At 48.2% G+C, this 567,539-nt stretch overlaps 17 protein-coding genes, 4 long non-coding RNA genes and 3 pseudogenes across 32 annotated transcripts in view; 9 read left to right on the top strand and 15 right to left on the bottom strand.

The window, feature by feature from the left end:
• Positions 1-80,185: 80,185 nt before the first annotated feature.
• On the bottom strand, positions 80,186-363,170 carry LOC141576446 (uncharacterized). Of its 2 annotated transcripts, none has more exons than XR_012504856.1 (3): positions 362,221-363,170; positions 351,298-351,450; positions 80,186-82,497 (listed from the first exon to the last, which is right to left on the bottom strand). It is a non-coding gene; the product is annotated as an uncharacterized LOC141576446 (long non-coding RNA). The 2 variants fall into 2 exon arrangements; XR_012504855.1 differs by lacking the exon at positions 80,186-82,497 and adding an exon at positions 347,970-349,343.
• A 193-nt stretch (positions 363,171-363,363) lies between these two features.
• On the top strand, positions 363,364-375,859 carry EOLA2 (endothelium and lymphocyte associated ASCH domain 2). 5 transcript variants are annotated; one of them, XM_074359896.1, is made up of 6 exons: positions 363,364-363,633; positions 364,085-364,137; positions 365,235-365,350; positions 365,650-365,761; positions 365,876-366,156; positions 366,956-368,475. In XM_074359896.1, the coding sequence occupies exons 5-6, from the start codon at positions 365,904-365,906 to the stop codon at positions 367,177-367,179; spliced, it is 477 nt and encodes a 158-aa protein (XP_074215997.1). In that variant the 5' UTR covers positions 363,364-363,633; positions 364,085-364,137; positions 365,235-365,350; positions 365,650-365,761; positions 365,876-365,903; the 3' UTR covers positions 367,180-368,475. The 5 variants fall into 5 exon arrangements, with proteins under 5 accessions (XP_074215997.1, XP_074215995.1, XP_074215996.1 ...); XM_074359894.1 differs by lacking the exon at positions 365,235-365,350; XM_074359895.1 differs by lacking the exon at positions 365,235-365,350 and having other exon boundaries at positions 365,641-365,761.
• On the bottom strand, positions 368,516-370,225 carry LOC105064969 (heat shock transcription factor, X-linked member 3). The gene is given in 3 exon segments (XM_010950004.3): positions 368,516-368,602; positions 368,604-369,110; positions 369,527-370,225. Coding segments are annotated over 3 exon segments (1,089 nt in total). The 5' UTR covers positions 370,022-370,225.
• On the bottom strand, positions 375,239-376,384 carry LOC141576254 (melanoma-associated antigen 8-like). Its single transcript, XM_074359003.1, has 2 exons — positions 376,252-376,384; positions 375,239-376,054 (listed from the first exon to the last, which is right to left on the bottom strand). Exon 2 carries the CDS (start codon positions 376,052-376,054, stop codon positions 375,239-375,241), a length of 816 nt encoding a protein of 271 aa, XP_074215104.1. The 5' UTR covers positions 376,252-376,384.
• A 10,012-nt stretch (positions 376,385-386,396) lies between these two features.
• Positions 386,397-389,231, top strand: LOC141573287 (melanoma-associated antigen 10-like). Of its 2 annotated transcripts, XM_074359267.1 has the most exons (4): positions 386,397-386,816; positions 387,482-387,564; positions 387,717-387,785; positions 387,860-389,231. In XM_074359267.1, exon 4 carries the CDS (start codon positions 387,938-387,940, stop codon positions 388,736-388,738), a length of 801 nt encoding a protein of 266 aa, XP_074215368.1. In that variant the 5' UTR covers positions 386,397-386,816; positions 387,482-387,564; positions 387,717-387,785; positions 387,860-387,937; the 3' UTR covers positions 388,739-389,231. The 2 variants fall into 2 exon arrangements, with proteins under 2 accessions (XP_074215368.1, XP_074215367.1); XM_074359266.1 differs by having other exon boundaries at positions 387,482-387,785.
• Positions 389,232-405,508: 16,277 nt separating this feature from the next.
• LOC141576366 (melanoma-associated antigen 8-like) lies at positions 405,509-407,256 on the bottom strand. The gene has a single exon (XM_074359346.1). The coding sequence runs from the start codon at positions 406,942-406,944 to the stop codon at positions 405,937-405,939; it is 1,008 nt and encodes a 335-aa protein (XP_074215447.1). The 5' UTR covers positions 406,945-407,256; the 3' UTR covers positions 405,509-405,936.
• A 9,934-nt stretch (positions 407,257-417,190) lies between these two features.
• LOC141576354 (melanoma-associated antigen 10-like) lies at positions 417,191-418,963 on the bottom strand. Its single transcript, XM_074359300.1, has 2 exons — positions 418,707-418,963; positions 417,191-418,632 (listed from the first exon to the last, which is right to left on the bottom strand). The coding sequence occupies exon 2, from the start codon at positions 418,552-418,554 to the stop codon at positions 417,754-417,756; it is 801 nt and encodes a 266-aa protein (XP_074215401.1). The 5' UTR covers positions 418,555-418,632; positions 418,707-418,963; the 3' UTR covers positions 417,191-417,753.
• Positions 418,964-429,426: 10,463 nt separating this feature from the next.
• Positions 429,427-440,319, bottom strand: LOC141576282 (melanoma-associated antigen 8-like). 2 transcript variants are annotated; one of them, XM_074359072.1, is made up of 4 exons: positions 438,947-440,319; positions 430,657-431,076; positions 430,446-430,521; positions 429,427-430,203 (listed from the first exon to the last, which is right to left on the bottom strand). In XM_074359072.1, the coding sequence occupies exon 1, from the start codon at positions 440,312-440,314 to the stop codon at positions 439,766-439,768; it is 549 nt and encodes a 182-aa protein (XP_074215173.1). In that variant the 5' UTR covers positions 440,315-440,319; the 3' UTR covers positions 429,427-430,203; positions 430,446-430,521; positions 430,657-431,076; positions 438,947-439,765. The 2 variants fall into 2 exon arrangements, with proteins under 2 accessions (XP_074215173.1, XP_074215172.1); XM_074359071.1 differs by having other exon boundaries at positions 430,446-431,076.
• On the top strand, positions 429,697-430,842 carry LOC141576253 (melanoma-associated antigen 8-like). The gene is made up of 2 exons (XM_074359002.1): positions 429,697-429,829; positions 430,027-430,842. The coding sequence occupies exon 2, from the start codon at positions 430,027-430,029 to the stop codon at positions 430,840-430,842; it is 816 nt and encodes a 271-aa protein (XP_074215103.1). The 5' UTR covers positions 429,697-429,829.
• On the top strand, positions 435,855-437,564 carry LOC141576283 (heat shock transcription factor, X-linked member 3-like; annotated as a pseudogene).
• On the bottom strand, positions 437,605-441,001 carry LOC141576284 (uncharacterized). The gene is made up of 3 exons (XR_012504596.1): positions 440,926-441,001; positions 440,369-440,851; positions 437,605-439,125 (listed from the first exon to the last, which is right to left on the bottom strand). It is a non-coding gene; the product is annotated as an uncharacterized LOC141576284 (long non-coding RNA).
• Positions 441,002-451,234: 10,233 nt separating this feature from the next.
• On the bottom strand, positions 451,235-453,005 carry LOC141576345 (melanoma-associated antigen 10-like). Its single transcript, XM_074359276.1, has 2 exons — positions 452,749-453,005; positions 451,235-452,674 (listed from the first exon to the last, which is right to left on the bottom strand). Exon 2 carries the CDS (start codon positions 452,594-452,596, stop codon positions 451,796-451,798), a length of 801 nt encoding a protein of 266 aa, XP_074215377.1. The 5' UTR covers positions 452,597-452,674; positions 452,749-453,005; the 3' UTR covers positions 451,235-451,795.
• A 10,876-nt stretch (positions 453,006-463,881) lies between these two features.
• On the bottom strand, positions 463,882-474,800 carry LOC141576442 (melanoma-associated antigen 10-like). 2 transcript variants are annotated; one of them, XM_074359892.1, is made up of 4 exons: positions 473,402-474,800; positions 465,112-465,531; positions 464,901-464,976; positions 463,882-464,658 (listed from the first exon to the last, which is right to left on the bottom strand). In XM_074359892.1, the coding sequence occupies exon 1, from the start codon at positions 474,767-474,769 to the stop codon at positions 474,221-474,223; it is 549 nt and encodes a 182-aa protein (XP_074215993.1). In that variant the 5' UTR covers positions 474,770-474,800; the 3' UTR covers positions 463,882-464,658; positions 464,901-464,976; positions 465,112-465,531; positions 473,402-474,220. The 2 variants fall into 2 exon arrangements, with proteins under 2 accessions (XP_074215993.1, XP_074215992.1); XM_074359891.1 differs by having other exon boundaries at positions 464,901-465,531.
• Positions 464,152-465,297, top strand: LOC141576252 (melanoma-associated antigen 8-like). The gene is made up of 2 exons (XM_074359001.1): positions 464,152-464,284; positions 464,482-465,297. The coding sequence occupies exon 2, from the start codon at positions 464,482-464,484 to the stop codon at positions 465,295-465,297; it is 816 nt and encodes a 271-aa protein (XP_074215102.1). The 5' UTR covers positions 464,152-464,284.
• LOC141576443 (heat shock transcription factor, X-linked member 3-like) lies at positions 470,310-472,019 on the top strand (annotated as a pseudogene).
• On the bottom strand, positions 472,060-475,232 carry LOC141576444 (uncharacterized). Its single transcript, XR_012504854.1, has 2 exons — positions 474,824-475,232; positions 472,060-473,580 (listed from the first exon to the last, which is right to left on the bottom strand). It is a non-coding gene; the product is annotated as an uncharacterized LOC141576444 (long non-coding RNA).
• A 5,928-nt stretch (positions 475,233-481,160) lies between these two features.
• LOC105067091 (heat shock transcription factor, X-linked-like) lies at positions 481,161-486,841 on the bottom strand. 3 transcript variants are annotated; one of them, XM_074359889.1, is made up of 3 exons: positions 484,606-486,841; positions 483,359-483,649; positions 481,161-482,511 (listed from the first exon to the last, which is right to left on the bottom strand). In XM_074359889.1, the coding sequence occupies exons 1-3, from the start codon at positions 484,726-484,728 to the stop codon at positions 482,197-482,199; spliced, it is 729 nt and encodes a 242-aa protein (XP_074215990.1). In that variant the 5' UTR covers positions 484,729-486,841; the 3' UTR covers positions 481,161-482,196. The 3 variants fall into 3 exon arrangements, with proteins under 3 accessions (XP_074215990.1, XP_074215991.1, XP_045370877.2); XM_074359890.1 differs by lacking the exon at positions 481,161-482,511 and adding an exon at positions 482,524-482,791; XM_045514921.2 differs by lacking the exon at positions 481,161-482,511 and having other exon boundaries at positions 482,524-483,649.
• A 137-nt stretch (positions 486,842-486,978) lies between these two features.
• On the bottom strand, positions 486,979-519,616 carry TMEM185A (transmembrane protein 185A). The gene is made up of 7 exons (XM_074359887.1): positions 519,437-519,616; positions 500,105-500,281; positions 497,750-497,957; positions 493,192-493,275; positions 490,427-490,603; positions 489,758-489,881; positions 486,979-488,613 (listed from the first exon to the last, which is right to left on the bottom strand). The coding sequence occupies exons 1-7, from the start codon at positions 519,472-519,474 to the stop codon at positions 488,369-488,371; spliced, it is 1,053 nt and encodes a 350-aa protein (XP_074215988.1). The 5' UTR covers positions 519,475-519,616; the 3' UTR covers positions 486,979-488,368.
• Positions 519,617-531,269: 11,653 nt separating this feature from the next.
• On the bottom strand, positions 531,270-532,630 carry LOC141576441 (melanoma-associated antigen 10-like). The gene has a single exon (XM_074359888.1). It carries the CDS (start codon positions 532,571-532,573, stop codon positions 531,746-531,748), a length of 828 nt encoding a protein of 275 aa, XP_074215989.1. The 5' UTR covers positions 532,574-532,630; the 3' UTR covers positions 531,270-531,745.
• A 7,928-nt stretch (positions 532,631-540,558) lies between these two features.
• On the top strand, positions 540,559-544,891 carry LOC141576251 (melanoma-associated antigen 8-like). Its single transcript, XM_074359000.1, has 3 exons — positions 540,559-540,608; positions 543,780-543,878; positions 544,076-544,891. Exon 3 carries the CDS (start codon positions 544,076-544,078, stop codon positions 544,889-544,891), a length of 816 nt encoding a protein of 271 aa, XP_074215101.1. The 5' UTR covers positions 540,559-540,608; positions 543,780-543,878.
• A 10,824-nt stretch (positions 544,892-555,715) lies between these two features.
• On the top strand, positions 555,716-559,112 carry LOC105064976 (uncharacterized). The gene is made up of 3 exons (XR_012504593.1): positions 555,716-555,791; positions 555,866-556,348; positions 557,592-559,112. It is a non-coding gene; the product is annotated as an uncharacterized LOC105064976 (long non-coding RNA).
• On the top strand, positions 556,396-567,290 carry LOC141576279 (melanoma-associated antigen 8-like). 2 transcript variants are annotated; one of them, XM_074359069.1, is made up of 4 exons: positions 556,396-557,770; positions 565,641-566,060; positions 566,196-566,271; positions 566,514-567,290. In XM_074359069.1, exon 1 carries the CDS (start codon positions 556,403-556,405, stop codon positions 556,949-556,951), a length of 549 nt encoding a protein of 182 aa, XP_074215170.1. In that variant the 5' UTR covers positions 556,396-556,402; the 3' UTR covers positions 556,952-557,770; positions 565,641-566,060; positions 566,196-566,271; positions 566,514-567,290. The 2 variants fall into 2 exon arrangements, with proteins under 2 accessions (XP_074215170.1, XP_074215169.1); XM_074359068.1 differs by having other exon boundaries at positions 565,641-566,271.
• On the bottom strand, positions 559,153-560,862 carry LOC141576280 (heat shock transcription factor, X-linked member 3-like; annotated as a pseudogene).
• LOC141576250 (melanoma-associated antigen 8-like) overlaps positions 565,875-567,539 on the bottom strand; it is a 4,333-nt gene continuing 2,668 nt past the window's right edge. The window contains exons 2-3 of the mRNA XM_074358999.1: positions 566,888-566,986; positions 565,875-566,690 (exon numbers count right to left, since the gene is read on the bottom strand). Of these exons, the coding sequence (XP_074215100.1) occupies positions 565,875-566,690 (816 nt within the window). The 5' untranslated portion in view covers positions 566,888-566,986. The remainder of the gene's footprint in view (positions 566,691-566,887; positions 566,987-567,539) is intronic.

Genomic DNA, 567,539 nt, shown 5'->3' with positions numbered 1-567,539 from the left:
CCTCATTAGCAAGCGAGCAGTTAATTAACAGGCTGCAGAGCGGCTTGCATCGATTTCACCAGGAAACCACAAAGCTGTGGCTACAAGTCAATTTTCCCCCTGCAACTCCTTGCTTACCACAAATGCCACTTCCAGAATGCCATAGGTCGTACCGTGAAAGCATAGATAAAGATGGGAAAGAGTGATTGACACAGAGATGGATAAATAATTTAGGGAATTAATGTAAATCCAGATGGTTGCCCGGTTTCCTCTTGCACCATACATGCAACTGAAAGACATTGTCAAAGCTTTTCTATAGAAAAAAGTATGCAGATGGCTTGCTAATTATTACTCTTTATGCAATGACATTTTTTTTTCCAACAGCACAGGCACGACTCAGGCCCCACGTGGGAAGAGGCTCCATCTACTATTCTAGGACCCTTCTGACCATTTGCAATTTTGTGATTAAAACACACACACGCGCACGCACACACTCACGCAACAAAATCCTGGCCTGTGGCTGTCCTAGCAACCAGCTAAGCTGCTGCTGCACCATCACTACAACTGTTCGGAAGGTTAATACGACCTAACACCAGGGAACCAGCCCAGAGCCCAGCATCTAGCAGGCACACTGTCCAGGTAGACGTTGGGAGCAAAACCGGACAACGTGCCCCGCCGTTCTGGGTTTGGAAAACACAATCATATTAACAATAAAAGCAGATAAGACTCTGGACACACCTACTCTGCTCCAGGCACTAGGCTTCACATTGTGAGCTCAATGAAGTCTCATCAAAACTAATTTCCGAGCTGAGCAAACTGAGGCTCAGAGAGGTTCGGCAATTTGCCTGACATCACACAGTTTCTCACTGATGAAACCAAGATTTGAATCTCCTAGGCAGTCAGGGACCTGGCAACCTCCACAAAATCCCATTACGACAAAGTTCAGCAGGGAGATGGGAAGTAACGCACACTAACACGCACTCTGCCCTGAGCTTTGCCACTTGGCTGGCTGGCACCAACTCATAAGAAAGAACTGGGACACATTCAGAAATTTTGTGAACCTGTTGATGGCTCTTTGGTGGCTTGGAACTGGCCATGGCAGGAGTAGCTACACCACAGAAATGGGCAAATGCTGCAAAGCAGGGTTTGCTGTTAAACATTTACCAACGTACCACGGCACGCCGGTGTTAGAGCCAGACAGGCTGGTTCCCGTCCTGGGCCCACCTCTTACCGTGTGGCCTGGGCCAAGTTTCCTAGTCTGCAAAATGGACATAATAGTGCCTGCCTGCCTCCTCAACTTCTTGCAAGCATTAAATATAATAATCTATGTAAAGCTCCTAGCATGGTAGACGTCATGGGGCTAGTGTTGGTAGCAGAAATAAGTATACTGCGACCCCCACTAATTACCGTTGCTACGGCTACGGCTATTACCACCATTGTTGCGATGTTAGGCACTCACCGCCTTCATCTAGAGTACAGCAACATGTCCTAAGTTAGCCTCCCCACCTCCGGTCTTGTCCCCTCTGATGGATCCCCCTCACAGATGCTAGGGTAAATTTCTAGAATCCAGATCTCACCTCATTCCTCCCTTGCTCAAAATGTTTCTCTGGCTCCCTATTACCCTCAGGGAAAAGTTGCTGCTCCAAAATACCAAAATCTCTTCATCTGCTTGAGCTGTCATAACAAAGCACCACAGACTGGGGGCTTCAGCACCAGAACTGCGCTGTCCCGGGGCTGGGGGCTGGAGGTCTGAACTCAACGTGCTGGCGCCATCTGAGGGCTGTGAGGGAAGGAGGGGTTCCAGGCTTCTCTCCTTGGCTTGCAGATGGCCATCACCCCCTGTGTCTCATCACATTGCCTTCCTTCAGTGCACACCCTGAGTCCAAATTTCCTCCTTTTTATGAGGACACCAGTGGTATTGGATTAGGGTCCCACCCTACACCAGTATCACCTCACCTTAACTTTAATTAATGATCTCTGCAGTGATCCAGTTTCAGATAAGGTCACATTCTGAAGGACTGGCAGTTAGAACTTCAACATATGAATTTTCACGGGACATAATTCAACACATCACAGTCCACCCTCTGGCCCCTCAAAGTTCACATGTCCTTCTTGCATGAAAAATACATTCAACATCCTATCCCAACATCCCCAAAAGTCTTAACCCAATTCAGCATCAACTTGCAGTCCAAAATCTCACCCAGATGTCATCTGAATCAGGTATGGGTGACACTCGGAGTATCACTTATCCTGGGCCAAAATTCCTCTCCATTTGGAACTTGTGAAACCAAGCAACAAGTTATCTGCTTCCGAGAGGGGTGCAATGGTTATGTTTATGTGTTAACTTGACTGGGCTATGGGAGGTGCAGAGAGCTGATAAAGCCTTATTTCTGGTTGTGTCTGTGAGGCTGTTTGTGGGAGATATTTGCATTTGGATCAGTAGACTGAGTAAAGAGCTGCACCCGCGCCCATGAGGGTGGGCGCCATGCACTCCCTTGAGGGCCCAAATGGAACAGGTGAAGGAAGGGCAAATTCCCTCTCTCATCTTGGGCTGGGATGACCAACTCTTCCTGCCCTAGAACTTCAGAGCTCCTGGTTCTCCTACCTCCAGACTCTGGGACTTACCCCAGTGGCTCCCTGGTTCTCAGGCCTCTGAACTTGGACTGAATTCTACCACCGGCTGTCTTGGGTCTCCAACTTGCGGATGGCAGATGGTGGGACTTCTTGGCCTTCAAACCATGGGAGCCAATTTCTATCATGAATCTCCTCTTCTCTCTCTTTCTCTCTCTTGCCTCCTGTTGGTTCTGTTTCTCTGGAGAACCCTGCCTAATACAGTGGGACAGGCAGATAGCCGTTCCCTTTGCAAAAGGGAGAGATCGGAAGGAAAATTGGAATCACGGGTCCCAGGAAAGTCTGAAACCCAGCAGGGCAAATTTCATTTGATTTTAAGGCTTGAGAATCATCCTATGGCTCAATGGTCTGCCCTCTGGATTTGTCCCTCAGCCCCCAACAAAGACACCTCATGCGGTGGACACAGCAGACAACTGGTTGTTCCAAAACACATTGTTCTTTCCCACGTCCATGCTGGGCGTTCCGTATTGCCTCTGGGCTGCAGAGGGCCCTTCTTTTCCTGCTCCCTTGGGGCCCTCCTCTCTGCCATCAGGCCTCAGCTGAAGCCTCAGTTCTTGCCAGTGTGGCCTTCATTGATCGCCCCCCACCCCAGCCCTTGAGGCCAGGAGAAGGAGCTGCCTCTTTATGGAAAGCACCGGCGTGCGAGCTGACGCTGTGAGGTCTTCACCACCCGGGCCTGTAACTGCGGGTCCACCTGCCTCCCTGCTAGCCTGGGTGCAGCCCGATCTCAGGCACCAGCTCTTGTGTCTCCTGTCTTTTCAGCTTGGGGCTGGGTGCAGGGCTGCTGTGCGATGGAGGAATGCCTGTGTGTCTGAGAGATGAGCTGCACAGAGGAGGCCTTTTCTGAACACAGACCCCTGGACTTGGACTGGACACTCTTAGGAGGGCCAGGGCGAACCGACTCCCATTCATCATTAGGGACGACAGATGTACGGCACATCAGGGCTGGAGGGGCCCTTGACAGCAGGGCTGACACCTGACACACATTAACTCATCAGATCCTCACACCGACCCTGCGACAGATCACACAGCACAGTGGAAAAGCAGGCAACCGGGATCCAGCCTGCTTGCCCTCCAGGCTTTGCCACTTACCCGCTGTGTGACTTCAGGCAGCTTGCTCCCCCTCTCTGTCCCTCTGTTTCCTCCTCTCTAAAATGGGGCTCTTTGGGGTACCTACCTTGCAGCGTTGGAGTGAAGATTCAGTGAGTTCCTATCTGCCAGGTGTCAGCAGTCATTCAGCTTCAGCTGGTTTCTCACTGCTGCTGCCGCCGATGCTTGCTGAGGACAAAGTGTGCTCATCCACCTGGTGACAGGGCTGGGTAATGCGGTCCCCAGGGCCCCTCCAGCTCCCAAGCACAGTACATCTGTCCTGTACATGAAATGACGTTAGTGCACCAACAGTCAATGTGGACAAAGAGATGGGGGGACAGTGACACCGGATGTTGGTGATGGCAGCTCCATCAACTGATAAGAGGTCTGACCTGGGAGGCAAGACTCTGGCTTCTCTGCTCAATCCTGGGACTGCCCCAGCATGGGACCTGGGGCAAGCGCCCTTCCCTCTCTGGGCTTTACTTCTGGCTCTCCGCAGGCTTGGACCTCCCATGGGCAGCCTTTTCCAGAAAGGCCTGCCACCTGCCCTGGTGATCAAGAGACCAGTCCTGGGCTGCACGCAGCCACCAATTGTGTTGGAGCTGGACCTATGCCTCCACTATCCTGCCTCCCGGGCCCACACCGAGTCAGCCAACAGGGAAGTGCTGCTGCCTTGAGGAATGGGTGCAAATCCACCTTTTGCAATTTGAGTAATGAAACCAAAGGGCAAGGCAGCGGCTTGTCACTCTTTCCTGCGACCTGGGACATTTGTCTCCTCAGCCCTTTCTCTTGAGCACACAGCCAAGAAGATGTTTCGCTACCCAAGTGCATTCTCTCTGGGCACCTCTTCACTGCCCCAGTGCCTTTGGACCTATGACGTGGAGCAGTCTTTTTTTTTTTTTTTTTTTTGCCCCAGAGATGCTGCTGGAGGCTCTTCAGAGGTGGCACTATATGGGGAATTACGGTACTGGGCATTTGCCAGGAGGAAGAGAGTGTGTGCTTTAACATGGGACTGAAATGTCCCTGCTGTTCAGAGAAAGGAGATTCAGAGAAGAAGACAAACTCGGTGCCTTTTGCAGCAGCCAAATTTCCATCTCATTGCTGTGTGCTGGCAACGTGATGCCCAGAGTCAGATCACGCAGGCTGGTGTCACGTTGCATCTGCGGTAAAATAAACAGCTTTAGGAATCAAGCCCCCTGAATGGGGTGGCAGACGCCTGGCTGACTAGAAGGATGGTGGTGATCACTTTAGAGCTGTGGACTTCTAAGCAAGCTAGATATGGGTCACACTGAGCCTGGAGCAGGGCTCAACCTCTTCCCCGCCCTGCCCCTGTCCCTAGCTCTGTCCCACAGAAGCCCTCCTTCCCAGGACGCATCATTGTCCATTCCAGAGTCCTGGCCCTGTCTGTGAAGCCACAGACACACATTGGCTCTTCAATCCTGAAGAGCAGACATGGCAGCGTGCCACTTCATGGGCACCACCCCACCATGCCACTCCGTGGGCTCAGTGAGGCTGCGCGAATCAGGGCTGAAGACTCAAGAAAGTTCTTTCATGAGGGATTGCACTTCCCTCTAGTAAGCTGACTGGCAAGCGAATGTTTCCTACCCCTGATGGAGGCAAGAACCAGCTGTCCCCTGCCCGATTCCATGCCAAGTCCTGCTCTCTGCTCGGGTCTTGTTCTTGCTAATGAAATGGCCGTTTTGCCTGGGGTCACATTACTTAGTGATGGATTTGTGATTGTTGATTTTCAGTTGTGGTTTCCTGGGACTGTGGGATGAAGCAAATCGAAGGCGTCCTGCCTGTTGATCTCCATCCATTTGCTTGAGGCCACGAGCTCGGATATAGCAGCTCCTCCACTGCCGAAAGTCCTGCTTCCAGCCACTCAGTACCCTTCCACTCACTGTCTCCTGAAGAACCTCCGTTCCACTTCCTCCGAAGCCTCAGCTATAGGCGGGAGTGGACAGGACTTTAAGTGGCTGCCCTGGTGATTTTCTTTTTTTATGGCTCTGCTTGGATCCTGTTCACACCTCTCAGGACGCACTCTGCCCCCTTTTCCCCCAGAGGCTTCCCTCTTTCTTCATTTAAAAATAATTTTTTGGGTGGGAGGTAATTATGTTTATTTATTTACATAATTTTTAATGGAGGTACTAGAGTTTGAACCCAGAACCTTGTGTACGCTAAACACACGCTCTACCACTGAGCTATACACTCCCTTCTCCTTTATTCCCTCTTAAAGGGTCCTACTTTGTTTGAATGGTCCATTGTCCCTCAGCTTGGAAAGTGGTGGCCTCCGTCCCCTGGCAAGAAGGAAGCAGAAGCCTCTGGGCCAGTAGTCCGTATTTCCTGTGGTCTTGGTCCTTCCTATCACCAGGCTCCTGGGCCTGGAAAGAATCCTAAGTCAGAGGGTTTGACTCCTTTCCCAACCCTGTCCTGCAACATGACTCCTAGCTCCAGCATCCAGCCCGAAAAGGAGCAGGCATCATACACTAGCTCCTGAGTGTCTCCTAAGCACCTTGCTCTATTTATTTATTTATTTGATTGACATATAGTCAGTTTACAATGTTGTGTTAATTTCTGGTGTACAGCAGAGTGATTCAGTTATACATATATGTCTGTCTCTATATATATTCATTTTCATATGCTTTTTTGTTATAGCTATTACAAGGTATTGCATATAGTTCCCTGTGCTATGCAGTAGGTCCTTGCTGTTTATCTATTTTATATATAGTAGTGTGTATCTGCTAATCCTGAACTCCCAAGTCATCTCTCCCCCACTTCCCCTCTGGTAACCATGTTTGTTTTCTATGTCTGCTGAGCACCTTGCTCTAGCACCACCACACCAGTCATGAAAGAAAGATCTGTTAAAAAAAAAAAAAAAAGGAGGGCTGCTGACACCTCTTATACTCCATATCAAGTCTGCTTAGCCTCACATGTCTCTTACTCCAGCCACCTCTGAAGAAACCGGTTCTTTCTGGGTGGGGTCCAACCAACTTTATGCAGGTACAGCTTGCTAGCATCACCACTCGCTTACACCACAGGCCTCTATTCTGGGCTTTTCCCTTGATGCTGTGGTGTGGAGTACCAGGAGAGCTTGCTTGGTATGAGCACATGCCACATGCAGGGGAGTCAGTTTCCCATTGAGGTAGACTGGCCAATGGGGAAGGGAGATGGGAGATAACTGCTCTTCCTTCCGCCCCCTAGTTTTGAGACATATTTCATTTGGCTTCTCAGAGGGTTATGAGGCATCATCAGACAAGTAGTCACACACCACAGTGCATAATTAGACATCACATCTTTGTCTTGGTTCTTCCTCCTTCCCTGTTTTGTCCCCCAGTCCAACCCCATCCCCCACCCCTGCATCTCTCACTCTTGCTCACTGGGATTCCATTTCCCAATAAGATACTTGCATATAACCCTTTGTCTTCTGCCCTGCTTTTCTGGGAAGCCAGATAGTTGGTACTATGAAGGGCCGGGGAAATCTTGAGAATGGGATTGTGGAGTGGGGTCTCTAACCAGTCAGATGGTAATAAGGACCCTCCTTTCTGGTGGGAAAAGGGGTGGTGATAATCTCTGACACGCAGTGGCATCACAGACATTCAGATTCTCCCCTGTGAAGTGCGCAGATCGTAAGGATTTAGGGGCTGTTTGGCTTTGGTTACTTTGAGAAACTTGCAGTAAAGAAAACGACAGGCTGGAATTAGCCCACCATCAGTTCAAAACACCCTGTGGAAACTGGACAGAAGCATTTGAAGGGCTCCTCATCTCCTCCAGCAGTAGGGCAGACCGTGATGAAAATCAGACCGAACGTCAGATTTTAAGAGTAGAATGTTGCAAAGAAGATTAAATACAGCCTCAGTGGCTTTCTATATCAAGGTTTTGATGGGAAACCAGTGGGACCTGAGACCTGGAACATGGACATTTGAGTGGATAAGCCTGAGAATCTTGAACCCCCATATTCTCCAGAACTCTCCCTGCTGGCAGCCTCTTTTCTTTTGTCCAATGAGAGCAGCCTGCCCCTGCATGGAGACCCTGCAATGACCTCACCTGACATCAGTGCCTTGCAGGCTGGTCTTCTACCTCCACTACCTCCCATTGCCTTCAAGGCGCTAACCAGTGTCAGATCTCAGGATAGCCCAAGCTTTGAAGTACAATTCTTGTTCTGAAAGAAAAGAGACTGGTTAAAATATGATAGCAAGATTTGGAACAATGCTTATGGGAGTTGGCTATTGAAGGTGTTGGACCCAGGAAATAGATAGGGGAGGATTTATTGACATAGTGACACTGGTTTGTACCCAGGGTTTCAGTGTTCAAACAAAGACATTAGGAGAGGGTCCTAATACTCTTCTGGGTTGCTCTTTGAAACTTGGACATGACAATAGCCTATAATGAGTGAGATGGAGTTGCCGTGGCTTTCTTGGTACGGTAGCATAATGTTCAGAGAAGCATTAGAATGGATATATTATGTGATATCAGAAAACCTACCATTTGACTGTGTTCCTCTGGGTGAGGAGAAGAACACTTCTATTAGCAAGGCAATATATGAGAGCGGCACTAGTATATTTGAGAATCTTGGTAGGTAACTGTCCTCTCCAGGTTGAGTATTACTGTAGGAGTTACCACCATGGAACTGGGTTCCCTGGTAACTGTGGAGATGAGGTTGACTGTAGAATGGCAGAGGCCGGGTGGCAACACTTAGCCTTTACTATAATGGGAAGCAAGGTCAGAGTAGCACCTGGGGTGCCGTACATGCAAGGATCTGTCCAACGACCAACAGGCATTGTGTGCCTAGGACAGATCAGTGAAGAGATAACTAGAGTGTCATTTGGTTAATACAAGTTTGAAAAAAAATCTAAAGTTTATGAGCAGAAGATGGATGTCAGAGACAACAATGGAAAACTCAGTTTCTTTCTTTTAAATTTTTTTAAAACATTTTTATTGATTTATAATCATTTTACAATGTTGTATCAAATTCCAGTGTAGAGCACAGTTTTTCAGTTATACATGAACATATATATATATATATATATATATATATATATATTCATTGTCACATAATTGAAGTATAGTCGATTTACAATGTTGTGTTAGTTTCTGGTGTACAACATGGTAGCACAGGGAACTATATTCAGCTTCTTTTTTGTAAATTGAAGTATATTGCTGTACAATATTATATAAGTTACATCTATACAATATGATGATTCACAATTTTTAAAGATTATATTCCATTTATAGTTATTATAAAATATCAGCTATGTTTCCTGTGTTGTACAATGTATCCCGTGGCTTACTTTAAATTTTTATTATTTTTTTGAGGGGAGAAAGTAATTAGGTTTATTTATTTATTCTTGGGGGAGGTACTGGGCATTGAACCCAGAATCTCATGCATGCTAAGCATGCTCTCTACTACTTGACCTATACCCGCCCCATCTTGTAGCTTATTTCATACCTAATAGTTTATGCCTTTTAATCCCCTACTCTACCTTGCCCCTCCCCCTTCTGTTTCTCCACTGGTAACTACTAGTTTGTTCTCTATATCTGTGTGTCTGCTTCTTTTTTGTTACATTCACTAGTTTGTTGTATTTTGTAGATTCCACATATAAGTGATGTCATACAATATTTGTCTTTCTCTGCCTGGTCTATTTGACTTAGCATAATGCCCTCCAAGTCCATCCATGTTGTTACAAATAGCAGAATTCCATTCTTTTTTATGGTTGAGTAGTATCCCATTGTGTGGAGCTATAGCCACACAAAGAGGTATACATATATTTCACTTTGTCTTTATCCTTTCTTCTGTTGATGGACACTTAGGTTGCATCCATACCTTGGCAATTGTGAATAGTGCTGCTATGAACATTGGGGTGTATATATCTTTTTGAATTAGAGTTTTTGTTTCTTTTGGCCATGTACTCAGAAGTGGAACTGTTGAATCATACGGTAGTTCTATTTTTAGTTTTTTGAGAAACCTCCATACTGTTTTCCACAGTGGCTGCACCAATTTGCATTCCCACCAACAGTGTACGAGGGTTCCCCTTTCTCCACATACTTGTCAGCATTTGTTATTTGTGGTCTTTTTGATGATGGCCATTCTGACAGGTGTGAGGTGATAGCTCATTGTGGTTTTGATTTGCATTTCCCTGATGATTAGCGATGTTGAACATCTTTTCAAGTGCCTGTTGGTCATCTGTATGTCTTCTTTGGAAAAATGTTTAATCAGTTCTTCGTCCATTTTTCAATTGGGTTGTTTGGGTTTTTTTAAAATAATATTGAGTTGTATAAGTTTTTATATATTTTGGATATTAACCCCTTATCTAACATATTATTCACAAATATTTTCTCCCATTCAGTAGATTGTCTTTTCGTTTTGTCAGTGCTGTGCAAAAGCTTTTAAGTTTAATTAGGTCCCATTTGTTTATTTTTGCTTTTATTTCCTTTACTTTAGGTGATGGATTCCCCCTCGCCCCCCCAAAAAAATTACTGTGATTTATGTCAAAGAGTGTTCTGCCTATGTTTTCCTTTAGGACTGAAAAACTAAGTTTCTTATTCAGCTTCCAGATCTACATCACTTCCCAAACCGAGAGCCCAGACTGAAGGAGAGACTGGTCTCCTTGTGGAAGAACCCTACAGTGGCACAATAGCTACATGTGACAAATATGCTCCCAGTCCTTCCCCAAAGGGCCCTGAGGACACTTGTGAAGGTAATTGTGCTAGGGAAAGGGAAGTACTTACACTTTTTGAGAACTATTGGATACAGGGTATGAACTTACACTAGCATCAGGAAACCTAAAATGCTATCATGGTTTTCTTGTTAGAGTGGGGACTTACTGAAGTCAGATAACAAATGGAATTCTGGCCCAGTGGTCTAATGAGTCTGTGGACCCATCCTGTAGTCATTTACCCTGCTCCCAAGTATATAATTGGCATGGACACTTTTAGCAGCTATAAGAACCCTGACGTTTGTACCCTGACTAGGATTTGCTGGGATTACTGTGTATCCAGTCCCTTGTAGCAGCAGGTGTAGTAGAACAGCCTGTTAAAAGCTTATCCAAGATGCCAGCTCGAGCACAGCATGCTGTTGCGGTGCTGTCCTGCAAGATACAGTAAGTACACGGATCCGGTGGCTGCTGTATGGTCCGCAGTAGCTAGAACGCACAGATCTGGAAACCAAAGCCTGGATGTAGGAGCGGACTTTTTCACCATCACTCCCAGTGACCCATGTGCTGAATTTCTGCTTCCTGTCCCTCATGCCTTAGTCTCCAGCACATTAGAGGTTCTGGTTTGATGGGACGGAATGTTTCCACCAGGGGTCATAGTAAGGATTCCATGGAACTTGAAGCTGCAATGATCATCTGGTCAGTTTGGGTTTCTCATGCCAGCAAAGAAGCAGGAAAAAAAGGAGGGGTTAAAGCTGCTGTCATACAATGGTGGCAGGGAGGAATGTGTCTAAGGCCCAGGGAATTCAGTGGGGATGTGCTCTTGGCGCTTCTGTGTCTAGTAGTAAAGGTGAACGGGCAATTGCAGGAGCCATGGCTCACTAAGGGCAAGGCAGCTAAGGGCTTAGGGTCCTTGGGGATACGTGCCTGAGTCGCCTCTCCAGGCAAGCAACAGAGAGCAGCCAAAGTAATGGAGTGAGGAGGAGAATGATGGTGACTAGCGATTATGGCCCAGGCCCACCAACTCTCTTGCGCTAAGTCTTTGCAGAGATTGCAGCCGGTCACCACCCTGAAGGGGCCTCTGGGTAGAGTGGTCTTGGACTTTGAACGTCTTTAGGAACAAGTGAGAGCATTTTATTTTCTCAAAAATGGAGGCCTCTTATGGTAATGTGAAAACTGGGTACAGTGGAGGATACCAGGCAATCTGAGGGGTCCAAGGAGTAGGCTGTATTAGACAGCTTTTGCGCCCCACTTCAGATTCTCTTGGCCATGCCCATCTCTTATTCCAGCCACTGCTGTGGAGACCAGCTCCGGGAAACTCTGAGCACCTTCATGCTGGTGCAACCTGCCTTGTGGCGCCTGTGATGCCTGCCTCTCCCCTCCCTCCTTGGGCTTCTCTAATGCTGGAGGATGGGTCATCGTGGGAACCCAGCACCCACGCATGGGCACCCTGGTGTGTGGGGAGTTAACACCCCGTGAAATAACTGCTTCCCTTTTTATTCTGATGTAGATGATCTCGAGATGCATTTGATACGATTCTTAGACGACTCTGTAAGTTCGAGAAGCTAGTTGCCTTTCATGGCGGCCAACTTCATCAACACACTCTTGTATCGACTCTCCTTCCTTCCCTGTGTTGCTCCCCTGCCTTTCACTTCTGTTCCCTGAGGGTCATTCTCCCCTCAACAATACTCACACGTAAGCCTTTGTCTCAGTGTCGACTTTCTTGGGAGGGCAGGCTGAGAGTATGCAAGTGCCTGCCCTCACTGTGTTTCCAGACTGGTCGGGGCAGCAAACACAGGGCATTTGTATACCTGGGGTCACGTGTCCCATGCAGGGGCACTGCCCAGTACAGCAGGAGTGTGGGTGTTCACAGGAAACTTCAGCAATCTGAGGGGAGGCTTAGCAGGATATCCCTAAATTGTGATACGTGGAGCACGAGTAGAAGGTTTGCCAGAAGAAAGGGATGTGGGCTGGTGCTTTTGTGGGGAAAGTGTTTTTCAGGGGTCAGAGGAGTTGGGACTGCATCAGAGGTTGCTGGATGTTTCAGCCTTAGAAGCTGGGGGCAGGGGTTTGTGGGGATGTTGGGGGAGTGAGGGCAGCTGGAACAGAGCACTCTTTCTGGAAAAAGTGAAGCCCCGGAGGAGATGTGACAGGCAGGGGAATGGGTCACCATCCACAGCGGAAAGAGCAGCCCTTTTCCCTCCGAGGTTGAACAGAAAGAAGGAAGGGGCGGGGGGAGGGTGCGGTTATTTTGAAGAGGATCGGAAGATGGCAGCCTCAAGTTGGCTGACTTGGGTCTTCTCTGCAAAGCCCTAGCCGAGCCTCCCGAAAGCAGAGTCAGGGTGGGGCCAGGCCTGGAGGACGCTGGAGGCGAAGGCTCAGGACAGCTGCTGTGGGGAATTCCAGAGGGACTGCGTGGACAGAGGGAGAGCCCGGCCCTACCTGCCCACCAGGCGGAACAGGGCTTGGCACAGAGGGAGGCCGTGGGATGTTTGCTGCCTGTCACGGGGGTCGCCGTTTGCGGCCCGAGTTGCTCTGAGTTCACGCTGACCCTCGTCCACTTGAGCCATGTGTTGTTTTCCTTCTTACTGCTGCTCCCACTCTCAAATCCTCCCTCCTTTCCCCTCACCACACCCCCCACCGAGCCTTTCCCTGAGTTGTTCCTTGTGCAAGCAACAACTGGTCTCCGATCCCCCCCAAGCCACAACCCACATTCTTCAAATCGCAGCTGAAAGCCCCACCTCTAAGAAGCTATCTTTGTGATTAATGCCGACCATTCTCGATCCCCTCAGCAGGAGCCCTGGACCGGCCCTCTTGTCCAACGCACTCCTCTAATTCCTGGTGCTTTCCAGATTTAGCCAGGGCCCGGACACCATGAGTGCCTATCTCTGGGCCCATGTTAGAATGTCAGCTCTGAAGGGCAGGGGCTTCTCCAGTCTTCCTTGGGGCAAAAGAGGTCAAAGTTTTTTTGCAATTGAGCCCCATCCAGGAGGCCAAGATTATTCCAGGGGTTCTTAAGCCAACTCCAGACACCCCTAGGAAGTCCAAGGAGGGCTTTGGGCCATTCATGAGATCCTCGGATTTGGATGCAGACTATTTTGTGTGTATGTGTGTGTGCTCCCATGTGCTTTTCTGGGGAGATGTTTCCTAACTTTTTTTCAGCTCTTCAAAAAGATCTACAACTCCTGAACAGCCCAAGATCATTGCTGCAAACCTTTCTTGGAGGATGTAACCTGCAGTGGGCCTACACCTCACCGCACAACTCATCTGCTGTCAGAAGGTCGAGTCCAGACAGTCAAATATTTGCTGCTCCCAAGTCCCCAGGCCACTGCCAAGGCTGTTGTAGCCACAGTGATTTGTACTCAGCCAGGAGCCAATCTGTGACTCATAATATCCCCCAGTATCCCAATGAATGGATGACAACTGATAGCGACCCAAGCAGGTTTACGAATCTTATAGAAATTTAAAGAATATTAACTTGATGGAGATGGAAGGCCATTTAAAGGCCACCACATTCAATATTTTTAGAAATGTGCTCTATGGAACACATGTTTTACCAGATGTGACTAGAAGAGCTGTTCTAAGAGAAAAGGATTCTGGGATGAAAAAAGTTTAGGAGATCCTGGCTTAAACAATGTTAAATGGCTCTCTTTCCAGTACGACTTCTCAGAGTCTCCATTAGGTAGCGGAGGCTGTGAATTGCAGGTGGGAGGATGAGTGTTTCCCATCTACACAGTGCTCTGAAATCCCTTTGCAGAATATCTGTAACAGTCTTCTGTCGACCAGGTTCGTGTCGGAAACCATTCCCCGAGATTCGGGAAGTTCGTTCAGGCCCTCCTTAATTGGAGAACTCTGCTGGGCACACGAGCTTCCTTGGAGATGAGTCGGGGGGTTGGGGCAGATGCGGGCCTTCGGGCACCGTGCTCTGTCACTCTTCACCCCCTGCCCCTGGCCCAAGCTGCCAGTATTTATTTAACCATCCCTTGTGTAGGGCTTACTTCTTTCCCGATGCCGTTCTAAGCGTTTTACAATTACTCACTGTGTTCGGCAAGGTTCTCTGGAGAAACTGAGCCAGTAGGCTCTAAATATATAAGGACTATATTAAGGAATTGGCTCATGCAATTCTGGGGGCTGGCAAGCCCAAAATTTGCAGGACAGGCCAGCAGGCTTGAAATGCAGGCGAGGTTGATGCTGCAGGCTTGAAATGCAGGCGAGGTTGATGCTGCAGTCTTGAGGCAGAATTTCAACTGATTTGGGCCGGCGGCTAGCCAGTGACAAAGGCAGGCTAGCCAACTTCATGTGGCACAGTGACCACTCAGAGCAGCCTGTCGACCGACAGTAACAGGTCTCAGGACAGGAGCCCTGTGGCTCTCAGCGCAGGCTTTGGGAGCAAGGCTCAAGACCAGCCACAGCCTCAGGCTGAGGGGGCTGTTATGCACCCCCTCCCCAAGATTTTTCCACTGACAGAAGATGCTCCTATAAAGGCAGCAGAAACTTGGCACCTGTCTGAGCCTGTCCTACAGGGCTTTATTTGCCTGTGTGTTTGTTTGGATGTGTCTCTGGGTTGTGTTTCCCGGGCATGTGTACTCAGGCCTGTGGAGTGGGGACCCCAGACCTGCTGCCTGCTTGGCCTGCAGAGCTTCAATATCCCCCTGCTTCCAGCACTGCTCGGGAACCATCCCCAAGTCCTTGAGCTTGAACCTCAAGCCAAGACTATAGGCTACAAATAGCCCAAATGGGCACACTTCAGGGAAATGCCCCGAGGTGCCTCCCGTGCTGGCCCTTGGGCTATACTGCAGACCCTGTGCTCTGCTGAGGATCTGAGCTCAGCTAAGGCTGGGGCTGAGGGCTGATGAAGGACTGTACCTTGGGCTGGGCCTGTCATGGCAACCTCAGAAGACGCCTACCCCGCCCCCTCCTGCCTCCGTGATCACATGTCCGTGATCCCCAGTATGAGAGGGAGGGAAGACGAGAATGATCCTCACGGCGCTCTCCATTTTAAAACTGGTCTTCAATGGCAGATTTTGAAGCCTTCCTTGCTGGGTATAGATGGAGGCTTTCCAGAGGGCTCTATTGAGGATTCTTTTTCTGGAGTTGGGTCTCAGGAGCTGGCTATAGATGGCTAATGGCTAGGCGTGGCTTGTTTGCACACTTGCAGAAAACAAACAAACCCCCAAAGTAGGGCCCCCCATTCTAGGGGCAAGGGGTGGCAGCGTGAAGACACATCAGACTGGGGAGGATGAAGAACTCTGGGAGATGCCACCTCTAAGATGCCTCCCTCGCCTCCTCCTCCCTCCCTCCCTCCCTCCTTCTGTCGTCTGACCCCAGGCACAGGTCAACTGGAACAGCTGCACAGGGACAGCAGGCATGTTCCTTGGGATTGTCTGGGGAGGGGGTTGCACAGTAGACTTCTTCTCCGCCTCCTCTTCTCGTTGACTGCACACTCCTCCATTATTTTGGAAGGAAAAAGGGCCAGGATTCCAGGAAGAAGTACAAATGTGTTTTGACCTTGGAGCCCCAGAGCCATGGTCGCAGCCCGTCCTCCAAGCAAACTACAGTGGGGTGTGCTGCAGAGTTCGGCCACTCTTTCCTTCTGGGTCCGGGGGTGGTGGATCCTTGGGCCTCAACTCTGGTCACAGGGAATGCAGGAGACGCCTTGGAAGGCAGCCCTGATCAACACCAAATTTCGAAGGGAGGGCTGGCCCAGCCAAGGCACTCCAGGGAGGCCTCCTCTGCTGGGCTGTCTCAGGAAGAAGCACCTAGAAGCCTGAGTTCTTGTTTCTGCCTTTGGCCCACTGGGCTTCCATAAGTGGACTCCCTCAGGCCTGCACAGTTCTTTACAGATTACCAGACACGTTCTTGTCCATTCCATTCATCCATTCATCTGTGCATTCTTTTTTTCCTGATTGAAAAATAACATTGTTTTGTTGTTCCTTGAAACAGTGTGGAAGTGAGCTGAACTCTAAGCCCGCCAGTACATCTGTTTGTCCTTAACGTCCGCTACATACTTAGCAAGTGCCGGTGGTGCACTGGGCCTCGGAGGTGGAGTGACGATGAGATCCACCTCATCACTGCCCTCCTGATGCTTCCCATCCTGCAGGAACAAGGAATTCTAAGAGGGGTACATGTTTCAGAGGCTATGAAAGGCTACTGTAGCTCTGAAAGGGGGTGGGGACCACCATGCTTAAGACTGTGTGGTTAGAACCAAGCAGGGTGAAGCATTTGACCCCACGTGTCCTACCTCATTCATCCAATGAGCTTAGCCAGTGATGAGGTCCTGCACTGACTTCCTCTTCTCAAATCAGGTGACAAAGCTGAGACCCTTGGCAAGGTAGAGAGAAGGCCAAGGCGTAGGCAACTAAGACCGCTTATCAACCGTCCTTAGCATCTGTCCTCTCTGGCAGGGCCAGGCTCAGCCCTCAGGCTCCTGGCACTTGGAAGTCAGACAGGGTTCGAGGGACCTGAAGGGGCACCTGTTGGGCTGGGGCTGGGGAGAGGCGACCTGCCTTGGTGGTGGGTGCTACGGATGTGGCTGTGTTTAGCATGCAGACAGAACCAACCAACTCTGGGCCCCTCCTGTGTGCAGTAAGTCTGCATTTTATAGATAAGGAAGCTGAGACTTAGAATGGGGAGGGATGTGACCTGCCCAACGTCACTTGGCTCGGAAGTGACCCAGCTGGGAGCAGACCCCACTTAACCGGACCCCACCGTCTATTTTACCTGCAGCAAGCCGCACTGCTTCAGGGGGTTTGAAGGGAAGAGGATGTGCTGTTGCCTGTCCTCAGCAGAAGGGAGTCTGGAGGGCATCAGAGTGCCAGAAAGTAGGGGGACAGCAAAGCTGTTGAGGCGGCAGGGCGGTCTTCCAGCCCTGGCTCAGGCCGCTCTGCCCAGGGCGCTTGCCTGAGGGGCCCTCCAGGGGCGGGCGCCGGCGCTGCTTGTGCCTGTGGGCATCAAGGCCTGCGTCCTCTTCTGCTGCTTCGCATTCGCCAGATTGTCTGAGGTCATCCTGATGACCACCCAGCCCAGTTGGTGGTCCCATCTGGCAGTGGAGACCCAGGTGGCACAGGGTGGAAGTGACATCCTCGAGGCCCCCTGTTGAGGTGTCTGTGCCTGCGCCTTTCTGCAGAGTGGGGGCTTGGCTCACATCAGGTGAGCCACCTTCCCCAGAATTTCACAGAAAAATCTGGAACTCTGTGACAGCCTCCCCGCACCCAACTAAAACAGTGGTTCCCTTTGCTGCCGCACGGGTTCCAGTCTCCCGGCAGCTTGCCCTGCTGTCCACGGACCACCACGGGTGGGAAGCCCAGTCCCCAGCCCTCTGACCAGATCCAACAGCCTTCCTCCCCTCTTAGGTCCCTAGACCCCTGGCACTCAGGCCTACCTTTGCTGTGCTAAACTTGAAGGTTTTGGGCCAGGCAGCCAGCCCCTCCTGGAAGATGACCATTGCCATTACCCAGACAATCTCGGCGGCTCCGTCATGAGGGGTCCAGCCCATTCCAGGGCTAAATTTGGCAGGGGAGGAATCCGAGGAATTCTTTAGGCTCTCAGATTCCACCTTTTTATTTTAGGGCTGAGGAAAGAGGGGGTGGAAACTATGAAATGGTATCCTCAGCCCCAACTTCACGGCCAAAGGGAGAGGGAGGGCTGGTGAGCCTGCATTTGGACCTCCTGAGGGAGTGGCGGCCCCCTCACTCACCCTCACCCCCTCCCTTGTCACCATGGCCACCAGGTCCCCACAGCAGTTTCTGGTTCAATCGATCCCCTCCCCCGGATCCCTAGGGCCCTGTGCTGGCCCTTTGGGTCCCTCCGTTGTCCCGGGCAGGGGCTTCTCTGGGGGCCCCAGCTGCCTGACCCGAGGGACCCAGGCCCCTTGCTGGGCTAACCCCTTTCTGCCCTCGTGCCTTCATCCTCAGGCTCATCCTGTGGGCGTCTCACTCCCCCAAGCCTGTCCTCTGCCCTGTGGCTCCTGCTCCCCGCTGGCCTCCACGGACATCAGGTGACAGCCCCGTGGGAGAGACCGGCACCCACCGCAGGCCGTGTCGGTGCGCTGTGTTCTGCCTGGTGGGGGACAGTGGGGGACAGGAGCCAAGCCTTCTCTGTGCTGTGGGGCAGGGTGCTGCCGCCGGAGCCCTGGCTACATCCAGAGCCTCCCTCGTGGGCACCTCCGCCAGATGGGCCGTCTGCGGGCCGGGCACCGAGATTCCTGCTGTCCTTCGCAGAGACGCCCAGCACCAGGGAGGCTGAGAAAGCCACCAGCCTGCACGTGCCAGTGCCCTCCTGCTGGCCGGGGGCCGCTCTACAAGGACTGCGGGAGACAGACAGACAGACATCCAGGCAGGAAGCAAAGGGGACCCGGAAATGAGGCCCTGCCCCGCATCCCTCTGACAGCCTGGGGAGGAAGGGGACGGAACGGGGCTCCCCTGGCCTCCCTGGGCACCTGTTGGAAAGCCCGTCAGCGGGCACCAGGGTCCACACAGGGCCAGGGCAGCTGCTTCTGAGATGCATCCTGTGCTCTTAGGGACTGTGTGCTCGGTAGATGCCACCTTCAGCAGGTGGCCAGAGTCGCCCAGACCTGGCCAGCAGCTCACCTGGGTCACCACTGCCTGGAATTGGCACTGAGGCCCTGGGAGGCAATTTCTTGCTGTTGCCACTGCACAAATGAGGAAACAGTGACCCAAGGTCACCCAGTGCCCAGCAAGGGTGGCACCAGGAGCCAGTATTCCAATTCAGGCTTGACTGACCCCAGCGCCTTAAACGGCTGCCTCCTGGCTGTGCTCTAAGATCCTTGGGAGCTGAGACCCTGTCTGGATGCCTGCACCACCCCCTCCAACAGTGCCTAGCATGGTACCGAGCGCAAAGCAGACATCCAGCTGGTACTTCTTGATGGATCGTCTCGCCAGAGGAGACACCAGCCAGCGAGATCGGGAGCGTTACTCTGCCCAGGCCTGTCCTGACCCGCGCGGCCTGCGGCAGGGAGGCCTGTTTCTGCAAAGGGACTGTCTCTCGCCATCCCAGGCAGCAGGGGCTGGTCTGCAGAGCACCTGGTACCCTCTGTTGTAGCGGAGTGAGGAAGTTGGCTCTGTGCTGGCCTCTAGCTCCCTGAGTGAAGGGAGAAGACAAAGTGGGGTCCCAGCACCAGTCCAAGCACATGTTAGTTCCCAAGGGCTGCACTCCCTCCCTGAGGAAGCCCAGAACCCACTGAGCCACATCGAAAACCTCAACCTCCACACCCACACTGCTGACTACGTTGTGGCGGGAGGGGCCGGGCGGGGCGGGGAGGGAGGGGTAGAGGTGGCCGTCTTTAGTGTCTCCCAAGGAATTACACTTCTAGAAATAAGCATAAGTAACAATCAATTTCTAGATAATACATGCCTTGAAAGACACATTGGTGGCTTGCCTGTTCATTGTACCCAAACTTTAATTAAACCCTTTAAAACGAAAACCTGCCCGGCATTATTCTGCTAATTGACCCGACCCGGTGAAAGAAGGCCCTGTCTGGGACTGCAGTGATTGTGTGTTAATACAATTTATTTCTGCGGTCTCGCCCAGCTCCCTATTATGTATTCAAGAAATGTGTGGGCTCGGAGCCAGTCATCACAAAGCAAAAAGTAATAAAACCTCCCAAGACTCCTTCCCCCGCCACCTCCGCCTTGCCATTTCTGCTCACCCTCTGTCTTGGTTCCCCAGGCCGAGGGTTCAGGCGGGACCGTTCGGGGTTCTTCCCCTGTCCAGCACTGGGGATTTAGAAGTCCCTGTGTCCACTGGAATGAGCGGTTTAAAGGCTCACCCACTTCCCAGGGAACGTGGCCAGTGATGGAGAGGAAGGCTACTGCCCAGTGTGCACAATATGGAATGTGGCTCATTCTCAATGATTGCATTCAGAGAAACCAGCCCTTGTGGCCAGTCCAGCCCCTTAGCCTCATCTCCTCGTTGGGCTGTGGTGCCCTGAGCTGTGGGACCCTTTCCAGAACCTCAGACCTGGCTGCCCTGTCCGTTGGGTGCCCACGTGTCTGGCAGGAAAGGAAGTGCCTGGAGCCTCGGCTCCCTAGCTGTAGACGGGGCTTGTGGTCCGGCCTTTCTCATGCCACATGGGATGTGGGTTAACCCTGAATCTGAGAGACTCTGGTCAGGTGCCATCCCTCTGGGCCTTGGTGTCCCCATCAGTCCAGGGATGAGCCATGGTCTTCAGCCCTGTGATCACTCCAATGCTTAAGATGTTGCAGGCCTCCTGGCTGGGGTGGGGAGGGGCTCTCTCTGGGAGGACAGGGACAGCACCCACCCTCAGCCTCAGCACAGGCTGCCTCCTGACCCTGTGCTGCCCGTGGGGCAGGCTGGCTTTGATGGAGAGACCACAGCACCACGTGTCCTCATCAGCCCTGCCTCCCATGACTCTGTCTCCTCAGGGGTTTGTAACTGTGTCCCCCGGGGGTATGGCCCTTGGGTCTCCAGGGGACGATAGTAAGCACTCTCTCAGTCAACAAATGCGTGCTGAGCGTGACAAAGCAAATCAGTGCCAGGCCTTGCCTTGGTAGCTGTGGAGACAGAAATATCTAAAGTACCACTTGGCAAGTGCTCTAAGAGTGATGCTTGCAAAGCACTGTGGGGACACAGGCAAGGGAGTGACTAAGCCTTCTGGGTACGAGCTGCCAGACGAGCCAGGCTTCCCAGGAGGGCGCATGGAACTGGGCTTTAAAGGAGAAATAGGGATTTGCCAGGAGGAGAGACAGAGAGGGTGATGAGCGAGGAGACTGAAAGGGCGTGGAAGCCCCCTAGGGGCTCTGGGTGCCTTTGGCCTTGCCTGTATTTCCCATCCCTCCACCCACAAAACAGGGTGACTACAGGGTTGAGATGGAGAAGGCAGGAGGCTATCTCACTCAGGAGGTCTGCAAGGGGGCAGCGGTGACAGCAGCCTGGCGGAGCTGCCAGCTGTCTGGCACACATACACACATGCACACGTGTGCACACACGGAGACACACGTGTACATGAGCATCAGGCTGACATACATGTGCACAGCACACAGGCACTGCTGTGGACTGAATGCATTCCCCAAATTCCTATGTTGAAGCCTTAGACCCCAGTATGATGGCATTAAGCGTGGCTTTTGGGAGGAGAGGAGGTTTAAATGAGGCCATGGTTAGCTTCCCTGATGGGATTAGTGTCTTTACAAGAAAAAGAGAGACCAGCGTACTCTCTCTCCACCACGTGAGGACACAGTGAGAAGGCGTCTATGCATGAGCCACGAAGAGAGATGACGACCAGGAGCCAAAGCTGCCAGCGCCTTGATCTTGGACTTCCAGCCTCTGGAACTGTGAGAAAGAAATGTCTGTTGTTTAAGTCCCCATCTATGGTATTTGTTTGGAGCAGCCCAAGCTGGGTGACACAGGCACACATGCAGACACATACACACAAGAGCACATGCGCACACACACACATACACACACACTGCACACGGCTTACAGATGGGCACGTGCTCGCGTGCATGTGCACACCCAGAAAAGCATTTCCGTGTCCACACACAGACGCACCCGCACCCCGGAGCAGGCTCAAGGCCCGCCCACACACGAGTGCCCACGCGCACAGAGGCAGACACACCGCATGTGCACATCGAGCCCCCTTTCCTCTCGGGTACCCCAGACCTTTCTGCTCTTGGGCATCCAGTCAAAAGGCTCCACTCTGTGAACGGAAGCCAAGTCTGGAACAGACCCTTAGTGTCCCATTCATTAGCTGCGACTCTGAGTGGCCCTTTCAGAGAGGCATGGAAAATCCTGTCCCGGGACTTCGAGATGGGACGGCGTTCCCAACGGGAATGCATCAACATCCATCCTTTCATCGCTGCTTGCTCTTCCCCACCCCCACTGCCACCACCCTGGGGCGCCAGAGAAGGGGCATGGGGTGGGGGCAGAGCAGGCAGCGACTGCAGTTCTGGGGTAAGGGGAGGGCAGGCAGCCCACAGGAGAGGCACGTGGCCTTGTGTGTGCGTGTGTGCATGTGTGTGAGAGGATGTGTACACTACCGTGTGTGTGCATGTGTGTCGTGTGCACATGTGTGAGAGCGTGAACCACAGGCAGCAGCCCTTGCTGAGCCCCCATGGAAATGCTGAGTCACTGAAACCTGCTCCCTGGGCTCAGGCTAACAGGAGCATGATGGGATGGATGTGAGCAGCCCCGGGGGAGTAATGAACGTGTCCTGGGACCTCAGGACCCGTTAGAGGGGCTGGGGGTCAGGGTGGGGGGGCGGGTGTCCCTGCCGCAGGAGGGCAGGTGACTACATGCTCCTCCTTCTCTATTACCCTTTCTTCCAGGAGCTGAGGCTCAGAGTGCTGAGAGGTGGAGGGGGCTCTCTGGCCCTGAGCCCTTTTTCCCAAGGGGCAGGGCCTTCTCAAGGGAAGTTTCCAAGTCCCCTTGGTCAGTTCCCAGACCTGCTCCTCAGAGCCCAGTGGGAGCCACGACTTGACCTGCGATGCCACTTGCCCAGGTTCAACACTAGCTCCATCCCTGTGTGGCTCTGGGCTAGTCCATTCCCTTCTCTGGGCCTGAGTCAACCCGTCTCAGGGACTTACTAAAAAGAAACAAGTAGAACAGCTGCTCCCTTGGTTAAAGGGGGAGAATGGAATTTGGGGACCAGTAGGCATCTCTGTAGTATCTACCAGCTCATCCCACAACGTGCCACCGACACCGATGTACCAAGGGCCAGCTCTGCAGAGGCTCCGTGCCTGGGCAAGGACCGTGTTTGGGGTCATGTTTGGCAATGAACGTGACCAGGGGCTGACGTTCTAGCCAGGGAGCTGGAATAGATACAGCTGGATGCAATGGGTGGTTTCTAAGGGCCCTCCTGGCTCTAAGACCCCTGAATTGGCTCCTCACTGGCCTGGCCAGGAATGGGAGTCCCACTGTAATTCTGAGGGCCCTGGATGGAGGATGAGAAGATGTGATCAGCAGAATAATGGCCCCTCAAAGATGTCAGCACCCTTACTCCCAGAACATGGGAATACGTTACTCTCCACAGCAAAAGGGACCTTGCAGATGGAATTAAATCAAGGATCTTCAGATGAGGAGATTTCCTGGATTATCTGGGTGGACCCTGAATATAATCATAAGGGTCCTATAAGAGGTTCAGAGTAAGCAGTAGGACATGTGACAAGGAAAGCAAGAGGTTGGAGTGACATGAGGAAGAGTCATGAGTCAAGCAATGTGGTGGCGTCTAGAAACCGGAAGAGGCAAGAAACAGACTCTCTCCTAGAGGCTCCAAAAGGAACACAGCCTGCTGATGCCCTGATTTTAGCCCTGTGACACCCATTTCAGACTTCTGGCCTCTGGAACAGTAAGAGCATAAATGTGAACGTGTGTGTGTGTGTTTTACTGAAGTATAACTGATTTACAGGGTTGCGTTAGTTTCTGGTGTACAGCATAACGATTCAGTTATACATATATATTCCTTTTCATAGGCTATTACAAGGTGTTGAATGTAGTTCCCTGTGCTGTACAGTAGGACCTTGTTGTTTATGTATTTTATATATAGTGGTGTGTATCTGCTAATCCTGAACTCCCAATTTAGCCCTTCCCACTCCTTTCCCCCTGGTAACCATGAGTTTGTTTTCTATGTCTGTGAGTCTGTTTCTATTTTGTAAATAAGTTCATTTGTGCCATTTTTTTCAACTTCACATATAAGCAACATCATACGATATTTGTCTTTGTCTGACTTACTTCACTTAATAGGATAATCTCTAGGTCCATCCATGTTGCTGCAAATGGCATTCTTTCATTCTTTTTTATGGCTGAGCAATATTCCATTGTGTGTGTGTGTGTGTGTGTGTGTGTGTGTGTGTATAGATAGATAGATAGATACGTCACAACTTTATCCAGTCATCTGTTGATGGACATTTAGGTTGCCTCCATGTCTTGGCTATTGTAAACAGTGCTGCTACAAACATTGGGGTGTGTGTATCAAATGTGTGTTGTTTTAAGCCACCAAGTTGGTGGTCATTTGTTGCCACAGCCACAGGAAACTCACACAGAAAAGAATTGGCTCTTCAAGCCTTACTACGTGCCAGGCACTGTGCACGGAGATTCCTACCCGTTGTCTCCTTTGACTCGTAGAACAGTCCCTGTTGGGTATAGGGGACACTTACCCTAATACCTATGTGAGGGATGGGGCTCACGGGGGATGACCATGTTCACCCAGCAAAGATAGGGTAGCATGAGGACTGGCCCTGGTTCCACTTGGCTCTGGGCCCTCTGCTCTCTGAGCTGCAGGGGGAGGGGACCATCAGGACTGGAGGGTGGATTCACAGCGGTCATTCCAGCACCGGGTAAGGAAGGCGCTACCCTAGATCTGGCTGGACTTGACTTCCATCACTGACTCCCTCAGAAGCCTGGGGCTGGCCAGGCATCAGGGTCCTCCGGTAGCCCCCTGCCCCCACAGTGGTGCCCTCCCTCACACTCACGTCTGGGCGTTGACCTCAAGCTTCGGCCAGAATGTCGCCAGTGGCAATGGGCTCAGGGAACTGGGAGGCAGCCAGTGCAATGGCTGGGCAGCCTTGTTCTGCCTCGACCAAGGGGGTCTTGAGCACCTGTGCTCTGAGGTCTGACAGACTGAACCACGAGCTTCAGAGAGGGACAGGGCCTTTGCCAAAGTTCACCCGATTGGGTCAATGTCAGATTGCCGCAGAGCCTGAGGCGCCTGGCTGCCAGTAGCTCACTCTGTTGGCTGAGATCGTCGGCCCTGATTTATGGGCGAAAGAGCCCTGATTCAACAGCAGGCGCGAGCAACATCCAACGAGCCCGCTAGCGTAGCAGTCAGAGAGCAAAGTGAATTTCTTCACTGGCCCTTGCAAGACCTGCTTGAATAACACAAGAAGGTATTAGCATCGATCTGGGAGGCCTCACTTCCCAGCTGCTTGGATTAGCCCTGATGATTGTCCAACCTGTGACAAGGGCAGTGGCTGAGAGGCAGTCTGGCTCACTGAGATCCTGACCGTGTCATCTTTACCTTCGTGTGATACCCTTAAGGGGAAAACCGTCAGAGCAGAGGAGGCTGCAGCAGGCTGCCATCTCGCCAGACTCCCAGACTCGAGTCTTGGGGGGAGTAGGGGGAGCAGGCCAGGGAGCGGGGTGGGGGACAGAGACTCCTGTATCTGTGTCCTGCACTTTTCTCTTGCCACCGGGACGCTCCTTTTGGTCAATGCCAGAGATAGACTTGTAGCACCACTTGGGGCAGTAAAACAAGAAGATGGGAGCGGTCCCCCTTTCCAGGCTTTGGGCCCCTAGGGACCCCCGTCTCTGCTGCAGCCTGTAACTGGCTTTGTAAAAAGTGGCTCTGCACCTGGGGGCCCTGCCTCCTTTCCAGGTTCCTAGCTCCATCCTCAGGAGCCCCTGAGCAACTCCAGGTCAGCAGGTAGCCTCCTCCCTCAGCAGTGATGCCCTCTCTAGTGGCCATGTCTGGGAGTTGACCTCAAGCTTCAGCCAGAATGTCTCCTCCAGGGTCAGCGAGTTCAGGGGACTGGGAGAACCCGAAGGTCAGGGTAGAGGTCCTGCTCCCAGGCAGAACTCACAATCCAGTGGTGGAGAAAAAACTGGGCGCTGAGGTCCCTCCAGGGCACGTGTCCCCAAGAATAATCAGTTAGGGTCTCAAGGCCTTCAAGCATCACCCAAAACTCTGTGAGACGGATCTTGTTACCCCATCTCACAAATGATGAAAGTTGGACTGAAACTGGTTAAGCAGCTTACCCACTGGTGTCAGTCGGAAAGAAGCTGACCAGAGATGGGAACCCACAGAGAGCATATCAAGACCGGTGCTGAGCCACGTGCTGGGCTGACCACGAGCCTCCGGGGCGCCCATTGTCCCTGAACCACAGGTTGGGATTTCTCACTGACTTGCATCCTCATTTGGGAACTGCTGTATCTTCATTTCTGATTGATCTTTGATATGTTTTCTCTCTTCCAAAGTGGCTCATGGTCTGCAAACACATACTTAAATGCACCTGGGGCTATTTAGTCAGTGCAATCTTTTTTATTATTCTAGTACGGTAGTTCTCACAGTGTGGCTTTGCAAACCAGTAGTCATAGTATCACCTAGAGTGCCTCAGAAATGCAAATTCTCGGGCCCTGCCCAAGCCCCAAGCCAACTGAAGCAGAGATTCTGGGGTTGGGCCCAGCCAGGGCTGGCTACATGATTGGTGAGGCTCAGTGCGAAATGCAGATGCCAGATCTCTTCTTCAAAGATTTGTAAGAATTTCAGGAAGGCGATAGCAGAGCATTAAACCAATCACAGGTGGCCCGCCCATCAAGCTGCCTTCGGCCCGTTGTGCTTTCCCAGACCCTTCAAGTCTTTCTGGTGCCTGCTCATGAGTGAGGATTGCTGCTGTAAAACTTTTTTTCATTTTGAAAGTAATACCTGTAAGGTAAAGAAAATTGAAGAAATACAGAAAGATGCAAAGAAGAAAATTTAAAAGTAAGAACCAGAAGTGCTCTTATTCCCGAGAGACAATCAACTGTTAACTTTTCATCATATTTCCTTCCTGTCTTTTTCCTAAGCACAGGTTTTGGATTTTTACAGACACCTGTGACCCTGCCGAACATTCAAGGGCATGCCCTTTCCTCTTCATTAGCATGCTCTCGGGAGTGCTTCCCGTGCACTCAGGCCTCTGCGGGAGGTATCATGTATGACGGCCACGTGCCTGTGTCAGCCGTCTTCTATCCTCGAATCCTCCCCTCCCACCTTTTGGCTCTACCGTGGTGGCATGCCTTCCCCTCGGCTGCACGAGACATCCCCTACTGTCTGCCCCCGAGCTATTTTACTATAGCAGTCTGCGTAACCATTCCCAGCATGTGTGCAAACCTGGAAAAGTGAGTCAACACTCATTGGGGCACTCTTTGATGAACAGATAAATATTCTTCTCTTCCATGTCTTGGGCAGACAAGTCGAGACATATTCTCTTGGGTCTTCGGAATGTCCCCAGTTGGTCTGAGCCCCGGCTGTCCACTGCAGTGACCAACTCAATACCATGCCTTGTTCTACTCTGTCTAGTCCCTTCCTCCTCCTCCCTGGGGTCACTTCTCAGAAGAGACCTGTAGCAGACTCTCCTTTTGGGGGGAGTGCAAGCTAAGATAATACTCTTCCAATCAAGTGGCGGGAGCTTAGCTGTCTCACCCCCTTTCATTTGTAGGCGCTCGTTTGCTTCCTGGTTTTTCTCGGATCTCTCTGGGTGTGAAACTTTCCTGTCTTCAAGTGAACTTCCCAGGACAGAACCCAAGGGCCAAAACGTTGAGCATTTTTCAGGCTCTCAATCCTGCACTGTGGAAAGGAGAATAACTCAGCCTTTGGCCGGTCGGGCCAGCTGCACTTAGCCAAACTCTTCTGGCCTGAAGGTGTGGGAAGTATGGCCTGGACGTAGTTCTCACACCATGGCCTGAGCAGAAGTGGCAGGATCAAGTCAGAGGCAGGGGTTGGGAACACAGGTGTGTTAGTTGCCTGTGGCTGCCATAACAAAGTGCCACAGGCTCTGGCATAAACAGCGGAAGTGTATTGCCGTGCACCTCTTGAAGCTGGAAGTCTGAGATCAAGATGTTGGCAGGGTTGATGCCTTCTGCAGGCTGTGAGGGAGCATCTGTTCCTTGCTTTCCTCCTAGCTTCTCATGATTTGCTAGCAATCTTGGGCATTCCTTGGCTTGCAGAAACATCACCCCAATGTCTGCCTTCATGTTCACATGACATTGTTCTGTGTGTGTGTGTGTGTGTGTGTGTGTGGTGTCCCCAAATTTCCCCTTTATGTGAGAATACTATCATATTGTACTATAGTCCTACCCTACTCCAATATGACCTCAACTTAACCAAGTATGTCTGCATGGTTCCTGTCTGGAAGTGGATGTGGAGTGGAGCTCGTCCCAAACCACATACAGTGCCCTGAGCTTAGGTCCCACGGTCACCAGGCCAGCACAGGTCCTCTCTAATACATGACCGCCAGCAAGATCAGAGGGACCACAGATTAGCGCCCGGCCAGCTCATCCCTCATTGTTCAGAGAGGAAGCTGAGGCCCAGGCAGAGAGGACATAGGGCTTGCCCAGGATCACAGAACAAGGAAGTGGCAGTCAGGCCTGGGACCCTGTACTCTGGACTCCCATGCTCACTCCATAGCCGGCTATCTCCTTTTGACTCTAGCTGAGGCTCAGAGCTGTGAGCTCCAGCAGAGGCTGAGACAGGAGAGGGACTGGCTCAAGGCCACCCAGCAAGTGAGCCATGGGGCCAGGACTGGACTCAAGGTCTCTCGACTCCTAGCTCAGTGCTCCTTCTGGTGTCCTCCTGTTTCCCACGTCACACTCAATGAATACCTCGTTAATAGGGGTGTCCCACCCAAATGTTCCAACTCAGATACGTTTGAGATATGCTACCTTCTTCAAAGGTAAACTGCAGCACGTCTCAGGATCTTTCCTGTGCTCTGTGCGTTGAGGTTCTCCAAGACGGGGATATAAGACATGCAGGGTTTTCCAACTGCTGGGACCTCAGAACTCCTTTAACTGTAACTCTTGTTGACTTTTCCCTACACCCGGGGGATGGGTCTCTGAAGGCCATGGGAGCCTTGGGGTCTCTCTGTAAGGCAGCAAACAGAACAGTGTGGGTCTGAAGGGTGCGGCGGTTTTTAGGCCCAGATCTACATTCTGTGGATTCAGGAACTGACACCATCTTTGGCCTCCGTAAGAATTATTCAAACCTCACCTTGACAGCACCCCTTGATGAACCTCTAGTTTCTTCTGTGCTGAGGATTCACAGACATACTGACCCCTCTACAGAAACGTGTCGTCTTCTTGCTGTTCTCATCCACGCCTACCCTAGCACCTAGCAGTCCCCTGCATCCCTTGCCTGAAGCTGAGGGAAGTTCAGCCCCCACCTCACATCAATTCCCATCCTCACGGCGGAGCTCAGTGTTTCCGGAGGGAGCCCGAGACTTTCCAGCAGCAAGGAAGGGGGATCTGGGCTGGAGCTGTGGATGCCCTGTCCCGTGGGGAGGTGGCTGTGGTGGCCTCCGTGTCAGCTCCTCCAGGAAGAGATGCCACACCTACAACCCGCTCCACCCGGCCAGAGTTGGCCTGAGTGCTGGGATGGCCAATCTTTGGTGCTGGATCCTTTGTAAAGAGGGGCTGGTGGTCTGGAAAGGGAAAGGGTCTCTCCAGCACTTCACTGAAAGGGCTCTACTCTGTGATTGAAGTTCAAGGATTTCAGAGTAAATAAAGCAAATGCATGAAGATGAATTGTCCCTTCTGACATAACTTGCTTCCCAAGCTGAGGGAGAATGTTCGGCAAAGGACTTTTGCTGGAGCCCAAACTTGGCAGACCCAGATGGACGTGGGCAATGACCCCCAGCGTCCCAGGGCAGAGACACGCAGCAAGGTAAGAATCCCAGTGAGGGCTGGCCTTAGCACACAAGAGTGCTCACATCCCAGCGCTGGGTTTACAGGAGGTTGAACGAAGCACTATGGTGCATTACATTTTGGAGCCAAAAGATGCGGACTGGGGTCCGTGTGCCCAGGGGATCTCACTGTAATCCCCCAGGAGCCTGCGAGCTCGGTGTTTCCTCCTTTTTACAGACAGCAGACGGGGGTCAAGAGGACTGAAGGCTTTTGTCTCCTGCCACGCCACTGACTCGCGGCAGAGCCTCCCCACGCTTCCAGAGACCTTGCTTGTCAGAGGGCGGCGGAGGCTGTGTTGGGCACCCTGGCTGGCAGCAGAGGCGAGGAGCCCGCCAGGCGCTGCTCGCATCACCGGTCAGCCAAGCTCAGCTCCCTGCTCGGCGCCCTAGGAGAAGGCTGGGAGCCAAGGGGGCGGGAAGGCCCAGTTATCAGCCTTCAGGTTGCCTGTCATCGAAGGAAGTGTGTTCTCTGCCCTCTCTTCAGGGGAATTCAGGACCCGTGAAGCCGGTGGGTTAGTGCAGGGACTTCCTGCTCCCACTGGGTCAGGGCTGGTGGATGACTGATCTCAGGGGGTCGGGGAGAGAATGGAAGGTGTGTTCTGAATTTGGCAGAATATCCTGTTTTATTCATGAAGCACCAACCCAAAATAGAGAGTGAGAGAACGTACATGTGGCAGTCCCGGCCAGTTTGAAAAGTAAGAAACAAAAATACCTCAGCCACAACATTTTCTATCTCCGCATCGGGTGGGAGAGTTATGTAATTGTCACTTAGTCATACTATTCAGTATACAAATTGCCAGGCTGATAACGGGGTGGAGGAGGCTGGGGGAGGATTGGCTGGGGTGAGAGCCCCATCTCCCAGCACCTCAGGATTTGGGTCTCTGGAAGCAGCCATGGCCCCTCTGGGACTGAGGAGCTGGAAGCTGGAAGACAAGAGGAACCAGCGCCCCATATCGTCGTCCAGCCTCGTGCACCTCTGACAATGGCTGGAAACAGGAAGCCCTGCCTAGATCCCCGAGATGACTGCTTTGGCCACAAGGTGGGGAAGATTGATGGTCAGGGAAGCCGGTTTTCCTGAAGCCGATTGGAGGAGCCAGCTCAGGGCTGCCCTGGGAGGGGGCTGGGCTTCAGGCTTGGGAAGCCCCAAGCTCCCAAGGGATCTCTTAGGAGCAAACCCGTGATGGTCAGAGCTGCCCTCTCCGAGGAGCTTCCCCAATGTCACCACCACCAACAGTCTCACCCTGGCTTCTCGGCCAGAATCTTGTTTGTGGTGAAGGATTAGTCAGGGGTGACCACACTTGAAACCTCAGCGCCTCAAGAAAAATGGCATTAATTATGCTGTACCGCCCTGAACCTGATTTAGTTGTTGATCTAAAGAGAGAGACAGCACGAGAAAGAGAGCTCTTCTACTGAGAAAAAATACAAAACTTCGGGGCAGGGGCCAGGATAAAAGCTCCCCAGAGCATTTCTGGCTATTAAGAGAGCAGTGATGAAGCCAGCCCTGAGCACACAGAGGGCAGCCTCGTGCCCAGGGGAGCAGCCTGGATGCCAGTCCCTGTTCTGCCACTTGTTAGCTCTGTGACTTCAGGCTAGTCACTAGCTCTCTCTGAGACTCAGTGGCTTTAATTCTAAAATGGGAACAATAAACATTCTCACCCCATAGTGCCTTTTCAAGGGTCAAATTAGCAGATGGTGGTGGAAATGCTATGAAAAGCATTGTGAGTGGAGAGGGGAGTGTGGCTCAGGGCGATGTGAGAAATGCGGGTTCCGCAGGCACACCCTCCCTGACTGCCGCCCCCTTTTCCTACCCTTCCTCTGCCTAGTGAACTCTGCTGTTTCACATCTTGGGTTCAAAGTTGGGTTCTCAGGGGAGACGTCTCTGACCCCCAGGCTGGGCCGCGCCCGTGTTTGGCATCCCACACTCCTCCTGCAGACCACGTGCCTCGGTTGCGTGAAGATGTTCTGTTCCCCCACCCCCACCCCTAGACGTTAAGCCACATGGCCTGGGCTCTTCCTTTTGTGCTGCTGAGCGCCCTGCATCGAGTCTGGGGTCTGACCAGCATTGGTGCTCAGTGAATGCTGAATAAATGAATTAAAGAATGAAGGAAAGGCTCGGCTCTCCTCAGTGAGTCTCACCTTCCCTGAGTTGTACTTTCTTTGTGAGAATGATGACGGTGCTGTTGATGGTTCTAGTGGTGACGACGGCAGCTCGTTTAGAGCTGTCTGTGTGGATGATCTCAGGGAGCCCTCACAATAATCTTATTATTACCCCCCAATTGACAAATTGGGAAACAGATGCTCAGCGAGTTCAAGTAAATCTGGTCCAGGTCACACAGCCTACAAGGGGTAGCTCTCATAATTGAACCTAGATCAGTCTTACAGTAGAAGTCATGGCCCCACACTACCATCACGTTGCCAGTGGTGGCACAATAATGAGCTCGGAACACTTGCTAGAGTCTTATAGACAGTGGTAGAAGAAATTGGAGGGCAGATCAAAGGTGGTGGTGAGAGAGGCGGTGATGCTGGTGGTAGTGTTGGGGGAGGCAGGGGAGGTAGATGTGATGGTGGAGGTGATAGTGGAGATGGTAGTGGAAGTGGAGGTGGAGGTTGAGGTGGTGGAGGTGACAATGGAGGTGATGGTGGAGGTGATGGAAGAGGAGGTGGTAAAGGAGGCTCCTGCTCAGTCTCTGAGTCATCTTTGTGCCCCAGGTCTCTTGGCGAGGCTGCCGAGGTTACTCAGGGGGAGAGGGCAGGAGGAAGGGGAAGCTTACAGGGAAGAAAGGAGAGTGGGAGAGAGATTGGATTTTGTGACACGCTGTGTAGATTTTGGGTCGGAGGTGGTAGCATTTGGCACTGGTGATCACCCTGGGCTGGAGGGCACGTGCCAGCCTGAGAGTTCAGGCTGACCCATGGTTTTCCTCCAAGCTGTTAATCCTCAAAGTCCTGTTTCTCCTCAAAGTCCACCCTGGACAGACAGACCAAGCCAGGGCAGCGAAGGGCTACAGCCTGGCCCCCGCCGTGAGCCCAGCCGATGGGAGCGTCACCACGGAAATTCCCATGCTGTGTTAGCGGTGATCCTTCAAGAAGCAGAGGCCAAGATGGAATTCGTATGGGAGGAAACGCTGGTGAGAGAGAAAGCGGGGAGGGGGCTGGAGGAGTCTGAAGCGCCGTCAGACCACAGCGCAAGCCTGAGCCCGAGTGGAGGAGACTGGGAAGGAGGGTTGTGTGGAAACGCTGAGGCTGCCGTGCAGTCTGAGGGAGGCTGGGCAGGGCCACCAGGGAGGCCTCAAGCAAAAGTCGCCGCCAGAGGGGCCTGTGTCTCCCAGGAACGAGCCCAACTCAGCACCGCTGCCAGCTCCGTCCTGGGCCGGGAGCAGTGCCATGACAGCACGCGCCCCTGAAAGGGGAAGGGGCGGCTTACTGCTGCCCCTGCGGCCTCCGGGACACGGCGGGTGGAGGTCTCCCTAGTGCTGGGGGTGGGGGCTGAGACCCCAGGCCCTGCCTGGCCGCCTCTCGCGGGGCAGAAGCTCGGGCTTTTGGCTCAGCCCCGGGGGCCGCGGCGGGGTGGGGGCGGATGCTGCTCTGTGCTGTTGGGTTGGAGCAGAGCAGCTATTTACTACAAGCTTTGTGTCTGTTTATGCTTTCCCTTTCCTGCTCCGTGGCCAGAGAGAGCAGGCTTTTGTTGGGGCTTTTTTTTTTTTTTTTTTTTTTTTAATGTGCTCCAGTTGCTGTTTTGGGGTGGCTGGCTTCTTCAGCTCCAACTCTGGGACATATGAGGGGAAAAAACCCCCAACCATCACCACTACCAGCAGCAAGACCCGGGGCACTCCCCGCCGTTTTCTCAGGTCCTCCGGCCCCTAGCTGGTCTACTTCTTCCCTTTACCTCTCAGTGTCTTCTAGGATCTATTTTATATATGACGTCCAGGGGTTGCTGCCGTATTTAGTGAGAGTAAAAGGGAGACATATCCATCTTGTCCCAGCTAGAATTTCTCTCTTTTGACCCTCATAACAATCTTGGAAGGCAGGTATTAATGTTATCTCCATTTTACAGATGAGGTCACTGAGACCCAAGGAGGTCGCCCAAGTACCAAGTGCTGGAGCCAGGTCAGAACGCAGGGCTCCTAACTCCTGGGGCAGGGTGTGTTCTACAACACGAGGCACATCTCCACTTGCTCCGTGTCTTCTTGACACCCAGTAAAACTCCGGCCTCACATAGCAAGAGGGCTTCAGCTTGTCAGCAGGTAACTCGAGGACTTGGTATCAGAGAACGGGCCCAGGGTGGGCAGCAGGTGTAGAGTTTCAAATCAGAAGAGGTTTGTCCCAGACATGGTGGCTTCTGGTGCCAATTTGGAGTCAGCCATGGCCTTGCTTTCCAGCCCCTCTCAGGGTAGGCAGTGGGAACCTGTCCCGTGTCCACCTTCATGGACAGATTTCTTCGTGGACGGATTTCTCAGCACAAGCCAAAGGACTGGGGGCAGGATGGGGGAGGAGGCCATGGAAGCATCAGCTTGGGAACACGTGGGGGTCCTGCAGGTGTTTCTGGGGACCAGGTGTGTGGCAGCTTCCTGGGCCCTTCTCTTGCTCCTCCGACACTGGTGGGCATGGTGGCAAATAGGCAGGGCTCACCCGTAACACTCGCTGCCTCTTTAGGTACTTGGAAGCGCTTGCCTGTGTCTTATCTCATTGGAAACTCAACTTCCGTTACTTTTATTGACCCCAGTTTCCGCGTGAGGACGCTGAGGCCCAGGAGGGTAAAGAGATTTGCTGAAAGTTCTGCAGCTTTTGAAGGCTTGTGCACCTGGCTCCCCTTTGAATAAGAGGACCCTTGGGTGGGGAGGACTCTACCTGCTTCAGGCAGGTCACCAGCATGGAGCCCAGCGCCTGGCCCGGAAGTGAAGGAGGGTTTTCTGTTTCCCTCCTGCTCTGGCTCAGTTGCGGATGGGGCCCAGGTCGGGGCGGGCACCTGCCAGATGATCCCAACTCTCACTCAAGTTCAAAAAGCCAGGCCTGGATGTGGGTAGAGGGCAGAAATGAAGGGTGAAAAAGCCAGGCCATCTGGCCTTGGGGCCTATTGACACATGGCTCCCATCGCAGAGGGACCAGGTGAAGGATGGCCCGAGGCTTGGTATTAGCCAAAAGGGGGCTGGTGGCCTAGCAGTGGGGTCCGTGGGCAATGCAGGGCTCTTTTGCTGCCTTCCCTGCAGTGCTGAGGAGATGTTTCTGTGACGGGGCCATCTGCAGCCCCTCCTTCACGCCCCATCTGGGGTCCTTCAAGTCGGACCAAGCTGGTGACTTCATGCTGATTACCAGGCTTTAGTTACTGGGCCCCAGACAGTGGCTAAGCAGACGTATCTCATGTTACATCTTTTTGGACCAAGCGGAGCTTATCTGTGTGCTGCTGAATAGAAATATCACTGTCGGATAAGACTCATATTAAACTGCTGCTTGATCTGGACGGGGAGTGGCTCAGGAGCCCACAGGAAGGGGATTCATCTGGCTCCTCCACAGTGAGGCGTAGCATCTAATAACTGCAGCAATTTGTTGTGCGTGGACACACACACACACACACACACACACACACACACACACGAAGTGACTGCTGTGGTTTTTCTCCCTGATCAGCACCCACACCAAAGCCCCCCGGAGCCCGTCACCCCGTCACCCTGAGCAGCCACTGAGGCTTATCCTGAGCAGGGCAGGCTCCGGCAGGCTTCCTCCCACCAGTCAAAGCCTGTGGCCCTGGCCTGAAGCCCCAGGGCGGATAAAGCCCTTGTTCTTTCTTTGAGCTCCAGCTACTGGGGCTGGGGCTCTAGAAACAGGGCCCCAGAAGTGCCGGGCGCCGGGGGCTGGCCAGGCTGGCAGGGCAGCACGGGAGATGGAGACAATCCCCAGGTCACCCTGACCTCCGGGCTTGCTACCAGGCAGGTTGGGATAAACCAGCCAGGACTACAGGCTTGTGGGTTCAGGGGGCCCATTGCTCTGGGAGCCCGTGGAGTGGGAAGCCTAGGGGTGGAGGAGCTGGCCCTGTGAGGCCAACAGGGCCCTAGGGACTCAGGTCGGCCTCACCTCCATGTTCACTGTTTCTCTTTCCAATAAAGCCTCACGGTGTCCTGGGAGGGGCCTCCCCAAAGACACTATATGTGAGCCAAATCCAGAACTGTTACCTACGGAACCCTGAGACATTTTTAGGTTTGGTGCCAAAGGTCTGCTTAGAAAGAACGTCTTCTACTTATGAATCAAGTCAACTTCATGTTTGTTAATTCTCCTCAGAGATAATGAATGTGTGTATCTCACCAGGCCTGTAGAGGCTGGAGATTTGCAATTCTTTTTTTTTTTAATTGAAGTATACTTGGTTTACAGTATTGTGTTAATTTCTGGCGTATAGCATACTGATTCAGTTATACATGCATGTAGTTTTTTCATGTTCTTTTTCATTTTAGGCTATTACAAGGTGTTGAATATAGTTACCTGTGCTATATAGTAGAACCTTGTTGTTTATCTTTAAAAATATATATTTACATTTAAAAAATTATTGTTTATCTATTTTTAATGTATTTACTTTTTTGAATTATTGAAGTATAGTCAGTTTACAGTGTGCCAATTTCTGGTGCACAGCATCATGCTTCAATCATACATGTACACACACAGATTCCTTTTCATATTCCTTGTCATTATAGGTTACTACAAGATAGTGAATATAGTTCCCTGTGCTGTACAGTAGGACCTTGCTGTTTGTCTATTTTATATATATATAGTTAATATCTGCAAATCCCAAACTCCCAATTTATCGTTTCCCACCATTCCTCTGGTAATCACAAGTTTGTTTTCTATGTCTGTGAATCTGTTTCTGTTTTATAAATAATTCCATTTCTATCATTCTTTTTAGATTCCACATATAAGTGATATCATATGATAGTTGTTTTTCTCTGTCTGATGCTTTACTTAATATACTAATCTCTAGGTCCATCCATGTTGCTGTAAATGGCATAGTTTTATTTTTTATGGCTGAGTAGTATTCCATTGTATAAATATACCACAACTTCTCTATCCAGTCATCTGTCAATGGACATTTAGGTTGCTTCCATGTCTTGGCTATTGTACATAGTGCTGCTGTGAACATTGGGGTGCATGTGACATTTGTAATTCTTGACTGGACTTTTCATACGCAACCCCCCGGCCTGGCACTTCCTGTTCATGCTCAGCGAAGTCCTCATTCTCTGAGCGCACACCATGTGACAGAGCCTGCATGTCAATATAGGCCCTTCTTGAATCTTGACAACCCACCTACCAGGGTATATTAATTTCCAGTGACAAATTACCACAAACGTGATGACTTAAAACAACAGAAATTTATTTTTTCAGAGTCTGAGTTCGGAAGTCCAAAGTCAGTATCACTGGGGCTAAATCAAGGTGTCAGCAGGGTCACTCTCCCTCTGGAAGCTCTGGGGGAGAAATTCGTTCCTCACCCCTTCCAGCTTCTGGTGGCTCCAGGCGTTTCCTGGCTCACCCCCGCCTCTGCCTCAATGGATGTCTCATCTTATCTTCTGTGTGTGTCAAATTTCCATCTTATAAGGACCCTTGGGGTTACATTTATGGCATGTCTGAATAATCCAGGATCATTTTCCCATCTCAAGATCCTAAAATCAATTGCTTTTTTTTTTTTTTTTTTTTGCCGTACAAAGGAATGTTCACAGATTCTGGGGATTAGAGTCTGATATCTTGATATGTTTCCCCACCTGCCACACAGGGGCTGGTGTCGCCAGTTCTCCAGGGAGATGAGGTGGGGAATGGCCTCCAGGCAGAGGCATGATGGAGCTGTGAGTACTTACAAATTGCTTGAGTGGAGGGGGCCGGTTCAGGACGAAGGTGCAGGAGAGAGGGAGTCCACGACAGATTCCTCCATGCCTTCCACCGAAGAGCCCAGCCCAGGGCCGGCCCCAGAATCAGCGTTCAGACAGGCATGGGGGGAGGCATAGAACAGAGGATGGATGGAAGGTGGGTGGATAGATGGACAAATGAAGGGACAACGGGACCACAACCACGCCTTGAGCCCCTCATCCCGCCTGCATTTCCCCATAATCAGGATTGCTGCATGCCTCCCTGGAGTGGGTTTTCTCCCCTGGTCAAGGTCACTCTTCCCCTCCATCCAATGTTTCTCATTTGCTCTGCTTGTTGATTCTGATTCAAAGCTGAAATGCCTTTGGAAGCATAATCAGCGGTCTCTTTGGTGATGCTCATCAGCCCAGCAAGGATGGAGATTGGATGCCAGCTGTGTGGCCGCCCTCCTCTCTCCATGCAACACCAGGACCTGCTTCACGTGCCCTCCTCTCCCTTCCCCAACAAGGCCACTGAGCTCTTTCCTGCAGGGAAGTCTGGAGTCCCGGCAGGGAGGCCTCTCCGAGTCTCTCTTGAATTTCCCTCTAGCATGGCCGCTCTCCTGGCTGGAGCTGAATTCAGGCTTGTCTTCCCCCAAAGAGTATGTCCCAGGCTCCACAGAGCTCCCCCCACCTCTATTGAAATCCAAGCTCAATGACAACACTGTCATTGGGAGAAAGTCTCTCTCTTTCTCGGATGCTCCATTCTATTTAGACTCCTCCCCAGCTTGGTCAAATGAGCAGTGGTAATTTGTCACTCTTGCTGGCAGAATCCACTCCTGAAGTGATTTCTGTGTTTCAAGAGCCTCAAGCTCCCGACAGCCACGTCCTTCAGCTACATGTAGGTGACCACTGCTGGTCAGTTACACCCCTTGCGTCTGAGCCTGAGCCCTGGGTGACTTTGGAAGGCAGAGCAGGTGTCTGGAGCAGCCCCTCTATGAGTCTGAACCTAATTTTGAAGCTGAATCTACAAAGAAGAGCAATCTTAGGGGGTGGATTTAGTAGAAAGAACATGGGCTCTTGAGTCAGACAGGCGCTCGGCTCTCAGCTGCCTCTGCGCTAGCTGTGTGACTTTAGGCAAGCCGTGTAACCCTTCTGAGCCCCCATATTCCTCACTGGAAAATGGGGGTGCAATGGTCTTTACCTTCGAAGGTTATAGTGAGACTTGAGTGAGTCAATGACCATCAGGGGATGCAGGGCCTTCCTCGGTCCTGCTCTGTGGGAGGTGATGTGGGTGTGGCTAGAACTTGGACTCCAGCTCCTCAGAATGAGCTGGGAGGGTGAGCTCCCCAGGGCTGGGCCCACCAGGGAGAGCTTGAGAGCTGGCTGTGGAGGACATGTGCTAACATGCATGTGAGTATGCTTGCGGAGGGGGGCTTGGAAAGAGGGACATATGTGTTCACGCTGGGTCTGGGAGCAGATGGGCTGCTTGGAGGGCTGAGAGGGAGAAGGGTCCTGAGGACACCTCCCTTCCCTACAGGGTGGGCTGGGGAGGTTGGGTCCAGGGCTCGCTCACTCCCTCCTCAGAACTCAGAAGCCATCTGAGGCCACATAAGCCTTGCATTAGTCAGGATTATCCAAAGGAACAGACCCCAGAAGAGATTATCACAAGTCTGAGTTTGTAGGACAGGCCAACAGGCTGGGCACTCAGGTCAGAGTTGATGTTTCAGTTTTGTGGCTAAAGGCTGGAAACTCAGGCAGGGTTTCTACACTGCATCCTGAAGGCTGAATTCCTTTCTCTTCATGAAACTTCAGTCTTCTGACCATCAACTGATTGGGTGAGGCCCACCCACATTATGGCAGATAATCTGCTCTACTCAAAATCTGTTGATTTAAATGTGAATCAGTCTACAAAATGTCTTCACATCAACATCCGGTTGGGGGTCTGACCAAGTGTTTGGGCACTGTGGCCTAGCCACGTCACCACATATAATGAAACCATCACACACATCCTGACTTTGGCCACTGGACAACTTGTCCCCAGCTGCCCTCAGCCTTGGTCGGGGCCAGCTCGATGATCAGACAAGCCACTTCCCAGAGCCTGGGTGCTGCTTTTCAGAGAGGAGATTGTGACAGCATCTTTGGTGGCCTTCAAGTCACATCATCACAAGGTCAACAGAAGCTGCAGGCTGAATTCCTGTTCACACTTTAAACTTCATCTTCCTGAGCATGTTTCCCCTAAATGATGGGAGACAGGAGATAGGGCACAGGATGAGTGGGCAAGGGAGTTGGGTTCTTGGACCCTCCATATTTCCCCCTCTGGCAAACCCCTCTGTCCTTCAACCTGTAGGCACTTTCCAACATCTCTCAGTTTTCTGCCCTTGGTAATACATGTTGGACTCATCCACTCCCTTCAGTGTAGCTTTTTTAAAAAGCTTTTTTTTTTGTTATTTTATTATTTTTTATGAAGGTACTGAAGATAGAACCCAGGACCTCGCTCACGCTAAGCACACGCTCTACCACTGAGCTGCACCCTCACCACTTTAGCTGTTAGCCTTTCAGCCACATGCAGTGGCCTCGCTCAGCTTCAAAATCCAGACCTCGGATGTGAAGGGCTCCTTGCAGGTCAAGAGGCCCATTGACATCCAGAAAATCAGGGTTTTCAAAACTTTTTCTGCGGGCCACTGTCCCCTATCCAGCCCAGATGCACGAGCGCACACACACACGCACACACACACATACGAAGCCTTGCCAAATGCCATTAAGAATGTTTTGAGGCCTTCAGAGTGTTTGGGCTTAGGTTCCGTGACAGGTGCAGCTGGGTTCCAGCTGAAGGCTCCAGTCCACTGGGTGAGGTCTGAAGTGGTCCCTGGGGGACTTTGGTCTTAATCTACCAGGATGTGGCTATGTTAGATACAAAGAAGGTGCTCTAAGTGTTTTTCCAGTGACTTTTGACAACTGAGAACAAGTGAATCCAGTGAAAAGATCTGAGCCAACACGAGAAGGCTGTAGTAGAAATCACCAAGAAAAGCCCAAATGGTAGCATGGTAGGCTGAAAAATGTCCCCCCGAAGATATCCGAGTTGTAATGCCTTAAAACTGTGAGTGTTACCTTATATGGCAAAAAAAAAAAAAAAAAAGCCTTTGCAGATAAGATTAAGAATCATGAGATGAGAGATTAATCTGAATTATCTGGGTGGGCCCTAAAGGCAGTCACAAATATCCTTAGAAGAGAGAGGCAGAGAGAGATGTGTCACAGACACACAGAGGGGACTGCGGAGTGAAGATGGAGGTAGAGATCGGGGTGATGTGGTCATGATCCAGCAGCCACCAGAGGCTCGAAGAGGCAAGACCCCGAATCTACCCTGGAGCCTCTGGAGGGACTGTGACCTTTCCGATACCTCGATTTCAGCCCAGTGACACTGAGCTTGGACCTTTAGCTTCCAGAACCATACAAGAATAAATTTCTATTGTTTTCAGCTCCCCGGTTGATGGTACTTTGTTATGGCAGCCCTGTGAAACTAACACAGGCGGGCTGCTGCCAGTGCCCTTCTCTGGGAAAATGAGGGAAGATTATGAACTGACCATGCTGGAATGTTCTGGAGCAATCACCTAGATCAGGCTGCTTGATGATGAGGAAACTGAGACCCGGAGAGGGAAAGGGTCTTGGTGAAGGTCCACAGTTAGGTGGAGGCCGGCTGAGACCAACCCCAGTCTCCAGCTTCCCTGGCTGGGGGGGTGTGGCCCGCCCACTTGCTCTTCTCCTGGGAACCTCCCTCTGCCTGTGGCTTCCCCACCATTGGTCTGTTTATAGTTGTGGTCCTCCTGAGTCTCAGGTCCCCAGGCTCTCCTGGCCTCTCGTTTCGGCCTCTAGCTCCCCGTGGGCCGGGCTTGGCCTCGGCTCAGACTCCCGCCCAGCACTCCCCAGCCCCAGACGATGTGTTTTCTAATTGGCTGTTGCTTCCTCACAGGCAATCTCTCAGTTGCCACAAGAACACACAAACAACATCAACAGTCACGAGAAATGTACAAAAGACGGTTCCTGCCCGCACCTTCGAGGTGGGTGTGCTCCTAAGCCGGCCTGTGCTGAGGCCACGCCCCCATTTTGCAGGTTGTCGTCTTTCTAGGACTGCCCAGCCCAAAAGCCGAAAGCCGACTGGCAGGCAGGCTGCCTGACGCTCTCTGTCCCCTCACCACGTGGCAGCCTACCTAGCTCACATGCCATGGGGTGGGCATTCAGCAGACAGTGGCCCCTGGGCATCCCAGGCTGGATCCCGAGAGCCCGCTGCCTCACCTGCACCACCGGGCTCCAGGCCGCCTGGTCCTGAGCAGGGCTCCCATGGCAGCCACTGTGCCAGCACTGTGGCAGCCAGCTTTTCTATAATTATCCCCAAGAAGAGATGGAAAGGGTACTGCTGCTCACTTAAAAATAAATGCCATTTCCTAAGAAAGATCACAACTGTCCTGTTAAGGATGAGCATCCTGTCTCTCTGGATGTTAATGAGTAAATCCCTAGGAAATAAAACCCAGACTCTGAATTGTGAAGGTGACCTTCACCTTGTCCTCATCACCAAACTAACTCTTGCCAACCAAATTTGAAATCTTCAGACGAGGCTCCTAAAGTTTCCAAACACATATTGTTGCCTCACACTCCGTCTCCTTAAGGAGGCCTCTGTTGGGGACAGAGCAGCTGTTGGGAGGGACCCACTCACTGCTCCAGAGAGGTGATGTTGGTCTCCTGAGGTGTTGCTGATTAAACACCATGCTTAACTTGGCCTTGAAAATGACTCACAAGATGGCAGAACCTTTCACCTTTTGGGAGTTCTGCTGCCATCAAGGGCCTCCTTGTGGAGAATGCTGAGCTGCTTCTGGAAGCTTCCACAGCAGTTCTGGTCCCTGAGGTCTCAGGGCTCAGTTCCAGGCCAGCCAATCTGCAGAGCTGAGGACATCACTCACAGCCCCCATGCCTGCCTCGGATGCCGTGGGCCCATGTCCCCTTCCCATCTGGGGCCTGTCCTCCCAGAACACTACTTTTTTGTCACCAGGCCTCTTACAGCCTGGGACCCAGAGTGAGCTGAGCCATCTAGGGACAGACAGAGGGCAGCAGGACATTTGCCTGCAGCTCCTGCAGCAGAGTACCAAACGGAGTGCCTTTGAACAACAGAAATGTATTCTCTCACAGTTCTGGAGGCCAGCCATCTGAAATCAAGGTGACTGCGTTCCTTCCGGAGGCCCTCGGGAGCAAATGCTTCCTGCCTCTTCCAGCTTCCGGTGGCCCCTGCGTTTCTCGGCTTGTGGCCGCAGCACTTCAGTCTGCCTTCGTCGTCACATGGCTGTCTTTCCTCCTGTGTCTACTTTGTAAGGATACAGGTGATTATATTGAGGGCCTGCCCAGATCATCCAGGATAATCTCTTCATCTCAAAATCCTTAACTAAATCACTTCCTCTACATAAGGCAATATTAACAAGTTCTAGTGATTAGTACACGGATATATCTTGGGGGCAACCATTCACACCACTGCGGACATCTAGTGTCCTGCAGTAGCCCCAGATCCTGGCCACCGTGCTGGGAAGGCCCTGATTCCAGTTTCCTTGTTCACAGCTTCTAGAATAGGCCTGCCCACCACCTCCCCATCTGCTTTACAAACTGAGGCTATAGGGTGACATTGCCATAGGCAGGTTGGCATCTCCTGGGCTGCCAGGTGTAAAGAGTAGAGGAGATGTGGGGTAGGTCCCCTGCAGTCCACGGGAAGATGCCTGTCTGAGGAAGGCGTGCATTAGCGACTGTCCATCTTTAAATGACAACCGACCCAGGGCTGGAAAACAACATGGATTTATTAATGGACATGTAAACCCTGAAAGCAAGAGAGAATGTCCCATGAGACTGAAAAGTCATACAGTAGCAGAAAGACAATGCATCCTGCATGCTGCTCCCAAAGCGTCAAACCCCAGAACCGGAGGCCATGATAACAGTCCACACGGCGCATGAAGTTATCCAACTCTTCAGATATAGATGGCACTGAACTTGGCCCACAGTGGGTTGCTTCCTATTGGACTCTCTCAACATGCAGACATGGAAAGAAGACTGTGGTTTTGTCTTTCCCTCTCTTTCCAAGCCAGCTACTTTGAACCTTCACTCAGACTGCTCATCCTGGATCAGTAGAAAACCCTTCTGTCAGGCTTTCTGATCCCTCCCCACTGCCAGCACACTAAGGAAAATGTAGCCTATTTCTTTGCTGTGAAAAGTGGTCCTTCCCATCCTCTTCCACCTTGTGGATCACCTAGAAAGTGATCATAGCTGTCCAGCAGATGAGGCTACTCAAACCCGGAGGAGTGGCCTGACCCATCCATCAAACTGCTGGCAAGGCTGTGCAGGTAGACCAGTTGGCCACCAGCTCTGCCTGCAGCCACTCAGGACACCACTGGCAAGGCACTTAGTGAAGAATGAAGTCCCAAATCCTCACAGGGGACCTGCAAGTCTTGCCTGCCTCAGCTAATCAGATTCATCAACACCCCAGTCTTTCACACTGGCCAGACTGGCAGTTTGAAGTCTTTTCAACAACATGCATGCCCCAGCCCTGCGCCTTGCTGCCTCTTGTCCTCTCACAGGTTGCCTTCTGCTTTGCCAAGTCAAATCTTTGCCCACGTTTTCTGAGAGCTGCCTCGTCCAGGAAGCCTTTCCTGATTGCTTTAGAACCTGTATGAATTCATTTTGCCCCTCCCACGGTTATTTAGTTATTGTGCATGTGTTCCTGTTGATTCTCCAGCAAGCCTGAAGGGCAGATACCACGTCTCCTCGTCCTCACTGCATCCCCCTCGAGCCAGCTTAGGGCCTAGAATGCGGCAGGTATTCAATAAGTGATGGCAAAATGGACTTGACTGAGGGATAGAGTGACCTTTCTCAAATCTAATCATGCCCAAAGTAGACACAGCTGTAGCTCTCTTGGAATGAGAATGAGGCTTGGGGGTCAGGCTCTGCCTGGCTTCCAGCCCCTGCTTCCCTCCTCTCCCCACTTCTGGGGCAGCTTGCCCCCAACCTTCAGGCTCAGCCCTGGAAATCTGAGAGTTCCCATGGGGCCTGGAGCCATCCTTAGAGCTCAACCCAGTTCATTCCATCTCAGCCCAGGCATGGGAGCCCTGCCTGCTGCTGACTGAACTCCACATCCTGGTGTGTGTCCTGCTTATGGAGCTGCTGGTCTCAGTATACCTGCCGGCTGCAATGGGCTCAGCCTTTGCTCCTACCCTGCTGGGCCTCCCTGGGGCTGCTTCTGGCTTGCTTCAGGGCTGTTATGGACTGAATTCTGCCTCATAAAATTCATATGTTGAAGCCCTAACTCTCAATGTGATGGTATTTGAAGATGAGGCCTTTGGGACACCATGCGGTCATGAGGGTGGGGCCCTCATGATAGGATTAGTGTTCTTATAAGAAGACACACCAGGAAGCTTACTCTTGCTCTCTCTCTGCCCTGTGAGGACATGGGGAGAAGTTGGCTGTCTGCACTAGGAGGAGGGCTCTCACCAGAACCCGACTGTGCTTGCACCTTGATCTCAGACTTCCAGCCTCCAGAACTGCGGGAATAAAGTTCTGTTATTTCAACCACCTGGTCTCAGGTGTTTGATCACAGTAGCCCAAGGAGACTACGACCGGACCTTACCCGTTCTACGGCCCCAGCCTCTCCCGGCCTATGGCGGGTTGAAATGTACCTTTCTCCCCAAGAGATGTCCATGTCCTAATCTCTGCAATCTGTGAGTGCTACCTAATATGGCAAAAGGGACTCTGCAGATGTGATTAAGTTAAGGATCCTGACGTGAGAACATTCTCCTAAATTAACTGAGTGGACTCAATAGTCACAAGGGTCCTTATGAATGAAAGAGGGAGGTAGGAAAGGATGGAAGATTTGAAGACACTATGGTGCTGGCTTTGAAGGTGAAGGAAGGGGCCATGAGCCAAGGAATGTGGGAAGCTTCTAGAAGCTGAAAAAGACAAAGAAACAGATTGTCCCTTCAGAGCCTCCAAGAGGACTCAGCCCTGCTGACACCTTGATTTTAGACTTCTGACCTCCAGAGCTGGAAGGGGACAACTTTGCATTATTTTAAGCCACTAAGGTTGGGGTCCTTTATTATACCAGCCACAGGAAACTGATTCGCAGCCCCAGGGCTGTCCTGCCCTCTGGCACTGGCCTGACTTGCCCCTTCCTCCTGAGACTGTCACGACCTGTTGCCCGCCCAGCACCTGCCTCAGCTTTGCCCCCAGCTCTCCACAGCTGGTGTAGGGAAGTCTTCCAGCCCCACCTGCCTCCACCCTGCGACTCTGACCTTCCTCTGCCCCTAAGGCCGGGAGGGGGACTGCAGCCACCAACCCCTACACCCAACTCTGCTGACAAGCCAAGATCCTAGGAGGAGAAAAGCAGCGTCCCAAGGAGGGGCGCAGGGCCTAGGGGAAGAAGAGAGCAGCACATCCGTAGGGGGATCTCTAGAAACTAGATGAGGACTGATGCTGGTCAGTGCCAGTGGTCCCCGAGGGAGGGCGAGCCGAGGTCCCCCAGCTCTCCCCGCCTCAGAGGCTGCGGGGAGCTAGCGCTCAGCCAGCCCGTGGCCATCAGCGCTCACCAAGGGGCTGGAGGCCAGGGTGGCTTGGCTGGCTTCCTGGCCTGGCTGGGGCAACACAGGGTACCGGGGCATTGCCCGTTGAGGACCAGCCAATTGGGGGAGAGGTGCCCAGGGCAGCCTGTCAGTTGGAGTCCTTGGCACAGAGCAGCTCTTGGTCGTGCCTTCCTTATGGGGATGCTCCCCCAGGCCGCCTGGGGCCGGGGCCAGAGAGGAGGGGCTCCGATTCCCTCAGGGGTAGCATTGAGTGAGCTTCTTGGGACCAACCCTCCCATGGAGGACAACGACAGACTCTGGACAAAGCCCAGCCAGAGCCATACAGCTGAGGGCCCTGGAGCGCTCCCCACAGCTGGCAGACTGGGAGGGAGTCCACACTGGGAAGGAAGGAACAGCTCTGGGTGAGTCTCCTGTTCGCATGACTTTCAGACTGGCGCTGCCCCACTCTGCACTTGCCGGGCTGCGTACCTCTGAGGGAAAGCCCACCGCCCTCCTGGTCTGAACAACAGGAGCACCGAAGCCAGGGTTCTCACAGCTGCTGCAGAGTAACGGGGACTCCCACACGGAGAGCAGCGGCCGTGGCGGGGGGGGGGGGGGTCCCAGCCCCTGTGGGTAAACACCACCCAAATCTCTGGCTGAGCCCGGAACCACGTGTGCATGGGGACCTCGGTGTGGGGTATCCAGAAGGTGTTCTTTCCAGGACACCCGAGCTTCTCCTGATGTCCAGTGAGCACCTGCCACATGTCAGGCTGTGTGCTGGGCGCCAGAGCGCCTCATTCTGCACTTCCTGGAAGCAGAGTGATCCCAGCCACGGGGAGGGAAGGAACGGAGGAGGGCCCGCATGAGATGCGGAACTGAGCTAGTGGTTGCTGTTTGTGTCTGACCACTAGAACCTGCATGTCTCGGAGGAGAAAGGGGAAGAATGTATCTTCAGCGCCCCCACCCTGGCATTGGCCAAGGGCTCACCCCACAGAGCCTTTCATCCTCCCTCATTTCTGGGCTGCACATGAGTGGATGCTAAGCAAGGACCCACAGCATCCCAGGCCTCTGGGCCAGCAGGGAACCGTGGGTGGGAGGTGCGAGCCTCAGTGTGGGCTGGAGGTGAGACCTCTTACTTGCTGTGGGACTGTTATGGGCTGAATGTATCACTCCACTCCCTACCCCCAGATTCACATGTTGAATCTTGCCCCTCAGTGGGATGGCATTGGAGATGGGTCCTTTGGGAGGTGATGAGCTCATGAGGGTGGAGCCCCCATGAATGGGATTAGTGCCCCAATAAAAGAGATCTGAGAGCTTGCTCCTGTCTGCTCTCCACCATGCGAGGACACAGCAAGAAGACAGTCGTCTACAAGCCTGGAAGCGGGCTCTCACCAGAACCCAACCCTGCTGGCACCCTGTTCTCAGTCTTCCAGCCTCTCAAACTGTGGGAAATAAAGGTCTGCTGTTTAGGCCACCTGGTCTATGGTATTTTGTGACAGCAGCCCAAGCTGACTGACAGTGACCTTGGACAAGCAACTTCATCTCTTTGGCCTTGTTCTTTCATCTCTGAGAAGCAGGTGAGCAGTGCTTGTCCGGCCTACTTCCTGGGCCTCATGCAGGTTTACAGTGATGGCAGCCAGCACTCATTGAGTGTTTCCTTGGCATCAGGCCCAGGACTAAGCACTAAAGATGGTGCGGTTGGGTTCTCCCAAGGACCTGTAAAGAGGTACTATCGACCTGAGACTCTGGGCCAGCGACATGGCCCAGGCTGGCAGCTCAGAAGAAGCAGACCTTGTCTGCCTGGGGTTGCTCAGAGTCTAGCGGGGAGACAGACCCAGGCCCTGCCACCCACAGCCCATCTGAGTGTGTCTTATGTTAGCCTTGGTTCTGATGTTTTTGGAGCCGGGAGGATGATGCTAATTGACCTGTGGGGGCTTCAAAGGAGGGCCGGGTGGAGTTGGGCCGTGAAGGAAAAACAGCATGTTCAGACACATGTGTCACTGCCAGCAGAGGGATCAGCTTCAGCAAAGGCCCGGAGGCATGTTGGAGCCGAAGTGCTTGCAGAACCTTGGGTGGCTGAGGGCCGCGGCCTGCAGGCTGGGGCTGGGAGCCATGGGAGAGGACACTGGAGAAACAAGTTGAGCTTTGCTGGCTGCTATTCAGAGCTTGACTTGATCTTGAGGGCAGTGGGGGAGCCATGCAAGGGACAGAAGCCGGGGCTGGCCTGGGTCAGATGCAAAGGGTTCAGAGGCCCGCTGCAGCTCTCGGAGGGGGGAGCTCATCGGAAGGAGTAAGCAGGGAACCAGGAAGCGGGCAGGGAGCCATGGCCACCGTCTGGGCAAGCCGTGGTGAAGACTTGGCCAGGAGCCACGACGTGGGGACAGAGCCAAGGGGCCAGTGGAAGGGCTTCAGGTTGGCACATGTGGTTGTGTTCCAAGTCGTGGCTGCCCCAAAGCGCTTGTGTCCCGAGCTCAGGAGCTGGGGAGCTGGAGATTGCTCTCATGAAAGATCCCCCTCAAGAGAGCGTGGGGGCCCAGGGCTCCAATCCCACTTCTCCTGTTAAGCCTGGGTTAGCACTTGACTTAGACGCCTTGCTTCACCGGGATTTCTAGCTTTTCCACGTCACGTGATTCGATGGCGGCCCTACTTACAACACTTTGGTTTGGTGGCAAGCACCTTCTGAAAACAAACTCTAGAAAATTGTGGCTAAATTCCATATGCTCACCTGCATTAAAATCTGCATAAAAGAGGATCTCAACTTTTTTTTTACCTAAGAAATTTTGGATTTTCAAAAGGATAATTGGGCCACGATTCATACCTAAAGTGGCCTGTTTCCTTTGAGAGTTTAAAAAGTCTAGGTCCGAAACTCTGCATCTGCTTTGGACTCAGTTTGGCCCGAACAAAGCAATGAGCCCCGCCTGGACACATGCACTGCATTTTCCCCAGAGACTTGCCGCCAGCAGTCAGAGGCGGTGTCAGGCACACCTCCACTGTCCGTTGGCCAATCTGCACCAGGCCAGGGACTTTTTGCAACCCTCAAGATCATTGTTCTGCAGAATGTGAGCTAGAACTGGCCTCAGAGACGATCTAGGCCAGGTGCCCTAACAGTATGATGGGCACATGGAGGCCCAGAGCGGATACAGACTTGGCCACAGCGCCTGCTCTGCAACCTTGTCGGCCCCTGCCTCATTCCCCAGGGGCCATGTTTGCCTGGTAGGGAGGCACTGATGGATTCCCCCAGAAGACTTTCTAGAATAATCAGGATCCAAGGCACATAGCCCACAGCTGCCTCAGCTCAAGCCCTGCCTGGCTGCAACGGCTGAATGAAAAGGCCCCATGCAAGGCTGGGACCAGGGCGAGGCCAGTGAGGTGGGAAGGGTGCAAAATGTCTTGAGGCACCCACTTTTGAGTGCAACTCTGAAAGGAGGCCTCCTTAGATGTCTCACTGACATCACCCTAGTCCTCATCCCAGACAAATTTCAGTTGCTTCCATATTGCTCCTGAGGGGTCCTCCATCAGACCTGGGGCCTCTGGCTCCCACAGATGCCTCTGGGTGCCTGGGCTGCCCTCTCAAGGGCAGAGCATTGAAAATTGACAAAGCACATCGACATCCATGATGCAGTGGGGTCCTACAGCCTTCCTTTAATGGAGGCAAGACAGGGAATCCTAGCAACTTGTCCTGGATTGCTCAGCTGGGGCTCAGAGAGGGTGAGCAGCTTGTCCAAGGCCACATAGTACAGCCTACAGGTGGCAGAGCTGCAAAGTGAGCCTAGCCCCCCACTCTGTCCTCTGTCCTCCTCTGTCCCTTTCCTCCCTGGATCTGCTGTGTTCCTACATCGCCCACAGCCACCAAGTGAAGCCTCCTGAGCGTGGGCCTTCAGGTAGACTCGGGCCACCGTTCCTCCCGTCCCGTAGGACCCACACCAGTGCCAGATATTTTTAGGCAAACAAAAAAGGTTATCAGACTGAAATAATTGCCCTCATTTTGAATCTCAGAGTCTTTTCAGATAACATAATCTTGTGTGGCCCCAAAGAGGCTCCTGCCTGCTCTGCCGGCTGGGATGGAGCAAGCCCAGGTAATTGCTTCTTCTGTGTAAAGACCAATTTGTCCAGGGAAATGAGCATGGTGGAGGTAATCAATTAAAACGCTGAAAGCAGTGCAGAATATACAGGAAATGGAAAAGAAATTGGAGCCCTCTGCCCCGCCTCACTTTCCCAAAGCCGGAGTCGTGCTGACGAGGTGACGATTTCTTTCCTCTTTGGGTCTGACTCCAATTTATCTTAAAAAGGCTGAACTGACAGGATTCCTGAGGGCACGGAGCCCCGACTCCCCAGCCAGCCTGGGCTCCTTGGCTGGATTTGGCCGAGCCACGGAGGCAAGGGCCACTCTGGACCAGGAGCCTCGAGGAATGTGGGGCTTCTCCCGGGCCCAGCCCTCGGTTCGGGACAGGCTCACCCTGGGGCATAGGCCATGGACCTGCTCGGGGTCTCTTCACAGCTGGGCCCTCCGGTCAGGAGTGGGTGCTTGTGGGGACACAGGGACCAGAACCGACGAGAAGCCACCCCCAACGAAACCTGTGGGGTCTGAGCTAGCTCCCAGGCTCTGTCTAGCCTTTGGACCCCCATATGCCAGCCCTGTGCTCTCTCCAGCTGCATCCCTGGCTCCTGAGGTAGGATGGCAGGGGCCACTTGAGTGGTCCAGCTGACCAGCATGCTTATGCCCCTTGGCGTTGGTTCGACTCACTGGTTTGCAGCTTCCTATTTCTGGCCTGGTGCCTGCAGCTGTGACACAGGCCAGACTGCCTGGTCCCCAGGGTCCCCTCTTGCTGGAGCCCACTGTCTGTGGGGAGGCAGGCATGTTCACGGCCTGGCAGGAAGCAAAGCTGAATAGGCTCAATGCACCTCTGGGTGCCTGTCTTCAGGGCGGTCTGGGGAGTGGAGAGGCTGAGGTGATGGAGAATGTAAGAAGCAGCTACACTCTTTCATTTCTAGCCCCAGTGCCCCAGCTGGGAGCCCTCTTTCATCCTTGTCAAGTAGATCCTTGCACGTCTATCAGAAGAGGACCAGCTAGCACCCGGCCAGGCAGGAATGCAACATGGGGCTTAGGGAGAAGAGTTGTCAAGATTCAAGAAGGTCCTATATTGACATGCAGGCTCTTTCATGTGGTGTGTGCTTAGAGAGTGAGGACTTCACTGAGCATGGACAGGAAGTGCCAGGCCAGGGGGTTACATATGAAAAGTCCAGTCAAGAATTGCAAATGTCACATCCATCCAAATGTTCACAGCAGTACTGTTACAATAGCCAAGACATGGAAACAACCTAAATGTCCATTGACAGATGACTGGATAAAGAAGTTGTGGTACATTTATACAATGGAATACTACTCAGCCATGAAAAATAAAAGTATGCCATTTGCAGCAACATGGTTGGACCTGGAGATTACTATACTAAGTAAAGCATTAGACAGAGAAAAACCACACCAGCCTGGGGGAATTGCTGGTGATCCTCTTGGGGCCAGAAAGTGACATGGAGAAGGCTTGCCCATATTCTTGGCAAGGAATGATATACAGAGATTAACAAGGTTGGCCAGGGGCAGATGGCCCCATGACTCTGTTAGGGGTGATGGGGCCCTTGAAGCCACCTGAGAGTTGGGGCTTTTCATCTGGGAGGCTTACTTCTTAGCTTCTTGAGGGTGTGGGGCTGGTCTGATCCCTAGCTTGGGTCTTGGAGACTGTTCTATCATGCCAGCTCACCCAGATTTGTGGGTTCAGCGCCAATGATGCCCAGGAGACTGAGATGGTAGAGGATTCCATTCTTATTTGACTATGGCCTTGATCTGGCTCTGGTGTGGCTCACCCTTGCAGGGGTGTGAAGCAGGTAAACCATGCGGCAGACACCTACAGCCCCCACATGCTTTGGAGGCACTCTGCCTGCTGACAGGAGTGGGTCTGGAAAAAGGATAGCACACGAGTCTCTCCTTCTGCTCCAACATTCACAGACTGGAAGTGGCCAAGTCCAGGCTCAGTGGGATGAACATCATGATTGAGTGATGATGCCTGCCGGGCCAGCAGGAAGAAGGTGATGGTATGTGTTTAGGGTTCTTGCCATCCTTGGTCAAGCAGGCTCCCAGGGATGTGCAGAGCCTGTCAAGGCTTTCTAAGGCCAAGTCACTTTGGCCCCTGGTGCCACTTCCTAAGTTATATTCATTCTGTGGTGGAGGCAAGGGGGAGACAGGTGTTTACCAGCAATCTTTTTGTTTCCAAAAATGCCAGATGGATCTGTGTTTTCATTGCCATGGTAGCAGTGGCTCTGGGCCCCAAAGGTGCAGTGGCACCAGACAAGAGGGCTGGCATTTTTCTGCAGGGAAGCACACCGAGGTATCACAACATGACGCCCCTCCCGTATGCCCTTGTGGCCTCTGTCTTCTGTAGCAACTGAGGGCAAAGTTATTTCTTAGAACTGAAAGAGAATCAATACCCTTTAAGAGAAATCATTGTTTCTCCTCATCGAAAACCTCTCTGTGGCTGCCACTGCTGGTCCCCAGCCTGGCGATTCTGCTGTGATCGGTCAGCTTTGCGGCCTAGAAGGCCCCGAAGGCCCTGAACGCCTCTCATTCACCAAATTGGCCTGAATGTGCTGCATTCAACCTAGAGGGGATGCTGGCCTGGAAGGCGGTCCCTGTGGGGTCAGGAGCAGTTGTGAGGATCACAGTTCCCCCCTTTCCAGGCACACTCTTGGCCTCAGGCGTCTCTTGAGGATTGTGGGTTAAACACAGTGGATTGAATGCCCAGGTTTATCTCAGCTCCCACCCTAAACCCCACTTGGATGATGATGGTAAAGAAATCAAGAAAAGTCTCTACCTACAAAAAAGGGGGCAAAAAAAGGGGAAAGGTAGCAACTACAAGCAAGAGATGCACCTGGAAAATGAATGGAAGGAGCGAAGCAAACTGGAAGACAGCAACCGGGCAGACACAAGAAGTGGGGGCATCAGGGTCTTAAAAGTGGGGTGGAACAGGGCTGCGGACAAGAGCCCGGGTTCAGAACAAGAGTAGTTAGCCGGTGGCAGGTGGAGCAGGGAGGGTGTGGCTCAGTGGTAGAGCCTGTGCTTAGCATGCATGAGGTCTGGGGTTCAATCCCCAGCACCTCCATTAAAATTTTTTAAATAAATAAATAAACCTAATTACCTCCCCCCTATTAAAAATTTTTAAAAGAGTAATTAGCCCGCTAATCTCCTCCGTGAACCAGGGTACAACCACCTTGATGGAAGACAGGAGGTTGACTTGCTGGAGAAAAGCCAGTTGAGCACAAGGTTGGAATAGCTTACTGAAAACTGAGATGACTTGGAGGCTTCATGACTGATGGTGAGGAGACCCGCAGCCTTCCCCTCTCCTCTGCCTGGACTCCAGAATGCCATCAGCCAGGTTTGTACCCTTCCAGGCAAAAGATGGGCGGACAGCTCTGTAGGAGAACTGGCCAGCCCAATAATGGAAACAGTGAATCCCGATTTCAGTAAAGACAGTGATATGGTTATACTGGGAGTTTGGGGTATGGAAATGGTAGAATATCTAGGGATGATCCGAGAGAGATAAATCCTTATTTTCCATCGTAAGAAGTCAAGAAATTTTCTGAAATGGTAAAATCAGGAAACTGCAGTCTAAACATGCTATATAGAAATACGAAGTACATACTAGGCGCTTAAGAGCTGCAAGAGTTGAAAGGGGCTGCCTTTATGAGCAGGAACTGGGGAGGAAGGGGAGCGGGGAAATGGATGCCACGTTTTATGTGTGTCTTGTGATCTACTGGAATTTTAAAACTATTTACAAGTATTACTTCGATAAAAATAAAAAAATAAGTAATCTTTACAAGAATTCCTGGAGCCAGATGAGCAGCTCCAGCGCACAGACTGAGCTGACACTTCAATGTCTTTTCTTCTGACAAGATGGCAGAGTAACAAAATAAGTCATATGGACGGGTGTCGGCCCTGCACAGAGCAGTTTGTTTTCCATAGTATTGAGTCACCCAGTCCCCTTGTGTTCCTGTTACAGAGAAAGAATCTATGGGCCAGAGAGGAAGGGCCTTGTCTATCCATGGTCCCCTCATGAGTAAGCTGGGCCAGGATGGAATCCGCTCCACTGCCTTTCTCTAGCCTTTGCTCTCAACCCACCCTTTCTGTGACCACAGCCTCATCCCCATCTCTCAGCGCTGATGGAAGAAGCCATATCCTCCATATCCCACAGCAGCTCCATGGCCACTCCTCTGAGGTGGATCCTAGCAATATCCCCATTTTGCAGATATGGCTACTGAGGCATGGGGGGACTACGTAGGGAGTGAAGGTGGGGCAAGCCTTCATGGATAAGACTTGTGAAAGAGACAACACAGGAAATAAGTTTTTTTAATTAAACTTTATTTTGAGATTTATTTTTATTGTGTAGATTCACGTAGAACTGTAAGAGAGCTCCTGTGTACTCTTCACCCAGCTTGCTGTAGTGGTGACATCTTACAAAGCAACAGTGCAGTATCATCACCAGGACATCAGCACTGATACAGGCAAGACCCAGAGCAGTTCCGTCACCACGAGGAGCCTCTTGTCTCCCTTATATAATGACACTTACTCCCCTGTCCCCCTCCTCCTATCCTTAACCCCCCACAACCACTAGTCTGTTCTCCATTTCTATAATTCTATAAGAATATTACATAAATGGAATCATACAGCAGGTAACACTTAAAGATGGTCTGTTTTCACTCAGCATAATTTTCTGGAAATCCATACAAGTCGTGAGTATCAAAAGTTTGTTCCTTTGTATCACTGAGTAGCATTCCATGGGGTGGCTATATCACAATTTATATCCACTCACCACTGACCAGCTGTATGAATGGCTTAGTCCCCCAGTGCTTCTGCCCCCTCCTCTGTATGTCTAGATAATAACCGTGCTTATGTCACAGGATTATTGGGAGGATTCAATGACTTCATAGTTGGAAAGGTCTAGAACAGTACTGGCCACACACCAAATGCTACATAAGTGTTGGTTAATTAAAATATAGCTGCATGGGTTGGAGATTCTACCTTGGATTTGCAGAAGAAGGAGCAAAAATATATGCTTTCCTGATCAGCAGACAGATCACCTGAGTTTGGTCTGAAAATCAGAAAGCTATGTAAACCCTTTCAGAGAGAGTGTGTTGTCTCTTTAGGCAACTGGAAAGACACTTGTAAACTGTCCCTGTTTTTCAGCCTTTCTTTGATTTCGAAGTGGGAATGTTGTTGCCAGCTCTTTTCTTGCCTCCTAAATGGGGTCCCTCTCCATCCTCTTTGGCCCAAAGTGACTCCTAGCAGTGCAGCGCTGGAAGTCCTCTGCTACGCCTCTGACATTTCAGGCCCTAGTCAAAACATCAACCTTGCTCATATCGGGCTTTACCAAATGCCTGAAGCAAATGCTTACCTCAAGGGAAGCTGGTGAACTTCTTGCTGAGCTATGCGGCAGCTCAGACTTTGGGGCCCTAGTCTCTTGGTAAGAACCCCATCTCTTATCAAGATGCTGAAGGTGAAAATCTTGGCTAACTTGACTCCATGGTGTGAGGTGAAATGCAAGACTTGCTCAATGCAACACCTGCAAATTCCAAACCCAACGTGACAATGCGCAAATCCCACGGAAGACCAAGCAGCCCAGGTGGTCTCAGGAGGGCGGCATTTAAACTCACTCTTGCCAAGCAACGACCAAGTAGAGGGGGGCCAGTTCGCGGAGAGCCCCCTTCCCTGCTCTTGCCCCAGCCCTTCCCTCAAACTGGAATTTAAACTGGGAATTGGCAAACCAAGTTGCACGGGAGAAAAACTGGGACCAAATCTGGGCCAAAAGGGTTCGTAGTGCAAATTACATTTCTCTGCTAATTGTAATCTGTTAACTACATCCGAGAAAGAGGTAGGGAGAGGAGAGGCGCCCCACCCCCACAATCTGAAGAAACCCGATGCTCTGTGTGTGCGCTGGCTCAGCCAGGCGTACACAATTTCAAGACGCAAAGGCACACATTGAAACATGTCGCTATATTTAGAGATAATGGAGTTTTTCTTTCTTAAGGCTTGATATAAACTTTGATTACATAGCATTTCTTTAATTTGTTGCTATTCAAGAAAACCCTGGGAACACCATGGCGAGCAATGCCTAGTTTTTTCATTTGCATTTTTCATTTGCATGTTTTAATTTCCCTGACTACAGCTCCACAACTCATGGGCAGTCCCTATGGGAGGAAAAAGAATACTTTTCAGGATAAATAATCCTTTTTGGGGGAGGGATCACAGTTGAATTTACTAAATCAAGGCATTGGAGGTAGCATGTGGATCCTGGAACTTAGGGATGTCTTATCCTCATACCAGGCTTCCTCAGCCATGCCCAGCTAAAGAGACTTGCTGACAGACTCCCAGCCAGCCTTCAACCTCTCCCACTTGTAGTCTTCAATGGCGAGCGGGTCATCACAGAGCCTTTCAGCTGACCAGATCTTGAAGGAAGGGAAGGCCCTGAAACAACCTCATTCTCCTTCTGTGGGGCATAAGTGGGACCACTGAGCCAGGGGCAGGCCCGAACCCCAGGGCTCCTGGCATCTGATCCTTCAGTCTTCCCAAGGGACTGGACCATGCTCCTTCTACCCCTGGAATAGAATCAGAACCTTGGATCCATGCTCCGACTTGGGGAAATCTGTTTATGGCTCCTTCCTTTAGTATGTGAAACAAACAAAATTAATCTAAAATCCATACAACCAGAAAATCAAGACAGTCTTAATTCCATATCCCCATGTAATGCTGTGTATCAATGTGGAAACCATGTGGGGCAAACTTTAGCCATCTCTGGACTATATTCTCTATAGAAACAACCAGAACATTTTTTTTTGAAAGATGATTATGTTTTAGCCATACGGTCACTGTGATAAGCATCATCTGTGGGCCCATGTGGCAAATTCTGGAATGTCAGATTTACCACCTGAAGTCCAGATTTCCTTAGGGACCGCTGGGGGATCTCTTGAGAGAAATGTCAAGAACGACCGTTGGGTTCCTGCTACACTGGCATTTAGAAGCTTCGAGAACCTGGCTGACAGTTGGGAGGATTAAGTAGAGTGGGCTGAAATGCTCCCTCAGCCGTGAGAGGGCTGAGGGCCCTGTGCCTTTTCTTGATGATGGTAAGGAGGCCAAAGGTGGTGTCACTGAGATGATCCCTCCTCCAAACCCTGGGGCGTTCATGCCAACTTTCTTCACTGAGCACTTCCCCATGAGCCAGGCTCTATGCTGACAGCCCGGTAGGAGAGACTGGTGGAGAGTGAGCAAGAAATGATAATAAACCCAAAGAACCAGACTTCAGGACAGGGCCGTGGCTCTTACCACAAAGAAGCCAAACGCCTAAACACTGACTTTGGAGCCAAGTAAATCTTTCATATTCTTATAAAACAACTTTAAATAAATAAAAAGCAGTCCCTGAATGCCAAAAGTAAAATGAAAAACAAAAATCAAAAGTAACAGGAAACTGGGTAGAAGAACTACCCCAAGTGACTTTAAAACATAGTGATTTGAGTGAGCATCCCTAAATGGATTTATCCTAAAGGAAAAAAGAATGGCAAAAAAAAAAAAAACAAAAACAAACAAAAAAAACCCCAAAAAACCTTAAACTGCGTTCTGAAATCCTATTGGTGGTGGCAGTGTTAGTGCTGTTATTCTGAGACTGTCGTTGCGTGTGTTGTGGGATAAATCTACCAAGTGTGCTGGTTTCATTGGATGGACGAAGTTTAATAGAAACCCTATAGTCTTGAACCTGAATTGGAAGTATTCATCTGGATTTATAACTTATTTTATCATATAAATATTTTCTACATGTTTTTGAGACAGCCTAGAAACAAATGGCAAACCTCTGGCAATCTTACCTCGGACGCCCAGATCTTGATTTCCAGATACCACTTGCAACTAAGAGGAGCCAGAACTTCTTGGAGAAATAACTGATTCCAGGTCTGGGGCAGGAAATGTACCAGACCATCTCAGAACATCTTTAGTCCCAGAAAGCAAGGAAGCTGTCAAGGACTACTTAGGGTTATGGCAAAGGGACCCAGGAACCAATCTGTATAAGGTCCCACTGGCCAAAGGTAGGACTATTTGCACATCAACAAGGAACACATCACATTATGTTTAAATCTATGAGATCCTAATGATACCAAAAAGTTTCTTTTTAAAAGACACTGATTTCTTCGGAAGATGCTGGGGTACTTATTTTTTAAACTGGGAAATAATGGGAAAGAATGAAACATTTTTCCTGCTTTTCCCGTAGAAACTGTACTTCAAGATAACCAAGTCATTGGTGAGGGGAAGTTTCTTTTGATGGAAATAGTCCAGCTAATAAATGAAGGAATGGGAGAAGTGGAGTATCACCATTTAGCTACCCCCCAATGAGACGATGAACACCGAGACAAGCCAGAGATCATATTCCTATTTCCTCAGTTTCACGTGTATTCATTTGTGAGTACATATGTGTAATTATTTCTATACAGTTCAAATTTATCACATGTGTAGGTTGATATTTCCACCACCACAGTCAAGATACTGAACAATTCTACCTTCACAAGGATTCCTCATGTAAGTACTCCCACTTCCCCACCCACACCCATCCTTAACCTCTGGCAACCACCAATCTATACTCAATTTCCAAAATTTTGTCTTTTCAAAAATGCTATACAAGTCAATCATACAGTAGGTAACCTTTAGAGATTAACTTTTACACTCAGCATAATTTCCAGAGGTGCATCCAAATGGTTGGAGCAAGTGTTTGTTTCTTATTGCCTAGTCTCTGATGTGGATGGATGTACCACGGCTTGTTTGACCATTCCCATCAAACGATGCTCCGGTTTGGGGCTATTCCAAAGAAAGAGGCTATGAACATTCATGAACATCAGTTTTCATTCCTCTAGGATAAATGCCCCAGCGTGTAATCGTTCCATTGTATGATGCTTGCATACGTAAACTATGCGTGCTTTCTACAACATCTTCATCAGTTAGAGTTGCATACTGAATCTAGATCTGCTGACTCCCCGTCTAGTGCTCTTTCCCCATCTGCTGCCTCTCAGCCCACAGCAGCCCAACAGAACATCTGTGAGTCTGCCTGAAGCTCAAAGGGGTGGGGGTAGGGGTAAGTCTTTAGCCACAACGGCCCACAGGAAACTGCCTGTGCCATCCAGCATATCAACTGGCTTTGCAAGCACCCGGCCCAGATGTGTCAGGCCTATAGACACAGACCCCCTTTATTAGGCTTGCTCAATGGCTGTCTGTGAGCCCAGGGTTGCCCAGCCGCCTCCTGGCCAGGGGCATGCTGGGTAACTGCCAAGCCAATGACAGAGTTCACACTCTCCGGCCTTTGCTCCCCCTTCACGTTGACTGGAAAGTCTCCATCTTCCACAGCGTAAGCAGGGACACTGCAAGCATAGTTGCCCGCTGGCAGGGCTTGGGCCACTCTTTATTGTATGCAAGCCGTGGGCGCTGGCTCCTCATTCTGCAAACATTTACTGAGAAGCCACTAGGTGCCCGGGAGCTCACCAGCTCAGGAGATGGGGCCGAGGGAAGTATGGCTGTGGAGGAAGCTCAGGGGAGGTACAGAGCCCAGCCAGATGTAGGGGGAGGCGAGAAGAGCTGGCGGGGGTGGGCAGGCTAGAGGCAGCAGGGTGCAGGTACACGCAGAGCGTGGCGGGAGTGCGGAAAGCCATTTGGGGCAAGGGGACAGCCAGGCAAAGGCCAGGAGGGCTACGTTGTGAGAGGGAAGTGGTTGCTTTTGTCCAGAGTAGAGTGTAGGCATGTAAGGAGGGGAGTCACGGCAGATGGAGGGAGGGAGGCTGGAGCCTCAGTGGGGAAGACCTGCAAGGCTGGGTGAAGGGCTCTTGAGGGAAAAGTGGCATTTTCGAGCAAAAGTAGGGTGGGGAGAGCCACATCACCAGAGTAATCAAACAGTGGGACTACTTTCTACTGCCGACCATCCTTCATGAAAACACTTCGATAACATCTGTTATCACTGCGTTTCCAGACAAGTAATTTGAAACCCCGCCATGATTAATGGGCCCAACAGAGTCGTGGGGCACAGATTCCAAGGCAGCTTGTGAAAGGAGATCTTTCATCCTAGCTTGTGCCCATATCTCAGAGTATGCTGAGGCTCCCTGCTACACAGCTTCTCATTCATGGACAGGGGGACCAGGCCATAGGAGCAACGTCTACCTGCCAGGAGAGCTGTCTTGGGCAGTGCCTGGCGTCCAGGTGCCTGCTGGATATGCCACAGGGCAGGGCGTGGGCTATGGTGTGGGGGACAGCACGCAACACTAAATGATACACACTCAACACTTAGAGTGTTTTTTGTCTGGTGACAAGAAGTGGTCGAGTCATCCAATCTCTTTCACACCAAGACAAATGAGTGACAAGTCACAATAAGTCAGGCTGTCATCAGGTAGCTCATTTCATTTGAGCATTCATTAGGGCCAGACCCTAAGCCTAGTACTTTCATATCCTTTGGGGTCTCCCCCTAAATCCTGTGGAGTGGGCCCTATTATCAGTCACATTTTACAAAGCAGGAAGTCAAGGCTCTGAGAAATCAGGTAACTTGCTCAGGTTCACACCTGACTAGTTAGAAGTCGAGACAGACTTCAATCTCAGGACTTGCTAACTTCAAAGCCCTTTAGAGTGCCACCTCCCACTGTAGTGCACCTTGGAGCTTACTTTTTTCTTTTTAAGTTGAATTTTGAAATTACTATAGACTTGCAGGAAGTTGCAAAGATACTACAGAGAGATCCTGTGTACCCTTCACCCAGTTTCCCCCAATTGTTACATCTCATGTAACTACAGCACAATAACAAAATCAGGAAACTGACACTGGTACAGCTTGTGTATAGTTCTGTGTCACTTTATCACACGTGTAAACTCCTGTAACAGCCACTACAATTCAGATGCAGAACTGTTTTACCCTACAGAGACCTTCCTTTTGCTACACTTTCTCTCTCTCCCTGCTATTGCCTCTGTCTCTCTCTCTCCCTCCTTCCCTCCCTCCCTCTTTCCCTCCCTCCCACCATCCCTAACCCTTGGCAACAACTAATCTCTTCATCTCCATAATTTTTTTCATTTTGAGAATGCTATGTAAATAGCTTTCTCCACTCAGAATAATGCCCTTGAGGTCCATCCAAGTCATTGCACGTATCATTAGTTCATTTCTGGTTATTGCTGAGCAGTATTCTGTTGTGTGGATGGACCACAGTTTGTTTATCTATTCCACCACCCCCTGAAGAATAGCTGGGTTGTTTCCAGTTTGGGGCTATTACAAATAAGTCTGCTATGAATATTTGCATATAGGGGCTTTTGTGTGTGTGTGAAAATAAGTTTTCATTTTTCTGGGATAAATGCCCCAAAGAGCAATTGCAGGGTTATGTATTAGTTACATGTTTAGTCTTATAAGAAACTGTGACACTGTTTTTCAGAGGGGCGATACCATTTTATATTCTCACCAGTACTGTATGAGTGATCCAGTTTCTCAACATTCTCTCCAGCATTTGGGGTTGTCACTGGGTTTTTTTGTTTGTTTGTTTGTTTTTCGTTTTAGCCATTTTAATAGGTTCGCAATGATATCCTATTTTGGTTTTAATTTGCATTCCCTGCTGGCTAATGATGTTGAGCATCTTTTCATTTATCATCATATCTTTTGACTATTCTAATGAGAGTGTTATGTCCCCACTGTTTGTATTTGAGAGCTCTTTCTATATTCTAGATACATGTCCTTTGTTAGATGTTTGGTTTGTAAATATTTTATCTCCGTCTGTAACTTGTCTTTTCATCCTCTTAACAGGGTCTTTCACAAAGTGTTTAGTTTTGATGCAATTCAATTTATCTGTTTTTTCTTTTATTGACTGTGGTTTCTGTATCAAGACTAAGAATTCTTCACCAAGCTCTAGGTCATGAGGATTTTCGCTCATGTGCTCTTCTGAAAGTTTTTTAGCTGTATGTTTTACATTTAAGTCCAGTTGAGTTCATTTTTGTACAAGGTATGGAGATTGGGGCTAGATTTCTTTTCTTGTTGTTGCCGTCGTTGTTGGTTGCCTGTGGATGTTCCAGCACCATTTTTTGAAAAGACTACCCTTCCCCCATTGAACTGATTTTGCAACTTTGTCAAAAATCTGTTGGGTGTATTTGTGTGGGTCTATTTCTAGGTTCCCTGTTCTTTCCCAGTGATCTATGTGTCTATCCCTTTGCCCAGGCCACACTGTCCAGATTACCGTGGTTACATGATAGGTTTAATATTGAGCAGAGTAATTACTCCTAGTTTATTTTTCTTTTCCAAAATTGTTTTAATTATTCTAGTTCCTTTGTTTTTCCATGTAAATTTAGGGATAATATTGTCTATATTTACAAAAAAATTACTGCCAGGATCTTGATAGAAGTTGCATTTAACCTGTGAATGATTTTGGGAAGAATTGACATCTTTACCATGTAGAGTCTTTCAACCTCTGAACATGGTGTGTCTCTCCATGTATTTAGATCTTCTTTGGTTTCTGTCATCAGCATGATGTAGGTTTCAACATAAAAGCACTGTTTTTGTGTTGTTAGATTTATAGCCAAGTGTTTCTTTTCTTTTTTTGGAGTGATTGTAAAGGTTATTGTGTGTGTGTGTTTAATTATGGTCTCCACATGCTTGTTGTGAGTATATAAAGATAGGATTGATTTTTATGTGTTGGTCTTGTATCCTGCAGCATTGTTTAACTTACTCATTACCCATTTTGTAGATGCCTTCAGATGTTTTTACATGGACAATCATGCTATGTGCAAAGAGGGAGCTTTATTTCTTCCTTTCCAATATGTATTCCTGGTACCTCCTTTTCTCAGCTTATTGAGCCGGCTAGAACTTCAGGGCTATGTTGAATGAGAGTTGATGAGTTCCTTAGAGGTAAAATATTCATCCTTTCACCATTAAGTATAATATTAGCTGTTGGGTTTTCTGTAGATGTTCTTTGTCAGGTTAAGGAAGTTCCCCCTCTGTCTTAATCTGCTTGGACTGCTCGAACAGAATACCACAGACTTGGTGGCTTTAACAACAGAAATTTATTTCTCACAGTCTGGAGGCCGGAAGTCCAAGGCTGAGGTGAGATGCCCCCTTCCTGCTGTGTCCGCATGTAGACTTTCTTCCGGGCAGTGCAGGGGAGACACACACACACATACGAACCTCTGGTGTCTCTCTTTTTTAAGGGCATCAGTTCTGTTGGATTGGGGTCCCACCCTCATGACCTCATTTAACCTTCCTTATCTCCTTAGAGGCTGTATTTCCAAATACAGTCACATTGCGGGTTAGGGCTTCAATATATAAATTTTGGGGAGATTTAATTCAGTCCATAGCACCCTCTATTCCTAAATTACTGAGCTTGTTTAAAAACCAGGAATGGCTGTTGAATTTTGCCACATGCTTTTCTGCATTGATCAATGTGATTTTTCTTGTTTAAACTGTTGATATAATGAATTACATCAATTGCAAATATTGAACCAGCTTCGCAACCTGGAATAAACCCCACTTAGTCATGGTGTATAAGTATGTTCATGTGTTATTGAATTCTATTACTAATATATTTTCAAAGACTGTTTATATCTATATTTACGAGGGGTACTGTTTTCTTTTTTTGTACTATTTTTGTCTAGCTTTAGTATCAGGGTAAGAGTGGCCTCATAAAATGAGTTTAGAGTCTCTTTCCTTTTCTGTTTTCTGGAAGAGACTGCAAAATTGGTGTTAATTCTTCTTTATACCCTTGGTAGAATGTGCCAATTAAACCATCGGGGTCTGGAGAGTTCTTTCTCAGGAGGTTTTTTTTCCTAAACTATGGGTTCAATTTCTTTAATGGTCATTTGGATATTCATATCTTTTTCATATTGGGTAACTTTTGGTAATTTGTACTTTTCAAAGACTTGGTCCTTTATACCTAAGTTGTCAAAGTTATGTGTGTACAGTTGTTCATAGTATTCCCTTGTTATTCTTTTGACAACTATGGGGTCTGTAGCAACATCCCCTGTTTCACTCGTGATATTGGTAATCGTGTCTTCACTTTTTCTTTAGCAATGTTGCTAGACATTTGTTAACCTTAGTAATCTCTTCAGAAAACTAGCTTTTTGTTTCATTGCTTTTTGTCTTGTTTTCTGTTCTCAATTGCACTGATTTCTGTTATTTATTATTTTTCCTTGCTGCTTCTTTAGGTTTATTTTGCTCTTCTTTTTTAGGTTCTTAAAGTAGGAACTCAGACTACTTATTTGAGACACTCCCTTTTCTATGTGCATTTAGTGCCATAAACTTCCTTATGTGCACTGCTTTAGCTGTGTCTCACAAACGTTGGTGTATTGTATTTTGATTTCTACTTTGACGCCACTGTGGTCCCAGGACACATAATGTATATTTTCAATTCTTTTACATTTGTGGGTATTTGTTTTACAGCCCAGAATGTGGTCTCTCTTGGTGAACATTCTGTAAGCACTTGGAAAGAATTCTGCTGTTGTTGGGTAAAGTGTTCTAAAACTGTCAGTTAGATGCTGTTGGATGATGGTGTTGTTGGGTTCTTCTCCACCCTTACTGATTTTCTGTCTAGTTGTTCTATCAACAACTATCCCCAACTATAACTGTGGATGTACCTATTTCTCTTCTCAGTTCTATCCGTTTTGCTTCACATATTTTGCAGTACTATTGTTTGGTGTGTATACATTTAGGATTGCAATGTTTTTTTTGGTGGGTTGACCTTTTTATTATTATATAATCTTCCTCTCTGTCTCTGGTAATTTTCTTTGCTCTGAAGTCTACTTTATCTGATATTAACTCCTGCTTTCCTTTGATAAATGTTTGTATGATACTGTTTTTCCATCCTTTTCTTTTCAACCTGCCTATATTGTTATACTGAAACAAGTTTCTTATAGACACCATATAATTGGGCTATGAGTTTCAATCCTTAATGTCTTTTTGAATTCCATTTCAATTTTTCTATAGTGTTTTTGAGAGTATCTACTTGTATAGTTTTCTTAGTGGCTGTCAACATAGGGTGTCAACAATTTAATAATTTGAGTAAAATGTAGAAACCCTACCTCCATTTATGTCCCTTTGCTTTCCCTCACTTTATGGCATAATTGTGTTAAATGTTTTCCCTATATGTGTTTAGAGTCCCATCAGACAGCGTCATAACTTTTGATTCAATCATCTAACTTGATTTAGAAGACTGAAGAGGAGAATAGATTATTATTATGACCTGTATTGTTATTCTTTCTGATGTTCTGCATTCCTGATGGTCCAGGCTTTCTGATTTTATCATTTACTTCTTGTTTTGAGAGCATCCTTTAGCCATTTGTTTTTTAGGGTGAGTGTGTTGGTTTCCTCTTGTCTGAGGATTTGCTCATCTCGCCTTCATTCCTGAGGGCTGTCTTCTCTGAGTATGGAATTCTAGGTTGATATTTTTTTCCTTTCAGTATTTGACACATGTTATGCCACCCTCTTCTCACCTCTGTGATTTCTGAGAGAAATACATTGTCGTTCAGATCACTGTACCTTGCTATGGACTGAACGTTTGTGTGCTACATCCCCCCAAATTCACATGTTGAAATCCTAGTCCCCAGTGTGATGTTATTTGGAGGTGGGAACTCTGGGAGGTAATTAGGTTATGAATGGGATTAGTGCCCTTGTAGGAAGAGACAAGAGAGAGATCATGTTTCTCTTTGCCATGTGAGGTCGCAGCAAGAAGACAGCCATCTGCAAACCAGGAAGAGGGCTCTTACCAGAACCCAACCACGCTGGCACCCTGATCTCAGACTTCCCAGCCTCCAGAACTGTGGGAAATAAATTTCAGACATTTAAGCCATCCAGTCTATGGTATTCTGTTATTGCAGCCCGAGCAGAGAGAACCTGCGAGGAATGGGACTACTCTATCTTGGCCAGACCTGCAAGTTCCTATATTTTATTCAAGTAATGACAACAGTAGGAACAACAAACCCATATTAGATGCTTACCGTGGACCAGGTACTCTGTTTTCTAAGAGTTTCTTGTACATCATCTCATTCTATCTGTCCCACAATGCCATGAAGGAGGTATTGGCATTCCTATTTGATAGATGAGAAAGCCATGTCTCAGGATTGAAATGACTTGTCTAAAGTCACACCTTAGTAGTTGACTCCGAGCTATCTGACTCTTGAGCCCGGTCATTAACCTCAAGGATGAAAGGATTCTTAGATTTAAGAACAAACAAATTGCAGCAGGAACAGAGAGGAAGGTGAGATGAATAATTCCTCAGGGAAGAGCAGGAGTCAGCAAAGGGAGTGGGCACAAACAGTTCTTGAGCGTCTACTTTCACTCAAGCACCAGATTAATCATACACATGTCATGCCATCAAGGAAGGCTTCCCAGAGGAGTTGGCACTCTATGGGGCCTTAAGAGGTCAGTGGGATTCCCACAGGCAGAAAAAGAAGTGGAAGAAATTATATTAGATGCAACAGCATGAGCCAAGTCAGAGAGGCTGGAAAGCACAGGGAGGACTCAGGGAATAGAGCCCACCTTAGAGCCGCTGAAACATGGAGAGATGGGAGACATGTAGCTAGAGAAGTGGGCAGGGTCAAGCCCCAGAGGGCCTTGAGTGCAAGACGTAGGTGCTTGGTCTGAGTGCACCCGGACAATGGGAAGCAAGGACAGTGTGTCCCAGTCATATACAAGGTCCAGATGGTCCTGTGTGAGGCCGCATGCCTCTCTTCTTGCCTCTGGCTTCTGAGAAGTGCAATTTTGTTGAAGCTGAAGAATTTAGTTCCTGAATGCATAATATTAAAGCTCTGACCAGATCTGATAATTTCAGATTAATGGAAGAGCAGGTTTAAACTTTGGGAAAGGCATAGTTTCCAGGAGGGAGGAGTGGCAAAAGTGACGGCAAAGCCATATGGGGGGCTGGACATCCAGGTTACTCAGCTTGGAGCCCACCCAAGAGAGAGCCTGGCCTCAGCACCACCTCCGCCCCAACCCACCACGTGCTGTCACTCCAGGGTAGAGGGCAAAGGGGCTTGTTTTCAATCCAGAAAGAGTGACAGAGCTGCTCTTACCTCTGCCTAGAATCTCCTACCTCTCTGACCATGGGGCAAATCTTCTCTTGCAGAGAGAATGAAGGTTGGTGAGAGCTAGATGTGTCCAGTCTCCCCGAAGCCCAGCCTAGTGTGTGTAGCAGGGGCTCAAAATAGACCCATTGGGTGACTGACTGGCTAATTGCCCTTCAGATTGGTAGCATGCATTTCCATGGACACCAGACTTCTCCATAATTTGAATCCTCCCCACAGCCTGCCAGGCAGGGTTTCTAGTCCCACTGTACAGGCGTGGAAGCTCAAGTGCTCAGCAGGAAGGAGCTGGACTGGATGCAGCTGAGCGTCTGGCTTTTGGCTTACATGCCTGCCCAGTAGCACCTCCCGTCCATCTCTGACTGGCTCTCCATTGGGCACCACGCCTCACCTGCCCACAAGATCCCAGGCTTTGCTCTTCTCTCCTCCAAACCTTCGTGGAAGAGATAACCAGTTTCCATCAGTGCCTTCCCTGGTGAACTTACAACCTCTGGGCTTCTGCGCACCCAGCATCCCCACTGCCCCTGAGCTGTTGGGTGCCATACTTGCTGGTCTCCTGGGTGATTCCTGTCTTTGGTCCTTGAGGGAAACTCATCTGCAAACATATCCTGGCATGTATGTTGTGTCACAGGGGCTCAGGTGTGGTATGGTGGGACAAGTCCTGGTTTTGGTACCAGACAGATCTGCGTGTGAATCCCAGCTTGGCATCTTACTCGCTCTGGGTCCCTGGTTGGTCACTATACCCTTGTCCCTCTGCATGTGACTCTCAGAGAGGACCACAAACTGCAAGGCATCAACATCCCTCCACTCTGAACTCCATGCCTCGATGGGGCCATTTGATTGAGGGAGTAGATGATGGAACAGGCAGCTGTGGCCAGAGAGGCCTTGTTCCACCTCCATCTCCAAGAATCAGCTGAGAGTTTGGCCAGCGGGACACTCCAATGTGAGGGGCACTAGGAATTGGGTTTGATCAAAGGCTCAGACAGTAGCATTCGTCATGCCCATCCACCTCCCGCTTCAGGCACCATGGATGGTGTGCCCAGCAGGGATCCAAATTGTCTCTCAGATACCCCGGGGCAGAGGCACTAAGACACTATGCCAAGCCAGTGGGGCTTGCTAGGGGCAGGTGGGGCGGGGGGCAAGGCTGCGGCCAGGGACGTCCTGGCTGGGAAGCAGAGCAAACTGGGAAGGAAGGTGGAAGGCAGGAGAGGCTGCAACATCTCAGAGATGAGGCCTGCTGCGGCCCCAGACCTGGAGGGCCAGGTGAGTCCTGCCACAGCCCCTCACCACCCCCCAGCACAGAGCCTCACCGGACTCCTCTGTAAGAAGAACCATCTTCTCCCAGAGTCGAACAGGAAGAAAACCCATCATTCTAAAAAAAAAAAAAAAATCAGAAATTTCCTGAAAGAGCAGAAATGAAGTCTGGAAGGGAAAGAGATTTTTAGCAGATCTGATATGGGCTTTTTAATCTGCTAGCTGATATCTCTAAACTAATTTCTAAACAAAGAGAACAAAGAACCAGCTGGGCCTCCGGGGACATTCATATTTTCTAACTGAAAAGTGCATCAGGTTGGATGAGAGTAAACAGACCCACACCCACAGCATCGCCCTCCATGAGCGAGGCGTGAGAGGGGTGGGCGGGCGGGTGCGGGGAGCAAGGGGGCGGGGGACAAGGAGGGAGGCCATTGTCAGTCATAGGCATGCCTCGCTCCGAGCCTTTAAGAACCGTTTGTTTTCTAAATATCTTCTAAAAAATTCCTTCCCAGCTTTTCTGGGTTCACTTGCACAGGCATGGGCAAGAAGGAAGGGGCAGGGCAAAGTGGCCCAGAGACCCGGCTGGGGTGGCTGAGGACCCGGAAGTGGACCCTGGCCCAGCCATCCCTGTCCCCGGTCCTATCTTGTGACATGGGTCAGGTCCTTGGCTTCTGCTCTGAACTCTGGCCAGCTAAATTCCCAGGGCTTTGATAAGGAGAGGAGGGACACGGGCTGGTGACACATTGGCTGTACCCATGGGATGCAGGAGTCTCATGGCCGTTTCCAGCTGCCCCAGGGCAACAGCCAAGTGCAGCTTAAGTCCACATGAGGAGGTGCCATCCCATCTTCTCCTACCTTTGAAACAACAGGGTGACCACGCCCCCTGCAGCAGCTCATGGTCCACTCCGGCACTTCCTCTTCTTCGGGAAGGCTTGCGCCTGCAGCTTCTCCTGCACACTGCAGCCAAGGCGTGCCCGTGCCCTTCCTGACCGTGGCCCTTCTCTGCTCCGAGCCTTTCCATGGGTTCCCGTGGTCCTCAGGATAAATTCCAAGTCCCCTAGAATGGCCTGCAAGGCCCTGCACGATCTGGCCCTGCAACAACTTGGCCCTCATGGGCCACCAAGCTCCCCTTGTCACCTGTCTCCCCCAGTAGACTGAAGACTGATGGCAGTGACTGGCCTCATTTACGCCCGGACCCCTCTTTGCCTGGCACAGAAATGGAGTAGGCACTCAGAATGGCTCTGCGGAATGGATCTCAGGGACCACGTTTCTGTGTGGACACAGGTTGAGCGACACAGGAAAAGAACCCATTACAAGCCCACGTCACCAAGAACCTGCTGTTCCCTTCACCTCCCGAACCAATGGGCTCGGGACCTCAATGAGACACATGAAATTCAGACCGCTGGAGCCCGGACTTCCGTGAGCGTCTCGTGTAAGAGGCGTTCAGGGTGGAAGCAGCACAAGGGAGGCTGTGTGGACACCCAGTTGCTGTCCACACGGGAGTGGAAGCCTCTGCCGAGTCCTTACTCACCGACAGGCTGGGTGGAGCACTGTGTGCTGTGGGTGCTTCTGCCAGCCTTTGCTTTCCCATTTGACTTTGGTCAGCATTGGGAAGAGAGAAGCAGGACCTTCCCCCAAGAGGGCTAGCACCTCTGGGGCACCATGTGGCAGCTGCCTGGGAGCAGTCTTCTCTTTCTCCTTGAGCACGGCCCCTTGAGTCCTGATCCCACGTCTCCTACCCCTCAGCCCACAGGACCTAGCTGGGCGCTGACCCCTTTAAATGCTTGGTGAAAAACCGGGCTTAGAAGCAAACTTATGAATGTCTTCTGAATTTGTTTCAAACCTCTTGACTAGTGTTCCACTCAGTATCTTAATTCTAAATCCCAGGTGTTGTTTTTTTTTAATGCTTTTCTTTCCGAGTTTGGGGATGTTGGTGAAAAAACATGTCTCTTCGAAGATAAAAATATGTTTTCTTTTTTCCTGCTGATGAAAATTCTGCAATTTTCCATTTTTTTTCTTTCTTTCTTTTAGATTATGGCTGCCAGTAAGGCCCTGGCTAAATTTTACGTTTAGTTCCCAAATTATGTTAATCCTTGGAATTATCAAGTTTCTCTCCCTTTGCCTCTGATTCTTAACTTTTTCTCAGTATACCCATTTTATTAATGCAGGCCGATGCTCACCCTACCGCTAATCCTTTATAGTCAGGGCAGGGATATACTAACAGTACTTTCAGAAAAGTCTTTCTACAACAATAATCATAACTCAACTGTGTATTCAGGGAATGAGCTTCCATGGGCTCCCTTAGAAAAGGTGGCTGACTGACCGAGCCACCATACAAGTCAGAAGCATTGGTCAAGGGACCAAGATTCTCCCTCTTCCTCTCTCCAGCATGGCTGGGAAAACTGAGCCCAAGAGAAGGGAAAAAACTTGCCCAAGGTCATGGCCCAAGGTGGTGTCAGAATTGGAATGAATCTCTCCTGACTCAGTTACTGCTCCATCTCACCGCGGCCCTCCTGCTCTCCAGTTTTACTAATGGGGAAACTGAGGCCCAGAGAAAAACAAGTAGCTGGTAACTCCCCTTGACCATAGGATCCCTGAGACCACAAAAGATGCTCAAGTTCATGATCTAACCCCATTACGGCACCGATGTGTGTCGTGAAGGGGAGGAGAGGATATGTTGTGTTCTCTAGTGAACCCTGCACTGGGCCTCACTGTGTAAGTGGGAACATGGTTGAAGCTACAACATCGCCACATCTGTGGTCTAGCGAAGGGTTTCTAGCAGCCAATACAAGCAGGGGATTGCGGGAAAGCAACAGCGACAGACTGAGGGTCCTCAGTGTCAATCTCTTGGGAGCCGCTGTGTGAGTCAGCCCTTCCAACCACTTCTGAGTCCGCAGCACCCCATGCTTATCTAATCAGCTGTCCATGCACCCCTACCAATGGCACCCTGAGCCGTCAGCCGTGCCAACACCGTCTATCCCAGTGTTGGGCGACCAGCCTCAGCAGCATAGTCTAAACACTTTCCAGGGTTCTAGGCTGGGGCTCTGGCCAGTGGCTCTGATCCCCTCCCCCCATCGTCCTTGTCCTAAGACTCACTGGAGAGTATTTATAGCTCACAGAGGAGCCCGAGCAGAGGGAAAGATACCACCAAAACTGGGAGTGGACTCTGCCATCGGAAAATGGAGACTCTGTAATTTACTCCATTATAATTCAAGAAATAAAATGTATTTCCGGTGATTAACTGGATCTATTTATAGGCTATGAGGCCTGAACTGTGATATTTATAGAATGTCATCACATTTAGCAGTAATAGCACAATTACATGTTTATGAAGTAATGGTTTTGCAATTTTTCCTAGAATTCTCTGACATTTAGATCTGGAAATTTTACATTTTCACAAGCAAGAACAGCAGCTATTTATTTAAGGGTGAACAGCAGAAGCTGTCTTCTCTGTAACTCCTTTCACTCCAACAGCCTGCAAACCTCCCAATTCATTGTGCTTTTACATACGAAATAAGATGATGGCTGGCCAATAATCTACCTATTTTTTGTGGAGCTCTGATTTCTTTCTTAAATGGTGCCGTTCATTGCTGGGAATTCTCACATCCCTGAATCTTCCTCCTTGGGATTGATCACTGAAGTGTTTCTCCTTTTCGGTGATGATCCAAGCCAGGCTAAAAGGCCAAGACAGATGTGTTCGGGATCCAAAATAATACAGTGAAAGTGAAATGAGACCCCATGTCACACAGTCCCCCTTTGCTCTAACTCATAATTTAAGACTTGGTGTGACAAGTGGTGGAAGTGGAAATTCTCTAGGTTATTGATCTCAGCAGTAAATCAGCATAACCAGTTGGGTATCTCTGGGGCAGGTGCCATAAACACTTTTTTTGAAGGCTCAGGACTTAGTGCTGACCCCCAAGTCCCTTTAACATCAAATTCTGAGGTAGACATTCTTTACATGCAGCTATCAAACCATAAATCACAGCCCCCTGGCAACGGGCTTAGCTTTAGGTTCTGGAAGATGAGTCTGCAGTGACCTGGGACCAGTGATTGCTCCTGGCGTTTGTTGATTTCCACTCACATCATGGCTGATTCAACGTGATGATGACTGTCAGCTGGCTCCAGAATTTCTGAAAATTGAATGATCATCTTTGAGAACCAGCACAGACCAGCTCCAGCACACCACTCAACTGTGGCCAAATGATGAAATGGAACCTGCATCAGACTGGGAGGCAGGAGTTCTGGGTCCAGGACTAGTTCTATTGGAACTTGACTCACTCGGTAATCCTTGGGAACTCACAATCCCAACTTTGGGCCTCAATTTACCCAGCTGTCAAATGGTGAGAATAGTTCTTGCTCTGTCTGCCTCAGAGGCATTGGGATGTCAAGAGCCAATGGCCAAGGAAGTGCTTAGAAAGCATGAGGTGCTCTGGACATGGGAGAGCCTTCTTCCCTTCCCCCGCCTCCATGTTGGGGGACACCTCCTTATATCCTTTCTTAAACCTGCCCACTTTTGCAGCTGGCAAACCGTGTCACTTTCTTGCTTGCCAAACTCCTTTGTGGCTTTTGCTGGGTGCCCCAATATTTAAGACGTGGATCTGGGAAGCATCCACAAGCCGCCTGGCCCTGGAGGCCTCAGAACCCACTGGCAGCCCAGAACAGTTAACCCACTGGCAGCCAGGAACAGTTGTGTCTGATCACAGTGGATGCCTCTGGATGGGGCACAGGACTCAGGCATCCGCCTCCTGGTCCTCCTTGCACGTCACCTAAAGTGGAGCACTATGTACCTCACGCCCTCACTTTTGGTAACTGACTCACCAATCACTTGGCCTTTTCCCAGGAACTGATGTGGAAATCTCAGCAAATTGCCACCTCCTCATCAGGAGAACTGGGGTTTCAAGATGGCAAAGCCTTCTGGATCACTGGAGGGGTCCTCTGACCCACGGACTGATGCTGGCAACACCTGCCATGGGCAGGCCTCTCTCCTTATGATAGCTTATTGATTGGTCCCCAGGTGAGGACTGACACTGATATTGTGAGCGGCCCTCTACCTTCCATTTCCCTCCTCTCCTGAGCACTGGTTGTTGACTACCGACATTTGTTCCAGGAGGTCTCAAAGGACCCTCCCACTTAACAATGTCCCCTGAGACCTGCTCTTCCTCCAGTGCTCATGTCTCAGTAAATGGCCCCTCCTCTGCCCTATCATCCAAGGTGGAAACCAGGGGCCACCCTTGCCTTCTCCCTTTCCCTGCCCAGCCACCAAGTCCTGTCCATTCTACTCCTCCAAGTCTGGGAGCTGTCTCTTCCTTCCCAGGCCCACTGCCACCACCACCTCTGGCCCACAAGAGACTCCTGACTTGTCCCCTGCCTCTGGTCTCCCTCCCTCCTATTTACCCTCCTCATTTCCTGACATGACTTTCTAAACTGCACATGTACTCCTGTTCCTCCCTGGCCTGAAACTCTTCTGGGGCTCCCTGTTGCTCTCGTTCTCCCTGAGCAACTTCATCCAGTCCCATGATTTCAATTTACACTTCTCTGCTCACTGATAGCCCCGACATCTTTATCTCCAGCTCTCTGCTTCAGCATCTATAGAACCAATGGTCCCCTAGACATCTTCCTTGCATGTGCTACAGACTCTTCAAACCAACTTGCCCCAAAGGGAACTCGTCTCCTTTCCCCCTCTTCAAACCCGCCTCTTCCCCAGTGCTCCCCATCTCGGCATGTGATGCCATCACACTACGAGCCCTTCAGTGGCCCAAGTCCGAAAGATCAGTTGTTGTTGACGTCTGTCCCTCCTTCATCTGGTCTTTTCCATTCTGTAGCCTAAAATGCGCCAAACGCACCAGTTGTCTCCATCTCCACTACTCCTACCTTGGTCCAAGCCATCACCATTTTTGCCTGGATTATTCCAAATCCCCACTCCAAACCCCGCTCATTGTAACCTCTTTGTAGAAATTCACATGCTCTTAAAAGACAGATCTCACGCTATTTGTGCTTTAAAAAAATGTTCAAGAGTATTCTGTCACCTACAGGATAAAGTAATTTGCATGTATTATCTTCATTCTTTATAACAGCGCATGAAAGTGGCTATCATCCCAGGAAACAGATCCTCGGGGAGGAAGCGTGGCGAAGTCAGGGTCTGCTTGGCTCTAAAGCCCATGCTCTTTCCCTAGACCACATGGATTGGGAGGCAGTGACATGTGAGGTTTGCAAAAGCTCTTTCCTAAATTGCATTCAATCCACCTCATCTCCCAGCAGCCTCGACACGCAGGGAAATGAGGAGGAGAAATGGGCTTAGATGAGGGCTCCAGGGGTGCTCCCAGCCTGGACAGTCACAAACCCCAAGATTTGGGAGGCCATTTGTCTGGTGATTTGTCCTCCTTGAGGCCTGTTTTCAGCTCCCCTAATATGGAGGCATCAATTCATAGTGAAACGTAGGTGCACATACGGAAGGCACAGAGCCTAGGAGGTACCTTCTCTTGCCTTCTGCTTCCTCCTGAATGAAATGAGAAGATGACACCCTGCTCCATCCCCTCCCCCCCGGTTGTTGGCTCAGTGAAGGAAAAAGTGGACATGAACATGTTTTGCAAACCATAAAGTGCGTCATAGATCTGTGGCTTTCTTAGCTTCTTAGGCAGAACCCTCTCACTTTCCTATTAGTGCTGAGTAGACAAAAAGTAGCTCCCTAGAGCCGGAGAGCTGCAGATCCCGGGGCGGTGCAAGGCTCTGGCTGTGTGAGGGTGTCCCCTGTGGTCTGACGTTAGCTTCGATAGGCTATGGGCCTGGTGGGCTAATTCTTGACTTGCTTTCTGCCCTAGGCCTCAGACCCCCAGTGTAGGGAGGTGCCACTTCCAGGGGAGCCCTGCAGCCTGACCGCTCCCAGGCAGACACCCCTCCGGAGCCCAAGATGGGGACCACACTGACTTGAGTTTTCATCCCAGCTCCGTCTCTTACTGGCTGTGCAGCCGGGACTAGTTAGCCACTCAGAGCCTCAGCCTCGTCCATGAAATAGACACTAATTATTTTTGGCCCAGAGTGAATTTTAGCTTCAGATTAAATCACTCAAGTTATTTCAACATATAATGACTAGGAACCCACTCTGCTAGTCACCGAGCTAGGTAATCAGCATCACTGGCATTGGTTGGGTGCCAGGCGCTATGTGTCCTCACCAGTGCTGGGATGGAGGCGCCACTATTGGCCCATGTCATATTTGGAAAAGGATAACAAGGTTCCCAGAGGTGAGGGGACTTGCCCAAAGTCACACCATGAATGGTTGCAGGGCGGGACCAGAACCTCCACATCACAGAATCTCAGTCTCTGCTTCTGTGCAGTTCCATGGGGCTGGCAGAGGTGCCAACTGGCGACGGGTCACAGCCAGCGTGGCTGCCCTGCCAGCTTAGGGCGGAGGCTGGCATGGGTGGCATCTCCATCACAAGCCCATCTGTAGCCCAAAGGACCAAACTGTGTAATCTTTCTCAACCCCCTTGAGGACTGTGGGCAAAGGGAAAGACAGGTCCCAGGATGGTTCCTGGTCACCCTCTTCCCTGTGGCACCATCTTTAGGGTGCCGGGTGGTGACCACCTCATTCATAGCTACCGACTGTCCAGCCCTTCCCCAGCCTTCTCCTGGCCGCTGCCTGGCAGAGCCGATGTCCAACTCAGCGTTAATGATTAACGCGCAGCGGTGGGATCACAGAGTTGCCGAGAGTCCTGTGTCCAAGAATGAACCGCATTGCTAAATCAGCGAAGACAGTTGCCAAGGTAACCCCCATGTAATCTATTTAACTGGCTCCCCAAACACCAATCAAGGTCAGATAACGCACTCGAGCACCATATGAACACACTCAGACGGCATCAAGCTTTGTAGCAAGACAGCGGGAAAGGAAGAAACCTCATTAGGAAGAAAGGGGGGAAAAGCCCCCTAAATTTCATTTTGAAAAGTGTTAATTGGGAATTCAGTAAGCTTGGGCATGGGCTGAGTCCACCACGCGGGGCATGTCCTGGCCCCAGAGGAAGCCGCTGGGGGCCATTTGGTAAGAGCTGCCACCGTCTTCCCACTTCGGATCAAAACAGAAGGCTCGGCTGGACTAAATTATTCATTTCATTGAGTGTTTTATTAATGGAAAAGCTTGTATTTACAGTTTAACCTAACAGGGTGGTTTTTACTCCTTTTAGGGCTTCCCCTATTTGCCTCTGAACCACGAGCCCTCTCCCCAGCTCTTTTCCATAGTTTTTAAAATTTTCTTAAAAGACTCTGAGGGGCCACTGAAATTGCATTTCTTCTTCCTTCGCCCCATCGGCCTCACCGGAGAGTGGCCAGGGGAAAAAAGCCCACTTGGGAGACTTGCTGTCAAAGGCCATCTCCTTTCAAGCTCCTATAGGAAAGGTCCTGGGCGAGAGGTGGGGACAGAAAAGGTGAGGTCATGGTCACACCACCCATCCTCGTCCTGGGCTGGCACTGGGCCAGGAAGAATAAAAGTGGTTGGTGTCAAAGGTCAAGCCTGAATCCAATCTCCAGGGCTCCTGTGCCCTGTCACCTTTGAGCTGACTGGGGCCCTCTCCAGAGTCCCTGGCCTGTTACAGTGCTGCAGTGTCTGCCCCACTCGCTCACCTTCAGTCTATTTCCCCACATACCTTCACCCAAGTCATCATGGCGACCTTGTCTCCCCCGATTCCATCATGGCGCTGGGCCCCCAGGAGGATCTTGGGAAAGGCTACTGAGTTCAGTGGCCCACTCCTTATGGAGCATACTCTGAGACCTGGCTGCCTGCTCTCTGGCCCTTAGTGCATCTCCCCTGCTCGTTCCCCTCTGGAGGCGACCGAGACATCTGACCCACTAGCCATGGAGCCGTTGATGGGCGTGTCCCTCAAACACTTTCTGTGCAGAAGAGAAGCATTTTGCTTTTATGACCCGGAGGCCCAGCTCAGCCTCAATGGGTCGAATTTGTGTCTTGAACCCTCTTTTTCAAGCGTGATTAACTTGAAGAACCCCACGTGGTGGGAGTGGTGTCTGAGAGCTGAGAGAGCTCTCTACACTGCTGGTTTCATCAGAAGATTGGCAGCTTGTGATTTGGGCCCACCGGGCAGCATGCTCATGTCGCTCACAGGCCATGATGGAATGTCTTCTCAGGTGAACTGAAATACCCCAAGGGGAAGAAGTCGTGCTCTGTGAAACATGGGCTGGAGCTCCGACTTGCTGAGCCACCCCTGCTCCATCTGTCTCATGTACGGATAAGGGGGCCATGGAACACAGGACAGACCTACTGAAGACATATTCCTTTAGTTCAGGAATTATCCGAAAATGCTTCAGAAAACCCATCAATTGTGGATGTGGATGTGGGGGTCAGAGTGTTGTGCTGGAGAGGGACAGGGGTACAAGCAGGGAGGGGAGGTTTTGCAACTCCACAAATATGTGGACATTCAAGATCCTGGACATAACTGTCTATTTCAGATTTGGCCAGCGGGCTCCTTTCAGAGTCCATTGCAAATCGTGTTGTGGCTGTGGTGTATTCAACACTCACTAACCTGGGGACCGTGGTTCTCATGTTTTTAGCCTCAGCATCAGTCCGGCAGATGCTAAGCATTAAAGACTTTTGTAGACAGATACAGACAGAAGCCTTCCTGTCCTACAAGTTGGTCTCTGATTGGCAGGCAGGCCACTCTCCTGGAAGCTTCCAGATCAAAGGTTGAAGGGTGGGTGTTGGTGGTATCACTTCTAGCACAGGAACCTTCTTTCATTCAGTAAGGGTCCTCGAGGGAGGCTCACCTCAGTAACTGCTCCCTGGCTGGGGAGAGATGAGAGAGGGCTCCTCGCCTCTGAGCACCGAATGCTTCTCTCCCAAGGGCTCCTTTGCTTTTCTGCCTCCTCAGCTGGAGCCAAGCTTTGCAAGGGGACTAGGAGGCAGGGGAAGAGGGACGAGCCCTGTGGTAGGCTGACACCCTATTTCCTGCCCTTTCCCTTGCTGATGCCTGTCCCTCTCTCCTCCCACCAATGGACTCCTTATATAAAAATGACCTGCTTGAGAAACAGCCCAAATGTCCATTGATGGATGAATGGATAAACAAAGTATGCTCCATTCATACAGTGCAATATTATTCGACCTTAAAAAGGAAGGAAATTCTGACACCTGCCATGACATGGATGGACCTTGAAGACATTAGGTTAAGTGAGTCAGTCGCAAAAAGACAAATGCTGTATCATCTCACTTACAGGAGGTTCCTAGAGTCATGAAATGCATAGAGACAGAAGGCAGAGTGGGCTGGGGGAAGGGAAAGGAGGAGTTAGTGTTGAACGGGGACAGTTTTGTTGTGCAAGATGACAAGAGTTCTGGAAATGGATGTTGGTGATGGAGGACCATGTGAATGTACTTGATGCCACTGAACTGGATGCTTAAAAGTGGTTAAAATGTGAAATTTTATGTTATGTAAGTTTATCACAATGAAAACCTTTAAAGCCAGAGCCCCACTTGGACCTGTTTGTAGGTAAGAAGGAGGGCCTCACAAATGCAACCATATTTAGGTCAACCACCCCCTCCCAGCTCCATCCATGCTCATCTCAGCCAGGGATCACATTTTTCTGAAAGCACTTTGAACAGGGCCAAAAAGCACTCTTTGATGGTGGTGTAGAGGTTTCAGTGCTTCGGGAGTTGGGTGAACTGGTGAGTGCACCTATGAGAGCGGTACAAGTGGGCTCCTCCTCACGGACTGGGATCAAAACAAACAAGCCTGGCCCCCAAGAAGCCAGGGGAGGTGAGGAGGAAGGCATGGGGGCCGTGCCAGAGCGGGGTTACTGAAGTCTGGGCTGGGAGGCCCAAGACACCATCCAACCTAGGCTCCTCTTTGGTCGGATGGGAAAGCTCAGACCACACCCCAAACCACAGGGTCGGTGGCAGTCGGGACTGGTACCCAGGTCTACACCACAGGACGGCAGCCTGGCTTGCGTAGAGTGCCCTTTCTTTGGCATGTGGGCCATGCCACGTTCCACTGGAACAGGAGGTACTAGAACAGAGGGTAGATGCTGGCCCAGGAAGTACCATTTCAAGGCATGTGGAACCAAGTTCTCTGAAACAGAAACCCCCTCACCCCAAACCTGACAGACACTTTTTCCTCATTGAAAAGGCCCCAGAGGCAGACGGATACAGGCAGAGAAACACGATGAGGTTATCTACCTTCACAGGCGATGAAACTGAGGATCAGTGAGGGGAGGTGATTGCCCAAGGTCATAGCTAGTAAGGGACAGAAAGAGGACCAGAACCCCTGAAATCAAGGGCTCTGGTTTCCTGCCCACTGTGGTACCCTCCCCCGAACTCAGTTACCTGAAGGCGACTATTTATTAAGTACCAATCATATATCAGGCACTGTGTGAAGCTTTTTCTATGTATTTAATCCTCACAATACTGGGAAGGTGGGTGCTGGGATTACCCTGATTTTATACAAGAGGAAGTAGTGGATCAGAGAGGTTAAGTGACCTGCCCAAGTCACACAGCCACAATGTGAGATGCTGGAATTCCAGCCACAGACTGTTCAGCTCCAAAACACATATTCTTAACCATGAAGGTAGGCAGCTTTAGAAGCTGGAAAAGAACAGATGCCAAAAGGTACAGATCCCAGATCTCCCCAAAGTTAATACCAAATGTGCATGTCTTTGATAGGCACTGAGGAGCCCTAATTGTGATTTTGTTTACTTTGTTTATTGCATTTAAAAAATTGAGACATAATTCACATACCATAAAATTCACCTTTTGAAACTGTACACTTTTTAGTATACTCTCAAGGTGATGCAATCATCACCACTAATTTCAGAATATATTTGTCACCCTAAAAAGAGACTCTATCCCCATTTGCAGATAGAGTTGGCCCCCACTTGGTTCCGTGGGTTTTCAGTTCTTTTGGGTCTACACCTAGCAGTGGGGTGACTAGCTCACGTGGTAACTCTACGTTTAATTTTTTGAGGAACTGCCAGACTATTTTCCAGTGTGGCTGCCCCATTTTCCATTCCCACTAGCAGTGTACGAAGGATCTATTTCTCCACATCCTCATACTACTTATTTTCCTTTTTAAAAAATTACAGCCTTCCTAGTGGGTGTGAAGTCGTCTCTCATTGTGATTTTGATTTGCATTTGCATTTTCCCAATGGCTAATGATGTGGAACACGTTTTCATGTGCTTGCTGGCCATGTGTATCTCATCTTTAGAGAAATGTCTATTCAGATCTTTTGCCCATTTTTAATTGGGCCATTTGCCCTTTCATTGTTGAGTTCTTTGTATGCTCTATTCTATCAAATATATGATTTGCAAACATTTTTCTCCCACTAACTGATCTGTGGTTCAGACAGTTCAGAAACATCGGGGCTGGGAGGATCCTGTGGGGTCACTTGGTCTTCTTGATCCTGCTGTACCTGAATGTGCCTTCAAGAATCCCAGCTGCTGTTACAGCAACCAGGTGGAAGCAAGGGGATAGACTGATGGCAAAAATAGGTTGTTCTTTAAAAGAAAATTGTAAAATTAAAAAAAAGTAACTTCTTCCCAATCTGCTGAGGAAAATAGATTAAAACAAACCAAAGGAAAAACTAAAAAATTTTAAAAAACCCCAAATGAACCATCCAGAGACAGCCACCTTCAACAAACAAACCACTTACCCAAGTCTGTAACACTCAAAGCAGCAATTCCATTCCTCAAACAGGATAAGAATCACCTCGTTTATCTCCTTACTTTGGAAAGCCTTACCCCTAAGACATTCAAATGAGGTTTAAATTTAAATTAAATCTCATTCAAATCACGGCAAAGCCCCAACAAATTAGCTTAGTCCTTTTAAACAGAGAGTCGGCCCCAGCTGGGTGGGTATCTACTCTTGAGTTCCTTCCAATAGGCCAAGTGTTAGTGAACTGCCTCCTGAGGGTGACTTGGTTGCTTGTTAGAAAAATGGCCAGGCTGTGATGGAGCCTGCTGGAAAATAGAAGCCCCAGCATTGGAAGTGAGTTACCAGACAAGTCCCTGAGTTGAGAGCCCACAGTGGTACGCCAAGGATAACTGCAAGATCCCACTCAGCTGTGCCCAAAGCCCAGACTCTGGTTACTGTCAAGATTGGCTAGCAAACGGTACTAGATATGGGGAGAATGGGCACATGTCTCAGTCTTGTGCTGCAGTCCATAAAGCGCCCGGCGTGCCTGGGAAATCCCCGTCCACCTCGGTCGCTGCTGCTTTTGCCCACACTTGCCTTTAGCCAGATGTCCCTGGCTAATGATAAGGTTTTGAAGCCAGTGATCAGATCAGTCAGGCACTTGGACTCTTTTCCCCCACAGGCCCTGTTGTGGCCTTGGTCAGCCTCTGGAGTGGGCCCACTGTGTGTTTGTGGTCTGAGATGTTGTCGGGCCACCCCATCTCAGCCAGCTGTGAAGGCATGCTAAAGCTGGTGTGGCGCCAAAGATGCCCCGTAGATCTGTCTTCAGGAGCCGTATCCTTGCCACCGAGAGGCTACACTTGCTGGTCTGGTTTTGAGTTGCTATGGAGGAGACTTGTGCATCCTATGCCACACCAAATGGCCAGAAGTGGTCAAGAGTGAAAAGCACAGAGCAAGTTCGGCCCCATTCTCTGCGAGGACGGGGAGAGCTTCCTCATGAGTCTCTCTCCCCGTGGGAAACACAGCAAAAACATGAGAAACGTGACAGTGAGAGCTGAGCTGTTACTGAGGCTGGCTAGCTTCTTTTTATACCTTCGTGACAAATTTTTCTCTTCCCGCGCTTTCACCTTTGATGATTTGCTTAATTTATAGTTTTGATTGTGAATCCTATTATCCTGAATCCTCTTTAGTTATGGCTGTTTAATGAGGTTTTGTCCTTCCTGCCTATGGGACTGTGTATGTAAAGGAGACACGCATAGTGGATGGCTGCCGCTGCAGCTGCACGACGGCTTTACTCCTGCCACGGTTGCTGTTCTTGGTGAAAAACTTGCAGTTCCTGGAAAATCTGTGCGTTCAAAAGTGGGATAGTGTTAAAGGAACTGACCTGGGAAGAGAAAGTAGATCCACCAAGTTAGAGATTTATTTACAGTAGAAACCTATATATATGCTTTTTAAAAATTGAAGTGTGGGCAATTTACAATGTTGTGTCAATTTCTGGTGTACAGTATAATGATTCAGTTATTCATATATATATACATATATTCCTTTTCATAGTCTTTTTAATCGTACGCTATTACAAGGTATACAGTGTAGTTCCCTGTGCTACACAGTAGGACTATGTTGTTTATCTACTTTATATATAGTAGTGTGTATCTGTAAATCCTGAACTCCCAATTTATCCCTCCCCACTCCCCTTTCCCCCCTGGTAACCATAAGTTTGTTTCCTATGTCTGTGAATCTGCCTCTGTTTTATAAATAAGTTCATTTGGGTCTTTTTTTTTTTTTTTAAGATTCCAAGAGGCTGGCTATCTTCTGAACTTAGATCAAATTCTTCCCAACAAAGGGATCTCAGCACTGTTACCAGTTGAGGGAAAAAACAAAGCATCATCATCTCAACCACAATAGAATGATTTGGAAGAATCATTTTCAATTTATTTTCACATTTGTTTACAGTAAACCAAAAGCATATTTCACTGTTGCTACCTCTGTAGTTTGGGTTGTATCATATAGGCATAATGATCTAGCAACACTATAAACTTAACTCCAGAGAGCTCAAGTCCCAAAAAGAAAACCATTTTCTCTAAGGTAGTAGGGCTAATTGTGCCTGGACCTGTTTCAGAGAGCATGTGTTTCCTGGTTTCTCTGATCACTGGGAGGCTATGGACAATGATTTCTCTACTGGGAAAACAGACTAGATATTTAGGGTGCCTAAAAGGGGGAACAGCCTTGCCGTGGGAACCCTCCTCAGCTGTTTCCCAACAGTCAGACACCACACTGAGCAGGTCACTCAGCCCTGCCATTTCTCACTCACGCCAAATCCACCCACCTTGGCCACAGAGCACAGGAAGGTCAACAAGCTGTTCGGAGCTTTCCTTCAAATGTGTGCAAAGCATTTTAATCTGAAAGGGTCACATGTAAACTCTCTTTCTAGTCTCACCTTGGGAAATGTGGTGTGATGGGAAATGTGGTGTGATGAAAAATAGTGGCATATCCAATTTAAATTTTCCGCAATTTCCACGTTTGCACCAATACCCCCATCTTTCTCCTGGTCCCAGTCTCCACAGACTGACTTCCTGCCCTTTGTCCTCATTCAGAGCGATCTTGGGGCTCCAGGAAGACACAGAAGTCCCCACCATCTGAAGCATCAGCCCCTTGTTGAGCTTGTGTACTTTGCTCAGAGCCACCTCCCAAGCCTCCTCTCGGGCCTAGAGGGCAGTAATGTCCTTCCCTTTTCTGGAGTGACCGCTCAGATTGACAGCACAGACACTGAGGGCAGGAAGACTCCATCCAGGCTAAGGATGCCCAGGCTCTGAACCCCACTGTTATGGGCTTAATTGTTCCCTTCCTTTCCCCCAAAATAGATCTGTGGGAGTCCTCAGTACCTCAGAATGTGATCTTACTTAGAGATAGTGTCCTTACAGAGGTAATGAACTTAAAATGAGGTCATTCAGGTGGGCCTAAGCCAATATGATTGGTGTGCTTATGAGACGAGGAGAATAAGACACAGACACACACCGAGGGAAGAGCATGTGAAGGCACGGGGAGAAGACGGCCACCCACACGCCATGGACGGAGACCTGGAATTGACCCTACCCTTTCAGTCCATAGAAGGAACCAACCCTGCTAACACCTTGATTTTGGACTTTTGGCCTCTAGAGCTGTAAGACAATACATTTCAGTTCTTCTAAGCCTCCCAGCCTGTGGGACTTTGCTACGGCAGCCCTGGCAAACCAATACAGCCGCCTTGCTGTAATAGCCAGCTGATGGGTATGAAACAGCCAAAGAATTCTTCTGGAATAAACGTCAAAATGTCTCTCAAATACATAATATAGTACAACCACTTCTCCTCCTATATTCTCTTTCAAAAGACACATGAAAACATTTGTTGCTTTTTTCAAAAAAGAAATAGAGGCATGAGAGCTGTGTACCCCTCAAAGTCCATGGCAAGCCAGGCTGAAGGCCAAGGCAGGCAAGGAATGGAGGGAAGCCCCTCTGTAGGTGCCACGCCTGACGCTAGCCCTCCTGGTGAGGGCCCCGCTGGCTCCGAGGGGATGGGGCTGAGGCTTAGCGGAAACGAGCGCAGGAACCTGAGAACAAAACAAAAACTCAGGATAGAGGCTCAGCCAGTCTGGGCAAAGCCAGTCTTCTCAGGTGGCTGCTGTGGTTGGCCTGGGGCTTTGTGGTCTTGGTGGGCATCCCAGACTCCCCTGAAAGCCCTCTGAGGGCCCTCAGTATGTGGATGGGAGCCAGTTAAGCACCCACTAGAATGGGACTTCGCTTCTCACTGCACCTTGCAAAAATGGTCTCAAGTTTGGGAAGTCAGGAGGTCTATCTGAGCCAAGTCAGGGTGCCAGGCAATCCAGTCAAATCAGCTAATGGCCCAGGACCAGTTACCTCTCCAACCGAAAATGTGCCCTGTCAGTACCAGGACAGCGGGAGGGTTATCCTGATGGATTGCAGCAGGCCAGACCCCAAACACACTGAGCATTATGATGAGCAATTACAACAGCCAAAACCTAGGTGTGATTCACAGTTCACAGCACTCTTGCACCTGGAGTCTGTGGCTCAGCCCTCCAGGAGACTTGAAGGTGGTCACCACCTGTTTATTGGTTTGCCTAAGAGCAAACAATATGCGGCAGAATCAGAACTCAAACAGTCCTCTTCGGGACGCTCAAGCCTCCGGTGGCATTTTCCCCAAAGCTCCAGAAAAGTGGAGGATGTTGCTGTGAGGTTGGGGGGGAATAAAAAAGCTCGAACAAATTAATCAAAACAAAACCAGAAAACCCAAGCCCGTGTAGGTTTCACGAAGATGGCTGTGGGAGAAATGTTTGGCTTGGAAACTGAAATGTTTTTCCAAGCTCCAAAAAGGAAAAGACCAAGAGTCGGGGGTTCAAATGGGCATGTGGACTACGTTTCCAAGAGTGACACAATGGTTCAGGAATGGCTGAATTGTTCCTCTTTTTGGCTTCCCTTGGTAGGCAACAGTGAGCAGGAAGCAGCCACCATTTCCAGCCGTTTGCATGGGCAGAAAGCAACCAGGCTGGGTGTGCAGCCTGAGCCTTCCCTGAAGCAACCCCCAGGGCCCAAGCTCCAAGGTGGCATTAAATGATGAAATGACAGGGCCAAGTGGCCAGCGAGGCTGTGGAATAATATCAGACCAACCAAACAAATATCTGCCCCGAGGAGCCCCACTGGATGGCAGAAGTAGAACGATACAAATGATCAAAGAGAAAGCAGAGCAAATCAACTTCAAGGCCAAGAGGCAAAGGAGGTCATCACATCTGTCTCGCCTGCATATTGGAGGGCTGCAGAGGAGGCTGGTGGGCTGGAGGGAGAGGAGCAGCAGCTGCCAGCCCATGGGGACCAGAGACGCAGAGATGAGGCTGTGTTCATGAGCATGTGTGGGTCCATATGCACGTGTAAACACCTGCCTGCGTGAAAGTGCATGGGTGTGAGAGTGTGCACATGTGAACGTGCGTGTGAGAATGCATGCACGCTGGCATGGATGTGAGCGTGTGTGTGGATCATCATATGTATTCCACCAGTGAAGGCTTCTCTGGGATCCCTGGTTCCCTCTTTCCAATGCTGCACCCTCCCTCCCCCATTAAGCTAGCAGCTTCCACCTGACCTGGCTTGGCACCCCTGGACCACAGGAGGTAATAGAAGGCAGCGGGGTGCTCCTGGGGAGGACAGAGCAAGTGGGCAGCAAGGAGGCAGGATTCAAGACAAGAATGGCAATGGTCCGTAGTCCAGGGTTCCAGCAGCAATTCACCTTGAGCCTGGCTTTGGAAGATTCCACCAAGCAAGCTGGGTCTGTCTCACCAGTTCAGTGTCTTCTAGACAAGTCCCTACCAATGGTGCCAGAGGACCCAGAGAAGGAAGGAAGTGAGCCATATTCACACAGGTGTCTGCATCATCCCAGGAGACCTCACTTTCCTCATGGAGCAGGCCATCAGGTACATCCTGAAGATATGACCTTCCATAGTGGCCCAGAAGTTGCTGGGTCGCGAGAGAGAGCCAGTTCTCCTGCCAAGGGACTGTAGTGAATGCTGAAGGGTCCAGAGCAGAGTGCGCTGAATGAAAAGGATTTGCAATGAAACAAGATCTGACTACATGCACAGGCAGTAGCTGAATTAACAAAGATGTAGTATAAAGTGAATGAAAAAAAATCCCTGCGCCTCAATGCCTATTCACCCCATCGGTCCAGGAAGAGACGGCAAAAGCCCTGCAGGTAAGCAGTGTTACTATATTCCGATTTCACAGCTGAAGAAACAGAAGCACAGAGAAGGGAATTACTTGACCAGTGTTGCTCCCTACTGTGACCCCCTGGAGTTACTTGCAGAATGGGGACTAGAACCCAGGACTTCTGACTTCGACACCACGGTTCTTTTTTCTATACTCACTGCTTCAGGACTGTCACACACTTCTAAACAAAATTGCAATGGCAGGTAGAGGGGATATTCTGCAAGAGCTGAGAACGACCATCCAGCTTTGCTCCTGGACTCAGGTCCCTTCCCTGGAGAGCAGGATGGAGGAATGGTCCCAGTGCCCCTGTGGGATGCACAGTGACAGGTGGTGATCATTCTGCCAGCCCAGGGAGTGGCTGTGGCCAAGGCACCTACAAGACCCACCTCTGCTGCAATTAACACAGGTAAGTAGGGAGGTGTGGCCAGACTGGGTCAGGGAGGACCGTTTTCTGGAGGTTTAGCCTTTATTCCAACACAGTGGGATGCACCAGAAGGGTTCTGGGTGGGGAAATAACACAGGCAGATGTGGGCTCAAGGAGCCTTGCTCTCTGAGTGCCAGTCTGGACCCACAGAGACCAGCGAGGAGGCTGGAACAGTGGAAGAGACAAGAGCTAGTGGGGGGCTGGCCGCAGAAGGTGCAGGGAGAATCTAGCCTCCAACCTCTACGAGAAACCCTGTGCTCACAAAGCCAAATGCCACCTTGAAAACAGCAGTGATTATATTGTTTTATAACTGGCTTTTCCAGCAACTTACATATGACAGTCCCCCCACAGAACAGGTGTCAAAAATACAGCAAACTCTATTGTGCTGAAAAAGTCCCTTTGACAGGTCTAATTCACTGAGATTGAGTCATGTGAAAGCAAAACCAAATCTTTCTTGTCAAAGTTTATATTGAAAGTGGAGAAAATGGATTTTAAAATTAAGCACAGTAATACGGTGAAAGGCATTCTTATTTCCTTTGGAAAAGTCTAGCACCATGCACATATGTGTAGACCCCTCAACGCCCAAACCTGTCTCCTCAACAGAATGCACCATTTGGATGCCAAGATATATGAGTGGTTCCAGAGGGGACGTCACTCTGGTTCCCAGCCACGAGTTTCCCATGCAAATCAGCTCCACGACTTCCACCAACGTAACGTGAGAAATCTTCGGGGGCCTTGGGGACAAGCATTCAAAGGAAAGCATGGATTCTTCAGACAGAATAAAGCACTCTACTTCTTGATTACACTTGCTAGTTTCTCACATGTTTTATAATCCTTTTGGCATTGTAAGATAGAAGGAAAAACCAAAAGGAAATCCCAGAGTCCATGTCTCCTTTGCCACATGGAAGAATAATCAGCTGGGCCACTCTACTTCTTCACCTTAGACTCCTTCTGCAGCAGCCATTTCTCTCCTTCTTCCAATGCTCCCAATGCCCCTGGTACCTAAGGATGGTGGGCTGCTCCTCTTGGCTTTCTCTGTTGTGTTGAAGGCCCATCTTTGGTCCTCCTGGTTGGCTCTGGCATCTGGGCATGTGTAGTGGGCTCTGGCAGTCTGATGCCAGCTCCAATTTGTGTTGGCCCTGATGTCTCTGCCTCCACCTTTCTGGGAATCCCACAGCAAAGAGCACCCCTAAGTCTTCCTACCTTGCCTGGACACTCACGGACACCCCGAGGGAAAGCTTTGTTGAAGTCCAATTTGAGGTTAAAAATCAGGAAGGTCCATGAGCCACCACCCTACTTCATCTCCCCACCTCGCCCGCAATGAGGTGGATGCCCAAGGCACCTGCCGTCACCATTTATCCCAGGGAAATAATGATCATTAATTTGCTACATGAGGCAACTTGAGGACAAGCAAAAGGGGCAACAACTGGGTTTTGTATAAGTGACTTCGCTGACCTTCAGAAAGTGAAAGGTATTTGGCATTGCACCAGTTCATGAGGCTCAGGCCTTCAGCTTCCCGGCTTCTGGCCTGGTCAGCTCCGTGTCCACTGTGGAGACATCAAAGGGGATGTGTGTGAATCAGAGGTGGCTGAAGTACATGGAATTATCACCAGGCACCCCTGAACTGCAGACCAACCCAGCTGGCCTCTAGAATTAACCCCTTATTTGCAGCAACCCAGAAATAAGGAAGCAGGAGATTCCAATCACAGAATCAATACACATCCATAAATTAACCTTCACCACTTTACAATAGTTTCTCCTCTGTTAATTAAAGTCAAGGGCGGCACAAAAGACCCAGAAATGCCAAAGCAATACCGAGGGAAAAGAACAAAGCTGGAGCAATCAGCTTGCCTCCCAGATGTTAGACAGCACTGCAGAGCTACAGTCATTAAAACAGCATAGCGCTGGCACAGAGCTGGCTCTGCGGGGCAGCGGGACAGAACAGAGAGCCCAGAAACAAGCCCACACACCGATGGTCAACTCATCTTCAACAAAGGAGGCAAGAATATAGAATGGAGAAAAGACAGTCTCTTCAGCAAGTGCTGTTGAGAAAACTGGACAGCAGCATATAAATCACTGAAGTTGAAATACTCCCTCACACCATACACAAAAATCAACTCAAAATGGCCTAAAGACTTAAACATAAGACAAGATATCATAAATCTCCTAGAAGAAAACATAGGCAAAACATTCTCTGACATAAATCATAGCAATGTTCTCCTAGGGCAACCTACCCAGGCAATAGAAATAAGAGCAAAAATAAACACACGGGACATAATCAAACTTGTAAGCTTATGCACAGCAAGGGAAACCATAAACAAAATGAAAAGACAACCTACAGAATGGGAGAAAATATTTGCAAATGATGAGACCGACAAGGATTTAATTTCCAGAATATACAAACATCTCATACAACTCAATAACAAAAAACAAACAACCCAATCAAAAACGGGCAGAAGACAGAAATAGACATTTCTCCAAAAAAAAAAAAGAAATACAAATGGCCAACAAGCACATGAAAAGACGCTCAATATCACTAATTACCAGAGAAATACAAATCAAAACTACAATGAGGTATCACCTCACACAGGTCACAATGGCCATCATTCAAAAGTCCATAAATGATAAATGCTGGAGAGGCTGTGGAAGAAAAGGGAACCCTCCTACACTGTTTGGAGGGATATAGTTTGGTGCAGCCATTATGGAAAACAGTATGGAGATTCCTCAGAAAACTTATGATCCAGCAATCTCACTCCTGGGCAAATATCCAGAGGGAACTCTAATTCGAAAAGATACATCCACTCCAATGTTCATAGCAGCACAATTTACAATAGCCAAGACATGGAAATAATCTAAATGTCCATCGACAGAGGACTGGATAAAGAAGATATGGTATACACAAACACACACAGTAGAATACTACTCATTCATAAAAAAGAATGAAGTAATGCCATTTGCAGCAACATGGATGGACCTGGAGATCATCATTCTAAGTGAAGTAAGCCAGAAAGAGAAAGAAAAATATCATATGATATCACTTACTTGTGGAATCTAAAAAAAACACACAAGTGAATTTATTTACAAAACAGAAACAGACTTAGACATAGAAAACAAACTTTTGGTAACCGGGGGAAAGAGGGCGGGAAGGGATAAATTGGAAGTTTGAGATTTGCAGATACTAACTACTATATATATAAAATAGATGAACAACAAGTTTCTACTGAATAGCACAGGAAACTATATTCAATTATCTTGTAACTGATAATGAAAAAGAATATGAAAAAAAGAAAAACGAGTATGAAAAGGAATATATGTATGTATACTGACTATATATGAACATATGTATGTATGTATGACTGAAACATTATGTTGTAAACTAAAAATTGATACAATGTTGTAAACTGACTATATTTCAATACAAAAATAAAATTAAATTGAAAAAGAAAGAAATATTTGCAATACAAATAAAATGAGTGGCTGGAAAGCCAGACTGCCCTAACACCTGACAGGAGATGAGAACTTCATTTTGGTCAAGGTTTTGCACCGAGCACAGAGGAAGAGCCAAGGAAGCGGGGGATGAGAAAGAGGAGACGGGTCCGTGGATGGCCTGGGCTCTCACATCGAAGCTCTCGGTGCTCCTAATTTTCCCTCTACCCTTCTCATTCGTTGGCTGAGGTCACCTGTAACAGAAGTTTAACAACATGTACATTTCCCATATACACGGGAGGGACCCAGGAGAACTGAGTAACTCCCCAAGTGGCCCAGTGGCCACTTTAAATAATCTCTCCAGCTAAAGACAAAAGAAAAGGTGGGGGGGGGGGAAGGGGAGGGAGCCAGTTTAGGGAGGTTATCAGGAAAAGCTCAGTAACCAAGGGTATGGTTGTTATGCAGATTTCGGTCTTGGATTAAATCCATTGCTAAGAGTTTTTAAAGATTTGGTCTTCCTCCCCTTCCCTGCAAGTTGGAGGACACACCCTTACAAATGGAGATTTCTCTTATAAATGTAAATGTCTCTTACAAAAGGATAACCTCCCTTTTATTTTCAGTTTCTCCTAGGTCTGTTTAAGATGATAATCCTTATGCCAAAGGCATATTCTGGGCTGGCAAATTCTGCTGCTCAGTGAATGCGCTGTGCACCCCTAGGCTATAGGGGCTGGGCATCCCTGGGGAGGGGGAAAGGCGCCTCCTGCAGGAAGTGCTGCCGTCCTGGAGCACCCCTGTCTCGGCACGGCGGTCACTGGGGCACTGCTGCTGGACATGCCCCTGCCAGGGGATCGTACCTCAAACACCCGAAACCAGACTGGCCTCCACCACGTATCTGGTGGGTGACAGTGGGTTCGGGAGTGGTGAGTAGGCGCGCTTGTCTCTGTGTAGGGTGTGCTGGCCGGCGGAGGGCACCCAGAATTACTTCGCCCTCTGCGCGGCAGAGTCTGAAGCAGGATCTAGCCTCTATTCTTAAAGAACTCAAGAACTCATCCAAAACGAATTCATCATTCCCAAAGGAGCAGGGTCATGGACAAAGCTAGGACTAGGAATACCTGAAGTTCAGAGCATCTTGCTTAAGGTCACAGCACTAGGAGAAGGAGGAGCCAGACTCACACCCCAGCTTTCTGTCTCTCAAGAATATAGTCTTTCCTCCTCTGCCCAGTATGTGGCCCAGTGATGCTGGGCTCCAAACTGGACCTAGCTCTGGAGTTCCACGAATAAAATGCAGTCCAGGAGGTCACATAACATCATTATTCCCCAGAAGAAGTGAGGAAGCAACTAGAGAGCTAATTCTGATGAGCCCTAGGAAGGAGTGGGGGCTAGATTCCCTCAGAAGTTTCCACCCATCTCACCGCGCCCGCCTCCCTAGGCATTGCCAAGCACGTTGCCTATTTGTCTGGCACTTGCTGGGTCCTTCTAGGGCTCTGGCTGCCCCGGGGAATTGAAAGGAAGTGGCACCTACTTCCATGTAGAGAGGTAAACATACCAGATTCCCCTGCAGGCAGCCACTGAACGCAGTGTCGGGGCTGGCCTCCAGATGCGGGCTCCAGGTGTTTTCCAGAGATGGAAAGCCCAGCCAGCGCGCGTGCCTCGTCCACACCTGGGGCAAGCTAGCAGGGCAGGCGGGGGCAGACAGAAGTAGAGGCACAACAGAGGGCCCGCGGCAGCAAAGCACTGGGGGGAGGGAGGCGGAGGGAGACCCTGGGGGCTGGGGTGGGCGGGGACTCAGGTGTTTCACAGGGAGGAGGGGGACACGGAGGCAGGAGGTCACTGCCATACACACTCACAAAACTCAAGCTCCTCTTCTTGTCCTTCAGACTCATGGATGATGAAGCCAGCTTTCCTATTTGTTTCTGCCACAGTCTGAATTCCCCCCCCTCCCAGCATGCTGTGCAGCCCCCCCACCCCCAGCAGCTTGGGAATGCCTAGCTCACTGCCTTCCCCTGGGCCTGGCCCGTCAAGCCCCCAGTCAGAGGAAGGCCTCAGGGGGAAGAGCAGGGGCAGCCCACACAGCCTGGGGGACAAACCTGGAGCTGCACCCTCAGAACACAGGCCAGTTCCTGGGCCAAAACCTGCACCCACGAGAAAAGTCGAATCTTTTCTTTCCCTAGAAATCCCGCCACTCAGACAGAAGGAGGGGAGTGCCCACGTCCAGGTCAGTCCTGCCGGTGCCCCTTCCACACGGATGATGCCGAGAGGAGCTGGGCTCCTGGCTCACTCTGTGCTCTCCACGCGGCATGAAGAGATCAGGTCAAGGGGCAGGTGCCCGGCGCCTTCGCACACTAGGGCAAGAGTTCAGGCCAGCAAAAAGCCACATTCTTCTCACTGCCATTTGCACTCTGTGTCCCAGTGTGGCCCCAACTCCTCTTTGACTTAACCCTGCATCTTTGAAGCAGCTAATGTGGGTTTCCCTGGGGGTGTTAACGGCCTGCAGGTTTAGGATCCATGAGGGCAGAACAGGGACCACAAGTAACAGAATGGGCTTGGGGGAGGAGAAGGCCAATGGATATTTGAACCACTTTGGAGAGTCCAACCCTCCAGTCAGTTCTCACATCCTCTCTGAGAGGGGGTTATTATTAACCCCTCTTCCCAAATGGGATATCTGAAACTCATGAAGTTCAGCAACTTGCCCATAGTCACAGCGCTGGTAAGTGGCCATTGGCTGGATTCTAATGGAGACCATCTAACTTCAAAGGCTCATAATCTTCCCATTGCTCTGCCCAGTCCCCCTGGGTGGATAATTCAGATCCTCCCCACCAAACTTCCTCTAGGGAACTGCACCCGCTTAACACATTTAATTCAAGCTTCATTTCCTGAGCCGCTGCACCGTACAGCAGGAGTCCAGGGGCGCAACATTAGACGAGGGTTTGCTCATTGTGATCTTCCTCCACCAGAGTATAAGCCCACGGCAGCAGGGATCTTTGCCTGTTTTGTTCATTTTTTACTCTCTAGCATCTAAACTTGTGCTGCCCGATCCAGTCGCTCCTAGTCACATAGCTGTTAGGATCTAAATTCATTGAAATTAAACAAAATTAAGAATTTAGTCCCTCAGTTGTGCCAGCCCATTTCTAATATTGAAGAGCCACATGGTAGCTACTGCCCTGGACAGTGGAGATATAGGACATCTCCGTAATAGCAGAAGGTTCTACTGGCTAGCACAGCTCTAGAACAATGCCTGGTGCATCACAGGCCCTCAGTGGGTCTCTTCTGCATGTGGAATTGAAAGCACTTCTTTTGCCCCTTTCCTGTTTGCCTATTCCTGTAACCCCCAGCCTTAAAAGAACCTAATTATAGGAGTGAGATCACTAAGCAATTGAAACTAACTCCTGACTTATGCTCCCCTGAATGCATACTATGCCTTGTCTAACCTGTTGATTCTTTTCCTAGATAAAAAGTAGTAGGCAGGAAAAATCAGGCAGTTAGAGAATGATTAGCTCTCTAACTCCAACAGTCTTCTTGGCAATCCTGCAGGCAGATCATGCTGACAAGACATCTGAAGAGAGAGTCAGCCATTCTGCAGGCAATGGAGAATGATGCAGAATCTAACTCGCTGCCTGATGATTCACTGAGATTCATCCCCAATTTTTCCCTTTAAAAACTGTCACGGCTGAGCAGAATCTTTGGAGTTGATCTCTGGACATGAGTCTACCTTCTTCCCAGATTGCCTCCTTTTCTGATGAAAGAACTTTCCTTTCTATTGACACTTGCTTCTTGGTTATTGGCTTTTGAATAGCAAGCAGTCAAACCTGAGTTCAATAACAGGATGAATAAAAGGATTTTCAGGCTTATGACTTTGATAAGTAGTAAATGGAGGAAGCATCATTCCAGGTCAAAGGAGCAGCATATCAAAACTTTGTTGGTTTCTATTTCTAATAATGGTGGACTAGGTAATTTGGATCTTTCTTCTCAATGAAAACATCTAGAAAAGTTGGATAAAAGGGTAAATTTATGGGCAAATCCAAATGAACAGAGGCTGTATAGAACAATAAGAATGATATTTTATGGGGGCTTTAGAGGATACACAGAATTAAAATACACTAGTACAATAGCATATGAATTGGAAGAGGAGAAATAGAATTAAAGTATTTTAAGATCCTTGCATTGTCTTGAGAGGAAAGGTACAAATTCACATTAGACTTTGATAAGTCAAGGATGAGTGTCACAATCTCTAGGGCAATGGTTCTCATAATGTAGTCTGTTTTGTAAATAAATTCATTTGTCTCTTTTTTTAGATTCCACATATAAGTGATATCGTGTGATATTTGTCTTTCTCTGTCAGAGTTACTTCACTTAGTAGAATAATATCTAGGTCCAAATTACTATATACAAAATAGATAAACAAGGTCCTACTGTATAGCATAGGGAACTATATTCAATATCTTGTAATAACCTATAATGAAAAAGAATATATATACATATATATGTATGTATAACTGAATCACTGTGCTGTACATCAGAAAGTAACACAACATTGTAAACCAACTATACTTCAATAAAATATTTTTTAATGTAGTCTGGGGACCCCTGGAGTCTGCAAGAATCTTTCAGTGGGTCTGAAAGATTAAAACTATTTTCATAATGATACTAAGATGTTAGTTGCCTTTTCCACAGTCCTCCCTCACATGTAGGCTGCGTGATGTATGATATCACAACAGACTGAATGCGGAAGCAGATATGAGAGTCCAGCTTTCTACTATCAAGCCATTTATTTCATTTTGGGGATGGCAAGTTACGCTCAGATTCACTGTGGGAATTGTAATTTCATAAGCCGACAGCATACAGGATAATGTCTCTTAATAAGCAAAAAATAATAATAACATGCTCTGATCCAATAATAGATCAATTACACCGTTGTTCCAGGCAAGGGGAGGTGAAAGGAATAAAGTCAAAATTTGGTTGAGAGGAGTTTTGGTTTCCTGGGAGAGATGACTTTGCCAGCAGAGAGCTGATATCCAGCTGCCAGAGCAAAAATAAAAGTCCCTCTTTGCTAGAGCACGTTGCTAGGGAACAAGAGTGCGCTGTTGACCAGTGGGCTGATCTCTTTTCAGGGGCGCTGCTTGGTTTGTAATCATTGAGGGTGAAGGAGCCGCCTTTACCAGGGCAGGAGCTAATGCTTCAAGGTCTTTGGAAAGCTAGATTAGCAACGGGTAGCTTTGCCCGTACCGAAGCTCTGGCTTGTCCCCACAAACTCTCCGTATTTATAGTCTAAATGTCCCCTTGCCTAGCTGCCTCTTCATCTGTTCTTACTGCTAAGCCCCCAGCGGGGCCCCTCGGCAGCTGGGCTCCTGAGTGCTTATCAACAGCAACAGACGACGTGATGACATCCTGACACTACTTGCTTCATTCTGATATCAAAACAACTTTACTTCTAAAAACAACTTCTGTTTTTTGGTTTTTGTCATAAACAAGTGAATTAAAACCACTTCGCTTAGGTTGCTTCCATATCTTGGTTATTGCCAAGTACTGCTATGAACACTGGGGTGTGTGTCTTTTTGAATCAGTGTTTTCATTTTTTTCAGATATATGCCCGGGAGTGGGACTGCTGGATCATATAGCAACTCTATTTTTAGTTTTTTAAGGAACCTCCATACTGTTCTCCATAGTGGCTGCACCAATTTACATTCCCACCAGCAGTGTAGGAGGGTTTCCTTTCCTCCACACCCTCTCCAGCATTTGTTATTTGTAGACTTTTTGGTGATAGCCATTCTGACAGGTGTGAGGTGATATCTCACTGTGGTTTTGATTAGCATTTCTATAATAATTAGTGACGTTGAACAGCTTTTCATGTGTCTGTTGCTCATACAACAGCCAAAACTCAGAAGCAACTCAAGTTCCCATCAACAGATGATTGGATCAAGAAGATGGAATATTATTCAACCACAAAAAGAATGAAATATTGTCATTTGCAGCAACATGGATGGACCTAGAGAATAATATGCTTAGTGAAATAAGTCAGACAGAGAAAGACAAATACCATATGATACCATTTATATGAATCTAAAAAATCATACACATGAATGTATATGCAAATAGAAACAGATTCACAGACATAGAAAACAAACTTGTGGTTATCAAAAGGGAGAGGGAAGGGAGGAGGGACAAATTAGGCATAAAACAGGTGTTATTAGAGTTGACATATAGTGGTATATTAGGGTTCACCAGAGAAACAGAACCAGTAGGGTATCTGTACTGTAAGGAATTGGCTCATGTGGTCATACAGTTATGGAGGCTAACAAGTGCCAAGATCCGCAGGGAGCGTTGGCAAAGTGGAGACCCAGGTGTAGATCCAGTCTGAGTCTGAAAGCCCCCAGATAAAGCCCCAGCCCCTTCCCATGGCTAGTGAGGCCTGCCCTGCTGGGGCCCTGCCCACCTCTACAGCCATCACACCTGCCCCAGGAATCCCTCAGTCCTCCCTCCCTCTCCCTCAAGCCCCTATCCAACCCATGACCAAGTCTGGCCAGACTCTCAGGCCGCTCACACATTCCCTACCACCCTGACTCTGGCCTAAGCTCCCTCCATCTCTGCCTGGAGGGCTGTGCCAGCTTCCACGCAGCCTCCCCACGGCCAAGCTGCCTGCCTCTGACCCTTCTCTATGGGGCACCAGAGGGATTCTCCACAAACAAATCCCACCACGTTCCTCACCTGCTGTGAACACATGGGAGGCACCGAGTGCCAAGGCCCGTGCCCTGGGGAGGCCGCAGAGTGTGATCTGACTGCGGCTCTGTCCTCCTCCCCGGCATGGTTTTCTGATCTCCTGCCATGCGCTGCCATTGACCTAGGCGAGCTCCCCGGGCCCCTGCAATGGCTGTGCGGGTTCTTCCAAGAGAGCCGCAGGTGTGCTGGGGTGGCAGGCGGGCTGGGGAGCCAAGGAGCCAATCATCACACTGCTTTCTCAGGAGAGGACTGGGAGGGCCCTAGCCAGCTCGCTGGCCCGGCCAGGCCATGACCAAGGTATCTAGGACTGAGGTGGGCAGGGCGTATGCTAGTTACACCTGGTGTCTCAGGACTGCCCTTCAGCCATGGATTCTAGAAAGTACTCCCTGTGCTGGGCATTAATAGACAGCCTGTGGATCTTATTTTTTGTTTGTTTGTTTTGTTTTTGCAGGGGAAGTGATTAGGTTTTTAATTCATTTTTTAATGGAGGCACTGGGGATCGAACCCAGGACCTCATGCATGCTAAGCAAGCACTCTACCAACTGAGCTGTACCCTCCCCTTACAGACAGCCTGTGGGAGTGAATGGGTCCGAGTGTGTATATACTCATGAGTATGTAGTGTTCATTATCCACGTGTGTCCAGCTGGGTGAGTGTGACTACAGGTGCATAATGTTTGGATATGTACATCCATGTATGTATGTTTGTTGCATGTTCATGTATGTGTATATATGTAGGTGTACAGTGTATGTGTATGTGTATATGTTTATCTTTGAGGGCATTGACACGTATGTGTGTACACACTGTATGTGCATGTATATGTGTCTTTGTTTATGTATGTGTGTGTTGTCACGTCTGGGCACAGATGTATGTGTATATATGGTGTATATCCATGGGTGCGTGTGTGTATATGTGTGTGTGCACATTCATGTGTGTACAGGTGTGTGCATCTGTATGTCTATGGATGCGTGTGGGCTGGTGTGTATATTGTGGCTGTCTATGGGTGTGTGTCTGTGACTGAGTTTATCTGTACAGGTGTGTGTATGTGTGTCTGTGTTTAGGTGTGTGTTTGGGGGTGCAGATGGATATGGTCGAATAGGGATGTGTCCGTATCTGGGTATATCTGTGCAGACGTGAGTGAGTGTGTGTGTGTGTGTGTCTGTATATAAGAGTTGAGGGTGGATGTGCGTGTCTGTGCAGATGTGTGGACCCCTCTCTGGGTGTATCTGCAGGTGTGGATGTGTGGAGTAGATGTGTCCCTGTGTCTGGGTGTGGGTGTGTGACGTGGATGTATACAGGCATATAAATGTGCATCAATACCAGGTGTGTCTTCATGGAGGTGGGGGTGGGGTGCTCATCTTGTGTGCGTCGGATGCAGATATGTACATATCTACGTATCTGCACAGGACTTGATGTTTGTGTACTTATATGTGTGGGGGTTGTGACTGGGGGTGGCTGTGTACGGGTATGTCTGTGACTTGGTGTATCCGCCCAAGTGTGGATTTGGGGAGGACGTGGGGGTGTGTGGGAGAGTGTGAATAGATAGGGGTGTGTGAGTGTGTGCTGGTATCCGGGTCTATATGTACAGGTATCTGTGTGTATCTTTGACTAGGTGGATGTGTTTGTGTTCATGTATGTGTGCATATGTGTTGAGAGTGTAGTTAAATGTATAGATGTCTCCAAATCCAGCTGTATCTGCACATGTATGTTTGTGTGAGTGTGTATGTATCAATATATGTGTGTGCACACATGTGTGTTGGGAGTATAGTTGAGTGTGTAGATGTGTGTCTGTATCTGAGTGTATTTGCACAGGGATGCGTGTGTGTGTGTGTGTGTAGGAGGTGTGTTTGCATCCCACAGCCCTCTGGGCCAGTCATTATCCCCCTCTCTTTTTCTGAAGTTTCCACATGTATAAAATGGGAACAGCAGCAGTTTCCATCTCGCGAGTTGGCTTTGAGCGTTAAATCGTCTTCCCGAACATCAGATCTCTCCTGAGGGACCCAAGGCAGTGGGCTCAAACAGAGTCCTGCCTCCAACTCAGAATCGTGAGGACTCTGACTTCTTATAGGCTGCCTGGAAAATGCTGCAGGCAAAGGCAGTGAGAGGCCGCAGTCCTCGGCCCCCTTTTCTGGGTACCCTGGCCCCATATCCTTTCAGCCTGTCTGCCCAGCACCCCTAAACTGGCTTCATCCCATCAGGACGGTGACAGGTCCTCAGCCACCGACTTCTACACTTCAGCATGTTGGATGAGGCTGAGGAAAGCAACACAAAATTTAATAAAGCCCAGGAACTGGGAGAGCTCTCCAACCCAAATCAATCCTCGATGTGATTTTAATTAAGTTATAGCCCTGGTGATTAAAGAGTGTGAATTTCATTACTGTGACCATTTATCAAAGAGCGTACCTGCTGAACCTTTCCAATGGGCAGGGAAGAGGGCTTTTTATTTTCATCAACACCAAGTGCCCTGCTTGTATCTCGTTTGACTCATCAGGGAGAACTGTCACTCCTCCCAAGCTGGCCACCCACACTATAATGACAAAACCACGCCCACCCCCGCATTGCCCATCAGCAGGCCAACGCAGGTGAGTATGAATCCTCTGATTTGGTTCCAGTGTCCCTCCCAACCCCCAGCCAGCCGGGGGCCCTGCTGCCAGAGCCCAGCCCAGGCCTCAGCAGTCAGGGCACACGGAGCAGGGAGCCTGAGGATTTGTATGTGTTGGGCTGGCCTGCCTTGAACCATGGTCTGCTTCAAACGTGGGTCTGGTCCTGGCTCATGGGGCTGCATGAATGAGTGAGGACCGGAGAGGGGAAGGCAGGAGAGGAGCCCCACATTGGACGTTAGCCGCTGCTACTTTGTGGATGTAGTGTGTGTGTGTACATGTGTCCTTTATGTTTTTGAACATTGTTTTATTGAGTACCACATCCAGAAAAGTGCCCAGATCATGTGTACAACGAGATACACTTCACAATGTGAACGCACTCGTGTAACCAGAACCCAGGTCAAGAAACAGAACATTAGGGCTCCCCCCAGACCAGCCTCCGGCCTCCGATGCTCGCTCATCCCCTGGCTGGCGGTAACCGCTATCCTGAGTTCTCCCGGTTGTTTGCTTACTTATATACTTTGCTTACATGGAATCACACAGAAGTTGTTCTTTTGTGTCTGGTTTCTTTTTTTTTCTTTTACTCCACATTATGTTCGTAAGGTTTGCATGTGAATATGCCATGATTCATTTACCCATTCTACACTCGATGAATATTTGGGTTGTTTCCAGTTTGGACAATATGAACGCTGCTGTGATGACCATTTATGTCCGTGTCTACTGGTGAACACGTACACGTGTTTCTGTTGGTTAGAACATTTAGTAGTGGAATAGCTGGGTTGTGTGCGTTTTTAGCCGGAGTAGATACTGCCGTGCTGCCACGCCATTCTCCAAGGTGCCCTTTACATATGAGCAGTTTGGCCGGTCTCTGTATATGAGAGTTCTGGTTGGTTCACATTCTCATCAACACACAGTATTGCTGTCTTTTTCATTTTAGCCATTCCGGTGGGTGTGCAGTTGTCCCAGGTTGGTTTCCTTGGGAAGCAGACTCTAAGATAAACACTAGTGTACAGGAAGTATTGAGGCTTGCTCTCAGGAGCAGTATCTTCAAGGGAGTGGAGCAAAGAGGATTAGGCAGGAGGAGAGATTGGATTGAGATGCAGTCACACTAAAGACCCCAGTCAATCCCATGGAGAACGCTGGAGCTGGAATGACCCTTCAGAATTGTTCCAAATTAGGGCTGGGGACTGAGTTTTGCACCTCAGATCAATCAGTTATTGAATGCAGGCTTCTCCTGGGGAGAGGAAGTGGCTTTTTTGAGCTCAGGGCCATCACCAGGAAGAGGAACTCAGCTGAGAGCTGTCAGCTGTCAACATTCAGCAGTGGGGGAGATGGATGCTTCAGTCCTGAAGGAGGGATCTGGGAAACACATGACACAGTCTACTACAGTGCTGCTATTGCATGGTAGCTTTAATTTGCATTTTTATGATGACTCCTGAGGTTGGACATCCTTTGGCCATTTGGATAGCCACTTTTGTGAAATGTTTCTTCAGGTCCTTTGCCAAACTTTTTATTGGGATGTCTGTCTTTTTCTTGTTGATTTGTAGGAATTCTCCATATATTCTAGATAGCTCTTTGGGTATATATTCTAGACATACATCTCAAAGAACTATCCAGAATATATAACACATAAAGAATTCCTACAAATCATTATGAAAAAGAAAGACACATCAATAGAAAATGTGGCAAAGGACCTGTATATATGTATCGCAAATATCTTCTCCCTTCTCTGAGGATGGCCTTTTTATTGACTTCCGTTTTTCTGGTAAACAAAAGTTGTTAGTTTTAATGTAGTCTAATTATACTTTTAATATGGTTTGTGCATTGAGTGTCCCATTTAAGCAATCTTTGCCTGCTCTAAAGTCATGAAGATGCTCTCCTATATTCCTCTAAAATACTTATTATTATTATTATTTATCTTTTAAACTTTGCCAAGAATTGGTTTGGGTGTATGACATGACATAGTAGTCACAGTGTATTTTTTTCCATATGATATTCAATTGACCTAAAGTAATTTATTGAAAAGACAATCTTTGTCATAAATCAGTTAATGATATATGTGTGGCTTTTTTTTCTGGAATTTTTATACTGTGCACCAGTATCACATTGTATTATTTATTATAGCATTTTTGATACCCAGCAGTGTAAAAAAAAGTTTCTTAAAGCCTGCTTGGATTTTTATTGGGATTGCAATGAATCTATGGATTAAAGTAAGAAAAATTGATATATTTATGGTATTTAGTCTTTCAATCTATTAACAATGGCATATCCTTCTTTTATTTAGATCTTCTTAATTTCTCTTCAGTGTAGAAGTTTTACACATCTTTCATTTGTTTCTAAGATTTATTTCTAGGTAGTTGATTTTTTCTTGATATTGTAAATGATAAATTCTTCAATTTTATTTTCTATTTGTTGCTGATATATAAAAATGTAACTGATTCTTGTATCCTGCTACTTTATGAATTCTAATAATTTGTAGATTCTATTGGATTTAGCATGTACCCAATCATGTGGTTTGTGAATAATGGATTTATTTATTTTCTATTGAACTAGATTGGACCTCTGGTATAATGTGGAACAGAAGTGGTGATAGTGGGCAACTTTTTCTCATTTCCAATCTCTGGGGAAAGATTCTAATATTTTATTGTTGATTATGATGGTTGTCATAGTTTTTTTTTAATAGCTTTCCTTTATCGAAGTGGAAAGTTACCTTCTATCCCCAGTTTGCTGAGAGATTTTTGTTTATTTGTTTGATCATGGGTGGCTGTTGACTGTTGTCAAATGCTGTTCTGCATCTATTTAAATAATTGTATAATTTTCTCCTTTTTCTCTACTGATATGATTAATCGCATTGATTGATTTTCTAATATTAAACCACCCTTGCACGCCCAGAGTAAACCTCAGTTAGTTGTTGAATTAGATAGTGTTTCCCCAAAAGCAGATCCTGGGTCAAGAATTGGAGTACAAGGAGTTGATTCCTGAAAACACTAAAGGAAATATGAATGTGAAGTGCTCTCTCTTTTTTCTCTCTTTCTAAATGCACACACACACGCACGCACACACATACACATGCATACTCACACACATACACACGTATACTCACACATACACATATACACATACATACACACATATACGCACACACACATATACACAAACACACACATATATAGGCGTGGGCATATGTGTGACTGGGATTTGAGCAGGGACATATCACTACATATTTATATATGATGCCTATATGAATATATATATAAAAAAACATTATATATATGACTTGATTGGCTAATTTTTGTCAAGGATTTGTGAATTTATGATCATGAGAGAAATTGGTTTACAAGGTTCCTTTCTTGTAATAATCTTGTTAGGTTTTGGAACCAAGGTCATGGTGGCCTCCTCAAAAAGAAAGGTGTTCCCACTGTTTCTGCTCTCTGCACGAGCTTACATAAGGTCAATGTTATTTCTTCCTTGAACGTTTCAAAGGATTCACAAATGAATCAATCTGGGTCTTGGGGTTCTTTGTGGGATGGTTTTTAACTAATATTCGATATCTTTGATGGATATTGGACTACTCAAGTTTTCTGTTTCTTCTTCTGTCAGCTCTGGAAGCTGCATCTATTTCAATTTTTAAATATGAGAAAAAGAGACCTCTGAGTGCAGGAGATAAATGACCTGGGAGGCCAGTTTCCCTGCCTGTCCCAGGGGTGCAAAAGGTCAAGTTTATTTGTGATAGGAATGGACTCGTCAAGTCAGAGCCTAAGAAGAACTGGAGATAAATGCTAGTGCATTGACTCTAAGGCATTTCCGTGTTATCAACAGCCCTCTGTGATTATGTAAATTGGAAATAAATGATTGGCATTCACAAATGTGCCTCCGAGCACATATGGATAATTAGCACAACACTGAGCAAGCCAATTGGAGAAGGCAATTGTGACAAATCCACAGAAATAATGATTCTTGATTAATAGTTAATGATACACGTCAGGGGCAGTCGAGATACTGGGTCCCTACTCCTCCAGAGTGTGCTCTCCCTTCTCCCTTCTAAGCAATCCTCCCGGCAATGCTGAGCTCTACCTGACCTACGGCCAAGACTGGAAAGCTGAAAACTCCAGGCCAGGATGCCACAGAAGTCTATCGCAAAGCAAGATTCAACAGCTCCTTTCTCAACCTGCAAATGGGCTGGAAGAGCACCAGCAAGAATGCTCGAATGTCAAGCGTGTTTAAAAGCCACGGTGTTTAATGAGTACGTGGCTGGGGTCTCATCGCTAACATGAACCATCAGTGATATCCAAGTCACAGTCCCTCCTCTCTCATCTTTTGGTAACAATTCACAGAGAAAGTGCATGTCAGTTCTGCAGCTCAGACAGTCTGATGTCTGGAATAACACAAGGACACCAGTGCTATTAAAATCAAATGAGATTTGATTGGAGGACCCACAGAGCAGAGACAGTACTTCTGAACAATCCATGCACATAGGTTACATGGTGGTGGTGTGGAAATTGATGAAAGAACAAAAGTGTTTAAGGGAACTGCCTGGTGTGTACAGATTTCGGACACTCTCAGCACCATGAGATAATCCATGTGGGTGCAGGTCTTTGATAAACTTCCACTCCTAGGATGCAGGAGCACTTCAGAGCAGGGAGGTAGGATGGGACAGAAATGAGGACAGAGTTGGGGGAAAGGGTAGATGTCAGGGCACTCAGCCTTCTCAAGAGTCTGCAGAGTTTAATGACAAGCCTTGGCCAGTTTAATACTTTTTTTGTTGACCCATGGAAGTTCTTTTTCCTGGCCAGAGTCCCCAGTACAACCACTGATGGGGTTTGGAAGCCCAGATCCTGGTTCTTTTTACAAAAATACTCTGGAAATCAAAGCTTGGGCACTCAGAAGACCTGGGTTGAAGCCCTGTTTCTGCCAGTAAATCACTGGGTGACCTTGGGCAATTTCTTGCCCCACATAGTGTCCCCAAACGTCCTCTGGGAGGGTCCCCTGATTCTTGGATAGCAATTTTCAGCCTTTTTAGTCTCCGGGTCCCTTTACACTCTTAATGAATTATCTAGGACCCCAAAGAGCTCTTGGTTACAGAGGTGTCCTCTGTCTATTGCTATTTACAGTTTCAGGAATTTAAACTGAGAAAACTTTAAAACATTTATTTTAATAAATATAAATGAGTAAATAAATAAATAAATAAATACTCATTTTACAATAACAAGAATAAACCCATTGCACGTGAACAGAAAGAAGTATGTTTTCCAAAACAAAAATGATCGGTGAGAAGAGTGACATTGTTTTACATTTCTGCAAATCTCTTGAATGCCAGGCTTAGAAGACAGCTGGAGTCTTCTATCTACTTTGACGCTCAGTCTGTTGCGGTGTCCCATGTCATGTTGTCTCTAGAAACGTCAGTGTGCGGTTGTGAGAGCAGGATAGTAAGACGGCAAACACATCTTGATATTATGGTTGATATTACTGTGAAAAAAGTTTTGATCTTAAGTGATCTTTTTGTTGTTTGTTTGTTTCTGGCCTGTACCTCCAACCTATAAACTCAGGAGATTCAGGCTACTTTTTCTTTTTTTTTTTTTTTTTTTTAGTGTTTTTTATGGGGGGGAGAACAAATGGGTGCTTACAGAGTTTGCTATATTAACCTTCTTATTTACTGTATCTGGTTCTTTTTACTTTTGCTATGGGTTCGAATCACCACCTGATGTCATTTTCTTATTCCAATACGGTTTTGATTCCTCTTAAAAAGGTTTTGATCTTTGGGCCCCAGAAAGGGTCTCAGGGGCCCTCAGGGATCCCTGGACCACACTGTGTGAAGCAGTGCTCTAGAGTAACCAGGATTGTGTGCCCACATTATGTATTACTGAAGACCACACCCCCCCTCACACACATTACAGATCAAGTCCGGGGCCAGATGTCCTGTTGTCCAGAAGGTATCTACACATTGATGCTCGGGCTTTTATCAGAAAGGGGCAACATCCTCATTTTCCCAAATCTTGAGAGAAGTAAGTCCTATTGTTTCCAGAATCCTTACCTGCATTGGGGCCTGGTGACAGAGATGACTGTCCACCTGTTCACTCGAGGGCAGTGACCGGTGCCAAGTTGCCTTACACAGTTCACAACACACACAAACCCCAAACTAACAAGAAACAAGCAAACACGTATGCAGAAGTCTATTCCGTTTCCTGTGAGAGAACCGGCATGACTCATTCACACACCGCGTGGCGCGGGCAGGGATGCTCCTGACCGGTAATGAGCATGGCGGGAACCCGCACTCAAATGCACAAGCAGAACAAGCCGCTACGGTTCAGCCATCGCTGCTGCGCGGCTCCTGTGCTCAGACACCTAGCAGAGGGCTTCACTGGGTGCCCGACTATCACTCCTTAAAGACTTGGCTTTGAGCAGTGGGGAGTCTGCCACCACTTCTACATGTGTGTGATTTGGGTGAGTTAATTCCTCCTGGCTCCTCCCCTCGATCTGTGAAATGGAAAGAGTGTCACTGCCCTGCATCCTTTCGGGGCTAGGGCAGCCCAGCAGGGACATGTCTGCAGAAGGCCCTGGGGACCGGTGGTATATATTTTGTGACCTTAAAGGCCAAAGACAATCCAAAATTCACTATCCTCTTCTGACCCAAACAAAAAATTTCCCACAACTTATGTAAATACAATAAACATTTATTGAAGAAAGTTTCATCCTGGAGTTTTGAAATTTCCTGACAGTGTCAGAGCCCTGGGGAAGAGGCCGCCGGCCAGGATTGGGAAGGGAGGCACCCGGAGTGAAAGCTGCCAGCCTAGCAGTCTTGGGGAATAACAGCCAAGTTCTCCCCATCAATTTTCCTGCCCCTCCCACCACCGGCTCCAGGTGGATCCCGTCTCCACACTGGCACGATGAGGGGTGGGAAGGCCATGTTGAGAGAGGGTCTTTGTGTTTTCAGTTTCTCACCAGCTTAGCTGACACCCCACCCCCAAGGCGGTAGCAGATGTGACTTGCCCGGGCTTAGGGTAGAGAGCCAACTGTCTCCCTTTGAAAGCTTGCTGGTGATCTCTATGTTCTCTGCCAGGCCCGGGAGCCAGCTGTGCCCGTGCACTCAGGAGCACTTGTCCGTCTCTCAGCTTGGGGCTACTGGACAAACTGTCACCTGTCCTCAAGCAGGCTGGCCAGCTGAGGTTGACATTAGGGCCGGATCCCCCAGAGTGACTGTGACCAGCAACTGGCAGAGGGCGAGGATGGTGCCTGTGCCAAGGCGCACACGCTCTTGCTGCTGTGGCTGCCGGCCGTGATCGCAGCTCTCTCGCAGAGGAAGTAAAGGATGGGTCCAGAGGCATCAAAGGGCTGACAAGCTGTATCTGCTTTAACTGCTACTCAGAGAACAATCTCTGTGTGCCATTTTCTCCATGCCAAGTGGTGTGCTGAGGGCTTTATACTTATGATCCCATTTATACACCTGTTGGTCTCTGTGGAAACAGCACAAAGCAGAGTGGGAAGGGAAATTTTGCTCCATTGCAATGATCACTTGCCAGTGTGTGGGATCAAATCCAAAATACCTGCCATCCACCCAAGAACCTTCCACCCTCCACTGTCACTCATTGGGACAGGATGGCAGGAGCCAGTCAACTTAGGGACAAGTTCAGCTTAGAGAGCATTTATCAAGACATTCTGAGAGAAGGCTGTGGATGCAGAGCTCCTGGGCTGTGGGTGACTAAATAGAGGGGACCTCAGCTTCATAGGAAGGGCAAGGAGAAGCAGCCTAAGCACCCACGCCAGTTTTCACTCGACAGTTGACAAAAGGCCATGACATCTACCATCTCCCTGGGATCTCCCATTAGGGCCAAGAGATGAGTAGGGCAGGAGCCTCTTCTCTTTTGTACAAATAAGGAAATTAAGGTTCAGAGAAGTGAGGTGACTTAGTTGCCCACATGATGCAGGAAAAGTGGGGCATGAGAGAATGGCCATGTCCCAGTTGAGTCCCTGGGACACGTCCAACCAAGTGAGGGTCTTTGGCTTCACACAGGAGAGAATTCAAGAGCAAGCCATAGTAGAGTGCAGGTAGACTTATTCCGAGAGCTACGTGCTCCATAGAGCGCAGGCCATCTCAGAAGGCAAGAGAGAGTGACCACGAGGTGTGCAGGTTGTTAGTTTTTATGGACTCAGTAACTTCATATGCTAACGAGTGGGATTCCCAAGAATTGGATCATTACCCACTTTTTGACCTTTTATGGTTAGCCTTAAAACTGTCATGGTGCCTGTGGGAGTGCCATTTACCACGCTAATATATTACAATGAGCGTATAATGAGGCTCAAGGTCTACTGGGAGTTGAATCTTCCACCATCTTGGTGCTAATTGCTGTGTCATTCTTTTAAAGGTTGTGCCTGGCCCTCTTCCCTCCTGTCTCACAGAGACCTATACCTGGTGTGGGAAGCTGAATACTGGCCCTAAAGATATTCACATAGTAGTCCCTGAACCTGTGAAAAGGGACTTTGCAGATGTGATTAAATTAAAGATCTTGAGGAGAGATTATCCTGGATTTTCTGGATGGGCCCTAAATACAATCACAAGTGTCCTTATAAGAGAGAGGCAGAGGGAGCCTTGACACAGACGGAGGAAGAGGAAGCAATGCAATGTCAGAAGCAGAGATTGGAGTGATGTACCTTGAAGATGGAGGAAGGGGTCACAGACCAAGGAAAGCAGGTGACCACGAGAAGCTGGAAATGGCCAGGAAAGAGATTCTCCCCTCAGAGCTTCCAAAAGCAACCAACCCTGCTGACACCTTGACTTTAGCCAGGTGAAGTGACCTTGGGCTTCTGCTCTGCACAACGATAAGAGAATAAATTTACAGACTGAACTCTAAGAGAGTTGTTTTAAGCCATTAAGTTGGCGGTAATTTGTTACAGTACCCACAGAAAACATACAGTTGACTTAGTGGCAAAACTGGGATGGATGCCAGTCCTCTCATCACCCAGACAGAGGCAGAAGTCTTCCTAGGGCCTGTGTGGGTGAGGGGTGGAAGATGGGAGGACTGCAGGAAAAGAAGATGATGATTCAGGAGCAGGAAGCTGCTGGGAGCCACCAGCTCGAAGTCCCTTACTTGAGGCTTGTTGTCATGTGACCTATCCGATGGTTTCAAGGAAGGGTCTAGAAGCATGGAGGCTTCGGCCCACCCTTGGCCTGAGCTGCTGGCACAGTCGGTCCTTTGCTGACTGGTCGAGGATCCTGCTGACTGAGACTGGACCAGTGACTTCCGGATTCTGTCACTGAATCCTAGGTACCCCTGCGAACCCGAGGCAGCCTTGTCTTGCCTCCAGAATCCTGTGGCACTGAGGTGAGTACGATGCAGGAGGGGAGTTTGGGGCAGCACTGACCCTCTGGTGGGGATGAAAATCGGCCATTCCCCTCAGAGGAAGGAGACCCTTGGCAACTTTCAGGGGCTCTTCTGTACTTTGTGTCCAAACAGCAGCCGGCAGATCTGGCTGGGGTGGGAGGGAGTGAGTTCCACAGGCTTCCCTCCTTGAGGTCCCTCCCTGTGGTCACAGTAGGTGGGATAATGGTTGACTGCTGCGTGGTGCTTTGTGATGTGAAAATTAAACTCACCAGGAAATGTTGGCATTCATTCTCTTCTCTCCCCTCCCATCTCTCCCTCTCTCCCTCCCTCTCTCTCTCTTCTTGCTCTTTCCTCTGTTGCCTTTTGTCCTGGCTTATTTTAAGCCCCTCAAACTTCTTAGCTCTGATAACAATTCTCTGGTTGGAGCTTGGATTTCAGAACTTCTAAAAACCACTTTGAATCCTTAATGTGTCTACAAACTGTTTCTCAATTTGAGCAATGGCAGGGGTGGAGATGGGGGCAAAGATTGGGGCTCCCAACTCCCAGCACCCGGAAGTTACAGAGAGACTGCTTGCACCCCGCCTCCCTTCCTTCCACAGACCCTGGGCAAGTTCGAAAAATTAGTTTTAATTTCAAAACGCTACTTCTAATGAGCATTTCCAAATCATGTATATGAGCTCCTACTACATCGCAAACTTCAGTCCAGTTAAGTTCTGTGAAACTCAGACTTTGCATTTTGGGAATCTACTTTTTTCTAAATTTCACAGCGTAGAGGAAACAGTTTACTTGCAATTGAGCATTAATTGGAATGGAGACATCACAGAGTTTGCCCAGCTCATCCCTGGAATAACTCCACAGGAGGCACACATGCTCCCACTGAGCTGGTTTCAGAGCACCTGCGCCCTCAGGTGATGAGGCAGGTGACTTTTAAAACGCTCTTTTTACAGGGACACAGACCACCGCCACTCCCTCTGCATCTCCAGCATCTGTAAATGGCACAATTTCTGAAGTACTCTCATAAACATATTTCATTTTTACCATCGCCATTATTGTGGGCATTATCCAGGACAGTGTCCCTATCCCACTTTCTAGGTCAAGGGCATTGCCAGGGCCCCCAGCCAGCCCAGGGATGGAGCTCCTGGAATGGTGAAGCCAGAAGTGCCTTTGGAGATTACTGTCTCAAGCCTCCCTTGCTCTATACACGTGGACACTAAGGCCCCAAAGAGGAAACAGGCTCTGCAACCTGCTGGCGGCCCAGCAGGACCGGGACTCCGGTCTTGCCCGCCCCACTCCCCCAACATCCCTCCCTTCCTGGGCCTGGGCACTTGGCCGCTGTGTTCACCAACAAAGCCGGGTGCCAGCCTGGAAAGGGGCCAGATCTTCTGTTTTTGAGAAATTGCCAGGACACAGCAAAGTGTGCGCGCGCACGTGTGTGCGCGCGCGCGCTTGTGCGCATGCGCGCGCACGCGCACAAGCTTGTATAAGGATGGCTTATGTCTTCTGGGATACCACGAATCTGTGGGCTGGGAGGCTGGTGCAAAGTTCCGATGCCCTGGTTTTAAGTGACGGAGTGTGCAGCAGAAGAACTGTGGGCGATTCACTGTTTTGTAAATTGAATCCTTAACCCCCCTGGGGCACCGTCTATAGCAGCCCCTGGAGAACTCCTTTTATGAAGCCAAGGGTCTTCTTGTAATGCAAATCATCACCCCCTAATTGGCTGCTTCATAACTTATGTGCCTTTAATTGCTTAAAGGGGCTAAGTCCCTTTGTCACCAATAGTGTGCTTTTATTTTGTTTCGCACAAAGCAGGGAAGGGGCCAAGGTCAACTCCGACCTTGCTGCTGCTGCTGCCTCTGACCCGACCGGAGGAGACCCACCTGGGCCCCGCCGCCTCCCCTCCCCTCTCCTCCCCACCGTGCCTCGCGGAGCTCGGTGCGGAGCAGTTAATCGGAAAGCGGGAGTGCAGGTGGCACCGCGCACCACCTGGAGCCGCCTCCGAGAGAGTGCCTGCATCCGCCGAGGCTGGCAAGGAATACCAATTGCACAGTTACTGGGCCGCTTCAGGAGCCCACAAGAGGAAATTAAAAGGCATACACACGCCTGGAATAAAGGGCTCTCTTCTTGCAGCTAATCACCGAAATTGGTCACTGGGTTGTCCCCTCCCCACTTTGGGGAAAGGCATGGTATTTCTCTTGTTCTGTCCCATCACTGCATTCTTAAAAATGTGCGAGGGGGGCTGAGCTCTGCACAAGCAACCCCCTCCACCTGCCCCCACCCCCCACACCCCGCCCTCGCTTCCTCCCCAGTCCTTGCTTTTCCCAGCGTGGGGGCATCAGTGTGTCCCGTCTACAGCCGGAGACAGACCAGCCTGCCCCCAGGCCACACAGGGGGGAGGGGTGGCCGGCATCTCTGCTGAGGCCTCCTGCGGGCCCTTTGCAGGTTGCAGAACGCTTTTACTCCCTTCGCTGTGTTTGCTTCACAACTTGATCAGGCTCACTGCTGCTCCCATTTCACCTCTTAGAAGTGGTCTGAAGTGACAGACAGGGTCGTTAAGGCCCAAACCCAGGACTTTAGTGGCGGGGCCCACTGCCTCCAGCTGGTAAGCCTCTCTCGTCCTTAGGGTGATGGGATCCCCTCTACCTCCCCCTAGCAAAGTCTGGGCCCCACCTGGAGCTTTACTTAGCACTGTCCCAGCAGCAAGCACTGGCCCAGACACACAGAAGATGCCCTCGCAATGCCTGCTGGAAGTAAGCAGGAGGGGGGCCTCGGGGAAGAGCCTGCTCTGCTCCAGAAAGGCCTCCTCTGGGACATCCCTTTCCCCTGCCAGGCTGGTGACAGATTGGGTCACTTGATCTCCAGGGCCACTTTCCACATGAGTTCTGGAGAGTTGATACAAACTGTGGTCCTTCTGTTGTGGTTCTAGGCAGTTAGCTCTGTGAGTGTCCTCTGGGGGCCCAACCCAGGGAAAATGCAGGTGATGTGGCCTGTGATCTTGGGGTTGATGGGAAATCCTAACATTCAGACTGTAGTGTGTTGAAGGGTGGACCCCCCCAAAAGATACACCCACTCGGAACCTCTGAATGTGGCCTTATTTGAAAAAGGGTCTTTGCAGATATTAATGAAGTTAAGGCTCTCGAGATGAGATGTTCTGGATTATCTGGGTGGGCCCTACATCCAGTAACAGGTGTTCTTAGAAGATAGAGGTAGAAGGAGATTTGAGACACACAGGGAAGCCAAGATGGGAATGATGTGGCCACAGGAACACCTGGGACCAGCGGGAGCCAGGAGAGGCAGCTAACACATTGATTTCAGGCTCTGGCCTGCGGAACTGTGAGAGAAGAAATACATCACATATATACATCAATTGTTTTGTATGGATGAATACGTTTCTGTTGTTTTAAGCCACCAAGCTTGTGGTAATTTGTTACGGCAGCCCCCGGAAGCCAACAGGCACACCATAGTAACAATGCCAGGGAGAGGGAGGAGCAGCGGGGAGGAGGACGGGCACGGAACCCCCGCCAGCAGCAAAGCTAAAACTTGCGGAGCATCTTCCGGGGACCAGGTGGGCATCGGCCCAGATGCTGGCTGGCAGAGCCTGGTCCATTTTATTGCTACCGCAACCTTACAAAGCAGGCACTTCCTTTGGCGCCAGTACACAAGGACCAGAGGAACTGGGATGGGAGCCCCAGCGATGCCCCTGGGTAGACCAGCACAGGTGCGAGGGGTTGGTGGGGCACTTGCAGGGCTGCTGATGGCCCGGTCAGCAGCCTGCATGAACTGCACGCTACGGATCAGATCATGAATGTCGTGATAACAGTTTTAATAGGGCACAAAGAGCACACCATCTCCGAGGCTTCAGGGGCCAGAGGATGCATTTCCGACCTAGGGGAAGTGGCCCGGGAGCTGGCCCTTCAGAGATGGGACATAGCCGGCTTAACTCAGCTTCTCTGAGACGCCACGGTCCCTCCCCAGACACAGCAGAGCTGGCCTAACTGGAAAGCTGCAGGCAGGGGGGACCTTCTGATGGGTCCAGCCCTAGGGTTGCCCTTCCTGACACTGGTTTTTCACTCTTGGGACCCACGTCTCAGTATAATTGCCAGAAATCTGGGCACACCCCATGACTCCCCCGTCTCCTCTTCTCTCCACAGCCTGTCGACCACCAGTCTTGTCTATTTACTTCCTAAATATTTCTCTCTTGCCATGGCTTCCCTGTGCACGTCTGCTACCACTGCGGTCCAAGCCTAGGACTCCGCCTGCTGTGACTCCCGTGGGACAGAAAAGTGGTACTAGAATCTGCAGCTTGCTCTTGTGATGACATGATCAGGACTAGGGCTCTGGGGGTAAGGGGAGGGCGTGCCGCCTGTGGCTGACGGGTGAGGCCGGCTGTGCTGCCAGCCTGGCTGGCTGTGCCGCTGGCCCCGGGCGGCCGGGAGTGGGCCGTGAAGACGGTCTCCTGTTAATGCGGCCACGCTTGTTACTCTCCGCGGGCAGCTCAGTGTGGTTTTGCTGCTTCTTTCTATTTCCTGAAAAACTATTATGAAATTATTTGCATCTTATCAATCACACCATCCTAAAATTGCCCGGTATTTGGGTGTTTGAAAAACTCGACTTTGGCTTTCTGTGCCGTTCAGGTTGGGCTCTGTGGTGTTCACGTCTGTTCTGTCCATTTGGAGCAGCTCATTATCTTAGCTTGTAATAGCCAAATACACCCACAGCAATTTAAAAAACATCTTTCTTATTGACATTCTTGCAAGAAAAAGATTTTTATGGCAAGTCCAGAATTCTCTAGTCCCCAGCCCTTTGCTTTGTTTTTGTAATAGAGAGCAGGGAATTGTTAGGTGCTCTGTAGTCACTTCAGAGCACAGAACGGGACCCCAACGATACAACCTTGGTCTCCTATTACGATTATTTACCTGGTAGTGCCTCATGAAACCAGGATGGAGAGCTCCTTGAGGGCAGGGATTCTGTCTTTTTCACCACTGCACCCCAATGGCTAGCACATAGTAGGCCTGGCACCCAGTAGGTGCTCAATAAAGTTTTTTTTTTTTCTTTTTTTACTGAGTAGGTGAATGAATGAGTTTCTGGGAACTGAGGCCCAGAGCAGGTCACAAACAAGTAAAAGGCTGATCTGGGAAGCAAACCCAGGGCTGACATCAGAGTTCATGCTCTGTCCTCTTCCCACTCTATAGTGATGGCAGAATGGAGTCCTTGAGCTGAAGTTCCCAAGGGAGCAAGTGGGTGTGTAGAGCTGGAGGGTCTGAGAAGAAGCTATAACACTGACGGCAGGTCCCTGAGTGGGCAGGGCACCAGGGAGTGTGACTCAGGAGGGCTTCCCAGGAGCTGTGCATCTTGAGAAGGGGGACGAAGTCAGAGACATTCTGGGCACAGACTCCAGGGGTGCTGTTTAGTTGGGGTTTGAGTACAACATCTAGCTGTGGGCTTGGTGGCCTTTCCCAAAAGCCAGAGATGCTGCAAGGAAGAGGTGTGAATCCCTTCCCTCTCAGCTGGCTTTCTTACATTTTTCCTTCTTGCAATTGGTTAATTTCCTTACCAACTAAAAAGCGGAGGAAGCAGTAAGATGCATACATCACCTTTAATTCCATTCAACAAAAATCCACTGCATAGCTTACCAGCTGCAGGGTATCAGGGACCCAAGGGCAGGTTCAGCTCCATCCCCGAGAGGGAGAGAGAGATGCCTGGTTAGGTGAGTGAGCCACAGGGCCAACCATCAGCTTGATATGAACCCTCGAGAAGGGGCAGGAAGGGCCTAGAGTGGAGGGAGGGAGTCATTTTCAGCTCTGGGAGGATAAGAGCTGACAACTCTGGTGGCTAAGTGGCGGAATATATATATTCCCTTTATGTGGGACATTTTTCTTTTCTTTCTCTCTCTATTTTACTTTTGCCCTCCCCCCTAGGGAAGCTCTGTGCTTGAGAGAGAGAAATAACCAACTCAGAGGAAATGCAGATTCCAGTATCTAACACACTAGGATTCAGGTGACAAAGAGTTGCCAGCTACATACCAGCCCTGCCACAGGAAGGCCTGGTCAAACACTGGGAAGACTTAGCACCGGAAACTGCCTTGAAGGCCATGTGTGCATCCCAATACAACTGAGGTCCATACTATAGGGCATGGAACTGTGTCACCCAAAGACGTGTCCACCTGGAGCCCAAGAACGTGACCTTATTTGGAACCAGGGTCTTGGCTGATGTCATCAAGGATTTCAAGATCAGATCATCCCAATTCATCTGAGTGGGCCTTAAATCCAATGACAAGTGTCTGAAGAAGAGGAGAAATACAGAGAAGACCATGTGAAGATGGACGCAGAGATTGGAGTGATGCAGCCAACAGCCAAGCAACAGCTGGAGCCACTGGAAGCTGGAGGCCAGGGAAGAGCCACCCCTAGAGCCTTCAGAGGATGCACGACCCCGTGTGTGCACCAAGCACCGTCTCTGGATGGATACGCCTTCCTCATTCATAAGACTGCTTGTCCTTTTGTGTTCCTCCATAGATGGATACTGCAAGTATTGCCAGGCTGTCATGTGGACTCTGCCAAAGGTTTTGATGCTGAAGAGGTGAGAATGGTGGATGAGGAACTGAAGCCCAGCACTGTTTCTTCCTTTCCATCAAAGCCTTTTCTAAGCCAAACTGGAAACGTACCAAGACTTCAAGTTCAGCACAGCTTGGAATCAATCTGGACTCTGAATGGCCACTCTTAGCTAAAGGTGGCACACTGGGCCAGCAGTGGTGATGGTGGTGACAAGGAGGGGCCCAGCCAGCCAGGGAGTATCTGGGGAGCCTCCAGTCCCATCCGATCACTTTCTCACCCTCAGTCCCCTGGTGTCAAGGCTGGTTTATAATCTGTCTGCTGGGAAGTGTCTAGTCAAACAAGCCTGTTCCCCAGACCTTTCCCCACAGCCTATCTGGAGGCATCTTTGCGTTCTGCCCATGAGAATAATTTGTAATTTGCATGTCACTTCCTCCTTACAGGTACCCGTTCCAGGAGGGATTCTGAAGACAGGCTTCTGAGCACTAGTGTCCCTGTCCCTTGCAGGGCCCTAGGCCCCTTTGCTGACGGAGGAGAAACAGCTTAGACCAGTGACTCTCCTTTCTTTATTCATTAGGGATATTTGTACCTAAATAACCTCTTTGTTTCTTGGGATTTGGGTCCCTGGCTGAGGCAGGAAGTGGGGACTGACAGAGCTGGGGCTCAGGAGGGAGTGCGGGCGTTTGCCAAACTGAGATGTGCCTGCAAACCCCAGAGATGTGCCTAGACGGGCAACTGGCTGTGCTGGTGCGCGCTGGTATTCCACAGCTTTCCTCTGCCTCAAGCGCCCTCTCAGAGCTGCGTCAAGGATTTTTAAGCCCAAGACTGAGGTTGGAGGGGCTTTTCCTCTGGCCACAGAAGTCAAAAGCTGAGGATCTAGAGTCAGGCACCTCTCAGAATAGCTCCTGGCTTCTTCAGGGGCCAACTGAGGGGCCGCACACAAGCCCTGTTTGACTCAGCAGTCTGTGAAGGCGGGGATGTTAAGGAGAAAGGCAGCCTCACAAGGCAGTCGGCAGGACCCTCCAGCAAGAAGGGAGGCTTGGGGTAGGAGGGTGCTGGTTCTGCAGCACCTGGGACCTGGGACCGGTGCTGCTGGGCCCTCACCCAACTATGCTGGGCTGAAGGGCTCCCCTCAGGCAATCGCTTTCTGAAATTAAGGCTGCAGGAAGAAAGGGGCCCTCCTTGGCACTGTGTTAATTGAACTTCTTTCTTGGCATATGAACATTTTCCTAGGGCAGTAAAGCTCTTTGATAGGAATTTCATTCATTTTCTGGTTTCACATGCTTCCAGTTCTCACCATGTATTTGCTGATGTAACAAGACAAGACAAAAAAAGAAGGAAAGAAAAAAGCTTTTATACGAAGTAGCTACATTTTCATTTAGTTTGTTTTATGAGCAGGAAAGGTTTAAACATAAAGTATCCAGATTACATGGATTAATTAGATGTTTTACGTTTAAGAAAAACGAGAGAAGCTAAGTTGTAGAGTATGGGGCAAAACTGAGCAAGCTTTGATTTTCTGCCATGAAGCTAGTTAAAAAAAAAAAGACGTGAACATTAAACTAAGTCTAAGCATAAATTAGAGCTATCAGAGGCAAATGTTTGCTTTCAGATTATGATGTATGTAGATTTAGCCATAAACTGGGGGCTTGAAATGTTAATTGAGCTAACGTGAGAGCTCAGTGTTTGGGGCCAGGGCAGGATAGGGGCGTGGGCAGCCCAGGGCTGGGGTGGCAGCTGGGGGGGGGGGGGTCCTGTCACCTCTCAGTGCCCTTGTGGAGTAGGTGGAGCGCCTGACGTCATATGCATAGCAAAGGAGACCGTCAGAGTTGTCAGACGCCGCAGACACTGACACTCCCGCCCCTCCACTCTGGCCAGGGATTGAAATTCACTTTGCGGGCTCCCGTTAGTAAGGCAGAGAGACCGCCTGGGCGGAGCGCCAGAGTTACCAGACCTGGGTTACTTTTCTCTGGTTAAGTTCTAAGATGTCTGCAAGCCAGACTTGCTCCGGGAAGAACTCAGTTATGTCTACACAGGTCCGTAAACTGTCTCCTGTGAGTAAGCTGTAGTGAAAACCCACAAACAGCCTTGGCAAATTGTTAAAATGCTTATTGATAAGCGTCTCCAAACATCGCCATTACAGCAGACTAAATACAAGGGCATCTGAGATGCCAACAGCTCGCAGTGGAAATATCTTAATATTCGCAAGTTTCTCAGTTTGCTTCAAAAAGCTAGGTTAAGATGTTTGATGGCAGCCCTGGGCCTGGGTTGGGCTGGAGGCAGCAGTCTGCTATCCCCCTCCCCAACCCTACCATCCGCCCTGAGCCTGAGCCCCTTGGGGCCTCACTCCCACCTCAGCCCCTCTGGCAGGGTAGTGGTAGAATCAGGGTGGATCAGAGCTGGACAGGGCTCCCTCCAAGAGAGGGCCTTGCAACTCCTCTACCCATGCCAACCCCACGGGGGCCTCTGAAGCCCCAAGGCCCAGCCAGCCTTGGCCAGGCAGTGAGGTGTATTGCTGCCTTTGGAGGCTTACAGGGCTGGGGCAAGGGGCGAGGGGCAAGGGGCGAGGGGGCTTGCAAATCCTGGGCATGCCGCCTTCCTGAATAAAGGGAAGGAAGCCTGGGGCCTCTGGCACCTTCCCCAGCTGTCAGGGTGGAGGCAGGAGCAGGGTGGGGGAAGAGTCTCCATTCTCCTAGGTGTGAAACCCTTTTACGACTGCCTGCCACATTTCCCCCAGGCTTTTCCTGTCCTTTGCTTATGTTGATCCTCACCACCGACAGCCCAAATTCAAGTCTGAGAACACAGACCCTGCAAACTGATGGAGGTGGGGGCGGTGGTGCCCGCTGTCCCTGGCAGCTACTTCCAGAGTATCTCTGGGCTGCATCCCCGCAGCCTCCCACCCCTGGCAGTCTTGGTGAGGTGTGTGACTACTGATTATTTCTTACTTCCAAGGCTGGAAATACAGCAACTCTTTTTTAGCCAGAGAACCATGGCTGTCCTCAGAGGGTTAAAATAGAAATAGCAGATTCCAAGCACACTAATAAGTTGACGAAGCTAAGCAAACAATTTCTCAGCTGGCCTCCCAGCCCCTCGGTGGACCAGTCTGGCCGCCCACCTCACTAATGTGCCCAGCACTTTCCCTGGACACGCTCTCCTTCTGGCCAGGAGAGAGGCTGGCAAAGTGGGCTAAAAATAAAATGATAAAGCAAGCGGCCACCACCCAAGCAAAAGACCCTGTCCAGGGACCAACCCTCAGCCCCAGGGGCCCACATGGGGTGGTCTGGGAGGGCCTTGGTCTCCAGGGCTCTCTGAGGTGTGCCCAGACTAGTGCTGCCTAGGGGAGGGGGTGGAGAAGCTGGGGATAGTCCTCTTGATCGCCCCATGGTGGGAGGGAGCACCTTGTCCTTCCACTGTGATGGGATGGGGTAGAGAGGCACAGAGGGGCCCTGGGCTGGTGTGGCCTCCTGTCCTGGGGCAGCTGACAGCCAGAGCTGACCCAGGGTGGCCAAGAGGGCCGGCCCTGGCACACCTGGAGCCCTGAGCCAGTCCATAGGTCCTAGTCCCTTGAGGCCTATGGGAGGGGCAAGCATGGCCCTTCAGGTCAGCCAGCACCCCAACCCCTCACCCAAGCTGCTGATAAGTGGGAAGACAGGGCCCACAGGGACCAGGGCTGTGCCCAAGGTCACATGCAAGTCAGGGTCACCCTGGGGGCCCAGGGCTTTCAGCAGGGACTTCCCAAGTGCCTGTAGACTCTGGAAGATTCAGCAGCCACATCCAAGATCACCAGGGGTAGCTTGTCTAGTTCTGGGGCCTGGTGGGAGATTTTCTCCTTGGAGACTCTGTTGGCCAGGTCTGGGCAACTCTGGCCACCTGCTGAAGGTGGCATCTACCGAGCACACAGTCCCTAAGAGCACAGGATGCATCTCAGAAGCAGCTGCCCTGGCCCTGTGTGGACCCTGGTGCCCGCTGACGGGCTTTCCAACAGGTGCCCAGGGAGGCCAGGGGAGCCCCGTTCCGTCCCCTTCCTCCCCAGGCTGTCAGAGGGATGCGGGGCAGGGCCTCATTTCCGGGTCCCCTTTGCTTCCTGCCTGGATGTCTGTCTGTCTGTCTCCCGCAGTCCTTGTAGAGCGGCCCCCGGCCAGCAGGAGGGCACTGGCACGTGCAGGCTGGTGGCTTTCTCAGCCTCCCTGGTGCTGGGCGTCTCTGCGAAGGACAGCAGGAATCTCGGTGCCCGGCCCGCAGACGGCCCATCTGGCGGAGGTGCCCACGAGGGAGGCTCTGGATGTAGCCAGGGCTCCGGCGGCAGCACCCTGCCCCACAGCACAGAGAAGGCTTGGCTCCTGTCCCCCACTGTCCCCCACCAGGCAGAACACAGCGCACCGACACGGCCTGCGGTGGGTGCCGGTCTCTCCCACGGGGCTGTCACCTGATGTCCGTGGAGGCCAGCGGGGAGCAGGAGCCACAGGGCAGAGGACAGGCTTGGGGGAGTGAGACGCCCACAGGATGAGCCTGAGGATGAAGGCACGAGGGCAGAAAGGGGTTAGCCCAGCAAGGGGCCTGGGTCCCTCGGGTCAGGCAGCTGGGGCCCCCAGAGAAGCCCCTGCCCGGGACAACGGAGGGACCCAAAGGGCCAGCACAGGGCCCTAGGGATCCGGGGGAGGGGATCGATTGAACCAGAAACTGCTGTGGGGACCTGGTGGCCATGGTGACAAGGGAGGGGGTGAGGGTGAGTGAGGGGGCCGCCACTCCCTCAGGAGGTCCAAATGCAGGCTCACCAGCCCTCCCTCTCTGTTCGGCCCTGGAGTTGTATATCCAGATCTTGCTGGACAGGTTCCCCCTAGACATTCCTTAAGCTCCTCCAACTGACTGTGGCCAAACCTGGACTTCAGTGTCCCCATCACCATGCCTCTCCCACCCCACCATGGAGACCACTGAGGAGATGCCTGAAGGGAGTTCTCCAGTCTCCGTCTGGATTCCCCACTCCCTCCCTGCCCCTCCCCCAGGATGACCCGTGGGCTCCTTGATCTTACCTGGCTCCAGCAGGAGCTTTCACCTTCCATCCCGGACCCCACCTCTGCTCCTCATCTAGCAATGATGCCAGCGGCACCTGACGCCAAGGCTGCACCCCTCTTGGGCACTGGCCTCCTCACCCACTCACCCTATCCCTCTGCGCTGATGGGAGGCCTTTGCTTTTCAAACTGGAATACATTGAATGAGTTTGCTGGGCCTCCCTGGGGTTGGGGTCCAGCTCAGACCAGGCTACACTCACACTTTTCAAACAGTGGAATTCAGTCAAACCACAGAAGTAGTCAATTAGAGCTTATTCGGGGTGTGTGTTTCTTCTGTTGTCATGACTGCTTTTGGTGTCTGTGTAGTAACCAGTTGTTTGACCGGTCAGAGTTCTTTTCCCCAAGCTGGTTTCCTCGTGCAGGCATAGTTTCTGTGTCAGGAATGGCGTCAATACTGCTGGCCTCCCATGGGCTCCACTTGCCTAGACCCTAGAAGGGTGGCCCTGCTGAGCCTTTTGGAATGGGGGCTTCCCTCTCAGCTGCTTGTGGGATGGACTTCCATGAAAAATGACACTTGTTTATGGTAAGAGTGGCCCTGTGGTCCATTGGACTCCAGCTCTACCTACCTTAGTTGCTTTTTTGGAAGCAAGGTTTGCAAGGAACTTGGTCTTTGATTTCTTCTTGGCCTAGAGGACCCGTCCTCCTCCCAAAGCAAAAAGGAACGATCAGGAAGCACCCCCCCAGACCCTGGCCTCTGCAGAGGCTGCTGTTCTGCCTAAAAGACCTGCTGGCGTTCTGAAGCAAAAAGGCTGCCGAGAGACCAGGAGGATGATGCAGGCTCTCCAGGTTTCCATCCCATTCCTTTCTAGCCACCTCAGGGCTGGCAGAACTCCCAGCCCCGGGAGGTGAAGTGGAGCCCAAGGACATCCCCAGCCATCTGGGGTGAAGCGTTCACTTCTATAATTAGGGTGTCTGGCTGTCACGGCTTCAGGGGCCCTTGGGATCGGCTGGCCTGTCCCCATCACGGGACTGACAGCCAGGACGGGAGGTCCAGCTTGAGGCATACCCCCTCCCTCCCTTCTGGCCAGAGTCCTTCCTTCTCCACTTTCTGCTGGTAATTCCTTCCACGGTGTCAGTCTTTTTTTTTTTTTTTAATGTATTCTGATTTCTGAATTTTTGTTGTTGTTGTTGGGGGGTAGGTAATTAGATTTATTTGTTTATTTTTAGAGGAGTTACTGGGGATTGAACCCAAGAACTCATGCACGCTAAGCATGTGCTCTACCACTGAGCTATATACCCTTCTCCCACCATAGTGTCAGTCTTTTTTTTTTAATGTATCCTAATTTTTTAATTTTTAATTTTTTTTGTTAGGAGGAGGTAATTAGATTTATTTGTTTGTTTTTAGAGGAGGTACTGAAGCCAGTACCTCATGTGTACTGAGCATGCGCTCTACCACTTGATCTATCCGCCTGCCCCCCACAGTGTTAGTCTTTTCTGACAGACATAGTAGGTGCTTACTAGGTCCTTGGTAAAGGAGATCAGAGCTCTACTGCCATCTCCCAGGATGCAAGCCTCCCATTCCCCAGGCTGTCAGCCTTTTCACTCAATGCATGTCCAGTTTCTTTCTTGAGAGACCCCAACACCTGTAGGAGAAACACGGCACCTCCACCTGGCTTTAACTGCTCTCAGTGATCTGGTCCCACCTTATCTGTCACCATTCTCACCTGGTGTCTTATATTCCTCTCTGCTGGACCACACTGTTCCTTGAACACACCATGCAATTTCCCAGCCCTGGGCCATCACTCCAGTTGTTCCCTCAGACCAAGAGGCTGTTCAATTCTGGCTGTCCTCCAAGACCCTTCTCTTTTGGCAAAGCCCATCTCCAGGATTCTCTCTTCTGTGAAGCCCTTCCAAAGAGAGCCCCATCAACTTTCTCCTTCATTCTCTCAGGATTCATGCATTTATTCCATAGATATTTTAACGGGCACCCACCACGTGCCAGGCACTGTGCCAGGCACAGGGGATACAGCAGTGAATGGCACAGAGAAAACCCTCTGCCCTCATGGAATCGACATTCTACTGGGGAAGAGGCAAAAAAACTAGACAAGGAAATGATGGAGAATTTTAAAGGTAGAACTTTATTGGTACTCCCTGGATCTTCTCTCCTCCCCATTGTTCTTATTTCCCCCTGCCCTGTGGTGTGGTTACTTTGTTGGTACGTCTGTTTCTCATTAGGAGGTGAGCTCCTTGAGAGCTGGGACCAAGGCCTGGCCTGCTCTGCAGCCCCCTCAGCACCAGGCATACAGCAGACACTCAAGAAATACTTGTGAACCAACAGTGAAATATCAGAAAAGGAAAGTAAAGAAACAATCCCTTTTTAAAATTGCATCCGAAAAAATAAAATAGTTAGCAATAAACCTGGCCAAGGAAGCGAAAGACTTATACGTGGAGAACTACAAAACATTGATTAAGGAAATTAAAGATGACTTAAAGAAATGGAAAGATCTCCCAGGGTTTTGGATTGGAAGAATTAATGTTTTTAAAATGGCCATACTACCCAAAGCAATCTACAGATTTAATGTGGACCCTATCAAATGACTCAGGACGTTTTTCACAGAACCAAAACAAATAATCCTAAATTCATATGGAATCACAAAAGACCTAGAATTGCCAAAACAATACTGAAGAAAAAGAAGGAAGCTGGAGAAATAACCCTCTTAGACTTTGTACAATACTACAGAGCTACAGTCATCAAAACGACATGGTATTGGCACAGAAACAGACATATAGATCAATGGAACAGGAGAGCCTAGAAATAAATCCACACATTTATGGTCAATTAATCTTCAACAAAAGAGGCAAGAATATACAGTGGAGAAAAGATGGTCTCTTCAGCAGGTGGTGTTGGGAAAACTGGACAGCTACATGGAGATCAATGAAGCTAGAACACTCCCTCACACCATACACAAAAATAAACTCAAAATGGCTTAAAGACTTAAACACAAGACAAGACACTATTAACCTCCTAGAAGAAAACATAGGCAAAACATTCTCTGACATAAATCTTAGCAATATTCTCCCAGGGCAGTCTACCGAGGTGACAGAAATAAAAGCAAAACGAAACGAATGGGACCTAATTAAACTTATAAGTTTATGCACAGCAAAGGAAACCATAAACAAAACAAGAAGACAACCTACAAAATGGGAGAAAATATTTGCAAATGATTGATTGACAAAGGCTTAATTTCCAGAATATGCAAACAGCTCATACAACTTAATAACAACAACAACAAAAACCAAACAACCCAATCCAAAAATCCAAAAATGGACAGAAGACCTAAACAAGCAATTCTTCAGTGAACACATACAAATGGCCAATAAGCACATGAAAAAATGCTCAGTATCACTAATTATCAGAGAAATGCTAATCAAAACTACAATGAGGTATCATCTCACACCGGTCAGAATGGCCATCATTCAAAAGTCCACAAATGATAAATGCTGGAGGAGGCTGTGGAGAAAAGGGAACCCTTCTACACTGTTCATGGGAATGTAGTTTGGTGCAACCTTCATGGAAAACAGTATGAAGCTTTTATTAAAAACTAAAAATAAACTTACCCTATGATCTAGCAATCCCACTCCTGGGCGTTTATCCAGAGGGAACTCTAATTCGAAAAGATACATTCACCACAATGTTTATAGCAGCACTATTTACGATAGCCAAGACGTGGAAACAACCTAAATGTCCATCGACAGGTGACTGAATAAAGAAGTTGTGGTATATTTATACAATGGAATACTATTCAGTCATGAAAGAGAATAAATAATGCCATTTGCAGCAACATGGATGGACCTGGAGATCATCATTCTAAGTGAAGTAAGCCAGAAAGACAAAGAAAAATACCATATGATATAACTGACACAAATGAACTTATTTACAAAACAGAAACAGACTCACAGAGATAGTAAACAAACTTATGGTTACCAGGGGGAAGAGAGGGTGGGAAGGGATAAATGAGGAGTTCAAGGTTTGCAGATACTAACTACTATACAAAAAATTGGTAAACAACACAAGGTCCTACTGTACAGCACAGGGAACTATATTCAATATCCTGTAGTAACCTATAATGAGAAGGAATATGAAAAGGAGTATGTGTATGTATATGTATGACTGAAACATGCTGTACCCCAGAAATTGATACAACATTGCAAACTGACTAAAAGAAAATGCTTGTGAAGCAAGTGAGAAAATAAATGAGTGAGTGGATGGATGAGTGAATGAATGAATGAATGAGTGACAGGGATGCGTATCCAGGCTGAGAACACTTGTAGGTTTTGGCTTTTCTGAAGCAGGACTTCTACCTTGAAGGCTGAGTGGCCTGAGCATAGGATTCCTGAGACCCAGGAGAAGAGTCAGCACTGGCTCTCATGCTGCAGAACAAACGAGAAATGGCTACAGAGAGTCAGGATACCAAGTTCAGGGCCCGGGGCCACATTTCAGCCTCCTCTGACTGTGGGCTCTGGCTGTCTTTCAGGGGAAGACACCTCCAGGGGTCTAGCCTTCCTGACTGGGTCCCTCTCGCCCAGGGCAGGCACTCACAGCACCTTTGATTCCTTGTGCAAACAACATTAGTAGTACTGCAAATGAGAGGCTTTTGTATTTTCTGATAGCCAAAAAAAAGCAATCACCACCTCCTCCCATAATCCATTCTTTATTTAACATGTGCTGGAATTAGCTGGTTATGATGTTGCCAAATCCCTTTTAATTATTTGCCGAAGATTTTCGTATCATTTCTAACCAAGTGAATCATATCTTAAATCTTAATTTTATTTGATGTTTAAGGGATTAAGGGAATGATTCGAAGCCCTAAAACGTGAATGGCCTCTTTTTAAAATTCCAACTGATGGTGTTATTGAGTTGCGAACACTGTTTCACTCTTTTCACAGCATAATCTGCTCTGGGACTTTATTTTCTCAAGAGATTTGATTTATCTGCTCTTTATACACATTCAGTCTCTGTAAATATGCTTTTGGCTTTTCAGTAATAATATTAGACCTGACTACTTTGGCGCCTATCGGCAGGGGAAGGAGATTGAGAGTCAGGTTGCTCCATGCAGTTAAACGTACTAGGCCAACAGAAAAGAGAACATCGACAAGTATTGACAAGAATTCAACGTGCTTTTTACATATGTTTTATAGTCTTCGATGAACAAGCCTAGAGCTACCTGTTGTTTTTTTTTTTAAGTTAGTTTTCCCTTTAGCTTTGGTCTCTATTTTTGTTGCTGCTGGTGTTTTAGGCTGGGGGACTTTTGCCATTGGAGTTATCAAATTGTGTGCTTTAGGATATCCTTATGATCAAACTGGATTTAGAATGCAAAGCGGATCCAATCAGCAATGCCCAAGGGGTCCTGAATACGACACAGAATCCCACCTCAACTCCCCAAAGTCCAAAGCCATGGGCGACATGTCACTGCTCAACAGACTGGATGAGCGAATCTGTGTACAGTCAAGACTCTTCTGATTGATTGTCTGGAATACGAACTGAACTTTCAGGACCGAGTGGTGGAAAATGCACTCCCCCGACTACTTTAGTGGGTCTCTTTCATCAAACCAGAAGCATCTCTCAGTTTCTGGGCTGGAAAGCTTGGCATCATTTTTCAGTCCCCAACTCCCTCCCTCTTCCACTGACTCATAACAAAGTGGCATCATTTCAAATTTCTCTTCTAAATGTCTCTTGGGCGCATCCCTTCCTTTCTGTTTCCACAGCCACCTCCTTCATCCAGGCCCCTGTGGTCTCAGCCTTGAAAACTCCACTAGCCTCCGCATTGTTTGCTCGGCTTCTTGCTTCCATGCTGAGACTCAACTCCCAGATTTATCTTCCTAAGATGCTTATTCAGAATCTCTCTCTTATGTTCCCTGACATGTTGGGGAGCTCCTTTGCTCCCTGGGTCAAGACCAGGACTGCCCAGTTGATTTTCAAGATCCTTACTAATCCGGCTATACCTAACTTTTAGCTTTCTAATCCTTAATGAGCACAGCCTGGGTCAGTAGCTGTTGGGAGACATCTGCCTGCTGTGGTTTTGGGATAAGGCTGGGCAAATAGACTGACGAAGAGAATGAAAAAGCAAACCACAAACTGGGAAAAGGTATCTGGAACATATCACACTGACACAGGGCTTATAGCCAGTCAGGATATTTTTTTTCACAAGTCTTACAAGTTATTAAGAAATAGACAGATGACCCAATAGAAAAATTGGCAAAAGACTGAACAAGTAATTTACAAACCAGGAAATCCAAATGGCTAATACATGTGTGAAACGGGGCTTGACAGCCTAGTGACAAAGGGAATGCAAATGAAACCCACAATGAGACGCACTGCTTACCCACCAGAATGGCTCAGATTCACCAGTGTTTGTGCTGATGTGGAGCCCCTGGAATGCTCATGCACTTCTGGGGGTGTGTGCAACGGGACAGGCACTTTGAAGAAGTTTGTATTATCTAGTAAAGTTGGACATAGCCATACCTAATGCCCCAGCAATTCCAGTCCTGGTTATTTACACAAGGGAAATGAGTACACATGTGCATCAGGAGACACAGATGACAGTGTTCACAGTATCTAACCCCTGGAACCACCATTGCAGTGGAATGGGTAAGTAGAGGGTGGTCCATTCATATGAAAAGAATACCATGAGAATGAATATTGAGGAATCTCAAAAACATCATGCTAAGCAACAGAGGCCAGATGAAAAAGCATGTGTACAGGTCATAGAAGTATACACACATACACACAAATGAGTGGAGAAATCTGAAAAAGTTCAGCGGGCTGTACCCATGTCAATGTTCTGTGCTGTGCTATGGAGGACGGTACCACCGGAAACAGGTAAAAGGTGCTTAGGCTCTGCCTGTACTATTTTTGCAACCTACTGTGGATTTATAAGTCATTTCAAAATAGAAGTTTTAAAAATATGAATTAAAAATATGTGTGGTATTATTCCATTTCTATACACCTCGAAACAGGCAAAAGTAATTCATGGTGTTCCCCAATGCACCCTTAGGGAGTCAAGTATAAAGCAGAGCAAGGAAAAGATGATCACAGAAGTCAGGGACATGAACGGGGGTTGGGACTGTGACTGGAAGGGCACGTGGGAGGGCTTCTAGGGAGCTGGGACAGTTATATGTTTTGATCTGGGTGATGGTTCCACAAGGGATGACAACAATTTGTTAAGCTGTACATTTATGTGTTAAGCATTTTTCTTTGTGTGCTGTATTACACAATAAAAGGGGTTTAATTAAAGCCGCCTATGTGAAGGCTCCTTGGGGATAGTTTTGAATAGTTAAAAGTTACCCCCATCAAAGGAAAGGATAGTACTTCCAATAAATGGTGTTGGGAACACTGGATATCCACGTGAAAACCCATGAGACTGACCCCTATCTTACATCATACACGAAAATCAACTCAAAATGGATTAAAGACTTCAGTGCAAGACATGTCACCATAACATTCTGAAAGAAAACATAGGGGATGAGCTCCTTGACATCCGCCTGGGCGATGAGCTTTTGGACTTGACACCAAAAGCAAAGGCAACAAAAGCAAAAGTAAAGAAGTGGAATGACGTAAAACTGAAAAGCTTCTGCACAGCTGAGAAAACCATTAACAAAATGAAAAGGCAAGAGGGACATCCTGCCATTTGGGACGATATGGATGAAGCTGGAGGGCATTATGCTAAGTGAAATAAGCCAGACAGAGAAACACAAATACTGCATGATCTCACGTACATGTGGAACCTGAAAAAAAAAAAGTCAAACTCATTGAAACAGAGTAGAATGATGGTTCCACAGGTTCATAGTTGGAGAATTTTGTCTCAGGGTGAATTGTAATTTGAGTCTTCCATATCTGATTTAGATTAAGACGATATTTACCTGAGACTTTGCACTCTTTAGAGTTAATGCTGCAATGAGTTAAGACTTTGTGGGCAATAGGGTGGAATAAATGTATTTTGCATGTGAGAAGGACATGAACTTTCAGGGTCCAGGGACAGAATTCCATAGACTAAATGTTTGTGTTCCACCCCCCACTTCATATGTTGAAATCTGATGCCCAAGGTGATGGTATTAGGAGATGGGGCCTTTGAGAGGTCATAAGGTCATGAGGCTGGAGCTCTCATGAGTAGAAGCAGTGCCCTTATAAAGAGACCCCACAGAGCTCCCTCAGCCTTTACTCTGCATGAGGACACAGCTAGCACATGGCCATCTGGGAACTAGGAGGACATCTGTGGACCTCAGCAGACGCCAGCTCTGGTGGTGCCTTGATCTTGGATTTCCTAGCTTCCAGAACTGTGAGATATTTGTTGTTTAAGCCACCCAGTCTATGGCATTTTTGTTACAATAGTCCAAGAGGACTAAGACAATGCACTTGGATGTTTTGTATTATCTTCTTTTTATTCTTTTCCATGTTTCCAAATATCTGCTGGTTGAGATTTGCTAACTTGATTTTAGGACAACCACTTACGGGTTACAAGTTGCAGTTTGAACAGTTCTACATCCTTTCCGGGCATTTAGCCAGGTCACCACCGGGGTTTTAGGGACTTGTGCTGGTAGCCTGCCTCAAAGTGGTGTCTTGTGAGTGTGGACCCCTGAAGGGGCTGTGTCTTTTCCCTATTTTTCACTCTGACCCAGCTAAAGGGCCAGACACTGAGCTCTGGGGTTCAAGGTGCTTCCTAGCTGAGAACCTGACTTAGACCTTCCTGGTCAGGGAGGCAGGAGGGTAATTATAGAGGATTCAAGTGGCCAAATAAATTAGCAAGGCCTGATCTTGGCCAATGTGGCAGAGGCTCTGGTCCCCAGTAATTCAAACAAACACTAATCTGGACGTTGCTATGAAGGTATTGTGTAGTTGTAGTTAACATCGATCATCAGTTGACTCCAAATAAAGAAGACTATTAACCCTGAATAATGTGAATGAGTTGCATCCAATCAGTTGAGGGCCTTAAGAGCAAAGATTGAGGTTTCCCAAAGAAGAAGAAATTCTATCTCCAGATTACATTATCAACCACTGCGGGAGTTTCTGGCCTGCTGGCCTGCCCTACTGATTTTGGACTTGCCAGGGCCCACAATTGAGTGAGTCAGTTCCTTAAAAATGAACCAATCTATCTATGTATCTACCTATATCTATCCATCCATCATCATCTCTCTCTCTCTATCCATCTATTTATTATCTATCTACCTGTCACTATCTATCATCTATGTATTGATGAGTCTATCCATTTATCTCTCCATCTCATCTCCTATTGGTTCTATACTCTGTGGGCATTCCTAGGGGGCTGATTATTACCCCTTGACCACAGTCTCACAGCTTTATAGAGGTGCTCGCAACCACGGTCCTGACAAGAAATAGTGGTTAACATTTACTTGTGCTGCTCTGACCCTGCAGCTCTCTTCCCAGGGGCCTGGAAGGAGCTGGGGAAGCCGCCAGGTGAGCCTTGGGGGCTGGTGGAGGGGCTTTCCTCTTAGGAGTAAGGGCTCCTCGGCTTGAGGTTTCCCTCGCAGGAAAGGACCCTGAAACGGCAACGAAGGGCAGCAGAAAGTTCAGGACTGGATGACATCAGCCAAGTCACTTCTTATTTCCAAACCTCAGCCTCTTGGTGTGGAAAACGGGGCAAAATGCACCTTCCTGGCTACCTTCTGCACTCGTGGTAGTGATCCGAATCGGACAAGAGATGACAAGTGGGAAAGGGCCTTGGGAAAGGGCAGAACACACAGCCATATGAGGCATCTTCCTGCAGGGGCGCCCAGGGCTGCATTGTGACCTCCTGGACCCTGGGCACATTTGCCTTCATGGGCCCCTCCCTTACTAAAATATAAATAGCAATTATACTTTATCATTATGTTGCTATCAAGATGAATAGACTAATTCATATGAATCTATATTCATTCACATTCATAGTATATATTAAAATATTTTCTTCAATCTAAAAGTTCATTTTTTTCCTTCTGATTTTAAAAGAAATGAAAATATTTTCACGAATTCCTAAAAATGTCACGGCCCTGGTGCCTAGTGCACCCAGTGGGCAAGTTGGCCCTGTGGGGGGGCTAGGGCTTCCTTGCCCACAGCCCTGAGACCCGTGCCAGGCCTAGACATTGTCTGGGTAACAGAGGAGCGACCTTCTCCCCTGCAACAGTTGTCCCTGCAAGGAGTAGGGAGGCCAGGCTGCTTTTTGTCTTTGTTATTCAAAACAAGCATTGAGTGGTGGGGCAAACATGCAGTCTTACACTGTGGATAACCAGTCACGTGGCAGACGACACGTCTGGGAGAAAAATCAGTACTGCTTGTGTGCCATTTAAAAGCATGATAATTGGGGGAGGAGGGTATAGCTCAGCAGTGGAGTGCATGCCTAGCATGCACAAGGCCTCAGGTTCAATCCCCAGTAACTCCAGTAAATAAATAAATAAATAATCCTAATTACTCCCTCCTCAAAATTTTAATCACCAGAGCTAACTTTATTGAGCATTTATCCGAAGCCATACATTGGCTAAACTGCACTCTGTTCATATTCACATGAAGCCCATTTCAGAGACCCAAAGGTTGAGGCTCCAGGCTGTTGGGGGTCAGGGATTAGAGGGAGTGAAGAGCAGAAAGCAGAAAGGGCCAGTGGGGGGAAGGGGTCAAGGAACTCCTTTAGGGGTTCCCTGTGTCCTCATGATTTTCCCTTCCAGACCATCTTTTATGAGAGTCTAATAAGCTTGGGATAAGAGCACAGAACCCAATGCAAGTTAATATCTTCGTGAACAATTTTCAGGAGGAGAGCCTGTACTTGCCTCTGATTTTCCTCTCAGTGACTTCCCAGGTCAACAATAGAAGCCAGCAAATAAGAACATATTTCCATATGGAGATTCCTTAGAAAACTAAAAACAGAGTTATATGATCCAGCAATCCCACTCCTGTGCATATATATATGGAGAAAATTCTAATTTGAAAAGAGACGTGCATTCCAATGTTCATAGCAGCACAGTTTACAATAGCCAAGACATGGAAGCAACATAAATGTCCATCAACAGATGACTAAGTAAAGAAGCTGTGGTATACTTATACAATGGAATACTATTCAGCCATATAAAAGAATAAAATAATGCCATTTACAGCAACATGGATGGACCTAGAGATGATCATACTAAGTGAAGTAAGTCAGACAGAGAAAGACAAATATATGATATTGCTTATTTGTGGACTCTTAAAAAAAATGACACAAATGAACTCATTTATAAAACAGAAACAGACTCACAGACATAGAAAACAAACTTATGGTTACCAAAGGGGAAAGGAGTGGGAGGGATAAATTGGGAGTTTGGGATTAGCAGATACAAACTACTATATACAGAATAGATAAAAAGGTCCTATTGTATAGAATGGGGAACTATATTCAATACCTTGTAATAACCTACAATGAAAAAGAATATATATACATATGTGTATAAATCACTATGCTGTACACCAGAAACTAACACAATATTGTACATCAATTATACTTCAATGAAAAAAAGAACATATTTGCATGTTTCCTGCTGTTGAATTGAAGGATGATGACCCATTTGGGAGTCCCTGGAAGGCCTAGGAATGAGCCCCTCCCACCTTCCCAAATGAGCAAGCTGGAACAGGGCTCAGTGCTCTGAGAGCAAGCCGATTTCTGGCTCCAGGTGGAGAGGCCCCAGGGGCTGGTGGCTCTGTCTGGTGGGCTTGGTGGTGCAGAGGGACCAGAAGGAAGGCCAGACTGCGGCTGTCAAATGCATTTGATGCATAAGGAAATGGCCACGTGGCTAAGTCACCAAGGCTGGCAGTGTGACTCCGGAGAGTCCTGACTTGGTCAGTTCTTGGCAGTGTGGCTGTGAGCAGATCACACCTCACCCCTCAGAGCCGCCACTTCCTTGCATGCTGCCCCTCCTTGGAAGGGAGCTGGCACTGGCTGCACACCTACTATGTGCCGGGGCTCCCCACATACCATCTTCTTGAAGCCCAGTGATGGGACAAAGCCATTCCAGGTCCACAGCACAGAGGAGGCAGCAGGCTCTGGGGGCCCAGAAGGGCCGGGAAGGAGAGAGGTACAGACAGTGTCATCAGTGTGTGTGTATGTGTGTGTGTGTGTGTGTGTGTGTGTGTGATGAAATTTGCCATTTAACACTTACGTGTACAATTCAGTGGCATTAATTATATGAATGAAGTTTTGCAACAATCACCATTGTCTACTTTTAGAATATTTTCATCATTCCCCCAATAAACCCTGTATCATCAACCAGTCCTTCCCCATTTTTCCCTTCCCTCAGCCCCTAGTAACCACTAATCTGCTTTCTGTCTCTGTGGATTTGCCTGTTCTGAACATTTCACATCTATGAGTCATACAGTATGTAGCCTTCTTCCACTTAGCGTGATGTTTTCACAGTTCATCCACATTGTCGTGTGTATCTGTACTTCACTCTTTTTATGGCTGAATAATATTCCTTTATATAGACATTCTGCATTTTATTTATCCATTCATCAGTTGATGGACATTTGGGTTGTTTCCACTTTTTGGCTATTATGAATAAGGCTGCTATGAACTTTCGTTGTCTGAACACCTGTTTTCAGTTTTCCTGCCTATGTACCCAGGAGTGGAATTGCTGGATCATATGGTAATTCTCTGTTTAACTTTTTGAAGAACCACTAAACTGTTTTCCACAGTGGCTGCACCATTTTACATTCCCACCAGCAACGTACAAAGTTTCCAATTTCCCCACTTCCTTGCTAACACTTATTATTTTCTGCATTTTTTTTCAATCTCAATGGGTATGAGGTGGTAACTCATTGCATTTCTCTAATGACTAGTGATGTTGTGCATTTTTGCATGTTTGTCCGTCCTTCCTATTGTTCTTAAAATAAAATAAAACATCCCTACCAGAGTCTCAAAGGCCCTGCCCCTCTCCCGTCTTGTGCCCCTATCCATGCCCCCCTGCACAGCCTTCTGGTCCTCAACTCTGGGTGCCAGCCACGCCCGTCTCCCTCTTCCTCACATGCCTCAGAGCCTGGACATGGACAGCGCCCTCCGCCTGCAATGGCCCTCCTCCCCCTGGCCCCCGCCCCCACAGGTTACCTCCTCATCCTCCTCCATCTGCCTGCCCTGCACAGCAGACCAGGCCCACCCTCATCTGGGTCAGAAGTAGTGGACAGAAGGCTGGACTGGACGACATGCAGGCTTCTTGCCAACAGACAGGCACTCCCGCCCAAGGGCACAGCCGGCTGTTGTCACCCCCAGCACCCAGTATTAGGGCAGCGACATGGGTGAGGGGCCCTGAACATCTCCCGTTGACAACTTTGGAGTTGCCCATCGTCAGCTGCGATCTGTTACTCATGCCCTTGAAGCAGGGTGGCTGTTGTCAGCAAATGACTCACGGATGTAGCTCCTCAGCCTTGGCAGCCGGCTGGGCCTGATGACATGGGGTAGAGAGCCCCACGGTGGGAGGCGAGAGCCAGAGTTCCGGTCTGTGATGACTCGCCACGTGAGCAGGGTCCTGGCCTCCCAAGGCTATAAATACACCATAACCACCTGTAGCGCCCTTTGGAAAATGCAGCTGGCTCTCTCCCTCTGCCCCCAGCCACACAGAGGTTCTGGTTTAGTTGCTTTGGCCCAGGGCCTGGGAAACATGCATTTTCATCAGTAGATTCTGTGCCCACGATGCTCTACCTGGCTTGGAGGCTCCGCAAGAGCTGCTCTGAGGGCCCACTCTCTTGGTTCTAGGACTCTAGAACGTCTTTCCATCACAAGTTCCAAGAAGTTCCTTGAAGGAAGGGCGGGCTTACTTTCTTTTTCTTGAGCATCTCCTCCAGGCCAGGCCCTGGCGGGGGCGGGGGGTACCCAGCCGTGGGGGCATGCCGACCCAGGCCTAGTTGATTGCTCCCCTAGATGCTCCGCCACCTGCAACTGTTCCGCTCTAAGCTACACACACTATGTGACAAGGGCTGGGATAGCGAGGTGCACACCCAGGGGCCTGGGCAGGCAGGGGACATGGCAAAATCCCTCCTGATGGGCACATCAGGGAAGCCGGGGCGGGGGTGCTGCTGGCTTAGAGCGATACACTGGGAAATGTACTGGGGAGAAGGTGGCAGCCTACGGCCCTGCACTGGGGAAGGGTGGGGCGGGAGGAGCAGGTCGGAGTAGTGCTGTGGAGAGCAAAGGAAGATTCGCAAATATGAGGTGGGAAAGGTGGTCATGGCCATATCCTGGTGGACCTTGACTATTGGGGGGGGGTTGTTGTAAGGGTTGGGGTGGGGGATGGATCCTGCCCTAGACCCTGTCATCCCTGGGGAGCCATGACAGGTCCAGGAGCATGGGCTCCCAGGAGCAGAGCTCTGGGGACTTGAGGCTACAGCACTGGGGAGGCTCTGTGGTCCCTCTGAGTACCCCCCCACCCCGAGTCCCTTCTCCTTGGGTTGCCCCCATCCAGCTGTATGTACCCAAAGACATCGCCTCCCCATCTGGGACGGTTTAATGGCTTGAGGCCTGAGCTGGGGCTTCCAGCGAGCCTGCTTCCCCGTCAGCTGGGTTTCTGTTCAGAGCAGGGACGAGCCCCAGCCTTTCTAGGGCTCTGTGCCCAGAGCGGGGTCTGGTGAGCACAACCCTGAGGCAGTCAGTGGCAGCACTCTGGATTCCCAGCCTATCTGCACCCCCTGCACCACCTTGGGCCAGCCACTCACCCTCTCTAAAGCTCAGTCTGCTCCCCTGAGAAATGGGGATATGATGGGTACCTGCCTGAGGAGTTCCATGACCTTAAATGAGGGTTGCACAGAAAGCCTGGGTGCCGGGACCTCTCCTAGGGAAACTCTAGCCCTCCTCTCGTCCTTCACGGTGGAAGAGAGAGCCCCTAGACCTGCTGACCTGCTGCCTAAGCTGAACTGCTGAGCCCCAACCTTCCCCCGGGGGAGAGAACTCAGCCTGGAGAGAACACGCCTTCCCAGGTGCAGGCCCGAGGCCGCCGAGCAGCAGGAGGAAGCAGCAGCTTGCAGAGAACCACCCACAGCTGGTGCCCCGGGGGCACACGGGAGACCGGAGAACACCAAAGAGAGTTCAGCGATTGGGACAGAAGACAGGTGCGCACCCAGGAGGGGATCCCTGGGGGTTGACAGTGGGTGGGGGCTGGGAGGCATTTGATCAAATCTGAATGCCCCCTGCTGAGTAACCTGCAGCTGCCTGGCTCCAGCCTGCTCTCCCCTCTCAGTGCAAGGTTGGGGTGTGAGCTGGAATCCAAGGGTGTGGCCACTCTGGACTGGGCATGGAGATGCCAGGATGGGTATCCCCAGGGAAGAAGGCAGAGTTAGGCCAAGCCCTGAGCCAGGCCCAGGCTCCAACAGAGATTTTGTCTACACCTAGCTCGCCTCCTGGGGGCTGTGCTCTGGGCAGAGGCCAGCACGTTAGGCCCAGGGCAGCCGCAGGAGGTGGGGAGATGGGGAAGCAGCTGCCAGAAAGCCTCAAGCTGCCCAGACCATGGTCAAGGCCATCTCCCTTCCCCTCACCAGCAGGTCACCACCCAGTAGCACATTTGGTTCTTTTCAGTCTCTGATTTACGACCTACACCAAGGGCCTCTGGTGGCTCTAGGCCCTTGTGTGCAGGCCCCCGGACGTCCTCCAGCGACTCCCTCCAAACTAAGTGCGGGCCAAGTCATGTCCTGTCAAGATCGTCCATGGCCTCCTGGCCCCAGAAGGAGTCTTGGTCCCTTGGGCAGCTCTAAAATTCAGGTTTAGAGCCCCTCACCCTGGCACCGTCCTGAGAACCGGCTAGCAGCACTCCCAACAGGCCCTGTCCCCTAAACACGGGGCATTTGCTTCTTCTTCCCCTCAGGGTCCCCAGCCTCTTGCTGAGCCTCACAGTCCCCTGGGCTGCAGCCCCTACCGGCTGACCTTCTGCCCCTCAGCCCTCCCTGCACCGCCACCCTCTCCTCCTATCCTGGCCCTGGCTTACAGTCCACTGGGCCAAAGCTGACTTCGTGCAGAGGGGACTGTGGATGTGGTGATGAATTCTATGTGTCAGCTTGGCTAGGTCATGGCTGCCCAGTTGTTTGGCTGAACACCAGTCTAGATGTTGCTGTGAAAGGATTTCTGAGATATGATTCGCATTTATAATCAGTAGACTTGGAGGAAAGCAGACTATCCTCCATAACCCCAGGTGGGCTTCATCCAATCAGTTGAAGGCTTTAACAGCAAAGAGCAAGGTTCCCCCAAGGAGGAATTCTGCCCCAGACTGCAACGTAGAAACCCTGCTTGACTTTCCAGCCTCCAGGCTCAAGACTGCAACATGAATGCCTGTTGGGGTCTGCAGCCTACTAGCTGCCCTGCGGATCTGGGACTTGCCAGCACCCCATAAGAGCATGAGCCAATTCCTTAAAGGGAATCTCCCTCTGTCCCTCTCTGTCCCCATCTCTGTCTTCCCCTGACTCATACAGGGGACAAGGGAGTGAAGTATGTTGGCCAGACTGGCAGGTGGCAGCCACCACCATGTGTGGGAAATGTGAATACCCCTGGGGAGCCCAGCAGGCACCCAGTCCCTCCTCACTCCGCATGGACTCCAGCCTGTTCCACACACAGCTGGCCCAGGCCACACAGGTACGATCTAGAGAGGCACCTGGCCTCTGGTGCGGAGGGCTGGGTTCCAGCCCAGCTCTACAGCAGCTGTGTGACCTGGGGCAAGGTCCTTTCCCTACCTGGGCCACAGTGTTCCTGTGTCTCAGTGGAGCCAGAGGAGAGTAGCTGCTTGCAAATGTTTTAAGCATCAGATTGCTCTGTGCCAAAGGGAGTCTCATACAGGGTCTCAACCTTTCAAGCCGTCCAAATAGGGATTCCTTGGTTTCTGTGGAGTTGAGGGAGCTGCAGAGAGCTGTCCTGCCCCTGCCCCCCTGACTCCGGCCTTCACCTCGGACCTTGACCCCCACTGTCTTGCCGCCCCGGCCTGCTGGACACCTGCAGACTGTGCTCACCACGCTTTTGGGTGGAACCCACTTTCCCTGGAGCCTTGCCTCAGTTGATGTGCCTCTGGGCTGGTGGAGGGGAACTCATTAAGGCTTGTGACTCATAAAAAGTCTAAAACCAGCAGACAAAAGGGCCTTTCAGAGCTCCCTTTGAACCCCAGGGTCTCGTTACACAACAAAGATATTTACAGGACGGAGACAAGAGCGCTCACATGGAAGGCAGGAAAATGCAGCCTTGTCTTCCAGGGGAAGTGGCGGCCCGGGCCCCTGTCTGAGTCCTCACACTCAGGCCCCGCTCTTTAGTAAGTGGCCTGGGAAGGGTGGCCCTGCTCTAGGGCAGCACGCCACTGCCCCACAGGCCCCATCAAAGGCTGGGAGCCCAGATCCCCAGCCGCTTTAAGATGACTTTCCACCCCTGGGGAGTGATGTGGTTCCGAAGCTCGACACTGTTCAGTCTATAGACAGCTGGTCAGTCCTCCTGGGGACTGGAGCATGTCAGTGCTGAGACCCCCCAGAAGGCCGGAGACAGCTGACCTGAGGCTTCAGAGAGGTGGCTTTGGCCTCCTTTTTCCTCCACCCTCGACTCGATGAAGATACTTCCCAGCATGTGCCTAGACAACACAAAGGAACTGGTAAACCTACTGTAAACATGCTTTTTCCCTGGGCCTCACTGGAGGTGATCCTTTGCTGGTTGTTATTCCTCTAACACAGAGAATAACTTCCCTGCAGGGACCTTTCTGTCACCTCTGCCTCTGGGAGCCTCTGAAGGCTCGGGAATAAAGAGCAAATGAAGAGCTGTCAAGAAAACGATCAGAATTGCAAAAGTATACGGAAGAGCTGTTAAGAGCTCACTCTGAAGGTCAAGAGGAACCCCTGCGGTGTCTCCTTCCCTGACCGCCTGGGTACACCACCAAATGCCAGTGGATTTTGTTGTGGGTGGGCTCTAAAATGGAAGCCCAGGGATCAGAGCTGCCATTTTCAGAGCCCAGCTGGTACGGAGGCATCCCAAGAGCACCTGGCTCTTTGGAACCTCTGGCTTGCCATCCGCTGCCTGTGGTCTGGACCTCCCTGGCTTTCTAACCACCTCCCTGCCCCTGCAGGGGACACTCAGGACATCAGTGGCCCATGGACACCACGGCAATGGGTGTGGCTCTTGCCGCCCCAGCCTGGTTCTTGCTGCTGCACCTTGGCTACCTGGCCTCAGGCGGAGGACACCAGCGGGCCAGGCAAGGATGCCTAGACAGCATCTCTCTGCTAGCACTACACCTTGGGTTAGAACTGGGGCAAAGCCAAGCAGAAGCCAGGAGGTGGAGGTTCAAGGCCCAAGGGATGGGCTGCCACCAGCCATCATCAATGTTGCATCCTGCTGCCTTGCCAAATTCTTCCATCAGCTCTGTAGGTTTTGTGTGGAGCCTGTAGGGCTTTCTACATATAGTATCATGTCATCTGCATATAGTGACAATTTTATCTCTTCTCTTACAATTTGGATTCCTTTTATTTCTTTCTCTTGTCTGATTGCTATAGCTAGGATTTTCAATACTATATTGAATGGAAGTGAGAGTGGACATCCTTGTCTGGTTCCAGATTTTAGCAGGAACAGCCATTGTCAATGAGCTGGTGTGGTACCCGACTAGCTTTTGTCTTTCTGGAAACTGCCACTGCCACCAATGGCTTCCTGGGGAGTGGCCTGTGATCCAGGGATTCTGCACCCAAATCAAAATTCCCTGGATGACTGGAATGTCCTCTCTCAGAGGAGAGTCTCTTTGCTCCTAAAGGCCCAGGAGAGGGGTCATCCTTCTTCTGTCTCTACCTCTTTGACACCCCTCCCTCCAGAGCATTCTGGCTTAGAGAACGCCTACCCAGTGTGTGTGCTAGAACTCCAACTATCCTGGAGAAAGGTTACCATCCCATTTGAAGAGGAGAAAGCTGAGGCCCAGAGAGGAGAAGGGCCACTTGAAGAATCCAAGATCATAGACAACAGCCTTGTGAACCCCAGCCCCACCCCTACCTTACCAGCGCAGGCCTGCAGGACATTCAAGGTTGAGTAGCCCCAAGCAGGGGCTAGTCCCAGGCCAGGTTGCTTTCTGCTCCTGGGGACCCCGAATGGCTACACAGTGATGTCAATGCCTCCTTTTCAGACTTGGCTGGGCCAGTCCCTCAGTCCACTGGGGCTGCCATGCTGGCTTAAACAACAGACACTTATTTCTCACAGTTCTGGAAGCTGGAAGTCCAAGATCAAGGTGCCAGCAGTCCAAGAGCAAGCCTTCCTGGCTTGTAACAGCCACCTTCTGGTGGTGTCCTCGCATGGCCTTTCCTTGGAGAATGTGCCTTGAGAGAGAAGCGACTCTAGTGTCTCTTCTTATAAGGACTATAACCCCATCATGGGGAAGCTGCTGTCATGATCTCATCTAACCCTAATCACCTCCTAAAGGCTCCGCCTCTGACGCCATCCCATTGGGAGGTGAAGGTAGGCTTTAACATGTGAATTTGAGGGGGACACAAACATTCAACCCTCATCAGTCAAGAAGAGTGAAGATGAGGGTAAATTACTAACCCTAACTCTGGTGAATTTCCTCTTCTTGAACACATGTTACCCCAAGGCCCTGGTCCAGCAGCAGGGGAGGCAGCAGCCCAGGAAGAGACACAGAGCTCCACGTCCCATGTGCTTTTCTCTGCGGGCTCTGGTGCCAGGCAGCTTTGTTTTTATTAATCATATTATTGTCTCTTCACAGGTTCATATGCTGACCTCACCTTCCAAAGCAATTAAGTAGGAAGTCAAGAGCTCACAGGCGTCAATTGGGCCTGACAGGGACCAGAGGCAGTCATGCTTCTCAGCCTTGAGGGAAAGGCAAGGAGGCTGCACCCAGCCGGGCACCGGTCAGCCTCTGGGAGCTTCCAGGTGCCACCTGGCACGGCCTCGAACACTCTACAGGCTCAAGGCCTCTTGAGTAGCTTGGCCCCCTAATGAATCTCCTGGGGCTGCTGTTCTAACAAGTTCTCACAAACTGTGTGACTTAGAAGAGCAGAAATTCATTGTCTCCGAGTTCTGCAGGCTGGAAGTCGGAAATATAGGTGTTGGTAGGGTGGGGCTCTCTTTGAAAGTTCTAGAGAATGATTTTTCCTTGCCTCTTCCAGTTTTCAGCAGTTATGGGCATCCTTAGCATCCCTTGGCTTGTGGCTGCATCACTTCAATCTTTTCCTCCTTCTTCACGTGGCCTTCTCTTCTGCTTTCTGCCTTTCTCTTCTGTCTCTTAGAAGGACATTTGTCGCTGGATTTAGGGTCTGCTGGGATAATCCAGGAGCATCTCATCTCAAGACCCTTAGCTTCATTACATCTGAAAAGACCTCTTTCCCAAAGATGGCCACGTTCACAGGATCTAGAGGTTAGAGCTTGGCTATATCTTTTGAGGGGGTCACCATTCACCCCACTACATCCCTCACTGCCAATGGATCACAGGTCCCTGGCTTCATAGAAGTTTGGCTGTCAGGGCAGAGGGGCTACTGACAAGACCAACTGTCACCTTCTCCTTTCAGAACTGAAGTAGCTGAGGCCTCAAGGGAGGCGCCTACCCGGCCTCAAGGTCCCCTGGTAAGTGAGGGACAGGTAGTAAAGGGACTTGCCACCCAGCCCCTAGGCTCCTATTGCCTGGATAAGCCTGCTGCGGTATGGGCCAGGCCCAACTCTGACATGGCAGAGACATTTGCAAGGGGGACAAGCCCGCAAGGTCCCTGTGCACAAGGCAGGCTTTGGAGCTGGTGACCCCAGTCTTACGTCTCTGTGTAGCACTGGGAAGCCAATACTAGTGCGACTGACTTCTTGAGAAGTCTCTCTTCTCTGGAAGCTGCATCTCAGTCACTTCTGCCACCCCTGTCCCAGTCCTCAAGGAGCCTACCGGCCACATCAGGAGATGCCCTGTCTCCCACTGTGCAAATGGCCATTCTCCTTCCCACCCCCAGCCTCCCCTCCTCCAGATACGCTCTAGTTTGTCAGGGTCCTTCTGAGTGTGGGTCCCAGAACTGGCCAGGCTATCTGGTTGGTGTCTGGTCAGAGCAGCGCAGAGCAGAGGCAAGCTGTACACGCCAGACATGGCCAAACATTTGACATCTAGTGTCTCGCTGAACCTTCTTAACAGCACTTTTAAGTAGTTTCTACCCCATGGGAAAGATGAAAAACACCAACTGAATCTCAGAGGGGTTAAGTGATTTGCCCAGAGGCACAGAGACAGTAAGTGGTAGAATCAAAAGTCTAATCAGAGAATCGGGTTCCAGAGCCCATGCCTTACACACTAGACCGCAGAAGGGAGCAGAACACTCACCTCCCTTGCTCTGAATACTTGGCCTCTGTTGATACAGCCCAAGGCCCTGATTGCTTATCTGGCCACACCATTGTGGCACCAACTCATAAGGGCAGTTGAGTATTCTCCTTGCCCATCTCTTGAGAGGGAGAAATCCCCCTGGTCCCAGGCTCTGCTAAAAGTGTTATGTCTCTTCCCCCCATTTTTCAGATGACACAGTCCATGCCCCGGCAGGAAGGGTCTTGCCCTCTGTGTTCTCTGGGTCCTGGTTCAGAGTTCCCGGGTCTCCACTGCCTAGGTCCCCTCTTCCAACTGAGCCATGCTCCAGCCTGTGCAGGTCCCGCCTCTTCCCCGATCCACGCCCCTGCCAGCCAAAGTGATCACTGAGTAAAGTTAGAGCACAGCAGGCGGGAAAGGGTTGGTGCACAGAGCTGTGAGCTGGCAACTGCTAAATTGAGAACAATTCCTGGAAATCAGGAAACAACTATTGAGGCCAAAGGCATCAGAATTAAATCGGCCTTTGAAACAAACAAGTGCATCTCCACAGGCAATCAGCTATGATTCTGCAAGGTTCCAAGATGAGCCCTAAATGAGATGAAGTTTTCCAGCCCAGGTTGGACTGGGTACGTGGGCGCAGAGGGTGGGGTGATCTACGGAAGCCATTAGCATGATCTCGTTTGAATTGCAAGCCATTGAGGGAAACTGGGGGTGGAAGGAGCATCAGGGCCTCAGGAAGGAATCTTCCTTCAGGGGCACAGACTGTGTCATCTGAAAAACGATGGGGGTTGGGGTACAAGAGACAGAGCACTTTTAGCGGAGCCTGGGGCCAGGAGGCTTTCTCCCTCTCAAGAATTCTAGCCCTAGGAGCTGAGATTCCTGGGGTCAGAGTGGTTCAGAAGCGTTACTCCTTTTCCTTATCCCTGAAATAAGATCATTTTTCAAAAGCATGGACAAATAGCAATACCCACAGTGACATTCCTTGGGGACTCGGAAAAAAGTCAGGACAGGCTTCATGGGCTTTAAGCAGGCACAGCTGAAGCCACGTGGTGTTTTCCAGTTTGATACTGTGGACACTGGAGCTGGCCTGGCAATCCAGTGCGAGTCAACCAGCATCCCCCATCGCGGTGATGAACAAGGCTGCACTGTGGGGAACTGGAGAGGGAAGACTCGGTGCCTGCCTTTGGGGAGCTCACAGGCAAGGAAACGCCTCCTTCTAGTATAATATCCAGCCTGCTAAGTGCTTAAGAAGATGTTCTGAGAGCAGGGTTAGGAAACTCAGAGGAAAACATGATGGTTTTCACTTGAAAACCTGGGAAGTCTTCCTGGAAGAGGCAGTAGTTGACCTAGACCTTGGAGAATAAATAGAATTCCAATGGTCTGAGATGGTGATGAGGGAATTCTCGAGGGGAGAGCATGGGCAAAGGCACAGAAGGATGTCCTTGGAAAATGGCAAGTGACTCTTTCCGCTCGAACTCTCTGCCCTGGGCTGCCAGCATGGGCCAAAGTCAGGCCTGATTCTTCAGACAACAGGAAACCATCCAAGGTCCTGATTAAGTGAGGTGGCACGAGCAGACGTGTGCACAGCCTCATGAAGCTGTTCTCAGAGTGAGATCTGTGGAGCCCTGGGGGTCCCTAACATGCTTTTAGGGGATCCATGACGTCAAAACTATTTCCACAGTAACACTAAAATTTCCTTCGACCAAAAAGCCAGCTTCACATAAATGTTGTTAGCCAGGTAGTCATAATTAACTTTCTTAAATATTGACCCTTGAGTACACATATTTTAAAAGTTCTAGGTGACAAAATGGGAAGGATGCTGAAAGTTCTTCTGCTGGAAACCCAAGTGTAATGGTTGAGTCAAGGCAGAGCACTCCTGCGATTGTTGTGAGTTGTGAGCTGAACTGACTGATTTTTCACAGAACATCGTATTTACTTGAAAGAATGACTTATGTTATTCAGATTTGGCTCTCTGGCAGATATTTCCTTGTAAATGAACGAAGGGAGCCCATCACTTCAAGAAAAACAACTGACAGTATTTTTTGTTGTTGCCAATGATAAAATTTAAGATTTCAAGCAACATTAAGAATTTTGAAAAACCACTGCTGTGAACTTGACAGCTTCCCAATTGTCCAAGACTTTTTCCAACGGGACGGGTGGTGATAGTAACAAATGTGATGTTTTTGATGTAGAATGAAATGTATCAGCATGGAAGGGCATATGCGGAAGTCAGGGCAATGACACGTTCCCAGCGACCAGTGCATGATGCCCCCAGGCCATCACTGAGTAAAAGATCCGCTCAAAGGATAAGAGAGTCCCTGGGGGTTCAATGGGGTCGAGGATGGAAAGTTCATTAATACGGTTCCACATTCCACACTGCACTTCACGTGTAAGGAACAACCCCTGGTTGAGGTTTTGGTGTCCTGTCAAAGAAGAATGTCCACAATTACATGCTGTGGAAGTTCCCAAGATACCTTGGTAAGGCCCCAGGGGCTCAAACCTGAGATGTCCTCTGGTTGCTCCCCATGGCCACCTCCACACAACCACTTCTCTAGCAAAGGAAAGAAACATGCTCTTCTGTTGGAGTCCATTTGGATGGTGCAGGGCTCCCTGGGGTAAATCTGTGTCTGCTGCTGTTGCCATGGGCATCCAGGCCTGTCGGACCTGCAGCGGTTGGGTCTGAGCCTCACAGTTATAGGCTGACGCCCATGAAGCTAGAGATGGCCCCAGTCAGCTCCCTTCACAGCCACGTTCACCTCAGTAACTTGGCTGTGAACCCAAGTTCTTGTCAAGGTTATTCGGAGAGTAGTAAGTGGAGGGAGGCTGGCCCTCTCGGCCACATCCCCAAAGGGCAGGTAGGATGGAGGTAGAGAGAAGTCAAGACTGGGAGTCAGGAGACTTGGATTCAACCTTGCTGAGGACTGGAGACATGGCCTCCCTGGGCCTCAGTGTCCCCACTTGAAGAATGAGAAGGTTGGACGAGCTCTTGGTTCTTGGATTTTAGTCAGGGAGCAGTGATCATTGAATATGTACTTTCTTGAGGCCTGGAAGGCATGCTCCCTGATTCACTTTGCCCTAGAGAGGCTTGCTCTGGTCCTGAGGACCTGAACGAAACAGGCAAGGGCCAGTTCTGCACTGGGTGGTAACATCAGTGATCACATATCACAGAGAGAGCTGGCCAGCCCCGAGGTTCACCCAAACGGGGATAGAGTAACTTCCTGCTCTGTGCACAGACAAAGCACCCCTGGGAGCAGTGAGCCAAGGGTAGACTGGTATATCTGTTGAGGGGGGATGGCAGCAGATGAGTGTGGAGTGGACAACTAGGAACTTACTCAGTCAAGATCATGGGCCAGTTTATTGGGTGGGCCTAGGGACCTCTGGAAACTTAGCCTGGGGATAATGCAGACTGAATCCTCAACATACTGAAGGCTCCATGTCCCATGGGCTCTGAATGCCTGTAGGTTTCAGCCCCCTGGCACCCTATCTGATGATCCTCACTGATGTACTTCAATGATGCCGAAGCCGTGTGCTCTCCAGGGTGGTGTCTGAGCAGGGAGTGCAGAGGCCAGCCTGGGAGAGAGGAAAGATGGAGCCAGGAGCCAGGGTAGAGTGAAGAAAGTTAAGGGCACTGGACTTGGGGTGGGAAAGGCAGGTCTTTTATGTCATCATTGGAGCATCAGGGCGATGCTGGAGAAAGATGGGATAGAGGTCCTGGACGACCTACCCAGAGGAGGGAAGGCTTTTAGATCTGCTTTTGATTGGGTGAAGGAAGAAGCCCCAGGGATGCCTCGGAGTAGAGTGCCAACAGACGAGAGGCCTCGGTGCTCAGACTGGCGTGCTCGTCCTTGGGGTGCAAGACAGCGCTGAGTGTGTCATTTCTCTTTCTACTCTCCCCTAGACACCACGTAGACAAAACGTTCGTTCAGGACTCAGATTTATTCCTCCCAAACCAAACTCACTAATCTTCCCAAGGAATTTAGCCTTTTCTTAATTTCTACCTACCATCCTCACCGCACTGGGGAGGTAGAGGTGGGAAAGGATGTAGAAATTGTCTGGGGCCCTAAAGCTGGCTCCAAGGAAACCTTAGGCTACCAAGCAAACATGTGCAAATTCTCTCCTGTAGTTGTCACATCAATATTAAATTATCTACTTTATTCATTTACAAGGCTCAGTCTTGTAAGTGAGCAGCAAGTTCTTTGCCACCAGGCCCCAGGTCTGGGAAGCTGAGAGGCACACACCTCACTGTCGGCCTGTCTTGATGGCTCCCAGGGGCCTGATTCCTCCTATAGGGCCTGCTCAGGCTTCAGGCCAGTGCACCGTTACTGCTCAGGAGTACGTGCCCGGATGGCCATCAGTGTTCACCCCATGTGGGCCACGCTTCTGCAGGTGGAGACAGGCCATGCACACTTGGCCTCTGCCCTGTGAGGTGGGCAGCAAAGATATCAACAGTCCTAGTTCAAAGACAAAGAAACTGAGGCCCAGAGAGGTAAAGTGATGCATCACCCCCAGGTAACAGTGGGTCAAAACTCAGCTTTCCTGACTGTAAGCTCAGCCACCTTGCCATTCTGCCTGCTGCCTCCCAAGCTGGCAATTAACTCTGTTTTAAGAGGTCATCTTAGGACAAGGGCACAAGCTGGGGAATCTGTTTCCACAATTCCCTATTCACTTGGCATATGTGAATATGAGTTTATATTCAGTATATATCAGTTAATACATCACATTCACAGGCAGTTGGGAAACTGACCCTCAGAACTACAGCAGAGAATGAGACTTCGGGATTTACGAATTCAGGAATCAAAAGGTCAGATCTCTACGGCGGGTCTGGACATGGTTTTAGCTTTCCTCTGCTCCACAGTACCTCTCCAGGATGCTTTCCTTTCTCCCATCTGTAGCCCAAGTAGCTTCTCCATACTCTCCTTAATAAAGAGATTGGCGGGTATTTAAAGAAGAGTTATAGTCATGGGAATACACTGCTGTGAGACTTGAGTGGTAACAGAAACTACTGTTGTAGGCTGAACAATGGCTCCCAGTGTGGAACCCGTAAATGTGACCTTATATGGAAAGAGCATCTTTACAGATGTGATTAAGTTAAGGATCTTGAGATGAGAAGCTTATCCTATACTATCTGGATCGACCCTAATGCAATCACACGTATCCTTTTAAGAGGGAGGCAGGATATTTGACAGACACACAGAGAAGGCAGTGTGACCACGGAAGCAGAGACTGATGTGGCCACAAGCCAAGGACTGCTGCAAGCCTTAGAAACTGGGAGAGGCAAAGAGCAGATTCTCCCATGGAGCCCTTGCAGGGAGTGCAGCGTTGATGACACTTTGATTTTGGCCTAGGGACAGGAATTTTGGACTTCTGGCCTCCAGAACTATGATAGAATAAATTTCTGTCATTTTAAGCCATCCAGTTTGTGATCATTTATTACAGCAACCATAGGAAATATGAATCCAAAGCCCTATTAGGGGGCATAAAGAAATACATGGTAAATGGAGGAACATGGCCTTGTTGTTAGATACGAAGATTCAATATTAAAAATACATCAATTGTCAATCAAATCCTAAAAATTCTAAAAGGATTTTTGGAACTGGATAAAACTACTCAAGAGATCATCTAGAATACTGAGCACATGGCAAGAATATTCAGAAAGAAGAGCAGTGAGGACAAACTCTCCCCACTGGCTAGAGAAGCATATTGTACGGTTCTTGCACAGGAAAAAAACCCAACAGGTCAACTAATTCAAGCACAAGGGCCCCAAATATACCCACGTATATGTGCAAATTTAGTATATGATTAAGTTGATGTTTCAAATCAGTGAGGCTGCGGTATTCCATAAATGATGACGGCTATTTCAGACGGTTATTTAGAAAACAATAAAGTCAGACATCCACTCCAGGCCTTACACTAAAATAAAGTCCTTACATGTCAAAGATTTAACTGTTAAATATGAAACCATAAAAGTACAAAAATAAACATATGGTACTCCTCTCATTGTATAAGTTATAATTTTGGATTTAGGAAGGTTTTTTGAAACATGACTTAAAACCTTGAAGTCATACAGAAAAAAGTTATCAATTTGACTGCATATAAATGAAAACTTTTTAGGTGGAAAATGCCATAAACAACATATAATATATTATGCATTATATTTTACAAAATATATATCATGTATTATGTAAAGTAGTTATAATTCAGAATATTTATTATAAATGGTATATATTATATAAAACATAAATATATAATATATATATAATATAGTGCATATTATATTTTAAATATATCTCAGTTCTATATATTATATAGAACATTACATACATTGAATATATATCATATCTCAGTGTGAGAAAAATACTTCTAACCGATATGACACAGGCTTTATAGCCCTCTCTACAAGGAACTCTTACAAATCCATAAGGAAAAGAGCAAACATCCCAATAGAAAAGTAGGCAAAGGCTCTGAGTAGATCATTCTCCAAGAGTAAGTACAGCTGGCCACTAACTATGTGGAGAGATACGATCACCAATAAACAGAGCAATGCCAAGAAAAGATCTTATTTTTCACTGATCAAATTGCCAAAGTTTTAAAAGATTGACTAAACTGGTGAATTTCCTGCACTTTTGGCAGTGTAAATTAATGTATTTTTGAGGGCTGCTTAGCAATGTGTAGCAGCGTGTACAATGTGCACAGCCTTTGATCCAGCAAGCCCATTTTGACGAATCTACAACTATTAACGTCGGAAGATCCTCAACGTAGAGTGGAGATAAAGTGCTTTATAGGACAATACATTTATGATGCATAGACCGCAGTCTGGAGTACGTACACCAAATGTTAACAATAGTTATTCTTGGAAAATGAGATTTGAGTGTGATTTTTATTTCCTTTGTACTTTCAGGATTGTTTGCTGTTTAAAAATGGGTGTGCATCTTTTTTTCTGCAAAAACAATAAAGCTTTCAGAAAAAGAAATATAGAAGATGAAACATTAACATAGAGCTTTGTAACAAAAGCGGTTGGTTGCTTAGGAACAGATATGGAGGGGGAAAGTATAGCCACAAGAATAGGAGCTTCCCCGAGGGCCACCATGTCCTAGTTGGGTTGTTTTGGTAACTGAAAGGATAGGAATGGAAGGTGCCCCCTTAAGAGTCCCTGCAAAAGTTAAGTGTGAAAATATATGGCAGATAGTAAGCACTCAAAAGGAGTTGGCTTAGTGTCTTCATCATTATTTATTCATGAAAACATAAGAATCTTTCTCATATGTGGTTGGTTAAATAATGGCCCCTCAATGATGTCCACGTCCTAATCCTCAGAACCTGTGAATATGTTACGTGGCCTGGCAAAAAGACTTTGCAAATGTGATTGACTTAATGATCTTGAGATGGACAGATCATCCTGGATTGGCTCTAAATCACACTAGGGTCCTTATAAGAGGGATGCAGGAGGGTCAGAGAAAGAGATGTGATGGAAGAAGCAGAGGTTGGAATGATGTGGGGCCATGAGTCAAGAATGTGGGCAGCCTCTAGAAGCTGGAAAAGGCAAATTAACTGGATTCTCCCTTAGAGCCTCCAAAAGGAACACAGGCCTGCCAACCCATTTCAGCCTTTTTCCCTCCAGAAATATAGGATAATAAATTTGTGTTGTTTTAAGCCACTAAGTTTGTGGTAATTTATTACAGCAGCCACAGGAAACGAATACATCATATAAGGAGGAAGAAGTCAATTTCCTTTGCGTTATGTTCTTGTCTTAGCTGTTGAGGGATGCGGCTGTATTTGGTTCATCTTATATATGCCAGAGCCCAGCATGCAACTTGGTCCTGTCAGGAACCCTCTAATCCATTCTCTTCATTCTATGCTGGGGTCAATGACCCTGCTCAGACCCATGTTGGCTTTCTCCAGGACCATTCAATCAGCCTCCTCATGGGCCTCCTGGCCTCACTGCCTCCATTTCAGGGCCATTGTCTACACAGTCCTCAACATGATCTCTCTAACACATCAAGTCTTCCATGTCACCCCTCTGCTCTTTAATATTTAGTGACTCCCCATCACCTCTAAGATGAAACCCAGTGCCACAACCTATTCCGACCCCATCTACCTCTTCTGCCTTTTCTCTTGCTACTCACTGACACCTGCTTTAATACATCAGCCATTCCAAACCTCTTGCTCTTCCCTTTCACCTCTCCATATCATCACATGAGCTGTTCCCTCTGCTTGGCAAACTCTTGCATCCTTTCTGACTGGCCATGCTCAGCCATCCCTCAAACATCATCTTTCATGTAAAAGCCTTCCCCTAGCTCTTCCAGCAGAAACTAGGAGCCCCCACAACTCACTCTTGGAGTGTGTGTCTCGATTGTACCACAGGCCCTGGTTTGGTGTCTGCTCCCATGTAACCATGAGCTATTGGTGGGACGGGACCGTGGATAATTAATTTCTGCATCCTCAGAGCAGGAGCTCAGCAAGTGCTTCTGCATTGGCCAATTGCTGAACTAATGTTTGTCAAGAGGAATTACTTAGCATGGATTGAATCCTGACACAATTCAACTTCACTTGGCGTTAGCAAATATATCACACCCTCTCTGTCTCTTCCATTGCCTCTCCACCACCAGGCTTCAGGGGCTGATGGGTTTGTCTCAGAAGATTCCCAGGCCCTACATAACCCTGTTTATTGATCTCAGTCAGGCTACAATCATTACATCTGTTACCCAGGTCTGGACAAGTGCCATTAACAGTCCTTTTTCTTTGCTCGCATTCTTTGCTTTAGCCCTGTTGGCCACATAAATGTTGCTCTTTTCTTCTCTTTGCTTAGCTCATGCTATACTGATCATTTGTTCACCATTTTGGGAGCCCCTGAATCTCCTACCTGGCCCCATGGAGGCTTTCGGAAAAACTGAAAAGCTATAACACCAAGAGGGAATACGCCCAGCATCTACCACAGTGCCTGGCGCATTGTAAGTAAGCATTTACTACACAAATACCTATGAGGGCAGTTCTCAAATGTGAGCATGTACAATCATCCAAGGGCTTGTTAAAACACAAACTGCTGGGTGCCACCCCCAGAGATTCTGATTCAGTAAGTCTAGGGTGGGGGCTAAGAATTTGCATCTTAAACAAGTTTCTAGGTGATGGTGATGCTGGTGGTCCAGGGACCACATATTGAGAACCACTGGTCTTTGGAAAGAGTGTGAATGAGAATAGAGAAGGGAACTTGGGAAATTAGAGTCACTGTACCATGGGGACTGTAGAACTTTTACTAGTTGGCAAGGAATGCACACGGATGCTGGAAGTGGGAGGTAGCTCACATGGTGGAGAATGGGATTTTCAGGAATGCACACAGGACAGGGAGTTTGAGGGGGGATGCATAGAGAAGGAAGGGTGGGCTAAGGGACAATACACTGGGTGTCCAGTTGTGTGTGAATAAATTGGCATTCTATATCCAATGTATCCATTGATGTATGGCCAAGTCTTATATATTAGCTGCTTGTTTACCTGTTCCTTAATCCAGTTCTAGCCACAAATTAAGGAGTCTGCAGAGCAGAGGTGGGCCTAGGCAAGAAAAAGATAAATGCTAGTAAGAAAAGTGACATAGGGTTGTTGGATTAGGTGGATCTAGCATCCTAGAGATCTGATAATGTTGGGAGGAGCAAATATAAGCAGAAATTTCCATACTATCTAAATGGTTCTTTTTCATGTCTACTTGTTCTTGTTTCATTTATGCCTGGTTTGGTACAGGATTTCTTAGGTTTTTTTTTTCTTTAATAGATGTTATTTCTTCATATCTTTGAGGATAATAAACATTTCCATACTATCTAAATGGTTCTTTTTCATGTCTACTTGTTCTTGTTTCATTTATGCCTGGTTTGGTACAGGATTTCTTAGGTTTTTTTTCTTTAATAGATGTTATTTCTTCATATCTTTGAGGATAATAAACATTTCCATACTATCTAAATGGTTCTTTTTCATGTCTACTTGTTCTTGTTTCATTTATGCCTGGTTTGGTACAGGATTTCTTAGGTTTTTTTTCTTTAATAGATGTTATTTCTTCATATCTTTGAGGATAATAAACATATCTTTTATTAAGTCATCTTCAGATTGCACTATTATTTTCATTTTATCAGGAGTGAATTCACTTCCTTGGTGTCGATTTTTTTAACTGACACTCCTAGTATTAGTTTTCATGATGTTTTGAAATTTTGGCTCATCTCACATAGTAGTGAATATTTTTCTTTTCTCTGCCCATAGCACTTCCTGTTTAGCAGTCTTGCTAATGTCTCCATTTAGCACCCCAGGGCCCCCAATCAAGAATCAGGTCGGAAGTTAGTGGCTCAAGGCCATCATTCTGTGATCTGGGAAATGGCACCAGGTTTACAGGCAGCTTGAGCCAGGTCCTGGCTGCCAGGTTGTATTTGTTTCATCCTACATCATTAGGTTTGCAGCTCGATGTAAACCATAGCCCCAGTCAGGGGGGTGGTTGTAATATTTTTAAACCCTTTCATGAATGGGGAAGCCCCACACTAGGATCTGATTTCAAGCAATAAAATCCAGTCCCATCTCATTACCCTAGAGGAGTAGAACACCTGGCTGTCTCAGTCTGCATCTAGATCCAGACCTCAGTTGGTCTGTGGCTTTATCCTTGCTCAGCAGGTCTGTTTATGTTCCATTTTTGGTCCACTGAGATATTTATTTTATATTTTTAGTGCTGCTATGTCTTTTGAATTGTCTCTATAGTATATACTTGCCAGGTTTTGGTGCGAGTAACTTAAAGTATAAACTTAAAAGCCATATTAACTAGTGGTCCAGATTGGTTAAGCTCTCAGGAGTCCTTTACTAGTGTTGTCTGGACCCTGCACTTTGAAGACTCTAGAGAAGGATCTTTTCTTGCTTCCTCCTTCTTAGATAGATTCCAGTTATTGGAGTAAGGCCCAGCCTAATCCAGTATGATATCATCTTAATTTAAGTAATTATATTTGCAAAGCCCCTATTTCCAAATAAGGCCCCATTCACAGGTTTAGGGCAGGCATGAATTTTGGGGGATGAGCACTTTTCAACTGAGTACACTAAGCTATGGGTCTAGTGGCAAGCCATGTTCCAGATGGAGGCTCACCTCCTGATTCCCAGCTCTGGCTGAGACCATTTGTGCCCCCCCCCCCCCATTAAATGCTGTTTTCAAAAGTAGGACTGGATTAAGGAATGTGAAGCACTCACCCAACCTTGCTTCAGTCAGAACCCCGGAGTTCATTGTCCTTCTAACAGTAGATCAGTATTGTAATCTCTATGTATAAAGGATGGCAAATGATTTCTTCCTCTTGTACCTTAATACTCTTGAGCCTTGAGCAAAGTGCTCAGGCCCAGAAGGAACCTGGGAATTGTTGGTTGGCAAAGGAAATCCAGTAACATCTCATTTATCCAGCATTGCTGGATTCTTTGTTCCTATAATAAATGATCCCAAGTGGCTGAACCTCTTCATTTAAACCTGCTTTGTACAGTATTGCTGCCTCCTGCCCCTCACTGGCGGTGGCCATTTCTGATGTCTGTCAGTCTCATTTCCAGTAGCTGTGGTCTTCTCTTTCTAATTTGCTGCTTCTCTGTGCTACAGGCTGGGAGACTTGGCAGCACAGCTTGTTAGACATGTGGGTTTAAGAGCCACAGACCGTGTGCAAAACCTGCAGAGCTCGCTGGTGAGGGAAGGGCAGGAAACTTGGGGGGGCTTCAGGTCTTCAGAGGCTGTTCTGAGGTTGATGACTTTTTGATTCTGGTAGATCACCAGCTAAGTGATCTTGGAATAACTGAAGCGTCACTGCACTTTGTTGACCCTAATCCTTGAAATCTGCAGGATTTGGACTTCAAGTTTGGACCTGGGCACCCATTTGTGCTACTAGGGGCCTGGAAAGTTAGAGCAGTGAGGTTGAGGCCAGCCTATAGCTTGGGTGTTTCCTGCTGCTCTGCCTTCCTTCTTCCTGTCTCACTCAGTGGTTTCCTCCCAGATGCCTAGAGCAGAGCCAGGGCTCCAGGCACCAGAGCCCAGGCATTAAAGCGAGGAAATTCTGGGGGACACCACACGCAGTATGACACGGTGGAACAAATGACCTGAAGCCAGACACACCTAGGTTCTAATCCTCACTCTGGCCCCTTATGTGCTTTATGATGGGAGAAATTACTTAATCTCTCTGGTCTTGATTTAAATATATGTAACATAATGATGATACTGCCCACCTGGCAGGGCTGCATTGTGGGTATTAATTAAGGCAAAATGGTAAAAGCATTTATCATGCCATAGGCTACTCAATAGTAGCCTAGCATTCGTATTACTGGATATTAGCTCTTTCAACTTTTAAAAAAATTTTTACTTTATTGTGGTAAGAGCACTCATATAATGAGATCTACCCTCTTCACATTTTTTAAAGTGTACATTACTGTTGACTGTAGGTGTATATAGTGTTGGACAGCAGATCTCTAGAGCTTATTCATCTTGCTTAACTGAAACTTTCTGCCCCTTAATTAGTAACTCCTCACTTCCCCCTCCCCCCAGCCTTGGCAATCACCATTCCATTCTTTGATTCTATGAATTTAGCTATTTTAGGTAACTTTGTGAATGTTTAAGTTGTTTCCAACAGTTTGGCTATTGTGAATAGTGCTGTAATGAACATGGGAGTGCTAATATCCCTTCAAGATCTTGACTTCAATTTTTTTGGATAAACATCCAGAAGTGGGGTTGCTGGATCATACGGTAGTTCTGTTTTTAATTTATCGAGAATCCTCCATACTATTTTCCATAGCAGCTGCATCATTTTTCATTCCTACCATAGTGTACAAGGATTCCAATTTCCCCATATCCTTACCAACAATTTTTGCCCTCAGTTTTCTTACTAAAAGCCTTCTTAACAGGTGTGAAGGTATATCTCATTGTGGTTTCAATTTGCATTTTCCTGATGATTAGTCATGTTGAGCATTTTTCATATATTTATCGGCCATTTGTATGTCTTCTTTGGAAAAAGATCTGTTCAAGTCCTTAGCCCATTTTTAAATCAAGTTATTAGGGTCTTTTTTGCTATTGAGTTGTAAGAGTGCCTTATATATTTTGGAGATTAACCCCCTATCAGATATATGGCTTGAAAATAATTTCTCCCATTGCCTAGCTTGTTTTTCATTCTGTTGATTCCTTTGCTGTGCAGAAGTATTTTTGTATGATGTAGTACCATTTGTTTATTTTTGGTTTTGTTGCCTGTGCTTTGGGTATTGGATCCATGAAATCTTTGCCAAGACTACTGAATGTTTTCCCTTATGGTATTTTCTAGAAGTTTTATAGTTTCAGTTTAAGTATTTAATTCACTTTGAGTTGATTTTTGTGTATGGTGTTGAAGACAGTCATCAGTTTCATTCTTTTTTTTATGTGGCTATCCAATTTTCTCAACACAATTTGTTGAAGAGACTATCCTTTCCTCATAGTGTATTCTTGGCACCCTTGTTGAAAATCAGTTGAATGTGCATGTGTGGATTTATTTCTGAGCTCTGTATTCTATTCTATTTGTCTATGTGCCTGTCTTTATAACAGTACTGTACTGTTTTTTTTTTAATTACTTTAGCTTTGTAATACATTTTGAAATCAGAAAGTGTGATACCTCTAGCTTTGTTCTTTCTCAGGATTTATTTGGCTATTTGTGGTCTTTTGTGGCTCCATTTAAACTGTAGAATTGTTTTTCTCCCTGTTTTTATAAAAAAAAAATGCCATCAAGATTTGGTTAGGGATTGCACTGAATGTGTAGATTGTTTTGTGTAGTGTGGCCATGTTAACAATATTAAGTTTTCTGACACATGAACAGGGATGTCTTCCCACTTACTTGTGTCTTTTTAAATTTCTTTCAATGTATTATAGTTTTCAGTATACAAGTCTTTCACTTCTTTAGTTAAGCTTATTCATAAGTATTTTATTCTTTTTGTTGTTATTGTAAATGCGATTGTTTTTCAAATTTTCCTTTTGGATACTTTGTTATTAGTGCATAGAAAATGCAGGGTTTTTTTTCTACAAGAAATGCACTTTTTTCTTTTAAATTGAAGCATAGTCAGTTATATGTTGATTTTCTATCCTGAAACTTTAATGAATTTATTTATTATTTATAACAGTTTTCTATGCAGTCTTCTGGGTTTTCTACATATAAGATCATGTTATCTACAAACAGGAACAATTTTACTTCTTCCTTTCCTGTTTGAAAGCCTTTCATGTTTTTTCTTGTCTAATTATTCTATCTAAGACTTCCAGTGCTGTGTTGAATAGAAGTGACAAGAGTCAGTATCTTTGTCTTATTCCTCATCTTAGAGGAAAAGCTTTCAGTTTTTCATCTTTGAGTATGGTGTTAGCTGTGGGCTTTTCATATATAAACTTTATTACTGTGTTGAGGTAGTTTCCTTCCATTCCTAGTTTGTTGAGAGTTTTTAATCATGAATTTTTTGTTGGATGTTGCCAAATGCATTTCTGCATCTGAGATGATCATGTGATTTTTATCATTTATTCTGTTAATGTGATGTATCATGTTAATTGATTTGCATATGTTGAACCATCCTTGAATTCTAGAGATAAATCCCACTTGGTCACAGTATATCATCCTTTTAATGTGCTGTTGAATTTGATTTGCTAGTATTTTGTTGAGAATTTTTGCATCTCTATTCATCAGACATATTGGCCTGTAGTTTTCCTTTTTTATGATGTCTTTGGCTTTGGATAATGCTGCCCTTATAAAATGAGTTTGGAAATGTTCCTTCCTTTTCAATTTCTTGGAAGAGTTTAAGAAGAATTGGCATTAATTATCTAAGTGTTTGGTAGAATTCACCAGTGAAGCCATCTGGTCCTGGGTTTTTCTTTGTTGAGAGGTTTTTGATTACTGATTCAATCTCCATGCTAGTTATAGGTCTGTTTAGACATTCTGTTTCTTCATGATTTAGTCTTGATAGGTTGCCTGTTTCTAGGAATTTATTCATTTCTTCTAGGTTATACTGTTTGTTAGCATATAAAAGTTCATAGTAGTCTCTTATGACCTTTTCATTTCTGTGACGTCAGTTGTAATGTTTCTTCTTACTTTCTGATTGTATTTATTTGAGTCTTCTTTTTCTCTTATTCTAGCTAAAAGTTTGTCAATTTTGTGTATCTTTTCCCACCCAAAAAAGCTCTTAGTTTTGTTAACTTTTTTTGCATCTATTGATTTGATCATATAATTTTTCTTTGATAGCCTGTTGATATGATGGATTACATTAATTAATTTTCAAAGTGTGAACCAGCATTTCATATGTAGGATAAATCCCACATAATCATGGTGTAGGATTCTTTTGATACATTGGATTTCATAAGCTAATATACTGTTAAGGATTTCTGCATCTATGTTCATGACATAGTGATCTACAGTTTTCTTTTCTTGTAATGTCTTTGGTTTTGATAGTAGGGAATACCTCTTCATGTGATTTTTGTTATCCATATATATTCATTGATTAGGTGTCTGTTCAAATTTTCTGTCAATTTTTATTGGTTTTTAAATAATGGATTGTGAGAATTCTTGATATAAGTTCTTTATTGGATACATGATATGCATATCTTTTTTCCTAGGCTGTGGCTTGGTTTCATTCTCTTAACTATGTCATAAAAGAATAGCAAAAAACTTCTTTATTTTTATGAAGTCCAATTTATCAATTTTTTCTTTTATGCACCATGCTTTTGATGATAAATCTAAGAATTGTGGACAAATCCAAGGCCAAATATTTTTCTCATATTTTCTTCTGGAAAGTTGATAGTTTTAAGAAGATTAATTTTTAAATATTATTTCTCAATTTTCTATTTCATTCATTTCTGCTCTAATTTTCATTATTTCCTTCCTTCTGCTAAGGAATCAGAAGGCTGCTTTTAGCAAGCCTAAACTTTAGACTTAGTTTGTTCTTCTTTTTCTAGCTCCTTGAGGTGAAAAGTTAAGTTGGTTATTTGAGATCTTTCTTCTTTTTTAATGTAGGCATTTATCACTGTGAAATTCTCTCTTAGCACTGATTTTGTTGCATCTCATAAGTTTTGTTTTCATTTGTCTCAAGGCAATTTCTACAATTCCTTTTTAAAAATTTCTTCTTTGACTCAATCTTTGTTCAAGAGTGTAATGTTTAATTTCCAGTTATTTGTAAATATTTCAGTTGTCTTTCTGCTATTGGTTTCTAGTTTCATTCTACTGTGCTCAGAAGAGATATTTGGTATAATTTCAATCTCTTAAATTTGTTAAAACTTGTTTTGTGTCCTAACATGTCCTCCTATCCTGGAGAAAGATCTGTGTGTGCTTGAGAAGAATGTTTATTTTGCTGCTTTGGAGTGAAATGTTCTGTAAATGTCTGTTAGGTTCATTTGGTATGTAGTGTTGCTCAAGTTCTCTGTTTCCTTTCTTACCTTCTGTCTAAATGTTTTATCTATCCTTGAAATTGGGGTACTGAAGTCTCTTACTACTCTTGTAATGCTGTCTATTTTCCTTCAGTTATGCCACTGCTTGCTTTCTATATTTAGGTGTTCTGATGTTGGGTGCATATGTATTTATAATTGTTATATCTTCCTGTCAGATTGACCTTTTTATTATTATATAATGCCTTTCTTTGTCTCTTGTGATGGTTTTTGATTTAAAGTCTATCTTGTCTGATATAGGTATAGACATCCCTGCTCTCTTTTTGTTACTCTTTTCATGGAATATCTTTTCCCATCCCTTCACTTTCAACCTATGTATATATTTAAATCTAAAGTGAATTTCTTGTAGTTCACATATAGTTGGGTCTAATTGTTGTTGTTTAATCCATTTAGCCACTCTCTGTCTTTTCGTTGTGGAGTTTAATCCTTTTACATTTAATGTAATGTAATTATTGACAGAAAAGGATTCACTATTGCCATTGTGTTCATTGTCTTCTATTAGTCTTATAGCCCTTATGTCTGCCTTTTCCTCTCTTGCTGACTTCCTTTTTAGTTTGTTGATTGTTTTGCATTGATATGCTTTGATTCATTTCTTGTTACTTTTGTGTAATTTCTATAGGTATTTTTGTGCATGTGGTTGCCTTCCGACTTACATAAAATATAGTTATAATAGTATATTTTAAACTGATAATTTTAATTGCATACAAAAACACTACATTTCAATTTCTCCCTACCCACACTTTATATTATTGTTATCATAATTTACATCTATTCATATGGTGTATCCTTAAACACATTTTTAGTTATAGTTATATGTAATATTTTTGTCTTTTAACTTTTATACTAGAACTGAAAGTGATTTATCTACCACCATTGCAGTAATACAGTATTCTGTATTTGTCTATATATTCAACTTTACCTACAAGTTTCATATGTTCTTATGCTACTGTGTTGCTGTTTAGTATCCTTCATTTTAACTTGAAGAACTCTAGCATTTCTTGTAAAGGGAGGCCTAGTGGTGATGAACCCTCTCAGCTTTTGTTTGTTTGAGAAAATATTTCTCTATCTATTTTCAAAGGACAGTTTTGCCTGGTATAGTATTCTTGATTGTAAGTTTTTTCTTTCAGCATTTTGAATATATCATCACAACTCCCTTTTAACTTGTAATATTTCTGCTAAAAAAATGTGTTCATAGTCTTATGAGAGTTTCCTTGTATGTGAGAAGTTGCTTTTCTCTTGCTGTTTTCAAAATTTTGTCTTTGACTTTTGACACGTTGATTATAACATGTCTTACTGTGGATTTCTTTGGGCTTATCTTATTTAGATCTTGGATCTGCATGCTCATTTCCTCCCCCAGATTTGGGGTGTTTTCAGCCATTATTTTTGGTATAAGTTTTCTGGTCTTTTCTCTTTTCTCCTTCTTGAGCCCTCATAATATGTATGTTGGTCTGCTTGTTGGTGCCCCGTATGTCCTTCAAATTTTCATCATTGTTTCTCATTCTTTTTTTATTATTTCTCCTCTGACTGAATTATTTTCAATGACTTATGTTTGAGTTTGCTAATTCTTTCTTTTGCTTGATCTAGTCTAATGTTGAACCCCTCTAGTGTATTTCTCAGCTATTGGGTTCTAAAGCTCCACGATTTATGTTTGGTACTTTTTAATATTTTCTATTCCTTTGTTGAAATTCTCACTTTGTTCATGCATTGTTCCTCTTGATATCAGTGCACAACTTTATGATAATTATTTTGAATTCCCTGTCAGATAAATCATGTAACTCCATTTCATTAGGGTCAGTTTCTGGAAATTTATCATGATCCTTTTTTGGAACATCTTTATCTGATTCTTTATTTTCTTTAACTCTCTGTGTTGGTTTCTACATGTTAGACAAAGCAAACGCCTCTATGAGTTTCCACAGACTGGCCTTGTACAGGAGAAGACATCCCTCCCACCACCAATCAGCCCAGGCAGAGATTCTGGGAGCCTCTACCAACTTTTTCCTTCCCAGGGAGAAAAAAGCCACTGTGCTTTTCTTTTTATACTGGCTCTGTGCTGAGCCAGAGGGTTCGGAGCTATGGCATCTAACCAGTCTAAACCAATGTCTCCATTCTCCTCTATGTGGCTAAACTGCACTGGACCCATCAGAAATCCATGACTGGCAAGACAGAAGCAAGTCCTCTGGGAAGTTACTTTAGAAAAGTTGGGGTGCATGAATTAACCCCCCTTTTCCTTTGGGAGAATATGGGAACTAGGGGATCTCTTCCTGATCATATGGCACTGCACTGGGGACAGGGACTCTGGCAAAATGGTATCCCAGATTTCCCTACTGGCCTTGGTGAGTCTTGTATCATGTTCACCTGGAGTGCAGGAGTATTTTAATTGGTTTCTGGATTTCTCACAAAGGAACTTTTTCCATGAATTTTTGCTGAATTGGTGTGTTTGTGAGGGGAAGGAGGGTTCAGGGCTTCCAACTCCATCATCTTACTGATGTTACTCTGGCTATTAGCCTTCTGCTCATCCATTTACTCAGCATCAGAAAATGCTTGCAGTTTCCTGTCTTTACCCCCACTTTTCAGACACAGTAGCATAAGAGACAAACATGTCTTCTGTTCCTGCTGAGCGATTGCTAATAAGCACTAGTTCTTAGCTCCATGGGATGTAGAATGAGTCAGTAATACAGCTGCAGTGCTTATGACAGTAGGCAGATGTGACCAGCCCTTCTTCACCCTGCCTCTGGCCCCCTTTATTCAACTTCTCAGTCTTTCAAGGCTGTTGGCAGCTTGCAAGCCCAAATTGGTGGCTCACTCTTCAGTAGACCCTGGTAGCAAGAAGTCCCCAAGCTTAGCATCTCACAAGTATTGGGAAGAGTTGGGAACAATTCTGTATTCTCTACCCTTTGAAGAGCTCCTTAAAGATCTTCAGAAGAAGAAGGGTGGTCTCATTCCGTTCCCTCCTGCCTTTCCACATCTTCCCCTTGCCCTGCCGCCAACTCAGTCAGGATCTGAGCAAACAGACGGATAAGCAGCTACTGCTACAAGGGCAATCATGAGGGTTCTGATATTGGGACCATGTTGTTGTTTAGAACTTGGCAGACATTTTCACAGCACTTTTGATGTTTTCAAAGTCATTTCCTGACTTTTTAAAAAAGCTGATCCCCTTTTTAAAGATGAAGAAACTAAGGCAGTGACTGAGGCAGAGAAAGAAGAGGGTTCTTGAGTGCGTCAGCAGCTGAAGTGGGGCCAGAGCCCTGGTTTCTTGCTTCTTTGAGTTCTTTCCATACCAGGTGGGCCTCATAAATTGGGAATGAAATATCCAGAAGATGGTAACAAGCATGTCCACTACCCCTTAAGTAGCCAGCCTAAGTGTCCTTGGAGACTCTAGGAACATGGGGCTTCACTCTAAGCAAAGGACTTACCAGGATTCTGGGGGACCAATATTTTCATCATGGTTTTGTCACTCAAACTCTAGACCTTCAGAGAGTGTACTTCCTGGGACCAGTTCATTGGCCATGTGTGGAGAGCAGGCCTGGAGAGGTAGCCAGGGGCAGAAATGGGGTGAGAAGCCAAACTCTCTCTCTCTCTGTGTCACTCAAAGAGCACTTACATATTTTGCCTTGCTATGGTTGCATTTCTGAGCTTCACTTTCCTCATCTGTAAAGTGGACATAACATCCCATCAGCCACACTACAGAGGATGTTAGAAAGCTCAGAGATGATCAGATATAAGTGAGTGATCTGTAATCTATGAGGCAGCATCTGCATCTGACTTCACTACTCAGTCCTATTCATGGAGCTGCTACTGGAAGACAGGTGCCAAGTTAGGCATAGTATGTGAATCATCCCCAACTAGGCTGCAAAGAACAAGAGACTTATCCAATAATACACAGCTGTTCAGTGACAGAAATGAGATGAGAGTCTTTTCTGATCAGTCCCAGAGGCCTGAGTCTGAGTTGGAGATCATATTGCTATGTGCATAAGGTTGATAAGAGTTAACAAAAAACAGACTCTAGTTAAATTTGAATTTTAGATAAATAATGAACAATTTTTAATATAAATATATATACACTGATACACAGTTATACCAAAATATTATTTGTTTTTTATTTAAAATTCAAATCTAACTGGGCATCCTGTATTTTATTTGGGAACCATATGTGTATATAGAGTTGGCATTGCAGGGGCAGCAGGTGGGCAGGCTGTTTGTTTCTATATTCATTTTGAAGTGAAGGAGTCAGCAGGCCATATGCCAGGAGAGAAATAATCTTCCCACTGAAGCAAGTCACCACTGCTGTTCTCAACCTGGGGGCCACCAAGAACATATACAAGCCTGATGCTTTGTCCTGATGATAAACACTCATCTAAAATTAGGGGCCTTTCCTTCCTCTTCGTGGATGTTTCTAAGACCCTATTTTCTCCCATTCATCTGGGCTCCTTTGGAGTATTTAAAAATATTTTATCGAGAATAAAAAGGGTATTTAAAAAATGGATAAAGGTTTAAATTTCAAGTCCATCTAAAGATGAGGCCCAGGATTTTTTTTTAAAGTGTTGTGGTTTTTGGCTTCTGGCCAAAATGGAGTAACAGGGAATGAATTTACCCTCCTTCCTGAAACAATCAACAGACAATATATTCTTTAAAAAAAAACCCAATATTTTGCAAGATGCTGGACAATTGGTAATGAAAGACAGAGATGGGAAACAAATGAGGTGAGTGGTATGGTGCCCCAACTTGTTGCCTAGAGAGAGACTCCAGACTATAGAACAGAGAGGGAAAATCCAGGCAATAGTTCAGGGTTTTCCTTGAATTGAGGAAACAGAGTGGGAAATCCAGGAAGTCCAAGGAAGCTTAATGTCAAAGGACAGAGTATGGGAGATCTTAACAGAGAAAGTACTCCAGAAATCTGCTGTATTGGAAGTATTCAACAGAGTATTGATCAATGCATGCATGTGAGGGAACTACTTGAGGGCTAGAAAAGAAACATCCAAAACAATTAGAAGAAACACTGGGTTCATTTCTGGGCTCTCTATTCTGTTCCATTGGTCTATATGTCTGTTTTTATATCAGTACCATGCTGTCTTGATGACTGTAGCTCTATAGTATTGTCTGAAGTCTGGGAGAGTTATTCCTCCAGCCTCTTTCTTTCTCTTTAGTAATGCTTTGGCAATTCTAGTTCTTTGATGGTTCCATATAAATTTTATCATGCTTTGTTCTAGTTCTGTGAAATATGTCCTGGGTAATTTGATAGGGATTGCATTAAATCTGTAGATTGCCTTGGGCAGTGTGACCATTTTAGCAATATTGATTCTTCCAATCTAAGAGCATGGGATATCTTTCCATTTTTTAAAGTCTTCTTTAATTTCCTTCATCCACGGTTTATAGTTTTCTGTGTATAATTCTTTTACCTCCTTGGTTAGATTTATTCCTAGGTATTTTATTACTTTGGGTGCTATTTTAAAGGGGATTGTTTCTTTACTTTCTTTTTCTGGTCAACTAAACTTTGACAAAGGAGGCAAGAATACACAATGGAATAAAGATAGTCTCTTCAGCAAATGGTGTTGGGAAAACTGGACAGCAGCATGTAAAGCAATGAAGCTAGAACACTCCCTTACACCATACACAAAAATCAACTCAAAATGGATCAAAGACTTAAACATAAGACAAGATACAATAAACCTCCTTGAAGAAAATATAGGCAAAACATTATCTGACATACATCTCAAAAATATTCTCCTAGAACAGTCTACTCAAGCAATAGAAATAAAAGCAAGAATAAACAAATGTGACCTAATGAAACTTACAAGCTTCTGCACAGCAAAGGAAACCATAAGTAAAACAAAAAGACAACCTATGGAATGGGAGAAAATTTTTGCAAATGAAACCGACAAAGGCTTGATCTCCAGAATATATAAGCAGCTCATACAACTTAATAAGAAAGACACAAACAACCCAATCCAAAAATGGGCAAAAGACCTAAACAAGTAATTTTCCAAGGATGACATACAAATGATCAATAGGCACATGAAAAATGCTCAATATCACTAATTATCAGAGAAATGCAAATCAAAACTACGATGAGGTATCACCTCACACCAGTCAGAATGGCCGTCATTCAAAAATCCACAAATGACAAATGCTGGAGAGGCTGTGGAGAAAAGGGAACCCTCCTACTCTGCTGGTGGGAATGCAGTTTGGTATAGCCACTGTGGAAAACAGTATGGAGATTCCTCAAAAGACTAGGAATAAACTTACCATATGACCCAGGAATCCCACTCCTGGGCATATATCAAGAAGGAACTCTACTTCAAAATGACACCTGTACCCCAGTGTTCATAGCAGCACTATTTACAATAGCCAAGACATGGAAACAGCTTAAATGTCCATCAACAGATGACTGGATAAAGAAGAGGTGGTATATTTATACAATGGAATACTACTCAGCCATAAAGACCGACAACATAACGCCATTTGCAGCAACATGGTTGCTCCTGGAGAATGTCATTCTAAGTGAAGTAAGCCAGAAAGAGAAAGACAAATACCATATGAGATCGCTCATATGTGGACTCTAAAAAACAAAAACAAACAAACAAACAAAAACAAAAACAAACAAACAAAGCATAAATACAAAACAGAAACAGACTCATAGACATAGAATACAAACTTGTGGTTGCCAAGGTGGCGGAGGGTGGGAAGGGATAGATGGGATTTCAAAATTGTAGAATAAATAAACAAGATTATACTGTGTGGCGCAGGGAAATATACACAAGATCTTATGGTAGCTCACAGAGAAGGGAATGTGACAATGAATATATATACATTCATGTATAAGTGAAAAATTGTGCTCTACAGTGGAATTTGACACAACAGTGTAAAATGATTATAAATCAATAAAAAATGTTAAAAAAAAAAGAAAAGAAAAGAAACAGTGCCTGGCACTTACACAACTCTGGGGATTATGCCTGTTTCCACCTGCCAGTCTGAAAAATCTCAGATTCATAGGGCATTGGGTAGAACATACAAGTGGTTCTTATCTCAGTATTGGGGGTATAATTAGCCCTAAGGTGATAACTGCTCCAGTCCTCCCTAATAAATCATGAAAGGAAACCTGAAGTGTTCAAACTCTTTTCAAGTAATTTAACTATGTCCCATAAGAAAATTTAAGAATATTTATAAGAATATAAAAATATCTAGCATCTAATAAAGTAAAATTCACAATGTTTGGCATCCAGTAGAAAATTACCAAGCATGCAAAAAAACAGAAAACTATGACCCATAATGAGGACATAAAGAAATCAATTGAAACCAATCCAGAATTGAAACAGGTGTTAGAATTAATACACTAAAATACACTAGAACAGTTGTTATAACTGTAATCCATATGTTTAAAAGTTGAGACATGTGAGACATAAAAAAGACCTAAATTAATTGCTTCTAGTGATGAAAACTATAATATCTGAGATGAAAAATACACTAGATGGGAATAATGGAAGATTAGACATTGTAGCATAAGAGATTAGAGAATTTGAAGACATAGTAATAGAAACCATCCAAATGTAACTCAGAGAGAAAAGAGTATATAAAAAAGAACAAAATATTACTGAACTGTGGGACATCTTCAAACAGTTAATATAAGTGTAATTGGAGTCCCTGAGGAACAGTAAAGGGCAGAAAATACATTTAAAGAAGTAATGGATTAAAAAAAAGAAGTAGTGGATAAAACTTTTCCATATTTGATGAATATTATAAATCCATAGATTCAAGAATTTCAATGAACCCCAAGCACAAGAAACATGAAGGAACTATATACCAAGGTATGTTATAATCAAATTGCTTAAAAGTAGTGGTAATTAGGAAAATCTTTAAGACAACTAGAGGAAAAAGATACGTACTGAGAAACAAAGACAAGGATCCAAGCAGATTGCTTGTCAGAAACAATGCAAATAAGAATATGGTGAATCAACATCTTCAAAGTGCTAGATCAAAAAACAAACAAAACACCTTTTGACCTCATATTCTATACTCAGTGACACTATCTTTCAAAAATGAAGGTGAAATGAATACTTTTTCAGACATATCAAAGCTAAAACAATTCATTAGCAGCAGACTTGCACTACAAGAAATTTTAATGAAAGTCATTTAGACAGAAGAAAATTATATCAGATGGAAATACAGATCTACACAAAAGAAAGGAGACCATTGGAAATGGTAACTACACTGGTAAATATATAAGATTTTCCTCATTATTTAGATTTCTTTAAAAGATAATAGCCAATTTAAACAAAAATAATAACAATTGAGTGTAAGGTTTAGAACATAATTAAATTATGTGATAATAGTACACATGACAGGAGGGGATACATGGAAGTATACTGCAATGATATTCTTAGATTATATATGAAATGATATAATATTACCTAATATTATTAAGTAATAATATTACTTAAAGGAAGGTTTGATAAGTTAATGATGTACACTATAAATCCTAAATCAACCACTAAAATAACAAAACAAGGAGTGATAGCCAAAAAATCAACAAAAGAAATAAAATGGAATCTAGGAAATATTCAATAACCCCAAAGAAGATTAAAGAAAGAGGAAAGGGTACATGCATAATGTATGAGACAAATAAAAGGCAAATAGCAAGTTAATAGACTTAAATCTAATAATATCAATAATCATATTAAATATAAATAGTCTAAACACCACAGCAAAAAGGCAGAGATCATCAGATAGGGTTTAAAAAAAAAACCCCTACTGTTTACTCCCTACAAGAAATGCGGTTCAAATCTAATGGCACAAACAGATTAAAAGTAAAAGGATGAAAAACATGATGCCAACCCTAATCAAAAGAACTCTGGAGTGGCTATTTAATATCAAAGTAGATTTCAGAATAAAGAATGTTACCAGGAATAAAGAAGGCCATTCCATAATGATAAAGGTGTCAATTTGTCAAGAATATATTACTTTATAACCCTAATAAGAGAGCTTCACATTATATGAAGGAAAAACTGGCACAACACAAGGATTAACAGACAAACACATAATTAAAATTGGAGATTTCAATACCCTTCTCTCAATAATAGATAGAACAATTATACAGAAAATCATTAAAGATCTAGAAGATCTGAACAACACTATAAACAAAATTGATCTATTTGACCTTTATAGAATATTCTACTCTATCAGGGCAGGATGCACATTCGTTTTTAAATCTACACAGAACATTTGCCAAGATAAATGGTATTTTGGGCCCTAAAATAAGTTTCAATAGAATTAAAGGGATTCAAATCATACCAGATATGTTCTCTGACAACAATGGAGTTATATTAAAAATCTGTAGTAGAAAGATCTCTGGAAAATTCCCAAGTATTTGGAAACTAAATAACAGAATTCTAAATAATCCACACTTGAAGCAGGAAAAAATGAAATTAGAAAGTATTTTGAATTGAATGGAAATGAAGACACAACATATAAAAATTTGGTGGATGTGCTACTAAAGTAGTACTCAGGGAAATTTTTATAGGACTAAATGCCTATACTAGAAAAGGAGAAACATCTCAAATCAATGACCTCAGCTTCTACCTTAAGTAATGAGAAAAAAAGAAGCAAATTAAACTCAAAGTAAATGGAATAAAGGAAATAATAAAGACAAGAGAAGAAATCAATGGAATAGAAAATAAAGACAATAGAAAAAAGTCATTGCAACCAAAAGATAAATAAGATTGATAAACCTCTAGCCATGCTGATCAGGAAAAAAAGAGATAAGAAACAAGTTACTAATACTGGAAACTGAGAGGTGACATCACTAAAGATTCTATAGGTATTAAAAGGATAAGAATATCATAAACAATTTTATGATGATACATTTGATGACAGATGAAGTGGACTCATTTCTTAAAAGACACAAACCACCAAAGCTAATTCCTGAAGAAATAGATAACCTGAATAGCTCTGTATCTACTAAAGAAACTGATTTTTTAGTTAGAAACTTTCCCATACAGAAAACACCAGGACCAGATGGCTTCACCGGTGAATTCAATCAAACATTTAAGGATTAAATAAAAATAACTCTACAAAAAAAAAAAAAAAAAAAAAAACCCACCAAAACTCTAATGGAAAATGAAAGAGGTGGGGATGCTTTCCAAGTCATTCTATTAAGCCAACATTATCCTGATACCAAAGCCAGAATATAACATCATAAGAAAAGAAAATTACAGACCAATATCCTTCATAAATGTTAATGCAGAAATTCTGAACAAAATTTTACTAAATCAAATCCAACAGTACATAAAATAGATAATACCTCATGACCAAGTAGAATTTATCTCAAGAATTCAAGGTTGGTCTAATGTCTGAAAATCAATCAATTTAATTTACCATATTTAAAAAAGGAAAATCACATTACCATCACAATGGATGTCAAAAAAGTGTTTGACAAAAACTGATATACTAAGTACAATTCTCAGACTTTGATTAGAATGGAACTTTTTCAACCTGATGAAAGTCAGCTACAAAAAGTCTACAGCTAACATAAAATTTAATGGCAAAAAAAAAAAAAAAAAAAGAAACTTCCTCCCTAAAATTGGGCACACTGCAAGGATGTCCACTCTCACCACTTCCACCCAATACTGTACTGGAGGTTCTAGCTAGGGCAATCATAAAAGAAAGGAAGAAAAGAAAGCAAGGAAGGAAAAAGGAGAGGGAGAGAAGGAGAGAAGGAGAGAGAGAAGGTAACAGAGATTGAACAGGAAGAAGTAAAACTGGCTACATTCCCAACCAATATGACTGTCTATTCACAACCAATAAATTGTCTATGTAGAAAATCCGATGGAATCTACAAAAAGCTAATAAAACTGATAAGTGAGTTTAGCAAGGTTACAGGATACAAATGAATATACAAAAGCAGTTTTATTCCTATTTACTACCAATGAACAATTGGAGATTGAAATGAAAAATTACTTTTAAAATGTATAAAAGATATGAAATACTTAGGGATAAACCTATGAAAATATGTGAGAAAACTACGAGTAAAAACCATGAGACACTACTAAGAGAAAATAAAAATACCTAAATAAACAGAGAGGTCTACCATGTTCATGGGGAGCAGAAGATTTCATATTATTAAAATGCCAATTCTCCCCAAGTTAACCTATAGATTCAATTCAATATCAATCAAAATTCCATGAAGTTTTGACATAGAAATTAACAAACTGATTCTAAAATTCATATGGAAAAGCAAAGGACCTAGCATAGCTAAATCAACTTTGAAAAAAGAATAGTGGTGAAAACCTTGCACTACTTGATTATAACACTTATTATAAAGGTATAATAAGAGAGTGGTTTTGGTGCCAAGATAGATAAATAGATCAATGGAATAGAATAGAGCTTAGAAATAGACCCACACATATATGGAAAACTGATTTTTGACAAAGGTGTAAATGCAATTCAGTGGGGAAATGACAGTTTTTTTCAATAAATTATGCTGGAATTATTGGTTATCCATGTGCCAAAAGAAGAATTTTCATCTGTACTGCATGATATATATAAAAATTAACTCAAAACGTATCATAAACCTAAATATAAAACCTAAAACTGTAAAACATTCAGAAGGAAAAATTGGAGTAAACCTTTGCAACCTTGGTTAGGTAAAGATTTCTTAGCCACCAAAAGCATAATCTATAAAGGAAAAAGTTGATAAATGGACTTCATCTAAATTTTTAAATCTCTACTTTTCAGAAGATAGTGTTAAGGGTGAAAAGACCATGAGAAGACATTTGTAAGTCATACACCTGCAAGAGACAAACTAGTGTACATAAAGAACTCATACAACTCACCAATAAAAAGACAAATAACACAATTTTTAAAAGGACAAAAGATTTGAATAATTATTTCTTCAAAGAGGATATACTAATGACCAATAAGCACATGAAAGGCGCTCAGCATCATTAACTACCAGGGAAATGCAAATCAAAACCACACTGAGGTAACAATGGCTCCAATCAAAGTGATGGACAATAACAAGCATTGGCAAGGAGATGGAGAAATCAGAACCCTCATACGTTGCTGGTGGGAATGTGCAATGGTGAAACCCCTTTGGAAACCAGTCTGACAGTTTCTCAAAAGGTTAAATGTTACCAGATGACCTAGCAATTCCACTCCTAGGCATATGCCCAAGAGAAATGAAAACATATGTTCACACAAAAACTTGTATGTGAATATTCATAGCACTATTATTCATCATAAGCAAAAGATGGAAACAACCCAGATATTTATGAACTGATAGATGGATAAATAAAATGTGGTATATCCATACACTGCAATAACATCCAGCCATACAAAGGCATGGAGTACTGGTACATGCTATAAAATATTTTCTAGCCCCTCACCCCTGCCTGTGTTAGGAAAGAATTAAGAAAAGGACCCAGTCTTAGAGTCAGGGCATTTGGGTTCCTGCCTTGGTGCCACCCCCTCACTCCAAACCCCGGGCAAGTCTGGGCCTGCCCCTCCCTGGAGCTCAGCTGCCCATCTGCAGAGCAAGAAGGTGAATCAAAGAGCTTCAGCAATCCTAGAAACTGATGGTCATCATGGAACCTGTGATTGCAGATGAAGAAACAGGCTCAGAGAGGTTGAGGGACCAAGCCAAGATGACTCAGAGTCTGGGTGGTTGAATGGGACCTGGGTTCTGGGCTCTGCCTTGACTGCCATTTTGGCCACGCCAGGCTTCACTTCCTCTAAGGCCCCTTCCAGCTGGAAACCCTGAAGATGCCATTGTGTGGCTACTGCCTGCCCTGCTCTCTGTGGGGTCCTGCCTCCAGCTGACTTGCACAGGGCTGCTTTTTAGACGGGATCTACTCCTCAGGAACAACTGTCCAGGGTTGCCTTAAATCCATTCTGGAAGTAGTTAGGCTGGGACATCCGAGTCATACATGGAACTCTCCAGGCTGCCTTCTGACCAGGGCTGGATCCCATCAGGGAGTCACAGAGGATTTCACACCTCCTTTCTCATTGCAGAATCACACCCTCTTCAGACAAGGCATGATGTACTCTGGCTCCCCTGGCTGGCTGGTGCCAACTAAAAATTGTCACTCGCCACCTGCCTCTACAAGGATGAAGTCATGAGCCACTGCAGTCACTGACCTTCAACACACTCTGAAAGGAGTTCAGAGCTGAGACCAGGAATGAGGCGCTCTGTGCTCTGGGAAAAACTGGCAGAGCAGGCGTTCAGATAGATATTTTTAGGAGAAGATTTTATGAGCCTAAATTCTTGCATCTTCTCATATCTAGAAAAGCACTAAAATCTTTAACAGAGACACCTGCTCCTAGTGACTAGCAGCAGCCTTCACGCGACTGGCAGCAAGCCTCTGACAAAATGTGTGCTTGACTGAACGTACCCCCTTCACTAAAACCATATGTGACACTGACCTTCCCCTCTTCCTCTTTGGAGTTCCTCAGACCTCTCTGAGAGGCTGGCTGCCGGGCTATAGTCCTCATTTTGTCACAAATGAAACTGAACTCACAACTCTCACGTTGTGCGTTTTTCTTCAGGCAACACCGGCCAGCTCCTCCTCTCAGTGGCCTGTTCTGCTCCCAGGGCTCCTAGGGCTCTGTCTCCTCTGTCTCCACCTGGCCTTCCCCCACCCCCTCACCTGCCGCTTCTCTCAGTGCTTCCTGGCCCCGTCAGCTGCCCACTCGGCCCTGGCACACTTGGCAAACCTTTGAGGCTCTGCGGATCCCAGCGTCTCCTGCCTAGTCACACAGAGTGGAGCAGAGGTAGGCAAGCAGGCTGTACTGCCGCCAGCCTGGGCCCCAAGGGGGCAGAGGCCCCAAGCAGGGACGTGGGCTGCCCCAAGCACTGGGCTGAGCCCACAGCTGCCTGAGCAGATGTTGAAGCAAAGAGAGTTGCCTGACGGGGTGGAGCCTGAGCTGTAGGGACCAGGCTGCCTGAGCCACCTGCGGCAGCAGGCAATGCCATCGGCTGGAAGCAGCCTAGATCCGCAGGTAGCCCAGCTCTACAAGGCTGCGTCTACACAGACTGAACCTCCTTGCGGGGATGAGGGCTGGATCTACATGATACAAGGCTCTGCCAGGGGACACAGGCCGCATCTGCGTGGAGCTGGGCCCTCTAAGCGGATGCAGCTGGTATCCATGCAGAAGGAGACTCCCCAAGGAAATGAGGGCTGCATCCCCAAAGGACAAGGCTCTGTAAGAGATGCAAGCTGTGTCTACATGGAACCCAGCTCAGCAGGAAGAGGCAGGCTGTATCTACACTGAGCCCACATTTGCCAGAAGAGACAGATAGAACAAATGGAGATCAGCACTTGCCCCAGAGACACAGGCAGAACCGACACCGGGGATGTGGCTCTCCCAGGCAACGCAGATGGCCACTGCATGGACCACAGCCCTGCAGAGAACTGATGACTGATCCATCTGGGAACGAGGCACGCGTGGAGGTTGTGTTACCTGTGACTGCAGCTCTTCAGGACCCCTCAGGGCTCTCCATAGTGCCCAGCTCTGCATGGTGGCGCTGGCTGAGTTAGCACTCAGCGGAGCCTCAGAAGGAGACATAGGCGTGTGCGTGCAAGGATGCTCAGTGGAGAGATGCAGATGACACACATGCAAGACGATTCAAGGCAGGCTGAGGCAGGTCACAGCCACAAAGGAGGTGGGCTCTATCCTCAGGCATGAACTGTGTCTACAAGGAACTCAAGCTACATCTGTACAGGACAAGACTCCACAAGAAGATGTCGGCTGTGCGGACAGCTACTCTGCAAGTGGACAGAAACTGTGTCTCCCTAAGCCCAAGCTCTGGGTGGAGACACAGGCTGGGTCTGTGCAAAACAGACTACGGCTGCCCGGGACACAGAGGTGCATCCCCAGAGGAGGCTGCATCTACCTGGATGAGACTATCTACCCGGATGAATTTGCATCCATATCCATTCTGCATCAGGGCATGTCTGCAGAGAACGAGGCTATGGCTGTTGAGAATGAGGTGACATCCACAGAGAACCAGGCCGTGTCTATCTACACAGACGTAGACGCAACTTCCACAGAAAACGAGGCCTCTCAAGGAACTGCAGCCTGTACCGCACAGCCAAGCCCTCACCTGCCTAAACGCACCAGGCTCTCCTGTGGAGATGCAGCCTACATCGACAGGGTGCTTGGCCCCACCGGGCACTGCCACTTGGATCTGCACCTAATAACAGCCAGTATGTGGCTGAGCCAGGGCTGCTGGAGGATCTGCAACCTATGCCCAGGCAGCATGTGGCTCCAAGCTGGATCAGCAGGGAGCAAGCCTTTGCAGCTGTCATCAACGAACCCGGGCTCTACCTGCCAGCGTTGCCTGTCTCTACAGCCAGCACTTGGATAAACTCAGAACCATCTACTGCGAGGGAAAGCTAGATGCACTGAACTCAGCTGGGCATCTTTGAGGAGACTCGGCCTGGGTCTATGTCCAGTGCTCCTCGAGGAACTGCAGCTCTAACGAGGGGAGCTGCAAAGGGTGGCTGGCTGCGTCCCCCTGACCCCGGGAGCGCAGCCCTCCAGGAAGGACAGCCTGGGTTGGCGGAGCAGAGCGCGGTGCTGCAAGCGGCCACTGGCTGGTTCCACCTGAACAAGGGCAGCAGCAGGAGGCTGAGCCCAGGTCCACACCCAGCCCGGCTCGGCAAGGAGCTGAATGCGGGCTCACTGAGGCCTCTACTCGGTAGTGCAGGCTGCATCGTGATGGAGCAGAGGGCCATGTGTAGGACCAGCCTGCCTCCATGCCCACCGTGGCGCTGCTGAGAAGCACAACCTGGATCCATGCTGCTGAACAAGCCTCACCAGAGCTGAGCTCCAGGCACCTGTGGGGAATGCACTTACACAGTGCAGCTGGGCCGTCCTCCAGCCCCGGCCCCTCCTACCCACCGCTGGAGGCAGCTGGAAGGGTGATGCCAGTGGGTGCAGCCTTCCCAGGGCTGGATCCAGCCCGCCCAGTCCGCATTTGCTTCCCTACCGCTGCCTGCAGGACTCTCCGCCAGCACCATGTCATCCCCTCCCCTTCTCTGTCTCTCTCTCTCAGCCTCATGCTTGTCCCCAAGGCCACTGGGCATGTCCTCTCTGCTGGGTTCCAGAAGCCTGGTGTCCCGGGATTTGGACAGAGTCCCACACCATAGACCAAGGTCAACTGATTCCCTTGTGCAAATCCTTCTGCAGGTCTTAATATGTAAAAAGGCTTCCTAATAAATCAGAGAACCCACCAGTGCCTGGCTCTGTTTCTCTCTGGTTTGGAGAGTCTGGATTCAGAGCTGCGTGGGGCCACAGACCCTGGGCAGCACTTGGACAGCGGGCAGGGCTGGGTGGCAGTAGGCGTGTTCCCAGCAGAAGGCATTTCATGAAGAAAGGCCTGAGGGTAGGAAAGCATGGACTATTTGAGGAAACAGCAAGCCATGCATATTTCCTGGAATGTGGTTTGTCGCTGTCTCTTGGGCTCCCTGAGCATTTTGTAGAGCTCTCCATCAACACTGGTCCCCCAGGTCCCTGTCGCAGTCCCCTCCTCTGCTGTCCTGCCCTCAAAGGTCAGGCTCCTCACAGGGCTGCCCCACCCTCCTCCCTTTTCCTCTCCTTCCACTCTCCCGGCAATCCCAGCAAACTCCAGGGTTCCGCTTGCTGTCTACAGCGGTGCTGTCCAATCGAACTGAACTTTGTGTGATGGCAGGAGTGATCCCCAGCTGCACTGTCCAACACAGTAGCCGTAAGTCACACGCGCGCTTGAGCTCCTGGGTGTACAGCCCCTGTGAGCGCAGACCTGAATTTTAAATCACAATTAATCTTCTTTCTGTTCTATTTTCAAGTTGTAGTAAAATATTTCCAATCTAAATTTTGCTATTTTACTCATTGTCTGTGTACATTTCAATGCCATTAATTACTTTCACAGTTTTGTGCAACCATCACCACTATCTAGTCCCCAAACTTTTTCTTCATTCCAAATGGAAACTCTATACTCTGTTTTACAATTAAAATGAGTTTACATTTAAATAAATAGTTTAAAAAGTCCTATGTGGCTAGTAGCCATCGTCTCGGACAGCACAAGTCTAGACACCAATGACCTCCAAATCCACATCTCCTGCCTAGCCCCCTCTGCCCAGAGCCCCAGTCCTGGATACCCAGCTGCCCAATGGGCACCTTTTACTGGCACCTTGAACTCTACAAAATTTCCAAAATTGAACTCATCATCTCCATCTTCACCTCTCAGTACTGCTCTTCCCAGGTTCCCTTATAAAATGGTGCCACCAGCCACCCCATGGCCTGAGTCAGAAACCCATGAGTCATCTCAGATATTTCCCATTTACTTTGCTTACACAGCCAATTCTTTCTGAGCACCGTAGATTCTGCTTCCTTAAATTATCTCATCTGAGCCCCATCTTCTCCCTCCCCATTGCCATTCCTAGGGGCTGGCTCCCTCCTCCACCCTGTCCGACCCTGATCTCTCCTGCCTCCTCCCGTCCCTTTGCCACCACACCCCTGGCCCACCCCATTCTCCCAGCTCCTACTGCCAGAGACTAGCCAAGCTCCCAACCCCTGCCCCTCAGCACTGGAGGCTCGGCAGAGCTGCAAACTCTCACTATTCAGATGCTGCCCAGCCCCCACCCCATCCCAAGTGCGGGGAGCCCAAGACCCCAGCAAGTGTGGGAAAATCAGAACAAGGAATAGGAATAGGCTACCCAGGCCTTCGGGACAGCCCCCCAGGCTAGCCAAGAGGTGGTGGGAGCAGACTTCCTATGTGGGAAGCCCCACAGATTGGGGCTTGAACCCTGGCTCTGCCTCTGAACAACTGCCTCAGTTTCTTGCCCGTAGGACGGAGATGATTGTCTTCTGGGAGGATTAACTGAAGCAACGTGGGGGAAGGGGCCTGCCACGTCACATCGTAGGTGACAGACAGAGGTTACCGTCCTGCTCACAGGAGACACAGGCCGATGGGGAGTGCTGTGGCAGCATCTTGGAGATGATTCCAAAAGACTACCCATTTGTCACCTAGAGTTCAGAGAGGGGTCAACGCCCTCCAGGAAGAGTGGCCAACTGAGGTCACATACGACGCCACTTCCAGAAATGCCTCACCAAGCCCTGGGTGCTTCCTGGGGAACTGTCAGCTTGGCTAATGGGCAAGCCCTCCCAGCGGGGAGGTTTCTGTCTCTGGGCCTTTGTCCCTCTTGATCCTGGGAAGCTGAAAGGGAGAATGTGTGCCTGCTGACTGCGTGCTGCCCGCTCGGCCCTGGGTGAGCCCCACACGCTGGGTCCTGAGGGGCTGCTCCCTCCTCCCAGAGCCCGGAGGCCATCAAGGCATTAGAAAGGAGTGACACTTTCACTTGGAAAGGACTAAAGAAACTCTGTGTTTGAGAAAGTGAGTCATCAGCACTAAATGTCTAGCTGAACCTTCTGGTGGAAAAGACAGCTTTTTTTTTCCCCCCTGTAGGTTCATTCTGCAGGCAGGCAGCCCACAGAGCATCGCTTCTGCCTCCTTTAGTGAAAATGCAGGTATTCCCAGGCCCGGCACCTCGGGGGCTCCCCTCTTCCGTGACCTCTGGGCAGGACACACAATAGGCCCCCAGAGGGCGGTACCAGGCCCTCCTTACTGGAGAAGGGGAGGCAGGCCAAGCTACAAGGACCTCTGTTTGGAAGATACCTGCTCTGGGCTAAACTGAGCAGGGGTGGGAAGCCAAGCCTCTGGCCCAGGCTCCCGCTTTGCTTTCAGCTCCCCAGGCCACAGGTTAGGACTCTCCCCCCGAGGAGGCCTGGGGCCTGGCCAGGTATTTCTGGAAACGAGTTGTTTGTGGCCTCATTTGGTCACTTCCCGGGGGCGGGGGCGGGGGGGCGTGCAGCCAGAGGGCAGGGGGCAGATAGCTAAGGAGCAAGCCCTCAGTATGGATTCCCAGATCAGCCTGGCTGTGGGGCCGTAGACATTACTCTGCGTCTTGGATCTTGCAGCTGGGGAAACTGAGGCTTTGAGGACAGAAGCAACTTGCCGAGTGTCTGCACACCAAAGCACCTGCTGCGTTTCCCACCCTGAGCAGGAATCCCTTCCTCCAAGGCTAAAGAGGGCTGTCCTCCAAGCCAGCATCTAATTCCCTCATCCTGAAAATCTCATCTTGACGTCACTCCACACACGCCGCGTGGCCTTACACCTGCGTCCTACAGTTGCGGCGATCCTGCGCCCCGTCTGGCGATGGGGACATGCACACATGCAGACACAAACTTACACACACATACACATGTACACACACATACACACATGTATACACACATGCACACACACACACACACACACACACGTAAGCTGAATGCCTAATCCTGCACAGAACTCTGGATCTTTCCAACCACCCACCCATCCTTCCTTTGGGGGTTATGAGGCCCACAGAGCTCCCCTGTGACTTTCCGCAGAAATCCTCAGACATAAAAATAAACTGCTCAGGCATTTGGATGCAGGGTTCTCACTCTCCTTCTAAATTGAGGAGGTCATTCTCATGTAGTGTGAGCTGCGCGGTGGTGAAAAGAGAACACACGGGAGGAGCGGAGCAGGAGACGGGAAGCCTGGCTCCTCTGTCAGCAGTGACTTCGAGGACTGGGCCCTGGGGCCTTGGGCCCGGCAGCTGGATGGCTACTTACCTGACCCATCAAAAGGCACACCCAGGTAAGGGCAGACCCTTGGAAACATGGCTCTAGTCATGGACCATCAAAGTATTGGAAACCATCACACCCAACCATCCACCCAACCCCTATTTTACAAATGGGCCTACTGAAGCTGGGTTTCCACAGATTTCTGCAAGTCCTCTTGTCCCAGGGCTCCCTGTGGGCGCGGTGGCTGTAGCTGATCCGGTCTAGAGTTGGGGGTGGCAGGCCCCTTCTCAGGCCCCCAGGGAAGGTGGTCTAGGCCTACTTTAGAACATGCAGTTAAGGACCAGAACAGGCTCCGAAGGGCTCCATAAGCCTGGGGCACCCTTGGGGTTCCTAGGCACAGTGGAGGCTTGGGCGCCAGGGCCTTGCAGTTGTCAGATTGGTCTGGAACCCTTGCCCCACTAGGGACGTGCTGATGACAACATGGGAGAGCTGATGGCCTGGTGGATTTGCTTAAACTATAGGAGTGGCCACCCTTGGAGTTCCACTCATCTACATGTACCACCTCTCCAGCTGTGGTTCCCACTGTCCTCCCCACCTGGGGGTACCATCTGCCACAGTGGAGATCCTCTTTCTTGCTGGCTTTCTCACTTCCAGTTAACAACCATATTGTGGCTCCAGTTTCTCTTCACAAAGGACTTATGGCATTAGTAGCCTCGAGGTAAATTTCTTCTCTTACCAGACTGTGCTACCAAGGGTTCCAATGCGCCTCACTGGCCAGCCCGGATTAAGTATGAGAGGCCTTATTCCTCTGACATCCTCCTCCTTGACCTTGAGTTCATGTTTGGCTCAGGTGGGCTGAATAATGACCCTCTCCCCCCAAAGATGTCCCCGTCCTCGTCCCTAGAACCTGTGCCTGGCAAAGGCCGTTTGCGGATGTGAGTAAGTTAAGAATTTTAAAAGATGGAAAGTGATCTTGGATGATCTGGGTGAGCTCAGTGCAATCACAAGGATCCTCAAAAGATGAAAGAGGGAGGCAGAGGTGTTAGAGAAGCAGATGTGGTGGTGGAAGCAGATGTCACAGTGATGCCTTGCTGGCTTGGAAGACGGAGGAAGGGGCACAAGCCAGTGAATGCAGCGGTCTCTGGAAGCTGGGAAAGGGGGAGGGATCGCTGCTCACCTCGGGCCTCGAGCACAAGCAACTCATTTTGGACTTCTGACCTCAGAAACTATAAGATAATAAATGTATGTTATTTTAAAGCACTGACTAAGTGGTAATTTGCTACAGGAGCAAAAGGAAACGATACAGTGGCCAATGGTATTCAAACACCAACCAGACACAAAACCACCAATGGTCACCAATGAAGCAATGTGCTATAGTGGACAGGGTGGGCAGGCAACCCTGAGTTCAAATCCCAACTCCTCCACTTCCTGGGAGTGGGGCCTTGGGTAAAGTCACTTCACTTCTCTGAGTCTCTGTTTCTTCATCTGTAAAATGGCAAGATAAAATCACAATTTTCAGGTATGTAGTTCAGTTAATAATATCGTACCAACCTTTATTATTTGCTTTTGCTAATTGTACCAGGGTTAGCTAAGATGTTAACACTGGGGCAGCTGGGCAAAGGGTATACGTGAACTCTCTGCGTTACTTTTGCAACTTCTCTAAAACTTTGTCCAATTTAAATATGTTTACTTATTTGATCCGGAGAAAACTCCAATTTGAAAAGATACATGTGTCCCAATGTTCACAGAGGCACTACTTACAATAGCCAAGACATGGAAGCAACCTAAATGTCCATCAACGGATGACTGGATATAGAAATTGTGGTATCTACAGACGATGGAATACCACTCAGCCATAAAACAGTGCAATAATACCTGTTGCAGCAACATGGATGGACCTAGAGATGATCATATTAAGTGAAGTAAGTCAGACAGAGAAAAACAGATATCACATAATATCACTTATATATGGAATCTAAAAAAAAAATGAGACAAATGAATTTATTTACAAAACAGAAACAGACTCACAGACATAGAAAATAAATTTACCAAATGGGAAGAGGGGAGGGATAAAACAGGAGTTTAGGATTAGAAGATACAAACTTCTATGTACAGAATAGATAAACAACAAGGTCCTACTGTACAGCACAGGGAACTATATTCAATGGCTTGTAATAACCTGTAATAAAAAGAATAAGAAAAGGAATATATATATATATATATCTGTATAACTGAATCACTATGCTGCACACCAGAAACTGACACAACATTGTAACTAAACTATACTTCAATTAATATGTATTTACTTATTTGATTTTAAATTCTTTTAAAAACTCTAAAATCACAGTCCTTAGGGATAGTGTCAGGACTGTGGCTGAAATCTTTGAAGGTGCCCCATGAACAAACAGTACCAGTTGTGGCTAGTGCCTGCCATTGCTATTAGGTGACACGCTACCTTCAGAAACATTACAGAGAAAGGCCTGGAGATGCACTTTCTTCACAGGTGAGCCCCTCAAAAAAACCCAGATTAGCAGGGAAGAAAGGACATGGTACTGTATGAGATCCTTGCCAGGACTGGGTTATCTGAAATAGTTGATGTCAGACAGAGCTCAGGTGAAGAGAGAGGGGTGCTCAGGGGGCATTCCTTCCTGGGGGGCCCTGTTGGGAGCAGTCTGGCCTGCTCTCTACGTGGGCCGGCCTCGGGTAGGGCTAGTCAGCCGTCCCTGTAGTGTGGTGGCATAGCCCTTTCTTCCAGCCACTTGTCCCTTGCAAGCTGCGTCTTGGCAAGAGATGACCCTGCAGGTTTCTTTGAACATCCATAGTCAACAGACTCTTGTTGTCCTTTTCTTTCTTCACATAAGCAGTTTATCATGCAGCTCCCAGGACCTGGAGGGATATTTGCTCCTTAACCGAGATTCTTTGCTTTTAAAAGCCCCATTGTGGATTTGGGGCCCTTAAACTAGGAACAGACTGCCTCCATCTAGACTCGCGTCTCCAGATCTGGAAAGAGCCCCATGGACCCGAAGGTGTTCGGCAGCCTCCCAGGCAGCTCCAGCCTTTTCGGCACAGTGCCTGGATACCAGGGGTTACCAGTGTTCAGAAAGCACAGGCCTAAGGCAGGTCTCCCCCACTCATTCCTTCAGTGTTGCCATTTATGTCATTCTAGAGATGACATGGACTGAGCGCCCAGAGGAGGGCCAGGGGTCAGGTCCCCAGTGCGGCTGGCAAGGCCCTGTCCGAGCCGGCCCTGCCCTGTCACCCCACCAAGCCTCGGTTCCAAGCCCACCCAGCTGACCATTTTCCATTGTCCCAGTCACATCACAATCCCCCGCCCCATCCTTCCCAAATGGGCACACGTGGCCTTCCCATCTGGCAACATGTCACTCCCTCGGGGCACCCTCCGATGCCACCTTCCTCAGGCTGGGTGAGCTAGCCCTGCCTACGGACCCCTGTTCCAGCCCAGCACCCAGCACGCTAGACTAAGGTTATTACAAGGCCTGCCTCCCATGGGTGGGGGGCTCCCTGAGGACAGAGCCCAAGCCTCTCCTCCAGTTCCTGGCAGGGACTGAGGGACAGGAAATGGTGGTGAAATGGGTGAGCGAGGGAGCGAGGGAGGGAACCGTGGGCTGAGGGAGTGCTGAGCCCCGACCACCACAGAAACCCAGCTTGGGAGGTCTCTCCAGGGCCACCGTTCATTTGTCACATTAATAGGCGAGGATTCAGGAGTGAAATGAGACAGATTTCTATCCACGGCATGACTAATGCAGGGGCTTTTTAACTGTCGATTACAAAAATAGCCCGAATGTGTGGAGGCCCCCTAGGGGCGGATGACGTCATGCTAGCCTCTGCAAAGTCTGCTGCTTTTGGGGGGAAGTTACATCGTCACTAGGTATTTGGACTGTGTGGGGGAAAGGGTCCTTGGTGAAGGGGCAGCCTGCTTCTTCCCACCTGCCCAGGTCCCCGAGGCTGCAAGCTCCCCTGGCAAGCAGTGAGCACCCAGCCCCCTGCCTTCCGCCTTGGCGCTCCTGGTACCGAGGGGCTTCCCATCCATCTGCTCTCAGGGGAGAAGGGAAGATGCTCCCCTCGGGGGCCTTCTGAGCAGCCTGGCACTCAAGTCTGTTCACAAAGGCATCTCCTAGCCGCTCTGAAGGGTGCTACAGAGACGAGGCAGGCCACGACCGTCTCAGAGAGCCTCGCCAAATGCCAGCTCCAGCTCCGCTGCAAAATCAAGAGTCACACAGTGAGGTCTCTGCTTTAAAAGAAACTTGGTTGTGAGAGGGGACGTGAGGCTGTTCTATTTTTCCTCCCTCAACAGAAGGGCTTAAAATGCACCCACTCTGCCCCTTCCAATAGACCTGGCCAGCTTGAATGTCTTTTCCCAGGTAAATAAATCCCCAGCAGCCATCACTTGCAAGCTGAACAAGAGGCGCCAGGCTCAACAGCCTTTGCGGGAGAGACAGGAAAGGGAGCTTGCCACCCTGGGACCTCTGGCAACACACACACACACACACACACACACACACACACACACAGTGGGACCAGGGATGAAGCCCCAGCCCCCAGTGTGGCAAGTTTCTGGTGGCCAAGCGACAGCCCTGGTGCCCGCCTTTTAGCGTCTCTGCCCTGCTCACTTCCCAGCTTTCTGGGCTGCCTTGTGTCACCAAGGATGAGGCAGGAGCTAAGTCCCAGGAGAAAAACACCTGTATCATGACTGCCCCCAACCCGGGCCGGTTGGACGGGACTTCACTCCGGAGCAGAGATCCTGGACTTGGGGCAGTGGGGCCTGACTTCCAGACTCAGCCCCTGCGCCAACAGGCTGGGTAACCCCGGGCAGTCCTGCTGACTTTTCTGGCCTCTTCTTCCCTGCTGTCAAGTGGACACACAGCCCGCGGTCAGACCACCCCACGTCGTCCAGGGTCTTCCTGGGTTCTCACTGGCCCGGTGTTCCAGCATGGCAAACCTGGAAGGGTCCACAGAGACCGGCTACTCCATCACTCCCATTTTACAAAGAATGAAACTGAAGCCCAGAGAAGGAAGGGCTTGGTCTGAGGTCCCTCAGCCAGGAAACGACTTCTGTTCATCTCTCTTTTTTTTAAATGAAGCTTTTTATTTTCATGTAAAGGTAGATTCACACATTGTTGTAAGAACTAATTCAGAGAGATGGCATGTCCTCCTTACCCTCAGTGAGACTGAGCTCAGTTTTGAAAGTGAGTCTAAGTCGAGGGTGAAGTGTGTATCTGTGCTAGTGCAGGGCTGGAGGGAACAGGGGAGACAGAAAAGGCTATCGTTCATTCAAAGCCAGGTCTGATATGCTTGGTCCCAAGCTGTAACTGCGAAAAGAATCTCATTTTGCAGCATCCAAGACTATTGAGAAAGTGAGTTCTGAGTAGCCTGTTTTGCCCATTTACCCGGTTGATTCCTCCCAGCCCTTCTCCCATGCCACCCCCTGTTCCTGCCCCCGCTGCCCTGCCTTGAAAGAATGGGAGGCCCCATAAAATGGAAACTGCTGGACAGCTCAGCATCCTCCCCGCATTGGAGACCTCCCAGCAGCCCCTGTGCAGGCAGCCGTTCGCCCCAGCATCCAGAGAGGTCCACCTGGCTGAAACGTGTGCATCGTGAATCACCAGCTTTCGGCGGAAACATCGCTTCTCTCCTGTACCCCTGCTCTCTCCCAAGTCCCCGCAGACAGCCTGATTTCCAGTGCCTGTCATTTATCAAGAAGACCAGCTCTCAACTGTCAGGCTGCAAGGGTCAAATCTCATCTTTATTTCCTCTCAAATTCCTAAATACCCGCAAGTGATTCGAGTTCATCTTGACAGACAACAGGCTTAAGAAACATTTTTGGCTAAAAAAATATATGGCTGTGGCTCTATGTTCCTTGGGCTGGACAAATGGAGTCGCTTTGACAGCCTCTCAAGTACTGATGTAGAGTCAGTTTACAATGCCGTGTTCATTTCTGGTGTACAACATAGCGATTCAGTTATATATATATATGATATATACATATATCATATATACATATATATATATGATTCAGTTATATATATATATATATATATATATTCATTTTTCATATTCTTTTTCATTATAGGCTGTTACAAGATATTGAATATAGCTCCCTATGCAGTTTTCAGAGTTGTAGGCAGCTCTGTCCACCCAGCTTTTGTGTAATCACCGTCAGAAGCGAGCCCCAAAAGGGGTTCTAATGAGTTCACCTAGCTTGTGTAAATGATCTTCTAGTAAATTTTTTTGCTTCCTAGCTACAGGGAACACTGAAAGTGAGCTCCAGGGCAAAGCGAGGTGGGCAGGAAGACCAGGGCCCTGGAGTGGGTGGGACAGATGGTGCTGAGAGAGGAGGGGACAGGTGGGGAGGGTGTGGGGGGTGTATCTAGAGTAGAAGGCCAGCCCCATTCACTCCTCCTGGCCTTGACAGTCCAGGACGGTGCCATCCAATGGCATGTACTGCGATAATGGAAACGTTCTAGATTTGTGCTGCCCAATATGATAGGCACCAGCCAACGCGTCTAGGCTCATGCAACTGAGGAACTGGATTTTTAATTATATTTAACTTTAAATCAAAATAGGCATATGTAGCTAGTGGGTACTGCAGTGAGAGAGTGCAGATCTAAAGTTTGTACAAGCCCAGAACAAACCGCTCAGAATACCTCCCCCCCCGCCGCCCCTAGCCCATGCCACCCCAGCCCCTGCAAGGGGAGCTTCCTTTCCGTAAACATTGGTTTTTCTTGCCAAGGATTTGGTCAGACCCTAAACACAGCTCCATTTTTATAGGCTGAGCAAAGGCACAGCCCAGCCTTGCCAAGCATCTCTTTCTGGGCACGGGGAAGCCACCCGAGCCTGGTGCACACTAGTGGCTGACTCGCCAGCTGCAGCGGGTATGCAGGGCCCAGCCCCAGGGTCAGAGAGCGTAGCTTTACTCAGATTCAGGCTTTGCAGACCTTTAACTACCATCCATGTGGCCTCTCCCGGGGTGGCTAGCGGAGCTTCACTCATCACCTAGGAAGGGCGAAGTGTGTATAGAGGTGAGGGGAAGGCGCAGAAGAGGGGGAGAGGCTTTAGGCTCCCTGGTACCCCAGCCCTGGGTCCCAAGGAGAAGGCTGCTCATTCTACCTCCCTTGGGCACAGCTGATGGAGATGCAGGCACTTCTGCCCTCGCTCAGGAAGGCCGGGACTCCCCTTTTCACCCCGTGGCTCTGACACCCCACACCAGCCAAGGCAGACTCCTAGCTCCTACCAAGGCACCCAGCTTTGGCCTGGACCATGCAAAGCCTGGGCTGGGTGCCGGGGTGGGGGGGGGAAGAGTGAGGGAAAAAGAGAGACCAGGAGCACCGGCATCCAAGGACTCTGACCCAGTGCGGTGGGGAGAAGGGGAAAAGGGAGGCGGAACAGCGGTCCCAGAGGGCAGCTTGCAGGTGGGCTCCAGCGAGCGAAAGTGGACGGGGGTGAGAAAGGGGATGGGAGTCAGACGGATCTGAGCATAGATCTCAGCTGGGCCCTGTGGTAGCTGTGCGTGTGCAGCTAACCCTTTTGTGCCTCAGTTTCCTCATCTGCAAAACAAGTATAATAACTGTCCCTGTGTTTTAGGACTGGCATGGGGGGTTGGCCAAAGAAAAAGTGATGTATAAAGTACCTAGTCCATACCTGGGTAGACTAGGGCCTTACTACAGAGTAGAGCCTCTTAGAAGCATAAAAGAAGGGTGGGCTGCTTCCCACCTGGGCTGAGAAGGGCAGTTTGGACCAGAGCAGTTCAGAGAGAAGTCGAGGTTGTCACTAGGGCGTCTCAAGCAGCCCAAGGGGAGCAGATGACGTCGTGAGAGAGGAGGCTGTGCGCGCAGGCTGAACACAGATCACAGAGGGCTTCGGAAGTTGCATCTGGCTTTGGACTATGGCCTCCGGGCAGTGGGGGCTGTGGGACCATTTGAGCAAGTGGGTAAAACAGCGCGAGCTGGGCTGGAACAATACAGACAGCGGAAAATCAGGAAGGGATTTGAATGGCTCATTCTGCGGGGCTGCTTGGGGAGAAGCCCTGGGAATTCAGAGCCCTGCAAGACTCCCAGGGAAGAGGAGCCAAGCGGAGCCTGCCTTTGTGGCTGCGTGGTCAGCTGAGGAGGACGCTGGCACCGCTGAGCATCTGTTGGCAGAGAAGTGACACCAGGGAGTGGCTGGTCCAGCAGCCGCCAGCACCTTCTGTGCACAGCAGAGAAGGGGCCTGAGCTCTCACTCCTACTGCAGGGCTTCTCTCTTGAAATTCAGGGCCTGCCAAAGTCTTTGCACACAGCCGTCGCCCACAGGGACCTCAGGGACCTGGCTCCGCACCTGAGTTGGGCTGCTACTCCTGCGGCAAGCTGAATGGTCTCTGTAGCCCGAACTCCTCTGGAAACTAGAGAGAATCCGCTTTGGGAGGAGATACTGTAGGGACCCGTTCCTCGGAGGCACGGGGGAGGTAGAGGCAGAGGTGGGATGCCACTGGAGGGAGACTTGGTGGCAGGATCCAGTGTCAGGCATGCAGGGAAGCAGGGGGCGTGGAGCAAATTCAAACATTGGGTCTCAGTCTGGGTCGCTGCCTCCCTTCCCACCGCCTCCATGAGAGCCTCTGCTATTGCTTAGCTCCAACACCTCTGCCTCCTGGGTGCCCACTTCCTGAGCGGCAGGCTGATGGTCGGCCCCAGGGCCTTGGGACTGGGAGTCCCATGTGACCACATGCTCAGTCCTGTGTGCATGTGACTTAGGAGTGAACAGCCTGGGCACGTGCTTGGGGAGCCGCCTGTAGGTGGCGCTGAAGAGGCCTCAGCTGATGTGGTGGGGAGGACTGGGGGCCAGGGAGCCTGGCAGGGGTTGGGGCTCTAGAAAATACCAAGGATGAACCCAGAGGGACTTTGACCTCATTCCCTTCCCTAAAAAGGCCAGTTTTGGGAAAATGAGCATTCCCATTGAGAAGCTAAGATGGGCCCTTCTGGGGAATTGACTTCCCCTGCACACTCCTACGTGGGGAGAGGGTCTTTGCAGGCCAGCACGGGCCCCTGGGACCAAGCCAGCAGGAGCTGGTATCCTCAAGAGGCCCGGCAAGATGCCAAGATGGCATAAGCTCTCATTCTCTGGTAGCAACACACTCGTTTATGGGCTGAGAGAGCCAAGACTTTTGATAGGTCGCTGGGGAATGGGCCTTGCACAGATCTAGAATGTTCTGGTTGATGCCAAGTTATTTTTTGATTTTTGTCTCATGATCAAATCATGCAGCCAAAAATACAAACAGCGTTCCAACTTCTAACATGAGTATCACTTTACCCTGGTAACAGATATGATCATTTAAGAAGTAGGATAAAGAACACTTTTGTGTAACTTTTTTTTTGCATATTCCACAAGACATGCAAAACTGAGAGCTGATCAGAGACGGAGAGACCTACAGGACCCTGAGGCCGACTTCTATACTTTTGAGATGGGGAATATTTGTCTCAGAATAAAGGAAAATACAGGCAGCAGCATCCTTTGAATTTGGGTGGTACCTTAACATCTACAAAACTTTCCACCACCTCTTGAACTTTCATTGACACTGCGAGAGGCAGGCGGCGCAGGGGATAAGAGTAGGTAATTTGGAGCCAGACCCCTAGAGTTGGAAACATACTCATTGTGTGAGCTGGGACAAGTCTCAATCTCTCTGAGCCTCATGGGATGATAATAGAAACTATTTCTTAGGGTTGCCGTCAGAGTTCAGTGAAACAATACATATAACGTGTTGAGAACAGTGCCTGGCGCACACTATGGACTATAAAAGTGTTGGCTACTGCTTTTTAAAAAAAAATCTTATCAGGATCCACAAAAGCCTCTGGAAGTGGGAAGAGCAAGATTATTATCCCATTTGACAGATCATAAAATTGAGGTTCGGTTTGCTTCATTTTATAGAGCTAGTCAGTGCTCAAGCCAGGAATCGATCCTAGATCTTTAGACTATACCTGGGGCCCTTCCCACCAGACTGGCCACATCCTGTGATGACCCCTCCATCTTGCTCACCCACCTCACTTATAAGTAAGGTCAAGGAAATACGTTTTTTTCTCACTCAAGTTGCAGTAAGAAAAATACCACTGTTATAATACTTGCCTAAAGATCCGAGGTGGCTTGCAATGAAGACACAGATTAAAGAGGGCAGTGGGACTAAACCTTTGAGAAGGAGTCGGGAACATTCAAGAGAAAGGAGAGGAGTCATTTTGCTGAGACCCGGGGGTGAGATCATTGGGACCAAAATGCACTTGGCTCTGAGCTTCTTGGCACCCAGAGCACAGGAATGATGGGGCCAGATTCTGACCAGCATCGTCAATAGGGAGAGTTTCTGGATTAAGAAGTGACCAGGGATGGCAGGGGCTGGGAGGGCATCATTGCTAAGCCTGCCCCACAGCTGGGTTGCGCAGACGGAGGAAAGGGAGGCCCAAGCGTGCCCCAAGACTCCTGTCCAGAGATGCCACAGGCTTGCCGATCCAGGCCTGCCCTGGGGCCACCTGTGCTGGAGACCCCAGAGGCAGCTTGGTCACATGAGCTGTCTCCAGCAGGAGCACATTTTAGGGAAGGTATGTGACAGGCCAGTTCCGGCAATACTGCAGATGTCAAGGAGCTGAAAAGTGCTCTTTTTGGAGATGGTCAGGCTGCAGCAGCACAGAGACAGGGGCTATCGGCATCAGCAGTGAACGGAATAGAGTTAGTTCAAAGGGTGTTGGGTGCCCTGTCCTGGTCCAGGCAGGTAGGTGTGCAGGGCTATAAGGAGCGACAGTTCTCTGCCCCTCCACATGCCTCTTCCCTCACCCACCTGGGCCCTGGATGGAGCCCAAGCCTCCTCTCATCTGTGCCAGGGCTGGGGCACTGGGGATGAAAAAACGTTAAAGAGTTGGGAGAGTGGAGAGGCCCCAATGGCTTGGAACTCAGGTATCCTTGCAAGACAGCGCTCATCAAAACACATACATACTGTTAGGGACTGAATTGTATCCCCTCAAATTCATGTTGAAGCCCTGACCTCCAGGACCTCAGAATGTGACCTTCTTTGGAAATAGGGTCATGACAGGTGTAGTTAGGTAAGTTAAGATGAGGTCATACTGGAGTAGGGTGGGCCCCTCATCGAATGTCCTGGTGTCCTTCTACAAGGGGGAAATTTGAACACAGAGACACACAGGAGAACGCTAAGTAAAGATGAAGACAGAGACTGAGGTGATGCTTGTAGAAGTCAAGGAACAGCACAGATTGCCAGGAAACCACCAGAAGGCAGGAGGGAGGCTGGGAACAGATTCTCCCTACAGCCCTCGGAAGGAACCAACTGTGCCCACATCTGGACCTTGAACTCCAGCCCCGAGAACTGGGAGATAGTACACTTCTGTTGTTTAAGCCTCCCAGTTCGTGGTTACTTTATTACAGCAGCCCAAGCAAACTAATACACACGTGCGTGCGTACACACACACACACACACACCCCACCGCCTCCATATAGGTATTAATTCCCTTTTCAGGCCTGCAACACAGAGAGACACATTTCCTGGAGAAGCAGGGCACAGCAGGGGCTGTGTGTGTGCAAAACATTAGCTGGGGTTAAGTCGACTTCCCATTTCTATTTCACGTTGACACAGATGCAACATGAAAACAAACCCCGCCTTTGCATGAAGCTCCATAGACGCCGGGACACTTCTACATTCACAATACTGCTTAAGCCCCTATCAGCACAGAGTCGGGGGCGCTACCATCCCAAGTTTCCGGACCAAGACAAGGTGAACCTGACAGATGGGAGGCTATGTGACTACGAAGGGCGAGGCCGCCTAATGTGTGAATATTCCTGCACCGGGTGTGGGTGCAGAGGTAGCGGGCACCTACTGGGGAGGGCAAGGCTGGGTTTTTAAGAAAAAAGCCCACTTGACTTCTTAGCACTTCTCCTTGAGTGTCCTTCTGGCCGGCATGACATGATGACGCTCTGCCTGCTTCATCTGTGATCAGCATCGCCACCCGGGCTCATTGTGACTGCCTTTTCCTTTCCCCTGGGACGGTCTTCTCTCCTGCTGGGACAGCAGTCGACAGGAATCAAAGCCTCTTTCATGTTCTTTATCTCATGTTAACTCACCGAGCTCTAAGGAGGAAGGCCGGGCATGTACCAATGAGGCAAAGAAAGGGGGAGTGGCTTGTCCATCATCACTGAGGTAGCTGGGGCTCAAATTTCGGTCTTCGCATTCAGCGTTATGTTGATAACAATGAGTTTCAATTGCTAAGCACCTACTAGGAGCCAAGCACTGCCCTGGGTACTTGGTGGACGCTCTCATCGAACCCTTCCATTTCCCAGAGTGGGAGCTAAGGCTGAGAGAAGGGAGGCAACCTGCCTAAAATCAGAAGGTAGGTTGGTGGGAAGGCCGGGAGGCACCTGCAGTTCTGGTTGACTCTGTCACCTGGCTGGACCTGATCACCCAACACTGTCCCCTCTGGGTGACCACCAGAGATGAAGACTTGAACAAGTGGCCAGGCTGACAACTTGTTCCCAGTCCCCCCAGTAGATGCCTGAGAGGAACGTCCCCAAATGCCCATCACCCAGCTGGTAGACCAGTAATCCATGCAGTAAGTCCCCCTGGCTCGGGGCCCAGCTCCTGAGGGCTATTTAGAGACAGCCTCATTCCCTCCTAGTAACTCCCGAAACTTGAGGGCTGGCTCTCTTGGGGGCTTGTGAAGAGCAACCACCCAGGAATGCTCCAGTGACACCTTCCCTCTTGCTCAGAGCTGGCCTGGAGCCCAGCTGGCATAAACCATTGCCCAGTGCAGGTGACAGGAACCCTGGCAAATGAGTCATCCTTGGAACCTTTCCGGGCTTGACAAAAAAGGGTTCGTGGAAGCAGCTGTCACTCTGGCCTAGGACACTTCCCTCTGCTGAGGGGAGGAGGTACCCAGTGGCCCCACCTGCTGGAGTTGTCGGTGCAGCTCATCCGCCTGTGACATGAGAAGTTAGCCCTAGAGGATAGTCAAGGGGACAGAGGAAATTCTTCCTAGAGAGAAACACATCATTTCCTCTAAGAATTGTAAGCTCTGGAGATTTGCAAGGGAACAGCACGGATGCTAAATTAACATGCTGGGGAAGAAGGCAGGTGCCAGGCTAAACAAAGAAATGTGAGTACGTACATAGAGAACACGCTTCTTTATTTCCACAGGGAGACACAGATGTATATGAACAAGGATGTTGAATGCCAAGAAATCAAATAATGACATAAACATCACAGTAAACACCAAAGCCCCAGAATTGGCTGCAATCATTTGCTATGGAAGGAACAGAGGACTCTGATTTCTTCAGCCCCCGAAACCTTCATGAAAGACAGCTGCTTTGGGACATGACACTCTAGATGAGAAGCTCTGGACACTGGAAAGAAGCCCTAGGAAGGCATTATAAGTGCTAAAGGCACAAGATCAAGGATAGGAGCTGGGGCTCATATTCTGGGCAAGGAGCTCTGTATTAAGTCTTCAGGCAAGTTGGCTTCTTAACTCCAAGGGGCACACATACCTTCAGAAGTGGTAGTAGACCTGGTGGGGAGACGGGGGCCTAAAGAGGACAGCCTCATCATGTGATCCCCCCACACAAGAGGAAAGGTCCTTAGTGTATGGCATGGGAGGACATAGATGTGAGTGGCTGCGCCCATCCAGGCTTTTGCCCAGCTTCTGCCTGCTGGCCAGATAGGCACAGATGGGCCAGTTGCAGCAATGCCACAATCCTGATTCGGGCCTGTGGTAGATATCTATCTCTTTTTGGCTTCCCAGCATCTGAACTCCACTCCCAGGTTTGAGAAACCTGAAGGCATCAGTTACTCACTGCCCCAACTTCCTTTTGAAGCTAGTGCATAGTGTATGACTGAGGCTTAAGCCATTAGATTTGTAGGGGCGGGGTGGTTGATGCTAATGCTGAAGAGAAGCAGGGCCAGCAGAGAATCTGCCACGGCATCCCGTTTCCTGGAGCAGCTGTACCAGTGATGCCAGAGGCCATCAATGGTGATGTTAGTGGACAAACTACAAGGACTACTACTCAGTGTGCCAATGGAGGTGTCCTAACCAGACTAATTCTGTACCATGATTTTGTCTGTGGATCTGGCCACATGGCCAACAAGCCTCCTTCTCTAATCCTCCCAGAAATTCTGTGAGCTACCCAATATCCTTCCTATAAATTTCTTTATCTAAAGTCCCCACATGTTACACTCATTTTTCTGATTCTGTGTTCTTTCGGATATTACCCCCATGGTCCATATTATCTTATTAGATCTTTAATATTTTAGAGAGACTTGATTTTTAATGTTTTAACTAGAATTTCAATTTCTCTTTAGTGGAAGGGCTAATCTTCCCCTATCAAAAGTGGAAGCCTCAACTTTTCAACTCTAAGTTCCACATCAAGGTCAGGCAGCCATGAGCCAGGGATTCACCAAGCATCTAGTACAGCCCTCATCACATTTCTTTTTCATTGTCCATTTATCATTTTAATGGGGACCCTTTGAGTAAATGAACAGGGTCCAATTTATTCTACATCCTCAGCACTCAGCACAGTACCTGTCTCAAAACAAATACTCAGGAAATGCTGCTAGAATTAATGGAGTACTTAGGCTGTGCTTCTTAGAAGAGAGATTTGTGTTGGACCTCAAAGGGTGCCTGGGTTGTGGAGCGAATAGGGAAGGATATAGTCCAGGTTCTCAACAAGGATTTATTGGTCCTCTATCAATCAAGGTTCTTAGTTGTAAGCAACAGAAACTAACTCTGGATGATTTTCTAAAGAAAGAATTAATGAACTGGAAAATAAGTTAGAAGAAAATAGACAGAATATGCACAGAGAAACAGCTGAACAGAAAGAGATATAGAGGATAGAATAGATCTAACTTATGTGTAATTGGTATCCAAGGAAGAAAAAGGAAAGAAAAGAGAAAATGGGAGTAGAAGAAATATTTGAAGAGCTAGTGGTTAAAGTCTTTCCAAAATTGATAAAAGGCATCAAACCACAGATTCAACAAGGATGAATTCAGAGAAAACCACACTAAGGCATATTACAGTAAAATTGTTGAGATAAAAGACAAACAGAAAATATCAAACACAGCCACAATTAAATTATGTGATGTTTGGGATTTACTTTGAAATGATGCAATGTTACTGAAAGAAGTTGGTGGGGTTATAGATGAAAATATATGGGGAGTTTTCACTTCCAAAAGTGCTGAGATAATTGGTAGCAGAGGAGCCCTCCTACAGTAAACAATCATAAAACTGGAAAAATATATGAGGCAATTGCTTTCAGGCATTATAAATTTGACTTTAGGCAACAGATAACACAAGACTTCAATCCCTGAGAGCAAAGGATGAGCTCCACAATTGCTCCAGTTCTCTGCATGGGGAAAATTCCCCAGTTGCAGGTAAGCAAACTAGAATCGAAGTAGGATATGGTGGTCCTACTGAGGTGAGGACACAGAGATCAGAGTTAGAGGAAGCTAAAATGGTTGTGATCTTTGGGATAGGGTACTAGAGGCGAGAGAGCTACAAGTGGGAGTAAGCAGCAAAAGTCCATGCATCAGTTCTCTAGACTTGTCATAATAAACTACCACAAACTGGGTGGCTTAAACAAATATATCTTTTCACAATTCTGGAGGCTGGAAGTCCAGTCCCAAGGTGTGGGCAGGGTTGGTTCCTTCTGAGGGCTGTGAGGGAAGGATCTGTTCCAGGCCTCTCTCCTTGGCTTGTAGATGGCCATCTTATCCTTATATCTCTTCACATCACCTTCCATCGATAGGTATCTCTGTGCCCAAATTTCGTCTTCTTGTAAGGACACCAGTCATATCAGATTCGGGCTCATCTTAATGACCTCACTTTAATTTGATGACTTCTCTAAAGAACTTATCTCCAAATAAGGTCACCCTTGGAGGTGCTAGTGGTTAGGACTTCATCAAGTGAATTTGGAGGGAAAACAATTCAACATATAAAAGTCCATATGGGATGCCCTGAAAGTCTTTGGCTGAGTCTGGGATATAAATAGGCAGGGCAAGATATCATCTGTGATGTCACGTATACAATAAAAAATTACTAAACATACAAGGAACCATGAAATTGTGATGAGCAGTCAATTGAAATCAACCTTGAGATGGTCCAGTTGTTGGATTTAGCAAAGACTTTAAAGCAACTATGAAAGAATATATTCTAAGAATAAAAGGCAAATATGGTATTGATGAGTGAAATAAACAGAGAATTTAACCAGAGAAATTGAAACTATCCAAAATAACCAAGTGAAACTCTAGAACTGAAAAAGGACAATAACTGGACTGAATAATTCTCTGGATGGGATTAATAGCAGTTTGAAAAAGACAGAAGACAGACTCAGTAACTTTGAAGACAAATTAACAGAATTAATCCAACGTGAAGAACAAAGAATAAAACTGAAAAAAATGAACAGAACCTCAGGAACCCTGAGAAATCCAATAGTATATTATGCATTCAAATTATAGTCTCATAAGGAGAAGAGAGTGAGAATGAGGTAGAAAAATATGTTAAGAAAATAGTGGACAAAATTTTCCAAAAGTTTGATGAAAATTATGACTTACAGAACCAAAGAGCTCAGTGAACCTCCAGCAGAATAGATAGAAAGAAAACTATGCCTAGCCATATGATAGTCAAACCATTGGAAACCAAAGGTAACAGAAAGTCTCAAAAGAAGTCAGGAGAAAAATATATACATTATCTACAAGGGAACAATGATACACACAGTTTTGGAGCAATTGTATATCCATAGGCAAAAAAAAAAAAAAAAAAAAAAATTCACCACACAGTTCTCTCATGCTGCCCTTTCATAGCCACATCTACTTCCTTCCTTCCTCTACCCATCTTTCACCCCAGCAATCTGTTCTCCATTTCTATAATTTTGTCATTTCAAGACTGTTGTATAAATGGAATCACATATATAAAAAAGTCAGTCATATATGGGATTGGCAGTTTTGATTTAGCATAATGCTCTGGAAATTCATTCAGGTTGTGGCATACATTGATAGTTCTTTCCTAGTATTGCTGAGTGGTATAGATGTATCACATGGTATAGATGTATCACAATTTGTTTAACCATCAACTTTTTGAAGGACATCTGAATCATTTTCAATTTTAGGCTATTATGAATAAAGCTGCCATAACATTTGTGTACAGGTTTTGTATGGACACAAGTTTTTATTTCTGTGGGATAAATGCCAAGAGTGCAATTGCTAGATTGCATAGTAGTTGCATGTTTAGCTTTTTAGGAAATTGCCAAACTATTTTCCAGAATTTCTGTACTATTTTATGTTCTAACCAACAACATGAGTCATTCAGTTTCTCTGCACTCTCCCCAGCATTGGTGTTGTCACCATTTTTCACTTTAGCTATTCTGACAGGCTTGTAGCAATATATCATTGTGGTTTTAACTTGCATTTCCTAGATGGCTAAAGATATTGAACATCAATTTTGATTCACCTATATGTCTGAACATATATTTTTGTATAGATTTCTTAGTGGTTACTCTAGGTATTACATTATATATTATATTATTAATTATATATATAAAATGTAACATGGTGTAATATAAATGTATAAATTATATATGTTATTTATCAGTCTACAGGTGCCAATATTTACCAGTTTGAGTGAAGTGTAGAAACTTTACTTCCTCTTACAGCTGTTTACTCTCCCCCATTTATAATATCTTAAAATATTTCCTCCACATACAATTAGAAGTACTTGAAACTCTTAATGATTGCTTTAAATATAAAACTTAATTTAGAAAACTCAAGAGAAGGAAAGTGCATTATATTTATCCATACTTTTGCTCTTTCCATTTTGCTTTCTTCCTCACTGATGTCTAAGATTACTTCTTTTATCATTTCTCCTCTGTTTGGAAAATTTCCTTTAGTCATTCTTTTAAGATAGGTCTATTGGTGACAAAAATCTCTCAGTTTCCTTCATCTAAGAACGTTTTGATTTCCCCCTTCATTCCTGAAGGAGAATTTTACTGGATATAAGATTTTGGGTTGGCAGAGCTTTTTTTTCCCCCCAGCACTTAAAAAATGTGCAACTTCCTTCTAGCCTCCATAGCTTCTTATGAGAAATCTGCTCTCTTTCAAACTGTGCTTCCATATAGTCATCATTTCTCTCACAGATTTCCAGATGCTTTCTTTGTCTATAGTTTTCAGAAGTTTAGTTATAATATCTTGGCATGGACTTCTTTGGGTTTATACTGTTTGGAATTTGTAGCTTCTTGGTAGGTTTATGCCTTTTGTCAGATTTGAGGTATTTTCAGCCATTATTTCTTTGAGTGCTTTTTCAGCCCACCCCCTTTCTCTCTCCTTCTGGCACTCATACAACACAAATGTTAGATCTTTTGTTTTAGTCCTACAGGTCTCTAAGGCTCAGCTAATTTTTTTCTGTCTATTTTTTCTCTATTGCTCAGATTAGAAAATTCTTATTGTATCTTCAAGTTCACTGATTCTTTCTTCTGTTCTCTCCATTTTCCTGTTGGACCCATTCATCAAGCTCTTTATTTTGGTGACTATATTTTTAAGTTCTAAAATACCCATTTTGTTTTTCTTGATGTCTTCTAGTGTTGGCATCAGTTGATTGTCTTTTTCATTCAGTTTGAGATCTTCCTTGTTAATATGATGAGTGATTTTGAATTAAAACCTGGATATTTTAGGTAGTAAGTTATGAGACTCTGGTTCTTATTTACACATTGTTTCATCTGGCTTATTCTGACACCAGTGCAGCGCGGAAAGAGGGGAGAAAGTGCCACTTCTTTACTAACAAATGGGGTAAAAGTCCAGGTTTCCTATTCAGTCTCTGTTGCTATTGAAGGTAGGGGGCTCCTTGTTATTGTTGGGCAGGGGTGGGAACTCCAGCTCCCCACCATACTTCGTCTAATACCACCATGGTTGGAATATGTAATAGTGCTTTGTGACTGCTCCCCATATGGCCTCCACTACCACCACAGAGGAGTGGCCTTGTTACTATTAGGTGGGAGTGAATTTCCTGAATCCCCACTAGGCCACAGCAGGGAGCCTCTGGGGTGCCTCATTACTCCCTCATAGGGTTGGAAGTTCAGGTGCCCGACATGGTCTCCACTGACACTATAGTGGGAGGAGGTGTCTTGCTACTGGGTGCAGTGAATGAAAGTCTGAGCTCCCCACTCAGCCATCTCTGAATCTCATTAGAGTCAGCCAGGGGTGGAAAATCTAGGCTTGCCATTCAGCCTTTGATGGTGTGGGTGTGCATGGGGCCACAGTTTTTTTCCTTTGTTATTTGGCTCAAGTAGATTAGTCATTGTCTAAAAGTTTTCTGTCTTACTAGGCTGCCCCTAGATTGAGTTGTTCTGTATTTTTATTGTAATGGCAGTTACTCCAATCTATCTTTGTGTAAAATTCACAGAAATATATACAAAAATGTCAATTTACAAATAAAAATTTTAAAATGAAGAGCAAAATTGTAGGAGTTACATTGCAGACATAAAGACTCACTAAATAAATAAATAAAGACTGAATAATCAGAAATGTGTGATATTGGTGTAAGGATAAATAAATGAATGGAAAAGAATAGAAAGTCCAGAAATACCCTCACACACATTTGGCCAATTGATTTTCAACAAAGTTGCCAAGGTAATTCAATGGGTGATAGCATAGACTTTTAAAAAATGATGTGATTACAACTGAATATTCATATGGGGAAAAATGAACCTCAACCCTCATCATATACCACATGCAAAAATTAACTTGTAATGGATCATAAATCTAACCATAAAAGCTAAAACTATAAAAAAAATTCAGAAGAAAACAGGGAAATATTTGCAAATTTGGGACAGGCAAACATTTTCTTGTTAGAACACGGAAAGGATGAACCATATTTTAAAAAATGATATATTGGATCTCATCAAATTTTGCTCTGTGAAAGAACCACTAAGAAAATTGAATAATAAATGTGCAAACCATAAATCTGCAAAAGGACTTACATTCAGAATATACAAATTACACTTGCAACTTAATAATGAGACAAGGAAGCCAATTTAAAAATGGGCAAACAATTTAAATAGACACTTCACAAAAGAAGACATATGAGTGGCCAATAAGCACATGAGAATATACTCGCCATTGTTTGTTATCAGGGTAATACATATTAAAGCACAATGAGATACCACTTCACACCCACTTGAATAGCTAAAATGGAAAACCTGACAATAACAAGTGTTGATAAGGATGTGGAGCAACTGGATCTCTTAAGCTTTGCATTGTGTGAATGCAAAATGGCATGATCACTTTGGAAAATCTTTTGGCAGTTTCTTGTAAAGTTTAACATATACAAATCATACAGCTTGGAAATTTCATTACTAAATATTAGCCAAAAGAATTGAAAACATATGTTCACTTAGGCATTTATAAACAAATGTTCATAGCAGCTTCATTTGTAATAGTAAAAAACTGGAAATAACCCCAATGTTGCCAATAAGTGAATGGATAAACCAGTTGTAGTAGATACACAATATGGAATACCACACAGCATTGGAAAAAACCAAACTTCTGATACAAGCAACAACATGAATGAGCTGAAAAAATTGTGATGCGCAAAAGAAACATGGGACAAAAAGAGCACCTGCTGTGTTGTTCCATTTATATGAAATTGTACAAAAGGCAAGGCTAATCTATACTGACAGATCAATTCTTGCTTGGGGCTGAGGTGGGAGGGGTTCAGCAGCAAAAGGGCACAAGGGATCTTCTTGAGGTAATGGAAATGTTCTATATCAACAACATGGATCAATCTTGCAAACAATAGAAAATGCATATTGCATGATTTCATTTATGTTAAGTTAAAAAAAAAATAGACACATCTAAAGTATACTGCTTAAGGAGCCATACTTTAGTGGTAAAAGTAAGAAGATAAGCAAGGAATTGACTACTGGAGAAACTGGGCTAATGGTTTCCTATAGTAGGGAATGGGGATGCAATGCTTGGAAAGGGACATGTATGCCATGTCTGAGATGCTAGCAATGCTATCTTTCTGATCTGGATGGTGGATACATGAGTGTTTACAGCAATTTGTTCATCTGTAATGCTTTGGCTATGTACTTTTTTGTTTGTGTATTATATTTTACAATGAAAGACATTAAACTAAAAACAAGAACAAAAATGGTAATGGAAAGAAAGGCAAGGTGAGGGAGGCTGGTACAGGGGATGAGGTCGGGAGAGCTGAGAGCTGCACGGAGCAAGCAGCAAGGGCTGTGGGACTGGGCCTGTGAAGTAGTTCTAGGGCAACCTTTGAACTTGCTGGGGGCAGATGGCCAATGCATCTTAACTGCTGTCCCATTGCATAGCCAGCATGGGGATGGGCATACAGTATACTCACCTGAGGCTTGTGCATACATTGGTGGTATTAGGGTGTACCATTAAGACATGCCTAAATCAGAGCATACTTCCAGGGGCCTCCTACCAAAAAGCATCAGACTTGAAGGCTAGGGACCTGGGCCAAGGCATCAGCAATGTTGTTTCTAGCTACATGATCTTGGACAGGTCATTTCGCCTCTCAGTATTAGTTTCCTTATTACTAGCCCTGGCTATGAGGGGCAGCGGGAGACAGAATGGATATATCCATACATCTATATCCTTCTGCATCCAAACCCAGCCTTTACGAATGGCCAATGCAGTAAAGTCTTGAAGTAGGAACATCAAAGTTCTCAACTTAAGGCAGTCAGTTGGTTCCCCTACATCTGGTCATCCCTGGGTTTAGATGCCCCTGGGTGTGAATCAGCTTGGCGATGTGAGGGACTGTGTGCCAGCTCTTCCAAGCTGAATATCTGAAAAGCTGCTAATTATGAAGGAGTAGCAGGAAAGAAGTGGGAAGGTATGAAAGTCAAATGCTTTGAGCCTCTGCTAACTTCACTGCACACAGTCCCAAGGTATAAATTACCCATGTGTCAGGCTTGAAGGTGGGGGGAAGTGCCAGGCCAAACAGAACCTCAGCACCAAAGGAGGGTGCATGAGATGGGGATCACCACAGCTGCCTCCAATCACGTACTCTGCTACCTCTGGACTCAAGGGGGCGCTGTCTGGTGGTGGGGGTTAGGGAGCTTTCTGCCTCCAGGTGCCCTGACAAGACCAATGGACATTCCAGCTATGAACTTGGGACAAGCTTCCTTATCCTGTTTGGGGAAAGATGCCCACTTCCTTTGGTTCATCTGAGAGAAAAGTTCTGGATTCACCTCGGTTCATCGATAGGCTAGAACCATTTGCAAACTGAAGACTTAAGATGAGGGCTGGCAATATAGGAATGGCAACAATGGACCAGATGCTACAGCCTTATCCATTTCAAAGGTTCAGGAATAGCCAGCTGTACCATGGAAGGATCCAGGCTTGTTTTTAATAACATGTCATAGTCCTGATCAGGCATCAAATAGTACCAGCACCTGTTTTCTTCTTGTCCCTGTTCCTCATATATATATACTTTTATTCTCAAGTAGATGCAGGAGTCCCCTGCAAATAGTATTAGCTTTGGGGAGAAATTATTTGCTTATTCCCCCAACACACACACACACACACACACACACACACACACACACTCACACACACTATTCCATTTGGAGATGTGGAAATGTGAAAACAATAAAACTATGATCAAGACATTTTTAGAACAGAGAGAGCAAGAGGGAAAGGGAGAAAAGTGAGAATCCAGAGTGCAGGTATATTCAGGTCCTTTGAAAAGCAGAATACATAGAAGAGGTCAATGACAAAATTAAAAAGATAGTAGTAAGAATTTATAGAACTTGGTATCTGATAACATAGAAGGAAAAATTAAAGATAAATTTGTGGTTTAAAAAAAGACATTTTTAAAGAAAGAAATCACTCAAATCCCATCACCCTTATATTTGAGCATTCACTGTGCAGAAAGTGTTTGTAAGTTGCAAGATCACAACTGCATAATGGCACGTACGATGGCGCCTTTCCCTTTACCAAGCCTTCTGTTCCATGTATTCTTCAGCCTGCTGCAGGTTTCAGAATGAGCATATTAAATGGCCTCATAATATGCAATGGAATGGATATGCCATAGTTTAATTGACCACCCCTTATTGTTGGGCAACTCATTTGTGCCCAGCATTCTATTATGACAGCCAGTCTCGTAATGAACATCTTCCTGCATGTATCTTCTCAATTCTGTTGAAATGCTTCCTGAGAAATAAAATCTCAGGAGGGAGAATTATTGGGTTCAGGGGTAGGAACAGTCCCAGAGCTCTTGCTTCAGTTGACCAGGCTGCCTTCCACAGGGGTGGACCCCTTTCTGAAATGCACGTCCCCTCCACAGTAGCCAGCCTTCCCCATCAGACCCCCAAAGCCATCCCCCGCACTTTTGGGGCCTTAGTTACTGCCTGTTTTGTGGGGATCAACTTCTATTTGCTCTCTGGGTGCCCTGCACCATGGTTTCAAAACAATGCAAACTTGTTTTGGGAAACAGACTGAGCCGATGTGGAATATGCTCTGAGCTCCAACAGCTGAGAGTCCACAATAATTATCTTTGGGAGATGCCAGGCTTGGGAAGTAAGGAGCAGATGCGTTGGTTTCTCCGAACCTGCATGGCAGAGAACTTTCCCCCACACCCTGACGAGAGAACCACAGGACTACCAGGCTCCCTTCAAGCACTCACTAGGTGCCGGGTCCTGCCATGAACCGGAAAGGCCCTTGCCCTCAAACAGCCTACCCCCCTGGTAGAGCCAAATGAGTAAACAACTAAAAAGGATTCAATGTGGGGTCATGGCCGAGAGCAGGTGCCTTGGAAACCCAGCCAATGGGGTTGGGAGCCCAGCTTTGCCACCTCCTTGTTGCGTGGCCTTGAGAAAGTTGATCAATATCCTATTTTTTTTTTTTTTGGCCTTGGTTTCTCCATCTACAAAATAGGGATAATATCAAGACTGAGCCCTGCTGGGTTGAGGTGAGGGGTCAGGGAGTCAGTGCGTGGAAAGCACGCAGCGCAGCGCCTGACCTGGAGGAAAGGAAGTCTTCACTAAATCTCAGCTACTCGTAGTGGCGTGCTGTTACTAAAACAAGGCAGAAAGTGAACCATTTCAGACAAAACCCCAATCTTCCTGCCCGGGGGTATCAGGAAATACTTTTTACCCTCCCCTCCAGCCCCGGCAGTGACAGGAGCTGGGAGACACCAGCAGACAAGAGCATCCAGTCTCTCCCACCAGCCTCAGGACAGGAAAGCCTGTTGGTGAACTCCAGTGAGCAGCCTTGAAGTGGCTGGAGATGAGATGGCCTCAGTGACTTGGGGCTGCCTGAAAATCCATTCCCAGAAGCTTCCACTGTCTCTGCCTATGTTATTTCTACCAGGAGGCAAAAGTAATGTGGCCCAGCTGACTAGTCTTTCCCAAGTGCTAAATTGGCCTAGTTGATTAGAAAAACACAGCCCTGGGCTGACAGCCTTGCCAGCCATCAGTGCTAATGCGAGGCCCAGCCAAGGAATACAGGAGGCCAGGCCCCACGCCCAGTGCCACGAAGCCTTCTGCCTCGTCCAGTACATGATCCAGAGATATCAAAGAACTGATTTAAAAGCAGAGCTACTTAGAGTCGACATTTACAAGTGCCAGCGATGCCTTATATGTGATGAAAGGAATATGAGTGGGGCAGCTTCTCTTCCTGCCACCCTCGAGTCCCAGGGTAAACTTTCCCAGAGGAACTGTCAGTTGAGAATGGCCTTGAACTGACATGGCCGGCAGAACAGGCACACAGGCCATGGAAGTACCCATTGTTACCGTGGTTAGCATCCTCTCCCCATCAAGGCTTATACTCATTTCTTTCTAAGAACAATCCACTCTCCTCTTGTAGCTGGGAATCTATTGTCTGCATTCCAACTAGCCTCTTTCAATTCAATGTTCCCAGTTCTTATTTCACCCCCTGTTTAATGCCCATTATCTGAGCACCTACTGTGGCAGATGCAGACCTGAGACAGATTCATCCTCGTTCCCCAAACAGTAACTGCAGCAGAATCACCACCTACCAAAGCAGTAAAGGCCCCAGATAATCATCCACTCCAGCATTTCCCAAAGATGCACCACACATAGTGGTCCCATAGATGCTCAGTGGTCTCATAGATGCTCAGCTCCAAAAGGGTTGTGTGTTGACAAAAGTTTAAGTAAAGCTGAGTGGAGGAAAGTCAGCAAGCTTTCTTGATTGTCTGACTTCCCAGAGCCTGTGACCTGCCAAGATGCACTGTGACGTTCCCATAGGGGCTGGAAAACGCAGCATTGCCCAAACATATTGTACTCCAGACCCATGTGGAAAAAGCATTACATGAGATTAGCAGTCCAGAAAACACCTGTTGGGATACACAGAACTATTCCATTCCCTTATTTTTCAGATGAAGAGGCTAAGGCCCAAATTAAAAAAGGGACTTAGTTCACCCGGAGAGTCTGTGGCTAGGTCACGCTAATTCAGCTTGTAGCATTTTCAAAAGGGCGGTCTCTAAAATGCCCCATTTTTCAGATTGGGGAGCCACTAGAGGGTTTTAAACATGGGGCTGATATGGTTGAATGAGCATTTTAGGTAAGTCATTCCGGCTGATGTGTAGAGGAGCATGTAAAGGTAGCCAGTGAGAGGACAACTATACATGAGAAATGAAGAAGACCTAAATTCAAGCAGTGGTGGGAGTGCTTTCAGGGAGGAGATAAATCCAGGAACAGTTAGAAAGTAAGATGGCAGGACTTAGTGGCTGATGGAGTGGGAGAGAGGGAGGAGTTAAGGGTGATGCTGAGAAGTCTTGCCTGGGTAACCAGGTAGATGCTGGTGCCACATGATGGAGAAAGAGCTGGGGTTAGATGGTATTTAGGATTTCCATTCCAGTGGAAATGCTCAGTGTAGATTTCCAACAAGCATTTGGCTTTATGGGGAGAGGTTCAGGCTAGAGACCAAGATCAGGGAGATAACTGCATATGGATGGAAATTAAAGCACAAGAATGAAAGAAATGGCCCAGGGAGAACCTGTAGAGTGACTAAAAGCAATGGGCTGGGGCCTCCAAAGAGTCTCCAAAGAAGTCATCATCTAAACCTTACACTTCTTTGAGGTTCCTCTCAAATAGCACCTCCTCCAGGCAAGGAATGAAGCCAGAAGAACACAAGGTGCCGAGTGGATTTAGAGGACAAACAATTCACCAAACACATGATTAAAAGAATAATAATAAAAAAAAAAGCCACAGATTCTGCTTCCACCAATGAACAAGTAAATTCTTATCAATCTTACTGCAGATAAAACTAAAACCTCAGAGAATACACAAACAAAACAAAATAAAAACATACTACCTGAATATAGTAGGGAGAGAGTGAAAGCAGCAGATACCAGAGGGGAGTAAACACATGGAAGAAGATGACACTGGGTCACTTTCCCGTTTTTTATGGTGTTTAGCTTTGAGGACAGGACCCACTCTGCACCATGCAGGGCAGCTAGCTAAAACGCCAATGGAAAACATGCAGCCTTTCTAGATTGAAAACCTGAGCATAGAGTTCAGAGCAACCACAGTTAGCTGAATAGTAAGCAGGAAGTCCCCCAGAGGAGAAAGCCAGAAAGAAAGACTAAATCTTATGTATAAACTATACCCAACTCTCTGCTGATCTCAAACCATGCATGTGTGGGACAAACTTCAAGAAGTCAAGTGTATGGATTTTTTTTTCCTGACACCAAATACTGTGTCATTCCTAAACAACAACCAATTCTCCAGTTCTCTAACACCACTTGGGTGCTCTACAATTCAATTCAATTCAATTCAATTCTGACACTAACTACCAGAGTGAGTGTCCAATTCTACAAGGTTAAGGGCTTCATTCCCTAAGCCTGCCCTCACTTCGAATATTAACCACAAATGAGGTGCTCAGATAACTCACACATCTGCCCAGATAATTACAAATTTGGGGGTTCCCATGACACCCCTTCAGTTATGATAATTCACTGGAATGACTCACATAATTCAGGAAAGTGCTTCACTTACAATTACCAGTTTATTATGAATATATAACTTAGGAACAGCCAAATGAAAGAGATGCCCAGGGCAAGGTATAGGGAAGGGGAAGAATGGACACAGAGATTCCATACCCTCTTCAAACACATCACCGTCACAGTACATCCAGGTGTTTACCAACCTAGAAGTGCTCTGAATCTCATTGTTGAAGAGTTTTTTTTTTTTTTATCAAAGATTCTTTACTTAGACACGAATGATTGAATCATTGGCTGTTGGTGATTACATTCAATCTCCAGCCTCTCTCCCCATCCCTGGAGGTTGAGGGGTGGAGCTGAAACTCTCAACACTCTAATAAAGTGGCTGGTCTTTCTGGTGACCAGCCCTCATTCTGAGTCATCTCATTAGCATAAATTCAGGTAGGATTGAAAGGAACTCATTCTGAATAACAAGCGACATTCCTATCACTCAGGGAATTCCAAGGCTTGTGGGTGCACCATACCAAGAATCAGGGGCAAAGACCAAATATTTATTTTTATTATACCATATTAAGCTAAGACTGAAAGAACTGAACTACAATTTAAGCTGCTGTCCAGCACAGGGGAGAAATAGCTTGCAGTCTGAGTCTAGCCAATCTAATTGCCTGCTAACACAGATGAAACAAACAAACAAACAAAAAATCAACATTCATCATAGGAACAGAACAGAAGCAGGATCCCCTCACACAAGAAGAACCAGAAAAATGTGAGAAAAACTCAAGAGAAAAGGTACTCAACTGAGATGACCCAGATGTTGGAATTAGCAAACATTTTAAAAGCAGCTATTATAGTTATGCTGAAGGACATAAAGGAATATGCTTGTAATGAGTGAAAAGAGAAAATGTCAGCAAAGAAATAAAAATTATAATAAATGAATATGCTTGTAATGAGTTAAAAGACAGAAAATGTCAGCAAAGAAATAATAATTATAATAAAGAACTAAATGGGAATTTTAGAACTGAAGCATACAATATCTGAAATAAAAAATACTGAGTAGACCTAACAGCATAATAGAAATGACAGAAGAGTCAGAAGACATGAAGTTAGATTAATAGAAATTATTTTTCTGAAGAACAGAGAGAAAATATTAAAGAAAAACCTCCAGAGCCTCAGGGATCTATGGGAAATTGTAAAAATATTATATATATATAAATATTATATATATATATAGTGTCCCAGAAGGAGATGAGAGAGAATGAACCAGAAAAAGTATTTATTTGAAAATACAATGGAAGTAAACTTCCCAAATATTGTGAAGGACATAAAATCACAGATTTAAGAAGCTCAATGAATCCCAAGCAAGATAAACACAAAGAATATCACACCTACCACATCATAGCCAAATTGCTAAAAATCAAAAATAAAGATAAAATCTTAAAGCAGCTAGAGGAATATGACATACAGAGGAACCACAATTCAAATAATGAAGAAAGTTCTTCAGGCTGAAGAGAAATGATACCAGATGGAAAGTCGGATGTACAGATCACATAAAGAGCATTGGAAATGGTAAATATATGGGTAAATCTAAAAGATGACTTTTTCTCTTGATTTCTTAAGAATACGTATGATTGTTTAAAGCAAAAATTATAGCATTGTATTGTGGAGTGTATAATGTCAGTAAGATATAATACATAAGACAATCAATCATAGCATAAAAATTAGGAGAGGGTAGACATATATACAGTTAACCCTTGAACAACATGGATTTGAACTGTGTGGGCCAACTTATACACAGATTTCTTTTTCAATAAATATACAAAAATATATGTGCAAGACGTGTATTGAAGTGGATAGCCCATCCTTATATAGTCATAAGGTGAGTGATACTTAATATAAAATAATGTATTCGGTTTTTTACTGTTTTATAATGTGCTTTCAAAGAATTTCATTACAGTAAAGCATGCCTTCTCTCCTGTAATTGGAGAAACTGTGTATCAGCCTATCAACACAGATAAGTGGCTTTTTAAGAAATGTAACAATGTTTCTAATACTGTATTATGAATATGATTGTAACACTGTATGCCATAAAATTTTATAATGGTTCATTAATTAGTATATAGGCTAGGCTACTGTGAAGCAATATTGTCAGTTACACTAGGCTACCATAGAGCAATTATATTGCTGCTTCTTTGTTACCAATGCATGAATTGTTATACCTGTAAAAAATGAATTTATTTTCCACATTATCTTTTCATTATTGATGTCTAGTGTTAGTAATACATGTAATATCTACAGTGTTTTGTATAAGACAATATTGACATAGGTACTGATTGACAATTCATCTTGTGAACAGATGATGTAAACTTATAGTATCGATACAGTACAGAACTATAGATGTTTTTTCACTTCCATGTGATTTTTTAAAGCTCCAATGAGAATTAATTTGAAAATGAAATTTAGTTAGTTCTTTGATATACAACATTTTAAGATAATAACTAGAATTACAAGTTATATCATTTTATCAGGACATATGAGATTTCCAGGAATTTCACACAATTCCTGGAACACTTAGAACATATACCTATACTAATACAATATACAGAATGCTTAATATTACTTCTAATTTGATAGTGCTTCCCATGTGATTTAACATATCAAATGACCCTAACTAGTTTAACATATCCCTTTAAATAAGGAGAGGGAACAAATCTTTTGAGCTGTTCCAGGTACCCTCTGGAAATCCCAAAGTAAGCTCCAGGTCAAAAAAGACTTCGTTTAGAATTTCATTTGGGGAAGTTTGTCAAAAGCATCAAAAGATTTTTAAACACTGGGTCAAATAGGATCATAGCTCACTGTGAAAAAATATTTAGTCATCATTTCAACACAAACTCTTTCCATTTCTTTGTAACATCTTCAATTTCATTTATCAGTGTTTTCTGGTTTTCAGAATATAGTTCTTTTTATCTCTTTGGTTAAGTTTATTCCCAGGTATTTTATTCTTTTTAATGTGATTTTAAATGGGATTTTTAAAACTTTCTCTTTTGGATAGTTCATCATTAGTGTATAGAAAAACAACAGATTTCAGTATATTAGTCTTGTATCCTGCAACTTTGCTGAATTAATTTATTCGTTCTAATACTTTTTAGGTGGAGACTTAAGGGTTTTCTATATAAAGTATCGTGTCATTTGCAGATAATGACAGTTTTACTTCTTAGCTTCCAATTTGGATGCCTTTTATTTCTCTATCTTGTCTGTTTGCTGTGGTTAGGACTTCTAGTACTATGTTAAATAGAAGTGGCAAGGGTGGGCATCCTTGGCTTATTCCTGAATTTAGAGGAAAAGCTTTCAGCTTTTCACTGTTGAGTATGATATTAGCTGTGAATTTGTATAAATGGCCTTTATTATAATAAGTTCCTTCTACACTCACTTTGGTGAGTGTTTTTTTTAATCATGAATGGATGCTGAATTTTGCCAAATGCTCTGTCTATTGAGATGATCATGTAGTTTTAACCTTTCTTTTGCTAATATAGTGTATCACATTGATTGATTTGCAAATGTTGAACCATCTTTGTGTCCTTAGAATAAATTCAACTTGATCATGATGAATGATACTTTTAATATATTGTTGGATTCAATTTGCTAATTTTTTTGAGGATTTTTGCGTCTATATTCATCAAAGATATTGGCTTGTAATTTTTTGTTTGTAGTGCCTTTGTCTGGTTTTGGTATCAGGGTAATGGCCTCATACAATGAATTTGGGAGTGTTCTGTCTTCTTCAGTTTTTTGGAATAGTTTGAGAAGGATAAGTATTACCTCTTCTTTCTATAGTTGGTAGAATCCCCCTGTGAAACATTCCAGTCTTGGACCTTTGTGTCCTGGGAGCTTTTTAAATCACAAATTCAATTTCACCATAGTGATCAGTCTGTTCAAATTGTCTTTTTCTTCTTGATTCAGTCTTGGCAAGCTGTATGTTTCTAGGATAGACAAATTGGGGTAATTCATACAATGGAATACGACTCTACAGTAAAAAGGAAACTAAAATATATGCAATAACATCTTTGAATTTAAAAATCATTCTGTTGAATGAAAGAAGACATTAAATGCATATCATATAAATCCATATGAAATTCTAGAACAGTTCATCTAGTCTATGATGGAAAAAAATCAGAACATTGGTTGTCTATGGAAGATGGAAGCAGGAACTGACTGGGAAAGAGCATGAGGGAACCTGTCAGGATTATGGTAATGTTCTAATCCTCATCAGAGTTTTGATTACACAGGTGTATGTATTTTTCCAAACTTGTCAAATGTATAATATGTATAACTTGTACACTTCATTATATGCAAATTTCATCTCAGAATAAAAAATATAAATATTAATGTAAACAAATATTAATGGTATTCATACTGAATGCAACTTTAAAATGCATCAAAAATAAGATGGGCTGATGGATAGATAGGATGATTGATAAATGATAAAACCCATTGAGTAAAATGTTGGTTGAGGAATCTACCAACATTCACACAACATATATGTGTGTTGACCATAAAAGTTGTTCAGCTTTTCTGTATATTTGAAGATTGTCATGACAAAATTTTCAAAAATAAAAGCCAAACCAGAGTATGGGAGAACTCATAAAAGGAACAAAGGAGTAGTATCCTGGAATATATAAAGACTCCTATCAATCAATAAGAAAAAGGCAAACAACTCGATATAAAAAGTGGCAAAATGACTTAGGCATATTACAAAAGAGGATTTTCAAAAGACCAATAAACACATTAAAAGATGCTATGGTGGATGCTGTGATGTATTGGGCAGACTTCTTCAGGAGTTTTTCTTGCAGCTGCCTGGACTTAAATGCAAATTCAAATGCTACTGAGGGCTCCAGAGCAGTGCTTCAGATACCACCCCCTCGCCTCACTTCCAACCAAGTACATGACCTTGGATAAGTCACTTAAATTCCCTACAGCTCTACTTCTTCATCTGGAAAGCAATGAGAAATAGAATTGTCCTTGTCCTGCCTTCTTCCCCAAACTGTTGACAGAGTAAAAATCATGTTGAAAGCTCTAACTGGTCTGGAGAGTTCTAGCCACACATAAGTCACGTTCAGTAACAAGAGCAACAAATGACACATTACAGCATGATTTACAATAGCCAAGATATGGAATCAACCTAAGTGTCCAGTGATAGATGAATGGTTAAAGAAGATGTGGCATATACACACACACACACACACACACACACACACACACACACACACACACACAATGGAGTATTACTCAGCCATGAAGAAGAATGAAACCTTGCCATTTGTGACAACGTGGATGGATCTATAGGGCATTCTGCTGAGATAAGTCAGACAGAGAAAGACAAATACCCCATGATATCACTTATATATGGAAGCTAAAAATCAAAACCAACAAACAAAACAAAATAAAACCAGACTCATAGATACAGAGGACAAACAGGTGGTTGCCAGAAGGGAAGGGGTAGGGGTGGGTGAAATAGGTGAAGGGTATTTAGAGGAACAAACTACCAGTCATAAAAGAAGTGACTCACAGGGATGTAATGTATAGCACAGGGAATATGGTCAATAATATTGTAATAACTTCATATGGGGACAGACGGTTACTAGCTTTATCACAGTGATCATTTCAAAATGTATACAAATGCCAAGAGATTATGTAGTACATGTGAAACTAACATAATATTGTACATCAACTATATTTCAATCAAAGAAAACTTTTTCAAACTGCCCTTCTAGCTGAGCACCCAGGAATTGGCCACATTTCATCACTGGCACTCAAAGATCTCACCTTCATTCTTCTGCTGTGATTGATACTCGTGTTATAGCCAGACAATGTGAAATGTAGTGAAAAATAAAAGCCGATGATGACAGAACTGGGACTCAAACCCAAGACTAACACCTGCCCTAGCACCACTGCCCTCGGAGTGGATCCTCTGATTTATCTTCCAGTGGCTGCTAAAATGGGATGCCACCTACTTAGAGAAGCTGTTGTGATGGTCAAACCAAAAGTCAGTTACTCTGCTTTCTCAACAAGGAAAATTATATCATCCACAAAAAACTGTTACGATATCCTCCCACCCCCAGATAACAATGCACCGTCATGTACACAGAGTGAAAAGTTGTAGCTACTGAGGGATCGGTAAGCTGGAAGCCCTCAGATGGGTTTATCAATGTGGGATTCTAGAATGGCTTGATATACACATATACAGATGACTTGACAGACACAAAGGTCATGACCATATGAAGGAGCTTCTATCACCCCGCAAGTTGGTGGATGAGCTCCCCCAATTGTGGAATTCTGTTCTGTGACCAGAGTTAAGAGAGCCTTCCTTGAAGACACTTCCTTGTGCTTGTGACATTCATTAACCTGATCATAACAACAGCTGGCACAGAGGCACTAGTACCATTTCTGTGTGTGGGACATGTTACCATCATTGGACTGAGCCAACATATCACCTCTGGCCTCATCCAGGACTGTGCTGGGCTACGTAGATCTCATACTTCTGAGTAAATCCTCAAACACAGCCTCAAGAGGTAGGTCTTCTTTTCACTCATAAAATGAGGAAATGGAGGCTTGGTGAGGCAAAGGGAGTTGCCCAAGTTCCAGAGCTGGCCAGGATCAGGGCCAGGACTTGACCTTGCCTGCCTATCTTGGTCTCTCGAGTGTACAGCCGGTGCTCCTTCACCACGCAGCAGACATGAATACACTCTGGGGAAGGCGAAACCAGAGGAGCCTGGACTCATGGCTTGTGACCCACTGCTACTCACTCACTGACCCCATCTTTAGAGAAACATCAGAAGCACAGTGTTCTTCTGCCCTTTCCAGGGCCACCAGAAGGTAGCATGGAAAGGATGCTTCTCCAGAACCTTTCCCCAGCCCCTGCTCATGTCTAGCCATTTGATTAGTTGTTTGTGGAAGCTGCGTTCATGTGAATGGAAGAGGCTGGCAAATCACAAGCCCATGTTGCATTCGTTAACAGGATCTCAACTTGGGAGTTCTTGCCTCATGCCAGGAAATGCAACGAAAGCTGTTCTAAAGCCACCTGCTTGGGACAATGGCCTGGGAGCCGGTGCCCAGACATGCTGGGTGTGAGGTCGAGGAAGCAACGTGGGAGCACATCAGAGGGCTCTTTTCTTTATTATAAACCCCATCCCCACTCCACACAAGCCGAAACCACAGGACCCTCAAACTGATTACAGCTTTTGAGAATTGCTAATGCAGAGCACAGAAGAAAAGTCCAGTGGGGGTCTCCTAGCTAAGTACTGGCAGGATGGGAGTGGGCAAAGTTTAACCCCTTTACTTCCCTCTTCTGCCTTCCTAGTTGCTCCCCCTGCCTGTTGTTCTCTCCGCCAATGGAACCTTCCCCTGAGGGAACAAGGCAGTAACCAGGGCTAGGGATTGGCTCAAGATTCAGATCAAGGCCAAGTCCAGGTTTGCTAGATTCAGAGCAGCTCCCTGATACCCTTTAACCCAGTGTACCTCGATCCCTTCCAAACACAGACAGGCACACCCAACTCATACAGTCATCACATTAACACCAACTATGAAGTAGCCAGTGTGCTGGGCACTGGGGACAAATGGGTGGGCAAGACAGCCGCCGTCCCTGCTCTCTGAGAACAGACATTCTAGATGGGGAAGAGAGAAAAAGAAGTCAATGAATACATAATGATTTCATAATAAATGTTGGGAGTAATAATTTTGTAATAAGTGTTCTGAAGAGAAGATACAGGGTAACGTGCTGGTGACCATGGGGGTTTGAGGACTAGCAATCCCAGTTAGGAGGTTCGGGAAAGGAAACACAGCATTAACACTCACACATCCCCAGCACACAGGTAACCTACAAACATGCCAGAACAAATCACAGTCTCTCCCCCCTTAAACACATACACATACACACAATCACGTGATGTTAGGGATGAAGAGGCCCTTGGAGGTCATCCAGTCCAATGGCTTTCAATCTTCTAAAGAATCTTCTTTGGAGAAGCCATATCCTTGGCCTCATCCTTGTTCCCCCAAGGTACTACCCTGGGAAAGCCAGAGAATATGCTTTGGGTGCCACTGCTCCTGTCCCAGCCCCTTGGTTTACACAGGCACACACTCCAAGGCCCAGGATAGAGAATGGTCTTGCCCAAGGTCAGGCCATGAGTTGGTGACAGAGCTGGTGCTGAGGGCCAGGCCCTTTACTCCTCCCCTCCATGCCCTGCAGAGGCTTCTCCCAACTCTCACCTGTGGCTGTCTGACAAATGCCGTGGCTGGGCCTGGGACAGTCAGTGATGTCCCTATGGAATGAGGGAGTCCACAGGCCTCAGGTACCACCAAGGACAGAAAGGAAGGAGCCAGATGGAAACTGGTACATCAATCCTAAGCCAGCCACCTCCGCTGCAGGTAGAGCACTGCAGCTAATAATCATTTCACTCTCTGCCAAGGACAGAAGGTAGGGAGCAGGTGGGGTGTGTGTGTGCAAGCATGCATGAGTGTGCACGTGCACACAAGCAGGGGAAGTCCATCCTACCCAGAAGCCTGGCGCTAGCTTTGAGGTGGACATAGATCAAGGGCCTTCAGAGGCAAGGGCTGGCAAAGACAAGCTTCTCTGGGGAACTGCTCACGACCCACATATACTGGTGCAAATTAATGAGACTGGCAAATCTTCAATTTCAATGAGAGATTTTTTGATTTCAGAAACAGCCAAAAGTAACGCAGAGTCAAGCGGTGTGAAGAAAAGCTCATGGGGTTGGAAACCGGTCCGGCTTGGGTGAGGATCCGAGTTCTGCCATTAAGTGCCTTTGTGATCTTAGACAAGTAACTGCAAACCTCACTGGGCCTCTGTTGTCTTGTCTGTAAAATGGAGCTACTAAGCACTATTACCCGTGGAGCGTCTGCTTTAGGAGGCTCCAGGCATGTAAAGAAATTCTCATTCCTGCCCTGCAAGAGCTTTGCAAGGTATCTTGCTTCAATGTGGCTTCTCACTCCAGCCTCACAGCCTGAGAGTTTCCAGCAGGAATGACATTCATGCGCCTCCCTCCTTACCCTGTCTCCTCGTGGTGCTTCTCTGCTCCACTCCCGATGGGTGGACAGGCCATTTCGGCACTCAGACCAGGAACGTCCTGATCCCGGGCACTCTGGAGAAATGACCATCAGGGCCCAGGGTGCACATGCAGCTTCTTGATGCTTCTTTTCCAGGCCAGTTGTCTCTGACCAACTGGGAGACCCTAAGACAGGGCAGGGTTGGCCTTGTCACTGGAGCCTCAGTGCCCAGCCCAGTGCCGGCACAGGGACCACCTCAGTAAGCGGATGTGGACTCACTAATGATGTACTCTTGTGCTGTCACAGATAACTTCCTTGGTGGCTCAAGAAAGTTAAGATTGTCCCAGGTCCCTGACAGAGGCAAGGACAGAGATCTTAGAATTTTAGATGTCAACTATAGAGAGGCCCAAGGAGATGGCCCAGGTATTGGACAGATAGAGGCCCAGTGCCTGGGAGGGATGACCCAAAGTCACCCAACAAGCTAGGAACAGAGCCTGACTCAACCTCATATCTCTTGACCTTGGGTGATCCTGCACCCAGTCCAGTCCTCCAACCTCCTTCAGTCCAGCCTAGCTGACTCCAGTGCCAACGAGTGCCCCAGCGTACAGCACTGAAGGCCCCTCTGGCAGTTCTGTGCTGGGGGTGGGGCTGGAAGACGGGCAGAGCTGCTCCCCAGTGAGGCCCTGGCTTCTGCCATGGCTTCAGGCCCTCCCCCGACCTGGCAGGCACCTCCGGAAATCCCATACCGGCCATTATCTGCTTCCGCCCAGCATCCGGGCCCCTCTGCTCTGACAGGCTTGCTGCCAGCCCATCCCCTAGCTGCTCTACCCTTGAGCCAAAGTTCAGGCTCAGGGTCCCCAGTGTCCTGGCCAGCGACCAGCAGTGCTTCCCAGATTCCTTCCCAGAGTTCTGAGGAGATAGCCAGGGTCACCACTGCCCTGTAGTAGCCAATTCCTCGTCTGCAGGGACCATGCCTATGGCTCGTCAACTTCTGAGGCAGGGACTAGGGAAACTGAGGATTTTGGAGCCTGGAGGGCCAGGCTCTAAACTGTGCCCACCAGCCCCTTACCAGCTGTGTGACTTCAGGAGTCTGTGAGAGGCCTGCTTCCCATGGGACTAAGAGGGTTCAATGAGACAACATATTTGAGAGGCCCTGGTAATATGGCTGGTACCCACAGGGGGCTCTGTAATGTCAGCTTTCCTTCCACGGGGATTACTGCTTAACCAGGGCTCCCAGACAGACTCCAAGGATGCTAGGAACCCCCATAGATTACCTATGTGTGTGTGCATGAGTGTTTTCCTGGGGAGAAGTTCCCATGGCTTTCATCAGAGCCTCAGAGAGGTTCCATGACACACAAAATGTTAAGAAACTCTGATCTAGAGGGTTCCCTCTTGGGTGGGGAGAGCATGGAGCTTAGTTGAGAATCAGCTACCTCCTCTCAGGTGGGACCTGCACTGAGTCAGCCCAGCAGGTCACGGGGCTCTGAGATGTAAGAACCTGAACATTCAGGGGCCCCTGAGCTGAGCGGCAGAGATCCAGACATGGGAGCAGCCCACACTGCAGTCCAGAATGACCCAATGGTCCACTGACTGTGGATGAGAGGAGAGAACAGTGGGGGTGAGGATGTGGTGAGGGCAGGAGATAGTCAAGGCATCGTTGACTGTACTTGAAAGAAAACCTGGTTCCCCAAAGTACAAAAGCACAGAGGACATCGGACAGAACAGCAGAGGATATTTAGAGAGACGGTGTAACACAGTGGTGAAACTGTGGGCTCTGAGGCTAAACGCCCATGTTGGAACCCTGGCTCTGCTCGCTGCTAAGTTGCCATGGACCTGGGTAAGTCCCTGCAGCGCTCCAAACCTGTTTCCTCATTTGTAAAGTGTAGATAGTCAGAGTACCTATGTCTCGGGTTGTCGTGAGGTTTAAATGAGTTAATATAGGAAAAGCCTCCAGAACAGGGCCTGGAACTTGGCGAGCCCTCTGTCTCTGCTGTTACTCTGTCAGTTGAGTGAGACCAGAGGGCAGGGCTCAGGGCTAAGTACGGCGAGAGGTGAAGCAGGACCAGCAAGCTGGGCTGAGATGGGCTGGGCTGAGGAGACTGTGGTTGAATCTGGATATTCAGGGGCACCACTGACTGTTTCAGAAGAGAGAATTGACATGCACTGATGGATGCTGTATGACAGTCCTATGAATATGGTGGATGTAGTGCAAGTCATTAATTCACTAAATTCTTATTCGTTCCAGGCCCATAATGGACCTAAAAGAAGAGTGTCTGGGAATTAGATGCTTCAGATACCACCTGCGGGGCTGTTTTTGTGCTGTGGAGTTGCTCACACTCCCCCCTCCCCCTCAACAGTGCAGCACCCCTCTTGCTGGGGAGGCTGGGACCCGGGTGGGCACAGTGGGGTGGGAGCCATAGATGAATCTATCCAGTCAACAAACCTCATCCTGATGATGCCATGGCTTTGCAAGCAGGAGTCTGTGGTAACAGAATAATGACCCCCTCAAAGTTGTCCACGCCCCAACCCCTGGAACCGGCAAATATGTTACCTTTCACGGAAAAATGTACTTTGCTGATGAGATCTTGGGATGGGGAGATTTTTCTGGGTGTATTCAATGGAATCACAAGGGTCCTAGAAGAGTGAGTCAGAACAGTGGGTCAGAGTAAGATGCCACGATGGAAGCAGAATCAGGGAGAGAGGGGTGGGAGAGGTTGAAATCTGAAGATGCTCTGTTGCCTGCCTTGAAGATGGAGGAAGGGGCCATGAGCCAAGGAATGGGGGAGCCCTCTAGAAGCTGGAAAAGGCCAGGAGGCCAACTCTCCCCTAAAGCCTTCTGAAGGAACACAGCCCTGCCTACAGCTGGATTTTAACCACGTGAGACCCAGTTTGGACTCCTGGACTTCAAAACTGTAAGATAATCAATATGTCTTGTTTAAAGCCACTAAGTTTGTGGTCCTTTGTTATAGCAGTAAGCGGAAAGTAATACAGCGTCTGAGGGAGAAAAGGAAAAGGAAAGCCATGGATGAACCCTGGTTTAGAAATAGGACCAGACAAGGTGAAAGAGAACCTCAGGGAAATTAAGGTTTATTTAGCAAGTGCTCTGGGGGAGCCTGGATGCGAACTTGAAGGGAAATCCGCTTAAATCTTTACCTTTCCTTTAATGATCCAGTTTATTCCAGATCAGTTACATAATTAGCTATATGGAAAGAAACTAGAAGAAAACAGAAGGGAGAACTGTCCAGTGAAGGGTTCTGAAATCATGATGTAAGAGGGATGAACGATAAGCCTGGAGAAGAGATGAGAGTCCACGGCTGTCGTTCCCACCTGTGTCCACAGCTGTCATGGCAGGAAGCAGGGAAAGCACGTGCTTAGAGGTATCACAATAGAAACCCAATTCGGGAGAGGGGCCTCCTGCACCGCCCCGGGCAGAGGGCTTGGGAACTGATGGGCCCCTCCCTGAGTCTAGATTGCGTCGGAGACCCTCTGCGGCTTTGTGAAGATCGGGTCAGTCAATGCTCTTCTCTGTCTGGACTTGATATAGGGAAAGAAAGTAGTGTCAGTTCAGGGACCAAGTCCTCTCGGCTCCCTGATGCATGCAGTGTCAGAGAGAAGATGCAGAATCCGTGAAGCCTGAAGTCCGTCTACGCATCTCACCCCCAAACAATTCCTTGGCACTCATGGGAATTAAAAGTAAAGGCTAACAGATTTGCCTTACAGGCTGTGGCACCATGACAAATGGATTCATCTCGGCAGCACTGCATTCTGGGAGTGCTGGCAAGCAACAGGGGCAGAGGGGCCTTCCTGCGGCCAGGATGGAGGACAAGGGAACTTCCATGTTGGTGTGCCAGTGGGACAAGGCAGATGCCTGCCCTGCTCTGGCTTCCCCCTCATCTCAACATATTTGGGTCACCAATCAAGGTCACCTCCTGCTCCCAAATTAACCTCATGGCTGAGAAGGCCATGCTGAGGCCAGGGCCTTCCCTGTGTTCCTACACCTCTGTGGAGTCGCCAAAATCCACCTCCCTGAGAACCACAGGCACTCGATTTAGACTCCTGCACAGATGAGGAAACTGAGGCAGGAAGGTTAGGGAACATGCCAAAGTCAGGAGGCAGACACTAGGTTGCTCAGACTGTGACTGGACTCGGCTTATTAAACAGCCCACAAAATCATGTCCAGTGAGAGAGGAAGGGGCCTGGGAGGAGCCAGCCCTTCCCCTCTGTTTGCTCAGAAGGAGGCTAAGTCTCTCTCACTGAGCTGCCGCCATGGCTTCCCTCCTGCTTGGCCTCTCCTCTCCCTGACTTTCAACCTGCCCTGATTTATGTCCTTAAAAGAACCCCACCTTGAATACCAGACAAAGCCTGGCGTGCGTGTGGAAGGCGCTTGCATAGCCTCACTGAGATCTGGGAGCCACAAAAGCCCGATTCCCCTTGCCCAAGGGCTCGTGCCTCCCCTCCCTTCTCTAGACCCCCTCCTGAGCTCTTCTCGCCTAGCAAATGCCTCCGAAGCCCCTTCCCCAGGAAGGCCAGCATGAGGAGGGAGCACGAGGAGCCAGCTGCTGGGCTGGTTTAAGTCAGTCTGACATCGAAGGTCTGCAAGGTATGTTTTTCCTTTCTTTTTCCCCGTCTTCAAGCCAATGGAATTTACAGTCCCGGCCATGACATCTTACTGGCTGACGGGCCACATAGTTCACTGACAGCCTGCAGAGCGTCCCTTCTCAGAAAACCTTCCCTCAGGCCCCAGGGAGAGTGCAGATGAGCTGAATAGCAGCCCGGCCCGGCCTGTCTTCAGTCCTGCTCTTCTCAATGGCCTGGAAGAGGCAGGAGTGAGTGAGGGAGTGTTAGAGACTTGGCTTCCGTGGCCTCTGTGACTTCACTGGACCCTGAGCAAGTCCCCTTGGGTCTCAGAGCCTGCTTCCTCAAGGATCCGAGGCGGGCAGCGATACCGCCCACCACCTAGGAAGCTCTCAGTAAGAGTCATTGTCAGCACCCTGTGGTAACAACCCCACCATCTACCGCTGTCCCCACCACGGGACTCGGAGGAGACGCCTGTCACGGACCGGGGTCTTTGCCAAGTATGCACAGATGAAACTCCTGTGTGGCAGGATACTGCTGCCTCCACTTTATAGAAGAGGGAGCCGAGGCTCACAGATACGGAGTAACCTGCCCAGGACGTCTTGGCTGAAGAATGTGGGCGGCCCAGGGCCCGTCGTCCTCATGGCTTCCGCTGCACTGCTGGCTCACAAACGGCATGCTGGCTGTGGACCTGCTTTACCAAAGACCGTGGTTGTGCAGAAACCCAGGTGTGAGGCCCTGTGCATGGCCCCCATGGGCCCTGCCCCACGGGGGCTTTCTGGATGGGGGCCTCTCTCCTGCTTGCCCTACCCGAGAGAGGCCTTTTCATGAGGTAAGCTGCCCTTCCATGGTCACGGCCTCCCCCTGCACTGAGGCCACACTGAGGGCTCTCCCTGATCCAGCCTGCCACACCCAGGGCTGCCAGGCCTGGAGCCCAGGTCGACCCTGGGCCCTGCTCACCCTGCACTCACTAGAGCCGGCCAAGCACACACATCCCTGAAGCCAGCTAGGTAGCACACATGGGGCTCATGCCACTCAGTGAACTTGGCTTTTCAAATATGGTAGAAGGGTGCCTTAACCACGCAATGCCAGAGCAAGGAAGAAACAAGAAAAGAAGGTTAGCAGTTAATTTTATGGATTCGCGTAAGAAGTTTGAAATGATACAAGATGCATTTCAGAATGTGCATAGCATCATGGCTCTGTCCAGCAGCAAAGGAGAAGGAGAGAAAAACAGAGATACAACATTAGGTTACTGTTTCTCCTTCAAATCTTTGGGGGTTAGCCACCGCTGAGGAGTGAGCATGCAAGGATTTGTCTGCAGTTTCTTCTCTGCTCAAATCTGAAATGCTAATGTAATTCCATATAAAAATGAGTCCATTCGAATTCACTCTTAGCATGTACTTTAGTACAAAAGACTTTTTCCTGTTCTCATATCCATTTTCATTCATTCATTCAAGAAACAGGCGCTGAGCTCCTATTCCATGCCAGGCCCTGGCTGGGCCCTTGAAGAAGCAGGGAGGATACAGACACACATCAGGTTCAGGATCTGACCTTGAATCTTGGGGTCTAGCAGAAGAGATAAGTCAGGGACCTAAATAATGAAGCAGAACGTGGTCACAGTGCCCCCAGGAACAGCAGGGCACTAGGCTGGAGGATCTGGGGAAGGACAGAGGACTTGGAACTAAGAACAAAATTTAGGAGGCCTGCCCCACCCCGGCTTCTCATGATGACCAGGAAGTGGGTCTGAGCCTACCTGGCAACATGGGCTGGAAAGAGCCTGCTTCCCAGTCCTGGCCTGGCAGTGACCACAGTATGCAGCCTGGGGTGAATCCCTGCTTCCCTGTGGGCCAGCTTTCTCAGGTGTGACCTAAGAGCTCTGGACCACTCACTCCCTATAGGTGCACCCAGGGTGAGGAGCCTGAGCCGAGCCCCAGATGTCTGGGCTTCGATCCCAGAACCATCAGCCATCTGTTTTGTTATTTCCAACCGCCCAGCAGCTCCCATCAGCTCAGTCTTTGAGTGGGAACCACGGGGCCTGAGAAGGATGGCTGAACTTAGTAGGCAGCCACACACTTCCTGTTACTCTTTGATCTTGAGAACATCAGTCAAAGAACCTTGTTCCCAAAATGTCCCCAGGCAAGGGCGATACCAATGCCAATAATGTCAAAATGTCCAGCAAACAAATCTACTCCTCTTCTGTCCTCGCTCCCCGCCCACCCCCTTTACCAGGTACAAAACAAAATACACCAGAAGGGATGAAATACAGCTCAAGCGAGCTGAGAGGGAAATTAACTGGCATGCAGGAGCCCTCTTGAGGGCCATTATGACTGGCCACTCTCAGGGTTTCCTGGATACCGCTGGGAACCAAGGCCTCTCTTGAGCAACTCAGCAGGCAGATGGTTCCGCCACTCATTATGGCCTCTGACCATTGGGCTGGAAGCTCCTGAGTGGAGAGGGCTGTGGACCCGGAAGGAGCCGATTTCACCCTCTACCACACTCCTGGACACTTCCAAAGGGTTGGTAGTCTTGAAACCAACTCTCACACTGACCTTGACCTTCGGATGCCTTTGAGGAGCAACGGTGCATCAAGACCTCTCCTGTATTCGTTTCCTAAGGCTGTCATACAAATTGCTACAAACTAGGTGCCTTAAAGCAACAGAAATGTATTCTCTCACATTGCAGAGACCAAAAGTCCAAAATCAAGGTGTCAGCAGGGCCACATTCCTTCCAAAGGCTCTGTGGGGGAAACCTGTCCCCTGTCACTCCTAGCTTTTGGCAGCTGTCAGCAGTCCTTGGAGTTCCTTGATTTGTAGCCACATTGCTCCATTTCTGCCTCCATTTTCACATGACCCTCTCCTCTGTGTGTCTCTCCTCTTCTGTGTATCATAAGGACACTTGTCATTGGATGGAGGCCCCACCCTAAATCCAGGATGATCTCATGTTGAGAACCTTAAATTAATGACATCTGCAAAGACATTTTTTCCAAATACGATCATGTTCACAGGTTCTGGGTGGACACATCTTTGGAGACAAGGGACACCACTCAAAGCACCATACCCTCCTCTGAGCTGCTGTGGTTTTGGGAGCTGAGTGGCAGCACTCAGACAAAGAGAGATCCTGGCCTGGGCAATCGGTGCTCTCATCAGTTCTGTTGGATAAGAGTATTCTGGAAGACTCAACTCACAAAACCCCTTCCAACGGAGTAAAGCATGAACTCTGGAGGCAGTCTTCCTGATTTTGCATCCTAACTCTTCCTAGCTGCTGTGTGACCCTCAGCAAATCAGGTGACCTCTCTGGCCCCTTAGTTACCTCATCTATAAAATGGGGATGATAACAATACCTACTTCGTGGGAAGAGTAAGGTTCTATAATTGCTTGTTATGATTCCCTGTATCCTGCTGTGATCGCTCCTGAGGCAAGCTCATATCATGCTCAGATCCCCAGAAGCAGAATTGTAACGGGAACACATAACCAGAAGCAACCCTACAGACTATTGACTCTCCCACAGCCTCAGTCAATTGAAAAATGGAGGCTTACAGTGTGCAACTGACTAGACATTTACATGGATGCTCTTTTATACTGGAAGTCATGATAATGAGAATGTTCTTAAGCAAAAGAACCAGGATTTACACCATCAAGGAAATATCGCCCTTCAAAGTTGTCCCCTTGAGAGGCTTTCCACATTTTCTCACAGGGGTACTTTTGAGCTGTCCTACAAATAACAGCACTGGGTCAGGAATAAGGCGACACTCAGAGTCCTCCCAGCCAAGTAAATAGGCCTGGATGGGTTGCTAGCAGAAGATGCTAGAGAGCAGATGGCTGTAGAGGTGTGCATGTGATTCCTGAGGCTGGACCAAGGCTGCTCCTCACAATGGCTTTATGAAACTGGAACAAAATGAGAGAGGGAGGGAGGCAAGGGGGAGGGGGACAAGTGCATTTTTCTTATTCTATGTAGAAAAATAGGACATTTTAGGATGGAAAGAGGCCAGAAAGCCCACTGAGAGCTGCTTCCTCTTTTCTGAGCCCTGAGTTCTGGCACAGTATAATTTCCTTCCCAATACTTGTCGAACCATTTTTAAAAGCAAAAACAGCCATTCCCATTAGTGACTTCTATTACTGCCTTTGGTGAATTTTCCTGTCTGTTGCCATCATCTCCGGGAGGAGATGGCGGTGCATTTCCCCAGGTGCTGAGCTGCCCTAGTGATGCTGTTCCCTAGCCGGGCCTGAGCTGCAGGGCTGCAGGGCCGCAGGGCGGCACTGTCCACTCCTGAATTTCTGGGGGCCTGAGCTTCTCACTCCCCGGCAAGTCCCACTTGCCATTCTCCATCCCATTTCAGAATAAAATCCTAGTCTCTGGATCATTAGAAGGGAAATCTATTCTCCCAGGAGGACCTACGGCCTTCGTGTATCCTTCTCTGCAGGAAAACTCGCCCCATACCAAAGGGAGAAACGTACCTAAGCCTCCCCTGGGAGTTTCGTTTTCCCGTGAGGGTTTACTGCCAACCTGGAGAAAAATCCTGGGCCCCAAATGAAGTCAGCTGTTTCTGCCTTTTCTTCCCCTCTCCAAGGCTCTAGTGTCAGCTGTGAGAATCAAATCAAACCAGTCCTGGTGAGGAGTCTAGAATTTCTGACTCTTTGCCTTGATGTTCCCCCACCCTAACTCAGGTGTTTGAGAAGACTGTGCCTGTTGAAGGAGGTGGAAAGGAGAAGAGGTAGGGACGGACTTTGCTATTGCATCAGGGCAGAAGTGGGCTAACAATCTGTCCCTGGCCCCTGGGAAGCTGCCTCTCCCAGGTCTGGCGCCCTCTGCTGGACTCCAGTGATGCCCAGCGCCGACTCACCATCACCCTTGCCACGCTGCGCTGATGGTCCGTCTACTCATCTTGCCCACCGCAGTAGACAGAGGGAGGTCTTTGGGGAGAGAGCCAAGGTCTTGGTATCACTACTCTGCTCAGAAAATAGGAAAGGGCCTGACTGGAGCAGGTGCCCAGTAAATAAATAGTGGTTAAATGATTGAGAAAAAATGTAGCCAAGGAACATTTACTATGGTGCCGTAGTGAAAATAAAGCGCTGAGAGAGAATCGGGTCAGCTGGTCTCTCAGTCTCTGCTGGCACCTGGCCCTCACAGCCAGGCTCTGGGCCTCTCCCACAGTCCCAGCCTTGACCTTACCCCAGCCCCAGCAGGGCCCAATCAACAACGTCTATCTTGCTGCCCCAGAGCAGGCAGTCAGTGGGGCTGGGGAGCCTACAGAGCCAAGCCTTCCCCATCCCCAGCCACACTGAGCAAGCGCACATACACAAGCTTCTGCCTCGGTCTCTCTGCTGAGTGCTTCACCCCTTGCCGCACCTGGAGCTCCGCACTAAGCCCCAGAGTGTTTGGATCAGGTCAGGTCCTGTCTCCCTTTCCTGGATTTTGTCTGGTCCCATCACCGAGGCGACAGACAGCCCCCCTCTCCCCACCAGCAGCTGACAGACTTTCACTACAAATGGTTCAGCGTCTGGAAATATACCTCCAAGCCCCAGACTTCCGGGGTCCCCAGGGTCCCACTACCATGCTGACCCACAAGATGAGCCCCACCTCAGGTGCCCATACCTGCACAAACTGCACCCGCATTTCCTCATCTGTTTTGACAAGGTCTAGCCATTCTCAGCAGCTGCTTTCTTGGTTTTTGTTTTTTTAAAGTATAGTTCGTCTACAATGCTGTGGTAATTTCTGGTGTACAGCATAATCATTCAGTTATACCCACATATATTCTTTTTCAGATTTTTTTTCATCTCAGCAGCTTTCAAAGGGATCTGTCTCTACAGCTCCACCTGTCTCCTTGTCCCCACCCATCCAACTTGTAAGGACGTGCCCCAGCCCACCACCGAGCCCATGCTGGAAACTGCCAAGGGACTGGAAAGTGGTTACCCAGACCCGCAGAGGACAAAGCACTCAGTGTTAAACGGGGGCTCTGCCAAGTTCATTCCTATGTCACTTGTAATGGGGGCATTGCCTCCCATCACCACTTGATCACATTGGTCAAAAGCAGCTGTTCCTGTAAGAGACACACTTTTCCTTACATACCAATGAGATCCCAGTGGACTGCTTTCACCAGAGCACTACATGAGATCATCACAAACTCAACACAGCCTTAGTAATAGCCACTATTTCTAGCAACTGGGGCCTCTCTCAACTGCTCTCCTCAGGGCCCACGTCACAAGGTAGCCTCATGGGCAAGCCTTCATTGTGAAAAAAGGCCTTTGGCACTTCAAGATATAAGTTCCCTTCAGTGGGACCCAAAATAAGCCCATCTATACTGTAGTGCTTTCTATGGCAGGAGGACAGATACCAGTAGCCCAATAATGACCCTTTACTGAGTGCCGACTGTGGTTCTCACCCTGTACCTGGCCCTTCCCATTTACTCCTCAGAAACACTTTACAGAAGGGTGAAGTGATTTGCCCAAGGTCACACAGATAGTAGACGGGAGAGAATCAATGTTATGACCCAGGTCTCTCTGACTCCAAAGTCTTAGTTCTCATTGACACATAGATGATCTCCCTGTCCTTGGGGCTGGATTGACATGTCTAAATCAGAAGCTTCAAAGCAACACAGGAAGATGAGGTCCTTGATGATGGGGACAGGACACCCCTCACCGCTACTGGTTTTCCCAAACAGAGTACCTGTCTGTCTGTCGGTAGGCGAGCATGACACAGCTACTTAGGATCCAAACTTAGATACGCTGCTAGCAGAGGCCCAGTTTCTCTGGTTCCTCAACAGGCTGAGCTCCTTGAAGGAAGGTACTGGGTTTGATTCAGGATCCACTGTAGCACCAAATACAAGGTTTGAAACAGAGCGGCAGTTTTGGCAGGACCCATGCTAAACACCTCAAGAGGGCTGAAGGGCTATAGGGACTCAGAAGGAAAATGATCATATCAGACTCAGGGTCCAGATGGACTTTCTCTGAGCTGGGTCTTGAAGTAGAGGTTTGATTTTTGACACATGAATATACTGGAGAAGATGTTCCAGGTAAAGGGATGAGCATAAGCTAAGTCCCTGAAGTCAAAGCAAAGGCTCAGAGAGTCTTAGGGGAATAGCAAAGACTAAATCTGGCTGGAGCACAGGGTGTGCAGAGAGGATAAGATGAAAAGTTAGAGGTAAAGTCGGGGCCAAATTGTGCATCATGGAAGTACGGTGTTCACAGCCACTGACAACTGAGCAACCACGATGTATCAAGTGCTGGGCCAGATGCTCTGTATTTACTGTTATATCTTCAATCCTCGCAAGAGCTCCATGAGGCATTATCATCACCCTTTGACAGATGAAAAAACAGGCTCAGAAACAAAAGTACAGTAATGGTCCAAGGTTATCCATAAGATAGAGCTGGCATTCAAACTCAGATCTGCTTCCATCTAAAGCCTGGCATCCTCTCCACTGTTCTCCATTGAACAGATCAATTCAGGAAGGTTTCAAATGTCAGGTGGAGGAGGTCCTGCTCCTGGGAGGTGATGGAAGGCAGGGCAGTAGGTTGAAAGAGTGAAATCTGAGAATGGGAACACCCCTAGCTCTTTGCAGTGGCAACTATTCTAACTGCTCTATCAAAATGGCTTCAACGGGGCAGCATCTTGGATGACAAAACTCAGGTTTTGTGAGTATAAAGGAGATGGGAGGAAGCCTTCTGTGAAGCCAAACCCCACAGCAAAGCGAATAGGAGTCCCAAGGTGAAGTCTCTGTAGAACTGACTGTTTTTGTCATGGTCTAGTAGCAGCCAAATGGAGAAAAAAACATAAGCCTTCAATAAATGGTTTGCAATGATCAACAATGAGTTTCCTGTGTGTTTAAGTCAGGCCCATTGGAAATATGTCAATTTTCATCTAAATACCTGGATCCTTCTTATTGGGAAGTTCTTTGTAAAACTGTCCTGAGTCTTTGGCCCTCTGTTTATCTCAGGGCTGGTTGGACCAGGGAGAGTGCTCCTAGAATTGTCTCAGGCAAAGGTCCCCAGTGATGGCATTTGTTTGTGACTCCCAGGGTCAAGATGGCCGAGGCCTAGAGGACTGTTGCATAGGATCCCGTGGCTCTCCAGATCACATGCTATTAGTTATTTATTTGTTTGTTTTGAAGTTTGGTTGATTTACAATGTTGTGTTAGTTTCTGGTATACAGCATAGTGATTCAGAATATATATAAAAAATATATAAAAGAATATATATTCTTTTTCATTATATGTTATTACAAGATATTGAATGTAGTTCCCTGTGCTATAAGTAGGACGTTGTTTGTCTCTTTTATATGTAGTAGTTTGTACCTGCTAATCCCAAACTCCTAATATATCCTTCCTTGCTGGTAACCATAGTTTGTTTTCTAGATCTCATATTTGACCACAGCACTGGCCTATTCTCCAGCAAATGCTAAGCTCAAGCAAACCAGAGCTGCAAATGGGCTTGCTGTCCAAAAGGCTGGGCCTACAGAAATAAAGAAGTTCTTACCTACAAAGGCCCAGTGCAACATGAAATCTCTGGAAAGCGTGTCTAAGCCAACCAACACGGTACAGATGGAGAAAGTGAGAAGATCCAGGCTATCATCAAAAAGTCTACAAATAGTAAATGCTAGCGAGGGTGTGGAGAAAAGGGAACCCTCCAACACTGTGGGTGGGAATGTAATTTGGTGCAGCCACTACGGAAAACAATATGGAGATTCCTTAAAAAACTAAAAATAGAGTTACTATATGATCCAGCAAACCCACTCCTGGGCATATATCCAGAGAAAACTCTAATTCAAAAAGATACATGCACCCCAATGTTCATGGCGGCACTATTTAAAATAGTCAAGAGGTGGAATTAACCTAAATGTCCATTGACAGATGAATGGTAAGAGAAGATACGGTATATATATACACGATGGAATACTACAAATAATGCCATTTGTAGCAACATGGAGATTGTCATACTAAGTGAAGTAAGCCAGAAAGAGAAAGAAAAATACCATATGATATCACTTATATGTGGAATCTGAAAAAAAAAAGACACAGGTGTAATTATTTACAAAACAGAAACAGACTCACAGACATAGAAAACAAACATGTTTACCAGGGGTGAAAGGAGGTGGGAAGGGATAAATTGAAAGTTCAAGATTTCCAGATACTAACTACTACACATAAAATAGATAAACAACAAGGCCCTACTGGATAGCACAGGGAACTATATTCAATACCTTGTAATAGCCTGTAATGAAAAAGAATATGAAAAGGAATATACATCTGAATCACTATGCTGTATACCAGAAATTAATACAACATTGTAAACCAACTATACTTCAATTAAAAAAAAGTATTTGCATGTGACCTTGTCCCCTCAGCCACCTGGGACCCAGCACGACCACTCTACAACCCAGCTAATGCCTCACTTCACTCCAAGATCACCTGGGGACTGGAGCTGGCTCTTCCACCCCTACTGCTATGGAAGAAAAGACTGACATGCAAATAAAGTGGGACACTTGTATTTGCATCAGGGGAGATGCAGCCAAATCAAACATGATGACCACATTAACTAAATATTACAGGCATTTCCTTTCCAGTTTCCCTGCCTGTCACCCATTCAATCTGGTGTAGAATGGCCATGCAAGAATGTGATAAATAGTTGTTCCTTCCTAAACTGGGATTTAGCATGAAGGGAGATGGATTGGAGTGAGAGAGTTAACTGTTAAAATATTTGCTTTCATTGGACAAAGGATCTGTGGGAAAGAGTTAGGGGCATTCAGGATCGTGTTATCACTGGGGGGGATATCTAGGGGTGATTCAGATTTTTAAGGCAGGCTTGGTCCAATATCCATGGCTGGGATTTTGAACCCCACATATCATCTTTGCTGGGCTTCAGGCTATTCAGAAGCAGATGGGACAAGAGGTGGAAACTGTTTGTAAAGAAATAGATTTATGCCTAGTTGCTGCCGGGCTGCTTCAAAGTGTGATACTTTTTCCACCTGGAATTTGACTCTCAGGACCATGAATGGGCGTCTGTTTATGAAACAATTGACCAGGAATAGACAGAAGGCAGGCAAAGGCAAGACGCACATGAAACAACCCTCAATTGGGCTGGCAGGAGACCCGTTCCTCCCCTGACCAGAAGGCCTTTCAGCTCCCTGATCACCGAGCCTGAGTGATAGGCCTGGATGCAGGGAGGTTTTGAGTGAGAAGGGAGGGACATCTTTCCCCCTTCAGCCCTGGGTGGAAAAGGAGCACCCAGACCCTCCTTCTGAATTGATGGGCACAGGCAGCAGAGGACTTGTAGTGGAAGAACTCCACCCCCTTGCACATTTCTTCAGTCACTCACACACCATCCAGTCAACTGTCAAGTGAATGTGGTTCCAGGTGAGCCCTGATGCCAGACTCTGCTGGACAAAGAGATTAAGACCTTCCCAGCTTGGCTGGCTCCACAACTTTTCCCTGGATGTTCTCATTCTTGTTCTGGTCCTGCCTGCCAAGAGTTATCACCCTGTTTTCTGGAAGAAGGAACTGAAAGGCTCATGGAAGCTATGATTTGTTGGTCCATACTCACAAAGTTAGTAAGGAGCCCAGCTGGGATTTGAATTCAGGTCTCTCTGTGTTTTAAGCCTATGTTCCTCTGACTCTTCAGGCTGGAAATGGAAGGAGAGAGACAGAAAGAGGCTTATGAGATCTCTTCCTCTCCTACAGGGGATCTGAGCCAGATCAGAGGAAGCAAGGGGCACAGGTTTCCCAACTGGAAGACTCTGTGGCTGAGCTGACAAAGAACCACATGGAACCACATGATTGTGAGTTTAAATCCATGACCACCTCTGACTTGTGGTCTGTTCAATTAAAGGTAGGCTTTGGTAGTAGTAGTTCTGACTGGCGATGGGCAGTGTGGTCAAGAGAGCATGGGCCAATGTGCACTCCTGCTCTGTGCTTCAATACCATTCTGTGCAGAACCTCCATCCCCTTATGGTCCTTATTATCCTCAGCTTCCATTACCCATTGTTATGGACTGAAATGTGTTCCCAAAATTCATATGTTGAAGTCAAATACCTCAGAATGGGACTGTATTTGGAGATTGGGTCTTTAAAAGGGTAATTAGGTTAAATGAAGTAATTAGGGTGAGCCCTAATCCAATATGACTAGTGTCCTTATAAAAAGAAGAGATTAAGAACTAGACAAGCACAGAGGTAAGATTATATGAAGACATGGGGAAAAGATGGCCATCTCCATGCCCAGGAAATAGAGCTAGATCAGATCCTTTCCTGACAGCCCTTAGAAGGAACCAACCCTGCAAACACTATGATTTTGGACTTCTAACCTCCAGAAGTAGGAGACATAAATTTCTGATGTTCAAGCCACCAGGCCACCATGGCAATCTTAGCAAATGAATGTACCTATTTCCAGAGGTCTGTCCTCCCTGCCAGACCATGAGCTCCTTGAGGGTAGGAGCCCAACACCAATCCAGTGCCTGCTGCCCAGTGGATGGTCAATCAAAAACTGCTGAAGGTAGCCTTGACTCGGGTGGGCAGGGGAGGATATTAGCCTGGGAGGCTGGCATCCCCATTCTTCTCAGGACAGGTCTGAGGGGCCTGCCTGCTGGCCTCTCCCTCCTTAGATTTCCTGCGAGTCAAAGAGGACATCTTTCTTCATGGAGGAGGGTATGAGCAGCTGCAGCCAGCTGCTGAACAAGTAGCCAGCAAGGAGCCTGGGAGCCTGTGTTCGTGGAGACTCCAGGTCACTCTGGGGAATACTCCGTACCTGTTCTCTTCACAAACAGCATGGGGGGAAGGCCTTGAGAATCAGGTTCTGGTCCCTGAGCATCCCACATACCTTTAAGTCTGAGATGGCTGAAGCATGACAATTTTGGGAAAGGGGTGGCCAAGATCTTGGAGAGTTAAGTAGGAGGTAGAATACTGGGGTGAGGAAGGGCCCTGAACATCAGGCCTCAGTTGGGACTTCATGATGATGCCAGTGGAGATCCAGGCCTTCTGAGTGGGAGGCATGAATTCACAATGGGAAGAATGTCCTATAAACTGGGGGCAGTATAGGGGACCACCTGGAGCAAGGGAGATAAGTGAGGGGTTTTTTACCAGCACCCATATGAGATGTAAGTAGTCTGAATGGTGAGTAGTCTGAATGGTGAGTGGTGGCTGAAGGATTGAGGAGTTCCTAACTGGGGCAGCTGGGAATATGATAGGCGTCCTGGCCAAGACATAAAACTGTCCAGCCCTGTGTGCTCCCCAGTGTCAGAGTAACTCCCATTCTCTCCACAGAGCCCACTGCCAAGCTCAGCCCAAGGGCCCAGCATAGAGTAAACAGTCTCTCAGGAAAGGTTTGTAGACCAAATTAGTTTGTAGAAGGAACAAATGCGAAGCTTCTGTAGAAAGACCTTCTGCCCCCAAAAAGACAAAGGGAATGCAAAGTGGGAAGACCTCATTGTGCAAAGCAGCTAATATTCAAATCCAAAACTTCAGACACACTCATGGAAGTCAGTTCCTGAGAGTAAAGAGGAGTTAAACTTAGGAAGTGCAACAGCTCTGAATGATTTACATGGACACGCAGAAGAGGAGGAGAGTTCATCTAAAGTGAACCAGCTCCATCTAGCAGCATTAATCATCGGTGGCTTTGCATCTATTTTGGTCTAGTAATACAGGAAGAAAAGGCCTTTTCAGGGCCCAGGAAAATGCTGCTTTCAGTGTTGCCCTTTGCTTAACTCCCCAGCCTCCGGGATGTGTATGTACCATGAGCCCCTTTCTGTGAAAGTTCTGCCAAGCCCTCAGGGGCATGCATCATGAGCCCCATGCCCTAGCAAGAAGTCGAATCTCAGCAAGGTGCCTATAGAACAAAGGGTGCATCTGCGAGTCCTTGGTCCTGCTGCCCCAGTATATATGCTCTGGCATATAAATGACATTCCATCCCACAGGTGAGAGGGCTGATCAGTAAGAGAGGACTTGCAGCTCTTCTGGAATTTGTGCTCAGGAAAGCCAGCAAGACCTTCAGAGACTCGGGTCCACAGAGGGGAGTAGATAACACAAGTTGGTCATAGAGCTGTGAGTACAACCCAGAGCTCTTGACTCCAGGGCCCAGCCTCCTCTCACTGGACCGTACTGCCTATATCTCAGGCTAGAACCACAGATCCTACCAGTCAAACCATCTTGATAGAACTGTCTGGTTAAGTCAATGACCACTAATTTGGCTAGTTTCTTTTCTTACCATGATGATCAGCTGTTTGCATTGGCCAGGAAATGAGTTTAAATGGACTGACTGGTTGTTCGAATAGGTTCTTGACTATGGTTGGGCATAGAGGGCTTTGTGATTTAGAATTCGGGGTTGTCTGTCACAGTTAAGTGCTACATCAAAGAGCAATAGATTAAGAATAGGCCTAAGTGGTACATCCAGACAGTGGACTACTATTCAGCAATAAAAAGAAATGAGCTATCAAGTCATGAAAAGACATGAAGGAATCTTAAACACATATTGTTAAGTGAAAGAAGTCAGTCTGAAAAGGCTACATATTGTATGGTTCAATAAATATGACATTCTGGAAAAGGTAAAACTATGAAGACAAAAAAAACATCTGGTTTGTCACCAGGAGTCTGAGGGGAAGGGAGGAGTGATGAAGGGGTGGAGCATAGCGGATATTTAAGACAGTGAAACTTTTTCATGTGGTACTATAGTGGTGGATGCCTGACATTATGCATTTGCCAAAAAACATAAAATTGTGCAACACAAAGGGTGAACCCGAATGTAAACTATGAACTTGAGTTAATGATAAGGTATCAATATTGGTTCATCAATCATAGCAAAGGCACCACATCAATGCAAGATGTTAATAATAGGGGAAACTGAGGGAGTATATGGGAACCCTCTGTACTTTCTGATCCATTTCTCTGTAAACCTAAAACTGCTTTAAGAAAGGTTATAAACAAACAAACAAATAAATAAGTAAATAAATAGGTCTAAGTGTCCAGATATGGAAGTAAATAGTACAGGGCTGGAAAGCTTCTGTTCCGTAGCAGACAAAAGGACAAATGCCCAATAGCCTCTGAAACTCTGGCTAAAAGTCTGCACCAACACATGGAGATAAACACTGGACAATTTGGTCCTGCATCTAAATACTTGGGATTATCCATATATAGGCTTTATTTAGTCATGGTCTTTGGTGATATGCTACATGTGTCTGAACAGCAGGCCCAGAACATATAAAAATGGAAAAAGCAAAACAACCTAGAAATCCACAGGATAGTTGTCACTCTATATATCAAAACACTTCAAAATGCTCCCTTTCAATCTAGACCAACTGCGTTAATTCCTATGATCTTCCCACTGAAGGCAGAGGATGTGGGTATATGTTCTTCTCCAGCATAGGTTTTATGCTAACTCCTGGAGTGCCTAGGACCTGGAGCAAACAGACACCACAGGGTTGACCTTAAATGCACAATTGACAATTATGGAACATAGCACTTAGAGTAAATTCCACACGCAGTTCAAGGTACTTCAGTGTAAGTATCATTAGCTCTGGTTTTTGTTGAGTTTGATTGCTGGAGGTGGGACCACTTTCAGGTAGCTCCAAGAGATCCCTCTAAAAAACATTTTTTTTTTCATGAGAGAGAAGACGTAGTATTACAGAGATTGCAATTCTTCCAAAATTAATCCATAAATTCATTTCCATTTCAGTAAAAGTCCTAACATATTTTTTTTATCAAACTTGACCAGCTGACCACAAAATCTACATGGAAGAACAAAGGGGCAAGGACAGTCAAACAGTCATGAAGAAGAAGAAAAGAATGAGCAGAGTATCATGCTACCAGAGAGTAATATTTATTATAAGCCAATAGTAATAAAACTATGTAGTATGAGCATAGGGGTAAAGCAGACCAGTGACACAAAACAGAAAGCTCAGAAAGTGACCTACGGATGTCGTGAAACTTGTTATATGACAAAGGTAGAACAGCAGAGAGGTAGGGAAAAGACAGACGATTTAATAAATGGTGCTTAGATAATTGGATAGCCATGTGAAAAAAAAAAAAAAAAAGGAAATCCCCTGAATAAGAAAAAAGTTCCAGGTGAATCATAAAGAAATATATAAATGTAAAACATTAAAAGAAAATAGAGGAGACTATATTTATGATAAGGTAGGATTCCTTAAGAGAAAAAACACAAGCCATACCATAAAATATTAATAAATTTGACTTCTTTTAATCAATACATTTATTACAACAAAGGCAACATGAAGTTCAAAGATACCTATAGATGGGGAGAAGATATTTTCAACAGATATAACTGGCAAATACTCACATTTATAACATCTTAAAACTTTCTCAGATCAAAAAGTAAAACACAATACAATTAAAATGGAAAAAAAAAAAAAAAACCCATCAACAGGCACTACATAGAGGACAAGACCTGAGAGATTATTCAAGATACGAAAAGGTAGTCAAATCCCCATTAATCTGGGAAATACAAACTAAAGCAAGAAGACACATTTCATGCTCAGCTATCTGGCAAAATATTAAGTCTAACAATATCAGGAATGTTGATGATGTGAAAACACACTGTTGCTGGAATGACAAACTTGGCGTAACTGCACTGGAGACAACTCTGACAATGCCTAGTAGACAGTTGCTTAAACAACTGCTTAAAATGAAACTTTATTTTTTTAACATTTTTTATTGATTTATAATCATTTTACAGTGTTGTGTCAAATTCCAGTGTAGAGCACAATTTTTCAATTATACATGAACATATATATGTATTCATTGTCACATTCCTTTCTCTGTGAGCTACTATAAGATCTTGTATATATTTCCCTGCGCTATACAGTATAATCTTGTTTATCTATTCTACATTTTGAAATCCCAGTCTATCTCTTCCCACCCCCACCCCCTTGGCAACCAGTCTGTATTCTATGTCTATGAGTCTGTTTCTGTATTTATGCTTTGTTTGTTTTTGTTTGTTTGTTTTTTAGATTCCACATATGAGTGATCTCATACGGTATTTTTCTTTCTCTTTCTGGCTTTACTTCACTTAGAATGACATTCTTCAGGACCATCCATGTTGCTGCAAATGGCATTATGTTGTCGGTTTTTATGGCTGAATAGTATTCCATTGTATAAATATACCACTTCTTTATCCAGGCATCTGTTGATGGACATTTAGGCTGTTTCCATGTCTTGGCTGTTGTAAATAATTCTGCTATGAACATTGGGGTGCAGGTGTAATCCTGAAGTAGGGTTCCTTCTGGATATAAGCCCAGGAGTGGGATTCCTGGGTCATACAGTAAGTCTATTCCTAGTCTTTTGAGGAATCTCCATACTGTTTTCCACAGTGGCTGTACCAAGCTGCATTCCCACCAGCAGAGTAGGAGGGTTCCCTTTTCTCCACAGCCTCTCCAGCATTTGTCATTTGTGGACTTTTGAATGATGGACATTCTGACTAGTGTGAGGTGACACCTCATGGTAGTTTTGATTTGCATTTTTCTGATAATTAGTGATATTGAGCATTTTTTCATGTGCCTATTGATCATTTGTATGTCATCCTTGGAAAATTACTTGTTTAGGCCTTCTGCCCATTTTTGCATTGGGTTGTTTATTTTCTTCTTATTGAGTCGTATGAGCTGCTTATATATTCTGGAGATCAAGCCTTTGTTGGTTTCATTTGCAAAACTTTTCTCCCATTCCGTAGGCTGTCTTTTTGTTTTACTTATGGTTTCCTTAGCTGTGCAGAAGCTTGTAAGTTTCATTAGGTCCCATTTGTTTATTCTTGCTTTTATTTCTTCTAGGAGAAAATATTTGAGATGTATATCAGATAATGTTTTGCCTATATTTTCCTCTAGGAGGTTTATTGGATCTTGTCTTATGTTTAAGTTTTTGATCCATTTTGAGTTGATTTTTGTGTATGGTGTAAGGGAGTGTTCTAGCTTCATTGCTTTACATGCTGCTGTCCAGTTTTCCCAACACCATTTGCTGAAGAGACTGTCTTTATTCCATTGTATATTCCTGCCTCCTTTGTCGAAGATTAGTTGACCAAAAGTTTGTGGGTTCATTTCTGGGCTCTCTATTCTGTTCCATTGGTCTATAAGTCTGTTTTTGTACCAATATCATGCTGTCTTGATGACTGTAGCTTTATAGTATTGTCTGAAGTCTGGGAGAGTTATTCCTCCAGCCTGTTTCTTTCTCTTCAGTAATGCTTTGGCAATTCTAGGTCTTTGATGGTTCCATATAAATTTTATTATGATTTGTTCTAGTTCTGTGAAATATGTCCTGGGTAATTTGATAGGGATTGCATTAAATCTGTAGATTGCCTTGGGCAGTGTGACCATTTTAACAATATTGATTCTTCCAATCCAAGAGCATGGGATATCTTTCCATTTTTTAAAGTCTTCTTTAATGTCCTTCATCAATGGTTTATAGTTTTCTGTGTATAATTCTTTCACCCCTTGGTTAGATTTATTCCCAGATATTTTATTACTTTGGGTGCTATTTTAAAGGGGGTTGTTTCTTTACTTTCTTTTTCTGTTGATTCATCATTAGTGTAAAGAAATGCAACTGATTTTTGAACGTTAATCTTGTAACCTGCTACCTTGCTGAATTCTTCAATCAGCTCTAGTAGTTTTTGTGTGGACCTTTTAGGGTTTTCGATATATAGTAACATGTTGTTGGCATATAGTGACACTTTTACCTCTTCTTTTCCAATTTGGATCCCTCTTATTTCTCTCTCTTGACTGATTGCTGTGGCTAGGACTTCCAGGACTATGTTGAATAGGAGTGGTGATAGTGGGCATCCTTGTCTTGTCCCAGATTTTAGTGGGAAGCTTTTGAGTTTTTCACCATTGAGTACTATGCTGGCTGTAGGCTTGTCATATATAGCTTTTATTATGTTGAGATATGTTCCTTCTATACCCAGTTTGGTGAGAGTTTTTATCATAAATGGGTGTTGAATTTTATCAAATGCTTTTTCTGTGTCTGTTGAGATGATCATGTGGTTTTTGTCCTTTCTCTTGTTGATGTGATGTATTACACTGATTGATTTGCGTATGTTGAACCACCCTTGTGTCCCTGGGATGAACCCCACTTGGTCATGATGTATAACCTATTTTATGTGTTGTTGGATTCTATTTGCTAATATTTTGGTGAGGATTTTAGCGTCTATGTTCATCAGTGATACTGGCCTATAATTCTCTTTTTTGGCAGTGTCATTGCCTGGTTTTTGTATCAGGGTGATGGTAGCTTCATAGAATGAGTTTGGGAGTATTCCCTCCTTTTCAATCTTCTGGAAGAGTTTGAGAAGGACTGGTATGAGTTCTTCTTTGTATGTTTGGTAGAATTCCCCGGTGAAGCCATCCAGTCCTGGACTTATATTTGTAGGGAGGTTTTTAATTGCTATTTCTATTTCATTTCTAGTGATTGGTTTGTTCAAGTGGTCAGTTTCTTCTTGATTCAGTCTTGGTGGACAGTATGTTTCCAGAAACTTGTCCATCTCCTCTAGGTTATCCATTTTGGTTCCATATAGTTTTTCATAATATTCTTGTATGATATTCTGTATTTCTGTTATTTGTTGTAATTTCTCCATTTTCCTTTCTTATTTTGCTAATTTGTGCTCTCTCTTTTTTCTTCTTTGTGAGTTTTGCCAGAGGTTTGTCGATTTTATTTACTTTTTCAAAAAAACAGCTTTTGGTTTGGTTGATTTTTTCTTTGGTCTTGTTAATCTCTATTGTATTTATTTCCTCCCTAATCTTTATAATTTCCTTCCTTTTGCTGCCTTTTGGGGCTTTTTGTTCTTCTTTTTCTAATTCATTCAGCTGGTGGGTTAAATTGTTTATTTGAGATTGTACTTTTCTGAGGAAGGCCTGTATCACTATAAACTTCCCTCTGAGCACTGCCTTTGCTGTGTCCCATAGATTTTGAGTGGTTGTGCTTTTAAAGCGAAACTTTAGATAGTTCACTTGAGACCTTTGCTTTTTTCTAAATTGTGTATTGAATGCTAAACATTTCTCTACAAGCACTGTTTTGGCTGCAACCCACAAATTTTGTAATGTTGTATTTTCATTTCCATTTAGTTCAAAACATTTTCTAGTGTATGGGTTATTGAGAAATGTGTTGTTTAATATCCATATATTGATATAATCAAGAAAGTGAGATGACCCATACAATGAGAGAATATATTTGCAAATCATATACCTGATAAGGAACTTGTATCTAGATATATAAAGAACTCTTACAACTCAACAATGAAAAGACAAATAACCAGATTAAAAATGGGCAAAGGATTTGAACAGATAATTGCTCCAAAGAAGATATACAAATGGCCAATAGTACATGAAATGATGTTCAATATCATTATTTATCAAGAAAACATAAATCAAAACCAAATGAGGTATCACTTCACATCCATTAGGATGGCTAGAATCAAAAATCAGGCAACAACATGTGTTAGAGAGTATGTGGAGAGAAATCAGAACCCTCATACACTGTTGGTGGGAATGTAAAATGGTGCAGCTGTTTTGGAAAAACAACTTGGCAGCTCCTCAAACAATAAACAAAGAATTATATAATTAGGCGCAGATAACTCTACTTCTATGTACATACTCAATAAAAATTAGAATATGTGTCCACACAGAAACTTGTACATGAGTGATTATAGCAGCATTATTCATTATACCCAAAAGGTAAAAACAGTTCAAATAACCATCAATGATGAATGGCTAAACAAAATATGGTATATCTATATGATGAACATTGTTTGGTCATAAAAAAGGAATAAAGCATTGATACATGCTACAATATGAATGAACCCTGAAAACATTATGATAAGTGAAAGAAACCAGTTACAAAAGACTATGTACTATATAATTCTATTTATATGAAAGTCCAGAATAGAGAAAACTACAGAAACAGAAATTAGATTTGTGCTTGCTTAGGCCTGTGTTGGGTGGGGAGATAGAGGTGTGATACCTAAAGGATACAGAGATTTTTCTTGAGGTGATGAAAGTGTTCTATAATTGTGGCAATGATTGCACATATCTGTGAATATATTAAAACCCATCAAATTGTACACTTCAAATGGGTGAATTGTATGTTATGTAAAAAGCTGTTAAAAAAAAAACCTCATAGACAGATGACCCACAAACAACGTGGGGGCTAATCCACGTATAACTTACAGTCAGTCCTCTGTGTATACACAGTTCCTCCACTTCCATGGATTCAACCAACCACAGACCATGTAGTACTTTAGTACTTACTATTGAAAAATATCCAAGTATATGTAGACCCATGCAGTTCAAACCTACTGTTGTTCAACGATCAATTGTATTGGGAATTTTCCAGCCATCTGTTTGTATTCCTTCCTTGTTTGATTTTTTGGCAATTAGAGAACATCCTTTGCATGATTTAAATTCTCTTAAATTTATGGAGACATTTTGATGGCCCAGAATAGGATCTTTCTTTGTAAATATTCTGTGTATACTTAAAAATGATGTATGTTCTGCTCTCCTTGTATAGAATGTTCCATAAAAGGCAATTAGATCAATTTGGTTGTTACTATAATTCAAGTTTTCTCTATCCTTACTGATTTTCTTTCTATTTTTCAGACAAAATAGGCTTTAAGTCAAAAACTGTCACAAGAAACAAAGAAGGTCATATAATAAAGCAGTCAATTCATCAAGAGGATATAATAATTAAATATATAGTTGACCCTTGAACAACATGAGTTTGAACTGAGCAGGTCCACTTATACATGGATTTTTTTTCATTAAATACTACAGTACTACATGATCTGCAGTTGGTTGAATCTGTGGATGCAGATCTATGGACACAGAGGGCCAACAATGAAGTTATATGTGGATTTTTGACTGTGCAGGGGGTTGGTACCCTTAAACTTCATGCTGTTCAAAGGTCAACTGTATATGAACCCAACATCAAAGTACCTAATTATATAAAGCAAATATTAACTGAACTGAATGGAGAAATAGGCATCAACACATAATAGTAGAGGATTCACTACTCTACTTTCAATAATCGATAGATAATCCAGACAGAAAATCAAGAAACAGTTGACTTGATTAACACTAGAGACCATATGCACTTAATAGACATATACAGAACATTCTGTCCAACAGCAGCAGAATATACATTCCTCTTAAGCTCATGCAGAACATTCTCCAGAACACATTATACGTTAGACTACAAAAAAGTCTTAACAAATTTAAGAAGACTAGAATCATATCAAATATCGTTTCTAATCACAATGGTATGAAACTGGAAATCAATAATAAGAGAAAAAATGGAAAATTCACAAATATGTGGGAATTAAGCAACATTCTCCTGAACATCCAATAGGTCAAAGAAGAAATCAAAAGGGAAATCTAAAAATATCTTGTGATCAATGAAAATGGAAACACAACATACCAAAACTTATGTGATGCAGCAAAGGCAGTTCTAAGAGGGAAGTTCATACCGACAAATGCCTACAGTAAGAAAAAAGAAAGACCTCAAACAGCGTAATTTTATACCTCAAGGAACTAGAAAGAAAAAGAAAAAAAACAAAGTAAGCCCAAAATTATCAGAACAAAGGAAATAATAAAGATTGGAGCAGAAATTAATGAAATAAAGACTAGAAAAACAATTGTAAAGATCATCTTCATTTTGAAAGGTATTCCCACTGGGTTTCAATTTCTAGGATGATTTTTTCCTCAATACATTTAAGATGCCTCTTCACTGTCTTCTAGCTTGCATAGTTTCTGAAAAGAAGTCCAATATAATTCTTATCTTAGTTCCTCATGTAATAGGAACAGATAGTCTCCTTTCCTCTAGCTGCTTTTAACATTTCTCTTTTTTCAGTGTTTTTCAGCAATTTGATTCTGATGTGTCATGATGTAGTTTTCTTTACATTTATTTTGTTGAAGTTTGCTGAGATTCTTGGATCACTGAATGCTGAGTATTTATAAAGTTTAAAAATTGTCCAGTCTTATTTTTGAAATATATTTCTGCCCTTGCTTCTTCTGGACACTCCAATTTGCATGTATTTGATCACTTTATGTTATCCACAGGTCACTGATTGTATGTTCCTCCTCCTCTTCCCCAGTCTTTTCTCTGTATACTTCATGTTGAATAATTTCTATTGCTGTGATTTCAAGTTATCTAATCAACTGCAATTTATATTCTGTTAATCCCATCCAGTCCATTTTTCAGTTCATATATTTTTAATCTTTTTCACTTTGATTTGAGCCTTCTTTATATTTCTCATCTCTCTTTTCATCATGTCCATGTTCTTCTCCACCTTTATAATCATATAGAGCATATTTATAACAGTTATTTTAACATTCTTGTCTGCTAAGTCCAAAATCTCTGTCATTTCTAAGATTCTGTTTCTTCTGATTGGTATTTATCCTGGTTATGAATCTTATTTTTCTGCTTCTTTGTATGGTCGACACTATTTGATTAGATACTGAATATTGTGTATTTTACATTGTTGGGTGCTGGATTTTGTTGTATTCCTTTAAGTATTTTTGGGTTTTGTTGTTTAATGAAGTCAGGTTACTTGGAATCAGTTTGATTCTTTCAAGTTTTGCTTTAAAGCTTTAATAGGGCAGGTCCACAATAACCTTTAGTCCAGGGATAATTTAAGCCTACTACTAAGACAATATATGAAGACTCTACCTTATATCCCAGGTATTACAGGTCTTTCCACAATTGGGAATATGAATTGTTCCCAGTCCTGTGTGAGCTCTGATAATTGTTCAGTCTACTGTTTCCTGATGATCCTTTCGCTGATCAAGGGTATTTTTCCCCTTCAGGCATGTGCAGATTAGAATTCAAAGATTCAAGGGGACCTTCTACATATCTCTGAAGCTCAGTCTCTCTGTGTGTGTAGATCCTGCTTCACTAGTATTGTTCTCTGCAATTGCCGGCCTTCTTGGCTTCCATAAACTCTTATCTTTGTCTCTCTTATTGAGCAAGATCTCTAGGATTGTTTTGGGTTCCCCCTTTCTCTGCTGAAACCCAAAAAATGACCCCCAGGCAATAAGCTATAATGCTTATAGGGCCCCCCTTACTTGTTTTCCCTCTGTCGGGAATTACCATTTTGCACTTTTGTACTGCCTGTTGTCCAATGTCTGAAAGCCATTATTTCATATATTCTGTCTGGTTTCCTAGTTAAGATGGAAGTTAATCAGCCTCTATTATTTCATCATGGCTGGAGGAGGAAGTACCCTGTCATATTATTTTTTATATTTTTATAAGCACATAATGTTTCATGATTTTAAAAATGTATTTTAAGAAAACCAATCCTTTGTCCCTGACAGTATTTATTTTTGGTACCATGTATCTGGCCATCAAGAAAAGAATAATCCAGACCAGTTTACCAACCTCAAAACTATTGACATTTTTAACTGGAAAATTCTTGGATCTGGAGAGCTGTAACGTGCACTGTAGAATGTTTGGCAGTTGTGACAACCAAACATATCCTCAGTAATTGTCAAATGTCCCCAGGGATGGGAGGTGAGGGAAGCAAAATGCTCCTGGTTGAGAACCAAACTCGGAATATTATAGAAACCCAGAGATCATCCCCTTTTATTTAAAAGTTGGGAACCTCCCCCCCCCCCAAAAAAACAACAGGGCGTATTGAAAGGGCACAGAAATCAATCTGAAAGAGTTCCCAATGGCCAAAGTTGAAGCTACTTGAGCAGTGAGCAAAAAAAATCCCCAAAGCATAAAATGAAATGCATGAATTCATACTGATATAAATAAATAAATGTGGCAGAAGATACATGCTTCCTAATAGAAAAATTCCAATTAACAGATGTAGAAGGAATGAGGGAAACAGAAAATCGCCATCAGAGTACCACAGTGATAAATGCTGCAGGATCCACCAATAGATGCTGATTGGGCAGGAGAGTTTAAGCAGAAACAATATGTCTCCATTATCTCAAAGTATTTCACCCAAAATATTTAGTAATTACAGGGGTGAGGGAAGGAAATGATGGCTTTATGGTGGAGAATGCTGGCAGAAATACTTTAGCAAAGTGATCAAGATTAGCATCTCTAGTAATATGTATCTATACCATGTATCCCAATACATGGACTGATATTATAGACTGAAACGGGTACATCACCTCTGTGGTAGCCTTTCACAAAATGCAAAAATTAAATCTTCTTATGAGAAAAATTCAGTCAAAACTAAATTGAGGGGCATTCTACACAATAACTGATTGGTACTCTTCAAAATGTCAAGGTCATAAAAGAAAAAGACTAATGAACTTACATAGATTGGAGTAGACTAAGATATAATGATTAAATGCAATGTGGTATCCAAGACTGGATTCTCAAACCAAAAAAAAATTAGTAGGGAAAACTGGTAAAAATCTAAGTAAAGTCTGTAGATTATGTCATAGTAATGTACCAAGTTTAATTTTTCTTAGTTTTGAGGACTGTACAATCGTTATATAATGTGTTAACATAGGGGGAGGCTGGCTGAAGGGTGTGAGGCAGTTCTCTGTGGCATTTCTGTAACTTTTCTGTAAATCTAAAATTATCTCAAAATAAAAAGGTTTTAAAAATTGGAACATCTGGATATATGCCCAGGAGCGGGATTCCTGGGTCATACGGTAAGTCTATTCCTAGTCTTTTGAGGAATCTCCACACTGTTTTCCACAGTGGCTGCACCAAACTGCATTCCCACCAGCAGTGTAGGAGGGTTCCCTTTTCTCCATAGCCTCTCCAGCATCATGGATGCTCCTGGAGAATGTCATTCTAAGTGAAGTAAGCCAGAAAGAGAAAGAAAAATACCATATGCGATCGCTCATATGTGGAATCTAAAAAACAAACAAACAAACAAACAAATAAAGCATAAATACAAAACAGAAGTAGACTCACAGACATAGAATACAAACTTGTGGTTGCCAAGGGGGCGGGGGGTGGGAAGGGATAGACTGGGATTTCAAAATTATAGAATAGATAAACAAGATGATACTGTATACCACAGGGAAATATATACAAGATCTTATGGTACCTCACAGAGAAAAAAAATGTGACAATGAATATATATATGTTCATGTATAACTGAAAAATTGTGCTCTACACTGGAATTTGACACAGCATTGTAAAATTATTATAAATCAATAAAAAATGTTAAAAAATTGGAACATCACATAGATATATATTTGTGTATTATTTTAAAATATTAGACTAAACATTGGAAGCACAGGATCTCAGAGTTTGAAGGGTTCCTGTAAGATCACCTTGTTCATTTCTTTCATTTTACCTTTTGGAAAAACTTGGGCCAGGGAAGGAATGGGATTTGCCCAAGTTGATGCAAATAGTGGCAGGATGGAGACTAGAACCTCCTTTTCCTGCTTCCAGGTGCAAACTCTTACTATGTGTTCCTCATTGCCTTTGCTCTTACCTCTAAACACCCTGAGATGTTTTGGGTGCATGTTATGCTGGACATCTGTTCTCTAGAGCAAGGGTCAGCAAACATTTTTTGTTAAGGGCCATATTATAAATATTTTCGTTTTTGTGAGATATTCCGTTTCTGTGACAACTACTCAACTCTGCTGTTATAGCACAAAAACAGTAACAGACAATATGAAAACAAGTGGGTGTGGCTATGTGCCAATAAAACTTTACAAAACCAGGCAGTGGGCGGGGTTTGACCTGTGGGCCATAGTTTGCCAATCTCTTCTCTAGATCTTTGTTAGAAAAGGGGATCTTTGTCAGCTTAGGGACTTGCATCCAAGATGCATCTCATGTAGTACAGTGAGTAGAAGATATGTGCATGTTCTCACCTGGGCAGCAGTATTGGAGAGGAGGTTGTGATGGTGAGACCTTCTAAAATGAAGAAAGAACAGTGATAGTGAGAAGGTCTCTTTGTCTCTTTGTGTTAGGTTGGCCCAAGCAGAGGATGATCAAGTAGCATAAAGAATGTCAAAGACAATAGCCCATAAATGGAAAGATGAACAGTCATCCCTCTGACATCTCATTATGTCCTTCTGGCAAACTCAGCGAGGGGGAGGTTTCTATAGAAATACCCGGGCCTGTGGAGCTTTCAGGTTTCAAAGACAATGAACTAAATGTAATTTCAAAATAGTTGGTCTTTATGCTAAAACATACACACACGTAGAGGAGCAAAGTATTGTAATCTAAAACAGTCAGAAAAAATGACAGAATAAAAAGAATAATTCTGTTAAGAGAGCATGACTTATTAAAACTGTTTAGTGTCAACAGAAAGCAGGCATGAGTGATCAGCCTCAAAGCAAGAGAGTGTTTTAAAAATACAATGTTTAATGCTATTCCTAAAGAAATTGTTTCCTAACTGAACTCTCCTCTCAGAAACATTTGTTCCATTTAATAATGGTTATTACTTATTTTAAAGATGCCCTGTAATGAAAATACTCTTTTGAGATGAGGTAAAAACCTCAGGAGTTTATTTTCTTCTTATTTTTTCTCATTCATCTACAATCCTTAACCACAAAGTAAAACAAGCAAGAAAAATACTAAATGTACTGAGCACATGTTTAAATAATTTCTACTCCTGACAGTTACTTGGCATTGGCATAATGCTTCCACGGGTCTGATTAGCTCAGATTAAATATTTCATACCCAAATTTTGTTTCCTTCTCTATTTGACCACAACCTTACATGGACACAGCTTTTTACTCCATCATCAGTCCTGAAATACTGTGGCTTGGTTAGTTAGAGCAATGTGGACTGCAAGTGCAGTCTGTACAGGGCTTGGCTAGCAGCCCCACCATACTGTACCTGTGAGTCCCAGGGGTCACCTCACCATTCCTGGGAGGCCACTGGAGTAAATGACTAGAGAACAGGAAGGAGTCAGTGGGGACTCAAAGCCATGTTAACCAAGAATACAAGATTTCTGCAACAGGGCCACTTTCAGTAGTTGGCTTCATTGACCAGGCCCTAAATACATTTGTTCGTATCATATTATGGTCTAGAATTTTAACTTCAGTGCTAGGAGACTTCAGATACAACCTGAAGAGATGGGACAGGGAGAGAGTAAATGGTGAGAAAACTGTGTGAGGCTTCCAGAACCTCCTTATTGGTCACCTTCCTTATTTGGTATCCCTGCTCTCCCCTGCCTACTTCCCATCAGGGTCTGATTGGTAGTGAAGTCCCTAAAGTGAAAGAAAAGTGACCTAGGAAGTGCAACCTGGGGTAAGAGTAGCCAGGGCAAAGCAGGGGAAGACAGGCATCTGTGACACGTCATTGAGTCTCTCTGACCCTTCAATTCCTCGTCTATCAAATGTGCATCTAATACTCACCCTGCCACACTGGATATGAGGATTTAATGTCAGAATGCATGGAAAGATCCCCTAAAGCTCTGGCACAGAGTAAGCCCTTTTATTTATTGAGTTTACCCCGGGGCTTATGGGAAAAGGGATCCTGGGTAGCCAGCCTAAGATGGGAAGTACCTCCAGAGCTTAGCTCTCAGGAAACACAAGTGGGCTTCCAGCCATTTCAGCCACCTGCCTCCACCCCACCATGGGACAAACAGCTTGGAGAATGGGCCCTACAGGTAGGTGGTCAAACAGCTTTCCCTAGTTGAAAGTCAGCATCTTACGAGTGCAAAGTGCCATGTGATGACCTATTCACTGGGTATTTTGGGGGAAGCAGCCACCAGGCAAAAGACTTGTCCAGCGAGCTCTCTCAAAATCCCAATTCACTCTAGAATAGATGCTAAGCTGAGACCACTGTAAGATACTGCTTAATTGGGGTGAATCTTTTCTTCACTACTTTTTCCACCTTCATCCAGTATCTTTTGGTTAATTGTCAAAAGGTTGTACTCTTTGCAGCAGCTGCTGCTCCTCCAGCTGACAGGGGTGGGACATGGAGGCTACCTGACAATTTCTTAATTCTGATCCTAAGCTGAGGACAGAGCCATAGTGACACATGAGTGGTACAATATCTAGGGTAAAGATCTCATCCCAAGTTGACTTGTGTGGCTTGTTCAGTACATTTTGGATTCATTACCCTCTTTAGCTGCCATGACCTCGAGGAAAAGCCATTTTATCAGTAGTGCAAGTAAAGCTAATTTAAGAAGGGGGGTCTGCTCTACATGTATTAAATAATGTCTTTCAAACTGAAATGAGTGACTTTGGAGTGACTTATGGCCTTGGATTACCCTTTTGAATTATCCATACTTCTCTTCTTTCTTTAACACAACTGAATGCTGGCATCACCATCACACCTCATTCTGGGCAGTGGGGCAGAGATGGCTAGAAGGAATTTTTATTAATATCTGTGAATGGGTACTCTAAAAAATAGAGTAAAATGCTTTTTAAAAAACAATTGCATTGAAACAATGTTTACTTTCACAGAGTAACACGTGTTGGCATCATCGATTTGTGGTTATCTATCCTTAAAGTCAATTTGTAAGTATGTATTGAGTATCTGCCATACATGAAAGAGAACATTCCACACTTTAAACATAGAAACCTAAGTAATCATAGAAGATGTGATGTTGTCACTTCAGTAAGAAAAGAACAGGAAATGGAGAAGGAACTTGAATTTCTGTGAACCTACTATGTGCCAAGCTCTATGCCAGGTTTTCTCTCTTTCTCTCTCTCTTTATATATTCATACACACATACACACATATTTATAGTTACATAGATATAACTTTAATTTTCTTAAGAACCATAGAAGATAGGTGTTATTAGCTCCTTTTAATAATGAAGAAAGTTGAAGTAGGTTCTAACTCAAAAGACTGTGTTCTTTTTACTGGACTATGCTGATATCTAAAAATGTGATTCTTTAGATCTGAGGCAGGAAATGTACATGATGACCCTGGATTATCTTATCATACTTAGCAAGGAAATTTTCAAAGATGACTAGAGTCACATAAAAAGGACTTAAGGAGCCAATTTAAAGAGGCTCTCAATGGCCAATGCAAGCCTCAATATGAATAAGAACAACAAATTAAAACACATCAAATATGTCTAAATCCATGAATTCATCGTTACACTTTAAAAAACACTCACTCACTCATTGACTTTATCTGCAGATGCTGGCAAAATAGTTCAGTATTTTGAATCAGGCATTTTTCTTGCCTTCTTGTATAAGCTGTGCCCTTGGATAACCAAGTAGTAGATGTACAGATACATTCCAGCTAACAAATAAAGAAGGAATAATAAAAAGAATGTCACAATTTTGCAACTCTTAGTGAATGAATGAATCTAGTCTTGATCATCAGTGGCTGACATAAAAACAGACACAACCAGATAATGTGTGTTTCTTAATGAAGAGCACAAAACCATGTATGAAGTAGTCTCACCAAAAACTAAACAAAAAGCAGAAAAACACAAAACCTTAAACCTGAATCTGATTAAGTCTCTGAAATCAACTACTAATTTAGAGAAAACACAGCAGTCTTGAGGATATTTAGAGTATCTAAATGTTAAACTGAACAATGGAAATGTAATCAGCAAAATCCAGAGTGTGGGAAATTCTACAGGGAAAAATAATCCATTTTCTTCAAAAAAATAAATTGCAAGAAGAAAAAAGATCCAGGGTAACCTGTAGATTAAAGGAGACTAAAAGGTTACATCAGTCAATTATAGTATCTAGTCCTTATTTAGAGCTTTCGTCAAACAAATAAGAATCCATTTATCCCAACTGAAAAATAATTGGAAACTGAAACACCGACTGGATATTTGTCGATTTTAATGAAGTTTTGTTCATTTTGAGTTGTGATAATTGCCTTCTTTAAGAGTCCTAATGCTTTAGAATACATACTGAACTATTGACAGATGAAATGTGATGAGGTTTGTATTTTGCTTCAAGATATTACAGAAAGAGGGAAAGTGAATGTGGCATGGATGAAAGAGTGGCCATGGGTTGATCATTTTTGAGGTTTGGTGATGGAAATAGGGGTCACCTTGTATAATTCTACCTGCTTTTGTATATGTTTGAAATTTTTCATAATAAAAAGATATAAAACATATATCTGACTTGAAGATACATGCATACATATATATGTGCCCAAATTTCACTTCTTGGAATTGATCGAACAGATATATAGTGGAATCACACCATATGCATGTGTGAGTCATACAGATTCAAAAGTAGGCACTCAGAATACAGAGAGGGAGGGGGAGAAAGGTAAGAGAGAGACAGAGAAAGAGGAGAGAAAGTTGAGAGAGACAGAAGATAACTGAAATGGTGTAGCAAGTCGAGCCTACCATTTTTCTCAATGACCCTGCTCTGCCCTAGAAAGAATGTAAGGTGGAAACTGTGGTTCCGTTATTCCTTCAGTAAGACTCAATCCCCATGTGCCTCTCATAAGAGAGAGCAACTCATTGTGATTCTGGTATTTTAACATGCATATATGTCATTAAACATGGCTCATAACCACAAGGTCATCTCCTCATCAGGGATCTACTTCAATACTGGAGGACAAACAGGCAAACAGACTTTGCTGGAATGATGAAGATATGGTATGTCAGCCTTCCTAAGGGAATTTTAAGGGTGGCTTTGAGTATATGGGACTTTCACTGTATGTCGTAGTTAAATAATCTAATAAAAGATGCAAAAGTCCACTGTATTCCATACATGTGTGCAAGGATATGTATAAAAATATTTGTAATATTTAATGTATCATTGTAATATTTTTAAAACTGGAGAAATTCTAAATGTTCACTAACAGAGGATTGGTTAAACACAGTGCATCTGCACAATGGAATACTTTATGGAGTCTTTACAAAGAAGAAGGTAGATAGTCCCCATGCACTGATAGGAAAAGATGTCCAAGACGGAGTTTTCCATGAATAAAAGCATGTGGCAGGACAATGTATAATGTGCTTCTATTTTTGTAAATAACAAAAGGAATAAAGATATAACTATGGAGACATACACACCACTGTGCTTTTATTATAGGATATTTCTAAAAGAATACACAAGAAACTGGCAATAGTGATAGACTCTGATGAGAGGGAATGGGAATTTAGAGTGGGAGGGCCACTTCCTTTGCATTATACACTCTTTTGTATAGTTTGAAATTTTATCATGTGCATGTATTAATATTTAAACTTTTGCTGAAGTTTACACGTTTCTATACATGAACACATGTATAGAAAATCACATAGATCATACCTGTACAGCTCAATAAATTAGCATAAAGTGAACACACCCAAGTAGCCACCATCCAGGGCCCAAAATAGAACATTACTAGTCTCCAGAAGCCCCCTGAGGTCCATCATTTTCTTCTTCTTCCCCCTGAAAGTTAACTACTATACTGATTTTTAATACAATAGTTTGATTTTGTTTCTTTTCCAATTTTATAGAAATTGAATCAGACAGCATGTATTCTTTAGGGTCTGACTTACTTTGATCAACATGATGTTTGTAAGAGTTTCCTATGTTCTGGCATGTAGCATATACTCTAATTTGTATAGTATTCCACTGTATAAATGCACCATAATTTATTTATATATCCACTGTTGATGGACATTGGGAATATTTCCGTTATTTCACTGGTACTAAATAATGCTTCAATGAACATTTTTGTGTATGTTGTTTGGTGAATACATGCAGTGGAATTGCTGGGTATATTGTTGGGTCATAGACTAGATGTCTAGCTTTAGTAGATACTGCCAAACAGCTTTCCAAAGTGGTTGTATAAGTTTACCCTTCAGCTAGCAGTGTATGAAGTTGAATTAACATTTCAAACAACAACAGGAACAAAAACAAACCCCAATTCAATTCATATAAGCAGCGTTGATTTGATTGGTATTTCTGTATTACATTCTGTGTTTAACTTGTAAAAATCAAAGTTAAAGACATGGGTCACTATGTTACCTAATGTGTTTATACAAGGTTCTTGTGACAAATTCTCATTTGAGTTTCATGTCAGGGAGAAGATGATCTTAAAGAGGAATATATATGCTTTCTGGATCTTAGATAACATATACCACTGTAACCCTTAACCTTGACGGTCAAAAAAAAAAAAAATCCAGAGTCAAAGTCAGTCCTCAACAACCATAGCATTCCACTTATCCAAGGTACTTGGGAATATCTACTCCTTCTTCTTGAAATAGACAATTCTGTCCCATGTCTTAATTTGCATTGTGTTTATTTATAAGCTTCTGCAAATCCTTTTGGAAATAAAGGGGAAAGGATAAATTGTAAATAAACAAACCGAAAATAGTTCTAGTCCCAGATGGTGAAGTTTTAAAATGAAATTTAGGAAACGAAGGCTAAAGCAACCCCAGCAACAAAAGTACAGAAAAGAAGCAGTATGAAATGCAGTGTTCTGTAATTTGTGATTAGCCCATCACCCTGTCACATGATTGGCAGCCAAGATAATGTCAGGCTTGTATGAGTCCTAGGTTCTCACCAAACAAAGTGCCATGTTTTATCTTGATGGGGAAAAGGTGGAAAAAGCAGTGCTCTTCTAAGATTTGAGGCCTTTTGACTGAATACCCATTGCGCAAGATCCTGCCCCAAGATAAAAGTCCAATTTCTTCTCCCTGAACTGGAATTAAATCCACATTTGAAAGGGACACACAGTCTACTACTATATCTCTCAGTCAATTTTTGCCACCTTGGAACATCTTCTGAGCTCTGCTTCCAGGCACATAGAAGCCCACATCCTTCTTGGCTACTGTCAGAAAGAATCCTGACTGATCCAAAGTTCCATTTTCCTCACCTTTGGGTGTTATTCTGTTATTCAATTAATGCTTGATGAATGTATCAATGAATTTCTTAGATCTCACAGACCAGATGGTCTCAGTAAGATCTTTCCATTTGGCTAGGGCCTAAGTCTATGCTCAGTTTCAAATGGATCTCACAAAGAATAGGAGCTCAAGGGAGAGGGGGAGCCTGGGCTGAGGTTCCAGAAGGGTTTCCAAAGATCTGGAATTTGAGAGGAACTTTGAAGAATAGATCAGGTATAAAGGTAATAATTAACTTGATATTTGGGAACTCACATATGCAGAGCAATGTATCTACAGACCAACGCAGAGGGAATGAATATCAGAAAAGAAGATGTGGGTCATCTCACAGAGGCCCTTCAATGCCAAACTTAAGGAATTTGGATTTTATGCAATTATTGAAGATTTTTGAGTAGGCTGAGAAGAGATTATGATGAAAGAATTATTTCAGGAGATGAATCTGGCCGTGGTGTGCAGCATATACTGGATTGGGGAGGAAAATAAGTAGAGATTCTACTGTTCTTGCTATAATCCAGGCAAAGACAACTAGTGTCTGAAATTGAGAGAGAACAACAGAGACAGAAAGGCAGAAACAAGAAGAGTACAAAGGAAGAATCATCAGGGTTCAGGAGTGATTAGGTGTGCAAAAAGGAGGCAGAAAGGAGAGTTGAGAATGCCACTGAGGCTTGGAGCCAGGAGAACCATGAGATGGACACCTCTACCACCTTCTGGTGGCATTCTCTGTAATCACAAAAGACAAGAACCAATCCAAATGCCTGCCAATAATGGATTGACTGGTTGAACAAACTATAGTTCCTCTTCAGGATGGCATACTATACAGTAATAAAAAAGGAGCAAGGAAGGTCTCTGTACATCGACATGGAACAATCTCTAGAACATGTTAGGTGGAAAAACGGGGAACAGAGCAATGCTTGTAGTACATGCTCTGTAGTACATATTTGTGTAAGAAATGGGGGGGGGGGAGACAACCACCTATTCTCATTTAATATTGAAACACACAATGGATGCATAAACCATAACCTAATAAACACAATTGTTATAGAGGGAAGGAGGATTAAAAAAACGGAGGCAGTAGGGAAGCAAGGATTTTAGAATATCTCTTGTTATATGGTTTTGACTTTGGAACTATGTAAGTGTTTTATATAAATTAAATTTAAAAGGGGAAAGAAAAACAATCCCTAAAATTCAGAAAAAAAGATAAAACAAATGAATCTGTGAATCAACTTGGTAACATAACCACCCAGGGAAAAATTACTTCAAGTGACTTTGAAACACAATACTTTGACTACCTCCCTAGCAGGATTTATTCTAAGGGCAAAAGGAAGAACAAAGAAATCTTAAACTGCTATAAGTAAATGCTATACTCTTAAATTCAACATTGAACTATCAGCAGGAACTCATCATTTTCCCTTTTTTAAAAATATGTATTTTCTAACTCTTCACTAAAAAGAAAAGCTCTGAAAACCTAGTAGCAGTGAAGAAATCCAGCCTTCAGACTGTGCTCTCTTAATACCATCTTTCATCAAGAGGAACTAGAGCTCCTTGGAGAAATGGATGACTCCAGGACTGGGTTCGGAATTGTACAAGATGAACCTGAAACATCTTGTCAAACCAAAAATCAAGAAATCTATCATAACAAAAGGAAACAGATGTCAACTTGAAAGGATCCCCAATGGCCTAAGATGAGACAATTTTAGCAACAAACTGAATGACTGAAATGGAGCGAAACACATTAAATATATAAAAATCCATTAGCTCATAACAATACTTAAAAGATTGGATTGGTCACCACTGGAGGTTGCTAGGATACCAACTCATTCTGAAAATTGATGTTTTTAAAAGGAAGGTACCAAACATTTACCCTCCCCTTTTTTTTTGTATACACTGTAATTCAAGGTAAATAAATGGCTGATAAATAAAATTATTCTTTATAGAAAAATCCCAACTAATGAATGTAGAAGGAATAAGAATTAGGAAAATGCCATTTTGCAACTCAGTGAAAGAATGGACCTAAGCAGTAATCATCATGTTTGTTAAAACCATTAGGGGAACGGTTGATGGGGGTTTTTATCATGGAAGATTCCAGGTGATACCATTTGAACCTACTGATCAATCTTAGTATCACTAAAAATGGGGCAATCAGACATTATGTCTCAGGAAATAATGTGACAGAGGGTACTGGCTGTGAAGTATTCTTCCCCCCAAATTTCAACCTGAATCTAATCAAAGCCTCTAGACAGAACTACCAGTTTATAGGGGATAGAGAAACAAGTTCAAGGACAATATGAGAAAACAATCAAGCAAATTAAGAATGTGAGATATTCTTCAGGGCAGATGACCTGGTTTCTCCAACAACTCAAAAGCAATAAAAGACAGAAGAGACATAGCCAAGTGCAATGTGTGGTCCTTGTTTGGATTCTAATCCCAACAAAATAACTATAAAATGATATCCTTGGAAAAATCAAGGAAATTTGAATATAGATTGGGTGTTAAATGATATTAATGAATTACTATTAATTCTGAAGATGTAATAATGTCATAGTAGTTATAATATATTACATCTATTGTAATTGTATATAATCTATATGGTGATCTATTACAACTACTATGCCATATATATATATATATGAGCTAAAACAAAATGAAAGGCACTACTGCTAATGAGAAAAGAGAAGATGGAGGAAAGAAGTTATTTTTGGGAAAAAAAGGATGAGAATTTTTAGACATGAAGTTCAGGAAGACAGCCAAAGAATCAGGTATAGATGTGCAGCATGAACTTAAAGATTCAGACTTGGAACTCAGAGGAAGTGTCAGAGCTGGAGAGAGATTGGGACTCATTCATACAGATGCCTCTAAGGAGTAAAACCTTGGGATTCGATTAATTTCATTGAGAAAGAAGTAAGAGTCAGGTCCAAACCCTAGAGAATATTTCCATCACAGTGAGGCATTGGTAGTGGAGGTGGAAGAGGTGGCAGTGAGGAAGCAAGAGAAAAAGGAAGACTCAACAATGAAAGGAAACAAGGAACAAGGAAGGGGTCAGGAAAGCACGAGAAAACCCAAAATAGTTCGGTCTCACAGAGACTAAAGCAGGAAAGAATTTCAAGGAGAGGGTGGTCAACAGTGTTAAATCCTTGAACAAGATTGAGGAGGGTCAGGTCCTGGAAAGGGGAACCATCCGTTACCTCACATTCCTACTATATATCCATATTAATTCCAAGTTGGCAATGACCTTGCTAATAATGGTGAGCCTGTAAAAACTTTTTTTTAAATGGAGGTACTGAAGATTGAACCCAGGACCTCACACATGAGCTATACCCACCCCCAGAAACTGTCTTAATCACCAGTATCCATCTGTTCCTTCATTCATTCCTTCCCTCACTCATCCACTCGTCCAGCCACTCATTGAATCAGCATTTCTGAGCCTCTGCTCCAAGCCAAATCCCTGCTACGTTCTGCAGAAACTGAAAGAAATACAATATGTGCCTTCCAGCTGAACGAGGAAGATAGACCCATAAAAATAATTATGACCTAGTGTTAACATTTCAGCATCGACTTATTGAACGTATATTCTGGGCCAGGCACTATGGGAGGCACTGGAGATACAAACACAAACAAGTGGTTTCTGCCGCCGGAGCTCAGAAAAACAGCTTGGAAGGCAGACAGAATTTGAGTATATTGCAATTCGGACTAGAAATACAAGGAATGTAAAAATTATAGAAGAGCACAGAGCAGGAAAGGCAGCTTGTAAGGACGTTTGTGAAATAGGGACTGTTCCTATGACCATTTTACACATGAGGAAACTGAGGTACAGGAAGGAGAGGTGACTTGCCCAAAGTCATACAGCTGTGAGTGGCAGAGCCAGGGTCCCAGTGTGGATCTAGGAGACTCAGGAGTTCCAGCTTACCCACTCTCTGTCATACTGCCTGAATGCCTCTGTCAAGACCCCCACTCTCTTTCCACTGTACCATGCTGATTGCACCTCCAAGGGCACAGAGCAGGTGCTCAATTAGTGTTTGCTGAATGAATAAATGAACAATGTAAACTCACTGTTGTTGGAAAGGTTCACTGAGCTAAGTACTAGGCTCATGAGAGGTCATGGTGTAGAGTCACAGCATATGGTGGCAGGTGAGGACATAAAGACTCCACACCCAGAGGACCTCTGCCGTGTGGGCCGCTATTACCAAAAAGAGAAGGCATATCTAACCAGTGTGTCCGGATAGCTAGTGACTGGCATCAGGGAGCTCTGAGACCAGGGATCAGGACCTCAAGCTCAGGGACTGGGAGGGGAAGTGGCACCGGCTAGGCAAAGTCACAACCCTGGAGGGCTCATGCTCTGAATGCAAGGGCTCAGGGACCCAGATCTAGTTACTCGAACTAGGCCACCAGCACAGAGCAGTGACAGCCAGCCAGGCTGACCAGGTCCCGAGCCCACCAAGCCACTAGTCTGAGGCTCTAGAAAGCCCTCTGATGATGGAGGGGGAGGAAAAATAGGGGAGATAGAAGAGGGAGCAGGAGGAGGATGAAGAAGAGGAGGGGAAAGGAGAATAGTGGCAGCTAATATTTCCCAAATGCTGATGGTGGGTCAGGAGCTAGGTTGAGTGCTTTACAGGCAGTCAGGTAACCCTTCCAATCATCATGGGAGGCAGATGCTAACACTAAAGTCCATGTGTTATAGATGGTCCCCAGAGACATTAAGTAATTTACTTGATGTTACAAAGCCAGGATTTGAACTCTGGCAGCCTGACCACCCCTGCCAGGCAGGGTTCTAATCCACTGTCCTTCACTGGGTCTCAGGTTCTTACTAACATGGTCTAAGCTTGCTAGGAGCAGGGCATCTGCCCTCCTCTTTTTGCAACAATCTGAGCCCTGTCGGCAGGTAGCAGCGGCCCTGGGTGATGATGTACGGAAAGACTAGCAAGCACAGCAGAGAATTAAGAATCTGCTCCAAATATTTCTTTTGGGTTGCAGAGAGCAGGTGCTGGGCGGGGAGTGGAACAGTTTCAATCTCCTCCTGTGAACTTCTGAGGTTGCCAATCCCTTGATCTGTAACAATGAAGATGTTAACAAGACCTTGCACCAGGGTCTTGCCTTATAGGTTACAAAGCCTTTCACATACATTACTTAACATTGTCACTTTGGGGAAAACAATTAAAAAAAAAAAAAAGCTAGTTCTTGATCCTGGAGATTTTCCCCAGAAGATTGAGTATTTCTCTCCACTTCAATCCATATATATTTCCCAGATGTCTCTGGTCTTCCTGGAATTTCTATTAAGAATTTCAACTATCCCAAGAAGAATGTTCAGACATCACAGTTTCTACTAACATATGGAGCCTGGATCTCCTGGTGTCAAATTAATTTCACTTTCTACCACCGCTGGGGCCGGTGCTTTCAAAGGAATAGTAGAGGGAAAACAGGCTCCACAGGAGCTGAGATGTCATTCCTAGGTTCTGTTCCACTAGCCCCCGATTCAATTCCCCTACCCTCCTCAGATCCCCACAGCTAGACCCACTTATCCTTACACTTAGAAGCTGAAGCCCAACCCAGTTCCTAGACCAACTCATCCATAGGCATGGGGTCAATGCCCGGTCTCAGCCCTGCAGCTGGGGGATTAGGAATAGGTTGCTTTCCTGGATTTGGTACCCCTAGAACAGCCACCTGAGAGGCTGTGATGCTCCCAGACCAGCACTCTTCCCAAGCCCACCTCTTACCCTGACTCAGTCTTAATAGCTACCCTTCTGCCTTGATTCCTACCCAGAAGTCCTGTGTGTTATCCTACCAACTATCTCAGCCCCCTTTAGAACTAGAGCCCTGGCTGAATGAGATGGCATCTTACTTGTCTCTTCCCCCAACACCTGGCCCAGAGGATGGTCCTCCATGCATGGCTGCTGGGTAGATGAGCCCTTCTGCCCTGTCTTGGTCTCAATCTTTTCTCTCTGGAGCTGGCACCATGGCCCAGTGATGAGTCTGGCCACTATGGAGAAGTGTTCTTCATGATGTGAGGATCAAATGAGTGAAGCTCTGTTAAGTGCTTAGTACAGCGTCCATGTAAGTGTCTGCTCCTGCAATTGCTACTTTTATTGAGTTAGTTATTCTGGACTCTTCAGTGGTGACCATTTCCCAGAATGTCCTTGCAGCACCTGGGCCTGCTTGGAGAACTTTCTCCTCACCCGCTTGCCTGCCTCTAACTATAACAAAGCCACTTCCACAAGCATATGTCCTGGCCCAGTGACTGTATCCGACACCTGGGCTAAATTCCCTCTCCCCCGCTGCTGGGCCTGCTTCTGCCATCGAGCCCATCATTCCAGGTGCACAAGTCCTACCCAGGTGAACACCATCCTTCTAACAACTGAAGTTTGAGTAAGCGGACTGTTCTCTCTGGGGCTGGGCTGGCCCCAGGGTGAGCACAGGTGGGAGACAGCACCAGTGTGGTATGGAGAAGCAGCAGGCTTAGAGGAGTAAAGGAGCACCACAAAAAGGTGGGCATGTCCCTGAGAACTAGGTGTGGTTGGACAGCCTTCTGAGCACTGGAAAGACCACTTCCCCCAATGGTAGAGCCACCCTGGGAAGAGTTTGCCAAAAAAGCAGGAAGGCAACTGGACTGTATGCTTTGTGGGGGGAAAGGGTCCTGCCAAGCCAGCTCCTGATATAATCAAAACAGAATTTTAGCATAGCACAGGGAACTCTATTCAATATCTTATAGTAACCTGTAATGAAAAAGCATATGAAAATGAATATATATGTGTATGTATGACTGAAACATTATGCTGCACACCAGAAATTGACACAACATTGTAAACTGACTAGACTTCAATAACAATAACAATAATAATAATAAAACCCCAGAATCCTAGCATGAGACTTGGTGTCACATTCTAAGAGAGGACAATGGCCTGGCAAGATCACTTTTCTGCTACTCAGAGCCCTGGAGGAGTCCAGTTCTGCAGACCTGCTGACTTGGGGAGTGTCTGACACAGAGGTGCCCTCAGGGTTCATTTATCCCATTGCCTTTCTTCTATAGGTAAGGAAACTGAGGGTTTACTTTGCCCTTTGCCTGGCTCTTTAGATTAAGTTGGCCTATTCACATATCATCCCATAAGCAGCCCTTCAAAACTAGCCTCAAAGAACACCTAGTCTTAGCAACTAGACCCAAGAATTTCTTCCTGGCCTATGACCCACAAGGCATGTTCTCATCTTCACTGCTGCATTCCACATCTCCCCCATCTACTGCCTTAACGCCTGGTCCATTTGGCCCCTCAGTCTGAGCAATGCACTTGGACTTCCTTGAGCTTATGGACTTGGGCTGCCCCCTCGGGTATTTTCACTGTGCTGCTTTAGGCAATATCTGCAAAGAGAACCTGTCCTTCAGCCTCAGCCAGGCCATTTTCCTCCTCTGCCTGCCCCCAACATGCACACAGCTTCTGGGTCATGGGATTTGGGCACTATGGCCCAGAAAAGGAATAATAATAGCAACACAAGCTCCTTGGCAGCAGGTGAGATGTTTTTAACTTTTAAAATAAAAAACAGAATCCTTGTAGAAATCTCAGCTTCAGCTCTGCCTAGCTACATGATTCTGGGCAAGTTATTCAACCTCTTTGAATGTTGGTTTCTTCACCCATAAAATGGAGACTATATGGGAAATTGTCCCTAAGTGCCTGGCAAGAGGAAGAGCTCACTAAATTCTAACTAATATTAGGAGTAGTAACAGATAATAAAGCATCCTTTACATCTTTGCCCTCTATCAAGCTGGTGCCCCAGAGCAGTTGCTCAGTGAGCGGTGAGTGAAGAAGATGTTTCTTCACCTGATCACCACAACCACCAGATGCGGCAGGGAAAGAAGACCCTGGTCTCCCCAGAGGCAGAGATCTGAGGCTGGTGGCTAAGTGATTTGTCCATAGTCAGAGTGAGTGAGTAGCAGAGCCTGGACTGGGAACTTCTGTTTCCAGACTCCCAAATTTGGTGTTTACTATTTTATGTCACCTGATCAAACTGAGGGCCAGAAAGGAGCTTAGAGATTATCTAGCATAATCCCATCACTTGAAAATTTGAAAACTAAGGCCAGAGAGACCCAGGAAATTTCACAAGGCCAAAGAGCTAGTCAGTGAGGGAGGAGAGCCCAGGTCTCCTGACTCCCAGCTTGGTCAACTATCAACAACACAACAGCTTACCTTACAAAAATCACCTCACTGTTCCTAGTTCAGCAAATATGATCACGCTAGGCTCCAAGCTACTGCAGCTTCCTAAGAAAACACCCAAGTGGTAAGTACAGAGTCCCCTTACAATGACAGGCTCCCCCTCAGAGTACCAGATTCATTCTTCACAGAGGGTGCACCTCCCATGTGATTTGAAAGAACATGTCAACATGAAGCTCAGTGACGATCAAGAGCATGCCAACAGTCACAAGCTTGGTGGTGTGGAGTACCATCTTTGAAGTGGACCCTACAGTATTTCTGGAATGTCAAGCACGAGCTCTGAGGAACACCCTACTTGGCAGTTCCTTCTAAAGCAACAAAGACAGTTAAATGAAGCCCAAGTAGGACAGGATATTATTGTTTACATGTGATCGTTATCCCATGGCAGTGAGAAATGGAGCCAAATTCCACAACTCTTCTCTTGCAAGAAACTTCACAGAACAGAGAAGGCCTGCATTGCTTCTTGGTTTGCTGTTCTTTCTTGAAGTCAGCTTCATTTGAAAATAAAAAATGATGTCCTCAGAATTTTAGCTCCAACCCTGGGGAGATGTATTAGTTTGTTCCACTTGGAGTTACTCTGAAGAGGCAGAAGTTAAATAACCATCACAGTTGCCTCAAATAAAGAACATATGAGGAGGGGGCAGAGGTGAAAAACTCATTCATCAATGTAACTAAAAAGAGATATCCACTATTTCTTATTTAAAAGGTTTGAAAATTCGAAGAGTTTCTGCTGAAACATGAGGGGACATTTTCTATGGAAGAAACTCAACACCTTGGATTGTAACAGAACTCTTTTCCACTGAAAATATCTCCAAACACATTTGTTATCCATTGCTGTGTTGTTGGTCAACAGTGACTACAGAAGCATGTGATTGATGGAAGAGGCCTGGCTCAGTGCTCATGGCATGCCCTGGCCAAGCACACAAATCAGGAGTACTTTGCCCTACATCCTGAAGCACAAGCAAGCTAATGCAGGCATCCATGGGCTCAATACATGCCATGCTTCTTGGTTCCCTCTGCTCCTGAAATAAACAGCCACAGCAAATTTTAGACAAGGGGTTTGTCTTAGCATGCCTCCTTGGATCTTGGCAGTAAAGGAAAAAGGCCTTTTGAAAGCATCATCTTTGTGGACAGTCCCCCTAAATGACAACATTTCACTGTTGGTTTTACTCTTACTGTGTTCATCTAACATTTACTGCAGGCAAGGTTCTGGGCTAGGTTTTAGGGTACAAGAGAAGAATAAAGGAAGGAACAACCAATTTTGTTTTATAGAGGAGGGATTGGGCTCAGTACTATTTGAGCTCGTCCTGGAGGACATGAACAGTGCTTCAACAGGTGTGGGGGAGGGGATGGAGTACTAATGAGAGAAGATGTAAGAAGGAAAGAAGTTGGCTAATGGCTCATGCACTCATTTACTTAAACAGTTGGAATCACTGGATTGTAAATGGTTGGGGCTGTTTTCTCAATGTGAATGACTATATTCATGGAATACACACTTGTTATTAAAATGACACAATGCTTTTTTGCAAAAGACTGCTTGGAGGAGAAAGCTATGGACTCCCATAACTATGCTGACACTCATTTATAAGACTTCTGAAGCTTATAATAAACAGGAATTTGGTCTGTGTCTAATTGGGTTTTAATAGCTTAGACAAAATTAAGAGCTAGAGGAATTTGATATGGCTTGTTTTTTATTCAAACTTTCTTTCATCCTCATCTGTCTAGAAGCTATGAATTATAACTTACCCTCATCAGATTATAAACAAAGCTGATAACCAAAGGAAAATATAATTAATCAGATATTGTTAGTTTTATTAGATTACAAATATAGCAACCACAGCCCTATGTCTGGTCAATAATGGTAAGGAAAAGTCATTCATTACTTTCTAGCCTATTGATGAGACATATTATGAAAATAAAAATTGTCTCTTGTACTGTTAGAACATACATCTGTAAAGGTATATTTTACATATATACCCTGGATGGTGATATAATGTCTATGTCTTTAACTGGGGAAGCACCCAATGCTGATGATCAACTAGTCGTCATTGTTTGATATTCCTGAAGGTATTCTAGGGTTCAGAAGAAACCTCTCATTGTTAAGTCCCAATGTCCTGAAATATATACCTAAATAATTTTAGGTATTATCATTTTTTTAATAAAAGAAGTAGTTATTCTAGTTCTTATTAAACTTGCAAAATTACAAACTGGCCCTCTCTCTAGAACCCAACCCTGGACATGTCACAGAATCCAGAGATGGATGGTTCTGTAAAAATAGCATAAAAACAGCGAGGAAACCTCTAGGAAAACAAAAGATGGATGGGTCAGGGAGCTAAGCAGGGTAGGACTAGGGGAAAAGGGAGCTTAAAAAGAAGGACAAGAACAATGGACAGAGGTTAAGGTGGGAAATTTTTTAAAAAATGTGCTCCTTTTTCTCTCCTTAGCATTGCCTGGAGAAGACCATTTTCTGTCCTTTTCCAACCAGGAGGCATAAAAGCAGTAGACCAGTGCCCAGCAGGAGTGGCAGGGTAACTTTGAGGTGGAACTCAGGGCTGGCTGGAATGATGGGTCCTAGGTAACAGGTGCATAGAGATTGGATGGCTTTTAAGAGTTTTTCCCTACCTCCATCCACACGACAGTACCCTGAAAGCTCGAGGACTACAACTGGGAGAGAATTCTCTGAAACAAAGGAATGCTGGGGCCAAGTTACCATTTATAACACTAGAGGTTTTCTCCCTAGAGGCATATATTCCCTATTAAATTCATTGAGGGGCACCAGCCAAGGCTTAAGGTTTAAGCCTCACACCGCATCCCCACCCCCACCCCCGCAGAGTTACAAATTACAACCAAGACAGTTAATAACCCTAGTGGACTAGGATCTCACTAGGAAAAACAGCCAATAGGTATTCACTGGAAAGCATGGTGGGAAAATTGAGAATAGCAGCTGAAACTGGGAGGGGTTGTACATTCTCTAATACCAAGTGAGCACAAGGGGCCTGTGGCCAAAAGGACTGAAGGGGCTAAAGGAATCTAGCCCCTATGAACTCTGAAAGCTGACCTGCCAAGTCTCCCTTCTGAGACAGAATCCCATGTTAAGGACAAATTGGTGAGAGTGAAATCCAAATTGAGTAGTATAGTTCTTTTCTCCAGATATGGCTAAGTAAACTCCTTTTGATTCTGATCTTCCTGTAACTATATACTCTGGAAAAATATAAAGAAACCACAATATGAAGAGACTGGAGAGTGAACAGAAGCAGGTATATTCTGAAGGGGAGTTGACACAATGTGAGTTACCCATTTTTACAGCTTTTAGACTGAAGGCAAACTAAAATTGCCAAAAGACTAAGACATGAAGAATAAGACACCAATAGTAAACTCACAGTCTTTCTGGTAAGAACTAGAGGACAGAACTCAGGACAACTACAGCCTTTGGAAAGTTGGGGAGAATCCTGGAAAGAAGAGCCAGACAGAGGGAACCCAAATTTCTGCCTATAGGCCCTCCCAAACTCAGCTGACTCCTGAACCACACATATGTGGGAAAGACTTTAGGTAAAGATCAAAAGCTTGAACTAAGATTTCAATGACCACCCAAGAGGCAAAGTTTAGTTTTAGTCCAACCACATTAACTGTCCACTGAAACAATAAAATCAGTATTTTCAAATGAATAAATCAGAATCCAGAGTATCCATAAGACAACATTCAAAATATCCAGGACACAATCCAAAGTTATTTAACTTATAAAGAACCAGGAAATTGTGATCCATTTGTAAGAGCTTAAACAATCAACAGAAGACAAACCTGAGATGACTTAGATGCTGGAATTAGCATACAAGAATGTTAAAGTAATTATTACAACTATGCTCAAGGGAATAAAAGAAAGTATGCTCACAATGAATGAAAAAATGGAAAATCACAGCAGAGAAATAGAAACCATTAAAAAAAAAAAAAAGAACGAAATGAAAATTCCAGAATTTGAAAGTTAAATAACTGTAATTTTTTTTTTTTTAAAAACCACAGGACAGGTTCAACAGCAGAATGGAAATGAAAGAGTCAAAGTTTTAGCAATCTTAAGATAAAACAATGAAAATAACCAATGTGATGAACAGAGAGAAAAATATTTTAGGAAACAAAAACATGAACAGAGCCTCCAGCACATATGGAACAATATCCAAAGGTCTAACATACATGAAATTAGAGGTCTAGAGGGAGAGTTTGGGGAGAATGAAGTAGGGAAAAATGAATGTGTAATGGTTTAACTTTCCCCCAATTTAGAGAAAGACATAAATTTAAAGATTTAAGAAGCTCAGCAAACCCCATCAGGATAGAAAAGAAAACTCTGGGAATATCACAGTCAAACCACTGAAGACCAAGTATAATTAGAAAATCATAAAAGCAGCCAGAGAAAAACAATAATTATATACAAAAAGGGGAGAATTTCAAATATGGATGACATTAGAAACAATGGAGGCCAGAAGAGAAAAGATCAACATCTTTAAAGTGATGAAAAAAACCCAGAATTCTATACTCAGCAAATATATTCTTCAAGAATAAAGGGAAAGCAAGGACATTTTCAGATAAAACCAAAGTGAAAAAAAATTCTTTGCTAGCAGACCTGAATTATAAGAAATGCTAAAGGTGTAGGAGAACAGCACCACACAGTGCCCCAGCGACCTTTTTTGGTCTCCATGTGGATCACTTAGTCAAGGCTTGACCACAATCTGACCTGGGTCTTGGGAGAATACCCTGCTGTTCCTCCTGGAGCAAGGGGAATAAGCAGCCTGGTGAGGATCTATCACAGGGCTGTTTTTACCCATCTCCCTAATGTCAGTTGACCACAGGACTTTCCACCTACCCCCCACTTAGGGTACAGCTGCATGCTATAAAAAAATATGCTGTGGGATACAAGATTAACTTAACAAAAATCTATTGCATTTCTTTACACTAACAATGAAATATCAGAAAAGGAAAAAAAATCCATTTTAAAATCACATCAAAAAAATAAAATAAAATACTTAGGAATAAACCTGACTAAGGAGGTAAAAGACTTATATGCTGATAACTATAAAACACTGATAAAGGAAATTAAATATGACTTAACGAAATGGAAAGATATCCTATGTTCTTGGATTAGAAGAATTAATATTATTAAAATGGCCATATTACTCAAAGCAATCTATAGACTTAATGTGATCTCTTTCAAATTAGCCAGGACATTTTTCAAAGAACTAGAACAAATAACCCTAAAATTTATATAGAATCACAAAAGACCCAGAATTGCCAAAGCAATACTTAAGAAAAGAGTAAAGCTGGAGGCAAAATCCTCCCACACTTCAGACAATACTACACAGCTACAGTAATCAAAACAGTGTGATATTGGCACAAAAACAGACATATGGATCAATGGAACAGAATAGAGAGCCCAGAAATAAACCCACACACCTACAGTCAATTAATCTTTGACAAAGGAAGCAAGACTATACAATGGAGAAAAGATAGTCTCTTTGGCAAGTGGTGTTGGGAAAGCTGGACAGATGCATGTAAATCAATGAAGTTAGAACACTCCCTCACATCATACACAAAAATAAACTCAAAATGGCTTAAAGACTTAGATATAACAAATGACATCATAAAACTCACAGAAGAGAACATAGGCAAAACATTCTCTGGCATAAATTGTAGCTGTGTTCTCTTAAGTCAGTCTCCCAAGGCAATAGAAATAAAAGTAAAATTATACAAATGGGACCTAATATAACTTATATGCTTTTACACAACAAAGGAAACCATAAACAAGGTGAGAAGACAACCTACAGACTGGGAGAAAATATTTGCCAACAATGTGACTGACAAGAGCTTAATTTCCAGAATGTACAAACAGCTCATACAACTCAATAACAAACAAACAAATAAACAAACAAACAAACTCAATCAAAGAATGGGCAGAAGACCTACAGAGACATTTCTCCAAAGAAGACATCCAGATGGCCAATAGGCACATGAAAAGATACTTGATATTGCTAACTATCATAGAAATGCAAATCAAAACTACAATGAGATGTCACCTCATCTCACACCAGTCAGGATGGACATCATTAAAAAGTCTACATACAATAAATGCTGGAGAAGGTGTGGAGAAAGAAGAATCCTCCTACACTGTTGGTGAGAATTTAATTTGGTACAGCCACTATGGAAAAAAGTATGGAGAGCCCTTAAAAAACTAAAAATAGAGTTACAAAATGATCCAACAATCCCACTCCTGGGCATATATTCAGAGAAAACTCCAATTCGAAAAAATAGATGCTTATCTTTGTTTATAGCGGCACTATTTACAATAGGCAAGACATGGAAGCAATCTAAGTGTCCATCAACAGATGACTGGATAAAGAAGAAGTGGTATATATACACAATGGAATACTACTCAGCCATAAAAAAAGAATGAAATAATGACATTTGCAGCAATATGGATGGACCTACAGATTATCATACTAAGTGAAGTAAGTCAGACACAGAAGGACAAATATCATATGATATCACTTATATGAGGAATCTAAAAAAATGATACAAATGAACTTATTTACAAGACAGAAAGAGACTCACAGACATAGAAAACAAACTTATGGTTACCAGGGTGGGAAAGGGTGGTGGAGGGGTAAATTGGGAGTTCAGGGTTTTCAGATACAAACTACTATATATAAGTTGGGTAAACAACAAGGCCCTACTAGATAGCATAGGGAACTATATTCAGTACCTTATAATAACCTATAATTAAAAAGAATATGAAAAAGAATATATATATGTATAACTGAATCACTATGCTGTACACCACAAACTAACACAATGTTATAAATCAACTATACTTCAATTTAAAAAATACCTGCTGTATTTAAAAGTTGACTCCTCAATGACAGAGCAAACCATTGTCCGTGCCATCTGTCACCTGGCCCCTCTTGTTCAGTGTCATCCTGTGGGACTAGAAATATGGGATGCTAATGCCACGCTGATCTTGCTCTTGCTGCCTAAGTAATAAGCTGAATCCATTTGGTCTTATTGTCTCTTTACAGCTGAATGTATGTAAGTGTGACAAGCCGACCGAGCAGCTGCAGTAGTGATCCTATTGGCTTCATTAGGCACAGCACTGCTACCTAGATACTACTTGACCTCTTGACAAAAGGAAGTTCTTTATCAGGCAGAAGGGAAATTAACCAGATGGAGATCAAATACTCTTTTTAAAAGTAAAAGCAGAAATGGTAAATATCTTGGTAAATCTAAAAAACTAACTTTGTTCCTCTTAATTTCTTAAAATACATAGGACTACTTAAAGCAAAAATGATGATGTCTTGTAGGCTTTACATGTAGATGTAATAAGTACATATGACAACTACAGAATAAAGGACAGAGATGGGTTAAATTGACCTCTAATGTTGCAAGGTTTCTCTATTTTACATAAAATGTTATAATATTACCTTTACTTAGACAGTGAAAAGTTAGAGATATATGTAGTAATCCTTAGAGCACACTCTATAAACTTCTATAAAAAGGAATGTTTAAAAAGCTAGTAACTCTTATGTCATTCAGATAATTTGGAGTAAAATGCTTAAAAATAAAGTAACTTTGTTTGCCCTAAACTTGAAATAGGCTAACAAAATTGTCCTATTTTGGTTGATAAAAGTGATAAATGACAAACATTTTTTAAAGGCAATAAATAAGTGAACATGGGAAGACTTTATAGTGTAAAGGTGTCAGTGACTCCTAAATTAATGTGTAATTCAATGCTATTCCAATTAAAACTCTAGCATTGCTTTAAATTTTTTTTTCTTTTGTAATAATTATAGACTTGCAGGAGGTTCGTAGAGTCCATTGACTGCTTCCCCCAACAGTGATACCTTATCTGATTATAGTAAAATAGTTAACTAGACAACAGAGCTTGTTCAGTTGTCACCAGTTTTTACATCCACTCACATGTGTGTGAGAGGTTCTATGCAATTTTATTACATGTGTAGATTCATGCAATCATAATCATAATTAAAAGACTGTTGCATCACCACAGAGGCACTCACTGATGGAGTCCCTTATATCCTTCACCCTTGAACCTGTCCCTTGGCAACCACTAATCCTTATCTATCAAGGATTTTGTGTGTATCAGTAATTCACTGTATTTATTGCTGAGGAGTATTCAATGGTCGTATGTACCAGGGTTTGTCTATTCATCACCCACTGAAGGTCATTTGGGTTATTTCCAGTTTGGGGTTATTATGAATAAAGCTACTACAAACATTTGTGTACACATTTTTACAATGAGCACGAGTTTTCATTTATCTGGGATAAATAACCAAGAGTACAATTGCTAGGTTATATAGAAATTGTGTATTTAGTTTTATATGAAATTATCATATTTTTTTCTAGAGTGACTATCATTTTACATTCCCACAAGCAAGGTATAAGAGTTCTAGTTTCTCTATATTCTCACTAGCATTTGGTGTTATCACTATTTTTTATTGTAGCCATTCTGATAGGTAGGTAGTGATATCTCATTATGGTTTTAATTTGCATTCCCTGATACTGAATGATGTTGAATGTCTTTTCATGTGCTTATTTGCCATCTGTGGATCCTCTTCAGTGAAATGTTTCTTCATATATTTTGCCCATTTTCTAATTGGATTATTTCCTTTTTTTCCTGTTCAGTTTTGAGAATTCTTTTTATTTCTTAGATGCTAGTCCTTTGTTGAATATGTAGTTTGCAAATATTTTCTTCCAGCCTGTAGCTTCTTTTTCGCTCTTTTAGCATGATCTTTCACAGAAGAAGTTTTAAATTTTGTTTAATTTTAGTTTTTTTAAGCATAATTTTGATGAGTTACAGTTTATAAATATTTTCTTTTATGGATCATGCTTTTGATATCAAGTCTAAGAATTTTTCACCAAGCCATCCCTGAATAATAATCAAATCTACCTCTTAAAACACCATAACAAAGCAATCAACCAAACCTAGAGTGTGGGGAAATCTACAGAATAAATTGCTTGAATTTTTACTAATTTAACTAGCTAAAAATAAAACTTCCATTACTTTTGCAATTTTGCATTCTTTGGTTACTAGTGAGACTGAATTTAAAGGGGGAGGATCTAAATGTAAATAATGAAACCATACAAGTACTAGAAGAAAACATGTATGAATTCCTCTTTATCTATGATGCAGGGAAAGGCTTTATACATATGACTAAAATTCCAGTGAAAACAAAAGACTGACAAATTGGACAACATAACAGCAAATAATCTCTGCACAATAGAAATTACTAAAAAGAAAGTCAAAGGAAAATTGATAAACTGGGAGAAAATATTTGTAGCATATATCACAAAGGGCTAGTTTCTTAAAATATGAAGAATACTCAACAACTGAAGGACAAAGGACCAAGCATCTGACAGTAGAAGGGGGATGTGGCATGAACAGATAATTCACAAATATATATCCCTTAATACATGAAAAGATGATCCAACTCATTCAAAAATTAGAGAAAAGCAAATGAAAACATCATTGCACCATTTCTCACCTATAATACTGATGAAAATTTAAAAGTATGAGAACACATTTTATTTGTGAAACTGCAGAGAAACAGGCACTATTAAACATTGTTGATGGGAATGCACATTGGTACAATTCTCATGGAGGAGAACTTGCCAATAGCTAACGAAACTAATATGCACTTACCTTTTGACCCAACAATCCTACTTCTAAGAATTAACAATGAAGATACACCTGACAATACAAAAATACATACGTATCAGGTTTTTTACTGCAGCATTATTTGTTACTTCAAAATGTTGGAAAAACCCTCATATGCATACATAGGAGAATCTTTGAGAAAGCTATGCTATATCCACACAATGGAGTTCTAATGCAGCTGTAATAAAAGAATAAGAAGGATTTCTATGAACTGAAATGGAGTGATTTCCAGAATATACTGTTTGTTAGGTGAGAAAAAACAAATCATAAAAGAGTTTCTATAGTATGTTATCCTTCATGTAGGAATGTGTGGGATATAAGATTTACATGTATCTGATCATTTGCACAAAAAGAAATACAGAAATAATATACTAGAAGTGAATGAGCTTCCTTACCTACAGGGGGTGGGCAGGAACAGGGTGAAAAGAAGGGAGGTGAGAACACTGTATATAGGTTTGATCAAATATATGAATATATTTTTGATAATGAGCTTTCTCACTGTTGGAGAGATGAGTTAAAAATAGGGAAAGGAGGGAGGATAGAATGAGTTCTGTGCTGTTAGATTGGAATTAGAGGTATCAGCATGAACTCATAGTGTTTAAGATAGATGGAGAGACGCAAAAATTAGCTGGCAAGAGTATAATGATAAATAGGATATTTGCATAGTCTCGAAGTATCTCTACACAAGATTCTTACTAATTACAAAGGGAAAAATAGTAACTTAAGGGTGGAAAAACCTGGCAGACACCCCTTTAGCCAAATGATCAAAGTTAATATCACCAATAATGAGACACATAGATATCATGAACCTCCAGATATGATGCAGAGTAGAGCACACATACTTTTGTGGTATTCTTGCTAGAAAAGCATAAACTCAGTATAATCATAAGATAATATCATACAAACCCAAATTGAAGTACAATCCACAGAATAACTGATGAGTACTTTTCAAAAGTGTCAAGGGCATGAAAGACAAAGAAAAAATGAGGAACTCTTTCCAGATTACAGTGGGATTATGGATTATCCCCAAATAGAAAAAGGACATTAGTAGGACAACTGGTAAAATTTGAATAACAACTTTAATTTAATTAAAATATTTTATTAATGTTATTTCCTGGTTTTGAAGTTTTGCTATGATTATATAAGGTGTTAACATTTTGTGAAGCTGGATGAAGTGAACTCTATGTACTATTTTGTAACTTTTTGGAAGTCTAAAATTATTTCAAAATAAAATCTTTTAAAAATTTTCTGCCTGAACTAGCACCAAATTCATTAAAGTCTCCTCAGATTATCTTTCATGTGGAAGGTCAAAAATTGGATTGCACTTTGGAAGGTCTAAAGACCCCAAGACCTTGCTCCTTTAGAGTCCCAAATCAAGGTTGGTAAAAGAAGTAGTTAGTTACTAAGTGAGGGCAGGAGGCCCTTCGTTTCTGGATGAGACTGAAAGGGAAGATTATATCCATAGGCAATTAATGAGTCCTCTTTTTATGGCTGAGGAGAAGTTACATAAAATACCCAAACTAATCTTAAGAGTTAATACAAAATATAACAGGGGCTTCAGGTATCCAAGATAACACAATAGGAACTGAAATGTAAGGCATCCAATTTTCCAGTTAGACAAAGAAGTTCAGATTCTGACCTTCCTTTCTCAGAGGTAAGACTATGTGCAGTGGCAAAAATTGGGGCAGAACAAACAGGACCAAAAAAAAAAAAAAAAAAAAGGGGGAGGGGGTGAATTCTACACAAGACCCCTAAGAAGAACAGAGAGGTTTGTTTCTTGCTTATCCTGTTCTCCTCCCCAGAAGGAAAAGAACAAGTGAGGAAAGAAGTTAGGTTTTGAAGCTGTTCATTGGTCTCTAATCTGCTGATCCCTTACATCTCTTACTGACAATTCATTTCTTGTTACAGAAAAATCCTTTCCCTTTAACTTTACAATCTGTCACCTCAAGTTCAGGATCCTTCATTTAACATCTAAAGCCCTCCATAGCATTGTCCTAACCTTTCTCTCAAGTCATAGGTTTATTTCTGAGGTATACAGCTTAGTTGGTCAAGTAAAGGATGTTAACTAAGCTAAACTTATTAGCAAAATATACCTATATCAAATGATTATATTGTACACCTTAACTTAATACAATGTTATCTATCAATTATATCTCAATAAAATTGGAAAAAGAAAGGAAAGAAGGAAAAAATAACTTAGACTTTGGAGCCCAACAGACCTGTTTTGAATTCCTTTTCTGCCATCTCTTAGCTGGTGAGCAAGTTACTTAATTGCTGTGAGCCTAAGTCTCCTGATTTGTACAGCAGGGGTGACACTGCCAATAACTAATGTGATTGTTGTGAGTGGCAATTAAACAAGGGAATGCATGCAAAGCACTTGACACGATGCACGGCCCAAAATAATGACTCAGTGCATGGAGACAACTACTAGCCCTAACTGAATCATGATTTCTCACTGTGTTACTTTTACTTAAACTATTCTTGCCTCCAGGAATGCCTCTGCCTGTAGAAATGCTATCCGTTGTTTAAGGGCAGTCCCGAAAGCCACCTTCTCAGGAAGTACTTCCTTTTGTTCCACCAGGACATATTCTATCCCTGTTTTGAATGTCCAGTTCCTTTGTACTCCTCCCCGGGCATCTCCTTCATACTGATAAGCGTAACCGGGCACAGCCCAGGCCTGAGCCTGTACTGAGCAGGTGCTCCATGACTATTTACTGAATTAAATCCATGTAATGCCCATATGTTACATGATTTTCTCGAATTTTTAGTAAGAATTTTAAGTACCTGAGCAATAACTCAATTAATTCCAGGTGCCAAGTTTCTGCTAAAAACTTCAACTCAACATGACCAAGAACTGAATCAGGGGTGAGAAAGCACAGAGTAGAGGATGGTGGGGAGGAACTCTGCTGACATTTGCTGCCAATGACAGTGTTGGCCATCAAGATGTGCATGTTTCTTATATGTGTTTGGGGGTTCAACTACTGTCATGTTCTGTCTTTCTAGATCCTTTTCTTTGGTATTTGCAACAATATGGTAATTATGGAAAAGTCGAAAAATAGTTCACAAGCAAATTTATGTAAATGCTTTTTAGATAGGTGGAAAAGATGACATTTGCCTATGGGAAGGGTATAAAGGAATAACTCTGATGCCCCTCAGCCCTGGTGTCTCTTGCTCTGCCTGCCGCCAAATACTAACAAATAATGCCAAGGTGAGGGGGAGGGTAAAAAACACTACCCACCCACCGAACTCTTCCCTAAAAGGTAAAAGTGTCTGAGTCCATGCTGAGTTCTTAGGGTTTGGATGCCGACAGGTGTGCATTACCCATACTGTCTCAGTGGGCACTCATCATACAGTCACAGATGAGTAAAAGAACTGCCTCCCTGAAAGGGTAAGAAGAGAGATTTTCACCAGCTCTGTGGAGATGCATTGACAAATTCCAGACAAAACAAAAGCTATGTGGATTACTTTCACTTCTTATTTCTGACTTGGAAATGTTTACTATCTTCCAAGTATATCACTTTCCATCAGTAATAACTCAGACGGAGTTTGAGGGTCATGGAAAAATAAGTAAATGATCAATTCAAATGGAGTCAACATAAGTAGGTTGCTTTTAATATTTTGGTAGTGAAATGAATAATGCTTAATTATCTTCGAGTCATTCATATCAGACTTAACGTAGGAAACACGGCTCACTGCAGTGCAATAATATTGACACATTAGGATGTCACAAAAATGGGAGAGGACAGCTATTCTCTTGAATAGAAACAATCCTAGCTTCATGTTTCAGCCTCAAAATTGTCTCCTTCCCTTTCTCCCTTCCCTCCTGGCATAGACATTTAGTGAATATCTACTATGTACAGCACCCTGTAATGGATACTACTGGAAATACAAGAATGAATAATATTGTATCCTTAGGTAGTCTGTTAAGTTTAACAGGGAAGATAAGGCTGTAGAAAAAGCAGAAACAAGCCACTTGAGGTTCCTACAAAAGATACAAACTCCAGACACTGACTCTCTCCAAATTACTCAATCCTGGATTTACAACCAAAGAGGAGTGTTGATGGATTTGAGAAATTAAAGGAACATTTGTGAGAGGCTTCTGGGAAAGTCTGCCCATTTATATTTACTGTAAGTACAATTTTATTGGACTTATTTCAAAGAGAGTCTTTGTAGAGTAAACTTTCTGAGGACTTGAATGCCTGAGAATGTTTTATTCTTACATATAAATGATATTTAGCTGGGTATAAAATTCTAGGTTCCAAGTTTTTTCACCTCAGTGCTTTGAAAATTTACACTCTGCTGTCTTCTTGTATTTTGAGTACTGAGACATCAGTATGATTATGCTCTTTTGTAGGTGATCTTTTTCTTTCTAGGAACTCTTCTATTTGTCTTTGAGATTTAAAAAAGTTTACTACTATGTGTCTAGATACAGGTTTATCTTATATATCCTAGTTAGCAAACTGTGAATCTTTTCAAACTGAAGTAATCCATATTCCACTAAGACTGGGGAATTCTTGGTCTTTATTTCTTCACTTAACTCTCCTCTTCTTACTTTCTTTCCTCTCATTCTCAGACTCTTATTATATTGATTTGACACTTTTCCTTTCATCTTCTATGTTTCTGAAGTTTTTTGTCATATTTTCCAATTATTTATCCCTTTCTTATGCCTTCTGAGAAAGTTACTCAACCTGCTTCTTCAGTTCATTAATGCATTCTTCATTTGTATCCATCTTGTTATTAACCTCTCCCCACCATCAAGTTCTTTATTTCAACTCACATTTTTCATAGCTGATATTTCTAAATGATTCATCTTTGTAACTATTTATTCTTGCTTCATGTTACCAATATATTCCCTTAGTCCTTCAATGATATTCTAGTTTGTTTCAATTATTATTTTGACTAGTTCATTAAGTTTGTTTTTTTCTGGTAAGGTCTGTTAAATTTGTTGTCTTTCTTTGGAATAGTTGTGCTCCTCATGAGTTATGCTATTTAAGAGGACCAGTGCTAAGTAACTCCTAAGGTTACCACAGCAGTTTTTTGTTTGAGCAGACCACATTGGTTATAACTTTCAGTCAGATTTCTCAGACTAATGTTAGTGACTCCACTCTCACTCTATTAGTTTTAGGTTGAACAATCATCCTTCCAGGGGTTTATTCACCCATTCAAAAAGACAAACTTGCAATTAAGATAAGATTTCACAAATGGTAGTGACTGCAATGTTTGCACAGCTTAAAGTATAAATATCAGTTCTGTGTGGTTACTTGAAACAGACAACAGAACTATGTATTGCCAGATATTGTTGTTCAAACTTGATAATATGTGTTAAGGACTGCTAAACAAACAGAGAAACACCAGCACATTTAAGGATGACACAGAGAGAAAAAAGATTTAATAAAATAAATGCCAAAGGAAGTACATCTTGGTATTCTGTTTTTCATTGTAACTTTTCCACATCATGCTTAATATGTTAAGGTTTCTGAGAAAATTCTGCAGAGTCAGTCTGATTCATCTGAGGAAGTCTGCTTTTCACCTGTGATAGACACTGACGGTCACTAGTGGTAATATAGGGATAGAACTTTGGACTCTCTTTGGGAATGGTTGCACTAAATAAAAAAGGTGTGGGGTGAAAATAGCACTTTCTTGGGAATTGGAAGGCCTAAGCTCTAACCACAACTCTGTCACATAACAGCTGTGATCTTGGACACATCACCTAACTTTCCAGGCTTCAATTTCTTCATTTGTAAAATTAGAGTTGAACTACATGATCACTAAGGTCCTTTCAAGCTGTACAAGTTTATCATTCAGTTTCACAAGGACATACCATTCCAAAGAAACATCAATATTTTAGATAGAGGAATCTATTGTTTTAGAACAAAGAAACAAAAGTAAATAAATAGATTTACTTTTTAAAGGCAACCAAAAAGCAGTTATTTTTATTCCAAATTATTGATCCAACACTCTCCACTCCCCTTGTGCCCTTGAGTCTTTATTTGGAAATGTTTGAATCATGTAAATATGAGAATTAGAATTATAATAATCAGTTTAAAAATTTTAACCTTTTATATAATTTTAAAGGTTACACTCCATTTAGTTATCACAAAAATTGACTATATTTCCCATGCTGAACAATACATCTTTGTAGCCTATCTTACACCCAATAGTTTGTACCTCTTACCTTCTATTGGTCCTCCCCTCCCCACTGGTAATCACCAATTTGTTCTCTATATGTGAGTCTGCTGCTTTTTTGTTACATTCACTAGTTTGTGTATTTTTTAGATTCCACATATAAGTGATATGTGGAATACAGTATTTGTCTTTCTCTGACTTATTTCACTTAGCGTAATGCACTCTAAGTCCATCCATGTTATTGCAAATGGCAAAATTTCATTCTTATGGCTGAGCAGTACTTCATTGTGTATATACCGCATCTTCTTTATCCATTCATCCATTGATGGACACTTAGGTTGCTCCCATATCTTGGCAGTTGTAAATAATGCTGCTGTATGCAGATGGCAAACAGGCACATGAAAAGATGCTCAACATCTCTAATCATCAGATAAATGCAAATCAAAACCACAATGAACTATCACATCACATCTGTCAGAATGACCATCATCAAAAAGAACACAAATAACAAATGCTGGCAAGGTTGAGAAGAAAAGGGAACCCTCATACACTGTTGATGAGAATATAAATTGATGCAGTCACTGTGGAAAACAGTGTGAGGTTTCTCAAAAAACTAAAAAGAGAACTACCATATGACCCATATAAAAATATAACTACCAGCAATTCCACTCCTAGGTATATATGGGGAAAAAACGACACTAATTTGAAAAGATACATGCACCCCAATAAATTTACTTTTATGTGTAAACCATGCAAACTCTTACAGAACAGTCAAGAAAAGAAGAAAGTCTATATGCAAAGAGTCCAATTTGCAACTTACTCTGCAATAAAGCTGTTTCTAACATTTCCTTTGTTAATCTTAATCCTAATGATAGGCTGCCTCAGGGCATTTTCATAACTTTCACCAATCTGTCCCCATTTAGTTTTAGCTGTTAAGTCTATAGACTCTAAGTGCTAAATACTAGATTAATAGGTTCTTACTAAGAGTTGCAATAGCTCAGCTAGGTCTTGTGCTCCCAGCTTAATCTTCTTTCTTGTCTTGCCCAGTAATGAGCCTTTGCATAGTTCCCAAGTCTCAGCCCCTTTCTCCAATTCCCATTATTTTTCTCTCCTTCTTGAATCAGAGTTTGTGAGCAGCTTTTTATGCTAGAGGCATATGATGTCATTGTGTCTACCCCCAACTGTTCTTAATTTTCTCTCAGATCAGCTCTCTTGAAGGACTCTCAGCAGGCCCAAAGACACAAGCCCTCCCTTCTAGGGTGCAGATGAAAAGCTGGGGTGGAGTGGGGAAAAGGGCAGTTCACCATCACATAATGACTAATCCTAGCAAAATAAAGGGCAGGGCCCTTTTAATAAATAGAGCACTCCAGGAGAGGGTGGAGCCAACTGAATAAGCCCCACATTCTGATGAGACAAGTGTGTTCCTGGAAGCTCTCAGAGCAACCGGAGTTTGCTGTCCAAGAGGTCAACCATCTCTACCTAAAGCAGTTTCTCTAAGACCTGAGAATCATGCTCTGAGGCCATCCTTGCTTCTCACTCCCTTAAAGCACCTGGCTCTAACCACCTACAGTGCCAATCTCCTGCCTCCAAACAAGGACTGGCCTTCTCTGTTTAGACAGAGTTAAAATGAATTGTGGGGAACTCTAGACACATTTAGCTCTCTCCTCCACAGATGCCTAGTGTTTTGTGGTGTTGCAGAAAAAGCCCTAATATACTCATTCAAATGACTCATAATTCTTATTGAATCCATGTTCCAACATCCATAAGTACTGCCTGAAAAATGATGATGTAATGATGCTTTACACAAAGGAATGAATTTCTGAGGTGGAAATTCTTACTATATAATGGCACCTGGCTAGAGCAGATAGGATAGCACCCATACTACTAAATTTGAAATGAGTTTCTCACTGGGATAGTGGTAGAAATTTTTTTCTCTCATCCTATTTAGGCCAGCAGCCAGTTGAGAATAAACTTCCTCCAGAACAAGTCAATTTTGATGGTGGAAGGGCAGGCTAGAGAGTAGGAGAATACAGTGGAAACCCATGAGGCAGGACATAATGGTTGGGATAGCAGCAGTTCTCAGCCTTAGTTACACATTAGAATCTCCTGGAGTTGGGGTAGAGGTGGGGATTCGTTTTTAAGTTAAGTTTGAAATAATTTAAAAATTTCAGAAAAGTTGTAAAAACAGCACAGACAACTGCCACACACACTACATTCAGCATTTCCCATACCAAAATTCTACATAACCATGGCACAGTTATCAAAACTAAGAAATTAAACTTGGTACAATACTATTAACTAAAGTAGATTTTATTTGAATTAAACTAGTTTTTCCACTAATGCTCATTTTCTGTTCCCATTTAGTTGTCATATCTCCTTAGTTTCCTCCAATCTATGACAGTTTATCAGTACTTTCATGATCTTGACACTTGGAATAGCACTGAGCAGTTATTTTGTATAATGTGTCTCACACACTCTTCCACTAATGTCCCTTTTCTGTTCCCAGACTGAATCCAGAATACTATGCTGCATTTATTCATCCTATCTTCCTAGTTACTTCCAATTTATGGCATTTTCTCAATGTTTCCTTGTTTTTCATGACCTTGACAATTCTAAAGATTATCACTACTCTGTAGAATGTCCCCCAGTTTGGGTTTATCTGATGTCTTCTCATGATTAAATTGGGATTATCTATTTTAGGGAAGCATAGCACAGAGGTAAGGTAATTTTCTCATCACATTGTATCAGGAGGTACATGATATCAGTATGACATACTGCTGATGTCAGCTTTGATGACTTGCTTAAGGAGATTTCTTCCAGGTTTCTCCACTGTAAAGCTATTTTTTTTAAACTATTATGTTGATATAATTGTAGATTTACATGAAGTTGCAAATGTAATACAGAGAAGTTCTGTGTACCTTTTACCTAGTTTTCCCCAATGGTACATGTTTATATTCTCATAAGCATCACCACAATCACAACAGAAACAGAGCAATTCTATTACTGCAAAGATCTTCCTTATGCTACCTCTTTGTCATCACAACCCTCCTCACAACACACCTAACCCCTAAATACCACCAATTTGTTCTCCAGTTCTTTACTTTTATCATTTTGGGGAATATTATATAAATGGAATCAATCAGTATGTGCCCTTTTGAGACTGACTTTTTTTCACTCAGCATAACACCTATGATATCCATCTAAGTTGTTGTATGTATCTGAAGTTTACTCTTCTTATTGCTTAGTAGTATTCTATGGTATGGAAGTGCCATAATTTGTTTAATCACTCATCTATTGACGGACATTTGGGTTATTTTCACTTTCTCATTATTGCAAACAGCTCTGCTATGGACATTCATGTACAGGTTTTTATATGGATGGAAGTTTTCATTTCTCTGGGATATATGCCTAGGAGTGTAATTGCTGAGTTGTATGGTAAGTTTATGCTTAGTTTTGTAAGAAACCACTAAACTATTTTCCAGAGTGGCTGTATTATTATACCTTTCTACCAGCAATATATAAGAGATCCAGTTTCTTCATATTCTCTTTGGCATTTGGTATTATCACTATTTGTATTTCAGCTGTTTGAATAGACATACAGTGATACCACATCATGGTTTTAATTTGCATTTCTGTAACGGCTAGTGATGTTAAACATCTTTTTATGTGCCTATCTATCATCTACATATCCTCTTCAGTGAAATGTCTGTTGCTGGTTTTTGCTTATTTTCTAATTGGACTATTTTTATTCTATTTAGTTTTTAGAGTTCTTTATTCTTTGTCGAATATGTGGCTTGCAAATATTTTGTCCCAGTCTATAGCTTGTATTTTCATACTCTTCAACAGGGTCTTTCACAAAGCAAAAGCTTTTAGCTTTGGTGAGTTCCAATTTATCATTTTCTTTTCCTTTTATGGATCATGCTTTTGGTGTCATGTCTAAAAATTCTTTGCCTAGCTCTAGAGCCAAAAGACTTTCTCCTATGTCTATTTTCTGAAAGATTTATAGTTTTACATTTTGCAAACTTACATGATTCATTTTTGGATAGTGTCTGCATAAGGTATGAGGTTTAGATCAAGGTTCTTTTTCTTCTTCTTCTTTTTTTTTTTTTTTTTTTTGCTTATGATGTTCAATTGCTCCCATACCATAAAAAAGGCTGCCCTTTGTCCACTGAACTGCTTTTGCAACTTTTTCAAAAATCAGTTGAACATATTTGTGTGGGTCTATTTCTGGGTTCTCTATTTTGTTCCATTGATCTGTGTGTCTAGCCCTCTGCCAAACCACATTGTCTTTGTTAATGTAATGATATAATGAGTCTTGAAACCAGGTACACTGATTCCTTCCACTTTCTTCTTCTTTTTCAGAATTGTTTAGCTATTCCAGGACTTGTGCATTTTCATACAAATTTTGAAATAGTCTGATTTCAGCTCTGATAACAATTTGGAAGTGGTCACTTCCATCCCTTCAAGAAAACTGGACAATTTGAAAAGACAATGGCTTTTCTTGGACCCACCAGAGAAGTGAGGTTGTAAGCCAAACCACCACCCCAAAATCTGAAGATTCAGGAACATCCAGAGAGACACCGTTGCAATTTACTAACCTGGAGAAGGAGACTGGAATCATAAACTGATAGGAACACCAAAAATGGTAATTTTGACAAACTGCTGGAGGATGAGTGTGGACTACTGTGAGAGTAAGGAACTTCTAAGGACTGAAGGCATAGGGTACCCCTCCCCACCAAATTTCAGGAAATCCACAAAATTCTCAGAGTAAAGATCTGAATAAGATCCTTTTAACTAACACAACATTGTAAATCAACTACACTTCAATTTTAAAAAATCCTCTTGTGAATCTGGCAGGGGGAGGGAAGGAAGAAATCACTGTGAAATCTGCCTAGAACCTTCTCCATTACTCTACAAGGGAAAAGACTGCCAGCACCTTATCCCAACTGGAGAGGGGCACTGTTCCCACTCCACCACCCTGTCTGCCCACCCCTCCCCCCACCACCCGGGGCCAACTTTAGAAAACCAACTACAAAGAAAACATCTTCAAGGAAGATAGAGTGGGGGGGGGGCAACACTTTACAAAGGAACAAGCATAAGAATTATACCAGACTTCTTGTCAGAAATCATGCAAACAAAAAGAGAGTGGAGTGAAATATTTAGTGTTGAAAGAAGAAAAACCCTAATCTAGATTCTATATCCAGCAAAATTATCTTTCAGAGTGAAAGAGAAACAGAGTGTTTCTCAGAAAAACAAAAATGGAGGGAAGTAAAAACAGACTTGTCCTGCACAAAATGTTAAAAGAAGTTCTTCACGGGGAAGGAAAATGATAGAGGTCAGAAATTTGGATCTACATAAAAAAAGGAAGCATGTCAGAGAAGGAATAAATGTTAAAATCTTTTATTTTTCTAATTCTCAATTGATTTAAAGATAACTAAAGTAATAATAGTAACAATATATTGGTTGATTATAGAATATGGATAAGTGAAATAAATTACAACGTCACAAGGGATGGAAAGGAAGATTTAATAATGCTCTGTTACAAGGTACCTGCACTACGTGTAAGGTGGTATAGTGCTATTTGAAGATGGACTAGTTAAAAATGAGTATTGCAAACTCTAAGGCAACCACTAAAATTTTTAAAAGAAGTATAATTGATATTCTAAGAGAGAAGATAAAGTTGAATTACAGAAAATCTCAGTTAAAACCAGAGAAGGCAAGAAAAAGAGCCAGGGAGTAATTTTCTTTGCTCTAAAGTCTACTTTATCTGATAGTAATATAGCTACTTCCCACTTTCCTTTGAATAATATTTGCATAGCATATTTTTTCTACTTTTACTTTCAACTTATTTATATATTAACTAGAAGACATAAATTGTAAATAGTAAAACCACTATCTGTCTCTTTCCATACTTTAGGAGAACTGAATTACTAAGTTCAGCCCACACTCAATGTAAGGGAATTTATCTACCTCCTGTGAGGAGGAATATCAAAGAATTTGTGGACACATGTTGAAATGACCATAGCAATTAATAAATATTTGGGGGGTGGGTGACACTTAGAAGCTATACAAATATCTTGTCCTCCAAAATTATTACTAGGTCTAGTTCCTTTTATTTGAGAGTGGTATTTAGAAAACAAGATGTGGTTCCAGGTAAGCTCAATTCTACACAAAAGTTGTTGCTTCCAGGCTGTGTCAGTAGACAGAGCTAGGAAAGACATGCACGTAAAATAATCCATGTATACATACATATCAATATTAATTTCTGCATCTACTTATCTTTACATGTATATATTCAGGTTGATATAGCTACTTTATATATATGTGTTTATATATAATAAATATGTGTGTGTGTGTGTATATATATATATATATTTTTTTTTTCATGTGGATATTTCTGACTCTAACCCAGTACCACAGAGTGTATTCTAGCTTTCCCTCCTTGCTTATTTGTAATTTCTTTCTATGACAGATTCTCTGAGGTACCTTTAAAAATACAAATGCTGGAGACCTATCCAATATCAATTAAGTTGGATGCATCTATATGTTTTAAATATAAACTCAGGCAAGACTAAATACATAACTTGCAGAGCCCAGTGCAAAATGAAAGCATGGAGCTCCTTGTTCAAAAAACAGGGTAAGTGTCATTAAAATTACTAAAATATGAATATTTTTCTTTCTTCTGTCTTTCATTCAACTTGTGATGTTTTCTATTTGCTATCAAATGTCATTCTAAGTCAAGAAAAAATGAAAATTTCAATTATTAACATGTATTTTACTGCTCATCTTTATCTTGTGCAATGCTAGTTTAAAATAAAAATACTGGAGCACTTAACTCACATGCAGAATCACCGAAACTGCACAATTTGTATTTCATGCCCCATCCTTGGAAGATGCCTTGAACTGGCAAAAAGAGATGAACATAAAGCCAGACTCAAGAAAGTTATAAGGAGGAAGAGAGGGTCACCTAGATATGGAGCAGGCCCAAAGTACACTGTCTAGGGCATGGGGAGGCACTGATGAGGCAAGTGTAGACCTTTACAGGCACCTGGGAACTCCTACCCTGTGTCTTGTGTCACATGTATGTGCTGGGGTTGTCTCCTTCTACTAGCTGCTGTACTGACGTGCCATGCCTTGTCAGAAGATATAGGGTGGTAGTATATAGTATATAGTGGCATCTTGAAAATATAGGGTGGTAGTGGGACGTGGAACCATATTAGAATTGAAGTTCTAAGCCCCAAGTGCATTCTCTATTGTCCCATTGGACTTTACTTATAAAACGCAGGTTCAAAGACAAACTTATTAAGAATTTCAAGGCAAATGGCAACCACAGAGCATTAAACCTCCAGCATGAGGCCCCCTTCTGAGTATGGGACCCTGTGTAGTTGCACTGATCACATGAGTATGAAGATATCCGTGCCCCCTCTCCCCCTCCCCACTGCTATGATCCTAATGTTCAGCCACGGTTGAGAACTGCTGAGCTAAAAACTGCAAGAGTTGGTGCTCAAGGTGTTCTTGTCAAACCAGCTCCCAGGCTACCAGAGCCCCCTCAGAAAACCATGGATGAAGACACTGACCCAACAGTAGCTGAGAGGAGGAGACCAGACTGTGTGTCACTGCCTGAGGCTGTTATAGAGATCACAGTAAGAAAGTAGGGAGGTCAAACACTCAATTTTAAAGACAGTGTCTCATTCCTCTCTCTCTTGGAGCTCACAACCCTACCTCAGTACCTGCTAGCTGCATGTTGGCCTGCCTTGCCCAATGTGAGAGGTTTTAAGATACAGGTTATACACATCTAAGCAAAGTGGAGGTGCCAGCAAAGTCATGGAAGCCAATTTTCTCAGCAACTTCTATTTTTACCTATTTTATCCACCAGCAGGTTAGGCTCTTAGCAAGGACCTCTGAGGCTGTTCCAGGCAGCCATCTGAGCCTGGGTCCACTGCTTATCAGTGTCCTTGAGGACAAAGCTCCTCAAAGGATTTCTTTCCTTTTTATTCAACCTTGACTCTTTTTAGAACACTTTAGCCTTTGTCAACTTCTGTAGCTGGAGTAGCAAGGACTCACGTAATATTTTTAGCCTAATTTGCTTGCTCTTGCCCTGATCATAGTCTAGTTCTTAGAGCCTTTCCCTTAAGTTCCATTGCCTTTCTTGGTTTCTCACTCAGGCAAAACTCCTTCCACCTCCTAGCAGTCTCTTTTTAACCTTTCTCCAGTACTTTGGCACTTTATGATACCAAAGAATCTGTATTTACATTGAAGGGCAAAGAGAAATAAAATGAGAACAGAAACATGTTGGGGGACTTATCATAGGCCCTTTCTGACACTTTGGCCCTGAAAGCCAGTGCCCTGGGGAAGATGCACAAGTGCATTGTCAAGAACTGGAGCTCTTGAATTTCAGTCCTAAGTCAGCTTCTTACCAAGTCTGTCGTGTGATCTTGGACAAGTTACTTAACATCTTCGTCCTCTGTGTTCACTCTCTGACCTGCTTTCCTCCCCAGGAAACTAGTATGGATTATATCAATAGGTTTGGCTGGCCTCTGGCTTCTGGTTGGATTTGGCCAGAAAGGAACTCTGGCCAGTGATCAAAGATTGGGAGAAGAGCATAGTTTCCTCTCAGCTTCCTCTCTGTGGAGTCACCTGTGGGGAGTTAGCTATGACCAAATTCCACTGCTCATCTGAAGGCTACCTGCTCTAGAGTTCTCTCCTTCCAGATACTCTCTTTCTAGACTTTCCTTTTCTTCATCCCTTTGGGCCTGGATGGTAGTGGTGGGGTAATTGCCCCACTATACTAGCCCCAAGGTATTTCACTAGCCCTTGTGGTTTCCCTACACCACTGCAGTAAAGCAAATATCACCTTGTAAATGGTGCCTTTACTAAACCCTCTTCAAACTATCCGAACTTAAGTGTGCCATATTTCCTGTTAGGATCCTTACTTCCCTTAACTGTAAACTGGAGATAGCAACATCTATATCACAGGATTGCTGTCAGAATTTAAACAAGACAAGTTAAATGAAAGCACCCAGCAGTATCTGGCACAAAATAGATGTTGAATTAGCTCCCTTCTCATTTTTTTCTTTCTTCTCCAAAAGCTATTTTGTTTTTGGGTTTGAGTCCTTGCATTGCCACTTGTGAGCTAAATAATTTTCAACAAGTTGTTTCACTGCTCTGAACATTAATTCCAATATTTGTAAAACGGAGTTCATTTAACAAATTTATCCTACCAAAATTAATTAGGCTTCTACTACATACTAGAAACTATTCTGAGCAGTGAGTTAAGACTACCTGTCTTGCCTACTTCACAGAATTATCGTAAAGATCAAAAAGGCAATAAGTACTTAAATACCACAAGCTACCGAAACTCACCCAAAATGAAATAAACTACACAGTCTTATTATCATTAAAGAAATTGAATTTGTAGTTGAAACCTTCTGGAAAAGGAGGAGATTTTTCTCAACTTATTTAATGAGGCAAATCTAATACTGATACCAAAATCAGACAGAAACAGCTGTAAAAAAAAAAAAAAGCAATCTACAGACCAGTATCCCTTATGCATATAGACATAGAAATCTTCAACAAATATTATCATATTAAACCCAGCAATATATGAAGAAATTATACACCACAATCAAGTGGGGTTTATCACGGAATTACAAAGTTGATTCAGTACTAGAAAAATTGATCAGTGTAATCCACCATATTAAGTCTAAAGAAGAAAAACTACATGATTAGAGGCATACCTTGGAGATACTGTAGGTTTGGTTCCAGACCACTGAAATAAAGCAAATATCACAATAAAGCAAATATCACAATAAAGCAAGTCACATGATTTTAGGGGGTTTCCCAGTGCATATAAAAGTTATGTTTACACTATACTGTGGTCTATTGATGTGCAATAGCATTATATCTAAAAAATGTACATACCTTAATTTAAAAATCCGTATTGCTAAAAAATACTAATCATCATCTGAATCTTCAGTGAGTTGTAATCTTTTTGTAATAATAACACCAATCATTGATCACAGATCATCATAGCAAATATAACAATCAAGAAAAAGTTTGAAATATTGCAAACATTAGCAAAATGTGACACAGAGACACAAAGTGTCTCAAATGCTGTTGGAAAAATGGATAGATATGCATGATGCAGGATTATTACAAACCTTCAATTTGTTAAAAACACAATATATGTAAAGCACAATAAAGCAAATAGCAATAAAATGAGGTATGTCTGTATATCAGTCAATGAAGAAAAAGCACTGGGAAAAAAGTCAACATATATTAGTAATATAAAATCTCAGCAAATAGAAATAAAAGGAAACTTCCTCAACCTAATAAATAGTCTCAAAAAAAACCAACAGATAACATCATACTTAATAGCAATTGAATGCTTTCTCCCTAAGACTGGGAACAATGCAAAACATCCTCTGTCACCACCAATTCAACATCACACTGGAAGTCTTAGCCAATGCAATAAGATGAGAAAAAAATGAAAGTTATAAGTATTGGAAATAAACAAATAAAATTCTATTTGCAGGCAACATAACTGTCTAGACAGAAAATCCCAAGCAACTGACCAAAAAATAATTCCTAGAAATAAGTGAGTTTACTAAAGTGGCAGGATATAAGGTCAACAAACCAAAAAAGCAATCATATTTCTATATACTCCCAATGTACCATTGAAAACTAAAATTTAAATAGACACTCACACACACACTCCATTTATAGTAGCTCAAACAAAAGGAAATTCTTACATGTAAATCTAACAAAATATATACAGACTCTGTATGCTAAAAATCATAATATCACAGTGATAGAAATTTTTAAAAGATTTAAATATACAGATAGATATACTGTGTTCATGGTTTGAAAGAAATAACACAGTATAAATGTCAATTCTTCCCAAATTCATCTACAAATTTAATGCAATTCCAATCAATATCTCAACAGAACTTTCTATTTTCTATTTTTAGGTAACTGGGTTATAAAATTTATTTGAAAAGCAAAGGAACTAAAAGAGCTAAAACAATTTTGAAAAAGAAGAATAAATTGGAAGAATAACACTATCTGATTTCAAGACTTACTGTAAATCCACACTAATCAAGACAGTGTGGTATTGGCAAAGGGAAGGAGCCATGGATCAATGGAATAGAACAGAGAGTCCAGAAATAGACTCACATAAATATGGCCAATTGATTTTTGACAAAGATGCCAAAGCGATTGAATGGGAAAAAAGATAGTATTTTCAACAAATGGTGCTGAAACAATTTTATACCCATATGCAAAAAATATAAACTTGACCTAAACTTCACACCTTATACAAAAATTAACTCAAGTGGGTAATTGATCCAAATGTAAAACATAAAACTATAAAACTTTTAGGAAAAAAGAACACAGAAGAAAATCTTCATAACCTTGGGTTAGGTAAAGAGTTCTTAAAATATGATATAAATAACATGACCTATAAAAAAGAAGTTGATAACTGAACTTCAAAATTTACAAGTTTTGCTCTGTGAAAGACACTGTTAAGAGAATGAAAAGACAAGCTACAGTCTGGGAGGAAATATTTTCCAACCACATACCTGATAAAGGACTTACATCTAATATATAAACAACTCTCAAAAATCAACTCTTTATCCTCCTAACCATAATATCATCTGGATTCAATCTGCCCTCACTGAGCATGTACTCTGGGCCAAACCTAGTGCAGGACACTTTCACATCAAATGTCTCACAGATTCCTTATACTAACTGCAACTTAGGTAGTGATTATTATTGCCATTTTAGGGTGAGAAAACTGAGGCATCAGTGACAAACAGAGAACAAATAATGAGCTTGATGGGAAACTGGAGAGGAAGGCATTTCAATCTTAACCCCAGATTACACCTTTTTGATTTCCCATAATGAGGCCATGTTATGATTCACGGAGTGAGTAAGGGTTTTTAGAAAGAAGCAGAATTTTCACTGAGATAAGTAGCACTCTAGGTAGGAGAAACCTGGTCATCTGAATTGAGCCCAAATTTCCCCAAGTTGTTAGCTTTAATGCCTGCAAGATACAGTAGGAGAGACATCAGGTGATTAAAGGAAAGACTTCCTGGCTGACCAGGGGTCTCCATGTTCCAATATATGGAATGGGGAGCTCACGGAATCTTTGTCCTCAAAAGAAGAGATATTTTCAAGAGTTCCTTTCAGATTAAGAGGTGAAAAGAATGGGGGAAAGTAAAACAGAGAAGTGGAGAAAAGAAAATATATCTAAAATGCCATTTCTTCTGCTTTAGCAAAGTCAGTTCAACAGGTTATCATGCTCTCCCTCTTGCTTCCTTTCTAATTTCATTCTCTAGATCACAGATAAAGTATTTAGCTTCATTGTTTTCATTAAGACACAATCATTAGCGTGAATCACAGGGTCAAAAAGCCCAGGTACCTTTTGGGAAATCCAACTTGACTGGGTTTTTTCTTTCTCAGCCTCATAATATGAACAGTGATGTGGTGATGGATAATTTGTCTATCCAGGATTATCAACCTCATTGCACCTTTTAAACACCTATCAAAACTGGTATTGATGAATAAAAATACTGTTTTCAATTTTAAACAGACTTTATGGCATCGATAATCCAACATTAGACATCATTCTAGTAAGCAGAGGCCAAGCCAAATGGGCTACACAAGTATAAAGGTGGACCCTGTGTAAGGGAAAGTTTGAATCACATCTCATTTTATGAAGGCTTTCCATTTGACAGAAGTAGATTTAACACAGTTCATTCAAAACAGGCTCATTGCAATTCACTGGGGGCTTTAAGAAAGGTGAAAAACTTTAAACAGGTATACTTTATTCTAAAAACCCTTAGTTGGACACCTGTACACATTCAAAGACAACAATCAATAGCAAGAATAAAGGTTTTATCTCATTTCCACAGTACATTTTCTTTAATATGCCTCCACTCAGCAGTGCTCTACCTCTGGAATTCCAAGCTCAACTTGCATCTAAGCACTGTCAAATGAGAAGGAGATAATAAAATTACTAGTGTGTTGCAAGGTGATTAAATTTACATAATGGCTCTGGATTTGATTAAATGCCAGATCCCCCCCTCCAAAAAAATTACCTGTAGAGGCATTAAATCTTACAGCCACACACACTTCAGTGCGTTTACGTTTTATCCACAGAAGCTCTGGTTTATCTTAGCCAAGATTACTGCCATCCCTCCACAGGAACACAGCATGGAGGTAATGCCTGGAAGCTTATTCAGGAGAGTGGCAGGGGTCTGTGCAGCTGATTTACAGAATAAATATCAGAAAACTGTGAGAGAGACAGTCACTGTATTCATCCATAGAAAAGACTGTAGCACAGACTCAAAGGCAGATTTTTCTACTCTACTAAAAATGGAAGGGCTTCTTAAAATGCTATCTAAATACTTTCTCCCCAAACCCAAGGCTTTCTTCCCACTAACAAACTCTAAGGAGCTCACCATGGGCTTGCCCTTCGAGGAGCACATTGGCAAGGAGTGAGGCCATGGTGTGCCAGATTTGAAATCCATTCCTAACAAATTGGTAAATAACGTATGCATGTTCTCTCATCCTAAATATTATCCCACACTGGGATTGCATGGTAGGATATTTTCTCATTGCTCAGTTGCTGTATGGCCATGGATGGCAGCCTTTGAAATAAAAACAGTCACAGAAAGAAGTAAAAAAAAAACAACTATGCATTATAGTTTTAACAGGCACCAACGCATAAGGCACTATAATACAGATTTCAGAATACCTGTCATACCTACTGAAAAAGATTACACAATAAAAATGCTCTTAAACATCACTTGCCTCTAGACCAAGCCATTGGAAAGGGGCCGGTATTGGCTAAGAAAAGAAATGTGCCTTATCACTTTTCAGTGGAACTTTAAGAAAAGGGACTATAGCATTAGCACGCTGTTCATTTACTGGGTCCAAACTGCTTCAGTCAGAGAAAATCAATTACTTCTCTACCATGACTGATGTAAACTAGTTGTTCTACACATTCTTAGCTTCAGTAGTTAACAGAGTCTTGGCTGGGTAATTATAGAAATCTAAACTCTACCAAAGCTCTTGGTGTTGTTCAATGTTCTACACATCCATCCCTTTCAGGGGATCCTGTTTGCTATCTGTTTGTTAACACATGTGCATCAATCCCTTGCTAGTCATCCACTAAGATTTAGAGGTAGCTATGGCCCACCTACAGCCTTCCTACAGTGCACCTACACTGCATTCAGTGAAGGTAAGACTCAGGTCTCAAGTCAGTGCATTATCATTAAGTTGTAAATAGTTAACCACAATTGTGGCAGGCAGGTTGCCTCAGTAATCTGAAACAGTACTTTAGCATATGTATGACCGACAGTACTTACAAAATAACCTTTTTAAAAGTGCCATTATTGGGCTATTTTTCAAGTGTGTAACAATTTGAATATAAAAAGACCAAATTTCCAATTGCCAGCACAAAGTAAGGTCTATAAACTAGTGGATTAACATTTTCTAGGCATCTGTTATAGCCCTTAAAAATATGTGTGAGCACAATAATAAATAGTTTTAAAGGACACAGGATGTCTTTTAGTATTTCCAAGAAATCTTATTATTTGTTAGTTTTTATAATAATCATTTAGAAGGCTAAAACTAAAATTTATTTTCTTGCAAAATGTTTTCTTTATCACATCGTTTTATTATGGAAGAATTGCTGTGAGTCATGAAACTGCCTTGTTTCATTTTTCTTAAAAAAAATCCCCAGGGAACTCAGGGAATTAAACTCATAAATTTAATTTCAATATCTGGTAAGCTGTGAGGGCAATTATTAAGGCAGTCATTTATGAGTACCTAGGGGAAACACAAATGATAAATAGTAGTCAATATGGGTTCTTCAAACACAAATCATACCAAACAAAGCTAATTCCTGTTCATGATAGGATGACAAGCTGAATGGTGAAAGAGGATGGAGCAAAGTTAACATGTCTTTGAGAGAGAAGCATCTGATATAATTTAATCTGACATTCTTATAGGAATACCAGAGAAAGACAATAAATATTGAGCTAGTAAAACAGGAACCTGATGGAACAGCTAGAAGTAGTTTGGTATAAACTCAAAGTGAGTGGAACCAATGACAGAGTAGGATAAATTTCAAACGCAATACCACCCAGATCATGAACAACCACTCTTGGGTTATATAAACATGGATTATAATTTAGTCAATATAACCAAAGTACATGTAGTTACATACACTATTGGGGAGAGAAATAAATTAACTGCATTATTGATATGTTGGAGCTTTTTAAATCAATCCCACGTGGTGTGTTTTTTAAAGTCAAGTACTTCCCCATACCGAGAATCTTCATCAAATGAATACAAGTGTAACTAGGAGGTATCTATCTATACAAAGAGGCCTCTGAGAACTAACCACAGGCTGTGATGACAGGAAAGGTGTTAATCCAGGACTTCTTTAGTCTACAGAGCAAGTCCAAGCCCTTAGCCTAGTATCAAGGCTCTTCATAAACTGGGTTAGACTCATCTCTCCAGTTATATTTTCAGACCAATTGTCATTCCCTAGGCTTTCACACCTGTAGTGTGTGTGGTTCCTCAGTCTAAACTATATTTTAAAAAGTGTCATTAAAATGTCCTCCTGTAATAGTCTCATCAACCCTTTAAGACCAAGCTCAAAATCTTTCAAACATAATTATTTCCAGATTCCCTAATTAAATTTAATTTTTCACTCCTCAAATACTCCCATAGCACCTTCTTTAAGCTATGGTATATACCTTTATTATTGTCTCCCTTATATAAGAATTAACAATGTACATGTTGATTTCCCTGTTAGACTGAAATCCTGGAGGGTATGTGCCGTGTCTTAGTCATTCTTTATCTTTTTCACAGCAGGCATTCAACAAGTATTTGTTGAATTGAATTGTATTGGAATTGGAATAAACACACCATCTAGACATTTATTACTGAAAAAGTCCCACAATTCCAGGACAATTGCTATTGGTTTGAACTTTCCCTTTCCAGATTTTAAGGTTTATTTTCCCATGCTTGGAATAAAATAAAACAGACTAAGACTAACAACCTGAAAATAAGTAAGTAAATAAGTAAACAAACACTCTTCTAACCACTCAGTTTCTACCAGACAGCTAAGAAATAAAAGGAATTTACTTGACATCTGGAATGACCTTTCTTTTGGACTCCAAGGGACTTAGAAATTCCCAATTCAGTGACAAGGATATGACCACATCCAGATTCTGAATCCCCAAAGCATGAAGGCAAGGCAGTTGGAGTATCAGGGCTAGAGATCACCAAAAAAAAAAAAAAAAAAAAAGAATAGAAATTATCTCCTAGTTACTATGTACTTTATTTTGGATGCCTCATTCAGATAAATCTGAATTCAAAGAGGCAACACCCAGGGCAGGCAGCATTGACAGGGAGAGTGGAGAACTCGGATCTGGAAAATAAAAGACCACTTCCCTCTTTTATATTGGTGTTTTGGGTCAAAGTAGGGGTTGCAAGCCTGTATCTTTATCTGAGGCAGAGCATGAAGAGATTTAACAAAAATGCCCAATAGCTGTTGTTCCTGCCTGAGTTCTTATAACAGTATTACACAGGAAGGACTGTGGTGCTTCATAATGTGGGAATCTCTTTTCAGCTTGAATTATAAGCAGGAAGTGCTTCCTTCCATCCAAGATCCTTCCCATGGTTTAGCTCATAAGAAAATGCTATTCCAGCATGAGAGAATTCAGCGCCACCCTCTTGCACAGAGCCTGGTATGCAGCCTATACTCAGGAAGTGGATGTTGTGGCCCGCCCTTACAGAATCACAGGCTCACAGAAAATCTAGGGTTGCTCTGTATGATTGGCTAACCAAGAAGTATTTGCTGATGTAAGGGAGGCAGTACATGTGCTGCTTAAAGAATAGATAAACAAGATTATACTGTATAGCACAGGGAAATATACACAAAATGTTATGGTAGCTCACAGAGAAAAAAATGTGACAATGAGTGTGTATATGTCCATGTATGACTGAAAAATTGTGCTGAACACTGGAATTTGACACAACATTGTAAAATGATTATAAATCAATAAAAAATGTTAAAAAAAATAAATCCTTACATTCTGTGGAAATAAAACTCCAAAGGAAAAAAAAAAGCACAGCTTCTAGGGTCAGATATACCTGGGTTCAAACACCAGTCCTTCCACCTACTAGCTGTATGACCTTGGACAATGTCCTTAACCTTTCTGTGCGTCCGCTGTTATTTGGGAATAATTACTGCACATCTCTCATGAGTTTATTGTGAGGACTAAAGGAAATGAGACATACAAGTCTGATGTACAATAAATGATCAAATAAGGGTGGGTTAGAATTAGCAGTTTTTTGAGGGAGGACTCAAACTGCACATGGGCAAAGGAAAACTAGTGAGGGCAGAACATGTCCAAATAAGCAAGAACTTTATAGTCAATGAGGCCAGACCAGAAAATATAGGCTGAAGCTGAAGTAGAAACTCTCATGAAAAGGAGGAAATAAACTGTCATCAAATATTAGGGCAAGCCCTGGGGACTGGTTTGCCAGCTACCTTGAGAGTGGTCCAAGGCCAGGGTAGATAAATGATGTATGGGGAGGGAAACTGATCAAGCTAATTTTGATTTCCCAAAAGCATTTGCAAGCCATTGGAATCCTTCAAGTGTCAGAATGCATAACTAGGTAACATCTCCAATATAGAGAAAAAGTCAAAGAAACCTGAGGACAGTGAGTGAAAACTGAGTTTATCCACTAAAAATTGGCCACCTCTAATGCTCTCTGTAGAAAACTCATCAAAAACCTCAGGGCTTCTCAAAATCACGTTTCAACCACATGCCCTTAAAGAGAATCAGCAGGACTGCATGTGCTGACATGGAAGGCATGCCAAGATATATATATATATATATAGAAGTGAATTTACAGAACTGTTTTTAGCTCCAGTTGGTGTTTCCTGAAAAAGCATGTACGTGCATATATGTACCTATATGTATATGGATGCATAAATGTATACATACATATACTTTCATATGCAGAGAAAAGTTCTGGAAGGATACAAAAGAAATTGTTACTGATGATTATGCTTAAGGAGTGAGACTAGGGGCTTGAAGGGGCTCTTCCTTTCATTTATATCCTTTTGTACCATTTGCATTTTTACCATGAATATGTGTTACTTTTATACCTTAAGAAAGAACAACAAGACCAGAAAAGAATAACTAAAAACTCAGACTATTGTATGGTGCTTTGCATGAAGTAGAATCCAGTAAATGCTTGAATGAATGGATGAAAGTCACTCAATTGTCCCATCAGTTGGTATATAAAAAGGGAGAAAAGGATATAAAAAGAAAAGAAATAAAAGGGGGAGAATATAGAGATCACAGAAGCAACCTGGAGCAGTTCTCACTACCTCAAAAGAAGAAGAGAAGGAAAGCTACAAAAGAAAAAAAAAAAAAGTTGTGAGTACCTTCTCCATCCCATTGGTGCCCGTTGGCCAATAGGCTTTGTAAATACTGTCTACAGATCTATGAGAGGGTGTAAACAGAAGGCTCTTTAAGGAGCTGATCAAAGCTGTGCTATGCTGCAAACAGGGAAGGAGCAGATCAGAGGTTACCGTCCTCCTACTGGCCATGAAAGATGCTTTGCCATGAGGATACATCTCAGAAAGGAGCCCAGGAACTCCATGGAAAGTGCAGTAAAATATATGTCATCTGTAGAACACTACTTTCCAAAATATAATCGTTTATTATAAAATGCCCTCCCACAAAGGACAGTACAAATTAAAGGTAGAAAAGCCTACTAGGTCATCCACTTTCTCCTCAAGGCCTCATGCAGACTATATTCTGCCACATAAATCCTAATGCTTTCAATGATGTGTAAGGGGGATTTACAGTAACAAATCCTAAATGGAAAACACAGGCACAAAGCAGCAATACTAAATGCAAAGAAAAGTGAGCCATCTTTACTGATTCACCCTGAATTGCCAGCATGTTTTTTAATTTATATTTTTAAAAGAAATACAACTTCATTGTGGGTTTAATGGATGGAGCTATTGGAGTCAAGTTAAAACAAATGAACACATATGCCATTTCCATTGATCAATTCAATTTAGTATGCTCATGGGAGTTAATCAAATTCCCCAGCAACTATGGGGAGAAAGGGAGATCTGGTGTTACAGCAATTAGAGTGTATCTTTATCTTAAGGGCAAATATTCTTTGGTCAAGGTGGTAAGGTGGTTGAACAGTGTAGTGACTTTCTTGCCATTACAGAAGTCCACAGGAAAGCTAATTTGCTCTTCAGTGAAACTCATTTGTACTGATCATCTTTAGTTGTGTGATTTAGCAGTGAAGACCATTATAAATATGCTTTTCTGTTTTATCTTACTTTACTTTTCAGACTTTTCTATTTTCCTTCCTTTCTATCCAGCTGTGAAAATAGGATGCTTCCTAACTTTGGGACAATTACTCAACAGATGATCCATAGAAAAAGCACCACGGGGATCCAGACTTCTCTATCCTTCTTCTTCCTTTTCTTCTTTACTTACTGTCTGGTGTTCTGAAGGCTTGGCCTGGCTGCACCACCAACTTGCTGTGCGGCCTGGAGAAGTGGCTTCTCCTCTCTAGGTCTCACGCTCCTCATCTGTACAGTGAGGAACTGGAGCAAATGGGTGATAAACTTTGATGGCATCAACTCTATTAAGTCTGAGTGAAAGACCCTCAGAAGTCCTTCTTGATGCTGTTATCAACCTGAAAGAGCTGGAGACCCTCTCTAGTCAGATCATCAGCTCCTGGTGGAGGATGGCCAGCCTTCAGTGTTCTCTTCAGGGGAGTAAAACTTCCCTGACATAAAAGTGAGAGACTTCAACTCAGGCTCTGGGTTGACCTCTCCATGATTTGAGTCAATAGAGGTTGTGCTAAGCAACTTCTATGGCACAATAGATACTCATTTAGTAGACGTAGCAGAGACTCAATTAATACTTTGTGACTGACTGGCAACTTCGGCAAAAGAACTCACAATGACAACTCACTTAAATCTCTCAAGGATCCTGCAATTGTCTCTGCTCTAAGCTACGCTGCCATCTTTATGGTGTCTGTTTCAGTCAGGGTTCTCCAGAGAAACAGACCAATAGGATAGACAGATATAGATATAGATGTATATATACACATGCCTATAATACATAAATATATACATATAAATACATATATACACATACACATGTATACATAGACATCATATATATATATGGAGAAGGAGGGGGGTATTTTAAGGAATTGGCTCATGTAGTTGTTGGGGCTAACATGCTTGAAATTCATAATGCAGGCCGATGGGCTAGAAATTCATGTATGAATGATATTGCAATCTTGAGTTCAAAATCTGTGGGGCAGGCCAGGCAGTTTGGAAACTCAGAAGGGTTTCTATGTTATAGTCTTGAAAACAAATTCCTTCTTCTTTGGGAAACCTCAGTCTTTCATCTTAAGGCTTTCACCTCATTGGATGAGGCCCACCCACATCACAGAGGGCAATTTACTTTACTTAGAGTCAGCTGATTTAAATGTTAATCACATTTAAAAAAAAAAAAAACTTTCACAGCAACATCCAGACTAGTGTTTACCAAACAACTGGGCACCATAGCCTAGCTAAGCTGACGCAAAATTAATCATCAGTGTCCAAATACGGCCTACATTTGCTGCTCACCTAGGCCACTTACCACTCTCCTTTGAACTGGGTTTACCTTGGGCTAGCTGATACTGGCCTTGGACCCTTTCCCTAGTCCCCAAATCTTGCCAGATCTTATAAGAGTAGTTGCTCACATTTGGTCTGCTCTTCTTTTACCCTATTAACTGCTTCCAAGATAGCTTCAGTCTGAGCAGCTAGACCAGCAACGGCAAGGACCAAACAAAAAGAAGTCAGTAGTCCCTGTACTCTAGCTCAGGAAATTCCTCTCCACACAGGAAATTCCTCTCCTTCAAATTTCCCCATGCATCGGCTCTGCTGGCTCCCCAAAGCACTTGGCTTTGTATATTGTCTTCCGAGTCTCATCTGGCTCCATGTCAGGCCACTTGCCTTATTTCTGAGCTGCCATTCCCTTAAGACACTGATCCCAGTCTTTGCTGTCCACCAACACTGGGCAAGAGGTTCCATGTCCACGGCCCCCACCCAAGTGCGAAAGAAGACCAAATAATCTGTATGATGCATGACAGTTCTTAAAACACTTTAATTTCCACTGTCCACTAACTGGTATTCTTGACACCACCCTGAGAGCAAAGATATTATCTCCACAGAGCCTCATTTGGCAGATAAAGAAATTGAGGTTCAGAAAGAGTAAGTCCTCAGCACAAGGGCATGTAGCTAGCTAGTACCCAAGCCCCTGCTATGGGAGTTGGGATTCTGTGTTGTTTCATCAAGCCAGATGAACCTTTGCAAGGAGTTGAATACCATTAGGCTGGCTACTAATAACAATAACAATCTCACCTTAGATTCACATGCAACTTTGCTTCCTGAAAGATCACAAGGACATTTTTCACCTTTCACCTAATTATCTCTTGCTGGTTCAAAAATGTCTAACAGCATCTCTTCTTCCTACTGTAGGCTGCAGAGATACAGAAATTCTCCCTCATTGTCCATCTCATAATTTTAACTTGAATTTATCCTACAAAGTAATTGACTGCAAAGTTTTATAAGGCTTTTAACTCGCACATAGTGGGTGAGTCTGGACACGTAGTTTCCATGCTGAGGGATGGGCCCAGGTAGGAAAACCTGGCCCAGGAAATGCCCATATAGACTTTATAGGCTATAAATGGAAACTGCCTGGGGTTGGGATAGACCAACCTGGGGATATCCAGAACCTAGAGACCAGAGATCCAAACCTAGGAAGGCTTTGAGGGTAAGGTCTCCAATGAGACATGAGAAGTAGAGGCTAATAGTATCAGGAAGGCCCAGAAGTAACAGGGCAATGTCCCCACAAAGCAGATGGAGACACTCATAATAAGCCATAGACAGAAGTCCAAGCAAGGCAGGTGGCAGCTTCAATGAGGGCCAGTAGCAAGGAACAAGGGGCTGTGCTGGACAGTAGGTATGAGGTATTGTGGAGTCTCAGACACAAGCTATAGGTAGAAAAAGATTTCTGCAGGCAGATGGGCGAATCCAGAGAGTTCTGGCAGTGGCCAAGCTCAGATCTGAAGACTGAAAAAAGCAACAGAATGCCAGTGTTCAGAGGATAAGGATACTAGGTATGAAGCTACGGCAGGGACCTGGGCTCTCTGGTAAGAGTGGTAACTGACAAGGAATGAACTCCTGGATGTGGAGAAGGCAAGGGTTGGTCACAGGAAGACATCAAGAATCCATTTTTAAGGACCAAGGCACAGAATCTGTGAAGAACTTACAGCTATACTGCCTCAGTGACCCTGGATCCTTTACATCTCCCTTGAATATGGACAGGATGGGGCTAAGAGCCTTGCTAAGTATAGTGATGTCCCAAATATGGAGGCCACAGAGGCCCAGCTGTATGTAAAGGAGGACTGAGTGAGCATGAAGCCAATAACCAATCTCCCTATAGGGTTTACAAAGTGGAGACAGCACTTCCCTAACCAGAGGAAAGCCTATAAGGACAACCCCAGTTATACATGTCACCACCTCTCTGATCCAGGGATCCTGGGATGTGTATCTCTCTTTCTCATTCCACAGGTTGTCAGTAAGTACGCTCTAGAGCCAAAGCAGGGAGAAACATAGCCCTAAATATTCCAGGAGCCTAGAATGGGAGAGCTGGAACATTTCAGCCTCCAGCACTAAAAATAGGGGGAATCTGAGACCCAGAATCCCTTAGAGACCTGCTCAAGATCACATAATGATTTAATAAGAGGCAGGGACTCAGGTCTCCTAACTCTCAGCCTGAGGCTATTTCCATTAAACCACAAAGATGAGTATCCTAACACCCGTGCGAATCTGAGGATAGCTTTACAAGAGCCCAATTTCCATCTGTGCCTTGGACAATCAAGCTGATTTATCTCATTTGGTTTCAAAATACACATTTATAGATGTAGATCAAGGGAGTAGGGGGACTTTAGCAGCCATTATATTTAATAATCTTTTCTTCCATAGCCTGACTTACTTTGTCATTTGAAAAATATAGGAAATATCTACAATATGCACCTCACCACAAAGTGTGCTATATTTAGTAAATTTCAGTAGCATGTTAATCTCAAAATTCCAATATTTCCCTGTTGCTATAGTTATGGCATCTGGATAAATCAGAGTTCAGCAGCTATGGGCAATGCTAACACTGATCCTAGCCAACTTTGTGCTTTGTTTCTAACGTACTGCAAGGAAAATGGGCAGCAAAACAGTTACTTTCTCTCCTACCCCTTCCCAGGAGCAATGCTAGTTAGCTAGTCTGGGTTAAATGACACACTGACTCCCCAGCTAGCACCCTTACAACTGGAGCCCATGAGTCCCAAGCAAGCGGATCCAGGTCTATAACTGGGAGTTGCTGTGCTCAGGATGTACTACTATGCCAAAGCTGTAATCTGCTCAACCAGAGAATTTTGATGCCTAGTATATACAATTGTCCCCCAGTATCCGTGGGAGATTGGTTCTAGGACCACCTCCCCACCCGAAGATCCTGAAATCCAAGGATACACAAGTCCTTTATGTAAAATGGTGGTGTACAGCTGGCCACTTATATCCCCAGGTTCCACATCCTCCACAGATATAGAGGGCTGACTGTACGGTTCTGACTGTAGAATTGAGTGTCAGTTCCTTTTAGAAACATATCATTTGAGGATCTTTGGATAGGACAAAATGTGGGATTTCAAATAGCGTCCTCACTTTGGGCTACACAGCCTTCCATTTTTGAATTTTCATTTTGAACTTCTATTATATGGGGGCTTCTTTTACTTGCTTTTCAAGAGAAGTTGTCTTAGGCAGGTTTCATATGGTCTAAACACTGGGTTCATTAATGGACTCTAACCTCTCTACATAGACCTCTATTTCCCTGACTCTGAGTAGTGACTTGGTCTCCAAATGTTATTCTGAACATTTCTGGGCCATCATAAGTACACATGACAGAGTATTTTCAAAGTTATGACAATAAAATCAATATCATATGGCATGGATTTGTAATAGCAGGCTATCTTATAGCATTGGACAATAGAGTTACGCCCTTTTTTTAAAGGGCATTTAGTGGGGTGTTTTATAATCCTTTTCTCTCAAAAGTTAATTTTCTCTTCAAATTAGGTATGTTTTATGAGTACGTTTTCTGGAAAATATAATGTATATCTGAGTTTAAATGGACTTTGCAAAAAATCATACAAACCTACTGAGATTATTCTACTAATGTCTAAACAAATTGGTGATGGATACTTCCTTCTGAAGAAGTTCTGATAGCAGACTATAGCACATCCCTGACAGGAGCATGTTCTCAAAACGGTCCCACTTTGTCTGACCATCTTGGAGTGTGGCACCCTCCTGATGGACCAACATGCACTAGTTTCTGGTAAAATGACTATGGAGCATATACACTGTGCTACATTCATCTTCTCTGGGCTGGCAGACACAACTATGATAAACAATTCTGCCTTTAAGATTTAAGACTATCCTCTGGTCATGCTGCCAAGTCCTCACAAGGCTCTACAAGTTCTTCACAGAGACAGAACCAGGTGCAGGACATCTTCACACAAGACCAGTGGCTCAGGTCAGTTACTGCAGTTTCCACCTGGAAGCCCTCAGCTTGAGAGGGACCTAGATTCATGGGAGGTCTGCTACTGTGACCTTTGGAGGACTACATAAATATGAAATCTGAAGACTGGCACTCTTTATTTTTTTTCAAATAAAAAATATCCATGCCTTCAGAGAGTATGCCATGTCTCTGATACCCCAGAACCTTAGCAATAGCTCCCCATTTTCAACACTTGAAAATTCACATACACCTCTCACGTCAGGAGGAATTCTACATTTTGAATTTCCATTTATACTGATGTTGCAACTATGATTACATGACATCAGTGGTTTCATCACAATAATATGCATTATTGGCCAATATTTTAATTCCTATTTCTAAATGCCTTATCAACATTCTCATGTTATTAAAATATTGTGTACAAATTCTTGCAATAATGGGACTTACCATCACTGATGTTCACGTCAATTGAAAATTCGATATGACATGAACTTCTAACTCTTTGGTGAATGTGGCATGGGTGCTTTGGAGAGCAATTCAAGAATCCTAGAATCTTTCTCATATAATTCTATACCATTTGAAATATATTTCAGACTGAAATATAATTTGGTGACAGTGATTAGAGAGAAGGTAGTAAAAGCTGGCTTTTGCTTGTGTCCCAAGTTAAGGAAACACATGGTATGGGAGAAAAGCACTGAATTGGGAATCAGAAGTCCCAGGTTAGTCTCTTCTCTGCCACTTACAAGCTGTGGGACACTGGGCATGTCTCTTGCCTCTTCAAACCTCAGTCTTCTCATCTGTAAAACGATGGACTTGGAACATCTCATCTCCAAAGGCCTTTCCTACCCCAGAGTCTGTGGTTTCCTAATATTTTCATTCTTCAAATCATGGTGAGAGTCATCTCCAGTTTTCTGATATCCATGTTAATGGTATCATTACCAGCCCTAATTGATTCAAATCTTAAGCTTCTGAAATTGTGTTACCAGACTGGCCTTTATTACCTCTTTCTCAAATACTTCCATATGATTCCTTTCCAAGTTGCTTTTAATTTGAAGTTCCTTTCATTGAGTTTATCTGGACCAATAAAAAAAATCACAATGGAAGAAAGGTACACACTTTATTCCATAGGAAGCCTTTTGTAACTTTACAGATGATAGGTAGAGAACAATGTCATTTGATGACCAGCTGAAGGAACTTTAAATATTTACTCTAGAAAAGAAAAGACACAGCAGTATATGAGAGCTACTTTTAAGTATGTGAAGAGCTTTCACACTGGCAAAGAATTTGCCTTGAGCTGTGTGGCCCCAAGGAGTTTAATCTAGGACTAAGTAGTAGAAGATACCAGTTGATGGATTTGGGTGCAGCCTAAAGAACTTTCTAATTGAGCAACACGTAGATGAAGTAAGCTGCCTTGATATGTAATGGGCACTCTGTCACTGGAGGTATTCAAAGAAGAGCCAGACTATCACTTGTAGGGATGAAACCAAAGGTACTTAGTTAGCCTTAGATAACTGATTTTTGTGCGCCTTCCAACTGAAGTTCTATGGGCTCATTTCCACCTTCACTCCCCCTCCTCCATCCTCTCATTTCCCCCACTTGCCCTCTCCACCCGCCTCAAGTAGTCATCAGTCAAACAGGTCATCTAAATGTACCCCTCTTCTCTATCCCCACTGTCCCTGCCCTAGTTCAAGCCCCCATGCTTTCTCACTTGGGACTAACAAAAGAAATAGCTGGTAACTGGTACCCCAGCTTCCAGTTCCTCTCCCTCCATTGAATATCCACACTGCTGCCATAATAATCTAAAATTTTTAAAACTGGTAATATCACTTCCATACTTAAAACTCTCCAGTGCCCTCCTATTACTTTATAGGAAAAAAATTTCAAATTTCTTAGCATGAAATGTAAGTATTTCAAAGCCTGTCTTTTGCTTATTTCTCTAGCCACATACTCCATGCTTTAGTCAAAATGGACTCTTCACCTTTGTCAGAATACCCTAGGGCACTTTTGTAATTCGGCACTCTTCTCATATTTTCCCCTTTGCTTTGAATGCCCTTCCCCCTCTTATCCATCTGAGAAACTCCCATTCAACTTTCAAAGTCTAGTCCAGTATTATGTAGGTATTTATCACCTCCCCAGATAGAATTAGTTGCTCCTTTATCTGTGTAATGCTACCATTTTCTGAATACCTCAACACATCATACTCTGTGAAGATGCATTTGGCAAACTGGGTATGTGGCCACGTCTAGAAACACAGAATGCAAATGAGTCCTAAATGAATCCCCAATGTACTGGATTTAATCTTCAATGTGGCATTACTGAGTTTGTAAACTATTTAGCTTCTTCAATAATACTTCTCTATGCTTTGGTTTCAATTCAATTTTTATATGCTTAGGATGGAAATGTTTTATTATTATGACTTTTTCTGAGAATTTTAAAACATTAGTTGCCAGAGCATCCTGAAGAGAAAGATGTTGTTGTGAAGAAAAATGCAAATGGCTTGCTCATGGAATACAGTGAGTCAGTAGCAGATGAACAGGCGTAATTTAATTTTGCAGGGTTAGACAACATAGAGTTGAAATAGTAAACTAGAAATGCTTTTGTCTTTCTAAACAATTAATTCTACTTCTTCCCATTCCAGATTTAGGGTCTTACTAGGTCAGGGCAGCAGGTTTAGAGCAGGTGAGAAGTAGAGAATAATGAAGCCACAATAGGGTAGCAGAGAAAGTTGGTTCCAGAGGAATGAATGGAAAGCAAAAGGACACAGACCAGTGGGCAGAGTCAGATGATAAGCCCCAAGACCATGCAGATATCTACATTTGTGTTTATGTGTATACAGACTAACTCTGAAGGGAACCACAAGAAGGTGGCTTAGCAGTTGCCTCTGGAGGAGGGAACTAGGGGACATAGGATTACCTAAGAGAAGGGGACTTATATTTCACTGAATATGTTAATTTTATTTGCATTTTATCATGTAGGTTTTATTTTACAACAAAAAAGAGCATATATAAAAGAGACAAATCAGAAACTGTGAACAGTGAAAATGTTGAAGGAACAGCACAAGGTACTCAAAGGCCAGAAAACCAGCAAAGTTGTCCTATCCAAGCAAACAAGGCAGGCCAGAGAACAAGTCAAGTTCTCTGCCCTTGACCCTGACCCTGTGAGCAGTGCTGCCCAAACTGCAGGTACCTGTAGTTATTCCCTTATACCTTGTTGCAAATTAGTTCCGAGCAAGGTTTATCTAGATGCCGACAGATTTAGCAGGAAATACATGGATGGACAGAAGGCAAGGCAAGGAGCAAATGGGATTTTCACCCAGTGTGATGGTGAATTTTATGTGTCAGATTGACTAGGCTATCAGATGACCAGATATCTGATTAAACATGATTTCTGGGTATACTTGTGAGGGTGTTTGTGGAAGAGATTAACATTTGAATAGGTAGACTGAGTAAAGATGTCCCTCCTCAATGTAGGTGGGCATCATCCAAGCCAATAAGGGCCTGAATAGAACAAAAAGTCAGAGGAAGGTTGAATTCAATCTCTGCCTGACTGTTTGAGCTGGGATATCAATCTTCTCCTGCCTTTGGTTCTCCTGGTTCTCAAGCCTTCAGACTCGGACTGAAATCTACACCATTGGCTTTCTGGTTTTCATGCTTTCAAACTACACCTCCAGCTTTATCCAAATCACCAGCTTAAAGATGTCAGATCACGGAACTTCTCCTATTGGTTTTGTTTCTCTGGAGAACTATACTACAGACTGCTCTGATAATTGAGTTCTTAGTGTACATTACATAACGCCATTTGCAGCAACATGGATGCTCCTGGAGAATGTCATTCTAAGTGAAGTAAGCCAGAAGGCAAAAGAAAAATACCATATGAGATCACTCATATGTGGAATCTAAAAAACAAAAACAAAAACAAACAAACAAAGAAACAAAAAAAACAAAGCATAAATACAGGACAGAAATAGAGTCATAGACATAGAATACAGACTTGTGGTTGCCAGGGGGGCGGAGGGTGGGAAGGGATAGACTGGGATTTCAAAATTGTAGAATAGATAAACAAGATTATACTGTATAGCACAGGGAATCACAGAGGAAAAAATGTTATAATGAGTGTATATGTCCCTGTATGACTGAAAAATTGTGCTGAACACTAGAATTTGACACAACATTGTAAAATGATTATAAATCGATAAAAAATGTTAAAAAAAATGTTCTTGCATATGCTCTTGTAAAAGGTCTGATAAAATTTTCTAAAAATCTATTGCAACAATGGTCGCTTAAATAGTGATGGCTACTTATGCCCTATATGTTGACTCAATCCCATCTTAGTGCCAGATACAATACATGCCATATGACCAGAGTCCAGAAGTTCTGGTAATGGTGTGATCAAGGCAAATCATCATCACCATTTAGGAAAACATCCTAAAAGAAAATGACACACTGAAGGGAAAGGCATCAATACTGTCTGCCTTGAATACAAAACTCAATACACCATTATGGAACATGGGAGGGAAATACCATTTTCTCAGCAATTACATAGCAGATACTACACTTAACTCTACAAGTTGTGATTATTATCCTCATTTTTATAGCTTAAAAAATTGGACTCAGAGGGATAAAACTAGTAAGTAGAAGAATCCCATCAAAGCCAATTACATCTGATTCCAAAGACTATGCCTTTTTTTATTCTAAGAACCTAGGATCTAGAAATCACATTCTGTGCAGGAAAAGCCACTACTGGAAGGAGAGTCTACCAGAAAGGATAAATATAGCTGTCAGCTAGGTCCACCAGAAACTGGTAGAGAGCAAGGTGTGTCTGCTCAGGACAGGTCTAGGTTATATGGTCCCCAGTCAAGGGCTGCCCAAAGTTATTCCAAAGAACAGGAAATGGCAGCAGGATACTGAGGTTCATCTATCAACAGGGTCATGATAGCTGAAGTCAAAGGTTAACATGGAAGAAGACTAAACCATGATGTGAGAGGTACCATCTTGCAGCCCCAGATGCCAGACTGACCCAGGGATGATCAGAGGCAAGCATAATCTTACTGGCAAGAAAGAGGTTGGACTGTGCCCAGATGCTGGCTCTGCCTCCATTGTTCCTCAAGGAACAGAATCATGGTCCAGCTTGGTAAATTCTTAGGGGAGGGGCTCTAGTAATAAGAAAAATGACATTCTGCTGACATAACTTTATCCACATGTTCAACTAATACACCACAAACATTCATTCATGTACTTAATAAGTATTTATTAAGGTACTATTATATGCCAGGCACTGTGGCAAAAACAGGGACAATAGCACAGTCCCTATCACTACCCATGTGGCTTGAAGTTGGGCATTTTTTTGAACAATGCATTTGTCATGATTCTTTTAATATCTGCCTTCACCTGGGAGATCCGTGTATGTAGGGAAAAACTGTGTCAGTCTGAATCACTCCAGTATTTGTAGCTCCCTCAGAGAAGACCTGGTATATAGCTGACATTTCCATTCCAGACACGTCTATTGCATTAATAATACATCTCAGGGAGTGTGGAGGCAGTTGGAAAGTCAACTATATCAAAGATTATAGTAAAATATGATAAGTATAATAATGATGGAGATAAGTCAGGAGTGAGGTGGCTAAGGGAGTTCAGAGGATGGCATCTAAATCCAGTGGGGTAAGGATGGGCAAGAACAGTTTTCCAAGAAGAAGGGGTTCCTTACACTGAATTCTAAAGAATAAGTAGAAATTAGCAAAATAAAGAAGAGGGAGAACTGTCCCAGTGGATGGAACAGCAATGCCAATATTCTGACTGAACAAGCCTAAATAATTAGTAATCACTTAGCAAACCCTCAGTTGAATCAAACAATTGGACTTTAACCAATCAGAGGCAGCTGTGGTGGACACAAGGCTGTGCACCGTGTCCTGTGGGTATGTGTTACCCAGCAGAGTTGGTGGTTTTCCAGTGTGATATGAAACATGGAGCAAGGGGTAGGGGGAGTCATGGGAACTCTCCAGGAGAGCACAAGGGAACAACCTCAAGCCCCCTGCTGCTTAGTCATGAAAGAGTATTCACTATGCAACTCTATAGGCTTTCTAGTCATTTCTTCAAGGTGGCCTGGATTGTTTGTTAACCAGTCTGCTTCCTGCTCCAGTGGCACCTAATCTCAAGGAGAGAAGCTTTGTCTATCTGTGGTGTTAAAGATATTTGCCAAGACATTGCTATTTCTTTCATTGAGAAGTGGAATCTAATAACCCTCCCCTTCAATCTGAGTTGGCCCTTAGTGTCTTGCTTGTCCAAGAGAATGCAGTGGAAGTGAAATTCTGGGACATCAGAGGCTGGGTCATAAAAGGCCATGTGTCTTCCCCCTGGATCATTAGAACACTAGCTCTTAGAGCCCTGAGCTGCCACATAAGAATACTCATCACACTGAGACCACCATGCTGGTAAGGCCACATCTAGTTGCTCTGGTTGACAGGGCCAGCTGAGCCTAGCCTTCCAGCCATCCCTGCCAAGGCACCAAACATAAGAGTAAAGCTGCGGTGGGCTCACCAGATCAGCTCACCCTCCTGCTAAATACTACTGAGTGATCCCTTGATGGCAAGAATTACCCAGCTGAGCCCTGCCTGAATTCCTGAATTGTGGAATATTGTAAAATGGTTGTTGGATGAAGCCACTAAGTTCTCAGGGTGGTTTATTGCAGACCAATACCTAAGAGGAACACTATCTTAGCCACCATTATACCCATGGTGCTGGCACTGTGTCGGGCACATAGTTGATCTCTAGTCCTTGAGTACCTGTTCATTGTCCAAAGGAATGAGAGCTAGAGAGACGGACAGGAGAAAGGGCTAATAGAAAAAAAAAAATAAAGATGACTTACAAGTAACAGCTGTTATACATTTGGAGAACTTCAGATAAATGAGCATACTTTTCTAAATAATGTAGTACCTACTCTGGAAAGCTAAGCAGAGTAGACACTTAAATTCTCTGTTGCAAGGATGGGGGGAGGTGGATCAGAAAGTTAACAATAGAGCCTTTACCTCATGTTCCCTCCCATAAAGTCCAGCTGTCCAATGGCTTTCCCTTTATCCCAAGATCTCAGGTTTTTCCAGCTCTCCTGATATAAACCTGATCCAGTTACAATTAATAGGCTTTTCCTTCTCTTTGCTTGTAAGACTTTCACACTTTCCTGGAGGTGATTAACTTCAAAAAGACAAGTTAGAAATTTGGGGCAAGAGAATAATTACCAAAGTGAATTCACTTCCAAGTTTGGCTTCAGAACTAGACCCACCTTGCAAAGTATACACACACACTATGCCTCCCAATGGAGATATATGGACTTTGATTCTAAATGTAACTAGGTTTTACTTCCCTTACTCCTAATTGCCCGAAATTCAATCAGTAGACTATTGTTTTCTGCTTCCTGGGAAGCAAGTCACAGCTGAAAAGACTGCTGGGGAAGAATTGGGTGGGGTTAGAAATCTGAATCTTGGCATGACTTTTATGAATTTTCTTTCCCATTTTACTCACCTCCTTCTGGCTCTGATGTTATCAGTAATTTCCCAAGACAGAGAAAACCCAGACTTCCTCACAGAGTTCAACTACCTGCCTCAGCAAAATCCAAAACAGGGGGAGACTAGCTGTTCCACAGAAACTCTCCTCCTGTGTTTGTGTTTAAGGAATGGCACACAAAGGAAACACACTGGCAGGTCGCTTTCTTTTCTGCCTTTCTCCAGTCGGCTAAGAAGCAAAGCCTGTAGTGAATATGGGCAGCCCATCCAAAAGCCAGAATGGACAGGACACTTTTGTAGCCAATGAATACACATCAAAGGAGAGAAAACATCAAGCCACTTCTGATGTGTTCAAAGGCATGAGCTAACCAGCACCAACAAAACAGATGATGAGCTGCACAAAAGGCCGGGTAGAAAGCAGCCATCTTTTAATTTTCTCATCAAATTTTGGTTGCTCAGTGTTAGTTTTCAAATGGCACAAATGTTAAAGGACCAAATCTGGCTTTTTCTACCTAGCAGTGAACTTAGAATCAAGAATTAACTGGGCTCTAGTCCTGCCTATGCTACTGACTGACTCTTTTATAGACCAGCCCCTACTCCTCTCTGGGCTTAAGTTCCCTCATCTGCAAAAAAAAAAAAAAAAAAAAAAAAAAAAAAAAAAGAGCACGGACAGACAGTGTTTAAGGACTCAGAATGACAAATGCAGTCAAATATTCATTATCCAAGGCCAGATCCTCATGAGTGTAGCTTCTCTGTGGGTTGCTTTGCCTTCAACCTTACAGATAGCACCATTTCTGATTAGTACCTTCCCTTCTTAATTAAGGCTTTGCTGGGGAGAGAGAAGCAAGATGGCGGAGTAGAAGGATGCTGGTGGCTCACCCTCTCCCACAAATACACCAAAACTCATATCTACGGACCCACTCAGCCAACCAGAGCACCTGCCAAACTCCAAAAGAACATCACCCTCTTCGAAAGACAAAGATGCCAAAAACCTGGTAGGAGAAAAGGAAAAAAGAAAGAAGAAAAAGCAAAACAGTGCAGGACGGGTCCCGCGGGGCGGGAGCGGCAAAGGAGGACTAGCGCTCGCTCTCTGGGGCTCCCCTCCAACAGAGAGGCCAGCGGGATGGAGGGGGAGCCTCCGAGGCTCGGATCTGTACAGAGCAGACCTTGACCGACAGAACTAAGTTAAACGGGCACAGAGGGTCCCCGTGACACCCAGCCCGAGACGCGAGCCGGCAGCTGGGGGCCGGGCCAGGCCGCCCGAGCCGGGCAGGGGACGCGGGCGGCTGCACCGAGGCGGCCCGGGGGGACTGCAGGGGCTGCGTGCCGTGGCTGGGAGGGGATACGGAGCAGAACAATCTCGATCCCCCATAAATTGTGGAAAAAAGCAAAGCAACATGGCTGGTGTGCCCTGGGGGAAGGGGCGCCGTAGCCTTTGTGTCCCCAGACCTGCGCCACCATTACTGGCGCATCTCCTGAGAAGAGAGGCAGGTGCGGCCACAGCCGCCACGTCCTCCTGCTCGCAGCGCCCGGGCGGGGGCGGGGCCGAGCCCTGAATCCGCACCCGGGGCTCCGCAGCTCCTAGGCAGGACTGAGACTTGTTTACAGCCCAAGGCAGATAGGATCTTTCTGCCCTGGCACCTCAGAGAACTCGCACCGCCAAGACAAACAAGGAGCTGAGATTTGGCACAGAGCAGGGGCAGGGCCGTTCCACGGTCTTCCCCAAGCTCGCCTTCCGAGCGCCGACCGGAAGCGGAGCGCACAGCGGCACAGAGCAGCGGAGCAACCGGCGCCGGGGGAGGGCGGGCAGCCCCCCATCTTTCCAGCAGGAACGCAGCCCCTGACCATGGTGCTGGGAGGGGGCGCGATCCGCCCGCCTACCTTGCCCAAGCACAGCATCTGACTGCGGCATCAGGACCGGGAGTGACCCGTCTGCCCACAGTGAAGGAGAGCAGCACCTGACCCAGTGTTGGGAGGGGGCGCGATCTGCTTGCCGACAGACACTGGGAGCAGCACAGACGAGGGCGCCAACGGAGGTCCTCTGGAAACAGCAAGCTGAGATCGCAAAACAGGGCGAAGACAGAAAGACTTCTCATTAAGAGCACACAGTCTCCAGTGGAACACCCCCCTCTTTTTTTAATCTGTTTTTACCTGTTCTATTTTTTATTTCCTTTTTAATTTTTACTTTTTAAACAATTATATATGCTCCCTGTTTTAATCCCTTTAAATTTTTTCTTTTAAAATTTTTTTTATTATTATTATTTTTAAAAATCCACATCATTTCATTTTTATTTCTCTTGGTTTTGATCTCCTGTTATTGACTATACACAAGTTTCAAATATATTTTTCCCTCTTTTCTCCTTTTTTAAAGGTTTTTCAGAGACGTCTCAACACAATTGCTATTCTGCTTCAACTTGCTCTTCTATTATTCATTATACACTGTTTCAAACCTTTTTTTCTCCCTCCTTTTAAAATTCCCTCTTTATTATATCTTTTTTTATCTGTTCTATTTTCTATTACCTTTTTAATTTCTACTTTCTAAACAATTGTACATGCTTCTATTTTTAATTCCTTTAAAATTTTTCTTTTAAAGTAGTTATATTATTATTATTATTTTAAAAAATCCACCTGATTTCATTTTCATTTCTTTTTGTTTTGATCTCCTGTTATTGATTATACACAGGTTTCATTTTGTTGTTGTTGTTCTTTTCTCCTTTTTTAAAGGTTTTTAAAAGATATCTTAACTCGATTGTTATTCTGCTTCAGCTTGTTCTTCTGCTATTGATTATACACTGTTTTCAAAGCTTTTTTTTCTCCCTTCTTTTAAAATTCTTTCTCTTTTTCTTCCTTAAGTTTTATTCCTGCATAGGCATTAGATAGATAAATAAATAAACTCCTTAAGGACCACAATAGATAACTGATACTCCATAAGCCACAGTGCCAGAGAGATATGAGAAAGATGAAGAAGCAGAGGAACCATTCCCAATTAAGAGAACAAGAGATATCCCCTGAAAGAACGATCAATGAAATAGACATTGATGGCCTACTAGATCAAGATTTCAAAAAAGGAGTGATCAAAGTACTGAAGGAACTAAAAGAGATGGTGTTTAGAGATATAAAATATGTCAAAAATGAAACTGAAGCTATAAAGAAGAGCCAAGTAGAATTGGTAAACTCATTGGCTGAGATGAGAGCTGACCTAAAGGCTGTACAAAGCAGACTAGATAATGCAGAGGAACGAATAAGTGACCTAGAAGACAGGACAACAGAGAGCACCCAGTCAGAACAGCTGAGGGAAAAATAAATAAAAACCAATGAAAACAATATAAGGGACCTATGGGATAATATAAAGCGTGCCAATCTACGCATGATAGGGGTTCCAGAAGGGGAAGAAAGAACAAAGGGGATTAAAAAGGTCTTTGAAGAAATCATGACTGAAGACTTCTCAAACCTAAAGGAATCAGATATCCAAGTACAGGAGGCTCAGAGGGTCCCAAACAGGAAGAACCCAAACAGACTCACACCAAGACATATCATAATCAAGATGGCCAGAGTCAAGGATCAAGAAATGATTCTAAAGGCAGCAAGAGAAAAGCAAAGAATAAGTTACAAGGGAACCCCCATAAGGCTCTCAGCTGATTTCTCTACACGAACACTACAGGCCAGAAGTGAGTGGCAAGATAGATTCAAAGTCCTGAATGAAAAAAGATGTAGCCTAGGATACTTTATCCAGCAAGGCTATCCTTTAGGATAGAAGGAGAGATAAAGAATTTCACAGACAAGAAAAAGCTGCAGGAGTTTAGCAACACTAAACCCATGCTAAAAGAAATATTGAAAGGTCTACTCTAAACAGAAAAGAAGCCGGATGCTACAAGAATAAGAAACTCACAACTGGAAAGGTGATAACTCATGGATTACAAATAAAATAAACACGAAATTGTAAAAGAAGACATTTAAATAACTAAGAGTGGGAGAGGGAAGCAAGAAAATATACAGTATTTTTTTCTTTCTTTTTTAATTTTTTTGTTCTCAGTAGGATGGGCTTGAGATTATTTTACTATCAGTTTAATAAAAACAGTTATAGTAATAGGCTAATAGACTTACAAAAAAGGGTAACTACAACCCAAAAACTTACAAGGGAGTCACAAAAACTAAATAAAATCCACAATAATACAAAGGAAAATTACCAAACCACAAAAGGAAGAAGAAAGGAACAAAGAGAAAATACCAAGTCAATGGCAGAAATAAGTTCAAAAAGGCAATAAACACACATCTATCATTAATTACTGTAAATGTTAATGGACTTAAGGCTCCAATCAAAAGACATAGAGTGGCAGGCTGGATAATAAAGCAAGAACCTTCAATATGCTGCATACAAGAGACCCACTTTAGGGAGAAGGACACATATAGATAGAAAGTGAAAGGATGGAAAAGGATATTCCATGCAAATGGAAAAGCCAATAAAGCAGGTGTAGCAGTACTGATTTCAGACAAAATAGACTTTAAAGCAAAGGCCATAAAGAAAGATAAAGAAGGACATTTTACAATGATTAAAGGAGTAATACAAGATATGATATTACACTCATTAATATATATGCACCCAATATAGGCTCACCTAAATACATGAAACAATTACTAACAGAGATAAAGGGGGATATTGATGGGAATACAATCATAGTCGGAGATTTTAACACCACATTAACATCACTAGACAGATCTTCCAGACAGAAAATAAATAAGGCAACAGAGAAATTAAATAATACAATAGAAAAATTAGATTTGGTGGATATTTTCAGAGCATTACACCCCACAAAATAGGATACACATTCTTTTCAAGTGCACATGGAACATTTTCTAGGTTTGATCAAGTACTTGGGCACAAAAGAAGCCTCAACAATTTTAAGAAGATAGAAATTATCTCAAGCATCTTTACTGACCACAAAGCCAAGAAACTAGAAATCAACTACAGAGAAACACAGGAGAAAAAAAGTAAAGCATGGAGATTAAACAACATGCTATTAAAAACCCAATGGGTCAATGAGGAAATCAAAGTTGAAATTAAAAATACCTTGAGACGAATGAAAATGAAAACACAACCACACAAAATTTATGGGACACAGCAAAGGCAGTGCTAAGAGGGAAGTTTATAGCGATACAGGCCTTCCTCAAGAAAGAGGAAGAATCTCAAATAAACACTCTAACCCACCAGCTATAAGAATTAGAGAACAAAGAGCAAAAAACCCCAAAAGACAGCAGAAGGAAGGAAATAATAAAGATCAGGGAGGAAAGAAACAAAGTAGAGATTAAAAAAAATAGAAAAAATCAATCAAACAAAAAGCTGGTTTTTAAAAAAAGTAAATAAAATCAACAAACCTCTGACCACAATCACAAAGAAAGAAAAGAGCACAAATAAGCAAAATAAGAAAGGAAAATGGAGAAATTACAACAAATAACACAGAAATACAGAATAGCATATGAGAATATTATGAAAAACTATATGGAACCAAAATGGATAACCTAGAGGAGATGGACAAGTTTCTGGAAACATACAGTCCACCAAGACTGAATCAAGAAGAAACTGACCACTTGAACAAACCAATCACTAGAAATGAAATCGAATTAGCAATAAAAAACCTCCCTACAAATAAAAGTCCAGGATCAGATGGCTTCACCGGGGAATTCTACCAAACATACAAAGAACTCATACCAGTCCTTCTCAAACTCTTCCAGAAGATTGAAAATGAGGCAATACTCCCAAACTCATTCTATGAAGCTACCATCACCCTGATACAAAAACCAGGCAAAGACACTACCAAAAAAGAGAATTATAGGCCAATATCACTGATGAACATAGATGCAAAAATTCTCACCAAAATATTAGCAAATAGAATCCAACAGCACATAAAACAGATTATACATCATGATCAAGTGGGGTTCATCCCAAGGACACAAGGGTGGTTCAACATATGCAAAGCAATCAATGTAACACATCACATCAACAAGACAAAGGACAAAAAACACATGATCATCTCAATAGATGCAGAAAAAGCTTTTGATAAAATTCAACACCCATTTATGATAAAAACTCTCACCAAACTGGGTATAGAAGGAACATATCTCAACATAATAAAAGCTATATATGACAAACTTATAGCCAGCATAGTACTCAATAGTGAAAAACTCAAAAGCTTCCCACTAAAATCTGGGACAAGACAAGGCTGCCCACTATTACCACTCCTATTCAACATAGTCTTGGAAGTCCTAGCCACAGCAATCAGTCAAGAGAGAGAAATAAGAGGGATCCAGATTGGAAAAGAAGAGGTAAAAGTGTCACTGTATGCCAACAACATGTTACTATATATTGAAAACCCCAAAAGGTCCACACAAAAACTACTAAAAATAATAGAAGAATTCAGCAAGGTAGCAGGTTACAAGATTAACGTACAAAAATCAGTTGCATTTCTTTACACTAACGATGAATCAACAGAAAAAGAAAGTAAAGAAACAACCCCCTTTAAAATAGCACCCAAAGTAATAAAATACCTAGCAATAAATCTAACCAAGGAGGTGAAATAATTATACACAGAAAACTATAAACCATTGATGGAGGAAATTAAAGAAGACTTTAAAAAGTGGAAAGATATCCCATGATACTGGATTGGAAGAATCAATATTGTTAAAATGGTCACACTGCCCAAGGCAATCTACAGATTTAATGCAAACCCTATCAAATTACCCAGGACATATTTCACAGAACTAGAACAAATCATAATAAAATTTATATGGAACCATCAAAGACCTAGAATTGCCAAAGCATTACTGAAGAGAAAGAAAGAGGCTGGAGGAATAACTCTCCCAGACTTCAGACAATACTATAGAGTTACAGTCATCAAGACAGCATGGCATTGGTACAAAAACAGACATATAGACCAATAGAACAGAATAGAGAGCCCAGAAATGAACCCACAAACTTTTGGTCAACTAATCTTCGACAAAGGAGGCAGGAATATACAATGGAATAAAGACAGTCTCTTCAGCAAATGGTGTTGGGAAAACTGGACAGGAGCATGTAAATCAATGAAGCTAGAACACTCCCTTACACCATACACAAAAATCAACTCAAAATGGATCAAAGACTTAAACATAAGACAAGATACAATAAACCTCCTTGAAGAAAATATAGGCAAAACATTATTTGACATACACTTCAAAAATGTTCTCCTAGAACAGTCTACCCAAGCAATAGAAATAAAAGCAAGAATAAACAAATGGGACCTAATGAAACTTACAAGCTTCTGCACAGCAAAAGAAACCATAAGTAAAACAAAAAGACAACCTACGGAATGGGAGAAAATTTTTGCAAATGAAATCGACAAAGGCTTGATATCCAGAATATATAAGCAGCTCATACGACTTAATAAGAAAGACACAAACAACCCAATCCATAAGTGGGAAAAAGACCTAAACAAGCAATTCTCCAAGGAAGACATACAAATGATCAATAGGCACATGAAAAAATGCTCAATATCACTAATTATCAGAGAAATGCAAATCAAAACTACAATGAGGTATCACCTCACACCAGTCAGAATGGCCATCATTCAAATATCCACAAATGACAAATGCTGGAGAGGCTGTGGAGAAAAGGGAACCCTCCTACACTGCTGGTGGGAATGCAGTTTGGTACAGCCACTGTGGAAAACAGTATGGAGATTCCTCAAAAGACTAGGAATAGACTTACCAGATGACCCAGGAATCCTGCCCCTGGGCTTATATCCAGAAGGAACCCTTCTTCCAAAAGACACTTGCACCCCAATGTTCATAGCAGCACTACTTACAACAGCCAAGACATGGAAACAGCCTAAATGTCCATCAACAGATGACTAGATAAAGAAGTGGTATATTTATACAATGGAATACTATTCAGGCATAAAACCCGACAACATAACGCCATTTGCAGCAACATGGATGTCCCTGGAGAATGTCATTCTAAGTGAAGTAAGCCAGAAAGAGAAAGAAAAATACCATATGAGATCGTTCATATGTGGAATCTAAAACAAACAAACAAACAAACAAAACATAAATACAAAACAGAAGCAGACTCATAGACATAGAATAGAAACTTGTGGTTGCCAAGGGGGCAGGGGATGGGAAGGGAAAGACTGGGATTTCAAAATGTAGAACAGATAAACAAGATTATACTGTATGGCACAGGGAAATATATACAAGATCTTGTGGTAGCTCACAGCAAAAAACAAAAAAATGTGACAATGAATATGTGTATGTCCATGTTTAACTGAAAAATTGTGCTCTACACTGGAATTTGAGAGAACATTGTAAAATGATTATAAATCAATAAAAAATGTTAAAAAAAAAAACTCCACTGGTTTAACATTACAACAGTTTACTTCTCACTAATGCTACATGTTTACTGCAAGTTTATGAGGTCTATGATCTGTATAGGGACCTCTGCTTAGGGACTCTGACTGATGGAGGCTCTACCATGAGAACTGTTGCTAGCTGCCACAGCAGGGAGAAGAGAACACATGGACATTGCACATGTTCCCTCCTCTGCTTCAGTTCCAGGAGTGATACAGTTAATTTTCCCTCACAGCTCCTTGGCCAGATCTAATCATACAGCCCCACCCAACTACAAGAGGGTTTGGAAATTGGTCTTGATGCTCCCAGGAGAGAAGCAGATGTTAGTAAACGCTAATAGTGTCCAACACAAGCTGCAAGTATCAAAACACCCAACTAGAAGTTCCATTCCATACCTTATGAGAATCAGCATTCTTTTAACAGAGAAGAAAATGGCTATTGGATAGGCAACTAACAGTGCTCATCATATACCCTCATCTTACAAGAAGTATCTGAGACTTAGAGAGGTTTAGCAATGCACCTAGGTCATTCAGTAAGAAAGTAAAAGAGCCTGAATTTGAACCCTAGTCTGACTCCAAAGTCTGTATTCTTTTTACTCCAGCAAACTGCCTCACAAAGGAAGAAGGAAAATGTTTTGTGATCATCCATCACTCAGGATTATCCACAGTGGTCCACGAAGTCAGAAGGAGAGAACTAGAGCTAGAGCTGGCTATTGACCACTGCTGCATCATACACAAATGCAGATGTCAGAACTAGAAGGGGCTCTCAGACAAGAGACCAGACCACCCTTTGCCACCTCAACACTTTTTCAGAGACAGAAACTGTGGCCCATCAAGTGAAGTACTTTGTCCAAAAGTACATGGATGATGATGAGATAGCTCTACTCTAGCTAGGGCAAGAAACAGAGAGCACATTCAAAAGGTGTAACTAAAGATGTGGGCAAGGTGAAGGGGACCAAGGGATTGTACAGCAGGCCCAAACCAGCAGCAGGGAGAAGCTGTTATTATCCTTAAGCCTGAAATGGGAGGGAGAAAAAACTCTGGTAAAAAGCTGAGGCTGTTGGAAAGGGACAATCTAACAGAAGGTGTGGCACAAAATAGAGGAATACCATCATTGTCAAATGTGACCTGGCAGAGAAGGAGCTGCACAAATAAATATCCAGACCTCTCTTTCCTCCCAAGTCTCTGACCCTCATCCTTCCTGCACTGATACTTCCCACTGGCCAAAACCACTGGAAGCCAGAGGACAAAGGAGCCTGGGTGATGTAGTCTGTACAAGTCCATTTCCAGGGGCCCAGAGCAGGGGAAATAAGGGTAAAAATGAAACCTAAAGTGTTAAACTGAGAATACACATTATAGCATCTTTCCTTTTTATTCCTAGATTCATTCATTTATTCATTTACCATGTTCAGTGTCAGAAAGTGTTATATACATTTTAATTTCCATCAGCATTCAAGTTTGTCTTTGAAATTTGGTAGTGAAAGCATGTCACCTATTCAAGTATAATGCTATTTTTATTTAGAAGATCCATGGTATATTTTAAGGCCATATTTAGTTCAACATGAGGTAAAGAAAATTATATTTTACCTACATTTTAACCACAGCTTGATTTCTGGTTAAACATGGCAGATTGACCACATGTGATTCTCTCTCCTGAAGTCCCATTAAAACAACAGTAATGGAATTAAAATAAAACAAGTAAAAACTATGAGAGAGAGAGAGAGACAAAAGAGAAGAGAGAGAGGTATAAGTCCACACAAACTAAGAAAATAGGAAAGAAGACCTTAGTGAATGAGAATCGTAACACATTTTTTTGAAGATGGGAAGTAAATGAAGGAATGTGTAACAATTTAGAAGAGTGAAGGAGATGCCAAAGAAAAGTGAGCCAATTAGCCCCAAGAGAATTCTGGGAAGGCTTAGGACTTAAAAATACCAAGTACCACAGGTGTTAGGGGTAAGCTATAGGAAAATAGAAATTGAAAGTATGTATGTGGAGGTGAGTTTCCCACATTTCCTTCATCCTATGCAACTAGCCAGGCAACTGCTCCATCCACCCTTTTTGTCCCCAGGAAACAAGAGATGTAGTCTCTAAAGATACTGGATCACACACACCCAGGGCTTTAAGAATATCCAGCATAGTAGAGGGTGGGGGTGAGGCACATGACAGAAAGTGAAGGGATTAAGTGAAAGTCTATATATGGAATGGTAGGGATCCAGCCATCTGACTTCAAACCCCAAAATACCTGCAGGCAGGCTGAAGGATTCTATCCTTGAATAAGTAAAGGTCACTAGAGGAGACTCCCCTGAATACTGGCATTTGGATGTCCTCTCACAAAAAGTCAGTTGATGCCCAATCACTACACTGACGCTCACTAGTTGGCAAGCTCTGCCTTTCCATCCAACACCTCCAATCAGCTTTTGAGGGCTCCACTCTTAAATATGAATTGACAGCCAAGGATCATAAAATATTTGAGAAGAATCTCTAATATGGGAGAATAGAAGAAAACTTTATATGTATTTTATTTCATACACATAAACACACACAAAGCATAAAGGACACTATGAGAAAGAAGAGACAGAAAACAAGGACATGAATGGATACTGAAAATATGATAATCAAGATGTAACAAATGGGAGTAAGAATATTAAAATAGGGAAATCTCTCTAAAAGTAGTACCCAAAGAATAAAAGAGAAAAGATAAGAAAAGTAGAGGAACAATCAAGGAGGTCTAACATTCAAATAATTGAAATTTCAGAAAGAAAAAAGAGAGGAGAAAAGTATTAAAGTAATAATATAAGAAAATTTCTCAGAAACTAATGGCATGAATTTCCACATTGAAAAGGCACATGGAAGGACCAGAAAAAGTGATTGCATAAAGATCTACACCAACTCACATCATCATAAAATTTCTGAATAATAGGAGTTAAAAAAATCCTAAAAGCTTCTAGAGTGGTATAAGAAAAAAAAGTCTTAAATGGAAGATTAGGAGGCAGATTGGCAGCAGACTTTTAAATAACAACATCAAAAACAAGGAGACAATGGATCAATGCCTTCAAAATTCTGGGGAAAAATTCAACCTATAATTTTATTTGCAGCTGAACTATCTACTTCATATGATGAATTATATAATTTTGCCCTTAGAAGAATTATACTTCCATGCCCATCGACATCAGGCTTGACCATAAGATTTGCTTTGGCCAATGAAATGTGAACAGAAGTGACATGTTCTGATTCCGAGAAGCAGCATTGAGAGTTATCACTGGTTCTGTCAGTGTTCTTTTTCCTCTGCTGTGAGAATTGCTTTTCCCAGAAAGGGGCTTCTTCCTCAGACTGGGTCTGAGAATGAAAAATACATAGGTAGAACTGCAGGTGACCCATGAAGAACATAGGACATGAGTAAGAAAGAAACTCTGTTGTGTAAGTCACTAAGGTTTTAGAATAATTACCACCACAGCATAACCTACTAAAAAGCTGACTAATACACTTCCCATATTCCTTTACCTGGGAATCTATTAGAACATGTGCTTCAACAAAACAAGTGAGTAAACCAAGAAAGAGGGAGACATTGGACCCAGAAAATTAGGACTCTGACACAGGAAACTGGCAACAGTTTCTAGTCCCAGGATAAAACCTGTGCAGCAAGTCTAGAAAGCAACTAGCCTAGACTGAAGTAGGAAGCTGGAAAAAAGAAAAGAAAAGAAATATCTCAGGAAAAAAATAAAATTGATATATTACCTGATAGTTTTTAGTATTTAGAAAATAATACTGAGAACTGTTTGACAAATCTGATGGATGTTGTGGAGAAAACAAGGAATAAATACAAAGGAAAATAAGCAAATAAAAATTAGGCAATTACTGACCCTGGGGAAAATAAAATATTATTGTAAAAAGGACATGTAAGCATAATGTGTTGGCTTACCAGTGGACGATATTTACAAAGCTATAATAATCTAAACACTAAATACCAATTTTGGGGAAAAATACAATGCACATATATTAGGGCATTAGAGGAGGAAAAATGGAGGGTTTCTGTGCCAGTCATTAGGGCTGATCACAAATATTCCAGGGCATCTCCTGGGAACATGGTAGGAATGCACTTTCTGACCTTTCTTCAAATTAACAGTGACCCTATGATTGGCTTTGATTAATAAAACATGAGTGAAACTGACTTGTGACATAACCAGACAGAAGCTGTGACAGCCAGTATGTAATCACTCTATCATTTGCCCCTATTGCAGGGATCATGGAATCAGATGTGATGGAACCTACATCAGCCTAGGGGACCAACATGAGTCAGAGGTTCCCTAACCATCTAGGGTGAACATGTAGCAGGAGCAAGAAATAAACTTTTGTTGTATAAAATCATTGGTAATTAGGAGTGGTTAGTTTGCAACATAAACTAGCCAAACCTGACTAATAATAGGCTCTGAGAGAGCTAGATTCTCATCTACCATCACAGGAAGTCAACAATGTCTAAAATAATGAATCAAGTAATAGCAGTAAAAAGTTATAAAATATGAAAGTAAATACCAAAGGCAATAGCTAAAACAGTTAAAAAGTGGTTGTTCCAGAGGAGTAGACTTGAGAGGGAGTAGTGCTGGCCTGATTGTTTTTGTTGTCTGTGTTGTTATAAGCCTGATATTTTATAAAATTATTTGTACTATTACATTGATAAACATAATTTTAAACCATTCTATATATGCATATTCTAGTGGGGATCCAGTATAAGGAACAAGATACTGGTAGCAGCAGGGTTATAGTATGAATTTTCTCTCCAGTACTTAGAATTCCTAATGAAGAAAACAGGGTCTAACCTAATATTGTTTTTAATAGAGAAACTCAGTTACCATGGGACCCTTAAGATAGGTTCCTCTTTTAATCTAGAGGATTAATCACTAACCACTGATGTAGATATTTTGTAGGACTTTTACCTCTAGGGTCATAATTCCAAAAGAAGTGATGATAAAAAAAAACAGTAGATAATGAACGAATAAGGAGAATTTTGATTCTAAGTGATCATGGATACTTAGAACAAGTTGTCAGAAGGAGTTGGAGATTGTATTATAAAACCATCATGAAAGTTCACATTTCTCCAAGGGCTGAGAAGAAAAGAGCTCCTTAGGAGCAGCTCTGTCACAATAGGACACCTGCCCAAATAGACATTGATACCTCCCTCCAGAGATTTTTCTTCCTTATAGAGTTTCTCTGCTCATGTTTAGAGAAATTTGTACTGTGCTTCTTTAAAGGAGCATTTATCTCCTACACCCTAATGATGAATGAGGAAGAGCAGCCTAGGAAAGATCTGTACATCTCAGAGCAAAGTAACCTAGAGATGTAGCAACATGAATGATGGCTCATGGTAAAGTCCATTTCATCAAGAAGAGCCAGGAGACTCATCCAAAACATCAGGAGAGAAAACCTCTAGTGAAAGCTGTGTTTCCATGTGTACAACCATATCAATCCAACCATACTCCCTGTTATAACATGGCACCTATTTGGAAGATTGTGTGTTGGGAATAAGGATAGTGCTTGTACCTTTGGACTAGAGGGTAAACTACATATGCCTGGATCAGGGTGTACTGTGAACAACAGCTCCTGACTATCATGCTCAGCATATTCCTAAATGCCTCCATCTTTGGCTGCTCTTGCAAGCCTAATCATTTGATCATGGCTGCTTATGAAGTGGAGCCACATTAATGAATCAAATTGGTCTTTTATATCTGAATTGGGTGTGAGTTGTTCACACTTACTCTTTTATAAATTGAGGTAGAGTTGATTAACAATGTTGTCTTCATTTCTGGTGTACAGCATAGTGATTCAGTTATACATACATATACTCATTTTCATATTCTTTTTCATTATATGTTATTATAAGATATTGAATATAGTTCCCTGTGCTATGCAATAAGACCTTGTTGTTTATCTATTTTATATACAGTAGTTTGTATCTGCTAATCCCAAACTCCCAATTTATCCCTCCCCCACTCCCTTTCCTCTTTGGTAACCATAAGTTTGTTTTTCATGTCTATGGCTCTGTTTCTGTTTTGTAAATGAGTTCATTTGTATTATATTTTAGATAGAGTTGCAGTATGATCTAGCAGTCCCACTCTTGGGCATATATCTGGAGAAAACTCTAATTTGAAAAGATACATGCACCCCAATATTCATAGCAGCACTATTTACAATAGGCAAGGCATGGAAGCAACCTAAATGTCCATTGACAGATGAATATATCAGGAAGATGCAGTGTGTGTGTGTGTGTGTGTGTGTGTGTGTGATGGAATACTACTTAGACATTAAAAAGAATGAAATAATGCCATTTGCAGCAACATGAATGGACCCAGAGATTATCATACTAAGTGAAATCAGTCAGACAGAGAAAGACAAATACTATATGATATCACTTATATGTGGAATCTAAAATATGATACATGCTTACTTTTAAATATAGGCTTCCATATGTTGTGGGACATGACAATATTTCAAGATAATAATGAAATCAAACTATAAATTTCTGACTGGGGAGTAGGTGCAAAAGTATCCAGCTCTATTATCCTTCCTTCCCAACCCTTCCTCCAAAACCAAATCTTCTGTCCCTTCCCTAATCTAGAGATACATGACATACATCTCAGACTGTCACAGAGCCATAGCTCCAAGCCATACTGGATGCTCTAACTCTGACTGAGATGATCCCTAGGGCTTAGGAACACTGTTTCAGCTTGAATAGCATTCTCTTCCACCTCTTGCAAAACCAAACAAAAGTTATAAGAATGTCAACAGAATTGTTACTTTGGATCCAGCATCTTGAGTTCAAGGGATACTAAAATATTCTGAAAGCTAAAAATCTCAACTCTTCAAAATTTGACCCAAACCTACCTTACCTTCCGGTCTTTTCTCCAGTAGCTTCCTGCCAACATCCATATCACACTCCACTATACTACATTACTTGTGATTCCACGAACAAATCGTGTATTTCCCTGCTGTCAACTTTTGCTCATGCCAGTGTCTTGACCAGGAATTTTGTACCCAACTCTTACAGTGTTACAGTTATTTGTTAATGTGTCTCTCTCGTTGTCCCGCTATACTATGAGACAACCTGAGAGCAGGGATTGTGCCTTTGTCATCTTTGCATTCCTGGCACCCAGCACAGCACCTAGCCCATAAGAGGTACTCAATAAATGTGTGTTAAATAAATCTTAAAAGGACCATAAACCATTCACTGATTTCTCAAAGTAACAAATGGACCAACTGAAGCAAACTACATCACATGATGCTTCAAAACAGCCAATATCAAGGCTTACATAACCCATATATGAGCTAAAGAGCCTGAACAAACAGATGATCTCAGATCTCATCTTAAGGGGAATAAAAGTAAAACCTGACTTCTCAAAATACTACTTAAGTGTGACCAGAAGGCATGAGGAGCTCATGAAAGTCTTTCAACTTCAAAAAAAGGTGCAATGTATGTCCCTGGGACCTCCCTGTGTTCTGGGCTTGTAGCAAATGGCTACTCCAGGTAGGATTCTGTTTCTCACCTGGGCATTAAGAAATCAGAAATGTGGCAAGAGAATATGGCCATAATACTTAATAGACCTGTGATGTTTATTGTGTTGAGAGAAATGCAGAACAAGAGGAAACAACACATACCCTCTCCCCTCAACATAAAAGGTGGCCCAGTAGTCCAAGTGGTCCATGACAACACCAAAGGATGGTCCAGGAGTCAACTAAAAGACCAAACATCAACATTTACTACACTCATGTGACAGAAATGCTATAACAGTTCCACCTTACCACCATGAATTGGTTTCAGGGCTTAAGAACAATACATGTTATTAAGAACTTTAAAATTAGATACACTGTGGATAATCTACATATGATGGAGAGCTGGTTACTGTATAGATCAAATACCACTTGACTTTAGATGTCACCAAAAAGTTTTCTGACATGTACTTTTAGATGTAATTTTTACCCCAAAACCCAAACTGAAAGAAAAATGACACCTCCAAACCTACATGGAAAGCAGTGGGATGTAGGGGTCGAAAAATAAGCGTAGGCGAGAGGGACAGCATGTTGGCAGTGGTCAACAATGATTTGTGTAATTGGACTTGTCTGGCCTTCCTAAAGACCTTGAAGTAAACCTAGGCACCAGCTGATAGAAGCAGTAGCAATTCAAATCCATTTACCAGAAGGGCACAGACAAATTATATGGGTAAAGAAAGAGACATCACCTTTGGTCTCTAAAGAGGGACCGGGGCACAGTGACTATTATGAAAACAAAAGGGAGAAAACTATTTTTAAAAAGATACATGACAGTGCCTCTTTAATAATCACAATATCCTGTGAGGAAGGTGAAAGGTATTTGGAAAATAATCAGTAACCTTCCCTAACAGTTTTTGGGGGACAATGGTGGTAATCCTTTTGTTGGCTTCGCTTCAGCCACGTACCAGTGACATACGGCAGCTTCAAATTCCTCCTGATGACAATTCACCCTGGAGAGTCTATTTCATGCTGGACTACAGAGGAAAGAGAAAATTGTCAAAAAGATGGGGCAGCCAGATTTTGCTAATAAATCTGGACAGTTAGCTGTTTGGTATTGCATAGCATTTTATTTCACAGGAGGCTGGCAAATCCCCTTGTGGCTTCTTTGGTTAATGCCTGGAGAGAGGAGGCAGGAACTGTGGGTGGGTTCAAAGCCAAGTGAACTATGAGATGTACAGAGCATCCCACGAATGTATAACCGGACTATGGAATGAAGTAGACTATTTCCCTTATTTTGCAGCAAAACTTTTATAGCTATAGTGGGGACTCCAATGACTTCAATGTCAGGCGAGCAGGAAAAGAATGAGCACAGGTCAATCAGGGACAGTACTTGGAGAGCCATAGAGTTGTCCCCAAGGGGGCTGACCAGCCCTCCAATTTACAGAGACAAAAAAATGCTGGTTATTTCAGATAGCAATCTGGTTAGGAAAGGCTGAGCAGTGGCAATGCTAATTATCAGGCAGGTAGAAGCACTGTGTTCCGCAAGATTTTATTTGAATAGGACCCTAGCTGGCAGCCGGGTAGAGAGACAGAGCCCAGCATCACAGGGAGAGACCCAGCAAAGCCTAGGCTGGATATCAGAGCCCCAGCCAAGGAGGAGAACCTTCGGTGGGTTCCTGGAGCACATCCTAGCTTCACCCACATCATAATGTAAAAAGGAAGGCTGTAGAGTAATTAGCACCCATGGGCCTCAGGGGCTCTTCCCAGGGGCACTTAATATTTGAGGTATCAGACTAATTCCAGATGCTATCTACTGGGCAGTGGCAGGAGTAGGGGGACTTCTACTATCCTGCCAAGCTTAATTCTTAATGCTTCAGGTACTGGAAATCACTGCGTCTTCTGGCTGCTGACCTTTAGTACCTACCCATGGTCAGGGCTGGGGCAACCAGAGTCTGACAGTCAGATGGTAGGCCTGGAATGCAGGATTGGTTTTACCACTGTGCTCTGCCAAGGTCATCAATCCACTGTGCAGGGCATCCAGTGCCATGTAAGGACATGGAATTCAGCCTTTGATTCAGCAACCCAGGGCATTAGCTCACATTATATCAATATCAAAATGATACCAGTAGATAAAAATCTAGCATTAACATTTCAGTGTCAGTGGCCTCAGAGAGAGCGTCAACAAATGTACCAGATGGATTCACTCTTTCAGATGTAGTTCCCTTCTCTCAGCAAACTCCTGCAACACCAGAGGAATAATTACTGCTCAGTGGAATATTGTACGTTAGCCAAAAAATAAAGTCACATCAATTTAAACCAGTAAATATAAAATTTTTGTAAGAGAAAAGAATTCTCTTTCCAGAGGCAATTATTTGTCTTTTCAGAAATGTTTGCCAATACAAAATCCCCCTCTCCCGCCTGTGAAACTCAAAACACAAGAACCACAGCAGTGTATATTTAGTGCTGGAAGAGGCTGGAAGGCATTGGGCAGAGGGGCAGAGATGGCTTTGCATGGAGCCTTGTGCATTGCTAAGGGGAGGACAACTTAAATCTGAAACTCATGTGCAACAGAAGGCACACTCACAGAGGAAAGACAGCAAATGGTAGGATGATCATCATATCTTCATGTGTACTCCACTTGACAGATGAAAAATCACTTTTGTATTCATTATCTCACTAGGGCCACCCAACGTCTCTCCAAGGCAGGCAGAGCAAGGGCTGTTAGATCCATTTTACAGATGAAGAAGCTGAGGAATGATAGCAACTTTACTTCAGACCTGCTTCTGGCCCACAACCATCGCATCATCCAACTGGCAGTGGATACAAAACGGCATACTCATCCCTCCACTGGCCACCTCACCCCAACCACACCAGCCACTATTCTTAATTCACTGAGAAAACTGCCTGTTATCCGAGGTGTGGAGGCAGCTATGCAAAGCCCATCACATCCACATGCAACTGTCTCCTGCTGGAGGCCAAAAGCTGGTCTAAGTGAATTGTCATTAGGCACTAAAGGAGGCATCTTCACTGTATGCCTTCTGTAGAGAAGTCAACAAGTTTGTCTCCCTAGCTACTGAAGAGTGTGCTTAGAAAAGTTCACTTTGATTCTCTCTTAAAGCAGTAATGGCCCCCCCACTACTACTTCCCCACACCACAAAGAGCCACCAAAGCACTAGCAACCGCTTAGTACCTCAAGGACGCATGAATGACCCCTACCCTACCCCCACCCACATGGACATTTAGGAAACCTTCAACAGTATCACCCTTAGACTGGCCCAGCAAGGTCTCTGCCCCTAGGCCTCAAACTTTACCTTGTTTTGACCCCACTCCAGGCACATCACTCCCCATAGAGCAAGGAATCTATGGGGCCAAGGGGACTTGCCCACCCAAAGTCTATGCTTCCCTCTTCTATACTACTCTCAGCAAACCCAAGACCTTGAAATTCCCTGCCCATGTGCCCCAAGCTTGTGTTCATGGCCTGCCAATCCTCTTCTCTAATTTTGCCTTCCTAAGGATGGACCAAACCACGGGTGGACACAACCCTGTTCCTGAGTGGTGAATGAGGGGTGGCCATGGGGCAGCTGTTACCTTTCTACCCAGTGATGATGCAGCTTGACCATGTGGGCTACAAAGGTACCTCTGAAACTTTAATCTGCTTGTGAATCACTTGGGATATTATTAAAGTCCAGGCCTCAGGTACTGTCTGAGGCCCTGACAGTCTGCCGTTCTACCAAGTGCTCAGATAAGGTTGATGCTGTAGACTGGGGTCCACACTTTGAGATGCAAGGCTGGTGTCTATAGGCCTGTGTGGAAAGCCCCTCTGGGTAAGGGACAGAGCCAAGAGGTTGGAGAGAAGGGGGAGTTTGCAGTGAGCCTGCATTTTGTGCCCTTGCCCCGGGCCCACCAAAGTTAGGGGTGGCCTTGCCTTTCATCATGTTGAGAAGTATCAAGTGTATGTCAACATCTCTGAGCACCAAAGGGAAACAGTTAAGTGAGACACACCATTTGTCCCTCTTTCAAAGCCCCTACATCCCTCCCAGCATCACTTCTTATGTCAGAAACTGGAAGGCCACCCCCAGAACCCTTCACAAGGATACATGTCATCAATTTTCAATATCAACTGCCCCCTTCCAAGGATGATCACACAGTGTTTTACTATACCTCTATAAAGTGTGGCTCTCACAAATCATACATTCCAACTTACCACTGGTAAATGTCAAAGACTGAAGATATGGAATTCAAGTTAGCTAGAAAAGAGATACTAGATTCTTAATGACAACACACCTTCCATCATGCAGTCCCATGTATTCCCTGGCCTGAGAGGGAGGGAAGGACCCTTTATGGAGACCTGACCCATCCATACCAACACATAGCCAAGAAGCCTTAAAACCCCAGCCTCAGGCACTGGTCCACTAACTAGTTATAGACAATCTATATTCAACTGACCACACCCACATGAGCAAGCCTGGAGTTTTTCCTGTCTTTTATCATTGTAAAGAGATAGGTAAAAACAAAAAATAAACACAAAACCACAGCTTTCAAAACTTTTTCAACATGAAATCACTTAAATCCAATGGTAGTGGTAGCCCATATAAAACAGATGAAAACAAACTTCCTATGGAATATGAAATGGGGTTGACAGTACAGAGCCCTCTTTACTTGGGGCCCCATTGACTGATACACACAGAGGCCCCAGGGCAGCTCCAAGAAACCCCTAGTGCTCCAAAGTTCCCCCTTTGGAAATAACCACTGAAGCATAAGCCATTTTATTAAGATAAGACTTTTTTCTTTACTAATGTCACTTTTTAGATGACTCAGGCACAAGTGGAAGAAGGAGGAAGGGGGAAGGAGGAGGAGGAAGAAGAGGAGGAAGAGGAAGAAGAGTCAGATGAAAGAAGTCATGGTGTCATGCACAGTGGTATGGGAAGTAGATCACAGAGCTGACAAATGTTTTAATAATACATCCAAATGAAACCTCATGATCACTTGAGGAATATGGAGTTGGGCCCGAGTCCTAATTCTGCAGTTAACTCAGTTTGTGACCTTAAATAAGGCCCTTCTCATCTCTGAGACTCAGACATAGGATCCAGATGGCCATTGTCCAGCACTGACGCTCTGCTCTGGGATTTTGTATTTCAGGATTCCATATTTAAGTGAAGATTCACAGTCAATCATCCATCACGGATAGATACTAGCCAAAATAAAGGAAACCTTTATGTTGTTCTGCTGGCACAGTTCTGTGCTTTCATTCAGAAGCTCGAAGCATGTTAATAGCTTATTCTGTTGGATCCATAGCAGAAAGACAAAAAGGAAATTAATCTTGAAGAAATTATATATCTGCAATCCTTGACTATCTCTTACTCAGTAAGGTTAGAACTACTTCTGCATGTTGCCACTCTGGATAGAGAGAGAGAAGATAGTGTTGACTTTCTGCAGGGAGAGAGGTAGTCTTTAGGGTATAAGACCAGGCAGGCAGCAAGACCATCAGGAAGCATTTGCAGCAGTCTAAATAAGAGACAGTGAAGACCTGAACCAAAGTCATACCAGTGGCAGTGGAAAGGACAAGAGAGATCCAGGTGGCATTCAGAAGAACACACTCTCAGGACTGGGTGCTGCAGTTGAGGAGAGATGGGGAGAGTGAATGCCAGGTATTTTACTTGGGTGATGACATGCAGGACAGTGCCATTATCCAAGCTATGACTCTGAGAAAGAAAAAGAGATTTGAGAGGTAAGCTGATAAATTTAAGGTTGGAATGTTGACTGTGAGATGCCTGTGGATCACCAGGTGGAAATGTCCAGTAAGCATGTGAGTGTAAAGTCCTCCAGGTCTCAGCAGGATAAAAAACAACCATGAAATTGTTTTGGAAGTCCTCAGCATATAGGATCCCTGCCTCCTTGTAATTTTGCTACATTGTCTCGTTAATTCATTAAAATGTTTAGAGTCCCCCCTAAATATTTAGAGTCCCTACTTTGCTAGATGAGGGGATACATGGGTGAATAAAAATAGACATGGTCTTTGCCCTTGTATAGGTTATAGTCTAGCAGGAGAGACAACTAACAAGAAACAATATGTAGTTATCATTTTGAGTTGTGATAAATATTATGAAGGAAACAAATGGGTAGAGTGATCAGGAATACCAGAGGGAAGAGGGGGTACCTCTCAAAAAGGCCTTTAAATCAAGACTTGAATGACATTCTTGGACAAGGTAACAGAATATGCCAAGACCCAGAAACAGGAAGAATTTAGTCCCAAAGCTAGGACACCCACTACCCTGGGTTCTGTAGTATGCATAGAATATTTGCTGATGCTGTTACTGATATTTAAATGATAGTAATAAAGTAGTACAATAAGGCATGATCATAAAACTATACCAAAGGCAAAGCACTTGATGTCTATGACATGGTGTTTAACAATTTTCTGTGTCACTGATAGGACTGGATGCCGGTGGTTACATTAGTCAGATGGAATATTAACTTAAACAAAACTTTAAATAAAACTGCTACAGAGCCCTGCATTCCATTACTAACAGCTCTGATTGCCTCAAATCATGCCAGCATATGGAAGTTGCACTCTGGGCAAAGTCACTATTCTGTAGGATTTCAGTCAAACACTGCTATGGAGTAAGCAATACTTAAAATAGCATTTCTTTTAATGATTAAATAGAGGGTTAGCACAAACTGCAGAACAGATTGAAAAAAAAAAAGAGAGAGAGATTCTATGTAGCCACTGGGAAAGAATAAGTAGGTTGTGTTTTGCGATTCTTTCCTGGTGGGTTTACAATTATTACCCAGCATGACAGCTAAAATGCCTAAGAAATCACTTACCTGACTCTCAATAATAATTAGTTTTCTATCCTTTGTATGTTCACCATGAGTTCTGTTGACCTCGCCACATGGAAAGGCTGAGTTTACCCATTTACAGTTCTGAGTATTTATTCCTTGCAGGCAAACAAAAGTGTGCTGGGGGTTGAACAGTTCCTGGCCAGCAGTGAGTACCTGAACTAAGATGTTTAAGATGCATCAATTGAGTAATTAATGTATAAATCTTAGCTGGCTGGGTAACAAAGTGAAAAGAAGCTTTATTGGCTATAGACATAGACTTAGCTATATTAAGGTCTTTCTGCTTTAAAGATGAGGACTCTATGTTAAAAAAAAAAGGCAAAAGCTAGAAAGTCTTTTCTTTAGAGTGTAATTAAAAAGGAAATGAACAAATTGGGTTAATTTGTTTTGCTTGTGATTTGGCTGGAAATCGTGGTGCTGTGGTATCACAGCTGAGGTGTAGGGCAGCACGCAGCTGAGGCACTCACTAGCACTTACCAACTATTCACTTCTTCCCTTGTTTGTGAAACTTCAAAAATGTGTGGTCTGCTGGTGGTAAGCTACAACTAAAGCTATTTTTTTTTTATAATTAAGGGCTATTTTTAAATTAACATTTTAAAGTTCACTGGCAGCCCTTATGTCTTTGTCTCACACTGGCGGGACCAACAGGGTGGGCTGTTCAGAACAGGCACTCAATCTTACCACAGCCCTCAGCGAAGGAGTCATGTGTGATTTTGGCAAAGGACTAAAGGTATCCTCCTTGCTTGTGGTGTTTGCATCACTAGGGGGCTATCAGCTCCATCAGAGTCCCTGGAACACAGTGGACCTCTGCTTTCCTATGGTATGTAAGCTATTGCATCTGCAGAGGCCGAGAAGCACGAGTGCTCAGTGCTGTTCAGCTTGCTTTGTGCTATTTCCACAAATGCTAAATAGCCCAACAGAATACAAACTTGATCTTCAGCACCTCTGGCTTTGGCAAACAAGCTGGGGAAAGGATTTGACTATTTAGAGTTTGATTCGGACTTTTGGGGTTTCCATAGGTTCAGCTCAGAAGTAGTGGTGAGGGTGTATTTCTCAGTCAAATAAGCCAAATGCTGAAGGCCAGAGTTCTTTTCCATGCTTTAAAACTCACAACTAGGGATAGAGTATACCGGTAGAGTGCATGCTTAGCATGCACATGGTCCTGGGTTCAATCCCCAGTACTCCCATTAAAAACAAAAGAAACAATAAAAATAAATAAATAAACCTAATAATCTCCCTTTCCCCCCAAAAATGAATAAAATAAAATAAATAAAAATTAATAAAATAAAAAAAACCTCAGAACCAATGGCTGAACTGGACAGCCTTACCTCCTCCATCCTCATTTTATATAAATAGGGAAACTGAGGCTCTGAAAGATAACATGACTCACCTAAGGTTTCCTGGCCAATTAGTGGCAGAGCACTGCCTAAAACCCAAGAGTTTTGTCTCCTCCCAGCAGGGCTTTTTCCAATACAGTCTATCACCCCCTAAACCAGCCTGCTAGAAAATGTCCAAGCAGGGTGTTGTATGGAATAATTTACTGGTAGAAAGAGGAACCCATGAGGTTGTAAATGAAGATAAACACCAAGGTTCTTACAGAACAGCCTGGTTACTGAGCTGCTCAGCCTCTATCTGCAGTCAGAGATCATAGCTTAACAACTTGCAGGGACACCACAGCTCAAGCAGGGTTTCAGTGGCTTAGATTTGAACTATGCCCCATTGTTCCTTGTATCTGTTACCTCTAACTCTGACCCATCTTTCTGTGTTTTGGCTTGTGACCTCACACTCCTTGGCTCCCCACTTTGGCTCATTCATAGATTTTCTCTTTCTCCTTTCCTCCTAACTTCCATCCCACCAAACTCCCTGTTCTTGAATCTTCCACCTCTACCACTGCTCCTCCTGGCCCTATCATCTCAAGATTTGAAGTCTAGGCCATGACAGACAGAGTACTCCCTCTCTCTCCAGTCCCTGTGGATGAGGACCAGGGGTAGGGAATGAGGTGGGAGAGGCAAGGGTACTTAAATACTCGCTTTTTCAAAATATCAACTAGAAGCATCTCTCAACTACCCCCTTGGCATAGCTACAGTGCAATGAAAAAGGAGAATCCAAAGCTGACCCAGGACCTTGCAAAGATCATGAAGGGCTTGCTGAATGAAAATATGAAATTGGGTTCTACCCACAATTAGGACTGAATGCATTTTCTTATATTCTTGGCTTTTCATCTCTAAATGATTTATAGTAACTTTTTTTCCCAGCTAGAATACTTGCTAGCTATGAAATTACTACTATTTGGGACAACTGTTTTGGTGATGTTTTTAAAACAGCCAGGAAGTCACCTAAACTATCAGGAAAAGAATTCCTCATCAAATGACATAGATGGAGATCTTTTATTTCAAGAAATAATCTCTGTATAGAGAAAGTTAACAAGAAAATTAGGCCTCATTTAGCAAATGTGTGTTACACTAGTGATTGGCAATAAAATAAATACATAAAAATATAATTCAATTCAAACTATTGCTAAATTTGTGATAATTCAATCATGGCTTGACATATTTTACCTTCCGTCTATCTATTTAAAAATAGCAACAACAAGTTTCTGAGTAAATTAAGAGTTTAAACATGAGCTCTTAGGGGATGTTTAACCCAGTTCAGAGAAAAACCTGTTTCTAAGCTCTCTGACAACATTCATTTGCGTATAAATAATTAGTGTGCTGATTTCAAATGATGTTTACCTACTCATTGGAGTCTACTTCATCAAGACCTCTGCTTAGCAATATTTTGTTAGCTGTTTATAATATCATTTCTGCTTGAAAATAATAAAAATCAATCATTTAAATCAATCATTTAAAATAATAAAAATCAATCCATTTTGAAGGAACCTATAATTCAGATTTATCGTGACGTCAGAATGCCCATCCCACCCCTCTTCCCACCCCGGTCTGTGTTACAGAGGCCTAACTACACTACACAGATACATTTTAGCATACACTGAATCCTCATTAAAGAGCATTAGAATTAAAATGTCTATAAATGCCCCATGCACTAAGACCTGAAGCAGTTTACCTGGTTATCAGGGGTATATAAACAAGACTCCACTTAGGAACCAAAATACCCAGGGCTTTAAGAAATTTTAAAGAAAAAGAAACAACCATGCACTTCTGTTGCTTTTACAATTAAAAAAAAATCTAAGTGGTATAAAAGTTTTCAGAGAAAAGGTAAAGAAATGTCCTAGTAACTCACTATCTGAGCCATGAAAGAGCTCAGAGGTCATCCAGGGCAGCAGCACCCCTGGCAACAAAACTCTCAGCAGAAGCCCCAGAAACCCAGCTTCTGTTTAAAGAAAGATCTCCAGAGCCTCAGAGCTTCCCCTCCCTCAAAGCTCTTCATATCATCGAACAGCTCAAGGCATTAGACAGCCTTTCCTTACACTGGGGCAAAATCTGCCTCCCTATAATTCCTACATATTGGTCCAAGTTTCAGGGCGGGGGGGCTAATGTTTTTATGGTTCTTTACATGGCATTTTTCACATGCATGTTCTCACTGGACTTTCTGAATAACCCTGTGAGGCAGATACTCCTACTATTCTTGTCTTCTAGATGAAGACTTAGAGGCTGAGAGAAGCTGAGTGACTGCACAGGGTTGCAGAGTGGTGAAGTGGCAGAGGCAGGGCTTCAATTCAGCTTCCCTAAATCCACCTTTCAGCCATTTTCATTATTTTGCCTTGTCTTGCTGAAGTATTTCGGAAAAAAAAAAAAAAAAAAAAAAAGCTCCTGCTTCACCATGAAAACAACTCTTGAAGGCAGAAAGGGGTAGAAAAATTGAAGGTGCACTCTCTCCACAGTCTACTTGAGAGATCTCTACTACCTACATGACTTTAAATCCCCCATAGAGAGGGGCCCAGATCTGTGTTTCCAGAGCCCTGAGTTCCAAAATAACATACCCATCCTCCCATCTGGATGTCCCACAGTGCCTCAAATTCAGCAGGTTCCACGCTGAATTGATCAATTGTTCTCCATTCTCTTTCCACCCTCCATTCCTGATCTTGGTCAAAAATACCACACTCCGGGGAAAAGGGTATAGCTCAGTGGTAGAGTGTTTGCCTAGCATACACAAGGTCCTGGGTTCAATCCCCAGTGCCTCAACTAAAATACATACATACATACGTACATACATACATACATACATACATACATACATCTAAATACTCCCTCCCCCCAAAAAAGAAATACAACATTCTACCCAGGCAGCCATGCCAGAAACCTGGAGGCTTATACTTGACACTTCTCTCTTCCTCACCACCATGCCTCAACTGTGGGGGCTGTGGGGCCATGGTGAGAGATCATAGACAGGAAAACAAGATTGAAGATCATTGAAATCATCTAAATGAGAGATAAAAGCTTGAACAAAGAAGTAGCATGTCGAGGTTTTCAGATACTAATGATTATATATAAAATAGATAAACAACAATGTCCTACTGTAAAGCACAGGGAACTATATTCAATATCCTGTAGTAACCTACAATGAAAAAGAACATGGAAAGGATTATATGTGTATGGGTGACTAAAACATTATGCTGTACACCAGAAATTGATGCAACATTGTAAACTGACTATACTTCAAAAAAAGAAGTAGCATGAAGATATAGCAGATTAACGATTAATTTTATGATAGAACAGATTTGGTGAATGTTTGGCTTTGGGGGAGAGGGAGAGAAAAGGAATGATGACCAGATTTCTGTCCTAAGTACCTCAGATGAATGGTGTTGCCATCAACTGGGAATATGAGAAGTGGAGCAAATTTAGGGGCAGTTGGGATGGGAAGAATTCAGTTTAAACATACAGTTGGGTCTGGATCCACAGGTTCCACATCCACAGATTCAACCAACTGTGGATTGGCAATATTTGAAAAAAAAAAAAAAGATTCCAGACAGTTCCCAAAAGCAAAATTTGAATTTGCTGTGCTCTGGAATTATTTATATGGCATTTACATTGTATTTACAGCTATTTACATTTACATTGTATTCAGTATTATAAGTAATCTAGATATGATTTAAAGCATACAAGAGGATGTGTGTAGGTTATATGCAAATACTGTCATTTTATGTAAGGCACTTACACATCCTTGGATTTTGGTATCTATGGGAGTCCTGGAACCAATCCCCTGCAGATACCAAGGGATGACTGTATTGATTTTGAGAAGTCTGTGAACTAGAGATGTCCTACAGATAGTTGGATATATGTGTCTGAAGTTCTCCAGATATTTCAGGACTATAAATATATATTTAGGAGTTATAAATGTGTAAATGATAGTTCACATCTTGGGATTTCATAAAAATAACCAAGGCAGACTTACAATGATCACAGAAGATGGGGCAGGTCCTTTAAGGGGCAAGTAACAAAAAAAACTTGGGGTAAAACAATCAGATAAGAGAACCAGGAGAATAAGGGATTAAGAAAGTCAAAAGTGGTTAGAGATCAAGAAGGAGAGAGTAGCAGGGGGAGGGTATAGCTCAATGGTAGAGCACATGCTTAGTATGGACAAGGTCCTGGGTTCAATCCTGGTACTTCCATAAAAAATAATAAAAATAAGTAATATTTTAAAGAAGGAGATGGTAAAGAGAAAACAGATACAAAATATTATGAAAGTAACATAGAACTTGGTAATGAATCGACTCTTCTTTATCCCATTTCTCTTACATCCAGATACGTTGCCAAGTTTTAAGTTTGGGTGATTAGAAGAGTAATGGTATAATTAACAGAATTAGGAACACAGAAAGATGATGAGTCAGTTGGGATATACTAATTCTGAGACGCAATCAGGACATTAATCTCTAGAAGGCAGATGAAAATCTGAGACAATCTCATGAGGAAGGTCAGACATGAAAGTTAATATTTGAAAATCATCTATATTAAGGTATTAGTGGAATTGGTAAAATTCCCATAGAAGAGAATATCAAAAGTGAAGAGGAAAAGAAGGTATGCAAATGGCCAAAAAGCACATGAAAATATGCTCAACATCAAGTCATTAGGGAAATGCAAATCAAAACACAAAGGGATACTACTTCATATCCACTACAAAAAGACAGATAATAACAAGTGTTGGTGAGGATACGGAGAAAATAGAACCCTCCTACATTGCTAGTGGGAATGTAAAATGGTGCAGTCGCTTTGGAAAAGTCAAGCAGTTTCCATGGAAAACAGTTTGGCAGTTCCTCAAAAAGTTAAACATAGAGTAGCCATACGATCCAGCAATTACACTCCTAGGTATATATACACCCAAAGGAAATGAAAATATATGTCCAAACAAAATCTTGTACACAAATATTTATAACAGCATTACTCATAATAGCCAAAAGGGAACAACTGAAGTGCCCATCAACCAGTTGAATGTATAAACAAAATGTGGTATATACATAAAATTGAATATTACTTAGCCATAAAAAGGAATTATACTTTATTTTTAAAAAATTATGCTCTGTGAGGGACATTGTTAAAAAAGTCTCACAGACTAGGAGAAATATTTGCAAAATATATATCAGATAAAGGACGTATACCTAAAATATACACAGAATCCTTAAAACTCAACAATAAGAAAACAAAAAATCCGATTTAAAAATGGGCAAAGGATCTGGACATTTCACCAAAGAAGACATACAGATAGCAAATAAGCATATGAAAAGATGCTCCATATCATTATATAATAATGGAATTACAAATTAAAACAATAATGAAATAGTACAAATGATTACTTCTTGTTAGTAGGAACATAGGTGATTGTTACTTTTGTGGGTGTGATTTTCTATTTTTTTGTTTCCCCAAAATTAAAAATAAAATAAATAAAACCAAGTGAGAGAGCTCTAGATATTCCCACTTATTGGTTCTGGAACAGTGGGGACACATTTGATCTTCTGTCTCTGAGACTATGAGGGAACCCAGTCGGTTCTGGGAGGGGAGGAAGCATTTATGGCCATTGCTTTCCTCCTCTGGCCTCCAGGGCAGAACACAGGGCACTACCAGTGAACTAACACAATGATGCTACTCTCTCCATTCCCTTGCATGCCAGGGAGCCCTCACCCTATGCCAATAGCCACACAAATCAGTCTTGGACCTCTAGGCCTTCAGTACCTCTAGTCATGCAGAGCCTCCAGTCAGAAGCATCCCCTCCCCTGCCACAGCCCCAGCCCCATTCTCCAGCTTGTCTGCAATCTGCCCCCTGCTGCTAGATGTGAGCTCCCAGAGGGCCAGCACCATAGTTTAGCTCAAATCCTGTCCCTGCGCCTACCACAGCACTAATTAACACTTATGAGAATTTGAAAAGGTGGGCAGGTATGAAGCAGCATCTTGGTGCCCAATTTGGGAGTAGTGGGACAAGGATATCAGCAACCCAAAAGCGTTTCATCCTCAGAGAAAAGCACAACCCAGCCTGCTACTTGGCCACTTGTAATGTGTGTGACTGTGGTAGTTTCATGGGTAAGAATGCCACCTAGTGGAATGGGGGTAGATGTGGGCAGTGATGAAAGCAGATCAAAACATAAATAAAATTATTCAGATTCTCTTAGAAATAAAAATACACAAATCATCACAATAACTGGAACAGTGGGGCCCAGAAGAACTGTCAGTGCAAGGATATGGCAACAACAAAGTCAACATGGCATCAATATACAAGCTTACCTGTGACACAACGGGTTTCCTTGGCTTCACAGTGAAGAAACACATCCTATCGCACTGCCAAGGACTTGCAAATTACCCATAAGGGTCAAGGTTCATGGTACTTACCCAAGGTTCCTGTGGATGCTAAAGTGCTCCCATAACTTTAGAATTATTCTACCATTTTCAGCATTGTTTCTCTTACTTAGTGGGGAAATGATGGAATGTATCTATCATAAGAAGTATGTAAAGGGAAAAATCTCTTTTGCCAAAAGTTCATATAAAGAAAAGTACAGAAAAATAACTTTTTTATTGAAACAAATTAATCCTTTAAATAGTTATTTGCTGGATATCCCAACCCACTGATTAGTGTTCTTAGAAAAAAGCTTTTAGGTACACAAAAACTCAAGTCAAAATTGTATTACCCTTATATTTACCTCTTTAAATATAAGCCAAATAGTGGCAAACACTACAGGGAAATACTCTATTTCCTCTAACATTAGAATGGAAGGAGGCCCCATTGTTCAAGCTCACACATAGCACATCTGAAAGCATGTGTGGGTTAAATTGCTGAGTTGGTCTGTATGATGCCAGTGACGCCCTCGCTTTCAATTCAATAAACTGGAGATAGTCAAACTTGACGTGGAGCTTCATGTAACTACACAGACTTCATGATGGCAAGAGTACTGTACACAGTTTGAGAAGCACATTCTTAACAAATACCTTTGAACCGTTCTGAAAGGCAAAGTAAACTTATTTTTCAGTTGAGCCAGGCAAAATCCTAGCCAGCATAACAAGAAAGCCTGTGGAATTCAAGAGGTAACACTGTTATGTGCTTTCAAACACCAGCACAATGACACAGCTCACGATATAGTTGGACAACCTCCATAACATCTTCCATCCAGACTGTGGCAAGTTTCTGACTGATCACTCTGTCCTCATTTGTCCCAATTGTCCAAACCTACACATTCTAGCCATGTTAATATTCTTGGAGTCTAACTCTGCCCATTTCTTATGCCCATTTCTCCTCCAACCACTGTTCAAAAGCCTTCACTGCTTCCAAACTGCCTATTCAAAAACAACTGAGATACCTCAGTGTAGTATTCAAGGTCCTTAAACATGTGACCCCAACCAACCTTTTCAAACATAACTGAAGTATTTCTCTCACAATGAGCCTGTGCTCCAGGCTCACTGTTCAAGTGTACATATACTTTCTCACCTCTCTAGCTGTGAAAAAAATCAAGTCACCACAAAAGGCCATTAGGATTATTCCCAAGTGCTGTAAAAAGCCTGCCCAGAAGAGAAGCATCCTCAGATGTGCCATCACATAACATTGTCTTTGGAAATACAGATCCATGGAGGATGAGGCAAGAGTTTACACATCTCAGTACCTGACCTGAATTATTTTAATGCTTGTCCTGGTACTGACTAGTCCACTGCTTCCCAAATGTTTTTGTAGTTTTGACATTTCATTGGTCCTACTTTTTTAAGAAATTGATAAAAACTCAGTGACCCTAACCTTAAAATGCTAGAACTTCAAAAAAAAAAAAAATAAAGCCAATTGAGAGGAATTTTGCTTTGAGAATTTTAGAGCAATTTTGTAAGATCCCATGAGACACCCTGGAATGCCCCCAAAATGGAGTTGAGAATCACTGTCTTGGCAGATATGTTTGCCTCTCCATGCTTTATTATTTCCACCTACAGAATGAGAACTAATGATGCTCCTGCTCTCTCCTAAGTCTCTCAGGCTGTATATTATGAGATACATGCTATATACAAAGAACTTTGTTTTCCCCAGAATGAAGGAGTCAAAAATAACCCAGATAAAACAATTTAGCCATAACCCCAAAATCCCCTTAGAAGAGTAAACATTCTAAATGTTGCCAACAAAATATGAGACACCATCGCATTATTTGACTAAACAAAAAGTTTCTTCAGGCTGCAGAAAGACATTTATGTTACTGAACTTTACATTTGGAGACCACAAAGCTTAGGAAGGTGCGCATCCAACATCCAAGCAGAATTGCCCCTGAGAAGGAAGTGGACTTCAGGCTGGATTTAGCTTGTGAACAGAGGAGTTCCTTCTGAGGTAGGGGTGAGAATGCAGGACTTTGAGAAGATAACTTGTCCCAATTTCAACTTGGTTCCCTGTTGAAATGTTTCTTTCTGCAGAGAGATTAGAAGTGAAGCGCTAGGAGGAGAAGCTGGAAAACAAGCATAAGGTTCCCTTGTCAGGAGTACATTTTGTCCCCACAAAGCTATTTTGTTTGCAGCCACAATTCAGCAAATTATTTTTGATAGAATTCTTTCATTGCAACTGTCTCTAAGAGGTTGAATTTCTCCAAGCAGCAGTCTGTGGATAATTCCAATATTAGACTGTAACTGTGACTACAAATAAGAGCTCTACAAGTCACCAGAGTCTCAGACCAAAGGGAAGGTGACAGACCATGCATGCTACTGCCCTGCCTCCAGACTGTACAAGAAGCCCATCCCAGGTAGACTGGGAAAGAGCCCAAGTTATTCCAAAAGGATTACAGGAAGGAATCCAAGAAGTGTAGACCTATCTTAGAGCCAGAAAAGACCTCTAGAGATCATTTGCAATAGCACTTTTGCAGAGGACAAAGGTCTGTGCTAATTTTAGGTAGGCCTAATGTTAAGACATCACTTGTTAAACTCAGATGAAAACAACTAATGTGAAATAAATAATACATGTGTACAATCCCAATAAGATTAAATAACTTTTTAGGATTCTATGACTAATTTTTACACATAAAAAAGGTTAGCATAATTAGTCAGTTAGCTAACCTGATAGTGCTAAATAGTCCCTCCTGCTTCTTAAGTATTTCTTCTTCCCTATCCTCTTGAGTGACTGCTTAGATGACTAGATGCCTCCAGCTCTTACCAGAATCGCAAGTAATTTTGACCTTTCAGAGGAAGAACCATGCCAAAGACCCAAAGAAGCCCTGGAGGGGTGGATCAACACTTGGTTTTCCTTAGGAAATTCCATGTGTTTAGAGGAGAGGGTCTAGATTAAACCAAACCTATTTTCAGAGCTGACAAGATATCCCAACAGGAAGCTGCAAGTTTCCCATATCAGAAGCTGGGCAAGACTAAACACACAGCATAGCTCTAGACTTCTGAAGACTTCATTGCTCTTCCCTCCTCAGCCATAGGAGATCAGAAGTTCTGGGTATCCCAGGACTCAGTGTATCGGCTGGCAGACAAGCATAAGGGAAAGCTATCCATCTCTGAAAGAGCTCTAAGTGCAAAAGCTAAAAGGCCATCTGTCTTGGACACTGAAAAGATTACTGTATTAGATGAAATGTGGGATTAGATCTCTCCCAGCCCTGGGACTCCAGAAAGAGTAAAGGAGGATGAAATGATCGAGGTCACACCAATTTCCAGTATGCTGCACTTTGAAATTTACAAATGACTTTCTCTCCCATTATTACAGTTGATCTTCACAACAGCCTTATGAAGCCAATGTTGTTAGGATGATGTTAGAGATGAGGAAATTTATGCAGAGAGGTGAGGCAGTGGCCCAAGGTCATGCAGCTGGTGAATAGTAGAGCTAAGATCCAAACACTCCTTTTATGGAAATGCAGGGCCTGTGAACAGAAGATAGCTTTCTGTTTTTCTGCAGCCCTATCACCCTTCCTGGAGAGCCTCCAGGATGAAGACCTTGCAGAAGACACAATCTGATTTTCTCTTGCAACTTTCTGCACAGCTGTGGAACATACAGTTAAGGGTGTCTGTGGCACTGTGGCAGAAAGCATGATAATTAGAAGAGTAAATTGTATTCTTGAGGGAGTTCCTCTTCCCTGGTAGATTCCTCAGCATGGAGCTCTCTATCTCCAAAGAAGGACATGGCTCCTGTGATTTATTTTGAGTGCATATGTCTGAGTCTTTGAGAAGTAAATGAAGGATTATTTGTGTTTTACTAGAACAATTAACATAACAAGGGGAAATAATTTTGAGTAGCATCACTACTGTGGGCTTCTAACGACCAGAAAGTAGCAATACCTCATTCATTCAGACCCCCAAAGTACAGAAGTTAGGATTGATCTCTGTCTTTGCAGTATCTATGAAAAACTAGTTTTCTAACCTAATTAATCTGGTACTAACTTAAATAATTCCTTATCTTGTCTACCATAAAACAGACATCAGGGAAATGATGCAATAATGTAACAGTCTCCCTCAGTTTCAGTCATATTTGTTCACCTTTAAGAGTTTTTCTTCTTGAAGAGCAGTTACAAGTCTATCTGAAAAGGAATCTTCTAAAACATCTCCCTTCAGCAATTACTTCAGTTCATGAAGAAGAGATTGTCTGCAAATACTTAGGGTAAAGGTGGACTTCTGATTATGAATGTGATGGAGTGGCTTGTAGTAGACTAATGCTGCCACTGAGAATAATGAGAAAAGCCAGATAAAAATTTTAAAACGTCTGTTTGAGGTCACTAGAGCGTGATGAGACAACAAGGACTTCAGAAAAGAGAGGCAATGACAGTCTGCAGCCATTTTTTTTCCTCAGAATGTTTGCTGATTCTGGGTATGAGATAAATGGGCGAGGATATAAGCAAGAGCATGGATTGAGGGCCTCTACTAAGAGGAGAGAAATGAGCAGAGCATTGAGTAGTCTCTTGGAGATGGAGAAAAAAATATTAGAGGCTTAAAAAGCCAGGATTCTGGTGAAAGAAAGAGGGGGAACTGAGCCCGATATTCTGCCAGTTTTTTACTCAAGATATTTACTGAACTCTGAAACGGCATTAACCAAAGAACTTCTTTTTTAAAAAGTTGACTGCCAAACTAGAATTTTATACCCAGCAAAAATATCCTTCAAAAAAGGAAGGCAACATTTTAGGCAGCAGTACCATCATAGTTTTGAATCTCCCTAAATTTGAATCCCCCACTTTAAACAGATAAAGTGCTAGAATAATAGAACAAACACACATAAACAACATCTACAGCAAAAGTAGGTAAAAAGGTATCGTAATGAAACCCAAAACATGACCAGGTAGAGATAATCCAGTAATAGCTACAAAACAGTATAGTGTCAACATCTGCTAAGAGGAAGTGGAAGGAATAAATAAAAGCATGTGAAATACCAGAAAATAGGAATATCCCAAAATAGTCAACATGTACTTACTACAGAACACAGCAGAACATTTTAGGAACAACAGTCACAAGAAGGAAGCATTCCGCACACTCCAGTGTATGAGTAACTACAAAGGTTTTGAGGGGCTGAGCAGTCTGAGCTTAAGGAAATCCAATTCATCAGCTAAGACATAGCCTCCACTCTGGGATACAGTAAGATGGAAGAAACATCATTCCCATAGTTAAGACAAAAACAAGCCAGACTAACTTCAAATGCATAAATGTTTTTACTGCATTGGAGAGCAGAGTTTACAGAGCAGCAAACTTGCCCAAAATATGATGAGATACAGTCCCTAAAGGAGGAGAGGAGCTATGAGTAATCACTTACCTGGGGTAAGCTTACCAAAAAACACTAAGAGTTCAGCTAGAAACACTGATGAATTGGTGGAGGCAGATCGTGTACTGGCAGGACAGTCTGAAGCCTCTGAGGGCCTCAGAGACTGGGGGAGTTTGCACTCTATTGCAGATTTTTTCTCCAGGAATTCTACTGGGTTCTTTCTGAAAAGATTAGAAACAGCCCTAAGAATGGACCATTGAGATGCAGATCTTGGAGAGAGAAACATTAGCCATGCAGGAGGGATAAGAATCTCTACCCCATGCATTTCCCCTATCTCCCCTAGAGTGGGGAAAAGACTTTCTCTGTGGAGAAAGGACACCAACTCCATTACCTCTAGGGCAATTGTAGAGATTCACTGCAGCTGGGAGAAGGTAAAATGAAAAAAACTACTCCTGGGGGAAAGGCAGAAATATGCACTGGGCCCAGAATCACACAAGAGGGAAGACTTGAGGCCATATCATGGACTTGGCACCTAAGACTAATAAGAAGAACAATAGAAAATGCCCCCCTCCCAATTCCCCACTTCACTAAGCAAACAAATTCAAGTAACTAGTAACAACAGAATAGTACCAGGAAAATAACAGAAGAGGAAGAAGAGCAGGCAAAAAACCATCAGAGGCACAGTATCAAGGGAAGACCTAAAGCTCAGTGTGGAAGACACTGCTCTGGAAAACCAACTCTAACGCTAAGCACAAGGAATCACTACAGGAATTCGAAGCCTGAGTGTAGACAGAGCAACAGCCTCAAACCCAATTCAACTCCTAACAAGGTTAACTCAAAACTCTGCTCTAAAGACCCAGCAGAAAGAAATATATACCCATTTCCAGGCATAAAAACTTTTCACCTCAGTCTCTATTATCCTACACAAGATGTCTGGCTTCAAACAAACAAATGAGAAGTAAAAACGCACAAAAAGGCAAGAAAAGTCACACTCCCAAGAAACAAAGTGATCATCTGAGCCAGAATCTGATATGACACAGACACTGGAGCTACCTGACAAGGAATTTTGAATAATTATGGTTAACATGTTAAAGGCTCAAATGGAAATGGTGGATATTATGCTAGACAAGCAGGTAACTGCAGTAGAAAAATGCAAAGTAAGAAACAACAAAATAGAAATGCTTGAAGTAGAAAGCACAGTAGCAGAGATAAATAATACCTTCAATGGGCTCACCAGTAATCCCAACACAGCCAGTGAAAGAATCTGTGAACCTGAAAATCAGTCAACAGAAATTACCCAAATTGAAACAGAAAGAAAATTTAGAAGAATATCTAAGATAATATAAAACAGAGGGATTGGAGATTGTTTCATTTTTATTTTTTATTTTATGACAACATAATGGGTGAGAATTTCCCAAAATTAAATGAAAGTACCAAATCACAAATACAAGAAGTTCAAAGCCCCCAATAAACCTCCCATTGGCATATCAGACTACTGAAAACAAAAGATAAGAGGAAATCTTGAGAGCAGCCAGAGAGAAAAAGAAACTTTATATAGAGGGAAAAAATTAAAAATTACATCAGATATCTCATCAGAAACCATGCAACTCAGAAGTCTATACCCAGAAGATATCTAAAAATTTTTAAGGTGCCATTGCTGGTGCCAGTGTAAACTGGTGCAGCTACTTTGGAAAACACTTTGGTAGTTAGTTCCTTAAAATGTAAAACACAGTGCACTCTAGTTCTGATGTAAAAGGTATAGTAACCTGATGACATGGGAGCAGTTTCACATTTTAAAAAAAGCATCACCTTGAACAAAATAGAGAATGAATAGTATTATACAAATACTGTATCTTAAATAGTCTATTCAACCTCTTCTAAAATAGTTTAAAGAAACATTTTTTTAAATGTTAAATATAAGTTTACCATGTGAACTAGAAATTTCACTTCTAGGTTATAAGTAAAATGAAAACATGTCCACGCAAAGACTTATAAGCAAATGTTCATAAAAGCATTATCCATAACAGCCAAAAAGTGACAACTATTCAAGTGCTCATCAACAAGGAAACAGATAAACAAAACATGGTACATCCATGCCATAGAATGCTATTCAGCAATATAAAGGGACAAAATACTGATACATGCTACAACATGGATGAACCTCAAAAACATTATTTTAAATGAAAGAAGCCAGATACAAAACACTCTATATTGTATATGAAATTCCAAAGAAGGCAAATCTATAGGCATAGAAAGTAGATTAGTGGTTGCCTGGGGTTGAGGGTGGGAAGGTGATTGACTTATGGTATGAGAGATCTTTGGGGTGAAGACAGCATTCTAAAAGCAGATTTGAGTGATGGTTGCACAACTCTGTAAATTTACTAAAAATCACTCAACTGCACCCTTAAAAAGGTGAATTTTACAGCATGTAAATTATATCTCCATAAGGCTAACTTTTTAAATGAAAGAGAAATAAAGACTTTCTCAGGAAAATAGAATGATAGAAATCATAGCCAATAGTCATATTCTACAAGAAAATTAAAGTTTTTCAGGCTGAAGAAATATATTAGGATGAAACATGGATCTTCACAAACAAATCAAGAATGCTAAAAAGAAATAAATGAAGGTAAAATAACATTGATTTTTCTTACATTTAATTGACCTAAAAGATAACTGGCTGTCTAAAGCAAAAACAGTAGCAAAATATTGTGCCAGAGTAGCTATAGTAACACCAGACAAAAACTTCAGAATAAAGAGGAAAATTATACAATAAAGCGGTCAACTCTCCAATAAGTTATATAACAGAGCTTAAAAATACATCTTGTAGTAACCTTTAATGAAAAAGAATATGAAAATGAATATATATGTATATATATGCATGATTGGGACATTATGCTGTACATCAGAAATTGACACATTGAAACTGACTATACTTTAATAAAAAATAATACTGACAATAAAACAAACAAAATAACAAAAAACAAAATAAAGAATCAAAAAAAAATCAGACAAAAATGGGTACTACTGAAAGGAGAAAAAGAGAAATACACAGTTACAATCAGAGAATTCAACACTCTTCTCTCAGTAACTGATAGAACATATAGGCAGAAAATTAGTAAAGTTGTAGTTTACTTGAACAGCACTATCAACCAATCTGACCTAATTCACATGTACGTGTGTGTGTGCATGCACATGTGTGTGTGTATAAACTCCACTCAACACATTATTCTCAATTGCATGTGGAACATTCATAATGATCAAACATGTTGTGGGCCATTAAAAGAAAAAAACTCCAATGAATTTTAAAGAATAGTGATCATTAAAAGTATGTTTTCAGACCATACTGGAAATCGATAAAAGAAAGATATCTATAAAGGACAATGTTAAGAGGATGAAAAGACTAATCACAGACCAGGGGAAAAAATTCTCTGTAAATCACATTTCTGAAGAAGGACTTGTATTCAAAATATATAAATAACTCTCCAAATTCAACAACACAATAATCAAGACAGTGTGGTACTGGAAGAGGTAGAGACACACAGATTAACAGAATAGAGAACATAGAAACAGATTCATACAAAGATGTTCGATTGATTTAAAGCATCACCCAAAAAAAGTAAAAACTGATAAATTGTACCTCATCAAATCTTAAAAAATTTGCTTTGTAGACCCTGTAAAGTAGATGAAAAGACAAGTTATAGACTGGGAAAAAATTTTGCAAATTATATATCCCACAAAAGACCTGTATCTAGAATATATAAAGAACTCTCAAAACTCAACATCTAAAAAACAAAATCCCATTAGCACATGGCAAAAGATATGAAGAGACATTTAACCAAAGAGGATATATAAATGACAAATAAGCACATGAAAAGATATTCAACATTGTTAGCCATACAGGAAATACAAATGAAAACCACAATGAGATATTACTACAAGTCAATCAAAGTGGCTAAAATAAAGAATTGTGACAACACCAAATGCCAGTGAGGACGCCAAGAAAATGGATCACTTATATACACTGATGGTTAAAATATAAAATGGCACAGCCACTCTGGAAAATTGTTTGGCAGTTTCTTTAAAAGCTAAAAATTAACTTACAAGATGTCCCAGAAATTGCACTTTGGGGCATTTATTGCAAAGAAACGAAAACTTATGTCAGTGCAGAAACTTGAATGTTCATAGCCACTTTATTTGTAATAGTCAAAAGCTGGAAGCTACCAAAAGGTGCGAATGGCTAAATTGTGCTACATCCATACTATGAAATACTATCTAGCTGTAAAAAGAAACAAACTATTGATACAGGCAACAACTTGAATAAACTTCCAGGAAATTACGCTGAGTAAAAAAAACAAAATCCAAATCCGGTATCAAAAAGTTACATACTATATGTATAACTGAATCACTTTGCTGTACACCTGAAACTAACATTGTAAATCAACTACACTTCCATAAAAATTTTTTAAAGTTACATACTATAGTATGAGTCCATGTATACAACATTCTTAGACTAACAGAATTACAGAGATGAAGAACAAAATAGTGGATTCCAAAGGTAAGGGATGTGGGGTAGGAAGCGGGGAGGCTATATACAGTATAAAAGGGTACCAGTGAGGTGTGATGATCATGTAGTGATGGTACAATTCTGAACTTTGATTGTGGTGGAAGTTACACAAAGTTACACATGTGATAAAATTTCATAGAACCACACACACACACACACACACACACACACACACACAAAATCAAGCATGTGTAACTGGTGAAATATGAATAAGCTCTGTGAATTGTACCAATGTCAGCTTCCTGGTCTAACATCCTACTTTAGTTATGCAAGCTGTTCACACTGGGGGAGGCTGAGTGAAGGATGCATGCAACCTTTTCATAGATTTCTTTGCAACTTCCACTGAATCTATAATTATTTTAAAATAAAGTTTAAAAATTTAACAATAAGAAAATAAGGACTTCAAAGTAACACAACACTGTAAATCAACTATACTTCAAAAAAGTTGTAATTAAAAGAAGAAAAAAAGCACCTTTAGACTCGAGTTTGAGAAGTACAAAGTTTTATTGGAACACAGACATGCCCATTCATGGTTGCTTAAGAAGAGAAAAAAGAAGAGAAAAGAAACACAACTATTTTTCAAATGGCAAAAGATCTGAACAGAAAATTCACCAAAGAAGTTATATGGATGGCAAATAAGTACATGGAAAGATGCCCAACATAATTAATCATCAGAGAAATGCAAATTAAAACCACAATGAGATGCCACTATACACCTCAGAATGGCTAAAAAAAACCAAAAAATAAAAATAAAATTTAAAAACCTAGCAACACCAACTGCTAGCAAGGCTGTGGAACAACTGGAACTCTCACACAGTGCTGGTGGCAATGCAAATGGTGCAACCACTCTGCAGAAGTTTGGCAGGTTCTTATAAAGGTAAACATTCACTTACCAGGTAACCCAGCAATCCTGCTCCTGGATATCTACTCATGAGAAATGAAAAATTATTTCACACAAAAACCTGTATATAAATATGTATAACAACTTCATTCATAATAGACAAAAACTGGAAACAAGCCAAATGTCTCTCAACTGGTGAACGGATAAACAAAATGTGTACATCTATACAATAGGACTCCTACCCAGCAACAGAAAGGAGTGACCTGCTGATACACACAACCACATGAATGAATCTCAAAGGCATTTTGCTAAGTGAGAGATGCCAGACCCAAAACACTACACACCATACGATTTCATTTACTTGACAATCTGGAAAAGGTAAAACTACAGGGATAGCAATCAGAACAGTGGCTGCCAGGGTTTAGGAATAGGCGAGGGGAAGAATACAAAGAGGCAGCACCAGGCAATTTGGGAGGTGATGGAATTCTTCTGTATCTTGATTGTAGTAATGGATACACAACTCTGTGCTTAGCCCAACGTCATGAAATTGTACACCATAGCAGTTTTCTCTATATAAGTAAATAAACAAACCAAAATAAGATCTCCCTGCACACCCGCCTAAGTGACAGCATGTGCTACCAAGGATGGAGAGCAACTGGAACTCACACATTGCTGGTAGTAGTGTAAATTACTACAGCCACTATGGAAGGCTACTTGGAAATATCTGCTAAAACCAAACATATGTACATCCTATAAATCATCAATTCCACCTCTAGACATACATGCAGCAGAAACATATATTTACCAAAGAAACAAAATACAAGGATATTCATAGCAGCTTTATTTGTAATAGCAAGAACCTGGAAACTATGCCAATGTCTGCCAACAGTGGAATGGATAAATCAATCAAAGCACAGTCATAACATGGAATGTTGTGTGGTGATGAGAATAAAGGAAATACTGCTCACATGACAAGATGGATGAATCTCACAAACAATATGAAGTATAAGAACCCAGACAATAATAAGAGTACATATTGCAGGATTCTGTTTATGTAAAGTAATCAAAGATGTTATGTCAGAATAGTGGTTACCCTTGGGCAGAAGTTGTAACTTGGAAGGGATCACAAGGGAGTTCTAGTAATGTTCTATTACTTAATATAAATGCTGGTTACCGGTGTGTTAACTTTGTGAATAGCCATTAATCTGTTCACTTAATATTTGTGAATTTTTCCTGTTTGCAAAGTATACTTCCATTTAAAAAGTTCTAAAGTTTTTTTAAAATTTAGGTTTGCTGATCAAAGATTCTTTGATTCCTAAGGAAAGGAGTTAGAATCATACATGAAAACTTGTCATTGATTTGACATATCTGACTCAATGACTAGACTTTCCCACAGACTAGTTTCTAGCTCCACATACTGTGAACCTTGGTTCTCCTCCAGTGTCAACATACTTCTGGTACCTAGTGCTGTAAAGCACAGTGACACCACAGTGTACCCTCCAGCCTCAAGCCTCTTGTCCTGATGCTGTGTACGTTGGCACAGGAAGCAGTAGTATTCCTGGAAGCCAGTACTAGGGATGACAATTTCCAGATAGTGCCTTTGGACAGCTGTGCGACACAGCAGGCCCTTAATCTCCCCTCTCACTCAGACTCTCCTTACACTGGATGGAGCACCGGCCGCAGGCGAGGGAACAGAGCTGACTCTGGTTGCCATCATAAAGTATACCCTGTGAAATGGATACTCTTGATTCTAGTGCGACAGTACCCCCTGTAATCTGAAGGAAGATGTGGACCTGCTCACAGACAAACAACACAATTCAGAACTCCTGAGTCACACTTCACTGGCGCTGGAAGGGGCCAAAATGGTCAAAGCAACGAGGCTGAGCCCCTTGCCCTGTGGACAGGGGACAAGACACGTAGCAAAGAGACTTGGCCAAGAGCACGCGCAGGGCCCAGGTCCAGCCCTGCATCTCAGGAGCATAACTCAGGGCAGCAGGCCCACAGCCTGAGCACCAGGGTGCCAGTCCTGAGTTCCCACTCTGCTTGGTGACCATGCCAACTCTGGGTTGGCTGAACCTCTGTTCAAATTCCAGCTCTCCCCTAGCCAACTCAAAGAGGTCAGCCAAGTCCCTCAGCCTCTGTGCCCTCGGTGTCCTCATCTGTCCAGTGGCTATAACAGCCCCTGCTTACCAGGTTGATTCAAGGACCAAAAGAGAGATGTGGGCAGCACCTTCGCTCCACCTCCTCTGCCTGGACTATTCTTCCTCATCACCACTGACCTTCTGTCCTTCAACCGAAAGCTGGCTTCTTGAGAGTGGACTCCTGTATCACCACCTTCTAAACCCCGCCCACTCTTCAGTGCACAGCTCAGAGCCTGCCGGCCAACCTCCAGAGCCTCCCTGATATCCCAGAGAGACGCATCCCGGACCCTCCTGAGGACTCACAGCACTTCAGACAGCTCTTTCTGCGGAGAGTGTCTGGTCCTGCCTCAAATGAGATGACTGACATACACGTCTTGCTTACCCGTCCAGCACACGCTGACTCCACGGCAGGGCCTGTCTCATCCATCTGCCAAGTCCAGACTGGCAGACAGCCGACGAATGCGAGATGAACTGGACAGTTTATCGCCATCAGCAGTCAGCATCTAGTCAGTGTCTCCTCCGGCAGAGGCAGGCTCTGGGGACAGCACAAAGGTGACCAGGGTCGTTACCCTCAGAGGGATTCCAGTCTAGCTGGGGTAACAAGGCACACACGTATTTACACACAACAAAAACTGCCCAAGGTGACCTTGCACAGAAAGAGTACTATAGACAGGGTTCTGGAAGGTTGTCAGGAAGAAGGGCTTGGGGGTAGAAGGTGTGGCCACAACCAAGGAGGCCAGGGAGGGCTGCCTTGAGGAAGGCTGTGTGAGGATTACAGCCTCATGAGGCATACAGAGTGATGGCTGAGCCCGGGCCCATTCAGTGCTCACAGTCATAAAAGCAGTGGGTTGAGGACCGTTTTCATTGTCCTTGTTTGACTGATGGGGAAACTGAGGCCAGAGAGGTTCAGGCACTTGAATGCCAACCTTTGGGAGCCGGGGGCTGCCCTGGGCAAAGCTGTGTTTTAGGAAGAGTGGTTATGCTACAGGGAAGGCCCAAGGGGGCCGGAGAGGGGTTAGAAATCTGCTTGTGTCCTGTGAGCAAAGGTCCCAGCTTTAAGAGAGCCCAGGAAACACCAGAAGAAAGGGATAGTCTTCCAGAAACTTCTCCTTAAAGAGTCTATCTGTGGCTCTACTTCTCGCTGCTGATTTGGTACCAGGGGTTGGGGAGGGGAACTGAGTGGGAGGGGGTGGCTGGGAAAAGAGATTCTTGTGCTTTGTAACAGGTATCCGAGGAAGGCTCATACACAGACCCTCTAGATGCACCTGTGGGGAACTGAACGTTCTGGGGAAGTGATGGGAAGGCAGTGCATTCTTTTTCAGGCCTCCTCAAACACTGGGCTCCAGCCTCACCATCTCTAGCCAGAAGCTATGCCTCCCTTCTTGGAGATTCCAGAACTTAGGCGCTGTGCCTTTCTTGAGGCCCCTTGCACTTTCCACCTGTCTGTGAGTCTGTGAGCAAGTTGCCTGTCTTCTCCATCTTTGTAGACCCAGTGCCTGGTACAAGAGAGTGAAGGGATCAAGGAATGAAAGAAGGAATGAGGGCCACCAATAGCCACTGACAGTTATTGAAAGACCAGTCACCAGACTGTCAGCTTTCAGAGGAGGGGAACATTGGGCACACTCCTTCTGTGTTTCCCACATGCCTGATGCTAAAGAAGCCCATTGACGAGCCCTTGGAACACACATCTACTAGACTGTTCTCATCAATTGAGCACAAAAGGAACACTTCTGTGTTCTGAACCAGCCTACCTGGCATTCAGTCTTTCCTCGCTTTCACAGATGCACATGCCACCTCTGCCTCCATGGGAAAACTTTCATCCTTCTTAATGATGGGCTGGGCAAAGCCACAAAGGACCTGCCACTCTTCTGCCATATTCCACGTAGGACACATGACACTTAAACACACTGGCTACTCTAGCAACTGAGTTCTTTGTCTCCTTGCTAGAATGGGCCCCCCACCTTAGCCATGAAATTCCTGAACAGAAACAGAAAAAGACTGACAAGCAAAGCCCTATAGTCTGTCAAAGCAGTTGGTCTTCTGAGACACATCCCAGCAAAGAGTGCAGAAGGGAGAGCACTCTACCAACAATGAACTTGGGACACTCAACCCAAAGTTGGATAGAAAGGATGGAGGCCATTTACATGAAGGCTTCTTTCTAGCTACCACATCATTAAGATTATCAAGAAAGCACACCGATCCCAGACACACTGACAGTTGTCCACAATTCTAAACTCTCACTTAGAACGTGGTGGAGACAGGCCTTGGCCAGGGTTTGAAAGCAGGTCACTTGTTTCTGCCAGAAGTTCCCTTAGAAAAGTGTCCACTAACTCTCAAAATTAGACCTCCTTATGATTCAGACTGCAGCCGAACCAAAGTGGAACCCCCCTTAATTGCATGGATAATTCAATAGCTTCTTAACCCAAATTGTGCTCTTTACAAAATATTTTACAGATGCCAGATACTCAGAGTTGGAACAAATACTTGCTGTCTCCTTCATATCCCAGAAGGTCAGTTTCCACATGTGCAGAATTGAGGATTTTGCCCTCAGTAGAAACGTTCATTTTACACAAATGTTCAATGTATGATATAATCACAGTATCAGTAAGTAAAGAACTCAAAATTAAAGGATGAGAAAGTTAAAAGGCATTCTGTGATCAGACCCTTGCTCTTCAAAAGGCTATCCATGGACCAGTCACTTAGGCATCAACTGGGATCTGGTTAGAAGTACAGAATCTCAGGTCCACCCTGAAACTTCTGAATCAGGAGCTGCATTTGACAAGATCACTGAGGGATTTGAATGCACCTTAAGGTTGGAGACCTAGATCCCTGGTTTTCAAACTATGTCTTGTGGCAGGCTTCATGAGCCTCTATGAGGAATGGGCAAGGAAGAGATTGGGAAGAAGGAGGGGAGTGGGGACCGGGTTTTACTTTAGGCGGGCAGCCTGCCTCTGATCTGCTTGGGAGGTTGAAACTCCAGCCAGACCAAGATATTCCATGGCCACAAAGGTTTGAGAAGCACTATTCTAGACCACTTATCTAATTGTGTACATGACACAACTGAGATCTTTCAAAGAGCATAAGGGAATTTTACCAAGATTGCCTCAAAATCCCTTGATCTCGGTTACAGAACTCTGAAATTTACAAAGCCTGGGAATCAAGAAAAAGCTTCCTAGTCAGTGCTGATTGGATAGCTTCCAACCTGCAAAAGTAGAAGCAAAGACTGAGAGCCTGGGCCCCACCAGGAGAGGATAGGATGTGCAAAGCTGAGCCCTGGCAAAGCCCTGGGAGGTGAGCAGCATTTTGTGCCACCTGGTTTTCGGGAGAGGACAGACAACACACACATAATAAATGCCAAGGCCACACAGGAGGAGAAGAGCTGACTCCAAACCCACATCCTGGGTCCCAAAGTCCAGGCTCTAGACCCCCTCATTCCACCCCTTCTTGAGCACACAGCCCACAGCCCCTCTGTGTGCCATATACATTGACCCAGCCTGTGAGCTAACTGGACACACAGCCACTCAAGAAAGGGAACACATTCACCCTCGCAGATCCATGGAACACAAACACTGAGCTCCCATGCCAGTGCCTAGGGATAAGCCCTATGCGTGGAAAATGCAAACTCGGTTGCTATAACCTTGTGGTAGTGAGCATTAGGAATCTATCTTAATATCCATTGTTATGTATCTGACATCTCTCTGACTTGGGAAAGTTAGAAAGATCAAGAAGGCAGGGATGGTCAGAGGAGGAAAAGAAGAAATACTCTACAATATATCGACATATTAGTTTTATGGCCTCATTTTTACACTCATAGTGCATGGAGCTTTCTGCCATGGGTGCTCTCATCACCGATCACCTTTAATTAAAAGTGTATATATATATATATATATATATATATATATATATATATTATGGAAAACTACTCAGCCATAAAAAAGAATAAAATAATGCCATTTGCAGCAACATGGATAGAACTAGAGATGATCATACTAAGTAAGACAAAGACAAATAATATATGATATCACTTATATGTGGAATCTAAAAAAATGAGACAGCTGAACTTGTTTACAAAACAAAAATATACTCACAGACATAGAAAACAAACTTATGATTGCCAAAGGGGAACGGGGAAAGGGATAAATTAGGAGTTTGGGATTACAAGATACAAACTACTATATATAAAGTAGATAAACAAGGTCCTATTTTACAGCACAGGGAACTACATTCAGTATCTTGTAATAATTCATAACAAAAAAGAATACGAGAAAGATTTTACATATATAATATATTTATTATATATATAATATATACACGTATAACTTTATCACTATGCTGTATATAAGAAACTAACACATCATTGTAAATTAACTATACCTTAATTTAAAAAAAGGTGAAGTTGGATGAATTGGCCAGCAGATGGCACAATGAGCAAGCAGCATCAAATTAGCATCAAACCCTAGCTAGTGTCATTTCAGGCACGAAGCTGGCCCCTTTCCTAAAGCCCTCTCCAAGTATCTTGGGAACACTCAAGCTGGGCGATACAACATGCCAAGGCCACCTTCCAGCATTGTCTTTCTTCACTGCCTACCCGCCTCCTTCAAAGGCAGCAGCTCCAGAGGCAGTAGGCGAGGGAAACCACACTGCTAAACCCCTCCTGGTCCTGGAGGCTGTCACAGCTCCGGCCATCGGGGAGTTGGTCTGGGCAAATCCGCACCATGTCTTCCTTCCCTGGGTTGTCAATAGCAGCCACTCTGCTCAATCTGGTCCACTCAGGGTGCCACAGGGGGCAAATCTATGTTCTGGTGGGAGCCAGCCCTCACCCTCACCCCCACCCCAGCAGTAATCCTCAAAAGATAAAGACCTAACGTCATCTCTCCAAAATTCCGTCTAAAGTCAGGAAGGAGAATTGGAAACCTCATCACAAGCCAGGAGAATGAGGCGGCCTCCAGAGTGGGACGCATATGCGCAGCTCAGCAAGGACAAGGAAGGCAGTTTCTGGGACACACAGGGCTACATCTGACTCACCCATGCACCCCTCTGGTCTACCTGCTGCCTGGCCAGTGGTAGGTACACTCAGGATTGTCAAATCACTAACCAAATGAGTGAATCATCGAATTCTTCTCAGGGAAGAGAAGTTTGCCTCTATAGAGTGGTCTCTGAGTTGGACCCAATCTAGTTTCCCAGCCACATCTCCCATGGGCATGTTCCACAAACATCTTGTCTCAGTTCCCTGAGTGTGTCTGGTCCTTCTCCCATCTCCCAGCTAAGGAGACACTTTTTACTTCAAAACCCGCTCAAACGGCCCTCATCTCTGAGGCCTTCCGCAGCCCCTTGCTCTGTCAGCAGTTCCCCACTCTTCACGTTCACCAAACCTTATTCGGTCTCGTTTCAGACTGTGGTTTACAGGTCTCCTGGAAGGTGGCCCCACACCCCCTAGCCCTGAGCGATGCAGAGGTAAGTGAACACCTGTGAACTGCACCATCAAGAAGCCTCTTACAGGACCGGCATCCGCGGACTTCAGTGTGCTTTGCATTATGAAGTTTGGTGCCCAGATCTGCCCTCTCCCATCAGGCTGCATTCACACCCACGCTCACAGATGGCTGGCAGCAAAAGCCCTTCCCAACCCAGCGGTTGTCTGATGCCCCAGAGGCCAGAGCACCTCCCTCCAGGCAGGCCGCAGGGCAGAGCGCCGTTGCGCCCGGCAGAGGTGGCTAGAGCCCTGTGCGCTCCGCTTAGCACGCAGCCACGCCTCGGGCACCGACTCTGGGTGTTGGTTCTCCCGGTCGGTCCGTCTGCATCGCAAGGCCTCGGGCACTGCGAGGGCCTGACCACTGGGCCCACTGCGGGGGCCTCTAATGCCCACCCGTGCTCTGCAGCTCCCGCACGGGCTGACAGGAAATGTCAGGTGGACACCGCAGGCTGAAGGGACACCCTGCCCACCCTGCCCCCTCAGTGGATGCAGGTCCCCAGCGAGCCGCTGGCATCCTAACTCCCTCCGAGGACCAGCTTCCCGAAGGGCCCAGCCTGAGATGCTTGGTTCTGGAGGGGTCCAAAGAACAGGTGGGGAGATGGGGTCTTGGTGAGGGACTGTCACCCCCACCCCACTGGTCATGAGGACCCCCATCCTGGGGGGAGGCGGTGTGCAGAGAGGCCTGGGCACAAGGTCACAGCCCAGCTGCTAGAACTTCCACGTCAGAACACTTGCTGGGCTGGCAGGTGGAGAGGAATGTCCCGGCAGGTGAGAAGGCCCAGATGTGGGGAATGTGCCGGGAACAGACAGCGACATCTCTGCTGTGCCGATCGCAGAGGGACGAGCAGCTGAGGGGCAAGGATACGGCGGGAACCAAGGGTGCCCCAGAGTCTCCTCCATAGCTTACAGAGCAGCCCCGTCTCAGGCAGCAGCCACAAGTCCAACCCAGGATTGACAGAAGGGGCCGAACCTCAAAGACGGCTGAACGCTCGACCAAGGCAGGACCGTCAGGCCAGCAGCAGAAGCTGCCTGGGAAAGCCTGCACCCCTGACACAAGGGACAGGGAGCCTAGGAGAAGGTCCCGGAAGACCTGACTCCCCAGTGTCTCTGAAACTCCTGCGCCAGAAGTAGCAGTCCACCCCCACGGAGCTCGTGCACCCACCTCACCCCCAAGGGAGCAAAACAGGACCCGCGTCTTCCCCCACAGGGGCCCTGCGTCCCAGGAGACGGGGTGACCAGCTGCCCCGGTTTGCTGCGGGCCCTGCAGCGCTACATCCAGGAGAGACCAGGAAGACCGGGAACAGGTGGTCACCCGCCTGCCAGGCCTCCACCGCACAGCACAGGTGGGGGTGCTGGCCCGGGTCAGGGAGGAAAGGGATGGCCCCTGCCCCGCAGGAACTGCAGCAGGGGTCTCCAGGTGACACTGAGCGGCCAGAAGCCAGGGGCTATGATGATGGACACCAGTGACCAGGAGACCTGACCCACAGAGCAGGGGAGGTGGCCAGGACAACACGGCCTCCTGGGGGCTCGAGGGAGGAGCAACCAACCAAGGCACAGCCCAGAACAGATACTCAAAAGAGCAAGAACGGACAGTGGGAGGCTGAGGGCAGTCACCCCAATAAATGAATTGTGATCCCTTGCCCAGGCTCTGCCCCTGAGCCAGTTTTCAGACCTGGAACCGACTAGGGAGGTGGCCGGGTCCATGGGGGAAGGACATTACAGTACTGTGGCAGGAGACACAGGAATGACCCCCCAGCCCTTCCCAAAGGGACCTCGGGCTCTGCACCGGGCGACCCAACACTGGGAAATGGGACAACCAGATAGTTCGAGGCCGTTGGACACAGGGCCCAACTCAACACAGGTATGGGAGACTCAATCAACTCTGTCTCTGCAGCCACCCCAGGACCCGTGCTGGAGGTTCTGAGCAGCGGGTGTCACTTGTCTGAGGGACGCTGGGCCATTCCCGAGGATGTGTCACGTGGTCTTGAGCAAGAGAGCCTGGAATCCAACATCCTCCAGAATGAAGTGTGGGGTTAGTCAGATGTCTTCTGAGGAACCTTTCAGAACTTGGGATAACAGTTGATGCCAAGTGAAAAAACGTAAGAGAGAACGTTAACACTGCATGAACTCAAGTGAGTAAAGGGAAAATGCCGAGAAAAAGAACGGGGAAATATGCCCCAACTGTGAACGCTTCTGCCTCCGGGCGATGCCTTATGAGCGTCTTTGGTCCTGACTCTTCACATCCTTTCTGCACTTTGCAAAGTCCCCATGGCGAGTACACAGATACACTCAAGAGGTGGCTGAACGGGTCCTCTGCCCAGAGCACATCAGTCTGCTCGTGCAAGCCCTGCAACCACGGTTAGGGGACGGCAACTCGTGCTCCAGACCCCCACCCCAACTGAATCTAGCAAACAAGTAAGCTGGGCCCGTTTGCTTGGCCGCAGCATGGTGTCAGGAAGCCCCTCGTCCGGCTGTGGAGGGCCTGGCACCCGGGTTGGGGCTTCTCTGCTCAGAGACCGAGGACGGTAAGGAGCACGAAGTCAGGAGAGCTTAGGAGTGATGGAGACACAGAAAGAGCATCTCCCGCCTCCGTGGGAGGTGGCAGAATGGTCTGTAACATGAGTGCGGGCGGGGCAGCGCCAGAAGTGCCCAGACACGCCTCTGGCTCCCACTCTGTGTGCCAGGGTCCGTGTGCAGGCACCACGGGACCAGCAGCGGCAACGTCTCCGCCCACATCGGCAGGTCCCCTGTGGTGCAGCTTCTCCCCGAGGCCTTGGAGAGTCATGAAGACAAAAATCAGAAATACGTACAGATCTCAGGCTGGACCACACAATCTGGGCCGTGTGAAGAGGGCCTTGGCCAACCGGAGCTTGGAGCTGCCAGGGGACACAGCGGAAGCCGGGGACAGGGCCTGCAGATTAGAGACGGGCCAGAGGGGCGGGAGGTAAACCAGGAGAGTTGGGGCAGAAGAAACAAGGCTTGCTGTCTTCCCACAGCTGCACGGCTGCCCCGGGCTTCTCCCGCGTGAGTCCAGGGCATGGAACTGAAGCCAGGCGGTAACCGACTGACTTACACAGACAGGAAGGAGCCCTTTCTCACGGGCAGAGCCCTGGACACCGGGGCACCTCCCCCTCAGGGATCCTCACCCCAGGTGGCGGGCCTGGGGGTGGGTGGCGGCCTGGGGGGGGGGGCGGGACACTCCCTGACCTTTGGGGTCACATACAGTTTGGAGCCTCTAGGCCAATACTGAGTCCAAAGCTGGCCTACGAAGACAGGAGGAAACCAGCCTCCGAGGGGCAGGAGGAGGCATCTGAAACACAAACAACCAGGGCGGGATGAGCACCCAGGTTGCAAAAAGACCCCCCACAACTCAGCACAAAAAGGACAAGCAGCAAAGTAGACAGACAGGCAAAAGGCATTTCACAGAGGAAACCAGCCCTGCCGGGAAGGAGGGAAACGGAGAATTTGGGCCCAGCCAGCCCCAGGCCTGTGGTGCCCCGAAACCTGCCACAGGAACAAACTGGAACCCGCTCAGGCCTGCGAGAGGCGCGTGCGGTGGGGCGGCACTTACCGCGGCGTGGTCTGCGCCTGGTTTGCGCCTCTCAGCGAAAAAGGGGGGCGTGTGCCCGGCACAGAGAAGGGGCGGGGGTCTGGGAAGTCACAGGGGGCAGAAAGGACGGCTGGGAGGACCTCTGGGGCAAACAGAGGGATGGCGGAGCCAGGGAGAGGAGCAGGACAGAACAGCGGTGGCGAGTTCCCAGGGGTGGCTTGAGCCGGGGGCAGGATGGACCAAGGTCACTGGGGATGAGAAGGAGGGGAAACTGCAAAGGCAGGTGCTCAGAAGGGCCCCCGAGACACCGAGCTCTACAGGTGCCCTGGGGAGGAGGGACCAGAAAGGGAAGGTGACTCTGAACAGGTGCCCTGAGCTCCAGAGAACAGGCAATGTCCCGGGGCCACTGTCACCCCCAAAGGGCAATGGCAAAAACAGCAAGGACGTCCAACAGGGAAGACTGGGTGCATCTGGGGAAGAAGCAGAGCTTGAGGAGGGGACTCGCTCCTGTCCCGTGGGGTGCGGTCCAGGGGCAGTGGCAGGGAGGGAGCAGGATCCGCAAGCAGGGGGAGGCCGGGAGGCCCAGTCTGGGAGGGAAGGCTGACTCACCCTGATGACCAGAGAGGGAGGGGGAGGAGGCCCGCTCTTCCAGGACTTCATTTGTGGAGGACACGGGAAGGAGCAGGTGAAGAAACTCACCGGGAAGTCAGACATCAGATTGTAGTAAGGATCGGCGCCCACTGACTTGTACGGAAAATCAAAACTGAGTTGCAGTCGGGTGCCTTTCACAGGGACAGCCGAATACTAGCCCACGCCCACCTGCGACAGGGCCAGGCCACTCTTCCTGGGCCCACACACCCGGCAGAGAACCGGCCCGGCAGCCACTACCGTTGCAACTGTCCCCACATCAGACCACACTCCTCCCTTTCCTGTTCCCCTCCTCGGGGACCTGGGGCACCCTGCTTCTCAGCATAGAGGGGAGGGCCAGAAAAGGGGGTCCTTACGCAGCACCATCACAGCTGTTCCCCACCAGCAGCCACATATCAAACGTCTCCGGCTCACTGGGCAAGTTCTCTTGCTTCAAGCAAGATTCGGGAGGAGCTCCAGCAGCAGCCCAGCGTTCCGGGAACCGTCCCTCATGATTTGAAACCGCTAGGAGGAGGTTCTGGGGTGTCAGGACACAGCTGGTAACCATTCTATGGGCGCAAGAAGCCGAGGAGGGGATGCCGGCATGGGCTGAGTTGGATCTGGTGACTGTTAAGGTCCCCCGCAGCCCGGAGGCCTAAATCCCATGAAGGCAACCCTCCGCCCCCTCACCTCAGGGCCAGCATCCCTGCTTCCTCGGGCTTCTGCAAGGAGAGAGCAGGTGCAGCTCGCTGGAAGACAAAGCAGTCCTCTGCGGACCCAAAGTTTCCTAAGCACCCACCCCACCGTGTCGGAGCACCCAGCTTAGGGAAATGAGTAAGACACTGTCCTCGCCGTCAAGGGACCCAGCGCCGCTGAGCGGGCCACGGACTCTTGGAGAGCAGCTACAACCCAGGAGGAAAAGCCCAGGGAAGGATGGCAGCAGCAAGGCGCAGCATTACCAGAACTCCCAGACAAGAGTGCCTGGCGCCCGGGGGGCGGGCGGAGATGGGGAGCTTCCAGTTGCGCCCGGAAGGAGGACAGGCGTTTGTCAGGACAAGAGGAGCCAGCCTTCCAGGTGTGGAACCGCGCGTGCCAAAGCCTCCAGTCGGGGTAGGGCAAGTGCGCTCACTGTGCAGGGACAGCCCAGTGACCTAGACTGTTGGGTGGCCAGGAGGGAGAGCTGGGGCCACTGGAAGGCCCTACCTGGGCCCCGAGGTGTTGGAGCTTAAACAAGAGAGGACTTGGCAGGGTTTTCAGTCTGGGGCTGACAAGGACACATGTGCAGTTAGACACGTGTGGAGCAGCCCCTGGAGGAGGAGAGACAGGAGGCGTCCAGGCCGGTGGGGGGCTCAGGTAATAGCACAGGCCCCGGCCATGAGGCCTGAACTCCGGAAGGGGCAGTGGGGACAGGAAGAGAAGCATTTATTCTGATCGGTCACTTGGGAGGCAGGGACACAGGACTTGGTCATCAAAGAAACAGGGAGGGAGGGCGACGGTAAGGGAACCAAAGGAGCAGAGCCAGGCGGGTGGCATCGAGTGGCTTGAGCCCCCAGGGGAGAGGAAGAGGACAGAAAAGGGCTCTGACAGGGAAGCTGGCTTTGTGTGGGACCCCAGGTCCGCGGAGCAGCAGGAAACAGTGTGGGGATTTTCCTTCTCACCTGCAGAAAGGCCAGACCAAGACTGTACCTCAGGACTTGGCCAGCAGTCCCAGGGCGGCCTGGAGGAGGGGAACTGGCCTGAGCATTCAGCCCTGAGATGCAGGACTCAGCCCAGAGGCTCCGCCCTCTCTCCGCCTCCCTGTCGTCTGAGGTCCATTCCGACGGTCCGATGAGGTCGCTGACAACGCTGGGGGCTGCCACTGCGACTCTGGCCGACTGCTGCGGCCTGGACTGGACGCCTATGTCAAGAGACTCAAAAGGGCACTGCCTGTCCCCGCCCACCCTCCATGGGTTCCCAAGACCCACAGCTCCATCCCTGTCAGCTCCGCTCCACTCCTCCCCAGCTCCACTCGGCTCCGCCCTCAGCTGCTCCTCCCCCTGAAAGCTCCGCCCTGCTCCTCCCCGGCTCTGCCGCCTCTTCCAGGAGCGCCTCCTCACACAGTTCTTTCCCACGTCTCAGTCCCAGAAACTGCTCCCCCAGCTCCTCCCAGCTCCAGCCCACTGCGTCCCAGCGTTTCCTCAGCTCCGCCCCACTCCTCCGCAGCTCCACCCTTCTCCTCCCTCAGCTGCTCCTCCTCCTGGAAGCCCCGCCCTGCTCCTCCCCGGCTCTGCCTGCCTCTTCACCCAGCTCTCCTCAAACACCTGCCCCACAGGCGCCTCCCTTAACTCCTCCAACCCAAGTTCCTTCCCCGCAGCTCCGCCTCCTTCCTCGCAGCTCCGCCCTGCTTCTCCCCATCTCCTCCCACAGCTCCTCCTCGCCAAGCTTCCTCACAGCTCCGCCCCGGCTTCTCCCTTGTCGCTTTCTCGAGGCTCCGCCTCCCCCTCCCGCAACTCCTCCTCCCCAGCTCTTTACCACAGGTCGGCCCCTGATACTCCTCCCCCAGCTCCTCCCAGCCCCGCCTCCTCCCCGCAGCTCCGCCCCTCGGCTCGCCCCTCCTCGCCCCTTCTCCGCCCCGCCCACCTCCTTGACCTCCTCCGGTGCCGCTCCCGGCCTTGGATTGCGAACCTCCTTCAGGCCTGGTCGTCCCGCGGGCCACAGGGCCTGGCGGCTCCAACAGCGCCTCCTAGCGGCGGGGCCTACGTGGGAACGAGTCCTTGTTCCTAAGCGCGTGTTACGTAACTGCGTACCTGCGTGCTGCGTGCGTACGTGGTACGTGCTTCCGTACACCCGGAAATAAGGGGCGTCAGCGAGTCTGCGAACGGAGCGCGGTTAGGGCCAGCTGGCGCTGTCCCCTGTCAGTACTTCGGAGTCCCCTGTCAGTACTTCGGAGTCCCCAGGACGGGGAAGACCGTCCAGCCGCGTGGCCGCCGCCGGGCCGTCCCAGAGTCCCCGCGACTCGCGCCGCCCTCACGGAGCCAGGACCCATCCCGCCCAGCCCCGGAGGGAGCCGAGACTCGCCGTGTCCTCCGATGGTACCTCCTCGGGGCACTGGTTTCCGGGCTGTGGGGCTGGGAGCGGCATGGCAGCCGAGGCCGCCCTTTCCCATCCCCTCCCGGTGGAAAGGCACACCCGGGATTCCATGGAGGGGAACGTGTTGTGGGGCCCCCAAATCCTTCAGGTGTCGACTTCTCCTGTTGGATCTAGGGTCTGCTGGGCGGTGAGAACATGATCTACTTAGGTGAAGTGATTTTCTCTGCTGCGGGCTTGAGGCATCGTGGGGACCCTGACCCAGCGGGGGGACGAGAGACCCACTGCCCTGAAGAGCAGAAGCAGCCCCGAGTGAGATGCCATGTGTGTTTCTCCTCAGTCGGGCCCTTCTGGGTCCCGGTGGTCTCCAGTCCCTGCTGAGGAGAAGACACTGTGGTTCATGTTGCTGTCTTCTAGCTGATGACCTTCTCTCCTTATCTCTCTCGTCCCCTGCAGGTGAGGAAGCTGAGCCAAGTGGAAGAGCATTTCCTCCTGAGGCGGCCAAGCAGGTACCCTCTGCATCAACAGGAGGGCACTCCGCCCCCTTCTTCCCTTTACAGTTACCCACCCTCGGTGTCCATTGTCCTGGGCAGTCGTGTCAGAGGCCCACCGTCTGGGTGGCTTACACAGCAAAAATGCCTCCCCTCTCAGTTCCGGAGGCTAGAAGCCTGAGATCAAGGTGGCGGCCGATTTTTGGCCCTCCTGAGGGCTGTGGGAGGATCTGTCCCGTGCCTCCCGCACTTCCGGGGGTTGGCTGGCAGTCGCTGGCCTCCCTTGGCTTGTAGAGCCCCGCCTCGTCTTCACGTGGAGTTCTCCTGTGTGTGTGCCTGCCTCTAAATTTCTCCTTTTTATAAGGACACCAGGCCTATGAGATGAGGGTCTACCCTGAGGAAGTCATTTTAACATGATGACCTTTGTAAAGCCCTTTCTGTTATCTGTAAGGTCATGCTCTGGGGTACCTGACATTGGGACGTCAACACATGAATTTGCGGGGAACGCAGTGTACCCCATAATAACCCACCAAGTCACTGAGTAGGAACACACTAGGAATGTTCCAGGCCTGGAAGGGAGGCCCTCATGGCTGCAGGGGGTAAATAAAGGGGAGAGGAGAGCAGGCAGCCAGGGAAGGAGCCAGAGCATGTGGGGCCTCGTGGGCCCCTGTTCCGCTTGGAGAAGCAAAGCCCTAGAAGGGACTGGGCTGGGTGCCTTTGGGGCCATGTGCCCCGTCCTCACAGCCACGTGGAAACTGGGGCTCCGCCAGGTGCCGAGACCCAGCTGAGGTTCGGGCCTGGGGCCCTGCTCCTCCTGCCGCACAGCTGTGTCCTCAGGGAGGCGGAGCCATCCTCCCCTCCAGGTACAAGGAGGCGAGGACGCGGTGCATGCGGTCAGGCCCTCTGGAGTCACGTGCCATCTCTTTCTACCTCGGCGCCTCCTTCTCAGCTGTGGAGTGGGGTGACGGTAGCACTGCCCCCTCCTGGGATATTGGAGGATCGATATCTCTGATTCCTGGATGTGGATGGTGGTCGTGCCAGGGCCCGGCATGGAGACGGAGCTTACACCAGTGCCGGTGGTTCCTGCTCTCATTTGTCGGTTCTCTGGGCTCCAGGCGGGGGCATCTGTGGACAGTGGAGGGCAGGGGTGCCGGAAGGGGTGAAGGAGGTGGCACCCAGAGGCGTGTGGAGGAGACACCTGAGATCCAGGGCGTCCCAGGGCTGGGCTGAGGTTGGTAGCAAGGATTTGCGCTCCGCAGCCCAGGGGTAAGGGTGGTAATGGGGCATCTGCAGGGCACTGGGAATGCTGGGGCCGGGGAGCTGCGGGGGGTGGGCGGGGGTGGGGAGAGAAGCAAAGCCCAGGACTGTCCCTGTCTGTGCTGGGAGAGGACCAGAGCCTGGCCACACGGCTGTGAAGCCGAGGGGCCCTCTCTACCTGCTCTGTGCTCCCCGGGCTCGGGGACCTCTGTTGTAGAACTGACCACACGCCTTTCTCTCCCTGTGCCCACCCTCCTTTGTGAGCCCCCGCAGACTCCATCTGATGGACAGATCCTCCGAGTGACCAAGCTCCTCCTTTGGGCCTGTGAGCTGACTGCGTGAACACAGGGAAGGAGCCAGCGCCCTCTGATCCCCCACCGTCCAGGTCAGTGGAGGGTCAGGGCACCGGGGCACATTGTGGGGAGGTCAGGTCCACGGGCCGTGAGCTCAGAGGGCCGGCGCCTCTGGCTTACTGACACTTGCTTCTGTGTTTCCCCAGCAACGTGAGGTCAGGGGAGCTGCAGGAGATGAAGTTCAGCTGCCTCTCCTTCCGGCAGCCTTATGCAGGTTTCGTCCTGAACGGGGTCAAGACCCTGGAGACGCGTTGGCGTCCCCTGCTGAGCGGCCACCGGCACCGGACCCTGGCCGTGCACATCGCACACAGGGACTGGGAGGACACTGCCTGGAGGGAACTGCTGGTGGAGAGGCTGGGGATGACCCCTGCCCAGATCCAGGCCTTGCTTCAGGATGGGGAGAAGTTTGGCCGCGGAGTCATAGCTGGCAAGTGGTGGTGTGCCCAGCCCTGCTCCGGAGCCTCCGAGGGCGGCCCCCAGGCTCTCCCGCAGGGCCTCTGTGACTTGTTTTCTTTCAAATACCTTGGTGTGTGGGCTGCGGTTTCTTGGAGCAAGACACCTTCAGAGGGGCAGCCAGAGTCCACGGGCTGGCGGTTGGCGGGCCGAAGTTCCCTCACCGCTGCTCGGGGCCTCAGTTCCCATTGGGCTCTAAGAGGCAGAGGAGGGTCCAGGACTGCGTGTGCCATTTCCATGTGTGTGTGTGTGAGCGTGAGCGTGCCAGTGCACATGTGTGGGCGCACCGCAGAGACTGTGATGAACAGCGCAGCACCCAGAGCAGGTCAGGGGTCTGTGGACTCAGGCTGCCCTCCAGGCTTCCTACGCCTGGCCCACCCCTGCTGCCCGCGGCCTCCTGCGCCAGTCCCCTAACGCTGCAGCCACCTGAGCCAGTCCCCTAAACCCTCATGGGTTGTGGTCCTGCATCAGCACCTGTCACCTGGCGGATTGCCTGGGGACCTGATTGCCCATAGGGTCCCCTTCTGATCGTGACTTGCGGCCTTCAGCACTGACGTGGGTGGGGTCACTCCCTCGGCCTCGCCCCAAGTGCCCTGAAGAGGGACGTCGGTTCCTCGGAAGTGCTCAGCCAGCGCGACCCAGTTGACCCTGGGTCCACGTGCTGATATCGCCTCCGTCTCTAGTGGTTGTGACCTTGAATAACCATGTTCTCTTAGGGGCAGGCCTGGTTTATGGAAGGGAAGACATCTGTGTGCTTCTCTCTTTGTGCACAGGGCTCGTTGACGTTGGGGACACTTTGCTGTGCCCAGAAAACTTAGGTCCCGAGGAGGTTGTGGAACTGGAGAATCGAGCCGTCCTGACCAACCTGCAGCAGAAGTACCTGACCACGCTCTCCAACCCCCGGTGGTTACTGGAGCCCGTGCCCAGGAGAGGCGGGAAGGGCATCTTCCAGGTAGACGTCCCCAAGCACCTGGTCCCCTTTGGGCAAGAGGCCTGAGCAGCGTGGGCTCTTGAGAGGAGGTGACCGAGAGACCAAGCTAAACCGTGGCACGGTCAGCTCGCCGTCACGCCCTGGACGTGCTCCCCTGGTTCGCTCTGAATCGGCGCCGCCCTGGAGGGCGCTCCCCACTCTGTGCTGTTCCCGGAAACAGATGTGTCCACCGGGACGCGGGGACGGGGGAGCGGGACCCCTGCAGGGAGATGCCTCCCTGGGCTCGGTGACAGAGTCTCAAGGACTTTGGACCTCTAGGACAAGGGGAAGCGGCCTTGCAGGCCGCTGCTCATTCTGGCCCTGCTGATTCTGGATTGTGTAGAGAAATGTGTTTTGAGAGAGCTGGTGAGTGTTCTCCCCGCCTTTGTTCTGGTCAAAACCCCTAGAGGGTCTGAAGAGCATCCAGGAGACGATGTGGGACGGCTGGAGCGGGCGCTGAGTGCTTGCCAGGGAGTCACCAGCCAGCGACGGCCTGACTCCCGGGCAAGAGGACGTCGGACTCAGAAAGAGCACCGTCTGCCTCGCAGATGACTCTCGCCCTGTTGTAAAGTGTCCCTTGGCTCACGGAGCCGGTGTGTTAGACGTGCCGCACGGCCGCTTCACGTCCCAAGAAAGGGTCCTAACTACAGCCCTGATGGAAGTGAGCAGTGCTGGTGTTCGCTGGGTGGGAGATCTTTTATACATTTGTTGGGGGGGGGGGGTTGGTCACTTGAGAGTAGGGTTTCCAGTGGTTGCTACCTTCGAGGGTGACGGGCCTCCCCCCAGGCGTTTGACTGCAACCCCCCGTCTCTTCGGAGCCAGGCTGCAGTGCTCTCAGCCCTTGGTGGAGGGGGTGGCCCTACTTTTCGGCGGGCCTCCGTGGGGGGCCCCTGGATCGTGAGCTGGAGACGCTGAGCTGCTGATCAGAAACTTCTGGCATCCTTGGGGGACCCAGGAGGAAGACCCTCCTGCTCCGCGATGCATGAGTAATGGGGGGGAGACACCCCCGAGGTCAGAAGCCAGGCTGTCTGTCCCCTGACGGGCAGGCCCGGCCCAGCGGACCAGACCTTCCTGGGCTCGCCTCAGTGCTCGCTCCCCACCTCCTTGGGCGGGTGTCCGAGATGCCACAGCTTCAGATGCAAGAGGCCGATGGGGACCAAAGCCTGCCCCCGGCCGGGGTCTCCAGCCTCCGCGGGCTTATCTGGTGAGAGGTGTGCGGAATCGAACGCGAGAAAGAACACGGACCCGCGGGTCTCGCAGATTGTTTATTTAGTCCCGGGGAGTTTTGCTTTTCTTTATTAAAGCCCAAAATGTTCATGGTTACAGGACGGTGCTCTTCGTGTGTCTCTAGTGGTCTGTGAGCTCAGCGCTTTGGGTTGTTCTGGAACTGTTCGCAGAGAGCACACTTGTAATCTGAAGAGCCCTCGGGCTCTTCATCGGCCTCGGGCCTCCTGGTTGGGGGCCATGAGCAGAAGGGCCGCGAGCAGCATGCAGTAACCCGTGTTGCACGTGGACACCACCGAGCTGGGATCGGGGCAAACGGGGGGGCTTCTGGGCAGCTCCCCTGCACCGTCCCTTCCGGCAGTAGCCGGGGGCACTAGCGTGACATTCCTGGAGGTGCCCTCCCCACTCGGGCCGCCCTGCTCGCTGGAGGGACGCTGCACTACCACCAACCTGGCCACCCGGCCGGCAGACAAGACGCCAGGGAGCACGAAGGCCCGGAAGCCGCTGGGCACCTGAGCACGGGGGGCTTCCCTCTGGGTCTTCCTGTCGGCATCATTGGTGGAGTCATTCTGATGGAAAAATTGGGTGCATCTCATAGGTGGGACGGCTTGCTTCTTTCTCTTTGGGGTGGTTGTGCTGGAAGCGGGCCGAGCAGTTGCTCTCGGGTCACCTTTTCTCCGCATGTTCTCGATCAGCAGGGGCTTCTCTCTCTGAAAGTTGCAGTTGTGGTAGATCTGAAAGGACAAGAATCATTCTCGTCATTTCGGGGGAAATATTCACTCCTCCCCGCCCACCTCCGTCATAAAGGTCTTGTTTGACTGTGGAGAAAAGGTCTTTTTAAATTCCTGGCAAGTTTTGTTTCGCCCTGGAGTGTGCGCTCACTAAAGCTACGTGGTGCCTGGGCTGAGGTGTCACTCTAGCTCCCTGACGTGAAGTGGCCCCTGGGTCTTCGGTCACACCCGCAGGGCATCTCTAAGGGGCGAGCCTTCCATGACACGCCGGACTGCCTCAGCCTTCATTCAGTACTGGCTCACAGGAAAAAAGTCCCCCTCGGGAATGAACCCCGCCCAGCACATCACTCATCCGCTCAGGACTAGGAAGCTGTTCCAGGAACAGAGAACTCGGGAGACGGAAGGGCTGTCTACGTTACCATCAGCCTTTTCTTCCCCGGAGAGCGACCCAGAGTGCCGGGCAGGTGTATTTTCCTGAACCCATAGAGGTTCAGTTGGCGGATGAAGCTCTTCAAGCTGTCTGTTTCAAAGATCCTGTCTGCGCCGCGCCGGCGAAGAACCTCCCGCTGGAAAAGGTCTTCCTCGATGATCAGCATGTCTCCCTTGTCGTTCCAGCGCACGGACGTGAAGGCCTCGTCCTCCACTATCATCCAGAGCTTTCTCGGGAAGGAGAGCCCAAGAACACCATGGGTTCCGTCCACGTTGGCGGGACCTGGGTTTGGGTCCTGTGGTGGCTGGTTGTCTTGGGAGCCTGGATCTTGGCTCTCGGCCTGGTCGCCGGGCCTCTCCAAAATCCCCCTCGAATCCACCTTTGGATCCGGGGATGAACCCGATGGGGCCCCCGCTGGGGGCTCTCCATCAGCTGCGGGGGCCGCCGTGGCCGTATATTCCTCGTCGGGGCTCTGACTCGCCATGCAGCTAGTCTAGACCAGGCACACGCTCTCCCTGAGACCAGATCACTGAGCTCTCAGGGCAGAAGTGCCTTCAATCTGAGCAGGGACGCCCAGTAAATAGTGTCCGCAGAATTCTAGAATCTCGGTAGCAGGGCAACCAGCGACTTTGGTCATCGTCCTCTTTATGTGTCACGTGAGGTCACAGAGTTGGTCTGGACAGGGAGCCCTGGCCGAGGGGAGGGGAGGGGAGGGGAGGGGAGGCGAGGGGTACAGAGCCCCCAGCTTCTCTGTTTTCTAAAAGTGTAGGAAGGTATGTTCAAGTTCCCGGGAGAAGGCTCCCATCTGCTGCCAGGCACCTTTTTCCCAGGGGCCAGGCCCTGAGTGGGCGGACAGACATGATCCTGTTTCCATCCCCAAAGGTTGGGGAGGCCTGTTGCCAGCCTCCGATTTGTTCAAGGGCCAGGCCCTGGCTGGCCCTGGCTTGGCTACCACCAAGGCGGCAGGGGTGAGATGGGCCCCGGGCGACTGCACCTCCCGGAAGTGGTGGTCCGAGTGGGCTGGTTGGCCCGGGCTGGCTGGCAGCGCCCCCTCCCCCCACCCCGCCACCAGCTCCTGCCTTGGTCTCTTCCAGCTGTTCCTGCTGGCTGGTCGGTCCAGCTCTGATGGGCCGTAAGGAAGTGTTCCGTTCTCCTGCCCCTGGGTCGAGCTGTCCCCAGAGTGGGGCTGTGTGTGGGAGCATGTGGGGGCACTCCCCACGTCCCACTTCAGTGTCACCAAAGCACCTGGCACATAGGGTTCCCCCCGTGCCGCGTGAGTGGATGGCCGCATCCTCCCCTGTGCTTTGGAGCCTCCTTTTGAGCTCCGCTGTCCGCAGCCCCACCCCTCTCCAGAGCACATGGGATCCTCTTTAGTGTCCATTTCTTGCCATAGAAACTCCTCGTGGCCCGAGAGCACTCACTTTCAGAACACCGGCCTCAGTCCGCGCCAGAGCACCTCCCTCAGACCTCGGATTCAGCCTCCCCTGAGGCTGCTCTAAGGCCCTCTTCCCTCTGTCACTGGGGGGGGTTAGGCTCCTGCCCTGCCAGATTGCTGGCCTTCCGCTTCCAACTCGGCTCTGCCCTGCTTCTTCCCCTTTGCAGTCCTTGATCTGGGGGTTCAGCATGTATTCTGATGTGTTGAGAGCAAGCATTTCCCTGGTCTGCTCCCAGGCCTGCCCTGCTGGCCTTCCCCGAGCCAGCCCCACCCCCAGCCCTGGGTCCCCGTCCCGCCGTCACCTCGGTGGCAGGTACACTGAATAATTTTGCCTGCTCTGGGTGCGGTACTTCTCAAGGGGCCTACTCTACAGACTCACTCCCAAGGACAATTCCTACTTGTTGAGCTGGACGTGACCAACGGAAAGCCCGTCCACGTGTGACTGAAAATAGATGAGGCTCTGGGTGTGGGATGGGACAAATCCCGCCCGAGAGCCGTCTTCACCACGGATGGCAGGACAGACAGGACAGTGGTCTGGGGGGACACGTGTTCTGTAGCCGCTGTGGTGGCTGTTCTTCCTAGTCACTGCACAGGGAGAGACAATGGGACCTGGAAAGGCCCGTCTGCCAGGCTCCTAGGTCCTCATCCCAGCTCTGCCGCTAAGGAGAGGCGTCTGTCCTCTCTGAGGGCCACTCCCTGTTCCAGAAGGGGAGGGCAAGGGGTTCGAAAGAGATTCTCCCAAGGGGCCCTCGAGTCTGAGGACTGTCAGCCTTCGTGGAGCTCCTAGGCCGAGACTAGAGCTTGGGCTCAGGTCTTTGTGCCTCTAAACAGGTTTACAGAGCACTTGTTCGGGTCACTCCCTCCTGCAGGGACGTGTCCTTAGAGTTCGAACTTCAGTGGAGGCCATGGGGGCGTCTCAGAAGGGGGCCCAAAGGCTGGGACATCGGTGGGCCGATCCCAGCCCTGTGGCCTCGCCTGCCGCCCGCTCCTTCCAGCCCTCCCTCACACCCTGGGTCTGGTGGGCCTGCCCCCTCACAGGTCGGCCTCCCTCCCTCCCACGCACCCCTGCCCCCCCCCAGTGGGGGGGCCGGCTGGGCCGTGGCTACGTGTAGCGCCCCAGGGGTCGCTCTCAGCCACGGCTCAGGACACTTGTTACTCGATACCAGCCCTCACGACGTCCAAGGCCTGCCTTTCCCAGCCTGGCCCGCCGGCCGCTGCACCTGCCTTAGCCCCTGGTGTCCGCCAGCCCAGAGGACCACCCAAGCGCTCTCCGTCACCATCCATGGGCCCTGGGCCAGACCCGCACCCAGTCCCCAGCTGCTCTGGGACCCGCCAAGAACTCCCCTGTCTGGGCGTGTCCTCAAGCTGCCTCGTCGGGTGGCGATGCCCGTCTCTATCCAGAGGCCGCTCTGCATGTTGGGGCCCGGCTTCAAGGCCGGCCCGGCTTCCAGGCCACCTCGGCAGTCAGGGCTTCCTCCGGTCCCAGGCTCCCTCCCAAGGCTCCCACAGCCCGCCTTGCATGTCCAGTCCCAAGATGGGGTGCTCCTGTCTCCCTGAGACCTTGGGTGTATCTGCCTCCCCCTCCAGACCAGGAAAGAGGTCCTTGAGGACAGCAGACTAGGATGTGAACGGGGTCCCCAGCCTATCTTGGAACGAACAAATTTGTATGTCCCCCAGGAGCTGGCTTTAGTGTCCTTGAAAGCAGCTGTGCACGGTCACTGCGACAGCTCGAGCAGGTGGGAGGGCGCCTGCATTCCCTTGGCGGTGCTGAGCGCTCTGCGGTGCAGCGCCGTGGACTCTTCCCGTCTGACCCGGGGCAGGTGGCAGGGAAGGCCCGGGCCGGGCCGGGGAAGGTGGAGTCGTGGGCCTAGGATCCGCCCGACGGAGAAGTAGAGCCGGCCTGTGGTCCACTGCGGACGCCCGAGCCCACGGCCTCAGCCCAGACTGGGGGCCTTGTGTCTGCCCGGAAGCCACCTGCACCCCGCAGGGACAGCAGCAAAGGGGAGTCTTCCTTGTCCAGTGATGACTCATTTCGTAGTTGTCCAAGGCCAAGGAGACCCGGGAAAGCCATCCTTAGAAGCTCAAATGGCACAGGGGCCGTCGGGTGCAATGCACTTTCCAAAGGAGCCCCAGGCAAGCTCTGTTACAGCCGCTCCCCTCCCCGACTGGGGACGGGGAGACGGTGTCAGGATGTTCCCTAGTGTTACCTTTTCTCCAGCTTCTGAAAAGTCTACGTTAGGGATGTTATCCCATAAGGAATGTGGCCTTCCAGACGCAGTCAACCACAATCCCAATCCCAGTCTCAAGCCCAGTCTCGCGCTCTGGCTCTCGCTCTGTCCCTGTGTCTGTCTCCGTGACTGTCTCTCTGTCTCTGTCTCTGTCTGTCTCCGTCTCTCTGTGTCTCTCTCTCTCTCTGTCTCTGTCTCTCCCTCTCTCTCTCTCCACACCCCCACCCCCCGTGATGACCAAGTCAGCAGGTCAGGTTCGAGTTGGCCAGGAGGGCCCCGAGGAAGGAGGAGACCAGGGCAGGGTGCTGTCGTGGGGGATAAGGGCTGGGACTGGACAGCAGTGCCACCACCTGGCAGGGTCAGCTCTCAAGAAACCGCAGACAGTGCTCACCCTGGCTTTGATTGTCACAGTCACCTTCCTTTCTTGGTCCAGCTTTTACTACCTGGGCCTCAGGATCCTACTTTCTGTCACCCGACAGACTCCATGAGGACACTGAGGAGACAAGTGGACTCTGGGTCAGGAGGCGGGCCGCAGGCTGCGATGGGTGGGCGCAGCGTGGGCTCTAGATGAATTCAGACCAGGGGTCTCGGCCCCACCCCGTCACTTACTAGCACGTGATCCTGGGAAGGTTCCCGAGCCCCACGACCCCAGGGTCTTCATCTGTGCAGTGGGCGGGTGTGAGGAGGCCCGGCCCGCAGGACTGCAGGGGTGCGTGCGATGTGCGCCAAGCACCTCGCGCGGGGCGCGCTGCCTGTTGGAACCGCGATGATTGGCAGTTGCTTCTGATTTTCTTTGGCCCCAGACCCTTCCACTCCCTCCTCTGGGACTTGGCTGGTTGGTTTGTTATCCAGGTCATGTTAGAGAACACGCAGCTCAGTAGGATGTGGAAGAGCTAATCAGCCAAAAAGCATGCCTCGTAAATGGAACTAAGTAAATTCTCCCGATTAGAGGCTAGGTTACACTGAGGGGTGGGGGAGCGTTCCCAGCTGGACTCAACACCGAGCTCCTAGGAAGGGAGTCAAGGAACAACCTTTGCCCCCTCCCAGCCGCCCTTCCATCCGAACTGTGGCTTCTGAAACCCAAAACACGCCTTCTTCAAGTCTGGCCGCCGCCACCACCCAGCTTCATTACCGTCACCTCCCACAGAAGGAAGCCCAGCTTCCCAAAGCCCCCACCTGCCCTGGCTCTGCGCACTTGCACTTGGGTGCTCTCTCCCGGACCCCCTCCGCCTCGCCGCTTCTTTCCCTTGTTCTGTGGGACTTCAGGGACATGTCACCATCTTCCTGATGTGACTGGGCTCCTAGCCTGTCCTTCTAGGTGTGGGGTGTGTCTTGCTTTTCCTAGTGTCCCCACTAACACAGAGCCCTCCGGAGAGCAGAGGCTCGGTGAATGTGTGCGGATGAAGTGAGACGGTGAGCGGGGATCCTGTTGATTCAGACTGATTTTCTCCTACTTTCTTAAATAACCCGTGGAAATCCAATTAAACATAGGGATATTACACGTATAAAATGACAAACAAGAAGGGATAAGAAGCGAGTTAATATTTTTACTTTTATTGTTCTAAATCTTCCCTCATCTATATTATTGCTAATTACTCTCACATTTCCCGAACAATTCTAATTGCAATTCCATATTATGTCATCCAGGATGACAGGAAAAAAAAAAAAAAAAAAAGAGAGAGATTTCAGTCTCCTTTACAGAAGAGGAAAACTGTTGTGTTTGAACTGGATAAGCACACACACGTTGTGATCAATGTCATTCACAAAGTTAGATACTGAAGCTTATTAAATCTTCTATTAATAGGAACAGCACTGAAAAACACCTACAGGAAACAAAGATCAATTTCCACGTCACCATAAAGGACAGGAGGAGCCCAGAGATGCTGTACGCCGTGCCCCCCGAGCTGGCCCGGGCCCTCACTCCTTCCAAGGCTGACCGCTCGCTCTGCAAACACAGAGTGAAGGATGGACTCCCTTCCTGCCCGGCAGGAGAAGCTGCTGGACAGGGGCCTGGAAGGAGCGCGGCTGCAAGTCTGGCTCAGGCCCCCTCTTCCTCATTGCTCACGGCCTCCTCAGACAGGGACGGGAAGGAAATGGGACCCTTACTGTTGAGTCTAAACAAATGCTCCAGGACTTGCAACTTGCTGGTCTCCGCGTGGGCCCGGGGCCCCCACAGGAACTCGTGGCGAGCGGGATCGCTGTCGGCCACCTGCCGGTACTCCAGGTACCCCTCCTGCACCCACGCTTTGGTGATGAGCTCCCTGGGCTCCCCATAGATGAAGTGCTCCCTCCCAGGATGCACCCCCATGACACCGAGTGCTCCCCACACCTCTTCCTCAGGCGCCCCCTCTCCCCCCAGGACGATGACACCCAGAAGTATCACCAGGAGGCCGTTCTTGGGCATGCTCCGCTCATCACCCTGCATCCCATCACAGGTGAGGCCCAGGGTGGGGACCAGGATGTACAAGTGCTCCTTGGGGTCCACCTCCTTCACATCCACCCCAAAGACCAGCTGCATGCACTCAGAGGCCTGGCTGAAGACCACAGGGAAGTGGTGCTGGTATGCTCTGAGGATACTCAGCATTTCTGCCCTGGTGGTCGGCTGCTTCCTGCGATACTTGAGGAGCAGGAAGCTCACCAGGTCAGCCATCATTGAAAGCTCTGCCCCTTGGCGCAGGGACTCGGCACCGGCAGAGTAGGAAGAGGAGACTGAGGAGGAGGAGGAGGAGGAGGACGAGGAGGACCGGGGGGATGCGGCCCCCTCCTGCTCAGCCTCCAGCCGCTGCACATCCACCAGGCCCTGGGCGTCTCTTGGGTCCTGAAGGTCTTCCACAGCCTGGCGGAGCTCACTCATCTGAACCAGGGACATAATGACAGGTGTTGGCAGCTGACAGGAGTCTGGGCCGGGGTGACAGGTGGGGACCCAGTGGCCTTGTGGGAGGACAAGCTTATCGACCTTCCCAGGGTTTCTAGGGCTGAACGAGGTTTCCTTTGGTGTCCCATCTTTGTTGTGGGCGTGCGGGTCCCCTCACCCTTCCCTCGGGCCCTCACCTTGACTCCTGGGAGGACCCGGGACTCTTCTCTCTGTTGCCAAGGCGTGGTTCCTTCAGATGATCTGACCCGTCCTCTCACACCAAGGTCCTCACCTCCCTGAAAGGCGGGAGAGAAAGGAGAGGAGGCCCCTTTCCTGCTGTGATTCAGGACAAGGATACCTCTGGTCATTGACTTTGGTTTCTGGGCACAGTTCCTTGTTCACAGCTCCCAAAGCCCTTGGGATGTCCTCAGTGTTGAGAGTGATGAATGTGCTTTTTTTGTTTTTTATGTGAATGAGATGTGTTTGCAAAGCACCTAAAATGGGGCTGGTTGCCAGAAGAGCCAATCATGTGATTAAAAGTTTGGATCTTTTGGCCCCTCCCCAGCACCACCAGGGAGGGGAGAAAGGCTGGAGATTTGAGTTCAGTTGCCAGTGGCCAATGATTTAACCAATCGTGCTTATGTAATGAAGCCTCCGTCAAACCCCAAAAGGATGGGTTTGGAGAGCTTCTGGGTTGGCGAGCAGGTAGAGAGCTGGGGCAAGTGGCGCTGTCTGAGAGAGCGGGGAAGTCGGCCCCGCTCCCGCACACCTTGGCCCTAGCACCTCTTCCATCTGGCTCTTCGTGACTCATGCCCTTTATGTTCAGCTGGTGATCTAGGAAGTAGTATGTTTGTCAGAGACCTGTGAGCCACTCTAGCAAATCAACCAAACCTGAGGAGGAGGGCGTGGCAACCTCTGAAGGTCTTTCAGAAGGACAGGTCTTTCAGAAGGACACGTAACAGCCTCGACTTGTCACCAGCGTTGGAAACCCAAGGAGGAGGGAGTTGGAATCCCCAACCTACAGCTGGCCATTTAGCAGCACAGGCAAGAACCTTGCCTTGCGGTGGGCTTCTGAAGTGGTGGGGGGAGGGCAGTCTTGGAGGACTGAGCCTGAACCAGAGGGTCCGATGCCATCTCTGGCTAGACAGTGTCAGAACGCGGTTGAATTCCTGAACACTCTGCTGCTGTCTGAGAACTGTCGTTGGTCTGGGGAACCTCTCCCCTACGTGGAAATTGGTCCCAGGATCCATTTACACAACATCCACCCCCAGCTCCCCCCGAAAAACCCAGAAGCACTGGCAGCGGGGATCGGCCCCTCTGCCCTGGGCGGAGGTGCCCTCAGTGCCTGGAGGCCATGCATCTTTACTCCCGCCAGGGCCTGCTCTTCCCCCCTGCCCCCACCTGGGATGATGAGTTGACATCTGCCCTTCAGACCCAGACCTCAACTCCCTGAAGACTCCCACCTTCCCACCCAGGATGGAAGTGAGCACGGCACTTAGGGCCACCACTGACTGTTCCTTCCAGGGCTGGGAACAGGGGTCAGCTGGAGCCGGTGGGGTCCTTCCTCTCCTGAGATGGCGGGGTACATTTGGTCCTCATGAAGAGTCCTTGCCTTGACACGTGGGATATCCTAGGACTCCTCCCTCTGCTGGCCTGATGTTTCCCCTCAGACCAAGGTCCTCACACCCTGAGATACCCCACCCCCAACCACGTGACGGAAGTGATGGCAGGCCCCATCCGGCCAGACCTGACCGGGGACTCCTAGGGCTGAAACAGCTCAAGCCGGACACTGTAAGTTCCCATCTCTTTTGGGGTGAGGGTCTCCTCACGCCCTGCATCCACCCAAAGGGTCCTTCTCCTGAGTCCTGGCACATCCTGTGAGTCCTTCTGCTGCTGACCGGTTGTGGCTCCTTCTGCCAACCTCAGAACTAGGTCTGAATTCCCTGAGAGCCTGGGGCAGAGGTGAGGGGGCAGCACCACTGGCCACTCCTGCCCAGGGACTTCAGGGATGACAGGGGGCAGGGCCGGATTCTGTGGGCTCACTCTCTACTCTCAGTATCAAGATATTCACATTTACTCCCAGCAAGTCCTGGGACCCTCCCCTCAGCTAACATGAGGTTGTCCCCTGCAGGCCGACACCACCATCGCACTGAGTTTGAGGATAAAGTGGGGAGGTGATGCCTCCTGACTCACACCCGGGCCTCCCAGGAAGGAGCAGAGGAGCAAGTTTCTGTTGAGGCCCCCTCTACCTGGGGAGGGGGTCTGCCCAGTCCTACTGGGGGTTCCGGGGAGACCACCCTCTGCACATCTGAGCCACACTCCTCAGACCAGGGACTTCACCTCCCAAGGACCTCTGAGTTAAGAGGTCAGAAAGCATCTCACCTGGTCACCCTGCTCTGGGGCCTCCAAGACCCAGCACAAGGGCAAAGGCTCCCTCACGGTCCTCACATTGCCTCCTGGTAATTTAGGATTCTGTCCTCTGCCCATCTGACGCCCCGCCCCCTCATACCAGGATCCCTGTCCCCTCTGAGACCGCGATGTCAGGAAATGCTGCCTTTGGCCATCCTGCCCTATAGCCCCCCATGGCCGACTCTGTTCCGGGGTGCAGGGTCTCTTAGTCCTCCCTCAGGGTCCTCACCTTGACTACCGGGGGGACCGGGGATACCCTCCTCTGCATACCTGAGGTCCCCCTCCTTATATTAAGGCCCCAGTCTCTCTGAGACCCGGATGGGGAAGTCGAGACACCAACGTGTGCTCATCTCGCCCTGGGGCCTCCCAGGGAGAAAAGCAGGGGCAGGATCGGTTCGGCGGGTCCCCACTGATCTGGGGTCTCTGGTCCCCTCAGTCCTCCCTCAGGATCCTCACCGTGGCGCCAGGCAGGAACGGGGATTCCCACCTCAGCCCATCTGAGGCCCCGCCCCTCAAACCCGGTCCCCAGTCCCTCTGAGACGCGGATGTCAGGAAATGTGCCTGTGGTCATGCCACCCTATGATCTCCCAGGACCGACTCTGTACTGGGGTCCAGGGTCCCGCAGTCCTCCCTCACAGTCCTTGCTTACTGTCCTGACAGGCCCTCAGCCCCGCGTTTCCCAACCTGAGGCTTCGCTCCCCACACCAGCGCCCCAGTCCCTCCGAGGCCCGGACGCGGAAGTCCCGGCACGCTGCCATGGGCTCGTCCGGCCTGAGGCCTCCGAGGGCTGCCTGCCGGGGTAGATATCTTGGGGTCCCCTCGATTCTGGAGTCCAGGGTGTCCCCAGTCCTTCCTCAGGGCCCTCGCCTTGACGCCCGGCAGGAACCGGGATTCTCTCCTCAGCGCACCCGAGGCCCCGCCCCTCAAACCCGGTCCCCAGTCCCTCTGAGACGCGGATGTCAGGAAATGCTGCCTGAGGTGATGCCGCCCCATGACCTCCCGGGACCCACTGTGTTCTGGGGTCTCTGGCCCCCTCAGTCCTCCCCCAGGGTCCTCACCTTGACGCCCGGCAGGACCTGGGATTCTCTCCTCAGCCCACCCGAGGCCCCGCCCCTCAAACCAGGACCCCAGTCCCTCCGAGACCCGGATGTCAGGAAATGCTGCCTGAGGTGATGCCGCCCTATCACGTCCCAGGACCGACTGTGTTTTCGGGTCCAGGGTCCCTCACTGCTGGCTCGCGGTCGTCACCTTCACTCCCAGTGGGACCTGGGATTCTCTCCTCTGCAGATCTGAGGGTTTCCCCCCACCCCCATCACACACTAAGTGCCAGGTCTCTCTGAGACCAGGATGCCGCGGTCATGACACGACACGTGGGCCTGTCCTGCCCTCGGGCCTCCGGACAGCAGCTAGCAAGGGCCCCTTTGTGTTGGATGACCACTTTTCCGAGTTCGGGGTCCCCTCAGTTCTCCCTCAGGGTCGTCACTTAGGCGTCATGTCGTCTAGCCTCTGGCCACCCGAGGACCCACCCCTCATCCCAGGACCCCAGTCCCTCAGAGACCCGGATGTCAGGAAATGCCGCCAGTGGTCACCTTGCCCTATGGTCTCCAAGGTGCAACGCTGTCCCGGGTGCAGGATCCCTCCGTTCTCCCTCGGGGTCCTCACCTTGACTCAGGCGGCATGTGGTCTCCCCTCTGGCCACCCGAGGCCCCGCCCCTCATCCCAGGACCCCAGTCCCTCCGAGACCCGGATGTCAGGAAGTCAGGACCCCACGAGTGCTCATCCCACCCAGGCCCTCCCAGGGCTGGCAGCAGGGGCGGGGATCTGTGGGGCCCCTTCGGTCCTCCCTCAGCGTCCTCAGCTTGAGCCCCGGCAGGTCCTGGGACGCCCCCTTGTTGACCCGAGCCCACACCCTCACACCAAGGCCCTTACTGCCCTGAGACCCCCAGGGGAGCCTCTGGACTCACATCAGGCCACCAGGCCCAGGGCTTCCCAGGACTGTGGACGCCAGGGGCTGAGATGGATTCCATGGGTTCCCTCAGCCCTCCCTCTGCTCCTCACCTGGGCTCCCGGCTGGGCCTGGGTGCCTCCCTCTGCCCACCTGAGCTTGGTCCCCTTGGACTCGGACCCTCCAGAGCCAGGACACCAGAGAGGGAAGCGGGGATGAGGGGGTGGGGATCTGATCCTTGCATCCCTGCCTTGGGTCTCCCAGGGGTGACCGCAGAACCGACCTGGATGCCTGCAAACCGAGTCCCCACACACGGTTCTACCTTGACTCCTGGCAACGCTGGGCTCCTTCCCTGTGCAAACCTGAAGCCGGCCTCCCTCACCCAGGCCCTCACCTCTCTCACCTCCCAAGGGTGGGGCATCAGTGCCCGTCACATCTGGACCCTGAGCCCAGGGGTTTCCGAGGGCTGTCGGGGGGGGCCGGAGGTGGATTCCCTGCGGGCCTCAGTCTCCTGTGTCCTCACCTTGACTCCTGACAGGACTTGGGATTCGCCCTCTGCCCTCCTGAGAGTGTGTCTCTCACACCCAGCCTCTGACTCCCCGAGTTCGCTGAGGAAGTGGGGGCCGGGGACTGCTCAGCCTGACAGCCCCGTCCGGGGGCCCCCAGGATTCCCGCACGGGGCCGATTTGCATTCTTAGGGTCCCTGTGTTGTCGGGTGGTTGGACCCCTCTGTCCTTACCCTGGAGGGCCCTCACCCACCCTCGCACACAAAGGCTGCAGTCCCAGCAAAGATGCTGGAGGGGACCTGCCTCCTGGTGACCGTGAAGGGGCAGAGAGCAACACACCTTCCCTCGGCGACTCGCTGACAACCAGCCTGACCTCGGGGACGGTCTGTTCCAAAGACTTACCTTTTCCTGAAGAGGCTGAGCAGTGGCAGGGGAGCTGCGGATCCCTTGCGTTGATGACTAGATAATAGTATCTGTTCCAGAGCCGTGACTTTCACTTGTCAATTCTCATCCATAGTAAGAACTACAATTCTCATCTGCACCTACTGTGCGTGTATCTGTATCACATGTCTAGACTGTATGTGCTTATGTACACGTACATCCACACACCACACACATGGACCAAACATGCCACGTGTGCCGCATGTGGAAACCTGGGCCGTCCCCAGACACAGGTGCCTGCCCAGGGCCCTGAGGCGCGGATCCCCGCCCCCTTGCGGGAGCCCTGAGAGCCCACCGGACCCAAGGGCACCATGCTTTGAACTACAGGCCTGCCGCCTGCCTGACACCCCATCTGCCCAGGGCAGTGAGCCTGCAGGAGAACGTGGGCCCCCCAGTCAGCTGGGAGAGAAGCCGAGCAGAGTGGGCAGGAGGAAGTGGGAGCAGGGCCCCAGCCCGAACAGAAAAGCAGACTTCAGAGGGCCGAGCCTTTACCCCCACATCCAGGAGCCTTCTCCATCCTCACACCCTCTCTCCTAGACCCAGACCCGCCTCCTGGGGCCCCGTCTCCATTTCAGGATGGATGGTGATCCCGCGGGGCTGGGACAGGCCACGTGGGCAGAATCCGGTGTCAGGCTCTCCTGAGCACCGATGCCTGGCTTCCCTGTGTTCTCAGCTACGTGGCATGAGGCACCAGGTGGTAGGACAGCGTGCAGGACAGCCGGGGCCCCCGTGAGTGTTGGCGAGTCGGCTCAGACCAGTGGGGCACAGGGCTTTCGACCCACACAAAGCTCAGACTGAATGTGTGTCCTGCGGCCGCTAAGCTGAGCCAGTCATGGAAACCGTCTGTGCCTCGATTTCTGCCCGTCAAATGGGCATAGTAGTCGTACCCGTTGAAAGCACCGGTGCGAGTTTATACACGATGCGACCTGTCTCTACAATGTCTGGGCCAAGGACGTGGACAGTAGATGCAGCTGTTGTCACTGTGCGTGTACGATGTGCCTTCCCCACGCTGTGGGGCTTCTGAACCAGTGTGTATCTCCCGGTCCACTGACTCAGGTGGGTTTCCTCTTCTCACCGGCACTCTGTTATTGGGGATGGGACCCCTCGCGTGCCAGAAGTTCTTAGACATGACATAGCTTGTTCTAGACCCAGCATGGGTGACGCTCAGGGGCCCTGGACCAGCGCAGGGGAATGGACTGTGCTGAGGGGCTTGGCCCTGGGGAGGAGGCATCAGGACCTCTGCACGTGCTCCGTCCTGATCCACACAGCCCACCACAGAGCTCTGTGAGCGAGGGTGTTCTGGGACTCTCTGAGTGTGAGGGAAAGTTTCTGCCGTGGGCCTTTCCCCTGGCCCCCCGAGGAAACGTTTCCTCACCCAGAGCCACATTCCAAGTTCTCCCGGTCACAGCTCGGACTTGGAGGATGTGCCCGCCACGTGGTTGCTTCAGAAGCGTTTGGGCTCACACACGGTCTCTGAAGGTGGGAACCAATCTGAGTTACCTAGAGCCATCCTAAAGTTCTTTTCCTCTGAACTTTCCAGTTTCCTCTTCTGCTTTTCCTCCTAGAAAGAGGACTAGGAATGATGTCCAGAGGACAAAATCTTGCGCACACACAGCGTGACTGAAGCTGCCTCCTGATGCTTTGGGCAGGATTCTCCAAATCTTTAGCTTGACTGTGCCTTTCCCAGCTTGATACCTAGTGATCAACAGGTGTGAGGAGTCACTTGATGATCACACACACACACACACACACACACACACACATCGTAACTAGACACGTATTGCAATTGGGAAAATCTGGTACAGTGACAACACCAAATGCTGGGGAGGATTTGGAGCAGCAGGAACTCCCATTCATTGCTGGTGGGAATACAAGATGGTACAGTTACATTGGAACAGCTTGGCAGGATCTTATAAAAGTAAACAAACTCTTACTGTATGATCCAGAAACCATATGGGTATTTACCCAAAGAAGTTGAAAACTTGTGTCCGCACAGAAACCTACACGTGGATGTTTATAGCAGCTTTACTTAGAATTGCCAAACTATAGATGCAAACAAGAGGTCCTTAAGTCGGTGAATAAATACACTTTGGTATGTGCAGGAAATGGAGTATCACCCAGTGCAAAAAAGAAATGAGTTATCAAGCAAGGAATAGACATGAAGAACCTTCGATGCAATTACAAACTGAGTGATTCTGAAAAGGCAACATACGGTATTATTTCAACTATGTGACATTCTGTGAAGGCAAAATGATGGAGACGCTAAGAAGATGAGTGTCTGCAGGCGCTGTGGGGAGAGGAATGAATAAGCGCTGTACAGCAGAGGGTGGTTAGTGACGTGAAATAGTCTGCATGATACCCCAGTGATGAGGGCATGTCATACACGTTTGCCCAAACCCAGGGAAGGTGCAGCACCAAGAGTGAACCCCAAGGGAAACTCTAATTTCTAGGTGACAGCGTAGGTCCATCAATTCTGACACATGGACGACTCTGGTGGGTTGCTGATAAGGAGGCAGGCTACGTAGGTGTGGGGGCGGGAAGTAAATGGGAAATCTCTGTACCTTCTCTTTGTTGTTCTGTGCACCTAAAGGTGCTATAAAAATAAAGACTTTAAAATAACACACGGTATGAACAACGCTAGGTGAACAACAAAACGTGAGGACACCCGAGGGGAAGACTGCTGACTGGGGAGCTGACTCGTCCGTTGCGGGGTGGGGGTGGGGGGCAGCAGGGAGTGGGGGAGGGGCTGTGGGCCGCACAGACGCAGAGGGCAGGACAGGTAGGAGAGAAGATCTCCCGCTTCTGAGCGGTTTCGTGCCTACAGCTGGGGCAGGGCCCCGGACACACATGCCTCAGCCCTGGGGCTCTACCAGGACAGCAAGAAAGATGGGTCAGCTGAGGCATTTCCCTCCTGAGTCTCTGCTAATACCCACCTGACATCAAACCTGCGTGAGGACTGGCCTGTGCAAAACACATCACTTAAACAGAACGTAAGGGAGAGACGGACAATAAGGTGGCGGTACCAGAGCACCTCACACGTGGTTATAGCAGGCACACTTTTGCGCCTTGGGTATGTATACCGTCTGCACGTACATACGAGCCCTCGTAAAATATAAACACGCACCCAGATACACGCGCTAGTACGTACACAGGTGGTGCGTGGATGTACGTGTACATAAGCACACACAGCCTGCACACGTGTCATACATACACGCACAGTAGGTGCAGATGAGAAATGTAGTTCTTACTATGCATGAGAATTAACAAGTGAAAGTCACGGCTCTGGAACAGGTACTATTACCTAGTCATCAACGCAAGGGATCCGCAACTCCCCTGCCACTGCTCAGCCTCTTCAGGAAAAGGTAAGTCTTTCGAACAGACCGTCTCCGAAGTCAGGCTGGCTGGCGAGGAGCCCCCGAGGGAAGGTGTGTTGCTCTCTGCCCCTTCACGGTCACCAGGAGGCAGGTCCCCCCCAGCATCTTTGCTGGGACTGCAGCCTTTGTGTGCGAGGGTGGCTGAGGACCTTCCTGGATGAGGACAAAGGGGTCCAACCACCCCGCAACAGAGGGACCCTAAGAACGCAAATCGGCCCCGCGCGGGAATCCTGGGGGCCCCCGGACGGGGCTGTCAGGCTGAGCAGTCCCCGGCCCCCACCTCCTCAGCGAACTCGGGGAGTCAGAGGCTGGGTCTGAGAGACGCAGTCTCAGGAGGGCAGAGGGTGGCTCCCAGATCCTGTCAGGAGTCCAGGTGAGGACACAGGAGCCTGAGGACCCCAGGGAATCCACCTCCGGCACCCCCACCCGCCCCCGACAGCCCTGGGAGACTCCAGGGCACTGGGTCCGGATGTCACGTGCACTGATGCCCCACCCTTGCGAGGTGAGAGAGGTGAGCGCCTGGGTGAGGGAGGCCGGCTTCAGGTCTGCACTGGGAAGGAGCCCAGCGCTGCCAGGAGTCAAGGTAAAACCGTGTGAGGGGACTTGGGGGGCGGGGGCAGGCATCCAGGTCGGTTTTGCGGTCACCCCTGGGAGACCCCAGGCAGGGTTGCGAGGATCAGATCCCCACCCCCTCATCCCCACTCCCCTCTCGGGGGTCCTGCCTGGGGAGGGTCTGAGTACAATGGGATCAAACTCAGGTGGGCAGAGGGAGGGGCCCAGGCCCAGCCTGGAGCCCAGGTGGGGAGCAGAGGGAGGGCTGCGGGATCCCCGGGGAATCCATCTCAGCCCCTGGCGTCCACAGTCCTGGGAAGCCCTGGGCCTGTTGGCCTGATGTGCGTCCACAGACTCCCCTGGGGGTGTCAGGGCAGTGAGGGCCTTGGTGTGAGGGTGTGGGCTCGGGTCAACAAGGGGGCGTCCCAGGACCCGCCAGGGCTGAAGCTGAGGACGCTGAGGGAGGACAGAAGGAGCCCCACAGATCCCCGCCCCTGCTGTCAGCCCTGGGAGGGCCTGGGTGGGATGAGCACTCGTGGGGCCCTGACTTCCTGACATCCGGGTCTCACAGGGTCTGGGGTCCTGGGATGAGGGGCGGGGCCTCGGGTGGTCCAAGGGGAGGCCAGTGCTGCCTGAGTGAAAGTGAGGACCCTGAGGGAGAACAGGGGATCCCGCACCCCGGGACAGTGTTGGTCCTTGGAGACCTTAGGGCAGGGTGACCAGCGGCGGCATTTCCTGACATCCGGGTCTCACAGGGTCTGGGGTCCTGGGATGAGGGGTGGGGCTTCGAGGGTTCCAAGGGGAGGCTACATACCGCCTGAGTCAAAGTGAGGACCCCGAGGGAGAACGGATGGATCCTGCACCCCGGGACAGTGTTGGACCTTGGAGGCCTTGGGGCAGGGTGACCACCGGTGGCATTTCCTGACATCCGGGTCTCAGAGGGACTAGGGTCCTGATATGACGGGCGGGGCCTCGGGTTGCCAGAAGGTAGACCACATGCTGCCTGAGTCAAAGTGAGGACCCTGAGGGAGGAAGGAAGGGCCGCGGAACCCAGAAAACAGACCATCCACAGACAGGGAACCTTACTATCAGCTGCCCGGAGGCCCGAGGGCAGGACAGGCCCACGTGTCGTGTCATGACTGCGGCACCCTGGTCTCAGAGAGACCGGGGACTTTGTGTGAGATGGGGGGACCCTCAGATATTCAGAGGAGAGAATCCGATGTCCCACTGGGAGTGAAGGTGACGACTGCGAGCGAGCAGTGAGGGACCCTGGACCCTAAAACATAATGAGTCCTGGGAAGCCATAGGTCGGAATAACCAGAGGCGGCATTTCCTGACATCCGGGTCTCACAGGGACTGGGGTCCTGGGATGAGGGGCGGGGCCACGGGTGGGCAGAGGGGAGACGACATGCCGCCTGAGTGACGACGCTGAGGGAGAACTGAGGGGACCCGGGATCCAGAAGATAGGCCACCCCACAGAAAGGCGCCCTTGCTATCAGCTGTCCGGAGGCCCGAGGGGAGGACAGGCCCACGAGGTTTGTCCTGACTTCCGCATCCGGGTCTCAGAGAGACTGGGGACATAGAGAAAGGGAGGCGGGGGGCTCAGGTCTGCGGAGGAGAGAATCTCAGGGCCGCCTGGGAGTGAAGGTGACGACCGCGAGTTAGCACTCAGGGACCCTGCACCCCAGAAGAGAGTCAGTCCTGGGAGGCCATAGGGCGGGAGGACCTCAGGCAGCAGTTCCTGAAATGCGGGTCTCAGAGGGACTGGCGTCCTGGTATGACGGGCGGGGCCTCAGGTGGGCTGAGAGGGGAATCCCAGGTCCTGCCAGCAGTCAAGGTGAGGACCCCGAGGGAGGAGTGAGGGGACCCGAGACCCCAGAACAGGGGGACGCAACCGATCCTGCCCCTGCTGGCAGCCCTGGGAGGCCCCCAGGCAGGATGAGCACACGTGGTGCGTCCTGACTTCCGCATCCAGGTCTCAGAGAGACCTCGGACTGATTATAAGGAGGGCCCCTCAGGTGGTTGGAGAGCCGAATCCCAGGTCCCGCTTGGAGTCACGGTGAGGACCCTGAGCTAGCGCGGAGAGGACCTCCCACCCTAGAAGAGTGGGAACCTGCCAGAGCCCAGGCCTCCTGCCACCACGCGGGTCCAGGGCTGTGCCACAGTGTAGACCCGAGGTCTCCCCTCCTTTCTCTTCCAGGGTCTCCAGACACCGGGAGGTGAAAGCCTAGGTCTGAGACACGTGTCCTCGGGTCACAGAGCACAGGAGGCCGGCAGTGCCGGGTGAGGTGTGGGCCCTGAGTGTGTACCCGGGGGCTCCCGGAACAGACGGGAACCCACAAGGCCAACGTCCACTCCACACACCCCCTGTCGCCCCCAGAACCTCGGGCTGGTGCCGGCAGCACCCTGAGGAGTTGCCTCACTTCCCCCGTCAGGTTCACAGACGACCGTCCACCAGGAGGAGAGCCCCTGTGAGGCCGAGGGCACCCCTGAAGAGGAGACCTGTAAGTCGCCTTTGTCAGAGCCCCTCAGGGTGGGTTTCTCAGCCCAGCCTGCTGACACACCCTCTCTCCCCCAGGCCCTTGGGTCTCCATTTGTCACCCCTTCCCTCGCTCCTCTCGGCTGCCCGACACCACTCATCGTGCCCCCCGTTGAGATGAGTGAGCTCCGCAAGGCTGCGGAAGACCTTCAGGACCCCAGAGACTCCCGGGGCCTCATGGATGTTCAGCAGATGGAGGCTGAGCAGGAGGGGGGCGCATCCCCCTGGTCCTCCTCCTCCTCAGTCTCCTCTTCCTACTCTGCCTGTGCCGTGTCCCTGCTCCATGATGCACAGCCTTCGATGGTGACTGACCTGGTGGGCTTCCTGCTCCTCAAGTATCACAGGAAGCAGCCGACCACCAGGGCAGAAATGCTGAGTATCTTCCTCAGAGAATACCAGCACCACTTCCCTGCGGTCTTCAGCCAGGCCTCTGAGTACATGCAGCTGGTCTTTGGGGTGGATGTGAAGGAGGTGGATCCCGGGGGCCACTGGTATGTCCTGGTCCCCACCCTGGGCCTCACCTGTGATGGGATGCTGGGCGATGGGCAGAGCATGCCCAAGAACGGCCTCCTGGTGATGCTCCTTTGCATGATCCACCTGGAGGGAGAGCGCCTCCCTGAGGAGGAGGTGTGGGGAGCACTGAGCAAGCTGGGGCTGCGTGCTGGGAGGGAGCACTTCATCTACGGGGAGCCCAGGGAGCTCATCACCAAAGCGTGGGTGCAGGAGGGGTACCTGGAGTACCGGCAGGTGGCCAACAGCGATCCCGCTCGCTTCGAGTTCCTGTGGGGCCCCCGGGCCCACGCGGAGATCAGCAAGTTGCAAGTCCTGGAGCATGTACACAGGGCCAGTAGACGGGGTCCCAGTTCCTTCCCATCCCTGTCAGATGAGGCTGCTAGCGATGAGGAAGAGGAGGCCTGAGCCAGACTTGCAGCCGGGCTCCTCCAGGCCCCTGTCCAGCAGCTTCTCCTGCCGGGCAGGAAGGGAGTCCATCCTTCACTCTGTGTTTGCAGAGCGAGCGGTCAGCCTTGGAAGGAGTGAGGGCCCGGGCCAGCTCGGGGGGCACGGCGTACAGCATCTCTGGGCTCCTCCCGTCCTTTATGGTGACGTGGAAATTGATCTTTGTTTCCTGTAGGTGTTTTTCAGTGCTGTTCCTATTAATAGAAGATTTAATAAGCTTCAGTATCTAACTTTGTGAATGACATTGATCACAACGTGTGTGTGCTTATCCAGTTCAAACACAACAGTTTTCCTCTTCTGTAAAGGAGACTGAAATCTGTCTCTTTTTTTTTTTTTTCCTGTCATCCTGGATGACATAATATGGAATTGCAATTAGAATTGTTCGGGAAATGTGAGAGTAATTAGCAATAATATAGATGAGGGAAGATTTAGAACAATAAAAGTAAAAATATTAACTCGCTTCTTATCCCTTCTTGTTTGTCATTTTATACGTGTAATATCCCTATGTTTAATTGGATTTCCACGGGTTATTTAAGAAAGAAGGAGAAAATCAGTCTGAATCAATAGGATCCCCGCTCACCGTCTCACTTCATCCGCACACATTCACCGAGCCTCTGCTCTTCTCTTTGGGAAGCTGGGGTTGGGGGCGGGGGTCCTTCTGTGGGAGGTGATGGTAATGAAGCTGGGTGGTGGCGGCAGGCAGACGTGCAGACGGCACTTTTAGTGGTGAGAGGAACGTGTCAGGTGGGAGGTTGCTGTGAGCAGTCCCTCTGGGATCGTGGATACATCTCCTGGGCGAGAGGGGAAGATGCACTTTGTTCAGGGATGCTTAGAGACCTGGTTATCCTGCCTGAGCTGCTAGGACACTCAGAATGCTCCGACTGCAGGGAGGAGTGGCGTTTGATGTGGCTCCCAGTGTACTCCGTCCTGGCGTATATAGTTGAAGAGCTTTGGTAACCGCCCCAAACGCGGGGTAGGATTTACTGGGGTGTGTTCTTGGAAACGGTCTGCTGGACACTTACACTGATGGCTCAGCTCCCCTCGATGGTCAGACTCCAAAGCCATAGGTGCGGAATGGTCCTGGAATTCGCAGGGAGGGAACGCCCGCCGAGGCTGAATACAAAACAGCTCAGAATCCTCCTTGGAGATGAAAGATGGTTCTTGGTGGGTATTCTAGCCTGATTTGTAAAGAGAAACTAGTTAACCATCCTTCCTCTGTGTCTAGTCTGCTGCCTGCCGCACAGGAAGGTCCTGGCTTTCAGGGTCCCTGATGCCACCTGAGCAGGTGCTCGGGCACTTCCGGTCCCGTGGAGGGCTGCTGAGTTTCCGAGGCTGAGCCTGTGTCCTGGCTTCAGGGCCAGAGAGCACATTGCCAGCCCGCCGGCCTTGTGGGCGTTACTGCAGAGGGCAGGGCAGGAACGTGCTGTGGATCGAGCGGGGTGAACCCTCCCTGCGGACAGGTACTAGGTCCTGCGAGAGCACATCGAATGTTGTATTTGAAAGGACGTGTCACAGGCAAGTGATTAGAGAACGTTGGAGGATTTCGAGGCACATGTGGCTTCTCAGAAGCTCCTCCAGCGGATGAAGGGAACTGCTTTCATCCCCAATTACACTAGCTGCTTTTCGTCGAGCACCTAGTACCCAGCGCTGTTCCGGAGAGACCTTGAGTGTGGCCCATGTCTTGTCTTCCTCTCCTTCCTGGACGCTGAGTGGAGGGAATATGAGATTCTTCGTGTAAACCTACAAATATTTTGTAGTAAAAAGGTGTTAAAGATCACTTTAGTAAATCCGAAGACGGAAAATAAAGTCCGTTTAAGAATCAATAGCACATTGGCCGGCAAAAAGATACCACGTGCCCTGGCTGCTGGGTTATGTGGAAAGGTATTTGGGGTCCAGGCGGTCCTTACTCCAGGGGCTGAGCTCCCAAAGAAGCAGGAAATGCTCCTGAGAGACTGTTTGATGCAACCTCGGACCAGGCAAAGTCCCTTCAGGGCCAAGGGGAGGAGCCAGACAGCTCCTCCCAATGGCACAGTCGCAAGGTGTGTGTGTCTCCTTGGACTGCTGTCTTCCTAGAGCCTTCCAGGACAGCTGTGATGTAGAGACGGGGGAGGAGGGAGGAGCATTTTGGACTGTGGGCACTGCAGAAGCTGTCTTGGGGGTGGTACGGCAGAGGGACCAGGGAGGGGCCAAGACCCCTGGGAGCAGGAGGCAGGGACACAGCACAGGAGTCTGTAGCTGAGCTGAAAGGCAAGAACTGCACGAGGACGGTGCACTCCTCTCCCCACTGCCCTCCTCCCGGGATCCACCCCTCTCTCCCTGTTCCCTTACCCACGGGGCAGGTCAGGCCTGGCCAGGAGGAGGGGATTGACGCGGATGGGGGTCCGGTGCCTGATCTGCTGGGGATGGTGAGAAGAACCTGGATCCAGGAAGCTGTGTGAGGCAGCAGCCCCAATGGCTCTGTAGAGATTGGAGTGCCCTGTGCCTGGGGTTCAACCCAGGGCTTCCCTGACCCCTGTGGTATATAGCACCTTGGCCCCACCCTCTCGAACTTGGCCTCACTCTGCCCAGCTTGGGGTTTTATCCTTCCTGTCCATTTACCGACAAGCGCTCAGCCCACGATGGGACCCAGTGGTGAAGGTTGTCTGCAATCATCTGTAAGTGAAAGTCCCCGGATAGGAATCTTCTTTCACAATCACAAATGATTCAGGTAAGTTGACAGGAGTCGATGTAGCCTGTTGGTGTCCCAGTGGCTGGTTAATAAGAACCCTTCGCTATGTGAGTAAGTGACAAAATGCTACAATTATCAATCATTCTTCAGATGATTCCCCATGTGATTCCCAAACTTTGATGAAACTGGTCACCTTGGCTGGGTAACGATGAGAGTTCCTTTCTGAGATTTTTCCTGAAAAGTGGTGCAGGGTTGACCCTTCAGCCACCCATCAAGCCAGCTAGGCCTTAGTGTCCTCAAACAGGCAGTTGGAGCAAACAAAAGGTGGGAGCAGATGGCAGGAATGGTCACCAGGGTGCCCCCCAGACCCCAGACATCCTTGGACTCAGACGAGGATGGAATGAGCTGCCTTCATCCCTTGGAGCATTTTATGCCTGTGCAGGTCACAGGCACTTCCTCACTGAGCCTTGAAGTCACCCAGCTGTTTTGACTGCAGGGTGCAGTGCCTGTGCGTGACCACACGGACTTACTGTGGGATGCGGAAACTTTGTTCTCCTCATACTAACGGTACCTGCTTACCAGTACTGTCCCATTTATTCACGGGGTCGAGGAGATGATCTCATTTGCTAAAGCAAGAGACAGGATACAGTTGCCTTGAGATTCTGGCTTTTGATAGAGTTCCATTCATACACCTGGGGAACATCACTCCTGGAATTTCTGACAGATGGCAGCGATTGCCCCTGTCCACGTCTTACGCCTCCGATAGCTGAGTTTCCGTGTCTGACTTGCGCTTGACTCTTTCGTTCGCTTCTGCTGCCATTTCAGAGCCCAGTGGTCTTAGTAATTTTTGGAAAACAGACATCCCCTGGTACCCCTGCAGAGACAAGCCTAATCAAAGCAGCAGTGTCAGGCCTCTTTATCCTCCCCTTTGATCCCATGACTAGTCTTTCAAAGGAGCTGACCCTGGGGAGGCAGGTCCCTTCGACAGAGGGCCATTCTGGAGAAGCTCTTCACTGTGGGTCATCATCCACCATCACCCGTAGCAGCTGGGCGAACGAGTGCCTTAGTCATGACGAGGAGATCTGGGCGGTAGCACCCCATCCGTTGTAATCCGTCCCTGGCAACACTCATCTGGCAAGTTCACCTCATTTGAGGATGGCTCCTTGAGGATTCTGGTTGGTCTCTTCCTAAAGAATCATAGACGACAAGGATCGTGGACAAATAATGGGCCCTCTGTGGCAGCAGGCTGCTAAGCCACAACTGCTGGTCACTCTCTTCTGCCTCCTGTCCATTCTAGAGTCCCCGTAGTCTCGGCCAGGACCTCTGCTGTCTTCGGTGGCCCTTACTTGGTGAGGTAATGCAGACTTCTGTCCCTGAGGGCTCTGAGCCCCTGGTCCGATGCCCTTCTCAGGCTGTTGCTCTTGCACTTGAGCATTTACAGAGAAAGTAAGCAGGGACACCAAGACACATTCAAGTGCGCCACCTGGGCATTCGGCATGTCACTCTCTGTTCCCGTTGTGCCCGAGTAACCCTGCCCCCTCCTTGTGATCAGGGTCAACTATCCCCGGCAGGATGGCGACTCCTCTGTGCGCCTGCTGGTCCCCAAGTAGGAGGAGCCCAGTGTGCCCTGGGAGGACCCATGGCTTCTAGGTCAATAGGATTCTTATCTTGCCTCCTGGTGGAAACATTCTCACTTTTTGAACAATATGTCTAGCCAGCACTGACCAGTATCCACATGAGGCTGAGTATGAGTACTGAAATGTGCCTAGTGTGTCCGATGGCCTAAACGTTTAACTTAAGATAATACAGTGAAATGTACATAGGTACATGTGGCTAAAGGCTAGACAGCACAGGAGTGGACCTACAGAACCTAAACTTGGGGGACACGAAGCACAGATTCCCATGAAGGTCACAGGGAGTGATGGCAAGTGGGGGCACTCAACCCTCTGGTTCATGGATCATGTATTTGATCTCTTGCTGGGAAATGATGATGATATATTTAGAGTGTGTCCAGTAACCTGGAGGATGACACCCCATCCTCCGGGGCTGTCGTCTCCCACTTGGCACCTCGTTTGTGCTTGGAAGAGGCCATTTCACTGCTCCAGAAGACCAGCAGCTTCTGGAAGGTGCGGGCTGAGGTAGCAGCTTTGGATCTCATGGCCTCCCTCTGAGCACCTCGTTCGCTGTAAGAGAGTCTCTTGGTCCCAGGTGGTCAAAGGAGACATCCTGTTAGTCAATTGGGCATTCTGTGAGCCCTCAGTTAGTAGCACCAGACAAGGCACTACAAGTAGGAAAGTCAAAGCCATACCTAGAATGTGTATAAATTTCAGTAAACTTGAACTTCTCCCCCTTCAAGGATGGAAGTGAGATGTTGTCAACAAGTAGCCATATTGGCTCATTGGTCTACTTGAGCAGTGGTGCAACACTGGAGATTAGGCATTAGCGTCTGTACTGGCAGGGTCAACATGTGGCAGCAGCAGTAGCTAATCTGCCTTGGGTGGGTGGGTATGCTGTTGAACGCATACCTAGCATCTGCCCCCGCCACCATGGCTACTCCGTGTATCAGAACATTGTGCAGCAACGATGTGGCCACTTACAGAGGCTGGCTGCTGTCAATTAGTCAGGCCATTCTGTCTTCTTCACCGTTTAGTGCCTCCACTGTGGTGGATGCTTCTGTGAGCATTAAGGTGTCATATACATATCTTCACGTCCAGTGCCCCTTGCAATAAGTCCGTTGATATAGCCCTTCTCCGAACCTACTTGTTGCAATCTCCAAATAGTTCTCATTCTAGGTCCCTGACCAACTGGCCAATCCCTTTCCCGTCGTCTTTAAGTCCATGTATATTCTTAGCTTGGGCCACTTCTTTTATCCATACAACGTGGATCACTAGATGCACCATGTGAGGCTCTGCCCACTGGGAGAATGCTTCTGCTCACCACTGCCTTTCAAGGTCACTCTTGATTAAGGCAGTATTGCAGCAGGAGTCCATTTTCACCTTGTACCTGAAATTCAAGCAACCCGCTGATCAACTATGCTCAGCATTTCTACCCCTCCTGTAGCTGGTCATGAAAGAAGTTCCTGGTCCGTTAAGCTACAGGAATGAGCTGAGGGGCAGGTGCTGGTGCAACATCTACAGGTGCTGTTGGGTCTAGGTCACCTTCTTGTAATCCATGGCCCTGCTTGTGTCTGGTCCCAGACACACCACTTCCATTTGATGGTGGATGACTGTTGCAATCACCTCACTTTGTGGTTCTGGCAGAACCGACCTCATGAGGACCGATGGCTGCATGTCAGATGCCAAGGCTGTTCTGATCTGTTCTAGCAAAGATAACAAATCTGGTAAAGCAGTAGCCATTGAGTATGCGGTAGTCTGTAGTCCTCCTTTAGCATCCATCCGGTTTCAGTAGGGTCCAGACTGCTGAGGAGGTATGATGGGGACCACCAGCCCTGCATCCTGTTGGTCTTAAGGGTGTCATTAATATTTGGCATCTCCCCACATGAAATCTTGGTTTCTGTTTACTCTCATGGTCAAGGTACCAGGAGTACACTCAGCCTTCCCCACTCTAATAGCTCTTATAATAACGGCCCCAGACCCAGGCGGGACTTGTGCCCATCATCAAGCCAGTCCATTTTAATTACACATTTGGAGACTGCAGGCACAAGTGCTCTGGGTCAGACCTAGGGCAAAACGCCACATACTCCTGGTCTACACATGCTTCCACTCTACCAGGGGGCCTTGATGAAGCTAAAGGTACAGAGTATCAGGGCCAAAGCACATCCTGTTTCCAGGAGTTCTCACAGCGTTTCGATATTGCCTCTTTCCCCAGTGTTCGGTTGCCAAGGTGAATGGACGTGGGTCTCTTTGTGCGATAGACTTGGGGAACCATTACTATAGAAATTTGCCACGATGTTTTGGGGTCTTTCCTCAGAGGGGCCCCTCCTACCCTTCAGTCAATGGATTCTGCCTCTGACAGTTGGCTCAGGTCTGGAAACCAGGGAGGAGATCTCGACTTTGGTTGGAGCGGTTTACCCCAGCCTCTTGCTGACACACCCTTGATTTCTTTTGTTTATACAAGTTAAGCAACATACTTGTTGGCTGTCCATCTGTCTTGACAATAAAAATACTGTGTCCTGTTGACAATCTCTATACCTCTCTGCAGGTCAGAGCCCCAGATGCTGTCAACTTTGTTGCTTATCACAATCATTGTGACCACTTTTTGTTTGAACATTTTTTTATTGAGTTACAGTCATTTTACAATGTTGTGTCAATTTCCAGTGTAGATGGCAATTTTTCAGTTATACATGAACATACATATATTCATTGTCACATTCTTTTTCACTGTGAGCTAACACAAGATCTTGTATATATTCCCCTGTGCTGTACAGTACAATCTTGTTTATCTATTCTGCATATGCCTGTCAGTATCTACAGATTTCGAACTCCCAGTCTGTCCCTTCTCACCCCACTCCCGCTTGGCAACCACAAGTTTGTATTCTATGTCTATGAGTCTGTTTATGTTTTGTATTTATGTTCATTTTTGTTTGTTTTAGATTCCACATATGAGCGACCTCATATGGTATTTTTCTTTCTCTTTCCGGCTTACTTCACTCCAAATGACATTCTCCAGGGACATCCATGTTGCTGCAAATGGCGTTATGTTGTCGGTTTTTATGGCTGAATAGTATTCCATTGTATAATATACCACCATTTCTTTATCCAGTCATCTGTCGATGGACATTTAGGCTGTTTCCGTGTCTTGGCTACTGTAAATCGTGCTGCTATGAACATTGAGGTGCAGGAGTGTTTTTGAAGTAGGGTTCCTTCTGGATATTTCCCAGGAGCAGGATTACTGGGTCATAGGGTAAGTGTATTGCTATTCTTTTGGTGGAAACTCTATACTGTTTTCCGCGGTGGCTGCACCAAACTGCATTCCCACCAGCAGTGTAGGAGGGTTCCCTTTACTCCACAGCCTCTCCAGCATTTGTCATTTGTGGACTTTTGAATGATGGCCATTCTGACTGGTGTGAGGTGATACCTCATTGTAGCTGTGATTTGCATTTCTCTGATGAATAGTGATATTGAGCATTTTTTCATGTGCCTATTGATCATTTGTATTTCTTCCTTGGAGAATTGCTTGTTTAGGTCTTCTGCCCATGTTTGGATTGGGTTGTTTGTGTCTTTCTTATTAAGTCGTATGAGCTGCTTATATATTCTGGAGATCAAGCCTTTGTTGGTTTCATTGTTTGCAAACATTTTCTCGCATTTCGTAGGTTGTCATTTTGTTTTGCTTATGGTTTCCTTTGCCGTGCAGAAGCATGTAAGTTTCATTAGGTCCCATTGGTTTATTCTTGCTTTTATTTCTATTGCTTGGGTAGACTGCCCTAGGAGCACATTTCTGAAATATATGTCAGATAATGTTTTGCCTATGTTTTCTTCTAGCAAGTTTATTGTATCTTGTCTTATGTTTAAGTCCTTGATCCATTTTGAGCTTATTTTTGTGTATGGTGTAAGGGAGTGTTCTAGCTTCATTGATTTACATGCTCCTGTCCAGTTTTCCCAAAACTATTTGCTGAAGAGACTGTCTTTATTCCGTTGCATATTCTTGCCTCCTTTCTCGAAGATGAGTTAACCAAAAGTTTGTGGGTTCATTTCTGGGCTCTATGTTCTGTTCCATTGGTCTATATGTGTGTTTTTGTACTAATACCATGCTGTCTTGATGACTGTAGCTCTGTAGTATTGTCTGAAGTCTGGGAGAGTTATTCCTCCAGCCTCTTTCTTTCTCTTCAGTAATGCTTTGGCAATTCTAGGTCTTTTGTGGTTCCATATAAATTTTATTATGATTTTTTCTAGTTCTGTGAAATATATCCTGGGTAATTTGATAGGGATTGCATTAAATCTGTAGATTGCCTTGGGCAGTGTGACCATTTTAACAATATTGATTCTTCCAATCCAGGAGCATGGGATATCTTTCCATTTTTTAAAGTCTTCTTTAATTTCCTTAATCAGTGTTTTACAGTTCTCCTTGTATAAGTCTTTCACCTCCTTGGTTAGATTTATTCCTAGGTATTTTTTTACTTTGGGTGCTATTTTAAAGGGGATTGTTTCTTTATTTTCTTTTCCTGTTGATTCATCGTTAGCATAAAGAAATGCAACTGATTTTTGAACTTCAATCTTGTAACCTGCTACCTTGCTGAAGTCTTCGCTCAGCTCTAGTAGTTTTTGTGTGGACCTTTTAGGGTTTTCTGTATATAGAATCATGTCATGTGCATCGAGTGACACTTTTACCTCGTCTTTTCCAATTTGGATCCCTCTTATTTCTCTCTCTTGCCTGATTGCTATGGCTAAGACTTCCAAGACTACGTTGAATAGGACTGGTGATAGTTGGCAGCCTTGTCTTGTCCCAGATTTTAGTGGGAAGCTTTTGAGTTTTTCACCGTTGAGTACTATGCTGGCTGTAGTTTTGTCATATATAGCTTTTACTATGTTGAGATATGTTCCCTCTATACCCACTTTGGTGAGAGTTTCTATCGTAAATGGGTGTTGAATTTTATCAAATGCTTTTTCTGTGTCTGTTGAGATGATCATGTGGTTTTTGTCCTTTGTCTTGTTGATGTGATGTATTACATTGATTGATTTGCATATGTTGAACCACCCTTGTGTCCCTGGGAGGAACCCCACCTGGTCATGATGTATAATCTGTTTTATGTGCTGTTGGATTCTATTTGCTAAGAATGTGGTAAGGATTTTTGCATCTTTCTTCATCAGGGATATTGGTCTGTAATTCTCTTTTTTGCTAGTGTCTTTGCCTGGTTTTGGTATCAGGGTGATGGTGGTTTCATAGAATGAATTTGGGAGTATTTCCTCCTTTTCAATCTTCTGGAAGACTTTGAGAAGGACTGGTATGAGTTCTTCTTTGTATGTTTGATAAAATTCCCTGGTGAAGCCGTGTGGTCGTGGACTTTTATTTGTAGGGAGGTTTTTTTATTTGCTAAATTGGTTTCATTTCTAGTGATCGGTTTGTTCAAGTGGTCGGTTTCTTCTTGGTTCAGTCGTGGTGGACTGTATGTTTCCAGTAACTTGTCCATCTCCTCTAGGTTATCCATTTTGGTTCCATATAGTTTTTCATAATATTCTCATATGATATTCTGTATTTCTATGTTATTTGTTGTAATTTCTCCATTTTCCTTTCTTATTTTGCTTATTTGTGCTCTCTTTTTTTTCTTCTTTGTGAGTTTGGCCAGAGGTTTGTCGATCTTATTTACTTTTTCAAAAAACCAGCTTATGGTTTGATTGATTTTTTTCTATTGTTTTTTTAGTCTCTATTTTGTTTCTTTCCTCCCTGATCTTTCTTATTTCCTTCCTTCTGCTGCCTTTTGGGGGGTTTTTTGCTCTTCTTTTTCTAATTCTTTTAGTTGGTGGGTTAGATTGTTTATTTGAGATTGTGCTTCTTTTTTGAGGAAAGCCTGTATCGCTATAAACTTCCCTTGTAACACTGCCTTTGCTGCATCCCATAAATTTTGTGTGATTGTGTTTTCATTTTCATTCGTCTCAAGGTATTTTTTAATTTCAACTTTGATTTCATCATTGACCCATTGGTTTTTTAATAGCATGCTGTTTAATCTCCATCTTCCAAACAGAAAATAAATGAGGCAACAGAGAAATTAAATGATACAATATAAAAATTAGATTTGGTGGATATTTTGAGAGCATTACACCCCCCAAAAATAGAATATACATTCTTTTCAAGTGCACATGGAACATTTTCTAGGTTTGCTTATGTACTTGGACACAAAAGAAGCCTCAACAATTTTAAGAAGATAGAAATTATCTCAAGCATCTTTACTGACCACAATGCCGTGAAACTTGAAATCAACTACAGTGACCACTTTCTTTTGAAATTTAAGACGCACCTCCTGAACTGAAGGGCCACATGATCAAAAACTTCTACTTCTTTTTTTTTTTAATGACATTGCAAGAAATGGGGACTCTGAAGTCAGCACCTGCACATCACTAACACCAGAATGCACTGACCACAGGTGCTGCTGTGGGCACCACCCTCCTGTGTCTTCCCACGATCTGAACCAGGGGAGTATGAATACATTGGATTCAGGCACTACTCGTGAGCACACAGGAGGCAGCTCCAGGAATTCTACAAAATCACCTGGTCATGATTTTCAGAGGTTAGAGATGCCATATCAGGCGAGTGTGAGTGCAACTGGTGAAGTTTAAATTGTTACCGTTAACACAATTCCTAAGGAAAAGGGAGAACTGATTATCATTTGTAGTCAATATGATCTTGTATATAGAAAATTCTAGTGAACACCCCCCCCCAAAGAAAAACCTATAGAAACTATTAAACGAGTTCATCAAGGATGTAGAACACAAGATCAATGTTTCAGAAAATGAATTGCATTTCCATGTACTAGCAGTGTATAATCCCAAGGTGAAATTCTGAAAACCAGTCCTTTCACAATAGCATCAAAGAAGAGATATTTGGAAGAAGACAATAAATCACATGAATTATTCACTAAATACTGCAAAACATTGCTGAAAGGAGTTTTTCACAACAACAACAAAAACAACCTAAAAGAGAGAGATGAACTCTGCTCATGAGTCAGGAGATGCAATGTTGTTAAATGCCAGGTTGCTCCAAATCGATGTATGGATTCTACACCGTCCCTATCCAAATTCCAGCAGAGTTTTGTGTAGAAATTGATGAGCTGATGTGAAATTCATCTTATGATGCAAAATGCCCAGCATAGCCACAAAATGTTTGAAAAAAAAAGCTAGAGGACTTCCTTGCACTTGGTGATATCAAAACCTAAAGTAATGATATAGGAACCATGACAATACAATTGTGTTGTAAGGTTAGGCGTATAGACCAACAGAACAGAATGGAGGTTTCCTAGATAAACTCATTTACCTGTGGTTAATGGATTTTTAAAAGGTGCTTATATGGTAAATACACAGGGATAGGATCATCGTTTCAACAATTGGTGCTGGGAAAAGTCGGTATCCACCTGCAAGAATGTAAATTTATAGCATTTCCTCAGATCACACTCAAAAATTCTTCAAGTACAGCTGAAATCTTCAACCCCATTACCGCCTGCAAGGGTGGTTTCTGCATCTGCGCTTCTGCTCTGTAAGCTGCCATTGTCTCTATCTGCCTGTCTGTCTCTTCCACTTGGGGGAGCAGTGGTTTTGCCTGCCACCTCCATTCTCTCATGGATCTGAGAAGAGTCACTGATTTTCAATGTGCTCACCTGTTTTCTCTCTGTGAGGATGGGTTGTGCTGACTTCCAAGCTCCTCACATGCCTGACCAGAAACCACAAGTCTCCAGTAAATGTTTGGTTCTTGAAAGGTGGTATTAAGACCCCTTGTATGCCAGCAGGAGTGATCAGGTCGAGAGCAAGGGTTAAATGATGCAAGAAAAAAAGGGGCAGAATTTAAAGAGAAAAGTGCTTGGGAAAGAGTGGGCTTCTGGTCTTAAATAGGTGCCTGGAAGTTTGTAACCCTTTAAGGGATCGGGGCAGAGAATGCAGGCATCTGGGTGGGGTCATGAGAAGAGGGAGAAAACAGGTGGCAACGTGACCAGGTACAGAAGTAGACCCGCACACATATGCAGGCACGGACAACCGCTCATCAGTAACACGACAAAACTCCGAGGTGAAAACGTAATCTTATCAACAATTAGGTCTGGAACAACCGGATAGCCACGTGCCAGAAATAAAGCTTAATCTGTACCTTGCTCCATATAACAAATAACACAAAATGGATGGTAGAAGTCCATGTCAAAAGTAAAAGTGTGATGCTTCCTGGAGAACACCTCGGAGACGATCTTTGTCACCTTTGGTGAGTGTGGTAAGTTTGAAGATATCGAGGTTGATCAAGGAAGAGCCCGGGCCAGGAGAGGCAGGAACACACAAGCATCGTGGAGCAGCACTTGGATGCGGTTGCCTGAGAGGAGAGTCCCTCCCAGGAAGGACCTTCGAGAGGCAGAGGCACCAGGCCACCTCCCAGAAGGGGCATAACGCCAGGGACCTCCCAGGAGAGAAGGGGAATCGGACGGGGGCTTCACACATCTGGAAGGTGCTGCTCGGCAGCAAGGTGGCAGTCTCTGGGCTAGAGAGCTCCAGGGGGCGCTGGCAGTCACAGACCTTTACCGCTGCAGGGTTTGTCTTCTGGAGGGTTAGTGACGGTGGGACGGCGGGTGCCGTTTGCGGCGCCTGCGAAGTGGGGAGGTTCTAAGTAGCTGCGTAGCACAGGACTGGATTTCAACTTTCAAAGAAATGTCTTCCTCGACCTCCCATTGTCCTTGTGTTTCGTGGCTCACTCCAGAACTTAGTAAAATTCTTTGCAGAACTGTCCAGGTGTTGGGCTCCAAATGCTACCTTCGTCAGCTCCCATCAGACAACTCCCCCCACAGCTGCATGGGAGCAGCTCCTCTCAAGGTCACCAGTTACCTACATTTTCACCAACTAACAGTAAATTCTCACCGGCACTCAGCAGAGCTGACCACGTGCTCCCAGAGACTGTTCCACACTTGCATTTCCTTCACTCTCACTGACTCTTCCTTCCCAGCTCCTTTCCCTGAAGACCTAGCCAAATGGCTCCAAGTGGCTCACAGCCTTGAACTTGGTCTTGGTCGCCGTCTCTCTCACCTGGTGATCATGTCCAGTCCCGTGGCTTCACATGCCATCTGTCCCCTGGGAACTCTCAGTTTCTACCAATAGCGAACTCTTTCCTGAGTTCCAGACTCCTCTATACATCCTCTGGGTTGCCTAGCAAATTCACAGACAGAGCTCGGGTTCATTAGAGCTCTTTCCGTCCTCCCGCCCCTCCCCAGTCTGGTTCCACTTGCATCTTCGGAACGTCCATCCATGGAAACTCTGGTTTCCAGGTGTTCGAGCCCAAATTGCCATAGTCTTTCTGGGCCACCTGCTTTCCCTCGCATTCAGCATCCAAACAGCCAGTGAGGCCTGGATGGCTCTCACTCCAATTGCTTCAGGACCGCAAAGGAGGCAGGGATCACTGGGAAGCATCGTGGAGACTGCTCCTCTAGGCAGGGACTCTGTTGTTCACGGCTGCTTTGCTGGTGCCAAGCACAGTGCCTGGAACACAGAAGAGTAGCCCTTAGTGCCTGCTGACCTCCTGATGGTTCACATCTCCTAGGAGCCTTCTGTTCTGAAGAATAGAGGTTGTGAAACACCAGCTGAAACATGTTCGTCTCCACTGCTTGGAACAGAGTTCTTCAGAACAAGTCTTCTTTTTTGTTCCAAAGGGTATTCGTACAACCTTGCACAGTGTCTGGCATGTGGTAGGTGCTCAGTACAGGAAGAGATGCATAAAGGAATAATGAATCCTTGACTGAGTGATTATACACATGGAACCAAATCTATGGGTACAACAGAATCATTTTTAAGGCTTTATTGACATATCATTTAAATACCATAAAATTTTCCCATTTAAAGTGGTCAGTTAAATATGGGTATTAAATGTCCTGAGTTGTACAGCCATCATCAAAGGCAAAGGCTCGAAAATGTCCGCCACCTTCGTAAGATCCCTCGTGCCACCTGTAGGTAAACCCTGCTCTCGCCCTCCACCGCAGGCAAACGCTGCTCCACTGTCTGTCTCTAAGGGTGTGATTGTCTCCGAGCTTGTTATGAACGGGCTCCTGTCTCACGGCTTACTGGGCCCATCCTGGTTAGCACATGCAGCGGGGGTTGTTTTGGCTTCCTTGTATTCACTTTATCTTCGAATACTATGTCATTACATCGCACGGACTGATCACATGTTGCTTATTCACTCACCAGTTGAGGGACATTTGGGTTGCTTCCCTTTGCAGTTACCCTGACTATCGTCCTAGTCACAGTCACGTGGCAGTCTTAAGACGAGCACGTATTTCCTTTTTCCTCAGGTAGTGGAATTGCTGGTCATAGGGTAATTTTATGGTGAAAACTTTCAGTATTGGATTGTCTTTATTTTTGAGTTGCAGAGGGCTTTTTTGGTTTGTTCTGTTTCATTGGCTAATCTGGAAATGAGTCCCTCATCAGGGTCAGGGACATGATTTGCATATATTTTCTCCTCGACTGTGGTTTTCATTTTCTTAGTTGTGCCTTTTACTATGAAAAAGTATTTATTAATTTTTTTTCATTCAGGGATGGTGGTTTTGGTGTCTTACTTAAGAATTCTTTACTAAATCCAAGGTTGTGAAGATTTTTTCCTATGACGGATCCCTTCCCGTGGGCCAGCACAGACCCCAGGACTGGCCGCACACCCCCCTGTGGGCGAGCACCAGCCGGGACTCCCTGGGCTCCGCCCCGCCCCCCTACCAGCAGGTCAACAGCAACACCGGAAGCCCTAGAGCCCTGAAGCCAGCACCCCAGGGACCCAGCTGCCTACTGGGCGGCCCGCACCTGCAGGAAGCAGAGATGGATGGAGGGGCCCACGGGGGAAGACCAGGCAAGGGCACCTGGGCAACGTCAGCTCTCAAGGACCCGGGGACTCGGGCAGGAGGACCCTAGATTCATAAAGCCCACAGACAGTCCCCAAATTCTGTCTGATGTGCCTTGTCACTTTCTGTCGTTAAGCCTGCTTTTGTATTTTGGAAATAGAGTCCTGCCGTTTGTTCCTTTAGCACATCATGAAGTCGTGAGAATAGAAATGAATGAAGTCACGGAAGTTTGGTCTCAGCTAGAAAGAGGGGAACAGGGCAGCGTGGACACATTCAGAGCAGCCTGATCTTTACTAAAAGGCTCTACAATCGTGGGACCAGTACCAAGCACCACGTAGGGTTCTACATCTGTAACATGGGTTTCACAACCTGCACTTTGTGATGCTGTTGGAATGGAGGCCATGTAGTAAAACACCTGGCTCAATGCCTGGTGTGTATTGGATCTTTAGTGGCTGGTACATATTTCTAGTATTATTTTCACCCCAGAACCTACCACTCCCTCTCTGGAAATGATTTTGCTCCCATGACATCTCTGAGAACTTCTAACTCAGTAGGAAACAGAAAGGAAATTCAGCCGAATGGCCACTCTACATATTTCCCTCCTGGAGGATACATTATACAATTTGGCTGTGTGTGAGCTGAGGTCTTCCCCGGCTGGGAGTAACGAGCTCAAAGCTCCAGAATTTCAGTTAAAAACCAGCTCCTTCCCTGTTTTGCAGCTTCTCTTCCATCCAAACCATTATTTTCACTCATTTCATCCCCACAAAAATCTAGATCTTGCTTAAAATTGGCTAAATGGCACTCAAGGTAACAAAGATTTTCTCAGCTCAGTGGAATCGATCCTGGCTTTCTGAGACCGGGAAGAAGACTTCCTGCCCAGTGGGTTCTGGGCCTCACTTCAGGGAAGTTTCACTCTGGTCCTAAGGAAACCCTTGGGAGATGATGGATTATAAAACACCTAGCTCGTAAGTGCATTCGAGTGCAATGTGACAGGACCCCAGAATGACTTCCTTCTTTCCCCAAGAGGAGCGCTCTCTTTGCTTTCTTCAGGATCCAGAAGGATCCTCTCAGTGCCTCATGTCCGATTGTCCTCTCAGCCTTAACACATGCTCTTTGATTCTAGCCGCCGCCACGCCGCCACCACCCAGCTACTTTACCAACACCTCCCACAGAAGGACCCCCAGCTTCCCAAGGCCCCCAACTGCCCAGGCTCCTGGCACCTATACTTGAGTGCTCATTCCCAGACTCCCACCGCCTCACCCCATTTTTACTTGCTCTATGGGACTTAAGGGACATCTCACCATCTTCCTGATGTGACTGCGGCTCCGAGACTATCATTGTAGGTGTGGGGCGTCCTGCTTTTCCTAGTGTCCCCACTACTAACACAGGGTCCACCAGAGAGCAGAGGCTCAGTGAATGTCTGTGGAATAAATAAGATGGGGAGCAGGGATCCTACTGATTCAGATTGATTTTCTCCACGTTCTTCAATAGCCCATGCAAATCCAACTCAACATGGATATCTTAGTTTTACAGAATGACAGACACAATGGGATAAGAAGCTAGAAATTGATGGGGAATGCTTAACCCCATCAAATTTATTCTTACATTTTCTTCTCATTGCTCCCCCAAATTCTAATTCCATGTTATCTTGTTCAGGATGACACAATAAGATGGGAGATTTACAACTTGTTTTACAAAACAGCAAAACTCTTGTGTTTGAACTGGATAAGGATACAGACATTGTGATTAATGTCATTGACAAAGTTAGATAGTGAAGCTTATTAAATCTTCTGATACAAGGAACACCACTGAAAAATTTCTACAGGAAACAAAGATCAATTTCCATGTCATCATAAGGGATGGGAGGAGCCCAGAGATGCTGTACACCGTGTCCCCCCAACTGGCCCAGGCTGTCACCCCTTAGGAGGCTGCCTGCTCGCTCTCCAAACACACAGTGAAGGATGGACTCACTTCCGGCCCGACAGGAGAAGCTGCCGGACAGGGGCCTGGAAGGAGCCCGGCTGCAAGTCTGGCTCAGGGCCACTCTTCCTCATCACTCAACACCTCTTCAGACAGGGACAGAAAGGAACTGAGATTCCTTGTATTGACCCTGAGCAAATGCTCCAGGACTTGCAGCTTGCTGGTCTCCGCGTGGGCCCGGGGCCCCCACAGGAGCTCGTAGCGAGGGGGATCGCTGTTGGGCACCTGCAGGTACTCCACGTACTCCTCCCGCACCCACACGTTGGTGATGAGCTCCCTGGGCTCCCCGTAGATGCAGTGCTCCCTCCCGGGATACACCCCCATGACACTCAGTGCTTCCCACATCTTCTCCTCAGTGGCGCACTCTCCCTCCAGGAGGATCACACCCAGGAGCATCACCAGGAGGCCGTTCTTGGGCATGCTCTGCCCATCGCCCAGCATCCCGTCACAGGTGAGGCCCAGGGTGGGGACCAGGACATACGAGTGCTCCCTGGGGTCCACCTCCTTCACATCCACCCCAAAGACCAGCTGCAGACACTCAGAGGCTTGGCTCAAGATCACAGGGAAGTGGTGCTGGTCATCTCTGAGGACCGCATTCAGCATGTCTTCCTTTGTGGTCGGCTCCTTTGTGCGGTACTTGAGGAGCAGGAAGCTCACCAGATCAGCCACCTTCAAATGGAGTGGGTCTGGGTGTGAGGACTCGGCATCTGCGGGGTCCTGGCCGGTGCTGGGCCTCTCCTCATCTTGGCTGCTGGAGGTGCTGTCTTCCGACTGGCTCCATGGAGGGGCGGCGTCGTCAGCAGCGGGGAAGAAGCAGACACCCCGAGGGCTCTGCGGGGCACTGGGTGTCCCAGAATCATCCACCTCCTCCAGGGTGTCAAGGAACAGGACGGAGGAGGAGGGGGAGGGGGAGGAGGAGGAAGAGGATGAGGGAGACATGGGGGATGCATCCGCCACCTCCTCAGCCCCAATCTCCTGCGCAACCACCACATCCTCAGCCTCTCTTGGGTCCTGAAAGTCGGCTTCAATCTGGTGGAGGTCACTCATCTGAACCCCAGGCATGACGAATGGTGTCCGCGCCGACAGGAGTGGAGGCAGGGATGACAGATGGGGACCCACGGGCCTGGGGAAGAAAGGGAATGCCAGTGGCTCGGGCTGAGAAACCCACCCTGAGGGGCTCTGACAAAGGCGACTTACAGGTCTCCTCTTCAGGGGTGCCCTCGGCCTCACAGGGGCTCTCCTCCTGGTGGACGGTTGCCTGTGAACCTGACGGGGGAAGTGAGGCAACTCCTCAGGGTGCAGCCGGCACAGCCTGAGGTTCTGGGGGCGACAGGGGGTGTGTGGAGTGGATGTTGGCCTTGTAGGGTCCCCTCTGTTCCGGGAGCCCCCGGGTACACACTCAGGGCCCACACCTCACCCGGCACTGTCGGCCTCCTGTGCTCTGTGACCCGAGGACACGTGTCTCAGACCTAGGCCTTCACCTCCCGGTGTCTGGAGCCCCTGGAAGAGAAAGGAGGGGAGACCTCGGGTCTTCACGGTGGCACAGCACTGGACCCGCGTGGTGGCAGGAGGCCTGGGCTCTGGCAGGTTCCCACTCTTCTAGGGTGGGAGGTCCTGTCCCTGCTAACTCAGGGTCCTCACCGGGACTCCAAGCGGGACCTGGGATTCTGCTCTCCAACCATCTGAGGGCCCCATCCTGATAGTAGGTCCCGGGTCTCTCTGAGCCCTGGATGCCGAAGTCAGGACACACCACGTGTGCTCATCCCGCATTGAGGCCTCCCAGGGCTGACAGCAGGCGCAGGATCGGTTGCGTCCCCTCTGTTCTGGGATCTCGGGTCCCTCACTCCTCCCTCGGGGTCACCTTGACTCCTGGCAGGACCTGGGATTCCCCTCTCAGCCCACCTGAGGCCCCGCCCGTCATACCAGGACGCCAGTCCCTCTGTGACCCGCATTTCAGGAACTGCTGCCTGAGGTCATCCCGCCCTATGGCCTCCCAGGACTGACTCTGTTCTGGGGTCCAGGGTCCCTCAGTGCTCCCTCGCGGTCGTCTCCTTCACTCCCACTGGCACCTCAGATTCTCTTTTCCACAGACCTAGGACCTCCCCCACCCCCCCTTACACTATGTCCCGAGTCTCTCTGACCGAGTTGCAGAAGTCAGGACACTCCGATTGGGCTCATCCCTCCCTGGGCCCTCAAGACGGCTGACAGCAGGGGCACATTTATGTGGAATGGCCTCTTTTCTGGGGTCCAGGGTCCCGAGTCCTCCCTCCGCGACCTCACCTTGACTCTCGGCAGGAACTGGGATTCCCCCCTCAGCTCACCTGAGGCCCCGCCCCTGAAATCTGGTCCAGTTTCTCTGAAGCCTGGATGTCAAGAAATGCTGCCAAAGGTGATCCCGACCTATGACGTCCCAGGACCGACTCTGTTCTAGGGTCCAAGGTTACCGCAGTCCTCCCTCACAGTCCTCGCGTTCTGTCCTGACAGGTCCTCAGCTTCGCATTTCCGACCTGAGGCTTCGCTCCTCATACCAGCGCCCCAGTCCCCAGTCCCCAGTCCCTCTGAGGCCCAGTTGTGGAAGTCAGGGCACGCTGCCATGTGCTCGTCCGCCCGGGGCCTCCAAGGGCTGACTGCTGGGGTAGATATCTTGGGGTCCCCTCTCTTCTGGAGTCCTGGGCCTCAGTCCTCCCTCAGGGTCCTCACTGTGACTCCCGCCAGGAACCGGGATTCCCCGCTCAGCCCACTTGAGGCCCCGCCCCTCATACCAGGTCCCCAGTCTCTCTGAGTACGGGATGTTCAGGGAAATGCGACTGTGGTCATTCCACCCTACTGCCTCCCAGGACAGACTCCGTTGTGGGGTCTAGGGTCACCTCAGTCCTCCCTCGGGGTCCTCACCTTGACTGCCGGCGGCCCTGGGATTTTCCCCTCGGCCGACCTGAGGCCCCGCCCCTCCAACAAGGACCCCAGTCCCTCTGAGTCTCGGACCCGGATGTCAGGAAATGCCGCCTGTGGGCATCCCGCCATATGGCCTCCCAGGACTGACTCTGTTCTGGGGTCCAGGGTCCCTCAGTGCTCCCTCGCTGTCGTCACCTTCACACCCAGCGGGACCTGAGATTCTCTCCTCCGCAGACCTGAGCCCCCCTCTTCCCTTACACCCGGTCCCCAGTCTCTCTGAGACCGGGTAGCGGAAGTCAGGACCCTCTAAGCAGGCTCATTCTGCCCTGGGGTCTCAGGACGGCTGAAAGTAGGGGCGCATTTATGTGGGATGGCCTCTTTTCTGGGGCCCTGAGTCCCCTCTGTTTTCCCTCAGGGTCCTCACCTTGACTCAGGCGGCATGTGGTCTCCCCTCTGCCCACCTGAGGCCCCGCGCCTCATCCCAGGACCCCCGTCTCTCCGAGACGAGACCGTGATGTCAGGAAATGCGGCCTGGGGTGATCCCGCCCTATGACCTTCCAGGACCGACTCTGTTCTGGGGTCCAGGGTCCCGCAGTCCTCCCTCACAGTCCTTGCTTACTGTCCTGACAGGCCCTCAGCTCCGCATTCCCGACCTGAGGCTTCGCCCCCCATACCAGCGCCCCAGTCCCTCCGAGGCCCGGATGCGGAAGTCCAGGCACGCTGCCATGTGCTCGTCCACCCGGGGCCTGCCGAGGTAGAAATCGTGGGGTCCCCTCTCTTCCGGTGTCCAGGGTCTCGGCAGTCCTCCCTGAGGTTCCTCATTGTGACTCCCGCCAGGAACTGGGTTTCTGCCCTCAGCGCACCCGAGGCCCCGCCCCTCATACCAGGTCCCCGCTCGCTCTGAGACGCGACCCGGATGTGAGGAAACGCTGCCCGAGGTGATCCCGCTCTACGACCTCCCGGGACCGACTCTGTTCTGGGGTCCAGGGTCACCGCAGTCCTCCCTTTGGGTCCTCACTTTGACTCCGGTGGCTTGTAGTCTCTCCTCTGCCCACCTGAGGCCCCGCCCCTCATACCAGGTCCCCAGTGCCTCTGAGAGCCCGGACGTCAGGAAATGTGCCTGTGGTCATTCCACCCTATGGCCTCCCAGGACAGACTCTGTTCTGGGGTCCAGGGTCACCGCAGTCCTCCCTCAGAGTGCTCACCTTGACTCCTGGCAGGACTTGCGAGTCTCCGCTCTGCCCCCTTGAGGTCCCCCTCTCTAAATTAAGTCCCCCCTCCCTCTGAGACCCGGATGCGGAAGTCAGGGCTCGCTGCCATGTGCCTCCTAGGGCTTTCAGCAGGGCAGGTTTCTCTGGGTCACCCCACCCCACGCCCTCATTTCTCCATCCGCATGCTCACCTTGGGTCCTATCAGGCCCTGGGCCCTCCCTCTGCCCACTTGAATTGCCTTCCCTGAGAACCAGGCCCTCCTCCTCCTAGTCCCCCGAGAAGCCTGGCCAGGATCCCCTAGGGCGGAGACGGATCCTGTGGGGCCTTCGTCCTCCCTCAGGCCCCTACCTTGACTCCCTGTAGGGCTGGGCTTCCTCTGTGCCAGTCTGGAGCCTCCTCCCAGACCCAGGCCCGTACCTTTCTCAGACCTCCCAGGCAGAAGTCAGGGCACATCACATCCAGACGCCATGCCTCGGGGTCTCCCAGGGCTGAAATCAGGTCCAGGCTGGATTCCTCGGACCCCCTGGGGAAGATGCCCCTCCCCATTACTCGCTCCTGAAGTTCCTAACTTGGCTCCTGGGTCCTTGATGAAATGCTGGTTGGGCCGGCTCCCTCCCTGTCAGCTCTGAGCTTGTGTCTCAGATGCACCCCTTGCAGAAAATGACTCTGAGTCCTAGACTCCATGCTGGGTGGGGAGCTGCAGCGCCCCTGACCGCCGCGGAGGGTCAGAGAAGAAGCACCAGCCAGCCAGACTTCGGAAACGTTTCCCTCTAAAAGGCAGCGGCTGAGCAGCCGGACTTGGGGACGTCCTGCTCTTTCGAGGTTATCTAACATTTCATAGTTCAGAGCACTGATTTTCATTCTCTGAAGCCTCATTCAGAGTCAGAAATACATTTTACATCTCACCAAGTTTCCGGAAAGCATAGCCACTCTTAGGCTGCCTGATTCACTCCGATGCTCCATACTCTTGTTTCTTGTCCAGACTTCCTCTGCTATTTAAATGGTCAATTTTGAAAAGGACAGGCCTCATCCACTAAGGTGATTTCAGGTGGTTATTAGCACAAATTCCGCTGCCCTTAATCATCCCATCCTTCACACTGCCCTGATATTTCCCCATGGCTTCTGGCCTCTGTGGCCAGAGATGCTGAGCTCTCTCCCAATTTTCACAGTGAAACAAGGGTAGAAGTTTAAACTTTTCCTCTTACCCATCCTGCCATCTGCTTTTATCCAACACACACAGACACACACACACACACACACACACACACACTTAATTTCATTCTCCCGTGTAATTTTTTCCGGGGTTGATTTTGGAAACGGAAGACAAAATCTCAAGATTGACTGTCATCTTGGCAGATAAACTTATAGCACTAAATCTGTGGGGGGAAAAAGACAGAAAGAAGAAAAGAAAGAGAGAAAGAGAAAGAAAAGAAAAAGGGGAATTGATACGGTCACAACAGTTTATTCCCCATCAGTGGATATGGCATACTGCTCTTTTGGGGAGCTCTTCAGCCTGAATCTACCAGGAAACTTGTATAACGCCTCCGTCAAGACCTTGTATACATATTTGTTAGGCTTCTTTTTAGCTAACATTTAACTTTTATTGCAGTTATAAATTGAGGTATTTTTCTGTTACATGTTCTAAATAGTCATTGCTTTTGTATGGCAAGGCTCTTGGTTTTGCTGTGGTGATCTTCCATCCACTATTCCTCTGAAACCTCATATTCATTTGACTCTTCCATGGGCCCATTCCTTTGAATCTGCTTAGATACGTCATCATGTTGCGACGAGGAACATTCATTCTTTCTTTTCAATATATGTATTTCTTATTTATTTTGATATCCATAGCTCTGGCTTTCCGTTTCAGGGCAGCTTCAGAAATCGGAGGTGATCACATCTTTTTAGGACCTGTTCATGACAAGAATGCTTCTAACATTTCACATTTCTGTATGCTTGCTGCCAACTGTAGGAAAGGAAATTTACCTTCCAATCTTACCTTGCTAAAGTTCCTACCATGAACTTGTGCTGAATATCTTTCAAAGGCTTTTCTGTCTCCGTTGACCTGATCAAAACTTTTTTTCTCTGCGGATTTGTTAACACAGGGATTTACACATGGAAGTATTTTTATAATGTTCAGTGTTCACGTCTTGAACACAGCCTGTGCTCTGGTCTGTCTTATGTCCCTCTGAATTCATATGCTAAAATTCTAACGCCTGATGTGATCGTACTAGGATGTGTGACCTTTGAGCTTTGAGAAGTATTAATTTCACAAAGGAAGAACCCTCCTGAAAGGGATTAGTGCCTTATCAAAGGGACTCAGAGAGGTCCCTCACCCTTTCTGTCACGGGAGATACCAGGAAAAGTCTATTACCCTGAAGAGGGACCTCACCCAACCATGCTGGCACCCTGAACTTGGACTTCCAGCCCGAGGACGGTGAGAAAGAAATTCCTATCTTTTATAAGGTCTGCAGTCTATGATAATTTGTCACAGCAGCCCAAACAGACTAAGACAGACTGTCTGTTTATTTCACTGCTATGTTGACTATGTTTTTCATTTGATTTGGGTCTTTTTCTGTGTGAGTGACTTTGGCCTGGATGTTTATACAGCTTTCACGCCTTGATTCAAATACCAAAACAAACACACAAACAACGAATCCTACAGCTAACCTCATACTTAATAGTAAAAGCCTGAATGACTTCCTTCTAAGACTTACAAAAGCCCAGGGTGTACATTCTTAAGCAAATTCTTTCGAGGCATAGAAGACATGGAAGTCTAGACCAATGTAATGAAGCAGGTATAAGAAAAAAAAAGATAAACAGATAGGAGAAGGAAAAACAAAACAGTCCCTATTAGAAAATGACATCAACATCTGCCTAGAAAATTCCTAAGTGCGTTTAGCAAGGTCACTGGACATGAGAACAATACAGAAATATTAATTATATATTTTTGTACACTATCATTGTTCTTAAAATTGAAAATTGGAAAAAAAGATCAATGTCACTTATAACTAAGAACTGAGAAACGTGGAACGAAATCCTTAGTATAAGTCCAACAAAATATGTGTGAGATATGTATGCTGAACACCACAAAACACTGATGAAAGTCATCAAGAAAGAGATAAATAGAGAGATGTGTGGTTTTCATGAATCATGAGTCAATATTGTCACGATGTTAATTATCCTCATGTTGTTCTATAGAATCATCACGATCACAAGGAAAATCCCAGCAGGAAGAAAACAGTTTGGTAGTTCTTCAAAAGCTAAACGTAGAAATGAACATATGACCCCTTAATTCCATTCTTAGGTATCTACCAAAAAGGCTTGAAACTAGATACTCAAACAAGTACGTGTACACGCATGCTCATTGCAACTCTTCACAAGAGCCAAGAAGTGGAAACAGCCCAAAAGTCCATCAGTGGAGGAATGAATAAACAAATTGTGTCATGTATCTATATCTATAGCTATAGCTATATATCTATCTATATGTATGTATGTATGTATATGTATGTGTATATAGATACATACGTACCGTGGAATCATATCCAGCCATAAAAAGGAATGAAGTCTGGTATATGCTATGATATGGTCATATCCTCAAAAACATGATACCAAGTGAAATAAAGCAGACACAAAAGGTCATATATTGTATGATTCCATGTGTAAGAAATATTGAAACTAGAGAAATCCATGGAGACAGAAGTTAGATTACTAGTTGCCAGGGGCTTGGGACAGGGAGAAGCTGCTTAATGGGCAAGAATTTTCCATTTGGGGTGATGGGAATGTTTTGGAAATGGGTAGATGTCTTGGTTGCACAACTAAATGCCACTGAAGTGTTCACTTTAAATGGGTTAATTTTGTATGAATTTTACCACAGTATATTTTTTAAATTCCAGCAGGATTTTTTCCTAAATATAAATGTCTGATTCCCAAATGTATTATGAGTAACGTCTTTATGTAAAGTCAAAGAACTAGAATAGTCTAAACAACTATGAAAAGAGAGTATCAGTATCAAAGGTCCCACACAATTTAATGTGAAGACTTTACTACATAACAGGGGATGCAATCTTTTCATGTGGTTTTGGTAGATTTTGTGTGTCATATAGCTTCTGTTGCAACTATTCAACTCTGCTGTTGTAGTGCAGAAACAGGCATAGGTAACGTGTAAATGAAGAGGCATTGCTGTGTTCCAATATGAACTTTGCTTACAGAAATAGGTGGCAGAAGGAGTTTGGACTATTAGCCATACTTGGCCAGTCCCTAGTGTTATTAGCAAAGGGCCAGTCAAATGGGCCAAATGAACATAACAGAAAGTCCAGAATAGAACTAACAAAAGTTGCAAAGCAATCCAATTATGCTAGAATAATTGGACATGTATGTGTGTCTGTGTGTGTGTGTGTGAGATGTGTGTGTACGTATGTGCGTGTGTGTGTGTGTGTGTGTGTGTGTGTAAAACACTGAGAAACAAAAACCAGAGATCTCAACCCACACCTCAAAAATGAAGATAGGCTTAACTGTATGGATGAAAACTAGAATGCTTATAGAAGAAACCATAAGAGAAAATCTTTGTGATTTTGGTTCTCTAAGATTTTTGTAAAATTTATAGAGTCAAATCGGAATGATGAAAATGTTCTGGAATTAGATAGCAGTGATGGATACAAAAATGTGTGCAGTTCCTAAAAGCCGCTCTGAACTGTACACTTTAGAAGGGTGATGGTGAGGTATGTCAATTATTTCTCAGTAAGACAAAAGTGCCCCAGACTCTAACGATTTCTGACAATCTATGTCTTGCCCAGTATACACCAGAGATGTCTATCAGAGAATAGAAAAAAGTCACTCAAAGGTTCGAAATCTTTGACTCTCCACACTGCAAGTTACAGCAGATGGCAACTTCATTAACCCATCTACCTTAGAAGTGCATTGTTATGAACATGCTTGCAAAAGCTGCGTCTGCTCTTACAGTCCCATAGATTTTGGATGGTTGTGTTTTCATTTTCATTTACCTCCAGGTATTTTTGATTTCCTCTCTGATTTCTTCAGTGACCCACTGGCTGTTCAATAGCATATTGTTTAGCCTCCACCAGTCTGTGGGTTTTGCAGGGGTTTATTTGTATATGACTTCTAGTCTCAAAGAACTGTGATGGGAAAAGTTGCTTGATGTGATTTCAATCTTCTTAAGTTTGCTGAGACTTTTTTTGTGATCTAGCTTGTAATGTATCCTGGGAATGTTCCATGCACACTTTGAAAGAATATCTATTCTGCTGCTTTGGGATGAAGTGTGTGTGTGTGTGTGTGTGTGTGTGTGTGTCTGTGTGTGTGTGTCTGTGTGTGTGTGTGTGTGTGTAAATACACATACAGTTATTTATAACATAGATATATAAAGTCCATCAGGTCTGAAGTGTCATTAAGGCCAGTGTTTCCACATGGATTTTTTTGTCTGGATGATCGATTCATTCATAGAAGTGGGGTGTTCCAGTCTCCTACCATTATTGTGTTACTGCCGATTTTTCTCTTCATGTCTGTTAATAATTGCTTTCTGTATTTAGGTGCTCCTGTGTTGGGTGCACATATACTTATAATGTTATATCTTCTTTTTGGATGGATCCCTTCATCACTTTGTAATTCTTTGTGTCTTGTTACAGTCTTTGTTTTAAATTCTGTTTTGTCTGATACAAGTATTGCTACCCTGGCTTAGTTTTTATTTCCATTTGCATGGAATAACATTTTCAATCCCCTCACTTTTAATCTATGTATGTCTTTAGATCTCAGTTGAGCCTCTTGTAGGCAGCATATATACATGAGCCTTCTTTTGTAGCCATTCAGCCAGTCTATGTCTATGATTGGAGTATTTAGTTCTTGCACAATTAAAGAGGTTATCAATCAGTAGATTCTTATTGTCCTTTTGTTAATTGTTTGGGAATTTTTCCATATTTTTTATTGAGTTCTAGTCATTTTACAATATTGTGTCAAATTCCAGTGTAGAGCACAATTTTTCAGTTATACATGAACACACATATATTCATTGTCACATTTTTTTTCGCTGTGAGCTGCCACAAGATCTTGCATATATTTCCCTGCGCTATACAGTATAATCTTGTTTATCTATGCTATATATGCCTGTCAAGATCTACAAATTTTGAAATCCCAGTCTGTCCCTTCCCACCCCCCGCCCCCTTGGCAACCACAAGTATGTATTCTATGTCTATGAGTCTGTTTCTGTTTTGAATTTATGTTCTTTTTTTAGATTCCATATACGAGCAACCTCATATGGTATTTTTCTTTCTCTTTCTGGCTTACTCCACAGCACGTTCCTGCCCTGCCCTCTGCAGTAACGCCCACAAGGCCGGCGGGCTGGCAACGTGCTCTCTGGCCCTGAAGCCAGGACACAGGCTCAGCCTCGGAAACTCAGCAGCCCTCCACGGGACCGGAAGTGCCCGAGCACCTGCTCAGGTGGCATCAGGGACCCTGAAAGCCAGGACCTTCCTGTGCGGCAGGCAGCAGACTAGACACAGAGGAAGGATGGTTAACTAGTTTCTCTTTACAAATCAGGCTAGAATACCCACCAAGAACCATCTTTCATCTCCAAGGAGGATTCTGAGCTGTTTTGTATTCAGCCTCGGCGGGCGTTCCCTCCCTGCGAATTCCAGGACCATTCCGCACCTATGGCTTTGGAGTCTGACCATCGAGGGGAGCTGAGCCATCAGTGTAAGTGTCCAGCAGACCGTTTCCAAGAACACACCCCAGTAAATCCTACCCCGCGTTTGGGGCGGTTACCAAAGCTCTTCAACTATATACGCCAGGACGGAGTACACTGGGAGCCACATCAAACGCCACTCCTCCCTGCAGTCGGAGCATTCTGAGTGTCCTAGCAGCTCAGGCAGGATAACCAGGTCTCTAAGCATCCCTGAACAAAGTGCATCTTCCCCTCTCGCCCAGGAGATGTATCCACGATCCCAGAGGGACTGCTCACAGCAACCTCCCACCTGACACGTTCCTCTCACCACTAAAAGTGCCGTCTGCACGTCTGCCTGCCGCCACCACCCAGCTTCATTACCATCACCTCCCACAGAAGGACCCCCGCCCCCAACCCCAGCTTCCCAAAGAGAAGAGCAGAGGCTCGGTGAATGTGTGCGGATGAAGTGAGACGGTGAGCGGGGATCCTATTGATTCAGACTGATTTTCTCCTACTTTCTTAAATAACCCGTGGAAATCCAATTAAACATAGGGATATTACACGTATAAAATGACAAACAAGAAGGGATAAGAAGCGAGTTAATATTTTTACTTTTATTGTTCTAAATCTTCCCTCATCTATATTATTGCTAATTACTCTCACATTTCCCGAACAATTCTAATTGCAATTCCATATTATGTCATCCAGGATGACAGGAAAAAAAAAAAAAAAAAAAGAGAGAGATTTCAGTCTCCTTTACAGAAGAGGAAAACTGTTGTGTTTGAACTGGATAAGCACACACACGTTGTGATCAATGTCATTCACAAAGTTAGATACTGAAGCTTATTAAATCTTCTATTAATAGGAACAGCACTGAAAAACACCTACAGGAAACAAAGATCAATTTCCACGTCACCATAAAGGACGGGAGGAGCCCAGAGATGCTGTACGCCGTGCCCCCCGAGCTGGCCCGGGCCCTCACTCCTTCCAAGGCTGACCGCTCGCTCTGCAAACACAGAGTGAAGGATGGACTCCCTTCCTGCCCGGCAGGAGAAGCTGCTGGACAGGGGCCTGGAGGAGCCCGGCTGCAAGTCTGGCTCAGGCCTCCTCTTCCTCATCGCTAGCAGCCTCATCTGACAGGGATGGGAAGGAACTGGGACCCCGTCTACTGGCCCTGTGTACATGCTCCAGGACTTGCAACTTGCTGATCTCCGCGTGGGCCCGGGGGCCCCACAGGAACTCGAAGCGAGCGGGATCGCTGTTGGCCACCTGCCGGTACTCCAGGTACCCCTCCTGCACCCACGCTTTGGTGATGAGCTCCCTGGGCTCCCCGTAGATGAAGTGCTCCCTCCCAGCACGCAGCCCCAGCTTGCTCAGTGCTCCCCACACCTCCTCCTCAGGGAGGCGCTCTCCCTCCAGGTGGATCATGCAAAGGAGCATCACCAGGAGGCCGTTCTTGGGCATGCTCTGCCCATCGCCCAGCATCCCATCACAGGTGAGGCCCAGGGTGGGGACCAGGACATACCAGTGGCCCCCGGGATCCACCTCCTTCACATCCACCCCAAAGACCAGCTGCATGTACTCAGAGGCCTGGCTGAAGACCGCAGGGAAATGGTGCTGGTATTCTCTGAGGAAGATACTCAGCATTTCTGCCCTGGTGGTCGGCTGCTTCCTGTGATACTTGAGGAGCAGGAAGCCCACCAGGTCAGTCACCATCGAAGGCTGTGCATCATGGAGCAGGGACACGGCACAGGCAGAGTAGGAAGAGGAGACTGAGGAGGAGGAGGACCAGGGGGATGCGCCCCCCTCCTGCTCAGCCTCCATCTGCTGAACATCCATGAGGCCCCGGGAGTCTCTGGGGTCCTGAAGGTCTTCCGCAGCCTTGCGGAGCTCACTCATCTCAACGGGGGGCACGATGAGTGGTGTCGGGCAGCCGAGAGGAGCGAGGGAAGGGGTGACAAATGGAGACCCAAGGGCCTGGGGGAGAGAGGGTGTGTCAGCAGGCTGGGCTGAGAAACCCACCCTGAGGGGCTCTGACAAAGGCGACTTACAGGTCTCCTCTTCAGGGGTGCCCTCGGCCTCACAGGGGCTCTCCTCCTGGTGGACGGTCGTCTGTGAACCTGACGGGGGAAGTGAGGCAACTCCTCAGGGTGCTGCCGGCACCAGCCCGAGGTTCTGGGGGCGACAGGGGGTGTGTGGAGTGGACGTTGGCCTTGTGGGTTCCCGTCTGTTCCGGGAGCCCCCGGGTACACACTCAGGGCCCACACCTCACCCGGCACTGCCGGCCTCCTGTGCTCTGTGACCCGAGGACACGTGTCTCAGACCTAGGCTTTCACATCCCGGTGTCTGGAGACCCTGGAAGAGAAAGGAGGGGAGACCTCGGGTCTACACTGTGGCACAGCCCTGGACCCGCGTGGTGGCAGGAGGCCTGGGCTCTGGCAGGTTCCCACTCTTCTAGCACGGGAGGCCCTCTCCGCGCTAGCTCAGGGTCCTCACCGTGACTCCAAGCGGGACCTGGGATTCGGCTCTCCAACCACCTGAGGGGCCCTCCTTATAATCAGTCCGAGGTCTCTCTGAGACCTGGATGCGGAAGTCAGGACGCACCACGTGTGCTCATCCTGCCTGGGGGCCTCCCAGGGCTGCCAGCAGGGGCAGGATCGGTTGCGTCCCCCTGTTCTGGGGTCTCGGGTCCCCTCACTCCTCCCTCGGGGTCCTCACCTTGACTGCTGGCAGGACCTGGGATTCCCCTCTCAGCCCACCTGAGGCCCCGCCCGTCATACCAGGACGCCAGTCCCTCTGAGACCCGCATTTCAGGAACTGCTGCCTGAGGTCCTCCCGCCCTATGGCCTCCCAGGACTGACTCTCTTCTGGGGTGCAGGGTCCCTGAGTGCTAACTCGCGGTCGTCACCTTCACTCCCAGGCGGCCCTGAGATTCTCTCCTCCGCAGACCTGAGCCCCCCGCCTCCCTTTCTCTATGTCCCCAGTCTCTCTGAGACCCGGATGCGGAAGTCAGGACAAACCTCGTGGGCCTGTCCTCCCCTCGGGCCTCCGGGCAGCTGATAGCAAGGGCGCCTTTCTGTGGGGTGGCCTATCTTCTGGATCCCGGGTCCCCTCAGTTCTCCCTCAGCGTCGTCACTCAGGCGGCATGTCGTCTCCCCTCTGCCCACCCGTGGCCCCGCCCCTCATCCCAGGACCCCAGTCCCTGTGAGACCCGGATGTCAGGAAATGCCGCCTCTGGTTATTCCGACCTATGGCTTCCCAGGACTCATTATGTTTTAGGGTCCAGGGTCCCTCACTGCTCGCTCGCAGTCGTCGCCTTCACTCCCAGTGGGACATCGGATTCTCTCCTCTGAATATCTGAGGGTCCCCCCATCTCACACAAAGTCCCCGGTCTCTCTGAGACCAGGGTGCCGCAGTCATGACACGACACGTGGGCCTGTCCTGCCCTCGGGCCTCCGGGCAGCTGATAGTAAGGTTCCCTGTCTGTGGATGGTCTGTTTTCTGGGTTCCGGGGCCCTTCCTTCCTCCCTCAGGGTCCTCACTTTGACTCAGGCAGCATGTGGTCTACCTTCTGGCAACCCGAGGCCCCGCCCGTCATATCAGGACCCTAGTCCCTCTGAGACCCGGATGTCAGGAAATGCCACCGGTGGTCACCCTGCCCCAAGGCCTCCAAGGTCCAACGCTGTCCCGGGGTGCAGGATCCATCCGTTCTCCCTCGGGGTCCTCACTTTGACTCAGGCGGTATGTAGCCTCCCCTTGGAACCCTCGAAGCCCCACCCCTCATCCCAGGACCCCAGACCCTGTGAGACCCGGATGTCAGGAAATGCCGCCGCTGGTCACCCTGCCCTAAGGTCTCCAAGGACCAACACTGTCCCGGGGTGCGGGATCCCCTGTTCTCCCTCAGGGTCCTCACTTTCACTCAGGCAGCACTGGCCTCCCCTTGGACCACCCGAGGCCCCGCCCCTCATCCCAGGACCCCAGTCCCTCCGAGACCCGGATGTCAGGAAGTCAGGACCCCACGAGTGCTCATCCCACCCAGGCCCTCCCAGGGCTGACAGCAGGGGCGGGGATCTGTGGGGCTCCTTCTGTCCTCCCTCAGCGTCCTCAGCTTCAGCCCTGGAGGGTCCTGGGACGCCCCCTTGTTGACCCGAGCCCACACCCTCACACCAAGGCCCTCACTGCCCTGACACCCCCAGGGGAGTCTGTGGACGCACATCAGGCCAACAGGCCCAGGGCTTCCCAGGACTGTGGACGCCAGGGGCTGAGATGGATTCCCCGGGGATCCCGCAGCCCTCCCTCTGCTCCCCACCTGGGCTCCAGGCTGGGCCTGGGCCCCTCCCTCTGCCCACCTGAGTTTGATCCCATTGTACTCAGACCCTCCCCAGGCAGGACCCCCGAGAAGGGAGTGGGGATGAGGGGGTGGGGATCTGATCCTCGCAACCCTGCCTGGGGTCTCCCAGGGGTGACCGCAAAACCGACCTGTATGCCTGCCCCCGCCCCCCAAGTCCCCTCACACGGTTTTACCTTGACTCCTGGCAGCGCTGGGCTCCTTCCCAGTGCAGACCTGAAGCCGGCCTCCCTCACCCAGGCGCTCACCTCTCTCACCTCGCAAGGGTGGGGCATCAGTGCACGTGACATCCGGACCCAGTGCCCTGGAGTCTCCCAGGGCTGTCGGGGGCGGGTGGGGGTGCCGGAGGTGGATTCCCTGGGGTCCTCAGGCTCCTGTGTCCTCACCTGGACTCCTGACAGGATCTGGGAGCCACCCTCTGCCCTCCTGAGACTGCGTCTCTCAGACCCAGCCTCTGACTCCCCGAGTTCGCTGAGGAGGTGGGGGCCGGGGACTGCTCAGCCTGACAGCCCCGTCCGGGGGCCCCCAGGATTCCCGCGCGGGGCCGATTTGCGTTCTTAGGGTCCCTCTGTTGCGGGGTGGTTGGACCCCTTTGTCCTCATCCAGGAAGGTCCTCAGCCACCCTCGCACACAAAGGCTGCAGTCCCAGCAAAGATGCTGGGGGGGACCTGCCTCCTGGTGACCGTGAAGGGGCAGAGAGCAACACACCTTCCCTCGGGGGCTCCTCGCCAGCCAGCCTGACTTCGGAGACGGTCTGTTCGAAAGACTTACCTTTTCCTGAAGAGGCTGAGCAGTGGCAGGGGAGTTGCGGATCCCTTGCGTTGATGACTAGGTAATAGTACCTGTTCCAGAGCCGTGACTTTCACTTGTTAATTCTCATGCATAGTAAGAACTACATTTCTCATCTGCACCTACTGTGCGTGTATGTATGACACGTGTGCAGGCTGTGTGTGCTTATGTACACGTACATCCACGCACCACCTGTGTACGTACTAGCGCGTGTATCTGGGTGCGTGTTTATATTTTACGAGGGCTCGTATGTACGTGCAGACGGTATACATACCCAAGGCGCAAAAGTGTGCCTGCTATAACCACGTGTGAGGTGCTCTGGTACCGCCACCTTATTGTCCGTCTCTCCCTTACGTTCTGTTTAAGTGATGTGTTTTGCACAGGCCAGTCCTCACGCAGGTTTGATGTCAGGTGGGTATTAGCAGAGACTCAGGAGGGAAATGCCTCAGCTGACCCATCTTTCTTGCTGTCCTGGTAGAGCCCCAGGGCTGAGGCATGTGTGTCCGGGGCCCTGCCCCAGCTGTAGGCACGAAACCGCTCAGAAGCGGGAGATCTTCTCTCCTACCTGTCCTGCCCTCTGCGTCTGTGCGGCCCACAGCCCCTCCCCCACTCCCTGCTGCCCCCCACCCCCACCCCGCAACGGACGAGTCAGCTCCCCAGTCAGCAGTCTTCCCCTCGGGTGTCCTCACGTTTTGTTGTTCACCTAGCGTTGTTCATACCGTGTGTTATTTTAAAGTCTTTATTTTTATAGCACCTTTAGGTGCACAGAACAACAAAGAGAAGGTACAGAGATTTCCCATTTACTTCCCGCCCCCACACCTACGTAGCCTGCCTCCTTATCAGCAACCCACCGGAGTCGTCCATGTGTCAGAATTGATGGACCTACGCTGTCACCTAGAAATTAGAGTTTCCCTTGGGGTTCACTCTTGGTGCTGCACCTTCCCTGGGTTTGGGCAAACGTGTATGACATGCCCTCATCACTGGGGTATCATGCAGACTATTTCACGTCACTAACCACCCTCTGCTGTACAGCGCCTATTCATTCCTCTCCCCACAGCGCCTGCAGACACTCATCTTCTTAGCGTCTCCATCATTTTGCCTTCACAGAATGTCACATAGTTGAAATAATACCGTATGTTGCCTTTTCAGAATCACTCAGTTTGTAATTGCATCGAAGGTTCTTCATGTCTATTCCTTGCTTGATAACTCATTTCTTTTTTGCACTGGGTGATACTCCATTTCCTGCACATACCAAAGTGTATTTATTCACCGACTTAAGGACCTCTTGTTTGCATCTATAGTTTGGCAATTCTAAGTAAAGCTGCTATAAACATCCACGTGTAGGTTTCTGTGCGGACACAAGTTTTCAACTTCTTTGGGTAAATACCCATATGGTTTCTGGATCATACAGTAAGAGTTTGTTTACTTTTATAAGATCCTGCCAAGCTGTTCCAATGTAACTGTACCATCTTGTATTCCCACCAGCAATGAATGGGAGTTCCTGCTGCTCCAAATCCTCCCCAGCATTTGGTGTTGTCACTGTACCAGATTTTCCCAATTGCAATACGTGTCTAGTTACGATGTGTGTGTGTGTGTGTGTGTGTGTGTGTGTGATCATCAAGTGACTCCTCACACCTGTTGATCACTAGGTATCAAGCTGGGAAAGGCACAGTCAAGCTAAAGATTTGGAGAATCCTGCCCAAAGCATCAGGAGGCAGCTTCAGTCACGCTGTGTGTGCGCAAGATTTTGTCCTCTGGACATCATTCCTAGTCCTCTTTCTAGGAGGAAAAGCAGAAGAGGAAACTGGAAAGTTCAGAGGAAAAGAACTTTAGGATGGCTCTAGGTAACTCAGATTGGTTCCCACCTTCAGAGACCGTGTGTGAGCCCAAACGCTTCTGAAGCAACCACGTGGCGGGCACATCCTCCAAGTCCGAGCTGTGACCGGGAGAACTTGGAATGTGGCTCTGGGTGAGGAAACGTTTCCTCGGGGGGCCAGGGGAAAGGCCCACGGCAGAAACTTTCCCTCACACTCAGAGAGTCCCAGAACACCCTCGCTCACAGAGCTCTGTGGTGGGCTGTGTGGATCAGGACGGAGCACGTGCAGAGGTCCTGATGCCTCCTCCCCAGGGCCAAGCCCCTCAGCACAGTCCATTCCCCTGCGCTGGTCCAGGGCCCCTGAGCGTCACCCATGCTGGGTCTAGAACAAGCTATGTCATGTCTAAGCACTTCTGGCACGCGAGGGGTCCCATCCCCAATAACAGAGTGCCGGTGAGAAGAGGAAACCCACCTGAGTCAGTGGACCGGGAGATACACACTGGTTCAGAAGCCCCACAGTGTGGGGAAGGCACATCGTACACGCACAGTGACAACAGCTGCATCTACTGTCCACGTCCTTGGCCCAGACATTGTAGAGACAGGTCGCATCGTGTATAAACTCGCACCGGTGCTTTCAACGGGTACGACTACTATGCCCATTTGACGGGCAGAAATCGAGGCACAGACGGTTTCCATGACTGGCTCAGCTTAGCGGCCGCAGGACACACATTCAGTCTGAGCTTTGTGTGGGTCGAAAGCCCTGTGCCCCACTGGTCTGAGCCGACTCGCCAACACTCACGGGGGCCCCGGCTGTCCTGCACGCTGTCCTACCACCTGGTGCCTCATGCCACGTAGCTGAGAACACAGGGAAGCCAGGCATCGGTGCTCAGGAGAGCCTGACACCGGATTCTGCCCACGTGGCCTGTCCCAGCCCCGCGGGATCACCATCCATCCTGAAATGGAGACGGGGCCCCAGGAGGCGGGTCTGGGTCTAGGAGAGAGGGTGTGAGGATGGAGAAGGCTCCTGGATGTGGGGGTAAAGGCTCGGCCCTCTGAAGTCTGCTCTTCTGTTCGGGCTGGGGCCCTGCTCCCACTTCCTCCTGCCCACTCTGCTCGGCTTCTCTCCCAGCTGACTGGGGGGCCCACGTTCTCCTGCAGGCTCACTGCCCTGGGCAGATGGGGTGTCAGGCAGGCGGCAGGCCTGTAGTTCAAAGCATGGTGCCCTTGGGTCCGGTGGGCTCTCAGGGCTCCCGCAAGGGGGCGGGGATCCGCGCCTCAGGGCCCTGGGCAGGCACCTGTGTCTGGGGACGGCCCAGGTTTCCACATGCGGCACACGTGGCATGTTTGGTCCATGTGTGTGGTGTGTGGATGTACGTGTACATAAGCACATACAGTCTAGACATGTGATACAGATACACGCACAGTAGGTGCAGATGAGAATTGTGGTTCTTACTATGGATGAGAATTGACAAGTGAAAGTCACGGCTCTGGAACAGGTACTATTATCTAGTCATCAACGCAAGGGATCCGCAGCTCCCCTGCCACTGCTCAGCCTCTTCAGGAAAAGGTAAGTCTTTCAAACAGACCGTCCCCGAGGTCAGGCTGGTTGTCAGCGAGTCGCCGAGGGAAGGTGTGTTGCTCTCTGCCCCTTCACGGTCACCAGGAGGCAGGTCCCCTCCAGCATCTTTGCTGGGACTGCAGCCTTTGTGTGCGAGGGTGGGTGAGGGCCCTCCAGGGTAAGGACAGAGGGGTCCAACCACCCGACAACACAGGGACCCTAAGAATGCAAATCGGCCCCGTGCGGGAATCCTGGGGGCCCCCGGACGGGGCTGTCAGGCTGAGCAGTCCCCGGCCCCCACTTCCTCAGCGAACTCGGGGAGTCAGAGGCTGGGTGTGAGAGACACACTCTCAGGAGGGCAGAGGGCGAATCCCAAGTCCTGTCAGGAGTCAAGGTGAGGACACAGGAGACTGAGGCCCGCAGGGAATCCACCTCCGGCCCCCCCCGACAGCCCTCGGAAACCCCTGGGCTCAGGGTCCAGATGTGACGGGCACTGATGCCCCACCCTTGGGAGGTGAGAGAGGTGAGGGCCTGGGTGAGGGAGGCCGGCTTCAGGTTTGCAGAGGGAAGGAGCCCAGCGTTGCCAAGAGTCAAGGTAGAACCGTGTGTGGGGACTCGGTTTGCAGGCATCCAGGTCGGTTCTGCGGTCACCCCTGGGAGACCCAAGGCAGGGATGCAAGGATCAGATCCCCACCCCCTCATCCCCGCTTCCCTCTCTGGTGTCCTGGCTCTGGAGGGTCCGAGTCCAAGGGGACCAAGCTCAGGTGGGCAGAGGGAGGCACCCAGGCCCAGCCGGGAGCCCAGGTGAGGAGCAGAGGGAGGGCTGAGGGAACCCATGGAATCCATCTCAGCCCCTGGCGTCCACAGTCCTGGGAAGCCCTGGGCCTGGTGGCCTGATGTGAGTCCAGAGGCTCCCCTGGGGGTCTCAGGGCAGTAAGGGCCTTGGTGTGAGGGTGTGGGCTCGGGTCAACAAGGGGGCGTCCCAGGACCTGCCGGGGCTCAAGCTGAGGACGCTGAGGGAGGACCGAAGGGGCCCCACAGATCCCCGCCCCTGCTGCCAGCCCTGGGAGGGCCTGGGTGGGATGAGCACTCGTGGGGCCCTGACTTCCTGACATCCGGGTCTCGGAGGGACTGGGGTCCTGGGATGAGGGGCGGGGCCTCGGGTGGCCAGAGGGGAGACCACATGCCGCCTGAGTCAAGGTGAGGACCCCGAGGGAGAACGGAGGGATCCTGCACCCGGGACAGCGTTGCACCTTGGAGACCATAGGGCAAGGTGACCACTGGCGGCATTTCCTGACATCCGGGTCTCTGAGGGACTGGGGTCCTGGGATGAGGGGTGGGTCCTCGGGTGGCCAGAGGCTAGACGACATGACGCCTAAGTGACGACCCTGAGGGAGAACTGAGGGGACCCCGAACTCGGAAAAGTGGTCATCCAACACAAAGGGGCCCTTGCTAGCTGCTGTCCGGAGGCCCGAGGGCAGGACAGGCCCACGTGTCGTGTCATGACCGCGGCATCCTGGTCTCAGAGAGACCTGGCACTTAGTGTGTGATGGGGGTGGGGGGAAACCCTCAGATCTGCAGAGGAGAGAATCCCAGGTCCCACTGGGAGTGAAGGTGACGACCGCGAGCCAGCAGTGAGGGACCCTGGACCCGAAAACACAGTCGGTCCTGGGACGTGATAGGGCGGCATCACCTCAGGCAGCATTTCCTGACATCCGGGTCTCGGAGGGACTGGGGTCCTGGTTTGAGGGGCGGGGCCTCGGGTGGGCTGAGGAGAGAATCCCAGTTCCTGCCGGGCGTCAAGGTGAGGACCCTGGGGGAGGACTGAGGGGGTCAGAGACCCCAGAACACAGTGGGTCCCGGGAGGTCATGGGGCGGCATCACCTCAGGCAGCATTTCCTGACATCCGCGTCTCAGAGGGACTGGGGACCGGGTTTGAGGGGCGGGGCCTCAGATGGGCTGAGGTGGGAATCCCCGTTCCTGCCTGGCGCCACGGTGAGGATCCTGAGGGAGGACTGAGGGGACCAGAGACCCCAGATCAGTGGGGACCCGCCGAACCGATCCTGCCCCTGCTTTTCTCCCTGGGAGGCCCCAGGGCGAGATGAGCACACGTTGGTGTCTCGACTTCCCCATCCGGGTCTCAGAGAGACTGGGGCCTTAATATAAGGAGGGGGACCTCAGGTATGCAGAGGAGGGTATCCCCGGTCCCCCCGGTAGTCAAGGTGAGGACCCTGAGGGAGGACTAAGAGACCCTGCACCCCGGAACAGAGTCGGCCATGGGGGGCTATAGGGCAGGATGGCCAAAGGCAGCATTTCCTGACATCGCGGTCTCAGAGGGGACAGGGATCCTGGTATGAGGGGGCGGGGCGTCAGATGGGCAGAGGACAGAATCCTAAATTACCAGGAGGCAATGTGAGGACCGTGAGGGAGCCTTTGCCCTTGTGCTGGGTCTTGGAGGCCCCAGAGCAGGGTGACCAGGTGAGATGCTTTCTGACCTCTTAACTCAGAGGTCCTTGGGAGGTGAAGTCCCTGGTCTGAGGAGTGTGGCTCAGATGTGCAGAGGGTGGTCTCCCCGGAACCCCCAGTAGGACTGGGCAGACCCCCTCCCCAGGTAGAGGGGGCCTCAACAGAAACTTGCTCCTCTGCTCCTTCCTGGGAGGCCCGGGTGTGAGTCAGGAGGCATCACCTCCCCACTTTATCCTCAAACTCAGTGCGATGGTGGTGTCGGCCTGCAGGGGACAACCTCATGTTAGCTGAGGGGAGGGTCCCAGGACTTGCTGGGAGTAAATGTGAATATCTTGATACTGAGAGTAGAGAGTGAGCCCACAGAATCCGGCCCTGCCCCCTGTCATCCCTGAAGTCCCTGGGCAGGAGTGGCCAGTGGTGCTGCCCCCTCACCTCTGCCCCAGGCTCTCAGGGAATTCAGACCTAGTTCTGAGGTTGGCAGAAGGAGCCACAACCGGTCAGCAGCAGAAGGACTCACAGGATGTGCCAGGACTCAGGAGAAGGACCCTTTGGGTGGATGCAGGGCGTGAGGAGACCCTCACCCCAAAAGAGATGGGAACTTACAGTGTCCGGCTTGAGCTGTTTCAGCCCTAGGAGTCCCCGGTCAGGTCTGGCCGGATGGGGCCTGCCATCACTTCCGTCACGTGGTTGGGGGTGGGGTATCTCAGGGTGTGAGGACCTTGGTCTGAGGGGAAACATCAGGCCAGCAGAGGGAGGAGTCCTAGGATATCCCACGTGTCAAGGCAAGGACTCTTCATGAGGACCAAATGTACCCCGCCATCTCAGGAGAGGAAGGACCCCACCGGCTCCAGCTGACCCCTGTTCCCAGCCCTGGAAGGAACAGTCAGTGGTGGCCCTAAGTGCCGTGCTCACTTCCATCCTGGGTGGGAAGGTGGGAGTCTTCAGGGAGTTGAGGTCTGGGTCTGAAGGGCAGATGTCAACTCATCATCCCAGGTGGGGGCAGGGGGGAAGAGCAGGCCCTGGCGGGAGTAAAGATGCATGGCCTCCAGGCACTGAGGGCACCTCCGCCCAGGGCAGAGGGGCCGATCCCCGCTGCCAGTGCTTCTGGGTTTTTCGGGGGGAGCTGGGGGTGGATGTTGTGTAAATGGATCCTGGGACCAATTTCCACGTAGGGGAGAGGTTCCCCAGACCAACGACAGTTCTCAGACAGCAGCAGAGTGTTCAGGAATTCAACTGCGTTCTGACACTGTCTAGCCAGAGATGGCATCGGACCCTCTGGTTCAGGCCCAGTCCTCCAAGACTGCCCTCCCCCCACCACTTCAGAAGCCCACCGCAAGGCAAGGTTCTTGCCTGTGCTGCTAAATGGCCAGCTGTAGGTTGGGGATTCCAACTCCCTCCTCCTTGGGTTTCCAACGCTGGTGACAAGTCGAGGCTGTTACGTGTCCTTCTGAAAGACCTGTCCTTCTGAAAGACCTTCAGGGGTTGCCACGCCCTCCTCCTCAGGTTTGGTTGATTTGCTAGAGTGGCTCACAGGTCTCTGACAAACATACTACTTCCTAGATCACCAGCTGAACATAAAGGGCATGAGTCACGAAGAGCCAGATGGAAGAGGTGCTAGGGCCAAGGTGTGCGGGAGCGGGGCCGACTTCCCCGCTCTCTCAGACAGCGCCACTTGCCCCAGCTCTCTACCTGCTCGCCAACCCAGAAGCTCTCCAAACCCATCCTTTTGGGGTTTGACGGAGGCTTCATTACATAAGCACGATTGGTTAAATCATTGGCCACTGGCAACTGAACTCAAATCTCCAGCCTTTCTCCCCTCCCTGGTGGTGCTGGGGAGGGGCCAAAAGATCCAAACTTTTAATCACATGATTGGCTCTTCTGGCAACCAGCCCCATTTTAGGTGCTTTGCAAACACATCTCATTCACATAAAAAACAAAAAAAGCACATTCATCACTCTCAACACTGAGGACATCCCAAGGGCTTTGGGAGCTGTGAACAAGGAACTGTGCCCAGAAACCAAAGTCAATGACCAGAGGTATCCTTGTCCTGAATCACAGCAGGAAAGGGGCCTCCTCTCCTTTCTCTCCCGCCTTTCAGGGAGGTGAGGACCTTGGTGTGAGAGGACGGGTCAGATCATCTGAAGGAACCACGCCTTGGCAACAGAGAGAAGAGTCCCGGGTCCTCCCAGGAGTCAAGGTGAGGGCCCGAGGGAAGGGTGAGGGGACCCGCACGCCCACAACAAAGATGGGACACCAAAGGAAACCTCGTTCAGCCCTAGAAACCCTGGGAAGGTCGATAAGCTTGTCCTCCCACAAGGCCACTGGGTCCCCACCTGTCACCCCGGCCCAGACTCCTGTCAGCTGCCAACACCTGTCATTATGTCCCTGGTTCAGATGAGTGAGCTCCGCCAGGCTGTGGAAGACCTTCAGGACCCAAGAGACGCCCAGGGCCTGGTGGATGTGCAGCGGCTGGAGGCTGAGCAGGAGGGGGCCGCATCCCCCCGGTCCTCCTCGTCCTCCTCCTCCTCCTCCTCCTCAGTCTCCTCTTCCTACTCTGCCGGTGCCGAGTCCCTGCGCCAAGGGGCAGAGCTTTCAATGATGGCTGACCTGGTGAGCTTCCTGCTCCTCAAGTATCGCAGGAAGCAGCCGACCACCAGGGCAGAAATGCTGAGTATCCTCAGAGCATACCAGCACCACTTCCCTGTGGTCTTCAGCCAGGCCTCTGAGTGCATGCAGCTGGTCTTTGGGGTGGATGTGAAGGAGGTGGACCCCAAGGAGCACTTGTACATCCTGGTCCCCACCCTGGGCCTCACCTGTGATGGGATGCAGGGTGATGAGCGGAGCATGCCCAAGAACGGCCTCCTGGTGATACTTCTGGGTGTCATCGTCCTGGGGGGAGAGGGGGCGCCTGAGGAAGAGGTGTGGGGAGCACTCGGTGTCATGGGGGTGCATCCTGGGAGGGAGCACTTCATCTATGGGGAGCCCAGGGAGCTCATCACCAAAGCGTGGGTGCAGGAGGGGTACCTGGAGTACCGGCAGGTGGCCGACAGCGATCCCGCTCGCCACGAGTTCCTGTGGGGGCCCCGGGCCCACGCGGAGACCAGCAAGTTGCAAGTCCTGGAGCATTTGTTTAGACTCAACAGTAAGGGTCCCATTTCCTTCCCGTCCCTGTCTGAGGAGGCCGTGAGCAATGAGGAAGAGGGGGCCTGAGCCAGACTTGCAGCCGCGCTCCTTCCAGGCCCCTGTCCAGCAGCTTCTCCTGCCGGGCAGGAAGGGAGTCCATCCTTCACTCTGTGTTTGCAGAGCGAGCGGTCAGCCTTGGAAGGAGTGAGGGCCCGGGCCAGCTCGGGGGGCACGGCGTACAGCATCTCTGGGCTCCTCCTGTCCTTTATGGTGACGTGGAAATTGATCTTTGTTTCCTGTAGGTGTTTTTCAGTGCTGTTCCTATTAATAGAAGATTTAATAAGCTTCAGTATCTAACTTTGTGAATGACATTGATCACAACGTGTGTGTGCTTATCCAGTTCAAACACAACAGTTTTCCTCTTCTGTAAAGGAGACTGAAATCTCTCTCTTTTTTTTTTTTTTTTTTCCTGTCATCCTGGATGACATAATATGGAATTGCAATTAGAATTGTTCGGGAAATGTGAGAGTAATTAGCAATAATATAGATGAGGGAAGATTTAGAACAATAAAAGTAAAAATATTAACTCGCTTCTTATCCCTTCTTGTTTGTCATTTTATACGTGTAATATCCCTATGTTTAATTGGATTTCCACGGGTTATTTAAGAAAGTAGGAGAAAATCAGTCTGAATCAACAGGATCCCCGCTCACCGTCTCACTTCATCCGCACACATTCACCGAGCCTCTGCTCTCCGGAGGGCTCTGTGTTAGTGGGGACACTAGGAAAAGCAAGACACACCCCACACCTAGAAGGACAGGCTAGGAGCCCAGTCACATCAGGAAGATGGTGACATGTCCCTGAAGTCCCACAGAACAAGGGAAAGAAGCGGCGAGGCGGAGGGGGTCCGGGAGAGAGCACCCAAGTGCAAGTGCGCAGAGCCAGGGCAGGTGGGGGCTTTGGGAAGCTGGGCTTCCTTCTGTGGGAGGTGACGGTAATGAAGCTGGGTGGTGGCGGCGGCCAGACTTGAAGAAGGCGTGTTTTGGGTTTCAGAAGCCACAGTTCGGATGGAAGGGCGGCTGGGAGGGGGCAAAGGTTGTTCCTTGACTCCCTTCCTAGGAGCTCGGTGTTGAGTCCAGCTGGGAACGCTCCCCCACCCCTCAGTGTAACCTAGCCTCTAATCGGGAGAATTTACTTAGTTCCATTTACGAGGCATGCTTTTTGGCTGATTAGCTCTTCCACATCCTACTGAGCTGCGTGTTCTCTAACATGACCTGGATAACAAACCAACCAGCCAAGTCCCAGAGGAGGGAGTGGAAGGGTCTGGGGCCAAAGAAAATCAGAAGCAACTGCCAATCATCGCGGTTCCAACAGGCAGCGCGCCCCGCGCGAGGTGCTTGGCGCACATCGCACGCACCCCTGCAGTCCTGCGGGCCGGGCCTCCTCACACCCGCCCACTGCACAGATGAAGACCCTGGGGTCGTGGGGCTCGGGAACCTTCCCAGGATCACGTGCTAGTAAGTGACGGGGTGGGGCCGAGACCCCTGGTCTGAATTCATCTAGAGCCCACGCTGCGCCCACCCATCGCAGCCTGCGGCCCGCCTCCTGACCCAGAGTCCACTTGTCTCCTCAGTGTCCTCATGGAGTCTGTCGGGTGACAGAAAGTAGGATCCTGAGGCCCAGGTAGTAAAAGCTGGACCAAGAAAGGAAGGTGACTGTGACAATCAAAGCCAGGGTGAGCACTGTCTGCGGTTTCTTGAGAGCTGACCCTGCCAGGTGGTGGCACTGCTGTCCAGTCCCAGCCCTTATCCCCCACGACAGCACCCTGCCCTGGTCTCCTCCTTCCTCGGGGCCCTCCTGGCCAACTCGAACCTGACCTGCTGACTTGGTCATCACGGGGGGTGGGGGTGTGGAGAGAGAGAGAGGGAGAGACAGAGACAGAGAGAGAGAGAGACACAGAGAGACGGAGACAGACAGAGACAGAGACAGAGAGACAGTCACGGAGACAGACACAGGGACAGAGCGAGAGCCAGAGCGCGAGACTGGGCTTGAGACTGGGATTGGGATTGTGGTTGACTGCGTCTGGAAGGCCACATTCCTTATGGGATAACATCCCTAACGTAGACTTTTCAGAAGCTGGAGAAAAGGTAACACTAGGGAACATCCTGACACCGTCTCCCCGTCCCCAGTCGGGGAGGGGAGCGGCTGTAACAGAGCTTGCCTGGGGCTCCTTTGGAAAGTGCATTGCACCCGACGGCCCCTGTGCCATTTGAGCTTCTAAGGATGGCTTTCCCGGGTCTCCTTGGCCTTGGACAACTACGAAATGAGTCATCACTGGACAAGGAAGACTCCCCTTTGCTGCTGTCCCTGCGGGGTGCAGGTGGCTTCCGGGCAGACACAAGGCCCCCAGTCTGGGCTGAGGCCGTGGGCTCGGGCGTCCGCAGTGGACCACAGGCCGGCTCTACTTCTCCGTCGGGCGGATCCTAGGCCCACGACTCCACCTTCCCCGGCCCGGCCCGGGCCTTCCCTGCCACCTGCCCCGGGTCAGACGGGAAGAGTCCACGGCGCTGCACCGCAGAGCGCTCAGCACCGCCAAGGGAATGCAGGCGCCCTCCCACCTGCTCGAGCTGTCGCAGTGACCGTGCACAGCTGCTTTCAAGGACACTAAAGCCAGCTCCTGGGGGACATACAAATTTGTTCGTTCCAAGATAGGCTGGGGACCCCGTTCACATCCTAGTCTGCTGTCCTCAAGGACCTCTTTCCTGGTCTGGAGGGGGAGGCAGATACACCCAAGGTCTCAGGGAGACAGGAGCACCCCATCTTGGGACTGGACATGCAAGGCGGGCTGTGGGAGCCTTGGGAGGGAGCCTGGGACCGGAGGAAGCCCTGACTGCCGAGGTGGCCTGGAAGCCGGGCCGGCCTTGAAGCCGGGCCCCAACATGCAGAGCGGCCTCTGGATAGAGACGGGCATCGCCACCCGACGAGGCAGCTTGAGGACACGCCCAGACAGGGGAGTTCTTGGCGGGTCCCAGAGCAGCTGGGGACTGGGTGCGGGTCTGGCCCAGGGCCCATGGATGGTGACGGAGAGCGCTTGGGTGGTCCTCTGGGCTGGCGGACACCAGGGGCTAAGGCAGGTGCAGCGGCCGGCGGGCCAGGCTGGGAAAGGCAGGCCTTGGACGTCGTGAGGGCTGGTATCGAGTAACAAGTGTCCTGAGCCGTGGCTGAGAGCGACCCCTGGGGCGCTACACGTAGCCACGGCCCAGCCGGCCCCCCCACTGGGGGGGGGCAGGGGTGCGTGGGAGGGAGGGAGGCCGACCTGTGAGGGGGCAGGCCCACCAGACCCAGGGTGTGAGGGAGGGCTGGAAGGAGCGGGCGGCAGGCGAGGCCACAGGGCTGGGATCGGCCCACCGATGTCCCAGCCTTTGGGCCCCCTTCTGAGACGCCCCCATGGCCTCCACTGAAGTTCGAACTCTAAGGACACGTCCCTGCAGGAGGGAGTGACCCGAACAAGTGCTCTGTAAACCTGTTTAGAGGCACAAAGACCTGAGCCCAAGCTCTAGTCTCGGCCTAGGAGCTCCACGAAGGCTGACAGTCCTCAGACTCGAGGGCCCCTTGGGAGAATCTCTTTCGAACCCCTTGCCCTCCCCTTCTGGAACAGGGAGTGGCCCTCAGAGAGGACAGACGCCTCTCCTTAGCGGCAGAGCTGGGATGAGGACCTAGGAGCCTGGCAGACGGGCCTTTCCAGGTCCCATTGTCTCTCCCTGTGCAGTGACTAGGAAGAACAGCCACCACAGCGGCTACAGAACACGTGTCCCCCCAGACCACTGTCCTGTCTGTCCTGCCATCCGTGGTGAAGACGGCTCTCGGGCGGGATTTGTCCCATCCCACACCCAGAGCCTCATCTATTTTCAGTCACACGTGGACGGGCTTTCCGTTGGTCACGTCCAGCTCAACAAGTAGGAATTGTCCTTGGGAGTGAGTCTGTAGAGTAGGCCCCTTGAGAAGTACCGCACCCAGAGCAGGCAAAATTATTCAGTGTACCTGCCACCGAGGTGACGGCGGGACGGGGACCCAGGGCTGGGGGTGGGGCTGGCTCGGGGAAGGCCAGCAGGGCAGGCCTGGGAGCAGACCAGGGAAATGCTTGCTCTCAACACATCAGAATACATGCTGAACCCCCAGATCAAGGACTGCAAAGGGGAAGAAGCAGGGCAGAGCCGAGTTGGAAGCGGAAGGCCAGCAATCTGGCAGGGCAGGAGCCTAACCCCCCCCAGTGACAGAGGGAAGAGGGCCTTAGAGCAGCCTCAGGGGAGGCTGAATCCGAGGTCTGAGGGAGGTGCTCTGGCGCGGACTGAGGCCGGTGTTCTGAAAGTGAGTGCTCTCGGGCCACGAGGAGTTTCTATGGCAAGAAATGGACACTAAAGAGGATCCCATGTGCTCTGGAGAGGGGTGGGGCTGCGGACAGCGGAGCTCAAAAGGAGGCTCCAAAGCACAGGGGAGGATGCGGCCATCCACTCACGCGGCACGGGGGGAACCCTATGTGCCAGGTGCTTTGGTGACACTGAAGTGGGACGTGGGGAGTGCCCCCACATGCTCCCACACACAGCCCCACTCTGGGGACAGCTCGACCCAGGGGCAGGAGAACGGAACACTTCCTTACGGCCCATCAGAGCTGGACCGACCAGCCAGCAGGAACAGCTGGAAGAGACCAAGGCAGGAGCTGGTGGCGGGGTGGGGGGAGGGGGCGCTGCCAGCCAGCCCGGGCCAACCAGCCCACTCGGACCACCACTTCCGGGAGGTGCAGTCGCCCGGGGCCCATCTCACCCCTGCCGCCTTGGTGGTAGCCAAGCCAGGGCCAGCCAGGGCCTGGCCCTTGAACAAATCGGAGGCTGGCAACAGGCCTCCCCAACCTTTGGGGATGGAAACAGGATCATGTCTGTCCGCCCACTCAGGGCCTGGCCCCTGGGAAAAAGGTGCCTGGCAGCAGATGGGAGCCTTCTCCCGGGAACTTGAACATACCTTCCTACACTTTTAGAAAACAGAGAAGCTGGGGGCTCTGTACCCCTCGCCTCCCCTCCCCTCCCCTCCCCTCCCCTCGGCCAGGGCTCCCTGTCCAGACCAACTCTGTGACCTCACGTGACACATAAAGAGGACGATGACCAAAGTCGCTGGTTGCCCTGCTACCGAGATTCTAGAATTCTGCGGACACTATTTACTGGGCGTCCCTGCTCAGATTGAAGGCACTTCTGCCCTGAGAGCTCAGTGATCTGGTCTCAGGGAGAGCGTGTGCCTGGTCTAGACTAGCTGCATGGCGAGTCAGAGCCCCGACGAGGAATATACGGCCACGGCGGCCCCCGCAGCTGATGGAGAGCCCCCAGCGGGGGCCCCATCGGGTTCATCCCCGGATCCAAAGGTGGATTCGAGGGGGATTTTGGAGAGGCCCGGCGACCAGGCCGAGAGCCAAGATCCAGGCTCCCAAGACAACCAGCCACCACAGGACCCAAACCCAGGTCCCGCCAACGTGGACGGAACCCATGGTGTTCTTGGGCTCTCCTTCCCGAGAAAGCTCTGGATGATAGTGGAGGACGAGGCCTTCACGTCCGTGCGCTGGAACGACAAGGGAGACATGCTGATCATCGAGGAAGACCTTTTCCAGCGGGAGGTTCTTCGCCGGCGCGGCGCAGACAGGATCTTTGAAACAGACAGCTTGAAGAGCTTCATCCGCCAACTGAACCTCTATGGGTTCAGGAAAATACACCTGCCCGGCACTCTGGGTCGCTCTCCGGGGAAGAAAAGGCTGATGGTAACGTAGACAGCCCTTCCGTCTCCCGAGTTCTCTGTTCCTGGAACAGCTTCCTAGTCCTGAGCGGATGAGTGATGTGCTGGGCGGGGTTCATTCCCGAGGGGGACTTTTTTCCTGTGAGCCAGTACTGAATGAAGGCTGAGGCAGTCCGGCGTGTCATGGAAGGCTCGCCCCTTAGAGATGCCCTGCGGGTGTGACCGAAGACCCAGGGGCCACTTCACGTCAGGGAGCTAGAGTGACACCTCAGCCCAGGCACCACGTAGCTTTAGTGAGCGCACACTCCAGGGCGAAACAAAACTTGCCAGGAATTTAAAAAGACCTTTTCTCCACAGTCAAACAAGACCTTTATGACGGAGGTGGGCGGGGAGGAGTGAATATTTCCCCCGAAATGACGAGAATGATTCTTGTCCTTTCAGATCTACCACAACTGCAACTTTCAGAGAGAGAAGCCCCTGCTGATCGAGAACATGCGGAGAAAAGGTGACCCGAGAGCAACTGCTCGGCCCGCTTCCAGCACAACCACCCCAAAGAGAAAGAAGCAAGCCGTCCCACCTATGAGATGCACCCAATTTTTCCATCAGAATGACTCCACCAATGATGCCGACAGGAAGACCCAGAGGGAAGCCCCCCGTGCTCAGGTGCCCAGCGGCTTCCGGGCCTTCGTGCTCCCTGGCGTCTTGTCTGCCGGCCGGGTGGCCAGGTTGGTGGTAGTGCAGCGTCCCTCCAGCGAGCAGGGCGGCCCGAGTGGGGAGGGCACCTCCAGGAATGTCACGCTAGTGCCCCCGGCTACTGCCGGAAGGGACGGTGCAGGGGAGCTGCCCAGAAGCCCCCCCGTTTGCCCCGATCCCAGCTCGGTGGTGTCCACGTGCAACACGGGTTACTGCATGCTGCTCGCGGCCCTTCTGCTCATGGCCCCCAACCAGGAGGCCCGAGGCCGATGAAGAGCCCGAGGGCTCTTCAGATTACAAGTGTGCTCTCTGCGAACAGTTCCAGAACAACCCAAAGCGCTGAGCTCACAGACCACTAGAGACACACGAAGAGCACCGTCCTGTAACCATGAACATTTTGGGCTTTAATAAAGAAAAGCAAAACTCCCCGGGACTAAATAAACAATCTGCGAGACCCGCGGGTCCGTGTTCTTTCTCGCGTTCGATTCCGCACACCTCTCACCAGATAAGCCCGCGGAGGCTGGAGACCCCGGCCGGGGGCAGGCTTTGGTCCCCATCGGCCTCTTGCATCTGAAGCTGTGGCATCTCGGACACCCGCCCAAGGAGGTGGGGAGCGAGCACTGAGGCGAGCCCAGGAAGGTCTGGTCCGCTGGGCCGGGCCTGCCCGTCAGGGGACAGACAGCCTGGCTTCTGACCTCGGGGGTGTCTCCCCCCCATTACTCATGCATCGCGGAGCAGGAGGGTCTTCCTCCTGGGTCCCCCAAGGATGCCAGAAGTTTCTGATCAGCAGCTCAGCGTCTCCAGCTCACGATCCAGGGGCCCCCCACGGAGGCCCGCCGAAAAGTAGGGCCACCCCCTCCACCAAGGGCTGAGAGCACTGCAGCCTGGCTCCGAAGAGACGGGGGGTTGCAGTCAAACGCCTGGGGGGAGGCCCGTCACCCTCGAAGGTAGCAACCACTGGAAACCCTACTCTCAATTGACCAACCCCTCCCCCCCCAACAAATGTATAAAAGATCTCCCACCCAGCGAACACCAGCACTGCTCACTTCCATCAGGGCTGTAGTTAGGACCCTTTCTTGGGACGTGAAGCGGCCGTGCGGCACGTCTAACACACCGGCTCCGTGAGCCAAGGGACACTTTACAACAGGGCGAGAGTCATCTGCGAGGCAGACGGTGCTCTTTCTGAGTCCGACGTCCTCTTGCCCGGGAGTCAGGCCGTCGCTGGCTGGTGACTCCCTGGCAAGCACTCAGCGCCCGCTCCAGCCGTCCCACATCGTCTCCTGGATGCTCTTCAGACCCTCTAGGGGTTTTGACCAGAACAAAGGCGGGGAGAACACTCACCAGCTCTCTCAAAACACATTTCTCTACACAATCCAGAATCAGCAGGGCCAGAATGAGCAGCGGCCTGCAAGGCCGCTTCCCCTTGTCCTAGAGGTCCAAAGTCCTTGAGACTCTGTCACCGAGCCCAGGGAGGCATCTCCCTGCAGGGGTCCCGCTCCCCCGTCCCCGCGTCCCGGTGGACACATCTGTTTCCGGGAACAGCACAGAGTGGGGAGCGCCCTCCAGGGCGGCGCCGATTCAGAGCGAACCAGGGGAGCACGTCCAGGGCGTGACGGCGAGCTGACCGTGCCACGGTTTAGCTTGGTCTCTCGGTCACCTCCTCTCAAGAGCCCACGCTGCTCAGGCCTCTTGCCCAAAGGGGACCAGGTGCTTGGGGACGTCTACCTGGAAGATGCCCTTCCCGCCTCTCCTGGGCACGGGCTCCAGTAACCACCGGGGGTTGGAGAGCGTGGTCAGGTACTTCTGCTGCAGGTTGGTCAGGACGGCTCGATTCTCCAGTTCCACAACCTCCTCGGGACCTAAGTTTTCTGGGCACAGCAAAGTGTCCCCAACGTCAACGAGCCCTGTGCACAAAGAGAGAAGCACACAGATGTCTTCCCTTCCATAAACCAGGCCTGCCCCTAAGAGAACATGGTTATTCAAGGTCACAACCACTAGAGACGGAGGCGATATCAGCACGTGGACCCAGAGTCAACTGGGTCGCGCTGGCTGAGCACTTCCGAGGAACCGACGTCCCTCTTCAGGGCACTTGGGGCGAGGCCCAGGGAGGGAGACATTTTCTTCTCATTGCTCCCCCAAATTCTAATTCCATGTTATCTTGTTCAGGATGACACAATAAGATTGGAGATTTATAACTTGTTTTACAAAAGAGCAAATCTCTTGTGTTTGAACTCGATAAGGATACAGACATTGTGATTAATGTCATTGACAAAGTTACATAGTGAAGCTTATTAAATCTTCTGATACAAGGAACACCACTGAAAAATTCCTACAGGAAACAAAGATCAATTTCCATGTCATCATAAGGGACGGGAGGAGCCCAGAGATGCTGTACACCGTGTACCCCCAACTGGCCCGGGCTGTCACCCCTTAGGAGGCTGCCTGCTCGCTCTCCAAACACACAGTGAAGGATGGACTCACTTCCGGCCCGACAGGAGAAGCTGCCGGACAGGGGCCTGGAAGGAGCCCGGCTGCAAGTCTGGCTCAGGGCCACTCTTTCTCATCACTCAACACCTCTTCAGACAGGGACAGGAAGGAACTGAGATTCCTTGTATTGACCCTGAGCAAATGCTCCAGGACTTGCAGCTTGCTGGTCTCCGCGTGGTCCCGGGGCCCCCACAGGAGCTCGTAGCAAGGGGGATCGCTGTTGGGCACCTGCAGGTACTCCACATACCCCTCCCGCACCCACACGTTGGTGATGAGCTCCCTGGGCTCCCCGTAGATGCAGTGCTCCCTCCCGGGATACACCCCCATGACACTCAGTGCTTCCCACATCTTCTCCTCAGTGGCGCACTCTCCCTCCAGGAGGATCACACCCAGGAGCATCACCAGGAGGCCGTTCTTGGGCATGCTCTGCCCATCGCCCAGCATCCCGTCACAGGTGAGGCCCAGGGTGGGGACCAGGACATACGAGTGCTCCCTGGGGTCCACCTCCTTCACATCCACCCCAAAGACCAGCTGCAGACACTCAGAGGCTTGGCTCAAGACCACAGGGAAGTGGTCCTGGTCATCTCTGAGGACCGCATTCAGCATGTCTTCCTTTGTGGTCGGCTCCTTTGAGTGGTACTTCAGGAGCAGGAAGCTCACCAGTTCAGCCACCTTCAAATGGAGTGGGTCTGGGTGTGAGGACTCGGCATCTGCGGGGTCCTGGCCGGTGCTGGGCCTCTCCTCATCTTGGCTGCTGGAGGTGCTGTCTTCCGACTGGCTCCATGGAGGGGCTGCCATGGCTGTGGGGGAGGGGCAGACAGCCTGAGGGCTCTGCGCGGGACTGGGTGTCCCAGAATCATCCACCTCCTCCAGGGTGTCCAGCAAGAGGACTGAGTAGGAAGACGATGAGGAGAAGGAGGAAGAGGAGGAGGAAGAGGAGGAGGAGGAGGGAGACAACGGGGATGCGCCCTCCTCCTCCTCAACCCAAATGTCCTGCTCATCCACGGAATCCTCAGCCTCTCTTGGGTCCTGAAAGTCGGCTTCAGTGTGGTGGAGGTCACGCATTTGAACGGGAGGCACGGTGAGTGGTGTCGGGCAGCTGAGAGCAGCGAGGGCAGGGGTGACAGATGGTGACCCAAGGGCCTGGGGGAGAAAGGGTGTGTCAGTGGCCCGGGCTGAGAAACCCACCCTGAGGGGCTCTGACAAAGGCCACTTACTGGTCTCCTCTTCAGGGGTGCCCTCGGCCTCACAGGGGCTCTCCTCCTGGTGGACGGTTGTCTGTGAATCTGACGGGGGAAGTGAGGCGGCTCCTCAGGGTGCAGCCGGCACAGCCCGAGGTTCTGAGGACGCCAGAGGGTGTGTGGAGTGGACGTAGGCCTTGTGGGGTCCCCTCTGTTCCCAGAGCCCCCGGGTACACACTCAGGGCCCACACCTCACCTTCAGTCCTGGCACTGCCGGCCTCCTGTGCTCTGTGACCCGAGGACACGTGTCTCAGACCTAGGCCTTCCCGGTGTCTGGAGCCCCTGGGAGAGAAAGGAGGGGAGACCTCGGATCTACACTGTGGCACAGCCCTGGACCCGCGTGTTGGCAGGAGGCCTGGGCTCTGGCAGGTTCCCACTCTTCTAGGGTAGGAGGTCCTGTCCGCGCTAACTCAGGGTCCTCACCGGGACTCCAAGCGGGACCTGGGATTCTGCTCTCCAACCACCTGAGGGCCCCATCCTGATAGTAGGTCCCCGGTCTCTCTGAGCCCTGGATGCCGAAGTCAGGACACACCACGTGTGCTCATCCCGCATTGAGGCCTCCCAGGGCTGACAGCAGGGGCAGGATCGGTTGTGTCCCCTCTGTTCTAGGGTCTCGGGTCCCCTCACTCCTCCCTTAGGGTCCTCACCTTGACTCCTGGCAGGACCTGGGATTCCCCTCTCAGCCCACCTGAGGCCCCGCCCGTCATACCAGGACGCCAGTCCCTCTGTGACCCGCATTTCAGGAACTGCTGCCTGAGGTCATCCCACCCTATGGCCTCCCAGGACTGACTCTGTTCTGGGGTCCAGGGTCCCTCAGTGCTCCCTCGCGGTCGTCTCCTTCACTCCCACTGGCACCTCAGATTCTCTTTTCCACAGACCTAGGACCTCCCCCACCCCCCCTTACACTATGTCCCGAGTCTCTCTGACCGAGTTGCGGAAGTCAGGACACTCCGATTGGGCTCATCCCGCCCTGGGCCCTCAAGACGGCTGACAGCAGGGGCACATTTATGTGGAATGGCCTCTTTTCTGGGATCTTGGGTCCCCTCCCTCTTCCCTCAGGGACCTCAATTTGAGTCAGGCGGCATGTAGTCTCCCCTCTGCCCGCTGCAGGCCCCGCCCCTCATACCAGGACCCTACTCTCTAAGAGACTGGGATGTCAGGAAATGTCACCTGTGGTCATCCTGCCCTATGACCTCCCAGGACTGACTCTTTTCTGGGGTCCAGGGTCCCCTGAGTCCTCCCTCCGCGACCTCACCTTGACTCTCGGCAGGAACTGGGATTCCCCCCTCAGCTCACCTGAGGCCCCGCCCCTGAAATCTGGTCCAGTTTCTCTGAAGCCTGGATGTCAAGAAATGCTGCCAAAGGTGATCCCGACCTATGACGTCCCAGGACCGACTCTGTTCTAGGGTCCAAGGTTACCGCAGTCCTCCCTCACAGTCCTCGCGTTCTGTCCTGACAGGTCCTCAGCTTCGCATTTCCGACCTGAGGCTTCGCTCCTCATACCAGCGCCCCAGTCCCCAGTCCCCAGTCCCTCTGAGGCCCAGTTGTGGAAGTCAGGGCACGCTGCCATGTGCTCGTCCGCCCGGGGCCTCCAAGGGCTGACTGCTGGGGTAGATATCTTGGGGTCCCCTCTCTTCTGGAGTCCTGGGCCTCAGTCCTCCCTCAGGGTCCTCACTGTGACTCCCGCCAGGAACCGGGATTCCCCGCTCAGCCCACTTGAGGCCCCGCCCCTCATACCAGGTCCCCAGTCTCTCTGAGTACGGGATGTTCAGGGAAATGCGACTGTGGTCATTCCACCCTACTGCCTCCCAGGACAGACTCCGTTGTGGGGTCTAGGGTCACCTCAGTCCTCCCTCGGGGTCCTCACCTTGACTGCCGGCGGCCCTGGGATTTTCCCCTCGGCCGACCTGAGGCCCCGCCCCTCCAACAAGGACCCCAGTCCCTCTGAGTCTCGGACCCGGATGTCAGGAAATGCCGCCTGTGGGCATCCCGCCATATGGCCTCCCAGGACTGACTCTGTTCTGGGGTCCAGGGTCCCTCAGTGCTCCCTCGCTGTCGTCACCTTCACACCCAGCGGGACCTGAGATTCTCTCCTCCGCAGACCTGAGCCCCCCTCTTCCCTTACACCCGGTCCCCAGTCTCTCTGAGACCGGGTAGCGGAAGTCAGGACCCTCTAAGCAGGCTCATTCTGCCCTGGGGTCTCAGGACGGCTGAAAGTAGGGGCGCATTTATGTGGGATGGCCTCTTTTCTGGGGCCCTGAGTCCCCTCTGTTTTCCCTCAGGGTCCTCACCTTGACTCAGGCGGCATGTGGTCTCCCCTCTGCCCACCTGAGGCCCCGCGCCTCATCCCAGGACCCCCGTCTCTCCGAGACGAGACCGTGATGTCAGGAAATGCGGCCTGGGGTGATCCCGCCCTATGACCTTCCAGGACCGACTCTGTTCTGGGGTCCAGGGTCCCGCAGTCCTCCCTCACAGTCCTTGCTTACTGTCCTGACAGGCCCTCAGCTCCGCATTCCCGACCTGAGGCTTCGCCCCCCATACCAGCGCCCCAGTCCCTCCGAGGCCCGGATGCGGAAGTCCAGGCACGCTGCCATGTGCTCGTCCACCCGGGGCCTGCCGAGGTAGAAATCGTGGGGTCCCCTCTCTTCCGGTGTCCAGGGTCTCGGCAGTCCTCCCTGAGGTTCCTCATTGTGACTCCCGCCAGGAACTGGGTTTCTGCCCTCAGCGCACCCGAGGCCCCGCCCCTCATACCAGGTCCCCGCTCGCTCTGAGACGCGACCCGGATGTGAGGAAACGCTGCCCGAGGTGATCCCGCTCTACGACCTCCCGGGACCGACTCTGTTCTGGGGTCCAGGGTCACCGCAGTCCTCCCTTTGGGTCCTCACTTTGACTCCGGTGGCTTGTAGTCTCTCCTCTGCCCACCTGAGGCCCCGCCCCTCATACCAGGTCCCCAGTGCCTCTGAGAGCCCGGACGTCAGGAAATGTGCCTGTGGTCATTCCACCCTATGGCCTCCCAGGACAGACTCTGTTCTGGGGTCCAGGGTCACCGCAGTCCTCCCTCAGAGTGCTCACCTTGACTCCTGGCAGGACTTGCGAGTCTCCGCTCTGCCCCCTTGAGGTCCCCCTCTCTAAATTAAGTCCCCCCTCCCTCTGAGACCCGGATGCGGAAGTCAGGGCTCGCTGCCATGTGCCTCCTAGGGCTTTCAGCAGGGCAGGTTTCTCTGGGTCACCCCACCCCACGCCCTCATTTCTCCATCCGCATGCTCACCTTGGGTCCTATCAGGCCCTGGGCCCTCCCTCTGCCCACTTGAATTGCCTTCCCTGAGAACCAGGCCCTCCTCCTCCTAGTCCCCCGAGAAGCCTGGCCAGGATCCCCTAGGGCGGAGACGGATCCTGTGGGGCCTTCGTCCTCCCTCAGGCCCCTACCTTGACTCCCTGTAGGGCTGGGCTTCCTCTGTGCCAGTCTGGAGCCTCCTCCCAGACCCAGGCCCGTACCTTTCTCAGACCTCCCAGGCAGAAGTCAGGGCACATCACATCCAGACGCCATGCCTCGGGGTCTCCCAGGGCTGAAATCAGGTCCAGGCTGGATTCCTCGGACCCCCTGGGGAAGATGCCCCTCCCCATTACTCGCTCCTGAAGTTCCTAACTTGGCTCCTGGGTCCTTGATGAAATGCTGGTTGGGCCGGCTCCCTCCCTGTCAGCTCTGAGCTTGTGTCTCAGATGCACCCCTTGCAGAAAATGACTCTGAGTCCTAGACTCCATGCTGGGTGGGGAGCTGCAGCGCCCCTGACCGCCGCGGAGGGTCAGAGAAGAAGCACCAGCCAGCCAGACTTCGGAAACGTTTCCCTCTAAAAGGCAGCGGCTGAGCAGCCGGACTTGGGGACGTCCTGCTCTTTCGAGGTTATCTAACATTTCATAGTTCAGAGCACTGATTTTCATTCTCTGAAGCCTCATTCAGAGTCAGAAATACATTTTACATCTCACCAAGTTTCCGGAAAGCATAGCCACTCTTAGGCTGCCTGATTCACTCCGATGCTCCATACTCTTGTTTCTTGTCCAGACTTCCTCTGCTATTTAAATGGTCAATTTTGAAAAGGACAGGCCTCATCCACTAAGGTGATTTCAGGTGGTTATTAGCACAAATTCCGCTGCCCTTAATCATCCCATCCTTCACACTGCCCTGATATTTCCCCATGGCTTCTGGCCTCTGTGGCCAGAGATGCTGAGCTCTCTCCCAATTTTCACAGTGAAACAAGGGTAGAAGTTTAAACTTTTCCTCTTACCCATCCTGCCATCTGCTTTTATCCAACACACACAGACACACACACACACACACACACACACACACTTAATTTCATTCTCCCGTGTAATTTTTTCCGGGGTTGATTTTGGAAACGGAAGACAAAATCTCAAGATTGACTGTCATCTTGGCAGATAAACTTATAGCACTAAATCTGTGGGGGGAAAAAGACAGAAAGAAGAAAAGAAAGAGAGAAAGAGAAAGAAAAGAAAAAGGGGAATTGATACGGTCACAACAGTTTATTCCCCATCAGTGGATATGGCATACTGCTCTTTTGGGGAGCTCTTCAGCCTGAATCTACCAGGAAACTTGTATAACGCCTCCGTCAAGACCTTGTATACATATTTGTTAGGCTTCTTTTTAGCTAACATTTAACTTTTATTGCAGTTATAAATTGAGGTATTTTTCTGTTACATGTTCTAAATAGTCATTGCTTTTGTATGGCAAGGCTCTTGGTTTTGCTGTGGTGATCTTCCATCCACTATTCCTCTGAAACCTCATATTCATTTGACTCTTCCATGGGCCCATTCCTTTGAATCTGCTTAGATACGTCATCATGTTGCGACGAGGAACATTCATTCTTTCTTTTCAATATATGTATTTCTTATTTATTTTGATATCCATAGCTCTGGCTTTCCGTTTCAGGGCAGCTTCAGAAATCGGAGGTGATCACATCTTTTTAGGACCTGTTCATGACAAGAATGCTTCTAACATTTCACATTTCTGTATGCTTGCTGCCAACTGTAGGAAAGGAAATTTACCTTCCAATCTTACCTTGCTAAAGTTCCTACCATGAACTTGTGCTGAATATCTTTCAAAGGCTTTTCTGTCTCCGTTGACCTGATCAAAACTTTTTTTCTCTGCGGATTTGTTAACACAGGGATTTACACATGGAAGTATTTTTATAATGTTCAGTGTTCACGTCTTGAACACAGCCTGTGCTCTGGTCTGTCTTATGTCCCTCTGAATTCATATGCTAAAATTCTAACGCCTGATGTGATCGTACTAGGATGTGTGACCTTTGAGCTTTGAGAAGTATTAATTTCACAAAGGAAGAACCCTCCTGAAAGGGATTAGTGCCTTATCAAAGGGACTCAGAGAGGTCCCTCACCCTTTCTGTCACGGGAGATACCAGGAAAAGTCTATTACCCTGAAGAGGGACCTCACCCAACCATGCTGGCACCCTGAACTTGGACTTCCAGCCCGAGGACGGTGAGAAAGAAATTCCTATCTTTTATAAGGTCTGCAGTCTATGATAATTTGTCACAGCAGCCCAAACAGACTAAGACAGACTGTCTGTTTATTTCACTGCTATGTTGACTATGTTTTTCATTTGATTTGGGTCTTTTTCTGTGTGAGTGACTTTGGCCTGGATGTTTATACAGCTTTCACGCCTTGATTCAAATACCAAAACAAACACACAAACAACGAATCCTACAGCTAACCTCATACTTAATAGTAAAAGCCTGAATGACTTCCTTCTAAGACTTACAAAAGCCCAGGGTGTACATTCTTAAGCAAATTCTTTCGAGGCATAGAAGACATGGAAGTCTAGACCAATGTAATGAAGCAGGTATAAGAAAAAAAAAGATAAACAGATAGGAGAAGGAAAAACAAAACAGTCCCTATTAGAAAATGACATCAACATCTGCCTAGAAAATTCCTAAGTGCGTTTAGCAAGGTCACTGGACATGAGAACAATACAGAAATATTAATTATATATTTTTGTACACTATCATTGTTCTTAAAATTGAAAATTGGAAAAAAAGATCAATGTCACTTATAACTAAGAACTGAGAAACGTGGAACGAAATCCTTAGTATAAGTCCAACAAAATATGTGTGAGATATGTATGCTGAACACCACAAAACACTGATGAAAGTCATCAAGAAAGAGATAAATAGAGAGATGTGTGGTTTTCATGAATCATGAGTCAATATTGTCACGATGTTAATTATCCTCATGTTGTTCTATAGAATCATCACGATCACAAGGAAAATCCCAGCAGGAAGAAAACAGTTTGGTAGTTCTTCAAAAGCTAAACGTAGAAATGAACATATGACCCCTTAATTCCATTCTTAGGTATCTACCAAAAAGGCTTGAAACTAGATACTCAAACAAGTACGTGTACACGCATGCTCATTGCAACTCTTCACAAGAGCCAAGAAGTGGAAACAGCCCAAAAGTCCATCAGTGGAGGAATGAATAAACAAATTGTGTCATGTATCTATATCTATAGCTATAGCTATATATCTATCTATATGTATGTATGTATGTATATGTATGTGTATATAGATACATACGTACCGTGGAATCATATCCAGCCATAAAAAGGAATGAAGTCTGGTATATGCTATGATATGGTCATATCCTCAAAAACATGATACCAAGTGAAATAAAGCAGACACAAAAGGTCATATATTGTATGATTCCATGTGTAAGAAATATTGAAACTAGAGAAATCCATGGAGACAGAAGTTAGATTACTAGTTGCCAGGGGCTTGGGACAGGGAGAAGCTGCTTAATGGGCAAGAATTTTCCATTTGGGGTGATGGGAATGTTTTGGAAATGGGTAGATGTCTTGGTTGCACAACTAAATGCCACTGAAGTGTTCACTTTAAATGGGTTAATTTTGTATGAATTTTACCACAGTATATTTTTTAAATTCCAGCAGGATTTTTTCCTAAATATAAATGTCTGATTCCCAAATGTATTATGAGTAACGTCTTTATGTAAAGTCAAAGAACTAGAATAGTCTAAACAACTATGAAAAGAGAGTATCAGTATCAAAGGTCCCACACAATTTAATGTGAAGACTTTACTACATAACAGGGGATGCAATCTTTTCATGTGGTTTTGGTAGATTTTGTGTGTCATATAGCTTCTGTTGCAACTATTCAACTCTGCTGTTGTAGTGCAGAAACAGGCATAGGTAACGTGTAAATGAAGAGGCATTGCTGTGTTCCAATATGAACTTTGCTTACAGAAATAGGTGGCAGAAGGAGTTTGGACTATTAGCCATACTTGGCCAGTCCCTAGTGTTATTAGCAAAGGGCCAGTCAAATGGGCCAAATGAACATAACAGAAAGTCCAGAATAGAACTAACAAAAGTTGCAAAGCAATCCAATTATGCTAGAATAATTGGACATGTATGTGTGTCTGTGTGTGTGTGTGTGAGATGTGTGTGTACGTATGTGCGTGTGTGTGTGTGTGTGTGTGTGTGTGTAAAACACTGAGAAACAAAAACCAGAGATCTCAACCCACACCTCAAAAATGAAGATAGGCTTAACTGTATGGATGAAAACTAGAATGCTTATAGAAGAAACCATAAGAGAAAATCTTTGTGATTTTGGTTCTCTAAGATTTTTGTAAAATTTATAGAGTCAAATCGGAATGATGAAAATGTTCTGGAATTAGATAGCAGTGATGGATACAAAAATGTGTGCAGTTCCTAAAAGCCGCTCTGAACTGTACACTTTAGAAGGGTGATGGTGAGGTATGTCAATTATTTCTCAGTAAGACAAAAGTGCCCCAGACTCTAACGATTTCTGACAATCTATGTCTTGCCCAGTATACACCAGAGATGTCTATCAGAGAATAGAAAAAAGTCACTCAAAGGTTCGAAATCTTTGACTCTCCACACTGCAAGTTACAGCAGATGGCAACTTCATTAACCCATCTACCTTAGAAGTGCATTGTTATGAACATGCTTGCAAAAGCTGCGTCTGCTCTTACAGTCCCATAGATTTTGGATGGTTGTGTTTTCATTTTCATTTACCTCCAGGTATTTTTGATTTCCTCTCTGATTTCTTCAGTGACCCACTGGCTGTTCAATAGCATATTGTTTAGCCTCCACCAGTCTGTGGGTTTTGCAGGGGTTTATTTGTATATGACTTCTAGTCTCAAAGAACTGTGATGGGAAAAGTTGCTTGATGTGATTTCAATCTTCTTAAGTTTGCTGAGACTTTTTTTGTGATCTAGCTTGTAATGTATCCTGGGAATGTTCCATGCACACTTTGAAAGAATATCTATTCTGCTGCTTTGGGATGAAGTGTGTGTGTGTGTGTGTGTGTGTGTGTGTGTCTGTGTGTGTGTGTCTGTGTGTGTGTGTGTGTGTGTAAATACACATACAGTTATTTATAACATAGATATATAAAGTCCATCAGGTCTGAAGTGTCATTAAGGCCAGTGTTTCCACATGGATTTTTTTGTCTGGATGATCGATTCATTCATAGAAGTGGGGTGTTCCAGTCTCCTACCATTATTGTGTTACTGCCGATTTTTCTCTTCATGTCTGTTAATAATTGCTTTCTGTATTTAGGTGCTCCTGTGTTGGGTGCACATATACTTATAATGTTATATCTTCTTTTTGGATGGATCCCTTCATCACTTTGTAATTCTTTGTGTCTTGTTACAGTCTTTGTTTTAAATTCTGTTTTGTCTGATACAAGTATTGCTACCCTGGCTTAGTTTTTATTTCCATTTGCATGGAATAACATTTTCAATCCCCTCACTTTTAATCTATGTATGTCTTTAGATCTCAGTTGAGCCTCTTGTAGGCAGCATATATACATGAGCCTTCTTTTGTAGCCATTCAGCCAGTCTATGTCTATGATTGGAGTATTTAGTTCTTGCACAATTAAAGAGGTTATCAATCAGTAGATTCTTATTGTCCTTTTGTTAATTGTTTGGGAATTTTTCCATATTTTTTATTGAGTTCTAGTCATTTTACAATATTGTGTCAAATTCCAGTGTAGAGCACAATTTTTCAGTTATACATGAACACACATATATTCATTGTCACATTTTTTTTCGCTGTGAGCTGCCACAAGATCTTGCATATATTTCCCTGCGCTATACAGTATAATCTTGTTTATCTATGCTATATATGCCTGTCAAGATCTACAAATTTTGAAATCCCAGTCTGTCCCTTCCCACCCCCCGCCCCCTTGGCAACCACAAGTATGTATTCTATGTCTATGAGTCTGTTTCTGTTTTGAATTTATGTTCTTTTTTTAGATTCCATATACGAGCAACCTCATATGGTATTTTTCTTTCTCTTTCTGGCTTACTCCACAGCACGTTCCTGCCCTGCCCTCTGCAGTAACGCCCACAAGGCCGGCGGGCTGGCAACGTGCTCTCTGGCCCTGAAGCCAGGACACAGGCTCAGCCTCGGAAACTCAGCAGCCCTCCACGGGACCGGAAGTGCCCGAGCACCTGCTCAGGTGGCATCAGGGACCCTGAAAGCCAGGACCTTCCTGTGCGGCAGGCAGCAGACTAGACACAGAGGAAGGATGGTTAACTAGTTTCTCTTTACAAATCAGGCTAGAATACCCACCAAGAACCATCTTTCATCTCCAAGGAGGATTCTGAGCTGTTTTGTATTCAGCCTCGGCGGGCGTTCCCTCCCTGCGAATTCCAGGACCATTCCGCACCTATGGCTTTGGAGTCTGACCATCGAGGGGAGCTGAGCCATCAGTGTAAGTGTCCAGCAGACCGTTTCCAAGAACACACCCCAGTAAATCCTACCCCGCGTTTGGGGCGGTTACCAAAGCTCTTCAACTATATACGCCAGGACGGAGTACACTGGGAGCCACATCAAACGCCACTCCTCCCTGCAGTCGGAGCATTCTGAGTGTCCTAGCAGCTCAGGCAGGATAACCAGGTCTCTAAGCATCCCTGAACAAAGTGCATCTTCCCCTCTCGCCCAGGAGATGTATCCACGATCCCAGAGGGACTGCTCACAGCAACCTCCCACCTGACACGTTCCTCTCACCACTAAAAGTGCCGTCTGCACGTCTGCCTGCCGCCACCACCCAGCTTCATTACCATCACCTCCCACAGAAGGACCCCCGCCCCCAACCCCAGCTTCCCAAAGAGAAGAGCAGAGGCTCGGTGAATGTGTGCGGATGAAGTGAGACGGTGAGCGGGGATCCTATTGATTCAGACTGATTTTCTCCTACTTTCTTAAATAACCCGTGGAAATCCAATTAAACATAGGGATATTACACGTATAAAATGACAAACAAGAAGGGATAAGAAGCGAGTTAATATTTTTACTTTTATTGTTCTAAATCTTCCCTCATCTATATTATTGCTAATTACTCTCACATTTCCCGAACAATTCTAATTGCAATTCCATATTATGTCATCCAGGATGACAGGAAAAAAAAAAAAAAAAAAAGAGAGAGATTTCAGTCTCCTTTACAGAAGAGGAAAACTGTTGTGTTTGAACTGGATAAGCACACACACGTTGTGATCAATGTCATTCACAAAGTTAGATACTGAAGCTTATTAAATCTTCTATTAATAGGAACAGCACTGAAAAACACCTACAGGAAACAAAGATCAATTTCCACGTCACCATAAAGGACGGGAGGAGCCCAGAGATGCTGTACGCCGTGCCCCCCGAGCTGGCCCGGGCCCTCACTCCTTCCAAGGCTGACCGCTCGCTCTGCAAACACAGAGTGAAGGATGGACTCCCTTCCTGCCCGGCAGGAGAAGCTGCTGGACAGGGGCCTGGAGGAGCCCGGCTGCAAGTCTGGCTCAGGCCTCCTCTTCCTCATCGCTAGCAGCCTCATCTGACAGGGATGGGAAGGAACTGGGACCCCGTCTACTGGCCCTGTGTACATGCTCCAGGACTTGCAACTTGCTGATCTCCGCGTGGGCCCGGGGGCCCCACAGGAACTCGAAGCGAGCGGGATCGCTGTTGGCCACCTGCCGGTACTCCAGGTACCCCTCCTGCACCCACGCTTTGGTGATGAGCTCCCTGGGCTCCCCGTAGATGAAGTGCTCCCTCCCAGCACGCAGCCCCAGCTTGCTCAGTGCTCCCCACACCTCCTCCTCAGGGAGGCGCTCTCCCTCCAGGTGGATCATGCAAAGGAGCATCACCAGGAGGCCGTTCTTGGGCATGCTCTGCCCATCGCCCAGCATCCCATCACAGGTGAGGCCCAGGGTGGGGACCAGGACATACCAGTGGCCCCCGGGATCCACCTCCTTCACATCCACCCCAAAGACCAGCTGCATGTACTCAGAGGCCTGGCTGAAGACCGCAGGGAAGTGGTGCTGGTATTCTCTGAGGAAGATACTCAGCATTTCTGCCCTGGTGGTCGGCTGCTTCCTGTGATACTTGAGGAGCAGGAAGCCCACCAGGTCAGTCACCATCGAAGGCTGTGCATCATGGAGCAGGGACACGGCACAGGCAGAGTAGGAAGAGGAGACTGAGGAGGAGGAGGACCAGGGGGATGCGCCCCCCTCCTGCTCAGCCTCCATCTGCTGAACATCCATGAGGCCCCGGGAGTCTCTGGGGTCCTGAAGGTCTTCCGCAGCCTTGCGGAGCTCACTCATCTCAACGGGGGGCACGATGAGTGGTGTCGGGCAGCCGAGAGGAGCGAGGGAAGGGGTGACAAATGGAGACCCAAGGGCCTGGGGGAGAGAGGGTGTGTCAGCAGGCTGGGCTGAGAAACCCACCCTGAGGGGCTCTGACAAAGGCGACTTACAGGTCTCCTCTTCAGGGGTGCCCTCGGCCTCACAGGGGCTCTCCTCCTGGTGGACGGTCGTCTGTGAACCTGACGGGGGAAGTGAGGCAACTCCTCAGGGTGCTGCCGGCACCAGCCCGAGGTTCTGGGGGCGACAGGGGGTGTGTGGAGTGGACGTTGGCCTTGTGGGTTCCCGTCTGTTCCGGGAGCCCCCGGGTACACACTCAGGGCCCACACCTCACCCGGCACTGCCGGCCTCCTGTGCTCTGTGACCCGAGGACACGTGTCTCAGACCTAGGCTTTCACATCCCGGTGTCTGGAGACCCTGGAAGAGAAAGGAGGGGAGACCTCGGGTCTACACTGTGGCACAGCCCTGGACCCGCGTGGTGGCAGGAGGCCTGGGCTCTGGCAGGTTCCCACTCTTCTAGCACGGGAGGCCCTCTCCGCGCTAGCTCAGGGTCCTCACCGTGACTCCAAGCGGGACCTGGGATTCGGCTCTCCAACCACCTGAGGGGCCCTCCTTATAATCAGTCCGAGGTCTCTCTGAGACCTGGATGCGGAAGTCAGGACGCACCACGTGTGCTCATCCTGCCTGGGGGCCTCCCAGGGCTGCCAGCAGGGGCAGGATCGGTTGCGTCCCCCTGTTCTGGGGTCTCGGGTCCCCTCACTCCTCCCTCGGGGTCCTCACCTTGACTCTTGGCAGGAGTTGAGATTCCCCTCTCAGCCCACCTGAGGCCCCGCCCGTCATACCAGGACGCCAGTCCCTCTGAGACCCGCATTTCAGGAACTGCTGCCTGAGGTCCTCCCGCCCTATGGCCTCCCAGGACTGACTCTCTTCTGGGGTGCAGGGTCCCTGAGTGCTAACTCGCGGTCGTCACCTTCACTCCCAGGCGGCCCTGAGATTCTCTCCTCCGCAGACCTGAGCCCCCCGCCTCCCTTTCTCTATGTCCCCAGTCTCTCTGAGACCCGGATGCGGAAGTCAGGACAAACCTCGTGGGCCTGTCCTCCCCTCGGGCCTCCGGGCAGCTGATAGCAAGGGCGCCTTTCTGTGGGGTGGCCTATCTTCTGGATCCCGGGTCCCCTCAGTTCTCCCTCAGCGTCGTCACTCAGGCGGCATGTCGTCTCCCCTCTGCCCACCCGTGGCCCCGCCCCTCATCCCAGGACCCCAGTCCCTGTGAGACCCGGATGTCAGGAAATGCCGCCTCTGGTTATTCCGACCTATGGCTTCCCAGGACTCATTATGTTTTAGGGTCCAGGGTCCCTCACTGCTCGCTCGCAGTCGTCGCCTTCACTCCCAGTGGGACATCGGATTCTCTCCTCTGAATATCTGAGGGTCCCCCCATCTCACACAAAGTCCCCGGTCTCTCTGAGACCAGGGTGCCGCAGTCATGACACGACACGTGGGCCTGTCCTGCCCTCGGGCCTCCGGGCAGCTGATAGTAAGGTTCCCTGTCTGTGGATGGTCTGTTTTCTGGGTTCCGGGGCCCTTCCTTCCTCCCTCAGGGTCCTCACTTTGACTCAGGCAGCATGTGGTCTACCTTCTGGCAACCCGAGGCCCCGCCCGTCATATCAGGACCCTAGTCCCTCTGAGACCCGGATGTCAGGAAATGCCACCGGTGGTCACCCTGCCCCAAGGCCTCCAAGGTCCAACGCTGTCCCGGGGTGCAGGATCCATCCGTTCTCCCTCGGGGTCCTCACTTTGACTCAGGCGGTATGTAGCCTCCCCTTGGAACCCTCGAAGCCCCACCCCTCATCCCAGGACCCCAGACCCTGTGAGACCCGGATGTCAGGAAATGCCGCCGCTGGTCACCCTGCCCTAAGGTCTCCAAGGACCAACACTGTCCCGGGGTGCGGGATCCCCTGTTCTCCCTCAGGGTCCTCACTTTCACTCAGGCAGCACTGGCCTCCCCTTGGACCACCCGAGGCCCCGCCCCTCATCCCAGGACCCCAGTCCCTCCGAGACCCGGATGTCAGGAAGTCAGGACCCCACGAGTGCTCATCCCACCCAGGCCCTCCCAGGGCTGACAGCAGGGGCGGGGATCTGTGGGGCTCCTTCTGTCCTCCCTCAGCGTCCTCAGCTTCAGCCCTGGAGGGTCCTGGGACGCCCCCTTGTTGACCCGAGCCCACACCCTCACACCAAGGCCCTCACTGCCCTGACACCCCCAGGGGAGTCTGTGGACGCACATCAGGCCAACAGGCCCAGGGCTTCCCAGGACTGTGGACGCCAGGGGCTGAGATGGATTCCCCGGGGATCCCGCAGCCCTCCCTCTGCTCCCCACCTGGGCTCCAGGCTGGGCCTGGGCCCCTCCCTCTGCCCACCTGAGTTTGATCCCATTGTACTCAGACCCTCCCCAGGCAGGACCCCCGAGAAGGGAGTGGGGATGAGGGGGTGGGGATCTGATCCTCGCAACCCTGCCTGGGGTCTCCCAGGGGTGACCGCAAAACCGACCTGTATGCCTGCCCCCGCCCCCCAAGTCCCCTCACACGGTTTTACCTTGACTCCTGGCAGCGCTGGGCTCCTTCCCAGTGCAGACCTGAAGCCGGCCTCCCTCACCCAGGCGCTCACCTCTCTCACCTCGCAAGGGTGGGGCATCAGTGCACGTGACATCCGGACCCAGTGCCCTGGAGTCTCCCAGGGCTGTCGGGGGCGGGTGGGGGTGCCGGAGGTGGATTCCCTGGGGTCCTCAGGCTCCTGTGTCCTCACCTGGACTCCTGACAGGATCTGGGAGCCACCCTCTGCCCTCCTGAGACTGCGTCTCTCAGACCCAGCCTCTGACTCCCCGAGTTCGCTGAGGAGGTGGGGGCCGGGGACTGCTCAGCCTGACAGCCCCGTCCGGGGGCCCCCAGGATTCCCGCGCGGGGCCGATTTGCGTTCTTAGGGTCCCTCTGTTGCGGGGTGGTTGGACCCCTTTGTCCTCATCCAGGAAGGTCCTCAGCCACCCTCGCACACAAAGGCTGCAGTCCCAGCAAAGATGCTGGGGGGGACCTGCCTCCTGGTGACCGTGAAGGGGCAGAGAGCAACACACCTTCCCTCGGGGGCTCCTCGCCAGCCAGCCTGACTTCGGAGACGGTCTGTTCGAAAGACTTACCTTTTCCTGAAGAGGCTGAGCAGTGGCAGGGGAGTTGCGGATCCCTTGCGTTGATGACTAGGTAATAGTACCTGTTCCAGAGCCGTGACTTTCACTTGTTAATTCTCATGCATAGTAAGAACTACATTTCTCATCTGCACCTACTGTGCGTGTATGTATGACACGTGTGCAGGCTGTGTGTGCTTATGTACACGTACATCCACGCACCACCTGTGTACGTACTAGCGCGTGTATCTGGGTGCGTGTTTATATTTTACGAGGGCTCGTATGTACGTGCAGACGGTATACATACCCAAGGCGCAAAAGTGTGCCTGCTATAACCACGTGTGAGGTGCTCTGGTACCGCCACCTTATTGTCCGTCTCTCCCTTACGTTCTGTTTAAGTGATGTGTTTTGCACAGGCCAGTCCTCACGCAGGTTTGATGTCAGGTGGGTATTAGCAGAGACTCAGGAGGGAAATGCCTCAGCTGACCCATCTTTCTTGCTGTCCTGGTAGAGCCCCAGGGCTGAGGCATGTGTGTCCGGGGCCCTGCCCCAGCTGTAGGCACGAAACCGCTCAGAAGCGGGAGATCTTCTCTCCTACCTGTCCTGCCCTCTGCGTCTGTGCGGCCCACAGCCCCTCCCCCACTCCCTGCTGCCCCCCACCCCCACCCCGCAACGGACGAGTCAGCTCCCCAGTCAGCAGTCTTCCCCTCGGGTGTCCTCACGTTTTGTTGTTCACCTAGCGTTGTTCATACCGTGTGTTATTTTAAAGTCTTTATTTTTATAGCACCTTTAGGTGCACAGAACAACAAAGAGAAGGTACAGAGATTTCCCATTTACTTCCCGCCCCCACACCTACGTAGCCTGCCTCCTTATCAGCAACCCACCGGAGTCGTCCATGTGTCAGAATTGATGGACCTACGCTGTCACCTAGAAATTAGAGTTTCCCTTGGGGTTCACTCTTGGTGCTGCACCTTCCCTGGGTTTGGGCAAACGTGTATGACATGCCCTCATCACTGGGGTATCATGCAGACTATTTCACGTCACTAACCACCCTCTGCTGTACAGCGCCTATTCATTCCTCTCCCCACAGCGCCTGCAGACACTCATCTTCTTAGCGTCTCCATCATTTTGCCTTCACAGAATGTCACATAGTTGAAATAATACCGTATGTTGCCTTTTCAGAATCACTCAGTTTGTAATTGCATCGAAGGTTCTTCATGTCTATTCCTTGCTTGATAACTCATTTCTTTTTTGCACTGGGTGATACTCCATTTCCTGCACATACCAAAGTGTATTTATTCACCGACTTAAGGACCTCTTGTTTGCATCTATAGTTTGGCAATTCTAAGTAAAGCTGCTATAAACATCCACGTGTAGGTTTCTGTGCGGACACATGTTTTCAACTTCTTTGGGTAAATACCCATATGGTTTCTGGATCATACAGTAAGAGTTTGTTTACTTTTATAAGATCCTGCCAAGCTGTTCCAATGTAACTGTACCATCTTGTATTCCCACCAGCAATGAATGGGAGTTCCTGCTGCTCCAAATCCTCCCCAGCATTTGGTGTTGTCACTGTACCAGATTTTCCCAATTGCAATACGTGTCTAGTTACGATGTGTGTGTGTGTGTGTGTGTGTGTGTGTGTGTGATCATCAAGTGACTCCTCACACCTGTTGATCACTAGGTATCAAGCTGGGAAAGGCACAGTCAAGCTAAAGATTTGGAGAATCCTGCCCAAAGCATCAGGAGGCAGCTTCAGTCACGCTGTGTGTGCGCAAGATTTTGTCCTCTGGACATCATTCCTAGTCCTCTTTCTAGGAGGAAAAGCAGAAGAGGAAACTGGAAAGTTCAGAGGAAAAGAACTTTAGGATGGCTCTAGGTAACTCAGATTGGTTCCCACCTTCAGAGACCGTGTGTGAGCCCAAACGCTTCTGAAGCAACCACGTGGCGGGCACATCCTCCAAGTCCGAGCTGTGACCGGGAGAACTTGGAATGTGGCTCTGGGTGAGGAAACGTTTCCTCGGGGGGCCAGGGGAAAGGCCCACGGCAGAAACTTTCCCTCACACTCAGAGAGTCCCAGAACACCCTCGCTCACAGAGCTCTGTGGTGGGCTGTGTGGATCAGGACGGAGCACGTGCAGAGGTCCTGATGCCTCCTCCCCAGGGCCAAGCCCCTCAGCACAGTCCATTCCCCTGCGCTGGTCCAGGGCCCCTGAGCGTCACCCATGCTGGGTCTAGAACAAGCTATGTCATGTCTAAGAACTTCTGGCACGCGAGGGGTCCCATCCCCAATAACAGAGTGCCGGTGAGAAGAGGAAACCCACCTGAGTCAGTGGACCGGGAGATACACACTGGTTCAGAAGCCCCACAGCGTGGGGAAGGCACATCGTACACGCACAGTGACAACAGCTGCATCTACTGTCCACGTCCTTGGCCCAGACATTGTAGAGACAGGTCGCATCGTGTATAAACTCGCACCGGTGCTTTCAACGGGTACGACTACTATGCCCATTTGACGGGCAGAAATCGAGGCACAGACGGTTTCCATGACTGGCTCAGCTTAGCGGCCGCAGGACACACATTCAGTCTGAGCTTTGTGTGGGTCGAAAGCCCTGTGCCCCACTGGTCTGAGCCGACTCGCCAACACTCACGGGGGCCCCGGCTGTCCTGCACGCTGTCCTACCACCTGGTGCCTCATGCCACGTAGCTGAGAACACAGGGAAGCCAGGCATCGGTGCTCAGGAGAGCCTGACACCGGATTCTGCCCACGTGGCCTGTCCCAGCCCCGCGGGATCACCATCCATCCTGAAATGGAGACGGGGCCCCAGGAGGCGGGTCTGGGTCTAGGAGAGAGGGTGTGAGGATGGAGAAGGCTCCTGGATGTGGGGGTAAAGGCTCGGCCCTCTGAAGTCTGCTCTTCTGTTCGGGCTGGGGCCCTGCTCCCACTTCCTCCTGCCCACTCTGCTCGGCTTCTCTCCCAGCTGACTGGGGGGCCCACGTTCTCCTGCAGGCTCACTGCCCTGGGCAGATGGGGTGTCAGGCAGGCGGCAGGCCTGTAGTTCAAAGCATGGTGCCCTTGGGTCCGGTGGGCTCTCAGGGCTCCCGCAAGGGGGCGGGGATCCGCGCCTCAGGGCCCTGGGCAGGCACCTGTGTCTGGGGACGGCCCAGGTTTCCACATGCGGCACACGTGGCATGTTTGGTCCATGTGTGTGGTGTGTGGATGTACGTGTACATAAGCACATACAGTCTAGACATGTGATACAGATACACGCACAGTAGGTGCAGATGAGAATTGTGGTTCTTACTATGGATGAGAATTGACAAGTGAAAGTCACGGCTCTGGAACAGGTACTATTATCTAGTCATCAACGCAAGGGATCCGCAGCTCCCCTGCCACTGCTCAGCCTCTTCAGGAAAAGGTAAGTCTTTCAAACAGACCGTCCCCGAGGTCAGGCTGGTTGTCAGCGAGTCGCCGAGGGAAGGTGTGTTGCTCTCTGCCCCTTCACGGTCACCAGGAGGCAGGTCCCCTCCAGCATCTTTGCTGGGACTGCAGCCTTTGTGTGCGAGGGTGGGTGAGGGCCCTCCAGGGTAAGGACAGAGGGGTCCAACCACCCGACAACACAGGGACCCTAAGAATGCAAATCGGCCCCGTGCGGGAATCCTGGGGGCCCCCGGACGGGGCTGTCAGGCTGAGCAGTCCCCGGCCCCCACTTCCTCAGCGAACTCGGGGAGTCAGAGGCTGGGTGTGAGAGACACACTCTCAGGAGGGCAGAGGGCGAATCCCAAGTCCTGTCAGGAGTCAAGGTGAGGACACAGGAGACTGAGGCCCGCAGGGAATCCACCTCCGGCCCCCCCCGACAGCCCTCGGAAACCCCTGGGCTCAGGGTCCAGATGTGACGGGCACTGATGCCCCACCCTTGGGAGGTGAGAGAGGTGAGGGCCTGGGTGAGGGAGGCCGGCTTCAGGTTTGCAGAGGGAAGGAGCCCAGCGTTGCCAAGAGTCAAGGTAGAACCGTGTGTGGGGACTCGGTTTGCAGGCATCCAGGTCGGTTCTGCGGTCACCCCTGGGAGACCCAAGGCAGGGATGCAAGGATCAGATCCCCACCCCCTCATCCCCGCTTCCCTCTCTGGTGTCCTGGCTCTGGAGGGTCCGAGTCCAAGGGGACCAAGCTCAGGTGGGCAGAGGGAGGCACCCAGGCCCAGCCGGGAGCCCAGGTGAGGAGCAGAGGGAGGGCTGAGGGAACCCATGGAATCCATCTCAGCCCCTGGCGTCCACAGTCCTGGGAAGCCCTGGGCCTGGTGGCCTGATGTGAGTCCAGAGGCTCCCCTGGGGGTCTCAGGGCAGTAAGGGCCTTGGTGTGAGGGTGTGGGCTCGGGTCAACAAGGGGGCGTCCCAGGACCTGCCGGGGCTCAAGCTGAGGACGCTGAGGGAGGACCGAAGGGGCCCCACAGATCCCCGCCCCTGCTGCCAGCCCTGGGAGGGCCTGGGTGGGATGAGCACTCGTGGGGCCCTGACTTCCTGACATCCGGGTCTCGGAGGGACTGGGGTCCTGGGATGAGGGGCGGGGCCTCGGGTGGCCAGAGGGGAGACCACATGCCGCCTGAGTCAAGGTGAGGACCCCGAGGGAGAACGGAGGGATCCTGCACCCGGGACAGCGTTGCACCTTGGAGACCATAGGGCAAGGTGACCACTGGCGGCATTTCCTGACATCCGGGTCTCTGAGGGACTGGGGTCCTGGGATGAGGGGTGGGTCCTCGGGTGGCCAGAGGCTAGACGACATGACGCCTAAGTGACGACCCTGAGGGAGAACTGAGGGGACCCCGAACTCGGAAAAGTGGTCATCCAACACAAAGGGGCCCTTGCTAGCTGCTGTCCGGAGGCCCGAGGGCAGGACAGGCCCACGTGTCGTGTCATGACCGCGGCATCCTGGTCTCAGAGAGACCTGGCACTTAGTGTGTGATGGGGGTGGGGGGAAACCCTCAGATCTGCAGAGGAGAGAATCCCAGGTCCCACTGGGAGTGAAGGTGACGACCGCGAGCCAGCAGTGAGGGACCCTGGACCCGAAAACACAGTCGGTCCTGGGACGTGATAGGGCGGCATCACCTCAGGCAGCATTTCCTGACATCCGGGTCTCGGAGGGACTGGGGTCCTGGTTTGAGGGGCGGGGCCTCGGGTGGGCTGAGGAGAGAATCCCAGTTCCTGCCGGGCGTCAAGGTGAGGACCCTGGGGGAGGACTGAGGGGGTCAGAGACCCCAGAACACAGTGGGTCCCGGGAGGTCATGGGGCGGCATCACCTCAGGCAGCATTTCCTGACATCCGCGTCTCAGAGGGACTGGGGACCGGGTTTGAGGGGCGGGGCCTCGGGTGCGCTGAGGAGAGAATCCCGGTTCCTGCCGGGCGTCAAGGCGAGGGCCCTGAGGAAGGACTGGGGACACCCTGGACTCCAGAATCGAGGGGACCCCAAGATATCTACCCCGGCAGGCAGCCCTCGGAGGCCTCAGGCCGGACGAGCCCATGGCAGCGTGCCGGGACTTCCGCGTCCGGGCCTCGGAGGGACTGGGGCGCTGGTGTGGGGAGCGAAGCCTCAGGTTGGGAAACGCGGGGCTGAGGGCCTGTCAGGACAGTAAGCAAGGACTGTGAGGGAGGACTGCGGGACCCTGGACCCCAGTACAGAGTCGGTCCTGGGAGATCATAGGGTGGCATGACCACAGGCACATTTCCTGACATCCGCGTCTCAGAGGGACTGGGGACCGGGTTTGAGGGGCGGGGCCTCAGATGGGCTGAGGTGGGAATCCCCGTTCCTGCCTGGCGCCACGGTGAGGATCCTGAGGGAGGACTGAGGGGACCAGAGACCCCAGATCAGTGGGGACCCGCCGAACCGATCCTGCCCCTGCTTTTCTCCCTGGGAGGCCCCAGGGCGAGATGAGCACACGTTGGTGTCTCGACTTCCCCATCCGGGTCTCAGAGAGACTGGGGCCTTAATATAAGGAGGGGGACCTCAGGTATGCAGAGGAGGGTATCCCCGGTCCCCCCGGTAGTCAAGGTGAGGACCCTGAGGGAGGACTAAGAGACCCTGCACCCCGGAACAGAGTCGGCCATGGGGGGCTAGAGGGCAGGATGGCCAAAGGCAGCATTTCCTGACATCGCGGTCTCAGAGGGGACAGGGATCCTGGTATGAGGGGGCGGGGCGTCAGATGGGCAGAGGACAGAATCCTAAATTACCAGGAGGCAATGTGAGGACCGTGAGGGAGCCTTTGCCCTTGTGCTGGGTCTTGGAGGCCCCAGAGCAGGGTGACCAGGTGAGATGCTTTCTGACCTCTTAACTCAGAGGTCCTTGGGAGGTGAAGTCCCTGGTCTGAGGAGTGTGGCTCAGATGTGCAGAGGGTGGTCTCCCCGGAACCCCCAGTAGGACTGGGCAGACCCCCTCCCCAGGTAGAGGGGGCCTCAACAGAAACTTGCTCCTCTGCTCCTTCCTGGGAGGCCCGGGTGTGAGTCAGGAGGCATCACCTCCCCACTTTATCCTCAAACTCAGTGCGATGGTGGTGTCGGCCTGCAGGGGACAACCTCATGTTAGCTGAGGGGAGGGTCCCAGGACTTGCTGGGAGTAAATGTGAATATCTTGATACTGAGAGTAGAGAGTGAGCCCACAGAATCCGGCCCTGCCCCCTGTCATCCCTGAAGTCCCTGGGCAGGAGTGGCCAGTGGTGCTGCCCCCTCACCTCTGCCCCAGGCTCTCAGGGAATTCAGACCTAGTTCTGAGGTTGGCAGAAGGAGCCACAACCGGTCAGCAGCAGAAGGACTCACAGGATGTGCCAGGACTCAGGAGAAGGACCCTTTGGGTGGATGCAGGGCGTGAGGAGACCCTCACCCCAAAAGAGATGGGAACTTACAGTGTCCGGCTTGAGCTGTTTCAGCCCTAGGAGTCCCCGGTCAGGTCTGGCCGGATGGGGCCTGCCATCACTTCCGTCACGTGGTTGGGGGTGGGGTATCTCAGGGTGTGAGGACCTTGGTCTGAGGGGAAACATCAGGCCAGCAGAGGGAGGAGTCCTAGGATATCCCACGTGTCAAGGCAAGGACTCTTCATGAGGACCAAATGTACCCCGCCATCTCAGGAGAGGAAGGACCCCACCGGCTCCAGCTGACCCCTGTTCCCAGCCCTGGAAGGAACAGTCAGTGGTGGCCCTAAGTGCCGTGCTCACTTCCATCCTGGGTGGGAAGGTGGGAGTCTTCAGGGAGTTGAGGTCTGGGTCTGAAGGGCAGATGTCAACTCATCATCCCAGGTGGGGGCAGGGGGGAAGAGCAGGCCCTGGCGGGAGTAAAGATGCATGGCCTCCAGGCACTGAGGGCACCTCCGCCCAGGGCAGAGGGGCCGATCCCCGCTGCCAGTGCTTCTGGGTTTTTCGGGGGGAGCTGGGGGTGGATGTTGTGTAAATGGATCCTGGGACCAATTTCCACGTAGGGGAGAGGTTCCCCAGACCAACGACAGTTCTCAGACAGCAGCAGAGTGTTCAGGAATTCAACTGCGTTCTGACACTGTCTAGCCAGAGATGGCATCGGACCCTCTGGTTCAGGCCCAGTCCTCCAAGACTGCCCTCCCCCCACCACTTCAGAAGCCCACCGCAAGGCAAGGTTCTTGCCTGTGCTGCTAAATGGCCAGCTGTAGGTTGGGGATTCCAACTCCCTCCTCCTTGGGTTTCCAACGCTGGTGACAAGTCGAGGCTGTTACGTGTCCTTCTGAAAGACCTGTCCTTCTGAAAGACCTTCAGGGGTTGCCACGCCCTCCTCCTCAGGTTTGGTTGATTTGCTAGAGTGGCTCACAGGTCTCTGACAAACATACTACTTCCTAGATCACCAGCTGAACATAAAGGGCATGAGTCACGAAGAGCCAGATGGAAGAGGTGCTAGGGCCAAGGTGTGCGGGAGCGGGGCCGACTTCCCCGCTCTCTCAGACAGCGCCACTTGCCCCAGCTCTCTACCTGCTCGCCAACCCAGAAGCTCTCCAAACCCATCCTTTTGGGGTTTGACGGAGGCTTCATTACATAAGCACGATTGGTTAAATCATTGGCCACTGGCAACTGAACTCAAATCTCCAGCCTTTCTCCCCTCCCTGGTGGTGCTGGGGAGGGGCCAAAAGATCCAAACTTTTAATCACATGATTGGCTCTTCTGGCAACCAGCCCCATTTTAGGTGCTTTGCAAACACATCTCATTCACATAAAAAACAAAAAAAGCACATTCATCACTCTCAACACTGAGGACATCCCAAGGGCTTTGGGAGCTGTGAACAAGGAACTGTGCCCAGAAACCAAAGTCAATGACCAGAGGTATCCTTGTCCTGAATCACAGCAGGAAAGGGGCCTCCTCTCCTTTCTCTCCCGCCTTTCAGGGAGGTGAGGACCTTGGTGTGAGAGGACGGGTCAGATCATCTGAAGGAACCACGCCTTGGCAACAGAGAGAAGAGTCCCGGGTCCTCCCAGGAGTCAAGGTGAGGGCCCGAGGGAAGGGTGAGGGGACCCGCACGCCCACAACAAAGATGGGACACCAAAGGAAACCTCGTTCAGCCCTAGAAACCCTGGGAAGGTCGATAAGCTTGTCCTCCCACAAGGCCACTGGGTCCCCACCTGTCACCCCGGCCCAGACTCCTGTCAGCTGCCAACACCTGTCATTATGTCCCTGGTTCAGATGAGTGAGCTCCGCCAGGCTGTGGAAGACCTTCAGGACCCAAGAGACGCCCAGGGCCTGGTGGATGTGCAGCGGCTGGAGGCTGAGCAGGAGGGGGCCGCATCCCCCCGGTCCTCCTCGTCCTCCTCCTCCTCCTCCTCCTCAGTCTCCTCTTCCTACTCTGCCGGTGCCGAGTCCCTGCGCCAAGGGGCAGAGCTTTCAATGATGGCTGACCTGGTGAGCTTCCTGCTCCTCAAGTATCGCAGGAAGCAGCCGACCACCAGGGCAGAAATGCTGAGTATCCTCAGAGCATACCAGCACCACTTCCCTGTGGTCTTCAGCCAGGCCTCTGAGTGCATGCAGCTGGTCTTTGGGGTGGATGTGAAGGAGGTGGACCCCAAGGAGCACTTGTACATCCTGGTCCCCACCCTGGGCCTCACCTGTGATGGGATGCAGGGTGATGAGCGGAGCATGCCCAAGAACGGCCTCCTGGTGATACTTCTGGGTGTCATCGTCCTGGGGGGAGAGGGGGCGCCTGAGGAAGAGGTGTGGGGAGCACTCGGTGTCATGGGGGTGCATCCTGGGAGGGAGCACTTCATCTATGGGGAGCCCAGGGAGCTCATCACCAAAGCGTGGGTGCAGGAGGGGTACCTGGAGTACCGGCAGGTGGCCGACAGCGATCCCGCTCGCCACGAGTTCCTGTGGGGGCCCCGGGCCCACGCGGAGACCAGCAAGTTGCAAGTCCTGGAGCATTTGTTTAGACTCAACAGTAAGGGTCCCATTTCCTTCCCGTCCCTGTCTGAGGAGGCCGTGAGCAATGAGGAAGAGGGGGCCTGAGCCAGACTTGCAGCCGCGCTCCTTCCAGGCCCCTGTCCAGCAGCTTCTCCTGCCGGGCAGGAAGGGAGTCCATCCTTCACTCTGTGTTTGCAGAGCGAGCGGTCAGCCTTGGAAGGAGTGAGGGCCCGGGCCAGCTCGGGGGGCACGGCGTACAGCATCTCTGGGCTCCTCCTGTCCTTTATGGTGACGTGGAAATTGATCTTTGTTTCCTGTAGGTGTTTTTCAGTGCTGTTCCTATTAATAGAAGATTTAATAAGCTTCAGTATCTAACTTTGTGAATGACATTGATCACAACGTGTGTGTGCTTATCCAGTTCAAACACAACAGTTTTCCTCTTCTGTAAAGGAGACTGAAATCTCTCTCTTTTTTTTTTTTTTTTTTCCTGTCATCCTGGATGACATAATATGGAATTGCAATTAGAATTGTTCGGGAAATGTGAGAGTAATTAGCAATAATATAGATGAGGGAAGATTTAGAACAATAAAAGTAAAAATATTAACTCGCTTCTTATCCCTTCTTGTTTGTCATTTTATACGTGTAATATCCCTATGTTTAATTGGATTTCCACGGGTTATTTAAGAAAGTAGGAGAAAATCAGTCTGAATCAACAGGATCCCCGCTCACCGTCTCACTTCATCCGCACACATTCACCGAGCCTCTGCTCTCCGGAGGGCTCTGTGTTAGTGGGGACACTAGGAAAAGCAAGACACACCCCACACCTAGAAGGACAGGCTAGGAGCCCAGTCACATCAGGAAGATGGTGACATGTCCCTGAAGTCCCACAGAACAAGGGAAAGAAGCGGCGAGGCGGAGGGGGTCCGGGAGAGAGCACCCAAGTGCAAGTGCGCAGAGCCAGGGCAGGTGGGGGCTTTGGGAAGCTGGGCTTCCTTCTGTGGGAGGTGACGGTAATGAAGCTGGGTGGTGGCGGCGGCCAGACTTGAAGAAGGCGTGTTTTGGGTTTCAGAAGCCACAGTTCGGATGGAAGGGCGGCTGGGAGGGGGCAAAGGTTGTTCCTTGACTCCCTTCCTAGGAGCTCGGTGTTGAGTCCAGCTGGGAACGCTCCCCCACCCCTCAGTGTAACCTAGCCTCTAATCGGGAGAATTTACTTAGTTCCATTTACGAGGCATGCTTTTTGGCTGATTAGCTCTTCCACATCCTACTGAGCTGCGTGTTCTCTAACATGACCTGGATAACAAACCAACCAGCCAAGTCCCAGAGGAGGGAGTGGAAGGGTCTGGGGCCAAAGAAAATCAGAAGCAACTGCCAATCATCGCGGTTCCAACAGGCAGCGCGCCCCGCGCGAGGTGCTTGGCGCACATCGCACGCACCCCTGCAGTCCTGCGGGCCGGGCCTCCTCACACCCGCCCACTGCACAGATGAAGACCCTGGGGTCGTGGGGCTCGGGAACCTTCCCAGGATCACGTGCTAGTAAGTGACGGGGTGGGGCCGAGACCCCTGGTCTGAATTCATCTAGAGCCCACGCTGCGCCCACCCATCGCAGCCTGCGGCCCGCCTCCTGACCCAGAGTCCACTTGTCTCCTCAGTGTCCTCATGGAGTCTGTCGGGTGACAGAAAGTAGGATCCTGAGGCCCAGGTAGTAAAAGCTGGACCAAGAAAGGAAGGTGACTGTGACAATCAAAGCCAGGGTGAGCACTGTCTGCGGTTTCTTGAGAGCTGACCCTGCCAGGTGGTGGCACTGCTGTCCAGTCCCAGCCCTTATCCCCCACGACAGCACCCTGCCCTGGTCTCCTCCTTCCTCGGGGCCCTCCTGGCCAACTCGAACCTGACCTGCTGACTTGGTCATCACGGGGGGTGGGGGTGTGGAGAGAGAGAGAGGGAGAGACAGAGACAGAGAGAGAGAGAGACACAGAGAGACGGAGACAGACAGAGACAGAGACAGAGAGACAGTCACGGAGACAGACACAGGGACAGAGCGAGAGCCAGAGCGCGAGACTGGGCTTGAGACTGGGATTGGGATTGTGGTTGACTGCGTCTGGAAGGCCACATTCCTTATGGGATAACATCCCTAACGTAGACTTTTCAGAAGCTGGAGAAAAGGTAACACTAGGGAACATCCTGACACCGTCTCCCCGTCCCCAGTCGGGGAGGGGAGCGGCTGTAACAGAGCTTGCCTGGGGCTCCTTTGGAAAGTGCATTGCACCCGACGGCCCCTGTGCCATTTGAGCTTCTAAGGATGGCTTTCCCGGGTCTCCTTGGCCTTGGACAACTACGAAATGAGTCATCACTGGACAAGGAAGACTCCCCTTTGCTGCTGTCCCTGCGGGGTGCAGGTGGCTTCCGGGCAGACACAAGGCCCCCAGTCTGGGCTGAGGCCGTGGGCTCGGGCGTCCGCAGTGGACCACAGGCCGGCTCTACTTCTCCGTCGGGCGGATCCTAGGCCCACGACTCCACCTTCCCCGGCCCGGCCCGGGCCTTCCCTGCCACCTGCCCCGGGTCAGACGGGAAGAGTCCACGGCGCTGCACCGCAGAGCGCTCAGCACCGCCAAGGGAATGCAGGCGCCCTCCCACCTGCTCGAGCTGTCGCAGTGACCGTGCACAGCTGCTTTCAAGGACACTAAAGCCAGCTCCTGGGGGACATACAAATTTGTTCGTTCCAAGATAGGCTGGGGACCCCGTTCACATCCTAGTCTGCTGTCCTCAAGGACCTCTTTCCTGGTCTGGAGGGGGAGGCAGATACACCCAAGGTCTCAGGGAGACAGGAGCACCCCATCTTGGGACTGGACATGCAAGGCGGGCTGTGGGAGCCTTGGGAGGGAGCCTGGGACCGGAGGAAGCCCTGACTGCCGAGGTGGCCTGGAAGCCGGGCCGGCCTTGAAGCCGGGCCCCAACATGCAGAGCGGCCTCTGGATAGAGACGGGCATCGCCACCCGACGAGGCAGCTTGAGGACACGCCCAGACAGGGGAGTTCTTGGCGGGTCCCAGAGCAGCTGGGGACTGGGTGCGGGTCTGGCCCAGGGCCCATGGATGGTGACGGAGAGCGCTTGGGTGGTCCTCTGGGCTGGCGGACACCAGGGGCTAAGGCAGGTGCAGCGGCCGGCGGGCCAGGCTGGGAAAGGCAGGCCTTGGACGTCGTGAGGGCTGGTATCGAGTAACAAGTGTCCTGAGCCGTGGCTGAGAGCGACCCCTGGGGCGCTACACGTAGCCACGGCCCAGCCGGCCCCCCCACTGGGGGGGGGCAGGGGTGCGTGGGAGGGAGGGAGGCCGACCTGTGAGGGGGCAGGCCCACCAGACCCAGGGTGTGAGGGAGGGCTGGAAGGAGCGGGCGGCAGGCGAGGCCACAGGGCTGGGATCGGCCCACCGATGTCCCAGCCTTTGGGCCCCCTTCTGAGACGCCCCCATGGCCTCCACTGAAGTTCGAACTCTAAGGACACGTCCCTGCAGGAGGGAGTGACCCGAACAAGTGCTCTGTAAACCTGTTTAGAGGCACAAAGACCTGAGCCCAAGCTCTAGTCTCGGCCTAGGAGCTCCACGAAGGCTGACAGTCCTCAGACTCGAGGGCCCCTTGGGAGAATCTCTTTCGAACCCCTTGCCCTCCCCTTCTGGAACAGGGAGTGGCCCTCAGAGAGGACAGACGCCTCTCCTTAGCGGCAGAGCTGGGATGAGGACCTAGGAGCCTGGCAGACGGGCCTTTCCAGGTCCCATTGTCTCTCCCTGTGCAGTGACTAGGAAGAACAGCCACCACAGCGGCTACAGAACACGTGTCCCCCCAGACCACTGTCCTGTCTGTCCTGCCATCCGTGGTGAAGACGGCTCTCGGGCGGGATTTGTCCCATCCCACACCCAGAGCCTCATCTATTTTCAGTCACACGTGGACGGGCTTTCCGTTGGTCACGTCCAGCTCAACAAGTAGGAATTGTCCTTGGGAGTGAGTCTGTAGAGTAGGCCCCTTGAGAAGTACCGCACCCAGAGCAGGCAAAATTATTCAGTGTACCTGCCACCGAGGTGACGGCGGGACGGGGACCCAGGGCTGGGGGTGGGGCTGGCTCGGGGAAGGCCAGCAGGGCAGGCCTGGGAGCAGACCAGGGAAATGCTTGCTCTCAACACATCAGAATACATGCTGAACCCCCAGATCAAGGACTGCAAAGGGGAAGAAGCAGGGCAGAGCCGAGTTGGAAGCGGAAGGCCAGCAATCTGGCAGGGCAGGAGCCTAACCCCCCCCAGTGACAGAGGGAAGAGGGCCTTAGAGCAGCCTCAGGGGAGGCTGAATCCGAGGTCTGAGGGAGGTGCTCTGGCGCGGACTGAGGCCGGTGTTCTGAAAGTGAGTGCTCTCGGGCCACGAGGAGTTTCTATGGCAAGAAATGGACACTAAAGAGGATCCCATGTGCTCTGGAGAGGGGTGGGGCTGCGGACAGCGGAGCTCAAAAGGAGGCTCCAAAGCACAGGGGAGGATGCGGCCATCCACTCACGCGGCACGGGGGGAACCCTATGTGCCAGGTGCTTTGGTGACACTGAAGTGGGACGTGGGGAGTGCCCCCACATGCTCCCACACACAGCCCCACTCTGGGGACAGCTCGACCCAGGGGCAGGAGAACGGAACACTTCCTTACGGCCCATCAGAGCTGGACCGACCAGCCAGCAGGAACAGCTGGAAGAGACCAAGGCAGGAGCTGGTGGCGGGGTGGGGGGAGGGGGCGCTGCCAGCCAGCCCGGGCCAACCAGCCCACTCGGACCACCACTTCCGGGAGGTGCAGTCGCCCGGGGCCCATCTCACCCCTGCCGCCTTGGTGGTAGCCAAGCCAGGGCCAGCCAGGGCCTGGCCCTTGAACAAATCGGAGGCTGGCAACAGGCCTCCCCAACCTTTGGGGATGGAAACAGGATCATGTCTGTCCGCCCACTCAGGGCCTGGCCCCTGGGAAAAAGGTGCCTGGCAGCAGATGGGAGCCTTCTCCCGGGAACTTGAACATACCTTCCTACACTTTTAGAAAACAGAGAAGCTGGGGGCTCTGTACCCCTCGCCTCCCCTCCCCTCCCCTCCCCTCCCCTCGGCCAGGGCTCCCTGTCCAGACCAACTCTGTGACCTCACGTGACACATAAAGAGGACGATGACCAAAGTCGCTGGTTGCCCTGCTACCGAGATTCTAGAATTCTGCGGACACTATTTACTGGGCGTCCCTGCTCAGATTGAAGGCACTTCTGCCCTGAGAGCTCAGTGATCTGGTCTCAGGGAGAGCGTGTGCCTGGTCTAGACTAGCTGCATGGCGAGTCAGAGCCCCGACGAGGAATATACGGCCACGGCGGCCCCCGCAGCTGATGGAGAGCCCCCAGCGGGGGCCCCATCGGGTTCATCCCCGGATCCAAAGGTGGATTCGAGGGGGATTTTGGAGAGGCCCGGCGACCAGGCCGAGAGCCAAGATCCAGGCTCCCAAGACAACCAGCCACCACAGGACCCAAACCCAGGTCCCGCCAACGTGGACGGAACCCATGGTGTTCTTGGGCTCTCCTTCCCGAGAAAGCTCTGGATGATAGTGGAGGACGAGGCCTTCACGTCCGTGCGCTGGAACGACAAGGGAGACATGCTGATCATCGAGGAAGACCTTTTCCAGCGGGAGGTTCTTCGCCGGCGCGGCGCAGACAGGATCTTTGAAACAGACAGCTTGAAGAGCTTCATCCGCCAACTGAACCTCTATGGGTTCAGGAAAATACACCTGCCCGGCACTCTGGGTCGCTCTCCGGGGAAGAAAAGGCTGATGGTAACGTAGACAGCCCTTCCGTCTCCCGAGTTCTCTGTTCCTGGAACAGCTTCCTAGTCCTGAGCGGATGAGTGATGTGCTGGGCGGGGTTCATTCCCGAGGGGGACTTTTTTCCTGTGAGCCAGTACTGAATGAAGGCTGAGGCAGTCCGGCGTGTCATGGAAGGCTCGCCCCTTAGAGATGCCCTGCGGGTGTGACCGAAGACCCAGGGGCCACTTCACGTCAGGGAGCTAGAGTGACACCTCAGCCCAGGCACCACGTAGCTTTAGTGAGCGCACACTCCAGGGCGAAACAAAACTTGCCAGGAATTTAAAAAGACCTTTTCTCCACAGTCAAACAAGACCTTTATGACGGAGGTGGGCGGGGAGGAGTGAATATTTCCCCCGAAATGACGAGAATGATTCTTGTCCTTTCAGATCTACCACAACTGCAACTTTCAGAGAGAGAAGCCCCTGCTGATCGAGAACATGCGGAGAAAAGGTGACCCGAGAGCAACTGCTCGGCCCGCTTCCAGCACAACCACCCCAAAGAGAAAGAAGCAAGCCGTCCCACCTATGAGATGCACCCAATTTTTCCATCAGAATGACTCCACCAATGATGCCGACAGGAAGACCCAGAGGGAAGCCCCCCGTGCTCAGGTGCCCAGCGGCTTCCGGGCCTTCGTGCTCCCTGGCGTCTTGTCTGCCGGCCGGGTGGCCAGGTTGGTGGTAGTGCAGCGTCCCTCCAGCGAGCAGGGCGGCCCGAGTGGGGAGGGCACCTCCAGGAATGTCACGCTAGTGCCCCCGGCTACTGCCGGAAGGGACGGTGCAGGGGAGCTGCCCAGAAGCCCCCCCGTTTGCCCCGATCCCAGCTCGGTGGTGTCCACGTGCAACACGGGTTACTGCATGCTGCTCGCGGCCCTTCTGCTCATGGCCCCCAACCAGGAGGCCCGAGGCCGATGAAGAGCCCGAGGGCTCTTCAGATTACAAGTGTGCTCTCTGCGAACAGTTCCAGAACAACCCAAAGCGCTGAGCTCACAGACCACTAGAGACACACGAAGAGCACCGTCCTGTAACCATGAACATTTTGGGCTTTAATAAAGAAAAGCAAAACTCCCCGGGACTAAATAAACAATCTGCGAGACCCGCGGGTCCGTGTTCTTTCTCGCGTTCGATTCCGCACACCTCTCACCAGATAAGCCCGCGGAGGCTGGAGACCCCGGCCGGGGGCAGGCTTTGGTCCCCATCGGCCTCTTGCATCTGAAGCTGTGGCATCTCGGACACCCGCCCAAGGAGGTGGGGAGCGAGCACTGAGGCGAGCCCAGGAAGGTCTGGTCCGCTGGGCCGGGCCTGCCCGTCAGGGGACAGACAGCCTGGCTTCTGACCTCGGGGGTGTCTCCCCCCCATTACTCATGCATCGCGGAGCAGGAGGGTCTTCCTCCTGGGTCCCCCAAGGATGCCAGAAGTTTCTGATCAGCAGCTCAGCGTCTCCAGCTCACGATCCAGGGGCCCCCCACGGAGGCCCGCCGAAAAGTAGGGCCACCCCCTCCACCAAGGGCTGAGAGCACTGCAGCCTGGCTCCGAAGAGACGGGGGGTTGCAGTCAAACGCCTGGGGGGAGGCCCGTCACCCTCGAAGGTAGCAACCACTGGAAACCCTACTCTCAATTGACCAACCCCTCCCCCCCCAACAAATGTATAAAAGATCTCCCACCCAGCGAACACCAGCACTGCTCACTTCCATCAGGGCTGTAGTTAGGACCCTTTCTTGGGACGTGAAGCGGCCGTGCGGCACGTCTAACACACCGGCTCCGTGAGCCAAGGGACACTTTACAACAGGGCGAGAGTCATCTGCGAGGCAGACGGTGCTCTTTCTGAGTCCGACGTCCTCTTGCCCGGGAGTCAGGCCGTCGCTGGCTGGTGACTCCCTGGCAAGCACTCAGCGCCCGCTCCAGCCGTCCCACATCGTCTCCTGGATGCTCTTCAGACCCTCTAGGGGTTTTGACCAGAACAAAGGCGGGGAGAACACTCACCAGCTCTCTCAAAACACATTTCTCTACACAATCCAGAATCAGCAGGGCCAGAATGAGCAGCGGCCTGCAAGGCCGCTTCCCCTTGTCCTAGAGGTCCAAAGTCCTTGAGACTCTGTCACCGAGCCCAGGGAGGCATCTCCCTGCAGGGGTCCCGCTCCCCCGTCCCCGCGTCCCGGTGGACACATCTGTTTCCGGGAACAGCACAGAGTGGGGAGCGCCCTCCAGGGCGGCGCCGATTCAGAGCGAACCAGGGGAGCACGTCCAGGGCGTGACGGCGAGCTGACCGTGCCACGGTTTAGCTTGGTCTCTCGGTCACCTCCTCTCAAGAGCCCACGCTGCTCAGGCCTCTTGCCCAAAGGGGACCAGGTGCTTGGGGACGTCTACCTGGAAGATGCCCTTCCCGCCTCTCCTGGGCACGGGCTCCAGTAACCACCGGGGGTTGGAGAGCGTGGTCAGGTACTTCTGCTGCAGGTTGGTCAGGACGGCTCGATTCTCCAGTTCCACAACCTCCTCGGGACCTAAGTTTTCTGGGCACAGCAAAGTGTCCCCAACGTCAACGAGCCCTGTGCACAAAGAGAGAAGCACACAGATGTCTTCCCTTCCATAAACCAGGCCTGCCCCTAAGAGAACATGGTTATTCAAGGTCACAACCACTAGAGACGGAGGCGATATCAGCACGTGGACCCAGAGTCAACTGGGTCGCGCTGGCTGAGCACTTCCGAGGAACCGACGTCCCTCTTCAGGGCACTTGGGGCGAGGCCCAGGGAGGGAGACATTTTCTTCTCATTGCTCCCCCAAATTCTAATTCCATGTTATCTTGTTCAGGATGACACAATAAGATTGGAGATTTATAACTTGTTTTACAAAAGAGCAAATCTCTTGTGTTTGAACTCGATAAGGATACAGACATTGTGATTAATGTCATTGACAAAGTTACATAGTGAAGCTTATTAAATCTTCTGATACAAGGAACACCACTGAAAAATTCCTACAGGAAACAAAGATCAATTTCCATGTCATCATAAGGGACGGGAGGAGCCCAGAGATGCTGTACACCGTGTACCCCCAACTGGCCCGGGCTGTCACCCCTTAGGAGGCTGCCTGCTCGCTCTCCAAACACACAGTGAAGGATGGACTCACTTCCGGCCCGACAGGAGAAGCTGCCGGACAGGGGCCTGGAAGGAGCCCGGCTGCAAGTCTGGCTCAGGCCCCCTCTTCCTCATCACTCAACACCTCTTCAGACAGGGACAGGAAGGAACTGAGATTCCTTGTATTGACCCTGAGCAAATGCTCCAGGACTTGCAGCTTGCTGGTCTCCGCGTGGTCCCGGGGCCCCCACAGGAGCTCGTAGCGAGGGGGATCGCTGTTGGGCACCTGCCGGTACTCCACGTGCCCCTCCCGCACCCACACGTTGGTGATGAGCTCCCTGGGCTCCCCGTAGATGCAGTGCTCCCTCCCGGGATACACCCCCATGACACTCAGTGCTTCCCACATCTTCTCCTCAGTGGCGCACTCTCCCTCCAGGAGGATCACACCCAGGAGCATCACCAGGTGGCCGTTCGTGGGCATGCTCTGCCCATCGCCCAGCATCGCGTCACAGGTGAGGCCCAGGGTGGAGACCAGGACATACGAGTGCTCCCTGGGGTCCACCTCCTTCACATCCACCCCAAAGACCAGCTGCACACACTCAGAGGCTTGGCTCAAGACCACAGGGAAGTGGTCCTGGTCATCTCTGAGGACCGCATTCAGCATGTCTTCCTTTGTGGTCGGCTCCTTTGAGTGGTACTTCAGGAGCAGGAAGCTCACCAGTTCAGCCACCTTCAAATGGAGTGGGTCTGGGTGTGAGGACTCGGCATCTGCGGGGTCCTGGCCGGTGCTGGGCCTCTCCTCATCTTGGCTGCTGGAGGTGCTGTCTTCCGACTGGCTCCATGGAGGGGCTGCCATGGCTGTGGGGGAGGGGCAGACAGCCTGAGGGCTCTGCGCGGGACTGGGTATCCCAGAATCATCCACCTCCTCCAGGGTGTCCAGCAACAGGACTGAGTAGGAAGACGAGGAGGAGAAGGAGGAGGACGAGGAAGAGGAGGAGGAGGAGGAGGGAGACAACGGGGATGCGCCCTCCTCCTCCTCAACCCAAATGTCCTGCTCATCCTCGGAATCCTCAGCCTCTCTTGGGTCCTGAAAGTCGGCTTCAGTGTGGTGGAGGTCACGCATCTGAACGGGAGGCACGGTGAGTGGTGTCGGGCAGCTGAGAGCAGCGAGGGCAGGGGTGACAGATGGGGACCCACGGGCCTGGGGGAGAGAGGGAGTGTCAGTGACCCGGGCTGAGAAACCCACCGTGGGGGACTCTGACAAAGGCGACTTACAGGTCTCCTCTTCAGGGGTGCCCTCGGCCTCACAGGGGCTCTCCTCCTGGTGGACGGTCGTCTGTGAATCTGACGGGGGAAGTGAGGCGGCTCCTCAGGGTGCAGCCGGCACAGCCCGAGGTTCTGAGGACGCCAGAGGGTGTGTGGAGTGGACGTAGGCCTTGTGGGGTCCCCTCTGTTCCCAGAGCCCCCGGGTACACACTCAGGGCCCACACCTCACCTTCAGTCCTGGCACTGCCGGCCTCCTGTGCTCTGTGACCCGAGGACACGTGTCTCAGACCTAGGCCTTCCCGGTGTCTGGAGCCCCTGGGAGAGAAAGGAGGGGAGATCTCGGATCTACACTGTGGCACAGCCCTGGACCCGCGTGCTGGCAGGAGGCCTGGGCTCTGGCAGGTTCCCACTCTTCTAGGGTAGGAGGTCCTGTCCGCGCTAACTCAGGGTCCTCACCGGGACTCCAAGCGGGACCTGGGATTCTGCTCTCCAACCACCTGAGGGCCCCATCCTGATAGTAGGTCCCCGGTCTCTCTGAGCCCTGGATGCCGAAGTCAGGACACACCACGTGTGCTCATCCCGCATTGAGGCCTCCCAGGGCTGACAGCAGGGGCAGGATCGGTTGTGTCCCCTCTGTTCTAGGGTCTCAGGTCCCCTCACTCCTCCCTTAGGGTCCTCACCTTGACTGCTGGCGGGACCTGGGATTCCCCTCTCAGCCCACCCGAGGCCCCGCCCATCATACCAGGACCCCAGAACCTCCGAGACCCGGATGTCAGGAAATGCCACCGGTGGTCACCCTGCCCCAAGGCCTCCAAGGTCCAACACTGTCCCGGGGTGCAGGATCCATCCGTTCTCCCTCGGGGTCCTCACTTTGACTCAGTTGGCATGTAGCCTCCCCTTGGAACCCCCGAAGCCCCACCCCTCATCCCAGGACCCCAGTCCCTCGGAGACCCGGATGTCAGGAAGTCAGGACCCCACGAGTGCTCATCCCACCCAGGCCCTCCCAGGGCTGACAGCAGGGGTGGGATGCTGTGAGGCACCTTCTGTCCTCCCTCAGCGTCCTCAGCTTGAGCCCCGGCAGGTCCTGGGACGCCCCCTTGTTGACCCGAGCCCACACCCTCACACCAAGGCCCTCACTGCCCTGAGACCCCCAGGGGAGCCTCTGGACTCACATCAGGCCACCAGGCCCAGGGCTTCCCAGGACTGTGGACGCCAGGGGCTGAGATGGATTCCATGGGTTCCCTCAGCCCTCTCTCTGCTCCTCACCTGGGCTCCCGGCTGGGCCTGGGCCTCTCCCTGTGCCCACCTGAGCTTGGTCCCCTTGGACTCAGACCCTCCACAGCAAGGACACCCATGATGGAACCGGAGGCGGAGGGGGGATGGTCGCTGATCCCCGCAGCCCTACCAGGGGTCTCCCAGGTCTGACAGCAGAACCAACCTGGATGCCTGCAAACCGACTCCCCGCACAAGGTTTTACCTGGACTCCTGGCAACGCTGGGCTCCTTCCCTGCGCAGACCTGAAGCCGGCCTCCCTCACCCAGGCCCTCACCTCTCTCACCTCCCAAGGGTGGGGCATCAGTGCCCGTCACATCTGGACCCTGAGCCCAGGGGTTTCCGAGGGCTGTCGGGGGGGCCGGAGGTGGATTCCCTGCGGGCCTCAGTCTCCTGTGTCCTCACCTTGACTCCTGACACGACTTGGGATTCGCCCTCTGCCCTCCTGAGAGTGTGTCTCTCACACCCAGCCTCTGACTCCCCGAGTTCACTGAGGAAGTGGGGGCCGGGGACTGCTCAGCCTGACAGCCCCGTCCGGGGGCCCCCAGGATTCCCGCACGGGGCCGATTTGCATTCTTAGGGTCCCTGTGTTGTCGGGTGGTTGGACCCCTCTGTCCTTACCCTGGAGGGCCCTCACCCACCCTCGCACACAAAGGCTGCAGTCCCAGCAAAGATGCTGGAGGGGACCTGCCTCCTGGTGACCGTGAAGGGGCAGAGAGCAACACACCTTCCCTCGGCGACTCGCTGACAACCAGCCTGACCTCGGGGACGGTCTGTTCGAAAGACTTACCTTTTCCTGAAGAGGCTGAGCAGTGGCAGGGGAGCTGCGGATCCCTTGCGTTGATGACTAGATAATAGTATCTGTTCCAGAGCCGTGACTTTCACTTGTCAATTCTCATCCATAGTAAGAACCACAATTCTCATCTGCACCTACTGTGCGTGTATCTGTATCACATGCCTAGAGTGTATGTGCTTATGTACACGTACATCCACACACCACACACATGGACCAAACATGCCACGTGTGCCGCATGTGGAAACCTGGGCCGTCCCCAGACACAGGTGCCTGCCCAGGGCCCTGAGGCGCGGATCCCCGCCCCCTTGCGGGAGCCCTGAGAGCCCACCGGACCCAAGGGCACCATGCTTTGAACTACAGGCCTGCCGCCTGCCTGACACCCCATCTGCCCAGGGCAGTGAGCCTGCAGGAGAACGTGGGCCCCCCAGTCAGCTGGGAGAGAAGCCGAGCAGAGTGGGCAGGAGGAAGTGGGAGCAGGGCCCCAGCCCGAACAGAAGAGCAGACTTCAGAGGGCCGAGCCTTTACCCCCACATCCAGGAGCCTTCTCCATCCTCACACCCTCTCTCCTAGACCCAGACCCGCCTCCTGGGGCCCCGTCTCCATTTCAGGATGGATGGTGATCCCGCGGGGCTGGGACAGGCCACGTGGGCAGAATCCGGTGTCAGGCTCTCCTGAGCACCGATGCCTGGCTTCCCTGTGTTCTCAGCTACGTGGCATGAGGCACCAGGTGGTAGGACAGCGTGCAGGACAGCCGGGGCCCCCGTGAGTGTTGGCGAGTCGGCTCAGACCAGTGGGGCACAGGGCTTTCGACCCACACAAAGCTCAGACTGAATGTGTGTCCTGCGGCCGCTAAGCTGAGCCAGTCATGGAAACCGTCTGTGCCTCGATTTCTGCCCGTCAAATGGGCATAGTAGTCGTACCCGTTGAAAGCACCGGTGCGAGTTTATACACGATGCGACCTGTCTCTACAATGTCTGGGCCAAGGACGTGGACAGTAGATGCAGCTGTTGTCACTGTGCGTGTACGATGTGCCTTCCCCACACTGTGGGGCTTCTGAACCAGTGTGTACCTCCCGGTCCACTGACTCAGGTGGGTTTCCTCTTCTCACCGGCACTCTGTTATTGGGGATGGGACCCCTCGCGTGCCAGAAGTTCTTAGACATGACATAGCTTGTTCTAGACCCAGCATGGGTGACGCTCAGGGGCCCTGGACCAGCGCAGGGGAATGGACTGTGCTGAGGGGCTTGGCCCCGGGGAGGAGGCATTAAGACCCCTCAGGCCCACCTTTGCTTCTCCAGTCCCCACACCCCGTCGCTCTGCTAGGGCAGGCTCTCCCAGCAGACACGCTGAATGCCCCAGGCCGTGGACTGACATTGACCTCCCCCCCGCCCCCGCCGCCAAACTGCATGTCTTTTGGCCTCCGAGGAGCTCCATTTCCAGTACGTGGTAGTAAAATGGGACTTGGCTTCGCGCAGATCACGCCTGTAGCTCCTACGCTTTGGAGGCCACGATCAGGGTTTTGGAGACGTGGGGGACCTAGGTTGAAGCATGGGAGGAGGGCAAATGCTTGCTCCAGGGGCCCGGGGTGGGTTCGACTCCCATGTTCATTTCCTGAGTGCGCCCTGAGCCCCTGCCTCCATATGCCTTCATCCCGCTGTGTCTCCGGGCCTCTGTCCTGCCTTCTACCGCAGTGCTGAACAGAAGTAAGCAGTAAGCACTTCGCCTCCCTTGTGCCCCTTACGCTCACATGGCAGGAAGGCAGACTTGGGGACCTGGGGCAGGTCGTCAGGAGGAAGGAGGCGGAGGTCAGGGCTTGACACACGTCTACGCCTCCATCAGCGGGAACCATACCGCGTGGCGGCGGCGGAGGCGGCGGCGGCGGCGGCGGCGAGCGCTCAGCGCCCTGTGACTCTCGCAGGCACTGGGAAGACGCGGGGCGGGTCTCCTGGGTGCTGTCTCCCCCAGAGGCCTGGAGAGACTACGTTCCTGGCCCTTCCTGTGCAGAGGGGCGTGGGCTGGTCTCGGGGTGCAAGGACATTGGGAGGGGCCCAGTTCTGAGTCCCCTTTGTCTGAGTCTCCCCGCCAGGAGGGAGAGACCCGGGAGGTGGCTAGTGGGGGCCGGCGCCGTCCGCAGGGGCTCCTTGGGAGGCCAGGGCCGAGCCTCCCCCAGTCCTAGCCCAACCCTTGCGGTGGCCCCGCCGCCCCCAGCTCCCCTCCCTGCACCCGAGTGCCAGCACGGATGCCGGACCTGCTGGAGACATGGGTGCTGCCTGAGCGCCCATGGGACGTCCCCAGGCCTGCTGGGTGGGGGAACGACAGGGGCTCATCCCTTAAGGCTTTGCACAGGCCCCAGGGGACACCTTGGCCCCGACCTCTGGGAGATCTGTCCCTGGTGATGTGGGGCCCCCTCCCTGCCCGGGTCTGAGGTTCTGTCCGGCCCGCCCATCTCTGGACCTTGTCGCCCAGCCAGTGGTCCAGCTTGCTGTGTCGGGGTGGGGACAACACTAGGGCCGTGGCCGCCAGCCCGCCTCACCTTGCAGAGCTTGACTCCTGTCAGGGCCGGCTGTCAGGAAGGGTCGCCCTGGGCCCACAGGACTTCCTCCCCCAGAGCGCTCGCTCCCCGAGGCCCCGCCAGCTCAGTCAGCAGGGGCTCAGCCCGGACCGGCCCAAACGCCCGACACCGTCTTACCGCAAACTCGCTCTTTAAGTTCTGCTGAGAATCTAAGAATTGAGGGTTTCAAGAGTTTAAGAAATTCAGCAAAGAACAAAGAAACGAATGTCTCCTTGCCGCCTGCAGTTTTGTGTTTCGTGACTCCTGATGGGCCTTGCAAACGTCTTGATACTGCCATCCTGCATTTAAGAGCCCAGATACCTGCCTGAAATAAAGTTCCCAACAGGGACGTGGATTCCGTCACCACGGTTACCTGAACTTACCACGTTGTCACCAGAACCGTCCTCACTTGATCCCAACATTTCCATCCTACTTCATGTTGGGGGAGGGGTGAGGAACTCTTTCCTCCCCGTCCTGCCTTGAAAGTTAAGGCCTCGGGAAAGGTACCTAGTGGACGAGGCTGAGGAAGCAGGCGGAGAGCTGAGGGCGTGGGGCCCTTGCACAGCGGCTCTGCAGGCTTTGTCCTTGGTTGGATGGAGGGGCTGGGGGGCTGTCCTGGGCACTGCAGGCTGTTAAGCCTGGTCCCTGGTTTCTGCCCACCCGTGTCAGTAGGCCCCCACTCCCCAGTTGGGACACAGAAATATCTCCAGACTTTGCCACGTGTCCCCAGGAGGGGCATCGCCCTGGTGTGAGGGGTCGCCCTGAGTGAGAACCAGTCTTCTTGGGGACTCATGCGGGGGTCCGTAAGGCTTTCGTGGGGAACAGGATTCCTGCTCTGGGTGCTTCTCTAAGAAAGCTCTCTCCTGACTCGCTGCTTTCTCCTCTGTCATATAACTACTGTCAGCCCGTACCCATCCTGGGGGTCATGACCCAGAGTACCTGGCTGGTCTCTATGGCATCGTGTGTCCCTGTCTCTCGTGGCGACGATGCCAGTGACGGTGAAGACAGCCATCCCCGAGCCCTACAGGGCCCCCAGGCAGGGAGGGGTGCACGTCCCCACGGCAGACAAGACAGGACAGGCGATGACAGTGCCTCTTTCCCGGGCCTGGTCTTTCGGCGGGTGAACGGTCCCACCCCTCCTCCCTCCCTCCACCCCGCCCGTCTGGTCATGGGCACCTTCTCAGGGTGACTCCCGTCCCAGCCTGCTCAGGGCATCATGCTTCAAAGGGTCAGAGAACGGGAACCTAGGGAGATGGGGGGCCCACTGAGGACCCGAGCTGGCCCCTGGGCTGAAGGAGGCTTGGGCAAAGCTTGTGGGAAGTCAGTCTGCCATCCACCGCCAAACTCCCGTGGTTCTGCCCCTCTAGGGAACCAATGTCACACTTACATCGTCTGGGGCACTTGGGAGGCAGCCCTGTGTGTGCCACCTTTTCTGCTTGAATCCATTGTCACTCTCCTAAACACTGTCACCTGGGACGCCCTGGAAGCAGAAGGAACATCCAGGGAGGGCTCTGGACCCACCTGGCCTCTCCTCGGGTGGCCCCAGCACGAGGGGTCCTCGAGACGCTGTTGTGCTGTCCCGGGCCAGCCCCAGAGGGCGGCCTTTCACACTCACTTCCCTCCTGGCTGGGCTTGGGACGCTGCCTCTGCCCCAGCCCAGGAGGACGCGAGGTCAGTCCTCAGATACCGGGCTCCAAACCCGGAAAGGGCTAAGTGGTAGGAGTGGAGCACGGAACCGGTTCCTTGCGGCCGTCAGGCGGCCTAGACTGTGCAAGTAAGACCGCGCCCTTTTTGAGAAGCAGACAACTTGATACTACGTTGCACACATCTGCCCCTTCTCTCTAGATTGACGCGTGAGCACGTTCCACCTGGGTTGAGGTTTATGGGAAAGCGGTTTTTAAACAGCAGCATCTCCGTGTGATTCACGAAAGGAGGCACCGGAAGTCCGAGACGCAGAGGGAAGAAACGTGCTACTTCAAAGTTAAGGCGCTGCCAAATCAAGGCCCCCTAGAAAAGGGACGTGAGTCCATCTGGGAGGTGGGTTTGCACACGAGCAGGCTGGGACGGGAGTCACCGCAGAGCGGCAGGACTGGGGTCCCCCGTGCTCCTGTCCTCCCCTGCGGGGTCCCCTTCTCGGGGCCTCCTCTACCTGCTGTCACGCTGAACATAAGGGGGAGCCGAGCCTTTTGGTTCTGCTGGATTGGCGTTTAGCCGTCTCCTCCCCGGATCTCGGCACTCTTATCTCTGCCGCAAGCCCGCCGAGGGCCATTTCCTATGCTCGTTAGGACAAACACTCCTTTTAAAGAGGCCCGTCCACAGGAACACGCACTATAAGCTGGACACCCCAGGGACCAGAGGGTGTTGAAACATGACACCTTGGAAGTGTTTAGCTCAAAAAGGAAAGGAAAAGAGAAACAAGAGAATGTCACCAGATCCAGGACCTGCAGGAAGAGCCAAATCTCAGTGTTGCTGTCCAGACCCCAGCCAGCACCTTCAGGGCCGCCACCTCCACACCTGCGTGTCTGAGGACAGAGAGGGCACGTTTTAGGCCTCTGACAAGGGGAGACCTGGCCTTTTCTCACCTGTCGAGTGGACAGCCTGCTAGAGCCAGGTGGCGGCACGACGGGAAGACGTGTCTGGAGGACTGGGAGAACTGTCCCTGTGATTGTGGGGCTGCCCTGGCCAGGTCGTTGTACCTGTCGAGCCCTTTAAGGGTCTGTTTTAATGAGCGGAGGCAGAACGTCTGAGGGGCTTCACCGCGTGTCTCCCAGGTGCCCACGCTGGGTCGCGGCTGGGTGTTACCTGCGATGATACCGACAAGCAAAGGCATGTGAGGGCAACTCCTGGGCTCAGACAGACCCAGGACAGAGGCGATGAGCACTTTTGCTCAGGACAGAATCGCTCATGTTCTGATTCTCTTTACTGCCCTGCACGTGTTCTGAGCAGGCGTCCGCCTCTGTTTGTCTAGTCGCTACCGTCCTGGTTGTCTGGGGGCCCGCCCGGAGGCGGCAGGGACTCCGGGAAACAGCGGCAGCCAGGGCGGCAGTGGAAAAGGGGCTCGGGGGATGAGGGGTCACGGTCAGGGCGGCGGCAGGGCCGGGAGTCAGGACGGGCGTCCAGGGGGCGCACAGAGGCAGCACGGCAGCCACCGGAAGGTGCGCGGGGGGCACGCAGAGGAACTGGGGGTGCCCGGCGGCCAGGCCCAGCACCGGCCTGTAAGAAGTCTTCTGGGTGGGGGGCCAGGTGAAGCAGTCCCAGGGGAGCTCGGCTGGCAGGGCCACCTCTGCCAGGACAGGCACGAGCGTAACGGGAGCCTGTGCGCCCTCGGGCTGCCCGGTGGCCGTCGGGTCTAGTGCGGCTTCGGGATACCTTCTTGGTTGGATGGGCTGCCGTTCCCTCAGGGGCCGGAGGGGGCGAGTCCCTCGCGGCTGGGCCGGTGGCACTGTCGAGCTCTCGGGTGCTCAGGGTCTCCTGGTTGTCCTCAGGACCGGGTGGCAGGTCGTCCTGCGGCTCGGCCGTGGTGGGGTCGGGTGGAAAGCCCGGGGCTGCCGGCCTGCCGTCCATCTGCCGGGATGCAGGTTTCACGCCCACTCTCCTCTTCATCCTCAGGGGGAGATGCGGGCAGTCTCTCTTAAACAAGGGACTGCAGTAGAACTGTAACTGAGGTTCACAGTTTAGAGAGAAATACAAGCTCTGCGTCACCCGGGAGTTGATCACAACCAGTAGAGACCGCCTGGCTCGGCCCCTGTGCGCCCTCCCCCCGCCATCCCCAGGCCCCTGTGGAGAAGGCAGGTCCCAGTCCCAACAGGACGCTCTGCACCAGCTTTTCCATCCTCCAGACTGGCCACTCACCGTCGCTTTCGCCCTTGGAAAAGGACTAAAATGGCCAATTAATTAGGACATGTACAAGGCCGAGGAAAGGGGACTTGGGGTCTGCAGACGGGAGCCAAGAAGGTTTGGTGGCTTTATAAGGAAGTGTCTGTCAGGTGGCGACAGACTCGGCCCCCGGCTGGGAGTCACTGCCTCTTGGCCGCCAGGGGCCCGCTGACCTGGGGAAGCACGCGGCTCGTGCCACCTGACTTTCCACAGGCTTGGAAAAGTGCTCTGGGGCCAGCACTCCCCATGACAAGACCGGGGACACTTCTGCTTCCAGGGCAAGGACCTGTCCCCCCACTGAAGTGCTGGCCTGGAGCCGAGGGAGTCACAGGTGCACACAAACCCCACCAGGGCCACGCGTCCCCGAGCAGGAGGGTATGAAGGAACAGCGATTCCACAGTGTCATCCTTTCCCAGTGTGACTGACATGCACGTGCGGGGCAGCCCTGTAGGCTTCGGGTGTTCGGGACGGCGACTTGACTTCCGTGTGTGGTGAAGTCTAGTTCCCATCCCTCACCTCAGACAGACGCAGGGAACGTTAAAAGGAAAGGAAAAGAGGTGACTTCCTTGTGATGGGAACTCTCAGGACCTCCTCCAAGGATCGTCTCCTGGTAACGAACCCCCCCCCCACTCACCTGGCGCAGCCCGGGGCTGCCCTGGAGGGACATCCCCCCGACCCCATCCCCGCAGAGCCCAGGGGCTCAGCCCCTCGAGAGGGTTGCCTCCCAGCCCGCCCCTTACTTTGCTGAGGACGTAGCCGGGTCTCTCCTCCGAGAAGACGTTGCTCAGGCAGACGGCCGTGTGCCTGTCCTGACGCATTCCGCCGAACCCACAGCGGTCAAGCTGGCGGACGGAACTCTTCATGCAGTCTGTCTGGAACACCTTCCCTGGGCCTTCCCGCTCCAGAATCTCCTGTTGAAACAGCTTCTCGTTGATGCCGACGCAACTCCCCCCTTCGTCCCACCAGACTGAGGAAACTGACTGCTGTGGACGGTTTTCCAGAGCTTCTTGAGGAAGGGGAGGCAGCCGAGGTGGCCCTCTTCCCCAGGCGGGCCATGACTGGAGGTGCGCGGCCTCTTGATCGAAGGCTCTTCCCTCGAAGCCGGGCAAGCGGTTCCTTCCAGCAGCAGCCCGAAGTCGGGGTGCCCGGCTGGCACGGGCTGGGTCGGGACGACGTCGGGGCCGGCCGGGGGAGGGCCGTCCTCTGAGCTGGTGGCCGGAGCCCCTGTTTCTGGAGGAAGCGGCACCATCCCGAAGCCGGGTGCCCGGTCCTCCTCGTCTGTAGCCATGTGGAGAGGTGGCGCGGCCTCGCTTCCTGTAAACGTCAGGCTGCAGCCCGGCCAGCAGCGCCCTGCCCTCTCAGTGCCGCTGGGCACATCACAAAGGGGGTCCGGCTGCTGGGGGGTGACATCACAGCACCGCCGGCAAGTGACCTAATAAAGGGCAAGCCCCACACGTGACCCCTAAGCGTGTCAGCATGTTGCTCCGCCCACGGTCATGACAGCAGGCCGGATGCCACGTTCACGGGTGGGGAGTGACAGGCCAAGCGCCGGGTGCAAATCGGGCACGGCCTCCTTGTCCCGGAGTCTCGGCCCTGGCAGACGTGCCTGGGCGGACGTGTGACCGAGGAGGTCAGAGCTCCCCCTCCGAGTGCACTGGCCTCGAGGGCCTGAGCGACACCGATGCTTTCATGTGCCAGGCAAAGTCTGGGACGGGGCTCCTCGGTCAAGGGCGCAGCCACAGTGTCCTTTCAGCACCGTCACGGGCCAGGGCAGCCAGTCCTCCTGGGAGACCCTCCTGCACGCCCTGGGTCGGTCCGCAGAAGTCACTGCTCAGGAGATGGCTTAGCTCCCGGGGACTGGGGAGGACAGGCCGCCGCCACTCGTCGGCCCACACGTGTCCACCCCCAGGCCCACCCGCTCTGCGTGCCGTGTCTCCCCAGGCGCGCCGGGCCCGGCTGGTCGTCCTCGGCCTCACACGCAGTGTGGCTCACTGTCCCCTGACCGACGTCCGCGGCGACCCCCGTCCCTGTTTGTGCCCAGGCTGTGAGCGCTGCCGTCCCGCTCTGGGGCCTGGTGCTGGGGAATCGGGAAGAGGCGGCCTCCGGGACGCTGTCCCCATGTGCGCAGCCACCTGCACCCACACCCGCCACTCCATTCTGGGCTTGGGGCTCAAGGATCTTCCAGACATTTCCTTGAAGCAGAAATGTCTCCAAACTTGCAGTATGGCCAGCCCAGGGCCCAGGTGCCCAATCCACTGGGTGAGGGTGAGGGCTCGGCCAGGAGATGGCGGCGCTGGTCCCTGAGCTCCACCTCCTCACGCAGATAATGTAGGAGTACCTGCATGAGGCGGTCCTGAGGACCCAGAGGGATGTAGGGCAGGTGGCAAGGTACCCGACACTTAACTCATAGCTACTGCGCTTATGGAGACAGGCGTTGCGTCTCACGGCGAGTCTGAAATCTAAGGGGCTTTCCCTCGGTGGCCCTCGGGCCCCTGCAGGAAATCATCACCAGCAGTAGGTGGGCCTCCTTGTCGACTGCTGCAAACCATGGGCTGAAATGCCCCCCGAGTTAAGTGTGTCTGGAGGCAACTAGGGCGAGCTAGACAGACACCGAACCCTGAGGGAGAAGATCTAGCTCAGTGGTAGAGTGGGTGTTTATCATGCCCGACCTCCTGGGTTCAGTTGCGGTACCTCTGTTAATTAATTGATCGACTGATTGGGTGATTAACCTAATTACTTCACCCTCCCTCCCCCCAAAAGAAATCACTTACTTTTACGTAGACATGAGCAGTAGTCAGCGCCGACATGACCAGGCAATGCCCCAGGACCCCTGAGCAGCTGAGACTGGTTTCAGACTGTCTGGGAACCCAACATCACTGTTGGGCGTCTCCTAAGCTGTAAGGATTGCATAGGGCGCCCCCAGCCCACAGAATCGCCCTGGCTCCTCCTCTTTCCCCGTCATGCCTCATGCCAGGCTGCACCAGAAGGCTCCTGGGAGATGCTCACCCACCCCCATGCCCGTTTCTGGTGGCAGCCAGAGTTCCTTTTTGTGCTGGCTGAGACAAATTCCAGTGTCCTGGACCGAATCTAAAACAAGACCTGCAGAGTGCACGTAGAAAATGAGGAAGCAGTTTATTGAGCAGCTAAAGGGAGCGAAAAGAGTGGGTTGAGTACACTTGTTACACACCAAGCAGGAAAGGCTACACCATTCCCAATGTCCCCTCCAGCCAGAACAGGCGTGCCACGGCGGGCCTCGGGTGGGGCCGTGCACGCGGTGCAGGGCCGTGGAGCCCAGTGTAGACAAGGTAGCGGCCGCCCACTTCCACCCTCCACTCCACTCTTGGATGACAGTGTCAGTGCCCCCTTTACCCTCTTTTACAAAACGGCCTACTTGTTCCCCGGCAGAAAGCCCTGATCCTCCAGGCTCTGCCTTCTTCCCCTCTGGCTCATGGCTGTACCACCAGCTCTTGGAGCGATGGTACCTCTAGTTAAAAGCGTGGAAGCATCCTTGCTAGGGGCAGACATAAGCCCCAGATCCCACTGTACACCCTCGGCTAGCTGCTCCCAGTCTCGGCCACTTTCTGCAGCATGCCAGCTTCCAGCCGTGCTTTAGTTTTCTGCAGCGAATATTCGCAGAATGTTAGAAAAGCACAAACCATTTCTTGCTTATTGTGGCGGTTCCAGCAGTCACTGCTACTACGTATGTGGAGAAGCTGAAGGGGAGATGGCAATGTCCCATTAAGGGGTGGTACCCCAATGGGCGGAACAGGGGTGTCACTGGCTTCTACTTCTGCAACAGAACGTGTATGTCTCCAGTACAAGCTTGTAAAAAAATACTTTAACAGAATATACTGTACAGAACTAGGATTTACCACGGTATATTACAATGCTAAAATATTTGTATAAATACTATACAGGCACGGAGTCACTCCATTAGAAAGGGCTCACCAATGGGATCATTAAAAACTGCTGTCGGCATGCCCAGTGAGAGACTACTTCCATGGCAGGAACACGGCGGGAAGGGGGGCGCGGGCACGCACGCGCTGTGGGAGGCGGGTTTACCGTTCCCACCGACTGCGCCACAACAGCAGCATCTGAGCCACGTGGCGAGGCCGGCCTGGCTTAAAAATACATTTTGGAATAACACTTTTGATGGGAATTGTCACACTTTGCAAACTAGCCATGTAGACCTTCCTTCTCCCAAGCCATCTCCTCAGGTACCTGCCCAGGGAAATCGCTTTCTCCCCAGCACACACACTCCCTCCACCACATCTGCATCCCGGACACCCTCCCCACACCGCCCTGCTTGTTCCAGTCACCTGCGCCCTGTGCATCCCGCCGCGCTGAGTCACTGGTAGGCATTGAGTGCAAACAAGGCATGAGATGGAAGTACCCGGAGACCCAGCTCCAGCTCCAGTTCTGGGTGGGGTGAACAGAGAGGCAGAGGCAGGTAGAAGACAGCGCAGGTCCAGGTCCACTTCCGTCTGTCCCAGGAAGTGGTATCTAATCTGGCATCTCAATATTTAATTTGGGAGGTGGGAGGACATACTTCCCAGGGCTCTGGGTGATAACCACTCTGGTCTTCTTTCGAAACATAGGTGCAATCTTAGGAGGTTCTGGAACTGGCGTCTCTTCAGTTTCCTCGTTATCTTCATGATGGAGGTCATAGGAAATGTTTCCGTATTCTCTCAAAAATGGGAAGATTTCAAGCAGAAACTGACAGAAATCCTTACGAATACCAAACCACCCTGAAAAAGAAGAAATGTACTTTCTCAAACAATAGCATCCACTGAATTTTGGGCTATTGTTCTTTCCTGAATGAGGAGTTTTACTTATAGAATGCAATGCTTTATCCTGATGTCTTAGGAATGGAGCCTGGCCCAGACCACCTGAATCAGAAACCATGGGTGGGGTGGGCAATCACTTGTACAGGCCCTCCTGGGGATTCTGATGGGTCCTCCAGTTTAGGAACTACCGTTCTGGGGAGTCTCAAATACCGGTGGCGCCTAGACCGTGCTGACATCCTCCAATCTTCCTCCCAGGAGAAACTCATGTATAACAAAGAATGGCATCCAAGAAAAGGATTTTCTCTCACCCTCTGGAATCCAGGAAGATAGCAGGCAGGTGTTGGTCCAAGCCAGGAGGCGGCCTGAGCTCAGGAGGCCACCTCAAAGCTACTTCTCTAAGGCCCACTCTTCCTGTCTGTGCAGCACTAAGCCATCAGCTCAGTGGTGGCTCTCCTGGGGCACCCCCCTGTTGCATTAGTTTCTTGAAGGGTGTGATCTGGGGCTACGTGCAAAGGAGCTAAAAGTCTAGTGAGGAAGGGACCCTCATCAGAGCACTTCAAAACTGGCTGTCACAGCATGCAGGCGGTGAGGAAGAGCGAGCGAGCCAGGCGCCACTGACAGACTCGGTGACGTCTGGAATGACACCGGGGAGAGCGAGGAGGAAATAGACCCCAGGAGGACTCCCGGGGTTTGGTCGGTGGGGTGTAGTTTCCTCTAATCCTCAGGGGGCCCTGGGAAGAAGGTATCTTGATTGCCATGGTGCAGCAGAGGGGACGGAGCTCAGCAAGGCTGCCTGCCACCATCTATCCTGCCTCAAGTTGCAGAGCGCACGGCTGGGGCAGCCATGGTGCAGCACAGCAACATCAAGGCTGACACAATGCCCTTCCCCTGGAAGATTCCAGACCCTCCTCAGCCCTCACTTGTCCATGCAGACTCCTCAACTGGGGCCCTTAGGCTCTCTTTTCGTAGAGTGGGGCCACCTATACACACATACACACACACACACACACACACACACACACACAGAGGCACACAGCCACACATGCGCGTACATGCACGCACACACACACAGTGTTCAAGGACTTCTGGAATGCTGAGTACATACAGTGGTTTCCGCCTTTCTGTCCAAATGTGGTCGCCATCAGAGTGATCAAAGAAAGCCAAAGGGGAACAAATATCGGGATACAGGAGAATGCATTGTGGCCGTCCAGTTTGTGGACCAGCAGGATCTAAAGAAAGAGAAACAGTCAAGGTTCTGTTGATGGAGCATCTGAAAGTAGACACTGTCTGCAGCCAGACCGCCCCTCCCTAGTCAGCTCTCCTAAGGGGGAAGCCAGCGCCACAGGAGACTGCAGAAAGCCCAGCCCTGGGGAGAGGACGGCATGAGCTTCCTTCTCTCTCCTCAGGAATAATAAAACCCATCCACCTAGAACATTTCCAACAGCAGGACTGTAATGGGAAACTCTTCTTGGTGATTTTTCTGAGGAGTCAACAGTGGCCGCGCCAGAATTCTCCACAGGACTTGAATACAAAAAGACAACATCCATCTCTCTCTCTCTCTCTCCCCACCCCACCTCTCTCTCTCACAGACAAATCCATACATTCAGATGCATCATGGCTAGAAAGGAATGCTTCTCACTGCCAGCCCCTAGGCCCCCAAAGAAAGGCCACTCTGACTGCCTTCTGGGCCAGTGGGCTGCCCTTACAGCTACGAATGGTGCTGTCGCAGGGCGGCGGGGGCTGCAGGGCCTGAAAAGTTCTGCCAAAAGCTTACCTCAAAAGTAAGGAGCGGCACAACGATAGTCATCCAGCTCAGCGCCATCGTTATGTGTGTCCTTCGCTGCTCTGCGATCACGTCCATGGAGCGCAGGAACAGGACGGACCACACGATGTAATAGAGGACCACCAGGCACAGAAAGGACATGAGAATCCACAGGGGTACACACACAACCTGAGGGAAGGAGAGAAAGGGCTTTAGAGTTTTTGCCCAGCAGCATCTGGGGAGGCAGAGCCAACTCCTCACTGGATCTCTGCAGTGAAGATGGTGCCAGGCACGAGTGAGGCCACGCGGGTAAGAGGACACAGTGTTCACTGTGGGACCTGCCACCCGCCTGGGAAGTGCTTGTCCTGGTTTGCTCTCGGGCTGAAGGGCCTTGCAGCTGCTCTTCCAAAGGTCTGAGCTCACTCAGCCTGCAGCAGGCTCTACCAGCCTCCCCTCCCTTCGCTACCCTGCGCACACACGCCCCAGATCACCTGGACATACGCTCCTCACTGATATTGCACCCTGCCAGGGGTATTTGGCCAAGGACTGGGGGACGTGCTCCCTACAAACTCAAGCTGCCTGGGGGGCCCGGGCCCTTGGCTAATGCACATGGATGCCAGGAGGGTTCCATGACTTGGTCCTGGCCGCTTTGCCTGGGCAGGTTCTGTGTCTGTTGCTGTCAGACCAGAAAGACTTTGTTTCACTCCAACACAAGCCCCCTTTCAGGATGAGTCCTGGAGGGCCTCACCAGGCCCCCCCATGTGATCTTTTCTCCTTCCTGCACAGCCTCTGGGATACATCTATTGTCCCTTGGTCTTGGGTTATGAGACAGTAAAACCGTTTTCTCTTGGTGTCCAGTTCTATGACTTTTCATGCATGCACACATAGATCTGCGAAGCCTCAGGCAGGAGCCGGGACAGCTCCTTCACCCTGCAAGACTCCCTTGTGTTCTGCATCACTGTGTCACTCTCTCACCCCACCTGTACCCCGTGGCCGCCACTGATCTGTCCTCTATCACTGCAAGACCCTGACGTACATGGACATACAGCATGTCACCTTCTGAGACAGCCTTCTTCTAATTAGTAGCATATCTTTGAGCTTCACCCAGGTTGTTCCACATATCAACAGGTCATTTCTTTTTCTTGCCAAGTGGTGATCCACTAGTGGATGCACCCTGGCCTCTTCATCCAGTCACCCTTGAAAGGAGATCTGGGTGCCTTCCCACTTTTGGCTACCACAAATAAAGTTGCTATAGACATTTGTGCCCAGCTTCTCGTGTGGCTGTATGCTTTCATTTCTCTGCGGGAAACAGCCAGGATTGGCACTGCTAAGTCATATGGTAAAACTCCATGTTTAACTTTATAAGAAATTGCCAAACCATTTTCCAGAGCCATCTGGCATTTCCACCAGTGATGGGCACGCATCCCAGTCCCTCACGTCCACCCCAGCACTTGGTATTGTGGTTTTCGTCTTTGCCATTTTGATGAGTGTGTTGTGGTACCTCATCCTGGTTTTTATTTGCTTTTCCTTAATGGGTAATGATTTCCTTTTCAAGTGCTTGTTCACCGTATGTTTATCTTCTTTGTAAAGAATCTTTTCAAGTCTTTTGTCAATTTTGAAACTAGGCTGTCTAGTTTTTAGTTTCAAGAGTTCTTTAGCTGTGTTGGATACATGTCCTTGGTCAGACATGTGCTTTGTGAACGTTTTCTCCTAGTCTGTGGCCTGTCTTTTCATTAATTTCATCTTAATTTTGAGCTTCTTTTACAGACTATGTTGTTGGTGTCACAAAGCACTCCTGTGATCAAACTCATTTAGCAGCACAGCCATGGTGGGTGGGATGTTAGTGCCCACACTGGCCTCGCGTGGTCCCTCTTGATCATTGCGGGAAACGTGCAGTCAGACTGCTTCATCTGTGGGGACCTGCACAGAACTGGGGCTGGAAAAATGTCTTGTATGCAAAAGTGCACATCAAGCCGGGGCTGGAATGGGCAAACCCTGGCACGACCTCACCTCCCAGAGGCACTGTGACTCTCCTACCTTCTTCTGTGCATTACTAGTAGAAACCACACAGCACCCTGTCATCTGCAGCCGGCTGCGTCTCTATCTGTACGTCTGTATCTCCATCCACGCTTCCACCTCTCTGTGCACAACCTATCTTAACCCAACACCCACTAACGGAAGCCAGAGGTCACTAGCATGACTCAGACTTCACCCATGGCAGGAGTGGAAACTGGCACAGCTTCTCTGAAAAGCAAGTTGGTGGTGTGGTTTGTATTTCAAAATCCCAAAAATTTACCACCCTCTGGCCTTGTAATACTGTTTCTGGAGTCTTTCCTAAGAAAACAATGGAAAAAAAGCAAAGATTTTTATGCAAAAAAAATATATGCTGCAGCATGATTTATAATTGTTTAAAACACTGGTACCAACTTCAATATTCAGAAATGAGGGTAAATGCATTTAAAGAATATTCTGTATCAAACTTTAAAGGTTATGTTTATAAAGACCTTTTACTGACATGGAAAAATGCTTATGATACATTAGAACAAAAAAGCAGGATATCAAATTATATATGCAGTATATCAATTATCTTTATGAAACAATAAACCCCAAACAAGGAAAACAAAACCACTATAACCATGTCACCTCCCAGTGGATTATGGGTCATTATTATTCTATTACCTACGCCTGTCTGTCTTTCCCAAGATTGCTACAATGAACATGGATAGCTTTTACAATAAAAAAAGAAAAGTTTATTTAAGGATTTAAAAGTTACATACAAGCCAGGGCCAGTGGATGATCTTGTCCAGTCTTAAGGCAATGAATATAAACTGGAGAATGTTGACAGAACACAGGATTTCTAACTAAAAATAAAGAGAACAATCAGTTAAACAAAGTAACAGCTATATTCAATACCACAATTATTTGGTTAACACGCTAAGAGGCAATGCAAATCATAATGCAGTGAACTTTTATTATGTTACACTTGGGACCTCCTGGTTTTCAGCAGCAGCAGAGCTATGCCAAGGGGAAACCTGCCCCAGCCTTCTGCCCCATCCCCTACGCACAGTGGCTCCCGGCCCTTGACACTCGCCCAGGCAATGACCTTGTTTCTAGGCTTGCCATGTGTATAGAGGCAATTTATGGGGGCCTCCCCAAGCTTCATTCCTGCCCCTACCCACAAACACCTCTGTTCCTAATCATCCCTGTACTGCCTTCTTCTTGTACCTGGGACTCAGCCTTGCATCCCACCCCTTCCTTTCTGGCTCCTCGAGGACCCATCACATCAAGACACGCACTATGGATTCTTTACTGCACCTTTAACCCACCATTCCACTGATCCTGCCCAGAAGCACAAAAACTCAGGCCCTCCTCAATACCAACTCCATCCCTGGCAAAGCACTCCAACAGCCCCCTGAGTAGCCTCCCGGCCTCCAGTCCTGAGAGCCCTGTGCTCCCGAATGCCCCCAGGCTGTCTTCCTTCTGGCCCCAGTGCTCCCCACTCTTCAACGGCTTACCACTACCCACAGAGTGACAATCACAGGATGCCATCTGACCTGGCTCACAGCTGCCCCAAACTTCCCAGTTCACAGGGCATTTAGTGACTCAGCAATTCTTTCAGAGGACTTTGGGCCAAAAGAAATACCTCAGCATTCCATTGACTTAAGTAATTAAATCTAAACTTAGTATTTACATCCTCTGTAGCCATCAAAAAAAGTTAAAAATAAACTGAAAGAAAAATATTATGTGTATTTCATTCTTAAATGATGACAAGTAATTCTCGTGGGATGGGCATGCCTGTTGGGCACCGCACCCCTTCTCAAGACACTTCCACCCTCTTTCTCTGTTCTCCACATGGACTTTTGCACAGTACTACCTTCTCATCACAGCAGTTGCCAACAAGCTAGAGTCTTCCATGACACCACTGAAGAGAATGTAGCGTGACCTAATAATGAAACTGTAAACCGCTTGGAGCTAGTAGTTCATATTCATAGGGTGTCCCCACAGATGTCAGGGATCACTGCTTTCCCCTTGAAAATGTCCAGTATCCCATGGTGCCCTTGTGAGTTCAGCACGGTGCCCTGGGGCAGCTTGGCACATGCCTCGAGGACTGAGGATCTGGCCCTTACCCGGCCCGATCCCTCTGTGCAGCCCCGCTTCTCCCCTACTCCCGCCTTTGCCTCCTTTCCACTTTATGTCCCACACATATTTTTTATTGTGGAAAAATACACATATCGTAAAACTTACCATCTTAACCATCTTCAGGTGCACAGTTGAACGGTATTATGTACATTTATGTTGCCATCATATTACTACAGTGGTGAAACCATCACCACATTCCCATCTCTGGGACTCTCTGCATCTTTCAAAACTGTGCTCTGCTCATATCTGAGCCACTGGTCCCCTTAGCACAACAGACTTTCTTCTGCCTCTATGGCTTATGTGTTATTCCCTCTGCCCGAAAATAGACCATCCCCTTCCCTACCTCCACAGGACACCCTGGCAAGCCCTGACTCCTCCTTCCCGGCTCTGGCTGAGCCTATCCCTAGTCGCTCGCTAGCGAATGTAGGCACTCCTCTTCCTCCTGGGACACAAGAACCAAGAGGGAGCTCCACTCCTGGTGCGCTGTTTCTTCTCTTAGGCAGAATGCCAAAAGTGTGACCATATGAACGCCATCTTCCCCTAACTCAGCCCAGTATGGTCCTAGCCCTTCTATATGCTTTTACTTTCTAAGAAACAAAGTTTTCAATTTTTAGGTTTCTTAAACCTCCTCCTCAGCCCCTATCCAACAGTATTTACATAACTCTCTCAGTGCTTTTCGACCTGGGCAATGCTGCTCGCCTGGGGAGGATCTAGGAAACGTGTGGGGGCACTACTGCACGTCATGACGACTTGGGGGAGCACCTCCACTTGTGTTTAGTGGGCGGAGGTCAAGGATAAGTGTCCTGAAATGCATGGGACAGTCCTGTTCAACAAAACATTTCCTGTCCAAAAGGCCAATAGCATACCCCACCCCCCACTGAGAAATACAGACCCAAGTAGGTAGTATCAAGAATGTTTGATCTCAGTGGTTTTGTCTGATGTAAGTTTTTGCAAATGATTTTTAAAGCTTGGTTTTACTTCATTTGCTCAGATAATAGAAAAAAATGCAAAGCAACAGAGGCATAAAGTAGAAAGGTAAGAACGACTGGGTGGAAATGGTGCCTTTAACCAATCGAAGGAATACAGATTCGGGTAATGTTAGATGAGGAGTCTGGAGCTGGTGTAGAAACCCGAGTTTAGACATGAGAATTTAGCAAGTGAGAGCACACAAGTCGCAGCGGAGGCAGCATTGCTCAGGGAGGACAGAGAACACCCAAGATGCGCGCCTGACAAGACAGCCACTTGTGAGGGGTGGATGGAGGAAGGAGAACCCAGCCAAGGAGCTGAACGAAGGTGGAGGTGGCCAGGCTGGTCAAAGTAGCCAGCGGCCAGAAAAGATGAGGGCCGAAGAGGCCCCGCTGGATGAGGCCACAGGGCGTCAGTGCCAGGTCCTGGCGAGCATGCGGTCAGAGTGGCACCGCTGCCGGGAGCCTTTTCGTGAGCGGAAGGGACAGGCACAGCAGTCAAAGGCCTGAGAGGGGTTTGCCGCTATTGTTTTGTTTTCCCTTTCAAATGAGGGACCAAAGTTACCGGAGAGAGTGGGTCAGTTCAGGGGCAAGCACTTACAGGAAGCAGTGGAGAGGACAGGCCTGCCCCGGGAGGGAGGACAAGACAAGCAAAGGTCTCAAAGGACTGAGTCCCTGGGGAGCAGGGGGTGGGGAGCGCACTGTGCAGACGTGCACCGGGGCGAGGAGAGTCTAGCTCAGTGCTTTCAACCTTGCTCTCCTTACTGTCCCCCAAGGAGTCTTTTTAGACATCTTTTTCCCCTAATCACACAACTGCATGAAATTTTACCACCACCAGCAAGCAGCCAGAGGGGGTGGTGCAGAGACTGCTGAAGGCTCGGGCCAGCACAGGGAAGGTGAGAGTGGGCCCTCAGAGGTCCTCTCCCGCCACAGCCTCCCAGCACCAGGGCCCAGCAATCGCTTCCCTGTCCCAGGCGCAACCGCTCTGGGTGCTCGGGGCCCTGTTCCCATGGATGTCCACAGCGCCTTGCTCTACCACCCTCCCGCTGCAGACGCCTTCCTCTCATGGCTCACCCTGAGCTGCCACCTGCCAGCTCAGACGCTCCCTTCCAACCACCTGCTGTCTTCTTCCTCTGCCCATGATCCACGCGGCTCAACACAGAGCATCCACAGTGCCCAGTTCTCCTTCACCCTGCTCTGCATAGGGCTTCAGAGTTAGGCTGACTGCAACAGAATCCTGCCCCTGCACGAGCGGCCAGGAACAAATTACTCACCCTCTCTGGGAAGCAGGCATGTGACTGTACCTACTCTGCCAGCTTGTTCCGCATCGTTGATAAGATGCGACTACATGGGAAGTTCCCAGCCCGCACGCCTGGCACACAGCAAGTGGTCAATAAATGTTTTCTGCAATTATTGCCATTTCCTGTATTAGTGCTGCTAGGACTGCTTTTTCATTCACATGAGCGTCCTGTGTTTAAGGCAAAAAGGTCTTGGCATAGAGTAAATACTTTATAAACAATTTCTGAATTAATAAACAGACACACTGGCACATCAGCAGAAGCTAAGCTGAGAGCAGATGCAGTGCCAGGGCATGGGCTCTGAGGTGGTGTGCCGGTTAGTTCTACATGTCAACCTGGCTGGGCTAGAGCGCTCAGTGATTTCAGCAGACAGTAATCTAGGTATTGCTGTAAACGTACTGATTTTAAGTAAAGGAGATTTCCCTCGATAATATGTGTAGGTCTCATCCAATCAGCGAAAAGGCCTTCAGAGCCCAAACAGGTTTCCTGGAGAGGGAGAAATTCTGCCTCAAGACCACAGCATCAGCTCCTGCTGTCTCCAGCCCACCAGCCTGTCCTCTGGGTTTCAGACTGGCCAGCCCTCACATCATGTGAGCCAGCTCCTTAAACAAACCTCCTTGTAAGTACATCTATCTGCATGTCTGCATCTACATCTGCATCTGTACTAGTGCTTGTTTCTCAGGAGAAGCTGGACTGATCCAGGCAGACACGGAAAGACGTGACGCTGGAAGAAGCCTGCTGGCCTGGGTGAAAAACCAGTGTTCTATGTCAAGAAAGAGAAATATGACGATTGCCACCGCCTTTCATTTCCTGACGTACCAGGATCTAGAGTTAGTGATCAACTTCTTCCTAACAAAGGGCAAGAAGTCTACTATAGTAACTGACCAAAAGATGTGGCTTCTTAAAACATTCTTAAATATGTGAAATCTCACCTCCAACGACCTGTCATGTCGAAAGCCCCAAACACAAGCTGCAACAGACACCGGGGAAACGAAGAACAGCGGCATGAAGACCAGAAGCCAGAAATGGCTCCCTCTCTCGATCCTGTCGCAGACCAGCACCTCAAACATCAACAGCAGCAAGTGGATGCCCACGGCGATCAACATGGCTTTAAACTCCACACACGTTTCTCCTTCTGCTCTAAAAAGGGACAGAAGAAGAAGAGGAACACCCTCAGTTCAAAATCTCCATAACAAGTGGGCAGCCCAGGGCGATGCCAACTGATGTGGGCACTATGGACTGTACTTGTAAATTTGACAAAAAGGCGAAGGGAAATCAGGTAGAAAGCTAAATTAACCTTCATCCTTAATAGGCGATCTTTCGAACGTCAAAGAACTACTTCATAACAAGAAATGAACATTAACAACCACACCAGATGTAAAGTTTTAACTGTGTAAAGATATTCTCAGGAGTAACAGCCACAGTTACTATTTCCTCACCATGCACATAAACACTTTTGTTCATAACTTTAAATCCAACTACTTCCGAGGTTATTTAAGCTGATTGCTTCTACTGCTAAAAACTGACAAATATCCCTTAAATCTCATGATCTCATCTCTCAATTAAAAGCCATATAAACCACATTTCATGCAATATTATAAAAATAACCATAGCTTTACAAACAAGTGTGGGTTATATTTCAAGAAAATATAGTAACTGTTGTTAGGTGCTATTTTAAAATGCAAATAAAATTATGAATGCCTTTTTGTTTTCCTTTCTGTTCCATTAGGATGAATTAACACCTGCAGATGGTAAAGAAGAGCAGTTAAAACTGTTCTTAAAATCAGTTTAAGCCGTTGAAGGATAATGCATGGATTCAATAGCTTAGCAATTAAAAAATAATAAGGCCACTAATCAGGAAAATACTTAATAATGCGTTTGCAACACTGACAATGTTCCATTTAAAATACAGATGAACATTTATAATGTGTCATGTTGCTGATAAATACACTCAACTTTAGGACACAGAAAATGAGGTCAGTGGTTATTTCTATGGGACCCAACAATGTTCCAATGGACAATGTTGACACTAGAATGACCACATCTGTACATTCAGGACATTCAACTACACACATACGATTCCTCCTCTTAAAGGAATCTTGAAAGTACCCTTAAATGTAACAATACAGAAATGTTCAAATAGCTTCTAAATATCAACTAGTGGAACTGAAAATCTTTAGCTATTTAACTTTATATTCTTTAAGTAGCAAACATTAGATATCTGAGAACAGCTCATAAAAAAGAAAAGATTTGCAGCCACACAGGTAATCTTAAAAAGAAAATCTAAGAACTTCAAATATCTAAGCCACACATGAATGTCCCATCTGCCAAGGCTCTCTGTGTGGCTATTTTCAAGTCTTAGATATATATGTGGTAACATTTTACACGATCTAAATCTTCTTTTAAAAGTTCATAACCAAGATTTAAACAAGTTGAGATGGTCCTAATTTCTACACTTTTCTCACATGAGCAGCTGCACGTGTCCCCCTTTTCCCTCTCTACTTGCCTGCTGGGCATTCCTTCACTCCTCATCTTCCTGGTGATGGTTTAGAATAGCCCCCCCGCCTTCAAGTCCCCTTTCTCCTTTCTGAAGGTTCAGATTTTGCGAGGAAGGGCAGAGAGACTCTCGTGGGCCCCAGTAGCATCAGGCTGTACACTGGAGTGAGCCCACTCCAGAAACTTGAACCAGCCAAGGCATCCAAGAAGAAAGGTGTGGGGCAGGGTGAAGGTAAAGGGTACACCTCTGCCCGGCCCCTAAGGCTCTGCTCTCCTTCACAGCATCTGGGCCTCATCTTTTCCTGTCTCGGGACCTCACTATTTGCTGGCCAAGCTGCTCCCCCACACCATTAACAATCCCCAACCCCAGGAGTAGGAGACTGGGACAAGGGGAGACCCAGTTCCAGGGCTGAACTGGAGAAGGATATATCCCTGATGAACAAAGCTGGAACTGTGGTGTGTAGAACTGCTCCTACAAACAGGATTGCTTTATACATCCTTGTCTAGCACGGTGTAACAGTTCTGTATTTTGGATGCATTTTAGATTACATAAGCCTTTGTAGGCTGGCTAGGAACCTAAGCACCTAAAATAACAGTGCTTTTGTTTTAAAAAAAGGATTTCAACACTTAATCTTTAAAAACTTAGAATAGAACTCAACTTGCCTATATTACAGTTCTTATAAAGTCTCAGATAGGTAGAAAAGAAAACAGTCCTTACTTTATCAAAAGTGAAAAGCAAGATACTGCTCCCTCAGGATAGAGAGCAGATAGGTCTTATAAAGCAGCATTACCGATATTGGGGATTTCGTGCCCAGACTCCAGTTCCAACCGAGGCTCCAACAATGACCATTAACTTCCACAGCCATATTGGAGCAAAGACAGCCCAGTAACTCCACTGAATGATGCCATCTAGACGAAGGGCCAGCAGCACAGAGAACAGCAGCAGACAGGCATAGATGAGGAATTTACTAGGAGAAAAGGAAAATGATTAAAGAGGATTCACATTTATAAATATGTGATATTAAAATGAAAAGTAGTAACAGCATTATTTTTCAGCACATGAAAACAGTTCTAATTCAACAACCATTGATTGAAAAGATCTACATAGTAGTTCTTAGAGGATAAGAAAAACATAATGAAGACTAAAATAAGTTCCCTGCTTTCCAGGGCTTCCTGGTAGGAGGGAGTCCACACAGAAACATGTAATTACACTACAGCATGCCATGAGTCATAATGGTTCTATTGGTAGAGTGTGATGGGAGTCCAGGACAGGAAATGTGGATTCTGTCTGGGGTTACTGGGAAGCAGAGAAGTACTGACCCTGGAGCTGGTTCTGGAGGATACATGGAAAGCTGCCAGGCAGGAAAGGCTAGGAGATGAGGAAGTGTTCCAAGCAGAAGGAACTAGCTATACCAAGACATGGAGACTGGAAAAGGCAGACATGTCCAGGATATGGTCAAGTTCTATCACTGACTAATTATTTAATTCTATTTTAAAAAAGGCAGTCATCTGCCATGTTCCTATACAGTAATATTTTAGTACATGTGTTATCCTTTTTGTGACTGATTAAATTATAAACACATACATACATTCTCATATTTCACATAAAAGGGACTTCATGAAGAGGATGTTTTTAGTATTAATTAGAAATTACATTGTTGAGGACTTCTACTTCCAGTTTTGATATAATGAGAGGAATGGGGTTTTCCTTCCCACCTTAAACAAGAAAACTAGATAAAATATATGAAACAACAGTTTTCAGACACTGGACAACAGGTAGTGAAGGACTGTGATGGCAGAAAGAAAGAAAACGAGGTAAACTCTATTATTGCTCTATTATTGTCTGGTGGCAATTTCCAGACTGAAGTAAGAAGGCAGTTAAAACCCAATGGTATGGACAATTACATTAAATGTAAGTGGTCTAAATAGCAATTAAAACAGATTGTCAGATTGCATTTTAAAAAGCAAGACAACTATATGCTACCTATAAGAAACCTACTTTATCTGTCTACAAAGTAACAGACAGATTGAAAGGACAGAAAAAGTTATTCCAGGAAAACACTAACCAAAAGGAAGTCAGAGTGAGTATATTAATATTTGTTTTAGTCTTCTATTGTTGCTATAACAAATTACAACAAATTTAGCAGCTTAAAACAATAAAAATTTATTATCTCACAGTTGTGTATGTCAGAAGTCCAGACAGGCTTGGTTGGTTTCTCTGCTCAGAGTCTCATAACTGAAATCAAGATGTCAGTTGGCTGGGCTCTTCTCAGGAGACTCTGGGAAGAATCTGCTTCCAAGTTCATTCAGATTGTTGGCAATCTGGTTTCCTGTAGCTGTAGGACTGAGATCTCAGTTTCTTTGCTGGCTGTCAGCTAGGGGCTGCCCTTAGCTTCTAGAGTTCTCTCTCTGATCACTGCACATAGGCCTTTACATCTCAAAGCCAGCAACAGCATACTGAATCTTTCTCATACTTCTGACTTCTCCTTCTGCCACATTGCTTCTGCTTCCAGAGAAAGGTCTATGCTTTTAAGAGCTCATGTGATTTGACTGGGTCCACATGGATAATCCAGGACAATAAACTTCACAACTGTGATAGGCAGAATTCTAAAGATGTTCCCCAAGATTCCTCTCCTCAATTATTCAATCAAACACTAATCTGTACTATCATGAAAGGACTTTGCAGATGGAATTATGGTTACTAATCAGCTGACCTTAAAATAGGGAGATTATCCTGGATTACCCAGGTGTGTCCAGTGTAATCATATGAAAACAGAAGAGGAAGGCATACAAGCAAGTCAGAGAGATGTGGCAGAAGAGCAGAGATGAGGCAGAAGGGGAAGTCAGAGAGATTCCAAAAGTGAGAAGAACTCAACCTGCCTTTGCTGGCTTTGAAGACAGAGGAAGGGAGTCACAAGCCAAGGAATGCAAGCAGACTCTAGAAGTTGAGAATGACTCCTGGCTGACTGCCAGCATGGAAATGGGGTCATTAGCCCTACAATCACAAGGAACTAAATTCTGACAATAACCCAAATGAGTTTGGAAGAAGGTTAATCTCCAGAGCCTCAAGAAAGGGACACAGTCCTGCCAACACCTTGATTCCAGCCTTGTGAAACTCTAAGCAGAAGATCCAACTGAGCCATGCTGTACCTGTACTTCTGACCCACAGAACTATGAGATAATAAGTTTGTGTAGTTATAAGACACTAAGTCTGTGGTAATTTGCCATGGAAGCAAAAGAAACTAATATGGTAACTTTAAAAACATCTGCAAAATCCCCATTACCATGTAACATAACATATTTACAGGTTTCAGGGCTTAAGGACCTGGATATCTTTGGAGGAACCATCCTGCCTACTGCAACATAAGACAAGATATGTTTTTGAACAAGGAATATTACCAGGCACAAACAGGGGCATTCATAATGATAAAGAGGTATTTGTCACAGGAGGATCTGGCAACCATAAATATTTATGTACCTAATAACAAAGCTTCAAAATATGTATAGAAAATATCAATAATTAAAATATTAAGGAGAAACAGAAAAATCCATAATTATTATTGGAAATTAACACTTCTCTCTCAGCAACTGATAGAAAACATAGAAAATTACTAAGGATATACAAGCCCATAATAACAATATCAACCAACATGACCTAAATGAAATCGATAAAGCATTCCTCACAATACAGCAGAATACAAATTCAAGTGCAAATTCAAGTGCACATGGACCATTCACCAAGACAGAAAATTCTGGGCTATTAAACAAGCCTCAACAAGTGTGAAAGGGTCAAAATCATATAAAGTAAATCTCTAAGCATAATGAGGTTAAACTAAAAATCAACAACATAAAGATATTTGGAAAATTATCAAAATACTTGCAAATTAAACAATACTCTCCTAAATAATCCATAGGTAAAAGAAAAAAAAAAACACAAGGAAAAATTTTTTAAAAAATTCTGGACTTAATGGAAGTGAAAACACAAACATACCAAACTATGTGAGCTATAGCTAAAGCAATACATAAGGGGAATTTATAACATCACATGCTTAGTAGAAAAGATCTCAAGTCAATGACCTGTGATTCACTTTAAGACACTAGGAAGAGAAGGAACTTTTAAAAAAACAAATGGAAGGAAATAATAGATATACACACAAAAATCAATGAAAAGTAGTAGAAATATATTAGAGAAAAATCAATGAAGTGAAAAGCTGGTTCTTTGAAAAGATCAAGAAAACTGGTAAATTTATAGCTAGCGTGCTCAGGGAAAAAACAAGTAGACATAAATTATCAATATCAGGAATTAAAGCAGGGACATCACTACAAGTCCTAGAAACATTACAGGGATTAGAAGGGGATATTATGAACAACTTTATACAAGGAAATTTCTTGAAATAAAGACATTTATCAAAGTTCACATGAGAAGAAATACTTTCATATACCTTTATTTATTAAACAAACTGAAACTGTAGTTGGAATCCATCTTACAAAGAAAGTGTCAGGCCCAGACAAAACCTACCAAACACTTAAGGAAGAAATAGCACCAATTTTTCACAAACTCTTGGAGAAAATATGAGAGTGGAACATTTTCCAATTTATTTTGTGAAGCCAGCATTACCCTAATACCCAAACCTGACCAAGAAAGAAAACTACAAACCAATATCCTTCATGAAGACAGATATAAAGTCCCTAAAAATAGCAAATCAATTCCAACAACATATAAAAAGGATATCACATTATGACTAAGTGTGGTTTAGCCAGGATTGCACGTTTGGCTTTACATTTGAAATCAATTAATGTAATTCACTGTTTAACAGAATGAAAAAGAGAAGCCATATGATTATCTCAACAGATCCAGAAAAAAAAATCTGACATAATTCACTAATCATTCAAGATAAAAGCTCTAAACAAATTAGGAATAGAAGGGTATCTATATAAAAAACCTCGTTAAAAATGCTTAACGGTGAAAGACTAAATATTTTCCCCCTAAGATTTGAAACAAGGCAACTATGCCCACTTCAATACATCTATTCAACATTGTATGGAGGTCCTAGCCACAAAAATAACACAAGAAAAAGAAAGAAAATGGATCAAGATTTGAAAGGAAGAAGTAAATCTGATGTCTGCAGGCAAAATGACTGTCTATGTAGAAAATCCTAAGTATTCTACCAAAAAAGCTACTAAATCTAAAAAGTGAATTTAGCAAAGTTGCAGGATACAAGATAAATATATCAAAAAATTACTACATTTCTATATGCTAACGATGAGAAAATGGACACTGAATTTAAAAAAAACTATCATTTACTGCAACTTACCTAGATATCTAATAATATTTAAAATTAAAAGTTTATGGAAAAAATTACCATTTACAACAGTATCAAAACATGAAATACTTCAAGATAAATTTAATAAAATATGTGCAAGACTTATACTCTGAAACCTAACAAACACTACCAAAAACAAAAGAGATCTAAATAAGTGGAGAGATACCATTTTTATAGATGAGAAAATTCAATATTGTTAAACTTTACATTCTCTATTAGTTTCCTATGGTTGCTATAACAAATTACCATGAATTTGGTGGTTTAAAACATACACATTTATTCTCTTATGGTTCTGGAGGCCAGAGGTCCAAAATGGGGTTCACTAGGTAACTAAGTCTGGAGACTAGGGAAGAATCCATTGCTTGCCGTTCCCAGTTTCTAGAGCTACACTACTTGCACTCCTTGGGCCCCTTTCTCCATCACCAAAATAAGAAGTACAGCATCTTCAAATATCTTTGTCTGCTTCAATCACACTGCCTTCTCCTCTTAAAAATATCTCCTTCCCTCTCATATGCAAACCCATAAATGCATTTAGGGCCCCAGTTGGATAATCCAGGATAGTCTTCCCATCTGAAGATCTTTAACTTAATCACATCTTTTGCTATACAAGGTAATAGTCACCTTTTTTGCCATAGAAGGTAACACTCATAGGAAGTAGGTATCTTTGAGGAACATTACTTAGCCTACACTCATCAAATTATTCTAAAGATTCAATGCATGTAGTCCCTTCCATTTGTTTATTTTTGCTTGTTTCTCCTACTTGAAGGGGACATATCCAAAAAAATATTGCTAAGACTGATGTCAGGGTGCATACCACCTATGTTTTCTTCTAGGAGTTTTATGGTTTCAGGTCTTACATTTAAGTCTTTAATCCACAGTGAGTTCATTTGTGTATATGGTATGAGAAAGTAGTCCAGTTTGGTATCAGCTCACACGTGTCAGAGTGGCTATCATCAAAAAGACAAGAAATAACAAGGTTGGTGAGGATGTGGAGAAAAGAGAACCCTCACGCACTGTTGGCAGAAACGTAAATTGGTGCAGCGACTATGGAAAACAGTATGAAGGTTCCTCAAAAAATTAAAAATAGAACTAACATATGATTCAGCAATTCCACTCCTGGGGATTTATCCAAATAAAATGAAAACACTAATTTGAAAAGATATGTGCATACCACCTGACAGGGCCTGCCAGCCATATCTGGGCTACAATGTTGGCATTATTTGAGGTGGCAGGCAGGATGCCTACCTTCTGTTGTCTTTGGGTGAGTGTCTGAGCCAGCCAAGGAGAGGTTGGATGACTGAGAAACAAGGGATTCTTTTGGTTAAACTGAAAACTTCATTTGGGAACCAAAAATCTTAAATAATCTTTTGGACTTTGAGCCACATATTTCCCCTGAAGAGTAATGTGTTTTTTTCCAGCAAAATTTTGTTGACGGTTATGTTATTAAGGAATGAACTGAGATGAATATGTGGAAATGTTATTTAATGGCATATTGTCCTAAAAATCTGAAGACCTGCAGGAGATTTAAAAATCCCAACCCTTGTTACAACTTTTTAAAAGATTGTGAAATTATCAAAATGCACATGAATCAAGTTTTAATATACTGTATGATGGGTGGGTGAGGCTGTCCATTGTACCATTTCTTTCTTTGAATTCTCAGGCATGGTTTGGCAGTGCAAGAACTCTGTAACATTAACAAATTCAATAAAGTAAATATACAGAAAAAAAAAAGAAAAGATATATGCACCTCTATGTTCATTGCAGCCTTATTTACAATAGCCAAGGTATGCAAACAACCTAAGTGTCCAATAGATGACTGTTTAGACGATATGGGGTGGGTGGGTGGGTGTGTGTGTGTGTGTGTGTGTGTGTGTGTGTGTGTGTGTGTGTGTGTGTGATGGAGTATTACTCAGCCATAAAAAAGAATTAAATCTTGCCATTTGTGACAATATGGATGAACCTAGAGGGTATTAGGCTAAGTGAAATAAGTATGACAAAGAAAGCCAAATACTACATAACTTCACTTATATGTGGACTCTAAAAAACAAAACAAATGAACAAACATGACAAAACAGAAATAGTCATAGATACAGAGAACAACAGGTGGTTGCCAGAGGGGAGGCAGAGAGAGGAGACAAATAGGTGAGGGAGATTAAAAAGTATAACTTCCAGCTACAAAATGAGTCATGGGTATGAAATGTACAGTGTGGGGATATAATAAAAAATAATGTAATATTTTTGTATGGTGACAGATGGTAACTAGGCTTATTGTGGTGATCATTTAAAAATGTATAGAAATATTGAATCACTATGTTGTGCACCAGGAACATAGTGTTGTAGGTCAATTACACCTCAGAAACAAACTGATAGAAAAGATCAGATCTGTGGTTACCAGAGGGGGAGAGGGGAGGGGGAATTGGATGAAGGTAGGCAAAAGACAGAAACACCCTGTTATAATTACTAGAGATGTATTGTACAACACGATAAATATAACTAACACTGTCGTATGTTATATATGAAAGTTGTTAAGAGAATAAATTTTAAGAGCTCTCATCAAAAGGAAAAATATATTTTTTCTTTTTCTTTTATTTTGTATTTCTATAAGATGAATGTTCACTAAACTTACTGTGGTAATTATTTCATGATGTAGGTAAGTCAAATCATTATGCTATATACCCCAAATTTATACAGTGATGTCAACTATATCTCAATAAAACTGGAAGAAAAAAAAAACCCTTGCAATACCTGAAAAGCGCAATCAAGCAAAATGCAATAAAACAAGGTATGCCTATATGCATTTAAGGTTTCATCATGTGTTTTCATGGCTCAACAGTTCATTTCCTTTTAGTGTAAAACAATATTCCATTGAATGTACCGCAGTTCATTTATCCATTCACCCACTGAGGGACATCTTGGTTGCTTCCAAGTTTTGGCAATTATGAATAAAGCTGCTATAAATATATAGAGAAAAAAAAGATTCAATGCAATCTCGATGAAAATCTAAGCAGTCTCTTCCAGAGAAACTGACATACTGATTCTAAAAATTATATATGAAAATGCAAAGGACCTAGAATGGGCCTAGCAATTGTGAGAAAGAACAAAGTTGGAGAACCTACATGACATGCTTATACTACAGGATTTCATGGCTTACTGTAAGAGCTACAGTAATGAAGACAATGTAGTATTAGCATCAGGAGAGACACAGACAACAGAACAGAGTCCAAAACCATACCCATACACACGTGGTCAGTTAATTTTTAACAAAGGTGGCAAGGCCATTCAACAGAGAAAGAACTGTCACTTAAGCCTCACAGCAACTCTCTGAAAGAGGTACTTTCACTATTCCCATTTTACAGATGACAAATGAAGCTTAGATGTTAAAAAACTTGTCCAAGCAGCTAGCAGCAGCTCAGAGAGCTGGGATTCAAACTAAGACCTATTTGACTCCAAAGTCCTTTTAATTGAGTACTATATAATACTGACTTTATACTAATAATTCAACATTCTTGGAAAAGCATCTGGATAGACACTGAGGATTAACAGAGAGCTCCAGCAGGGAGGATTAAGGACAGTCTTTATACTCTTGTTTATGATTGCTGATTTTTCTGCAAGGTACATGTACTACTTCTGTATTATGAAAAACAAGAAAAGAAATTTCAATTGGAAAAAAAGGAGGAGTTTAAGATGAGACCCACAAAATCCAACTCAGAGGCAAACCTCCAAGAGTATAAACTATAGTGGGAGGACCATCAGATCTGGAGACGTTGCTAATTAGAGTATCTAGATAGCCTTTTTGTGTCGTAGTATTCTCCCCTATAAAATCAGGGTAATATGTACCCCATAAGGTGGTTGTGAATATAAGATAATGAATATGAAAAGTGCTTTGTGTAAAGCATTAAATAAGTGGTTCCCAAAATTTTTTGTATCAGGACTCCTTTATACTCTTAAAAATGATTGAGGACTCCAAAGAGCTTTGTTTACATGGGTTATACCTATTGCTATTTACTGTATCAGATTTTAAAACTGTTATTTAAAAATATCTATTACTTCATTAAAAATAACAATAATAAACACACTACATATTAATTTTAATGGAAAAAACCTATTTTCCATAATTGTCTTTAGAGTGTTGCAATTTTTTTTCAATGTCTGGCTTCGTAGCAGACACCTAGATTATAATATCTACATCTGCAATCATTCTGCACCAATAAGTTGTCTGGGTTCAAACATATGAAGAAAATCTGGCATCACAGAGATATGTATTCAGGAAAGAACTGAGTACTTTAGTTGCTCTCTCAGATAACGCTGGATATTTTTCTTCGATAGGACACCAAAACTCAACATGTGGTAGTTCCTTGAAGGTTAACTGTGATGTGGAATCTGAAACCCTATCAATGAACTTTTTGTAGTTGGCTACATTAAAATCCACTGGTCTCTCTTGCACTTTGAATGACTCTATTCCTGCATGATTATAATGCCATGTAAGTCGACCACAAGATATTTGTTCCCTGAGTAATGAAGTTCTTTCAAATGCCAACACATTTCACTATACAATAGCAACAAAAAATCAAGTTAGTTATTATCATAACTCACTTCATCAGAAATATTTTAAGCTTTGGGAGGCTGTCAAGCTCATGGTGGTGAATACAACTTTACAAAAATTCTGATTTTCCCTTGAGTGCACACATTTTACCATTTGCAAAAAACACCATCAGCTGTTTTCCTTGAAGTGACAGGTTCACTTGCATTTTTGAGCAAATGTCTGCCAAATACCCTACAACGATTAGCCACAGTCTTGTCTGTTAGTTGTCCTTCCAGGTAAAAATGGTGTTCCATGGAAAAAGCAGCTTGCAACTCAGGCACACAAGTGTTTTCCCTTGAGTTAACCACCGTACTTCAATATACAACAGTATACAGCAGACAGCCTGTATGCATTCTTCCTAAATCGTCACACAGAATATTAAAATAGCTGTGTACTTCAGGGTCAAGATTTAATGAGACTGGTATTTTTTTTCCGCTTTGTTCAGGACATTCTTAAATGAAGCTGACTTTTTTTTAACTGCAGGTATATTGTGTGTGAAGCAGCCAATGACTACCAGATCTGTACTCTGGGGCCAGGAGCTCACCCACCACTCCTGTGCACCATCAGTGCCAATACCAACCCAGAGAAAGAGGCAAAGAACGTCTCAGCATTATTATGAAAATAGTTCTGACCTCGCAGACCCCTGGAAAGGTTCTTAAGGCCCCAAGGGGGTCTGTGAAAAGAGGTTTCATAACTGCTGCACTACATACATGTTAGTTATGATTATTCACACTCAAAACCAGGGGGAGACTTTTACAAGCTGCTACAAAGAAAAAGAGAGCTACCACTGAAATATGCCAAGAGAAGAATGACTTTATTCCTAGACTTTGGAGAAGAAAAGGGCTTGAGGGGGATTCACAAACTAATAGTAATGGAGTGATCGCCACAGACAGAGAAAGTAACCACTTGAGAGGGGCATATCACAAAATGGAGAAAATCAGAACCAATCTGTCAACCAAAGCCCAGGCAACACGTATCAATGGGCTAGGAAACAGAAAGAATATTTAAAACAAGTAAGTGGATTGGAACATTAACAAATGCAAGGACAATGATAAACATAGGTTTCACAGGTAAATTAGATGTGTCAAGGCAAAATTTTTCTAAAGGAGGTTCAGACCATAAACAAAAAACATGAGGTGGGGGGCAGTAAGCCCTATAAGCTAAATTCATTATCTTCCCTAAAAGAGTTCTCTTATTTAACAGAAGAAAAGAGTAGTAGAAATAATGAAAATTAAAATGTTGGAAAAGTGAATATTTTATAAGTTTTGACATAATTTAAAGGGAAATTGAGTTCTGGGTCTATTACATAAAGAATGAAAAACAGAAAGGAAACAAGATGAACTTACAAAAAGGACAAATAATAGTACAAAGTACAACTCCTTCAAACACTGGTGTTGGAAAAATGTAAATAGGATGAAGTGCTCTGGTATTAGTATTCTATCACTGTCATACAAAATTATCATCAACTTACTGGCTTAAAAAGCACAAACATTATCTTTACAGTTCTGAATGTCGAAAGTCATTCAGGGACCCATTTCAGGGTCTCACTGGGCTAAAATCAAGTTGTCATCAGGGCTGTGATCCTTCTGGAGGCTCTAGGAGAGAAGGTTTCCCTGTCTTACCTGCTTCTAAAGGCTGCCTCATAGCCTTTGGTTCAAAACCCCTTGCTCTAGTTTCAAAGCTCCTCACACTCACTCTGACCTCCACTTCTGCCTCCCTCTTCCCTATGTAAACCCAGCCAAAGAATCCAGAATCCTCCCTATTTTCAGGTCAGCTGACTAGCAACCTTAATTCCAGCTGCTAGCTTAATTTCCCTTTACCACATAATGGAACACATTCCCAGGTTCCAAGGATTAGGGTTTCAGCATGGGGCGGGGTGGGGGGAGGTTATTATTCTGCCCACCACAGGCCTAAAATAAGAAAGATTACTTACTGGATGAAAACATAAAACCTAAATCTGTTGTAATTAAGAGTCACACTTGTAACCAATGTCAAAATTCAAAGCAACTACAAGAAAGGAAATGGCCCAGGTTTATCATGACTGAGTAAGGACAAGAGAAGAAGTTTACTAGTACAGTAATTTGATAATTAGATTTCAAAGCAAAAAGTATTAAAATGACTAATAAAGAAAATCTAAATAATGAAAACCTAACAACATAGCCACAGAATATGGAAGTAATCTGACAATTTTTCTTTTAAAAATATACAGAGATATTTTCACTGTGGGCTTCTAAATGCTACTATTAAATCATAACAGATAAAGTAGACAAAGTTCCTAAGGAAATGAACAGTAGAGTAGATAAAAATAGCAGGGTTCTATCGAGAGAATTAAGTAGCAGAACAAAAAAAAAAATGCTTTCTTTACATGCATTCAGATTTTTCAAGAGGGAAAAAAGGATCATGGGGTACCAATATACAATACATACAAATCTAACTTAAAATTTTAAAAGCTGAGTGCCTGCGATGTGTGGGATATATAAACAGTCTCTTCCCTGGAGATGCTCAAAGACTAACAGGAGCAAAGGGGAATTGTCCATAAAAAAGTAACTATATATCACAGTAAACTGGGACATGGAAGATTCATTCCCTGGGAGGGCTGGGAAGGGAGGTGGGGTTTTCGGAATAGGGAATTCCAGATAAAGGAGATAAGATTTTTTAAAGCATGAGACAGTCTTCCACATTCCAGGAGACTGGAACACACAAAGTACATTCTCTAAGTCTTGTGGGGTGGAATGCTGGGGAGACAGGAAAAAAGGCATCAGAGGAAATAAGGAAAAGCTAGAATGAGGTAAGAAGGTAGGGGAATTTGAATGTCAAAGTAAAGTCCTTGGAATTTATTAATAGGCAATAGAGATTTTCACCAAAGACTTTCTGAGCAAAAGAGTGAGAGAAGGTATAGAAGTCTGTGTAAGGTAGACTGTAATTGGTAGAGACTGGAGGCAGAAATTCTATACAAGTCGTAATAAACTGACAAAAATCAAATGAAACTTGCCTAACCATATGGAGCTTTTTCAATAGTCACAGGTTAAGCAGTGTAGTAGAGTTGAAGAGAGTATTTGTGCAACTTTATTTGAACCTCAGGTTCCTCGTGAGCAAAATGCAGATAATACTACCTCTACCAGGCAATGCTGAGGTAAGGATTAAATAACTTATCAGGAAGCACTCACTGCAGGGCTTGGGGCCAAGCAGGTAATATTCAATAAACATTAGCTTCCTTCCTTAGATAATGACTAAATCAAAGATGAAACAGAACACTATTACAGAATATTTAAAATACTACTAAAACACAACTGAAACATCAAAACACCTGGGCTGCTGCCAAAGCAAAGCTCAGAGAAAATGTATCCACTCCAAAACAGTAAATAAAAGCAAAAAAGAAAAGAAATAAAGAGACAAAAGGAAAACCAGTGAACCGAGTTTCTATCTGAGAAATTTAGGGGGGAAAAAAAAAAACCAAAGGAGTCAAAATATGGAAACAATAAAAGTAAAAGTAGAAATATAGATACAAAAATGAAATCAACAAGTAACATGAACAGCTGGCTCTTTGAAAAAAAAAATGAACTCTAGAGTCAATCAAATAAAACAAACTAATACAATCAGAAATTGTAAAAGGTGTAATTTATACACATTTTTAATTGAGGGAAGAATAGTCTCTCAACTATACCAATACATTTTAAAGCCAACTGAAAAAGATGACTACATATAAAATAGGAAATTCCAAACCTGACTGGCAAGAAGAGAGTATGATGCAGCAGCAACAATGATAAGAACATTTTTAAAAAATCACAGTCAAATCTTAAACTACTTTCAGTTACTTTTCAAGAAACATTCCGACCAGAGTCCAAGTATAAAAATAGACTTTGCTTAATTCTCCACAAACCAGCAAATGCAGGTTTCAATGAATATTCTGGCAACAAACCACTACTTGCTAAATTTCACTTTTCCAATCATATCTTTAAAATGGATTTACCCACCCTCATTTGAATCTGTAATGCCAGTACAAGGTCACTAAGTAGTGTCACATGGGTCAAACTACAAAGCTAGTGTTCTCTCTGGAATGTACATGGAGCTTTCTGCTTGAGGCTCAAATTCCCTCTCTCCACTTTGGGGGGAAATTGATCTAGGAAGGGAGGGAATAACCTAGCAAAGAGATGACACTGTGAGTGTAAAAGTTCCAGTATCTTGTTTTCTACAAGTCAAAAGAATGCAACTGGACTCTTTTTAGACCCAGTGAAGGCTGCTGGTTTTAACTGGAGCAGGCACATATGCACACACACATGCTCTGGGTGACACATCCCTGTGAGCACCTCTCTGTCTACAACTTCCGAGAATGGCTTCAATTGACAAACTGCTAACTGACACTCTCCTAACCCTTTAAAGGAACTGCACCTCTTATACTAAGCAGAACCTTATTGACAAAATTTAAAGTCATTTAGTGGCAATTTTAACTGGTTTTATTAAGATAAAATATGTTTAAGAGCATCTAATCAGTAAATATAAGAAAGCACAAAGGCCAAATAAAAACAAAGCACTGTCAAGGAGGACTGGAAAGATCCGAGGCCGGTGGAGACTGTGTATCAGCTGTGTGGTTGTGGGTGGGTCACTTTCTCCTTAAGCCTGTCTCCACACTGGACCATACATCAGTTCATTAAGGTAAGGGGATATGAAAGCCCTGTGTAAATTATGGTGTAAATGATCAATTTTACCTATTTTAGTTGCTACCAGTATTATAAACAAGCTGTAACAATCTCACTTAGCAATCATTTTTCTCACTATGAGGGCACAGCTGACAAAGTACGAGTCATCGGTTATAAAGAGCCTATCTCCAGGGTTCAGTTCAAGGCTTTCCTCTTCAATTCTAGTCTCCTCGCACAGGCACAGCCTATAATCAGGCAAGGCAGTTAGAAACCCCAAGCTCAATACTGGGAAGCTTAACTCCCAGAGTCCTAAGAACCCATCTAAAACTCCTCCAATCCGCTCTCTCTCCCCTACAACACAGAGTTCCTAATGGTTCATGTTTATCTGTCCTCAACATCCACTCATTCAGCACATTTATTAAACACTTCACTATCCTGGCCTTTGCAGAACTCACAGCAAAGAAAAATACGTGTGTAATTATCACGTAATGAGAATACCTTTTTGAAACCAGAAATTATGAATTCAAATGAGACTTGTCTCCTTTAAACAGTCCTCCTGGGAGGCAATGCACTAATTCCACTTCACTGCTCAAACCATCTTTGAAGCTTTCCTCCTGGAGTCGCCTTGAGAGCCTGCAGTCTGTTCTTTTGAATATCCTCAGTGGTGCCAAATCTTCACTGAGAGTGGATTTTTGGAAACGGCCAAAAGCCAGTTGGAGCCAAGTTTAGTGAACAGGATGTGTGATCAAACTAGGTGGCACTATTTTGGTTCAAAAATGATATATGATTATAAAGCAATGAGACAGATTTTCTTATATGATTGGCTTCAAAGGAAATTTCAGGTGAGTAACAAGGAATATGAGCAATGGAATAGGTATATATATTTATCTTCTCCTAAGTAACTGCTTTGAAACATAATACCCATTTGGATGTGTAGGCTTAGATACAAGGTGTGCTTTGTTTAATTGCAACTCATAAATAAAAGACTCCCTAGTATACTGGACCTACTGTGTCATGGGGAGGGGGTCACTAAATCAGAGAGGGGGCATGGCAGACGGGAACGAGCACAGGCTTCAGAAGGAGATCGACTTACCTTAGAGTACTGACTTGGACCTCCACCGCCTGTGTGACTTTGGGGAAGTCACAAGCTAAGACTCTGTAAAACAAGGCCGATGAACTCACAGGGTTGCGGCCAAGATTCAAGATAATAGATACAAAGCACCAACACTGCGCCTGGTATGTGCTGGGTGCCCCGTAAGTCACAGCTGTTATTAATAATAACCTAAGTGTAATCAAGAGGTTTCTCTTACCATAGGTAGTTTGAGATGGCAGAACAACAGAGAAATGGACATTTGGGTGGTGAACAGTCCACTAACAGTACCACATACACTCACTACCGATGGATCTGGCGCCTGCTTTTTTAAAAAAAAAAAAAACAGTAATATGGAAATAATATTTGCAGTAATTGTTAACACTGCATGTAGCATTTGTAAGTCACATGACAAGCGTGGCCTGCAGCGCTCCTACCACACTGCCCTTTCACCACTGTCTAACACACCAGGCTCTCCCATGGCCCTGTGCCTCTGCATACTCTGGCCCTCCCAAGACGCCTTTCCTGCCCTCTGGTCTGACAAGTCTACAATTATATCTTTTAAAATCAAGCTGCGCAACCTCCCTGTCTGCGCAAGACAGAATCAGTGGCTCTGCCCCTTGTTCTCCCACAGAATTTGGTACCTATCTCTGAAATGCCTCATCCTGTGCTGAATTCTAATTTGTTTCCATTTCTGCTTCTTCTTCTGGCCGTAAGCATGGAGAGGGATCATACCCCATTTACTCTCAGACTTAGAGCACCCAGCACCTCTCTTGGCACACAGTGGGGAGCAGGGAGATGTCTGGTGAATGAATGCTTTAAATATACTTTCCAAACAACTGTTAAAGGCCCGGTAGCTGCCTTTTGTTAACAATTACCAGCAATCATATTCATTTTCCTTAACTTCAAGAAAGAGACAAGATAACTTACACAGACTCCAGAAAGGCTTTGGAATTTACAGCATATAGAAGTTTCTAAAAGCGACTGACCTCGGCCCTCCATGCCCACATGACAGAGCAGTGTTCCTCAGCCTCTGTCCCAGTCCAGGACACCCACAGGATGTACCACACTCTGTCAGGAGCTCAGTGTGGCCGACTCAGAAGTCCTAGCAGAGTTTTCACAGCCTTACAGCCTTCGAGCACTGCCTGGCTACCAAGGCTGAAGGCCTTCTCTGAGCCGGCAACTCCACAAGGTAGCAGAAAACCCCAAGGCTCCGTGGTGGGGGCAGGGTGCTGGCTTAGTGCCACCTACTCCCAGATCCCTACCTCCCAGGAACACCGTGGAATCAGTCTGTCAATTCTGTATACTTCTGACAGCTTGCCTATTCAATATATAGGGCTCCCCAGCTGTTAGAAAGCCTTGGACATTCGGGGAAGGATTTGGTGGGTCCAGTGTGTCTGTTTCAGCAACCCTTAACCTATGTAATTAAAAAGAAGTTCATGATCAACCAGTTCTGTGCCAGAGGGTCAGCTGGCAGTCCAGTGCATCTGAGTGTTGACACTTGTGAATCATTCTATCACTGCAGTTTTCCAGAGCCTTGGCAATACTGTGGCAGATACAGACTCACCAAGATCAAAAGGTTGGAAAGGAGATCTGGAGCCATGGCTCATGCCTTAGGAGCCACCAAACCATGATAGTGACTATCCCTGTGACATACATAATCTGCAAAATAAAGGCAGCCACGTTCTGCCTTAGAGTCATGGTGTTTCTCATCTCTCCAAGATGACGGCTGCATTCTGAAGGAGGGAAGAGGGCAAGAGGAAAGACAACCAGGCTGCAGAGCACCAGGAAAGCAGTGACTGAAAGAAGCAGCTCTAGATTTCTTATAAGCTCCAGAGAGCCATTCATTCATTCATTCATTCCACAAATATTTTTTGAGCCAGGCACTATTAGTTCAGGAATGCAGGACACCATAATGAACAGAGTCATGGCCCTGCCCCTATGGAGCTTGTAGTTTAGTAGGGGAGACAGGCATTAATCACACAAGCACACAGACAAATATACGAGTACACATGAGTGTATGAGGGAGGAGGAGTAAGGCATACTACACAGAATGTACAAACAGGGATCAGTGGACCCAGTCGGGGAAGTCAGAAAAGCTTCGCTCAGCAAGTAACAAGTGAGCTGCGATCTCAAGGAGAAACAGGAGTTAACTAGGTGAGGAGGAAAGAGAGAGGGAAATATTCCTGGCAAAGAGAACAATATGTGCCAAGGTGCTGGGGTCAGAGGGAGGTGTTGAACTGGCTCTGGATTCGAGGCAGGGAGCAAGGCAGCAGCACCAAGGTTTGAGGCCCTGGCGCAAGGTGTCCTCCAGTCTATATTCCTCTGTTTGCTCCCTAGCTGTCTGGAAGGTTCTCCCCAGCACTGAACGAGACTAAAGAATAAAGAACAATGTCAAAAACTAGGTGTGCCCACCAGACGTGACACCCCAGCAGCTAAAAACTCGACCCTTCCAGTATTAGCTGGCCACTGTCTTAGCAGTCACCACCGTCAGGTAACCCTGCCCACTCCCACTGACCCACACTGCATCAGGAAAATGGCATCCTAGAAAACATGTTTAAACTTTTCAGAGAGATGTGCATTTCAATCCCAATCGAATTAATGTGGTGATAAATATGTCGATGTTTACTATAAACCTGTTTCAATACCTAATATTTAATTGTAATTTTCATGTACAAATTTTTTTCTGGGGGGAAGCTACAGGAAAAAATGGTTAAGGGTGTTATCTGTGCAGCACTATTTTGCTTTGGCAGCGCTGTTAGCCAGTTTGATCACTCCAGGCAGTTCTTTGTGGCTTCGAAATTATCTGTCACCTTGCAAAAGAGTCCTGGGACTTTCTATTTGTAAATCAATCATTAATTTGCCCTCCCTATCCTGCTGAGAGATTATACTCATTCTACAGATAAAGCAGACAGATAAGTGAGTGGCCCAAGGACACAAAATAATTCAGCTTTTACTTATCTTTCTTATCTCCATCACCAAACAATGGAGATACACAAGGCCCATCCAACTCCAGCAACAACCCTACTACCCTGAAGCCCAATACTAACCCCTAGGAGCAGCAGAGGAAGGGCTACAGTTAGTCCTCCGTTAACCTGCTCTCCACCAGCTCCTCTATGCAGAGTGCCTTCGAGGCCAACAATAATGACTGCACTGTGATTGGGACACTGGCACTCCACACTAGAATGTGAATTCGGCAGTGCTCAAAGAGGAATAAGAGCACCCAGGAAGTCACAGTGGCTTGTAGCCTAAAGTGCCACTGTCCCTAAGGAGACTGCACCCCCCAAACACACACACACACACACGCATTCTCCCTCTTCAGACTTTCATCCCCCACAAGCAGCCCAAACAGCTGGTCTCCACGGGGCCCCCACAGTACAATACTGCACGTTGCTGTAAGTCATCTATTTACCTGCCCTCTCTACCCAGACGCTGGGACCTCCCAGCATCTGAAGCACCCAGCATGGGACCTAGCACAGAAAGGGTTACTGAGTGCATGGCTTCCAGCAGCAAATAAGGGAGAGAGGCACCCCCTTCACAGAGCAGTGGACTTAAGAGATCAGCTAGGCCAACTCCTTATTTTTCAGATGAGCAGAGAATCACCCAGTTACATATGGCCTGGTCTCCGATCTAGGTCTTTTGGCTCAGTTTAGTCCCACCAACATTTTCTGAGTGCCTATTTTGTGTCAGACACAGTGGGAGCTGCTGGGAATAGAGATGTGAGCAGGAGTGGGTCTCTCCTCTAGGGAGCTCGCAGCCTGGGGAAGAGAACAGTTACAGAACACTTGGGCAAGTGCAAGGACAGACGCTTGATTCCTTAGCCAGAGTTCCTTCCACCCTGTCCACTGGATAGTCCTCATCTGGGAAAGAGGACAGCAATATCTGACTTCCTGCAAGGAAACTCAGAGTTAAGACTGAGGAGAAAACGCGTACGGAAAATTGTCAGGTTCACCCCCAAAAGGCGTTATGTAAGGTACTGCCATACCCTGACACCGACTCCAAGGATTCAACAATGTTTCAGATGCCCGTTCGACAAAAAAGCAAACAAGTGAGGGATGGGCAGACGTCCAAGGAAAACCTCAAGGGCTGAGAGGAACTGGAGGAAACAGCTGGGGCGGGGATAGGGGTGTCGGGTCAAGTGAACCGGCCCTGGCAGGGGGAACGGAGGCAGGCAGCAGCGGGGTGCCAGAAGATGGGACGGAGAGAGGGAAGTTGGGACAGCGACGAGGGAGGGCAAGCGGAGGGGCACGGGGGCCCGCGGGGCGGGGGGCTGCGGCCCGGAGGTTCTCGATGGCCCGGCGGGCCGGGGACTCCAGGCAGCGGGCGCGGGAGGGGGAAGCGGGCCGGCACCGAGGTCGATTGCTTTCCCGGAGAGCCGCTGGCACCCTCGGGGAGGCTCGGGCGGGCGCCCGGGGCCGCGGCCGCCCCAGCCGCCCGCTGCAGCATCCCGCCCGCCGCGCCTCCCCAGAGCTGGGCCGGCCGCGCCTCACCTCGGGTTGAAGTCCTGGAAGAGGCCCCTCAGGTTCATGGCGGAGAACTTCACCGCCGCGTCCTCCTCCGCCCCCGCCCCCCGCGCCGCGCAGCCTGCGCGTTACAGCGGGTTCATGGTGCCAGCGCGAGCCGCGTCCGCCGCCGCCGCCGCCGCCGCCGCCGCCGCCGCCGCCGCCGCCGCCGCCGCCGCCGCCGCCGCCGCCGCCGCCGCCGCCCCGAGAAACCTGAGCCGCGCCTCCCGCCCCTCCTTCCGGGCTTCCGTACGGCCGCCGCGCATGCGCCCCGAACCCCGCCCGGCCCCTGGAAGGGCCGCGGGCCGCGCGCGACGCCACCTTCCCGGCTCCCGGCGCCCGGAAGCCCCAGCCCTCGGCCTCGCGCCGGGCGGACGAGACGGTGGGGGCGGCGGAGGCCGGAGGGGCCGGAGAGCCGGGGGAGGGCTCGGAGAGCCGAGCGGCGACGCCGGGGCGGTGCAGGCCCTCGTGGAGGGAGCGCGCCGCCCGGAAGGCTCGCATGGAGGTCTTCGCGGACACCTGTCACCTTGGCCAGCGCTGCCAAGAGGTTTCTGGAGGTTTCCTCCAGCGAGAACTGAGCCTTGGAGGGGTAGTGGCCACGGGTGACACGTTGCGTTTTGGCGATGTCCGAGGCTTCACCTGTCAAATCTGTCAGTGACTCCAGAGTCTGTGTCTCAACTTCCCTTCCAAGGCCCAGGCCAGCGCGTGGAAACAGGCTTGCCGTTCAAACTCAGGTTACCCTGCACCAAAGTCATCTGCCCTCCCTACCGCCTTCCCCTGGGGTGCCTCTCTCAGTGGTCAGCAGATCTATTTAAGAGCGGGGAGGTGGGGATGCCCAAACTAGAAACCTGGAAGTCATCTTCTCTTTGCTAACCTACTTCAGACTCCGTGGCTCCTGCCTAGACTTTGTGGTCACCTGGCCCAGCTCTTCCTACACTATAAGCCATTCTGTTTATAACTGCCAGGTTCATCTTCCTTGGGCAAGGCAGTGTCTTTGAGCCTCATTATTTTCTCCAGTGCAAAATGGAGCTGATAAAACCTACTTCCTAAATTTGTAGAGAAGAGTCAGTGAGATAGCATGCGTCACACGCTGCCTGGTGCGCATTCGGTGCTCCAAGAATGCTGCTGCTATCTGGTGCTGCTTCAGGTGCCTACCTCTTCAAGGAGTCTGTTTACTTTTGGAATTAGAGAGCAGGTCTAGCTCACAGCAGGTGACCTCATCTGCCTTCTTCATTTCCGGCTGATAGAAGTTTTCCATGAGCACAGCAATACCTTAGATATTAGTCTAGTGTCATTATGGATAATAGTTGTACTTTGTTACAATAGCAGAGTTTCACAAATGGCAGTTTTATACAGGTTAGCCCTAGAGGCAGCTTGAGAAGATCACAATTATGATAGTCATACTTTGCCATGATGTATCACCTTTCTTCTGAGAACTGGAAAACATTTCACAAGTGGTAATCAGGCTTCGCAAAGCCACTGGGGAGTGGGTATTATTACATGAGCTGGTTTCAAGGATGAGTAACGTGAATCAAGTTTGTTAGCTGCTGGAGCACCAGAACTTGGTCCCAGAGTTTTGGTCTAGCTCCCTGCCCATCCTCCAAGTGGAGTCCAGTGTCTACCCCAGAGGAGGTTCCAAATGAACATTTAAATACAGAGAGAAAGCTGAGGCACAGAGAAGCTTGTATAATGTGCCCAGCTACTAAGGATGTAGGAGCAAAGATGCAACTTGGGGTCCCGCTGATCCTGCAGCCCACATTCTGCAAGAGAAAGAGGTACTTGCCAGTGGCTAGATTGGCCAGCAACACCTTAATTACCCACTGGCAGCTTCACCCCAAATAGGCTTTAAGAGTGAGATTGTTTGTCAGTTAAGACACTTGAGTAAGAGGCACTGTTGCCCTTTCAAGAGCTTTAGAGACAGAGACCAGGCAGACTGCTCAGAGTCCAGAGCCTCGAGGGCAGACACTACTTTGGTGAGGTCCCGGGGCGGGGGGGGGATCCCAGAGCTGAACCACTGCTCTGCAGGTCTGCAGTTCCCCCGGAGGTGAGCAGGCTGTGGTGGCTGCCTAGCCCAGGGAACAGGACACTAATACACAAACAACTGTCAACGTATTCTTTTGCTCTGATGAGCCAAGTTGCCAAGGGAGCATAGAGGCCTGCCCATGAGGACATGCAGGAAGAATTGGACTACCTCAAGGTCTCCTAGTCTCAGTCTTCAAGAAATGGATGTATTTGGATTGCCTCAACTTCACTGGAGGCCCCACCATGTACTCTACTGGAGCCCTCATGGAAATCAGAATCAGAACATGCAAATGTCCCTCTTGTCCTCTCTCCAACAAGTACAAAAGACCCTGCTGCCAATCTGCTGCCCACCTCAGACCCCTAGCCCAGTGTCCCATCCTGGGCAGTAGCCCACAGCTTCACTGGCCTGTGTGAACAGACCCATGAGTGACCCAAACATGGAGGAAAGATCCTGAACAATACACAGAATGACACTCTCATCATCGTCTCTGGCAAACTTTGGCCATCAAATGTCAGGGCCACCTTATTAGGGGCTCCCAACAATCTTCATACAAAGGCATGAAATGTCTCTGGATTAAAAAGGCATGACCCTCAAATGAGCCAGAAAGCACCACCAGGTGGGTTTATAGTGGACACATGTTATGGTGTTCCAGAAGCTTCCATGTATACCTGGACCATGGTTTTAAAGACTACCTTGGATTTGTGCCACCCTTCTGATAAGTCGGTGGCTTGTCCAATTCAACATCCATACTGACTCCAATGTGATGGGATGGAAGGCAGGCTTCTGAGGAGCAGGGCCCTGAGGGAGAGAGTCCTGGTGCCTTCAGGCATTTTGGTCCCAGAGGACCTGGGTTAGGGAAGGGAGTGGCTGTGGCTCAGCTCTCCACACTGCCAGGGCGTCTCCCTTGGGCTGTCGCAGCAGAGTGGAGAGGGCATGGATTATGTCAGACTCAGGCCAGCTTCACCACTGCTCCAGTGGAGGGAGGGACAGCAGGGAGCCAATCCTGTGCCAAGCCGCTGGGCCTACCACAGAGTTCCCCGGGGGGCCAGCTTGACAACTTCTTCACCCCAGAAACATGAGGTACCAGCTGCAGGCTGACCCTCTCTTGACCTGAAATTGTCCATTCTAAGTTCCTGAAGGGCCACCCCCTGAATGCCACCAATTAGAAAAATCACTGGAGTCCCCAGGACTTCACTTACAAGATGCACACCCCTGACCAGCTGCTTCCCAATGGGCCCTGTTTCAGGCTGCTGCAGCTGGACTTGGTGAATGCACGGTCTCTCTGTTTCCGAGAGCTCCCTGGGAGGTGGCTGGAGTCTGGGCTGGGCAGTGGTAGAACACAGGGCTGGAACTGGGGGCTCAAGGAGCTTATGGAGGAGGCTGGGGTGCAATGGAAGGGACTGAGGCCATAGTACCTTTGGGTCTGCTTGGATTTGCCACTGCCCCCAGTCTTCTTCCAGAGTCCAGAGGAACCACCTCACCAGTGAGGCTTCCCTCGGGACTTGCAAACTGCAGCCTGCTGAGACAAGAGGAAGAAAGGGGAGTCTCAAGGCCCCACTGGCCCTCTTGTCACTTGGCCCTGGGATCAGGTGGGTCAGTGTCCCTCCTGGAGCAAGCTTCCCATGGATGGGAGCAGGGGCCAGTTCCTGCTGGAAGGCAGAGTGGGGAGGCTGTGTCTGGGCCTCTGTTGCCACCAAGCTGTCCCTGTACTTCCTCTGTGGACCCTCTTGCTACCAGGGGCTCCAGGAAGGTCTCCCAGGTAGAGAGGGAGGTTCCTGAGCCCCTCCCTCCAGTGAGATGTGCCTGCAAAGCGCAGGTCCAGTGTGTATGAGCAGGCCGACGGGGCAGACAGGAAGGAACACACCCACCGCAGGTCACCAGCCAGCTGCCCACGCAAGGCCCCTCCCTCCTTGTCCCTATCCCGCCCTCACTTAGAGACTCCGCTCACTGCTTGCTCTTTGCCCTTTGTGCCTCCGCATTGGTTTTCTGTCACTTTCCTCTGGGACCCTCTGCCCTAACTAATCCAATGCCTCCTTCCTCCCCAGGCCTTCTCCTAGTGTACCCTTTCGGCTGGGGCAGCCTGTCACCTTCACTTCTTCGGTCACCTTCACCCAACATGTGTATTCTGAAACCTCTGCTTTGGACCAGGCACTATGGGAGGCACCAGGCACACACAGACATTAATAATCAAAATACAGTGTTATGCGTGAGAAGCTTCTGAGATCTGCTGAGCTAATCTGAAAGGACCCCTAAGAAGATTTCAGGCCAGGAAGAGAAGAAAGGAGATTCCAGGCAGAGGGAACAACACTTGCAAAGGGACAGAAGTCAGTGAGTAGAGGCAGGTGGAACTTTCGGGAGAAAAAGGTCATCTACATTAGTTCTCTGTGGGATCTCTGCAGCACACTCCTTTCAGGCAGGTGCTCCAGTCTGGGCTCTGGGAGCCCATTGTGATGCTGCTTCTCCGGATTTAGCCCTGGAAGAGAGCAGGCTCCGGCCTCGGCTGTGCTACAGTCGGTGCGAGCAGTACGCAGACCCAGGCGCTGTGCAGCAGCTCCTCAGTGAGGGGTTTGCACACGGGTAGACAGGGTCATAGCCTCCAGTCTACACTGGGACCCTACAGCCCCATGGACAGTGCTCTCACCCCGCCCTGGCCTCCCTGCCATCTGGGCTGCTCTCCTGGGCCTCTGTGTCCCGAGGCCTCAGCTCAGGAGGCCCGCGTGCTGCCTGCCACCGCCCTGCAGCCTTGCAGCCTGGTGTACAGCAGGGCGTGCTCAGGAAATGCATGCGGGAGATGAGCCTTCCCGGGGCCCCTGGAGCGAGGTGTTCACCCTCCTCCCACACCTTGCCCTGCGTCTCCCACCTCTCAGGAACCATGATTGTTGCCTACTAAGTTCTTAGTAGCTGCAGGCATGATCTGCGGGCAGCCACACCCCATTTTCCTACCACGTGCTCGCAGGACATGGACACGCTGGGACTTTATCAATCTTATTATAAAACAAGTTATACCACGTTTCATAGCTCTAGGATGTGAAATAGATGATCCATTGGATAACACATTCTCAAGAGAAAAAGAAAAATTCCATCAATCAATCTACATGTGGATCATAAGACGTATATACAGATTCAGAAATATTAACATGTGAGGGAAGGTATATCTTGGATACTCAGCAATAATAGCCCCTTCTCACTGACCACCTACTTTGGGCCAGGCACTAAAATCAGGTGGCACCTTGTATCATATCTGTTAGGGCTTGAATTATGCCCCCACCCAAAGAAATGCTGCAACCCCAATCTCCAGTATCTGGGATGGGAATTACTGGGAAACAAGGACTCTGCAGATGTAATCAAGTTAAGATGAGGTCATTACACTGGACCCTACTCCCGTATGACTGGTGTCTTTATGAGAAGACAAAAATTGGACACAGACATGTACAGAGGGAAGGCAGCCATGAATGAAAAAGAAGACTGGAGTAGTCCAGCCATAAACCAGGGAACACTTTGGGGACATCACAAGATGGAAGAGGCTAGAAAAATCCTCCTCCTGAGCTAGCAGAGGGAGCATGGCTCTGCCAACAACTTGATTTTAAATTTGAGCCTCCAGAAATATGAGAGAAGAAGTCATACCCCCTTCAACATGTGGGACCTTGACGGCAGATGTAGGAAACAAACACAATCATATACCAAAGTCCAGATGAGTACTATTATCTCCCCATTCTACACATGGGGAGATTAAGAGCCTGAAAATGTACCCTGCCCACGTTGACTCTTCCAAACTCCATCAGGACACCAACTCTCTCCTATTCAACATAGTCTTGGAAGTCCTAGCCACAGCAATCAGGCAAGAGAGAGAAATAAAAGGGATCCAAATTGGAAAAGAAGAGGTAAAAGTCTCACTATATGCAGATGACATGATACTATATACAGAAAACCTAAAAGGTCCACACAAAAACTACTAGAAATAATTGAAGAATTCAGCAAGTAGCAGGTTACAAGATTAACATTCAAAAATCAGTTGAATTTCTTTACATTAACGATGAATCAACAGAAAAAGAAAGTAAAGAAATAACACCCTTTAAAATAGCACCCAAAGTAATAAAATACCTGGGAATAAATCTAACCAAGGAGGTGAAAGAATTATACATGGAAAACTATAAAACACTGATTAAGGAAATTAAAGAAGACTTAAAAAATGGAAAGATATCCCATAATCCTGCATTGGAAGAATCAATAATGATAAAATGGTCATACTGCCCAAGGCAATCTACAGATTTAATGCAATCCCTATCAAATTAACCAGGACATATTTTACAGAACTAGAACAAATCATAATAAAATTTATATGGAACCACAAAAGACCTAGAATTGCCAAAGCATTACTGAAGAGAAAGAAAGAGTCTGGAGGAATGACTCTACCAGACTTCAGACAATACTATAGAGTTACAGTCATCAAAACAGTATGGTATTGGTACAAAAACAGACATGTGGACCAATGGAACAGAATAGAGAGCCCAGAAATGAACCCACAAACTTTTGGTCAACTCACCTTCAAGAAAGGAGTCAAGAATATACAACGGAATAAAGACAGTCTCTTCAGCAAATGCTTATGGGAAAACTGGACAGCAGGATGTAAGTCAGTGAAGCTAGAACACTCCCTTACACCATACACAAAAATCAACTCAAAATGGATCAAAGACTTAAACATAAGACAAGATACAATAAACTTCCTAGAAGAAAACATAGGCAAAACATTATCTGACATATGTTTCAGAAATGTGCTCCTAAGGCAGTCTACCCAAGCAATAGAAATAAAAGCAAGAATAAACCAATGGGACCTAATAAAACTTACATGCTTCTGCACAGCAAAGGAAACCATAAGTAAAACAGAAAGACAACCTATGGAATGGAAGAAAATGTTTGCAAACAATGAAACCAACAAAGGCTTTATCTCCAGAATATATAAGCAGCTCATATGACTTAATAAGAAAGACACAAACAACCCAATCCAAAAATGGGCAGAAGACCTAAACAAGCAAGTCTCCAAGGAAGAAATACAAATGATCAATAGGCACATGAAAAAAATGCACATTATCACTAATTATCTGAGAAATGCAAATCAAAACTACGATGAGGTATCACCTCACACCAGTCAGAATGGCCATCATTCAAAAGTCCACAAATGACAAATGCTGGAGAGGCTGTGGAGAAAAGGGAACCCTCCTACACTGCTGGTGGGAATGCAGTTTGGTGCAGCCACTGTGGAAAACAGTATGGAGATTCCTCAAAATACTATGGATATGACCCAGGGATCCTGCTCCTGAGCATATATCCAGAAGGAACCCTACTTCAAAATGACACCTGCACCCCAATGTTCATAGCAACGCTATTTACAATAGCCAAGACATGGAAACAGCCTAAATGTCTATCAACAGATGACTGGATAAAGAAGTGGTGGTATACTTATACAATGGAATACTATTCAGGCATAAAAACTGACAACATAATGCCATTTGCAGCAACATGGATGTCCCTGGAGAATGTCATTCTAAGTGAAGTAAGCCAGAAAGAGAAAGAAAAATACCATATGAGATCGCTCATATGTGGAATCTAAACAAAACAAAACAAAACAAAACATAAATACAAAACATAAACAGACTCATAGACATAGAATAAAAACTTGTGGTTGCCAAGGGGGTGGGGGGTGAGAAGGGACAGTCTGGGATTTCAAAACGTAGAAGAGATAAACAAGATTATACTGTATGGCACAGGGAAATATAAACAAGATCTTGTGGTAGCTCAAGTGAAAAAAATGTGACATTGCATATATGTATGTTCATATATAACTGAAAAATTGTGCTCTACACTGGAAATTGACACAATACTGTAAAATGACTATAACTCAATAAAAAATATTTAAAAAATAGTTATAAAGGCAACTGAAAAAAAAAAAAACAATACCGAAGACACCACCTCTCCTGAAAGGCAGCTGACACCCTGGAGGAGAGCTGGGATCTAGGATGGGGAGTATGAGGATGGACAAGGTTCCACCAGGACGTGGGGGTTCGAGGATTGGACCCCTGAAAGTGGCTCTTCTGTTCAGGCTCGGGCCCTGCTCTCTCATCCGACTGCCCACTCTGCTCCCCTCTCTCCCAGCTGACGGTGGCCCAGCGTTCTCCTGCAGGATCACTCCTCCAGCAGGCTGAACCTGAGGCAGCCGGCTGGCCAGTAGTTCAAAGCATAGCGACCACGGGGCTGTTGGGCTCTCACTGCATCCACACGAGGGCGAGGATCTGAGCCTCTGGGCCCTTTGGGTGCACCTCCTTCTGGGTGGCTCGAGCCATCAAGGTGGCTTTGCACCTTCATGCTGTCTTGTGAATATCGCTTGGCTTCACTCCCTGCATCACGACACCATCCCAGCCCTATCCTTGTGCCCGGCCCCAGCTCAGGGACCAGGCACAGGGAAACACTTGGGGCCCCTTATTTGCTCACCAAGGCCCCTAGAGCAGCTGCCAGCAAGACGTGCCACAGAGGAGGGTAGGCGAGAGCCAGGCAGGGGGTCTGCCCTTTGCCAAGGAGCCTGAAGTTCAGTGCAGAGTTTGGCTGGGGCGGGGGAACGGGGGCTTCTCAGGGAAGCAGGGCCACAGCTGAGAAAACTCACACCAGACCCCCAGGAGGCAGAATCAGGGCACGTGGAGAATGTCAGACCTTCTCACTGACGGGCAGGGGAGCCCCGGTGTGCTCTGCTCTGCCCTGCCCTGGTCAGGACTGGCTGGGGACCTGGGCGCTGTGGGCTCCTCCAGAGTCTGCTGGGGAGGGTGCTGCCCCCCTGGGAACGCCTCCCTGAGTGGCCCTGGGTGCTCTTGTCTCCCGGCTGCTGGTAGCCAGCCCGCCATAGCCTCCCTGGGCTGGCACTGCCCTCACCAGTCAGCTCACTTCATGAACGAGCACCAAGGGTCCCTCCTTCAACTTGGGTTCCGCACGGGGGTCTGGTCCTGGGACTTGCCCCAAGGGCACCCATTTCTTGATGTGTTCCAGGGCTGAAGCTCACCTCCAGCAGTATTTGCTCCCACATCCCTCCCCTGGCCAGGCAGGGGCAGTTCAGAGGGGATCTGGCAGGTGCTGCTCCTTCTTTGTCTCTGGGGTGGCTGAGCCCCTTCACAGCCTGCATCCCTGGTGCCCCCAAACCCTCTCCTGCCTGGCTCCTTTCCACATCCTCATTTGAATCTGTGAGTATCTGGGGACAGGGGGAGGCTCCTGGTGACCACCTCTGTCATCTGCTACAGCCTTTCCTCTGCTCAAACACCGTGACTGGGGACACCAAGGGTCTGAGCTGGCTCTGTGGGTGGCTGACAAGACAGCCCTCTACCTCTCACACTCAGGCTCAGAAAGCAAAACCTCATAGTCACATTCACAAGACCATCAGTTTAATCAAACATTTGGGCCTTACATGGGGAATTATTTGAAAGTAACTTGTAATCACAGCGATTCGTCCCACACTCACATGGCAATGGTTGTTGTTTACCAGGCACTAGGAGACTCACCCAGGGGCTACATCATGTCCCGTCAGCTCCACCTGAACTGCAGCATCTGTGAAAGGGATGCTCGTCCGGGACTTTCAAATAAAGGTGAATGCGTGAGCCCATCGGGACCAGGGCCTGAGCGGCTCTTACTGGAGGAACAGGCAGGGCAAAACCCCAGGCTGTACAGACTGAGGCCAGGTTCAGGAGAGAGTGGGCAGGGTAGGCAGCAGGGGTGATGGGGACTCGGGACTGGGCCCCACGAGAAGGACACCCCTAACCCCAACAGAGCCACTCGGCAGCTGGCTGCTGCCTTCCTAACAGGCTCATCACACCCTGTGGGGGCTGATGGGCAAAGCTCAGGGGCCTGAGGGTACAGGTGGCTGGAGGGAATTCCCGCAGCCACCTTCCCCTGGGGCAGCCTCTCTTTGGAACTCCTCCAACCCTGCCCAGTGTCTTCAAGGCACAGCGTCTGGCATCTCACATCTAAGGGTCAAAGGTGCAGGACTTAAGTCCCTGGGTGAGGAGACAAGAGTGGTCTGTGTCTGTGTTGTCACGGCCTGAGAGTTAATCCACGGCCCCGGTGCCTCTTCTATACAAATGGCCGTGACAACGACGCTTCTGCTCAAAGTTCAGTGGCAAAGGGCCATCACAGGACCCTTCCTAAGTAAAGAGGACCAGCAGTGCCGTGTCCCCACCTGTCCAGGGAGGAGAGGAAGCCAAGACGCAGACAAGCACCTGACGTCTCTCCAGTTCAACGTGGAGTAGGAGATGCTCAACAAAATGTACCGTTTATAACTTGTTAGGAAAAAAATCCCCTGCATTTCTGGGAGGAGTTTCTGAGCAGGTCAACTCTGCCTTGACATTCTCCATCTTTTTCAAGTGCCCGCCTACTTACTATGTGGCAGGTGCGCCCAATCCAGGATCACATCCAATTTCCACGTGGTTCTATGACTCTCAGCAGGGAAGGCTCGCCCACCCTCTTCATTCCCCAGCACCCGCCTGCACTTCCCATTGCAGTGACCTCGACAGTCTCCTTAGGCTGACAAGTTGCTCCTTCCTCTAGATGCAAGGTCACAGTCTTAACCTGAGAGCCTCTGCTTCTGGCTGCATTCCTCAACATGCCTGAAAACGGGGACACTGGCCAATATTGCATCTTTAGTGGCTGGTAGTTCTTTCTAGTATTATCCTGACCTCAGACCCTGTGCCTCTTGCCTCTGGAAATTGTTTTGTTTCCATGACATCTCAGAGAATTTGCAGCTCAGTAGGAAACTGAATAGAAAATCAGCCAAAATTGCTGTTCTGGGTATTTTCCTCCTAGAAGATATATTATTTAATTTGGGTGTGTGTGGGGGGGGAGGGGGTGACTTCCCCAGCTGGGAGCAGCTCACTCAAAGCTCCCAGAATTCCTTCCCACTTTTGCACCTTCCCTTCATTCAAACCACCTATTTTCATTCATTTCATCCCTCGGAAATCTAGACCTTGCTCACCATTGGCCAAAATAAACTCCAGATGGCTGAAATACATTGTCATATCTATATAGTTGGTACTGGCTTTCCCAGGGCAGGGAGCGGAGTGCAGACCAGTGAATCCTGGGCAGTACTTCAAACAGCAAGACCCTCACTTCTCCGGAAATCCTTGCAGATGACGGGTAGAAGACACCAAATTCTCCACTGTGCTCAACTGCGATGCCACAGAAACCCAGGACACCTTCTTTCCTGCTCCAGGAGGAATCTATCTCTGGTTTAGCCATGATCCAAAAGGATTTCTCAGAGCAATGCCCCAATTCAGACTTTCCTCTCAACCCAAAGACACATCGCCTGCATGTCTGCCTGCCGCCGCCACCACCACCCAGCTACTTTACCATCACCTCCCACAGAGGGACCCCCAGCTTCCCAAAGCCCCCAGCTGCCCTGGCTCCGGGCACTTACACCTGAGTGCTCGCTCCCGGACCCCCACCGCCTCACCCCATTTTCACTTGCTCCGTGGGACTTAGGGAACATCTCACCAACTTCCTGATGTGACTGCGGCTCCTAGACTATCATTCTAGGTGTGGGGTGTCCTGCTTTTCCGAGTGTCCCCACCACTAACACCGAGCCCTCCAGAGAGCAGAGGCTCAGTGAACGTCTGCGGAATAACTGAGATGGTGAGCAGGGATCCTACGGATTCAGATTGATTTTTCTCCTACTTTCTTAAATAGCCCGTGGAAATCAAACTAAACATAGATATTTTAGATTTATAGAAAGACAGAAAAGAAGGGGTAAGAAGCAAGAAAAGACTACTTTTACATTTATTTTTCTAATTCTTGCCCCAATCCATAATACTGCTAAGTACTTTCACATTTCCATAAACATTCTAATTCCAATTCCATGTTATTTTGCTCAGGATCACAAAACAAATGGGAGATTTCCTAATCTCTTTTACAAAATAGCAAAACTCTTGCTCTTAAACTGGATAAAAACACAAACATTGTGATCACCGTCATTCAAACTTAGACACTGAAGCTCGTTACGATTCTACGAAAAGGAACGACATTTGAAAATTTCTTACGGGAAACAACGATCAATTTCCATGTCATCATAAACGACAGGAGGAACCCAGAGATGCTGTACACCGTGTCCCTCAACAGGCCCGGGCTGTCACCACTTAGAAGGCTGACTGCTCGCTCTCCAAACACAGAGTGAAGGATGGACTCACTTCCTGCCCGGCAGGAGAAGCTGCTGGACAGGGGCCTGGAAGGAGCCCAGCCGCAAGCCTGGCTCAGGCCCCCTCTTCCTCATCACTAGCAGCCTCTTCTGACAGGGATGGGACCTGGACCAGGAAGGAACTGGGACCCCTTCGATTGACCCTGAGCAGATACTCCCGGACTTGCAACTTGCTGATCTCCGCGTGGGCCCGGGGGCCCCACAGGAACTCGTAGCGAGCGGGATCGCTGTTGGCCACCTGCTGGTACTCCAGGTACCCCACCCTCACCCACACTTTGGTGATGAGCTCCCTGGGCTCCCCATAGATGTAGTGCTCCCTCCCAGCACACAGCCCCATCTTGCTCAGTGCTCCCCACACCTCCTCCTCAGGGAGGCGCTCTCCCTCCAGGTGGATCATGCAAAGGAGCATCACCAGGAGGCCGTTCTTGGGCATGCTCTGCCCATCGCCCAGCATCCCATCACAGGTGAGGCCCAGGGTGGGGACCAGGACATACCAGTGCCCCCTTGGGTCCACCTCCTTCACATCCACCCCAAAGACCAGCTGCATGCACTCAGAGGCCTGGCTGAAGACCACAGGGAAGTGGTGCTGGTATGCTCTGAGGAAGATACTCAGCATTTCTGCCCTGGTGGTCAGCTGCTTCCTGCGATACTTGAGGAGCAGGAAGCCCACCAGGTCAGTCATCATCAAATGCCGTGCATCTTGGAGCAGGGACTCGGCACAGGCAGAGTAGGAAGAGGAGACTGAGGAGGAGGAGGACCGGGGGGATGCGGCCCCCTCCTCCATAGCCTCCAACAGCTGCGCATCCACCAGGCCCTGGGCGTCTCTTGGGTCCTGAAGGTCTTCCTCACTCTGGGAGAGCTCACTCATCTGAACCAGAGGCATGATGACTGGTGTCGGGCAGCAGACAGGAGTGTGGACAGGGGTGACAGATGGGGACCCACGGGCCTGGGGGAGAGAGGGAGTGTCAGTGACCCGGGCTGAGAAACCCACCCTGGGGGGCTCTGACAAAGGCCACTTACTGGTCTCCTCTTCAGGGGTGCCCTCGGCCTCACAGGGGCTCTCCTCCTGGTGGACGGTCGTCTGTGAACCTGTCGGGGGAAGTGAGGCGGCTCCTCAGGGTGCAGCCGGCACAGCCCGAGGTTCTGGGGGTGACAGGGGGTGTGTGGAGTGGACACTGGCCTTGTGGGGTCCCCTCTGTTTCGGAAGCCCCCGGGTACACACTCAGGGCCCACACCTCACCTGGCACTGCCGGCCTCCTGTGCTCTGTGACCCGAGGACACGTGTCTCAGACCTAGGCCTTCACCTCCCGGTGTCTGGAGCCCCTGGAAGAGAAAGGAGGGGAGACCTCGGGTCTACACGGTGGCACAGCCCTGGACCCGCGTGCTGGCAGGAGGCCTGGGCTCTGGCAGGTTCCCACTCTTCTAGGGTGGGAGGTCCTCTCCGCACTAGCTCAGGGTCCTCACCTTGACTCCAAGCGGGACCTGGGATTCTGCGCTCCAACGACCTGAAGGGCCCTCCTTACATTAAGTCCCCGGTCTCTCTGAGCCCCGGATGCGGAAGTCGGGACACACCACGTGTGCTCATCCCGCCTGGGGGCCTCCCAGGGCTGACAGCAGGGGCAGGATCGGTTTCGTCCCCTCTGTTCTGGGGTCTCGGGTCCCCTCACTCCTCCCTCGGGTCCTCACCTTGACTCCTGGCAGGACCTGGGATTCCCCTCTCAGCCCACCTGAGGCCCCGCCCGTCATACCAGGACACCAGTCCCCCCGAGACCCTCATTTCAGGAACTGCTGCCTGAGGTCCTCCCGCCCTATGGCCTCCCAGGACTGACTCTGTTCTGGGATGCAGGGTCCCTCAGTGCTTCTTCGGGGTCGTCACCTTCACTCCCAGCAGAACCTGAGATTCTCGCCTCCGCAGACCTGAGCCCCCCGCCCCCGCCCCCACCCCCACCCCCACCCCCACCCCGCCACTTGCACTAAGTCCCCGGTCTCTCTGAGACCCGGATGCAGAAGTCAGGACACACCTCGTGGGCTCATCCCGCCCTGGGGCCTCAGGACGGGTGAGAGCAGGGGCGCTTTTCTGTGGGATGGGATGGCCTCTTTTCTGGGGTCCCGGGTCCCCTCCGTCCTCCCTCACGGACCTCACTTTGACTCAGGCGGCATGTAGTCTCCCCTCTGCCCACCCGAGGCCCCGCCCCTCATCCCAGGACCCCAGTCCCTCTGAGAGCCCGGATGTCAGGAAATGCCGCCGGTGGTCACCCTGCCCTAAGGTCTCCAAGGTCCAACAGTGTCCCGGGGTGCAGGATCCCTCAGTTCTCCCTCAGGGTCCTCACTTTCACTCAGGCAGCACTGGCCTCCCCTTGGACCACCCGAGGCCCCGCCCCTCATCCCAGGACCCCAGTCCCTCCGAGACCCGGATGTCAGGAAATGCCGCCGGTGCTCATCCCGCCCCATGGCCTCCAAGGTCCGACTATATCCTGGGGTTCTGGAGCCCCTCTTTCCTCCTTCCGGGTCCTCCCTTGACACAGGCGGCATGTGGTCTCCCCGCTGGCCACCCGAGGCCCCACCCCTCATCCCAGGACCCCAGTCCCTCCGAGACCCGGATGTCAGGAAGTCAGGGCCCCACGAGTGCTCATCCCACCCAGGCCCTCCCAGGGCTGACAGCAGGGGCGGGGATCTGTGGGGCTCCTTCTGTCCTCCCTCAGCGTCCTCAGCTTCAGCCCTGGCGGGTCCTGGGACGCCCCCTTGTTGACCCGAGCCCACACCCTCACACCAAGGCCCTCACTGCCCTGACACCCCCAGGGGAGTCTGTGGACGCACATCAGGCCAACAGGCCCAGGGCTTCCCAGGACTGTGGACGCCAGGGGCTGAGATGGATTCCCCGGGGATCCCGCAGCCCTCCCTCTGCTCCCCACCTGGGCTCCAGGCTGGGCCTGGGCCCCTCCCTCTGCCCACCTGAGTTTGATCCCATTGTACTCAGACCCTCCCCAGGCAGGACCCCCGAGAGGGGAGTGGGGATGAGGGGGTGGGGATCTGATCCTCGCAACCCTGCCTGGGGTCTCCCAGGGGTGACCGCAAAACCGACCTGGATGCCTGCCCCCGCCCCCCAAGTCCCCTCACACGGTTTTACCTTGACTCCTGGCAGCGCTGGGCTCCTTCCCAGTGCAGACCTGAAGCCGGCCTCCCTCACCCAGGCGCTCACCTCTCTCACCTCGCAAGGGTGGGGCATCAGTGCACGTGACATCCGGACCCAGTGCCCTGGAGTCTCCCAGGGCTGTCGGGGGCGGGTGGGGGTGCCGGAGGTGGATTCCCTGGGGTCCTCAGGCTCCTGTGTCCTCACCTGGACTCCTGACAGGATCTGGGAGCCACCCTCTGCCCTCCTGAGACTGCGTCTCTCAGACCCAGCCTCTGACTCCCCGAGTTCGCTGAGGAGGTGGGGGCCGGGGACTGCTCAGCCTGACAGCCCCGTCCGGGGGCCCCCAGGATTCCCGCGCGGGGCCGATTTGCGTTCTTAGGGTCCCTCTGTTGCGGGGTGGTTGGACCCCTTTGTCCTCATCCAGGAAGGTCCTCAGCCACCCTCGCACACAAAGGCTGCAGTCCCAGCAAAGATGCTGGGGGGGACCTGCCTCCTGGTGACCGTGAAGGGGCAGAGAGCAACACACCTTCCCTCGGGGGCTCCTCGCCAGCCAGCCTGACTTCGGAGACGGTCTGTTCGAAAGACTTACCTTTTCCTGAAGAGGCTGAGCAGTGGCAGGGGAGTTGCGGATCCCTTGCGTTGATGACTAGGTAATAGTACCTGTTCCAGAGCCGTGACTTTCACTTGTTAATTCTCATGCATAGTAAGAACTACATTTCTCATCTGCACCTACTGTGCGTGTATGTATGACACGTGTGCAGGCTGTGTGTGCTTATGTACACGTACATCCACGCACCACCTGTGTACGTACTAGCGCGTGTATCTGGGTGCGTGTTTATATTTTACGAGGGCTCGTATGTACGTGCAGACGGTATACATACCCAAGGCGCAAAAGTGTGCCTGCTATAACCACGTGTGAGGTGCTCTGGTACCGCCACCTTATTGTCCGTCTCTCCCTTACGTTCTGTTTAAGTGATGTGTTTTGCACAGGCCAGTCCTCACGCAGGTTTGATGTCAGGTGGGTATTAGCAGAGACTCAGGAGGGAAATGCCTCAGCTGACCCATCTTTCTTGCTGTCCTGGTAGAGCCCCAGGGCTGAGGCATGTGTGTCCGGGGCCCTGCCCCAGCTGTAGGCACGAAACCGCTCAGAAGCGGGAGATCTTCTCTCCTACCTGTCCTGCCCTCTGCGTCTGTGCGGCCCACAGCCCCTCCCCCACTCCCTGCTGCCCCCCACCCCCACCCCGCAACGGACGAGTCAGCTCCCCAGTCAGCAGTCTTCCCCTCGGGTGTCCTCACGTTTTGTTGTTCACCTAGCGTTGTTCATACCGTGTGTTATTTTAAAGTCTTTATTTTTATAGCACCTTTAGGTGCACAGAACAACAAAGAGAAGGTACAGAGATTTCCCATTTACTTCCCGCCCCCACACCTACGTAGCCTGCCTCCTTATCAGCAACCCACCGGAGTCGTCCATGTGTCAGAATTGATGGACCTACGCTGTCACCTAGAAATTAGAGTTTCCCTTGGGGTTCACTCTTGGTGCTGCACCTTCCCTGGGTTTGGGCAAACGTGTATGACATGCCCTCATCACTGGGGTATCATGCAGACTATTTCACGTCACTAACCACCCTCTGCTGTACAGCGCTTATTCATTCCTCTCCCCACAGCGCCTGCAGACACTCATCTTCTTAGCGTCTCCATCATTTTGCCTTCACAGAATGTCACATAGTTGAAATAATACCGTATGTTGCCTTTTCAGAATCACTCAGTTTGTAATTGCATCGAAGGTTCTTCATGTCTATTCCTTGCTTGATAACTCATTTCTTTTTTGCACTGGGTGATACTCCATTTCCTGCACATACCAAAGTGTATTTATTCACCGACTTAAGGACCTCTTGTTTGCATCTATAGTTTGGCAATTCTAAGTAAAGCTGCTATAAACATCCACGTGTAGGTTTCTGTGCGGACACAAGTTTTCAACTTCTTTGGGTAAATACCCATATGGTTTCTGGATCATACAGTAAGAGTTTGTTTACTTTTATAAGATCCTGCCAAGCTGTTCCAATGTAACTGTACCATCTTGTATTCCCACCAGCAATGAATGGGAGTTCCTGCTGCTCCAAATCCTCCCCAGCATTTGGTGTTGTCACTGTACCAGATTTTCCCAATTGCAATACGTGTCTAGTTACGATGTGTGTGTGTGTGTGTGTGTGTGTGTGTGTGATCATCAAGTGACTCCTCACACCTGTTGATCACTAGGTATCAAGCTGGGAAAGGCACAGTCAAGCTAAAGATTTGGAGAATCCTGCCCAAAGCATCAGGAGGCAGCTTCAGTCACGCTGTGTGTGCGCAAGATTTTGTCCTCTGGACATCATTCCTAGTCCTCTTTCTAGGAGGAAAAGCAGAAGAGGAAACTGGAAAGTTCAGAGGAAAAGAACTTTAGGATGGCTCTAGGTAACTCAGATTGGTTCCCACCTTCAGAGACCGTGTGTGAGCCCAAACGCTTCTGAAGCAACCACGTGGCGGGCACATCCTCCAAGTCCGAGCTGTGACCGGGAGAACTTGGAATGTGGCTCTGGGTGAGGAAACGTTTCCTCGGGGGGCCAGGGGAAAGGCCCACGGCAGAAACTTTCCCTCACACTCAGAGAGTCCCAGAACACCCTCGCTCACAGAGCTCTGTGGTGGGCTGTGTGGATCAGGACGGAGCACGTGCAGAGGTCCTGATGCCTCCTCCCCAGGGCCAAGCCCCTCAGCACAGTCCATTCCCCTGCGCTGGTCCAGGGCCCCTGAGCGTCACCCATGCTGGGTCTAGAACAAGCTATGTCATGTCTAAGCACTTCTGGCACGCGAGGGGTCCCATCCCCAATAACAGAGTGCCGGTGAGAAGAGGAAACCCACCTGAGTCAGTGGACCGGGAGATACACACTGGTTCAGAAGCCCCACAGTGTGGGGAAGGCACATCGTACACGCACAGTGACAACAGCTGCATCTACTGTCCACGTCCTTGGCCCAGACATTGTAGAGACAGGTCGCATCGTGTATAAACTCGCACCGGTGCTTTCAACGGGTACGACTACTATGCCCATTTGACGGGCAGAAATCGAGGCACAGACGGTTTCCATGACTGGCTCAGCTTAGCGGCCGCAGGACACACATTCAGTCTGAGCTTTGTGTGGGTCGAAAGCCCTGTGCCCCACTGGTCTGAGCCGACTCGCCAACACTCACGGGGGCCCCGGCTGTCCTGCACGCTGTCCTACCACCTGGTGCCTCATGCCACGTAGCTGAGAACACAGGGAAGCCAGGCATCGGTGCTCAGGAGAGCCTGACACCGGATTCTGCCCACGTGGCCTGTCCCAGCCCCGCGGGATCACCATCCATCCTGAAATGGAGACGGGGCCCCAGGAGGCGGGTCTGGGTCTAGGAGAGAGGGTGTGAGGATGGAGAAGGCTCCTGGATGTGGGGGTAAAGGCTCGGCCCTCTGAAGTCTGCTCTTCTGTTCGGGCTGGGGCCCTGCTCCCACTTCCTCCTGCCCACTCTGCTCGGCTTCTCTCCCAGCTGACTGGGGGGCCCACGTTCTCCTGCAGGCTCACTGCCCTGGGCAGATGGGGTGTCAGGCAGGCGGCAGGCCTGTAGTTCAAAGCATGGTGCCCTTGGGTCCGGTGGGCTCTCAGGGCTCCCGCAAGGGGGCGGGGATCCGCGCCTCAGGGCCCTGGGCAGGCACCTGTGTCTGGGGACGGCCCAGGTTTCCACATGCGGCACACGTGGCATGTTTGGTCCATGTGTGTGGTGTGTGGATGTACGTGTACATAAGCACATACAGTCTAGACATGTGATACAGATACACGCACAGTAGGTGCAGATGAGAATTGTAGTTCTTACTATGGATGAGAATTGACAAGTGAAAGTCACGGCTCTGGAACAGATACTATTATCTAGTCATCAACGCAAGGGATCCGCAGCTCCCCTGCCACTGCTCAGCCTCTTCAGGAAAAGGTAAGTCTTTGGAACAGACCGTCCCCGAGGTCAGGCTGGTTGTCAGCGAGTCGCCGAGGGAAGGTGTGTTGCTCTCTGCCCCTTCACGGTCACCAGGAGGCAGGTCCCCTCCAGCATCTTTGCTGGGACTGCAGCCTTTGTGTGCGAGGGTGGGTGAGGGCCCTCCAGGGTAAGGACAGAGGGGTCCAACCACCCGACAACACAGGGACCCTAAGAATGCAAATCGGCCCCGTGCGGGAATCCTGGGGGCCCCCGGACGGGGCTGTCAGGCTGAGCAGTCCCCGGCCCCCACTTCCTCAGCGAACTCGGGGAGTCAGAGGCTGGGTGTGAGAGACACACTCTCAGGAGGGCAGAGGGCGAATCCCAAGTCCTGTCAGGAGTCAAGGTGAGGACACAGGAGACTGAGGCCCGCAGGGAATCCACCTCCGGCCCCCCCCGACAGCCCTCGGAAACCCCTGGGCTCAGGGTCCAGATGTGACGGGCACTGATGCCCCACCCTTGGGAGGTGAGAGAGGTGAGGGCCTGGGTGAGGGAGGCCGGCTTCAGGTTTGCACAGGGAAGGAGCCCAGCGTTGCCAGGAGTCAAGGTAGAACCGTGTGTGGGGACTCGGTTTGCAGGCATCCAGGTCGGTTCTGCGGTCACCCCTGGGAGACCCAAGGCAGGGATGCAAGGATCAGATCCCCACCCCCTCATCCCCGCTTCCCTCTCTGGTGTCCTGGCTCTGGAGGGTCCGAGTCCAAGGGGACCAAGCTCAGGTGGGCAGAGGGAGGCACCCAGGCCCAGCCGGGAGCCCAGGTGAGGAGCAGAGGGAGGGCTGAGGGAACCCATGGAATCCATCTCAGCCCCTGGCGTCCACAGTCCTGGGAAGCCCTGGGCCTGGTGGCCTGATGTGAGTCCAGAGGCTCCCCTGGGGGTCTCAGGGCAGTAAGGGCCTTGGTGTGAGGGTGTGGGCTCGGGTCAACAAGGGGGCGTCCCAGGACCTGCCGGGGCTCAAGCTGAGGACGCTGAGGGAGGACCGAAGGGGCCCCACAGATCCCCGCCCCTGCTGCCAGCCCTGGGAGGGCCTGGGTGGGATGAGCACTCGTGGGGTCCTGACTTCCTGACATCCGGGTCTCGGAGGGACTGGGGTCCTGGGATGAGGGGCGGGGCCTCGGGTGGCCAGAGGGGAGACCACATGCCGCCTGAGTCAAGGTGAGGACCCCGAGGGAGAACGGAGGGATCCTGCACCCGGGACAGCGTTGCACCTTGGAGACCATAGGGCAAGGTGACCACTGGCGGCATTTCCTGACATCCGGGTCTCTGAGGGACTGGGATCCTGGGATGAGGGGTGGGTCCTCGGGTGGCCAGAGGCTAGACGACATGACGCCTAAGTGACGACCCTGAGGGAGAACTGAGGGGACCCCGAACTCGGAAAAGTGGTCATCCAACACAAAGGGGCCCTTGCTAGCTGCTGTCCGGAGGCCCGAGGGCAGGACAGGCCCACGTGTCGTGTCATGACCGCGGCATCCTGGTCTCAGAGAGACCTGGCACTTAGTGTGTGATGGGGGTGGGGGGAAACCCTCAGATCTGCAGAGGAGAGAATCCCAGGTCCCACTGGGAGTGAAGGTGACGACCGCGAGCCAGCAGTGAGGGACCCTGGACCCGAAAACACAGTCGGTCCTGGGACGTGATAGGGCGGCATCACCTCAGGCAGCATTTCCTGACATCCGGGTCTCGGAGGGACTGGGGTCCTGGTTTGAGGGGCGGGGCCTCGGGTGGGCTGAGGAGAGAATCCCAGGTCCTGCCGGGCGTCAAGGTGAGGACCCTGGGGGAGGACTGAGGGGGCCAGAGACCCCAGAACACAGTGGGTCCCGGGAGGTCATGGGGCGGCATCACCTCAGGCAGCATTTCCTGACATCCGCGTCTCAGAGGGACTGGGGACCGGGTTTGAGGGGCGGGGCCTCGGGTGCGCTGAGGAGAGAATCCCGGTTCCTGCCGGGCGTCAAGGCGAGGGCCCTGAGGAAGGACTGGGGACACCCTGGACTCCAGAATCGAGGGGACCCCAAGATATCTACCCCGGCAGGCAGCCCTCGGAGGCCTCAGGCCGGACGAGCCCATGGCAGCGTGCCGGGACTTCCGCGTCCGGGCCTCGGAGGGACTGGGGCGCTGGTGTGGGGAGCGAAGCCTCAGGTTGGGAAACGCGGGGCTGAGGGCCTGTCAGGACAGTAAGCAAGGACTGTGAGGGAGGACTGCGGGTCCCTGGACCCCAGTACAGAGTCGGTCCTGGGAGATCATAGGGTGGCATGACCACAGGCACATTTCCTGACATCCGCGTCTCAGAGGGACTGGGGACCGGGTTTGAGGGGCGGGGCCTCAGATGGGCTGAGGTGGGAATCCCCGTTCCTGCCTGGCGCCACGGTGAGGATCCTGAGGGAGGACTGAGGGGACCAGAGACCCCAGATCAGTGGGGACCCGCCGAACCGATCCTGCCCCTGCTTTTCTCCCTGGGAGGCCCCAGGGCGAGATGAGCACACGTTGGTGTCTCGACTTCCCCATCCGGGTCTCAGAGAGACTGGGGCCTTAATATAAGGAGGGGGACCTCAGGTATGCAGAGGAGGGTATCCCCGGTCCCCCCGGTAGTCAAGGTGAGGACCCTGAGGGAGGACTAAGAGACCCTGCACCCCGGAACAGAGTCGGCCATGGGGGGCTAGAGGGCAGGATGGCCAAAGGCAGCATTTCCTGACATCGCGGTCTCAGAGGGGACAGGGATCCTGGTATGAGGGGGCGGGGCGTCAGATGGGCAGAGGACAGAATCCTAAATTACCAGGAGGCAATGTGAGGACCGTGAGGGAGCCTTTGCCCTTGTGCTGGGTCTTGGAGGCCCCAGAGCAGGGTGACCAGGTGAGATGCTTTCTGACCTCTTAACTCAGAGGTCCTTGGGAGGTGAAGTCCCTGGTCTGAGGAGTGTGGCTCAGATGTGCAGAGGGTGGTCTCCCCGGAACCCCCAGTAGGACTGGGCAGACCCCCTCCCCAGGTAGAGGGGGCCTCAACAGAAACTTGCTCCTCTGCTCCTTCCTGGGAGGCCCGGGTGTGAGTCAGGAGGCATCACCTCCCCACTTTATCCTCAAACTCAGTGCGATGGTGGTGTCGGCCTGCAGGGGACAACCTCATGTTAGCTGAGGGGAGGGTCCCAGGACTTGCTGGGAGTAAATGTGAATATCTTGATACTGAGAGTAGAGAGTGAGCCCACAGAATCCGGCCCTGCCCCCTGTCATCCCTGAAGTCCCTGGGCAGGAGTGGCCAGTGGTGCTGCCCCCTCACCTCTGCCCCAGGCTCTCAGGGAATTCAGACCTAGTTCTGAGGTTGGCAGAAGGAGCCACAACCGGTCAGCAGCAGAAGGACTCACAGGATGTGCCAGGACTCAGGAGAAGGACCCTTTGGGTGGATGCAGGGCGTGAGGAGACCCTCACCCCAAAAGAGATGGGAACTTACAGTGTCCGGCTTGAGCTGTTTCAGCCCTAGGAGTCCCCGGTCAGGTCTGGCCGGATGGGGCCTGCCATCACTTCCGTCACGTGGTTGGGGGTGGGGTATCTCAGGGTGTGAGGACCTTGGTCTGAGGGGAAACATCAGGCCAGCAGAGGGAGGAGTCCTAGGATATCCCACGTGTCAAGGCAAGGACTCTTCATGAGGACCAAATGTACCCCGCCATCTCAGGAGAGGAAGGACCCCACCGGCTCCAGCTGACCCCTGTTCCCAGCCCTGGAAGGAACAGTCAGTGGTGGCCCTAAGTGCCGTGCTCACTTCCATCCTGGGTGGGAAGGTGGGAGTCTTCAGGGAGTTGAGGTCTGGGTCTGAAGGGCAGATGTCAACTCATCATCCCAGGTGGGGGCAGGGGGGAAGAGCAGGCCCTGGCGGGAGTAAAGATGCATGGCCTCCAGGCACTGAGGGCACCTCCGCCCAGGGCAGAGGGGCCGATCCCCGCTGCCAGTGCTTCTGGGTTTTTCGGGGGGAGCTGGGGGTGGATGTTGTGTAAATGGATCCTGGGACCAATTTCCACGTAGGGGAGAGGTTCCCCAGACCAACGACAGTTCTCAGACAGCAGCAGAGTGTTCAGGAATTCAACTGCGTTCTGACACTGTCTAGCCAGAGATGGCATCGGACCCTCTGGTTCAGGCCCAGTCCTCCAAGACTGCCCTCCCCCCACCACTTCAGAAGCCCACCGCAAGGCAAGGTTCTTGCCTGTGCTGCTAAATGGCCAGCTGTAGGTTGGGGATTCCAACTCCCTCCTCCTTGGGTTTCCAACGCTGGTGACAAGTCCAGGCTGTTACGTGTCCTTCTGAAAGACCTGTCCTTCTGAAAGACCTTCAGGGGTTGCCACGCCCTCCTCCTCAGGTTTGGTTGATTTGCTAGAGTGGCTCACAGGTCTCTGACAAACATACTACTTCCTAGATCACCAGCTGAACATAAAGGGCATGAGTCACGAAGAGCCAGATGGAAGAGGTGCTAGGGCCAAGGTGTGCGGGAGCGGGGCCGACTTCCCCGCTCTCTCAGACAGCGCCACTTGCCCCAGCTCTCTACCTGCTCACCAACCCAGAAGCTCTCCAAAGCCATCCTTTTGGGGTTTGACGGAGGCTTCATTACATAAGCACGATTGGTTAAATCATTGGCCACTGGCAATTGAACTCAAATCTCCAGCCTTTCTCCCCTCCCTGGTGGTGCTGGGGAGGGGCCAAAAGATCCAAACTTTTAATCACATGATTGGCTCTTCTGGCAACCAGCCCCATTTTAGGTGCTTTGCAAACACATCTCATTCACATAAAAAACAAAAAAAGCACATTCATCACTCTCAACACTGAGGACATCCCAAGGGCTTTGGGAGCTGTGAACAAGGAACTGTGCCCAGAAACCAAAGTCAATGACCAGAGGTATCCTTGTCCTGAATCACAGCAGGAAAGGGGCCTCCTCTCCTTTCTCTCCCGCCTTTCAGGGAGGTGAGGACCTTGGTGTGAGAGGACGGGTCAGATCATCTGAAGGAACCACGCCTTGGCAACAGAGAGAAGAGTCCCGGGTCCTCCCAGGAGTCAAGGTGAGGGCCCGAGGGAAGGGTGAGGGGACCCGCACGCCCACAACAAAGATGGGACACCAAAGGAAACCTCGTTCAGCCCTAGAAACCCTGGGAAGGTCGATAAGCTTGTCCTCCCACAAGGCCACTGGGTCCCCACCTGTCACCCCGGCCCAGACTCCTGTCAGCTGCCAACACCTGTCATTATGTCCCTGGTTCAGATGAGTGAGCTCCGCCAGGCTGTGGAAGACCTTCAGGACCCAAGAGACGCCCAGGGCCTGGTGGATGTGCAGCGGCTGGAGGCTGAGCAGGAGGGGGCCGCATCCCCCCGGTCCTCCTCGTCCTCCTCCTCCTCCTCCTCCTCAGTCTCCTCTTCCTACTCTGCCGGTGCCGAGTCCCTGCGCCAAGGGGCAGAGCTTTCAATGATGGCTGACCTGGTGAGCTTCCTGCTCCTCAAGTATCGCAGGAAGCAGCCGACCACCAGGGCAGAAATGCTGAGTATCCTCAGAGCATACCAGCACCACTTCCCTGTGGTCTTCAGCCAGGCCTCTGAGTGCATGCAGCTGGTCTTTGGGGTGGATGTGAAGGAGGTGGACCCCAAGGAGCACTTGTACATCCTGGTCCCCACCCTGGGCCTCACCTGTGATGGGATGCAGGGTGATGAGCGGAGCATGCCCAAGAACGGCCTCCTGGTGATACTTCTGGGTGTCATCGTCCTGGGGGGAGAGGGGGCGCCTGAGGAAGAGGTGTGGGGAGCACTCGGTGTCATGGGGGTGCATCCTGGGAGGGAGCACTTCATCTATGGGGAGCCCAGGGAGCTCATCACCAAAGCGTGGGTGCAGGAGGGGTACCTGGAGTACCGGCAGGTGGCCGACAGCGATCCCGCTCGCCACGAGTTCCTGTGGGGGCCCCGGGCCCACGCGGAGACCAGCAAGTTGCAAGTCCTGGAGCATTTGTTTAGACTCAACAGTAAGGGTCCCATTTCCTTCCCGTCCCTGTCTGAGGAGGCCGTGAGCAATGAGGAAGAGGGGGCCTGAGCCAGACTTGCAGCCGCGCTCCTTCCAGGCCCCTGTCCAGCAGCTTCTCCTGCCGGGCAGGAAGGGAGTCCATCCTTCACTCTGTGTTTGCAGAGCGAGCGGTCAGCCTTGGAAGGAGTGAGGGCCCGGGCCAGCTCGGGGGGCACGGCGTACAGCATCTCTGGGCTCCTCCCGTCCTTTATGGTGACGTGGAAATTGATCTTTGTTTCCTGTAGGTGTTTTTCAGTGCTGTTCCTATTAATAGAAGATTTAATAAGCTTCAGTATCTAACTTTGTGAATGACATTGATCACAACGTGTGTGTGCTTATCCAGTTCAAACACAACAGTTTTCCTCTTCTGTAAAGGAGACTGAAATCTCTCTCTTTTTTTTTTTTTTCTGTTATCCTGGATGACATAATATGGAATTGCAATTAGAATTGTTCGGGAAATGTGAGAGTAATTAGCAATAATATAGATGAGGGAAGATTTAGAACAATAAAAGTAAAAATATTAACTCGCTTCTTATCCCTTCTTGTTTGTCATTTTATACGTGTAATATCCCTATGTTTAATTGGATTTCCACGGGTTATTTAAGAAAGTAGGAGAAAATCAGTCTGAATCAATAGGATCCCCGCTCACCGTCTCACTTCATCCGCACACATTCACCGAGCCTCTGCTCTTCTCTTTGGGAAGCTGGGGTTGGGGGCGGGGGTCCTTCTGTGGGAGGTGATGGTAATGAAGCTGGGTGGTGGCGGCAGGCAGACGTGCAGACGGCACTTTTAGTGGTGAGAGGAACGTGTCAGGTGGGAGGTTGCTGTGAGCAGTCCCTCTGGGATCGTGGATACATCTCCTGGGCGAGAGGGGAAGATGCACTTTGTTCAGGGATGCTTAGAGACCTGGTTATCCTGCCTGAGCTGCTAGGACACTCAGAATGCTCCGACTGCAGGGAGGAGTGGCGTTTGATGTGGCTCCCAGTGTACTCCGTCCTGGCGTATATAGTTGAAGAGCTTTGGTAACCGCCCCAAACGCGGGGTAGGATTTACTGGGGTGTGTTCTTGGAAACGGTCTGCTGGACACTTACACTGATGGCTCAGCTCCCCTCGATGGTCAGACTCCAAAGCCATAGGTGCGGAATGGTCCTGGAATTCGCAGGGAGGGAACGCCCGCCGAGGCTGAATACAAAACAGCTCAGAATCCTCCTTGGAGATGAAAGATGGTTCTTGGTGGGTATTCTAGCCTGATTTGTAAAGAGAAACTAGTTAACCATCCTTCCTCTGTGTCTAGTCTGCTGCCTGCCGCACAGGAAGGTCCTGGCTTTCAGGGTCCCTGATGCCACCTGAGCAGGTGCTCGGGCACTTCCGGTCCCGTGGAGGGCTGCTGAGTTTCCGAGGCTGAGCCTGTGTCCTGGCTTCAGGGCCAGAGAGCACGTTGCCAGCCCGCCGGCCTTGTGGGCGTTACTGCAGAGGGCAGGGCAGGAACGTGCTGTGGAGTAAGCCAGAAAGAGAAAGAAAAATACCATATGAGGTTGCTCGTATATGGAATCTAAAAAAAGAACATAAATTCAAAACAGAAACAGACTCATAGACATAGAATACATACTTGTGGTTGCCAAGGGGGCGGGGGGTGGGAAGGGACAGACTGGGATTTCAAAATTTGTAGATCTTGACAGGCATATATAGCATAGATAAACAAGATTATACTGTATAGCGCAGGGAAATATATGCAAGATCTTGTGGCAGCTCACAGCGAAAAAAAAATGTGACAATGAATATATGTATGTTCATGTATAACTGAAAAATTGTGCTCTACACTGGAATTTGACACAATATTGTAAAATGACTAGAACTCAATAAAAAATATGGAAAAATTCCCAAACAATTAACAAAAGGACAATAAGAATCTACTGATTGATAACCTCTTTAATTGTGCAAGAACTAAATACTCCAATCATAGACATAGACTGGCTGAATGGCTACAAAAGAAGGCTCATGTATATATGCTGCCTACAAGAGGCTCAACTGAGATCTAAAGACATACATAGATTAAAAGTGAGGGGATTGAAAATGTTATTCCATGCAAATGGAAATAAAAACTAAGCCAGGGTAGCAATACTTGTATCAGACAAAACAGAATTTAAAACAAAGACTGTAACAAGACACAAAGAATTACAAAGTGATGAAGGGATCCATCCAAAAAGAAGATATAACATTATAAGTATATGTGCACCCAACACAGGAGCACCTAAATACAGAAAGCAATTATTAACAGACATGAAGAGAAAAATCGGCAGTAACACAATAATGGTAGGAGACTGGAACACCCCACTTCTATGAATGAATCGATCATCCAGACAAAAAAATCCATGTGGAAACACTGGCCTTAATGACACTTCAGACCTGATGGACTTTATATATCTATGTTATAAATAACTGTATGTGTATTTACACACACACACACACACACACACACACAGAGACACACAGACACACACACACACACACACACACACACACACACACACTTCATCCCAAAGCAGCAGAATAGATATTCTTTCAAAGTGTGCATGGAACATTCCCAGGATACATTACAAGCTAGATCACAAAAAAAGTCTCAGCAAACTTAAGAAGATTGAAATCACATCAAGCAACTTTTCCCATCACAGTTCTTTGAGACTAGAAGTCATATACAAATAAACCCCTGCAAAACCCACAGACTGGTGGACGCTAAACAATATGCTATTGAAAAGCCAGTGGGTCACTGAAGAAATCAGAGAGGAAATCAAAAATACCTGGAGGTAAATGAAAATGAAAACACAACCATCCAAAATCTATGGGACTGTAAGAGCAGACGCAGCTTTTGCAAGCATGTTCATAACAATGCACTTCTAAGGTAGATGGGTTAATGAAGTTGCCATCTGCTGTAACTTGCAGTGTGGAGAGTGAAAGATTTCGAACCTTTGAGTGACTTTTTTCTATTCTCTGATAGACATCTCTGGTGTATACTGGGCAAGACATAGATTGTCAGAAATCGTTAGAGTCTGGGGCACTTTTGTCTTACTGAGAAATAATTGACATACCTTACCATCACCCTTCTAAAGTGTACAGTTCAGAGCGGCTTTTAGGAACTGCACACATTTTTGTATCCATCACTGCTATCTAATTCCAGAACATTTTCATCATTCCGATTTGACTCTATAAATTTTACAAAAATCTTAGAGAACCAAAATCACAAAGATTTTCTCTTATGGTTTCTTCTATAAGCATTCTAGTTTTCATCCATACAGTTAAGCCTATCTTCATTTTTGAGGTGTGGGTTGAGATCTCTGGTTTTTGTTTCTCAGTGTTTTACACACACACACACACACACACACACACACACACACACATACGTACACACACATCTCAGACACACACACACACAGACACACATACATGTCCAATTATTCTAGCATAATTGGATTGCTTTGCAACTTTTGTTAGGTCTATTCTGGACTTTCTGTTATGTTCATTTGGCCCATTTGACTGGCCCTTTGCTAATAACACTAGGGACTGGCCAAGTATGGCTAATAGTCCAAACTCCTTCTGCCACCTATTTCTGTAAGCAAAGTTCATATTGGAACACAGCAATGCCTCTTCATTTACACGTTACCTATGCCTGTTTCTGCACTACAACAGCAGAGTTGAATAGTTGCAACAGAAGCTATATGACACACAAAATCTACCAAAACCACATGAAAAGATTGCATCCCCTGTTATGTAGTAAAGTCTTCACATTAAATTGTGTGGGACCTTTGATACTGATACTCTCTTTTCATAGTTGTTTAGACTATTCTAGTTCTTTGACTTTACATAAAGACGTTACTCATAATACATTTGGGAATCAGACATTTATATTTAGGAAAAAATCCTGCTGGAATTTAAAAAATATACTGTGGTAAAATTCATACAAAATTAACCCATTTAAAGTGAACACTTCAGTGGCATTTAGTTGTGCAACCAAGACATCTACCCATTTCCAAAACATTCCCATCACCCCAAATGGAAAATTCTTGCCCATTAAGCAGCTTCTCCCTGTCCCAAGCCCCTGGCAACTAGTAATCTAACTTCTGTCTCCATGGATTTCTCTAGTTTCAATATTTCGTACACATGGAATCATACAATATATGACCTTTTGTGTCTGCTTTATTTCACTTGGTATCATGTTTTTGAGGATATGACCATATCATAGCATATACCAGACTTCATTCCTTTTTATGGCTGGATATGATTCCACGGTACGTATGTATGTATATACACATACATATACATACATACATACATACATACATACATACATATAGATAGATATATAGCTATAGCTATAGATATAGATACATGACACAATTTGTTTATTCATTCCTCCACTGATGGACTTTTGGGCTGTTTCCACTTCTTGGCTCTTGTGAAGAGTTGCAATGAGCATGCGTGTACACGTACTTGTTTGAGTATCTAGTTTCAAGCCTTTTTGGTAGATACCTAAGAATGGAATTAAGGGGTCATATGTTCATTTCTACGTTTAGCTTTTGAAGAACTACCAAACTGTTTTCTTCCTGCTGGGATTTTCCTTGTGATCGTGATGATTCTATAGAACAACATGAGGATAATTAACATCGTGACAATATTGACTCATGATTCATGAAAACCACACATCTCTGTATTTATCTCTTTCTTGATGACTTTCATCAGTGTTTTGTGGTGTTCAGCATACATATCTCACACATATTTTGTTGGACTTATACTAAGGATTTCGTTCCACGTTTCTCAGTTCTTAGTTATAAGTGACATTGATCTTTTTTTCCAATTTTCAATTTTAAGAACAATGATAGTGTACAAAAATATATAATTAACATTTCTGTATTGTTCTCATGTCCAGTGACCTTGCTAAACGCACTTAGGAATTTTCTAGGCAGATGTTGATGTCATTTTCTAATAGGGACTGTTTTGTTTTTCCTTCTCCTATCTGTTTATCTTTTTTTTTCTTATACCTGCTTCATTACATTGGTCTAGACTTCCATGTCTTCTACGCCTCGAAAGAATTTGCTTAAGAATGTACACCCTGGGCTTTTGTAAGTCTTAGAAGGAAGTCATTCAGGCTTTTACTATTAAGTATGAGGTTAGCTGTAGGATTCGTTGTTTGTGTGTTTGTTTTGGTATTTGAATCAAGGCGTGAAAGCTGTATAAACATCCAGGCCAAAGTCACTCACACAGAAAAAGACCCAAATCAAATGAAAAACATAGTCAACATAGCAGTGAAATAAACAGACAGTCTGTCTTAGTCTGTTTGGGCTGCTGTGACAAATTATCATAGACTGCAGACCTTATAAAAGATAGGAATTTCTTTCTCACCGTCCTCGGGCTGGAAGTCCAAGTTCAGGGTGCCAGCATGGTTGGGTGAGGTCCCTCTTCAGGGTAATAGACTTTTCCTGGTATCTCCCGTGACAGAAAGGGTGAGGGACCTCTCTGAGTCCCTTTGATAAGGCACTAATCCCTTTCAGGAGGGTTCTTCCTTTGTGAAATTAATACTTCTCAAAGCTCAAAGGTCACACATCCTAGTACGATCACATCAGGCGTTAGAATTTTAGCATATGAATTCAGAGGGACATAAGACAGACCAGAGCACAGGCTGTGTTCAAGACGTGAACACTGAACATTATAAAAATACTTCCATGTGTAAATCCCTGTGTTAACAAATCCGCAGAGAAAAAAAGTTTTGATCAGGTCAACGGAGACAGAAAAGCCTTTGAAAGATATTCAGCACAAGTTCATGGTAGGAACTTTAGCAAGGTAAGATTGGAAGGTAAATTTCCTTTCCTACAGTTGGCAGCAAGCATACAGAAATGTGAAATGTTAGAAGCATTCTTGTCATGAACAGGTCCTAAAAAGATGTGATCACCTCCGATTTCTGAAGCTGCCCTGAAACGGAAAGCCAGAGCTATGGATATCAAAATAAATAAGAAATACATATATTGAAAAGAAAGAATGAATGTTCCTCGTCGCAACATGATGACGTATCTAAGCAGATTCAAAGGAATGGGCCCATGGAAGAGTCAAATGAATATGAGGTTTCAGAGGAATAGTGGATGGAAGATCACCACAGCAAAACCAAGAGCCTTGCCATACAAAAGCAATGACTATTTAGAACATGTAACAGAAAAATACCTCAATTTATAACTGCAATAAAAGTTAAATGTTAGCTAAAAAGAAGCCTAACAAATATGTATACAAGGTCTTGACGGAGGCGTTATACAAGTTTCCTGGTAGATTCAGGCTGAAGAGCTCCCCAAAAGAGCAGTATGCCATATCCACTGATGGGGAATAAACTGTTGTGACCGTATCAATTCCCCTTTTTCTTTTCTTTCTCTTTCTCTCTTTCTTTTCTTCTTTCTGTCTTTTTCCCCCCACAGATTTAGTGCTATAAGTTTATCTGCCAAGATGACAGTCAATCTTGAGATTTTGTCTTCCGTTTCCAAAATCAACCCCGGAAAAAATTACACGGGAGAATGAAATTAAGTGTGTGTGTGTGTGTGTGTGTGTGTGTGTCTGTGTGTGTTGGATAAAAGCAGATGGCAGGATGGGTAAGAGGAAAAGTTTAAACTTCTACCCTTGTTTCACTGTGAAAATTGGGAGAGAGCTCAGCATCTCTGGCCACAGAGGCCAGAAGCCATGGGGAAATATCAGGGCAGTGTGAAGGATGGGATGATTAAGGGCAGCGGAATTTGTGCTAATAACCACCTGAAATCACCTTAGTGGATGAGGCCTGTCCTTTTCAAAATTGACCATTTAAATAGCAGAGGAAGTCTGGACAAGAAACAAGAGTATGGAGCATCGGAGTGAATCAGGCAGCCTAAGAGTGGCTATGCTTTCCGGAAACTTGGTGAGATGTAAAATGTATTTCTGACTCTGAATGAGGCTTCAGAGAATGAAAATCAGTGCTCTGAACTATGAAATGTTAGATAACCTCGAAAGAGCAGGACGTCCCCAAGTCCGGCTGCTCAGCCGCTGCCTTTTAGAGGGAAACGTTTCCGAAGTCTGGCTGGCTGGTGCTTCTTCTCTGACCCTCCGCGGCGGTCAGGGGCGCTGCAGCTCCCCACCCAGCATGGAGTCTAGGACTCAGAGTCATTTTCTGCAAGGGGTGCATCTGAGACACAAGCTCAGAGCTGACAGGGAGGGAGCCGGCCCAACCAGCATTTCATCAAGGACCCAGGAGCCAAGTTAGGAACTTCAGGAGCGAGTAATGGGGAGGGGCATCTTCCCCAGGGGGTCCGAGGAATCCAGCCTGGACCTGATTTCAGCCCTGGGAGACCCCGAGGCATGGCGTCTGGATGTGATGTGCCCTGACTTCTGCCTGGGAGGTCTGAGAAAGGTACGGGCCTGGGTCTGGGAGGAGGCTCCAGACTGGCACAGAGGAAGCCCAGCCCTACAGGGAGTCAAGGTAGGGGCCTGAGGGAGGACGAAGGCCCCACAGGATCCGTCTCCGCCCTAGGGGATCCTGGCCAGGCTTCTCGGGGGACTAGGAGGAGGAGGGCCTGGTTCTCAGGGAAGGCAATTCAAGTGGGCAGAGGGAGGGCCCAGGGCCTGATAGGACCCAAGGTGAGCATGCGGATGGAGAAATGAGGGCGTGGGGTGGGGTGACCCAGAGAAACCTGCCCTGCTGAAAGCCCTAGGAGGCACATGGCAGCGAGCCCTGACTTCCGCATCCGGGTCTCAGAGGGAGGGGGGACTTAATTTAGAGAGGGGGACCTCAAGGGGGCAGAGCGGAGACTCGCAAGTCCTGCCAGGAGTCAAGGTGAGCACTCTGAGGGAGGACTGCGGTGACCCTGGACCCCAGAACAGAGTCTGTCCTGGGAGGCCATAGGGTGGAATGACCACAGGCACATTTCCTGACGTCCGGGCTCTCAGAGGCACTGGGGACCTGGTATGAGGGGCGGGGCCTCAGGTGGGCAGAGGAGAGACTACAAGCCACCGGAGTCAAAGTGAGGACCCAAAGGGAGGACTGCGGTGACCCTGGACCCCAGAACAGAGTCGGTCCCGGGAGGTCGTAGAGCGGGATCACCTCGGGCAGCGTTTCCTCACATCCGGGTCGCGTCTCAGAGCGAGCGGGGACCTGGTATGAGGGGCGGGGCCTCGGGTGCGCTGAGGGCAGAAACCCAGTTCCTGGCGGGAGTCACAATGAGGAACCTCAGGGAGGACTGCCGAGACCCTGGACACCGGAAGAGAGGGGACCCCACGATTTCTACCTCGGCAGGCCCCGGGTGGACGAGCACATGGCAGCGTGCCTGGACTTCCGCATCCGGGCCTCGGAGGGACTGGGGCGCTGGTATGGGGGGCGAAGCCTCAGGTCGGGAATGCGGAGCTGAGGGCCTGTCAGGACAGTAAGCAAGGACTGTGAGGGAGGACTGCGGGACCCTGGACCCCAGAACAGAGTCGGTCCTGGAAGGTCATAGGGCGGGATCACCCCAGGCCGCATTTCCTGACATCACGGTCTCGTCTCGGAGAGACGGGGGTCCTGGGATGAGGCGCGGGGCCTCAGGTGGGCAGAGGGGAGACCACATGCCGCCTGAGTCAAGGTGAGGACCCTGAGGGAAAACAGAGGGGACTCAGGGCCCCAGAAAAGAGGCCATCCCACATAAATGCGCCCCTACTTTCAGCCGTCCTGAGACCCCAGGGCAGAATGAGCCTGCTTAGAGGGTCCTGACTTCCGCTACCCGGTCTCAGAGAGACTGGGGACCGGGTGTAAGGGAAGAGGGGGGCTCAGGTCTGCGGAGGAGAGAATCTCAGGTCCCGCTGGGTGTGAAGGTGACGACAGCGAGGGAGCACTGAGGGACCCTGGACCCCAGAACAGAGTCAGTCCTGGGAGGCCATATGGCGGGATGCCCACAGGCGGCATTTCCTGACATCCGGGTCCGAGACTCAGAGGGACTGGGGTCCTTGTTGGAGGGGCGGGGCCTCAGGTCGGCCGAGGGGAAAATCCCAGGGCCGCCGGCAGTCAAGGTGAGGACCCCGAGGGAGGACTGAGGTGACCCTAGACCCCACAACGGAGTCTGTCCTGGGAGGCAGTAGGGTGGAATGACCACAGTCGCATTTCCCTGAACATCCCGTACTCAGAGAGACTGGGGACCTGGTATGAGGGGCGGGGCCTCAAGTGGGCTGAGCGGGGAATCCCGGTTCCTGGCGGGAGTCACAGTGAGGACCCTGAGGGAGGACTGAGGCCCAGGACTCCAGAAGAGAGGGGACCCCAAGATATCTACCCCAGCAGTCAGCCCTTGGAGGCCCCGGGCGGACGAGCACATGGCAGCGTGCCCTGACTTCCACAACTGGGCCTCAGAGGGACTGGGGACTGGGGACTGGGGCGCTGGTATGAGGAGCGAAGCCTCAGGTCGGAAATGCGAAGCTGAGGACCTGTCAGGACAGAACGCGAGGACTGTGAGGGAGGACTGCGGTAACCTTGGACCCTAGAACAGAGTCGGTCCTGGGACGTCATAGGTCGGGATCACCTTTGGCAGCATTTCTTGACATCCAGGCTTCAGAGAAACTGGACCAGATTTCAGGGGCGGGGCCTCAGGTGAGCTGAGGGGGGAATCCCAGTTCCTGCCGAGAGTCAAGGTGAGGTCGCGGAGGGAGGACTCAGGGGACCCTGGACCCCAGAAAAGAGTCAGTCCTGGGAGGTCATAGGGCAGGATGACCACAGGTGACATTTCCTGACATCCCAGTCTCTTAGAGAGTAGGGTCCTGGTATGAGGGGCGGGGCCTGCAGCGGGCAGAGGGGAGACTACATGCCGCCTGACTCAAATTGAGGTCCCTGAGGGAAGAGGGAGGGGACCCAAGATCCCAGAAAAGAGGCCATTCCACATAAATGTGCCCCTGCTGTCAGCCGTCTTGAGGGCCCAGGGCGGGATGAGCCCAATCGGAGTGTCCTGACTTCCGCAACTCGGTCAGAGAGACTCGGGACATAGTGTAAGGGGGGGTGGGGGAGGTCCTAGGTCTGTGGAAAAGAGAATCTGAGGTGCCAGTGGGAGTGAAGGAGACGACCGCGAGGGAGCACTGAGGGACCCTGGACCCCAGAACAGAGTCAGTCCTGGGAGGCCATAGGGTGGGATGACCTCAGGCAGCAGTTCCTGAAATGCGGGTCACAGAGGGACTGGCGTCCTGGTATGACGGGCGGGGCCTCAGGTGGGCTGAGAGGGGAATCCCAGGTCCTGCCAGGAGTCAAGGTGAGGACCCTAAGGGAGGAGTGAGGGGACCCGAGACCCTAGAACAGAGGGGACACAACCGATCCTGCCCCTGCTGTCAGCCCTGGGAGGCCTCAATGCGGGATGAGCACACGTGGTGTGTCCTGACTTCGGCATCCAGGGCTCAGAGAGACCGGGGACCTACTATCAGGATGGGGCCCTCAGGTGGTTGGAGAGCAGAATCCCAGGTCCCGCTTGGAGTCCCGGTGAGGACCCTGAGTTAGCGCGGACAGGACCTCCTACCCTAGAAGAGTGGGAACCTGCCAGAGCCCAGGCCTCCTGCCAACACGCGGGTCCAGGGCTGTGCCACAGTGTAGATCCGAGGTCTCCCCTCCTTTCTCTCCCAGGGGCTCCAGACACCGGGAAGGCCTAGGTCTGAGACACGTGTCCTCGGGTCACAGAGCACAGGAGGCCGGCAGTGCCAGGACTGAAGGTGAGGTGTGGGCCCTGAGTGTGTACCCGGGGGCTCTGGGAACAGAGGGGACCCCACAAGGCCTACGTCCACTCCACACACCCTCTGGCGTCCTCAGAACCTCGGGCTGTGCCGGCTGCACCCTGAGGAGCCGCCTCACTTCCCCCGTCAGATTCACAGACAACCGTCCACCAGGAGGAGAGCCCCTGTGAGGCCGAGGGCACCCCTGAAGAGGAGACCAGTAAGTGGCCTTTGTCAGAGCCCCTCAGGGTGGGTTTCTCAGCCCGGGCCACTGACACACCCTTTCTCCCCCAGGCCCTTGGGTCACCATCTGTCACCCCTGCCCTCGCTGCTCTCAGCTGCCCGACACCACTCACCGTGCCTCCCGTTCAAATGCGTGACCTCCACCACACTGAAGCCGACTTTCAGGACCCAAGAGAGGCTGAGGATTCCGTGGATGAGCAGGACATTTGGGTTGAGGAGGAGGAGGGCGCATCCCCGTTGTCTCCCTCCTCCTCCTCCTCTTCCTCCTCCTCTTCCTCCTTCTCCTCATCGTCTTCCTACTCAGTCCTCTTGCTGGACACCCTGGAGGAGGTGGATGATTCTGGGACACCCAGTCCCGCGCAGAGCCCTCAGGCTGTCTGCCCCTCCCCCACAGCCATGGCAGCCCCTCCATGGAGCCAGTCGGAAGACAGCACCTCCAGCAGCCAAGATGAGGAGAGGCCCAGCACCGGCCAGGACCCCGCAGATGCCGAGTCCTCACACCCAGACCCACTCCATTTGAAGGTGGCTGAACTGGTGAGCTTCCTGCTCCTGAAGTACCACTCAAAGGAGCCGACCACAAAGGAAGACATGCTGAATGCGGTCCTCAGAGATGACCAGGACCACTTCCCTGTGGTCTTGAGCCAAGCCTCTGAGTGTCTGCAGCTGGTCTTTGGGGTGGATGTGAAGGAGGTGGACCCCAGGGAGCACTCGTATGTCCTGGTCCCCACCCTGGGCCTCACCTGTGACGGGATGCTGGGCGATGGGCAGAGCATGCCCAAGAACGGCCTCCTGGTGATGCTCCTGGGTGTGATCCTCCTGGAGGGAGAGTGCGCCACTGAGGAGAAGATGTGGGAAGCACTGAGTGTCATGGGGGTGTATCCCGGGAGGGAGCACTGCATCTACGGGGAGCCCAGGGAGCTCATCACCAACGTGTGGGTGCGGGAGGGGTATGTGGAGTACCTGCAGGTGCCCAACAGCGATCCCCCTTGCTACGAGCTCCTGTGGGGGCCCCGGGACCACGCGGAGACCAGCAAGCTGCAAGTCCTGGAGCATTTGCTCAGGGTCAATACAAGGAATCTCAGTTCCTTCCTGTCCCTGTCTGAAGAGGTGTTGAGTGATGAGAAAGAGTGGCCCTGAGCCAGACTTGCAGCCGGGCTCCTTCCAGGCCCCTGTCCGGCAGCTTCTCCTGTCGGGCCGGAAGTGAGTCCATCCTTCACTGTGTGTTTGGAGAGCGAGCAGGCAGCCTCCTAAGGGGTGACAGCCCGGGCCAGTTGGGGGTACACGGTGTACAGCATCTCTGGGCTCCTCCCGTCCCTTATGATGACATGGAAATTGATCTTTGTTTCCTGTAGGAATTTTTCAGTGGTGTTCCTTGTATCAGAAGATTTAATAAGCTTCACTATGTAACTTTGTCAATGACATTAATCACAATGTCTGTATCCTTATCGAGTTCAAACACAAGAGATTTGCTCTTTTGTAAAACAAGTTATAAATCTCCAATCTTATTGTGTCATCCTGAACAAGATAACATGGAATTAGAATTTGGGGGAGCAATGAGAAGAAAATGTCTCCCTCCCTGGGCCTCGCCCCAAGTGCCCTGAAGAGGGACGTCGGTTCCTCGGAAGTGCTCAGCCAGCGCGACCCAGTTGACTCTGGGTCCACGTGCTGATATCGCCTCCGTCTCTAGTGGTTGTGACCTTGAATAACCATGTTCTCTTAGGGGCAGGCCTGGTTTATGGAAGGGAAGACATCTGTGTGCTTCTCTCTTTGTGCACAGGGCTCGTTGACGTTGGGGACACTTTGCTGTGCCCAGAAAACTTAGGTCCCGAGGAGGTTGTGGAACTGGAGAATCGAGCCGTCCTGACCAACCTGCAGCAGAAGTACCTGACCACGCTCTCCAACCCCCGGTGGTTACTGGAGCCCGTGCCCAGGAGAGGCGGGAAGGGCATCTTCCAGGTAGACGTCCCCAAGCACCTGGTCCCCTTTGGGCAAGAGGCCTGAGCAGCGTGGGCTCTTGAGAGGAGGTGACCGAGAGACCAAGCTAAACCGTGGCACGGTCAGCTCGCCGTCACGCCCTGGACGTGCTCCCCTGGTTCGCTCTGAATCGGCGCCGCCCTGGAGGGCGCTCCCCACTCTGTGCTGTTCCCGGAAACAGATGTGTCCACCGGGACGCGGGGACGGGGGAGCGGGACCCCTGCAGGGAGATGCCTCCCTGGGCTCGGTGACAGAGTCTCAAGGACTTTGGACCTCTAGGACAAGGGGAAGCGGCCTTGCAGGCCGCTGCTCATTCTGGCCCTGCTGATTCTGGATTGTGTAGAGAAATGTGTTTTGAGAGAGCTGGTGAGTGTTCTCCCCGCCTTTGTTCTGGTCAAAACCCCTAGAGGGTCTGAAGAGCATCCAGGAGACGATGTGGGACGGCTGGAGCGGGCGCTGAGTGCTTGCCAGGGAGTCACCAGCCAGCGACGGCCTGACTCCCGGGCAAGAGGACGTCGGACTCAGAAAGAGCACCGTCTGCCTCGCAGATGACTCTCGCCCTGTTGTAAAGTGTCCCTTGGCTCACGGAGCCGGTGTGTTAGACGTGCCGCACGGCCGCTTCACGTCCCAAGAAAGGGTCCTAACTACAGCCCTGATGGAAGTGAGCAGTGCTGGTGTTCGCTGGGTGGGAGATCTTTTATACATTTGTTGGGGGGGGAGGGGTTGGTCAATTGAGAGTAGGGTTTCCAGTGGTTGCTACCTTCGAGGGTGACGGGCCTCCCCCCAGGCGTTTGACTGCAACCCCCCGTCTCTTCGGAGCCAGGCTGCAGTGCTCTCAGCCCTTGGTGGAGGGGGTGGCCCTACTTTTCGGCGGGCCTCCGTGGGGGGCCCCTGGATCGTGAGCTGGAGACGCTGAGCTGCTGATCAGAAACTTCTGGCATCCTTGGGGGACCCAGGAGGAAGACCCTCCTGCTCCGCGATGCATGAGTAATGGGGGGGAGACACCCCCGAGGTCAGAAGCCAGGCTGTCTGTCCCCTGACGGGCAGGCCCGGCCCAGCGGACCAGACCTTCCTGGGCTCGCCTCAGTGCTCGCTCCCCACCTCCTTGGGCGGGTGTCCGAGATGCCACAGCTTCAGATGCAAGAGGCCGATGGGGACCAAAGCCTGCCCCCGGCCGGGGTCTCCAGCCTCCGCGGGCTTATCTGGTGAGAGGTGTGCGGAATCGAACGCGAGAAAGAACACGGACCCGCGGGTCTCGCAGATTGTTTATTTAGTCCCGGGGAGTTTTGCTTTTCTTTATTAAAGCCCAAAATGTTCATGGTTACAGGACGGTGCTCTTCGTGTGTCTCTAGTGGTCTGTGAGCTCAGCGCTTTGGGTTGTTCTGGAACTGTTCGCAGAGAGCACACTTGTAATCTGAAGAGCCCTCGGGCTCTTCATCGGCCTCGGGCCTCCTGGTTGGGGGCCATGAGCAGAAGGGCCGCGAGCAGCATGCAGTAACCCGTGTTGCACGTGGACACCACCGAGCTGGGATCGGGGCAAACGGGGGGGCTTCTGGGCAGCTCCCCTGCACCGTCCCTTCCGGCAGTAGCCGGGGGCACTAGCGTGACATTCCTGGAGGTGCCCTCCCCACTCGGGCCGCCCTGCTCGCTGGAGGGACGCTGCACTACCACCAACCTGGCCACCCGGCCGGCAGACAAGACGCCAGGGAGCACGAAGGCCCGGAAGCCGCTGGGCACCTGAGCACGGGGGGCTTCCCTCTGGGTCTTCCTGTCGGCATCATTGGTGGAGTCATTCTGATGGAAAAATTGGGTGCATCTCATAGGTGGGACGGCTTGCTTCTTTCTCTTTGGGGTGGTTGTGCTGGAAGCGGGCCGAGCAGTTGCTCTCGGGTCACCTTTTCTCCGCATGTTCTCGATCAGCAGGGGCTTCTCTCTCTGAAAGTTGCAGTTGTGGTAGATCTGAAAGGACAAGAATCATTCTCGTCATTTCGGGGGAAATATTCACTCCTCCCCGCCCACCTCCGTCATAAAGGTCTTGTTTGACTGTGGAGAAAAGGTCTTTTTAAATTCCTGGCAAGTTTTGTTTCGCCCTGGAGTGTGCGCTCACTAAAGCTACGTGGTGCCTGGGCTGAGGTGTCACTCTAGCTCCCTGACGTGAAGTGGCCCCTGGGTCTTCGGTCACACCCGCAGGGCATCTCTAAGGGGCGAGCCTTCCATGACACGCCGGACTGCCTCAGCCTTCATTCAGTACTGGCTCACAGGAAAAAAGTCCCCCTCGGGAATGAACCCCGCCCAGCACATCACTCATCCGCTCAGGACTAGGAAGCTGTTCCAGGAACAGAGAACTCGGGAGACGGAAGGGCTGTCTACGTTACCATCAGCCTTTTCTTCCCCGGAGAGCGACCCAGAGTGCCGGGCAGGTGTATTTTCCTGAACCCATAGAGGTTCAGTTGGCGGATGAAGCTCTTCAAGCTGTCTGTTTCAAAGATCCTGTCTGCGCCGCGCCGGCGAAGAACCTCCCGCTGGAAAAGGTCTTCCTCGATGATCAGCATGTCTCCCTTGTCGTTCCAGCGCACGGACGTGAAGGCCTCGTCCTCCACTATCATCCAGAGCTTTCTCGGGAAGGAGAGCCCAAGAACACCATGGGTTCCGTCCACGTTGGCGGGACCTGGGTTTGGGTCCTGTGGTGGCTGGTTGTCTTGGGAGCCTGGATCTTGGCTCTCGGCCTGGTCGCCGGGCCTCTCCAAAATCCCCCTCGAATCCACCTTTGGATCCGGGGATGAACCCGATGGGGCCCCCGCTGGGGGCTCTCCATCAGCTGCGGGGGCCGCCGTGGCCGTATATTCCTCGTCGGGGCTCTGACTCGCCATGCAGCTAGTCTAGACCAGGCACACGCTCTCCCTGAGACCAGATCACTGAGCTCTCAGGGCAGAAGTGCCTTCAATCTGAGCAGGGACGCCCAGTAAATAGTGTCCGCAGAATTCTAGAATCTCGGTAGCAGGGCAACCAGCGACTTTGGTCATCGTCCTCTTTATGTGTCACGTGAGGTCACAGAGTTGGTCTGGACAGGGAGCCCTGGCCGAGGGGAGGGGAGGGGAGGGGAGGGGAGGCGAGGGGTACAGAGCCCCCAGCTTCTCTGTTTTCTAAAAGTGTAGGAAGGTATGTTCAAGTTCCCGGGAGAAGGCTCCCATCTGCTGCCAGGCACCTTTTTCCCAGGGGCCAGGCCCTGAGTGGGCGGACAGACATGATCCTGTTTCCATCCCCAAAGGTTGGGGAGGCCTGTTGCCAGCCTCCGATTTGTTCAAGGGCCAGGCCCTGGCTGGCCCTGGCTTGGCTACCACCAAGGCGGCAGGGGTGAGATGGGCCCCGGGCGACTGCACCTCCCGGAAGTGGTGGTCCGAGTGGGCTGGTTGGCCCGGGCTGGCTGGCAGCGCCCCCTCCCCCCACCCCGCCACCAGCTCCTGCCTTGGTCTCTTCCAGCTGTTCCTGCTGGCTGGTCGGTCCAGCTCTGATGGGCCGTAAGGAAGTGTTCCGTTCTCCTGCCCCTGGGTCGAGCTGTCCCCAGAGTGGGGCTGTGTGTGGGAGCATGTGGGGGCACTCCCCACGTCCCACTTCAGTGTCACCAAAGCACCTGGCACATAGGGTTCCCCCCGTGCCGCGTGAGTGGATGGCCGCATCCTCCCCTGTGCTTTGGAGCCTCCTTTTGAGCTCCGCTGTCCGCAGCCCCACCCCTCTCCAGAGCACATGGGATCCTCTTTAGTGTCCATTTCTTGCCATAGAAACTCCTCGTGGCCCGAGAGCACTCACTTTCAGAACACCGGCCTCAGTCCGCGCCAGAGCACCTCCCTCAGACCTCGGATTCAGCCTCCCCTGAGGCTGCTCTAAGGCCCTCTTCCCTCTGTCACTGGGGGGGGTTAGGCTCCTGCCCTGCCAGATTGCTGGCCTTCCGCTTCCAACTCGGCTCTGCCCTGCTTCTTCCCCTTTGCAGTCCTTGATCTGGGGGTTCAGCATGTATTCTGATGTGTTGAGAGCAAGCATTTCCCTGGTCTGCTCCCAGGCCTGCCCTGCTGGCCTTCCCCGAGCCAGCCCCACCCCCAGCCCTGGGTCCCCGTCCCGCCGTCACCTCGGTGGCAGGTACACTGAATAATTTTGCCTGCTCTGGGTGCGGTACTTCTCAAGGGGCCTACTCTACAGACTCACTCCCAAGGACAATTCCTACTTGTTGAGCTGGACGTGACCAACGGAAAGCCCGTCCACGTGTGACTGAAAATAGATGAGGCTCTGGGTGTGGGATGGGACAAATCCCGCCCGAGAGCCGTCTTCACCACGGATGGCAGGACAGACAGGACAGTGGTCTGGGGGGACACGTGTTCTGTAGCCGCTGTGGTGGCTGTTCTTCCTAGTCACTGCACAGGGAGAGACAATGGGACCTGGAAAGGCCCGTCTGCCAGGCTCCTAGGTCCTCATCCCAGCTCTGCCGCTAAGGAGAGGCGTCTGTCCTCTCTGAGGGCCACTCCCTGTTCCAGAAGGGGAGGGCAAGGGGTTCGAAAGAGATTCTCCCAAGGGGCCCTCGAGTCTGAGGACTGTCAGCCTTCGTGGAGCTCCTAGGCCGAGACTAGAGCTTGGGCTCAGGTCTTTGTGCCTCTAAACAGGTTTACAGAGCACTTGTTCGGGTCACTCCCTCCTGCAGGGACGTGTCCTTAGAGTTCGAACTTCAGTGGAGGCCATGGGGGCGTCTCAGAAGGGGGCCCAAAGGCTGGGACATCGGTGGGCCGATCCCAGCCCTGTGGCCTCGCCTGCCGCCCGCTCCTTCCAGCCCTCCCTCACACCCTGGGTCTGGTGGGCCTGCCCCCTCACAGGTCGGCCTCCCTCCCTCCCACGCACCCCTGCCCCCCCCCAGTGGGGGGGCCGGCTGGGCCGTGGCTACGTGTAGCGCCCCAGGGGTCGCTCTCAGCCACGGCTCAGGACACTTGTTACTCGATACCAGCCCTCACGACGTCCAAGGCCTGCCTTTCCCAGCCTGGCCCGCCGGCCGCTGCACCTGCCTTAGCCCCTGGTGTCCGCCAGCCCAGAGGACCACCCAAGCGCTCTCCGTCACCATCCATGGGCCCTGGGCCAGACCCGCACCCAGTCCCCAGCTGCTCTGGGACCCGCCAAGAACTCCCCTGTCTGGGCGTGTCCTCAAGCTGCCTCGTCGGGTGGCGATGCCCGTCTCTATCCAGAGGCCGCTCTGCATGTTGGGGCCCGGCTTCAAGGCCGGCCCGGCTTCCAGGCCACCTCGGCAGTCAGGGCTTCCTCCGGTCCCAGGCTCCCTCCCAAGGCTCCCACAGCCCGCCTTGCATGTCCAGTCCCAAGATGGGGTGCTCCTGTCTCCCTGAGACCTTGGGTGTATCTGCCTCCCCCTCCAGACCAGGAAAGAGGTCCTTGAGGACAGCAGACTAGGATGTGAACGGGGTCCCCAGCCTATCTTGGAACGAACAAATTTGTATGTCCCCCAGGAGCTGGCTTTAGTGTCCTTGAAAGCAGCTGTGCACGGTCACTGCGACAGCTCGAGCAGGTGGGAGGGCGCCTGCATTCCCTTGGCGGTGCTGAGCGCTCTGCGGTGCAGCGCCGTGGACTCTTCCCGTCTGACCCGGGGCAGGTGGCAGGGAAGGCCCGGGCCGGGCCGGGGAAGGTGGAGTCGTGGGCCTAGGATCCGCCCGACGGAGAAGTAGAGCCGGCCTGTGGTCCACTGCGGACGCCCGAGCCCACGGCCTCAGCCCAGACTGGGGGCCTTGTGTCTGCCCGGAAGCCACCTGCACCCCGCAGGGACAGCAGCAAAGGGGAGTCTTCCTTGTCCAGTGATGACTCATTTCGTAGTTGTCCAAGGCCAAGGAGACCCGGGAAAGCCATCCTTAGAAGCTCAAATGGCACAGGGGCCGTCGGGTGCAATGCACTTTCCAAAGGAGCCCCAGGCAAGCTCTGTTACAGCCGCTCCCCTCCCCGACTGGGGACGGGGAGACGGTGTCAGGATGTTCCCTAGTGTTACCTTTTCTCCAGCTTCTGAAAAGTCTACGTTAGGGATGTTATCCCATAAGGAATGTGGCCTTCCAGACGCAGTCAACCACAATCCCAATCCCAGTCTCAAGCCCAGTCTCGCGCTCTGGCTCTCGCTCTGTCCCTGTGTCTGTCTCCGTGACTGTCTCTCTGTCTCTGTCTCTGTCTGTCTCCGTCTCTCTGTGTCTCTCTCTCTCTCTGTCTCTGTCTCTCCCTCTCTCTCTCTCCACACCCCCACCCCCCGTGATGACCAAGTCAGCAGGTCAGGTTCGAGTTGGCCAGGAGGGCCCCGAGGAAGGAGGAGACCAGGGCAGGGTGCTGTCGTGGGGGATAAGGGCTGGGACTGGACAGCAGTGCCACCACCTGGCAGGGTCAGCTCTCAAGAAACCGCAGACAGTCCTCACCCTGGCTTTGATTGTCACAGTCACCTTCCTTTCTTGGTCCAGCTTTTACTACCTGGGCCTCAGGATCCTACTTTCTGTCACCCGACAGACTCCATGAGGACACTGAGGAGACAAGTGGACTCTGGGTCAGGAGGCGGGCCGCAGGCTGCGATGGGTGGGCGCAGCGTGGGCTCTAGATGAATTCAGACCAGGGGTCTCGGCCCCACCCCGTCACTTACTAGCACGTGATCCTGGGAAGGTTCCCGAGCCCCACGACCCCAGGGTCTTCATCTGTGCAGTGGGCGGGTGTGAGGAGGCCCGGCCCGCAGGACTGCAGGGGTGCGTGCGATGTGCGCCAAGCACCTCGCGCGGGGCGCGCTGCCTGTTGGAACCGCGATGATTGGCAGTTGCTTCTGATTTTCTTTGGCCCCAGACCCTTCCACTCCCTCCTCTGGGACTTGGCTGGTTGGTTTGTTATCCAGGTCATGTTAGAGAACACGCAGCTCAGTAGGATGTGGAAGAGCTAATCAGCCAAAAAGCATGCCTCGTAAATGGAACTAAGTAAATTCTCCCGATTAGAGGCTAGGTTACACTGAGGGGTGGGGGAGCGTTCCCAGCTGGACTCAACACCGAGCTCCTAGGAAGGGAGTCAAGGAACAACCTTTGCCCCCTCCCAGCCGCCCTTCCATCCGAACTGTGGCTTCTGAAACCCAAAACACGCCTTCTTCAAGTCTGGCCGCCGCCACCACCCAGCTTCATTACCGTCACCTCCCACAGAAGGAAGCCCAGCTTCCCAAAGCCCCCACCTGCCCTGGCTCTGCGCACTTGCACTTGGGTGCTCTCTCCCGGACCCCCTCCGCCTCGCCGCTTCTTTCCCTTGTTCTGTGGGACTTCAGGGACATGTCACCATCTTCCTGATGTGACTGGGCTCCTAGCCTGTCCTTCTAGGTGTGGGGTGTGTCTTGCTTTTCCTAGTGTCCCCACTAACACAGAGCCCTCCGGAGAGCAGAGGCTCGGTGAATGTGTGCGGATGAAGTGAGACGGTGAGCGGGGATCCTGTTGATTCAGACTGATTTTCTCCTACTTTCTTAAATAACCCGTGGAAATCCAATTAAACATAGGGATATTACACGTATAAAATGACAAACAAGAAGGGATAAGAAGCGAGTTAATATTTTTACTTTTATTGTTCTAAATCTTCCCTCATCTATATTATTGCTAATTACTCTCACATTTCCCGAACAATTCTAATTGCAATTCCATATTATGTCATCCAGGATGACAGGAAAAAAAAAAAAAAAAAAGAGAGAGATTTCAGTCTCCTTTACAGAAGAGGAAAACTGTTGTGTTTGAACTGGATAAGCACACACACGTTGTGATCAATGTCATTCACAAAGTTAGATACTGAAGCTTATTAAATCTTCTATTAATAGGAACAGCACTGAAAAACACCTACAGGAAACAAAGATCAATTTCCACGTCACCATAAAGGACAGGAGGAGCCCAGAGATGCTGTACGCCGTGCCCCCCGAGCTGGCCCGGGCCCTCACTCCTTCCAAGGCTGACCGCTCGCTCTGCAAACACAGAGTGAAGGATGGACTCCCTTCCTGCCCGGCAGGAGAAGCTGCTGGACAGGGGCCTGGAAGGAGCGCGGCTGCAAGTCTGGCTCAGGCCCCCTCTTCCTCATTGCTCACGGCCTCCTCAGACAGGGACGGGAAGGAAATGGGACCCTTACTGTTGAGTCTAAACAAATGCTCCAGGACTTGCAACTTGCTGGTCTCCGCGTGGGCCCGGGGCCCCCACAGGAACTCGTGGCGAGCGGGATCGCTGTCGGCCACCTGCCGGTACTCCAGGTACCCCTCCTGCACCCACGCTTTGGTGATGAGCTCCCTGGGCTCCCCATAGATGAAGTGCTCCCTCCCAGGATGCACCCCCATGACACCGAGTGCTCCCCACACCTCTTCCTCAGGCGCCCCCTCTCCCCCCAGGACGATGACACCCAGAAGTATCACCAGGAGGCCGTTCTTGGGCATGCTCCGCTCATCACCCTGCATCCCATCACAGGTGAGGCCCAGGGTGGGGACCAGGATGTACAAGTGCTCCTTGGGGTCCACCTCCTTCACATCCACCCCAAAGACCAGCTGCATGCACTCAGAGGCCTGGCTGAAGACCACAGGGAAGTGGTGCTGGTATGCTCTGAGGATACTCAGCATTTCTGCCCTGGTGGTCGGCTGCTTCCTGCGATACTTGAGGAGCAGGAAGCTCACCAGGTCAGCCATCATTGAAAGCTCTGCCCCTTGGCGCAGGGACTCGGCACCGGCAGAGTAGGAAGAGGAGACTGAGGAGGAGGAGGAGGAGGAGGACGAGGAGGACCGGGGGGATGCGGCCCCCTCCTGCTCAGCCTCCAGCCGCTGCACATCCACCAGGCCCTGGGCGTCTCTTGGGTCCTGAAGGTCTTCCACAGCCTGGCGGAGCTCACTCATCTGAACCAGGGACATAATGACAGGTGTTGGCAGCTGACAGGAGTCTGGGCCGGGGTGACAGGTGGGGACCCAGTGGCCTTGTGGGAGGACAAGCTTATCGACCTTCCCAGGGTTTCTAGGGCTGAACGAGGTTTCCTTTGGTGTCCCATCTTTGTTGTGGGCGTGCGGGTCCCCTCACCCTTCCCTCGGGCCCTCACCTTGACTCCTGGGAGGACCCGGGACTCTTCTCTCTGTTGCCAAGGCGTGGTTCCTTCAGATGATCTGACCCGTCCTCTCACACCAAGGTCCTCACCTCCCTGAAAGGCGGGAGAGAAAGGAGAGGAGGCCCCTTTCCTGCTGTGATTCAGGACAAGGATACCTCTGGTCATTGACTTTGGTTTCTGGGCACAGTTCCTTGTTCACAGCTCCCAAAGCCCTTGGGATGTCCTCAGTGTTGAGAGTGATGAATGTGCTTTTTTTGTTTTTTATGTGAATGAGATGTGTTTGCAAAGCACCTAAAATGGGGCTGGTTGCCAGAAGAGCCAATCATGTGATTAAAAGTTTGGATCTTTTGGCCCCTCCCCAGCACCACCAGGGAGGGGAGAAAGGCTGGAGATTTGAGTTCAGTTGCCAGTGGCCAATGATTTAACCAATCGTGCTTATGTAATGAAGCCTCCGTCAAACCCCAAAAGGATGGGTTTGGAGAGCTTCTGGGTTGGCGAGCAGGTAGAGAGCTGGGGCAAGTGGCGCTGTCTGAGAGAGCGGGGAAGTCGGCCCCGCTCCCGCACACCTTGGCCCTAGCACCTCTTCCATCTGGCTCTTCGTGACTCATGCCCTTTATGTTCAGCTGGTGATCTAGGAAGTAGTATG

Source organism: Camelus bactrianus, chromosome X (assembly GCF_048773025.1).
Source record: "Camelus bactrianus isolate YW-2024 breed Bactrian camel chromosome X, ASM4877302v1, whole genome shotgun sequence".
NCBI classification, from domain to species: domain Eukaryota; kingdom Metazoa; phylum Chordata; class Mammalia; order Artiodactyla; family Camelidae; genus Camelus; species Camelus bactrianus.
Note: the sequence above shows the minus strand (reverse complement) of the source record. Positions and strands in the feature narration are given on the sequence as shown.

Bases quoted from the DNA above. Each gene is read 5' to 3' on its own strand.
- EOLA2 (XM_074359894.1), top strand. From the start codon at position 365,904: ATGAAGTTCAGCTGCCTCTCCTTCCGGCAGCCTTATGCAGGTTTCGTC. The intron at 366,157-366,955 runs GCAAGTGGTGGT...CTTTGTGCACAG, and splicing joins TGGCCGCGGAGTCATAGCTG to GGCTCGTTGACGTTGGGGAC.
- LOC141576254 (XM_074359003.1), bottom strand. From the start codon at position 376,054: ATGAGTGAGCTCCGCCAGGCTGTGGAAGACCTTCAGGACCCAAGAGAC.
- LOC141573287 (XM_074359267.1), top strand. From the start codon at position 387,938: ATGAGTGAGCTCCGCAAGGCTGCGGAAGACCTTCAGGACCCCAGAGAC.
- LOC141576366 (XM_074359346.1), bottom strand. From the start codon at position 406,944: ATGCCTGGGGTTCAGATGAGTGACCTCCACCAGATTGAAGCCGACTTT.
- LOC141576354 (XM_074359300.1), bottom strand. From the start codon at position 418,554: ATGAGTGAGCTCCGCAAGGCTGCGGAAGACCTTCAGGACCCCAGAGAC.
- LOC141576253 (XM_074359002.1), top strand. From the start codon at position 430,027: ATGAGTGAGCTCCGCCAGGCTGTGGAAGACCTTCAGGACCCAAGAGAC.
- LOC141576282 (XM_074359071.1), bottom strand. From the start codon at position 440,314: ATGCTGAATGCGGTCCTCAGAGATGACCAGGACCACTTCCCTGTGGTC.
- LOC141576345 (XM_074359276.1), bottom strand. From the start codon at position 452,596: ATGAGTGAGCTCCGCAAGGCTGCGGAAGACCTTCAGGACCCCAGAGAC.
- LOC141576252 (XM_074359001.1), top strand. From the start codon at position 464,482: ATGAGTGAGCTCCGCCAGGCTGTGGAAGACCTTCAGGACCCAAGAGAC.
- LOC141576442 (XM_074359891.1), bottom strand. From the start codon at position 474,769: ATGCTGAATGCGGTCCTCAGAGATGACCAGGACCACTTCCCTGTGGTC.
- LOC105067091 (XM_045514921.2), bottom strand. From the start codon at position 484,728: ATGAAGAGTTCCGTCCGCCAGCTTGACCGCTGTGGGTTCGGCGGAATG. The intron at 483,650-484,605 runs GTAAGGGGCGGG...TGTGAACCTCAG, and splicing joins CCGGCTACGTCCTCAGCAAA to TTACAGTTCTACTGCAGTCC.
- TMEM185A (XM_074359887.1), bottom strand. From the start codon at position 519,474: ATGAACCTGAGGGGCCTCTTCCAGGACTTCAACCCGAG. The intron at 500,282-519,436 runs GTGAGGCGCGGC...CTTTTCTCCTAG, and splicing joins TTCCAGGACTTCAACCCGAG to TAAATTCCTCATCTATGCCT. The intron at 490,604-493,191 runs GTATGTAACTTT...TCCTTCCCTCAG, and splicing joins TCATCCACTGGCCCTGGCTT to GTTGTGTGTGTACCCCTGTG.
- LOC141576441 (XM_074359888.1), bottom strand. From the start codon at position 532,573: ATGCCTCTGGTTCAGATGAGTGAGCTCTCCCAGAGTGAGGAAGACCTT.
- LOC141576251 (XM_074359000.1), top strand. From the start codon at position 544,076: ATGAGTGAGCTCCGCCAGGCTGTGGAAGACCTTCAGGACCCAAGAGAC.
- LOC141576279 (XM_074359069.1), top strand. From the start codon at position 556,403: ATGCTGAATGCGGTCCTCAGAGATGACCAGGACCACTTCCCTGTGGTC.